Source organism: Maniola jurtina, chromosome 20 (genome assembly GCF_905333055.1).
Source record: "Maniola jurtina chromosome 20, ilManJurt1.1, whole genome shotgun sequence".
In the NCBI taxonomy this organism is placed as follows: Eukaryota; Metazoa; Arthropoda; class Insecta; order Lepidoptera; family Nymphalidae; genus Maniola; species Maniola jurtina.
Window position 1 is genome coordinate 5342507 of NC_060048.1, and position 576716 is coordinate 5919222.

Consider the following 576716-nt stretch of genomic DNA (forward strand, 5'->3'; position numbering starts at 1 on the left):
ATTTTTTCTTCGCCATTTTGAATTTTTTTTCAGCTTTTTGGCAATTGGATGACGTCATGAATGACATTTGGTCGAGCACCCCCCACCTATCTTCAATACCTTGAGCGGACCCTTCACCCGTCTCCGACATCCTCGATCATCAGCTATTTCCAAATTTTTCCTCGATTTTTTTTTTGTTTTCTATACGAAACCATCAGTGAAAAAAAAAAATTTCATACAAAATTTTACAGGAGGAGTTTTTGGGGAAAATCTCGAAAATTTCCCTAAATGTGGCAACACTGTTTACATATTTCGATTCTGCTGGTTGAGCCACACAATCGATTGATACATGTCGACTTTCCAAAATGTTGCCAACTGCCTCAAAAACGTGATCAAAATTTCGAAAAATGAAAAAAAATACAAAATGGCCGCCAACTCGTTTCACAGAAAGATTTTACACGGTTTCATAATTTTCCTATTAACTACAGGATATACCGCGCCCGATGACGTTTCAATCTTTCCTCTCGCTCGCACCCACGCGAAAGGGGATACCGTGAAAAAGACCGTGTCGAAAATCACTTTTACTTTGATAAATTCTAGTGTTGCCAGTCTCCGGTGACAAAAATACCCAAATGTCATTTGTACGAGCAAAACACGTAATCACTCATACTCAGATTTAGCTAAAAGTGCGTATTTCGATTTTTTACAATTTCCCGAAAATCTTGAAATTTCCCTAAAAATGGGGTAATTTTTTCCCACCGATCTATACCTCAAGCCTATACGTACAACCGCTTCATAGAAGCCGAATCGCTCCGATGTTGCCAACTTTGAGATATTTAACTTTTAAAATTGCGTTTTTTCGTACCTCGAACAAAACGGCCGCCATGACAGCCGCCATCTTGAATTTTTAAAAGCCACTCCCGTTCTGTCAAAATACAGGATAATCGTGGGCGAAACCAGAAAAAATAATTATCCTCGATTACCCCGTTTCGGATCTGTGGCGCCGCGGTTCGGGGTCGAAAAATCAAAAATTTTAAAACGCTACGGCTCGGCCGCCATCTTGTTTTTCCAATTTTTTCCACATTTTTTGTTAACCGTTTACTACATTCTTTAATAGTTGCGAGTTTGAACGGAATCCCTTAAAAAATAAAGGAGCTGCAAAAATCACATCGGCCGCCATCTTGTTTTTCTGAAATGTCATAATTTTTCCCCAGTCGACTCCCCCACCCGAACACAACTCCCCTTCATCACTATATCATTTTCCGTCTCTTTCTAGGAGAACAATTATGTCAATGAGTCAGTGAGTCAGTGAGTGGTAATCGAGCTATATATAGTATAACTAGTATATTGCTCGGTGCGCGAGCTGCTAAAGCAGCTCGCGTGACGTGGTAATGTTTAGCTTTATTGTATTCAACCGAATCAAGTTATTAAAATACACAATTCACCCCGAAATTCACCATAAAAAGACACCCATATCGATTTTTTTCTTAAAAAATGCATGTCCGCCATCTTGGATTTCAAAATAAATGTCGTCATCAAAATGAGCACCCTGGAAAACTCTGAAAACAACATCCATATCATTTTTTGTAAAAACGGGGTAGTTGAGGTTAATAAAGTAGGGTGCGTGGGTGCGCGGACCACTAAAGTGGTCCGCGAGCATGCAGAGTTTGTTCCACCGAGTAGACCTTCGGACCCTGATTATCTTTTGCCAAGAAACCACTCTTCCATCTTTTATAGCATCCGAGATAGACAACGACGAAATTTGTACGGCGGCCATCTTGTTTATCCAAAATTTTCCACTTTTTTTATTAATCGTTTACTACTTTCTTCAAAGGTTGCGAGTTTCAACGAAATCGGTTGGAAAACAAAAGAGTTGCAAAAATCACGTCGGTCGCCATCTTGTTTTTCTGAAATGTCATAATTTTTCCCTTCTCGCCTCCCCCACCCGAACACATCTTCCCTACATTATTGTATCGTTTTCCGTCTCTTTCTAGGAGAATGAGACATTCAATATTCGCCATACAAAATGTATGGGAAAATAAATTCCGCCATTTTGAATTTTTTTTCTATTCATCGAGTAGACCTTTGGATCCTGATCCTCTTTTGCCAAGAAACCGCACCTCCATCTTTTATACCCTCCGAGCTGGACGCCGGCGAAATTTGTATGGCGGCCATCTTTTCTTCGCCATTTTGAATTTTTTTTCAGCTTTTTGGCAATTGGATGATGTCATGAATGACATTTGGTCGAGCACCCCCCACCTATCTTCAATACCTTGAGCGGACCCTTCACCCGTCTCCGACATCCTCGATCATCAGCTATTTCCAAATTTTTCCTCGATTTTTTTTTTGTTTTCTATATGAAACCATCAGTAAAAAAAAAAATTTCATACAAAATTTTACAGGCGGAGTTTTTGGGGAAAATCTCGAAAATCTCCCCAAATGTGGCAACACTGTTTACATATTTCGATACTGCTGGTTGAGTCACACAATCGATTGATACATGTCGACTTTCCAAAATGTTGCCAACTGCCTCAAAAACGTGATCAAAATTTCGGAAAATTTGAAGAAAATACAAAATGGCCGCCAACTCGTTTCACAGAAAGATTTTACACGGTTTCATAATTTTCCTATTAACTACAGGATGTACCGCTCCCGATGACGTTTCAATCTCTCATCTCGCTCGCACCCACGCAAAATGATCGTCCCTGAAAAAAGACAATGTCAAAAATCACTTTTTTTTTGATAAATTCCAGTGTTGCCAGTCCTCGGCGACGAAAATACTCAAATGTCATTTGCACGAGCAAAACACGTAATCGCTCATACTCGGATTTTGCAAAAAGTCCGTATTTCGATTTTTTACAATTTCCCGAAAATCTTGAAATTTCCCTAAAAATGGGGTAACTTTTCCCCACCAATCTATACCTCAAGTTCATACGTACAATCGCTTCATAGAAGCCAAACCGCTCCGATGTTGCCAACTTTGAGATATTCGAATTTTAAAATTGCGTTTTTTCGTACCTCGAACAAAACGGCCGCCATGACAGCCGCCATCTTGAATTTTTAAAAACCACTCCCTTTCTGTCAAAATACAGGATAATCGTGGGCGAAATAGGAAAAAATAATTATCCTCGACTACCCCGTTTCGGATCTGTGGCGCCGCGGTTCGGGGTCGAAAAATCAAAATTTTGAAAACGCTACGGTTCGGCCGCCATCTTGTTTTTTCAATTTTTTTTACATTTTTTGTTAACCGTTTACTACATTCTTTAATAGTTGCGAGTTTGAACGGAGTCCCTTAAAAAACAAAGGAGCTGCAAAAATCACGTCGGCCGCCATCTTGTTTTTCCGAAATGTCATAATTTTTCCCCAGAGGACTCCCGAATCCGACCACATCTCCCCTACATCATTATATCATTTTCCGTCTCTTTCTAGGAGAACAATTATGTCAATGAGTCAGTCAGTCAGTGGTAATTGAGCTATATATAGTATAATAACTAGTGTTTTGCTCGGTGCGCGAGCTGCTAAAGCAGCTCGCGTGACGTGGTAAGGTTAACTTTATTATATAAAACCAAATTGATTTATTAAGATACATAATTCACCCCGAAAAAACCCATAAAATGACAGGCATTTCTATTTTTTGTAGAAAATGTAAGTCCGCCATCTTGGATTTGAAAATTAATGTCATTATCAAAATCAGCACCCTGGAAAACCCTGAAAACGACATCCATATTATTTTTTGTAGATTAGGATAATAATTTAGTAGGGTGCGTGGGTGCGCGGACCACTAAAGTGGTCCGCGAGCATGCAGAGTTTGTTCCACTGAGTAGACCTTCGGACCCTACTCATCTTTTGCCAAGAAACCACTCTTCCATCTTTTATATTCTCCGAGATAGACACCGACGAAATTTGTACGGCGGCCATCTTGTTTTTCCAAAATTTTCCACTTTTTCTATTAATCGTTTACTACATTCTTCAAAGATTGCGAGTTTGAACGAAATCGGTTGGAAAACAAAAGAGTTGCAAAAATCATATAGGCCGCCATCTTGTTTTTCTGAAATGTCATAATTTTTCCCTACTCGTCTCCCCCACCCGAACACATCTCGCCTACATTATCGTATCGTTTTTTGTCTCTTTCCAGGAGAATGAGACATTCAATATTCGCCATACAAAATGTATGGGAAAATAAATTCCGCCATTTTGAATTTTTTTTCTATTCATCGAGTAGACCTTTGGATCCTGATCCTCTTTTGCCAAGAAACCGCACCTCCATCTTTTATACCCTCCGAGCTGGACGCCGGCGAAATTTGTATGGCGGCCATCTTTTCTTCGCCATTTTGAATTTTTTTTCAGCTTTTTGGCAATTGGATGATGTCATGAATGACATTTGGTCGAGCACCCCCCACCTATCTTCAATACCTTGAGCGGACCCTTCACCCGTCTCTGACATCCTCGATCATCAGCTATTTCCAAATTTTTCCTCGATTTTTTTTTTATTTTCTATACGAAACCATCAATGGAAAAAAAATTTTCATACAAAATTTTACAGGAGGAGTTTTTGGGGAAAATTTCGAAAAACTCCCCAAATGTGGCAACACCGTTTACATATTTCGATACTGCTGGTTGAGTCACACAATCGATTCATACATGTCGACTTTCCAAAATGTTGCCAACTGCTTCAAAAACGTGGTCAAAATTTCGAAAAATTAAAAAAAATACAAAATGGCCGCCAACTCGTTTCACAGAAAGATTTTACACTGTTTCATAATTTTCCTATTAACTACAGGATATACCGCTCCCGATGACGTTTCAATCTCTCATCTCGCTCGCACCCACGCGAAAGGGGATACCGTGAAAAAGACCGTGTCGAAAATCACTTTTTCTTTGATAAATTCCAGTGTTGCCAGTCTCCGGCGACAAAAATACCAAAATGTCATTTGTATGATCAAAACACATAATCGCTCATACTCGGATTTTGCGAAAAGTCCGTATTTCGATTTTTTTCTATTTCCCGAAAATCTTGAAATTTCCCCAAAAAATGGGGTATTTTTTTTCCTCCAATCTATACCTCGAGCCTATACGTACAATCGCTTCATAGAAGCCAAATCGCTCCGATGTGTTCAACCTTGGGATATTTAACTTTTAAAATTGCGTTTTTTCGTACCTCTAACATAATGGCCGCCACGACAGCCGCCATCTTGAATTTTTAAAAACTACCCCCATTCCGTCAAAATTAAGGATAATCGTGGGCAAAACCAGAAAAAAATTATAAGTTTCAATTTCCCGTTTCGGATCTGTGGCGCCGCGGTTCGGGGTCGAAAAATCAAAATTTTGAAAACGCTACGGTTCGGCCGCCATCTTGTTTTTTCAATTTTTTCGACATTTCCCATTAATCGTTTACTACTTTCTTTAAAGTTTACAAAATTCAACAAAATCGGTTGAAAAGCAACGGAGCTGCAAAAATCACGTCGGCCGCCATCTTGTTTTTCCGAAATGTCATAATTTTTCCCCAGAGGACTCCCGAATCCGACCACATCTCCCCTACATCACTATATCATTTTCCGTCTCCTTCTAGGAGAACAATTATGTCAATGAGTGAGTCAGTGAGTCAGTGGTAATCGAGCTATATATAGTATAATATAATACGTGACAAACTAAAACAAAAATGATACGAAAACATACTTTAAATATGACTATTGAAAAACTTTAATTCAATTACTATGTTTTGATTTGATGCAGTAATTAGATATACCTACTTTCAGGAAAGCAAGCAGCAAAGTCTTTAAACATTCAAAATCATTGGTGTTTTCATAGACCGACTATTGAGGCCATCACAAATTCACAATGTATCCTCTTCCCTCTATGCCTATCTACTCAAAAATATTTCCTTTAATCACCTAACCGAAATACTTTGTATAGTGCGCGACTGGTTGACATGGCAACAAGGGTGAGGATGCCCCACACAGCAACCGGGGTGGGGTGTGCGAAGCGTCCCCCTGCCTCATGCACTGATTGCCATCTCAACCTGTCGCGTACTATATATATTCAGCAAGCTTTGCATGCTTGCAGGGTATGCCAAAGATGTTGTTGAAAAGATACTATTTATAACTTAGATTTGACAGGCTACCAGTTTTACACCCACGCAACCAATAATAATGTTACAAGACAATCCACCGAGGTACGAATAATTTATACCACCGTAGCTAGCCTCCAGGGATAACATTTATCTTTAAAATGTAAAATAATTGCAAAAACGAACGAACGAAAAAGAGAACTTACGGAAGTGGAAAGAGTAGAAGGACTATAAATGTCGATCCTATATTCTTGTCGAAAGACGAGAGAGCCGAAAATCCTAGAAGAAAACCACAATCAAGTAAACGGATCTAATGCTAGAGGAAAAAGATAGAAAGAGGATAGGGAAAAGTGGCTGGATGAGAAAGGTTGAGGATCGGGTGTGGGATCATATTCAACAGCAGACGTCGTCAAGTTAATATAATATTAATGTTGGTACTTGGTAGTATAATGCAGTTACAGTAACACTCTAACTGTGTTCAGAATCCGTTAAAGTTCTACTTCAAAGCCTCTAAATGTATCCCAGAGTTCATGATGTTCTATTAGCTCGCCTCATTGTCAGTAATCACATCCCAACATCAACTCGATTCGCTTTGCTTTGCTACATTTCAGATCACGATGAAGCCTAATATACGGTATTAATCAAACGTGGACCTCCAGGAAACCAAATATTACAGCCATCCCAAGAAGGCACGGAAACAGTTCAGTAGATCGATTTAATTTTCATCGAGCTATTTCTTAATGAACTACATATTATGATGCATTTAAAGCTCAACATCTAAGGAGGATGTCAGAGAAAATAAATCGAAAAAAAAAGTAACAAGATGTTGGCATCCCATCCCGCATACCTATATGTAACGCGCCAACATACTGAAAGGAGATTTGTTTCGCCCGCCGGAATTAGCCACTCGAGACATCCACTTCCTCGTGTCTTGTTAATCGCTGACTATTTGATTGCATTCTTTTTGATCTAATGAGTTAATACTGATCGCACATTAGAGCCGAACTTAGTGGCATCCTCTAAATTATTCTGAATGAATTTGAAGTTAGCATTGAAACACGAATAACTTCATCCGTTCACATTTCCAGTTCTGAAAAAATATATTGCTTGTACGAGTCTCTTCTCGTAGTTAAAAAACACTTTAAGCTTTCAATGCTGACTGATTTTAATAATAAGCAGGCGGGTTACCTGATGTTAAGTGATTACCGCCACCCATGAACACCTCCAGTGCCAGAGGATCTGCCATTGGTCAGTTTCCAAAGGAATTTGTTTGTTTGCTAGTATGAAGTTATGTTATATCTAAGGCGTCCATGGGCGGTAAGTTCTGTGTTAGTTAATTCCATCATATTTGAGTAATAGAGCAAAGAATTCTGCAGATATCAGTTATGCAAATATGTATCAGTCATTAGACTATAAGTTTAACTACTTGAGCTAAAGCAATCGCTGTGCAAAACTGATGCTAGGTGGACTTTCGAATCGATCGTCTGTAGCGTCAGTGAAGTTGCGATAGACGGCAGATTAACGTAGCGAATGTAAGGAACGTCATTCTAACGCTTTCTAACGCAGCGACACCAACGCCGCTGTCAGTTAGAAAGCCAGTGTTGCTGCGCTCGAATAACGTTCTAGCATTTGTCTGAGCATTCCCTACATTTGCATAGTATATTAATTCGCCGCCCTATGGCCACATCGCTGGCACCAGAAACTCGACTCGAACGTCCATCTCAGTGGAACGGAAAATGCGCTCGGCGTGTGCGACGCGTACGGCACGTGCTGATTGGTGTGCGACCAGCTAACGAGATGGAGAGTGGCTGAGTGTATATCCATCTGTTTGACAAGTCGCGTTACCGCGCCGAGCCGTAGATCAATCGGCGTGGCGCCGCGGCAGGAACAACCCTGCATTTGTCACCGGACCACCGGCGCGGCCGCTGTATTTATAGCGGGGCGCGATGCCCGCGCTTGCGCCCGTGGGCGGCTATTGCGTTCACTATGAACTTTATTCGGATATCTAACTTTTACGTTACTGACGAACTACGGAGTCTGTGCAAAGTCAGGACTGCCCAATCGTAACGGTGCATTGGGCAAATTACTATGTTGTGGTACAAATGTAACTAAGGTATATGTCTCCAATCACCTTTTACACCATAATAACACGGTTTTGTACTTTAGAGCGATCCCATTGGAGCTGTCGCTCAAGGATCGATTCCTAAAGCCAATTATTTCCATAGACTCTGGGAAAAATCAAATAAATCAGTTAAGTTCGATTGAATATAAGTACCTACCTACCTAGTCCCAGTGGCACTTCAGTGGTTTTTGCTTAAGAAATAACCTTTTAAAATTAATTCGATATGTCATTCTAATTAGATATTCTTACCTACTAAGGTTTAACCCAGTACTAATAATAGATATCTACTACTGCAAATTAGACATTTGTCAGTCATTGGATTCGATACAAAGTGGATTCTGCCCGGGTAGTCTGTACTCTGCGCACCCTGCTTCACTTCGCCTGTAACATATTTTTATACCTCTAAACAACCAAACACACTTCTCCTACACAACTTTCATAACATTCAATCCCTTGCAAAACCTCAATTTAAGACACAAAAGTATAATATTACTTTAAAATACTGATCTATACATATTTACAAAATCTTACATTATGACCTTTAGAAAGTTTATAATATTCTAAATCTATCCTATAATATGAGGTAGACCTCAAAGCTTCCTGTCACGTATTGTACTTGGAAGTGAAAAACGTAGAAAATAAAAATAATGCACTCGATATTGTAATGGAATTTGTGGATGACACCACCTGGTGTTGGTGATGTTTCCTATGCTTCTCTTCGTAGCCTCTCTCGTGGTTCTTTGTATGATTCTTTGAATGTTTGTGGAAGCACAACCTTGCTAGATTGTTCTGCATCTTTGGGCAGTCGTAATCTTCGTTGCCGTCGCAATGGCACGCTTGAAGGGCGGCAGCTTTCTCCTGCTTCCGAAGAATTTGTATGGAGTTAAGGCACTTGTTGGAGCACTTTCTGCCTCGATACACTGATCTGCACAGGTCCTTGTAGTATCGTAAAGCCGTGGCACACTGAGCGTCTGCTAAGCAGATGAGTTGAGAGAGCCGACAGGAGGCTGTGGCGTTGGCTGCTCCTCTCAACACTTGCGGACGACAGACGTCAATCCTTTGCTTTGCTTCCAGACAGTACTCGTCCTCGCATTGACACTGAAACAAAGGAAAACTTTATAAATAATGCGCAGCTTTTCCTACTAAGTTTACTAACTTAGTAGAAAACTATTAGGAACTTATTATTTATTTTCTATGGAACGTTTACTTATTTTCTATGAAATAAGGGACTAACATATGATACAGGATTGGTCAAATTACATGTGACTGATTTTTTGGATGATTAATGCTGGCGTTTAGTTGAGGTCATCAGTATTCTACTTTCCTTTTCAATAACCTCCCTGGCACAGTGGTTAGCACTGCGAACTTACAAGCGTGAGGTCCCGGATTCGATTCCTGACAGAGTGTAGCAAACTACCTGCTCTACCTGCAAAGCAGTGCCGCCAAGCGATTTAGCGTTCTGGTACGACGCCGCGTAGAAACTGATAAGGGGTATGGGTTTAATAAAACTGCTATACCTCTTCTAAGTTAGCCTCATCTTAGACTGTATCATCACTAAGCACTAGGTAAAGGCGTAAAAGATTGAAGAATTCCACAAATACAATAGGAAATAAAATGTAAATGTATAATATTACCTATTTCCCAATAAAAACGATTAAAAAATAGATTAACATAGTTTCAGAAAAGATGTGGAAAGTCGTAAAATCTGCCACGCTATAATAATATCTGTAAACAATTTTTATGATGCCAAAGAATCCGAGCAGCGTACGTTATTACTTATCTCAGCTCCGAATCCGAAGTGATGACTCTATAAAAAGTTGTGAAATTACCGTAAATTATAATATGTGACACAAAATATGCGTCGTTTTGAGATATTATATCATACTAGTCATTGGTCAATGCATTCTTTCTGTTTGACAGGATTAACTAGCATAGTATAGCTGAATCGATGACCACCAAGGCATGCATGTTATGAAAATCGCATACTGATAAGCTATTATGAGATAACTTCCAGCATGCTAGACTCATGAGGTCGAGAAAGTGGTGGGACCTTGATGGATGAGAAAGGAGGATGTAAATGAGGTGGTGAGCTTTCTTAAAAGTCGAGCACCTGTGAAATATGAATGCGAACAGGCTAATGAGGATGGTGTCTTTTGAGATTAAAAAAACCGACCAAGTGCGAGTCAGATTCACACACGAACTGTTCCGTATTATCTTACAAAATGGATATACCAAACACTTTTATGTAGAACACTGCTAGTTAAAATCACGCACTTGCGCTTTTTTTTTTTTTTTTTTTTTTTTTTCTTACCATAAAGCTCCATTATATAATGGTAGCTTTATTCCTACTACAATCTAGCCTATGGGCTAATAAGTAATTTTATTCTAGCTTAAACTTCTACTTATGAATAATTTCTAAATCTAATTTCAGTCCAATAACTGTCCTTAGTTTATTCTAATATGCTTACAGTCCACTATGTTATTGTGACCTAGATAAAAATAAAGTAGCACAAACACTATTACACAATCACTGCATTTATGCACTTTTTAACACTAGTTCGAACGGCTTGGTTCGTTTGAGTCTTCTTTTTATGTCCAGGTTATCTAGAAGCTTCACAGCCTCGAAATTAACATGATGGTGAAGTCGATGTTGGTGAGCCTCTGCGAACTTTTGAATTACTTTGTATACGAACTCTATCTTAAGGTCCCTGTGGAGATCGTGATTTCTTACATACCAGGGTGCATTTGTTATTTCCCTGAGTACTTTGTTCTGGAATCTTTGTATTACTTGTACATTGGTCGATTTAGTACACCCCCAGAGTTGTATACCATACGTCCATACAGGCATCAGGATTTGCTTGTATAGCATAAGTTTATTATCTATTGAGAGTGTTGAGTGCCTTCCAAGCAGCCAATACATTTTTTTATAACGTAGTTTACGCACTTGCGCTTGCTTGCGTGATACTTACGGAACCCTAAAAACTACGAGGTTCAGTACCTAGACCTACGAATAAAAATATCTATGTTATTTTATTTGTAGTAATTAACAGGTAATCCGTATTAATCCAACTATTAATTTATTTTTACTGTTAGAGGTACCTACCTATCGATTAACCGAATTCGTAAACTATCAGCATTCGTTCTAGTCCATTTCTAATCAGATTAGCGACTGAGACGAGGACACTTGAACGCAGCTGTGAAACGGCGTTTTAAATAATAATCCTTATTATCACGAGGTTTAGCTATAAAATTCTTTAATCGTGGACTGAAGGGAACTAATTTAAAAAATGGACGAAACATTTGAGTTATTCGAACATTCGCTATGGAACTAATTAACCTCTTTTGACGGTAACGTTTAATTAAATGCCGATTTATGGTCCTGTATGTCGATGGTACAGATAAATAAAAGAGTAGCCTCCGTCTTACGCTATATTTTTTGTTGGGAGGCGGCAACTAGTGTTTCCAGATTTTGTGTTAGTTTTTCGGGACGTCCTGATTCCAGGGATAGGCATTTTGAGAAATCTCACGTTGCAAGTCCGCATGAGACTAGAGAATTTTAGAATTTTTGTACCTACTCTGTTTTATATCAGTTACTAGAATAGATAAAATTGATATGTCCCGGCTTTGCACGGGTAGCCAATTACTTTTGTAGCCGTTAAGTATGTGTGGCACATCACTAAAGGGGCGGTACCCGTCCATGAAGTACATACAGTATTATATATTTATATGAAATATTAACTTAAACAATACGAAACTTCATGGGCGTGAGCTGTCAAAAAACTATTAATAAAATGGACAAAGGTTACTGAGGTGGGTACGTACCTAAGTCATAAAACAAATCTACTGTCAAAATTTCAAGTTTCTAACCCCAACGGTCTAGGATTTCTAGACTATGCGTTGTTAGATCAGTCAGTCAATCAATCAGTCAGAACGATTTCTTTATTCATATTGATTTACAACAACTATCCATATCTTAGAATTAGCTTTCCATCCGTTATCTTGAAATTGCCGGGTCCCAGAATTGTATTTAAGCAATTTTGGTGATACTGCCTAAATTGCTTCCCCCAAATTCCGGTCCCATTTTTACGAACGCCTCACCTGGCAACACTAGCTACAACACCTGCGCAAGAACGCGCGCTGTGGTAGGTCCCGATCAAGACGTCAAATCTCAAGGCTGCGCGGCCGCTTTGCCTTCCTTACCTTTCGATCAGCGCCGGCCCAAGAACATTTGCGCCCTAGGCGAATTAGACGCGCCCCTTGAGACAAAAAATTCTCAAGAAAGTAAAACGCAAATGACCATTCAAATAATTTACTTGAACAACTCAAGACAAGAAACCGTTTTGTTAAAGCGACATTAAATTTTCTATTGTCCAGGCTTTGAAGGCGGTACAATGCGTCGAATTTCCCACAAGCATGTTTCTTGAATTTTACAGAAACGATGCTTACTCACGTAGATATAGTAGACAGTAATAGATAGTAATTTACGCACAGAAGAGAAGCGCCAGCTTACCGCCCTTGCCAATCAAAACACATCTGGCATAGGCATCTTCTAGGTAATCGCGTCCCATCTTGTGATTTGATGTCAACCAGACGTGATGTGATTGTCCCAGATTGTGGTCAACCGGGTGTCCATAGAGAATTTTAAAAAATCGTCGCCATGCCCCCCCCCCCCCAAATTCCAGCGCCCTATAGACGGTTGCCCAGTTTGGCTTTATGCCCGAGCCGGCCCTGCCTTCGATACACATTGCCCAACGCACCACCATAATCAAAGCGTTACAACGACATAATCAACCCGACCGGTTCACGATAATACCAGCGTTTCCTTAAAAACCGACCGGAATAAATTTTTTCGGAAGATTTGAACTTTTTTTTTTTATAAAAATATTAGCCATGCTAATCATGCTTTGACTAACTTTTTCGCGCGGCTTCTTCCCCGTAGATTTATGTTTTAAAGATTCCGTCAAAATATGCTCAAAATCATTTCATCTCTGCAAGGTTTTAGACCAAGCGGTTTGAGCTTGATGTGTAGGTATGAAGTTACTAGATGTTGCTTGAGACTTAGTCCACGATTTAATTTTTTTGAATCCCTAAAGGTTCTCTTTGATTTTCCGGCTTAAAAAGTAGTCTGTATCCATCTCCTGAATGTAAACTACGAGTATCTCTGTATCTCTGTATCGGTAAAACGAATGGGCCGTGAAAATCTAGCAAACAGACAAATAGACACACTTTCGCATTTATAATAATATGAGTATGGATTGTACAGCCTAGCTGATCTGTCCCAGCTTCGCTTGAGTAGATTTACAATGTATGAGTATCTAGGTAAATATTAGTACCTAATGTGCTTGTTTAATATATTATTATTATGAGAGAAGTATCAGTATGTGGTATCAGGTTCTCTTCGGTCGTCATGATATTTACCAGCACATAATTCTGGTACCATTAATGTCATCAAGTACTTAATCTCACCATAGGTTTTTATTGCCATTACTATTTTGTGTCATGTTGGTGGTCTGAAACGAGTCTGATACTGAAGCAGATGGCATTACGAAATGTAATGAATATTTAATTTATAGAAAGACAGATGCGTTGAAAAAAAAAATAAGGCTTTTCAACAGTCGAGGCCTAGGTCAGTTGGATATAAATGCTATAAAATATTAAATAAGTAATATGTACCCATTACTCAGTCCCTACACGGATGGTCAGCACAAGGTTTGAGCTGACCGATTTTCATTAAACTTGGAGTAAAAAGACCTTATAGGTAGTATAATTGATTTCCACTATCTATATCACGCACATGCTTTTATCTTTTAAAAGTTTAATGTAATATTTGCGTTACACGTGTAAAAAGCTTACTTTACAATTTTTTAATCTTTCTTCGTAGCTGTATGTGATTAAAAATACCTGTTTTTGTTAATGACATTAGACTTAAATAACAATGTATTTATTATTTATAACTTAAAATTTAAAAAACCCCCGACAGAAAAACCTCTATAAGAAAACTAGAAAAGCTGAGCCGATAACTTTCAAACGGCTAAACCGATTTTCTTCGATTATAGCTAAGAACATTCTCGATCAAGCCACCTTTCAAACCAAAAAAACTAAATTCATTCGTTTAGGAGCTACGATGCCACAGACAGACACACAGATACACACGTAAAACTTATAACACCCCTCTTTTTGGGTCGGGGGTTAAATACCATCGAAAAGCTTGCCGATATAACAAGGTAGTGAGAATTCCTACACTGAGAGGTCGTCAACCGCGACCCTCAGCAATGATGGCGAAGCGTCCGCGTCGTGTCCGACAAATCTGACGTCTAAATTAGATTTTATTGCGTGGCGTCTGTACCAAACCATACCACCATAAAAAGACCTCCCTTGCCCGACATGCTTATTACCACGATTACATAAACTGCTTTGAATGGAGGTTCATCATAATTCGGTCGCCTCCCTCAATTGAGAAAGACGTTGTAAACAAGTGATGATGAAAAGTTATTGTAGCAAATACGACCTTTGCCACGGCTCCACGATTTATAAACATGAATGAGATGCACTTTGTTTAAAGGGGATATTTTGATTTGGTTCCAACAATGTGTACAAATTACCATACAGGAACTCCTACATAATTTTATGTAATCAGCTATGTAGGTATTTATACATCCATGGTATTATGGAAGAACATTCAAGAGACGCAATACTTGACGACTCACACAAGAGACGACTTGTGAGGTTTTTACGGTAAAAATTTTATAACTAAAGAGGAGAGCAGACAGACAGAACAGAGAGAGGAGGCAAAGTAAAGACTTTTAAAGTTAGCAGTTCATATAGGCATTCTTGGTCTGAATATGCTTATTGGCAATACCATGGCCTACGAATAAGTTGGCCGTGCTTTTTGTTTGGCAACGAAGTAAGGACGGTATAACAATGGGAACTATTACAGACTTCGTAAGGGCTTAGGCAAAGGATTGCTTCATCTCTCTTTTTCCCGCTTTCCCTTGCCATGCCTGACCATAGTCCATACACCTTGGGGCACAAGCTAGCAGACTTAATCAGCAGCTCATTGCTAAGATACATATTGTTGTCACAAATCATCACAGGCAGGTGTTTATTGGCCATGAATTATACTATATATAGCTCGATTACCACTCACTCACTGACTGACTCATTGACATAATTGTTCTCCTAGAAAGAGACGGAAAATGATATAATGATGTAGGGGAGATGTGGTCGGATTCGGGAGTCCTCTGGGGAAAAATTATGACATTTCGGAAAAACAAGATGGCGGCCGAGGTGATTTTTGCAGCTCCTTTGTTTTTTAAGGGACTCCGTTCAAACTTGCAACTATTAAAGAATGTAGTAAATGGTTAACAGAAAATGTAGAAAAAATTGGAAAAACAAGATGGCGGCCGAGCCGTAGCGTTTTCAAAATTTTCATTTTTCGACCCCGAACCGCGGCGCCACAGATCCAAGACGGGGTAGTCGAGGATAACTATTTTTTCGTGTTTCGCCCACGATTATCCTGTATTTTGACAGAACGGGAGTGGTTTTAAAAAATTCAAGATGGCGGCTGTCGCGGCGGCCGTTTTGTTAGAGGTACGAAAAAACGCAATTTTAAAAGTTAAATATCTCAAAGTTGGCAACATCGGAGCGATTCGGCTTCTATGAAGCGGTTGTACGTATAGACTCGAGGTATATATCGGTGGGAAAAAATTACCCCATTTTTAGGGAAATTTCAAGATTTTCGGGAAATTGTAAAAAATCGAAATACGGACTTTTCGCAAAATCCGAGTATGAGCGATTACGTGTTTTGATTGTATAAATGACATTTGGGTATTTTTGTCGCCGGAGACTGGCAACACTGGAATTTATCAAAGAAAAAGTGATTTTCGACGTGGTCTTTTTTCAGGGGCGATCGTTTCGCGTGGGTGCGAGCGAGAGGAGAGATTGAAACGTCATCGGGACCGGTATATCCTGTAGTTATTGGAAAAGTTGTACAACGATGTAATTTATTTCTGCAAAACGAGTTGGCGGCCATTTTGTATTTTTTTTAATTTTTCGAAATTTTGATCACGTTTTTGAGGCAGTTGGCAACATTTTGGAAAGTCAATATGTATGAATCGATTGTGTATCTCGGCTGGCAGTATCGAAATATGCAACTGGTGTTGCCACTTTTGGGGAGATTTTCGAGATTTTCAACTAAGAAACTCCTGTAAAATTTTGTATGAAAAATTTTTTTTTCACTGATGGTGTTATATAGAAAACAAAAACTTAGTAAGCCAAAATTATGGAAAGAGGTGATGATTGAGGGTTTCGGAGACGGGTGAAGGGTCCGCTCAAGGTATTGAAGATAGGTGGGGGGTGCTCGACCAAATGTCATTCATGACATCATCCAATTGCCAAAAAGCTGAAAAAAAATTCAAAATGGCGAAGAAAAGATGGCCGCCATACAAATTTCGCCGGCGTCCAGCTCGGAGGGTATAAAAGATGGAGGTGCGGTTTCTTGGCAAAAGAGGATCAGGATCCAAAGGTCTACTCGATGAATAGAAAAAAATTTCAAAATGGTGGAATTTATTTTCCCATACATTTTGTATGGCGAATATTGAATGTCTCATTCTCCTAGAAAGAGACGGAAAACGATACGATAATGTAGGGGAGATATGTTTTGAAGCGCGATATGAGTAGGGAAAAATTATGATATTTCAGAAAAACAAGATGGCGGCCTATATGATTTTTGCAACTCTTTTGTTTTCCAACCGATTTCGTTGAAACTCGCAATCTTTGAAGAATGTAGTAAACGATTAATAGAAAAAGTGGAAAATTTTGGAAAAACAAGATGGCCGCCGTACAAATTTCGTCGGTGTCTATCTCGGAGGCTATAAAAGATGGAAGAATGGTTTCTTGGCAAAAGATGATCAGGGTCCGAAGGTCTACTCGGTGGAACAAACTCTGCATGCTCGCGGACCACTTTAGTGGTCCGCGCACCCACGCACCCTACTTTATTACCCTCAACTACCCCGTTTTTACAAAAAATGATATGGATGTCGTTTTCAGGGTTTTCCAGGGTGCTGATTATGATAATGACATTTATTTTGAAATCCAAGATGGCGGACATGCATTTTTTAAGAAAAAAATCGATATGGGTGTCGTTTTATGGTGTTTTCGCGGTGAATTTTGTATCTTAATAAATAAATTTAGTTTAGTATAATAAAGTTAACCCAACCACGTCACGCGAGCTGCTTTAGCAGCTCGCGCACCGAGCAAAATACTAGTTATACTATATATAGCTCGATTACCACTGACTGACTCACTGACTCATTGACATAATTGTTCTCCTAGAAAGAGAAGGAAAATGATATAGTGATGTAGGGGAGATGTGTTTGGATTCGGGAACCCTCTGGGGAAAAATTATGACTTTTCGGAAAAACAAGATGGCGGCCGACGTGATTTTTGCAGCTCCGTTGTTTTCCAACCGATTTCGTTGAATTTTGCAATCTTTGAAGAAAGTAGTAAACGATTAATGGGAAATGTCGAAAAAGGTTGAAAAAACAAGATGGCGGCCGAACCGTAGCGTTTTCAAAATTTTGATTTTTCGACCCCGAACCGCGGCGCCACAGATCCGAAACGGGAAATCGATAATAATATTTTTTTTCTGGTTTCGTCTATGATTATCCTGAATTTTGACGGAATGGGAGTGGTTTTTAAAAATTCAAGATGGCGGCTGTCGTGGCGGCCATTATGTTAGAGGTACGAAAAAACGCAATTTTAAAAGTTAAATATCTCAAAGTTGGCAACATCGGAGCGATTCGACTTCTATCAAGCGATTGTACGTATAGGCTCGAGGTATAGATATGAGGAAAAAAATTACCCCATTTTTTGGGGAAATTTCAAGATTTTCGGGAAATTGAAAAAAATCGAAATACGGACTTTTTGCAAAATCCGAGTATGAGCGATTACGTGTTTTGCTCGTACAAATGACATTTGGGTATTTTTGTCGCCGAAGACTGGCAACACTGGAATTTATCAAAGAAAAAGTGATTTTCGACATTGTCTTTTTTCAGGGGCGATCGTTTCGCGTGGGTGCGAGCGAGAGGAGAGATTGCAACGTCATCGGGAGCGGTATATCCTGTAGTTAATGGGAAAGTTGTAAAATTATCTAATTTGCTTCTGCAAAAAAAGTTGGTGGCCATTTTGTATTTTCTTCAAATTTTCCGAAATTTTGATCACGTTTTTGAGGCAGTTGGCAACATTTTGGAAAGTCGACATGTATCAATCGATTGTGTGACTCAACCAGCAGTATCGAAATGTGTAAACAGTGTTGCCACATTTGGGGAGATTTTCGAGATTCTCCCCAAAAACTCCTCCTGTAAAATTTTGTATGAAAAATTTTTTTTCACTGATGGTTTCGTATAGAAAACAAAAAAAAAATCGAGGAAAAATTTGGAAATAGCTGACGATCGAGGATGTCGGAGACGGGTGAAGGGTCCGCTCAAGGTATTGAAGATAGGTGGGGGGTGCTCGACCAAATGTCATTTATGACGTCATCCAATTGCCAAAAAGCTGAAAAAAAATTCAAAATGGCGAAGAAAAGATGGCCGCCATACAAATTTTGCCGGTGTCCAGCTCGGAGGGTATAAAAGATGAAAGTGTGGTTTCTTGGCAAAAGGTGATCAGGATCCGAAGGTCTACTCGATGAATAGAAAAAAAAATCAAAATGGCGGAATTTATTTTCCCATACATTTTGTATGGCGAATATTGAATGTCTCATTCTCCTAGAAAGAGACGGAAAACGATACGATAATGTAGGGGAGATGTGTTCGGGTGGGGGAGGCGAGTAGGGAGAAATTATGACATTTCAGAAAAACAAGATGGCGGCCTATATGATTTTTGCAACTCCTTTGTTTTCCAACCGATTTCGTTCAAACTCGCAATCTTTGAAGAATGTAGTAAACGATTAATAGAAAAAGTGGAAAATTTTGGAAAAACAAGATGGCCGCCGTACAAATTTCGTCGGTGTCTATCTCGGAGAATATAAAAGATGGAAGAGTGGTTTCTTGGCAAAAGATGATTAGGGTCCGAAGGTCTACTCAGTGGAACAAACTCTGCATGCTCGCGGACCACTTTAGTGGTCCGCGCACCCACGCACCCTACTAAATTATTATCCTAATCTACAAAAAATAATATGGATGTCGTTTTCAGGGTTTTCCAGGGTGCTGATTTTGATAATGACATTAATTTTCAAATCCAAGATGGCGGACTTACATTTTCTACAAAAAATAGAAATGCCTGTCATTTTATGGGTTTTTTCGGGGTGAATTATGTATCTTAATAGATCAATTTGGTTTTATATAATAAAGTTTACCTTACCACGTCACGCGAGCTGCTTTAGCAGCTCGCGCACCGAGCGAAACACTAGTTATACTATATATAGCTCAATTACCACTGACTGACTGACTCATTGACATAATTGTTCTCCTAGAAAGAGACGGAAAATGATATAATGATGTAGGGGAAATGTGTTCGAGTGGGGAATCCGACTGGGGAAAAATTATGACATTTCGGAAAAACAAGATGGCGGCCGACGTGATTTTTGCAGCTCTTTTGTATTCCAACTGATTTTGTTGAATTTTGTAAACTTCAAAGAAAGTAGTAAACGATTAATGGGAAATGTCGAAAAAATTGAAAAAACAAGATGGCGGCCAAACCGTAGCGTTTTCAAAATTTTGATTTTTCGACCCCGAACCGCGGCGCCACAGATCCGAGACGGGGTAGTCGAGGATAATTATTTTTTCGTGTTTCGCCCACAATTATCCTGTATTTTGACAGAACGGGAGTGATTTTTAAAAATTCAAGATGGCGGCTGTCATGGCGGCCGTTTTGTTCGAGGTACGAAAAAACGCAATTTTAAAAGTTAAATATCTCAAAGTTGGCAACATCGGAGCGATTCGGCTTCTATGAAGCGGTTGTACGTATAGACTCGAGGTATAGATCGGTGGGAAAAAATTACCCCATTTTTAGGGAAATTTCAAGATTTTCGGGAAATTGTAAAAAAACGAAATAAGGACTTTTTGCAAAATCCGAGTAAGAGCGATTATGTGTTTTGCTCGTAACAATGACATTTGGATATTTTTGTCGCCGGAGACTGGCAACACTGGAATTTATCAAAGAAAAAGTGATTTTCGACGTGGTCTTTTTTTAGGGGCGATCGTTTCGCGTGGGTGCGAGCGAGATGAGAGATTGAAACGTCATCGGGAGCGGTATATCCTGTAGTTATTGGAAAAGTTGTACAACGATGTAATTTATTTCTGCGAAACGAGTTGGCGGCCATTTTGTATTTTTTTTAATTTTTCGAAATTTTGATCACGTTTTTGAGGCAGTTGGCAACATTTTGGAAAGTCAATATGTATGAATCGATTGTGTATCTCGGCTGGCAGTATGGAGATATGCAACCGGTGTTGCCACTTTTGGGGAGATTTTCGAGATTTTCAACTAAGAAACTCCTGTAAAATTTTGTATGAAAAATTTTTTTTCCACTGATGGTGTCGTATAGAGAACAAAAACTTAGTAAGCCAAAATTATGGAGAGAGCTGATGATTGAGGGTTTCGGAGACGGGTGGAGGGCCCGCTTAAGGTATTGAAGATAGGCGGGGGGTGCTCGAGCAAATGTCATTCATGACGTCATCCAATTGCCAAAAAGCTGAAAAAAAATTCAAAATGGCGAAGAAAAGATGGCCGCCATACAAATTTCGCCGGTGTCCAGCTCGGAGGGTATAAAAGATGGAAGTGAGGTTTCTTGGCAAGAGATGATCAGGGTCCGAAGGTCTACTCGATGAATAGAAAAAAAATTCAAAATGGCGGAATTTATTTTCCCATAGAAAATGTATGGCGAATATTCAATGTCTCATTCTCCTAGAAAGAGACGGAAAACGATACATTGATGTACGGGAGATATGTTCGGATGCGCGATATGAGTAGGGGAAAATTATGACATTTCAGAAAAACAAGATGGCGGCCTATATGATTTTTGCAACTCTTTTGTTTTCCAACCGATTTCGTTGAAACTCGCAATCTTTGAAGAATGTAGTAAACGATTAATAGAAAAAGTGGAAAATTTTGGAAAAACAAGATGGCCGCCGTAAAAATTTCGTCGGTGTCTATCTCGGAGGCTATAAAAGATGGAAGAGTGGTTTCTTGGCAAAAGATGATCAGCGTCCGAAGGTCTAATTGTGAAACAATCTCTGCATGCTCGCGGACCACTTTAGTGGTCCGCGCACCCACGCACCCTACTAAATTATTATCCTAATCTACAAAAAATAAAATGGATGTCGTTTTCAGGGTTTTCCAGGGTGCTGATTTTGATAATGACATTTATTTTTAAATCCAAGATGGCGGACTTACATTTTCTACAAAAAATAGAAATGCCTGTCATTTTATGGGTTTTTTCGGGGTGAATTATGTATCTTAATAAATCAATTTGGTTTTATAAAATAAAGTTAACCTTACCACGTCACGCGAGCTGCTTTAGCAGCTCGCGCACCGAGCAAAAGCTAGTTATACTATATATAGCTCGATTACCACTGACTCACTGACTCATTGACATAATTGTTCTCCTAGAAAGAGACGGAAAATGATATAGTGATGAAGGGGAGTTGTGTTCGGATGGGGGAGTCGACTGGGGAAAAATTATGACATTTCGGAAAAACAAGATGGCGGCCGATGTGATTTTTGCAGCTCCGTTGTTTTCCAACCGATTTCATCGAATTTTACAATCTTTAAAGAAAGTAGTAAACGGTTAACAAAAAATGTGGAAAAAATTGGAAAAACAAGATGGCGGCTGAGCCGTAGCGTTTTAAAATTTTTGATTTTTCGACCTCGAACCGCGGCGCCACAGATCCGAAACGGGGTAATCGAGGATAATTATTTTTTCTGGTTTCGCCCACGATTATCCTGTATTTTGACAGAACGGGAGTGGTTTTTAAAAATTCAAGATGGCGGCTGTCATGGAGGCCGTTTTGTTCGAGGTACGAAAAAACGCAATTTTAAAAGTTAAATATCTCAAAGTTGGCAACATCGGAGCGATTCGGTTTCTATGAAGCGATTGTACGTATAGACTCGGGGTATAGATTGGAGGAAAAAAATTACCCCACTTTTAGGGAAATTTCAAGATTTTCGGGAAATTGTAAAAAATCGAAATACGCACTTTTAGCAAAATCCGAGTATGAGCGATTACGTGTTTTGCTCGTACAAATGACATTTGGGTATTTTTGTCGCCGGAGACTGGCAACACTGGAATTTATCAAAGAAAAAGTGATTTTCGACACGGTCTTTTTCACGGTATCCCCTTTCGCGTGGGTGCGAGCGAGAGGAAAGATTGAAACGTCATCGGTAGCGGTATATCCTGTAGTTAATAGGAAAATTATGAAACCGTGTAAATTTTTTCTGTGAAACGAGTTGGCGGCCATTTTGTATTTTTTTTTATTTTTCGAAATTTTGACCACGTTTTTGAGGCAGTTGGTAACATTTTGGAAAGTCGACATATATCAATCGATTGTGTGACTCAACCAGCAGTATCGAAATATGTAAACAGTGTTGCCACTTTTGGGGAGATTTTCGAGATTTTCCCCAAAAACTCCTCCTGTAAAATTTTGTATGAAATTATTTTTTTTCACTGATGGTTTCGTATAGAAAACAAAAAAAAAATCGAGGAAAAATTTGGAAATAGCTGATGATCGAGGATGTCGGAGACGGGTGAAGGGTCCGCTCAAGGTATTGAAGATAGGTAGGGGGTGCTCGACCAAATGTCATTCATGACGTCATCCAATTGCCAAAAAGCTGAAAAAAAATTCAAAATGGCGAAGAAAAGATGGCCGCCATACAAATTTCGCCGGCGTCCAGCTCGGAGGGTATAAAAGATGGAGGTGCGGTTTCTTGGCAAAAGGTGATCAGGATCCGAAGGTCTACTCGATGAATAGAAAAAAAATTCAAAATGGCGGATTTTTTTTTCCCATACATTTTGTATGGCGAATATTGAATGTCTCATTCTCCTAGAAAGAGACGGAAAACGATACGATAATGTAGGGGAGATGTGTTCGGGTGGGGGAGGCGAGTAGGGAAAAATTATGACATTTCAGAAAAACAAGATGGCGACCGACGTGATTTTTGCAACTCTTTTGTTTTCTAACCGATTTCGTTGAAACTCACAATCTTTGAAGAATGTAGTAAACGATTAATAGAAAAAGTGGAAAATTTTGGAAAAACAAGATGGCCGCCGTACAAATTTCGTCGGTGTCTATCTCGGAGGCTATAAAAGATGGAAGAGTGGTTTCTTGGCAAAAGATGATCAGAGTCCGAAGGTCTACTCGGTGGAACAAACCCCGCATGCTCGCGGACCACTTTAGTGGTCCGCGCACCCACGCAACCTACTTTATTAACCTCAACCACCCCGTTTTTACAAAAAATGATATGGATGTCGTTTTCAGGGTTTTCCAGGGTGCTGATTTTGATAATGACATTTATTTTGAAATCCAAGATGGCGGACATGCACTTTTTAAGAAAAAAATTGATATGGGTGTCGTTTTGTGGGTTTTTGTGGTGAATTGTGTATCTTAATAAATAAATTGGGTTACTAAATATAAAAAAGTTAACATACCCACGTCACGCGAGCTGCTTTAGCAGCTCGCGCACCGAGCAAAACACTAGTCTACCAATAAAGCTTTAGGAAAGGACCTGATTGTTGATTTCAACTTACATTCATGAGCTCCTTCCCCTCTTCAGTGGAAGTGAGGGCTATCAGCGCATGACCGCACTCGTTGGGGCACGAGCTGGCAGGCTTGGTCAGCACCTCATTGCAAAGGTACATGTAGTTGTTGAGGGCGGCCCCGCAGCCTGTCCGGTACGCGCAACGCATGCGGGCCTCCTCGCACGGCGTGCCACCTGCGCCGACGCATGCCGTCAGACATGCCAGCGCCAGTAGCCACCACATCACCTGGGGACAACACAAAACTTATCAACATACATTATCTTTCGATTAGGTAACGATAAGTGAACACTTCTTTTGTACTCCAAAAGTGGGTAGTTTTGAAAGGGTCAAAGCCTACCTGTATCTGTATCACATAGCTTGTTGAGTAATAACCCTTCCTTTTGGCTTTCCCGCAGTCGGGTAAAAAAATATCCCTAGGTACCTATGTGAGTTGCAATATAATATATGTACAAAAAAGTTGAAATATATATGCAATATGCATTACTTAAATAATAAACTTTTACAGTTGAAAATTCAATTCAATACAACAGAGTTTGTCCTTTTATTTTTGCTTTCAGATACATTCGCGTATTACCATTTATTTTCAAAGATTATTATTTACAATAAGTATAGTGTCCCCTCAGAAATACGATAAAGTAAATGCAGTACATAAACTACAAGTGATAATATGGTAAAACCTTCAGTTTTTCTTATACCTATATTTTATTTCATCCAATTTTCTTGTTAGTGGGCTTTTACTTAATTCGAGCTTTACTAAAATGAGAGCTTACTTTACATCTTTATTATAAACTCGAATTGTTTTTAAATAAATCAAACCTTTTGATTAGTTTCAGAGCTTTTACGAAGAGCTTTATTAAAATAAGAGAAACTTACTTCATTATTTACATAGCTAATTTATATGATAAGATCAGAAATTCTGCGCCTTGATAATATCTTAATATTGTAATGTATTAGGGAGTTATGCAATCTAAGTAAAACTTGTTTAATTCAAGCTGGTTTAACAAGCTTTTACGAAAGTTACTAAGTATTACCATATTAATTGAACGCAGCTTACAGCTAATGTTATGCATAATTTATAACAGTTTGGAGTGTATATACTTATATAATTATTATGTAAAGATACATATGCGTGGTTCAGTTTTTACTTGTTAATTTAGTTTAACTTAATTTGTGCTAATTATTACTAACTAGATGATGCCCGCGACTTCGTCCGCGTGGATTTAGGTTTTTTTTAAAATCCCATGGGAACTCTTTGCTTTACCAGGATGAAAAGTTTCTATTTCCGGGATGCAAGCTACCTCAGTACCAAATTTCATAATAAATCGGTTAAACGGATGGGCCTTTAAGAATTCCGTGGAAAATCTTTGCTTTTCCGGGATAAAAACACTTTCGCATTTAAAATATTAGTGTGAATAGTATGGATTTAGCATCTGCTACTAAAGACTTAAGACTTCGTGCCTCCCAGCCATGAAGCTGCCAGCGTCCGTTGTATCTGTTTAGAGCTTAATTCTAACTGATCTCCATCCTGCCCACTTGGCAGCAGGTATGGTAAACAAACAGAATCGCGTCACGTACTCTCCACACTCGCTACTAACTTACACGTTAACCGGAACGCTTTAGGGTTGTCACATTCCTGGATATAATATTTATAACAAATAATATTTTTTTGTACCAGCACGTTGTAACAATATAGAGAAAAAAAAAGTTGAAAAAACTATAATCCGACTAGGGAAACTTCTAGGCAAGCGCACTCCATCTTAGGCTGCATCATCACTTGCTAGCAGGTCTGATTGCAGCCAAGCGCTAGTCTATATAATTTAAAAAAAAACTTGTAGCTAGAACTTTTGGTGTTAGTGGTATTTTAAGATTGTTTAATTCATCGTTTTGTATTAAAATAACATTTCATTTTTAGAAAATCTCTGTAAAAATCCGCTCTGTAGCGGGTTTAAAGTTACCCTGGCTCTAAGTTTCACATCTTTGAACCGGTTAACATAATTCCTTTCTAGAACTTTTGCATACATATTGTATATTCAAATAAGAACCAAAGTACCCACATTTGTATGCTATTATTATTATATTATATATTGTATGGGCTACTTCTCAAGCGCGCGTGTTGCTAGACGAAATATAGCTCTGTATAAAGCACAGCAAAGATATTGCTATAAATTGTAATTAAAATATTGTTTTGGACAGCCCTAGCAAATAAAGATGCACAGGGTCGTCGCCCGTCCAAGAGCCCAATGGCAAAAGAAAACAACGTGACAACTTAAGATGTCCACCTCGCCTCCACTCCAAGTGTTACATTACAATAACAATTGGTACCTGGTGCAGGTGCTAACGACGCCTTTATTACCATCGAATAAGACTTAAAATTATGTTAACATATTCCTTTTGTCCACGGTAGCTCGAGATAAGCGTACGTTTCGTTTTGTTTGTTAATTAAATGGTAAGTATTTTAAGTTGATTTAAAGTTTCAATAATATAATCTTAGAAAACATTTTTTCACGGTTTGTTAATAATCGTGACTTGCAAGTCGCGTCTCGCTTACCTCGTAGGTTGGATGTTGGAACTTCGGAGAAATGCTGTCGTGAGAGATAGAGTGATGAAAACTATTCGACTCAAAACATGGGCGTAACCATAAGAATCTAAATCGAGAAGTTGCATCTCACATTCCTAGCTTGGAACTTCGGAGAAGTGGCCGCGTCGTGAGGCACGAAAGAAAGAGAGTATAAATACCTACATAATGATAACAAGTATAAATTAAAAATTTATAACACCCCCGACAAGTGAAGGTTACAGTAACTTGAAAAGAGCTGATAACTTTCAAACGGCTGAACCAATTTTCTTGGATTATAGCTAAGAACACTCTAGATCAAGCCACCTTTCAAACAAAAAAAAAACTAAATTAAAATCGGTTCATTAGTTTAGGAGCTACGATGCCACTGACAGATACACAGATACACACGTCAAACTTATAACACCCCTCTTTTTGGGTCGGGGGTTAAAAAGTATGCGGCCCCATACATGGGTGTGTAATCAGTAATGTGTATCTTATGTATTTAGCTTCTAAATCAAGATCGGAGAAACGGCGCGACATTTCCACTCTCAAATGGACGGTTAGCATGCACGTGTGAAAAGCAATAATTGCTTGCACTCGGTCAATATACGGCGTGTCCTTTTAAAAAAGTTAAGTATTTGATTAAAATCAAAATTTTCATTTCTTTTATACATATAGGAGGTAGGATTTTCTTTAAGTGCGAAAACCAGCCCAGAGAGAAGAAGAGGTAGGTTTTCTTAAATTTATAGTTTAGCGCTTGGCTGCAATCAGACCAGCTGGCCTAAGATAAAATGCGCTTGCTTAAAAAGTGCCTATTCACTCTTTGGTTGGACTACATCCTGAACCTATAGGTAACTATTAAGTGGAGGGGAAAACTGATGCCGGATGGGTATTCCATATATCAAATCAAATCGATTCGTTCCTATTGACGTCACACATCTTCTTTACGAATTTCGACATACAGGTACATAGTTTTCTGACCAAGCAAAGAACTTCACCCACAAGTCAAGTTTTTACTAAAGTTAAGTAGTACCTATTTCAAGTTAAATCAAATATCTCCCCTTTAGAAAAAGTCCTTATCCCTTGGGTTTTGTAGAAAAGGAACGGCCTCTATCCAAAGAATCCCACTAAATAATGAGCAGAAAATGAAAATCCGTGTAGCACGGCATGCGCACAGTGTAATGCTAAACAGTAAGTCAAACACGCGTGTTCCCGCGCGCATCATTATGGCGTGTCGTTAAGCGATAACTGATTGAGCAAACGTTACAATGTCAGGTAGTGCCGGGGTAGAACACACAGGGAATCTTAGATAGGTTGTTTTGCTTTATATTTATGCTGCTTTTCTCTCTCTTTCGACGTAGTACGCCTCATTGCTGAGAGTCATAACCCCTTACTATTAATCACATAATAGATTATTTTTTTAAATATTTAGATACAATTAGCTCTTGACTGCAATCTCACCTGGTGGTAAGTAATCATGCAGTCTAAGGTGGAAGCGGGCTAACCTGAAAGGGGTATGGCAGTTTTTAAACACCAGCATAACATTTAGGTACTTAGTTAAGTTTTTATATAGATGTTTTGGATATAATAATGCGATGAGCTTTCACGTCCTAATATTCCGTACATTAGCTGACCAAGAGATTTGTTATTATTATCAGTACTAGTGATAATAACCGGGACCACCGGCTTCACATGCTCTCGAAGTAGGGGGTATCTTAGTGCATACTCGGCCCAAGTGTTTCTTGACAGTAAGAATAGTTTCTTCTGAATTGTTTCTGGTCTAGCCGTCTGGTGTAGGCTATACTACTGTCATTACCATTCTAACCGCAAAAATCTCCCCGCAGTGCCGCTAAATGACTAATTGACTACCTATAGGCTTCTGAAGGTATGTAGAAAACAAATAAGCAAAAAATCAATATCTAAATCCCATCTTCAAAGTTAATTGCATTCTAACCAAATAGTGAAATCTTAGGCAAGTGTCTAGGTAAATGGTATATCCAAATCTCCAATAAATCAATGCAATTCTTTCAAAGAAAGCTAAAAATTCACTGACGTCTAAAACTTTTACAATTTATTAGATTTGGACTCGGATCAAAACCCAAAAATAAAATGGATAAAAACTTGACATCGATATTTACGATACAACACCGAGCTATAAATTAGATCGCTTTATGTTTAGAAAGTTGAAATTGTAACACTGGAATAGAACACTTTATTCTCGTTACTGATAATAATAAAAATTGATCTCAGTTTTTATTGTAGCAACATATAATTTTTTTATACATATCACTATTATCTGAGCCAACATTCCTATATACTTAATTCAACGTATTCACTACTAGCTGATGCCCGCGACTTCGTTTGCGTGGATGTAGTTTTTTAAAAATCCCGTGGGAACTCTTTGATTTTCCGGGATAAAAAGTAGCCGATGTGCTAATCCAGAGTATAATCTATCTCCATTCTAAATTTCAGCCCAATCCGTCCAGTAGTTTTAGCGTGAAGGAGTAACAAACATACACACACACACACACACACACACACACACACACACACACACATACAAACTTTCGCCTTTATAATATTAGTGTGATATCTTAATGTGTATGCAATCTGCATAGAACTTTACTTTTGTAAAACTTAGGTACATTATGCCCAATATAAACCTAATTTTTTTTATAATTTTGTATTTATTTTAGGAAAATTTATTGAAAATCTCTTAGGTAGGTAAATAGGTAATAGGTAGGTATTTTCTTCAAATAATACGTTCTTACTTTTCTTAATTACTTCACTCCATATTAAAATATTATTATATCTATTCAAAACGCAGAATATTTAACGTTTCCGGCGTTTTTATTCATAATTGGGTATACCTAATAATATATATAAATACATTGTTATATATTACATAGCAAATAATACCTGTGAAGTTGTTCAGCCTGAATTACAAAGGAGGCCAAGACAGCGTCTCCAGTCAGAGAATTAAGATGTGAGCACATAATGTAACACAATTTACGTAATGAATTAACATTTAACATCTTGCCTAGCCTTGGCGACAGAACAAACCGTATTTAACGCAAGGCCTCGCTTTTGTTTTCTCAGCGATTAGGTACCTACTTGTTACGTAGGTACCTAGGTACACAATTTACGTACCTATTTTAAACTGCATGATTGTTTGGCAAACAATGATTTTAAGTAGGTACATTTGTTGAGTGATTAGCTGAGAATACCAGGTTTTACTCGTATGCCGTACTTATTTTGCGTTTGTGGGAAACCGGACTTAACGTGGACTTAAGCATACTGGTTTAATAACTTACTAGCGACCCGGCCAAGCTTTGCACGGGTGGCTTATTTCAATTTTCGTGGAGATCTATATTTTTTTTGAAAATAGCCTATGTCACTCAGGAATAATGTAGCTTTCTACTGGTGAAAGAATTTCCAAAATCGGTTCAGTAGTTCCAGAGATTACCCCCTGCAAACAAACTTGCAAACTTTACCTCTTTATAATAATATGAGTATAGATAACCTCATAATATAACGTTCCTTACTTGAATTTTTATTTTGCTGACTTTTCTAAAAATCACATCTAGGTACATACCTAGTACCTACTTACCATATTTATACGTTGTTGATAATGATCAGTGTCAATTTTATATTATTTTGAATTGCAGAAGCATTTTGATAATTTCCATTCAGTAAAGATATAGGTTCGGCCATAAAGCGTTTTTAATTAAAAATTGTGAGAACTTTAAAACTAGAAAGTAGAGTAGGTAAGCATTTAAATACTTTTATTGCAAATGGCCTAAGAAAATATATAGATACGTAGCCAGGTAGGAGTAAATGAGTAGGTAAGTAAGCACCTGATAATATACCGTCCTTGCGAAATAATAAATAATTTTTGAGCCATCGCGTCGCGGTAGGTAAGCAATTAATAGAGTATCGCCGTATGAATTCATATACAATGCAGTAAAGATTAAAAAATATGTGATAAAACCATGTGTGAACGTTGCAATCTCCTTTGTACCACCGCGCCGCGCCGATAACGCGACCTAAATGAATTAAGTCGAATCACGTTCAGATAACGAAGAACACTGCTAAAATGATAATGGACGAACACCAAGGCGCTGATTGCGTAAATATTCCATAGATTAAATATCTAAATTCTAAATAAACAAAGCAATAACCACGCTTTTTGAATCCATGCGTACACCAGTCACCAACTCTATCACGAAGCCTCTACGTGTTGTACTCAAATACCTGACAATGAAATCCCGCGCACGCTATATTAAAACCTAAGGATAATCTAATATAATTAAAACCTAAGAAATTTTTACCATCAAAATAAATAGAATAAGGAGTGTCTAGAACTGAAGATAGAAACTCGATTTAATTGGGGTCGTATGGACTAGTTATGAGACCTGCAAAAATCATGGGATTTGGGTCATTTTGTGACCAAAACTGTCAGCAATGTTAATACTGAATCCAGAAATGAGAAGTAAGTATACTAGGAATATGTGTTGATTGACTTCAATAAGGTGCCCAAATGGAAAAACTGACGAGAGGCGACCCAGGACAGGACAGATAAGACTAAGCAAAGTCAAAGTGCGATTTTAGATTTCAACCTATAAGTTCTTATCACTGAAAGCCGTAGGTACAATCATCCAACCTTGCAGTAAAACATTTTCTTTTTCTTGAAAATGCGAGCCAAGATTGCAACTAAGCGTTACTGCGATCGCCGTTTAGTATTACATGGAACGGTTAATGTAACCAGTTGTAACAGTTATAATGAGGTTATCGCTTTGTTTACTCGCTCGCTCTGGGCTAAATACAGGAGATACAGCCTAAACTGCTAACAACCGGTATCTAACTAGTATACCTAGCTATATCGTATTTATAGGTATATACTGGAAAAAATCCTAGTATTTACTTGATATAATTCTTATAGGTAGCTTTTATAATCAGGAGGTACGAAACTGCACTTACCTCCAATCAACAGACGTTCCTAAAATAAAGCTCTCCGTAAGCATAAAGATACTCCGTCTGCTATTGGTAGCAATTCCAAGTAAGTGCATATTAATAGGTGGAACGGAACGCTGTATCAGAGTCCGGAATGTCACAACTCACAAGGTTTGATTCAAGGAACTACAAGCGCACTGGATATCACTTTACTAAGAAGTGTAAATTAAAAATTTATAACCACCCCGACAAGTGAAGGTTACAGTACCTAACTAGAAAAGAGCTAATAACTTTCAAAAGGCTGAACCGATTTTCTTCGATTATAGCTAAGAACACTCTCGATCAAGACACCTTTCAAACAAAAAAAAATCAAATTAAAATCGGTCCATTCGTTTAGGAGCTACGATGCCACAGACCGATACACAGATACACACGTCAAACTTATAACACCCCTCTTTTTGGATCGGGGGTTAATAAACATGTGGTAATATAAAAGGCCATGTAGTATAGCTTGAGCCTCACCTGTTGCAGCCTGCAAGGCTTATCGTGGGAGGTCCTGGGTTTGATTCCCGGGTGGGAATCGTTCAATTTAATTCATAATTTCTAAAACGAGTAAAATAATTCCAAGAACGAATATATTTTTCAATCTAATATTCAAAAATGAGCTTATATTCTTTTGTGAAGCCACATGAGCTTATTTTGACAGATCAATAAGGAAGTATGAGAAATGTTACCAAATAGGAGCTTTCCAAGATGAGCTTGTAAGTATAGGAACTTACATAAGTACCAAAATATAGAATAAAATATTATTAAAAAGATGTGATACGTTTATTATTGTAAAGATAATCACACTATACAATGTATTTAATTTAGTACAATGACCTTTAATAAAATAGCGGTCAATGTAGCGAACTCAGATGAAACAAAAATTATCTTCACACAAACAATTAGGATCATAGCAGACACGATAATTTAAGCATGAGCGATCGGCGATTTAGTTGCTTTTCGAAAGCTCGACGTCACGTTTGAACGCTCGCTTCACTCCAAACCACAGGTTCTGTGCTCCAAACACATACAATCTCCAGTCACAGCGGTCAAGTCGCGATACAGTATCATAACAATCGGTAAAATGCGCGATTTCAATGCAGCAATCGAAAGCAGAAAGTTGTCAAAGTGCTGCATCGATGCCGTCACAAAATCGCTTATACGAATGCTAACAGGGCCGTGTGTGCTAGGGCCCTTATCTACCTACTCTTCTTACCCATATCGTTAATAAGAGGAATTCCATGTAAGTAAGCATCAAGCTGAAACATAAGCATCAGCGTAGATGTAACTATAGCTAACAATTCAAAGAAAGATTGCTAGGGAACATAATGTTTTGTCAAGTGCAAAACGACATACCTACCTAATCTACTCCTATTACCTACGTGTGAACTGTAAATAATGCTTCGAGGAATAATTTGGTCATAATAATATATGGTTTTAATTACATTATTTATTGTATGCGGTATTTACGTTCATGGAAGAAATAACGTGAAAGCAAAAAGAAAATTTAAAACATGCCAACATTGCTAAATATTATTTAAGATATATTTAGAAAATGTACCTACTAAGAAATGCGCACAATTTTTTTAGCATTCTAAAAATACAAAGGTACAAAAATTGCTTATTATCAAGATCACGATTAACTTCATTTATTTACCCCCGACCCAAAAAGAGGGGACGTGTGCATCTGTGTATCTGTCTGTGGCATCGTAGCTCCTAAACTAATGAACCGATTTTAATTTAGCTTGTTTTTGTTTGATGTTGATGTTTGGTGGCCTTTTGATGGCTTGATCGAAAATGTTCTTAGCTATAATCCAAGAAAATCGGTTCAGCCGTTTTAAAGTTATCATCTCTTTTCTAGTTACTGTAACCTTCACTTGTCGGGGGTGTTATAAATTTTTAATTTACACTTATTTTCAAGAATTAACCTCTTCGATCTAATCCATATCGATATAATAATAATTAATAAGAAATAACCAGCTATCTATTTATGTAAATGTTACGAATACGAGAAAAGCTTGAACTTGATAAATACCTACAAGAAAAATCTTTAAGACAGGAAGAGCGTAAACTTGGAAGGGTTATACAAGCACTTCATCTTCAACAACATTGTTTTTGCTACAAAAAATATGCGGGCTTCAACAAAAGATCACGTATTCCCATGATTCTCAAATTGCGCTGACTGTAGTTGTTATTGTGAAAACAGCGATCCAACTGTTCTATTTCTACATATTATAATATCCTCGATGTATGATGATTTTTTATAGAAATACTAGCTGTGCCCGCGACTTCGTTCGCGTGGAATAGTGACTTTTCGCGCTTTATATAGCCACGGACGCTCAGGCGCGAGGCGCCGTGATTCTTTAAATTGACATAACTTTTTTATTTATGAACCGATTGACATGAAATAAATTTCAGTCTTATTCATAAAAATTTGTAGAAGCTTTATTAGCTTGTTATAAGCAAAGTTCTTAAAAACATGATTCATAAACGTTCAATAGTGCTAAAAGTGTTCAATAACGGCTCCATAACTTATCAGGCTGAACCCTACTATAAACCTTTATTAAAGAACAAGATGGCCGCCGTCTTGTCTTAACAGCTGATAATTTGTTTGATATGCAAGATTGAAGTGAGATTATTTTGTTTTGGTTGATTCTAGTGTCATTGCATTGTAATTATTATTTGTACGTTATTTATTCTGGATTCGAGAGGCTGTGGTAATTAACCAGAGTTGCAAGTTTTAACTGCCATAAAATGTTAGGGACGTCGTGTAGTAGGTACCTAAAAGTTTCTACCTAATTTCGAAGTTTCTTTTCATGTAATCATTCTTTTACATAGGTATGTGATTTCTTCTAACGTAAGAAATATGGCGGTGATGCAGCTCAGTACCTCACTACATAAACCGAGAAGGATTTGGGTAAAAAAAAGGGCTGGCTCATTTTTTGCGCAACGGATCAGCCTGGCTGTCAAGCGTGGAAATGCAGCCAGTATTCTTGGCACCATTCCACACGGGCATGATTTGTATAGTAATTAGATAAGGCTAGCTTTAAGTTTTATTGTAATATTTTCAATTTAAAAAAAAAAAGGATTTTATTCCATGAATGTCCAGGTACTGTATCTAAATTCTAATACATACTTTTACCTAATACATCTTTTTTTTTTAAATAGTATAATAAAATTTAACGCTAATTTCTAAATTCCTTCCTGTTTCCATTTTTATAATTAAATAAATCGGAACAAAACTCCGAACGATAATACCTAACTATCCTCCAGAACTCAGACAATCGACCGAAATTCGAAAACAAATGTCACACCTGCGTCACTTTTCTGTGTAGAGCCCAGTTTTTTTGCAATTTTGTCTATGAATTCATCAGAACGACAACATAACAAAGCGAAACTAGCCTATAGCGAGAATTTAGTTGTGAGAGGTTTATTGAACCTTTATGAATAAAGAAAGTTATGAAACGTTTAATAGGCCTAATGAGCATTTTAGCTAATGAACGTTTTAAACCTATATTAAGGGATTTTTATGAATAAGACTGATGTTAAGTGAAGCTTACTACAATATATTAGTGAAAACCGTATCTAAATCGAATAAGCCGTTTCTGAGATTAGCGTGCACAAACACACAGACAAACAGACAAACAGACAAAAAAAAAATTAATTACAATTTCGGGTTCGGCATCGATATAATAACAACCCCTGCTACTTTTTTTTTATATATTTCCATTGTACAGACACCACTTTTCTACAATTTTATTATATGTACTAGCTGTGCCCGCGACTTCGTTCGCGTGGAATAGTGACTTTTCGCGCTTTATATAGCCACGGACGCTCAGGCGCGAGGCGCCGTGATTCTTTAAATTGACATAACTTTTTTATTTATGGTTCCGATTGACATGAAATAAACACTAAATCCTAAGTGAAACTTACTACAATATATTAGTGAAAACCGTATCTAAATCGAATAAGCCGTTTCTGAGATTAGCGTGCACAAACACACAGACAAACAGACAAACAGACAAAAAAAAAATTAATTACAATTTCGGGTTTGGTATCGATATAATAACAACCCCTGCTACTTTTTTTTATATATTTCCATTGTACAGACACCACTTTTCTACAATTTTATTATATGTATATAGATAGATATATGTACAATGTACATATATGCCAAAAACCAAACACGCACTTCAGCAGATCTCTACATGCCCTTTTTCTGCAACAGTGCCAACAGGGCTTTCTGTCTATATAAATCTTTTGCTAGTTTTAAATACAAAATTGATACAAAGATAACTTTTTGTACCAAATTGAGCTGTTAAGTTCTGCAGTTCCTGATGACATGAATTTATTGAGCCTGTCCCATGGCAAACGTGACAAAAAAACTGTTAAAATTAACACAAAGGGAGCGCAGGTAGAATTTTTACAGTACGATTTCCTAAATTGAGTATGGCAAAATGCACAGTGATTGTTATTTATTACTTAATGGTTTTTTTTTAGTTATGCATATAACAAGTTAACAAATTGTTCTCATCCTTACGTATCATTTTTAATCCTTTTTAACCCCCGACCCAAAAAGAGGGGTGTTATATGTTTGACGTGTGTATCTGTGTGTCTGTGTATCTGTGTATCTGTCTGTGGCACCGTAGCGCCTAAACTAATGAACCGATTTTAATTTAGTTTTTTTTTGTTTGAAAGGTGGCTTGATCGAGAGTGTTCTTAGCTATAATCCAAGAAAATCGGTTCAGCCGTTTGAAAGTTATCAGCTCTTTTCTAGTAACTGTAACCTTCACTTGTCGGGGGTGTTATAAATTTTTAATTTACACTTGTTTAATAATAGATTTTAAATACCTATCAAAGTCAATGTGGGCAGTTCTCTTGAAGATCTTTTAATTATTTTTATTTTTCCAAAATGTTTCAAAGAATTAGTTAAATGTATGTGTTTGTAACAATAAATCTAAGTTAGACATGTGCTGGAAAGGCATTTTGATGAAGTCGTAGACCTTTTTAACTTGACACGGTCATCCCGACCCCATCATAAATCAACCAAAAGTTTCGCCTCAATTTGTCACACGTGGCTTGCAGCTGCTGGAGATGCTCAGAGATGCAGATATTGAATTTTTTTCGGTTACACTAGCTTTTTGCCTCGGCTTCCGTGTCAAATTCGGTTGACGCTGTATCTTTGGTTCTATTTGACCAATTTTTAACTAAGCTATAAACTAGTCAAAAACGTACGGTTAGGTATCTATTGCCTACTGTTGCTAATGATTACCAACCTAGATAAAAATAGATCATTCAATCAAGAGATTATTCAATCACTTTTCACACTATAGTTACGTAACAAGATTGTAATAAAGAAAGTAGTCTAAAACACCGAATTACTTATTGGTGTTAGTGATTAGCATTCAAAAATAGAGAAGTAGGTAGGTACATACAAGGTACATACCTAGTTACTTCAATTTCTTTTCGCAATTCAAGTGTTTTATAAACTACAATAACGAAAATTCTTCAAAAATTGTTGTATCATAATTTTGTACAATGAAACGCTTGCACGGACGCGTGACTGAAATCAAAACAGGATACCAAATATAGATATCGTATTAAATTTTGGTAACACCCTCGATAAAGTGGAACATAAAATATCAGGATGGAAATAACATTTTGAATTATGACACCTCGTAAAACTGTTTTTTGTAGTTATATTATCAGAAGAAATTGCAATCTCATATTTTTACGTAAAGAAAGCTATAAGCCATACGTTTAAGTATGCTGAGTCACCTAGCGGACGATGAAGAGAGCTATGCTTGGAGAGATGAGTTTATCCGTAGAAGAACCAGAGTAACCAACTTAACTAAACGAGTTGCGGAGCTGAAGTGGCAATGAATAGCGTACCTAGGTATGTAGTTCGAAAAAAACCGGCCAAGTGCGAGTCGGACTCGCGCACCTAGGCGAGGGTTCCGTACTCGGTACTCGGACCTACCTACCTGCCAAATTTCATGATTCTAGGTCAACGGGAAGTACCCTATAGGTTTTCTTGACAGACATGACGGACGGACGGACGGACGGACGGACAGACAGACAGACAGACAACAAAGTGATCCTATAAGGGTTCCGTTTTTCCTTCTGAGGTACGGAACCCTAAAAATGTTAGACGTTGGAGTCCCAAGATGTTTGAGTGGCGACCGCACACCGGAAAGCGACCTTTGGACGACCCAAGAAGGTTCTTTTCAAATCATAAAAATATGTTACAATATGTACCTACCGATGTAATATTATGTGGACAAGTATAAGCTCAGTCGGTGTCTTCCATGCAACTTTGTTACAATTTAAAACACTCTGGGCATATGTTTTAAATTATACCTACATGACTCGAAATGGTTGTCATACTGCCAGCTTTAACTAATTAGATACAGGGCAATCCCATTAATAAGCCCTTAATTTCTCATATCTAACACATGTCCCACGATAGCTTGTTATGTGTGACATTATCAAACCAAATATAAAGCATGTGTAAACATCCTTTAAGATGAGCAAAGCACTTCACAACAGGCTAGTTTCGTAGACGTGGCATGTCATGTAATCTAATACCCTTGAGGACAGACATGCACAGTTAATTGAGTAAACATAGATTATACACTTCGTGTGTCGTGTGCTCCCAGCTTATCCGATTTCTTTGCTGCGATGACAAAAATAAAATATAAGTAGGTATATAATATAATATAATAAAATATAAGCTTAGTGATTAGTATTACATACGCAGCGACTAGCGAGCATGACATTTTTCTCTTTCAGGAAATATTATACAAGTACTTACATAGTATACTTATACTCAATGCCTTTTCTCAAATGATTTGTCTCTTTTAATCGTTAGATCATTTAGGTAGATACTTACCTAGAGAAGATTTAAATCTTTCGGTCTACCAAATCTAAAAAAATCTATCTAATTTAGAATCGAAAGTTATTTTTTGTAGATTAGAAGATGAGCTACTGTGTACTTGTGCTATAAGACCTACCTACCTGCCGAATTTCATGATTCTCGGTCAACGGGAAGTATCTTACTTATAGGTTTCTTGACAGACAGACAGACAAACAGACAGACAACAAAGTGATCCTATAATTGATTGATTTCATTTTTCCTTTTGAGGTACGGAACCCTAAAAACTGTCCGGTGATTAGTGAGCATTGCAGCCTTCAAAACTGAATAGATAAACGAGAAGACAACAAAACAGTTTGCATACATTACCTACAATATTTAAACATTCTAATTTCTAGCTCAATTCCATTGAAACCAACCATTTCTTATTATTTGTGAAATAATTTTCCGCTCTGGATTTGTCATGCTAAATTGTTTCGAAATCAGTTTGTGATCATGATCATACAAAAATTAGAATAAAAGTTAATAATTTTTGAATTGAATTATTGTCAACACAACCATTTTTCGTCATACGTTTTGGAAAAGGATTCAATAAAAATAATATGAGGACAAAATGACTAATTTAAAAATAAATGACGGATATAACTATTGTATGGACCCCGGCAGAGTGAAATGAAACTAATCCTGATGTAATATATTTAGGTTAAAACTAGGTACGCGTTTTTAGGAAAATCTGAAAAATACAGACACAAATATTAGTTTCCAATATGTGTTTATGAAATTATATTGACTTCGGTTGTTTAATATTCAAGTAAGGATCAAACTTCGTTTGTATGAAGCGAGCGATGAGAATATAAATTGAGAGATATCTATCGAGCCTTGGTAGAAGATCATGGCTAGAAATTCGGCTGTGGACAACGCTTAACATAGACGAAGGACTTGACGAATATGATAAGATAGAGGCAATCTAATGTAATAAACCAATACACTCTGATTGGATCTACACATCACTAATTAGAGGGATCGGAGGGTTCAATAAAAAAACATTAAACGAATGCATATTTCCTTCCTTGAAAAAAGGTAGTAAAGGTACCTTAGAGAATGTAGAAAGCATAAACTTATTGTCTTAAATACGTATTTAGAAGCTGGAGGATGCTTATGAGGAACAAATTTAAGCCTCAATAGCTGGGCGGACTGAAATTCGAAAGGTCAGTGGTTCAAACTCCACCCGTTGCACTATTGTCATACCCACTCCTAGCACAAGCTTAACGCTTAGTTGGAGGGGAAAGGGGAATGTTAGTCATAATTAAAAGTGGCTAATATTCTTTATAAAAAAAAACAGTTCTCCGAAACAAATAATTGTTCTTACAGAAAGGTAGCAGTAATGTTTATTTTTATCCTTTTGTACGTCACTACATGTAGTTACAACAACTTATTATGGACAACAAGGCGCAATAAATCATACGGACCATGCGTACTGCTTTATTACATGTGCGTGCGTCCGCTGTACATTACAAATAACTAAGACGTGTGTCGATGGTATTGTGCAAAACTGTTAATTTGGTGCTGTGGTTTAGTTGCACTAAAAAATATAAAATATCAACTGATACTAAAACTATTTGGACTATAATAACTGAAGGTTTATCCAAAGTAAAGCAATCCGAATCATTGGTAGGTATTAATCTATACTAATAAATAAAATTGGAGTGTCTGTCTGTAATTTCGAAATAACTACCACATATTAAGGTCATATGGTTATTTGAACGATACCATGACTGAATCACACGTTTTTAAAATTTTTGTCTGTCTGTCTGTCTGTCTGTCTGTCTGTCTGTCTGTTTGAAAAGGCTAATCTTCGGAACGGCTGAACCGATTTTGACGGGATTTTCACTGACAAGTAGAGGATTGACCAGGGTGTAACATAGGCTACTTTTTTAACCGACTTTCAAGAAGGGGGTTGTGTTTTTCTACCTATGTACACTGAAATCTCAGAATTTCTGAACCGATTTGCGTCATTTCTTTTTTAATCGATAGAGGAACTTTGCGACATTGTTTCATAAAAAATTTGGATTCCAACTCCTCAATCCTGATGCTGCAGGGGATCTGACCAATCCACGCGGGCGAAGCTGCGGGCATCAGCTAGTCTAAAATATATTCTGAACTACCAACGACAAATGAGATAACAAATTAATTTTTACATAAGGATCAATTCTATCAAAATAGGTAAATGTTCACTACACGCCGTATTTTTGTCGTGTGCAGATGGGAATATTAGTCTCTCAACTAGTCAGAAATGACTTATGAGACAAGCTTGTTGGTAAGAGCTTCTGCTCTAGCCTTCCAACCGGTAACTACTCTCTACTCTCTGCTCTTGATCTCTTTTTAAAAAAAATTACTCCCCTAGTTTGTCTGCTTAGCTAAACAGCACACTATTCGTGCGTGATTTATATACTTACGTCACTTAGTTAATAGACCATCTCATTATTTCAGCTCACGCTTGCATTACAGCTAAGGACACGAGAAAAGCGAGGACATAATATTATTACTTTGTTAGATGCGAGTATGATTAACCATTTCTATGCTACATTGCACGCTTGCTAATGTATAAGGATGTTAAATTCTCCTGAAATTCCTGTAATATTAATGAAGGATAGTCAGAATTCCATGTTGGATGTCTTGTCTTGAACCAGCTGCCGGGTGCTCCGCTTGGCTTCTGAATTTTACAAATCGGATATCGAAAAAAAAAATTACGACTATATTGTCTTGATGATCAATTTCAACTTAATTAATAACTTAGTTCTTACAACAATTGATTTATGATCCTAATTATTAAAAACATTTTCTATTTTCTCCATCTATGGTACTTAATAATAAAACTATAAATACCTTCTCACTGCATATTAAAATTAATTTCATTATGAATCGTGTTTACAGCAACTCAGTTATCTGTAATTAGAGTTTCTTAAAATTTTTTGCCGCCAAAAGTAGAGATTTTTTTGGTAGAGCATTTCTCCTCAAGTCTTACTGAAAATAATAGATCTAAGGTCCATAACTTATTGCCTCTTTTTTAACAATTTTAAAACTAAGGTCGATCATCTAAAGCTCTAGCTCTCGAGGCTTGATTTTTGGGTGATTTTTGGACAGTATAATGTATAAAATAAACGTTACCTAACTTGAGTTTGCCAACTCTACATATATCTATAGAGCTCGAAGTAAAGTTAGTTTTAAATATTAATAACTAGAGGATGCCCGCAGCTTTGCCCGCGTGAATTTCGGTTTTTATAAAATCCCATAGGAACTCTTTGATTTTCCGGGACAAAACGTGGCCATGTCCTTCCCCGGGTTGTATCCCATGTCTGTACCAAATTTCATTAAAATCGGTTCAGCGGTTGGGCCGTGAAAACGTAGCAGACAGACAGACAGACAGACACACTTTCGCATTTATAATATTGGTATGGATTGCATGGTCAACCCATTTCCGCCCCACTACTGAGTACGGGTCTCCTCTCAGAATGAGAAGGGTTTAGGCCATAGTCTGCCACGCTGGCCCAATGCGGATTGGCAGACTTCACACACCTTTGAGAACGTGGAGCTCTCAGGCATGCAGGTTTCCTCACGATGTTTTCCTTCACCGTTACTGATAATGATTAATTAATTTATTAGTAATTAATAATTAATTAGTGTTATTATAAGTAATTAATTATTAATTATTCTATTTAAATCATATCACATAAAAATCAAAATTAGACAAATACACGTACTTCTACTTCGATGCTCCTTCCAAGTCACATGGCTAGCGTTCCGTGAAAAGTTTCAACAAAAACTTTACGATCCTACAAAAATATCACTGTACGAGTCACGAACCAAACATCACAAAACGGGATTCCCGGAGGGCTATTGTCCTCTTGCTGCAATCGTTTCACTTTGTTTCAGTTATTTTGTTCGAATATGTTTTTATTTTTCTAACGAAGTTTCAGCGCGTTGCTCGAACGTGTAGACGTACTGAACTACCGCGCGCGAGTTTCAGATTGAGACGATTGAGCACTGTTGCCAACTGCTAGCTTTCCCAGTTGCTAGACATTTTTCAAAATGTTGCTAGATTGCCAGTTTTTTTTTACCCCAAAAAGTTGCTAGATAGTGCTAAATGTTAAAACTTAGGCAAAGAGTATTTAAACACTACGTTAACGAACTTGGTAGGTATTATGGTAAGTGACAATAAAATGACAATTTCTAACAATCATTTTTATTTTCCTTAATTCTAACATTGTTAAAGTTAAAAATGTCTAAAGTATCGGTGTACGTCTTTGAATAAAAAAAAATGTGGTTAAAGAATTTATTCTCAAAAGAATTTATAATAAGAAATTAATAAAATAAAAGATAAAAATAATTTAAAAACTAATTAATTAAATAGGAAGATTTCGATGGCTGGGCTTCCGGGTCTTGCGCTGGTTTTGAATATTTTTCCGCAGTACTCATTTTATGCAGAACATCTTTAGGCAAAACACAGTTATAGCAACATTTACCACTTTTCCTGAGGAAATCTCTACTGCGGAGGAATGAATTCAGAGTTAACAAACTTATTCGGTTTCTTTGCTTATTTTTCACTAAATTCATTTGAGAGAATAACCTCTCTACCTCTGCATTTGAATGAGGCAGTGAAAGTTGCTAGAAAAAGTAGCTAAAAAGTTTAGCTACAAGTTTCATTAAATTATGGCTGTCTGTCACCAAATAATAGCTAGATCTAGCTATAAAGTTGCTAAGTTGGCATCACTGCGATTGAGTTGTGTTCGCTTGCTCTGAGCGAGGCCCGAGCTCAGATGACAGCTTTGATGCCCCTTCCCCGCTTCCCTCGGGATAAAGCTTTGGAATAGAGTTGTCCCGTTTTTATTTAGTTTTATTTTATTAGTCCAACCGGTCTTTAACTGAGATTGTGTATATACTATGATTTTTGTATTGGAAGATTGATGAAACTTATCTTTTAGTACAACCTCATCCAGGTTGAAAATGTTGGTAGATAAAAGAAAATTTGAATACCAGATAAATTAATTTTGTAGGTAAAGTTTGATCATAACTCATATAAGTAGGTAATCGGGCGGCTAGCCAATAATAAAATCGGTCGGCGTCTTCTACTGTTTAGAATAAACCTTGATTTTATCGACTCGCTGACTTTTGCTTTGAAGCTCAAAAGCTAAAAAGCTTTATTTAAATATCTAGGTTCTATTGATTTATCAATTATGAGCCTCCCCTGCTGGCGATAAAATAAAATAAAATTAAACATAATAATATAGGTAGCAAGTTAGCAAATATTATTGCCTACAAATCTAGTCTAAAGGCCTAAACACACAATCTAGTATCTATATTCTAGGTATTTGGTGTATTTAAAAGCTCTAGATAGGTAAGTGCCTGCTGTAAAGTTGAAATTCGCCCGCCTGAACACCTCGTATAGGTACTTCGTGAGTTGTTTATGTGTAACAAGTTCTCGAGAAAGTCATTATTGAGACCTTCGTCGGGGCATATTTTTTGTTCGGCGCGGCCGGCGTTTGTATACCTACTGCTGTATATAAAAAACGGTTTATTTTAAAATTGCGTTGATTGAGTTGTTACGGCGGGAGCTGGAATATTGGAGTGATTTCATGCTCGCGGCATCGGTTTGTAAACACCAGATTGCGTGTTATGCCGCTATTTTAAAGTTTAGTTTTACATGCCGTTGTACCTACGAAACTTGTTTTAACTTTTATATGTACCTACCATTTTGATATGTTTTTATGTATTGTATAACTTTATTAGAGTAACCATCTCTGGTTAGGTATTATAATAGTAAGTAGGTATTCTTAACCGACTTATAATATCTTATAATAGTAAGTAGGTATTTTTAACCGACTTTCAAAAAGGAGGTAGTTTTTTATGTATGTTTCTGGACTGATTAGTAGTTTTTTTCTAATCAAAAGTATAAGTTTCCGTGGTGGTTCCGTAGAAGAAGAGAAGAAAAAAAGAAAATAAAAGAACAACTTAATGAAGATAAAATAAACAAGACTAAATTGAAATCCCAAGGAAAAAAAAGAACTCGAAAAGAATTAACATCTGAAGATACTGATTTGGAGGTCATATACGCCGAAAGTGGTGATAGTTATAATTTAGAAGATGATAAAGGATCAGAAATAGAGAATACAACGAAGGAAATAAGTCTGAAAAAATCCAGCTACATATCCACGCTATTCGACTCAAAAGCGGATAATTTACCTGTAAGCAAACTCTTTTCTTTACATGGCTTGCAATCGAAGAAAAGCAAAAATATACTTCCAGGAAATTTTGTAATAGTAAAGTACGAAGGTGAATATTTCCCAGGGAAAGTGGAAGATGTGCAAACAGAAGATAAATATGAAGTAAGTAGGTACAATGATTCTGACAAAAGGAAATACATTTCGATGGCCTAATACCCCTGATAAAATGTTATACAATCCTGAAGAAATCATTGAAGTTATAAAGGACCCTATATGTCTTAACAAAATATATTTTTATTTTTTATTTTTTTCGCCATAACTTTGTATCCCGTCCCGTAAAGTAATAGAATAATAAATTAAAAAGTAATCGAAATCCCTAACATTTATCCGATGATGCGATGGAAGAAGCGGATGTCGATTATTGGGTGTCGTTTACTGATGCATGTCGATTACTGGCTGTCGACTACTGGGACTTCGATGTCGATAACTGGAGATTTTAAATATTTTTGGTTATTTCGCTTTTTATTTTAACCCATTATAGCCTAGCGGTGCCACTTGACACCCAATTTCATATGTTTAGTTTTTTGCGCCCTGCTCTTGTAATAAGAAGTAAAATCAAGTGGTTTGTTGTTTATGCCATGCTTGAGAAAGGTAGAAATCACTTCATTTAGTTTGTTTTGACCCATACGCTTTTTGTGACCTGTACGAGCGTCGGTAAATCAGTGTTGTAAAATATCTGCCAATAATGGATGCAGTGTTCAAGTAAGTGGACCATATTTTTAATTATTTTGAGTAATGTAATACTTTTAAGCATTTAAACTTGATGCCAAGCCTTTCATTGACTTGCTCATACAATAAAACTGTTGTATATTGTTTTACTTTTTTGTTTATAACAAGTTAAAAGATACGGGTGCCGTACGGAACCGCTAGGTCTTTATCGTGTCTTTTCATATTATGTATACTACAAATCTAAATTATGTATCTTTATGTGTTTCCATGTGTAAGGGCATTTTTGTTTCAACAGGGGTTGTACATTATATGAGGCACTTGCCATACTTGAAGAAGACGACGAACTCGAGCCTCAGTTGCTTTATATTGAACCTCCAGACCCTGCAATCCTATCTGACGAAGATTCGGCCGACGAAGATGAGGGTGGTTTTATAAATAATCTCACAGGTCGGCAACTCAATGCTAGATGTGAAGTGGTACTGGCATCTAGATCTGAGCCACGAGGTGCTGGCCGTCCATCAGCTTCCAAAACATCCAGAACTGGCAATCTAGTCTCTGACAGCATACGTTATGACGGCAGAAATCATTTATTGGTACCCGGTGGGTTACGACGCAAGTGTGGGTTAGAGTCTTGCCATAGTCAGACTAGGCTGCAGTGCAATAAATGCAACGTGGGGCTCTGTGCGGCTTGCAACCTACAGTTTCACACAAACAATACGTAATTTCATGGAAATAAATACAAATGTTCATATAATATACTGGAACTTTTAATCAATTTTTAACCTTAAAATATAAAAGACTATATCCCTTAATAATTCTTATCAAATTGTGTTAAAATATTTAGGCAACAATCAGTTAAAAGGAATTTATGAGACATTTTGAAAAGACAAGGTATTAGCCTAGCGGTGCCAGGCGGCATCCATGGTTATTTCCAGAAGTAAGGCTTGAACCAAAATTCTATTGAACAGATATGACTAAGAGGGTACATAAGAACAACATATCAAAGAAAAACTCAATTCTGAGACCTTAAAATAATTCAGGCTATAATGGGTTAATCTATGGGTTTTCAGTTAATAAAAAGCTAATAAACACTTTCTTAAAGATATATTTTATTATTTGCGCTCCTAGTTATTACTCAAGTAAGTGTAAACATTTATTTTTAAATTTTCATGAAAATAGACGACAGCCTTAAAGTGTCGTTTATTGGTGCCAGTATGTTACATAATATAACATAGTACAGTCCGACAAGGCTCTCTTGGCGCGTAGCCAAAATTGGAACTAACGCCGCCATCTTGTGAATTGTCATGCTGCCTGTATGTGGTGTTGCTAAGTAAAAAAATCTAAATTTCACAATTTTTTTTTAAAATATTAGAATGTTCCATATACATAACTTCGCCATGTATTCTTATAATTTAATACAACATAAATCTGTCTACATCTTATAGCTATATTTAGCACTAGGTAAGTATAGTATTTGAGCATGTAAACATAATAGATTGCAAGTATCTGGCCTATCAATGGTTTCTGCTTTTTATGTTTCTTTTCCGATGTACAAACAGGAACGGCTTTGTTAATTTCTATTTCAGGTAAAATTATATAAAACATTCGATTTTGAACATTGACATTTTCAAGATATTCCCTAAACTTGAGAAGATTTTATTTGCTGGCAGCCTTTGTGCTACAACTACGCCCCCTTGTCAATGTCAGTGATGTCATTGGATGTCAATTGTCAAGGGTCATCTGTGGTGCCAACCATAGAGTAGGATGTATATAGGGTAGCCAACTGCCAAGAGAGTCTTGTCTAACTCCATTCTAACTCAAAGAGTATATAAACAGTAAACACTACGTTGTCTAACTGTTAGTTAAAGGTACGTTTTATGAATTTAATTCTCAAGTTAAATTAAGGCAGAAAATCATCAATAGCAATAAACCGTCGAACATTGAATAAAGTGATTACAAACCTTAGAAACTAATACGTTTTAGGTCTGTGCGCTTCAGATCGTGTTAACGAAATTTAACATTAAGTAAACGCTGCCTGCAGTACCTGGCCAAAAAGACTATGAGATAACAAAACTACATAGGTCAGTGCAAAAAGATCATTCACCACCACAGTCCACCACTATTATTACTAACCAAAACAATAAGTCATTGAAAATGCTGTGTTGTGTGAGCTGCAAAATTACTGCTGATGTCTCTGAATCCACGGGGATTACATTTCACGAGTGAGTTCTTTATGTATCCTTACAAATAGGTAAGTATCCTACCTACGTCAGATAGGATAGGTAAGTACCTATCTTTATATTAGTATTTTCAAAGGAACCTACTGTCAAGTTTCTAATCCCAATTCCCAGCCAATTAGCCTGTGCGTTGATAGATCAGTCAGGCAGGACATGTCTTTTTAAATACCTATTACAATCTATACTATCTAATAGAATGATATAGATTATGAGTAAAAAAACCTCCATGTTGAATTGGCAGGTTCCCCAGTGAAGTACATCTCCGTACTGCTTGGCTCAGAGCCCTTCGCAAACAAGATGCTTTCAACGACGCGCTGACCAGTCAACTTGCACTATATCAGGTCTATTGGTTACAATATACCTGTCAGTGATAACCGACCGATCCCAGTAAAGCAGGGCACTGCTATTTTCAAGAACTGACATTGGGTTGTACCTATAGTACGGCACCTCAGTATCTACAAGGCCATACTGAAGAGCAAGTTGTTGATCTTGGCTACTTGATTATGTCTGTGCAAGTATTATATTATTAAGCTGAATATTTTAAGTTAGTGAACAAAAATGTCTCATTTCAGTTGCTGGTATGGCCGAGAATCTCAAGACAAATCAGGAAAGAAAAGTACACGCAACTGAAGATGCTGTCAAGACGAGTAAGTATAATATCTTCTGTTCTGTTAATGTGATTAATCAAAGTCAAATATGTTATGTTGAAAATTGTAATGATAAATTTACTTATTTCCTAACTTTTTTTGTTTCAGTCACTTCTTTGTCCACGGAACTTGTGACAAATCATGAAAATGGAGACCAATCAACTGATATAACTGAAGAACTAGATATAGTAACATTCGAAAACAATTCTGATATCAAATCTTTTACAAATCACGAAAATGAAGAGCAACCAACTGATACAGATGAAGAGTTAGATGTATTAACTTTCGAAAACAGTTCTGATATGAAATCTTTTATTTGTATGTTATGCGATTATAAATGTGCAAATGAAAGTCAATTAATGAGGCATGTGAACACCCACACTGGTGAGACATCTTTTGCTTGTGAGCTATGCAATTATAAATGCAAAAGGCATAGTACTCTTGTGAATCATGTGAAAAATCACAATGTAGAAAAACTTTTCGCTTGTGAGTTATGCAACTATAAAAGCAAAAGCCATAGTAGTTTTACAAACCATATGAGAACTCACACGGGAGAGAAACCATTTGTTTGTAAGATTTGCAACTATAAATTCACCGAGCATAGTAATTTAGTAAAGCACATGAGGACACACACTGGCGTAAAACCTTTTGTTTGTAAATTATGCGGTCATAAATTTGCAGTAAAAATTAATTTAGTGAACCACATGCGGACTCACACCGGCGAGAAGCCTTTTGCTTGTGAGTTATGCAAGTATAAATCTAAAGAAAAAAGTGGTCTAGTGAGGCATATGAGTACTCACTCAAATAGTATAAAACCTTTTTGTTGCAAGTTTTGCAATCATAAGTGTGCAACAAATTATAGGTTAGTGGTGCATATGAAAACTCACACTGGTGATAAACCTTTTGCTTGTAAGTTATGTCAGCACAAATTTGTAAATAAAAGAGACTTAGTGAAGCACATGCAAACTAAATCCCATAAAAATGATTCGGAAAAGTTTGTTTAGAGGTGAACATACGCAGGTTATGCTGCACTGCACAGTTTGCGTTTAGTTTTCATAAGTCGAGTTTGAACTTATTGAAATGACAACTTCTCAAGCGCATTGGGTTATTTCGGTATGGGTAAAAACTTCAAGGTCGCGTCACCCCACATCCTTTAATAGTGCTCGGCACCGACAGATGTAAAAACAACTATTGTTAGTGGTTTTAATTTACAAATTCTGAAAATTTTATTTTTTGATACTACCTACAATCAATTTAAAAATCCGAAAACGTTCACTGTTATTACATATTTAGATTTCTGTCGGTATCCCCTACTGACTGCCAGTACTCATTCTGAGCACAACTAAATTTTAGAGTATTCGCATCCTCTTCTTACTAATGTAATATGAAAAGGACAGACAGTTCAAACCGCGTGACTTTAAGTGCTAGTCGCGAGCCTACAATCCGACAAGGTTCTTTTAGCACATGAGTGAGGGCGCTATTGTAGCTTTATGCCGACACAGCGAACTATCAACAAGTGCACTGTTAAAGATGGCGGCTTTAGTTCCGATTTTGGCCACGCGCCAGAAGAGTCTTGTCGGACTGTATTGAAGCTATATTAAAAAGATGCAGATACTTTAAATTCAGATTTATTTTCGAGAAATAACGGAATCGCCTAATGATAATATTTAGGTATCGTCATATACCATTTTTTTTAATTTTCCAAAGTAGTAATAAAGTATAGTAAATAGACTAGAATGTTGAATGTAAAAGAAATTATTACACGTAATAGTTTTGTGTTAAAATCGGCAACAATTGATTTTAGTTAAGCAACAATCAGATGCGTGAGAGTGTAAGCTGTGGGAAATGTGTGTTGTAAGCAAAAGCATATAACACAATCGAAGATTATGTAAATGATAAAAAAGCATGGATTTGACTCGCTCCAGCAATGCGCGGGGCTGCAATTGCTTGTATAGTATAGAAAATTATTATAAATTGAACAATTGAAAATAGCAGCCGCCGAGTTTCTTGCTGGTTCTTCTCGGTAGGACCGGCATTCCGAACCAGTGGTAAATTATTTGACGATTCAAAAGCACGTAAAAGTTTATTTGAATAAAAATCTATTATATTCTAAACGACTTAAGAACTAACTTTTATTTTCTTTCGCCCTACCCTTAGATGAAATCTATTATCTTAGACCTGGTCATTCAGGGACTGCTGAGAGTAGGGGCGCGAAATGATGTGTCTCCATTCTCCAAGAGGTCTGTGGTAAGTGCTAGATATTCTAATAATTGCCATCACGTTATAACGTTCAGTGTAGGCATAATATATAGTTATACCTGCCTAATAGTGAATCACACGAAGAGATTAAGCGAACGGTGGTAGGTTGATGGAATAACTGCGCAGCGGCCCGTAAACATCAATCATAATTTCCATTGTACCGTTGACTCAAAATGGTTGATAATTTCTAAAGTTACCCGTAACTTATACTTCCTAATTTAACAGTGTCAAAAGTGTGACGTATTGTCAACTGTCAGTGTCAAATAGCCACAGGATAGGTTGTTTTTATTAGTACAATATTATTTATTATATTATTATGGTTTTTTTTTATATTAATTAAGTTTTATGTATTAAAATAAATAAAAATGGTATCTTATCCGCAAAAGTATTTAACAAAAGATATTATAGATAAGCCGACACCTTTAGATGTGTGGATACAAGGCACAATCGAACAGACTGTCGGCACGGATATTCTAATAGTTTCAGACAATTTTGGAAGAGTAAAAGTGGTGAAATGTGAATCAGCGGGTGGTTTAGTAGATAAAAATTCTATACGCAAAGGTATTCATTCGCTTTTCCTTCTTTGCGTACCAGTTTTACCTAGATTCTTATCAAATCATAGAAGTCTTTTTGACTTTGATCATGTTTTGGTTACTTTTAGATGGTTGGGATGATTTTTGGGATAGTTTATTTACGTTCCACTGTTGAGGAAAGCTTTCTCTTATCTTAAGAAAGAGGGACTCGGCCTATGACCCATCAGTCCGGCTCTAGAATGAGATTTGAGATTCTAAATACAACACTACCTTCACCAATGAGCACAATATTGTCATAAATAGAAGTATTAATTTGACTGTACCTTACTCGATGCTTAAACAATATGAGATAGACGTCATTTGTCCCGCCTTAACGCATCTATCTCGCTCTATCATATAGCGCTGTCCCTCTCTTTCTCCACCACCGCCTAGCAGTGCGAAGCGTGGCCCAAAGTGGCCGCGTTATTTTATTCTTTGGCGTTTTGTTTCCCGCCGAGAACGGTTGTGCTTGCTAAAATGCAGCACTCTGGAGAAAAAATTACCTGCATTGGATAAAGTATTATAATACTCATGCAAGAGTATAATTACTTAACAATATTTCATAGAGGTTGTAAACCAGATCACGTGAGTTTTTCAATTTATTTAATTCTTGTAAATGTTTGAGTATAGAAATACTTTTATTTCTTAAGCAAAATTTTACTGCATAGCTAAATTCATTGGCTATTTATGAAAATGTCATCTTAGAGGTAGTTTGTTAATTTAAATACATGATTCAACAGATAGTTTGACATCGCATGAGTCAAATATCGATTTTATTAAGCTACCGTCAATGAATCCTATATAATTTCCAACAATTCATTGTGAACGGAAAACTACTTCATAAGGTAGGTAGTTTTTGAAACATTTGCAATTTTTGTTACATTCAGCGCCATAAATACCACAGTTGGTTTTACCTGGCACTGAGTTAATTAATTATAGCTATACAATAAAAATAAAACTATAGAAACCAGCATAATACCAAATTGGTAATGTAGGTACATAGTATTTAATCTTGTGGGTAGGTAAGAACAATGTGCAGCGCGACGCGCAACGTCGTGTACATTCACGTCATTCGTATTTTTAAATGCTATCATTTCTATGGAAAGAAATGTTGAAATATTTATTGGTTAAAAAAAAAAAAAAAACTAATGCTATTTATGATTTAATATAAAAGGTATCCGGTAGTACCGGTGCTTCCGTTTTCATTTACTTTTAGATTCTTGCAGATTAAAAGTACATAATTGATTACATTGAAAGGAAAAGGTTCAGGTACCAGTTTTCAGATTAATCGAGCCTATTGAAAGTGAACAAATTTTATAGCTTATTAAATGATGTAAAACTTTCGTGCATACCCACCTACCACGATAAATATATATTATCTCTCACGATATGTTGATAATTTGACCGGCTTTCATGAACTGAATCCGTGGTAGATGCCTTTTACGATTCAAAAGAACTGGCATAAGTCTAATTGAATAAAAACATTTTGAATTTGAATTCTATTCATGGTTATATTCAGAACAACGGTATTAGAGTTACCTAAGAGAAGCGAAAGTGTAAGGCTCAAAGAAATGTTAAAAGGCCTTTTATAAATCTACCTTCGCCACGCAGGCGTATTTTTGGAAAACAGAGTGGCTCTTCGTGGGAGTATACATGGCAGTGTTTTTGGCCATTTAAGAATCTAGCTCCGCCTCGCAGGCGCAGCTTAAAAATTATTGGAAAACAGAATGGCTCTTCGTGGGAGTATACATGGCAGTGTTTTGGTCATTTAAGAATCTTACTCCGCCTCGCAGGCGCAGCTTAAAAATTAAATGCCTCCTCGCGGGAGTGCATGGGCCATTTGAAAAACCTAGATCCACCTCGCAGGTGCAGCTTAGAAATTAAATGCCTCCTCGCAGGAGTGCATAGGCCATTTAAAAAACCTAGATCCACCTCGCAGGTGCAGCTTAGAAATTAAATGCCTCCTCGCGGGAGTGCATAGGCCATTTTAAAAACCTAGATCCACCTCGCAGGTGCAGCTTAGAAATTAAATGCCTCCTCAAGGGAGTGCATAGGCCATTTAAAAACCTAGATCCACCTCGCAGGTGCAGCTTAGAAATTAAATGCCTCCTCGTGGGAGTGCATGGGCCATTTAATAAGCTAACTACGCCTCGCAGGCGCAGTGTAAAAGTCAAGTAAGCAACTCCTCGCGGGAGTGTGCATGACATTGTTATGGTCTCAGTGGAATATCAATCAGTCGCTCTTGGGCGCCACCGATATTTATGCTAAGGTTTACGCTCCGTTATACCTGTTTTTGCTTCGAAACCTCCTTTGGTTCGTCTTGGTCAACTCAATTTTACAGGTACAGGCTTATGACCTAATGTTTTGGCCGATTAAAAATCTAGCTACGCCTCGTAGGCACAGTTGAACTACGCGGGCTGGTCAGCACACCTCGTGCATTTGTTTGTAATGGTTCATGCCTACTTGCCCTTGCAGGGTAGTCGTTGCTAGGAGCACAGCTGCTCTCGTTTCAGTCACGACGTAAATAATTTTATGGTCTTTTGTATGACCTTATTAACGAAGGTATGGGTTCTAAGCGATACCGAATGCAAATATATTGATATAAATTTCAGAGGCCACTTGCGTCACGTAACAAACAAATTGGGAAGAGTAAAAGCTCCGAAATTACACATAGAAATATAAATATATTCTTATATCTCATAAAGCGTACCGCATACCGCTTTTTACAAGCTCCCGATATTTTTAATGGGAGTCATCCGAACATCGCAGTCCTATTGCCATAAATTGACATCTACAGTGTGTACAGTGAGCAATGCAATCATCTTGAATTGGCTATCGCTCTCTTGCTGCTGGCTAATTGCAGCAAGTATTAAGTTTATAACATTGTGTTATTCACATCTCTCAAGCTAAAGGAGCCATACTTCTGACCAAGTAAAGGTGCCTATATACATGAAAGGAAAGCCAACAAAGCAATTTATTATTTTTATTTAGAAAACTTAATTCTATCATTACACGCTAATTCAATGGATAAGTTAACCTAAATTCATTATCATGATAAACGCACCACCAGCTCACTACAGAGCACGGCTGTCTTCACTAAATGAGAAAGGTTAAATAGTTTGAATTATATAATAATATTTTTACTATTTACAACTAACCTAATGAATCTATACTTGTCATATCGTTGTGGTTTATATGAGCTTGCCAAGTGATCAACTGATCAGGTAGATTTGTTCAGTGACTGACATGAGCGTGCGAACTTCGTACGTGAGTGACACCCGCTGCAGTACGCGAGTGCGAGTGTATGTTTGCGCCAACAGTGGCGGCTTGCGTCCACGTGACCCACTATTTCGGCTCTCAAGACTGTATTTTCTGAAGAATAGCAGGTTTTTGCACCTTCCCTCATATTATTGGTCTGCATGAAGCGAAGGATTTGAGATGATGGTATCAGAATCTCCTTTCTTCCATCTACATGCCTTTTGCAGCTTATTCTCTCACAAACAACGTTGCATGGACATCGCGTTTTCGTGCTTGATGGGCAGACTTCTCTTGTCGAGCCTTGGACCAAACCGATGCATTCCAGGAGAAATTTCCGGTTATTGTAAGTTTCAATCAATCAATATATTTTTGATGTAAATGCGTGTATGCTAAGAGCAATGCATTTGATGGAAAAGTCAACAGGATGTTAGAGTTTATTTAAAAGTATCACCTCATTTCCAAGGTCATGGTCAGCTTTTTCGTCTGGCATGGACTTATGACAGAAGAGGACGCAATCTGCTCCTCTCTGGGAACTGGCATCGTGGCTACCAGATTACTATTATCATTATTTATTATTATTTATAATAGACTAAGCAGCTTTCGCTGATTCGTCTATATCAGAGGTGCTTCGAGTTTTCCGAATGTTTGTTTAATGTTTTCTTGAACTGGTTAACAGAGCTTGTCATAACTACATCCTTGGGCAATTTATTCCATATGTGACCGACTCTGTTGGTCAGAAAGTGTTTTAATGAATTTGACACTGATAATTGACATGTAGCTTCATGTCATGTCCCCTAAAGCTAAGATTGCTCCTTCTCAGAAACATGCTTTCAAAGTTGGGACATTTAATAGTTATTTAGTATTTTGTACGTTTCAATCCTGGATCATAGTCTAAATACATTTTCAGTTTTGCAACAAAACAACGGTCATGCCGACTATGTTTCTAGACTTGGCATTCCTCTGAATTAGCATTTGCTAACCGCATACTCGTATGGCGGAGAAAGACTTTAGAATGAAATGCTAGATTTATTCGCACCTAGCCGTGCCCGGTGTAGCAAATTTATAATCTTAAACAAGACAGCTTTCCTACATGGAAAATTTAATGTTAACTGTTAAAATCGTTTTCCAGTTCAAAGTCACATGACAAAAATTTTCATATGCTCTGCTCGTGGCAGAAGATTCATGGTTATACTTTTAAAATAAAACAACCCATTTATTTTTCAAAATTGTTGGTTCAGAAACTAATTCAGCGGACAAAAATTCATTTCAAATCTATCGAATTTCTATATTTCGAATAATAACTTTGATCCAGCCTGATGTATCAGAACTTAAGATCTGTTTAGGGGTTGTGATTTAATTTCATAGTTATTCGTAATTGTAACATGGTTATTAATTCTGAGTGAATTAGATCTGTGTGCAAGGATGCTACAAGAAGCATTTACACAATACCTTACCTTGTATATGTTATAAGTGGGCTGTAATCCTAAAATCTACGACATCTTCTATGATGTTGCTGGATTTAATAGTCATGTGTAGGTCTGGATCGTAAAAGTTCCAGGAGCAAGGTATGTCCGACGCGGGAGCGATTTCAGTCCAATCCAAGATGTCAAATTAACAGGTTAAGACAGTTTTATTGTACAGTTTGTTCGGATACTATTGTGCAAGGAATGGATTTTCGTACCGAATCAGCTTACCGTGCCCCTAACTATGTCCTGATCCTCGATAGGGGCTTTTTGGGTAACATTACCATAAAACTTTCAATAATTTGAAACTGTGAGAATATTCTTTGTTTTCACCAGTGAAATATCCACTTTTATGATTGAGCTTGGTCGATTTCTTTTCATATCTTTTGTGAATTGTACGAGCATTGCTGACTGTCTTCAAGTCAGCGTAGTTAAACATTCTTGTCATAAAATGTCAAAGTCACAGAATTATTCAAAGTAGTACTTACCTACCTTGTCTTTGTCACTTTTCGATTGTCAAATTTTGGGTGAGTGCTTTACAAGCTATCGGAGTTGTTAAGAAACGCATTCCTAAGCTTTCTTATCATTTAAATAATCCTTTACATGGTGATAGGATTTCCAGTAAGTTTCGTTTTATGAAACTTTAAGCTTATTGAGAGACGTCTCCAAAAGGTTTTTGTTCCTTTTTTGCTTCAAAGTTAAAATCTTTAAAACATGGTAATATTGAGCGCGCCAAGATAGATCTTGGAATGTCTAAGCATTGTGCCAGAAGACAGTTTGTAATAACTACGTTTTATCACCATAGCTGGGCATTAACTCATTAATCCCTTCATCATTAATTAATGAAGTCAACATTTCGGCTAACAATAAGTCATTACAAGTCCTGGTCTGGTTCAAAGTGTCCTAGCTACAGCCGCCCAACACAGGTTGTAGAGTGTTCCTTTATAGCTTTTTCATGCTTAGTTTAAAATAAACTTCTAATTCTAATAATAGGAAGGATGGCTGCTAGTCAAATCAGCGACTTTTTATCATGTATTATAGAAGCAAGCGTTATTTTGCGGAAGTCCATGATATGCAAGGAACCAAAAGCTTAAGTTGCTATAATTTATTTTGGACAGTGGCATCATCCCAATTCTTGTAGAATGATAAAACAAAGAGTATGAAGAAAATACCTAAACAATGATGAATTGTTTATTTATGAGTTTCAAATTAAAATTTTCTTCTGTTCTGGTGAGAACTGTACGAACTTTTCTAAATAGCAAAGCTATGAGCCAAGAAAAGGACATGGAACTAAAGAAACTAGACTGTTCTGGGAAGATTTTTCCTGGTCATAGTGAAAATAGTTATTTTAAACAAAGGAACTTTTCCATTTTAAATTCGCTCCATGGCATGTTTTGTGCATGTACTAAGTTACTTATTTTTACCCAGGATTGTTCATTGTGATTAAATTGTTCTTAATAGATATCTAAGATATCAGATGTCCGAGGATTTCATGCAGGACGGTAATAATTTCAGTATGTTTTCGAAACGATTGGGTCAATTGTCTAATGTTGTTGAAATAGCTGTATTTTGACCCAGTTATATTGTTTTTGGTGGTATATATTATGTTATTGACTCATAGAGTGAGTCTAAAATATTTAATCACTCTTGCAATGGCAATTGTTTTCATGACTAATCACTATCCTAATATTGATGCTGTCTAATTAATAGGTAGACTTTACATGCAAAGAATGTATTTACAAGTGTTTGTGAGGTCAGCCTTACCTATTGACTGAGTATTACACATACAGGCACGCATATAATTTTAATTGCTAAATTTATTGCCTAGCTTATAATGGTTTGCCTGATGTAATACATACACGCGTATATCTTTTCTGTTATTTTGTATGTCGACTTGCAAACTCATTCTTAATTCGCAATCATGTGAATAGTTTGTTAATGAGGATTTACACCCCGTAATTTTTCTTTTCTCTTTTCTTAGCAAGAAAATGGCATTATTTGCTCAACATATCAGTTGTCTTATATATATGTCACATTGGCGTCAAAGATGTTAAATCTTTGTATGGCGCAGATCACCACCACCACCAGGCGATAACAAACACGTCTCATATTGTTTAAGCATCGAGTAAGGTACAGTCAAATTAATAGACGCGTTTTACCTACCAATAAAACGCTTATTAATTTACTTACCTTACTCGATGCTTAACTTTGAATTCTGCCTGGTGATTTTCAACGCAATGAATAAAATAACGCGGCCACTTTGGGCCACGCTTCGCACTGCTAGGCGGTGGTGGTGAAAGAGAGGGACAGCGCTATATGATAGAGCGAGATAGATGCGTTAAGGCGGGACAAATGACGTCTATCTCATATTGTTTAAGCATCGAGTAAGGTAAGTAAATTAATAAGCGTTTTATTGGTAGGTAAAACGCGTCTATTAAAATGCACTAACAAGTGTATACACAACAAAAATAAGCAACACTAGCTAGACCATGAACTGTGGAAATCTTTTTAAGGGACTAAGTCCAGCATATAGAATTGATGTGTTAAGATGACAACTAATGAATTGCCTGTTTAATTGCAGGTACATACTGCTGTATAATAGGAAAGGCAGTAAAAACTAGAGGTTTGCCAGAGGTCCAAGCGACTAAAATAATAGATTTAAGTTCACAGCCTCAAATGAAAAGTGCATGGGAAAGTGAAGTTAAAGAAGCTGAACTAGTGTTACAAGGAAAGATAGTACCACAAATTAATTAGTTTTCAATACATATTGGAGTCACATTTTCACTACATGGAGCAGTGATAGCCTAGCTTTAAAAGTGAGAGAAAACATGAGGAAACCTTCGTGCCCAACTTCTCCATAATAGTCTCAAAGATGTGTGAAGTGTGCCAATCTTCACTTGACCAGGGTGGTGGACTTTTTTTTTTTTTTTAATTGAACTTTGAACAAACCTTTCTCATTCTGAGGAGACCCCCTCTCAGTAGTGAACCGGCGATTGGTTGATGATGTGTGATTGATCACAATCAATACAATATTTATATAATTTTGTCTGTACTTTTAACTAAGTTACTAGGTATAATAAAATAAATAAAAGCATTTATTTTATAAAATGTGATTTATTTCTCCATCACCTGTACACAATCCATTGGAATGAATAACAATAATATATAAAAATATAATTATTATTATCAACATAATGTCTTAAAAATAAATAATAATGCAAGTCTCCTTTTCACTTTTCAGTCATTTGTGACATTTGTTGTGTAGAATATCATTTAACATTTTCCCCTTATCATATTAACCAAGTTTATAACAACAATAAATATATTATGACTGTTAATTGGATTGAATGGTAGGAAAAGAATAAATGAAGGGTCCATTCAATAGACCAGTGCCACAGATCTCGACAGTAAATTTCTAACAAAACATCAAGGCTTCTACGTTACTGGCAGGAATCTAATGTTAGTAAGTTTGACACAGGTAGCCCTAAAGAAGCCCTATTTTTCTTTGATTTTACGACACCATAGACTAATGTTTGACATTGTCGAGAGTTCACAATGGCCCTATGCGTCACGTTGCATATGGGATGAATTGTGATTACTGATCATCATCCCAATTGGCTATCATACGGTAAACTGAAAATTGCAATGATGATTTTATCACAAATTAGGTGGCTAATTACTAGGGGGATAGGTTTAATCATTGAAAACTTGACATTTATAATATAAACTTGGTATTTTTATAAAAAATGGCAACCCTAAAAAATATTTTAAGCTTATAATTTAGCATCACTCTTCAGTAGAGGTCCCAGCTTTTGTGCCAACATGATGTTGCCAGCAAGTTTGAGTCTTCCCTTCAAGTAGGCAACTTGGGGACTGAGGGTGCCTGATGCAATCTCCATGAGATCTTCATCTGATACTGTCATGGTTGTGTCTGCTTTGCCGGTCTTTGGTTCTCCCTGGTATACTGTCAAGTCTTTCTTCAAGTCTAGAGCTGTAAAGAAAGTTTTTAGGCATGAATATTTATGCAAATAAATATTGTATATAAGTACTGCTAGTTTTTACATAATATATTATTTTTACGTAATTATGTCTTGTCAGAGTTTGACTATGATTTGGACTTGCAGCCAATTGGATCGAATGACAAGCACTCTCAAGTGTTGGCAAACGTATGCAAATGCGTCCATACAGTGCTTGTTGTTTGCTGTTTGTCGTACGCATGTGGATCCGCCATGAGGAAATTTTTGTGAAGAGTGCAAAATTAGACTGATAAACTATTACAAAAGAAAAACACAATACTTACTCCACTGCTTAATAGTTTTCCCATTTTCAATGATATTGTACAAAAAGACCGCTCCCACACTCTTGGCTTTGTCCGGGTTGGCCTTGACGCCTTCTGCAATCTTGGCAAACAGGGAGTCGCTCTTCAACGATCCTGAGCTCTGTACCGACTGTGACGTCGGTGCGGGGGCACCACCGTCTTTGACGACATTCTTCAAGTCCACATAAGCGCCTGTAAAGTAATATTTTTATGAAAAGATACTTTCTTTTGCGAACAAAATATATCAAGAAAATCGCAGCACTTTTTGTTGGAAGTATTTCAACTTTTTTGATGAGAAGTATTATTTGAGTCAAATAATAGTATGTAATATTATGTAATTTTTTAACTTACTCTCATTTATTAACTATCTCATTATTACCATAATATTTTAAAAAATGTTTAAAAATAAAATAACAGAAACAATGGAAAAAATAACAGAAGCAACAAAAAGTAAAATAACAGGAACAACAAAAAAATTAAATAACAGATACAAAAGAGAAATAATATAATAGAAACAACAGTAATGATGTAATTATTATTAGTGTTTCACTGATGTGAGTGGTTTACCTGCGATGACCACATTGCCAGTCTCCTTGATCTTGGTCTGGAAGTGCACGCGCTTGCCCTCCAGCCACATCTCCGTCGCCAGGGTCTGTCCCGGCAGCACGGGTTTCACGAAGCGAGCCTTCAACGCTTTGAAGTTTGTAGGGTCATTGCCTGCATACCTGGGTGACAAGTTATATTTTTATTTAACTATTACTATTTTTTGGGTTTCTCATTGATCTAGTGACTGGATATGAGAGCCTGAATCAAACAAAAAAAAACAGAGACAGACAGCAGAGTGACATTAATAGGGCTCCATTTTACCCTTTGGGTATAGAACCATAAAAATGCAAGTTGACACTATTGTGTTATTATTCTTATAAGCTGACCAGCTTTGCTCCAGTGGAATTTCCAAAAATCCTGAAATTGGTCTTTTGGTTAAAAATAAGTATGTTTGACTTATTTTTAACCAAAAGACTGAATACCAATTTTTTTGAAAATAAAAGTTAAAAATTACAGTTAAACATTAAACTTGCATTCTCTATTTACGGAGGGGGGTAAACAGAAATTAGGGATGGAATTTCCAAAAAGTACATACAGTACATTTTCTACTGCCAAAATGTCAAGTTTCTAACCAGGGTTTAAGATGTGCGTTATTAGATTAGTGATTAGTCAGTCAAGACAAGTCTTTCTTTATAGATTACAGACAACACACATAAATCGAAAAATACTTACTTGGCGAGTACATGTCTGGCAGAAAATCCAAGAGACGCCAGACCATGGAGGATTGGCTTAGGATGCCCGCCGGCGGACGCCACATTCGGATCGATGTGAAGTGGGTTCAAGTCGCCAGACAATCTGGAAAATTGGTTGAAATCATTAGGTTTGCAATCTTTTATTTTTTATTCAGATACATGTTAGCCCTTGACTACAATCTAACCTGGTAGTAAGTGATGTGTTAAATGGAAGCGGGCTAACCTGGAAGGGGTATGGAGTTTTGATTAAGCGCAGTTTTGATTAAGCCCAATACCTCTTTGGTTGTTACCCGGCATTGCTTGGCGGCACTGGCTTTGCCGGTAGGGTGGTAAATAGCCAGGCTGAAGCCTTCCACCAGACCAATCTTCCGTTCAGGGTTAGTTGAAGAAGAAATTTTAAATGACGAGAATAACATGCTGGCGAGCAGAACCAGACTCGGGACTACTAGTAAATCTTTAAATTCAATTTTTAAAATTGTAATGTTTTGTCCAATTATACCATTACGATCCCTGTTATTATTTTAAAACAAAACAGGCTTGAAGTGAGGGTAATTCCAACACTAACAAACTTAGAAATGCAATTGTAAATGCAATTCACCATCCAGAATTACATTGACTACTATGGATCTGTTTGCCAGCTCTAGATATCGACAAAAAATTGTCATATAGCTGTGGGAAAAATCAAAAAAATACCAGACCAAATTCTCCTGCTTACAATTATTTTTGCCATTTAAAATGTCATACTTTACCAATCTTATCAACTATTTCAACTACATATTTTGGTCCCCTTTTCCCAAGAAATGTATTAGCCATTAGGTGTACCTGTACAAAGCAGCCTGATCCTCCGCAGTTTTCTGTTCAACCACGGCATCAGGCGCGCGTTTGGGCACGTCCTGCACGCTGACCGCTTGGGTACTGTTCCTGGGCCCGCCGAAACCGCCCTGGCCCAGAACGAAGATGTGCTGCTGTGTACGGAGTACTAACTCTCGGTTTTGGAAGACTTCACCTAGAGACAAAAAATTTAGTGAATGCAGATCCGGTTCGAAGGACCATTTAAATGGGTTCTGAAGGAGAGGAAGCTGTAGTTAATCTTAATGTTTATTAAATGCGAGGAAATCAAATAACAACGAGGCAGCCGTACACGCAAACTTTAGGCTGCCGAGGACGAAAAGATTTAATATTTTTTATTCCATGATAACTGATAAGTTAGCGTTTGACTGCGATATTGATGATAAGTGATGATGTTTTGTGAAAATAGACCTTGAATCAGTTTTTACATTGCATCATGATACCGTATTGCTTGGTGTCAAGATTTTGCTGATAGGTTAAAACTAAAATAACCGTCGAAATTGAACCCGGGACCTCCAACGTGAGACACTCCCTAAAGAGGTTGTTAAATAGACGAACGAACAAACCAATCATGTACTTCACCCTAGCGCCTTACTTCATACCACCAAAATGATAGATACATCGTCTACTGCGCAGGTATAAGGTCTTTAAGAAACGAACTGTACTTACTGTTAACGATCGCGACGGCGCTGGATCCTTTATCAAGCACGTCGACTACGTAGTTGCGGATCGTGAACTCTCCCTCAGTACCGGGGAAGTCACCGATGAACTCGATATATTGCTCTCCGTGAAGGATCTGTCGAAGAATGAGATAGTATTGGAATATTACCAATTGAACCATCATAGTTCTGTACCTATTAAAAATCAGCCCTCTGCGCTACTTTAGAGGTCAAAATCGTAAGAAGTAAGAAGCCCCTGCCTTAAACTTTAAAGGCGTCTGGCAGGGGGTTGCCACGCCACCAAGTGTCTGGCAATTTTTTTCCATTCCATCCACCTGTATGCGTCCACAGCTGGTCATAGGCCTTTTCAAGAGCGCGCCGCCGAACACGGTTCTCCGCCTCATCCACTCGCTCCCGGCTGGAGGTCGTCCCACACTGTGTTGGGGACAATACGCAGAGGAACATTCAGCTTTTATAAAATAACAAAGGTCATGCCTGGCTCTTTGTCTATGTGGGTCTCCTAATACATAGGCTGCACTAAAAGTATCGGGAATGGAATATTTCCACTGTCCCTGTCATATTAAAATCTTTTTAATTGAAAACTCCTTGGTTTTAAAAATCGAATACCATTTATTTATTTTAAAAAAGATTCTCGGTCTTGTCACAAGGTCTTGTCAAACTTGTTTAGTCGTTGAGAAAATGGAATTGACTCGAGAAAATTCTAGAGCGATGATCTATTACGACTTTCGAAGTGGTTTAACACAAAAACAGTGTGTTGACCGGATGATTTCTGCATTTGGTGATGAAGCCTCATCTAAAACCACAATTTATCGCTGGTTTGCTGAATGTCAACGTGGACGTGTCAACCTCAGTGATGATCCCCGTCAAGGTCGTCCAAAAACTGCAGTCACCCAAGAAAACGTTGATGCTGTGCGTAAGCTGATTGAGGAAGATCGACATGTGACATACCTCGAGATTCAGGCAACTTTAGACATTGGCATGAGTTAAATACAAATAATCTTGCATGAACAGTTAGGTGTAAAAAAGTTGTTTTCCCGATGGATACCGCATTTGCTCTGTGAAGAGCAAAAAGCGGCTCGCGTTACTTGGTGCGTCAGAACTCTCGAAAGATTCCACGCAGGATCCTCAAATGCTGTGTACAACATCGTATTAGGTGACGAATCCTGGATATATGCGTAAGAACCCGAAACAAAAAACCAGTCACGAGTTTGGGTGTTCGAAAATGAGTTAAAGCCAACAAAAATTGTTCGTTCACGAAGTGTTGCAAAAAAAATGGTGGCCACGTTTGTCTCCAAAACCGGCCATGTTGCAACTATTCCTCTTGAGGGACAAAGAACGGTTAATGCAGAATGGTATGCTAGCATTTGTTTGCCACAGGTCGTTTCTGAACTCCGTAAAGAGAACTGCAACCGCCGCATCATCCTCCATCACGACAATGCGAGTTCTCACACCGCGCACAGAACAAAAGAGTTTTTAGAGCAAGAAAACATAGAATTATTAGACCATCCGCCGTACAGCCCCGACCTAAACCCTAATGATTTCTGTACTTTCCCTAAAATAAAGAATACATTGCGTGGTCAGAGATTTTCATCACCTGAAGAAGCTGTGGACGCCCACAAAACGGCCATTTTGGAGACCCCAACTTCCGAATGGAATGGTTGCTTCAATGATTGGTTCCATCGTATGGAAAAATGTGTCAAATTTTGCGGAGAATACTTCGAAAAGCAATAAATACATTTTTAAATAGTAATGTTGTGTCACTTCCTTGATTCCCGAAATTTTCAGTGCCGCCCTCGTAATTGCCGTCATCATGCCGGTTAGGATGAAGAATGTGGACAGCGCGGTGACCTGTTCGTAACTCTCGTACAAGACTTACGTTGGTGAAGTCCGCGAACTTGCCGGGCGGCATGGCCTCGCCGATGACGGGCGACTCCATCACCATGCCAGGCAGTATGAAGAATGTGGGCAGCGCGGTGAACTGCTCGTGACTCTCATACAGGAACTTAAGGTCTGTAGGGTTCACTACCGATGAACCCACTGTAAAATATTTTAAAAATAATTAAATAAAACTATTCATTAACTCGAAAGCGTGAGAAAAATTTGTAATTCCTAGACATAATGTAGATGCTACTCAAATTGTACGCGAGTGAAAATGTTTAGAGCAAAATAAGCTCTCGCAACGCAGTAATGCGGCATAAACTAGCTTGCACGCCAATAGTATTCGAAGTCGTTTTCGAGTTTTATTTTTCGCCCATTTACCAACTGAATCTAATTGGTTTTTACAAATCGATTTTTATACCAAGACAAAATAAATCGTTATATATCAGTGTTATACTCGTACTAATTTCAAGGAGAACAATAAAATCAATTCCAATCCTGTTGACTAGGGTAAACTTACCTCGAGAGTTTCTCCCTTAGGATAGAAGCTCTCAAGACGTGGTGCTGGAAACTAGGTCAAAAAGTTCTTGGGCACACTCATATATCCTGTAGAATACCGATAGTCAGGCAACTTTGGGCTTCTTTTTTGCGTAACGAGTAACTACAAAGAAGTTTCTTACCGCCAAGAGCATAACAGACGAGGTCTTTAGAGTTGTAGCCGTATGTGGTCCAGTATGACTCCCGCGTGCTATCCAACTTGCTGCGCTCTTCGAATTCCTGCAATATTTTTATTTATGTTTTCTCATAACAATGTACGGATCTTTTTTTTGCATTTATTATTGACTAGAGGATGCCTGCGACTTCGCCTGGGTTAGGTTTTAAAAATTCCGCGAAACTTCTTATTTTTCGTTTCTCTGTCACTTTTTAAAATCCCGTGGGAACTCTGATTAAAATAGTCTATCACTTTGCACATCTTCAAATATATCCATGCAAAAAATAAGGTCGATACGTTATTCCATTTGTGGCGTACTAAAACGTAGACTTTCGCATTTGTAATATGAGATTTTATCCCGGAAAATCAAAGATTTTCGCACGCAATTAAAAAACCTGAAGGCAAGAGGACAAAGTCGCGGGCATCAGCTAGTGTAAGAATAAAGCATGAAATATGAACTTCGAATTCTTAGATAATTTAGAAATCTATTTAGGTAGTTTACAAATCTTTAACAATAGTTAAAAAATCGATAGTTTAATTATTATACTAACCTGTAACTTCTCAACCAGATTGAGTGTGACGTCGGCTATCTTGTCGAAATGTTTGGCTTTGTTCATGTTCACAACCTCCGACCATTTCTCCTTCACTGATTCTATCGTGACTGGGTCTGAGGGCTTCTTCCTGTAGAAACAATACTCTAAAAGTTATTAATATTTATAGATGGCGTGACGAATCTATTTTAACTGTATAGATGAAGATAGAAAAAATGCGTATCGATAACTATAAAAACGTTACTCAAAACCCTCAAAAATCCTATCGATACGATAGGATTTAATCTAATCTACTCTTTGGTAACAGAGTGTGGCTGTGGTCGGCGATGCTAAGAAGACGTATCTGTGAGTTCTTACCCATCCCAAAATGGCCCTACACGCCTAAAGAAGTTTTCACTTCAAAAAGAGACTGTGTTGAAATTGGACCATTCGTTTACGCGCTAGGATGCCACAGACAGACACACACACCACACCAGACACAGTGGTTAAACCATAAAACCGCTCTTTTTGCATCAAGAGCTAAAACAAATTATTACCTCAAAGGTGTTCCAGATGATCTGACGAGATGAGCTTTAGTGGCAAAGCCAAGAGTGGAATCGATGATTACTCCAGTGTCAGGGAACGATTCGTGCACCATGTAGGCCTGGTGAAAACAAAAAATTAAAAGTTAATACTTAGTTAAAAAGTTAAACAGCACTAAAACCCGACTACTGCCCCAGAAAGTATAAGCCTCAATAGCTCAACGGTTATAAGAGTGGGAATTTCGAAAGGTCGGCGGTTCAAACCCCAGCCGTTGCACTATTGTCGTACCCACTCCTAGCACAGGCTTTACGCTTAGTTAGAGGAGAAAGGGGAATGTTAGTCATGATTAATATGGCTTGACGACCCAGTCATGGCATTGTTTATACTTATCATGTAAATAAAAGCAAATACATCCATACTAATATTATTGTTATAAATGCAAAAGTGCGCCTGATGCTAGCGACTGCGTCCGCGTGGATTTAGGTTTTTAAATCACATGGAAATTCTTTGATTTTCCTGGATAAAAAGCAGCTTACGTCAGTCTCCATGTATTTAACTATACTCATGCAAAAATCACATCGATCCGTTGCTCCATTGCGACGTGATTGAAGGACAAACCAACAAACTTTCACACACACACACACACACACACACACACACACACACACACACACACATTCGCATTTATAATATGGGTAGGGATTATGCCAGTCATACTGAGTATAATTGAAATCAATTATACCTATCGTTTTAAATTTGATTTTATTTAGATTATTACTGTTTAATCCCTTACACATAAGTTCCGTGTTGCGACCCGCACTTAGAAGGTCATCGCTATCCATATTATTATATATTCGAAAGAGTATTTGTTTGTTGAAAAACATAATCATTTATTTCAGGTATAGGTACTATTTATTATACTCTTTTGATGGTCAAAATTGATAGATTTGAAAGATGATAATATAGTGGTGATATTAATTAATTACATAAACTTAAAACTAAAGCTACGAAGGTCCCAAACGCGCCTATATAACGCGGATTTATTGGATTTCTCGTTTGTCTATCAACTGTGGTTTTGTTAGTGGGAGTGGGACCTCTCACTAATAAGACCATGTACACAGAGACACAGAGGTACGATTTCCGGCAGGGGTTAGGAATTTTAGAATTTCTAATTCTTTGGTCTGGTCGGGTGGGAGACTTCGATCGTGGCTAGTCACCACCCTATCGGCTAAGCCGTGCCGCCAAGCGATTTATCGCTCCGGTACGATGCCGTATAGAAACCAAAGAGGTATGGGTTTAGTAAAAACTGCCGTACCCCTTACAGGTAAGCCCGCTTCCATCTTGGACCGCATCATCACTTACCACCAGGTGAGATTGCAGTCAACTCGTACTTGAATAAAAAAGATTAAAAAACTACGTCGCAACGGATCTACGTATATTTTGCATGGATATAGATAAAGACCTGGACAATGACATAGACTACTTTTTATCCCGGAAAATCAAAGTTTTCACAAGATTTTTGAAAACCTAAATCCACGCTGATGAGTTCGCGGGCATCAGCTAGTTTCAATTAACTTTAAACAAAGATAACGTTATCGTGATTACGTTACATTACGATGGTATAAATTTGATAACGTTACGTGATAAGTACTTGTTTTTTCAGCTTAGCAATATTTATCTAAAAATTGTTATTTATACGAAATTTATCTAAGATGTGATTATTTGTTCTAGAATGTTCCCTATGATAATTAATATGGCTTTTATACCATTCTAATTTTTAATTAAAAAAGCAACGTTTTCTAGCGTAGGTTCCCAGATCGCATACAAGTCAAACGAGATTTCGCTTTTTAGGTTTTTACAGTTATTATCACATATCACTGATATCTGATAATAACTGTAAAAAGCAACCGGAGAAAACCGGCCGATACACGAAGGAGCAAAATGCCAAATTCGGACCTTCGAAGTCGGTCACCCATCCAGTTACCGACTTGGGTCAACATTGCTTAACATTGATTGATATGCGTTGTCACAAGTAAGCCACACGTCCATCCTACCCTATGCCTCTAGAATTATACCTAACTATTTAAAATGTAAATGTATTAGCGGCGCACTATCGCGGCGCACTATCGCGGCCCATAGACCATATTACCAATGACAATGGAATACGAGTGAAAAACCTAACTCCAGAAGGTCCAAAGCGAGAAGGTTTCTGCAATGTATTTTTTAAGTCAGCTAAAGGAAAACTTAAATATACCTATGCTACTTACAACAACGGGAGCAATGAGCTCAGGCTTCATCGCTTGGAACATGTCCGGAGGCAGGATGTCCTCTGTAAGGCGCGACGCTGCGGTTGGGACGATGGTGTTCACTTTGATATCGTACTTCGCGCCTTCGATGGCCAGAGTGCTCGCTAAACCGATCAGACCCATTTTTGCGGCACTAAAAATAAATAATGAACAATGGAAATACTGTAGTCAAAGTTTTCTACTCAAATTGGGTACCATTGCATACTTTGATGAATAATCTGTCCAAAAAAAATGTAAACATAAAACTAAAGCTACGAGGATTCTGTACCGAGGTAACTTGCGTCCCTGTATATATAGGCAACTTTTTATCCCGAAAAATCAAAGTTCCCACGGGATCACGCGGCATCCTCTAGTGTACTTTCCGTTATCACACTCAAAGACAATTATGTGAAATGGTTGTAATGAGCAACCTTTAAATGATCTATTATAGTAACCTTTTAATATTCAGTAGGTAATCCGTGAAATGCAGAACGCTGGCTGAGGAATTGACAGCTAAAGGAAAATAGATTAATACCTGTAATTTGCTTGTCCGAAGTTTCCCATGAGACCTGCATTGCTGGAGGTCATGATGATGCGACCATAATTCTGCTTCTTAAAGGTTTCCCACGCAGCTTGGGTAGTCTTGAACGCGCCTTTCATGTGCACCGCCTGGATGAGGTCCCAGTCCTACACCAAACATAATTTAGCAAAATTTGAGTTGCATTATGCTTATCAATATACTAATATTATTAAGAAGGATTTGTTTGTTTATCTGTAATCGAAAAACTCTGAAACTACTGAACATCATTAGAAAGCTACTTTATCCAGAAGTAACATCCATACTAAAATTAGGTATAAATGCGACAGTGTCTGTCTGCTAGCTTGTCACGGCCGAACAGTTTAACCGATTTTGATGAAATTTTAGCTTTAGTTAGCTTACATCTCGGGGAAGGACATAGGCTACTTTTTATCCCAGAAAGTCAAAGAGTTTCCAAAGGATTTTTAAAAAACCTATATCTATCATCATGCTCTAGTATACTTTTTGATTTATAGTACAAACTGTCGGAAAAACCCTCCGTGCGCGAGTCTGACTCTTATTGAAACTGACTTTAGTCATTAGTGAAATGTCATTTACATCGAAGTTTGGTAAAAGGTAGGATGGATTATACAACTATGGACTCTCTAGAAAAACTGGTAACAGGTATATAAATAGATGTATTAGTAGAGTAGGATTAGTAGGTTATTTATTGAGTAATCGGGTCGGTATTATTTACGGCTGCAGATTTCTAACTAACCATGGATCAAATATTTATCCAGAACAGGAATAGATTACAATTTGGCACAGCCGAGAATCGAACTCAGGGTTTAATCTTGCAAGGCAACTCACACTACTGAGCAGAGAGGCTGTAAAAGCCTATGTAATAAATAATATTATAATATTAATATTAATATAATAATATTAATATTAGATAAATAATAAATCATGTTTATTATTTATGTACTAAGTTAGTTTTTATATAAGTTACGAAACAAGCCAGCGCGCTTGCTAAATGCGCCCATAATATTATGCCAAGTTTAAACTTTGTAGTCAAGGTTACGTTGCGTTTTTAACCTATGTTAACGCTTAGTTATAAAAAAATGTTTATAAGTACTAAAATGATTATAAATAGTCACTATTTATGAGGTAATAGCTATTAAGTCTATAACAAACGAATTATCGCGGCTGAGCGACGCGACTTAAGGCTTCATTCGCACGAGAGCTTTTTTTAACGTCCGTTAAAAAAGCGTTTCAAATAGAACAAATGCATTCCCAAGTATCTGTTCATAAGTCAACGATTTTTAACCCGCGCACTTTGTATATGTTCAGCGCAACGCCGGGTTTTAACGCGACGCTTTTTTAACGCTCGTGCGAATTAGGGCTAAGGCGGAAACAAATCATAGGACGCAGCTGACATCCGCGAATTATGGGTATATCTGGATAATACATAGTACATTAAACTGTGCAAACTTTCGGACGTAATTTTGAGCGCTCGACGTCTGAGAGATATCTCGCAAGCCGCATCCTGAACGGCAGCTGTGCACAACTATCAGTCAGCTTAAGGACGCGTTCCATAGTTTGTTTCCACGCGAGTTCACGCCGTGACAGGTATTTCCGACAAGCTATAAATTTGTTTGAAAAAAATATGCATAACTAGATGAGCGGGTGGCGGACGGAAGGCAGAGGACCGTGTTTAGTGGCGCGCTCTTGGAAAGGCCTATGTCCAGCAGTGGACGCACACAAGCTGATGGAATGGGATGAAAAAATAACTAGATGATGCCCACGGTTTCGTCTACGAATATAAATTTTTAAGTCTCTTAGATTTTACGGCATAAAAAGTAGCTTAATATGTGATAATTCAGAGTATAAGAGAGCTATGTCTCCCATTCATTTCAGCCGAATCGGCTCATCTTCATCATCGTCATCGTCAGTGTGACATGATGGAATAACAAACATTGAAACGTCCAAAATTTCATATTTATAATACATATTAGTGATTACATATGTTTTATTATTTGATTTACCTGTTCGGACATTTTTTGGAAGCTCTTATCACGCAGAATACCAGCATTGTTGATAAGGATATCGATCCGGCCGAAATTATCAAGTGCAGTCTTAATTAGCTTCTCGCCTTCAACTACGGAGTTGTAGTCGGCGACTGCGACTCCACCTACATAAGGAATTTACTATTTAGGCATAATCATTTGCAGGAACAATGTCATAACTCAAAAATCTTGAGTCAAATAATATCAGGCTTTTATTCTAGTTTATCCCAAAGGACCAGTATTTTATTTAGGAGTTAAACAAAAGCCAGACAAGATAAATTACATTATTGCACAATGACATCTCTAAGGGCACATTCAAAGCCGCGAAGTGTCGCACGGGGGCAGCGCGACTGCAGCGCTGCGGCCAAGCTGCTTTGTAAATCCATATAAATAAAAATAAATTGTATTAATTTACAAAGCAGCATGGACATAGCACTGCATCCGCGCGGCGCTTTGCAGCAAATTTGAAGGCGCTCTTATGAACTGATGGTTTACAGTTTGTAATGAAAAAGCAACTCATATAATATGTTTAATATTATAACTTATAATGCATTTCACTATGTTACTTAATTTATTCCATCAACATTATATTCATAGAAAACTTAGAAACAGGTAAAACAATACTAAGGTAAAACCTATGGCTCAATAACATAACCCATTGATACAAAATATTACCTATTTACGTATTTTCCTTTACTTTATACTATAATAATATCCTGTAACATGGTTAGGTATCATACTACCTATATATAATTAGATTAATTCATAACTAGATTATTTATTATCTACCGATTTCTAAAAGCACTATCAAAATCTGTTCAAGATCTGTGTCTTTTATTAAATACCTAACAACCAAAAAACTTAAGTAGTACATAAATGTTATTAGGTATATAAGATTTTAACATGTAAAAATAGTATCTGATAAAAATTTGCTTAGTCATGATGTCTTAGCTACAAATAAAATAAATATTTGCCCAAAACACTCATAATACAAAATCATTTTAATCAAAAAGTATTCTTAATACTCACATGATAAAATCTAGAATATTAAATATAATATACTAAGCCGAAACAATTAACAAGTCAAAGTACTGACCTTTGTCCTTAATTTCCTTAACAACAGCGTCTGCAAAGTTTGACTTTCCGACACCATCTCTAGCACTTCCAAGATCGTTTACGACGACTTTAGCACCCCTTGATGCGAGGAGCAAGGCGTATTCCTTGCCCAAACCACCGCCGGCGCCCGTCACCACAGCCACACGACCATCAAAACGAAGTTGATCCATCCTGTACGACGTCGCAACACAAAGTGATCGTAAAACAAACTACTCGCTATGTCACCGCGACGCAAATTGCTATCTCAATCCTCAGTATATTGAACTTTACTCATCGACATAGTATAATAATTTATTGATAACAAAGTCGAACGACTCCGATTTATAACAGAAAAACAACGTTTGAAAGGCACTGTTCAGTGTGTACCTACACTGTTTTTTTATTAGAAAAGAGAATATTTTTTATTTATAAATGGAGATATAAGTAATAACTTACCTGCTTACCTGTTTGACTGCTTATTTCAACCAATTCAACACCGATGCCCGAGCTCCAAAGTATGAAATACACAAACAACAATCACTCAATATTAATTCCCACATAAAATCAAATTTATATTTTATATATTTTGTAGAAGATTAACATAAAAATGCATTCGGAATCGTCCTATTTTTACAAACAAGATTCACATTCACTTGAAAACAGTGTTGCCAGTGGCAGATAGTCAATTGTAACACGAGACATCTCAAAATGTAACATTTTCACGAGAAAAGTAACATTTCCTTATTTTTCGTGGAAAATAAAAGTAATAAGGTACACAGGTTAATATGGCACTTTATTATACAAAAATTTAAACAGTTTTCTTGTCCCATTAGTTAAGCTTAAAAAGAATCGTAATAATAATTGTTGATTGAATAAATTGACTGCTGATCCTGAAAAAGAAAAACAAATCAATATGTAAAATAATAATATACCAACGGATCTAAAAATGTCTTTGAATAGCTATAACTTATTTTGTTAGGTAATCAATTTTTATTACAAGTGTAAATTAAAAATTTATATCACCCCAACAAGTGAAGGTTACATTAACTAGAAAAGAGCTGATGATTTTCAAACGGCTGAACCGATTTTCTTGGATTATAGCTAAGAACACTCTCGATCAAGCCACCTTTCAAACAAAAAAAAAACTGAATTAAAATCGGTTCATTAGTTTAGGAGCTACGATGCCACCGACAGATACACAGATACACACGTCAAACTTATAACACCCCTCTTTTTGGATCGGGGGTTAAAAAGATTAAAATCGTCTTATATCGGGCGATCTGGCAACACAGGACTGTTTGAGTTTGAGGGCTACGCACTAGGTGGACTTTCTCTGTGTAGTGTTTCATGGCGCGCGTGTGGTGCCTTTTTGGAGCGTTTTTTTTGTTTTTGTTTAAAGTGGCTGGTTTTTGTGTTTCACTGGCGTTTTTGGTGCTAGAACCATGCTGGAACTAACTGGGAAGCGCTCTAAAGGGGCGCCGTGCGTGTGTCGGCGAGCGCCGGCACAGACGAAGTCCTTACTTATATAGTTTCCCTAACTTGAAAATATCTACAAACTTGACATTGGCTTATCTTTGTAAAGCCAGACGAGAGAATAAAAAAAAAACGCACTAGGTAGGTACCATCCTATACCATATCCTATATGTTATTGGTCTGTGGTAGGTACGCAGTGAAGAAAATTACGCGGGAATTTCAAATTTGTTTTGTTAACTGAACAATACTAGGTAGGTACCTAACTACTTACCTTGGTCTCAGCAAAGAGATCGATAGATTCGATAGCAAAACTCAAATTTTAAGTTACGCCGGCCGGTATCTACTCAGCTCGCTCTCATTCCTGTAAAGAAAACCGAAGTTACCTACAACAAAAACTAAGTAGTAAATAGCTAAATGAACTTCTGGAAACTAATGTGACTTAATAATAAGATGACAGTCAATACAAAAACGAACTGCTTTCAGTTGCAAATACTATGACTTTGTTTTTGCATTACTGATTCCCTAATTAGTTAACTACTTACTTATTTACTTAAAACTACATTGTATAGAACATTTACTTACCAAGCAAGTAGTGTTAGCAACACATATACACAGTCGATAAGGATAACGAACAAACCAATCACTTTCGAATTTTGACGAAATAAAGATACAATTTTTTTTTTGTACTTAGATACATAACTACAATATCACTACCCCGCAACGAATAACTTTATTATCCAAAACAAAGTTGAGTCACAGAGAAAAACAAACAAAACACTTTTTTAATCACAGAGTAATTACAAAACAAAGTGAACTTAGACCAATAACTTAGAGAAAGTGAAATAAACTAACAAATGGGTCAATTACAAAGACCTTACATTTACTAAGTGTAAGGTCTAAGTGTAAGGTCTTTGGTCAATTACGACAAACAAAAACTGTTTTGGATGCGTTCCGTTTCACGATTATTTTTGGTTTGCTGGGAAAAATTTGAATATATTTATGAAGTCCTAAAAGTAACGTAAAGTAACATTTTGTGTCGTGTAACATGGAGGAAACATGAGGGGGTCAAAAGTAACGTAAAATGTTACAAAAGTAACATTCTGGCAACGCTGCTTGAAAATTGAATTGAATCGAATCGAACGAAATCGAAAATAATTTTTTGACATTGACAATTGACATTTAACTCCACTATGACACTTGACATACTTGACGTTGACTTGTGCATGCGTGTTGCTGCCTAATGGTGCCGCTTCATGCTTGTGGTAAACAATATGATGTAGGTAAACAATAAACACATTGCATTGGCACCGACCAATCTTATGTGCCTCCATCATGCTACTTGACTTAGCGAAATACATTGCACAATGCACATGCATTGCACTACAAAAAGCCAGCAAGAGAAGAAGAAGAAGAAGCATTGGCAAGCGATTATTTCTTATTACTATAATATCGACTATTCACCAAGATTTTAAGGCCCTCGGGACGATAATAAATTATTGCTTCCAGAATACATGGGTTTTCAGCAGGAACTGTAAAATTATCAGTGGTTTGTTTGTTATCCTTATCCACAGACCACGAATCCGTCCATATATCTGTATTCTGTTTTATAATCTGTGTTATTTAACGGACTTTAAGGATTTCAAGAATTTTTTAAAGTAAAGTTAAACTGTTGAAAATTTTACTTTTCTCATAATATTATTGTCAATATTTATTAAATGCATTTAAATTGTAAAGTGCGTTAACTGTGGATACACCATTAGTATTTCGTTGTTGCTTGGTTGCTAAAATGAATGATCCGTTGGCTGGTAAATATTTGTTTATTTGTTTATAGACATAATATGTTTTCCTAAGTCCTCTCGCTTAATGAAAACAACCAATTTAATTTCAGTAATATACAACGAGGGGCACTGGCGAGTTAATTTAGTATCGCCTATGTTCAACTTACAATGCAATAAAATAAAATTAAAGCAATACTCTATGAAAATTCGTCAAGCACTAGTAAGTGAAGTGGCTGCTAGTTCTAGCTCAAGACTGGACGTATCAATCGAAAATTTGCCATTGTTAAAGTATTCAAATGAAGATCCTAGTGGTCTTAAGGTAAGTGTTCTTCTGGTTACCTACAACACACTTTTTAGAACACATTTTTCGCTTTTCAATTAACTAAGTAGATTGGTGGCAAGGTTTTCGTAAATTGAATTACTACCTATTCAAATTGTTCCGCCAGCCTGATGTATATCTACCTCTGACCTTAACCTTCTGTTTATCTCAAAAAAGTCGTTGTTCTTTTGCATCATTCTTAAGTCATGAATAGTGACTTAGAAGTCTAAGAGATTTCTTATTGAAAGAGCATAGTCTGAGATCGATAGAGCGTATTTGGACTTATCTCTAACTTAAAACAAGACAGATTTATGCAGAGATATGTGTGTCTCGTTTAAACTCAGTCTTAAGTCTGAGTAAAGTTAAAGTGTAAAGAAGATAAGTGTTTCCTCAGTATGTAGTTCCGTTACATTGCCAGCTATCTCTGTGCCAAATTTACATGAGTTCCTCATTTAAAAAATATATTATTAATTATAAGCTTAGGTATTTTTAATCTTTAGGTTAGGTATAATATTTAATTGTACAACTTCTGCTATCAATGCACGATGTGACTGCCCATACATGAGACCTATAGAACTTAAGGAATAACATTTGTAATTTAAGTGTGTAATTCTGTGGGCGTTTCTGAACCAAATAAAATAAAATAAAGAGCCTCAATAGCTCAACCTGTAAAGGAGTGGACTGAAAACCGAAAGGTCGACCATTCAAACCCCGCCCGTTGCACTATAATTGTCGTACCTACTCCTAGCATAAGCCTGATGCTCAGTTGGAGAGAAAGGGGAATATTAGTCATTAAACATGGCTAATATTCTTTTATAAAAAAAAAAATGCCATTTTCACTTTACTTTTATGCCATTTCAGATAACTGTCAAAAACCAGTTTAAATCCAGTGACAAAGAGGTGTACGTTGCCATCTTCCTTTCATGGGGTAATGGTATAAATATAAACGATGAAACTACACATTTACCTTACATGCTGGAGCGTGGGGAAAGGAAAGTGGATATGGCTGTAAAAAATACTTTGCTAACCCTATTTGATTGTATGATAGTGCCAATTGACTTCACCCAGGTAAATTATACGAAACTAGCTGATGCCTGCAACTTTGTTTGAGTGGATTTTCTTATTAAAAAATCTAGTGGGAGCTCTTTGTTTTTTGAGATAAGAAGTAGCCTGTCACTTTCCAGGTCTTAAGCTATTATACCCATGCAAAAAATCATGTCAATTCATTGAAGGACAAACAAACACTTTGGCATTAACAAACAATTATTTATATATTAGTAAACATTCAAATAAGTTATTTCTCACAGAACCCTGCTAGATTGACAAAGGAGTATCTTTTAATCCAACAAATTACAGATCCAATGATAGTTAATTCTATATGTTATAAATACTCTGAAGTACAAATCATACTTCATTAAGTATGTCAAAAGTAAATTCAAGAATAATAGACATGTCGGACTACAGGGGGCGCCGGATTAGACTGGGGCCAGATTACCAGAGGTACTTTCAAACATACCAATGATTCACTTTCAGGGACAGCTACTAGACTTCATGTTCAACTTTATAGAAAATGATAACTCACGGAGTTCAAACCCGTTTGTGCTCAAATACCAGACTCCTCAAGTTAACTTTATGGATAAGATCACCTTAAGTTTTGAGATTGGTGATATACGAGCAATATGGAACAGGTAATTTAATTTTGACCATTTATATAAAAATCACATCAGGCATTTTCTTCTGCTCTTCTTGCTTGGTGGCTTTTAGTAGTGCCAGACCAGCACAATGCACTTTGCCAGTGTCGAGTAGCTTGAGGCAGGCACATAGGAGATTGGCCGGTAAAACATGACTTAGAAGTTAGGGCGTTTTGCACTCATTTGTATTCGCTGTCGTAAAAATACGATTCGAAATAGTTTATACAAAACATACATATTATGCTTGTGCACTCATTTGATTTGTATTTAACAAACCAAATTGGTTAGTGCACAAGCATACATACCTATAAAACGAATACAAATGAGTGCTCAAATGCTCTTAGGTATGTTTCCCTTCCCCTTAAGGCTATCGTTGTCAACGATCCCCCGTCGATTTCCTACGTATGATATTATTGTTCTTATCTCTATCTGCCCTGGTTCGTGCATTCTCGGTTCCTAGATCGGTACATTTGTGATAACCAATTGAAATTGCTGTAATTGGCTGAATTTACCATGTTCTTGCTGCGACAGTGAGTTTTAGCCACTAGCGGAACAATGTTAGCCGGTCAGAAATGATTGCAATTAGTCAACCTGTTTGACGTCCGTGTTCTGTTTTCGATTACAAAAAAGAAAAAATTGTTGTTGCAATCATCAATTTTAGCAAATAGTGAAAGAGAGTCGGCCAATCAGAGGTCACAACTACCGTCACACTTTCTGTCACACTATGGCAGTAGGCATACCGAGTAATGAAAACAATTTTTAAATTCTGTCTAGGAAGTAGTAGGGTTGCCACCTGCCTCTTTTTGATTTACAGGCTACCACCATCAAAAATACGGGGTTTAGATTTGAAGAAATTTGAAAATTTGAAGTATTTAAAGAAATAGGCGGTGGTTCTCTCTGAAATGCATGGAAAGCCTATTTAGATATTTTAGTTTATTTGTAAGTTTTGTATTTTTTCTCCGTATGTTGCCGTGTCTTGATTAGTGAACTGTGTTTGCAATGTGGTTTTAAATAAAAGATTTATTTATTTAAATAGCTTTTAAAAACTCTTAAGTTTTGTAAAGCAAAATGTTATACATTTCATGCATACAATCTTTTCATTTTAACTTAAAATTACATTTAATTTGTAATTCCACCTTCACAGTATCAATACTATGGCCGTAGCCAGGAATCGATTGCGGGAGAGGTTTTATCAGGGCCGGAACTGAATCCTGTCATGAGGAAAAAAACATTCGCTCAACTTTATGGGCTAATTACCTGGTTAGTGAAATTTCGCCTTTCAATTTGTCAGTGAGATAAAATACAACAATAAAAAAGCGCGAGCGCAGTGAGCGTAAGTGTTTTTGGTTCAATACAGAAAAAATTAAAGTGAAAGGGAAACGAGTTTAGCCATAGCAAGATTATATTTTTAAAGCTTCCTATCCATACTAATATTACGAATACGACAGTATATCTATTTGCCTATCTACCCTTTCACGGCCCATCTTCTTTACCAAAATTTTGGTACTTACTATTCAGAGGTAACTTGCATCCCAGACATTTTTTTTTAGGCGGCTTTTTAGCCCGGAAAATCCCCCACGGAATTTTTTAAAATCTAAATTCATGCAAACGAAATTGCGGAGTTTACACCAAGTAATACAAATTCAAAGCGCGAGTGAAGTGAGCGCGAAATGTTTGATATATTTCCAAAAAAAATTGGTAAGCAAATGCAAGAAATAGTGTAAGTATTATTTTAGGCTTAGGTTTTTGACGGATTCCCAGGCGCAGTCGCCATTTCTAAATTTCTGGTCTGATGGGAGGCTTCGGTCATGGCTAGTTATATGGTTACTATGGCCCTAACGGCCAAGAAATTAGACTGCATCATCACTTACCACTAGAAAAGATTAAAGTCACGGGCTAACTTGTATAAAAAAAGGCTTACATCCTCAAACCAAGCCCCGCTGCCTTGGCTACGACCATGATCAATATCGAGTGGGTTTCGGCTACGCATTGCCGCAAAAGGAAAATATTCTTTCTACTGGACATAACGTCAGTGTTTGATTTCGCCAGCCAGGTTTCTGTATCCCGAAATACGGGGTAACCAGTAAAATACGGGGCCTCTGGCAACCCTATTCGGAAAACACTGTCACATTCAAGTTAATGTCAAATATTTTGTTTTCAATTACAGAAAGCTGCATCAATCATTATTACAATATTTTCTTTGTTGTGATTGGCTGAATTTTTGAGTTTGAGCCAATAAACAGACTGTTTGCCAATTAAACGTCATAACAATATAAATGCCAGAAAGTTTAACCAAGTAAAACAAACTTAATGAGAACCTAGTGAGAATGCAAACGGCACACAATTTATAATACATATTATGTTAGTCGTATATAATAGATATTATAGTAGTCGTTCACTTTGGTAATAGTCAGATTGTCATCAGTAAAATTGATATTGGTTGATGTATCGTAAATTATTGTTTCGGTGACAAATATTTTTATTATCTATTTATCTTTGAACAGAATGGAATAGAATGAAATGGAATGGAATACAATGATAAATTTTTATTCCTGTAAACTTTTAGGTAAACTTCAAAGTGTTTTTGGAGGGTCAGACAAATTTACCACTGGTTCGGAATGCCGTTCCTACGTTTTCTAGGGTTTCGTACCTCAAAATGAAAAACGGAACTCTTATAGGATCACTTTGTTGTCTATCTGTCTGTCTGTCGTGTGTGTCAAGAAAACCTCTAGGGTACCCGTTGACTCAAAACCATGAAATTTGGCAGGTAACCTAACTGCGTAATTTTGGGTAGTTTTTTTAATCGATAAAGAAAGTTTGCGACATTGTTCAATAAAAAATTTGGATTCCAACTCCTCAATCCTGATGTTGCAGGGGACCTGACTACTAAAGCTAATGGGATTTAAAAAGTGTCGATTATTAATTGATATTGAAGGTATAGGATGCTGTAAGAAATTGCATTCCTAAATCCTGGTGATCCCTCGGGATTTGAAAAGGATCATCCGTTTAAATATTCTTACGTGATACAGAAACAAGTTGCATCCCGGGGACGGGCTATTACGGAGAGGCAACTTTTGTTCTGGGAAATGAAAGGATCGGGATTTTTAAAAACCTAAATCCACGCGAGCGAAGCTGTGGGCATTAGCTAGTTGTAAATATATTTAAAAGCTACTATAAGATAATAGATAAGGTACTTATTTCCTTATATTTTTATTGTATGGCAGTGCGCGGTTTTAAATTATAAATTGCACGTCCTGTCCTTTTCTGTAATACATTTTTTTTTCAATATCTACCGCTTTATCTCATAGCAAGAGTCCGTAAGACATAATACAGTGAAAATAGGCAAAATATACAATTTTTGCAGTTTCCACGTCAGTACCTGTCGAATTTTTCTAACAGTGTAAGCAGCAGAGCTGAGTTTACCATCAAGTGTTGATATGTGGGTGTTCCATAGAAGCTTTGCATCTAACATTATACCGAGAAACACGGGGTTCTCCTTTATTTTCAACATATGATTATTTATCAATGAAATTATGTCATTTAAGGTCCTGGTATTGGGCAGTGTGAATTCAACACACTTAGATTTCTTTGCATTTGGAAGTAAATTGTTAGCAATAAATCAGAGAGTGACCTGTGATATGGCATTACATATAGTATACATTGTCAAAAATTATAATATTAAAGCTGTGCGTATTGCGTGAGGAATAGGTTGCAAAAGAGTTGCAACTTGCAGGGTTTGATGCATGCGCTATTGCCAGCAAACATGAGACATATTTTTATCTACAGGCAACGTCTACGCATAACGGTAGGTAACGCATACGTCTAACGCAAGTTGAAATGTACCAGTGTATTTAGTTAGACCTATCGACAAGTTTGGAGTTGGGTGCAGTCTAAATGTGGCCCGTGTGTTTAGACTGTCAGTTTCTGTCAGTTTCACGTGTCGTCCCCCGCACTTCACCACCCCGCTTGCACAAATCGAGACAGCACGAAATTTTCAAGATTTCTGGGTGTAATTTCTGGTTTTCGTAGTTCCCACACAATTATAACAATATAAAATATATAACGATAATTTTTTTACTACATAATATTCATTAAATTTTCTAGGTCTGTGGTTTTTCCAAATTTCATTAAATTGCTCCATTGTCTAGAAAAACGAGCACAAAGTTGGGCCTTTTTTTAAAGAAAAATACAAATCTTTGAGCCCCTGTAATTTTAAAACTACATATTATTACAAAAATCTAAAACACCACAGACACGGATATTAGTTTCTAGACTATGTCTGCAAAATTTCATGGACTTTGGTTGCTTAATATTCAAATGAAATGGGAACTACGATTGTATGGAGTAAGTGGTGGAGAGAGTCCTGTTAATCTAGTCTGTACTAGGTAGCAGGTAAGAAAATGTACAATGGTCAGGATTCGAACCTACAACCTTTTAGACTTTATACAGCCACTTAAACCGTTCAGCGATTGAGGTTTGCGGAAACTTTTAAAGCTATCAGAAATTTAAATTTCTTGATATTAAATATATTTTAAAATTAGCTGAATGTTTTTGGAACCGCTCTAGTTTGAAGGCCATATTAAATACAGTTCATTGTTTTAAAAAATATTCGAAGCTATTTGTAACAATTTTTTATTATTATTTTAGGGTCAAAGAAAGTAACATCAATCATAACAAAAGACTCCAAGCTTACCAAATCATTCTGAACCAAATATATTGTATGTACACACTAGAAGTGACATTGTTGCAATTGTGTGAAGTAATACTACCAACAGCGGAGGTCAAACACAGCGGTATGGTGAAAATGAAAACACCGGAAATTATCAACTCAGTTTTCACGGTTTTAAATGATATCACACGTGAAAGATTTCAATTAGAATCAAATTTTCAAGATCCAGAGGACTAAGTAACTCACTTGACTTCGCATGGGTAGTTTTAAGTATTAACATTTCAAAATCATTCTCAGAGAGACTATCCAATAGTGAAACTTGTAAGGGACTTTTAAAATATAGTTAGTACTTTCAGAGGGACATAGTTGGAAGGATTTATTTTAAAAATTTATTTATTAGTATACATAGGTACAGTAACTGGCAGGAAATATTGTACATCAACCTCTAGAAAGAGATTTCGGCTTTTGAGAGTGTTGTCTCTATCACTCATATCTATGTGTCTTCTGTATGTTTCAACGATAGAGACAACGCTCTACGAAATCACTATCTCTTTCTAAAGGTTGGTGTGCAATATTTCCTGCTGGGTACCTACTGTACTAGCGCGACTTCATCCGCGTGATACAGTCTTGGGGATAATGTAGCCGACTATCAATAAAATAATTTTAAAAATTGATTTATTAGTTCCAGAGAATACCCTCTATATCCAAACTTTACCTCTTAGTACCTATTAATGTAAATAAATTTACTTAAATGTTTCTTAACAAGTTAAAAATATGTTAAGTCTTTTTACATAGAATGAATGAATTGTAAATATAGATTGTTAATTACGCACGCGCACGAACTGTGCACACAACGCGCATCAAACGCCTCTGGACGCGTCATCGTTCAATGTGTACATATATGTCGCGAACGCGTATCTAACGTTTATACTTCCAAAAACTCACGAACATTTGCACGCCGTGTCTTGTACAACATGCACGCGAACCGCTCGCTAACCACTCGTTACACGTCCACATTGTTATGATGCGTGTTGTGTGCACCGTTCCGGCGCGTGCGCAGGAGTGGATTAGCCTTATATAGATTAGATTAGTGAAAGGAAGTTTTAAAAATAGGTACTTACTGTTATATTGTTATGTGAACTTCTATAATTTTGATTTTATTCTGGCTAACAGCCATTTCTAATAAAAAAGGAGGTGGGTATTATCAAAATAAAAAGAAAGAAAAAAACAAATTTTTCAACATTTATTTCATGAATTATGCCTTACAAACGTGTTCGCATATTGTAATCTTACAAAATATTACTACATCATTACAATGTGCTAAACTTAAAGTAACCTAGTTTTGTTATCATGTCTTTAATTCATATTTTCTTGCAAGCAGTCCTTATAGATCACAATTTCGTCCTTCGGTACATTAAAATCTTGCGAAAACTATGAGGTTTCCTCCAAGTTATTTCTTGTGCTAATGTAATCACTAGGCCACCACCCCTCTGCATAAAGGTGCAAACACATTACTGAGTCGCGGTGAGTTGCTTTGCAACGTAATTTCGCGCTACGATCGGCCAGAGCGGCTCGAGGTTATCGTGCCTAAGAGTCGTCAGACTAAGGGCCAATTCACACGGCAGCGACCGGTAGAGACGCGACGAGGTTCGCGTCGCCGCCGGCCGCTAGAAGCCACGCGTGGCCTCTCGACACCAGTTTAGTTTTTAGATTTGGTAAAGAGCAGGGAGGGCGCGGCCGACCTCTTGTCGCCGCGGGCAGTACCACTGACGAGACGCGCGACCTTTTCAAGCGATAGTGGTCTTTTAAATATGTAGATAAAGTTTAAAATTATTTCACACTGAAAGTGCTCGCCGCCGCTCCGGTGTCAATCGGCCCTAACCGGCACGTCTTTATTTGACATATGTAATATGTATGAGTTGTATCGCCACACGTTCACGACGCAGTAATGTGTTTGCCGCTTAAGACAGTCAACAATATAAATATGTTTTTAATTTATTTTATATTATTATCTAAGAAATTCTCTGGCGGACAAGCAGCTGGTATAAGCTCCAAAAATGTATAACATAATATAATTTTTTATTACAATAAAATATAAAAATAAAATAAACATCTTTAATTAACAAAATGTAAAATGTTGTTTGTCGATAATTTAGCTAATATTGGTAAGATGTATGCACATTTACATGTCAAGATAGTAAACAGAAATTAGTGTGATTTCTTTCTGGGCAAAGGCTGTAACGCATTTACTTATATCACTTTAAAATTGTTGTTTGTCGATAATTTAGCTAATATTGGTAAGATGTATGCACATTTACATGTCAAGATAGTAAACAGAAATTAGTGTGATTTCTTTCTGGGCAAAGGCTGTAACGCATTTACTTATATCACTTTAAAATTCACAGCATTTTAATACTAAGCCAAGTTCACACCTACCGATTGCTAGGCCACGTTATTGATTTTGACAGAGTGATGCTGCTTAATATTAACTTATCATAGACCATATTACTTTGTATGGACCCAGTCATTGAACAAACATAATGGCACCGATTCCTCTGTGCTAAAATGCCGAGTTTATAAGTACATATTTAAGATATTGCGCTGATTTATTTATTGATTAAACCATGAAAGATTTTTGTTCGGACGACCATATCTTGTCATTTATGTCAATGTAACTTATTTTCAATTTTCTACGTCTTATCATGTCAATAATAATAATTAATCGTTCTTATACTTTAAAGTTAAAAACCGTAGCCCAGCAATTTGGTTCAGTATAAACTAAGCCTGGAAGCAGCTACAAATCTAAGCATACTCCCTTCACCGATGTTATATTAGAACTTAACTAAACATAATTGAAATTATTAGTCACTTTACTTCACTATTGGCTCGAGTAAGAATTTTAAAAAAAATAGCAAAAAAAAAATAACATGCTTTTGTTTGCAATGCTTGTTCAAATTATGGATATTAACACACTGGGTGCAAAATGCAAATAATAATATTATGTACCTAACAAATTAGCCCCACTGGGCTTGTGGCCGCCAATGTGGCTAATTCTGTTGTACACAATTTTTAAACTAATTAGCCACAATATCTCGATTATTGTGACGTCGATTTGACAGTTTTACAATTTATATGTCGAATGTGGCGCTACAAAATTCATTGCATCAGAGTCAAGTCTAAATGAAACAACACAAACATTACAATTTCATGAATGATGAATAATATACATAAAATACAGGTATATGATTCCACGCCTGGTCCATTCTTACATTTACTCATTGGTACCGATTCTGATGGCAATAAAATTTCTGAGTAATCACATTTTTTTCTTACTAATGTAATAAGAAAAGACAGACAAACTTATTTTAATTTAAAACTGTCAAACCTCGTGACTTAAGGTGCCAAAGCATACTGTTTTTCTAGTCTCACTAAAATTTCAAGTATTTAATTTTAAACTCATTTTCTGTCCTTTTTTAGTAATATTAAAAAGAAAAAGATGCAGATACTCTTAAATTTTATTTAGACAAAGACATCAGAATCGACGCCAGAGCCTGGTTACGCGTAATGAATTTACTTAGACTTACTTTAGATATTTATGATAGTATAGCTATACGAGACATTACTGCCACTACATAGTAAATAAAAAATTGAAATAAGGGTTTACCAATGCCTAATTTATATAAAACGTCTATATAGCTAAGAAACAATATTTTCTAGAAGATTAAAGAAACGTCTGAATAAATCTGTGTACTTCTTTTATTATAATAAGTCATAGTCGTGAACATTAATGAGGATACATTTACATTAATCCAGTAAGCTGTAACCAACTCATCCAGTAATCCAGTCAGTTAGTATAAGTTGAGCAGTCTATGTATGTTTGTCGGTTGTTGTCATTCATAATTGTCAAACTAAATGAGGTGTCATTGGCTACATGTCATGGCCAATATTATGACGTTATTACAAATCCAATATGGCGATATGACAAAAAATAAGTCTTGAAAAACAATGGCCGAATTTAAGTATTCTTGGAACTGTGTGTAGAGTGCCATAATAGAGAGATATTAAAATCGGGGTCTCGATTACGACAGTGACGATCACAATCTCCACTGATTGGCCGACACTCTCGCTATTGGCTAAAATGCATTGTTGTAGCAAAAATATCGAACATCAAAACTTTCACTAGGTAACGAAGCTTGTACATATATACATAGATGTGACGACATTTGACGTATTTTTTTTTTGTTAAATCGATAATTTGAAATGGTTAGCAAACCTAAATGCCTGCAGCGATTGTGGATTTTACGAATTCTGGCAGAATCTCTGTTTAAAAATTAGGTACTGAGAACTCCATTGAGATTGTGTGAGAGAGAGAATGCAAAGGCGATTGTGATGGTGATACAGTAGCACCGTGCATTTTGGATTAATGTAAATGTAAACATATTATCATTTTGTAAGATTAAGTAATTATTATTCAAGTAAAAATAGAAAATAGAGGGTTTGTTGTATAAAATGACTAAGTTACCTTTTAATTGGCAGGTATTTTTCAGGATACCTGGAATTGAAATTACATAGATTCGTTCCGCATTGTCACTATTACAGCGAGTTGAGATGCAACAATTGTAGCATAAAAATAAAACTAGTTAATCCGTCTTGCAGTAAGTTTCGTACCAAAGTTTGTTGCACACAGCTGCACCTGTTCTGAAATCAACAAATTATGAAATATTATCTCTTACCACATCACTGCTCTTACGTAATTTTTAACTTATGTTGCTCTTACGTAATTTATAACTTATGCTGTACAATGTACATATTTCTTTTCACACATGCTTTATAGCATATAAAGATTTTTATATAAACCTGTAAGGATGATACTACCATTGGCGCAATTAAAATGCCATAAGCCTAAGTTGTCGTATTAGTATACAAATTGCGAAAAACCAAATTTTTGAATTTCGCGGGCAGACTCGTCTCATGCCCTTTAAGCGACGCGCGTACGTCACTGCCGCGCGGCACGGCTGGAGAGAATATCGTGCGGGGCGCTGACGCGACGCGCAGTTCAGTTCGAGTGCGTGGGTACCTTTAAGTATTAATGTATGATCGTGTACTCACTGTATCGAGTGGCCTCAGCGTGTGCAGCGCAGCACCTAACAACAGCCGCCCGGCGGCGCACCGCCCGCGCCCGCGCCCCCCGCACCGCCTGCGCCGCCCGTCGAGTGCTGCGGACCGATCTTGATGCCGTTCGCCTATAACATATAACATCACATTACCACAGTGTAAGGAACAAAATGTTTCCCATTTGTATTATATTATTTTTTATTTTTATTTAAAGGTTTACTAGCGATTTAACATATAAACTATAATAAAAACATACATTGATTTTTCTATCATGCTCAATGGCCAAATTTCATGATTCTAGGTCAACGGGAATTAGTACCCTATAGGTTTTCTTGACAGACACGGAGGACGGACAGACAGACAGACAGACAGACAACAAAGTGATCCTTATAAGGGTTCCATTTTTTTTTGAGGTATGGAACCCTAAAAACTATTTTTTTCTTGCTATTTGACATTATAAAATTGTATATTGAATTTAGTTAATGAAGGCATTGCAAGACTGCCGCTAACGTCGGCGTAAACTATATTCAATATATAAACCGCTTCACGCGTCACCTCATTGTTGATGTCGAAGACGCCCTCCTGTATCTTCTCGTAGATTTCCTTGGCAGTGTTGATGAAGGCTTCCTCAACGTTAGCAGCGGTCTTTGCTGACGTTTCCATGAACACAAGCCCGTGTTCGCGTGCGAACGCCTCGCCTTCTTCCTTTTTCACTTCGCGCCGCGATTCCAAGTCACTGGAATAAGTAATAGATTCATCATCATCTCAATCAGAACTCCTAAAAGTTAGATGCCTGGGATCAAACCTTGGATCCCACAAATACAAAGTTGAAGTCTAATGGTACACGACTCGCACAAATAGGGTTTAATGACCGGACAGTGCCATCTACGATGTGGTTATATAAATTATTTGTTGAACACGTTTTTGTTTTTTTTTTTATTATGCAACCACAAATTCACGGTTTTCGGATATTTTCCGTTACTTGTGCTTATAAAACCTACATACCTGCCAAATCTCATGATTCTAGTCAATGAGAAGTATCCTATAGTTTTTTTTGACAGACAACAGACAGACAGACAACAAAGTGATCCTATAAGGGTTCCTTTTTCCCTTTTGAGGTACGGAACCCCAAAAAACATGTGTGATGTATATAGTATAAGCATCTCACCTCTTATTACCGATAAGCATGATAACCATATTTGAATTGGAATGCTGGCGGGCGTCTTCTAGCCAGGTAGTCAAATGGTTAAACGTCTCTCGTCTAGTGATGTCGTACACTAGCAGTGCACCTGCTGCACCCCTGTAGTATGATCGGGTGATTGACCTACACAAAGACAAAAAAACTGACATTTATCATCATGATCAACCGATGACGCCTATGTCAGAATGAGAAGGCTATAGCCCATAATCTGCCACACTGGCCCAGTGCAAATTGGAAGACTTCAAACACTTATGAGAACTGGTGAGCTCTCAGGCATGCAGATTTTCTCACGATGTTTACCTTCACCGTTGAAGCAAGTGATATTTAATTACTTAAAATGCACATAACTCCAAAAAGTTAAAGGGCACCTGGGGTCGAACCTCCAAGCTGTTGAATTGGAACTCTTTGTCTTCTGGGGATAAAAAGTAGCCTATGTCCATTCCCAGGATGTAAGCTAACTCTGTACCAAATTTCATCAAAAGCGATTAAACTGTTGAGCTGTGAAAAGCTAGCAGACAGACAGACACACTTTCATATTTATAATATTGGCGATGAAAGTACATGGTGCAAACTGTTAAAATAACCAATACTTGCCTAAATGCCTCTTGACCGGCAGTGTCCCATATCTGAAGTTTGATTTGCTTGCCATCTATGGTGATCATGCGGGCACCAAACTCAACACCAATGGTCAGGTCATGGACTGGCTGAAATCTTTTGTCAGTGAACTGGAGCAGCAAGCATGACTTGCCCACACCTGGAAGTGGATATATTACCACAAGTTAGGACGGCTGGTCTTGTACCTGCGCAGTCGGCGATTTATCGATCTATTGAATGGCAAAAAGGGGTGAAAGGGAGGTCTATTCGGCGACGCCTTGGTTTGTTGCAACCAGTAGTTGTCTTACGTGTAGCTTGACTGTAGCTTGGTTGTAGATTCCAAAAATAATGGGTATGGTATGACACGCAAAATCAATCTGTTATTACTCATTATAATAAATCAGTTTTTGTTCATGTTAATAACTTTAAGTACTAGAACTAAAACATTATTACTAAAAATAACAATATGAACCTTATGATTTTTTATGGTTGTCTGAGGACAGGCTAAGAACCGAGATATTATGCTAAAATGTACCAACACACATTGCACTGGTTTTGAGAAATTAGTGTTAAAATGTTGATAATAAGAAAGCTCATGATGAGCTCATGGTCCAGCTAACTAATAATAATTGTTGTGAATGTCAGTTCGTGCTCTTTGCTTCACAGCTTTGACACATTAAAGTGGATTAAGTATTGATTTGTGGTTTTCTAGTATTTGAATATTCATTGATTCATTTTTTGTCAGTTTATGGGTTAGCACATTTTGTCATAATGGGTCACTAGTATCACTGCCAGATACAATATCCTATTGTGACTCCCACAGTTCATAACTCATCCTCAAGGCCTATTAAGATTATAAACCTGGCTGTGGCCAAAGTTCCTTGATATCAGAGAATTCAAAGAATCAAATAACATGACATTAATAACTTTATTAATATACACTCATAATAAAATTGATACAGTAGGTGTTTCTTTCTTTTTAAATTTGTATCTGTAATAAGTATGTAATTATTGTTAATAATAATTCCTACTACAGACATGCTGTTGCTTTATAACTGTACTTATTTCTAGTCTCTTTGTAACTGTACTTTGGACTCATTGTATAAACTTTATAAAATAACTAGCTGATGCCCGCGACTTCGTCCGTGTGGATTTACGTTTTTCAAAATCCCACGGAAACTCTTTGATTTTCCGGGATAAAAAGTAGCCTATGTGTTAATCCAGGATATAATCCTTTCTAAATTTCAGCCAAATCCGTCCAGTAGTTTTTGCGTGATTGAGTAACAAACATCCAAACATCCACACTTAAAATCACACTTCAGCCATGGACTTTAGCAAAGAAATACATGTTTCAATTGCATGTATAATGTATATATGTTTACTTATGAAATAAAATGTAGGTTTCCCAAATCAGTTTAATTACTTAATTGATTAGGAAATTAAATAAAATTAATATTATCATTATTTATTATTGGTGTCACAGATAAACATTGAAGTATTAAGAACAATTTGTATTTTGCTTGTTTGTGACACTACCATAGAATAAATTCTTTTCTTTCTTTCTTTATCATTACCATACTGTTAACACAAATGATTAAATTAAGTTGAAATATATAAGATTATGAAGATTAAATTAAAAATCAAATCCCTAAATATTTTCCCCCCTAAGTGTAGTTAAAAACACTATCACAAAAATTTCAAATCAAATCCATTGTGTAAATTTTTGTTTTGAAATTTTGTTACTGACAAGTCTTTTGAATTTTATACTTAGTGGTGTTCTGTTATAGACTATAACTCTTTGTTTTGGTTTGAGCTGTATGATTATAATATGTCAGTCAGTCAGTTTTTCTTTTGTTTAGTATAATTAATATTTATTTAATATTACTTTTTTCTTACAAATAGCGAGCAAAAAAGCAGGCGGGTTGCCTGATGTTAGTTATTACCACCCCACCATTCATCAACATTTTCAACACTAGCGGAACTGTCAATATTGCAATTAACAAAGGAGTTTATCATAATACTATTTACAATCACATTCATGCTATCATTATATTTCATTACTTAAAATGAATATTAGTTTATCGCTATAAGTCATTCATAACTGACTTTCCAGCAAGAATATCAAAAAAATATAATTTACTAGCTAATGCCCATGGCTTTGTCAGTATGGATTTAGTTTTTTGGAAATCCTGTGGGAACTCTTTAATTTACTGGGTTAAAAAATTGCCTATGTCATTCTCCAGGTCAACATGATTGAAGGACAAATAAACAAACCAACAAACAGACTCACTTTCACATTTATAATATGGGTAGTGATATTGGTATTGTAAACGGTTCAATAATTTGTAAATAAAAAACAAAGAAAGACCTTGACATAGCAACAAGTAGGTAATATGATGATTGAAGATTATATCGTTATCACTTGTGCAACCAAATCCATTGTTAGTTTTTCAACACGAATTTATAAATTATAGTTTAACATTACAACTTATAAACATACACTGTTAACTGAATATAATATGCGCCTCAGCATACTCGGTTACGGCGCAGCGTAGGAGGAAGGCGAACTTCATCGTTTTGCTACCTTTGAAACGGTAATCACCTTTGTATGCCTGACGCATACTTGAAAATATAGCACTATCGTCGTTTCCTATTGTATTTCCATTATTTACAATTCCTAATTAAGAAATGCAACTGTAAATTCTACATGCAAAACAATCTAAAGAAATAAAAATAAAATCAATACCTGTGTCGCCGATGATGATGTATTTGAACAAGTAGGCGTAAGCCATTTTAGCGACTGTTGCTCAAATTTATGATGAAATCGAATAATAAAAACGAAACACTAAACTCATGTAACACTTTCCTTGTTATAATAAGACGCAATTTTTAATTATAATTTAAAATCTTGCAGCTGGTTACTAGAAACTCAATTTCAATGTGTCATTGCGAATTGCACTGTCAAACATCTGTCAAATCAAAAAATTGGCAAATTATTACACAAGATCGTTCATTTCTTCATTCATTCATTCATTGGTACTAGAACATAATTTTTTTTTCTTACCATAGACTAGAGAGTAAGGTCCGGGTCCAGGTTTAGTACCTACGTCTTCAGACTGGTATATAGTGATCTGTGTTAGTACGGTCCGACCTCAAAGTCTGGGCTTAGAAACTTTGAATTAAAGAAGAAGGCAACGGGGGACGAGGTCCCAAACAAAGGGTCTGATGAAGGTCCAATTGTCCAATTAATTTGGCTTGACATCATGAAACCCAAAAGAGCTCCCAAAAATAATGCTAATAAAAATACCAATGTTACCCATTTCTATTTACTACTATTTTATAATGTATAATCTGTGTTTAGTTGTCAACCTTCGACTAGGGAAACTTTTTTTTTTTTTTGGTCTTCGTCTGTGATGGCGTTTGCTGGCGCGCGTGCTGTGCTTGTTTGGAGTGTTTTTTTTTTGTTAAGAGTGGCTGGTTTTTGTGTTAGTTGGTGTTTTTTGGTGGTGGAACTGACTGGGAAGCGCTCTAAAGGGGCGCCACGCGTATGTCGGCGGGCGCCGGCACAGCCGGAGTCCATACAGTTTGTATAAATTCAATAAATATCACAAACTTGACATTGGCTAATCAGAGTAAAGCCAGATTTAAAGAAAAAAAAAACTTTTTTTTTTTCTAAGTTGTCAACAAGTCAACAAGAATATGCTTCGTCTGTGAATCTGCTGTCAAACTTTTGTCTAACGAAATTGGTTTGTTATTAAATTCTATTATATCACCAACTGTTCTCGTGTCTCTTCAATCCCACACGATATTGGCGAAGTAAATCGCGCCCACCTGGTGCAGCTCCGCGCCAAAAAAAAAAAAAAAAAAAAAAAAAAATTCTATTATTATTTCACTTCTCTTTCTTAAATATTTAGAATTTAGTTAACAATTTAACTAATGAGTATAATCCATTATGTTTAATTAAAGAGATTGTATGTATTTTTAAATTACATTTAAAGAATCATAATTTGTGATTAACCTTAAACTGGACAATGCCGACCACTGTTGATACAATAATATATTTGTAGTGATGGATTCTCCCGAGGAGTCAACCTTATCGCGAAATCGCGGTAAACATGATCGTGAAAATGAGATACCTAGAAACTGTAAGGGCACGTCGAAACAACCTGTACAAGGTGACTGTGATGGAAATGTGTTTACATCAATGTCACATGAATCAGATTTACGTTCGAGGCCTCTGAACGGTCCGCGAGCTAGGAGTTTGAATTCTTTGTCCAATAATGAGACTGGGCAACCATCTAATAGACTTATGGAAAACAATTTAAGACAAGAAAGTAGTAATACCCCACAGACGTCAAAGAGTGTGAACAAGTTTAGTGTTAATCAGTTTGATCTCGTTAGTGCCTCCAAATCTGACACAAATGCCCGTGATAATGGCTTAAGCTCCGGCCAAGATAAGCAAACATGTCAAAAACACAAGGTATGCTTGGAATCTGTTAGTAACTCTTACAGTATGAATGCCCCTTCGACAAGTGGGGCCTCAACTAGCAGAATTGGTGAAGTTCTGCTAGATAACAGTGGTTTTAGGGAGAGTAGAAAAAGGCCATCAAGCTTGAAGTTGAATAAACCTAATCTTGAAGCTGATGACAGCTCTAGTGACACAGGGAATGATGATTATTCATTAGGTTCAGAAGATGGTTGTATTTACACATATAGAGGTGGAGAGCATTTGGCTGACTTGCCAAGTTCTTTCTTTAGCTTGGACATGGGCTTGCCTTTGGATAGGCATCTTCCATTGCTCCCAAACTATCCAGTTGCTCAACCGGCTGGTCAGAATGCTAGGGAACATGGTTCGAGAATATCCAGCCCTGATATGGACTTTCTAGAAATGGACTTTGACCCAGGGCCATCATGTGAAGTTGACACAGGTGATGAGTCCACTCCTGATGCCGACCTGGATGTTGAGAACATGCATGAGGAGGATGATCCAGTTATCGTTAGAGGGACATCTCCAGAGTACTTGCCTAGTGTTGTGCAGCAACAACCAATAGCTGTCGCATCTAGTTCTCAAGCAAATGTTGAACCAAATGATTACAATGAGCCTTCTACTAGCAGAGGTGCAGAACCGGCGCAAGAGCCTGACAATGCAAGAGGAGTCCAGACATATGGACCGTATATAACACATGTAAATGTTAGGGGTGAAAACATTCTTGTTCGCAGAACTATGTCAAATTGCCCAAGCAACAATATTGTTTCAGTGCATGCATCTAGTGGAGATTTAGTATCACCAAGAGAAATATTAAATTGTGAGTATTTCTTTGTATGGCTACCTAGTTGATAGACTGATTTTAATTGAATCAAATAGTTTGTCAATAATTTCTGTAGTGTACTGGTCTTCTCAACTTAACTTTTTCTGCAGTTTTTGTATTGCTCTTAAAATTTTTATTAATAAATTTGAAAAACTTAAGGCAATGTTAAGTATTGAATTCAGACTGAGACGATCAAAAATAGTGATGTATAATTAACTGCTGTGCAAAATGTCAGATTGTTTCGAATCTGCATTTAGATCTAACAGTTTAAAGCTGTTGTTGTTTGTCAGTCAGTATTTGGTGTTAATTCTGATATTTTTTTCTCTAAACTAAATTTGAAGTACATCTGTTCCTTTTGAACATTTTGCTAAAAAAGAAGAGAACTTGAATTTTAAATTTAAAGACTAATTTTAGTGCACTCTACTTTAAACAATAGTTTCACAACTGGTACCTAGAGGTAACAAAAATTTGACAGATCTAAATTAAATTCAGTTCGTCTATCCTTTTCTTATTAAAACATTTGTAAAGAAAAGATATAAAAACTCTAAAATTTAGTTGTGATCAGAATCAGTACCAGTGTTAGGGTGAGATCTATTGAGTGCACTCTGATTTTACTTTTCTTTATTGGGAGGAGGAAAATCCTCATGGATACCATCTGGCATGCCCGACTCCACTGCAGATGTTGCGCAGTGATCTATGGACTAAAAACCTCCTCCACTCTTCGATATCTCCACTCATGGGGCTTCCTGGAATGGCACTAGGGATTGCAATCCAGCGGCATTTTCAATCCAGCTGGATTTTTGCTGGATCGAAGCAAATCCAGCTGGATCCAGCGCGGATCCAGCACTTAGCTATTTTTCAAAGAAATGCGACATTTTTTAATATTTTAAATGTACAAACTTAAATAACTAACTACCTATATTTATTCGTAGTTAAAATATGAGGTATATCTATGACAAAAAAGTTTTATATCAAAAAAGAAATGTTTTTTTAAATACAATTAAGCACCGATGCATTTAACTTTCAAACACTTCAGAATCAGTGTTCCGCTAACTCTGACGTGGTTTGCGATTCACTGTTTACTAGGATCTCCGGCCGTCCACGGGGTTTGTTTATTTCAATTGTTTGGGGTCAAAATAATTTCCAGAACGAAAAAGTTGGACCCAAAACGTGCCCTGCTTTCTTTCACAGTAGAGCCTTCCCTTATACACATTATAAATCTGAAATAGCTATTCACTTACTATTTTACTAACTTTGTAAGGCTCTCAGTCTCACTTATCTTCGAAATAAAATTGCGTAGCCTATCCCAATTCACACTTATATAAAATCTCAATTGAAGTTGAAATTATAATTAAATTAATTAATTAATTATTATAATATAATATCAGACTTGAGAAGCCAATCAACTATGTTACAGTTTTTTTACTTTTCTGAAAGACATTCAATGGTTTTTGCGCGAAAAAGAAAGTTAATTACTTGTTTTTAGCCGATTGCGGATCCGCACCGCTGGATCCAGCATCTTACGCTGGATCCAGCAAGCACCAAAATTGTGCTGGATCCAGCTGGATTGCTGGATTGCGGATCCAGCATTGCAATCCCTAAATGGCACCAAGCATTGCGTCAGTTACTTAGATCCTAGATCAAGTTTACTTAGACTTAAGACACAGTTAAAATGAGATGGATGTATATCTCTCACATAACTCTGTCTCGTTTTAACTCAGTCTTACGTCTGAGCAAAATCAAAGTGTGCTCTATAACTCACCCTTAGTTTCAATAAATGCATTTTAATAAAATAAAGTGTGTTATTTTAGATGAAGAGGAACATGCAGAGCAGCCTTTGGCCTATCAAATTAATCAAGGGGAGCGGCCGGCATTTGACTCTGTCAACCTGTCCTCCGCCTTGTACCATGTTACTATGGCCAAGAAACTGATGGTTGAGAAAATTGCCTCTGAGATAGAAAGTCATGATGCAGCATCTATGGTAAACTATATTTTGGCTTAATTAATAAGATGGATTATATTCCAGTGACTTACAATAGCAGTAATCAACATCATTTAGAGTTCCGTGCCTCAAAATTAAAAATTAAAATAATCGTATACTCTGTCTCGTTCACTCACATAGGCAATAATACGCGCTGCCCAGCGAATGGGATATGTGACTTGGACCATGTGGATTTAAATTTTTAAAAATCTTGTGGGAACTCTATGATTTTCCAGGACAAAAATAGCTTGTCCCTGTAATACAAGCCGTCTCTGTCCCAAATTTCATCAATATCAGGTAAATGGATATGCTTTAAGTAACCAGCAGATACATATGTTCACATTTATAATAAATTGAAGTAAGTATGGATTATTTTTTAGGAGCAGGAGTCCCAACCGGCTGATGCATCAAGCGAAGCTACTGTAGCTTGTGTGGAGCCGCCGCGATGCATGGTTTGGTCTGAACGCGAGGCGTGCGAGCGACAAGTTACCCAGATCGGCACTTCAGCTTGCGGGGCCACGGCTGTCGTTAACACATTTGTAAGTTCATTTTAACAGTGCTTCTTCATGGTTGCTTCAGACTTGAAGACTCAGCTGAGCGTGAGAGCATGCTAATGCAATGAATATTTATGGATAAAAAGACCAACTTGCGTGCCTCGAAATTTGATTTAAATTAAAGATGTTATGTTACCTACTATATTTATAGTTTTAAAACATAGTTAATGGAGAGAGAAATTATTATTCTTTTAATATTATGTTTATAGATTGCATTGGGGGTACCCGTGGACATAGAAAGAATTAATACCGCTGTTGGAACTAGATTGAGAGCAAATAACGCACCTTTGCCGAGGTAAGGTTTTCTTTCTCCTAATCTTTCTTCTGGCCAAGTTTCTGGTCTTAAGCTGGCCATACAGGATCAAGTTAACCATCAAGTTAGCAGTTTTCATGATTCTAGGTCAACGGGAAGTACCCTATAGGTTTTCTTGACAGAGACGATGAATGGACAGATGGACAGATAGACAGACTGACTTATATGAATAAAGTGATCATATAAGAGTTCTGTTTTTCGTTTTGAGTTATGGAACCCTAAAAATGTCGTTAAACCACGAAATAAGTCTAAAATAATTAAATAAATATGGTGAGATTGATATATTTTAATTGATGCTGGGTATTTATGACATTCCCGTTAATTTGAATGTATTCAGGTACCTATTTTCGAGGGCGGTGGCGGGGTGCACGGCTGCTGATTTAGTGGCGGGCATACAGAGGGCTTCAGAGGGCCTGGTTACTGCAAGGTTCTTCCATACGCACCCAGAAAGGGCCGTCTCACTGTCTCACTGGCTCGCTGATTGGATATCACTGGGTAAGAATTTATTCTATCTCTCTCTGCATCATATTCTTTTTTAAGCGGAATTTACATTACGAAATTAGTTTCACGACATTAATTTCACGATCAATCGCATATGTAAACGTCTAATTTCGTAATGCATGTATGCTTGTTAGGTACTCTTTCACGCAAAAACTACTGAACGGATTTGGCTTGGCTTCAGAACGAAAACTCCCGAAATGCCTATTAAAAAGACTCAGACGGTCACTGTTATTGATGAGGTCTTCCAATAACAACTCAATATTCAGCGTAACTTTAAATAATTCGACTGTGTCCTAATATTCTAGCGAGCGATGATAATTGGATGTTTGAATCCTGTTTAGGTGCAGTACCAATCCTAACCCTTAACCTGCAAGTGGGCTGTGAAGGCGACATCCCCGACGCGTGGCATCATCAGATGGTGTTTGGGGTATCATCTAGGGGTATCTACTTGACCAACCCTGTTGAGTGTGTACAAGAGTCGACCCTGTGGCCGCGCCTGACGTCACCGTCCGTGCTGCTGGTGCGATCGAGGGACATCTTGAGTAGGTTCACTGACCTAACACCGCTCATGGTTGTGCCCGATGAACGATTTCACACTTTTAATGTTCTTGGTAAGTAAATGTAAATTGGAATGTAAATTGCTGGATGAAATCGGACTTAAATTGTCGATTAACCGAACTACTTTTATGGAAATAGAAAATTATTAAATAGCTGAGTTTTCAGTTTCTTGTAGTTAAAATAAAAAACTTATTTCAGGTCAAGTGGTGAACGTGATACGCGAATTTCGCGCCAACGGCTGGTCCGAACACGGTACGAGGACCCGTCACATCCGCATTCCGGCCTCCTACCAGGCAGGCATCACTGTCGCCGCGCTCACAGGCTCCGAGGCGCACCGGCGCCTGATGCACGCGCCACAGTTGCCCGTACTGTCGCCCGAGACAGGGCCAGCTTGAGGCCGACTACTAGTGCTACGGGTGTACATGGTGAGTACCGAGCGGCGTGACGTCACGCGCTAACAGGCTCCGAGGCGCACCGGCGCCTGATGCACGCGCCACAGTTGCCCGTACTGGCGCCCGAGACGGGGCCCGCTTGAGGCAGACTGCTAGTGCTACGAGTGTTTAAAATCAGAGTTCCCACGGGAGTTTTGAAAACCCAAATCTACTAATATAATATTTAGATAATAATAAAATTAGACAAGCAAATTCAATTCAAAACTTTCAAAAGGATTAGACTTCTGTTTTGTACATTTCGATTTTTTTTTATTAACAGGTGAGCCGTAAAGTGATTAGCAAGACAAAGATGGACATAACATAATTACACAAGGATTAATCTTTAGTGTTTGTTCAGACGGACCGCACTACAACTACACGAGAGCCGCAAAAATGTCGCCAGGCAGTGGTCGTGTGGTGTACTGCAGGTGAATGCCGCAGACAAAATTACTAAGTACGTTGTTCGCGATGCGGTAGATCGCCGTTTAATCAATCCGAAACCAAAAAAGACCAATTAAAAATTCAACGTACCGCAAAAACCACCGAATTTTATGTAATAGTCTCTGCATGGATACAATTGAATGTGTATAAAATTGTGTAAAAAATTGCGTAGTTGGTATATAAGAAGGTAAGGTAAATTAAGACTATGTTCACACAAAATTTATACGTTATATTATATAATTTGTGGGATACATAAATTATGTATTTTATGTAGAAACAGGGTTTACTACTACTATTGAAAAAGCGTATAAAACTCTCTCGAAGAAATTTTTAAATTGAGTGTAACATGTATTCATTATTAATTAATACCTAGCAAGGTTAGTTTTTATCAATAACAAAACCATATTTTTGTCATACAATAGACAGAACTGCCAATATGAATGAACTCGAATATATTGTTATTATAATGTTTATGCGCAGTAAATTACTGAGGACACCTTATGTATCCTACGAATGTATTATTTGGTGTACAAGCCAACTTACAATTAGGATTTTTATAAATGTAATCTGTATTTATATTGCTTTTTATTGAATTACTAGCTGTTGCCCGCGATTTCATCCTCGCCCCGCGGGAAGTATCTTATCCCGTGGATTTTCCAATAAAAAAAACTTTCATATAAACCTTGTCCTAACAGTTATAAACAATAAAAAAAGAATTATCCAATTTGGTCCAGTCGTCTTCAAGTTATGGCGTGACCAAGGGAAATGGCGATTCATCTTTATTTATACAATGAATTAAACTATTATAAATATACCTATGATTACTATCCTTGAAGGTGAAAGCCAGATATTAAGATTAATTAAGTATTATTTTATTGTAAAGCATTGGGAACTGATTTTCATATCAATGAACTGCAGTAAATTTTTTGTACATAAATATTTTATTTTATCATTAAACTTGATCTTAGATTGCTCTGGGATAACAAGTCTTAAGGTAGGGATAAATCTAGCGGAAACCTGTGAGCAGAAGATTATGCGGTACTCTACTTCAATGTGTCTTATTGAAATATTAGAAACAGAATTACCGGTACTTTTAGCGTTACCAAAGTGCTGTTAAGTTAACGTTAAAAAGTAACGATAAAAATGATGATTCCCATTCATTCGTTAACGTTATCGTGATACTATAATACCGGTACAAGTAAAATTACTTATATACCGGTAATTATACACCTTTATTATCTAACGATGTCGGGTACAAAGTAGGATCTTCGCTCGGCGCGCATTTACCGTTAAGTGACGATAAAAATATAATGTTAAATAACATTGGCATACTGCTACTATTAACATTACCCTTTTAACGTAACAACGAATTAATGTTTTGGTAGTTTAACGTTAAAAATTTAGTAACGGTAACCGTCCCTGGTAATAAAAGTGCCATATCTGGGCGGACGAGGCCCTGTCCATGATTGCATTATTCCTTTACCAAAGCAGAACCGACACGAAACCATGGCATTCAGCTAGCGAAATTCCGCGTGCCGAATTTCCGCTAGTTTTTTCCTACTTCAAACTAATTCGGAACGATGAATACTTCTATGGGAAGATTTAGATAGATTTGGAGGTTGAACTATTGAATTAAAATTACCGTGTATTTAATGCGTTTTTGGATAAGTTTCATAATACTAAATAATAAAACTAGATATGGGTAGTTCTGGGTGGATATGTATCCGCGACGCGCAACGTTTATTGATGAAATGAATTAAAAAATTAATGAAATGAAAGAACTTGAAATGAAATAACTTTTTTCGCGTAGTACAACTTGTGCGATGCCACAATATGCTATGTTAGAACTCTACCACCGGTTTTGAAAGCAGATTCTATTGAAAAGAGTCAGCAAGAAAACGCAAACTTTTACAATATATAAATATACAATATATGTATACATACAATACAACTTGATAAGTCGTCTAACAACAGCAAACCAGTTCATGTGCTATACTTAAGTAATAAAATTAAAAAATAATCGCACGCATTCTTGACTCGGTTGCTGTGGTAATAGCATATCTATTAGCGGTAGTCAGAAAATGCAGTTTCGAAAAAAGAGCACATGAAATATTGTTCTAATGTGTTCTAAAATGTTGATTTTCATGTTTTATAGATACATAGAAGAAAGACCGTTTATTTGACGAACATTCCATAATAATAAATTCTGATTTAAAAAAATCTGGAAATCTACGTTTTGCCCTAGTTAGTGGCTATTGAGCTGGACTTAGGTTCATGACACAAGACCTGAATGTACATTCGGAACGGAGTTCGAAGTTTCTGCGGACCAACCAATCTCTACTTGAAGGTGTTTAGGTACTGACCAAGAGCATTCGTTTGTAATGTAACAGCTTGGATTCAAGCTTCAAGCCAAGCGCTACATTCGTTTGTAATAAATAATGATACAACTTTGACCTTTGCTGTAGACTGTAGAGAGTGCTGTAGTGAGTGAGCGAGTATTAAATTGTATTTTCTTCTGGCAGGTACTGTACCACTATAATGTAATGCTCAAAATTGAATGTCAAATTATTACATTGCATATTAATGTATATGTAAATGCCTGGTCAGTACGCACAACATTTTCGTATCGTTTCGTATGTGCGTATCGTTTAACATACAGAACTGTGTTAAACATATATGTGGTTCCATGCCCTATATATAGTCATCTGAGTGCAGGCTTTCTTGTGACCTTCTCTCTTCTTCGTTTCTTGTGTGTAATTGGCTAAATTTTATTAGCCACCAAAACAATTGTATATAATTTTGTAAGGATATAAATATTACGTATATTAGTCAATTGGTGCTTGCTAGTCAAAATTAAATTAGCACATACGTCTATATACTCATTATTAACACAAGTAAACTATAAAAAAAACATTGTACACTCATAATATCGTATAAAACTTTTCGTTAGCTTTATGTATCTAAGGCTCAAACATCATAAAATGTTTAATATGGCGTTAAAAAACACACGCTGATCGTTGTGTATAGCCACAACTGCCATTCTATCAGCAAGCTTGGTAAGCTTTGTGACGATTGTAACCACAATTAAATGCTCTGTAGTAACAAGAATACCTACCACAATTTAATTTCCCACGTCAACCACAACTATTAAAACAATAAGATAAAATCAATCAAAAAATGAGAAAAAAATCCGTGGGTTCAGCAGAAAGTTGAACCCACGGAATTGAGTGACATGACGTAACGCGCTAATACGTATATAATCGGGCACCGAATTACCGGTATTTTTTTGTAGTGTTACCAAAGTACCGTTATGTTAACGTTAAAAAGTAACGAGATACCCTTACATCCATTAACGTTGTCGAAATACCATAATTAATACCGGTAAAAGTAACAATACTGGTAATTATACACCAGAAAAAGTAGCATCTTCGCTCGACGTGCATTTACTGCTATTAGATAATAATCTGAGATAATTGTATTAGACGAAGAAATCAAAATTATTTAGACGCACGACAGTGCGTAATCCAAAACTTGAACGCATTTCATACACACCGACTTCCAAAAACGAGAAAGTTCTCATTTTTATGCGTATTTTTAATATTCCTATGGTTTATGGTTGGTATTGGTTAATAATTTTACATTTCATAATTTGTATCGATGGAATCGTAAGGTAACTAGGTAACCAATTGTGTAAAAATTATATTTTCCTTATACTTATTATAATATAGTGCCTACCTATAAATTACACATTTTAGTATTATTTCTTGAATCCTATTATGGCCAATTGCCATTAAAAACGTTATCTACTTCGCATGTATAAGTATGTACCGTACAAGTTTACAATATCATTTAAATATGATGGCAGTAAGTATATAATATTAATTTTACTAACCAACTTCTAAAAAAGGAGGTTCTCTATTCGACTGAATGTTTTTTTAACAAACTGCTAGTGCGTGTCAGGACAGCACAGTTCCGTATGCTAGTTGCTAAAGATTTCGTCAGTAGGTTTTTCGGAAAACTGTCTAAGAAACTTTACAATAATTTTAAAATCAAGGAGCCTCTCGAGGGGTTTAACATAATTTTTTAACCACAACAAATAAGGAAATTATTTCGGACATTTTACTGAGATACTGCAGAGCTATTTATACCTGAAACCAACTTAAAACCAGTTTAAACCTTTTTACTGGCAGGTCATAATGGAAATGAACGTTGAGCTTGTTTTCCTACGGTAAGCAGTGCTTTTACACCTCTATGGCCTGCACGCCAATGCTTGAAACACGTCAAACGCTGCTGTTTGGCGTGATGCTGACTTCTTGGATTAGATACCTATCTCTAGCAATATACAACTAGGAGCCGCGATATACATGGATATAATACCTACTAAGTTACTATGTTTCAGCCCTTAGTTTCAAAAATGCCATGCAAAGCGGAATTCACATTACGAAATTACTTTCATGCATGAGATTAATGTCACGCAACTAATTTCAATACGCACGAAATTAGACGTTAACACGTGAAATTGCTTGTGAAATTAATTTCATGCCACTAAATTCGTAATGTAAACTCGGCTTTATTTTTATTAGCAGCACAGTAGAAAAGTTGTTAAGTTGGTTATTTGCTTTATTATTTTAGTAGTTATTATAAAGGTTGTAAACATTTACTGTAACTCTACGTAATATTGATGAAGCAATGTTATTATAACATTATATTTTTGGAATATACTATCATAGAATACGAAAAGGTGTTTTATTTTTGCTAGAATATAAACTGACAGAATTTACCTTCCTATTATTGTGAGGCCGGCCGGTCCGACATTTCCCTTAGTAAATACATCCGTAACTACATACGTAGGGGAACCTTTCAAAGTTTTGCTTTAGAATATGGCTATTTTATTCAATACTGCAATTCAAAATTTGTCAAAATACCAATTTATTACTTCATGACAAAGAAATAGGTGGCTCTCCGTGGTTATATTTAATATTAGAAGGTAAGTGGGTCTCATCAAACGAGGTGAAGACAAATTCATGATAAATTCGTATGCTTTTGTGTGTGTAATACATATGCGTAACACAGAGACATCTTACTAGATATTGGTTAAAAAATTAAAATCGGTTCATTAGTTTAGGAGCTACGATGCCACAGACAGATACACACGTCGAACTATACACCCCTCTTTTTGGGTCGGGGGTTAAAAGTAAAAAGCAAACAGTAGGTATTTCAAAGGATTTATTGTCTTTACAAATTAAAAATCCAATATTATAATATAAATAGATGCCTAATAAATAATTTCCACGCCCATTACTTCTAATAAAATAATAGATTTCACTATAAGGTGACTGAAACGGAAGTTAGGTATCGGAAAGTTTAAACTCTGCGTAAAAAGGGCTAGTTATCTACGGGAGTACCTAACAATAATTTCAAGTTACAAAATTATGTTATGCCCTATAATCTATGAATCGATACAATACGTAAAAATAAAAAATTTATAGCACCACTTTCATGAAAATTTGTAAAAACTAATTCTGTAATGAATTGCGAAAGATATATTGACAATTTGGAAGTCCAGTCTTCATTCTTTATAATTTTTCATAGAAAACAAAATAACACATTCGTTTTTAAATCTAGAAAAGATCCAAAACAAATCCTCTCTATTATTTTCTTAATTATATCCATTAAATACAGTCAGGATATTTCAGATAACAACCTGTACTTCTCGCAATCCTTAATGTTAAGCGGAATTTATATTGCCAAATTAGACGCTTACACGTGCAATTATAATGAAATTAATATCGTGTAAGTAATTTCATGCCACTAATTTCATAATGTAAATTCCGCTTTAATGTTAGTTAATATGTCAGTATCCTAGTTTTTCCTGTCGTATATCATGTCAAGGAGTTTAAGGAAGAGATCGGGCGGTATGGAAGTGCTCTCCGGAAGTTGCCGTACACTCTGTACTACTGAGTCATATCTTTGCCTTTCCTCAGCTTGGTAGATCGAGGGTAGTTCTAATTCTTCGTACAGTCTCTTGATTCGTTCTATGTGCGCTGGTTCGGAGCTTCCGTAGCAGGCTACAAACACTTTCCTTTGATTTGGCGAGCACCTTTGTAGAGCTTGTACGGCCAGCCAAGAACATTTGCCCTCTTGAATGTCGGTGCCAATTTTTCCTGTAACCTTTTCCACGCCGAAGCAGTCTATAAAGTCATCCTGCAAAGACGGGAAATTAGAAATATTAATTCACTTTGATTTGAGTTTTGACACGGAAATAAAAAATCTGCCAGCTGCGAGTCAGACTCGCACATGAAGGGTCCCGTACCATCGTACATGAAATAACACTTTTTGATTTACATGCCGGCCATTTGGATTTTTTTATTTTTTGTGAAAATTTCAATGCTCTACCTATTACAGTTCACGAGATTTAGCCCGCTGACAGACTGACGGACGGACAGACGGAGAGCGGAGGCTTAGTACTAAGGCCCCGTTGGCACCCTGCGGGAACGGAACCCTAAAAATTGCTTTAATGTCAATGGCTTATTCTAAACTCTGCACGAGGGAGAGGAAGACTCCAGCCAACATGGTGGTCCAATGTCGAGAGAACAATCCAGGGCAGAAAGTTTTGAGGTTTATTTACAAATTAAATGGGACAAGAGCAAGAGAAAAAAGTTAAAGCTTGCTACAGCCACCTTTGATGTGAACATAACCGATACCCTATAGGTACCTATACTCCTTTAGTGGAAATTGGCGGCAAGAGAGGCGTTCGGCAGAAGTAGTGGCTTGGATACATCTGGGAATTGACTGTAACCTAACCTAACACAACTGTTCTGATTTGCGAAGAACAGTATATTATTATGACGAGATGATGGCCAATCTTCAACAACGGATTGTCACAAGAAGGTATTTTATTGAACTAGGTAGGAATTCATCGTGGGTGAAGTTTTTCCAGTTGGAATTCTTAAAATCCTAGTAGGAATCTGACATGGAGAAAGTCTAAGTGCAAAATTTCAAGTTCCTAGACTAGACTTGGTTGAGCTGTTCTTTGATATGTCAGTCAGTCAATTTCTCCAAATTGTAAGTATGTTAGCAGAAGTCTTGTAAGTAAATAAGCACTCATTTTCGATCGGTTAAAATGAGACAAATAAGTATCATGCGTCATGTTTTCCGCCTCGATTGATACTGTACTTAATCCGTTATTAAATAATTGAGAGACGAGAGTTGATCATTGAGTTGATACAGCATATCCGTTATACAATATGAGGTTAGTGTTTGTTCGTTAGGTCTAGGTTCCACGAGGCTAACAGCGAACAGCGCGCTATGATTTTTTTAGGGTTCCGTACCCCAAGAGGAAAACCTGAACCCTTATAGGAACATTTTGTTGTCTGTCTGTCTGTCGTGCCTGTCATGAAAACCTATAGGGCACTTCCCGTTGATCTAGAATCATGTTTGGCAGGAAGGTAGGTCTTATTTATAGCACAAGTAAAGGAAAAAACCGGCCAAGTACGTGTCAGACTCGCGCACTGAGGGTTCCGTACTCGGATATTTTTTCCAATATTTTGCACGATAAATCAAAAATGTTATACATAAAAATAAATAAAAATCTGTTTTAGGATGTACAGGTAAAGCCCTTTCATATGATACCCCACTTGGTATACTTAGTTATCTTATTTTGAAAATTGAAACACATTTTAATTTTTTTAAAATGATGTAACCACAAATTCGCGGTTTTCAGATTTACTCCTGTACTTGTGCTATAAGATCTACGTACCTATCAAATTTCATGATTCTAGGTCAACGGGAAGTACCCTATAGGTTTCTTGACAGACAGACAGACAACAAAGTGATCCTATAAGGGTTCTGTTTTGCCTTTTGAGGTACGGAACCCTAAAATCCGAAAGTATACTTCCGATATATTATCCAAACTATAATTTGTGTTTTATCATACAAAAAATAAATTAAAATGTGTTCACGAAAAATTTAATTCACTAAATCACATATAAATGGCACAGACCGTCATTAACTTGCGAGTTCTACATAAACGTATTAGGTATATCGTGTACGATGGCACGGAACCCTTCGTGTGCGAGTCCGACTCGCACTTGGCTGGCTTTTTTACTTATTACGAGTGTCAATAAGCTAGTTAAATATTCGCGTTCTCCTCCGACACTTCAGTGAGTTTCGTATTAAGAAATCGCTTAGTAGGTACAGTACAATGTTTTAATTTAATATATTTCACATAGTATAATTTAGTATATTTCACAGTTCATATCGCCGTAACTGGTATCATTATACAAGATTTAACAGCAAGCGTTACGGTCAGCGTGGTCACGCCGCCGGCCGAATCAGCGATTTTACGATTTAGCACGATACGCGGTTTTTTATGACAGAGATCGAACAGGCGATAAGATTTCTGCGCAGGTACATTCGCGTTACATATAAAAGTGGTGATCTCCATCCTCCTCGATCAATTCCCAGGAATTTGGCGGCCGCATTTTCAAATACAGCGACCACGTGACCAATTTTTTTAAACACATGTGCCCACCTAGGTGTTTAAAAAATACCCGCAACTAACTTAGGGCACACGTGACATGGGCTAGTTTCTTGACTAGATATGTATTTTAGTCTGCGTCGCTACATAGGCTGAGATCTATAGAGCGCCCTTTGACTTTTTGTTAAAACGAGAAAGCGCTATACCGCTTAAATCTGTCTCATTTTAACTGAAACTTAAGTCTAAGCATAGTCATAGTGCGCACTATAGATTTCAACCATAGTCTACATAAAACGTCCCTTTCCGACGTCTGTCCCTCTATAGTCTATACCTACGCTTAGAGCTTTTAAACTACGCATCGGATTTTAATGCGATTTTCATCAATATTGAAACCGATCAATATCGAATGTGTATTTCGTGACGTGTATACACGTTGACGAAGTCGCGGGATTCAGCTAGTTATGAATAAGTGAAGTTACAAGTGTAAATTAAAATTTTATAACACCCGCGACAAGTGAAGGTTACAGTAACTAGAAAAGAGATGATAACTTTCAAACAGCTGAACCGGATTTTTTTCTTGGATTAGAGCTAAGAACACTCTCGATCAAGCCACATTTCAAACAAAACAAACTAAATTAAAATCGGTTCATTAGTTTAGGAGCTACGATGCCAAAGACAGATACACAGATACACACGTCAAACTTATAACACCCCTCGTTTTGGGTGGGGGGTTAAAAACTCACCTGCATTTGAAATAAATGTCCAATCTCCAAGCAAATTTTCTCCGCCTTTTTATGTGTTTCCTTGTCCGCGTTATTGGCCAGGAAGAGTCCCAAACAGACTGGCAGCTTGTACGTATAGTACGCAGTCTTGTATTTCACTATAGAACTGTATCTCTCTACAGTGAACAGACTGTAGTCGTTCTTGTTTCGATGGGCCATCGTGTAGTCCAGGTGTTGGCCTACCGATGTGTAGAGGATGGCCTTAAACAAAATTCCTATTTCAGTAACTCTAGACCCACTGCTGTCATTACCCTACTCATCAGTCTGGTAATGGCAGCAGTGGGTTAAAGACAACGGGGTAAAAACAAACAAAGCTCATTTCAGACTATGGAATATATATTACAGTCCGGTCAAAATAGACATTCAAGGATACAATAATTCGCATAGAGGTAGAGAATTGGTACGGATGTTGAGAATGCCAATATAAATTAACTGTGAAAAGTCCCCATTGATCCCAAATTTGCAAAAAATGTTTATTCAAGGCTTAAGTTCACAAAAATGGGATTTTTGCATTTTCCAGCTAAATAGTAAGTTTTATCATTAAATAGGTAACACAAAAATTAAAGATCATAAAATTTTAAAAACCGCTAATCATAAAACCGCTTGTAACTACTCAACGGCTCACCGATTTTGCTTAATTATTATTATGCGTCATTTGCGAGTGAAACTGGGTAAAATTCTTAAAAAACCAAATGACGGATTTTATGAGCTTTAATGTGCGGGCTGAAGAAGATGCATTGCACACCACACTCGGTGTTTTTGAAAACTTCGTAAATTTTGGTTTTCTGTTTTTTTTATTCATTATAGACAAGCGCTTGACCACAATCACACCTGATGGAAAGTGATGATGTGGTCTAAAATGGAACGCGCTTACTAGAACGGTAAGTCTTGATGAGACTCTCGCAGGCAAGATATTAATATGCCAGTAGTAGTTTATTCTTCTTAATACCTGAGAAAACAAAAGATTATTACGGGATTTTTAAAAGTTAGTTACCAACCTCATTAAAAAGATCCACAATGTTGCGGTATAGCGGTAAACTTCCACAGTGTGTATTCAGCGTCTCGTATATCGATGCGTTTATTAGTATGGAGTCATTGATAGCTCCCAGGCCCACGTCGGGACGCAGGTACCAGCAGGGGACGCCGCGGCGCTTCGTGGAACCATCCATTATATCATCCATCACTAAAAAGTACGCGTGCAACTATAGACAAAGGAAAATATTGTTTAACTTCTTTATGGATGCGTTTATTTATATGGAGTCATTGATAGCTCCCAGGCCCACATGGGGACGCAGGTACCAGCAGGGGACATCGCGGCGCTTCGTGGAACCATCCATTATATCATCCATCACTAAAAAGTACGCGTGCAACTATAGACAAAGGAAAATATTGTTTAACTTCTTTATGGATGCGTTTATTTATATGGAGTCATTGATAGCTCCTAGGCCCACATGGGGACGGAGGTGCCAGTAGCGGACACAGCGGCGCTTCGTGGAACCATCCATTATATCATCCATAACTACAAAGTACGCGTGCAACTATAGACAAAGGAAAATATTGTTTAACTCCCAATTTATGGATGTGTTTATTAATATGGAGTCATTGATAGCTCCCAGGCCCACATCGGGACGGAGGTGTCAGTAGGGGACACAGCGGCGCTTCGTGGAACCATCCATAATATCAACCATCACTAAAATGTACGCATGCAACTATAGACAGACTAACAATATTCGATCCATCAACCTCCAATCTCCATGCATCGTCTACTGGACATAAGCCTATTCGAGAACGCGCCACCAAACAAATTCCTTTGCCAACCTCATCCACCCGCTTCCAGTCACCTTCTTCAGATCATCGGTCCAAATAAATTTGTAAAAAAATCATTGACTCTACTAATACAAGTACACTGGACCTGTGCATGCCTCGTGTGGATAGATGTATGGATTGCCAACCTGTAGCTTGATTCAGTAAAACCTGCATCGATCAAGATTCAAGATTTTTTATTTGCAGAAACATTTTTTACGATGAGATGTTATTAAGTGCAACAAGTTATTAAGTAAGTTAAGTATTACAATCGCAATTGTTGTTTTTGGCTTTTATTCTATTCTTGTTGCAGCAATGCATTGTAGCCAATAGTGAGCGATCGTCAACCAATCAGAGGTGATTGCGATCGTGACATTGTAGCTTTCATTCTACCCTCATTAAGCTGCTGTATTTGAAGCAACTTTACTATCGCTATTTTGTACTTAAGGGGCATGAGATCCAGTTTAAGAAATTAATTAAAGTATCGACTAATTTGTGAGAATAGTCGATAATTTAATTAATTTCTTAAAATCTTTACTTGGAAACTGGACCTTTCCAAGTAAAGATTTTTATATAAACCTGTGAGGATGATACTGCCACCTGTCGGAATCAGAATGCCATAAGCCTACGTTGTCGTATTAGTTTACAAATTGCGAAAAACCAAATTAAATTTGAATTTCGCGGGCAGGCCGGTCGCTTCGCCCTTAATGGCACGCCTTATCTAGTGCACCTACTTGTATTGTTTAAAGTATGTTAATCTCTGTGGTAATAATCGAAACATGGACAAAAGTTTATTTAAATCTTGTTTTAATCCTTTGTCTTCGCCAAGGCTAACATTACATCATCATATTATTATTATTACAGTTATTATTCTTATTACATTACATAAAAAACTGTCATTGTTTTAAAAAATATAAAAAATACACATTTATATATAGAATTTATCCTTACCATTTCAACACACCAGCCCATAGCTCTGCTGACCTTAAGAGATTCCTCGGTTATGTTTTCTGGATTTTCCAAGGTCTCGTATGCATAGGTAGTTGTCAGACCTCGCGTTTTTTTGCCACCTTGTAAGTTGTATTGTAATACCTTCAAAAATATGTAATATACAGTGTGTTTTACTAACTTGGACAGTACGGGGAAATCTAAATTCCCCCCATGTTAACCCCCAATATATATTAACATTTTTAAGAATCTAAAATGTTTTAAAATTCAAAATATTTTTAATCAATTAGACTTTTACAAGTTCTTTTGAATCGTCAAAAGCATCTACTACTGGTTCGGAATGCCTTTCCTACCGAGAAGAACCAGCAAGAAACTCGGCGGTCGCTCTTTTCAAAGATTTGATATACAATATTATGCTATGTATAGAAGCAATTGAAGTCCGGCGCATTGCTGGAGCGAATTGCAGGTCAAATCCACGCTCACAGTGTTCTCAGACAAAGTTCAAATGGGGCAGATTTGAGGTAACATAAAGTTACCTCTTTAGTCCAGACTGCTACTTCAGGTATGTCAGCAAACTTCGAATGTGTCATCAATGAATCAATGAGACCTGGTAGAAAATCCTGAAATGTCTCTTTCTCTCTTTGCATTTCTGATATAGAGGCATTTGTAGACAATTTATACCACTGCTGCTGTGATACACTGTGAACAATGTTATTGTTTTAAAAATTGACTCTTAGGATTTTTTTAAAATTGCTATATAGCTGGATGGGGTTGCGCTTGGCGACGATCGTGCTTAAAAAAGCAATGATGTGTAGAATGAGTTGGAGCGCGCTTTTTTTAGAAGAGGCCTAGAAGATTCACTTTTGTTACTCCTTCGTGCCACAATTTCTTTAACTATTTGGCTGAAAGGAAGATGATACCTTACACTCGGACTTAACACATAGGCTAATCAAAATACATGGAAAATCAAAGAGTTTCATTGAGGTTTTTACAAAACCTATATCAACGCTTATAATCGCAGCTGTTATGAAATTGTTACGAAGTACATATTTATTTGTTTTTACAATATATTACAGTTCTTTACCGATTAGTTAAAAAATACAAAACTAAAATAAACAGTATGGCAATTTAATTATTATGGTAAACTAAATTTTTGATATAATTCGAAAGTGTAGTTACTAAAGTACTAACTAAAGTCACGAGGTTTGAAAGCTCTAAATTAAATTTAAAACTGTCAAACTGTTTCTGTTCGTTTTCATATTACATTAGTAACAAGATGCGAACACTCTAAAATTTAGTTGTGCTCAGAATCAGTACTATTATCATACTCCATATTTATTTTGTGATACCTACAGTGAACAAAAAGTGGGAGTCCTTTGAATTTTATTGTTTGGGAATTTGAATTATTATCTGATGAAGATGTTTTGTCAATAGATATCAGAACACATCGCCTAAGCATTGTTATGTACAAGTAAACACAATGGAACTCTAAAAATATGTTTTTATATTATTGTGGTAATAAGATGGTAGGTAGATAAGCATTTGAATGACGTAAGAAGAGTAAAAAGAGCGGGACCCTGAGATTTGCAAACTTAATTCACACAATTTGTATAAACTAATTTCAAGAACAAATAAACCATTTAATTGATTAATTAATTAATAATACTTAACTAGCAAAAAAAGGCATACATACTTAAGAACTTGTAAGCCTATCAAATTGATTAAGAATATTAAATGGATTTTCGCTAAAAACAATACCAAGACCCTTGAACTTATTATAATAAAAAAATTGTATAAATATACAGAAGCTTCAATGGTTTTCTGCAAACCTTAGCTGATACATAGGATAATAACTCATTTATGCCACCCCTAATATAGTCATTATCATCATCATCATTATCTCAATCAATGGCTGATCTCTCTGAATGAGAAGTGGCTATAGGCCACAAAGCTGGGCAAATGTGGATTGCGAGACTTCACACAATGCAGAGGACATTATGGAGAACTCTCAGGCATGAAGGCAATCTTTTCCTCCAATGTTGTTGATATTTAATTGCACTCCAAAAAGTTGGAGGTGTGCCAAGGATTGAATCTGTGCCTGATTAGGAAGCTGACATTTCAACCAGCCTATCTTTTAATATATTTTTAGTTAAGAAAATAATAATATTGTATAGTATCAAAACTTTGCAATGATCCTTTTAGCTTTGCTTCGCTTGAAGGAAAATAGTGCTAAGCTGTAGCTTAAATCTTTGGCCTTAGTGGACCTATTTTGATCAATATTGGACATACACTTTCTCCATACAAAAGGTTTGACTAAGTAGGTTAATAGATTGAGTGATTATTGGATGATTTGCGCACAACAAAATTGTAACTTATATTCCAATGTTATAATAGCTTTTCAATCTCTGGACAATATAGAACAGAGAACTAGATTTTTTAAAATAAGTAATTAGTTAAATACTTATAAAACAATGTTATGTACTCATAGATATATATATATGTACTTAAAAATATAAAATAATAGATTAGACGATAAAAAAAATAAAAGAAAACAATGTACATAGACATAAATCAACAAATTATAACTTAGTAGGTAGTTTTTTTTACTAACCTGAGCGTTTTTAACCTTAAGTTGTTAAATCTATTAAATATTCTAAATATTGTGGTATTCGAATTCATTCTGCTAGATTGAGGCTACACGCCAACAACTCTCTCCTGATGAATTCTATGTTAAATGTTAATTTAATTTTATGGGCGGCACATTAACTTTCGGTTCCACTTTCCAATAAAGAGCGTTTCTTTATAAATGATTATTCCATTAAAACGTGCATGCTTATATCTGTAATAATATTTTAAACGTTCGAATTTACAACTCAAAAACCAATAAGACAAAAACAAATCAACAACACACAACTCGCAAGTCAACACAATTACAGCTCCAGCTGACAGTTGATACTTGATAGCGCAATGGAAACGGTGCCAAACTTTTGCCGCGCCGCACGGTCAGTGTAACCAACTCGCAAAATTATTTCCCCCTAAAGCTTAAGTCAAAAACATCTAAAATCACAACAATTACTTGAAAATCCCCCTTAAAAATGACATTATTAAAAAACTCATAACAATAAACTAACAATAATTAGGTAGTACCTTGATCATATAGATTACAAAAATGTAATGCTATTACTTTACATTTTAAAACTCGATCTGTTTAGCAAATCTTTGTGTACTTTTGAGTGTATTTTTTGAGCATAATTTAACAAATGGCTTGTCAACGCAGCAATACAAGAGCGAAATTAAACTAAAACAGAAAATAGAATTCAACAAAATTTTTATCTTAACCTTCTATGTTTCTTATTCAACTCCGTGCGCTTAGTAATAAAGAACCAAGATGTTGTTAAGCCACTAGGTCAAAAAATAAATATGATTGGCTAGATTAAATTACTTCAGGCCATATATTTTTACATCTTTAATTTTCTTAATCAAAAAAATAAAAAATTATAAGTCAAAAATCCCTAACAATACCTCTGAAAATACATAGATTGCCTCTAAAAAAATCCCACCTAACTTATTTACCCCTTTAGAGGCTTAATTTGGGAGGGGGACCCCCTAAGGTGGAAACCGTGTGCACCGTGTTATGTTTTACGATTTTGGTTTTACTCCTAGTTTCCATAGGATTTCACTCAAAATAACTCTAATTTTTTTTATACTTACCCTGAATAAATCTAAAAATACTCAATATTTGGTAGGTATAAAAAGCGTAACCACCTGCAGTTCTATTTTACTCTAAATTACACTGAATCACTAATCTGTGACTATATAACATAAATTAACGCCTAAGTAGTATTAGTCATTTCACCTAAAAATAAGGTGAATTTCCTAAAAGTGGAAACACTGGTTTGGCAGCCAAATGACAAATGTCAATGTCAAATTGACGGGAACTTGACTCTTCCGTTGACCATTAACAGATTATAATGTAAGGTGTTATTTGTGACGTTAGACGCACAGTAGAGGTGGGTAAGATTGGTATAACTGGTGATTTTAGGATTCCATTTATATTTTTGCCGCTGCGCATGCAAAATCCGCTATACCCTATTATAGCTAAGTATGCATTTTTTTAGGATTTTAGTTTTTGATGTCATTTTGTTTGTTTTAGCATGTGAACTAGTTCAAGAGATAATCTTTTTAGCTACGTGATTTTGATCTAAAAGTAAAGCATATTTTTTCAATAAATTTAAACGGAATTTTCATGCGCAGCGTCGACGTTTTGGTGGTGGTGCCACGTCTACTGTTTATGTAGTCTTCTCACTGTTTATCACTGGCCATCGACCCAGACATGTTTACTTAGGTAAGGTTTTTCATCCCAGAAAATCAGTTTCCACGGTAAGTATATTTAAAAACTTAATCTACGCTGACAAAGCCACGGACTTCATGTTTTAATAAGTATATTATAATATTATCATAATAGGAAGAATAGTTTTAAATTCTATGCGTAAGCGCATCGTTCATTCGATTGAGACAAAACTTTGTACAGTTGTTGTTGATACTTGATGTATAGAATGTTGTACAGGCAGGCACAGCTAGACAATTTGTATCAAACTACCTACTATCATACAGGGAGGTGTTAGGTACTTATTATTTGGAGTTGTAAAAAAAACCATACATGATTATGTATCACATTAATTTATTTTTAACATTTTATTTATAAATAAGTGTCTAGAATCATCTTATTATAATAATCCAGTAGATAAGAATTACTTGTACGTCTATGTCTAACTTTTCTACGATTTTAATTTTTTGCAGAGCTTACATCTCAAAGGTCACGGACTTAATTCAAAATGGATGGAAATTCGATACTTAGTATTCATATTTTTGTATGTTTACATAATATGTATTTATTTTAATATCGCACACTTAGTAGGACCACCAGGGTCCACCATTTTCCCCTATTTCCTTAAAAAAAATCAAAATTACATTCTTAATTTCCATCTTTATAATTTTATTTTTCATGCAACTTTGGTACAAGTTACTTATCTTCCCTTCAATGATTTTTTGTGTATTAACCATACGAGGTTACCTACTTTATATTTTAGTATGTAATCTTCCGCATAACTACCCTAAATAACTAATTTAAAAGCTTACATTACAGCCTAGTCACATCTATTTCTAAAATCACGGAAACCAGAATTAAAATTTTATATAAATTATTCAGACCTATATAATTAGTAATATCACTTAAAATTATTCTTGATACATTATATAAAACTATTCGTTTACACTTCGCCTGAAGATGTTGTCGAGGATTTTAAAGAACAGGTCGTGTGGTAATCCTCTAGTAACTTGTTGTATTTGTGTTCTTAGGAGATCATAAGTGGCTTCTTCGTAGACTGAGTATGTGTGAGGTAATTGTAGTTCTTCATACAGATCCTTGATTTTTTGGACATCTTCAGGCTTGGAGCTTCCATAGTGTTCTTCCATGAGTTGACGTTGAGCAAAATTCGCCCTCTGCAAGGCGACTACTGCCAACCAGGTGCATTTGCCATCTTGAATATCTGTTCCTGTCTTTCCCGTTACTGCTGGATCTCCGAAGCAATCAAGGAAGTCGTCCTAAAATAAATAAAAAGTTATTTTGATAACTTCCTATTTAGTTTATAAACAAGTTTTACGCGCAAAATTCTCATCATAATTTATTGTTATTTAGTGTGTTATTTAAAAATTTATTATCAACGATTTCCTTATTATTGTTATTATACTTTTGAAACAGGAAAATAGATCGATTTATCTACGCAGTTGAATTATTCCATTATGTATTGTTATATCAATGCATTCCTAATAACGTAAATAGGTACATAGCAACTACGAGTAAATGATATTTCATAATATCGTGGCTTTATCGTGGCCTTGGTTTCTAATCAAAACGCATATCATATTATTATATGGTAAGCTGAGTATAAATTACTTTTTGTGTTAACAGAATCAAAAGGAAAAATGGAACCCTTATATCCAGACTTTGTTGTCTGTCTGTCCGTCTGTCCGTCGTGTCTGTCAAGAAACATATAGGGTACTTCCCGTTGACCTAGAATCATGAATTCTTATAGTTATTAATAATATGATTTCATTTTATTTTTCAAAATTGCTTTCTTACTACCTACCTACTACAAAATATACGCCTACTATAAATATAGGTACATGTATATTACACATAAGTTAGTAAATTATAAGAATGTAACTTACTTGAATTTGGAAGAACTCTCCCATCTCTAGTAGGATCGTCTTCGCCTGCCTGTGCGTCTCAGGGTCGTCCACGCCCGACATGAGCAGGGCGAGCCCAACGGGCATTTGGAAGGTGTAGTACGAGGTCTTGTATTTCGTGATGGCTTCGTATTTCTCCATTGTGAATAGCGAAAGGTCTGGCTTGTCTGTTTTCATCATTTGCAACTCTAAATAATGGCCGATTGAACATTTAAGCAACATCTGTAACAATAATAAAAACTTATAATTCAATTTATTCCTATGTACCTACAATTGAACACTTTTTGCTGTTAATTGTTAATTTGTAAGATAATGATGTAATGGTAATAATTAATAACGAGGGTTCCAAACGCGCCCTGGTCTGAGAATAAGCCCACAACAAAATCAATTTTCAAAGAGTTATTGGTTTAGTTATATTAATAGGTATATAAAGCACTTATATCTACCTATTAGGCATACAGAATTCAATTATACTTACAATTATTATTTTATCTTTGTGTAAATCCGTCATTAAATTATTATATCATTAGTGTGGACGTGGTATAATTATTATTGTGGTGTTACGTAAAACGTAGAATAAATATTACTACTGCAACCTCGCGCATTTTATCAGACAAACCTATGATTTAATGATAATTTTATACAAGTAGTAGTTAACTTGCGACTTTTATGGTAGGTAATAGGTACGAGTAGGTACCTATAACTACACATATTAAAGTCAACGGAGTGGTTATTCTAAGAAGACTACCTTCTGCAAGCGATTTTATCCGTGGGATATGATACACAATATATAACCTATATATAGCATTCGGGGATACCTACCGATAAGATAATGAAGCTATCAGTAAAAATTCAGCATCGGATCTTATCTTACGGACATTACCCCCTACAAATTTATAGTTAGCAAAGAATAAGTACAACGCTTCTTTACAACGTAAAAGAAGCGACACTTCTTCCCCACTACGGCTAGTAATACTATAAGCGTTGTCCTTGTCCCGCCAATTTAGTATAAGTATAATAGGTATTTAGTAGGTATAGGTACCTGCTACTTAACAAATATTAAAATGCGTACCTCATTAAACATCTCAAGTACGTTCTTGTAATAGGGCTTGTTCGAGAAATATCGTTTAAGGGTTGAGCACATGGCCGAGTGGACTAGGGCGCTGTCGTTGATGCCGCCGAGCCCAACGTTGGGCTGTCGGTGCCAGCAAGGCACGCCGCGGCGCATCTCCGCACCCTCCATCATATCGGTTGTTAGCAATTGGTGTGTGTGGAACTGTAATACAACGTATACATTAGAGATAGGTGCCTATAGTACGCGGCAGGTCGATATGGCAATCGGAATGCGGGGTGTGGTGCTATATATACAAATTACAATATTGTATAGAGAGGCAGAGAGAACTAGAGTGAGGGAACTCTCGGGTTGATCTTGAATCGGCGATATGTCAAATATTAGGCTATGGTGACGTCAAATCCTCGATAGCTCAACGGTTGAGGAGCGGACTGAATTCCGAAAGGTCAGCGGTTCAAACCCCACCCGTTGCACTATTGTCGTACCCACTTCTGGCACAAGCTTTACGCTTAATTGGAGGGGAAAGGGGAGTATTAGTCATGATTAGCATGGCTTTTATTCTTTAAACAAAAAAACCAAGAAAAATATGGCTACTTTAGGGCTACCTGCGTCAAATGTAGGTACTAAAATTTGACGCGGGACCAGTGACGATGAAACCTCAACGTTCAACGTTTTGTTTCAACTTATAAGTTGCCTGCGCAATTGCCAAAACTTTTGACCAAAGTCTTAAGTTTGGATTAAGAACCCAAATTATATAACCCAAAGCAATAGTTAAATTGATTGATTGAAAGTCATTCAATCAACAACAACCATATCGGCCGCGGATACACCTAGTATCTTACATGATTAACTTACGACTTTACTACTAAACACTCTTAATAGGTACATTTACATTAGTTTTGTTGTCAAATAAGTAAGCTACCTACTTACGTGAGTAAAACTTACAGGTGAAATCGCGGTAAAAGTAATGTTAGTTTCTAGACCCGAACCACGAATAGCGTTAGGTACCTATTATTCTAGAATTTACTTAGATAGTTTAGGTCCTTACCATTTCTGTGCACCATCCCATGATGTTAGCGAGGTGAATATTTTCCGGCGTTAGATTTTGCTGTTTTTCCAACATTTTGTAAGCAAGTACGGTCGCTAGGCCCCGATTTTTCTTTCCATTTGGCACATTATACTGCAACAGCTAAAACAATGATAAAGAAATTAAGTAGGTATTTGTACAATTAGCGATATAAGCAGGAAAAATTAAGTACCTATTGTACAAGGTAGTTAGCCTAAATACTATAGCTTCCTATCCACGTCACATTATATAGGTAATAAACACAGGATGAGTTTTGGATGGACGCGCAATTTTCATATTTCACTCAAAAGAAAATACGCATCCAAATTAAGACCACCTCCTTAATGGAGGTTAGAAATATGAAAGTTCAAATGGAAAATTAAATAAGTATGTAATCCCAATAATCGTTTGTGCCGATGAAATTACAAGTAGGACCCAGCCAGAAAATTTTCGGGGGAGAAAGGGGAAAAATTACCATCATTATGTTAATGTTTCAAAATGATAAGATTTTTTAAATATGTATCATAAAAAAATTTGATATACCAAATGCATCTAAAGCTAGATTTGGAAAGTCAATGACCTGTATCTATTAATTGTCGCTGAAAAAATGTGGTTCACGAAGAAAAATTTGATTTTATTTCATACACCAAGCCTACGAAAAAAATCGATTGAATATTGACTCGAAATACATTTCCAGCCGAGACAATATCACAAATGGCGGAAAGTCATTCCTATTCTTAGTTTTGGCACAATAATAAAATAAGTGCTTATAATCTCTGTATACCTGACTCTTTCCTCTGCTCCACAATTATAATAGCTACGGCCTATGTCACAAGAAAGTATTTTAATCCTCATTTCTTACGTTCATTACTTCTAACTTACCCTTAACTGATAGTTATTTTTACTTAAGTCTGATAGTGAAACTACCTACTTACTTCAAGTAGGCAGGTACCACATAAAAATCCGTAAAAAAATGAGGTTTATTCAGTGTTGAGTCATGGTATTAGGTAATTGTATTTTATCTTTGTTACTACCTCATAAGAATATACATGCGAAATTGTTTAGCACTCCTTAGTAACGTGAATCGCGCAGAGTTTGCTGATACAATAATTGTCAACCTGATTAGGACTTTTATTAATATAAAACATGCTAATTCGATTGTACGTTTCCTAAACTAAACTAAATTGAAAAATAAAGACTAGTACCTACTACTATAATGACTTGCCAATTGAGTTCATTTTATGAATACAAATCTATAAATCGACAACAAATAGGCAATAGCTAAACGTCAACCATTGCGCTATCTAATTTTAGTTCAAATTAATCGATCGAGTCAATAACCAGATTGTGAAAGAGGGACAAGCATTTTCAAGAGACAAGGCTATTCGTAACTCGTAACAGGTAGAATTATCTAGAAGCATGTTGCTCAATATCGAAGTTTCCTTCATAGCAAGGGTGGCAAGGGTTACTTAACACAGTGGTTTTTTTGACGAATTTCAACATCTCTGTATTTATTATTGGAATCTCAATTGTTATGGTGATGAAATGGTAACTAAAGAAGCAGGTAACAATGTTGTTGGCCATGAATGGTAAAAATTTTACTTTAACTACCTGTCATAAATAATAAGCTTTAAAATTAGTGCTCCTTTAAAATTTCAAAAGTACGCTTTTTGTAAGACGTAAATGTATGGTCGCAAATTTTTTACATTACGACGCAATCATATGTGTCGTAGTTCATTTTTAGTTTGTTTTTAAGTTTTCACCAGTAGGTATCTATCGTACCTAACAACACTGCATCTAAATCCTCGAAGTTCACATGGTTAAGAATAATGCATGTTTTCAGTTATAGGTAGGTATTAGGACTCTGACCTAATGTAAAATTTATGAAGACTGGTCTCGTCGTGGCGTGTGTGTGCGTAAGGTCATCTTATAAATAGCTTTAAAACCTGTTTTCGCGACAACATCTCAACTAGCAGATAATTAACTTTAGTCAGGAGTCAACTAAAAGACATTAGCTGCGGTTAAAGAGAAATTTGATCCTGATATGTGCATATCTTTCGTTGTATCTGTCGATTCTGTCGCGTTTTTTGTCAGTGTGGCCAAAAAATATTGATCAATCTTGTTTTGAGAACCAGTATTAATTAACTTTCCCAAAATAAAATCATTAGAATGTTTTTATCTATTATATGTCTTTATTTCTTATTGAGACCCACATGAAGCAAAATGTTTTAGTCGACAAATAGGTTGGTACCTACTAGGTAGGCTTGTTATGCGCCGTACAAAAAGGCGTTATGCGTCGTAAGCTACTAAAAGCCGGTAATCTAAACAACAACTTACTGATACCTAATAGATATACTATAATAGTTTTACATTCTTAATATGAGCATTGGGCATTCTTAATTTTATCATCGTTGACCATATTGCTTACAACGTTATCAAGCTAAATTTCGCATCCAATGAAATCGTAACCAAAGAAGATGAAGGTCATTTTTTGTGAAATGATAAAATTCAATTTACGCTATCGCCTATATGCAAAAGACTTGAGAATATTAGTTAATTTTAAAAATAAAAATAAATCTAAAGTAGTAAGTACTCTTAGTGATAGATATCATCATCAATCATAATTTAAAGCATTGCCAGCCCATTACTTATCAGGGCCTCTTCTCAGAAAAAGAGTTTGGGTTATTGCCCACCACACTGGTCAAATACGGAGTGATAGATGTATGAAAATTTAATTGCAAGGCATATCCTTCCTCTCCCCATTATTTTCTGGCTAAGACCTTACAAGTTACAACATTAAAATGAAGGACACCGGTTCATGGTGATGGTTTAACTAAACGGGTTCTATATCATTCTGTCTACCCACTGACAAAAGCAACATAGAACGTACCTTGGCCAACCATTTGCTGGCTTCCGGCACGTCAATATGCTTGCCAGTTTCAGTCAGGTCCCTCACGATGTCCGGAAAGCAAGCCATGAACTCCCGGGACTGGTCTTTGGAGACAGCCAGTCCACGGGCTGCCAGTGGCATTTGCTGAGATGTGAGGGTCGACAGGAATCTAAGGATTAAAAAATTTAGTTGACCTAAGTCCATCGGCACTTGATGAAGAACCTATGTCTAAATGTGGAGAGTGAATTAGCATGATTTGATCCCTAAAAATGTGATGGTGCAGCGATATGTCAAACTAATCGGTTTGAGTTTTTATGGTCATGATTTATGACTGAAACATCTTTAGAATGCATTGTTTGAAGACTAGAAATTTCTAATTTCGAGCCTAAAATAGTAGGTCCGAGTCCATACCCAACTAAAATTATTCATATTTTACATAAGGTAGATGATAAATCTGATTATGATAAAGCTATTTAATTTGACTAGGTAATCATAAAGGTGTAATTGCCTTTGTTTTAATACAAAGCAGATCACAATGGAATAATTTATGAGAATAAGAATCTTTTGTTATAAAAACAGGTTCTGAATAAAAAAGAGACATTTTGATATGAGCTGATAAAAAACTGAGTTTATCATACTTAATGTGAATGAAATATAAATATTTTGAATTAGTTATCACCTACTTATGGTGTGCCCAAGTATGTAATAGGTAGATAGTGACACGGTGCGGTGTAGTATTACGCAAACTGTACGGTGTTACTCCGTTTAAAGTTCACTGACCTGTGATATTTCTGCAACTTCAGCAACCTCTTCGGTCCCGCATCTTCGTTCTGATTTAACGAGATGTTGGATTGGTCCAGCCTGGGTACCATTGCATCCGAATTCGTTACACTGGTTGTCTTGCTGATGTGCCGACGCAGCTCATTTTTGTACATTTGCAGGAATTTCTCAACACTTTTCTTTGTGGAAAACATGATGACCGGTATAAAAGGATTCCCGTTTATAAATCGTATGTGAAGTAGATAAGTTTATTTATGTTTAATTGATCAAAGCTAACTTGCAATCAAAGTAAGTCACACAAGCGCCCGACCACATCGACTACTTGTGACCGACTGATACTTTGTTATGTTTTGCTCCTTGCCTCCAGCGGTTCAAAATAAAGCGATAGAGCTGGCTGCAATGTTTACATGGTTCTATCGACGTCGATAACGTTATCAATTAACATATTTCCTCCGATTTCATGCTGTTTATGTTTGGTTAGCGTGCACTGCGTGTGATCATATTATTATGTTATCAAACACGGTGCATGTACTAATTTTAAACTAAGTATATCATTGTTAACTTAAATAAACTTGTTTACTGGAGGTGCCTAGGTATATTTCTGGGTTGCATGTTATGTAATTTTAATTTTATCTAAGAATTATAGGATCTTTAAAAACAAAACTAACTTTCGAAAAACATAGTTATACAATAATTAGGTTACCTAGGTACTATTCGTTGATAAAATATTTAGTTACTTCTATTAAACTATTGCATTTGCTAATTGTACTGAACTTATGTGATTAGGTTTCAAAGTGTCTCATCTAATTATCTATTTAGTATTTTTAATCATCTCAATAGAAGATGGTGGTCTCAAAACAGTTGTTCTATTTGGTGGCTTTTCAAATACATATATCCAAAAAAAGATTTTGACTTATTCCCAAGTAACTAGTTAGGTAGCACCTAAAGAAGTTTTACGCAAAAATGATAAATTGTCGTTTGCCAGATTGAATTGAATAAATGAGCTAGGTATATGTGCAGTGAAACTATCATATTGTGGAATTACCACATAATACTTATTGTATTTGGCTATTTAGGTATCATAGAGTTAGACTTACTTATTACAATTTATAGGTAACTCAATGGTAACTCAGTGGTAGGTATCGATAAAATATCACGCGTTGCAAGTACCTCAATGCGTGCGCAACGCACCGGCCGGCGCCCCTCGCGCCGCTCGTCGGTGCCACGCGGGCGACGTCACGTAGGCACATCGGCCGCGGTGAGCCGGTTAGCCCGCTCCTACTCTCATATTTTCGCTGCCATGCAACGAGTTGTGATTTGTGACCCAAAACAATATATTTTTATGTCGCTTTCTTATTGCACTTTTGAGATTCCGAGAAATTTTGTTTTTCAATGTACCTAATAATGTTAATTAGATAGGTAGGCACTAGGCAGCATCGATTGATACCTACCTAGGTATTTAATTATTTATTTTTTAATCAGCAGACTGGGTTCTAACTATTATTCCAAAAATAAAAATATGAATAGGTAAGGTAAGTACCTATAGGCTGTGGTATAGGTAAGATAGCAAAATAACAAAGAACTCCGTTGCGCTGTAGTGAACGCTATGGGTATAAACGAGAGAACCCGGTTTCGATTCTCGACAGAGGCAGTTTCGGAGTTTATAATTTCTAAATTGTCTTTGGTATGGTCTGGTGGGACTTGGGAGTTGGGAGGCTACCTACCGGCAAAGCTGTGTCGTCAAGCGATCTGTTGCGGAACAATGCCGCGTAGAAACCTACCTACCTATTTCAATACATAGAAGTCATTGACCTATATTATGGGATTAAGTTGATCCGCTTCCATAGACTGCATCATCCTAACCAGTCTTACCAGGTGAAATCACAGTAAAGGGGTAACTAATTGTAATCGAATGAAAAAATTAAACAAAGGGTGCTGTTGTACCTAGCCCTACTTTCTTACCTACATAGGTACCTGTATTGGATAGATGCGCGACCCATCCCTACCCTAAGTAGGTAGGTACTTAGGCACGTAGATACTTATTTTTTTACATATATAATTTTAATTACTTTATAACTGCAGTTTCTATCCATTATTACTTAAGCTGGTAAACAAAGGAAATCATAAATTTAAAAATCCCGATCGATAATATTGACTCTTCCTATTCCTATCTTTATCTACGTAGGTACCTATCTACTTACTAATTACCACCAACAATCTCGATACATAGTACATACATACATACCTACAATACCTAGCTAGGCTACTACAGAATTTTTTTGTCCACAGAGTGTGTCAAACAAATTCTTCACAAAAAATAAAACGCAATTAAATTAATTGCGTTTTATTATGCTTTAAATTAGTGTAAACAGCCCATATGCAGCAGCATAATATTATTGTGACTAATTGTTAGCACAGGTGGTAAAAATAGTGTTTAAATAGGTAGACTATTACCTACTTACTCATTATAAAAATAGGAACATTAATATTATTGTTAGGTAAAGATAGGTAGTAAAATATTCTACGTGCTTATCATTCATATATGGGTAAGGCCGATAAAAATGGATTATTTTATATTAGCTCCAGCGTCCGGTAAGTAATAAAATAAAATCTTATATATTACCTATAAAATTCTTTTTTCTTAGCTTTGTATAATAGTTTTTCTAATAGGTTATTTATACAAACATTCTCAAAACATATTATAATTAATTATTTTTCATAAAAATAATATGTGATCACAATATTTTCAATACAAAATAAAATGTCCCACACTCGCCCTGGGGCCATATGTATCAATTTTGAATTTTTGCTGTATTTGTATTTGACCATTTTAAAGTTCTTATGAATAAATTAATACCTATTCTACAAAATTACAGTATCAGGCAGGATTAGATAATAATCAAATCATAAAATTCTGGTACATTAACATCGTGTCCACGGATACTGATACTTTTAAGTCACGTATTTTATGTTACGATATTTTTTACTAAAACTTAGCATTTGAGCAGCAGAATTCATTTGTTTAATATGGCAACACCATAGTCTACTTGTCTATGCTACGTTTTTTCACTCGTCGGCCATGTTTGTAGCAGTGAGCTTTTGTTTTCGAGTGGAATTGAGTCATTTTTGTTAGTTATAAATTGATTCCATCTGAATAAAGGTAAAACTGTATTCATTTACTATAGGAGACTTATTATTTTGATGAATCTAATGTTTGAGGAATAGCTAGAGGCTGTGTACGTGCTTTTATTCTTGTCGTTTAACCGTTAAAGTGAAAATGTTTTGACGAGAGGTTAGCTTTTATGTGACATTTATGTCACATTTTTAAGTAACGTAACATAAAAGTGATGTAAGGCCTTATTCATATAGAAACTTTAAAAAATAATTAAACTTATAATTATCAATTAGGTAAATAAAAAGTTACGTGCATTGAATGAAGTTAATTTAAAAAATCTTTAATAATTATGAATACTACTAGCGGCCCGCCCGACTTTGTCCGAGTACATATTAAAATTTTATCCCGTTGATCCTTTTGATCCCATTGATCCTTTTGATCCTGTTTTTCTTTTTGATCCCGTTACAAACCTAGTTCTGATTACAAACATACCAAAAAAAGAATCATCTAATTTGGTGCAGTCGTTCTAGAGTTATGCACACATTTTTGCGAACATTTAGGCGATTCATTTTCATTTATATATATATTTAAGTGGAATCGAATGAGCCTCCATGAGGCTATGCAGCCATAGTATACTACCTAACTGAAATTTTTGTATTTTTTTCCTGTACCTACAGATGCCACTTACACCTGCGGAAAGACAAAGAAAATACCGGGAAAAGCTGAAAAGAGAGAACCCTATCAAATATGACGAAATGAAAAAGAAGACTGCTGAGTGCGCTTTGCGGTACTATAAAAAGAAAGTAAGTCAATATACAGAAGAAGAAAAAATAGAACGAAGAAAGAAATGGCAGGAAGAAAGGAAAAGACAAAAACAAGCTGATCAAGCAAAGGTTGATATTAGTAAGCCAGCAAAAACGCAAAAAGATATAGAATATAAATTACGTAGGAAAAATAAAGAGTTACAAAAAGAAAATAAAATATTGCGCAATAGATTCAATGCACTAAGAAAAAAATTTTATCGGCAGTCCAAAAAACTAGATGAACTAAATCTAGCATTCCTGGAATTTAAGAAGACCGAAACCAATCAAGAAAATCAAGAAGAACTAATAGAAAATCTAAAACCTCTGCCTAATACATTAAAAATTCATCAAGTAATATTTAAAGATAAGAATGCTGTGAATTTTAGAAACTTAAGTTGTTTTTGCAAAAATATGAGTGGCAAATGTGATTGTTATTCTACAAAAACACACAGATTTGAAATCAACAAAGAAGCACAACCAAGAAACACTGTAAAACGCAAATTAAATACAATAAAGAGAAGTAAAGTTGGTACAAAAAAGAGAAGGGAAAGCACGGCAAGCACCACTGAGTCTGATTGTACTGAAATAGAATATTTAGATGACAGTGATGCTACACATTTTTCTGAAACTTATCAAGAAGAATATTTAGAATTAGACGAAAATAATCAAGAAGAATATTTAGAATCAGGTGAAAATATTTTGAGAGAAAGACAAGAAAAAAGAGCAGAAAAGGGTTCAGGTAAAACTGATTTTGAAAATGAAGGATTAGAAGTAAGACGATTGGTAGAAAATATAGATGAAAAAATTAAAGAAGTACAAATTGAAAAAAAAACAGCATCTCAAAAAGGCGTAACGATTTTATCTGATATTCGAAATTCACCATGGAATAAAAGATATTTTGATTTGAAACGATGTGGTGGACTACAATTTAAAAAAGTGGACTCAAATTTTGACCTTTGTTCATTGAAAAAATCATTAGATGTTCCCATAAGCACAGAAAATATTGATCCATATAAAAACCCGGTGGCTAGTAGTTCAGGAATCAAGACTAAGACTGAAAACCAAAAGACTAAAGACTTCGAAGAAAACAGAAAAACATACTTCAGTAGTTTGAATAAAGGAGACCAAACCAAAAATATTGAAGAAGACTTTGAAGGAAAAGCAAGATATGACATAAAAGATTCTATAAAAACAAACGAAATCAAAGAAGAAGGAAGACAGAACTCAGGAGTAATTAGTATTGTAGAAGCTAACAAAAACGAAAATACCAAAGTCTATGATGAAAGTGATGTGAAGATTAAAATTAATCAATATGTATTAGTAAGATATTACATTCGCAAAACTTGGAAATATTATATAGGACGTGTAGTCGAAATACACACCAAAGACGAAGATACAAACTACACTATTAATTTTCTTAAAACTATAAAAAAACCCTCACTGAGATTCACTACCCCGAAGAAAATGGACACGGATACTGTTCCTTCTTTGTCAATTGTGAAAACTATAGAATTGAACGAAGAAGATAATAAAAAAAACGAATACCTATTAAAAGATGATTTTAATGAAACTTATTTTGAACTGTAAATTAGTTATCGTATATAATATAATGTGTAAGTGATTTCGTAAATTCAAAATAAGTAACTATTATTTCTTTTCTAAACAGCTATAAATAAATGATTGTGCAAAAAGGAGTTTTTTCTTATATTGGAGACGTCCCTTTACAAAACTTTTATGTTACTTTTAAGTTATCCAGCCACACACTTTTAAGTTACTTTTATGTCACATGAGGCCAATTTTACGGCCTTACCCATATATATCTCATTTGTTAGGTCTAGGTCTTGTTAAGTCGATGACGCCTTAGATACCTATAAGACGATATTTTAAACATTTTCTCAAGAGCTTTTTGTTTCGGATATTCTCTGGAAAAACCAGCAGATTTACCTATTGACAATAACCCAGGTATAATAATACTGATAATTGGGCAGTTATATTATCTAGACTTGTATATATCTTACCTAGGTACTTGCAGGTAGGTGTTGTTTATGGTACTCGGGGTAAACAACATCCACTAGCCGACTTTGACCTAATTTCTACAGTGAAATTCTCACACTTGATCATATAAGTTAAAAGAATTACAAAAAAAAACCAGCCACGTTCGTTCCACAAGGATTGAAAAATCATAATTTTTTATGATACATTTTGTTGTATTGTTACAGAAAGAAAGTATACTTATATGTACAAGTGCGAATCAGACTCGCGCACTGAGGGTTCCGTACTCGGGTATTTTTTCCAACATTGTGCACGATAAATCAAAAACTATTATACCTACCTACATAAAAATAAATAAAAATCTGTTTTAGAATGTACAAGTAAAGCCCTTTCATATTATGATACCCCACTTGGTATAGTTATCTTACTTTGAAAATTAAAACACATTTTAATTTTTTTTTTTAATGATGTAACCACAAATTCGCAGATTTCAGATTTATTCCTGAACTTATGCTATCAGACCTATCTACCTGCCAAATTTCATGATTCTAGGTCAACGGGAAGTACCCTATAGGTTTTCTTGACAGACACGACAGACGGACGAACGGGCGGAGATACAGACAGACAGACACACAGACAGACAGACAGACAACGAACGAGGTAAATATCTATATGCAGCTAATGCATAATCACGATTTCTAGACAAATCGTGCCCGACGTCACATTATCAAATAGCACGACAATTTACTCTAGTTATTATTTTTTGGAAAATACTTGTTTATGGGAGGTGTGTTGGCAAATAAGCATTCGTGCTTTGCCTATTTCCTTCTATATTTATAGAGTAGGTATTAGCAGAAAATAGATGGTGACGTAGTGGCCGTGCCCACCACTCCATTATTGTGTGAGGAAAGTTACGAAAATCGTTAAAAACTTATGTGAATTTCAATTAATAAATAAAACTAATAACTTACTAGAAAGGCGATAGCTAGCCTAGACATCCGGCCATCTAGGTTTTCGGGGATTGGGGGGTTCGATTCCAGGCACGCACCTCAACCTTTCGGAGTTAGATAGGTACCTACTTAATCACAATTTAAATTTTGTTTATAGCTAGACCACAATCATTCAGTCCTACTGATAGTTTAGTTTCGACGGTTAAAACAGAATGGCGGGAAAATTATTGCGCGGAAATATTTCGTACTCGCAGTGCTGGCTTGCTGTAGGTAGCTACTAGCTACCTACTTAAACATACAGTATAAGTACATATAATATGTTACGCTGAAAGACCAAAAACGCTCATTGAGCGAAAAAATAGCCCGTTATTTGGCAAAGCCACCATGCGTTGGTACTGAGCTCTAAATCAGAATCTGAGCATCCCGACTCCACGTATCTTGTCTGCTCCGTACCCCTAGAGCAGCGGTCAGCATTACAGGCGGACCGAGGTCCAGAAACGGACCGCGTCTTGGACTGTTGAATATTTTTAATAATACCTAAGTAATATATACGAATGACTGAATTGAAAAGTTTAATTTTACACATTTTGTATGATAATAATTATGCACTTTGATCGGATTACAGCTTTCGCATCCTCTCGTGAACCAAACTATAAAAAACTCTCTCGAGACCGTTCGGTATAATTTTCAAATTTTTTTTTTCTGGACCTATAATATAAAAATTTTCAACAGTATTTGAAAATTACTTGCCGACCAACACTTAAAATTACTTGCCGACCAATGTCCTAGTGTTTTTGTAAAGCGCGCTTCGTGAGCATTTTCATAACTTATCACGAATTTCGCGTCGTGGTCTTTCTGCGATTGCCATGGTTGCGAGCTACTTTTTCGCTCACTGAGCGTTTACCTACAATTCCTATCTATTTAATTCCTACTTACCTATCGGCTATGACTGACTATCACGCATCACAGTCGTGGCCAACCAAGGTCAAGATCAAGGTGAAATATTGGGTTCTATCATCTAGACCACACTGTTTGCATTCAAAAACATTTGAGTACCTTTGAGTGTATTTTATTAACCCCCGACCCTAAAAGAGGGGTGTTATAAGTTTGACGTGTGTATCTGTGTATCTGTGTATCTGTGTGTCTGTGTATCTGTGTATCTGTGTATCTGTGTATCTGTGTATCTGTGTATCTGTCTGTGGCATCGTAGCGCCTAAACGAATGAACCGATTTTAATTTAGTTTTTTTTGTTTGAAAGGTGGCTTGATCGAGAGTGTTCTTAGCTATAATCTAAAAAAATTGGTTCAGCCGTTTAAGAGTTAACAGCTCTTTTCTAGTTTTCTTGTAGAAAAGAAGGTTAGATAACCGTTAGGTTCATAATATTATGTCAATAGACAAATGTCAAGCTGTCAAGATGGACGTTGCCTAAATACATAATTATTTATTTGAAAATGATGTTTTGGAAAACTCAAATACTTTGGATCGTCGGGGGTGTTTTAAATTTTTAATTTACACTTGTTTAAATTATAGGTATCTACTAAGTACTACAAAAAGTAACTAAGTAAAGAGGTAGGTAGGTATCATATATTTTTTTATGATGAGCTTATTTTCTTGGCTTTTAAAATGCGACGCAGAATGTGACTTTGGTACCTACTATAAGCGCCACTCAGAAAAGGCAGGTATTATTCAAATATTTTTAAAGAATAATTGGAATAACTGATCACAACGCGTAGAGGTTTATCGAGAGTTTGGATCTAAATAAAACCAATGCCAAATTAATTATTTAATTACATTTACTTAATTAGAATAATCACGCTCTAACTATTTAATTAGAGACGGATTAATCTAATTCAGTATCACCGCCTTTTTACCTTCTCTTTTTTTAGCTCTTTTGCCATCTACCAGCAAACTACTGGCACATGAGTAGATACTAGATATCTACTGGTAGAAGATTGGGTAGAAGGCAAAAAGGGGGAGCCTAATGCTACCAGCATAGTGCTTACAGCGTCGACCTTTTCGGCGTCGCAGGTGGTCCGGGGTTCGATTCTGGGCCCTAATCTTTCGCGGCTTTACATTTTAAGTGATTAAGGAAACCTGCATGCCTGAGAGTTGTCCATAATGTTCTCAAAGATGTCTACCAATACGCACTTGGCCAGCGTGATTGACTATAGCCAAACCCTTCTCATTTTGGAAGGGAACCGGCGCGGCAATGCAAATTGGATTTTTTTTTCTCATTTAAAGAGCTGGGTCACTAGTGCGACCACGTAGCTCTGGTAGGTCCATTCTATCTTATTCTAACACTTAAAACTATATCTACATACTATTAACAATTACTTGGGATGATGATGATAAACTCTACCTAAGTAGCTCTACTTTAAATAGACTTTGGGACCACCCCACGAACCAATTAGGATTAAGATACTGAAGTAGATTATTCATGAAGATTGTATAGGTAGTCTCTATATCGGTAACCTACATAGATAAGGATTTTGTTATTGTAAAATTATCGTACATTTTTAATTATTACCTAACATTATAAATGCGAATTTTGTAACTTTGTTATTATAAGCACATTATAAGTGCCAGCAAAAAGCAAATCCACGCAAATGAAGTATTTAGCTCGTTAAATTACTATACCTCTTTAGTTGTCTGTCTAGCACTAGATAGGTAGGTATCTAATATCTAGTACTATTAAACAAACACATATTTTACTCTCTTAAATTATTATTCGATTGATAAGAGTCATCCGATGTGTTATTTGAAAGATAACAGCATCATACGATTTTCTGATTGTACTACCTAATCTCTAAATACTGCGATCGAAGACTGACCATTCAATACTTCAAAATCAAGTAAGTAAATAGGTAATTTTCATAGACCAAACCGAGCGACGACGGCAAAAGTTCTTATACTTACTTACCTAGAACTTAATGCACGCGCACCGTTGCGTACAAAGAGTAGGTATAAACATTTTTTTTGTATAAAACATAGCCTATGTCACCCGGACCTTTACGACGAATCATTTGACACCTTATTCATCAAAATCGGTCCAGTAGTTTAGGCACTACGGTGGAACACACACAATTTGGATACAAACATACTTACATACGTAGACTGCTAAAATCATAACCCTTCCTTTTGGCTTTGCCGCAGTCGCTCGGGTTGGTTGCGTTGCGTAGCTCTGTAGCTTTAGCCAATTTTGTCGTAACCTTTCTACTTTTCAGTGTTTGGTTATTGTGGAAAAATTCGCGTATGTAGTAGCTACCTTTTTTTTTTTTGTTTTTTTTTTTTTGTTGACGCTGGGGAATGCATTTACGCATCCCCCCCGGAGGGAGGGTATGTGGGACTCGCCGGCCGAGAGGCGACCGGAATACCCACTAAACCCCAGCGGCGCTACTGCGCGTCTCCTGGCGACTGGGTCACGGGAACGGCCGAAGCAAACAACCGCAACCCAGCCAGCGACGTCTGCCGAGGCAGACGGACTTTGTTTTGCGGACGCGCACGTCGCCCGTGTCCCGTCCTACGCTTCGTCCACTGTGCCCTCTGCTAGTCAGAGGGACACGCGGAGAAACCTCCCCCCCTGCCAGGTCATTAGCCATAGCCAACAATATCTCCGAAGAGAAATTATTAGCCATGTTACCGGGGCGCACCGGCCCGAACACTGCTCTTCCCCTCGGACGCATCCAAAAGGGACCAGCAGCATCCAGGCACACTGGGAGGTTACCTGGCTGGCGCCCCATGTAGTAGCTACCTGGTACTCCGCGAATAGACAACGAATGTTACCTATAGCAAAGTTTGTATCTCATTTTAGTTGCTATTATTTTTTAGAAATGACCTCTGAACTTATGAAATAAATTAAGCATAAATACATTGTGCTTAAATAAAATTAGCGTGCTTTTTTCGGCATTTTGATTGTTGATAACTCCTGAACAAGTCATTATTATCTAACTTCCATTGTATGGTGTTTGGTAGATTCGTGTAAAAAATCTCTGAACCGACGTAACGACCTGCAATCGCAATAAGGATCAGCGTTGGTCGATCATACTACGTGACCGCACTCAAGGTCATGGCATAAAACAATATGATCATAATTAATTCGATTGTGATCTGTGGGTGCATGACAATATGGCCGCCACGCCGCCATATTGAAGCGCGCGATGCTATGCTTTGTATGCGGTTTCCGGAAAAGCGCGCTGTTTGGGGTCACTGAATTATGCTGTATGTCTGCGTGTTAGTTGGTGTGAAATCAACCTTTATTATGAGAAGCATAAGGCCTTCTGAAACAACTGAATGACTTTTCGTTGTAGATAAGATTAAGTTTCAATTTTTAACCCCCGACCCAAAAGAGGGGTGCTATAAGTTTGACGTGTGTATCTGTGTATCTGTCTGTGGCATCGTAGCTCCTAAACTAATGAACCGATTTTAATTTATTTTTTTTGTTTGAAAGGTGGCTTGATCGAGAGTGTTCTTAGCTATAATCCAAGGAAATCGGTTCAGCCGTTTGAAAGTTATCAGCTCTTATCTAGTTATTGTAACCTTCACCTGTCGGGGGTGTTATAAATTTTTAATTTACACTTGTTTCAAGGTTTACTTCAGAGAATGTTCAGAAACTGAATTCGATTATATAGAATTGAATTAGTTTTTATGTATCTGTCTGTGGCATCGTAGCTCCTAAACTAATAAACCGATTTTAATTTAGTTTTTTTTTGTTTAAAAGGTGGCTTGATCGAGAGTGTTTGGGATTTTCTCAAACGCTACTAGCTGCCAGGCAGGTGACCGGCACACCTCATAGGGACAATATGACTGCCTGACAGCACAGAAAACTAACATAGTACCTTCTGATAGCTCAGTTATAGCCCTTGTAGGTAGGTATACCTATCTTTCAGTATCACTGATTTACTTACCTATCTACTCGTACACATATGAAAAATCCCCAACTATAGCCTATAGTAATTTTTTCAAATCGGCCGGCCTGAGAGTTGATAAAGAGATCAAAAGATGGTCTTTTTCATGAGAGAGTTCAAGTTCTATTCTTCCTAGCTGTAAATTATTGTTAAGTTGAAATAATCTACTTTTACTTAAGAAAATAGGATCATGTTAAAAGATAATTTTAGTTAAGCAAAGGTAAAGACGCTGCAAGCACGTGAAAATACGCCATCATCCTCGACAACCGATAGGCGTCCATTGTTGGACATGAAACTCTTGTAGAGACTTCCACAAGCCATGATCTTGCGTGGTCTGATTCTAGTGGCGTTCTGCGAAGTTATATGTCGTCTGATGATGGGCGGGATACATAGTTCTAAAAAATCTACCTGGCACATGATTCTAGCTCAACGGGAAGTACCCTATAGGTTTCCTTCGACAGACGGACAGACAGACAGACAACAAAGTGATCCTATAAGGGTTCCGTTTTTCCTTTTGAGGTACGGAACCCTAAAAACCGATGGTTCTCAGTCCCCAGGTGCTAGAATGGCAACCTCGCAGCTGAAAGCGCAGCTTTGGCAGGGTCCACTAGGTGGACAGATGAAATTACATATCCAAATACGAATATTGTGACTGGCATCCAACAAGTATGATGATTTCGGCTCGGTCATCGGTGTCAGCATATCTATGGAAAATTAGCGATGCATGTCGTCGGTGTGATTCGCTCATACTACTCTCCCATTGTCAGTCCCCCCCTTGATGTAATTTAACTGAATTATGGTGTAGAAATGCCCACAATATAGTTTTGACTGGCCAGTGATGCGCCCGTGGTACCATTACACCATAGTGGACATAGACTGTTATCCTGAAGTGTTGTTTGTAAGTGCTACGACAAGCTACGGAACGTAGACGCCTTTGCTGAAAGCTCAAGTGAGTGTTACTGAAAATAGATGGTTTAACGTTTGTTTTAACTTTTTTACATGTCCTACCAAGACTTATAGTTGACACGTTTTGGATTTATAACATTTAAGTACCTTACCTAGGTAAATACAAACTACCTACCTAACATACTTTACCAAAGCATCTTGGATATGACTTCACAACACACAATCTGGCGATCCTCTTGCATGAATATTTTGTGGTGTTGGATGGTAAGGTAAGTTGCGGACAAAGCTAATCTAACAATTCTGGCCATCAAAACGAATATATATAGTGCCTACTTTGAATAAATGATTTGAGTTTAAATATGACTATACTCAGAAAATATGAAATAGGATGCATAATGTTCTCTATTTATTTTCCATCAGAAAATGAATTCTCAAACAATTTGCACGTTGTAGGATATTTAGAACCAGTGTTTAAAACAGTTCTCGTATGGCAATAAAAATAACCACGAAGGCTGTGGCGGGATTTCTGCTATGGACTATGGACCACACATTCTGGTCATTCACACATAATATGGTCCAAAAGATGGACAATACAAACTAGTAAAGGACAGTCTAATTCGCATTTGAATTAATTTCGGATAGATTTCGGTTAATCTCTTCGTTTAAAACGTATTCCATTATTTAAATTTTAACATGTTTTTATGTATTTATTTATATATTTATGAATTTATTTATTCTAATATTATATAAATGTATACTTGCACCACCTACCTCTAATATCTATAGCTATATCCTTTGGACCATTTTGGTTGCCTGGAAGAGATCGCTAGGTAGCGATAAGGCCGCCAAATTGGACCTATATTTTGTTGAGCTTTGTATGTGTTTTTCTGTACTAATTTTGTGGTGTACAATAAAAGTATATTCATTCATTCATTCATATGTATCTTTTGTAGGATCATAAATTAAATTACTCATCTTATGAGGACTTTTTAGTAATGTGCACACATAATTCGAATTGGAAATCTAACTGTATTGTGAATACCTACCTACTTTGATGTACTTCTTTGAATAGTTGCTAACAGATATCTATAGTTAGGTATACACTGCGATGCAATTACAGATGTTAATTAGTATGTACTCATATTAGTCTAAGCGTTTCATTTATTGCTGTTTAATGATTGCCTAAGTTATGTAGTCAGGAAGTCATTAACTACTCCTGTTTGGTTCGAATATTATATTTTACGTTTCTCATATTTATTTTATGCGTTCACATATTTTGTCTGCACAAATCGTTTCGTTGGTGATAAAAACAGGTTGACGCCAGCGCATTCTAATTAAAGATAGGAAGTTGGAATTGTTATGCAACTGTGACCACGTGTGCACACACTAGGTACAATAAACACGTATTATGCATATTATAAAGGGTACCTATTATGTAGATCTAAGCTAACCAAACAATGAAAATACGTGCAAGCTAGATAACAAAATCAAACTCAAAAAGTTTAAGTAATAGGAGACGCATAAAGTTAAACGTTCTCGTAATTAAGTACTAAACTTCATGGCGCACTTGTTACATAGATTCGAAAGCTGAGACTTTCAACCAATGCACAAGCTGACAGAAAATAAATACTGCCACGACACAATACATAACAAGTGTAAATTAAAAATTTATAACACCCCCGACAAGTGAAGGTTACAGTAACTAGAAAATAGCTGATAACTTTCAAACGGCTGAACCGATTTTCTTGGATTATAGCTAAGAACACTCTCGATCAAGCCACCTTTCAAACAAGAAAAAACTAAATTAAAATCGGTTCATTTGTTTAGGCGCTACGATGCCACAGACAGATACGGAGATACACAGATACACAGATTTGGGTCGGGGGTTAAAAAGCAGTAAGTATCGTACCGACCTCGCCTTTAGCACATCTCTATCGTGACCAAAGCAGCGAAACTACTGAGTTTTCGCCATGTCTTTTGTTGTGCGAAAAGTAGCAAAACTATCTTTTTGGACTTTGTCTGTGGTGGCGTTTGTTGGCGCGCGTGTTGTGACTTTTTGGAGTGTTTTTTTGTTAGAAGTGGCCGGTTTTTGTGTCCCGCTGGTGTTTATTGGTGGTGGAACTGACCGAGGAACTGACTGAGAAGCGCTCTAAAGGGGCGCCGCGTGTATGTCGGCGGGCGCCAGCACAGACGAAGTCCATACTTATACATATAGTTTTCCTAACTTGTAAATAACTACACACTTGACATTGGCTAATCAGTGTAAAGCCAGACGAGAGAAGAAAAAAAAAAAACTATCTGTTCCAAGTTTTATTGCAAAGATTTGACTATGAGTTTGTCTCATTCCCTGCGGAATTACAGTGATTTTACTGCTACGGTCTAGCGGCGGAGGGAGGCTTTACGTGTACACGAGGCCTTTCGCGGGAAAAGACACTATACCTATACATATTATGTACGAACAAGGATCTCACTCATTTTAGTTAAGTACGGCAAAAGCTTTAGTACAAAATTCCAGCAGCCTACCGTAGAAAACTGCAGACCGCTGCAATTGTTTTTCGGGGCCGCCAGAATTAGTATAGCTACAGTATCTACTCAAAGCAGAAAATATATATCCAGTTCTTTAAAATTCTTAAAAAATATAATATAATAACTAAAATATATAATCAAAAGAAGTCCCTTTAGGCAAGGTTCCGAAGATACTGGCAGCGTTTCCCCTTTGAATAGCTAGACTAATTCTTTGACCGAGGTAGCTGTCAGCTCTTCGGTCTCCTGTGATGTCAACTAACCTTTTTGCTATTTCCATAAAAAGCCTTATAGCGCTAGGACCCCACGGACCAAGGGTCTCGACACCGAATGGGACAAAATCATATTCGGAGCCTAGACATCTGTATTTGCATGCTTTAGCTTTTTCAGCTGCTTAATAAGCGGAAAATATGTAAACATGTTACCTTATTAGCGGAAAATGTATTTTCGACATGTTACAAGAAAGCAAGTTACATTAGAAAAACAAAATATTGGAAAAGAGACGAATGAAGATGCCCATTCTCATCGTGTCTGAAAATTCTATTGCTACGTGCGTTACATGACACGATTTTCGTCGCTACTGGCTACGCACCTCGCTAGGTACGTCTACGGACTACGAGAAGAACGTTACTCGTATTGTTAAAGGTAACCCTTCTTATGCATAAAAATTATTTATTGTTCTAGATCTAAACTAGAAATAGAACAATAAATAACTAAACTAGACTTGCAGCGAGTATGGAGGGAAGAAAATATTATGGAACGACTTGAAGAACCCAAAACACTTACTCTCGAGCCCCTCCTAATAGCCAATTCCATCGGCCACTCTGTAAAGGACGCAGTTTTTACTCCAGTTGTCCAATGATATAGTCGACATCAAGGTGCGGAATTCCGCTTGATAGAATGTGACTTGAAATGTTGGGTGAGCGTCATATTATTATCTGAGCAGAAAGACTGACGAAAATCTTCGCGGTCAATATTGCGCTTGCGGTTTCTGCATGTGTAGTAAGTATAAATATCTTACAAGTGTTGTAAAATCCATTTTATTTAGAAATAGAAATAGAAGAAAGACTTTTCCAAGATTCAATAACCTTTTGTACAAGGCTTTGGAATCGTCAAACCTACTACTGGATCAAAATGCCGTTCCTACTGAGAAGAACCAGCAAAAAACTCGGCGGTTTCCCTTTTCATGTTTTCAATTAACAATATGATGCCATGTATTTAAAGTAATTGTAGTCCCGATATTATATGTAAAAAGGAACGAGATAGGTACGATACGTTTCTAAAGTGAAGACTAAAAAATACACTTAGGTCACAATTGTAGAGCGTTAAATCTCCTCTACTCTCGTATTCATCACTGAGCATGAATCTTATGTCAACGCCATGTAATTTGAACGAAACATGTCTATGGTACAATACAATGTCATAGAGTCCCGCGCATCCAATTCAAAGGCAAATTCGACTCTGGTCCCTATCACGTCCATATTGGCTGTACCAACCAATTGTTTAACGTAACTACATATATTGCGAAAGGACAGGGAGAAACAGACATACTTTCCCACGAGACCGCCCTAGGAGAGTCCAATGCTAACCTCGAATAATCAAAAGTTAGATAAAAAATGATAGTTAAACAATTCCAGTGGGTAATGTGCATGATCTCATAAATAGCAAGCCGAAAGATCTTATCTGATAATGGCATTTGACCATTCTGCCTACCGCATGGTTAACGTACCTACTATTTACTATTCAATGTATTGCGAAAGGACAGGGAGAAACAGAAATACTTTCCCACGAGCCCATCCTAGCCAATCCCATCTCTACAATAGGCGCAGTTTTCACACTATCGCGTCGTGCGTGATTGCTCATGAAAGAGTCCCGTTAAGCAGTTATCAGATGAATGAACTTCCGCGCTCCGAGGAAATGTCACCGATCGATTGTGACTTTCGCATCCAGGCTCATGGACCGATTAAAATCATTTAACTTACCTAACCTTACCTAAAGGTACCTTTGTATTACTAGAAGTCTTTGAGGGCGTTAAAAAATGTTAGGTACAGCTATGCTAGATGCTTTTGAAGAATTCGTGTTTAGGCACAGTCTCAAAATCACTACTATAAATGTGAAAGTGGTTTATTTGTTTGTCTTTTGGCACTCCGTAACCCTGCCATGAATTGACGTGAGTTTTTGCCTCGATAATGGATATGTATATGGTTAAAGACTTGGAGAGTGACTTTTTATCCGAGGAATTCAATGAGTTACAGGATTTTTGAAAACCTTAATTCAGGTGGATGAAGTTGCAGGTAGCGGGGATAAAATAGATAGTAATTATGTAGCTGCTACAATTCCCAAAAATCAGTTTTTTTTAAATATTGTCAGAAGTGATCGACCTTTATTAAAACCATATCAATTGACCAGAGCGGAAAAAATTATTCAGATTCAGATGAAGCAGTCGGTTGAGCATAAATTTAAATATCTTACTGGAAGTGGGCAAAATTGATTTGAATTAAATACAAGGCTGAAGAAATGTCTGACTCTTGCAGTTTGCAGGCTACGAGAGATTTCGCGACACAGATAACTGTATAAAATTCAGACTACACCAATTACCTACAATTTGCTCCGACGAGGACATCGGTCTGCCACAAAGCACAGGAAACTGGCATCCGCTTTCCATCGGCACAATTTTTGGAAACGCCAAAATTTTACGCCGCAGGCCTTCATGGCTTTTGTCATGTAGATTTTCAATTTGTATGATGGAGGTACATTGTTGATTTCAAAAAGGTGTGGGTGATTCATCTTGAAAATAATTATATTTTGCGGCGTTATTTCATTAACGTTCCTAATTACCTTTACGGTACTTTAATAAACCCTTAGGGTGCCAACGGGTTCCTATATTACTAAGCCTCCGCTATCCATCCTTCCGTCTGTCTGTCAGCGGGCTGTAGCCTGTATCTCATGAACCATTAGTTATACTTAGAGATTTGGGTCCTGCACAAGTACTTACGAATTTAGATGACGATCTCAAAGACAATTTTGCTACGCAACTAGGTAGTACGATTTGGATTTATGAAATCGTTCATTTAGGTACATAGTTAGGTAGGCCATAACGGTGTATCTTTACCCTGAAAAGCCTAACAGTACTTTAATTATTGCTATCCATTACATGTTCTCTATTGATAATAACAATTGATCCATTGTTGATCACACGATGTGCCAATAATAAATGGCAAATAAAATGACCATCATTATTTGCATTGCGATATTATTCTGATAACGTTGATGGTCAGTGAATCTCACTATTTGGACCATTTTGTGCTATTATTGAATTTACCTTTATGAATAGAAAGCTCAGGTTTTTAGGCATAAAAAAATAACTGAGCGTGTAACTAAATAAGTAGGTAAGCAAGAGACAAAGGAACAAACAAGAAAGAGTATAGAGTGTCTACTTTTTATGTATATGGTATGGGTTTATAAATTATGTGGTCTAGACTATGCCTATACAGTAAATAGGGAAACAAGAGTTAACATTCGTATAAAATTCACGAATAGAATTATGGGCAATGAACTATAAAGCTACGCAAGGAAGTCCTCGTGTAACACGATATTATTATATGGTAAGAGAATGAAAAAAATAATGGGTTGCTTTAGAAAAACAAAAACGAATCGTTTGTTTCTTAACACTAATGCAACTACCTAGTAGGTAACAATAAGAAAAGAGAATTATTATAAAGATACAAGAAATAGTAAAATGACTACTTATCATTAATATTATCATTCTATTTAAGTCTGTTAGCACGATGCCTTTATCCATCTTTTATCGGCCAGCCGACTTTTGAGATCAAACAAACAAATCTAATGACCTAACACCACTTACGACTGGTCCTCTGTGACATTACTATCTAGGTATAGGCATTTAATGCTAGGTAGTGATATTTATTCAACCTTGTTCTCGATTGTTTCATCACATTCATCTTGTGCAGCGAACCGATGGTTTTGTACCGTGTTTACAGTACCTATACCTACATGGATATTAGTGATTTTAGAATAAGGTCTATCTATGACGTCATTTGTAAATCTATACTTTAATATTGTAATCTGAAAGTGTCTGTCTGTCTACCTGCTGGCTTTTGTTTAACCGTTTTTGAAGAAATTTGAGAGAAAAGTAGCTTGCATTACAAAGATTTTCAAAGAGTTCCCACGGTTTTTAAATAACATAAAAGCACGCGGGCGAAGTTCTGCTACTCGGTGGTTACCTCAGTACTTTGCCCACTGTGTAGTATGAAGATTCAGAGGAATGAAGGTTCGAGTCATTACATTACCATTTACCATGCCTTAATTACATATAAAAATATATATATGTACTTAATATCGTAGAGATGATCTGCAATGATCTATGAATTTGAGATGAAAACAGATAGGTGCTAATGATACCCGATGTCCAACCCACCTCATCCAAGTTCCATTATGTAGTTTTGTCTTGCAATACCTCTATACCAATCGGGCTTACTTCTTTCAATAAGATGCACTAAACCATCGTTTAGTGCATCTTATTGATGTAGGTTAGGTTTGGGTGTTAATAAATTAATAGGTTATAGATAAATTCTCTTTTGAAGCTTTTTTGTGTTGGACCAAGCCCCGTACAAGCATAAGTTCCAGCTTTTGGCCCGTTAGAGTACAACAGCTATAAGATTTTTTCTTTTTTACCCTAAGGGACTATCCTGCAGGAAAACCCTGAAGCTATACGCCTCATTCAACTACACTCAAAACCTCAATTGTTTATTTGAAAGTGACTTTTATGCTATGATGTATGCTGATGATTGTGATTTTTACTAGAAAATTCTTTTGTGATTGTTGAAAAATATTTATTTTATAACACGGCATGCATTATCTTTTATTTAATAGTAAATATTGTTGAGACAAATAACATTAGGCTTTGTTCAGAAATAGGTACCTACGTATAAAGTATATTATGTTAAGATTTTTCGCGCGTATCAAACAAGTACCTACATATTTGTAGATTTTATCTTGATTTTGGCTTCTTCTAGATCTAGGTAAAAAAATAAACTGACATGAAAATAGAAAGAAATGGTGCTATTTTGAGAAATAATAAATTGAGTCCAATTGAGTCATAATCTTTGCAGCATTACTACCCATATTATAAATGCGGAGGCGTGTTTGTTCTCCAATCACATCGCAACGGATCGACGTAATTTTTTGCATGGGTATAGATGCTATGGGCGAGAGTCAAAAAGAAGAATAAAAAGCTTCTTATTTTATAGTAGCTGTAGGACATTATTATTTCTATCATGCTGATCTAATAAAAAACAATTGTGTACCTACCCTTAATTATTTATTTTATAACAAGTACCTAATATGGCCATGCTATTAAACCTGTACCTACTTATCCATACTAATCCATACTTAATATTATAAATGCGAAAGTGTGTCTGTCTGTCTGTCTGTCTGTCTATCTGTCTGTCTGTCTGCTACGTTTTCACGGCCCAACCGCTGAACCGATTTGAATGAAATTTGGTACAGACTTGGGATACATCCCGGGGAAGGACATAGGCTGCTTTTTATCCCGGAAAATCAAAGAGTTCCCACGGGATTTTAAAAAACCTAAATCCACGCGGGCGAAGCCGCGGGCATCCTCTAGTTTTCTATATATGCACTTATTAATTTTTAATTTGCTGATGAAGTATATTTCTACCAATCCATATTTGTTCATCAAACATCTAGGATACAATATAATCCTTTTCTGCTATTCTTTTCGTTTTGCTTTACTTGACTTTGGTGTGTGTTTTGTCAAGGACCTTATGTGCGGTCGGTGACGTAAGGAAGAAGACAGCAAGAAGATGAAGCCCCGAGGGGCGAGCGTCATGCACGCCTTTACTGCCCTGACTATGCTCACTATGGCCAACGGTAGGTTACGACTACCAGTACCTAAATATTTTTCAGATACAAGTTAGCCCTTGTCTGCAGTCTCACCTGGTGGTAAGTGATATGCAGCCTAAGATGGAAGCAGGCTAACCTGTTACCTGAAAGGGGTATGGCAGTTTTTATTAAACCCAATATCCCTTTGGTTTCTACACGGCATCGTACCGGAACGCTAAATCTCTTGGCGGCATGGCTTTGCCGGTAGGGTAACTAGCCACGGCCGAAGCCTTCTACCAGACCAGAAATTATAAAATTCCAAACCCCTGCCAGAAATCGAACCCGGGACCTCCCTCTAATAAGACCACTGGTGCGAAGGATCAGAGGAGGAGACTCTGTTTCGATTTTATCGCCACTCGTTATGATTTTCAATTATTTGTCTTTACTTATTGGTCGCAATAAAAATAGAAACAAGTACTTGTTATTTAAATACACTTTTACAAAGTGCTTTTGAATGTGGAAATGTTTGTTCGGTTTCCATTGTTACGGAAATCTCTTCCACCGAAAAGAAACAGTATGAAAAATCGTTTTTCATAAAATGGTTAAATATGTATGAATGTATAATATATATACTTTATTGCACCCCAACACATTACAATGAACGACGCCATTGTAAACTGTTATTTCTTTCAGCCCAAACAACATGCAACCAAGGGATGGGGCGGGTAATGTACGAAAGATTACCAAATCAGCAGCTGCACGGATTCGATGATGATGTAGTATGTATAAAACATGATCTGCTACCTACTTATCTAAATTCAGGGCTATTTCTACAGAAGCACAATTTTATTTTATTTTATAAAAAAGAATATTAGCCATGTTAAATGACTAATATTCCCCTTTCCTTTCCAACTAAGCGTCAGGCTTGTGCTAGGTGTAGGTACGACAATAGTGCAACGGGCGGGGTTTGAACCGTCGACCTTTCGGTTTTCAGTCCACTCCTTTACCGGTTGAGCTATTGAGGCTCTAAAAAAATTTAACTGATAAGACTGGTAACCACCTACTAATTAAGTATCGGCAACTGCAATTAAAATGCAATCAAATAATATGCAAAAACTGCTGTTGTTGGTAAGGTTTTTTTGCTGTTATGTTTAAATTTTCCCCTCAGATACCTCGTTACCTCGTTATTAGACCGTTAGTTAAAATGACCGGATTCAGTTAACAGATAAGATGGTACCTATTAAATATCAGCAACTGCAATAAAAACGCAAACAAATCTGCTGTCACACGAGTAGATATACTCGTGTGCTGATGTTGTATGTAATGTATTTTTGCTGTTATATTTAATTTTTTCCCCTCAGATACGAGAAACAGCACCGCCATTTCGGGTATTAGAAAAATGTCAGGACCTATGTCTCAGGGATCGTTCCGGTAACAGTCTGGTCAGGACGTGCAACTCGATAGACTTTCAGCCTGGAGCTCGCATTGCAGCCTTTAGCCCTGAACCCGAGTACGAGGAATCAACGTGCTATTTGACGAGAGAACAGGCCGCTCCGGAGGGCATTGGCACCCTCATGATTGTGCCCAACAGTGTGCATTTCAATGAGATCTGTCTGACGTGTGAGTTTCTTAAAATATATGTATCTGTATTCATAGCTCGTAGCGTATTCAGGACATCTGAGAAACAAGGAATTCAAAGTGACGAAAATGTCAAGTATTTATTCAAAGTATGTACCATTATACCATTGTACAGTTTGCTTTGTTTATATACGTAAGTAGGTAGGGACTGGACAAGGAAAAATAATTTAATAACGAAATATTCTGCTCGAGAGATTTATATCGACAAGTAAAATTATTGTTGTGGTTAAAAAAAGGCTTCGAACAATACATAGCTTAGATTTAGGCAGATTAAAATTATTATTTAATACATTTGAGATCATTAGAAATCAAAATAAGTAGGTAGGTACTTAATGCAATTTTATTTTTCGTAATTTACCTACTATAACCACCATCGGATTATTGTGTACCACATCTAATGTATTGGTCCCGAATATGTCTGTGATAAATTTTATTGGGATAAGATATATAAAGAAACATGTTTACAGAGTCCATTTTAAGATTATTACCAACCAAAAGTCAATCAATCAACCTTATCGTGTTCTACATATCTTCAAATAACGACCATTGCGCGCTGTTACAGAACAGCTTTTATCCATCTATCTATCATTTATCTTCACATTAATATATTCTACTCTTACGGTAGGTTTATACATAATATATAATATATTATGTATTTATTAATCCTAAGCTAAATTAAAGTTACGCCTCCTGTGTAATCAATAATTGAATCAATCAAGGTCGCAAATTTTGTCATTTTTGGACGCTTGCAGTATACTGGTGCCCAACTTATAAGAATACCAGAAGTGAACCTCAATAAAAATATAAGAAATAATAAATATAACCCTTATTTACATGATTAAGGCTTGATACTCAACAAAACCTAAGATCGACCGAACCAAAGTGAGTCGAACTCTCGCAGGCCACTTTCAACATAGTTTTCCGAGGTGGCGCCACCGTTGCGTTCCTAAAAACATTACCAACAGATGCCACGTGACTTCCGTTCAAAAGCGCGGCAAACATGTGCGATAACAAACTCAAAGAGGAATTTGTTCTAACATCCGTTTAATATTATTTACTTGTAGCCAATCGTCCAGAACGAGAATGCCCATCCCGTCGCTATGTGTTCGAACGTCATGCTCGAAAGCGCTTGAAGCTACCACCGTCAGATCTCAAGGAAATCATGGTTACCAACAGAACCGAGTGCGAGGATAAATGTTTAGGCGAATTCAGCTTTGTATGCCGATCGGCGACTTACGATTCCGCCTTACGAACATGTTCTCTAAGCAGATTTACTAGAAGAACACACCCTGAACTGTTAGAGGATGATCACAATGCCGATTATTTGGAAAATACTTGTTTGAATGGTAAGACTAATATCAATATTTTATATTAGATGATTTTTTTTTTATATAACCATAAAGTACTGACAGCAGTACTTTATTAGAATTACAATCTAGCCTACGAGTAAAGCTAATAAGTAATATTATGTTAACCTAAACTTATAAAAGTACCTACTTATATCTAAAGGCCGATTCACACCAAGCACGTACACGTGACCACGCGGGTAGTGACGCGCGTGAATCCATAGACATGACAGCACGCATTACGTCTACGCGAACGTTCACGTCACGCAAGCGGTATGTCATATCTCATACAGTTCCATACATTACAACGTCATGGTACGCGCTACGTCTACGCTTACGTGCTGCATACGCGTTTGGTGTGTCCCAGCTTTTAGAGTCCGTCCATTGACATATTTCTTAGTTTATCGTTAGTTAATATTAGATGATGCGCGACTTCATCCGCGTGATTTTTTTTTTAAAACCCCATGGGAACTTTTTGATCTCCTGGGATAAAAGGTAGGTCTCCTATGTCCGTCTCCAGGTTGCAAGCTATCTCTGTATCAAATCGATGAAGCCGGCGACTTCATCCACGTGGTTTTGGGTTTTAAAAATCCCGTGGGAACACTTTGATTTTTTGGGACAAAAAATAGCCGTTATCGATCCCTGGGCTGCAAGCTATCCCTGTGCCAAACGTCAAAATCAGTTTGATTACAAGTATAGCTGGCATCGGCTGAAGCTTCCCACCACATCAGAGCCATTAAATATTGTTAAATTGACTTCAATTGGACCTCCCAATTAGCAGCAGGGAGGTCTTCATTTATCTGATCCTTACTAGTAACTAACTTATGGGATTCCTCAAAAACAATATTCTATCCTATCACAGCTGAACGCCGATGTGACGGATTAGCTGTCTTCATAAAAGAGGAAAACAAAAGACTTGGAGGACCTTTTGAAGCTGATGTCTTCTCGAATATGACTCTGGACGAGTGTCAATCAATGTGTGTTCGAGCTGAAAAGTAAGTGAAACTCTTTTTTCTAGATCAAGCGAGGACTAGGAGTGAGTATGAATAAACTGTGGACAATAGTGCAACGGGTGGGGTTTGAACTACCGACCTTTCGGATTTCAGTCCACTCCTAAAACCGTTGAGCTATTGAGGCTTATGATGTGAGGTTACAGTTTTGTGCCGCTCCCATCAATACCTACGATGTCGTTTGTCCGCAAAGCAGCTGAGTATCAAAGTATAACACCTACTTCTAAAATCTACTTCTAAAATAAACAAAATGTTCCTGCAGATATTTCTGTCGATCCATCGAACACGACGCAATGACGAAGCAATGCGTCCTCTCGGAAGAAGATTCTGTTTCTCAAAAAGACGACGTAACCGTCAGTGCATCACCCACACACCACTTCTACGACCTCGTTTGTTTAGATAATCGTAAGTATGATACTGCTGTTTTCGTAACAAACATATTGATGAAAGTAAAAATAATTTTGCATGATAAAGATTCAGCACGAATTAACATAAAATAAATAAAAAAACAGTGGCGTAACTTTAAACTGTGAGACGTGGTGATTTTCTTTTAAAGTTCTAGACGTTCTAAGCTTTGCAAAGCTCCAGAAGAACAAAGACAAAGGCATTTTACCTATAACGGCCAAATATTGAAAAAAAGTTGGAGAACTGAGTTAGCCAGTAAAAAATAATAGTGTTTAGTGTATTTTTACTCTTAAATAGAGCTTTTTAATTGGAATACGAAAATTAAAGTCATGGGCAGAAACGTGGCAGAAACCTTTATTGTTACGCAACTGAAAGTGTTATTAACATTACATAAAACCACAATAAGGTTTTCTCTCTAATGATTAGTCTCTCATCGGGTGACAGCTCGTGGGACCGAGTACCCGGACAACAGTGTGACGTCACACCTGTTCTCGCCCGGAAGAAGACCGGATACCGCCTTCCAGAGGTACCGGAACAGCCGGATCACCGGCGAGTTTCATTCCGAAATAACCGGACGATCGCTCAGCGAGTGTTTGGACGAGTGTCTGAGGCAAACGAGTTTCCAGTGCAGGTATGAACCATTTTGAATTAGAAATATAAAGATTTATTTTTTTAAATCAATTTTTAACCCCCGACCCAAAAAGAGGGGTGTTATAAGTTTGACGTGTGTATCTGTGTATCTGTGTGTCTGTGTATCTGTGTATCTGTCTGTGGCACCGTAGCGCCTAAACTAATGAACCGATTTTAATTTGGTTTTTTTTGTTTGAAAGGTGGCTTGATCGAGAGTGTTCTTAAAACGCCGTGTTCGCCGTTTGAAAGTTATCAGCTCTTTTCTAGTTACTGTAACCTTCACTTGTCGGGGGTGTTATAAATTTTTAATTTACACTTGTTGATGTAACAGATATACTACCTTCTAATTCTATAGAGTTAAACAGAAAACCTAAATAATCTAAATAAATGTAAAAGGAATAGCTGACTGACTGGACTGATCTATCATCAACGCACAGTTCAAACTACTGGACGGATCTGTCTGAGGATGCAAATACAGACTGCTATTAGGACATATACTTACTAAGAGAGGATTTCAATCCCTAAGAGGATAAAATAGGGGGTTGAAATCCTAAGGGGATAAAATAGAGGTTTGAAATTTGTGTAGTCGCGGTAGTAGTTGCGGGTATAAGCTAGTGAAAAATAAATTACTCTTGTATTATTAAGAAGGAAACTATAAATAGTTACATGCCATGTATATAAATTATTATCAGCATGTTATTTTAAACGTGACTGTAGAATAGATTAGCAAGCAAGTAATAATAATGTTGTAAATCAAACGTCGAGAATAATAATATTTATTTTGATAATACATGAATCCAAACAGTGCGTCAATACTGTACATAATAGTATAGACAACAGTACATACCTAGTAATAAAATTATAACGTTTCGTTAAGTTAACAGCAATTTTTCAATACATGTGTTATCATTTACCATGCCAAATTTCATGGTTCTAGGTCAACGGGAAGTACCTTATAGGTTTTCTTGACAAGAGGTGGACAGACGGACAGACAGACAGTACTAATAGATAGATAGATAGATAGATAGAAACTCTTTATTGCACACAAAAACACATATAAGGATAACAACACAGTTATCCTTATATGTGTTTAACAATAGGTAGATGGTTGTTGAGTATTGCCAATTCACAAATATCCATATTATGATAATGTTAAGATTAACATTATCATAATATGGATATTTGTGAATTTTTGTGTTATGTTTTGTGAAAAAGATACAAAAGAGGTTGTAGACCGTACAGATGTACGGTCTACAACCTCTTTTGTATCTTTTTGTATATTTGTATACTGTATAACATCTACAAAAATACTCTCCAGCCACAGATTTCTCTGTATCTCCATTATAGATTTATTTGACCATTGGACTAAGGAGCCAAGGACATGATTTGCATTCATGTTGCAACACCAACATGTCGCAATGTCAGACATTTATGTTGTAGTAGGTACACACAACACACAATCAGTACGATCAAATCTTTAAATAATCTCTTGAAGTTCGTTGAACGATAGGCTGTGAACCATATTACGTAGGTATCTATCTGGCCTCCACGGACTAAATTACTTATTTACTGAATAGACTTAGGTATTTATTGAATAAAAAAAGCTCTGCTCATCAAAACATATCTCTGTTTTACCATTATTAGGCCTTTGTTTCATTTACTCGATTGTTTGATTCAATTAGTGCGCAATTAGTCTGTTAATCAGTAGTTAATGTTAAATGATGATCACAAACACCTGCACGGATCATAGAAGACAAAAAATTACAACATTTCATCGATGTGGTATCGTAAAGAAACCAATTGTATTTTATAGGACGCAACACGTACGAGAGAATATTTGTGGTTGATTCAAACCAGAAACTCTCAAAAATCCTGAAAACAATATTCTTGGCTTAAAGAAGTCACAATATTTGGTTAGTGAATCCAGCCACAGTCGATCTAGAAATACTTAATCAGTGGGTAAATTAGAAAAGTGTAAGGAGACCCTAGAAGAACATTCTTCGATGACTCAAAATTTAAAAAACCCCAACACAAAAACCTCTATAAGAAAACTAGAAAAGAGCTGATAACTTTCAACGGCTGAATCGATTCTTCAATTATAGCTAATCTAACAAATCTTTCTTCAATTATAGCTAAGGACACTCTCGATCAAGCCACCTTTCAAACAAAAAAAAAACTAATTTAAAATCGGTTCATTCGTTTAGGAGCTACGATGCCACAGACAGATACATAAATACACACGTCAAACTTATAACACCCCTCTTTTTGGGTCGGGGGTTAAAAAGATACATTTTTTCGTTTCAATAGGTCCGCCGTGTACAGTGATCGCGCAAGGACTTGCAGACTCAGCAGATACAACCAAAAGGATGGCATGCGACTGTTGTATGATCCAGACTTCGATTACTATGAAAATCTAATGCGTAAGTAAAGATTAATATATTCATGTGTCAACCAGTAATTTGGTTTAGCATAATTTTTGATGAAATGCTCTTGAAAAAAAGATTGATTTCTACTTAAACCAAAATTGAAAATTCATTTTTCATTCATTGATAAGTATAGTTAAATCTAGATTAAGTATTCCTATGTCCAATGTTGAAAACATTCTTTGACAAGGACAAGCACAATGGTTTTGGATGACTTTAATTCAATTTTTTTTTCGTAAAACAATATTTACAATAACCTTTAGTAACAACTGAAAATTGTGTTTATATCATAAACGAAACGTAAAGGTATTAAGTATTATTTAATATCTTCATGGTTTAGGTATATAAAAATAAGTTACAAGGAATGTTCAATATCTAGGGCAGATCTTCATCAGACATTATTTAGTTAACTGGAGCATGTATCGAATGAACAAGACGGATGATATCAATATAGCGACGATAGTTAAGAGTAACACGATACAAATGATGCGTTGTCCTGTTATTGCCATTTATAAAGCCAATTGGCATAAGTAGAGTCATGACACTGAACCTTTGAAGCAGAAAATAGAACAACAATTCGCAACATTATAAGCCCATAATTAAGCAAAGAGACTGAATGTAGACATAGAAAAGGTAAGTTAGAAGAAAATAAGGTTAATTATTTAAGTAAGAATCAGTTGAGTTAAACAATTTTCTATGGAAAATAATAAGAATTGCTTTTCAAATAAGTGAAATTCCTATACATTCGATTTTGTCATTCAGTCTGACCTACCAAGAATTTTTTATCAACTAAATATAAAGAACCATACTTAGTAAGAAACAAATTATTTAATACAAAAATTATTTACTTACAAAAAATATTTTTAAAATCTTATAATTTTAATTCAAGTTTGACAAAATTTTATTAATTCATAATAATATTAGCAACATTACGCAAAAGTAGCGATCCAATAACGAAGGTACCTAAATTTTGAACATAGGGAATTATGAAGTAGGACCTATGTCTCTGAAAACATATTTTGACGGCCTAGTATAACAATTGGCATTTTTCTATAAATAAATAAATTATTCTATCAGATCAGCTAGTAAGTGGAGAAAACGAGGCTGGGGGAACAGCAGGAGGATCAAAATCGTCTTGGGGGTCTAATTCATCAGGTTCGATTGGATGCATTTTCAACGTTGTTTTGGTTCAATATTAAATTTTAGTATTGTAATTGGTATTATAATTTATAGCAGAACGATTGAATATTGCATGATCTTCAGTAGAAAACTTTGTTATTTAGTATGTTTAATTTATCAAAATTATTGAAAAATATGCATGGACTTTGTAGAAATTATAAAATATTGCTCAGTGTTTTTGTATATCTAATATTGTTTATTCAGTAAGTACCTATAATCATTACTGGTTAGAAGATGTCGTCTTCAAAGCATGAAAGTTAGTTAAGTTAATAATCTTTATCTTTTTATCTATAATTTCCTTATTATCGAATAAACTTTGAATTCAGGGGGGCTAGCACCAAAGTCGTTTTTATCACATTGTCACCATCATCATTGTCAATAGATCTAAGACGTCCACAGCTAGATCATACAAGTATCTTGTTGGGACTTCCGCACAGCAAATGTGAGAGAGTCAGCCAATCGAAAGTAATTGCGATCATTATTGGTGCTAGGCCTACTGTTTGATAAATAATTTGTAGTTTAATAATTAAATTGTAGTGTAGACTTGTATAAAATACATATGTAACTAGTATTATGTTGTTCGGTTGTGGGTATGCAGCAATTGAGCAAGCAGTAATTAACAGTTGAAGTAGTTTAGTAGTCAGGAAAGTAACTCTAATATAATTAGGTAGAAAATCTATAGTAGATCAGTAAATATCCATTTTATATCGCAGTCATTGTACTACTAATACGATCCGTTCTATATTCAAGGTGGTAGTAAAGGCGGAGATCGAGATCGGGATCGGGATCGGGATAGGGACCGGGACAGGTATCCACCCGACGTAGATCGTTATCCGGATGACGACCGGTACTACGAGGACGATCGTTACCCGCCACGGCCCGACCGGTACCCAGACGACCGGTATCCGATCGGCCCTGAACCTTATCCTGATAGATACCCCGGTGATCGCGACCGGTATCCAGCAGACAGATACCCGGACGATAGATACCCTCCTGGCGTTGGACCGGATAGATTCCCAGTAGACCGCTACCCTCCACCGATCGACCAGTATCCGCCAGGCGTCGACAACAGATACCCAGCGTACCCTGGTGGCAGATACCCAGTAGGAGACCGATACCCAATTGACGGCGGACGGCTTCCTTATGATCCACCGAATGACATTGGTGGCAGATACCCAACATCAGATCGGTACCCTGTCAGTAGATACCCTATTGACGTTTATCCGGACAGATTTTCTCCAGACCGATACCCAGCAGACAGGTATCCGGCACCAGAGAGGAGGCCGATGAGGCCATGGTCCAGCAGATATCCTGATCGATACAATCAGGACCGGTTTTCTGGCTCTAGCGATTGGGGTCGCTACCCGTACGGGCAGTACCCTGTTGGCGTGAATCGAGATCCTGTACCTTTGGGTGGTGACCGCTATCCTGATATGTATGATAAATATCCGCCGACCGGATCATCATATCCTGGTAAGCACGACATTTTGTTTGCACTCCTAACATTTTAATTATAGGAATTTATGTAGTACCTATTCACTTCTTGTTCTTGAAGAGAAGAATTTTAGTCGTAAAGAAAGACCATAATGTGTGTTTTAGTAATAATATTATGTTTTATGTGTAGTAAATTATTTATTATGTCTATTCAACTGTTGCGATCTTAAAATATAGTGATAAGGTTATCATGGTCTTTACGTAACCAGCAGGGCCAATTCAGAACACTTCGAATCGGTAAGTGATCGTACGATAAGATGTATCTTCAATCGATGATACATCTATCTCACCGTACGATAACTTACCGAATGCCCTGCTGAACTTATTATTCTTGAACAATTTCCTCTACTGGTTATTTGACAAGCAGGTTATGGACGAGGTGGTTATTATGGCCAAGACTACCCAGCCGTAGACAGATACCCGACTGAAGACCGATATCCTGATAGAGGAGTTCGTCCTGGAGCAGACAGGTAAGTTAAATACCTAATCGTAAAATTCCACCATTTTTCGAAATTCCGCGAATATATTTATACCGTCTATTTGTAGATACCCTGTTGAACCAAGGCCTCCATTTGGATCAAGAAGGCCTGTCGAAAGACCAGGTGGTTATCGTGGAAGCTATCCACCACCAGCATTAGATAGACCCATAGGTAAGGATGTTTTTTGGAACACTGCCACCAATCCATAACTTTGGAATTTGATTTTGCTAGTTCATCATAGTTTAAAATGAAAATTGTTCATTTTAGGTGGTTACGGTGGTTACGAACCAGATGGACCAATACCTCCCGTTGGTATTCCAGTAAATTCTCCGGTTGGTGGTGTTTTAGGTGGTCATATCGGAGGACCAATAGGGGGACCAATAGGTGGTCCTATTGGAGGACCGATTGGTGGGCCAATTGGCGGCCCCATTGGTGGCAGACCTCCTATTGCCCCAAGGCCATGGCAAGGTTCTAGGTGTGAAGAAGAAAGCTTCAGACAAGTTGGCAGGCAACGTATGCAACGGAGATTTGTACGTCGTTTCACAACAGCTCAATCTTTGGCACATTGCCAACGGGAATGTATTGAAGCTCGCGATTTTATTTGTCGGTCATTCAACTACAGGTATCAATTTATTTATAGCATTGGAGTGCTTCACTTGTGATAGAAAATGTTATTAACGAAATGTAAACATTTGTAGGGATGTAGGTTACGGAGCCGAACCACGTGACAATTGTGAACTTAGTGATCGTGATACTCGGGAATTGGATGCAGCCAATCCAGCTCATTTTGATAATACAGCAAACGATTACGATTTTTATGAAAGAGCACTTGGAAGAAGCGCTGACGATTGTTTAGATGGTAATCAAAATTTAAATTGGCATCAGTTATTTTTATAGCAACTGTAACTATAGCTTCAGTCATTTTCATCAACAGTATCACAAGTATGTAACGAAGATGGAATGGAATTTACTCTCCGATTACCAGAAGGTTTCTATGGACGCATGTACACTTATGGCTTCTATGACCGATGTTTCTTCCGCGGTAATGGTGGCGTTTCTAACGTACTGAGAATTACTGGAGCACATGGTTATCCTGAGTGTGGTACACAGCGGGTAAATAGAGAGCTTGATTATTATGCTGACACTTATTAGGAAATAGAACGAAATGATGATGGTTAATGATGTTTTCAGTACGGCGATACAATGACGAACATTGTAGTTGTACAATTCAGTGACAATGTTCAGACATCGAGAGATAAACGGTTCAATTTGACTTGTTTATTCAGAGGACCCGCTGAGGCTGTTGTAACATCGAATTATATTGGAGCTGGGTGAGAGATTAGTGTCGAACATAGCGTCTATTTGAAAAGTAGGTAGCATGCTACTTTGCATTACTTTGACGACTTCTCCAAATACTTTTCAAGTGGACGCAAATGTGTACTTAGTTAGATATTATTTCAAAATGATTAACAGTTAACAGTTTGCGTGATTTACTGTGAAGCGTGTTATTTCTGAATTGAGGGTAATTTTGGAAACTAGTTCATGTTTTGGGTATTGGGTTTCAGAGAATCGTTATGCTTGTCAATGTTTGAGTGTGGGTGTTCTTTTTTTGCGTGTGTGTTTGAATTCTTTTGTTGTCTGTGCTAGGTAGTTAGAGTAGGTTATTAGAGCGATTTGCATATTGTATGTGTGTATTTTATTTATATGATTTTGAGTGCTGTTATTAACTAACAGCTACTAACTTAGCACTTTGAATGAAATCATTATTTTCTTTGTATCTTATTTTTCTCAACATATTTTGCATTATGTTAATTGATTGTTATATCTAATAATAAGTAATTTAGTTGACTATAAGTTTTTGACTACATTAATAAAATTTCTCGGTTTCATTCAAAGTCAACTGTGTGTCTTAAGAAACCACATCTAAAGTCTAACAGTAGATTTGGCTATGATTTGGTCGACAGGTCTGGAAGTCCAATACCGATTGAATATTTGCCAGAGGAAAGTTCATTGAACTCAAAGGTCAGACTGCTAATCCTGTATCAAGGCAGACCGACCACGACGATCGCCGTGGGAGATCCTTTGACATTTAGACTTGAAGCTCAAGATGGATATAATTATGCCACGGATATATTTGCTACGAATGTAATCGCCAGAGATCCTTATTCGGGACGTTCGGTTCAACTTATAGATAGAGTCGGGTAAGTTAATCTGTATATAAAAAAGTTTTATAGGTATACCTACTACATTAACCTATAGTACCTATAGCAATCGGGGTGGGGATCCGTACAGCCTTCGCGCTAACCCGATGCGGGATAGCGCAGGTGACGTGCGGATGTGCAGGACGTCCCCCCCGCCTCGTACCCCGATTGCCATATTGACCTGTCGCGTACTATACCTACTTAGTATGTTTTCTCTCTCCGTCACTCGCTTCATACAATCGTAGTTCCAATTTCATTTGAATATTAAGCAACCACAGTCCATGAAATGTAGACATATTCTAGAAGCTAATATCTGTGTATGTGGTGTTTTAGATTTTTCTAAAAATATGTAGTTTTAAAATTACAGGGGCTCAAAGATTTGTATGTAAATTTTTAAGACCGCGTAACTTTGAAACCGAATATTTTAACAGAAATCTGGAAAACCACAGACATAGATATTAGTTTCTAGAATATGTCTGCAAAATTTCATGGACTTTGGTTGCTTAGTATTCAGAAATGAAATTGGAACTACGTTTGTATGAAGAGAGTGACGGAGAGACCCCTCTTAAACCTAAACACATTTCTGGTACTTTCGAGTACCTCGGAATTCAGATAAGTAAAAATGATTCAATCTAGCTCGCTTTATCCCCAGGAAGTTGTAACCTTTTGTACCTAATACATAATTCTATTTTCTTTGTTTGAATTTTCGGTGCAACATCTATTTTCAGATGCCCAGTGGATCCGGACGTTTTCCCAGAATTAGACAAGGGACGCAACGGTGACTCGCTGGAAGCTAGATTCAACGCATTTAAGATTCCCGAGTCGAACTTCTTAGTATTTGAAGCGACCGTTAGAACGTGTAGAGATGGATGCCAGCCCGTAAGTTTGTAGACCTTGCACACGGTAGTAACATTCACATATCACGTGCAGTGCAGCGCGTAGACTCAACTAAAATAATATACTGCGAGTATATGAGTAATGAGTTCAGAGTTGTAAACGTGAGAGACGCACCCTGTTTTTTTTAATGAATATTATAGTGCGTTTCATCGAATAGTACCTATGGCGTTATGTTGGCTCCCCTGTCTGTCCAAGTCATTGGCACTATATTTGCATAAGAAGACGCAGATTTTTTTTTATTTTCATTTGATTTTCCTGAATGAATGAAATGATAATCAAATGAAAATAAACGAAATCTGCGTCTTCTTAATCCAATATGGTGCCAATGACCACCCAACAGACAGGGGAGCCAACATAACGCCTACTATTCGATGAAACGCACTATTAAGCCATGCTAATCATGACTAATACTCGCCTTTCCACTCCAATTAAGCGTAAAGCTTGTGCCAGGAGTAGGTACGACAATAGTGCAACGGGTGGGGTTTGAATCGCCGACCTTTCGGAATTCAGTCCGCTCCTCAACCGTTGAGCTATCGAGGCTCTTTACTTTTGCATACTCTACAAATCCAGAAAGAAATTATCATCGTGTACAAAGACTTAAAATTATTCAATTTTACAAGAATGCCAGCGATATTATTATTTGTTGTTGTATTAAACTTGATAACATTTACGTCAATGCGTTTTAATAAAAATAAATGTTTGTTATCATACTAGCTAACCAGCTAGGGTTGAGTCTAGGTTATCGATTCCTTATTTAATGCCTGTTTGTTTCACATAACCCAGGTATTATCGCCTATTTGTGGCTATTTCTATTTATAAATAGTTTGCTCAATAATAAGTATAGTATTGCTTGTGTAATCACTCTATTTTCCTCAGCTAAGTTTTTAGAATACCTACACGAATAAAATCTACCAAGTTGTGTATTCTAGCAATCCTCAATTTATTGTGGGCTCAGACAACGGCGCGTTTGGAACTCTCGTAGCTTTAGTTTTAAGTTTACGTATAGCTTGATTCATTATCACCATAATATACATCATTATAATTAGGCAGACCAAACAAATTCCACAGATAATCAAAAAGTGTGGGAGCAATGGCACCCTATTTTAATAAATTACCTATTTGAGTATGAGTTTGGCGATATATAGGTACCAACTTACTTAATTCAGCGAGACCCTTTATCGAATATTTTGGATCATTGCTGAGACATCCTTAAAACGATACAAAACAAGTACCTAAGAAATAATTTCTCTGTTTTCGACTTCACTACGTATTTCACGGACAGTTAGAGGCGTGTAGTAGGTACTTACTAGGTAGGTAGATATTATTTCTACATAGGTATAATATTTCGCATTATTCTAGGCTTATTGCCCGAGCCACACCGGCCGATCCGAGCCTTCCTTTGGCCGTCGACGAAGAGACGTCAACTCTACGATTGAAGCTGAAAAGAATAACACAACTGAAACTGTGAAACCAGATGAAGATGCAACGAACAAAACTGACAATAAGAGCGAAGCATCTGTGTACAAGATCTCATACGAAGAGGCAACTGTCGACAAATATCTGAAGGACGAAGTTGAAACTCCGAGTCATGTTCGAAAGATGATTGAGGTAATTTTGTTAACTTTTTCGTTTCCACACAGTTTAATGATTTTGTAAGAGATTGATTTCGTAAGTATATGTACGAGCTGCACTTAGTTTTGAAAAATTGGAATAAAATAATGTAGATCTTTACATATTCATCAAGAACTCCATTCCTATAAGTAGTCGATGATAAAAATACTACATATCTACTGGTCCATTGTCCACAATTTCAATCTCAAATTCAAAGCTCGACTTTTAAGGTAGGTAGTTAGAGTTATCAAACGTGATAAAATCAGTTATTTTATTAATTTTATCTTAACTAATATTCGTAAATGAGGAGATACGTAGGAGAACTTAAGTAACCGACGTAGTTCAATGGATGGCGAAGCTGAAGTAGCAATGGGCACACCTCGGTGGACGGACGACATTAAGGCGAGTCGCAAGAAGCCGCTGGACTCAGGCGGCGCAAGACTTCGGCGTTTGGAAGTCCCTACAAGAGACCTATGTTTAGCAATGGACGTCTATTGGTTGTTGTTGTTATTGATGATGATAATAGGTACCTTGATCTCAAGTTAACCACTTTTTAGAAATAGAACTGTACATACGGTAGAGCTGATATCAGAAAAGTACCTCTTCTTTTATGATACTTACGTATAGCACAGATAACCAAGAACCTAACTACCTACCTATATATTTTAGGTGTTCGACAACCGTAACGAGATGATAGAAGAAAATGGCCCGGCGGACTCGGCGCCTGTAGTGGCCGCGGTAGGCGTATGCGTGTCGCCCTACCACTACCGCGCCGTACTCGTCGCTCTGTGCGTTCTTCTGTCGCTTCTGTTGGCTATGCTGACCGCTGCACTGTATATTTACAAGTAAGATTATTGGTTTTTAACACTAGAATTAGCAGTCAAGACGACATGACGTGTCATATAAAGGTTGAATATGAGTTATGACACATGTCGTTTGAATCGTCCTCTAAAAAAGCCGCTATCTTGACTATGAATAGGTACCTACTGAAACTGTATAATTAATAATGCCCGCGTGGAATAATACCAAGAATACATTGCCAAGAATGAATTTCCGCGTTGAACGGTCAGGTTTTTTGCAAAAATGAGCCAGTCCTTCTGTCACTAGATAGGTAGCTACGAGTACCACGGTGAAACGTTTCGTCAGAATTTTTTAGCACTAAGATATGACTAAGATTAAATTCTGTTTGCTTTGCTCTGTTACAACAAAGTGGTAGCTTGATTTTTTATCGCTGTCATAAGTGCAATTCATTGTTAGCTCACCAGATAAGTAATGTGAATTCTTTGGGATGTTGTTTCGAGAGTCGAGTTTTTAATTTATACCTAGTCAAAGCTAGGGTGGTAGCCAACTCCCTGAATACTTATATATATGATGATTTAGAAAACGGTCTGATTGAGGAGACAAAATCGATAAAACTTTGTATAAATTAATCAGAAAATTCTCATCGAAACTGTGTTGTGACGATTTTCTTTTGAATTAGCAAGTAGGTAACTTAACAAAGCTTAGCACTAGGTTTAGACTTGTCTACTTATTTACTTTAGAGATGTGTACAAAATAATTAACTAACACTAAGTATTACGTTTTCATAAAAGGCGGTATTGGCGCGTGTTACGCAAGAATATTGAGGTGACGTCGGCGCCCATGCACCGGGCAGCTGCGCCTGCGCCGCGTCCTACGCGCCCTTCTCTGTTCTCCGCCTCACATCTACATAAACCGTTCTCTTTAAGGTAAATAATAATGTCCTCCCGACCGAATTTCGTCTACGGCAGCCAATAAACATAGATATTAGCCAACTGCGCGGGACATATTATAATGCACAAGTGTGTGTGCGAACACAGGTGCATTCTCTATTCACTCTATCTCATAGCCCGATGGGACGGAAATCCGCCACGACCGGAGATCGATCAGGCGCAGGACCGACGGCTCTACGCCCAATATAGGTATCACTTGTTTTAACGGTGAAGGAAAACCACGTCGTGAGGAGACCTGCATACCCGAGAGTTCTCCATAATGTTCTCAAAGCCAAGGATAGATTTCCGGACCAAACGTCTGGAAATGCGCACTTGGACAGCGTGGTGAACTATGGCCTAACTCTTCTTTTTCTGAGAAGAGACCCATTCTCAGTAGTGAGTCGGCGCGGCGTTAGGATGATGATGAGATGACCAAACTTCTTTCTTATCTAGCAAATATTGTTATTATTTTTTGGAAGGCGTAATTTTTAAAAAGCTTACTTACAGGACTGTTTGTCGTGTCGGCCAAGCCCCGTCTAGGGAATCAAAACCCATCCCGTTGAAAATCCCCTAGAATCATGAAAATTAGCAGATTGCAAAGTCTTAAAGCACTAGTATCTAAATGAAAAAAATCCGAAAACCGCGAATTAGTGAGTGGTTACTTTACAAAAAAAAAATCAAAACAATAGGTCGATAGTAATTAAATTAAAAAAAAATGATAACCTATCGTGCATCCTCCAATGTCTTTTTACGTTTACTAAACAACGTTGATATGTTTTACGTTTATGTTTATCAACAGTAATACACAGGTTTAACTTTTTTTTTTGTTTCTAGTGGTCTGGGAAGAAACTTCTCCGAAATAGGCGAGGAAGCGGGGTCGTCAGGACGTTTGGCGAACGCATTTGACGACGGCAGTGAACCAATTTACACAGACCCCTCACTCTTTGAACGGTCTAGGTCTCTCCGATCGCTGCATTCACTGGACTTGAAACCCGATCGTCGTGAACATCACGCATGAAAATATGAACTACCCTCACTTAAGAATTCTCAGCCTGCATTGCGGAATAATACTGCGTTGATTTAAATTGTAGTATGGAATAAACAAAAAGCGACCTTAATGTAACGAAATAGGGTTTTATCTTGTATACTAAATATGTTTAATATTGTTATTATTTCGTAATGCCAGTTTGCTATAATATTTAACTTTCAATCAAATAAATGTCTAAATTCTTGACTAACTAAATAAATAATAATTTAGTCTTAACTGTCTAAATGTGCTCAGTTTCTAATCCATCCAAAGATCTTTTATTTTTATTGTAATTTGTAGTACATAATATTATTTTTTACTCAATTTCTTAATTCTATTCTATTTATAAAGATTTATTGTAAGTCAGTACTAATAAATAAAAGTCTTTTACAGTGATTACGCAAATCTTTTATTTCTCAATTGAAAGCTTTGCCCAGCATAGCAATATTTGCTATTTAAAAATAGATATTTTTATGAAGAGAGATTTAATTAGTAAGAACTAGTACTCTTTTTTGATTTTAATAGTCAGCTATAGGAGTTGAAATTTTACAAAGTTCTGGCACTAACTCTTTTACTAAAATTATAGGAGTCTTAGCACATAAATTATATGTATTTTACTAAACAGGACTGATTGCAGATGCAAGAGATATAAAGAAAAAAAAAACTAAACAGGAAGTTGAAAACTAAGAACTCTTTTGCTATAATTTAATAGTCAACTATGAATATTAAAGTATGTGTTGAATATAGTTGTGTAATTGAATTTTAAAACTAAATAATGTGATAAGGTGCAGGAGTTGGGACACTCATCAACGGAGAGTCCAAATATTCCATCTCACTAGTGCTCGCAACTGGTTCCACCTGTGTATGCATTTTCAGCTGCAGAGATTCATATAACTTATGCACAGACTCATTGTGCTGAGCCCCAGGCTGTAAAGCCTTCATCAAAGTCTGTATTCTTGTCTCTGGCAACTTGGGATGTATGTACCATAAAAGCTTTAGTAAATGCCTGGTTACATTGTCCCTTGCAAGCCCAGCAAAGAAGAATTCATCAAATAAAACAGTACTGAAGTCTTCCCCTTGAAATTCATCAGGTAATTGTATCAGTAAAGCGACAATTGCATGTAAGAATGGATCCTCGTAAGCTCTACCATCTTTACAGCTGCCTAAAATACTCAAGATCCTTAATATGGCTCCTCTGTCTCGTAGTTTGGCTGCATGAAGTGTGTAATACATAGCTAGGACACCACATACTGAGCTCTCTCGCATGTAAGCTTCGCAAGCATCTGGAGGTGGACCAGAATGCTCTATTGTTGTGATAGCAGACTCTCTTTCATCAGGTGGTAATTTGTTATGCAATGCCCGTACCTGGTCATCGACCATTAAAGACATTAAGGCTGGTAAATACTTTGTGACCACTTGACTATCAAGCTTTGGCTCTTTGAAATCTTGAGAATCAATAATTTCCCAAGCACTCAAACCGAGTGCTAACATTCTCAATAAAAGAATCAAAATTGTATTATCTCTGGGAAGCCCCTCTGTGTTAATTAAATGTTGCAGTATCTTTATCGCTGAAGTAGCCAAGAAGTTAACTGCATATGGATCACACAAGGTCATAGAGAGATCACCCAGTACTTGCTCCTGTCCTTTCTTAATACTATCCAAGAAACCTTGAAGTTCTCTAGATCTTTTAATGTCCACATTTCTTTCTCTAATGCATGCGTCTAAGCACCACGTGAACTTGTGACATGGATCAACAGATATTATATCCTGTACTTCAGCATCATGTAGGGCCATGAGAAGTTCAGCTCTCAGAGTACAATAATGAACATTTCTAGTTCTGAGGAACAGTGTACGGAGAAATTGAAGAACCATATCGTACAGTTTTATGCTGGTGCCCACCATATGTGCTAGCTTCTGTACAACTGCCCCTTGTCTTCTCACTTTTGGTGAAGGAGAGAAAAAAAGATTATTTAAATTTTCATGATCAAATAATACGTTCTCTTTCTCTCTAATGTATTGACTCAGCAGTGGGGACACTTCATCACCAAATAAGGACTGATTATCCTGCCAGATTTGTCTCTTTACCTCTGTATCTGTATCATTGTACAAATCTCTATCACGAACAAGTACTCTTAAATATTTATCATCAATGTGCGGCGTGTTCTTTAGAATACTCATAATAATTGGTCTGATAGCCTTCACTTTGACCACAGGGAAGCTTTTGGAGAGTAGCTCCTTGAGTTTTTTCTCGTGTTCCTTTTTATCCTTAGTGCCCATTTCGTTAATGTGTGATATGAGCTTATCTCGTAATTCTTCCAATACGGATGTATGAAAATCTAGCCGACGGACACCGTGCAGATCGAGTAACGGCAGCATGGGTCTCAATGAAGGAAGCAGGATACCGTTCTCGAGTTGAAACTCTTCGATTGCTTTTAGCGGATCGGTGCAACTTGTTAGAGCATCTCGCAGAAAAGTTTGTCCGGGTACTCCAACATCTTCTAAACCAGTACCAGGTAACTTACTGGCTGATCCCATAATGTAATATTTTGAGCAATTTTTAGTATATTAAAATGATTTTAAAACGAAAGATACAATCAATCCTCCATGATCAACAAACAAAACCACAGACAAAACCACCGAGACAAAACGAGATCTGTGAACGAGATGTCAAATGTCAAAAAAATGCAGATTACAGACATAAAATATGTCATCATGCCACAGACAGTCATCATCAAAGTCATGTTTATAGTACCTACTTAGACACGTCTTACCATATAGCCACGCGGGTAGCATTGTAAGTGCGTCAAATATTGTGATTTGAAGCGGCGGCGCGCAGCAGCGCAAAAAATTATTGATTGGTGATTAATTTTATCCATATTTTTTCCACATCGATCGATTTGTATTTTTGAACAGCCAATGTCGTGAATTTTAGTCTCAACCACCCTATGGCCAAATTAAAAAATAATATTACAGATGCTGGCAACATTCATTCTAAAATGTGTCAATGTGTGTCAGTCACTGTTGGTCACTGTCATGTCAAGTAGGGATGTAACTCAGTTCTTAAAAACATCGATGTTCCCACGATCAACATTCATCAAAACATCGATGTTAACATCGATTTTTATGAATGACTGATGACACATCGAGGTTTAACGATCATCAATGTATCGGATGTATGGTATCGTTGACATCCCTAATAAAAATAATAGAGCTTTATTTCTTGGGGAAAAATTAAATTAATAAGTTTATTTATTATATTTAGTTTATTTTGAAAACCTAAAACAACTGTGTATATCTAATTACAAAATTATTCTCTAATATTATGTGATTTGTTTTGCGGTTTCTAGCTGGCATCTTCCTGAAATAAGAAATGGCAGAGAAGCAGAAGACGTAAGTTCAAATGAAATAATAAATTACATTCTTTATTTAATTGATTAAATAAGAGGTTTTTAATGGGCTTCTTATTATTTTCTTTCAGACTTGTATGTGGTGATGTAAATGGAAATTTCAATACTTTGTTTTCCCGCGTCGAATCCATAGTCAAGAAGTCAGGAACATTTGAAGTTCTGTTATGTGTGGGGAACTTTTTTGGCGCAGATAATTCGCAACTAGACGCCTACCGAATGGGAACAAGAAAAGGTGGGTATCCTTGTTTATGTTATAAAACACAAAAGTAGAGATATTGGATGATAAAAAGAGCTAAAGCTAAAGGATGACTAGGAAGGGGATGAGTACTGTGCTCTCCTATAGCATGCGCAGCAAGGATTCACTGATGAACTAATAGCATGGTGACAGATAACCCTGCCAGTATGTCCCACTTTGTATCACCAAATAGATTGATAAATTACCTATATGTAATATGTTATAGGTTCTTAATCTGAGTTCATTTTTAGATACATGTCATTCAACATCATTAACCCATCACTAGCTCACTAGTAAGCTCGGGTATCCCCTCAATGAGAAGGCTTTGGCCTTGGTCAACCAAACTGGGGGTATGTGAGTGTCCAAATGGGGATTGGCTACAGGAACACTGGAGAACTCTCAGGCATGCAGGTTTCCTCACAATGTTTTCCTTCACTGTTAATACAAGTAATACTAGCTGCTCTAACTGCTTCAAATGTGCACAGCCCTTTAAAAAGCTAGAGGGGTGTGCCCAAGATTGAATCTTGGACCCCTGAGAAGGTGGCCTACATCTTAACCGCTAGGCTATCAACACTTCTATGACATCTACAAGTGCTGGTTATAGTTGCATAGAATTTCAAAGTATAAATATTAATATTTTTTACAGTGCCAGTTACAACATACGTTTTTGGTCCATCTAGTCCTGAGCACGTCCAATATTATTGTGAGGAAGGAGCAGAAATTGTTCCTAATGTTATCTATATGGGTAAGATTTTTTACTTTAATTGTTTATTAGTTGTCTTTGTCCACCCAATTTAATTGAACTCTTTGATTTTTGGGCATAAAAAGTAGCCTATGTCTTTCTCTGTGACTGTGGTATCTGTACCAAATTCCATCAATATTGGTCAAACAGGTGGGCCATGAAAAGCTAGCAGACAGACAGAAACACTTTTGCATTTATAATATTAGTATGGATAGAGTAGCACTTGGCTGCAATCAAACCCAATGGCAAGTGATGCAGCTTAAAGTGGTGTGGAAGTGGACAGATATTACCCGTGCACATTAACATGGCACCTGGCTCGAACACAATCCCTCCTCCCACTTCCCCGCGCGATGCCCCGCTCTCGCCGTGCCGCTACTGGTCTCGTACGGCGCGGCGGCACGGCGAGAGCGGGACATCGCGCTTGGAAGTGGGAGGAGGGTTGTTTTCGAGCCAGGTGCCATGTTAATGCGCACAGGTAATATTTATGATAATTTTACTAAAAATAATTTAACCCATTACCAGGGTTGAGGTAGGTTACTTTTAAATTTTTGAATTAGATATTAAACTTTTTCAGGAAAGAGAGGCATTTTCACCACTAGTTCCGAGCTTAAAATAGCTTATTTGACTGGCTTGTCAAGAAGAGAACTTGGCAAAGACATACCAATGTGTACATTTGAGCCAAGTGACTGCAGTGCAGTTAGGGACGCCTGTTTCAGAGGGCAGAGTGAGTTCAGGGGAGTTGATATACTGATAACAACTTTGTGGCCTTCGGGAATACAGCAGGATGACTTGCAGAAGGTTTGTATAGAATAGAAGAGAATAGATTTTTATTCAAATAAACTTTTACAAGTGCTTTTGAATCTTCAAATGATTTACCACTGGTTCGGAATGCCGTTCCTACCGAGAAGAACCAGCAAGAAACTCGGCGGTTGCTCTTTTCAATTGTTCAATTTACAATAATATTCCATACTATACAAGCAATTGCAGCCCCGCGCATTGCTGGAGCGAGTCAAATCCATGCTTTTTTATCATTTACATAATCTTGAATGAATGAATGAGATATACTTTTTTACACCATCATAAAAAGAAAGACATGTCTTTTTAAGTAGAATAAACAATAAAAATAGAAGTGCAATTAGCGGCCTTATTGCTTTGAAGCTACGAACGCTAAATTGCTTGGTGGCACTGCTTTGCCGGTAAGGTAGACACTAGGCACGGCCAAAGCCTCCCACCAGACTAGGTCAGGCACACTTTGGACAGTATTATCCAAATTGTCTATGTCAGGAATCAAACCCGGGACTTCCTACTTATAGACCACAGCGCTCACCATGGCGTCAGGAAGGTCGTCAAAAGTATAATACCCAAATCAAATATATTATTTAATACAAGATTCATTATTATTTCAGGCAGATGTTGAACCTGACTGTCTATCAGACCTGATAGCATGGCTTTCCATTCACATTAAGCCAAGGTATCATTTTGTTCCATCAGCAGAGAAGTACTATGAAAGACAGCCATACAGGTAATTTTTATAATCCATACTTAATATTATAAATGTGAAAGTGTGTCTGTCTGTCCGTCTGTGTGCTAGGCTTTCACCGATTTTGACCAAATTTGGTACAGAGATAGCTTGCATCTTGTGGAAGGATATTATGCTACTTGTGGTCCCAGAAAATCACAGTTCCTACGGGATGAAAAAAAAAGACTTAAATTCACGTGGACGAAGATGTGTGCATCATCTATGTGGTACATTAGCTTGCATTCTGGAGATGGACATAGACTATTCCAGAAAATCAGAGTTCCAATTCGATTTTTAAAAAGCTAAATTAATGCAGGCTTCATCTATTAAATAATACATATTGTATAACCATATACCAGACGCTCTTAGGTCTGAAAAAATGCCGCAAAGTTACTTAAAACTGTGATTATATTGTTCACTGAAATCATACTACAAACTATTTTGACCATTAAAAACAGTATTAATTTCAGTAAAGATTTTGTGTCTTTATAATTGAACTAGCGACCCGCCCCGGCTTCGCACGGGTGGACACTACCACGAAAAATCCTATCTATTTTCCGGGATAAAATATAGCCTATACGGATTCGGAAGAATCCCTCTAAGTAATGGTAAAAGAAATTTTGAAATCGGTCCAGTAGTTTTTGAGCCTATTCAATACAAACATACAAAAATACAAAGGTTTCCTCTTTATAATATTATAGTATAGATGGATGGGATATACTTTTATTGAACACCACAAAATTAATACAGATTATAATATACATATTTAGTTTTGATTTATCCGGCAAATAAATAAAGACTTATCTTTTCATCCCAATAAATAATTCTAGTAATAATTTAATTTAATCAATCAGGAATCAAAGCGTACATCAAGATTACAAAGAATGTGCCACAAGATTCTTTGCACTAGCTCCAGTGGGTAACAAAAACAAAGAGAAATGGATATACGCGTGTTCTCTACAACCCATCTCCAAGATGCGGATGACGGACCTATTGCAGAGTACGACTGATGAGACTCCCTGTCCGTATGACCCTGATATGTTGAAGCAGCATCAGCCAGGAAAAGTGGTCAAGGTAATCATACTAATCCTACTTCCTACTTAATAATATATAGCCTCAATAGCTCAACGGTTGAAGAGCGCACTGAATTCCGAAAAGTTGGCGGTTCAAACCCCACTATTGTCGTACCCACTCCTGGCACAAGCTTTACGCTTAATTGGTGGGGAAAGGGGACTATTAGTCATGATTAGCATGGCTAATATTTAAAAAAAAATTATAATCGCGGAAGTTTGTATGTATGGATGGAAGTTTGTTACTCTTTCACACAAAAACTTCTGGACGGATTTGGCTGAAATTTCGAATGGAGATAGATTATACCCTGGACTAACACGTAGGCTACTTTTTATCCCGGAAAATCAATGGAATTACTTTTTATCCCAAAGGATTTTTAAAAACATATCCACGGGAATGAGGTTGTGGGCATCAGCTAGTAATATTATAAACGCGCAAGTGTGTCTGTCTGTCTATTTGTCTATTAGATTTTAGTTATGAATTTTGAACTTATCATCATCATCTCATCGCAGGCTCACTACAGAGCACGGGTCTCACAGAATTTTGAATGAAATACTCAAAATTTTAGTGTTACTCTACTTTAAACATGATGCTTGAGACTGTCACCTAGAGTTACGAGGTTTGACATTCTAAATTAAATTAAATTTGTATGTCCTTTTCTTATTACATTGGTAAGAAAAGAATGCGAATAGGTACTCTATTTAGTTATGATCAGAATCAGTACCAAGTACAGAATAAAAAGGCTGTTCTAACAGATAATCTCTAATCACAACTTAACCAAAATTATTTTTAATTTTATTTCACTGAAGGTGTAGGTTATAACTATTTTTTCCCTTTAAATCCTTTTAGGTTACTGGCAATGGGCAGTTCTTTTTCAATATGGATGCTGGAGATGATGACCATGGAAAAAGGAAAAGAAAATCCGGGGATAATCCTGAACGAAAAAGGAAGGAATTTGATCCAGGTTTGATCATAAGTGTAGCAATTTTCTAATGTATCTATATTTTTTGCCATACCCTTACAGGGTTTCATGTGTAATTTACCTACATGTGAAATGCAAAATAAAGAAAATAAACAAAAAAATACTAAATATTTACATTTTGAACATTTAAAAAAAACATAATTTGATAATACCATGTCTTTTTTTATTTTTTTATTTTATTTAATAGTTGTTTTAATTCGTTTTGAATCTATGTTATTATTGTTTTCTCACATTTATGTTAGCAAGTCAAAGGCAAAGAAAGCAAGTTAATGTTGCGTTGTCATCCAGTTCCAACTATGTTAAAAATTTAAGCCTCTAGCTCATCGAGAAGTTAGTTTAAAATCAATTGCAATATGTCTAGCTCGATATATCGCTCTACAATCGATTGCAATATGTGTGTCGAACAGATAAACAAACAGACTGACGAGAAAGTGAGTTAATAAAAACGTGTTAAAAGTTCCTGAACGTAAATTACCTTTATATTATTTAAGGATCAATTTTTTATGGAATAGTGGTAGTATAATTTTTATATCAAAGGACCGTATGTGGCATTCTAGACGCTTCCATAATAGTTTTATTTTCAGATACATGTTGGTTCTGTCTATCGTCGCCTTCGGTGGAAAAGCACTTGGTGATTTGTGTGGGTACCCACTGTTATTTAGCGTTACCCAAGGGACCTCTAACGCCGTACCACGTGCTTATATTGCCTATTGCGCATCATCAGAGTGTTACCAAGGTATGTGTGTAATCCATACTAATATTATGAATGCGAAAGTGTGTCTATCTCTCTCACCACACATAGTCCATCCATTTAACCAGTTATGACGAAATTTAGAACAGAGATGTTTTTTTTCCCCTCTCATCTGGTTTTACACTGATAAGCCAATGTCAAGTTTGTAGTTATTTACAAGTGAGGGAAACTATATGTATAAGTGAGGTACAAGTATGGACTTCGTCTGTGCCGGCGCCCGCCGACATACGCGCGGCGCGTCTTTAGAGCGCTTCCCAGTCAGTTCCACCACCAATAAACACCAGCAGAACACAAAAACCGGCCAATTTTCACAAAAAAACACTCCAAAAAGTCACAACGCGCGCCAGCAAACGCCACCACAAACGAAGTCCGAGATGATTTTTCTTGAAGATTTTTGTTTAAACTGAAAAAATTAAAGACTTATCTGAAGCAGTAAATAGCGTTGCGGTGTTTTGCGGTTCTCTTGGTCCGGGAGGCTTCGGCTGTGGTTACCACCAGCTCATAAGCTGAGACGTGCCGCCAAGCGATTTAAGTGTATAAACCAGGCCTAAAACTTTAATACCTACTTCCAGTTAAATCTACTTTTTTTATTATCGTCAGTTCACAGATGCTTATTATTAAATAGAAAAAAAAAAACATTCAAAATATGTTTCTAGGCACCTGATGAAGTAAATAAGGAAATAAAAAGATTCAAAGAGGTGTTGAAAAAGTTTTACTCTTCAATGGACAAACTGGTAGTATTCTTCGAGAGGAACTACCGCACATCGCATATGCAGATACAGTGTGTGCCTGTCCCTAAGGCGTGCAATGAGCAGATATTGGAGGTTTTTCAGGTAATGCTTTAGATTTACTTACCTTTATTGTTTTATCAGTAGTGTAGAGGCGAAAAGCGAAGTGATATTAAATAAGGAAAGTATAGTACCTTCCTGAGGATCCGGTGTGGTGGCGCTTTTTAGGGAAGGCCTATGTCCAACAGTGGACATCCACAGGCTGATGATGATAATGATAGTACCTACTTTTTCTAAAAAATGATGTAAAATGTATCCTGACTCGTTTGTGATTGGTTGATCACTCAAAATGGTTAACGCCCACTGTTTTTGTTTTATCTTTGTCATTTGTATGGTATTACATAACAGAGAGAGCCTTCAAAGAGAGAGCAACATCCGAGTGACGACTGCCAATAAGTTTGAATCCTACTGTAGTAAATAATATTTAAAAAAAACGCCTTTTCAGGACGAAGCAGGTATAAATAGTATCCAAATGGAAGTGTTGCCTCCCTACACGGAGATATCACAAGTGACGTTGCCCGGCGCGCCTTACTTCCACGCGGAATTACCTTCCGGCGAACAGATATACGCTAAGACGGGCAAATACTTCCCGCTACAGTTTGGCAGGTAAGTGCCCATAAAATCTATAAAGAAGGGGTTGAATAAAATAAAGGGGTTATAAGTAAATAATCATCAGATAAGAAAACAGGAAACAATCCAGGAGCGATCCAGATTAATAATGCAACCAGATCAATAATGCAGTCCAAATCAATATCATATAGCAAGTCCAAGTCCTGATGTGGTCGATATCCAATCCACTCGCACGAAATGTTTTTGCTCAATGTTTCTGATACGAACCGCTAAGTTGTGGAATGCCCTTCCGGAATCCGTGTTTCCTGCCACGTATAACCTAAATACCTTCAATGCATAGGCATGTAGGTAAGCGCGCTCCATCTTAGGCTGCATTATATAACACTTGACTTAAAGGTACCCATATTAAAATTGGAGAGGAAAACTGATGCTAGAAGGCATCAAGGAGTTTTATAAATTTATTTCCGGTTATATTTCAGAGATGTACTATCAAGCCCGCCGATACTCAACTGCGAAGACAAAGCGGACTGGAAGCAGTGTTTGCTCAGCCGGGAAGAGGAGGATTCGCACGTCGCGGCGTTCCGGAAGAACTTCCGCCCCTTCGACTTCACGGCTGATGACAGTGACAGTGACAGTGACTGAGTGAGTGACACGAACATTGCCTATTCTGCCGTGTAGTCCGTATACCACTGTTCATGACAGTTAGGGAACTTCTAACAAAACATTGAGGCTTTGACGTTATAGGCAGGTGTCAAATGTCAAACTTTTGACACAGGTAGCTCTGAAGTAGCCCTATTTTTTAACCCCCGACACAAAAAAGAGGGGTGTTATAAGTTTGGCGTGTGTATCTGTGTGTCTGTGTATCTGTCTGTGGCACCGTAGCGCCTAAACTAATGAACCGATTTTAATTTAGTTTTTTTTGTTTGAAAGCTGGCCTGATCGAGAGTATTCTTAGCTATAATCCGAGAAAATCGGTTCAGCCGTTTGAAAGTTATCAGCTCTTTTCTAGTTACTGTAACCTTCACTTGTCGGGGGTGTTATAAATTTTTAATTTACACTTGTTTTTATTTTACATCACTATAGCCTAATATTTGTCATGTCGTCGATTCAGGATCAAACCGAGAGTTCCCTCACTCTGTTGTACAGATAGTGATAGTAAAATTATATGATTAGGGACAATTGCTTTTATGTAGTTATTTTAAAAGTATGCATAATGCAATGTGTGTAATATGTATTATGATACAAGTGAGTAAAGTTGACAGTTACAGTACAAGTCATAATTTTGTACAAAACTTGTGGTGTGATTATACAATTAAATTAATTTAGGCGATAATACGTGGCATTAATCTGGCTTTTGTCGTTAATTAATGTATTAATTTAATTAGGCCATATTAGGTGGCTTTTGTCGATGTGACTACAATAGTAACTTTTCTGACCGTTTACTCGCCAGCAAACTACTGTGCAGTTTGGCAAGATATTGTATTTGTTTTTGCATTTTATTAATTAAAATAAAATTAAATCGCAATTTTTGTAATATTAATCTAATTTAGGTGAAATCAGGATTACTCCTTCGGCTTTTGTCGTTGTAATCCCAATCAGCTTCGGGCTTTATTTCCTCAGGATCGTTATTGACATTTAGCAATTCAGCCGCGATAGGTGTGTAATACAAAGCTTATTTATTTGATAGTAAAATAATCGCAGAATATTTTAGTGATGACCAATCGCGATCGAAATGCTAAAATATGTCAAAAGATATCGAAATCTGATCCCTGATGGACCCGAGTTTTGGCACAAATTAGGCTTACTTTAAATTATTGTCAATTTAATTTAACTAAATATATAAAGAAATAAATATTTTTTTATTAATTTGTTTATAATTAGATAATTATTTTAAAAATATAAGACATTTCAAAATGTAAAATAAAACAACAAACTCAATTAAATGAATTTTTATTTTCGTTCACATCATACTGTTTCCTAATAACTCATTTGGTTTTTATAAAAACATATCTGTAACAACATGATTAACTAACTTCTTAATCTATGTACGTGTATCAATGTATAATTAACATAACATTAAAAATGATATGGTACATTGACTAGATCGGAAATGATGAAATTCGTGAGGATGCGACATGGATTTGTTTTTAAATTTGTGTCTAGACGTGCGAATTTTCGTTGTAGTCCTTAATATACGACACAAAGGAATATGAGCTCGGAAGTTAACTAGTTACGTTCACATTGGTGCTCACTCGGAAATCTTTAAACTAATAACGCGACAGATCCGAAATTGCCAGCCTATTTCGCATAGAATATTAGGAAAAAGGGTGGTACCTACTGAACTGGTAATATACTCTATCCGCGGATATAAGTTAATATAGTGCTCTCTCTGTCACGTAATTCACATACAAAATATAGAGACAAAAAACTCAGTGGGCGTCAACCATTGTCATTCACCAATTAATCACAAACATGTTCTCAAAAAACGTTCGAAAAGGTTTTCAAAAAACATTTGAAATTCAATTCGGGAATGTTTTCAAAAAACATTCGAAATTCAATTAGAAAACGTGGTTTTGTTTGTGATTGGTTGGTGCCTCAAAATGGTTAGCGCCCACTGAAATTTTGTCTCTATCAATATGGGATTACGTAAAAGAGAGAGCACTATATTAACTTCTTTTCGTAGATAGATTTTGTCTCTCTCGTCTGGCTTTGCAAAGATTAGCCAATGTCAAGTTTGTAGTTATTTGTAACAAGTTAGTTAAACTATACAAGTATGGACCCTGTCTGTACCGGCGCTCGCTGACACACGCACGGCACCCCCTTAGAGCGCTTTAAAGTCAGTATTAACACAAAAAAACACTCCAAAAAGGCAGAGCACGCCCGCCAGCTAACACCAACACAGACGAAGTCCGTGGATAGATTTTGTATAACCGAATTAGAATTTTTGTCTATGCACCACTTTTTGTCTTATATCAATCTACTTCTTAATGAATATTAATTGTCAATGATGCGACGCGATATTTATCTTGGTGTGGCTGACGAAATACCTACTGTTGCTGACATTGAAAAGTTGCTTGTTCGCTTGTTCCCTAAATGATTAAAGGAATGCAAAAATCATTTGTGTGGTTGTGATTTTTTTTCGACTAAAGCTGTTTAAGACGAAACATAGTATCTTTAAATAGGGCGATTGTCACTTGAAATAATAAACTGTTGATATTTGAGATATTATAACCATTGAGCTGTTATAACCTTCTTCCTACTTATAAGTATGTAACCGTTTTAAGATTTATAGTAAAAACTAAATATGACTAATGTATACAAAATCTGGCCTGTCAAATGCAATAAGCACGTAAAATAAGTGAACGTAACTTGTGTTTTGTGCGTTTGTGGTCGAACTTCTTATTTAATTAACTAAGGCAAGGTCCAGACAATCAATAAAATATCGCAACACTATCGTTACAACAATATTTATCGTTATTGCGCAGTTGTCGGGATATTTTATGACCGTCCAGGCCTTGTCTATGATTTGATATAATCTGCAACATTTCGCTTGGAAAACCTTAAAGATTATTCCCCATATCCATGACCTTTTACCGAGATAAATTATTTAATCTTTGAACTAAATTACATTTGCTAAAACTACTAAATGATTAACTTCGATTAACTAGCATTAGGTATTTGTGACTAGATTATATATAAAATAGATCTCAATTAAATATAGGGCAGTCTTCGTTGGAATTACGAAAGAGAGTCAACGGAAACGATTGTAAATTATATAAAAAAACACGCAATCCCACATAAAAAACGTGTCGTACCGTATAAAACGTATGCAACACCCAATCTAGAACTACGCGGTAAAGTGACAGTGGTATTTCGTAGTGGGCATAAGAGGCGAAGAAACCGCACTGTACTATAACTGTCATATAGTTTTGTGTTGAGAAACTGTTGTGTTGTGTTGGCTGATTGACTAAAATTGACCGATTGATCGTTTTTTTATTGAGTACTGCCACTTTTTATTTAACAAAGTTCCTCCTTGAAGCAGTTATGTTCTGGCTTTGGATGTATAGACGAGTTTAGGTCTTTTACTCAAACAATATTGTATACAATATTCGTTCTCGAATGTGAGGATTCATTCGAAATCTGTCAACGTTGTCCAGAGGAGCTCGAACTCGTGGTAAGCCTACAGATTGCAGCAATATTCGAAGACGTGATTCTCTTTTTCTGCAACGGCTATATATTTCGTTTTTATGCTTTTTTTATTAGGTATGTCCTTTACTTGTACAATATGTACGCGTCTTTTTTCTGCGTTTACGGATTTCGTCTCTAGTGCACGTTCAGAAATACCAATCCACTGTACAATATTATAAAGTTAACTTTCTGCCGTATTCACCAAACTATAGGTAAGTGTATTGTCTTGTGTTACTGTTAATGAGGATTGTATATTCTAACACTGTTACTTTACATCCTTATTGTAGGTTAAGAGCTGATATATAGAATAAGGTATGTTATTCAACAGTACTTAAGATTCCAAATTCCATAACACTTACGTTAAAATTTAGTCTAATTCATTGAAAAATTGAATCTTAAGTAAAGTATTTGATTTAAGAGGAGCGTGTGGAGAATTTATAGGTGTGATATTTCTAGATAGTAAATAAATTACGGGTGAAAAATTCATCCCCTTTTAAAAACGCGTTTATATTATGCACACGTAATCAATGCAATTTTTTCACTGGAATGGTTATAACCAGATTTTCTTTTAATATTTTAATACAATGTAGAACGTAGATATTTCTGTAACTTCACATTGACGTTAAAATAAAAATATTTAAACGATTTTAATCAAGTAATTATTATGTTATAAATTTTTAAAACGACAGAGAAATTGTAAAAAACGATTAAAACACGTTAAAATACTTTCATTCACACATTAAGAATTATTATTTAGTTTAGGTATGTGGAAAATGTGAGAAAAACATTTTTTCATATTTTTTTTATACATTTGATCGATATTATATCTACGTTTAAATAAGTAAGGTATTTTAAAATTTACCATTTACATATTATTATGTCTTAAGGTTATTATTTATAGACAGCGATAAGATTTTTTATCTCCCAATGAAAACGACCAGTTTCCATAAACTTTACAACAATGAAACAATCCATATAGACTGAGAGCTGATAAACGATTCCTTCAAGCTTTTTACCGCTACAAATTTTTCTTAAAACCTTTTTCTTAGTAATTAATCATCATGATCAACCCATTTCCGCCCCACTACTGAGTACGGGTCTCCTCTCAGAATAGTAATTAATATCGCGTGGATATTATTGTTGTGAGCGTATTTAAAGGGGTGGATAAGAATTGGATTTGCACAGCCCGATCGCTGATGATGATGATGATGTAGATGCAATTTAGACCGGTATGGGACGCTGAGAAGAAATCGTCCACCAGCTCTTAGACCAATAATTAAATATGTGATACAACTCTGGAATCGTATCCGTAACTAGTTTTACGACTTTGGTCAATAAGGCATTAAGTATAAACTTTTAAAATATAAATTTACTTTTAATTATTGTTCTCCTTAATTTTACATTTGATATTCAATACACATTTATTACAACAATATTTACAAAACGTCGCCATTAGAGCCTTTGACAGTTTTTTTGAAATACATATTCATTAATAAATAGCTGGGTTTTTACTAAGCCCAGCAGCAACGTGGGGCATTGCTTTACCTGGTAGCGCGGTTGGTATGGACGCGCCTCGACCGAGGCAAATTCGCATGCCTCTCTCGAGGCAGAGGTTCACATCAACTGATCTGCCAAACAAAGCATAGCATCGCGATATTGCCGCGCTTAGTAAGCACCCTGCTTATTATCATTGTTATATTATAACATCGCATTAACGTATTCATAAAGTTCTTTATATATCTCGGAGTTTTGAGTACAGAGTACAAAATGATTATTGTTATACGTGGCACTAATAGTCCAAGAGACGATCGTAAGAAATCTACACATGCATATCAAGTGATATATAGAAATATATTATGTGTTATTATCAATCGCGAAGCATATCAATTTATAAAATCAATATTGTATTGCTAATTAATAATATACTAATTCGTGTATAATTCAGTTGCATACATTGTTAACCCAGTGGCAGTATTACTACACCGGTAACAGAAAGTTAGCTAGATGAACCTTTCGATACATAGATTTTTGACAACCGTCTCGCGGTGTGAGTAATTGTTTTACTATAACTATCTATCTACAGTATATTTACATGCCTAGAAATATTGAGTTATTTTGGCAAGAATTTTTGTGAGGCCAATCTGTTTACATAGAAGTTCAAAGTATAGTTCGTATAAATAAATCTAATCACCATTTCCTTGTCAAAATTTGATCGCAAATAGGTAAATAGGAACAGCTTTTAACATTATATCAAATGGAACTTGTAAACTGAAAATTGACCCCACAATTGAATCACAAAGGTTGAATACATCATCAGTAAAATCAGACTAGAATTGTTTCGAAGTATGATCACAATTTTCGTTATTAAGTATGTATCCTCAATACTTTCGGCTTAGATTCCAAGTACATTTTGGACTAATTCCTCAAATTTTGAACGAGACCAGCAGTAAGAATACATTAGGTACGTAAGCATAAGAAAAGAAAAATACGCTACATTTTTTTTCGATAAGTAACTTAAAAATACTGATATTATTGTATTATAAAATAACTCATACTAAAAATTTATAATAGAAATTTAAACCACTGAGCAAAACTTTCTCAATACTAAAAATCGTAAAAAATATAGCGTATCTAGAACGTACATAAATTCTTATTTTGCAAACACTTTTCGCCAATACCATTCGCCAAAAATGCATAAAAGTTACACGTATTTTTCGAAATGACGTTGGTAAGACGAGGTTTGGCATACATTGCGTGTTGCGTTTCCGTGATATGGGGTTTACCTTAGGGGTGTTTCACACGTTAATCTGGAAGGCTTCGCGTGTCATCTTGGGGTCGCTGGCGAGCGCGTGCGCGCGCTTGCGGCGCGGGTGCCCCTCGCACTCGGTGTCGTCTGAAAACCGCGACGGAGGGTGGATGTGCTCGGTGTACGACGGGTAGTTCGATATACTGGATCGAGAAATATTTTGCTACTGTGTAATACCAGGGGTTATTTTGGTACTATATCTATAGCCAATTGTGTTACACTGTGTGAAATATTCTTCCAGTATTTCGAAGTAAAAAGAAAATAACGAACGAAGTGCTTGAAACGTAACATAATTTTTTTCAAATAAAAAGTGTTACACTGTGTGCAGGAATATTTTTCCAGTATTTCGAATCGTTTAAAAGTGAGGGTAGGTACATTTAAATTACATTTTTATACCAATATCCAAAGTGTTTACTATGTGTATGTATTGTATAGTGCTAATAATGTAATCAACTAAATAAGTAACCGTATGTAACTCATCAACAAATTAGTTTCTGAACCCTCAAAATAGCGTATTGTCAGAACAAGGCGTGTGTGCATAGGATCAATAAAAAGCTTAAAAATGAGACTTCATGGCCGCTCTTGTACCTACCGCGGTTTTTCAATGAAGCTAAGTGGTTTAGGAATTATTAGGATTTTTTTTGTCTCTCCTTTCTTGTGTTCAATGGCGGCATATGAAGTATCACTTTAAAAATAATAAAGGTCGATTCACATCTACCTGCACGTAGCAAAGTACAGCACGTAGCGTGGCAGACACATCAAAAGCACTTATATTCATATCTACCAGCTGATAGCTGATAGACACTCACAGACGACGTCAGACAAATTAGAAAGTACACGCGAGTACTTTGAGTTTTTCTTTATCCGATATCGGATCGGATAATGTGGAAACGCCCTTACGCACACAAATGCGTTAACGCTTATCAGTACACTCACTACTACAACTAAGGCTGAGCGGTCTTCGTGGAATATATAAACTAAACGTATCTGCTACGTATGTCTGTAGATATGAATGGAACTTATACGAACTAAAACCAACTAAACAGCTAATAATTTCCATACAGTCTCGTATAATGTGTTCTGGCGTGTAGTTGAAAGTGTTGCAGGATTCACCTAAACGTGGTTTCGTCGTTGTGGCTGCTGTAGCCGCTGGAGGAGCGCACGTGGCGCTTGCCCAGCGCGCCCGCCTTGCCCTTGCGCGACGGGAACGCCTTGCGCACCGCCCCGCCCACCGACTCGCCCGACGAAGACGACGACGACTCCCGCTCTACGCTCGGGTCTGCATAACATAATTACTTATTGTTATCTATCTAACTATATATCTATCTTTATATTTTATACTATTAGATTATACAGGGTGTAATCAAAATCCTAGCAAAAACTTAGCGTTATTATTGGATTTAGGTTTGGCATGGAAAGATAAAAATAGCTGTAAAGCCACTATTATATTTTTTTAAATATAATTCTACAAAAACCAACGCTATTTTATATTTGTACAAGACGAAGACCACTTGCCCGATTTTTGATACAAAATTTGATACAGAAAAAGCTTGAAATCAGAGATCACACGTGATTTTTAGACCCGCCCGTGTAACTGATTTTGACGAAAAGGACAAAGGTAGCTTGCATCCCGGAGACAGACAGACTTTTTATCCCGGAACTTCAGAGGTACCATTAGGTATTTAAAAATCTAAAACATGATCCGCGGGCATCATCTTGTCTTGTTTGTATAAAGTTAGAATTACAAGCGGTAGGGTGCGCAGGCCGCAGCCTCGCGCCCGGCTCGCTGTCGGAGTGCGGCGCGCTCGCGTCGTCGCTCGCGTCGTCTTCGTACTCTGTAATGGGCAGGTGCAGCGTTAGTATCTTCTTCACCTCCGAGTCCGTCGAGCCCAAGTTGTCCGACTCTGTAACGTAACGACACCGATACGATAACGCGATGCTCAATACCTTGGGATATGACGCTGTGTTGATATCACGGAAACGACAATTTATTTTAAAAATCCTGATGAGATTTATGACGAGAATCCTTTTGAGAGTATCAAAGTCGTGCTATGTGGCTATATTATATAAAGAAACTTTTTCTGTCACCTGTCGTTTTTGTAATATCATTGACACAGCGGAAAAGCACGTAAAGAGTGTCTGAGTAGAAAAAGATGTATGACGTGATTGTTTTCTTTTGTTAGAGTCGATGGTAATGTAAACGACGACGACAGATGGATGAATGCTGGATATTTAAAAGCTGAGGAAATGAAAGGTTCATTCAATAGATCTAGTTCATGGCAGTAATGAGAAGAATTCTAGATAGATATAATGAAATAAAATCAAAGATTAATAAGGATAATACAATACATTATGTGCATGCTTACCTTTATAAATTACAACACCAGTTACGCTCCCATCAGGTTGCATAAAAGGCGATCATTTTGTCAAATTCAAATATCAATACTTATAACATAAATGGGTTAAAGTAAACTTAAGTAATAGAAGGTGCATCTACGTAAAATAAAACTAATGTACCTAACTACTTATAAACAAGCTTTATTCGATTTAAATTTTGCATTCATAATGCGTACCTTGACTTTCTGAATGTGGATCTCTAAGCCTATTTCCTTTTCTTCGTACTTTTGTATATTCTGGCTCTTTACCCTGTAACACGATAATGTTTCATATACTATTTTTTTTAAGCATTCGGATCTATGATAATAGAGTTAGTCTAAATAACAATAGTAAAAATATCTACATTCAATTCGACACTTAGATTAATGGTATAAAAATGAATGTTAAAGATGAGAAAGAAGATGGGCTCAAAAATATTACCTTGTTGTACCCTAAAAATTTAAAACGGATAACAAAGTTCTACCATGCAAATTATGAAATTAAAGGCCTACTTTATATTTATCGTTTTGCTTGAGGTCGTGATAGACGAATGAACCTCGCACGGAGTGGTAGGGGCCGCTGTACACGTTCCCGCTGTAGCTGCTTTCACTGTATGCACTAGGCTTTGTTAACTGGAACGTCGCGTACGGACAGATATCTTCAATGTATTCTGTAAACAATAAACAATAGATCAACAGTTGATCTATAACGGTTTATTTTTTTTTATTCACGGAACTGATTTAAAAGCAAACTGAATAGTTAAGCAAAGTAAAATTAGTAAATTAATGGAATCATTATTCTGAGTAGAATGATATAGAAATAACTATTTTTTTACGGAGCTTATTTCAAGTAGAACAAAGTATTCATAGTAAGGTAATGGGTTATGGGACCATGATCCGAAATCCGAAATTTTCGATGACGAAAATTTTCAAAATGTTCCAATATTAGGATAGTCGTACCTATCTATAGTAATCAATCACGCGCGCACATCTTTAAGGAATTACGCTACAGTGTAATATATTGAAATAAGAAATGTGCTGCTTTGGTGCATGGACAAAACGCCAAAGCTTATTCTGCTCACGATTTGTCTCCAGTCTATATAGATACAGGTAGGGTCAAAATCAGCACATACCATTAGAAGCGTGTTTGTAATGATGTTGAGGTGCCGGATGTTGTGCTCTGGTCGCCAAGTATTGTTGATCGCGATTCACTTTGTTCTGCAATTGGGCGACTGATGGGGATTCACCTACACCGCTCTCTGGTTGCGCTGTTTCCGTTGGACCAGCTTCTGAAAATAAACCAAATTAAGAGTGAAATATTTATCACACCAACATTATTGTAAAATCGAACAAATTCTGGTTATTTTAAGAGAAAATTATTTTCAGAATTGAATTTGACGTTCCAATAGCTAAAAGCACTGTCGCCATCATTCCTATCATAAACATTGTATAAATTTAGTAGGTACTTAAATTATATATTTGATAAGGGCAACCGCCTAGTTTCTTAGGTACTGGTTTTTCTCGGTTGAAAGGGCAGTCCAAACTAGTGGTAAATTCACTTAACGAGACAATAGTATTAAAAACAACCAATACAATTTAAATATCTTTTTATTATTTGTAAAGTTTATGGGAAAGGTATTCATAAAGTTTTTTTTTTCAAACAGGTACTCACTGTTCCTTCGCACCAGAAGCACAATTGCGACCAATGCCGCTAGAACGAGAAGAGAAAGTGCTGCAGGCAACAACACTCGAGCTCCGCCGAAGGATCTGGTGCCCGCTGCTGGGACTGCAGGGGACACTTCGCCTTCAAGCACTGTAATGATGCAAACAGCTTCAGCTTAGTTTTGTAGCTAGTTTTTGATGGACAATTGCATCGTGTTGCTTTGCTTTACCTTACTTGCTTCTTCTGTTTCGCATAGTGGTACAAAAAATAGTATACATCATAACTAATTTATGCTTTTTTATTTGATTGGATGATAATAAATGAATTATTTATCCATGTTGCTTTGCTATTTTATAACCTTGACATAAATGTGATTATTTATAAATAAGTATTGCTTTTAAATGTGCTTAAAATAAAATAAACTCAAATGCAAAAAAGCTTTATTCAAACTGGCTTTACATGTCACTGCCAGCTAAGAAAATTGTGTCTACTAAGCGGACTATGATAATGAGGTCAGTACACATTTTTTATACTATGTATAATACTAATACTACATGATTTCTGTCAAATCTACATATTAACATTTACAGTTACGTATTAACATTTTTTTTACTTACTGCCACTAAGCGAGTGCGTTGTAAAGTTGTAAAGCGCGAGCGCATGTCCTGCGTTGTTGTGAGCAGTGATTCGCAACTGATAGTGTGTGGCAGGCGATAGTCCCGTGACGCTGAAAACTCGTTCTGTGGCTTGCACGCTGTTTGACACGAGGCGCCACTGGAAATGATAGACATTAGTTTTTTTTTTCGTTTACAATTACTTCCAATTTATGAATGGGCAGGTCGGCTTGAATCAAAGTTATTAGTTCTTCCGGTAAAAACATTCGAGTGATTTAGTACTGAAGTACTAAATCACTCGAATGTTTTTCGCTGAATGTTTTGAGGCTGAAGCCTGAATCAAAGTAACTAGTTCTTCCGGTAAAAACATACAAGCGATTTAGTACTGTCGTAAGGCGCTGCGTAAAAATTAAAACAAAACTATATGACAAAACTTGTGGCTCAGATGAATATTGCCTATGGTGCCATCACCGACGGTAAATTTTGAGTGCGACTGAGAGCATTTTGGTTCTAAGATGGATGGATCCACGTTGTTCAAATAATATCTGTACCTCTTTCTATACTGTGGTTCCAAATAACCGTATTTTCTGTCTTTTACTTAAATAAAATTTAAGCGAGATTAGATAATTACTTATTTACTAACCTGTGATTGGCTGACCTCTCGGTACTCGATGACAAAGTATAAAATCCCGCAACCCCCATCACCCCATGAATCCAGCCAAACGGTGACCGTTGTCGTGTTGAGAGTGATCATTTGCGAGTGTTTCGGTTTTACAGGCACTGGAAAAGTCGATGAGAAATCTGTACAATTTTGTTTAAGCCCAAGAAAGTTAAATAAAACTATACATACTTAAAACTATTTATCCTTCGCAGGCAAATAATTTTTTTAGGTAGGTTAAAGGTAAGACGCAGGCCTTACCTGTGCCTTTGGTATACGCGTGCACAATATCACAAGGCAGGCCCGTGCCGATGCGGTTGAAAGCGGTTATGTATAACTGGTAGCGGGTCCCACACCAAAGATTAGGAAGCACGTGTTCCGATGTACCGGCCTCTACCTGCAGTTCTTCCCAATCCCCGTGCTCGCGCTTGTAGTTTATTACATAACCTGGAAATTATAATTATATTCGTCTTTATTTTGTTTATTTGTTCTGGCCTAGTAAAACCTCTTTTAGTCTTCTGTCAGGTTCAGTCTTAGATAACGTTCCTACTTGCAAAAAATTCTTTGGCAGGTATGTGTAATATAATTTTCGTTAGGCTTTAGTCTTTTCGCCAGCTAATCATAGTTGGCATTAGCTTATTATCTACAATATTCTTCATTCATCTGTAGTTATTTACCTAAAATTGGGCTGCCACCGTCTCCCTGATCACTCCACTGTAAATGCAGAGAATCTGCGTAGGAATCCACAACCGCCAAAACTGGTGGCTGAGGAGGCACTTTGACTTCTACGCCATACGTGACTTCGTCGCGTCCGTGGGCGTTCTCTACCAAACAAGTATAGTTTCCACTGTCTGCGTATTGTGTCATGCTGTGTAAAAATAATACATTTTTACTAAGGTTAGATATTGTTAAAAAATATAGAGCTATTTGAATCAAACGCGTAGAAGAAACTAGTCAAGTCAATAGATTACTCACCTAATTATAAGGGTGCCGTCGCTTGACACGTTTTTCCGCAACGTGGATTCCAAAAGAGCACCGTTCATACTCCATGTCGTAGAAGGTGTTGGAATACCAACTTTGTTGCATGCCAGTGAAATGTTCTCCTTCCAAGGTGTTACTATGCTTCGGCTAAATGATGTTATTCTAGCGGGCACTGTAAATAATACATAGAATAGTGAGCCAAAATCTATCGATCTACCCAATCCTGGTAATAAAATACTTAACTTCTTGAGAGTTCAATATAAGGTAATCAATGCTATAATTGAAATTAAAAGATATGGCAATGCATGTACCACTATCAGAGGGCAGTACGGTGACAACTCTCGTGGCATCTCCTTCGCCAAGACGTGTAGAGGCTGATACCCAGAATTGATGAGTGGCCCGTGGTGGAGATCTGGCAGTATCGTGCGATAAGGTGCTCGGTGAGAGCATGCGTTTGTGGGTCCCTTCCTGCAAATAATCATTTCAAGGTTAAGTGGTCAGGTACCGACCTACCTCATAATTATTATACCTCATAATATAATAATATGTGGGCAATACTTACTTCCCTTCCATCTTCTATGACACTCATATAAAGTGTATATCCAACAAGAACACCATTGGGGGAAGCAGGCGGCAGCCATGATACCAAAATTTTGTTTCTAGATGATACTACTGCCTTTATATCCGCTGGTGCCGATGGAACTGCAATTAAAGATTGACCAAAATGTTTTATACAGACTATTTAACTACAAAGGAATAGTCTTTAAATATAGAAGTATATATTTTTACCATCTTCCTCTGTATGGCAATAAACAGGCGCTGCTCTCACACCATCACCCGCGGCAGTAAAAGCGCACACAGTCACGGAGTAGTTTGTGTAGCGACGCAGTCCTGATAGCGTTGTATGCAATCCAGATATTTGCTTTGTTACTGCTTCTTCACTTCCTGTAAATAGTTGTTTTTTAACATCTAACTTGGCATGTCTTTTGAAAAGCAAGTTAGAATATTCGCTGCTATGAGTATGTAAATATAGAATCTGATTATAGGATCCACTTACCATACCAGTCCGTGACAGGGGCATATGTTACTCTATAGCCTTGTAACACTCCGTTACGTCCACGCATTGGTGGTGGTTCCCAAGTCACACGAACTGATTGGGAGCTTAGTGCCGTACATTGTAGCGATCCGGGAGGTAGACTGGGTACTGAAAAGAGGATAAGAAGAAATAGATATTATTGTTAAGGAGTCGAGACATATTGTAGTTCACTAGAATGCAGACTTACCATCTTCCATAGTAGTAGCAGTGGTTGGTGGCGAGGCAGGCCCCGCGCCTCTGCTGTTGTACGCTTGAACTACAATGGCATACGCTGCGTGTTTCTGAAGCCCTGACAACGTCGTACGAGCTCGCGCCACTCCTGTGCCCTCAACCGTTCTTACGGTATAAGATGCTCCGCCAGGACCACTTGCGCTTAGGACTGTGCTATTGCTGTTTAGCTGGAGTAGAAGATTTTGAGAAATTTATTAATAATACTAGGACCTCTTTTTAATCTGATTATTGGTCTATTTAATCTGTTTATACTATATTTTAAGCATAATTAATATAAATGGATATTTAACTTACTTCTTGAAACCCCACATAATATCCCAGGATGTTTCCATTCCATAGATCTCGTTGTGGTGGGTCCCAACTAACTGTTAATTCTGTTGAACTTTTGGCTTCCACGCGTACGTCCAATGGTGGTCCACTGGGTACTGGAAAATAATATCATGTTAACAATTTTTAGGTATATTTTATTTGAGCTTGGTGAAAGGTAAAAATTACCTTCTTCTGTAGTAGTAACTTGTACGAGTTGACTAGGTTCGCTCTGTCCCAAACGGTTTTCGGCGATGATTCTTAAATGATAAGAAGTGGCAGGTTGGAGGTTTTGAACGCTTGCAGATGTGACACTGCCAGGTACGATTACTTTCTGGGGTGTGGTTGGCCATGGTTCTGGAAAAATGGCAGTTAGTATAGTAACTCTTATTTTCTTTGGATATTTTTTCTTAGTGCGTCTATTTTACAAAATAAGACTTACCCGGGGCTTCTTTATATTGAACTATGTAGTTAATAATAGGACTGTTCCCTGCGTACGGCTGCGTCCAAGATATTTGTATAGATCGCGATTGCTGGTCTATTATTCTTATATTTTTTGGCATTTCTGGAACCTGTAAAAGCGTTCAATGTTTACTTTTAGAAAAATAGTAGTTGAAATAAAGAGTTTGTGATTCTTTAAAACATTTAAGGTGCACTGACCTCTTGTACCACCAGATGTATGAGCATCTCATCCTGACCATATGCGTTGGAAGCACGACACGTTAAAGCACCCGTATCTTGGCGATATGTCTGCAGTATACTTAGTTCTGACACCAGACCGTCGTCAAGCACTTGTTCTCTGATCGTGTATCTGAAATGAAATATGTAGTTTAAACTAAACTCCTGAATGTTTCATAAGTAAAGTAAAAATACATATGGGATTCATTCATGAAACAACTAGTAGGTACCCAAGTTTGGCTTACCGTTGGTCTAAATGATGAGCAATCGTGTGGTGGTGAGGACTTCGCCAGCTAACTTCTAAAGGAGCGTCACCAGAAGCGGCGCACTGCAAGTGAGCGGCTTCCCCAGCCGTAACTTGTACAGTTTTGCTTTTCATAGGAAATCTGGCTGGTGCTACAAAATAATTACCACCATTTAATATTTTTGAATGGTATTTCATTAAAAATCCTCAGTCTTTTAGCATGAACATTACAAACTTAAAGTTTTGCAAGTTATTAACTATACAATAGTATCCAGTAAGCTAAAATAAAATTGGCAGAACACGATTTCGCTTGGAAGCTTTACAAACTTAAATGTTTACAAACTGGCCGGAACGTGACCGTACCCAAGTTGGCTGTGAAACTCTTTGCGAGTGCCGAGGCATCTGGAAACTTGTTAGTTTTGCATAAACCGAACCCTTGTTTCGTTCAGCTCCGCGAATAATACTTATTATTTACGGTAGCATTTGTTTGTGATTCAATGCTCGTAAAACGGAACGCTTTTGTAAACAAATCTTTTCAGTAGCTTTCTTTATGTACAATTTTCATAAAGTAAAAATAACCTTGCTCTCCCTATGTCACTTATGATGTGTGATTTGATCACTAATTCGCACGAGCGTTAAAAAAGCGTTGACGTGTGAACAGATAGGTACTTGGGAATGCATTTGTTCTAATTGAATGCTTTTTTAACGGATGTTAAAAAGCTCTCGTTCGAATGAAGCCTTAATCGAGGAGATTGATTGAAGAACTAGGGTAACCGATAACGGGTTGCAAAGCCGAAGTGGTAATATTAGGCCACAAAGTTCGAAGAACCGATAGACGTTGCTGAAATGGGGATTTCGCACCGGAAATTATAACTTTGGCAGACACCTCCCTCTAGGTAAACGGACGACATCAAACGATATGGCAGGAAGCCGCTGGACCAAGGCGTAGGCGGTATAAGTATAAGACCGCTATGTTTGGTAGTCCGTACAAGAGACCTACGAGTATGTCCAGCTGTGGACGTTTATCGGTCGACAATGACGACGAAGAACAATAACTCTGGTTTTCTATGTGTATGTTGTAATTCCTGGTTATCATACTAATCATACTTCTAATACTTCATACTAATATTATAAAGGCGAAAGTTTGTGTGTATGTTTGTTACTCCTTCACGCAAAAACCACTGGACGGATTTGGCTGAAATTCGGAACGGAGATAGGTAATATCCTAGATTAGTACATACCTAGGCTACTTTTTATCCCGGAAAATCAAACAGTTCCCAAGGGATTTCGAAAAACCTAAATCCACGCGGACGAAGACGCGGGCGTCAGCTAGTTTAAAACAATAAAGCCAATATAGTGAAGTGTCTAGTTGTTCGGATGGAATACTACAACCCCATTCTACAATGAGATGGAAAACGTATTGCGACGTCGCGCGTCGGTACGCCTATTGAGTCTTCCGCACAGACGCGGCTTTCCGATTTCCGACCGTCACAATTGAAAATACTTCTTTGTTGCAATTCCAATTTGCCTATTCTTACAATAGTGTATCTAAAGAAAGAAGTATGCTGAGCACCCTATTAAATTCTTAAACTGTACTAAACAGCTGTATCACACCATATTATCCTATAGTATGCACCTAAAAGTAGATGTAACTAATGTATGTACCAAGATCTACTTACTAAGTCTGAAATTGTCAATATAGCGATGTACATACTTATTTGCTCTGCAAAGCCAATATTCACTGATACATCCCTTGCACTGAGTTAATCAAGTGGAAGTAAACTTTTTAATAAAATGGGGACGTATTCCATTTGTATTGCCCGTTCAGTTTACTGTTTAAACGTCTCTAACTTCCTTCGTTGTTTACAAACTACCTTTCCGACTACCTACAATTTGTGTAGTCTATAATCGCTATGAGCCATATATTATCTTATATATTCAGTATTATTTATCCTAACCTATGTATATTTCTTCTATATTCATTTTTTCTATATTTTATATGTGTTTTATATGTTTTAAGTTCTAATTCAGATACTGATCTGAACAAAAACTCATAGATAGGTTGAACACGTTGAAATATAGTGGCGAAAAATTCAGTTTTTGATAGATATTATTTACGACCTCAAGTGAGGTAGGTATTTAAAACTTTGAAAATAAATAAAACGCATTTTTTAAATCGTCTAATAGGATAAAGTACAATTTCCTAACGACTGCGAACGTCAATATTGTGATAGATGAAGATACATTTGTTCCACAAAGCCAATATCGCAGAATACAAATACGTGAACGGAGTTAGTCTGGTGGAAACCGACTGTCTCGTATTTAATAAGGAAAATACGAACATTGAATTTTCTGCTGGGACGCGTGCGGCGTTCTTTTCAGTTGAACAAAGTTCTTTATTGCATTTGTCGTTCATCCAAGTGTAGTAAACATAGATAGGTAGGTACATTGACCACGAACGTATAGGACTTTTGTAGCAAGTATACCCTATCTATCATTTTTTGGTAAAAACCAAAAAAAAAAAAACACGACTGCACTGCCATTTTGAATTAAAAAAAATTGTAGCCAGTGCCACTCGGAATGATGCAAGAATTCCAATATACGCGATATATCCAAATCTGTTCAGAAATTTAGAAGTGGTGGAGATGGTGGAATAAACTCACAAAATTATTACACTCCTTTTTGGACAGTCGTGTAAAAAGAAACAACGTACCTAACGTACGTACGTGTATGTTAAAACTTTCTACCGAAATTACTGCATAAATTTATGTAACTACCTACATACCTAAAAATATAAGTATATAATATACGAAAATAGATAAAATACAGTAGGTAATATTAATTATTAAGCTGAAACCTTAAAGACATTTACCTACCTAACCTAACATTGTGTGGTATGGGGCCTAATTTAATAAATAACGTGGAGACAGTTTGCGAAATGTCACAGTATGGATAAAGATATATTTGTCCCGCAAAGCCAATACTGCGAAATACTAACACGTGCACCGCGTTAACCTGGCTCAGAAGCTAACTGTCTAATAATAATCATCCAATGAGGAATATGGCAGTATTAAGTAATAGGTATTGCGGCATACCTACTCCATATATTTTTCTACTCGGTTACATTTTCCGCCCCATGAATTAAACTTTACTTTTACATTTTTTTTTAAACTAAGTCGAGTTAACTGAGTTGAGTTGAGTATTACAACTCGTTTCAATGTAAACATTACCTACATGTAGATATTTTACGATAAAACCAAAAGACAAAATTCTTACTATTGTATATCAGCTGTACTGTACTAAGCAACTCCTTACGTCAGGGGGCGTTCCACTTTAAGATAAAGCGCAAAAATAAAAGGCCAGAAATCTAAGTAAAAGGGCCCACTTCTGATAATACTAGCGGAACTGCTATTGTATTTTTAACTTATACTATATAACTATATCTAAAGCCTCAATAGCTCAACGGTTATAGGAGCGGACTGAAACCCGAAAGGTCGGCGGTTCAAACCCCACCCGTTGCACTATTGTCGTACCCACTCCTAGCACAAGCTTTACGCTTAGTTGGAGGGGAAAGGGGAATGTTAGTCATGATTCACATGGCTAATATTCTTTTAAAAAAAAAAAAAAAAAAACTTTTCCTGCCTTGAAGATTTATATATATAGAAAGATAAAGAGAAAAATATTTTCCAGGAATGGATCTCCTTGATAACAAAAGATCAGACCTACTTAGAGTTTCTAGAGTAAGCAACAAAATAAAATAAATATTATGTTACTGATAGTTTGCTCTAGAAAGTAGTTTAACTTAATCGAAACCTATCATAGAAAGTTATTAACCTACTAGCTTCTTATAGCTTGCAAATACTTAGTTTGGCAACCTTCTAAACACATATTCAGTCTAACAATACAAAAAAAATTGTATGAATGTCATATTAAGTACTTACCGTTCACTTTCAAAAAGATTAGTTTACTGAGCCCTGCTCCTATATCGTTTCTGGCCTCGCATAAGTAATGTCCTTCGCTATCCTTTGCCACTCTTTCGAAGACTAGTGATCCATTCTCCATGACACGAGAGCTTCCTTCGAACATGAAGTCCTTGTATTCGCCGGGCGTATTCCCTGCGATATAAAAAATGATTAATCTTTATATATAAAAAAAAATTCGGCTTCTGAATATTGTGTTCGTATCAAAATGTAGTCGATTAATTGACTTGAAATTTTACACAAACAGATACAGAATACAGAACACAATATATAAACCTATGAAACAATGAGTATTTACGTATTTTTATTCCAAGTTCTTGCAGGAACAGGAATTATTTACTTGCCTAGTAATTTTATTATAATACCTATCAGACTGGACCACCATGATCCGTGGTTGGGTTTACTTAGCTAGTAAAATTAGCTAGTAAAAAATAAAAGTATATGAAATAAACCTTAAATTGATAAACTAAAACAAAAAACTTAAACTTAAGTAAAATAAAGTTAATAATCTTGAAGTAACTATAAAGGCGTACAGATCTGAAAGTTAACACTTACCAACAGCTTTTTTCCAAGTGATGTTAGGTTTCGGATAGCCATCTGCTTGGCATTGTAGAGTCACATCTTGGCCAGCGGCAACGGCCACATCGTTTGGTTCGAGACGCCACCGAGGGGGTACTACGCAAATATTTTAAATTAGATCCTCCAATGTACATTGTTAACATTTCGAAATGTCTATATTGATGCTTGAGCAGCCAAGAACTAAGATAAGGATTGGTAAAATAATAAACTTTGAAGATCCTTACCATTCACAGTAAGCGGTACAGTAAACCGCTCAGATCCTGCAACGTTGGAAGCTATGCACGTATAATTTCCACTGTGCAGCGACGTGATATGCTCTATCACAAGCGACGCACTGTACTCGTCCATCCGCCTAGTTATTATCCCGCTCGGTGCATATGGCGACGACGTCACCGGCTGGCCATTTTTCTCCCATCGGAATGCAATCGGCAAATCGCCCTCCAATATCTGACAGGAAATAGCTGCTCTCATACCCTCCCTTAGTAAATTCGTCAGTGGCTGAATCGGCAATATCTTCGGTTGCACTGAAATGAAAAACCGTTATACTACTATGTACTAGGTATGAACTAGCAGAATATTTTTAACAGACGTCTATAACAAATGCAATGTTCAATCCTATGAATGAACTACATAAATAACAGTCTAAGTCCTCATTCGCACGAGAGCTTTCTTAACGACCGTTAAAAAAGCGTTCAAATAGCACAAATGCATTCCCAAGTAGGTATCTGTTCACATGCCGAGGCTTTTTGTATTCTCAGCGCAACGCCGGGTTTTAACGCTCGTGCGAATTAGGGCTCAATTCTAAGTAGGTACCTAAGTAATCCGCCTTGAAAACTTTTGATAACCACAAAACAACATTCTTGCCTCGTTTCTTTTTAACGTTTAATTAGTGCAAAATCTTTGGCTACCATTTGAGAATTCTTAAGTAGACGGTTGCGGTGCCGCGTTAATCTTTTTTCTTTGTTTTTATTTCATGAGCATATTTACGAAGAAAAGTTTCCTGGATGCTGGGAGAATAGTAATCGCGCGAAAATGGTAAAATTTCATGAATTAATTAAAAATCGTAGCATACCTGATAAGAAATAGTAATCTAGATTTTGGAAACATGGACAGAAATTTAATAAAATTTTATAAAAGTGACTTGGACCAACGTTTTATAACCTAGGTACCTAATATTTTATGCTGTTAAAGCACTTGAGTTATAGAAAAAGAATTCGGCCATCTAAAATTCTTTATGGTGTACGCTGAAGAAATTGGGAAAGTTTTTGTAAAAATTTTGCGACTAATGTTTGATATCGGGCTGCAGAATAAAACTTTCTATTAGCTTTTTGATATATGTTTGTAGTAAATAAAGTTCTCTGGCAGTGTGCCCGTGTAATGAGTGTACTTAATGTTGAAATATACAACCGCAAAAAGAAATATGAAGGTTTTAATATTCCAAGAAAATAGATACTTATATTATTGGTTGTTTTCACTAAAATTGTAAAATTAAGAAATGAAATCGTTTAATAAAATCGTAGTTTACGTATTTACTTAGTTAGTGAATTTGCGTAGTTTTCTTACAGTCGTTGCAGTATTCTTACCTAATATCTGGACTTCAACATCCCGTCGTGCGACGTGGCGTTGTCGGTTAGCAGCCTGACAAGTGTAAGTACCAGCGTCTTCCCCTCTTTGCGTCTGTTCTACGATTAGAGTCCCATTTGGAAACACCTTTTGTCTTCTGTTTAAAGGCAATGTTTGACCATCTGTTAACCAAAATAGTTACAATTTTCAAGAAGGCTAAAATAAACAGTATCAAGAACAACTTCCTAACCCACTTTTACCAAGACAGAACAACTACTCATTCCCAAAACACTCATCCGCCAACCACAGATCAAAGGGATATAAAGAAAATATCAGAGCGTAAAATCCTCAGTCAGTTTAACAGTATTACCGGGTAAGTTCAAATTAAGACTCGTCGGTCACTCCCCCGTAATTTTCCGTTTCCTTTGCGACCCTTGTCAACAACGATCTTATCTTTTCATGGAGATCTCATTAAGCGAGAGTCTTTAAATAGCTTTATTATTTTTCATCCGAGCACTACGTTTGCAACTATTCAACTTATAAGTATAAAGGGCTTTCATAATCCGCTTGCCAGCATTTAAAACAATATAACTTGATCTCGTCGTGCCTTTAAAACCTTGTTAAGTAGGTATATATGAAAAGTTAAATATAGGATTTTTAAAATTTAAGCTCCTAATATTCATATTACGAACACGACTGAAAATAGGAGAGCGAAATGTAATTTAAAATTTTGACAATTTCATACCAACACCTCTTCTATTTTTATTAATATAAAAAGTTAAACAACTAAAAGCTAGCCATATAACGCATCATATTTCAACAAAACTTTCATAACTCCAACGGATGGCGGAAAATTTTATTCGAATTAAACATTTTTAGCTCGCTCTACTCTAGACGTCACGAATTATTTAATTTTTTTCACTGTAACTTAATATTATGAAGTGTCCGGACATTTTTTTGCTAAAAACAAAATGCGTATGAAATTAATATTATTAATCTAGGCTGTCAGGTCACAATAAGACCGTCGCATTGCTAGAAAGTGTCAACAATCCTCCAGAACGTTGACGTCACAGAGGCTTTTATGCTATTCTTTGTGTATTTTTGCCTTCGCTTACTTGCCCCAGTTTCCTTAACGACCTGTTGCTATGAGAAAGTTACTCTCCCTCGAGTTTAATTCGATACTCTTTCACTAAAGTGTCCTTTCAAACGCTTGGTTAAATCGGAGATATATTTGATTCCTCCATTTTCTTCTAAGCATTGTTGAATTTTGTCGTCACTTTGAGTTAGTTCTGGTTTGTGGCGTTAACAGTTTTTCGTTCAAACTTTGAAAAGTTGCACTGTCATTTTCATGAATTATGGATGAGTTGTAGTCCATTGCATAGTTTAAAATCGTCGTTGCGATTTCTTATGCTAAAAAGTAACTTTTCGACAAGTGCAGTTCCTTTACTTTTCAAATAACTAAATCTTAAACTAAATTTCTTCAAAAGGCACGCTAAGCAACGACGTAATGAAGTTTTGTGTTAAAATTTAAACACCAAATATAAAAACAATAATATTCTGTAACAAGTTTTGCAAAAATACTGTTGGAAATACCAAGACAGAAATAAGACGACAATCCAATTTCACAACGTAATGGGCACGAAACGAGGTAAAAAATTATCCATTAGGTTAGATGACGAAACAACATCAAACATATAGGTGGCTAGGTAAGTACATAATATAAACCGCAAAGATTTTCCACATATCCAGATACCAACTAAATAATATACCTAAAGAAAAAGGAAAATCTTCGATAAAAATAAGTTTGCCGTGGGTAGCTTACCTCTTTCCCACGTAATGGATTCAATGGGGTACCCAGCAACAGGACACTTTATGTTCAAATCACTGCCTGCAACAGCTGTTACTTTAGGCATTTCTCGTATATACGGTAGCCCATAAACGTTAACTCTTGCTGCATGAAGTGCTTTGCCCGCTGTATTGCTGGCAACACATGCGTATTCACCGCCATCTTGTTCTGTAACTCTGCTGATGTTAAGATGGCTGACAACATCGTCTTGCAGGGTAACGTGCTGGCCCACGACGAATCTGAATGAAAAATATACTTAGTAGAAAGAGATGACCTTCTATATCTTCTACAACTCTTATGATTAATTTTAATAAGTAGGCTTACCTTGAATTTGTTGGAATAGGGAATCCATCCAACAGCCATGTGAATTGTGGAGGCGGGTGACCCATTGCAACGCACTTTAGTGACACACTCGGCCCCGGTTGTAAAGTCTGCTCCGAGAACCAGTATACTAACTCCGGTTTTGACTCTAGGAAGAAAATAAACCCAATTAACGCAGTCATACTATTACGAGTATACATTATTATTATACCGAATGCAAGATAAGCGGTATCCATTATATTGTACCCCATGTATTGTATATCTACCCCATTATCTTTATTCATGCTAATTATATACCCAACGGCTAACACAATGACTTCAGGGTCTATTGTTTAGCGCTGGAAAAATAGCTTGTGTGCAGAGATAACCTAATGGTCTTTAATTTGTAGAGCACGGTCGGGGCATGAAATATAATATGGGAAGCAGTTTTTGCACATTGTAGACACATAACAGGCAATTATTATACCGAACTTATAGTATTTTTAACCCCCGACCCAAAAAGAGGGGTGTTATAAGTTTGACGTTGTATCTGTGTATCTGTCTGTGGCATCGTAGCTCCTAAACGAATGAACCGATTTTAATTTAGTGGCAAGGTGGCTTGATCGAGAGTGTTCTTAGCTATAATCGAAGAAAATCGGTTCAACCGTTTCAACCGTTCAAGCTAAACCTCTATAAGAAAACTAGAAAAGCTAGTTTTCTTATAGAGGTTTTTGTGTCAGGGGTTTTTTAAATTTTGAGTTATTCCTTGCAAGTGTTACAGTCAAAACCGCCTAGCCGGTCAAAACTACCTTTTACCGCAAAAAACAGTGAAAACTATTTTCGACTAACGGTGTTGGTCAAAAGTAGTTTTGACTAAATTGGTTAGTACACGTGCAACACCTAGTATTTTTGACTAAAGATATATGTTAAAAGTGGTCTTAAATTGGAGTCCGTTGGCTCGACGCAGTCTTGTCAGTCCTACTCCTACTCGTAGTCTTAGAACGCCAGAAGACTCTCCTCGTAGTCGCTTCATTCAGCTTCACGACACGACCTTCGTTCCACGAGGTTATTGTTACATTTTAATAATATTGTATTTCTCGATATCATTCAGTTTCTACTTTTGGTAATTGGCACTGTGTTAAGGCTTTAATCGGGATAAGTACTGAAGGTATTATGGAACTGAGTGGTCGCAAATCCAGCGTTTCGTCGTTTCAGCACGAATCTTTGCACCATCGAGCGAATATACGTGATCCTTTTTTGCGAAATAGTATAAAGTAAATATTAGCCTATTTAGCATTAAGCGCTTACGACGTAAAATTTTCTACAATTAAATATCGCTAAACCACGAAATAAGTCCAAAATCATAAGCATTTTTAGTTAAAAGCTTATAAATTCCAGTGAAAGTTTAATAGATTATTGTTTTTAGAATAAAACTACGACTATGAAAATGCTCCTACAAACATTTACCTATTTTACCGTAAAGACTAGAATGAATGAGTCGTAGCAAATCCGCAAAAGATGTCCGCTAGCACGAACTGTATGAAAAACTTTAATAATAGCGGGAAAATTCATGACTATGCAATATTACTGTGATTACAATATTAGAAACTTTAATTTCTTCTGTACATTTAGCCTTATGCTTTTACGCTAGTTGAACACAATAATATGACTATTGCCGTCTCACTACTGAGCACGGGCCTCCTCTCAAAATGATAAGGGTTTAGCCCTAGTCCACCATGCGGGCTAATTGCGGATTAGCAGAATTCAAACATCTTTGAGAACATTATGAGAACTCACGGCATGCTGGTTTAGCAAGTCATATTCAATTGTAAATCTCTACCTATTTATTGATTGCGCATAATTTAATATAATGTTTTTAAATAAGAATGTAACATCAATAAAATTTTATTGGAATTTCTACATTTGGTGAATTTCAGATAGATATTTAACAAATAAAATGAATTGCGTTTATAAATGATTTACCAAATCTTCGTCTTTTCTTAGAGGCTTACTCAATACCACTGACAGCCGTTTCTGGTTATGTTTTTCCTTGTAATCCCTTTGATAAATTAACGCCATCCCTTCTATCGTATTGCGGGTTTTGTAAAGATTAAAGCTTTTAAGTTATTTTGTTTCAATGGTATTGTTTTGTAATTATTTATTCACAACATGATGTCCGCAACTTCGTCCACGTGGATATAGGCTTTTTAAGAATCCCGTGGGAATCCTGATTTTCCGGGTTGAAACCCGGACCTGTAGGTGTCCGTCTCTTGGAGGCAAGCTATCTCTGTACCAAATAGATGATATTCGCAACTTCGTCCACAAGGTTAAAAATTGGCCCATGTCCGTCAACGGGATGTAAAGTACTCTCTCTGTACCCGTTGTGAAAACTAAAAACGTAACATACAGACAGACAGATTTTCGCATATTTATATTATTGGTAAGGATTTAAATACTTTTATAGCTTGTATGTATGTGGAGAGCCATCAATATAGCCTTCCAATATAGGCGACTACTTAGTCAAGTAATCCAAGAATAGACTTAATGCATCATTACTAATGTATTTTTTACCTATTTCTGTCACATCATGGAATATAGACTCCATTTTTATGGATCCGTTGCAAGCTATTATAGTCAGCTCTTCAGCACAAACAAAGAGCTTTAGTGTCGGAGCGCTGCCGCGGGCGCATCCACCGTAACGTTACTTACAATATTGATAACACAATTTTAAACCTTGAAACCTAAACTTAAGGTAGAGTTTAGCTTGACGCTCACCATGATATACGTCGCATTGTTTCTACTGACTAAGTACTAAGCCATGAATTTTCCAATTAAGATTTTATCACTTAACTGTAAGGTATATTTTGAAATACAGTTTGTTGTGTTATACGTCGCTTTGTTTCCGCTATGAATTTGCTCCCCCGCTTTTTGGTGTCGCTGCTCTCGAGAGCTCGAGGACGTCGTGGCACCCGTTGATAGAGAAACTGTATCATTATTATTATAGAAAAGTGATATTGATCCCATTTACTAGTATCTTAACGGTTCAACTTATTACCTACTGCTGTTAAACTGATTGATTGTAGAATAGAAGAAGGTTATACTTTGCACAATTGTTTGACACGCAATAAAGAATAAAATACATAATATTAACCTGGTTAAATAACAAAACTGCCCGCTGATGCCCGCAATTTCGTTCGCGTGGATATAGGTTCTTTTAAAAGGTTCTTAGGTTCTTTTCGTGGGAACCCATTGGTTTTCTGGGACAAAAAGTAGCCTATGTGTTAATCTATCCCCATTCCCAGCCAAATCCACCCAGTAGTTTAGAAGGAGTAACAAACATACACACACACGCACACACACACATTCAACCTTTTCAAAAAAAAATTGAAATATTGAGCTATGTATTTAAATAAAAAAATATCACTAACCCAATACGTTAGCTTGCGGCTCTATGCCCCTGAATATTTTCTTTAGTTTTTTACCAGTAGAATATTTTACAGGAGGATCTAATGGTCGAAAGCTAGGTACACACACAAAGCTGGTGCTTTAGACACGTTCAGTCTATAGAGCCCAAATATCTAAAAAGATTTGTGTTATAACGACAAATTAACGGCTTCCGGATCCCTTCTCCATTCATTTAGGTTATTAGACAAAAGCTACTTGCCTTTCATGATTCTAAATCTAGGTCAACGGGAAGTACCCTATAGGTTTTGATGCCCTTGACAGACAGACAGACAGACAACGAAGGGATCCTATAAGCGTTCCTTTTTTTCTCTGGAGATACAGAACCCTAAAAAGGTGTAAAATTGTGGTAAAACTCATAACGAGACTTGGTTAATACGGGCAGTAATCCGGGTCGGATGTCCCTGCATGTGCCCGTCCCCGACGAGTCCGTTGTATAAATTATGCAAGTTGATAAACCTTCGGTGTACCCGCTTTATTTGCGGGCAGCTGGTGAATTGGACGTAGTGTCATTGCACATTTCATATCTACTACTAGAATCATGTACACAGAAGAAACTAAGCTTCTAAATAAAAAGAAGAAAAAAATCACCTACACAATATTAATATAGTCTTACTGATACTATCAAATGGTCCACAATTTGGTGGTTTTTGGGTCGGCAAATCCATAATGAATCACCATTTACAAAAGGGATATGAAAAGTTTCTCACCCGCTCCCCAGTCCCCATCGCTCTCTCTACATTCTGTTTCCGTACAATATGTAGTTTCTGATTTGAATATTAACCAATCAATCCACCATTTGGTGGACACGTTCTAAAAACAACTAACTGTGTCTATGGGTGGCCAGTATTCCGTAAAAAGTACCTAGTTAAAAAGTAACACGGGCTCAAATATTTGCATACAAATCTTTGAACCCGTGTTACTAACTCTACAAAATTTTAACAGAAATCTGGAAAATCACAGATATTAATCTAAATAGTGCCTGCAAAATTTCGTTGAGCTTAAATGGCTGGTATTCAAATGAAAACCAAACTATGTTAGTTTGGACCACAACCTGCAAATAAACGTCTCTTTAGAAAGCGTAGGAGACACAAAAGTCTGTCTAGGATTGCTAGGCATCTTCTTAATGATACCTGTTACCAATACCTATCTACCTGCCTACCTAGTTTATTGACGGAATACCTGGTTTATTGACGGATTGAAAAAATATTACTAAAAAACGTTTACATACTTTAAATAACCATTTAATTTATTATTCTACAAACTTTATTCATTAATTTATTCTCATATCAAATATACACAATCATAAAGCTCTTGACTACGCGTTACGAAGTTTCGTGTTTGTATTATCTAATTTAGAAGCGCAGAGAATTAACTTTGTACAGATAAAATTAGACTTGACAGAACCCGAGGCACGGATGCCACGGATGTGTTTTACTTAGCTTAACGTGGTCTCCCTGTCAAACTTTGTCGTACTTAAAACATTGCGATTTTCTTTAGCATTTAATAAATCCTAATCACAGATCATCTACGGAGGTGGTTTCTGATCTGAAAAAGTTAATTCTATCCGTTTGTTCAAAAAAGGTGGGCCACTCGAAAATCTGTCAAGTGCGAATCGGAGTATGAACTCGCTCATGATCGATATAGTGCATTCCTACAAATAAGATATTAACAAAATAGGTGTATGACGCCTTCACTAACATTTTGTACAGTTGTAAGTTTCACGTTAAACACGAAAAAAAAAAAACACGTGGGCAAAGCCGTGGGAGGGCGAACACCGAACACGATAAACCGTGAAAGTGTGACGTCACAAGCCTATTAGTGTTGTGGCTATGGCTATCGTGCCCAACGGTGGATCCGCACTTGCCTTTGCTTAGGCTTTGATTGCGCGTCTTGGCGGTCACCATGTGAAACTTTTGGCATAATGATCGCCAAACTTTGTTTCGAAAATATAATACCTGTAATACGTATACAAACTCACATACCTCTAGTGCCAGTGAAGTTCCAGTCAGCGTCATGTGTGTGTGTGCTGCGAGCGTAAGGCGTCCTTCGAGACCTATTTCCTGCATTTCGCGCCCGACTCTCTGATACTGCAAAATTTATAACGCTTTAAAACCTATTTTAGAAGTTACTAGCTTTTGCCCGCGACTTCGTCTGCGTGATGTAATTTAGCCTTTAAATAGCACTCGGGGTAATGTAGCTAACTATCAGTGAAAGAATTTTAGAAGCTGATCATTAGTTCAGGAGATTACCCCCTCCATATAAACTCACAGATATTAACAAATAGCTCTTAATAATTGTATTAGAATAGATTTGTTTTAGAATGGCCTTATAATAGCCCTCGGCTGACCCTAATTGAAATAAAGAGCCTTAATTACAAATTGAGTTCTTAATGAAACAGGGGGCCATAAAAACTGATTTCTATTCCCCGTACGTCGCGCAGGTCAGAGAGCCTGCTCTCTGATACTAAATAATGAAGAACATGTTTAAAAATTTGGACTGGCCTAACTCAAAGGTTAAATTTAAGACCTAAACCTAAACCAACACACCTAAAAATCTCTTAGGTACTTATTCAAAACTGTGTGCCTATTTTGAGTTCTGATCCCTAAATGATGGCGATTCATTATTCTGAAACGTTCCAGTTTTAATTAAAGTTCTTACTGCTCACTTTATTCGTAAAACTCTAATTAATTAATTATGTTGATCCAAATTGCTATCGTACATTGGCACTATTCAGATACGTACCGATTGAAGTATAAAGATTAACATTACGAATTCTTACTTGTAGAATTATTACTTCCTTTCATTAAATGTGTTTTTTGCAAGGTAACCTTGCGTTTTATGACCACATGGACGTTGGAAGATCATTCCACACCTTGGCACTTCGTATCGGAAACGTTGAGCGAAAAAGTTTCATGTGGATGGATTGAATGTCGACCACATAATTTCGCTTCATGATTTCGCGCTGTTCTGTAGTAGAACGGTGAGGGAGGAGGTTTGTGAAGTTCTTGAGAACACTCTCCGTACAACCGATAAAGCCCGATAAGCGGGCGACATTGCGTTGGTGCTGAACATTGATGTTGAAACCACCCCTTACTGAAGCTGAGCAATTTCGCCTGCATGATTGATCACCAATAATTCTTCGGGTACGGCGATCTATCGAGTCTAATGCATCGTCTGTGACAGTGACTCTTGTCTCGTCCAAAATTTTGTTCGACAAAAGACGCTATCGTTTAATTTTCTTAGATTATAATAGTAATTTTGGAGCAAGAATTTAAATACCTACATTTTTGAATATTTAAATAACTACGGTTAGTTTTGTGAGACAGTGCTCTATCTACTTAGAAGAACCAAAAAGTGTATCTATCACTATTTCACATGTAAATATGTAAGTATTTTAGTTTTAAAACGAGAAATTTTACCAGTTACAATGTATTCCGCGGTACCGTAGGCCTGGTCCCTTGTGTTACTTGCGAAGCACTGGTAAATCCCCTGGTCGTTTTGCTGTGTGTTTTTGATATGTAATCTTAGACCGTCTTCCGACATCCTGACTCGGTCCGAGTTTTTCATAACTTTTCCATCGTGTATCCAATAAACCATTTCTATAGGATGCCCTGATACTTTGCAATCAAAATTGACATCTATGTTGAATTTTGTTCTTAGCATTTCTGGTTTGATTCGGACGGATATTCGTTCTGTAAGGAAAGCGTTTACTAAGTATTTCTAGTCTATTCAATTTACTCTTGCTTACTATAAAATGTGATAAGTCGTTAGAGTGGTTAGTTAGACTAGTTAACTTTACGAGAAGCTGTAGAAATAGGAAGTCGCTTATAGCCTAATGCTTAAAAGATTGCCTCCTATTCGAGATGTCCGGGGTTCGATCTCGGGCACGCACCTTGGTATTATATGCCATTTAAGCAATCAAACATCACATGATTTATGTGTGAAGAAAAACATCGTGAAGAAACGTGCCAATCAGCTTGGTAGACTATGGCGAAAGCCCACTAATTTTTAGAGGAGATCCGTGTTCATTAGTGATCCGGTGATGAGTTGTTGATGATGATGAGGTTCTATCATACCTGTAACAATTATAGTGAAATGGGCTGACTCTCCACCAGCCGTGTTGTTCAGCCAGCATATAAACCTGCCGGCGTCCTCCCGTTGTAGCTTCTGTATGCTGAGAAGACCGCCAAGTATCGTCGCTCTCGGCCATAGTGATGTCTTCTCTATCGGTATTAACAACTCGTGGTGTTCACGAAACCACCTACGAAGAAGGAATTCATCTTATAATAAACTAGAAGATGCCCGCGATTACGTCTGCGTGGATTTAGGTTTTTGAAGATCCCGTGGGAACTGTTTGATTTTCCGGGATAAAAGTTGCCGATGTCAATTACAGGGACGCAAGCTACCTCGGTACCAAATTTTATAAAACTTATGATAGATAGTATGATGTAAATTGTGATATTACTAAACAAACTAAGAAGATGTGTGTTCTTAGTTTAGGAGATGTAGTAACTAACTAGTACTTATAACTATAGCAAGTTAGCGCATTTCATAATTCATCATGCTTAGTGTAGGTATCCAAAATGAAGACCCTGAGGGCATAAAAAATAGGTAGGTACGATATGTCAGTAAAAATTGTATTTAGGGATGTGCTCACCAACGTTTTACTACGTTGCTAGTTGATTTGATTTACTAGAGGGGTTTTAATGCAATTTTGTTACCCCCAAGCGGTATAATTCATTTATGAACTTACCCTGCGTTAATCGGGGTATTACGAAAAATCCTCGCTGAATTACGTATTTTTTACTTTGCGTTCTTAATCTGACAAAGCGAAAGTGTGTTGGTTTGTCCTTCAATCGCGCAGCAAGAGAGCAACAGATCGAAGTGATTTTTTTCCATCACACGAAATTTAAAGAGTTGTCCGGGATTTTTAAAGATAAACCCACTGGATGAACTCGCATCATCTATTTATTATTATTAGCTAGGTAGGTGGTTTTTATTAATTATATTATACCGCTTAGTTAAAAGTTTATAACTAGTATAATTATTTTTAATTGTAATTATTTTGTGTTATTAGTGTGATTTTCAAATCAAATGATTGTTGTTTATACTGTCATAACAAGTACCTACTGATATAACATAACTTTATTTAAAAGAAAAACAGATACGTTATGTATTATTTTATGCAAAACGATAAATATGATAAGTAAGCAAGGAAATTATTTCAAAATTAAATTATGGAAACCAATGAATGAAACATAAATAATCCGCTCTCCTCCTTCCGAAGAGGCTTGAAATAATTTAATACAAAGAATATCTTCCTCGTTTTATATCTCTTATTTATAATTTAATACTGGAATTATAATGAAGTATTACGATCAGCATATTGCCGGGGATCGTATACATCTAGCTAAAGGTATTTTTTATTGTTAATAATCCCATTTATTCTTGCATTGGGGTCACACCGGATATTATTATGAGTCGGTATGCCTGCCTATATCTAAGACTAGGTAGGCATTGAAGACCATGGTTGAAGAATTTCCAGTGCGTCGCGCTATTTAACAAGACGAAGCTCTACCGACATATCTGGGTAACTCAAAAAATTTCTCTGGACGGTATCCCTCTAGGGAACGTAAGTCCGTCCACATCTACAATGTTCTCGGAGTTTCCTTGTAGGAATAGTTTCGAAAGAGTCGAAATGCAGCCATTTGCATTCTAAAAGCTTCCGAGCGTGGTTTAAAAGAAAAGTTACAGTGCAAGCTTGAATCTTGATATAATTTTTGAATTCAAGGAAGTTGTTAAAGTCCTCTAGATCAGGATGTACGGAACTGGCAAGGGGTGAAGTTATTGAGTGGTTCTGCTGCTGACATAAGGGTGGCTTGATATCTTCGAATATTAGATTACTTTTTAAGTTTGAACCATATTGGATTGATATTAGAATACCAATAGATACTGTTTGTTAATTTGGCGAAATACAAGTTACGTTTTCTGTTTATTATTATTCTGACATAAAAAGAAGATAAATAATAATCGGTGGATATAATTTCGATTCTCTACCAGTGTACATATACTACAGCCAACCTACGAATAGGTGATACCTAATATTAAATACTCGTGCCTTTACCCAATACCTACGCGAAATGCGAGATGTTTGAAAATCTGTCTTACTTTGGGGGTTTAGATTAAAGCGAAAACGTTCTGTCTATAATAGGTGTAAGCAAAATTTTAATTTTCCAAGCCTAGCAGTTTGAGCTGTAGGTAAATAGCTATAAAGTATTATAAAAAAAAAATACGTTGATGCTATGTCAGTCAGTCAACTTATCCTTTTTATACGGACAGGTAGGTACTAGATGATGCCTTTTTGCAGAACCCCAATGGAACTCTTCGATTTTCCGGCATAAAAATTAGCTTATTCACATCGATGGGCCGACAAAGGCTGATTGACAGACAGAAACACACTTTTGCACACACAGACAGACACATTTATAATAGTAAGAGTAGGTAGGACGACTTCGTCTGTGTTGGTGTTAGCTAGCGGGCGTGCTCTGCCTTTTTGGAGTGTTTTTTTTGTTAAAACTGACTGGAAAGCGCTCTAAGTGGGTGCAGTGCGTATGTCAGCGAGCGCCCGCACAGACGGGGTCTATACTTGTATAGTTTAACTAACTTGTTACAAATAACTACAAACTTGACATTGGCTAATCTTTGTAAAGCCAGACGAGAGAAAAAAAAAAAGAGTAGGTAGATACAGGTGTATAGGTGAAATGAATCCTCCGGATGAAACGATATAAAGGAAAACTGCCAGTGATGACAATCAATCACTCTTTTAAGGTAATTGCTATTTGACAAATCGCAAAAATGCTGTACTTTGAAGTAAATTGTTTATTTTTCTAAAGCATTAACAGCTATTAAATACATGCAATTAAAAACTTCAGTTTGTGAAGATTATAAGGGCCTCTTTTTATTTAGTATACATTATCCCAATAAAAAAAAAACCAAGTTGAAAACATTGCTGTTCGCAACTTGTTCTGTAAAAGTTTTCTTTAACATCTTGATACTTTGAAGCCAACCTCCAGAAAATGATATGTTTAGGTTTAGCAATCAATTTTAACTGTTAGTTTTATACACAATCTTTAAAAAAACTACATTTACAGGTCTAAATATCGTGCTATCCTTTTCCACGGGGAGCATTATGAAAGGAATAGCAATAAGTTAGGTTTAATTAACTTTTAGAGAATTATTTACAACAGAATTGGCCAGTGTTGTTATACGCCTTTAGCAGACCGATGCATTCACACGCAGTAGCGAAACAATAATCACCTTTGTCTATGACGTCAACGCATATTGCATGCGAATGCATCAGTGTGCTAACGTTTAACAACGCAGACTCCTTTTTAAAGAGTTGCATGATTATAAGACATTTTCATAATATTCATAAATAAAAATCACAGACCGATTTGTGTATTACGAAAGGTGGCCGCCTAAATTTTCTATGTATACGACAATCACATAATAGGTAATGGGGGGGTCTTACTAGGCGTAGAGTTTGTGGCTGCCTGCTATTTTTGCCGACAATTCAAATCCTTTTCCACGTAAAGGTCACTGACGAAAATTAGTCGTTATATCGTTTCTTAAATAATCTAAAACTAACCAAAAAACTTCCTGTGCTATTTATTTTCTTGCAGGCGCTCTATGGAATTCAGTGTCCACTGGACTCTAATGGCGGACGGACTGCGCGCGTCATTTCGTCGCAAAATATTATTTAAAATGAATTTAAGCTTATTATTTTTGAATGAAAGTTGTGTTTATAATCGTTGAAAAATAAAATAGGGATTTTTTCATTTCTAAATGAAGCCTGCTTATATACTAAATTTTATTCTAAAGTTACGGTTTTACCAGGTAAATACTCGGAGGTTGTCATAGATTATGATGACAGATAGTAAGTGTTCTAAATAGGTATTATACCTATGTTAGGAGATAGCGCGCCTCGTTCCGGGTGCCGTGTTCCGAAATGGATTTCGTAGTAGTGCAAGTTTGGTGCAAGCCCCACATGACGGAGGGGTATGCGTCAGGCATTTCCTGTGTACAAAAAAAAGACCTATATTTCGGATCCATATTTCATCACTGACAATATGCACTATTCAAAGACTGTTCTTCAAGCATTGAGGAATTTTGGACAGAGACATCTCGAAGGTTCCCGAAGGCTGCCTGAGTTAGATTTGTCGGCTAGCTAGCTTTTTTCGAAATTGGACTTACTTAGCTGGATTGTGTGTTAGAGCTTTCTTATGAGATATTATATGTACATAATATAACCATGGGTCTCATAAGAAAGCTCAGATTCATGCTGCGGGCAATGGGGAGAGCCTAAAGGTTGGAACGCCATTTCGGCGGCCGTGTTTCCTGCCATATATACCTTAGATACCTGCAAGCCAAGAGTGAATAGGCATCTTCTAGGTAAGCGTGCTCCAACTTGGACCTCATCATTGCTTTCTTTAAAGCATGATTGTCGTCAAGCGCAAGCGCAAAGATTCAGGCGGCGCAAACCCGTAGCATGTGGAAGACCCTATTAAAGACCTATGTTCACTGTGGACGTCTGTCGGTTGATGTTGATGATTATGTCTTTAGTGCAAGTAGTTCAGTAGTTTCAGAGTTTATCGATAACAAACAAACAAACCTTTCCTCTTCATAATATATGTAGTTAGTAGCGCAAACTTGGAAAAAAATCTCGTGGACACTCTTTGATTTTCCGAGATAAATGTCATTTTACCTGACAGCCCTAATCAATTTTATCACTGATATTAATAACTAATTCATAACCGTTAAACCTAAGTGTCAAAATCTCGTTTTTCTAGTCGAGTTCCGTAGGCTCTTTGAACCCACTGCATTATTATCCCAAGAAAATCTACCATTAGATGTAGGAATAATGGAAAGAGGTCACAACCCTCAGCAATAAAGAATACGATGCGGAGAGAGATGTCACTCTCAAGGTCTTTAAATGTATCCATGCAAAAAACCACGTCGACTGGTTGCTCCGTTGCAGCGTGATTGAATATTAAACCAACAAACACACTTTCGCATTTGAAATATGGCCAGTGATTATAAGAAACAGTTTAAATCTCTCTCTGCTCTCTGAGAGACGTTAGGCAAAGTGAACACGAATTATGACACTTCTGTGTTCTTATACAAGCTTAGGTCTCTCAATTTTGTCAATTAATGTCAAATTTCTTTCTCAGATCAAAACCTAGTAAGTGGTTTAAATTCAAAAGAAGTTTAGGCCGTAGTTCTTTCTGGTCCAATGCGGAATGGCATACTTCACACACCTTTGAGAACATGGAAAACTTGCAGGTATGCAGGTTTCCTCACGATGTTTTCCTTCGTCGTTAAAGCAAGTGATATTAAATTGCTTAAAACGCACATAACTGAAAAGTTAGTAGTGCGTGATTCCGGGATCGAACCCCCGACCTTCGATTAGGAGGCGGACGTTCTAACCACTAGGCTATGACAGTTTTTAAATTAAAGGGGTTTAAATATTTTAGTGTGAAGACTGGCCAACACATTTATTCATTACATGTGCATCATTTTCTTTTTTAGGGTTCTGTACCTCAAAATGAAAAACGGAGCTCTTAAAGGACCACTTTGCTGTCTGTCCATTTGTCCGTCCGTCCGTCAAGAAAACCTATACAGTACTTCCCGTTGATCTAGAATCACGAAATTTGTTCTCGGATTTATTCCTTTACTTGGGCTATGAGAGTTGAGACCTATCTACCTGCCCATAATTCTAGGTTAACGGGAAATACCCTATCGGTTTTCTTGACAGACACGACAGACGGACAGACGGACAGAAAGACAGACAACAAAGTGATCCTATAAGGGTCCCGTGTTTCCTTTTGAGATATGGAACCCTAAAAACATTATGTAAGTATGCAAAGTATTTCCCTTGCAAACCATATTTAACAGTTGACATGTAGAGGTCATTGACTTTTCCTATCTTACTTTTAAGTTTTAATGCATTATTAAGTATTTACTGTTTTGACATGGTATTTAGATAATGGGTGATATTTATTTTATTTAATCTAATTCCTTTTAAAAACTTAGTAAGGCGCATTAATCTATAAAAACCTAGCCAGTTCAAAGACTTACTATGTTTTAAAATGGTCAAAGCGACTTACTAGCTTTTAATTTTACTTTAATGTGGGTGTCCTTACAATACAACGGGACATACTATGAAAGTTAGGCTTATGACATAAAACGATTTTCGGAAAAATGACATTTACTTTGTTTTGATATGGGGCGGTCGATATAATTAGGTACTAGGGTAAAGGCTCGAGTAAATGAACAGATTGGGCGTTTTTACATGTATTAAGAGCTGGAATAAAAAACCGGCTGATATACCTTTTTTAAATATTTTCTTACAAATTCTTACACTTTTTTCAATTTCAATTTCAAAACCGTGTTCCGTTCAAACCGTTCAAAAGTGCGTGTGCGTGCGTCCATGTGTGTGTGTGAGTGTGTTGTATGTTTGTACGAGTGTTTGTGAGTGTGGTATTGCGTTGTATAACCACATGAGTAGCGAACAGAGTCAAAGCTTCATACAAGCGCGCTACGATAGGTACACTACTACAAGCTTGAGGCGCGTGTGTGCGTGAGCACAGGCGCTACGTCGCGTACGGAGAGAAATCGGTTTATACCGGCTCGGCCTGTGCTCAAGCTCAGTGGCTGCAGTACACGTCGCGCGTCGTGTTTTCATTTAATTTAATGTTAATGATAATAATTTAAATAGTGTTTAAAATCTATTTTCTTGAACTGTCATAGATTTTGTTCAAAATCAATATCTGAGGATCCCTAGGATCACAAAACAGGAAATTATTACCAAAATTTAAAAAAATCGACGCCATTTTGAAATTCTTTGTTAATTGACCGATTTCGTTCAAAATCGATATTTAGAGCTCCCTGGGATCACAAAATAAGAAACTGTTACCAAAATTTAAAAAAGTCGACGCCATTTTGAAATTCTTTGTTAATTGACCGATTTCGTTCAAAATCGATATCTAGAGCTCCCTGGGATCACGAAATAAGAAACTGTTACCAAAATTTAAAAAGTCGACGCCATTTTGAAATTCTTTGTTAATTGACCGATTTCGTTCAAAATCGATATTTAGAGCTCCCTGGGGATCACAAAATAAGAAACTGTTACCAAAATTTAAAAAAGTCGACGCCATTTTGAAATTCTTTGTTAATTGACCGATTTCGTTCAAAATCGATATTTAGAGCTCCCCGGGATCACAAAATAAGAAACTGTTACCAAAATTTAAAAAAGTCGACGCCATTTTGAAATTCTTTGTTAATTGACCGATTTCGTTCAAAATCGATATTTAGAGCTCCCTGGGATCACAAAATAAGAAACTGTTACCAAAATTTAAAAAAGTCGACGCCATTTTGAAATTCTTCGTTAATTGACCGATTTCGTTCAAAATCGATATTTAGAGCTCCCTGGGATCACGAAATAAGAAACTGTTATCAAAATTTAAAAAAGTTGACGCCATTTTGAAATTCTTTGTTAATTGACCGATTTCGTTCAAAATCGATATTTAGAGCTCCCTGGGATCACGAAATAAGAAACTGTTACCAAAATTTAAAAAAGTCGACGCCATTTTGAAATTCTTTGTTAATTGACCGATTTCGTTCAAAATCGATATTTAGAGCTCCCTGGGATCACGAAATAAGAAACTGTTATCAAAATTTAAAAAAGTTGACGCCATTTTGAAATTCTTTGTTAATTGACCGATTTCGTTCAAAATCGATATTTAGAGCTCCCTGGGATCACGAAATAAGAAACTGTTACCAAAATTTAAAAAAGTCGACGCCATTTTGAAATTCTTTGTTAATTGACCGATTTCGTTCAAAATCGATATTTAGAGCTCCCTGGGATCACAAAATAAGAAACTGTTACCAAAATTTAAAAAGTCGACGCCATTTTGAAATTCTTTGTTAATTGACCGATTTCGTTCAAAATCGATATTTAGAGCTCCCTGGGATCACAAAATAAGAAACTGTTACCAAAATTTAAAAAAGTCGACGCCATTTTGAAATTCTTTGTTAATTGACCGATTTCGTTCAAAATCGATATTTAGAGCTCCCTGGGATCACGAAATAAGAAACTGTTACCAAAATTTAAAAAAGTCGACGCCATTTTGAAATGCTTTGTTAATTGACCGATTTCGTTCAAAATCGATATTTAGAGCTCCCTGGGATCACAAAATAAGAAACTGTTACCAAAATTTAAAAAAGTCGACGCCATTTTGAAATTCTTTGTTAATTGACCGATTTCGTTCAAAATCGATATTTAGAGCTCCCTGGGATCACAAAATAGGAAACTGTAACCAAAATTTAAAAAAGTTGGCACCATTTATAATTCTTTCTAAATTGACTGATTTCGTTCAAAATCGATATTTAGATCTATGGATCGATATTTAAAGATCGATATTTAAACTAAGCAAACACAACAAAAACAAACTTTACCATCTTGTTGAACAAATAACTATTGTTAATTAAATTGTATCCTCCAGTGCCAACCCTACCAAAATAGTTATAAAATTTGCTCGCTTCTTAGAAGCTTTGCCTCTGTTTGCTACTCTGTGGTATAACACCATGTTAATAAATCTTAGTATATTTTTAACCGACTTTAAAAAAAGGAAGAGGTTCTGAATTCGTCGGTATCTTTTTTTTTATGTATGTTCCCCGATTACTCAAAGACGCCTGGACTGATTTGGATTTTTTTTTTGTTTGATAGGGTATACTTTGCAAGTGGTCCCATATAAATTTGGTAAAGATCTGATGAATATCTTTGAAGATGGAGAACAGAACTCCTCAATGGATAAGAGCAAATTCAATTTTTTTTTTAATGTATATGTATTCACCGATTGCTCAAAGACGCCTGGACCGATTTGGATTTTTTTTTTTTTTTAAAGCTAGGTATACTTTGCAGGTGGTCCCATATAAATTTGATGAAGTTCTGATGAATATCTTCTGAGATGGAGAACAGAACTCCTCAATGGATAAGAGCAAATTGCTCGCGATCAGTGTAATTGCTTAGTAAACAGTAGGGTTTTAGCTGGGCATGGCATATTATTATAGTACAGTGGGGCCACTAAAAATTTTGAAATAAAAAATTTTCAAAAGAAAAATAAAACCGACTTCAAAAACCACAATAACTTAAATTATTTTTTACTTTTTAGTGTTTGTGATTTTGAAATCGGTTTTATTTTTCTTTTGAATTTTTTTTATATTTATTCTGGTATTCTTCTTTCTTGGATATGGATCCCTCTTGGGTATCCCCATTTCTCTCTGTCTTTGGTACTATCAAGCTAATTTTCTCTCGCGATTTGCACAATAGCATTAGACCAACGCGTCTTCGGTCTACCTACCTGTCCTTCTTTCATCTGTAAAAATCGATACAATATGACCATTTGCATTTCAGTTTTAGGGCATGTCTCAAGGTGTCTGTAGGCTTTGTCTTTTTTCTTATGTCTTCAATTCTCACTTTGAATATTTTTTGCTTAATTTATGCAACTTGCCATCGCCCTTTAGCAAGTTACTATTTCTTTTTATATTATTTGTCTGGACCCATGTTTGGCTGGCATAGGTAAGGCATGGCAGGATGCATGTATCTATAACGGATCTTTTAAGATGTACTGGGTAAGCTCCTTTCATTCTTTCCTTTTGTGCCCAGTAAAACAAGCATACTCGGGCCACTTTGAACACATTGAAGAACCCATTAGCAGCTAACAGCAAGGCCTGGACTCCAATTTTTATATGTGGAAGCTGTATTTCCTCGTTGCGTTTATGAGCAAATAAGAATAGTTAACTACTTTTACTAAAAAAAAAATTTATTATTTGGCGCGAACCATCTAAACACCATGATGATTATTATTTCTGCGTTGTGAATATTACCAGAAGAAACAGCAAAAAAATTGTTCCAAGCGGCTCTATTGTAACTTGCAGTCTGCAATTTGAACGATTCTGACTTCTGGTGATAAATCTGTACCTCAGCCCCAACCCAGTACCTCTAATCTACCATTTCAAGAACTTTCAGAAGGTAGTGACGATGTAGTGACTTTTTTACATCTCAACTTAGACCATTCAATCAAAATTATTTGGATCACTTAATGAGAGATCTTAGATTGTCTAAAAAGCATCAGAACATGTGGCTTCTCGGCTCAAAGGAACAAATCTGATAACATCAGACACTTGTGTTACGGTATATTATTCTCACTACTCTTAACACATTCAGTAGCTGATGTTGCACTTCCAGCGACTTGGATGCAACAAGGGCGTTAAGTTTCATTTTCTCTGTAGTCATTTGGACTGTTTTCCAGAAAATTTAGGTGACTTTCAAACTAAGATAACTATACCAAAGGGGATAATATCATATGAAAGGGCTCTATTATACATTCTAAAACAGGTTTTATTTATTATTATTATGTAAAAGAGTTTTTGATTTATCGCGCAAAATGTAGAAAAAAATATACAATAAGTCAAAAACTGAAAATCTGACAATTTTTTTTAAATTCCAAGCCGAAAATATACTTAAGAATTTATTAATAGGAATCGAGAGTTTATGCACTAGATAGAGTTCGTTCATTCACTGAAATTCCCAGTTCATTTACTGGCAATTTATCCTTTTGTTAAATAAAATAATTTATAATAATTAATACCACGCATTTTATTTGATTTTTTGATATACTGTGTACAGATACACAAAAAATAAAAATTATATATAGAACAATTCTCATATATCTTAATTTTAGGTGAAAGTCAGGGTAATCCTTATTCGTTCATGTACTGGATCTTTTACCCTCCTACGTCAAAATACTAAAAGTCCGCGTAAATTTCGCAGATTGAAATGTCTGCTTGATTAATTGTCAATAGAGGGTCATGACATGTCAAAATTGCTAGTTTGAAGGTGAAATCGTCTAAGTCATTCGAGATGGTTTTCCTCTTAATAGTTTCGCATACAGAACAGCGTAAACAAATCAATCTGTATATGAAGCCATTGAGCGCGGCGGTCAATGTTTTTTCCGGCCGCGGTTCCCTAAAATGGAGGTTTTTTCTCTCCATATCCAAACAGGATCTCTCTGAATCTTAGGTATTCTTCATAGTTGAGGACCGTAATACATTTCCATCTATCACATACTCTTACGCATACGACTCGACTAAAAGAACGAAACTTTGACTCTTATTTTGAAGTTATTATCATTGGATGTTAGTGATAATATTTGGGAACGAAGCGACTTTGCGGAGAAAACCAAAAGGTCAAATTCGGACCTCCAAAGTCGGTCACCCACCCAGTTACCAACGTCCACGTTGCTTAAGAATTGCAATCGATTGGTATCATAGATAACCCTCTGTGATTGGTATGCATTGTCACAATAAGACCCAGGCAGGACATATAAATAAAAACATGAATACACGTGTGCATCATTATCAACTAAAAGACGTCCACAGCTGGAAATAAGTGTCTTGTAGGGACTTCCACACGCCGCAGTCTCGCGCCGCCTGAATCCAGCGGCTTCATACGAATTATTTCATATCGTCTGTCCACCTAGCGGGGGTCTTCCAACGCTGTGCTTTCCGGTGCAAGGTTACCATTCTAGCACCCTAATGTGTATCGGTTTCTCGAACTATGTGTCTTGCCCATAATCCATTGTGTAACTATCCAAAAGGTTTAAAGCTGTCCAGTATCAAAGCGTGTTTGAGACAGCAAACATTTAGTTTCGGCCTACCGGTCGAATGATCAAAGTCGTAGAGTAGCCAAATACCCTACGAAGTGCACCTTTGAGTCTACATACTCAGATATTTCGACAGTAAGTACTTATTAGGCAAAGGCTATGCTGGGATTTGTATCTGATAGCAACTTTTTTTTAAATGAAGGTATGTATTTCGAAAACAGGTGAATAGTTGTCACTAGTCCATTTTCAAAATGAAAACGAAAACGATAATAAATAAAAATTAGGTATGTCTTATAAGAAAGAGTGCATAGGGCTACTTTTTATCATTTCCCTCATATTTTCACTTGCATATAATGAGTTTTCCGTTCTCTCATACGTATGTATGTACAATGTACATAGCATACCTATATAAAAAGAATGAATTTTATCGAAGGACACTTTTTTATTAGGTTTAAATACCGTTCAACTTTAAAACCAAAATTAATAGGGACCCAGCAATAAACCATTTACTTATTATGAATTTCTTTAAAAAATATTTTCTGATATTTTGTAAATAATAAAAAACACGGTAGGTACACCTTTGTATTTACTTTATTGCATCGCAAAACATAGATGACAGCTTACAATAAGTGTAAATTAAAAATTTATGGCCCCCGACAAGTGAAGGTTACAATAACTAGAAAAGAGCTGATAACTTTCAAACGGCTGAACCGATTTTCTTGGATTGTAGCTAAGAACGCTCTTGATCAAGCCACCTTTCAAACGAAAAAAACTAAATTAAAATCGGTTCATTAGTTTAGGAGCTACGATGCCACAGACAGATACACAGATCAAACTTATAAGACCCCACTTTTTGGGTCTGGGTTAAAAAAGAAAACTTAAATAGCGATCTCTTCCAGACAACCTTAACGCTAGGGAGAAAACGAACAAATGGAGTGGGAGGTCGTGTATAAAATAAACCTAAATATTAATAGGTAAATAAACTACGTAATGTATATTGTACAGTAGTATAATATACAGAACATCGCCGCGGTTCCGGGATAAGCAATTCGTATTCACCTAACGGCATTATCCTCTTTACAAAAGGCAAGGGTTAGCCGCTTCTTAATATATGGAGGGGTCTTTTAGGCCGTAAACACGAAATAATCTCAGCGTCTGCTGAAGAAACGCTGCAAAAATATACAGAGTTTAAGTATTTCGCTTTCAAAATTCGTGAAAATCAAAGTCAGATTTGCATTTTGTGAATTTTAATAAGAGTATTATTCATCATCAAACCTCAAGAGCCGTGAGAAATACATATTTTTTTAGGACTAAAAACGCAAGTGACGTCAGCAGCATTGAGCGTGCCATAAAAACGGACAAACTGTGGTACGTATGACCCCTAAGGCCATTGGCAGGAATTGATTTTCGGGGGAGTTTTATCAGGTTAAAATTTTAACGAACTCTCTATAATGAGAAAAAAAAGTATTATTATGGCGAGATTTTTGATCAATATTTTGACAAACCCTCTCCCCGCCTACCATGCGACTGTGAACTGGCAATCGGTTTGTTCTATCTCAATATTAAACACAGATACACAGATAGTGAATAAGTCCGGTAACGAGTTGGTTAGCATCGCCTCGGTGCTGAGCGCCACAAATACCTACCTAATGTTCGTGCGCTGTGCAACCAAGTAGGTACCCTACCTTGCATAATATATTATCTTATACCGACATAATATTGTATTGAGTGTACTGAGTAGTCTCACCCGTATATCATACAGTTAATTTTTAGAGGAATGTGCAGCGCCCAGACAAGTCGCCAAGACTTCAGGGCGCTAAGAATACAATGTAAATAGTTGTAGAATATTGTAAATACAATAAATAAATAAATAAATACACACATCAAACTTATAACACCCCTCTTTTTGGGTCGGGGGTTAAAAACTACAGGATGAAGGGGAAATCTTGTTTTCTTCAGCTAAATGGTGATCGTACACGCTTGCCAGTGTACCTAGGTGATTGAAGCCAAGCTCGAGGTTTTTCAATTTTTGTTCCAAATTACATAGCTAACTGACTTGTGTCATCCGATGGGTCCAGTATACAGCGGAAAATATTTTTTACCAGTTTTTGTCTTTGAACTTGAACCGTAATTTGCATCGATTTACCGTTGTTTCTACCGATAAACTCTACCCTACAAAAACCTTACATTTGTTATATCTCGGTAGTATAAAAAGCAATCACGTATGTTTACTTGTTGTTTAGATAAAATCTGATACAAAAAAGGAACAATTTTCACAGTTCAAGTGACGTGCAATTCTCTGTACAAGTTGTGGGTAGCCGTAAACAGAACTCAGTGAACCCTGCAAACACGGTTTGCGTTCGTTGTTGTTTACGATATTAGGGTACAACATGTAACTAGGTATCACGGTTTAAAATAGGTTTTTTAAGTAAGTACTTTTATAAAATTGTTGACGCGCGATATCCACGTAGGTAGATATTAGGGCCCGAAGCCTGGAAAATATGTTAAGCTAACTTTTTAAAGCCCATCCACGTCACCGATTTTGATGAAAGGTACCAAGTTAGCTTGGGAATGGACATCTAGGCTTCTTGTATCCCGGAAAATCAAAAAGTTCCCATGGAATTCTTAATAGCCCATCCGTTTGATCAAATATAAAATTTGGTACAAAGGTTAGCTTGCATTTCGGAGACTGACATCGGCTATTTTTTATTCCGGAAAATCAAAGAGATCTCACAGGATTTAAATAACAGTAATCCACGCGGACGAAGTTCGTTTTGAATAAGTTACAAACGCATAAATAGATACATAATGTATCTTCCACTTATGCAGTATTCTAACCAAAGTTTCTCATTTTCGATGCGCAATTTATCGTTTGACGCTAAAATAAAAGTAAAAAATTTCACATAAAATCGCTTCTGGTGCATTATATAAAGATTTAACTTTGATGCTCGCGAATGTTCATTTTGGCGAATGTTTTCATAGTAACTTTATCTTCAGCGATATCTCGTATTCACCTATCTATCGTGTGGTCTCTATAGTAACAAGTTAGTCCTAAACAGCGATTTCATCTGGTGGTAAGTGACGATAAAGAGGACTATCTGGAAGGAGTACGGCAACCTACCCCTAATCAGTTTCGACACAGCATCTTACGTAACTGCAATAAGGTATAGGATGATAATATAGGTCATCTGCTTAGCCGATACGGTCGATTTCGTCCGCTTCACTTGAACAGACCTGAGCCTATTCAGAAATTAATTCTTGAAACAGATACCTACCCCTGCGAGAAATTGACAAAAGTTTCAATGAAATGAATGTGGAAGTGTGAAGATTGAGAAAGATTGGTAAAAGATGAGGAGGAGCGCTATGTTCTTATAAATTCAAATTCTAATTCTAAATATTTTTATTCAATTAGACTTTACAAGTACTATTTTATAAGAACACGCTACTATACCTTCTAGTATTTAATAAAAACACGTGGCAGATACCTTTCCTCATGCGCTTATACAATTCGTAGAAAGCTCTCGTGCAAAAGTTTTTCAATTCATAACCCGCACGGCACCTGCCAACTTTACACTTTGATAGTTTTCTTGTGAACTGATAGATGAGTTTAATGTTTATCTACTTCAGTTTCAGAAGTAGAACTCTCCCACGCTGATATGAAGGATATGAATCTTTACTGTTAATTTCTAAAACTCTAGTAATAACAAGTGTAAATTAAAAATTTATAACACCCCCGACAAGTGAAAGTTACAGTAACTAGAAAAGAACTGATAACTTTCAAACGGCTGAACCGATTTTCTTGGATTATAACTAAGAATACTCTCGATCAAGCCACCTTTCAAACAAAAAAAAACTAAATTAAAATCGGTTCATTAGTTTAGGAGCTACGATGCCACAGACAGATACACAGATACACTCGTCAAACTTATAACACCCCTCTTTTTGGGTCGGGGGTTAAAAGATCGCAGTTGCACCATAGACTTATATATTACTTCGTCATTTATATCAATGAGTTGCACAGACATTTTTGGGTTTAAAATAAGAGACGGCGCCGATCTTGTTGTCTTTCTCTAAACTAAATTTCGAGTATCCGCATCTTTTTCTTTTTAATATTGCTAAAAGAGGACGGAACATGAATTTTATATTAAAATACCTTAAATTTTAGTGCACGCTACAAACAATAGCCTTGCGATTGGTAGCTAAAGTCACAAGGTTTGACAGCTCTAAATTAAATTTAAAACTGTCAAACTGTGTCTGTCCATTTCATATTACATTAATAAGAAGAGGACGTGAATACTCTAAAAATTAGTTGTGCTCAGAATCAGTACCATTGATTGTGATTTTTCAGTGCGTATTAAAATTTCCCACATGGTGCTAATAAATAAATAATAATTAATACCTACTTATATACCTAATTGCTTTAACCTCACGAGGAAACCTGCATGCCGGAGAATTCTGTAAAATGTTCTCAAAGATGTGTGAAGTCTGCCAATTCGCACTTGGCTAACTGACTGTGCCAAACCATGACCCTTCTCATTCCGAGAGAAGACCTTCATTCAGCAGTGGGCCTGCGATGGGTTGACTTGACGATGATAATTATGATGGTGACTTATGACTTTACGGAGCATTTTTCTAGATGTATATATTTCATAATAATATGTACGATATAAATAATTTTAATTGTTTTTTAGCTTCTCATAATACCCAAGAGTCCTCATACATTGCGGAAAGTGTGGCCTTGCACGGGTGCACTTATAAGTTCTGTATTTGACTACAGAACCAACTATGATCGTTCAACTTGCACACACTTTTGAACAAATACGTGGTTCGCGGAATAGAGTAGGTTGCTTTCAATTTTCAGCTACCTATAACTGTTAAGCAAACTCATGCACTCAAGGTTATTCACGCATTTCTATAGCAGTTGTGTGTATACCGTCCTATGCTGTAGCATAGGACGGTATACACACAAGGAACATAACTGCTAATTAGGTACCTACCTACTGATATAAGAAAGCATGATAATAGACCAATGGCTTTTTGTTCTATCCCTGAGATGTAGAGACTAAAACGAACAAATACTTAAATAGTTGTAGGTAACTAAAACTATCAAGCCAAATAAGCTTGGAATATGTAGGTACGTAAGGTAAAAAAAGGTGGTTAAGTATTCCAGGAATGCTATTGGAAAATCTAGGGATAACATTTAATAAAATTTAGTCAAGAATTTTCCATTAATACTTATACGTTTTAATAAATCTGCCTACAGTTGAAAATGCATACGTGGAAATTAGTAAATCACAGAACTCAGTTGGAGAATAGGTACATATCACTATATTATGGCATAGTGTTCTGGGAACTGGGAAAAGGAATTCACCGAGGTGCATTTACTATTGAGAATACGTATTTTGCATTTCGAGAAATTCTAGGAATTTAATATATATATTTTGGGTGTTAGGTAGGTACTTATGTGTGCGTCAAAAGTTTAATTTTCACAAAAAGTCAGCGCTTAAAATGCGTGTAAGTATTATTAAAACGATCTTTTAATAAAATTCAATAAACCTCTATATTTTGAAAATAAAATATTCACGAGACTGTCTACTACAGAATAAAGAATTTTAAACTGAGCTTAAATTTAACTTTCTTTGTCTCTAATAGTGAGCGTTTACTTTTATGAAAATGGATCATAAATTTTCACTTTGAGCGCGTAAACTGGACACCGTTTTATAGACACTATCCAGCGTTTTATTCTATTTTAGAGAAATTGAAGAACTTAACGACGAATTTCGTTAAAACTGAACTGATTTCACTTTTATTCACGCTCCCGTATCACTGAAAGTCTTAAACCATTCGAAGTGATCGAAGCCTCTAATCAATAGATGTAAAAAGAAAAGTCCTAACTCACTGACTGACTCATCAATCCCCACATTCCCAACCCAAACCCTTGGACGTGTAACGTTGAAATTTTACAAATTCTCTTTATAATCTAGAAGGGATAAGACCAGATTTTTTGAAATTCCTATTGGATAGGAAATAAAGAGGATTTATATTTTCGCTGAGCAAAGCCGCTGGCGGACGCTAGTACTGGTACTGTGAAGTAAGTACTAGGTAGGTTAAATAGATAATTTTACTTTTTTAGTCAGTAGGTAAACCATCTATCAGTTAATTTGTCAATAGGTACCTTCCTATCCTTGTGAGAGGAGATCCTTGTTCAGTAGTTATGATGGTACCTTATTCTAGTGTAACTAAAAATCAAATAGGTAAATAAAAATGTTTGTCCATTCCCTTTGTAGTGTGCATTATAAAGTTAGACACATCAGATTCGCCACATACTGCACTTCTAGTTGGGAGCCATCTAATACTGCTGTTATAACTTTGTGAACATGACAAGTTGGAATAAACAAGCTTTGTATGTCGGAGACTCATTTTATAATGGAAAAATATAATGGATAATTAAAATCTGTATCGTTTTAAAAAGATTGGAATAGGTAGGTATGCTAAGCTTATTCTGTGATATGCTCGAACTTTCGTCACTATGTAAATTGTACCTGCAAGTTTATTTAAACTTTTCTATAAATATAAATATTTTAAATTACCTAAACTATCAAGCATTTAAATGTGGCAAGTAAGTAGGTAATACGTGAATTAGTAATAATTAAAGGTATTAGTTTACAAATTGCGAAAAACCAAATTAAATTTGAATTCCGCGGGCAGACCCGTCGCATCCACCTTAGTTGCGACATCCATCCATTTCTTTCTGGCTATGTTGATAATGTAATACTAGCTGATGCCCGCGACTTCTTTCGCGTGGATGTAGTTTTTTAAAAATCCCGTGGGAACTCTTTGATTTTCCGGGATAAAAAGTAGCCTATGTGCTAATCCAGAGTATAATCTATCTCCATTCTAAATTTCAGCCCAATCTGTCCAGTAGTTTTTACGTGAAGGAGTAACAAACATACAGACACACACACATACAAACTTTCGCCTTTATAATATTAGTCAAAGGTATTAATTAGTTTACAAATTTCGAAAAACCAAATTAAATTAGAACTTCGCGGGCAGACCCGTCGCATCCACCTTAATTGCGATATCCATCCATTTCTTTCCGGTTATGCTAATGTAATATTTGTTTCTCACCTATAACTAGGTACAGGCCACGCGTGCGCTGCACACGGTAACCGCACGTCGTGGCCGACTTGCACCCTGCGGGAGCGAGGCTCCACTGCTATGCGAGGACGCACCCCGCCTTTTGGTTCTGTCACTATGATGTGACCTGAAAAAAAAACTTTTTAGATAACAACGAAAGAGTTTCAAAGAAGTAATACGCAACAATACAAATGGTTTCGCGTTTCAATACGATACAGCTCAAAGACATGCGTTTCAAAGTACGATAAGCCTTTCAGAAATAGTGTCACTTTGCAATATAATTACCTACAGTAAATTTTGGTAAAAGTCGCAATTTTACTGTAAAATAAATAGTAACAGTATGTTACTAAAAACAGTATGTTAAAAAAATGTTTTTTTTAAAGTAACGAAACGAGCAGCTAGTGAACGCGTGATTTGCCATCTCCACGTTGGCACCAAAACTCCGATTATTATTATATAAATGTTATGTTATGTTTACAAATATGTATTTGAAAAAATTACACTAGGCTCTGCAGCCCAAGTACAATTAGTGCTTTTTGGCAGATTTGGAATTGATAAAACGTTGCAAATGGCTTTGATACAGCAGGCAAAAATGCGTTGTGTCACTCACTGTGATTGAGTTGCCTGGTAGGCCTTTACGATCTCAGGTTATCTCAATGACTTCATAAGAAAGCTAAGGCATATACAGTAAATATACTGACTGGTTAGGACTGTGGAGAATTTGGCAGATACTAGTGCCTGCACTGAGGGCGCTGCAGTGCGCGCGAAAGTACTGGGTCCGTGTTTAAAGTGAATTTTATAATTGAAAATCACAAATTTACAGTTGTTTTTGTGAAAAAAGTGTAAAACTATATCCAAATCGCAAGTGAAAATGTTATCAAAGGCGTACAACATAAGAAAACTGTAAAAAATGCTTATGAAAATATTTTCTTTCAACCGATCAATAGTTCAAGTGTTGTAAACAAAAGTGCTAAGATACAAAGGCAAATACAATTAAACAGGACTAAAGTAATTAAAAACTATTTTCCTATTTATATTACTGCAAATAAATAGTGAACTCAGCATACAAAGTGAATTACAAAGATAATTTTTCAACGAAAATAATAAAAATCAAAAAGTGAAATGTTGAGGGTTGTTCGAAAAATAGTTAGACAAGCATACGTCGCAGCTTTGCAGATTACGCTTACATATTTCAACACTAGAATGTAACGATAGGTTGGCTTAATGCGAACGTCACCGGTCTAAATATCGACATTACCGAGATCGATCCCCGGCACCGAAGAGTGAGTGAACTTTTTCTACTTTTTTTTGGCTTTTAAAAAAAAATATTCAAAGATGGAAGACATCGTACAATTATTAAAAAAGATACAAGAAGACATTAATGAAACAAAAGATAGTATCAAAATCAGCGAAATTTTACTCAACAAAATCGACGAAAAATTTGACGACATCCAAAGTAAACTACAAAATCTAGAGGTCACAGTTAGTTCACAAGAACAACGACTAGACCTTCTCGAAAAACAAGCCAGGGAGAGAAATATCGTTATTTTTGGTGTCGAGGAAAAATAACAGAATTACGAAGATTTACATAATAATATTCTCAAGATATTCAGTGATATTATGAAGATAGATTGTACTAGTTTTGAAATACAAGGTATAAAAAGAATTGGTAAAAAATGCGATAAACCTAGACCCGTTATTGTTACACTTTCGACATACAGGAGAAAAATTGAAATTTTACGCAACAAAAAATCACTTGAACATTTAAATTACTACATAAAAGAAGACTACCCACCAAAAATTTTACAGAAAAGAAAACAACTTCAAGAAATGGCGAAGGAAGAACGGGAAAAAGGCAAAAAAGTTATAATCATATATGATAAGTTAATTATCGTTCCAGAAAAAGAGAGAAGTGAAAACACAAAACGAGGAAATAAACGCCATCTCTCTGAAACTCCTCCCGACAAGCATGGTAAAAATACAAGGAAACCCAAAAAGACGACTCAACCTCATAAAAACAACAACCTGACATCTTACTGGACCAACAAAGACATCCCAAATGCATGAATACATGAATCCAGACGCTGCAGCAACACCTTAACATAGGTACAAACAGTTAGGCTTAGTTAATGTAATACTTACTTACAATATAAGGTGCCACCCTCCTCCTCCTCCAAGACGGCCGGTCACCGTGGAGGAGTAAGACCACAACCCCCCCGGTTCGAAAATAGATATCAATCACCACCATTTAAAATACCATGCATATAATATAATAATAATAATTTTATGATAAATGCATATAGGATAGAAACAGGATTTATTTACATAATTGAACAAAACGGAATGTACTTATGAAAGGAAAATTTTGGAATACCTACTGATTACTAACGCGAGGAATCAAAGGAAAAAATAATATGAAAAAAAAATTACCTAATGAATATAATTATTACGGATTTTTCAAGATTTTGCATTGAGGAAAAATACAAAAAACTAAGAGAACCGGAGGGAGGCCTTATACCCAAATATGGGATCCTTATCTATATTGTATAGTAATTACCTACCTACTCAATTAATAAATAATAAAATTAGACAAAATTAGAAATTAGCAATAGATATAGATATAGATGTAGGTACATAAATATAAATTTGTAAACTAACAATAAATAATAATTTAAGCTTGAAACATTTGTAAACTAACAATTTTATTAACCAACACTGTACATAACACAACATATAAACACAACATATACACATACAAAATATACACATAATAATAAACCTACTTACTAATAAAACTAACATAAAGATAAGGTAAAAATTGTAAAATAAAATAACTAGATAGTTGTAGGAAACACATACAAAATATACACATAATAATAAACCTACTTACTAATAAAACTAACATAAAGATAAGGTAAAAATTGTAAAATAAAATAACTAGATAGTTGTAGGAAAAACTTTTATACTTATGTAAAGATAAGGAGTAAATAAAGGCTTAATAATAATAATAAGTGCCTGCACAACAAAGCTTTTTAAGAATTCCAGAATATATACAGCTCCGAATAATTGTGGGTGCAAAATTTAATGTTTTACTAAATACGGCGTGAAATGAACAACGCAGCGCAGGCATTATTAATGTAAACAAATATCACATAACACAAGCCAACAATGCAAGCGTAAATTCACCACAACACATTTCAATAGATAGATCCATTTGAGCGAAACGTTGACTATCAAGCAGGTTGTAGGTACAATGTACAATGACTTACCAAAATATTTACTAGAATACAAAGATCCGGTGATTCTGTCCCGGACACGGCACCGGAACGCCGAGTAGCGGTCGCCTGGACTCACTGCCCTTATGTATAGAGACCCGTCGTCCAGACGAGAGTATTTTGACCCTGAACAATGGTGACATACATATATAAATCTGTCGTTATATATCTCCACTAAGAGTAAAAGGGATTGCTTTCAATATGGTACCTCTGTTTAGAGCACAATAGACGAAGAATTCTATGTAGAGTTGACAAAGATAGAGTTGTTTTTACCTACTTAGTGGGATTGTGTAATGGAAAGTAAATAGATTGTTTACCTGAATCCTATTCTAGTGCATGTTTTCTGATCTCTTTTGGTTAAAAATTTTCTTCCTATGTTTCGGTTTCTTAAGATTACCTAGTACCTTTCTTACCTAAAGGCACGTAGGTACAGATACTGATACCAAAATTATTCATTCCTTCGGAATTTAAGATATCGACTAGTTTTCTGTATTCTCACTAAGCTACCTACCCACTGATGAGATTGTAATCAAGATAAAATATTATGTACTTAAATAAAAAATATAAAACGTTTAGAAATTACTAGCTGATGCCCGCAGCTTCGCCCGCGTGGATTGGTCAGATCACCTGCAGCATCAGGATTGAGGAGTTGGACTCCAAATTTTTTATGAAACAATGTCGCACAGTTCCTCTATCGATTAAAAAATAAATGACGCAAATCGGTTAGAAATCTCGGAGATTTCGGTGTACATAGGAAGAAAAACACAACTCCCTTTTTGAAAGTCGGTTAAAAAAGTAGCCTATGTTACTCCCTGGTCAATTCTCTACTTGTCTGTGAAAATCCCGTCAAAATCGGTTCAGCCGTTCCCAAGATTAGCCTTTTCAAACAGACAGACAGACAGACAGACAGACAGACAGACAGACAGACAAAAATTTTAAAAACGTGTGATTCAGTTATAGTATCGTTCAAATAACCATATGACCTTAATATGCGGTAGTTATTTCGAAATTACAGACAGACACTCCAATTTTATTTATTAGTATGGATATATATATCATAGTCGTCCTTAGCCAAACCTTTCAAAAGTATTAGTTTTTAGAATCAACTATAATAATAACTTTCCCATAAATTAATAAAATCACGTTGCAATAAAGATCATTAAAGCCACTTCATTTAGGATGATAGACAATCAATATTAACACACTGTTACCACAGTTTCACTAATACCGCAAAACTGTGCTGTTACTACTCCAAACTGACACGTACTCGTAGGTATTACTTAATTGTCGAACCTTCATTATTATGTTCAAAGTGAAAGATTACAGAGTAGAAAATTAATACATAGCAACGGCGTTGAAAGCGTATTATTGAAAGAAAGACAAATGAGCATATGCCTCACGTCGCTCGCGTTGTTCAAATTGATCGACGCCGACGTTAGGAACCCGCGGGATTTTTTCCAGAGCAATATCAAATTGTTTCTATCAATTTATTTTGAGGGCAGTATGGCCTAATTTCAATAGCGTAAATGGTTTTTAGGATCTTCTCGACTATCGATCTTTTATGGCAAATGACTGTTAAACTTCTTGTCAATAAAGATTTATTTATTACTAGCTGATGCCCGCGACTTCGTTCGCGTGGATGTCGGTTTTTTTCAAATTCCCGTGGGAACTCTTTGATTTTCCGGGATAAAAAGTGGCCTATGTGCTAATCCAGAGTATAATCTATCTCCATTCTTTTCAGCCCAATCCGTCCAGTAGTTTTTGCGTGAAGGAGTAACAAACATACACACACACACACACACACATACAAACTTTCTCCTTTACAATATTAGTGTGATTCCATGGAATATAACTGGTCTAAGTTAACCTGGTTAGTAGCTTATGACTCGACCACTAAACTTAACTTTAACTTGTATCTACTAGAATCTGGTAAATTCTGTGCGAAAATATTTTTTCCGTGCAGAAAACCATATGTAATACCTTTTTGGAAAATAACGACGTTTTCTTTTATTTGTGCAATGTTTATCAAAAATTCGATGTACGCAAAGCAGCTTAAAGCTTTTGGATTTATACCATTGCTAGGGATTTACGTGAGTACCTGCCTATTTATTTATTGTGGTTTGAAATGAGCCGAATATTTTTAATATTCTTACAGATTTGCAGGTTTCTTTTCTGTAGAACCAACGTTCCGGACCGGTGGTTGATTCGTCGCAAAATTCCAATTATTATGCTGGTGAAAACCTGATGTAACAACATTTTATGAAATGTGTAAGAATCCATCTGAGACTGTTTTGCATGGCGGTGCTTTTTATAACAAACAAGCATTTTACCTCTACTCTCAATATCGTGTATCTTTGAGATATACCTAAGTAACTAATACTTAGTAGTATACCCGTGTATCTGATCGTCTGCAAACTAAGTTACAAGAGCGTTAAATACGAGTAGGTAAGGATTACAAGTTTAGGATTTTAGACTTTCAATTCAAACTTCTGGTTAGAATCTCGGCTCCTAATCGGAAGTCGTGGGTTCGATCCCGGGCACGCACCTCAAACTTTTCAGTTATGTGCGTTTTAAGCAATTAAATATCACTAATTGCTTTAACGGTGAAGGAAAACATCGTGAGGAAACTGCATACCTGAGAGTTCTTTATCTTCTCAAAGGTGTGTGAAGTCTGCCAATCCGCATTGGGCCAGCGTGGCAGATTATGACCTAAAGCCTTCTCACTCTGAGAAGTGAACGTCCTCAGTAGTGGGCCGGCAATGGGTTGATCATGATGTACACTTTATAGCTGTGACATGAGTGGCTCATGAGGTGAACTTACCTAAATATTGGAACACACTGGTGTCATCGTCGGTGAACCAGTCGGTGTCATCGACTCGCTCTGAGCAGTGCGATGGCACGATGCATCGCAACACTGCTGCGTTTCCCGCCATCACGTACTCGTCTGGCACGTGCACTTCCCAGGGTATATTCAGCACTAAAAGTAACAATTGATTACCTGAGTAACAATTCACACAAAAAATAAGTATTTCTGGGGCGGTTGCACCCGAAAATTCATCCTTTTTTAGGGTTTCGTGGTTTCAACACGGCATCGTACCGAAACGATAAATCTCTTGGCGGTACGGCTTTGCCAGTAGAGTGGTAACTAGCCACGGCCGAAGCCTCCCACCAGACCAGACTAGTTTAGAAATCATAAAATTCAAAACCACTGCCAGGAATCGTGAAGTAATTAGAGAATAATATCTCTCATGGCTAAGCAGTTCTTTTATCTCAAATCTTTGATGATATGTAAGGTCTGTAGACATTGCAAAAGGCACAAAGAGCAAAATAATAATTACTTTTGATTGAATAGATACCCCAGCAGGTATTTCTAGGTATGTTTGTAAATCATTATTGAAAGGAAATTTTATTCGCTTGTGAGCTTTTATTTGCGAAAGTCGTCATAGTTTTTATGTTTTCCCAGAAATCAAATTGCCAATAAATGTCTTCGTTGAGTTATCTAAGGACTAAAATGAGATGTAAGTAGAATTTATCTACCAATAATATTATAGAACAAGCCGTTACATCACTGTTTATATAATATTGTAGACCGACGGCTTATATTATATTTATATCAGATATATTGTATACTAAAACATGCCGTTGCTAGCCAAGTGAATTGGGGCAGTAGGTAAATAGGTATTTGAAACTTGAAAGTCTCTATATTAGTAAAATATTTTTTTAAACAGACAATTTTATTGAACATCGAGGTATAGTATTGTATAGAACTGTACGTCAAAACTGAAACGTTCGCAAACAACCTGGTCTATTTGTGATGCTGCTTACATTATGGAAAAGTGTGTCTGTCTGTCTGTCTTTACTAGCTTCTCACGGCCCAACAGGTTAAATTGGTAAAATTTTAAGATTTTTGATAAAATTTGGTAACGAGTTAGCTACATCCCGGGGAAGGACATAGGCTACTTTTTGTCCTGGAAAATCAAAGAGTTCCCACGGGAATTTTTAAAAACCTAAATCCACGCGGACGAAGTTGCGGGCATAATCTACTATTTTAGGTATATTTATCAATACGAAAAGTACATGAGTAGATAAGAGCTGAAATACTTACCACCGTGTATGTGAATGTTTTTTGACAACATAGCAAAACCGCTACTCAATCGCAGCCTACACCTGTAAGTGGCTGCGTGGATGTCCCGCCTGTATCTTTCAGCGGGGAATGGCGGGAACTCTAGCGAGCCGTTCGCGAGCACCCTTCGCAGTCCTGCGAGCGACGTCACTGGGCTGTTGTCGGAGAGTAGCCAGTCCAGCTGGAACCAAAAAATCTGGTCAAGTGCGAGTCGGGATCGCATACGAAGGGTTCCGTAACATCGTACAAGATATTTTAATATTTTTATGTGCAACACAGCAAGTTAATGACAACAGCGCCAATTGTGATTTAGTAAATTAATTTTTCGTGAACACATTTTCATTTTTTTTTTGTGATGTAACCCATAAATTCTCTGTATCCGGATTTATTCCTTTACTTGTGCTATAAGAACCACCTACCTACCAAATTTCGTGATTCTAGGTCAACGGGGAGTACCCTATAAGGTTTCTTGACAGACACGACGGACGGACGGACAGACAGCTAGATAGACAGAAGACAGACAGACAAAAAAGTGATCCTATAAGGGTTCTGTTTTTCCTTTTGAGGAACGGAACTCTAAAAACTGGATAGGGAAAGAATAAACACGTACTTCTCATCATTATGCAGTCCACAGCCCAAACATTACCAGTGTGCTATGTCTCTCACAGCGTTTGCATCACGATGATATAAAAGGCGCGAGAAAGCATCGCACTGATTTTGCTTGGGTTGTGGAAGTAGGTTACTATCAAATCTAATTCATTTGGATTCAGGAAAAAGTTAGATGAAACGAAATCAGTTAGATGAAAATCGGAAAAGACTCACTAAAAGGGTTGAGGTACATGTAAGTACTCGTATCTAACCATAAAACAGACTGTAAGCGGATAATTAGACCATCGATGTATAATAAGACATGTATATGATAGCTGAACCATCCAAAAAGCTCTAATTCTTGTAAAAACAATTAACTGTACGAAGTTAAATAACCCTAAGTCCAAAAAAAAATTATTAGGTGCTTAGAGTAGGTAGATACAGCAAAGAAGTAGGCACCGTTAGATACGAGTACTTATCATATTTTACATTTTACTACATTTCCTCAAATCCAACATAACAATAACATTTTTATGAAACTCTGCACCGATTTGCTTCAGGCTGCCAACTTTACAAACATTAACGTCCAATTTGAACGTGTTTTCTCTCATATATTTCAATAAAGACCAAATAAGAAGATCCCGAAGTTTGCAGTACGTAAAATTGGGTACGATAGTCTGCGGTGCTATCCACATATTTGCATTTTTCCGAGCCATTTGCATTTTCCGGCTGCCAGATGCGGACTTGCAATAATATACTATTTTAATCCTGTTATATTTTCGGGGATGCCATATTTTGCAATTTAATGGACGACGGGGAGATGATATAAAAACGTAAGTGTAGTGCAGTTGTGGTCTCAAATAAGATGAAACGACGATATAGAATGGCGGAATGTCGCTGGATGATAATGTTTGAGACTTACCTCCATTTTGTTTGTGAAATGTAATCTCATAATACACAAGCCTCGATAGATCAACGGTAGAGGAGCGGACTGAATTCTGAAGGGTCGGCGGTTCAAACCCCATCCGTTGCACTATTGTCGTACCCACTTCTGGGTATAAGCTTTACGCTTCATTGGAGGGGAAAGGGGAGTGTTAGTCATGATCAGCATGGCTAATATTCTTTTCTTCTTAAAATCAAAAAAAATATGGAAATCAATTTTTTTCTCTCTTTTCTAATTACATAGGAAAGTAGCCATTCGTGTTAGTCTGTGTATTACTTAATAGTGAGCAAATACACATATAAATACAAGCAAATATAATTTCACAAGGAAAGTTTTTATCTAGTAGGTAGTTACTCATGTAAAATACTTTCAACGTTATGTGACTGCCAGTCTTGCCAGTCTATAGAAGAGGTAAGTCCACCGATGCGAAGCTATAGCGAATCAAAAGCGTTGGTCTTGGTACCTTTTCTTTATTTTCGCTAATAAACATACAATTGGCCCTATTTTGTGATTTGTATTGTGCTAAGAATTCTCAAACAAAGCGCAACGATCAAAGGAAACAATATTAATTATTATCAAACTCGAAGACACAGAATTAAAGGCTTTGTTTGGTTATTAATAATAATTGTTCCTAATTGCGAAAAGTACCGAATCGAAAGGATTCAGAGTAATCTACTTTTTATTTATTTTAGTAAATCCATCCAGTGCTTAGTATCTAAGTTAAAAAATTGCCAATGGAATACATTCTCGACATACTTACCTACCTACAATTTCATAAAGACGATTCAACAAATTCTCTAATTTATGTTTTTAAAATTCTGTATCATTTTGGGTATTTTGACATTTTCTATAAGTTCAAAGAGGAATTTGTTTGTAATCGATAAAAACTGAATTATGTAATCGATAAACAGAACCAACCGACTTAAAAATTCCACCACTATAAAGTTATTTTATCCAGAAATAACATAGAATATAAATTACATATTACGCACCTACCTACCACGGACGAAGTCGCGGGCAAAAGTTAGTATATACTTTATAATAAACTTGTAAGTGGCATGAGATACGAAGGTCATTTCGAGTTCATGAAAAAACTTTCTTACTAAAATAATACAAACAAAAATATTTTCACTCCCATTGAGTTTTATAACCTCAAGTTGACGGATACATTAACTTGGAAGCTTTCAAGGGAGTAATCCTTTATTCAGTTTCTTTGTTGCTTGAAAGTTCACTTTCTTCGTAGATATGTGACTTGGGATTATCCATGTTAGGCCGGGAGTTTTCAAGTAACTTGACTACGAAGTGGTAAAGAAGTATTCATTTATTATTTTAAGTACTTACAGTATTTTACTCAGTATTTTTAGCTACTGTAGTAGATATGTCAGGCTGTTGTTTTTAGGGTTCCGTACTAATCGACGGGCCGCAACGGGATCCTATTAAAAAGGCTCCGCTGTCCGTCCATCTCTCTGTCAGCGGGCTGTATCTCAGGAACGTAGAGAGTTCAAATTTTCATAAAATATGTAGGTATTTCTATTGCCGCTTTAACAAATAATAAAAATTTCAAAATGGCCATCATGAAAATAAAAAATGTTACTTCTTGTGCAATGGTACGGAACCCTAGAACCCGCACTCGACTGTTTTTTTTTGTCAAAATTTAAATACGTTTGCGGAAGGATCTGGGAAACCAAAGCACTATCCCCTATTGTCCCTAATAAACTCCTACCATTACGTGAGTAACCTTCAGCAATGAGGAATACGATGAAAAGAAAGGCATAATGACGTATTGGACGACAGCCATGAATAGCGGAAAGCAAAGTTGAGATTTACGGCCGATTCACACCAATTGCGTATGCAGCACGTAGTGACGCGCGTGAATCCGTAAACATAACTGCACGCATTACGTCTACGCGAACGATCACGCCATGCAAGCGTTATGCCATGTTTCATACAGTTACATACATTACGACGCAATGGTACGCGCTACGTTTACGCTTACGAAGCCAGTGTGAACGAGCTGTTAGATGGAGCGCGGTCTAGGGAGGCCTAGTATAAACTCTTGCTTTATTAAATTATTCACTTATCTACCTACTTCGTCTTTAGATAGAAGATAAGCTGTAACTTTTGCTAAAACGGTATTTTTTGACCAACATCATTCCAAAAACCCTATTACTTAAATGTAACGTAACACAGTGACCTTCTCAGAAAGTAGGGAAGACTAATATAAATTGTACTCGACAGATGACAAAACAAGAAGAGACCAAATTTATTGTTGGCTAACCAATTATTCAATGTGCTAGGTATTGTCAGGCTGCCTTGGCGTCTCGAGTCGTTCGTATTGTGTTTCTTTGATATCCTCTTGGGTTCTTGAGGTATTTCTTTGCTATTGGATTGAATTTATACAATGGGGTAAGTGCATTTGACGTGTAAAGACCACTACGCTGGTATTTTAACAGTTCGGTGGTAAAGTTGATAGGTGGTTTTAAAACACCCGTTCGTGGCACTGAAGCAGTTGTAGTTACGGTATTACCACTTACTAAGTTTTAAAGTTTGTATTACTATGTTTATTTTATCGTTTGTACTGACGAAATATTTAATAGTAAATATTATAAGTACATACGAATGATAACCTACCAACCGAATTAATTTAGGTACAGTTTTAACCACGTTTGAACTAAAATGACCACTTGTCCAATTCAAACTCTCAATCGCTAAACAGTATTATTATACTTCTACTAGATTTTGCCCGCAACTTCATTTACGATACAAAAGTAGGTATAACATGATTTATAGCCTGTAGCACTCAGGGGTAATCTATCAGTGAATGAATTTTTGAAATTGAATAAGAAGTCTCAGAGATTAGTTACCACATCCAAACTTACAAAATTTACTTCTTTATAATATTACTGTAGAAGATAATAATAATCCATACTAATACTATAAATGCGAAAGTGTGTCTGTCTGTCTGTCTGTCTACCCGTCTGTCTGTCTGTCTGCTACCTTTTCACGGCCCAACAGTTTAACCGATTCTGACGGGTACAGGGTTAGCTTATATCCCGGGGACAGACATGGGCTATTTATTATCCCAGTAAATCAAAGAGTTCACACGGGATTCCCAAAAACCTATCCGCTTAACCGATTTGTATGAAAGGTACAAAGTTAGCTTGCGTCTTTGTAATTGACATAGGCAACTTTTTAGCCCGGAAAATCAAACAGTTCCCACGTGATCTTTAAAAACCTAAATCCACACGAACGAAGTCGTGGGAATCCTCTAGTATGAGAAATAATCAAACTAATTTGAGTACCTACTTAACTTTTAGATAAACGTTAGCTTTCAATCTAATAAAATGTTTATACAGGCAACCCAAACAAGAACAAAAAGCAGGCAAAAGGTATTCAAACCTAATTGATCAAAAAGTAATTATTAGATGATACACTTTAATTAATTACGAAAACCCGCAATGGCCTTTGTAAAAACGCGCCTCTTTTATGTTAGCTTTGATATTAATTTTCATACCTACTTACTTTTTGTGTGGAAATAAATTAAAATAGTAAATTTGAATCGTTAATTTGCGATTGCTTTGATCATACTTCGCTCCTGCATATTTATGAATTTTATGACCTTTCCACTTTAATATTGCTGCGTTTGATTTTCAGTGCGTAAATAATTCTACTATCTGGTTCAGATTTAATAAACACCTATAAATTTTGACCTACAAACGGTGTTAGTATTTTATTTATACCAAAACTTACAACTAAAACATAAACATTGAAGGTACATGCATAAGGACAAAAGCCCTAGACATGTAAACATTAAAAAAACTACCTACTTTGAAAAATAAATCTCTAATCTCTATCCATACTAATATTATAAATGCGAAAGTGTGTCTGTCTGTCTGTCTGTCTGTCTGCTACGCTTTCACGGCTCAACCACTCAATCGATTTTAATGAAATTTTGTACAGACTTAGGATACATTCCGGGGAAGGACATAGGCTACTTTTTATCCCGGAAAAACAAACAGTTCCCGCGGAAATCCTAAAAACTCATCCACTTGACCGATTTGTATGAAATTTGGTACTGATGTAGCTTGTGTCCCTGTAATTGACATAGACAACTTTTTATCCCGGAAAATCAAAGAGTTCCCACGGGATCTTTAAAAACCTACATCCACGCGGACGAAGTCGCGGGCATACTCTAGTACTTTATAAGTTAGTTTATATAGAACTTAGTTTATATTTTGGTGCTTTTTTTTTTTTCGACATTTTGCACGATAAATCTAAAACTATTACGCATAAAAATAAATGAAAATCTGTTTTAGAATGTACAGGCTCTTTCATATGATACCCCAATTGGTACAGTTATCTTACTTTGAAAATTGAAACACATTTTAATTTTTTTTTAATGACGGCCGGATGGACGGACGGACAGACAACAAAGTGATCCTGTAAGAGTTCCGTTTTTCCTTTTGAGGTACGGAACCCTAATAATCTTCGAGTTCGACCCAAATCGATATGTTTGTATAAATAAATGCTGATGCTAAAAGTTGGGTCCGAAAAGATGCACAAGGGAGCAAAATTTGTTGGTTATGTCGGTCTGAGGCGCCCCCAAAAGGATTATAAATAATGTGAATAAGTATACCTTATGTGCTGTCAAGAAATAACACAAGGGTTTATTTTTTAACCCTCGACCAAAAAAGAGGGGTGTTATAAGTTTGACGTGTGTATCTGTGTATCTGTCTGTGGCATAGTAGCTCCTAAACTAATGAACCGATTTTAATTAAGTTTTTTTTTGTTTGAAAGGTGGCTTGATCGAGAGTGTTCTTAGCTATAATTAAAGAAAATCGGTTCAGCCGTTTGAAAGTTATCAGCTCTTTTCTAGTTATTACTGTAACCTTCACTTGTCGGGGGTGTTATAAATTTTTAATTTACACTTGTTATTCAATCTAGTTGAACGTACCTGTTTTATGTGTACCTATTCAATATATATGGATGTGTATATAAAAAGGGAAAGATCTAGACACTGGAACATGTAAGTACCTATCTATTTATGTTTAATGCTGACTTCCACTAAGAAAGTATTTTGACAAGTTCCAACTTATGAAAATAATGCATTATGAATTCCAACTTATGAATGATGAAGTCCCAGGCAAAAGCTAGTAAGTATATTTAAAGTATACTTATTTATAAAAAATATCTAGAATTCTATAATTTTTCTCCTTTCTCAATGAAAGGTACCGGCAAGAAAGTGATTGTTTTTTAACAAAGAAAATTCCGTGGATAGCGCATATTAAGTTACTTTATTATTAAGTTACTTCTATGTTATACCTGACTATCTCAACAAGTTAACGTCCAATATCAAATAACATTTTAAGCTCTCGTAAGAAAAGATTTAACGCCGACAAAATTGCCAATACAGGAAATACAAGATTGTAAACACTTACATAAATTTTAGAGTAAAAAGGCAAGTTTATGTCTTATGAGTCTTTGGAAATAAATCGAATCCGGTAACAACGAAAATGTAATATTTCACTGTATAGTTCTAGCTGTGGTCCTAGTCGGTACGTGTACCTACCTACTTATTAACTAGGCATGCCCTACGAAATGTAAACTCGATATCATCCATATCACACTTATCACACTAATATTATAAAGGCGAAAGTTTGTATGTGTGTGTGTGTGTGTGTGTGTATGTTTGTTACTCCTTCACGCAAAAACTACTGGACGGATTTGGCTGAAATTTGGAATGGAGATAGATAATATCCTGGATTAGCACATAGGCTACTTTTTATCCCGGAAAATCAAAGAATTCCCACGGGATTTCGAAAAACCTAAACCACGCGGGCGAAGTCGCGGGCATCGGCTAGTTAACATTATGCGAAAGTCTGTCTGTCTGTATACTAACTTTTCACGGTGCATCCATTTTACCGATTTTGACATTTGGTACAGTGCCCGGCAAACAACTTGAGCATTGGCTGACTGGCGATTGGCGATTGGCTGGCAAAAGGCGGGTGAACGCGATTGGTTGCTCAGTCGGCACGGGTGCACACGATTGGTTGATATGTCGACTTTCGCTTCCCGGATTCGCCGACTTTTTACCACTACACTGCTTCAGATCCAAGTTGTTTGCCGGGCACTATACTGAGATAGCTTACAGACCGGGAAGGACATAGGCTACTTTTGGTCCCGAAAAACCAAAGAGTTCGCACGGGATCTTAAAAAACCTAAATCAACGCGGACGAAATTGCGCACATCCCGCGTGGTCTTTTTCACACAAATTTCAAACCCCTGTTTTACCACTTTAGGGGTTGAATTTTCAAAAATCCTTTCTTAGCGGATGTCTGTGTCATAATAACTACCTATCTGCATGCCAAACAGTCCGTTCCGTCTAGTAGTTTGAGCTGTACGTCGATAGGTCAGTCAAGTTTACCTTTTATACGTTATATAGATAAAAAGCCGAACCCTAAGAGATGATGATGATGATAGTAAAAGCTAATTAAAATCCGTAATACAAAATGCAGGAATACTTGTGTTCGACGCGTGGTTCAATGTGAATAAACCCGTTGAAGTAGCACAAAGCGACCAACTGAAAGGAGCACCGACCACAATAAATAATTGGTTTGCGGTAACCATAATAAATCTGAGCGCGTACATGCTTTGTCATCTGCAGAGTACAATTTATATTAAACTTGTAAGATTCGGTGGGAGTTGTTGTGAAAAGTTTCGCCATTCAAGTGAGATCTAAAAATAAGGACAATACTCCGTTTAGTTTTAAATAGAATGCGGACTTTTAGGGACTGAATACTATTTATTATACTTACCGATTTGATATTTTTTTTTATTTACACTTATTTTTATTGGTGTGGTGGATGGATTTCAAACTTTTAAATAAGTGGTCAAACGTGTTATCCGAAATCTTATAGTGTAAAAATTAATGTTTGTCAGTCCGTACGTTATCTACGCGTTCGTGTATCGTTCATCAGATTGTGTTTAAACGTTATATACGAGTAGTTGTTGTAGGCAATTGCGTGAAAATTTGTAAAATAGAATAATCAACAAATAAATAATAAAATTTCAGTCTGAAAAGCGGAAAACTGACGATTATATTCAAGTTTTCAACAATAGATACATAGATTGTCTCGTGAAATAATTCATAAGTATTCATTACGTACTAATAACCAAGACTAAGTAGTATTTATACAACAATTTTATTTGAAATATTTCTATTGTTTGATAGTTATAGGCGTTTAGGGTTGAACAAGCATTCAAATAAATCTAAATTAACTGGTTCTCCTAAAAAAACAAAGACTAGCTACGACAAAAGAATACAAGAAAAAGAAACATTTTTCTTCCACTTCAATGAGTACGATAACTTAGCATTACTTTTATTTACATGAACAGAACCTTTTGTTACAATATTCCGCTATATTCTTGAGGTGGAAAGGAAATATCGGCATTTTATTTGCATACGAATACAATACCCGGCAAATACGTGGCACATTCTGAACTATGTATCTCCGAAGCCACAATGTCCTGCTCAAATATTCGACCTCTGTTATAGGGCTCGATCCGAACCGATATCTTTATACGTAAAAAGAATAAGGCGACCCTTGATGGCTACAAATCAATAATATACCTATTCGGTGTGGCCATATCGCTTTTGTAAATGTAAATAAATATTAGGTAAACATAAGAGTTAGTGCGCACCATCCGTACGTTTCTCCCGCAAAATCTGTAACCTATAGAAAGAACTAGGTACAACCGATTTGAGGACTTAACGATTGATAAATTCGAGATTTGTTTCAGGATCAGGTGGGTCTATTGGTATTGCTCTTGTTATCAAAATCGGCTTAGAGATACAAAAGTTGCAGTCGCGATTCAAATCTGGAACTGGAGTTTATTTTTTAAGCATTAAGAATCGAACTAGATTTTTACAGCCAAAGAATGGACTAAGCCATTTAAAACTTGACATCGAGTATTTAATGGCGTTCAAAATGGTCTTCGAATGAAAGAAAAAAAATATTGTGGAAGACCGAAGAACTACTCAATGGAAATACCTACCTACTTCATTTCTTTTATCGTTTTAATGGTCGGTTGAGTTTACAGCCTTGAGATGGTGAGACTGGCATCAGACAGTATTTAAATCACTACGCATTATACGAATGGTTTGTCTTTCAATCACGTCGCGCGTCGAGAGTGACATGGGCTACTTTTTATCCCGGAAAATCGTAAAGTTTCCACGAAATCCATAACATTTACTCACCTTGGGTAAAGTCGCCGGCAAAGATAGTCAAATAAATAAAACTGAGCATACTTTTAGCATAATTAATTAGGTAGGTACCTGCCTGCGTCTGTTAATTTATTATTATCGCCCGACAATTTTAATTAGCGCGATATTATCGTAGCATTTCTTTGTTGTGGTAACATTGAATTTCCTAAAAGCAGCACTTCATTAGTTTTTCTTTGACACACCCTGTAGGTATTGTGTATTGTATGTGGCACTCGCTTTGCCGGGCTTGCTTTTAACCCCGGGCGATATGACCCCCTTTGCTTTTGTTTAGCAATTTTTTTAACGACCTTTTACAAATAAAACTAGGACGTTACCTGATACATTATCCATACTTCCATACAAATCCATGTCCATACTTACTAATTTCCATTTTCATATTTCCATACTTACTAATGCATTAATTAGTATGTCTGTCTGTGAGGTTAGCTTTTCACGGTCCATCCTTTAAACAGATTTTTACAAAAGGTATAGAAATAGCTTGCATTCTGGGGACAGATATATTATTATGTATGTTATTTTCTTCCCGGAGAATCAAAGAGTTCCCAGGGGATTTTTAAAACCTAAATCCACGTGGACGTAGGTACGTTGTGGATTTATTTTGTTGTGTTTGTAATTATTGTCAGGACAAGGTGTGTATGAAAGAAAGAATTGGAAAATACCTACCTAACAAAAGAAATTGCATTCGTGCGAAGAAGAGGTGCACCGTGTGTTGTACATAACCTTTGAACCTTTATGAAATCGCTGACCTAAGTATTTATTTACCGACTCCATCCATCCATAGATCCATAGATAGATCAGAATCAACTCAAACATATACTAATGATTGTGTAATAATGAATTTTTTTTACTCATGGTCAAACCCATCATGACGTTACAACAATAGAAAAGTAGGTATACCTACCTTATTACGGATAACACTAAAAATGTGGACGTAAATACATTTCACAAATTAATCTGGAATATTTTGGCATGGATATTATAATGTATTATACATTTCCATATTCCTTTCCCTCCGGTACAGTTTTCATCGGATAATTCCTGCAAGCGGGTCAAGTGCTTGGACAATCCGCGTCTATTGGAATTTAAACTTTATCCCCTTGATAATAAATCCCTTAACCCCTCTGCTCTATTACGGTGCTCTTGAAAAGGTGATTGTTGAACAAGTACCCCGGTACTTTCAATATACGAAAGCACTTTAGGACCAACAACTACACAAAATGATATAATAATTGACTACAGAATAACATTTTGCGGCGGAAAAATCCGATTAGGACTGGGTTTAATTGGTTCTTGAAGTGGTAGATGAGTACCTAGCGAAAGTTTCCATTTTATGTCATTGCCTCATATATTATTATTAAAACAAGCGAACGCCCGCGGCTTCGCACGACGATAATAGAAATGTACCCAAGCGAATACGAGCAGCGTCGAGAAGACGGTCAAGTAGTCAGTTAAAAGGCAAAAGCAAAAGCATCATCATCTCAGCCCATCGCCAAGAACGGGTCTCTTCTTAAAACGAGAAGGGTTTAGGTCATAGTCCACTGTGCTGGTCAAGTTTGGCAGACTTCACACACCTTCAAGAATAATGAACTCTTACGCATGCAGTTTTCCTCACGATATTTTCTTTCACCGCTCAAGCAATTGCTTATAACGTACATAGCTCCGAAAACAAAATAGACGTCTTAACTAGCCTATCACCAATCACCATTAGGTAAAAGGTATTTTACCTCAATACACAACAAGCAATAATGTTCCTACCTCCATTGCCCTCAGTATAAGATTTTACTTCTCACCAACGTTGATAGTATTTGAGAGCCGAAACACTAGCGTTAAAGTAAAATGGTCCTTAGCTGCCTTGTTTTAATGCTCAAGTTTGTACACATGTTTACAACTAGAGCTCCAAGCGGAAATTAAAATCAATGGCACTGAATTTTTGACTTTAAATCAAGGTTGTTTAGATACATTTTACTTTGACGTTATTTTGTTTCGACTCACGAATACTATCAAAATTGTTGAGAAGTAAAATCTTATACTGAGGGTACATATGTCGTACTCGTAGGTGCCGTAGCTCTTCAAGTGAGAGCTCTACACATTTCCTTATTTCCCACTGGGGTTTGTCTGTCGTAAACTTCCGCGTAACTCCAACGAAAAACTTTATCCGAGTTGCGTACAATTTGCGAATATTAAATCAGATAGCGTGGGCCGAGGGGGTGTAAATATCACTCGTGTCAGTTTTACGCTGTTTTGTTTGGCCCCTATTGTCTAGTCTGTCATTTAATATTTATTCAACCAATTTCACATTCACATAAGATCATTTTGGTGATATTTACTCTGAGGATCATTCGTTAAGTTTTAATTAGTGTAATACTCTAGGATTTATATTGTACTAGAGGATGCCAGCGCTTTCGCCCGCGTGGATTTCATTTTTTAATCCCGTAGGAACGGAATTTTCCTGTCCTTCCCCGGGAAGTATCCCAAGTCTGTACCCATTAAAAACGGGTAAGCGGTTGGGCCGTGAAAACGTAGCAGACAGACAGACAGACACTATCGCATTTATAATATTAGTATGGATTATTCCCGGCGAGCATAATTAAGTAGATATAGTAATTACATTAAGAAGATTAAGCCCCTAATTGAATTAGGCTATGACATTATTGCATGGTAATTGTTAAATAATATTTCTATTTCTGTTATGAGAGGTAAATTAATTTCATTTACCCACTGTGACAGGAGCTGATTAATGAGTTCCATTGGGCCACTTTCAATTTACCCATTATCAAGGTACCCATTTTCAATTTGCTTTAGCATATAAGTAGATAGGTAATTACATTAGTGTCAGCTCGCGCTATAATATTTTACTTTACCTATACTCTATCTATGTAAAGAAGTTAGGATAGCGCTCTCTCTGTTACTACGTTATCCATTATAATAGTATAAATGCGAAAGTGTGTCTGTCTGTCCGTCTGTCTGCTACCTTTTCACGGCCCAACAGTTTTACCGATTCTGACGAAAGGTACAGGGTTCGCTTATATCCCGGGGACGGACATAGGCTGCTGCTGGTTGCTGACTCAAATTGGTTGACACTCACTGAGATTTTTGTCTCTGTCATCAAATATGGGATTACGTAACAGAGAGAGCGTTATACTAACTTCTTCCCGCGGATAGGGTATGGTATAAACTATAAAAGATCTAAAAGACATAAGGAAAGGGATTCGGTAGGCATATTCTTTTGACGATTGAAAAGTACTTGTTAAAATTTTATTTGAATAAAAAATCTTTCTTTTTCTATTCTAAGTAATTTTGGAATACAACCCGCATAAGCTTTGTCATCTTGCTGGTGTAATTTATATTAAAGTTTCGTTACATTTTGTGGAGATTCTCGTGATAAATGTCGCGTCCCAATATCTTGCGAAACTTAAAACGAGACATTTTCCCTCTTTGAAATATTTTGTCTCATAATCTTCTAATGTATTTCAGTCGTATTTCATTTGTGTTTACGATATTACTAGATAATATTTTGATACTAAATATGTGTAATATTTTTAAAACGTTTTACCTATTTCTTACTGGATGATCCCTTAGGTAGGTACTTATACTAAAAGCATAACTACCAATATTATAAATGCGAAAGTGTATTTGTTTGTTGGTTCGTTGGTTTGCCCTTCAAACATGAATTAACATGATTTTTTGCATGGGTTTTTTTTGCATTCAAAATCTAACTATAATTCATCACCTAAAAGTTAGAAAATGAACGTAACGTTAAGTTAGGCCTTAACTAAACGTACCTCCATAGGCAACGTTTCATCCCGGAAAATCGACAAATTCCCACGGGATTTTGAAAAATCTAAATGTACACGACGAGACCTACGTACTTAAAATTAATATTGTTTGCTTTGATCATAATTTCTGTTGCCTCTTACAGTAGGTAAACGAAATCACAAAACGGAGTTGGTCGATTGTTAGTGCTTTGTTTTAACTTTATTATCAAAATTAAGCCCTTTGTAAAGAAACGGGCAGGTTTTTGCGTATTTATGAGCTTCCCCAAAATACAGCTGAAGGTTTTTAATAATATTACCGTTATAAATATTAAAATATTCGAGAAAGGGTAAATGAAATAAACATTTTTCTAGTACTTTCTTTTGTATCCATCATATTATATCTTATAAATTAAGTTTGAACAAGGTTTGAACAAAATGACATTCCCTAATCTTCTTTTGCGGTGAAATTCAATTTCCTAAAAACAGCACTTCATTAGTTTTTCTTTGATACGCCTCGCATTCTAGGCTTAGTAGGAGTTTGCACATCACGACAACTTTTTTTTGTTTAAATAAGAATATATTAGCCATGCTAATCATAGCCTTTCCCCTCCAATGAAGCGTATACTTAACTTACGTATAACTTTGATAATATTGAGTATCGAAACGAACGTAACTCGTAATATTGACCTAAAGTGCCATGTTATAAGGTTCGAGTTCGTCCACAGATAGATACATGTAAAAATGGAAGTTCTGAAATGCCCGCTGATAGTAGCGACGACCAAGACGGCGATGCAAGAGATAATATAAAACGGGCATGATACTGCCATTTAGACCTCTTGATATGGACCAAAGTATCACTCAAAATCCAAAAGATCAGTGCCCATCACTTCAAGACTCGTGTTCATAATATAATAGACCTCGGCCAAAGCAGCATCCAGATAGAAGAAAGCTGCCTGAGAAGATACATAAGCAAGGAGGTACATATTTCATTATTATATTACATGATTTCGGTATTCGAAATCTGTCGAGATGCGTAAGTTTATACTAAGGATACTGCATTGTCAGCAGCTCTCGTTTGCCATGCTTGCTTTAGCCCGGTAATGTGACCCCTTTCGCTTTTGTTTAGCAATTTTTTGCGACCTTTCAAGGAAAGAAACTAGGACGGAGCTCGGTGCCTCTGGAAAAATATTGTTGTCTGACACTCGGCCTTTATATTTGATGTTTGTGAACAGAAATAAATGTTGCTCTTGCATCTAGAGTCCAGACGAGTTTAAGAGAGGTCTCTCCGTCACTCGCTCCATACAAACGTAGTTCCAATTTCATTTGAATATGAAGCAACCAAAGTCCATGAAATTTTGCAGACATATTCTAGAAACTAATAATATCTATGCCTGTGGTTTTCCAGATTTCTGTTAAAATATTCGGTTTTAAAACTACATATTTTTAGAGAAATCTAAATGACAATACATACCGATGACGTCACATCTGTATGTTTCATAGAAGTTCCCGCACTAAGCGAGCGTTTTGACGTTTGTTAAAAAATCTGTGATTTGACCAGTAGTCATCATTCCTATTAAATCTTCTCAAAATGCATTATAACAAGAAAACATCAAAAGAAAGTATTAATGTTTATAGCGATAAAAAAAGAAAAGCCTTAACCCAAAAAACAAATTTAAAAACAAAAAGGCTTCATAGAAGTTATAAAATTAACTGCGACATTTTAGTACGATACAGGACAATTTCCCTCAGGTATCGTTTTCACCGACCAAAACTTTTGCAAAGAGGTCAACAGCTCACGAGTATTATTTGTTGAAATTTCGTCTTTATTTCTAATGCTGTAAGTGTCTTGTCCCTGGATGTTCATATTACAATGGTTGTTACGTTAAAAGGCGCTTGCCTGCTTTTTGGCGGTAATAAATACCTTGAAGGGGCTAAGGTAATTCTGTAGAATGAAACTGTCATGTATGGAGTTACGTGAGAAATAGTGTAATAACTAATGAGTAATTTGGAGCCTCAAAAATCCGATCTTTCCGGAAAGGTTGATGGTTCAAACCACACCCATTATGCAATATAACACCACCCAACAGCAGAAGTTTCTGTGGTGGTCCCATAAAACATTCTGGATCCAATTTCCTTATTATATCCTTTCTACTCTGCAGGCAAGTGTGTGTGTTTTAATTAAAAGTTAGGCTTAATTAGCAATTTTTTAGATGGGTATCATTTTTAGCATATACTTAAAGTTTCTGGGAGCACCGCAATTTAATCCCAAAAATACATCACACTATCACACTAATATTATAAAGGCGAAAGTTTGTATGTGTGTGTGTGTGTATGTTTGTTACTCCTTCTCGCAAAAACTGAAATTTTGACTGAAAGATTTGGCTGAAATTCGGAATGGAGATAGACAATATCTTGGATTAGCACATAGGCTACTTTTTATCCCGGAAAACCAAAGAGTTCCCACGGGATTTCCAAAAACCTAAATCCACGCAGACGAAGTCGCGGGCGTCAGCTAGTTATCCATAATTCAAGATGTACTCGTAGATAGGGTAGCCAGTAAATGCTGTGATTAAGTTAAGCTCCTATTATTTGAAATTAAACCAATTAAGTGGGTGCCATTAATGATAGACAAGTAAACGAATTAAACCAATTTAAACGAAAAATAAACAATTAAGTATGTGTAATAAATGATAGAATAATAAACGATTTATTTAATTTATAATTTACTTGATTAATAGAAGGCTAACCATTGAAAAATACGGCGCACGGAGGGATGATTCAATTCGCAATGACTTATCCGTTACCACGGTAATATTATCTATTCAGTATTCTAACTCGGCCGTTTCTTTGAAATAAATACCTACAGTTGCGCGGTACGTAAACATGCGGTAGGGCTGCCCGCCTCCAGCAGTTTAATTACATTTGCCTACTTTGTGTTTCCATCTAGTTTGTGATTGTAAATATACTTTTTTTTATATAAACAATTGAATTGCATAGGAAATGTTCAATAAAAATGCGTGTTGTTTTTTGATTGGTAGATTTAATTAAAAAACCATGTTTATGATTGAATAACAAATCGGTCTTATACATTTGAGACCAAATATTTGCGCCTCGACCGAGACATAGGAAATTAAACGAACGTTACGAATTATTAAATTTTAAAGTTTAAAAAATCCGCATTCTAGTATAAAGCTTTTAATCAAAAATTGTTTTGGGCAAGATGGAGAAAATGGAATATCTTTTCCTTGGTTATAGATACCTGCAGCTACTTTACAATTTATATATTTGGTTTTAAATGAAGTTCGGAATATTTTCTCAATTTTTTGCATATATGTATTTCATAAAATCATCGCTGGCATTTTGATTGTCAAAAAAGTTTGCGAATTAATCTTATTGTAGTCCTGGTACCTTAAATACCGACATTCTGAGCTGAAATTGTGGCTTCTTTGATCGGGTTTCACATACAACGAAAAAATCGCGTGGTTATTGTTAGAAAAACAAAACACCGCCCGTTCGTCACTGCGGCACAGTCGCGACTGTCTGCGTGTCGAGCGCCTGCCGACATCGAGGTGCGTAGGTATAGCGCGCATTTCGTCCCTTTCTATGAAGTTGGAATACTGTATACATACCATTACCGTGCCGTTACTCCGTACGCCTGCAATGGCGGTCGTTCACCCTTTAGGCGCAAGATAGTTACTCATGCGTACGCTAGAGCTCTGTGGCTCTGCTGCATACACTTTCATGGCATTCAGCCCACAACATGCGTGACAGCTGGAGGGGAGTGTCCAAGCGGCAGTTTAATTACGTACCTACTTCGATACCACATGATTATATTTAGGCAAATAAACTCGCTTTGGGTTGAATTAGTAAGCACTTGGCAAAATAGGTAGGAAATCTTTCTCCGATACTCTTTCTATTAATGAATTTAAATAATATATCAAGCCACAGACAGATACACAGATACACAGATACACAGATACACAGATACACACGTCAAACTTATAACACCCCTCTTTTACACCCCTCTTTTTGGGTCGGGGGTTAAAAACCACCGGTGAAAGTGATTGATGTAGAATCGGTTGACTGTGGAGAGAATTCTTCGGGAATTAGCATACCGGTAATGTGCAGTACCTATTCTAATTGATTTGGGAGTAACTACATATTATATGTGTACGTTACACATACAAGAACTCCATACATTTACTTATTTCCCACTGGAATCAGCCTGCGATTCAGCTAAACTTGTACGAAAAACTTTATCAAAGCTATGCATGTAGTTTGGTCTGTGCATATTAAATCAGATGGCATGCGGGACTATTCACTCCTATTGTTTGTACTTTACACAGTCAGTGCAGATAGGCTCCTGTTTGTGTAGCATGTGGACTTCCGAATCGAATAGAATAGGCAATTAAGTTTTGATTGTTGAAAAATACCCAAGAGTTGAATCCTGGACAAAAAAATGTGTACTTTAAAATAGGTACCGTACTTATTCGTCTTTCTCTATAAGAAAACTAGAAAAGAACTGATAACTTTCAAACAGCTGAACCGATTCTCTTCGATAATAGCTAAGAACATTCTCGATCAAGCCAAGCCACCTTTCAAACAAAAAAAAAACAAAATTAAAATCGGTTCATTCGTTTAGGAGCTACGATGCCACAGACAGATACACAGATACACACGTCAAACATATAACACCCCTCTTTTTGGGTCGGGGGTTAATAAAACTTATCCCAAAATTGCCCAGCACGCCTAAAAAAGTTTTCACTTTAGTAACCTCAAACAAAAAAAAAACATTGAGATAATACTATGGCAGATCTGTCTGTTTTGGCTACTTTGCCTAACACTTCTGTTCAACGCCATCCAAACCGTTATTACCTACACAGCTTTATATACTCTTCATTCCACCATATTATTTCACCATCATCACCATCAACATATATATCACCATCATCATAAAAACCATCTAAGTTTATCAAAGTGCCAGCAAAACCTTTGAACACTTAATAATGCAAATGTGTTTTCTGCAAGTCAGTTGGATGAAAGCCTGCAGTATGCAGTAGAGTCCTCCATTTTTGTGAGCCAACAGTGAGAGTCGCATAAGAATTGTCTTTGTCCTAAGCGCAACTTAAATAAATGAGGTCACATCCCCTTGCAAGCGCACTAGGACAGGCTAAGGACAGGCGTACGTACATTCGTCTTATTTGCCCTGTTTTCGCCTGTTTCTTTCTTACCTTAATGGGACATGATATAGTGTCACCTGGAAAAGGACCGTTTGTTGTAAGATTTATAGGAGGTAAGTAGGTTAGTTTCCTTTTGGAAGTAGTTTTATTTTTATTTGTAGTGTGTAGTTTACATATTAACGTAGGTAACTACTCCAAAGTTCAAATGAGATTATAGAGATGATACTCGAATGCGCTATGCAGCACAATGACAGAGGACAAATTTTGAAAGGGACGCAAAACAAAATACATTCTGATACAAAAAGTTTGATACCGATATTACTCTAAATTCCACAGTCCCTTGGCCGGCTTGGGCATTGTCCTTTATTCTGCCAAATTGTGGGTATTAACGCTGTTATGTATCTGTGTGTACAGATCGTGTGCTAATAATGACCCCGATGGTACGTCATCTAGGTTGGGCTAGCTAGGATGTTGTGGCTAGTTTATTTAGTCGTAGGGTCCCGGGTTTGAATTCCACACGCACTTGTGCACGATAAAATCTCTGTTTTGTTGGTTAACCTTTTTTATGGCGAGAAAGGCTTGCTTGCAAAAGCTATGATGAGGTCTGGGTTGCAGCGCGCTTGTTTAGAAGTTGCAAGTTCATTTTTGCTTGCATGCCCTTGCCATTTAGGTTATATTTAACAGGATACATGTCTTGTTTAGTTGGCTAGTCTCCATTAACTGCCGTGGCTGGTCAGGAACCCTGTTGTGTGGATGTAGAGTATATTGCTGGTCTCACCTGGTACTGTCCTCTTGTGGAGCACGACAGCATGGTGCCTGTGTCGTTGGTAAACTCGACGTGGTGGGGCGGTTCTGTGATCGTGGGCGAACTGCGGGGCTCTGGTGTTGCGCGTACTGCTGTAAAGAAACACTGTGTAAGAATATGTACGGAAACGTTAAATATCAGTGGTAGGTATTTTCTTAGTGAGATTTAGAACATCGTATGGTAGCGACTCAGGCTAGCGCAGACCAAGAGAGTGAGAGAATGCCAAGTGGAGTTGCAGCGCGTCGACTTACATCGAATGGAGTTGCAACACGCGGAGTGAACCCGGTTCCACGGTGCTGGTGCACGAAGGAAGTTTAAGATTGGGAGTATAGACGCCAAAGATTGACAAACCAATAATGTGACAACACTGACACTCCCTCTGTTGCATCTTACTTCTTACTATCAAAGAGTAAATCACCTACTGTGCTGATTTTTTTTCATAATTATTTAAAGAGATTCTTTTTATAGCCTACTAGCTGACGCCCGAGACTTCGTCCGCGTGGATTTAGATTTTTCGAAATCCCGTGGGAACTCTTTGGTTTTCCGGGATAAAAAGTAGCCTATGTGCTAATCCAGGATATTATCTAACTCCATTCTGAATTTCAGCCAAATCCGTCCAGTGGTTTTTGCGTGAAGGAGTAACAAACATACACACACACACACATACAAACTTTCGCCTTTATAATATTAAGTGTGAAGAGATTAACAGCTCGAGCCTCGTGTAGCAAGCAATACAGCTAGGTAAGTATTACTTGGAACTTGTTTACGTTTACATAAAATATCAACTCTACACAGATTCCATCGAAGTAGGGGATAAAACAATTTGTAAAACACTTTATAGCAGCCTCTGTAGGTAACGATTTGGTGTAGTAAATGCTATTAGACCCAACCCTCGGCATTTGCCCCATTCTTCCCTTAACGTCTCCCTCAGGGCTCGACTAACTATTGAGTAACTTAAGTAAAAGCCTTGACCTGCTTACGTAGTAAAATTCACTACCGTAGGCTTAGTTTAAGATTTTACATCTCATCAATGTTAATTGAATTCGAGCGTTGAAACACTTTAGCTTTAAAGTAAAAAAGATTTTAATAGCCTTGTTTTAAAGCTCAAGTTCATATTTACATCTACCTACTGAGCAAAACCAGCGCACCAAGCAACCTTGCAAAGTTTAAATCGGTGGTAATGAATTTTCGACTTTGAAACAATAGCATTAAGGTACATTTTATTTTGACGTCATTGCGTTTCGACGCTCGAATTGTATCAACATTGATTGATGAGATGTAAAATCTCATACTAAGCTTACAGACACGAACTTATTTCGTAGTAAAACTTCGTAGTGAATTTTTATAGAATACCTACCTATTTCTCGCTACATTTATAAGTTGGTAGTTGAGTTGCATAAAGTTTTATACTGTAGGTAGGTATAGATACGTTAACTTTGACCAACTACTTACCTCATCATGATCAACCCATTACTGGCGCACTACTGTGCATGAACCTCTTCTCAGATTGAGAAGGTTTTAGGCTATAGTCCACCACGCTGACCTAGTGTGGATTGACAGACTGCACGCACCTTTGAGAACATTACGGAGAACGCTCAAGCATGCAGGTCCTCACTCTGACCGACTAGTCTTATAATATCAAAGTTTTTTTTAATTCAGATACAAGTTAGATTGCAACCCTTAACTGTAATCTTACCTGGTGGTAAGTGATGATGCTGTCTAAGATGGAAGTGGGCTAGCCTGGATGGAATATGACAGTTTTTCAATAAGCCCATACTCCTTTGGTTGTTACGCGGCGTCGTCTCGGAACGCTAAATCGCTTGGTGGCACAGCTTTGCCGGTTGGGTGATAACTAGCCACGGCCAAAACCTACCACCAGACCAGACTAGAAATTTAGAAATCATAAAATTCCAAACCCCTGCCTGCCGGGAATCGAACCCGGGACCTCCCACTAATAAGATACAGCGCTTACCCCTTTTTTTTTTGTTGACGCTGGGGAATGCATTTACGCATCTCCCCCGGAGGGAGGGTATGTGGGACTCGCCGGCCGAGAAGCGACCGGAATACCCACTAAACCCCAGCGGCGCTACTGCGCGTCGCCTGGCGACTGGGTCACGGGAACGGCCGAAGCAAACAACCGCAACCCAGCCAGCGACGTCTGCCGAGGCAGACCCTCCACTGGGGACCTGCTCGGTCCCCACCACCGCACCTCCGTGACGCACCAACGAAGTGCGTCCCCCGACCCTGGGACGCGCACGTCGCCCGTGTCCCGTCCTACACTTCGTCCACTGTGCCCTCTGCTAGTCAGAGGGACACGCGGAGAAACCTCCCTCCTGCCAGGTCATTACCCATAGCCAACAATATCTTCGAAGAGAAATTATTAGCCATGTTACCGGGGCGCACCGGCCCGAACACTGCTCTTCCCCTCGGACGCATCCAAAAGGGACCAGCAGCATCCAGGCACACTGGGAGGTTACCTGGCTGGCGCCCCCAGCGCTTACCCCTGCGTCGAAAGTGATCTAATATAATATCTCCATTAATAGGTATTAGTTACTACTTGACATAGATATCTATTATCAGTAATTTCCAAATAGTAGCTAGTGGTAGGTATATGGTAACTATTAGTATGAGAGTCAATATCAACAATACTTACGTAAATGCTTTAATGGTATCTTGTGTTTTAGAATCCGTAGGTACAAAACACGAATCAAAATCTTAAGTCATCTCAGTCATCACTGAAAGCCATAAACTATCTGATATTCAGATATTACTAACCTATCTTCAGTTAGGTAGATCTACCAGATAGATAAATAGATAGATAGATATAGGCAGGGCAATACCGCAAGCCGCACCCTTCGATTTCCGTTTTAATACGCTACAACTGCTATTTCCGAGTAGGTATAGATAGATATGTAGTAGTTACTTGGTAGATCTTCAATAGTCACACTGAAATAATATAACAGTAATAATAACAACTGCTTACTTAGGAAAACTTACTATTCACAGAAGAGGCGTGAAAGTTTTGTCCCTGCCAAATTCAAATTTATTTATTACGAGAATCATACAGTGGAGTTGTTATTACAAAAACAAAAAAGCTACTTAGAGCCAAATTCTAGCTATTAGCATGCGATTTGCTATGATACCTTAAACTTAATCACGAAAAAAAATTAAAACAATAGTTAGTAAAATGTCACTAATTAAAATAGTATTAAAAATTCTAAGAGTTACCTCTTAGAATTTTTAATACTATTCATTAATCGATTAAAAATATGTTTTAAAAACTGTATGTTTATCTCTGTAAATTAGTCTTGGGAAATAAAAAAGTTTTGTCTCAATCGGTGTAATTTTATAATGCGATCTTCATTGAGAACGGATTTAAAAATAAGAAAAGACATACAAAACCATATATTTCAAGGTTTTACGTAGTTTTGGCCATATTATAGGCGTAACATACCCGACGATTTGTAATCAAACTACTTTAAATAAAATTATAATATTAAAAATATACTAAAATGGGTACAAAGGGGTCACATCATTATAATAAAATTTAGAGTTTAGCAAATCTATCGATATTTTTCGTAACTAAATGGCATCGTTCTAATACTTGCATCTATGGATTTTGATTTGACTTTCACATCCAATCGATTATCAAAGAGCGCTTTGTGAAATCTGAATTTAATTGATCAAAGACGGAAAGGATTTAAATAGGAGTGGAAACTACGACGTTTAAAACCGTTCGTTATTCAGGTATGTCTATAATATCCGACTAAGTGATATCACAGACCTATCTAGAGTGATAGACCATCTAGATCTACTAGATCTACAGCAATTTATAGATAGGTCGACGCCGCAAACCGTTGCCTTCGATTTCCGTTTAATTTCACAACAGCCGCTATTCTAGTACCTACTATACCTACTATGGATGGTATTTTAAGTTAATCGCATACCAAGAGACCACCTGCAAGACTCGCAAAAGGCGCAAAAGCCTCAAAACTTCCACATACATAGATAGCGCTTATTTCAATCTATGTATTATACTTATAAAATGAAACGAACAGACTGACTGACACATCAATATACCTACATTTTATATCGCTGGTTCTAGAAACGTGAGAAAATCTTAAGTTGCATGCAGTTCCTTTCTATAACGTACTTAGAATGTCTATACTGAGAAAGGATTTTGAGAAATTAAAGTTATTTTTAAAAATCGAAACCCATGCAAAGTTGTAGGACAAAACTACTGCATGGAAGAAAAATATGTTCTGAATTATAATTGACTAGAGGATTCCTGCGACTACGTCCGCGTGGATGTAGATTCATGAAGATCCCGTGGGAACTGTTTGGTTTTTCGGGATAAAAAGTTGTCTATGTCAATAACATGGACCCAAGCTACCTCGGTACCAATTTTCATACAAATCGGTTGAGCGGATGGGTCTTTAGGAATCCCGTGGGAACTCTTTGATTTTCCGGGATAAAAGTAGCCTATGTCTGTCCCCGGGATATAAGCTAACTCTGTACCCGTCAGAATCGGTTTAACTGTTGAGCCGTGAAAAGGTAGCAGATAGACAGACAGACAGACATACATACTTTCGCATTTATTATATTAGTATGGATTTGTTGTATATTAATGCTACACAGGAAATCCTACAATTGTCTCTTTGACTATGAGTAATTGTGTTATAATGAATTGCGACAGAGAGAACGTTCATGGCTGAGCAGATATGCTTCAAGAGGTTACTCTATTTCTGATTTGGGTTAACGTGGAGATGCTTGAAACTGATGTAAACTAACAATAAACAGGCAAGTTACTATGTGAACAAATATAACTATTTTATTTTTATTTCAGTCTAAATTAAGGTAAAAAAATTGTGTTAGCTGTTCTTTTAAACGAATGATAAAATTAAACTGTAGATAGCAATAAATAAATTATTCTGTTATTACAAGAACGCGGTATACCTATTCTGAATTATGTGTCTTATTAATCAGTCTTATGTACATATCTATGGTCTTATGTCACAGTCTAAGTGAGCTAAGTAAATGTGACTATTAGGTAAGTTTTATATTTAGATCTGACGTAGGTATTATATTAAATAAATAACATAAACATGTAATAAAGACAATATTTAAAAAATATGTTTGCGTAAAACTGGCAATTCCTTTACAAAGACACAGATATTATTCCAAGTTTATAGAAGAAAATTGTAACTGTCTCTTTGTCTGTAATTAATAGGGAAGATAAAGGGAATACTCGTGCCGGATTTGAGTTCTGACATGACGTTCCAAAACGTTATTATCTCTAATTTGTTTGTGAGTTGGGTTGCTGTCTGCTGTGCATGCAAACTAAAGACAGACGTTTTGCGATTTGTTCCATAATCATGGAAGAAATTGCAACTGTCTCTTTGCCTCGATGATAAAATATGCTCGTATAAAAATTCAGTTTAAAATATAAAATATTCGGTTTCAAAGTTACGCGGTATTAATTTACATACAAATCTTTGAGCCCCTGTAATTTTAAAACTACATATTTTTAGAAAAATCTAAAACACCACAGACACAGATATTAGTTTCTAGAATATGTCTGCAAAATTTCATGGACTTTGGTTGCTTAATATTCAAATGAAATTGGAACTACGTTTGTATGAAGCGAGTGACGGAGAGACCCCTCTTAAACCATAACAGAGATTGTTTGTGACTGTCTCTTGGAGTATAACCGTTTGTGGAGAGATCTTAGATTAAGGAGTGGAGATAAAGGGAACGCTCTTGGCAAATCTAAGTTCTGACATGTTCAAAGATATATAAAGCTGTTTCCACTAGAAATCCGCGATAAAGCATAGCGAGGAATTTGTGTGTTTACTGATACCAATAAGATTAAATTCGTGTAAGTAGTTTAGATATTGTTATTATCTTTATATGATTTTATATTATTAAATATTATTTTGTCAAAATGAGTTCAACTAAATCCAGTTGTCCATACTATTAATGATGAAAATGTATCTGCCTATCTGTCTGCAAATTCACCACCCCTGTATTTCACGATTTTGACGAAATTTGGTACAGAGATTACTTGCATCCCGGGGACGGACGTAGGCTACTTTTGTCCCGGAAAATCCAAGAGTTCCCACGGGGTTCTTAAAATACCTAAATCCAAGTGGATGTATTCGCGGACATCATCTATTTGGTGCAGAGACATTTAAGCCTCAACGTTATAGGAGCGGACTGAAATCCGAAAGGTCGGCGGTTCAAACCCCACCCGTTGCACTATTATCGTACCCACTCCTAGCACAAGCTTAGCGCTTAGTTGGAGGGGAAAGGGAAATGTTAGTCATAATTAAAAATGGCTAATATTCTTTTTTTTTTAAAGAAAAAAAAATAGAAAGAGATAGCGTGCATCCCGGAGACGAATATACTGATACTTTTATCTCGGTAAATCAAAAATCTTCCACGGGATTGTTGAAAACAGAAACTTACGCAGTCGTGATTATCATATAGTAAACTATAAAAAATACATAAAGTGATCCTGATCCGATCTGCATTGGGTCAGTCTGCCATTCCATACTTGTTCAGCGTAGTGGACCCAAACCATTTTCATTCTAAGAAGAGACCTGTTGAGAAAGACGTACCTACTCAGGAGTGAGCCGGGCGATAGGTTGATTATAATGAAGGGTGAGTGTTAGGTGTGTGAGTGACACACATTCTTCCTCTTCTCACACATTTATGGTGGAAATACAGCTTCATTATCTCTGATTTGTTTGCTAGTCGAGTTACTGTCTGTTGTGGATGTAAACTAGTGACAAAGCGAATGTTATGATGTAGTACGTACATGGGTGGATTTGACAATTATTGTTATTAAGTAAAGCTTTCAGAAGTAATTACTTTGAGAACGTCAGCTATTTTCTTAACAAGGAGTACATTAATAAGGATGAGGGGAAAATACGATAACTAAGTACTTATAGTAGGGCTGCAAATACACACTGCCTATTAGATTAATCTAGTAGATTGCGAACTTTTACAGGGCTCTATGTGTTTGGCTTCATACTTAATACTTTCATACTTACTCTGGTGTCGGGGAATTATGTAAAAGTTAGTAATGAATTCCAGACACGAATACGTCCTACTTATTAAAAATTTTTGGTTTGGAAAAAAAACCACATTGTAATGTGAATTTCTTAGTTGTGAAATTTCACATTGTAATATGAAAATGTAAGGAAAAGGGGTGGATTACTTATTTAGAACTATACGTATAAATTAAATAAAAAACATACGAATACTCGGCAAACAAAATCAACAACGAACGGAAACTGCGCAGACAGAGCTGTCAGTTTAAATTAGACGAGAAAACGTAAAAAAATCTCCAGTCAGCATCCTCTGTTATTTGGTCGGCTAACGTAGTCCTTTTCGCCGAAACGCTACGTCTGTGTCAATATGCCAGGAACAGTTTTCGGTTTTAGGAAAAACTTCCGAATTTTCAGCCAGTTGCTATAAAAGGCCCCGGCGTGGTAGATTTTTTGATAATGTAGTGCAGTAGGGAAACTACTGTTAGTTAAAGGTGGTATTTAATTTACTTAAATAGATCAATCATCTGTTACTGATAATTTCAAACGGCTGAACCAATTTTCTTCGATAAAATTATTAAGCTAATTAATTAAATTAACTAAGATCACTCTCGATCAAGCCACCTTTCAAACAAAAAAACTAAATTAAAATCGGTTCATTCGTTTAGGAGCTACTATGCCACAGACAAATACACAGATACAAACGTCAAGCTTATAACACCCCGCTTTTTGCGTCGGGGGTTAAAAATCACTACCCATATTATAAATGTGAAAGTGTGTTTGTATGTTAATTTTGTCCACGCCGCAATGGAGCAACCATTGATCATTGACGGAGCAATTACCGATCGGCTTGATTTTTGCATGGATACCTATTGATGTGGAGAGTGATATAGGCTACTTTTATACCGGAAAATCAAAAAGTTCCCACAGGATTTTAAAAACTATATCCACGCGGACGAAGTTGCGGGCATCAGCTAGTATCCTATCCTATATAGCACCGATAAGCCGGCAAGCTTACGATTCCTCTACGGCTTCCTCTATTCAATTTAGTTTTTAAATTATTATTTTTATTATTTATTATTTTAGTCTTCCTCTAAATTATATATATATTTTATTTTTTGTAATTTTTAATGTATTTTTTCCTTTCTTTTTTTATTTTTATATTTTTTTTATTAGTTTTTAAAACACTGCTAAATTGCCTGGCATATTACTACGAATGCTACGAGTACTTAATACAGTTTAGATTTAGGTAAATCTTGGCTAAGTAAGTCCGTAACTACTTAAAATAATAAGTAAGTACTTATTTCAAACTTTTCTCTCAAGAATATCTTGTATTTTAAACGCAAGAACAGCTTTTAGACCCTATTTTAAATGAGATAAGACTTAAATTTGTATACTAAAGCTCTTGTAAGTAAAGGATCCAATCTTTCGGAACACTGATTGCCTCCATTTAGGATTGTTGCAACATTAGGCACCAATAATTAAGGTTTTTAGGGTTCCATACCAAAATCGTATTTAAGAACAGCACACGATTGCTAAAAATTTTCCAATTCCTTTGAAATGATCAAATGTCTAACTTTACGACTAACAAAAGTGAGCATAGATAGCCTAGTGTTTAAGACATCGGCCTTTTCGGGAGGGCCGAGGCTTTATAGTTTTTTTGAATTATGTGCGTTTTGAACAATTAAAATGTCACTTGCTAACAGTGAAGGAAAACATCTTGAGCAAACCTGCATGCCTTAGAATTCTCCATAATATGGTCGGGGGTTAAAAATAAAAGGCAAACGCAGACCTGGCCGTAGACGAACTACCTTCGCCATTGGTTTAATATGAGTACAAGGTCACTGTTTAGAGCAGCGGTGAACAAAATCCAGTTAGCCTTAATGATTGCCAACCTCCGATAGGAGATGGCACTAGAAGAAGAAGAAGAAGAAGATGAACTTCTTACTAGAAGTACAAACTTTAATTACATCTGTTACTTGCAACTTCCTTTACGTAGAGATTTTTGACACGTTTTCCGATCTCACAGGATTTTCTGAAATCCTTTCTGACTGTCAACTAGTAAGACAGCTTAGTTCTATACAACACAATCGTAGCGGTCTACGGCTACGAGTGTCTACGACTTCTACGAATATTATGATCTTTATAATATTGCAGTCGTTTTCAAAAGATTTTTGTTCAAAAGCCCAGTGGCTTAAAACTAGCTTATAAATATTTCAAGCCGTGAAAAGATATAGATGTAGATAAATATACAAAGAGATATATATAGCTTAATAAATACCTAAATATATAAGAGAATTAATCAAGTAATATTAGATGCCACAGAGCGTATAATAAACAGAAGTTCCAACCACAACACTCCACAGCTATTACAGTAAATCATCGTTATAACCAAGATACCTCGCTATTTGCCTGTTTATTTTGTCTAAAGAGAATTTCATAAGCATTTACGATATTTACATGAATAATATTGACATTAAGTTCTCAACAAGTAGGCTTTTATTCATTTAATAATAATATTGTGTCGAATATTTCATTAGGTAGGTGCAATAAATATTATTTAGAACTGAAATACCAAATTTATTTTATTTTTAACCAACTTCAAAAAAGGAGGAGGTTCTCAATTCATCGGAATCTTTTTAAAAAATTTTTTTAATATTTTTTATGTATGTTCCCCGATTACTCAAAGACGCCTGGACCGATTTGGATTTTTATTTTTTGTTTGAAAGGATATACTTCGCAGGTTTTCCCATATAAAGATGAAGATCTGACGAATATCTTCGTAGATGGAGAACAGAACTTCTCAATGGATCAGAGCAAATTGCTCGCGATCAGTGTAATAGCTTAGTAAACAGTAGGGTTTTAACTGGGCATAGCATATTATAGTACAATGGGGCCACTAAAAATTGTGAAATAAAAAATTTTCAAAAGAAAAATAAAACTGACTTCAAAAACCACAAGCATTAAAAAGTAAAAATTAATTTTTGTTTCTACACGTATTAAGTGTATGTATGAAGTCGAGCGAGCATAATAAAAGAAACTAGATATCCAAGTGTTGAAGCTCGTTTTTGAAGTCGGTTTTATTTTTCTTTTGAATTTTTTTTATTTGTTTAGCGTACTTAATTAAAACTATAGTACGGAGGCGGAGGGACGCCCCGCGCACCCGCACCGGGCTGTGCGGCTGTGCGGGTGTGCGGAACGTCTCCACCCCGATTGCCATCTCAACCTGTCGCGAACTATAGTAATAATGGCTATCTGTAGTACAAACTAGACAGGGCCGCACTAACTACGAGACGTGCTTTCGAATAGCTCATTAGCGGCACAATAAGCTGCGATACAATACCGCGTAAATAATCGCAGACAAACAATAAAGTACCTACTACCCTCACTCTATCGTTGGTCCTAGCCACCAAGGGCAGACTATATTCAGTGCTATTCATTTTTAACTTTTTGATTTGCAAAGAACTATGTAAAGTCTGGCCTTTTTTTTTTAATTATATAGACTAGCGCTTGGCTGCAATCAGACCTGCTAGCAAGTGATGATGCAGCCTAAGATGGAGCGCGCTTGCCTAGAAGTTGCCTATTCACTCTTGACTAGAAGGTACCCATATTATAGGTGGAAGGGAAAACTGACGCCGGAAGGGCGTTCCATATCCTAGCTGTTCGAATTAGCCTTAGCCGTGAACCCATTGGCTTTACATCTATACTAATACTAGATGATGCCTGCGACTTCGTCCGCGTGGATTTATGTTTATGACAAATCTCGTGGGGACTCTGCTTTTCCGGGATGAAAAGTTACTTACGTCAATTTCCGGGACGCAAGCAATATCTGTACCTTTCATAAAAATCGGTGAAACGGATGGGCCCTTAAGAATCCCGTGGGAAAGAGTTCCCACGGGATTCATAAGGGCCCATTTAATTTTCCGGGATAAAAAGTAGCCTATGTCCGTCCCGAGATGTAAGCTAATCCCCAAATTTCATCAAAATCAGTTAAAACTTATAAACTGTTGGGCCGTGAAAAGTTAGCAGATAGACAGCCAGACATACATACTTTCGCATTTATAAAATTAATAATTAAAGTAAGTTAATAATAATAATAAGTAGAATAAGTTCCATAATATTTCAAAGGTGAGTGATGTCTGTAAATCCGCACTTGCTAGTGCGGATATACCTATATAGACAGAGAGGTTATAGCCTGACCAGCAGGTCAGGCCATTACATTATGGTCAAACTACTCTCATTCTAAGAGCAAACACCGTGCTCAATAGTGAGCTGACGATGGCTGGATGATGATGAACTGCTCACCAGTAACGGGTTAGGGCCTAACCTTCAATCCAGGGGCTCCCTGCGTTTTTCTTAGTACTCTTACTTTAAAGTAGGTACTCATACCTATTATACACTCTGAGGGTAAGAATCAAGGTTAATTCTGAAGGAAGTTAGGAATATTTTTTCAGACTAAATATTATACGTAGTGACGCGCACTCGGATCACTCATTAGCGATACAATAGCTCGCAGTACAATACCGCATAAATAATCACAGACAAACAATGCTCTACTCTTTCGACGTTGGTGCGAGGGAGAGTATAAACTGCGTTCTTTTTTTTTTTTTTTTTTTTTTATTAACTATCAAATATTGAACGTTTTACAAATGCTTTTAACACAACAAAAAAAACCACTAAGGTTTAGTATTGTTGCTTATCATTCCGTCCATTAAAAGATTTTGGGTATAGTGCTTCCATAAATAATATATATATTATTTATAGAAGCACTAGGGAACATTACAAAATAATAATTTGTTATATTTAATTTTTCAAAAATGGGAATTGTTAATATTTGTTTTGAAAGTATGATTTTAACTTGTGTTTAAGGTTACATTCGGTAAGTCCTGATCTAAAACTATTATCTAAACTATTTATTAGGCGAGGGATCATGTACGCGCTAGTGCGCTCACCATATTTATTTTTTGCAAAGATGGTAACTAGTTTTTTTTGAGTTACTTTGCGTGTCTGAATTTTGTTACTAACTTCCTTTTGTATGGCTAAATTAAAAAATTGTTCTTTCAGAAGCGTAAATTGTACTTTGTCATAAATATTAATCACTTTACAATACTTAAATATAAGATTTTCATTATTTTTTGCAAGTAGTTTAATATTTAGAGGAACAATGGTTTTTAAAATCCTCAGTTGCAACTGATAAACATGTTGTAAGTGCGACTTGTCGGTTCGACCATAGCTACTCAACCCATAAGCAATTATGGAGTCGGCAAGAGCATTGTACAGCATCAATTTGACTTTAAAATTTAACCTCTTTCTAATTATAAATAAGTTTGCCAAGAATGCTCTGAGCTTATCACAGACATGCTTTATGTGCTCATGCCAGTTGAACTTATGGTCAATTATTAATCCTAAGTATTTATGCGAGTTAACTATTTCAATAGTGGGACAATTACAGTTGCTATGTGGTTGGTGCAAACAATTATGATTATGCGCAATAAGTTTATGTTTTAACATGCTGTTAGCTTTTAAATTTGGTGAATGTATGTGGACTAATTTTGTCTTTTGAGAGTTTAATATTAAACCACTATCATGACACCATTTATTTAAATTATCAAAGTCTTCCTGTAGCATTAGCAAGGCATCATTGACATCTTTAGCTGCTACAAGCATGCATGTATCATCAGCATATTGGTACGTAGTACAGTGGCTAAATATCTTATTCATATCATTCACATAAGCTATAAAATGCAATGGTCCAAGCACGGAACCTTGAGCTGTGCCCTCAGTTACTGTGATTGGTGCGCTATAGCTGTCACAGATCCTAACGCGGTAGCTTCTATTACTCAGATAGTTTTTACACCAATTTAAAAGAGATCCCCGTATACCTGAGTTTTCTAATCTTGTAATAAGCTTGTTGTGATCTAATGTGTCAAATGCACGAGAAAAATCAATAAATAAAGTCAGAACATGTAGTTTTTGGTTCATCCATGAATTAACTTGATCTGTAAAGTCTGACAATAACATTGTCGTATTCTTACCGGGCCTAAAACCAAATTGGCTAGAGCTTAAAATATCATTTTTTTGATAGAACACATGTATTTGATTACAGATATATTTTTCTACTATTTTATCTATGGAAGATGTTAAAGTGATTGGCCTATAATTATTTATGTCATCATATTTACCTTTCTTGTGTACTGGTCTTACACAACCTACTTTAAGTTCATCAGGATACGACTCAGTTTTAATACAGGCATTTATGAATTTAGCTAAAGGTTCTGAAATTATATTAGCAATGCCCTTGATGTCTTTCATTCTAACACAATCAAATCCTGGGGCTTTATCAATACGAAACCTATTTATTAATTTATAGACACTATCCGGCGTTGCCTTCCTAAAATACATGCTACAATTAGATTGTATCGTGTTGTTTTGACCACGATTTAATAAGTTCTGGTTGCAATTCGGCAATATATTTTTCACGGTAGTGTCAAAGTTGGTCGCAAAGTTGTCTGCAATTTGCTGTGGTACACGACTGAGCGATTTAAAAGCATTTAACACAACCTCATCAATTGATCTTACTATCCTTCCTGCGATATCATTTAGTAATTGCCACAATTTTCTTGAATTATTAAAATTTTTAATTATTTTCTTTTTATAGTATAAATTTCTATAGTATTCAGTTATTTTATTTACCTTATTTCTTTTCCTATTATATTCTAATCTTAACACTACGTTATTTTGATCTTTCTTCCATTTATGAAACAATTCATCTCGCTTATTACTCAAATTAATGATTTTTTTATTTATCCATGGCGCCTGGCAATGTAGTTTTGAATTTATATTAATAATTCTCTTTGCCTTTGAATAAGCATTATTAAAAGTATCAGAAATGAAAGTATACATTTGCTGCGGAGACTGCATATTGTCAATATGAGACCAATCCGCACATAATTCCTCGCCTAATATCACAGGGTCATAAATAGGTATTTGCTTGCTTACAGTAAAGTTAAGTGACCTTGATTCGTAAATATTGCATAGTGCTATTATGGTCAGGCGATGATCCGCCAGTACCGTATCGACCGCAGCCGTGCAAGGGTCCGCCGTGTGGGAGCGCACAAAAATGTGATCAATGCACGATTTTGTAGTTAAACTTAATCTTTTTTCAATACGTGTATAATCACTAATACCACACTTCAGACCCTGCTCCGCCAGTAGGTTTAAGTACTTATCTCTCATAACGGATGACAATTTCAGGTCTATGTTCATATCTCCAATAACTATAATGTTGACAAAGTGCTGTAAGTTATCTAATAATAGTGACAATTCATTAATAAACAGCTGCTTATTATAAGATGGAGGTCTATAAATTGCACACAAGGCGATTACTGTATTACACGGTGTTTTAATAGAACCAATTATCGACTCAAATGTTTGTGAACTATAAGTCATATAAGTAAATTTTAAATAGTTCCTTATATACACGATAACACCTCCGCCTTTTCTATTCTGTCGCAGTTGTGAATGCATTTTATAGCCAGGAATGTTGAACAAATGACAGACATTCTGTGCTATACCTACTTCGGTTAATATTATTATATCGATGGGATGTAAACTTATTTCTATTAGATGCAGCAACTTAGCGTAGTTTTTTGTTATTGAACGTATATTAATATGTATAGCTAAGAGATTAATGTGACAATTCGGAAGTTTTTTGATAAAGTTGTTGCAATTTAAACAATCAAAGTATTCAGTTATTTCAGGTGATTGTATATAATTACTATCCATTACAATTTATATACAAAAATATCTTTTGAAATGAAAATAATGTAATACTTGAATAACTTAATATTTATAATATAAATAAGTGCAGGTAGGTAGGTAGGTACTCACGTTATTTGGTTAGGGATTCAATATCCGACATGGATCTAATTAAATGCACTTTACTTTCCTTTGTTTTCCTTGCAAAAACTTTACCATTTTTACACCAGATAAATTCATATATTGGACGTAGATTTTTTTTCGCGTTATACAACAACATTTTATTATGCGGTGTTAGGGCTTCACGAATAAAAACTGGATTTTTAGCCACTTCGTGTAATGCATTAGTTACAATGTCACCAACTGTAGGAGTCACCTGCTTGGCCGCGGAAATCCATTGTTCGCGGGACTTTATCGAATGTAATTCCACGAGAAGGGAACACGGGTGATCTTTACGGATTGGCATGCAGCGGGTGGATTTTACATCGTCTATGGCCACCTTAAGCTTGGTGGCAACAGATTTCATAGTTTCCAGGGGTTTTTGTATAGCCACTTCAGGTAGTCCAGATATTTCCAAGGAATTCAAAAGTGCTTTTTGTTCCATTTCCTGCATCTGGGTCTCAACGCAGACTACTCGAAGTTCTAGGTTCTTATTTTTGTTTTGAAGTTCGTTATTTTTGTTTTCTAGCACTCTAATTCTACTTTCTTGACCTTTAACACACTCTTCCAAACTCGACATCTGTTCACCTAGAAAATTGAGTGAAATTTCAAATTCTTTCTTGAAGTCCTCGAATTCTTTCTTAAAAATTTTTTTCATCTCCGATGTTATCTGACTGATTAGTTTGGAGTTTACGTCCTTGCTAAGGGGTGCTTCTTCCTCATCGTCAGATTCGTCCACAGAAACAAATGTTGACGATCTGCGTGACACGTTACATATGCATTCGGCGCAGCTCCATTCCAATCCAGGGGTGTTTCGAAGAGTCGCCAGCTGTTTATTGGACAGCTTCGCACATTCATGGGTAGCGTGGACACTTTTTTCACACCTGCTACACACTATACCAAAAACTTTCTTAGTTATATTTTTATTACACGTAGAACATTTAGTAAAACCCATTTTTGTAATTAGGTATTCTTCGCGTAACACAATACACAGTGCGTAACGTGCGACGCCAAGCGACGGAATGACGGAATGTCTTAATAGGTAATAGTGTGTACGGATCACCATGTTTATCGATATAACAAGGAGACGTATTGTTAAAACGCAATACCATCCGATACATAAAGATTTCATGTAAAAACATTTCATGTAAATTTGATTGCCAAGACTCACAAGTTCCTAATGCTTTCACTGATAAAAAGTTATGATCTCTAGTAGAGCCAAGCCCCTAGGTGAGCTTCGATTTGTGCTGCCCATGGGGTCTATCCCAAGTCCAAAGTAAGCGTAAGTGGAGCTCTTGACCGTGTCACATTTATAACAATAAATAACAAATAACTCCACTTACAAGCTCTGATTCTACAAACCCTACATCTTGGTAAAAAAATTATGGCTTGGCCGTTTATTGTTCGTAGAATTATTACGTGATATAACATTTAAGTCCGGAAAAGCTTGTGCGACAATCACGAAAGACCCCACAATACAATTTAGAATTAAGCACTACGAAAGCAAAACAGGGACATTATTTTAGTAACCCCCGACCCAAAAAGAGGGGTGTTATAAGTTTGACGTGTGTATCTGTCTGTAGCATCGTAGCTCCTAAACTAATGAACCGATTTTAATTTGGTTTATTTGTTTGAAAGGTGGCTTGATCGAGAGTGTCCTTAGCTATAATCCAAGAAAATCGGTTCAGCCGTTTGAAAGTTATCAGCTCTTTTCTAGTTACTGTAACCTTCACACCTAAATTTTTAATTTACACTTGTTCCGAATATGGTGCCATAGTGATAGGGTCTTGAACATTAAATACATAAGTAGTACATGGCTGAATATATACTAGGAATGTGCTAGGTTAAAGATCAAGGACGTAGGCAGCTTCAAGATTTCAAAGGATTAATTGGGATCGGCTTGGAGCTCGGAGCCGTCGTGAAATCGAACAAGTTGATCAAATTACGGCCTTCTCGATTATGCCACATAAATCTCAGTAGGTTTGTACAAGGTTTGTACATCATTATAATTTTATGAAGCCGATCGAAGCTCTGATTTCATCAGCTTCGTACACACTTTTATAATATTTTATAGAGAGTGGTTTGAAATTCCGATTTCATCTAAATCTTATCTTTTTGTAAACTTTCTCGTAATTTTTTAAATCGTATCTTTATTGAAGTGAAAACTTCTTTAGGCGATTTTGGCATGGGTAAAAACTTCAAGGTCACGTCACCGACATGCTAACGGGCCGATAGATGTAAAAAGTAATGTTATTAATTAACGAAATTGTGATATTTTACTTCTCGATACTATAATTAATTTGAAAATCCAAACAAAAATAAACGTACTTTTTTTGTTAGTGTTTTTTTTATTATTATAAGTAAGTATATCAAGTGCAAGTCGCACTCGCACACGAAGGTACCATCGTAGGTACCATCGTAGGTACTATCGTAGGTACAAGATATACCTAACACTTTTAAGAAGAATACTACAAGTTATTGACGGACTGTGATTTAGTAAATTTCATTAATTAATTACTTAATTGACATATCCGTAAGACCCTGGGAAGTCAGCAGCGTGCTGTGATACAAAAGCAACTGGCATCAAAACTCAAAACCCAAAATCGTTTATTCAAAGTATTTGTACACCTTTTGATTGTCAAAATCGTTAGATTTTTAAGATGATGTAGTCGTGACAATAATTAATTAAGTAAACTTAAAATTAAAGCTTCGAGGGTTTCAAACGCGCTCAAGTCTGAGAAGAGCCCACAACAAACTCAGCCGGGACGAGTCCAGTACAACGAGATCATGAAATCTTGGATCCTATTAATGTACTGCGCTGACAGTTGGCCGACGAGAGGGTTTTAGTGGCTAATAACCCCACGATATCAAAGAATAGGTAGGTATCCCGTACCTGCGCAAGAAGCGTATAAATTCACAAAAACTCAATTTCTTTACGAATAAATATACACAGTGTATGACTGTGTATGGGATCGTACTCAAAGGAAACGTACGTGAAGTAAAGGCTTACTTTATTAAACAGAATATACTATATACATATAATTTTAAATTATAAGTCAGTATATAAAGAGTCCGGATTCCAAAGGCTTAATTCCAGTCTCATTGAAATCCGACAACTTGATCCAATCAGCGCTTGCAGCTGGCTCTCTGGAACTATTGTAGCGCTCGGATTGAAATGTATAATAATTTCTCTTTTACGATAAAATTAAAGCTTCTTCTTCCTATAAGCATGTTTCCGTATTTAATTCGGGTGGGCGGGTCTATAGTTTCTACATTATCTTAAAATTTTCCACAATACTCGTATATATGGGTTGCCCGGCCGTGAAATAGGAAGTGTCGAAGAATAAGTTGTTATACAAAGTAGTTTGTAAAAATCGTAAATCTAAAAAGAAATGGAATTTTCAAATTATTAAAAGAATTATAGATATATAATATAGGTAGGAATTAACGAACGCGCATATTATACGAGCTACAGATCTTAACATATTTTAACATTAGCATAGCGACATGACGCGAAACAAAGTGTTCAAATAGAACAAATGCATTTACAAGTATCTGTTCACACGACAACGCTTTTTTAACGCGTACAACGTTATTACCCGCCAACACCGGGTTTTAACGCAACGCTTTTATAACGCTCGTGTGAATTAGAGCTTAGTGTTTACCCCACCCAAGATATTTCACTTATACTCAAAGTACTCAAAGGTTTTTAATGAAGTTCGTCTCTAAAACACTTATCCTTGAATGTTATCACGCCCCCTTCTAATTACGCATAAAACGTTTTAGTACAAAATTTCTGCTGTATAAAACTTTTTATGTCCCTCGATCCCGAACCCTACATTAGAATAATAACGGTCGCCTGCAATATTCGCTCGATTGAACATTTCGTAGGAAATCGGGCGCGAGCGGCGTGCTTCCTTAAATTCAATAGACCTTTAACACCATCTTGTTACATTTTCATACTATAGTCGTAATTTTCTTCTTTAGAGCTGTAAAAGGTTTCGGAAATTTATTTTAAGATGGTTCCTTGGACCTTCACCTATCTACTGTCGTACCAAAAGACAGCGAGATCTGCACCCGGACGTAGTCGAAGTTCCACGGATACAGATTCGCCTCCTCGTTTCTCCGGCATCAGTTTTCCCTCCTTCTTCAAGTCAGGAGCGAATTGTCATCTCCTAGGCAAGCGTGGTCTTAGGCTGCATCATCACTTGTCAGTTAGTCTGATTGTACCAAAGCGTTAGTCTATAAAAAAAATCTGTCTGTCTGTCATCTTTATGATATTTACTAAATCACATATATGTAGATTGCGCTGTTGTCATTATTTTGCAGTATTGCATATAAAAATATAAAAATATTTTGTACGATGTTTCGGAACACTTCGTATCCGAGTCCGACTCGCACTTGACCGGTTTTTTTTAATTTTCCGAACAAACAACACACAACAAGCAAACAAGACACAGTCGAAACTGTTTTTAAAATACTATGATTGAATTTTTTAAAATAACTGTCAAACACTTTTGTAATTATAGCGTAAATATAATGGTGTTATTTGTAAATGCAGATACTGCAAAGCAATTTTGGAGACAACACAGGCGTTAACGGGTTTGTAAGTCGAAAATCGATGGCGCGTGGTAGCGCGGCCAGCCGTGAACATTCCTGGCCAAATGCCGCCTGTTACACGGAGCATTCCTCTATTTTATGAGACCCTAGTAGTCCCGTACCCAATACCCATAGCATTTAATGGTATATACTTTGATTATACTCCACTGTTACCAAAACTGTTACCTAACTCTGAATCGAGATCTGATAATATAATCACAACTGTGACATTCCATCTTTAACAGGGCTCTCTCCGTCACTCGCTTCATACAATCGTAGTTCCAATTTCATTCGAATATTAAGCAACCAAAGTCCATGAAATTATGCAGACATTCTAGAAACTAATATCTGTGTCTGTGGTGTTTTAGATTTTTCTAAAAATATGTAGTTTTAAAATTACAGGGGTTCAAAAAATTGTATGTAAATTAAGACCGCGTAACTTAGAAACCGAATATTTTAACAGAAATCTGGAAAACCACAGACATATATATTAGTTTCTAGAATATGTCTGCAAAATTTCATGGACTTTGGTTGCTTAATATTCAAATGAAATTGGAACTACGTTTGTATGAAGCGAGTGACGGAGAGACCTCTCTTAACCTATCACATTTTAGTTGTTATATACTACCCATCTATAAATGCGAAAATGTGTCTGTTTTTTCGTTTATCGGTTGTTTTCAATCACATCGCAACGGAGCAAAGGATCGACGTTATTTTTTTGCATGGATAAAAAACTAAAAGTGACATAGATTAGGTACTTTTTATTCCGGAAAATCAAAGAGAGAGAGAGAGAGAGAATCAGCTAGTGTTATATTATTATATATGTATAGAAAATCTATTTATTACCTAAGTACAGCGGCAGATCAGTCCTAACGAGCACTCATTTTTGGTAAGCTTTTGTCAAATTATAACCTTTACATATTCGTAGGCGACTGAAATAGGTATATAAATATTCAAAAAATAAAAGTTTATAAATTAACTGTATGTTCTGCTTCACTGAGTGAGTTTCAAAGTAAACACAAAAAAATAAAATATTCTTTCAAAGGCTTGAAAATTTAACTCAAAGCTTTTCATGAAAAAGTTAGATAAACGAAAACTTTTTTCAATTAAACGTTTCGAAATCTGAAAGCTATCTTTAAATATTGAAATCTTTTGTCTAAAAAGTTTTACTTTATAAAGTTTAAAAAGGGTTTATAGTGTTATTTTATTTCATGCCGAAGTAGATCAGTTCCTACTACACACTTTATCTAATGGGCCAAAATCCCAGAGCTTCCAAACCTTACTATACATAGTAGACTACTAGGTAAGAACTTAATAAGTCTTAACAGGGCTCTCTCCGTCATTCGCTTCATACAATCGTAGTTCCAATTTCATTTGAATATTAAGCAACCAAAGTCCATGAAATTTTGCAGACATATTCTAGAAACAATATCTGTCACTGTGGTGTTTTAGATTTTTCTAAAAATATGTAGTTTTAGAATTACAGGGGCTCAAAGATTTGTATGTAAATTTTTAAGACCGCGTAACTTGAAATTGAATAATTTAACAGAAATCTGGAAAACCACAGACGTAGATATTCGTTTCTAGAATATGTCTGCAAAATTTCATGGACTTTGGGTGCTTAATATTCAAATGAAATTGGAACTACGTTTGTATGAAGCGAGTGACGGAGAGACCCCTCTTAAAAACTTTACTAAAATGACTTACGAGTAGGTCAGGCGGTGCTGGGATTTTACTCTATAAACTCATATTAGCTTAAAATCTTCTATGTTCACAAAATCTTGACGACATAATATTTTGTCGTAATTCGTATAGGATTTTCTTGGCTTTTCTCGTGAAAGTATCCTCAAAGTTCACAAACCACAAAAGACACATTCCTAAAACGTTTTGCTAATTTCTTAACAATTTCTAAATGAACGAGGGCCTTTATAATTAGACGGCTAACTCCATTAAGCCTTATTTACATACCCCCGAGCATCCCGGGGGAATATTGTAATAAAACTTCCTATGTACACGTAATGAATAACGAAATCCTAATGAATTCCCTCATCGCGTGATGTGACGAAATTGTACCCACGTTATATACTTGTGACCTCTCAAGTCGTAAACTCTAAAATTACGTTTGTTCTCAAAGCCATAAGCGTTATTTTTGTATAAACGGTGTTAACTCTACCGTTTTATTTTAATGTCTTAATATTAATTAGAATGAAAAGTACCTACTCCTAACTTATTATAAAATAAATATTAAGTTGAATAATATTATGGCAGTAGGTACTCTCCCGACCTAATACCATAAGCTTAGGTACTTTTCAATAGGAACCTACCTATGTTTATGTTACAAATTAAATACTTATGAATAATTTAAACATTTTTACTATACTAACAAAACGGTGTAACTGTACGAAATAAAATTTTATAAGAGGATCCAAAAACTGGAAAAACTTTACTCTAATTTAGTAGTTAGTACAGTTTTATTAGTATTAGCAATCACCAACTTTTTACTCAATTTTAGCACCGTTTTAGGCCGTTTTGCTTCAAAATGAGTTCATTCATGTTCATGTATTCAGTATATAAAATCATGAACTTCGAACTCAGTTTTGCAGTATTTTGAACAGAAGTGTTACTATACCGTTTTGTTTGCCAGCTACTTAGGTAATTTAAATTGCAAAGAGAGACAGGTGTAAAAACTAGAGCTGGTTGGACTTTGCCAACGCAAAACATTTAGGTTCAAGTCCTTCCAGCTACTCAATTTTAGTTTGTAAAATATTTTCCTATATCGTATGTTTTCCTAATGTATCTACCTAGGCAATACTATCCTTTATAATATAATATCATAAATGCAAACCTGCAACAGAGTGACAGATCAACGTAATTTTTTGGATATGATTAAAAAACTAGTGAAAACGTAGTTTTTGCCCCAGAAAAATAGAGAGCTTTTAGAAATCTAAATCCATGTGAGTGACGTTGCTGGCATCATAAAAAGCGTAATAAAAGTACAACAATTTATTTTTGTTTAGCCTTTAAAGTTAGTAAATGAAAGAATATTTTCCACAAAGGGTGAAGTGAAAAAAATGTGCGAATATTGTCAGCCTCCAAGGCAATCCCAAGCAATAACGCTAAAATGACGTTTATTATTAAGGCCCAAGTGGTCCGAAGTTTCATAACTGTATTCAAATGTTTATTGCTCTCCTTCCAGCGTTTATATTGCAAATATTCAGGTCTTTAGTCAAAAGTAGCTGTTTATTATGTACGGAAAGTACACCGTTTCAGCCTAAATTATATATAAGTTAAGGTTGGTATTAAATGGAGTTAAGATCATGCATTTTGAATTATTAAGTTTTGTTATAATACCTCTACGACAAGTGTAAATTAAAAATTTATAACACCCCCGACAAGTGAAGGTTACAGTAACTAGAAAAGACCGAAAAGACCTGATAACTTTCAAACGGCTGAACCGATTTTCTTGGACTATTCCGCGCCTACGATCCAAAGTATCTGAGTTTTCCAAAACATCATTTTCAAATAAATAATTATGTATCTAGGCAACGTCCATCTTGACAGCTTGACATTTGTCAATTGACATAATATTATGAACCTAACGGTTATCTAACCTTCTTTTCTACAAGAAAACTAGAAAAGAGCTGATAACTCTTAAACGGCTGGACCAATTTTTTTGAATTATAGCTAAGAACACTCTCGATCAAGCCACCTTTCAAACAAAAAAAAGTAAATTAAAATCGGTTCATTCGTTTAGGCGCTACGATGCCACAGACAGATATACAGATTACAGATACACAGACACACAGATACACACGTGAAACTTATAACACCCCTCTTTTTGGGTCGGGGGTTAAAAATACCACCAATCACGGTCTCAGAATACGTCATAATCCCGGTTTGAGTTGTACGTCAATATGTCAGTCAGTCAGTTAATCCTTTTTGCATACACATCTAAAAATAATAAAGCAAATATCACTAAAGGTGGAATAAGTGAGTAAGATTGATGATCGGGTCCTAAATGAGGAAGACAAATGATAACTAATTTATATGAAAAGAAAAGAGAGAAGGGTGGCTTTAAAATGACTATTGTCTTAAATTAGGAGAGATTAGGCTTAAAAGCCCCTTCAGGTATAATTAATGGTCCTTGGTAAATAAACTTTATCGTGCATTTTGAAGAAAGCTGCGAGTAACCAGCCTCGAACAATGATATTTTTAAACTCCTAGTTTTCCCGCGACTTTGTCCACGTAGGTAGGTATAAGTAGGTAATACGTTGTTTGAAGATCTCATTGGCAAACGTACAAAGAAGTAAATAAATAATACATTATAAATAACAAAGTGTGTATGTCTGTCTGTTTACAATCTTTTCACGGCCCATCCGCTCAATGGAGATATATAACAAAAAGATAAATGACAAAATGTACCTAAGAACTTACGGAGATATAGTTTGCATCCCGGGGACAGACAGGCTAATCGCGGAAAACCGGCCAAATGCGAGTCAGACTCGCGCACTGAGGGTTCTGTGCTCAAGTATTTTTTCCAACATTTTGCACGATAAATCAAAAACAATTGTACATAAAAATAAATAAAAATCTGTTTTAGAATGTACAGGTAAAGCCCTTTTATATGATACCCCACTTGGTATAGTTGTCTTACTTTGAAAATTGAAACACATTTTAATTTTTTAAAATGATGTAACCACAAATTTGCGGTTTTCAGATTTATTCCTGTACTTGTGCTATAATACCTACCTGCCAAATTTCACGATTCTAGGTCAACGGGAAGTACCCTATAGGTTTCTTGACAGACACGACGGACGGACGGACGGACGGACGGACGGACAGACAGACAGACAGACAGACAGACAACAAAGTGATCCTATAAGGGTTCCGTTTTTCCTTTTGAGGTACGGAACCCTACAAATTTAAGAGTTTCGATAATATGATTGTTACAAACCTACTGAAGCGGGCATCACCTGGTGATTTACAATAGACAGATTATATCGGAGAAGATGTATGTTACATATTATGCCATATACAACACAATGCGCGTTCATGAAACCATTTTCATGACTTTTTCATATCCATAAAAACAATTCAAAGTAACTTTCGCCCTAAAGCCTCCATTTTAGTCCCAATAACAGTCACAGCAATCACATTCATACTTTGTCGCGAAGACGTGTAATCACAGCGACCGTCTCAAGTGTCAGCGCGCCAATTTTCACTTGAAAAAACTGCCGGGAAAACGTAAAAAGGATGGGGCTATACAAATGTTTTAAAATCTTCATCTCCTAAAGTACCTAAAACAAGCGTATTAATTCGTATAATATATTAATTTAAACTTATGAACTACTAGCTGATGCCCGCAACTTTTTCCGCGTGGATTTAAGTTTTCCTAAATCCCGTGGTAACTCTCATTTTTCGGGATAAAAAGTAGCCTATGTGCTAATCCAGTATAATATCTACCTTCATTCCAAATTTTAGCCAAATCCGTCCTGTAGTTTTTGCGTGAAGGAGTAATATAATAGCGAAGGTCTGGCAAACGCTGGCTCTCTTTCTATAAGGAATTATAGAGAGATTATCTTAGTTCACAGACGATATAACCATTTGTAGACGGAACTGTTTCATAGCATTTGTGAGTAAATTCTGCCAAAAGAAAACGAAATTAAACACAAAAAGTGATCCTATAAGGGTTCCGTGTTTCCTTTCTAGGTACGGAACCCTAAAAACCGGCATAGATACTTCGCGTTTATAAAACCATCCCTCCACTATCATCATTCAAATAAATACAATATTTTAAGTAAATATTCTTTCAAATTAAAACATTCATTCTAGTATAAATAATAGTCACATTTATGTTTTCCCCTGAAGACGTAATCATGCCGACGTCTCGAGTGCCGGCACACTAATTTCCACTTGAAAACATTGCCGGGGCACGGGGAAAAATGACGGGACTTTAGACCGTGTTCCAAGAGAAAGGGTTCTTACGTAGACTATGTTCTTTTATTACTATTTATACGTCTCGTCGTAGCTCTTTTTGATTGGTCGCTAACACATTACACAGCATGCGGGTTGTTCACCAGTTCCTGTAATGCTAGATTTACATTGGTCAAGGACAGTGGTGAGTGAGTAGCGAGTACTAACTTGGACTGTGGCAAGTGGCGAAGACACACTAATTTCCACTTGAAAACACGACCAGGATGCGGAGAAAAATGACGGAACTTCAGGCCGTATCCCGACCGAAAGGGTTCTTACGTAGACTATGTTCTTTTATTACTATTTATAGTCTAAACCAGCCCAGAGAAAAGAATGAAAAAAGAAAAGAAGATGTCTCGTTGTAGCTCATTTTTTTTGGTCGGTAACATGTTATCTGTAACATTTGTGCACAGCATGCGGGTGCAATCTCTATCTTAATCTCGTAGTTCGATGGAACGGCAATCTGACACAACCGAAGAGAGATCAGGTGGTCCCGTGCTCTCTGAAGACCGGAAGTGAAACCCTGCGTACTTAATAACTCCGGGAAAGTACTGAGAATTTCTTGTCAGAAAAATCCATTACCTATTTTTTGCCCCGCGAAAATGGAATCTGAGACTTCGTTATTCGCAGTCAAACATGCTCACCACTGGACCAATGAGGCAGTCAATGATGTAGTTCAAAGATGAAATAATAACGCATTGCGATTGTATTGGAGAACCTCCTGTCTTTAGTCAAAGGCTTTAGCTTTTAAGTTTAGCTTCTGGCTATAACAACTTGTGATTTAAATTGTGTGAGTAGTATACATTTGTAGGCCAAATCAAACACACAACTCTAGATCTGGATAGATCTGTCTATGATATGTCTATGATATGATATGTCTATCTGGATAGATAGTCGATATGGCGTCTACTAACCAATAGATGCCGTAACGACCAATGAAATCTACTTACCAGTTGCTAGAAATCACCAGCGTGCTAGATTAGATTAGAAATGTCCAGGTACCTCGAATGCGATCCTAAAGAAAATTTTCCACGAACGCCGTATGGTATGCGTTGTAATATTATTATTATTGAAATAATATTGTTTAATATTAGTTAAAAGGTTTTTAACTAACTTTTTGCCAATATTATGGTTTTCATTTTTTAGGCATATTATACGCATCAATCATTATGTACCTATCTATTTACTCTTTCCCAAAATTGTAAATCAAGTTTTAATTGTGAGTTATTAAATGAAAGTAAAATGAACGTTGAAAGATATTAGGAAAGGATGAACGCCTGTCGCATATTGCCTTCCGACCTGAGATGTTATTCTGTGACTCCACAACGCTGACGTAACGATGATATCTGCCCTTTCCCGCTAAAGTTAGGTATGCTATGACTACAATCTATGCTACAATCGTATATCTAATTATGCTGTGTCTGGCTGAATTTATGGTATTTACTCGCGAAGCAATTGTGCATTTTGCAATTGGGTGAGATTTGTCAAGGGCTACAAAAATAAAAGGTTTTGTTTTAACAGCGAGCTCAACGACGAATTTACGTTTACAGGGAATAAATACCCGGGTTTCATATTTGAAATTTATTATGGCACAGTTGGAACTTGAAAGGAGCATATTGTGTTTATTTCAAAAGTTCCTTTCGTAGTTTCCTAATAAAACTTATTCAATTATACCTAAGCTTTTATAAATTATTTTCAAATGACCGAACGGAGTGCGAGCACGAAGGGAGAAAGTATTTTTATATTTCAACTTATTAATATGTACTTATGAACATCTGTGGAAAGCTGAAGTGGGCTTATAAGATTGAATAGCAAAGACAAGACTATTTAATAAAAATACAGGGTGTAGCCAGAACGCTACCAAAAATTTAGCGTTATTATTATACTAACTTAACACAATCCAATGCCAATAACCATTTGCCTTATCTTGTAGTTCTAGGATTTAGTATTTTTCAAACCCGCATTGTATGGCGTGCAAAACTCGGGTCAATGCGCCATCTGCGCGATCTGCGACGCGGCATTGACTTCGGGTGACCTATTTACGGAACGTTCATCAGCTAACACCTGTCATCGTTTTAATCGCAAAGTACAACCAATCCTTCGTCTACTGTTTAATGAAGTATTTCATATAGATAGATAGGAAATAGATCTTGAATGGATTTTTACAGATAATTGTCTTTGTGCTTAAGGCTGCCAGAAATCACTTGAGAACTAAATTCACCCAGCAAGAGGTCTCGTAATGCTGTTTTTTCAGGTGCAGACGTTCACTATTTTAGCACCTTGGACCTCAAAGTTTATCGATTATTTCATAATGTTTTGTAGTAAAATAATTTTGCAATTCCAATTCATTTATACAAAAGCATGATCGTTTTCACAAATGTGCACAGTGATTAGGTAGGTATGTAATATGTATGTTTTGTTCTGTACGTGGTAAATTTGTTTTCATGTTAAAATATGCAAATAACTTACGCATTATACTGCCGTCAATTTAGGGAATAATTAATCATTATGATATTTTAGTGGCGATAATAATTTAAGGACCTTACAAAAAAATTGCTACAATAAAGCTAATCGCCGACCTGCACTGGCTATACCGAGTCGCTAAAGCCAGGTACTATTAAATTTCTTTTCCCTCGTGCTAGAACTACGAGAAACGCAATCATGATGTCAGCTGCAAAATTAGAGCGCATCGGGTTCGCAAATGTTATAAATACCAACAAGTAGAAAAGTTTTTATTATAATAAACGTTTAGAAATGCTTTCAGATCGTCAAGTGAATCTACTGCTGGTTCGGAATGCACTTCCTACCGAGAAGAACCAGCAAGAATCTCGCCTGAAAGACGTTAACAGAGGTTAGTGCTGACGTGACCTCTGTTCGAGTAATTTTTTCGGCGCTACCGATATCTTGTCTGACGTGTCTTGCGGTTCTTGCGCTTTTGCGCCTCCTACGAGCATCAGTACGAGATCACGTTTTAGATGCATGGAAGACCGGCGGAACTGAGGCGTGATTGTTTTTCTTGATAATAGCTCAAACTTCCCCACTGCCATCTTAGACTGCATCGTCACTTACCTCCAGGTGAGATTGAAGTCAATTGCAACTTGTATGTGAGTAACAAAAAAAAAACTAAGCTCTATTTGCTTTATAAAACACAACGGCGAAAAACCCAGGCGCGCAAAAGTTTGTATTTTAATTTCAGTATACCAATTTCAACGGTATGTTAAAGTTTATGAAGTTAAGTTTAGGTAGTTATCAAAAAGATTTAACTCCACTCCACTCGACGAGTTTCGATACTTGACTTGAGAAGAAGATTTGACTCCACTCCACTCCACTCCGTCGGTCGTCGGCGCTGGCCCTAAGATGGAAACGACGAAACTCAATATCTTTCAAGTTGACTGACAAGGGGTTACTCATGACGTATTATCGAAGTAATTAATGCCAATTGTACTTACGTTGCGCGAACTTAATAATACGTAGTCAGGGAGTTGGAGCAAAAAATGATTCCAGTTAGAAATAACCGACGCCGTCTGAAATAGGTCAACAGGCGCTTAAGTAATTGTGCGATAGAGACGTTTCCAACCGATCGATTAAATATTCAGACAAAGCCATAGTATGGAATTTTGTTTTGCACGTTGCTAACTGAATTTTAAAATCATCATCATCATCATCATTGTCAACCGATAGATGTCCACGGCTGGACGTCTTTTGTAGGATCTTCCACACGCCACGGTCTTGCGCAGTTTGAATCCAATGGCTCCATGCAACTAATCGACCTAAGATTGATTGAAAAGAAAAAGACCCCCCCTGGGTCTTCCCCCCCCCCCCCCCCCCCAGTTCTAGATATTCCAGTGGACGTATGGCCCAGTTGTGACAACGGATAGCAATCGATTGTGATTGTTAATCAACGTTGACCGAAGTCGGTATATGGATGGGTGATCGAATAATTGTCAGACTACAGCTAAGGAAATTGATTGGTGTTCATGCTTATCAATCAATTCAAAAAAAAAAAATCAAAATGTTTTTATTCAATTAAACTTTTACAAGTGCTTTTGAATCGTCAAAAAAAATCTACCACTGGTTCGGAATGCCGTTCCTACCGAGAATAACTTCTCCATTAAATCAACTTCTTACTTAATTTAAAAACTTATCTTTCTATAATCGCCCCGCAATACTTAGAAATTCAGTCTGATAAATCCCTTGACATTATAGATAGCTTTGAAGAAAATTACATTCATGTATTAGTTATAAATTGGCAAATTTTTAGACAAAGCCGTACGTGTCTATTTTGAAAATATCTAGGCTAAGACAATGGTAGAGCATTGGAAGACTTCCAGCCGATATCTCAAATGGGGTCAAACTTTTACAACTTTAACGCTTTCGACGACTCCCTTTTGAATGTTTGAAATTTTAAGATGATTGTCTTCTTAGCCTTCTCTATGTAGGTTAGCACATTGAAGAGTACTTACCTTGTTACTTTAATAAGTCAGGCTTTATGGCTGAAGTTTTCATTGTAATAATTTAGTGAGTTTGTTATAAAATCATAAAGTTTACATCCCGTTTAAGTAGAATTATAAACGAATAATTTTATGGCCTTTGCTATGCTCTCCTTTTGATACAGTCAGTCATTGCGTCTAATTGAGCGAAACTTACCAAATAATTATTACTGTGCATAGTATTATTGTAAATTAAACACATGAAAAAAGCAACCGCCGAGTTTATTGCTGGTTCTACTCGATAGGAACGGCAATCCGAACCAGTGGTAAATTATTCTAAAGCACATGTAAAAGTTTATTTCAATAAAAATATATTCTATTCTGTTTATTTTTCTTTAGCTTTGCTTTATTGGACACCATCATAAAAAGTAACACAAAAGTAAAACATTACACAACAAAAAATATTAGTACAATTTGGCGGCCTTAACGTTGTTTTAAGAAGGCATTTTGAACGTAATAGGGCGAACTTTTAAAGTAGCACTAGTGATTTTATTTACATTTTCAATAAATAAACCCTTAACTCCCAACTATGAGAGAGGAAGATATTATGAAATTTTAAAACTAGAGCATCGTAAACACAATTCTTTCTTTCGGCCAGAGGTTTTAAATGTAATTTTCTCCGCTGCTCCACAGAGGTTTAGCGGTTTCATTTAAAAGTTTTATATGAACTCTATTCTTTAAAAAGCTGGCTGAGTGTGAGCCTTACTTATCCATCAAGGGTTCCGTAGCTTGAAAAAATATAGTATAAATATTTACTTACTTGTTTGGTTAAATTATTCTACCGTCTCAAAACAAATTCCTTCCTAAGTTTGTTTGTAAGATATATTTATAAGATATAAGTTTTATTTTTGATTCCTACAACATGTTAGACTAACATACCTACTAGTTAGAGACTTCATAATATTATTTCTTGTAAAGTTTACATGAACCATGATCATTTCAGATTTGTCGCTTTGCAAAATTCGGGTATTTTTTTGTAATTTTTCATCGTAAGTCAAAAAGTAATGAAATGCAAATAACGCCCTTTCATTATATTATAATACCCCAGTTGATCTAGTAATCCCCTTTCAAACTCTCCCTTATTTCGGCACCTTTTGCAATTTGTAGTAGGTAATAAACTAATAAGTAATATTTTTTCTTTCATTTATACATCAATGTTGAGCAAGCGACTTTTTAAAACTATTCCGAAATAGGGAGATAGTAGAAGACAGGTAGGTATTATTATTTGTTCTGCTTAACAGGATTATTTTAACTTTCCGTACGAAATTGATGCTGTATGCTTAGCACAGATTTAAAATGTAAATATTTTCATATTGTCTCTACGCCGCGCCGCCCACGGCTCAATATGTTTTTGTGAAAATTTACAGCGAAATATCCTTTGAGCTACATATTTTCACAAAACAAACGTGATATTTCGTTACATGTTAAGTACTAGTATGGGATATCAAATTTTTCAATTGAAATTTCAGATCAAAACACACATCAAACGGCTTTGTACGAAAGCTCTGCTGAACTGCCACCAAAAAAAAAATGTTAATAAATGCCAGAAAATTTATTAAAACATTCAATGGATTGATAAATAATTGTAACAATTGCTTTCAAAAACCCTAAAAGCAAAAAAGTACCTACTGATAAGTAAATTTAATTAAAAAGATGAAACTTTTTATCTCATTTCCTTATTCAAAACCAAAACCATTTTCCTTTAGGGGAAAATCAAAATCTGATTAATAATAATAAACTTACCGGTATAACTCTATGATGAAAAATATTCAATTTAACCACAATGTAACTGTTGAAAAAAACTTAAAACCACGTTAAGTGCTTTATCAACTCGATCCATTAAAACGTCAATAATTTCAACCAACTTTTTTTTAAACTTGAAGAGCTCGTTAAAAGTTGTGCGCTCGAGGATCCAGCATCACCATTGATCGTGAGGTAAATAAAAGCAAAAAAATACATTATCAGAACGTGTTAAGTGAAATAATTACGTAAGGATTTTAGGAAAATATTTTTTTGAGATCGATTTTTTTATTAACTTAAATTTTATCGGGCTTGACAGGGACATGCTAGCCCAATCATAGCCTAAATTATAATCTAAATTACTAAAAGGAATGCAGCAGGTACAACTGAAGAAATATTGCCGTTGCAGAAATATTTCAATAATCGATTTAAAACCTTCTGTTGGCAGTAGACTGAGAAGAATAAATACACTTAATGAGCATTCTTCTTCGAGAGCTTTTTATCTATTGGTATTTAATAAAATCATTTTAATACCACCATCAAAATATTATACTAACTACGATATTGTGTATTCTAAACATCAAACATCAAACAGCAGACAAGTCATACTACACTTACTCACTGCTAGACAATAATAATATTGGTATGTTATAGATACCTACTTTTCATGGACGCACCTAATGTGCGTTTTAAACAACGAAATATAACTAGATTTAACGGTGAAGGAGAACATTGTGAGGAAACTTGCATGCCTGAGAGTTCCCCATAATGATCTCAAAAAGATGTATGCAGTCTGCCAATCTACACTTGGCCAGCGTGGTAAAGGTTATGGCATACCTAAGGCCATATTCTCATTCTGAGGAGAGACGTATGCTCGGTGTTGGGCCAGAATGTATTCCTCATAGTTTTTGCATGCAATATTTTATGAACAAAATATTCAAAATATTTCGCTTGTAACACAAAAATATTTGAGTGAAATTCCTATACCTATAACATAAGTACATAATTAATTACTTTATTATCTATATTATTTTTACAATATATACCAAACAGGGACGTAATACGGAACGCAATTTAACTTGTGCAATCAAGCTGGCTCAATGGAAATAATTATACTCAATTAGCGAGTTGCGGCAATTAGTGTATCCAGTTGGTACTAATTTCTTATGGAACGCAATATTTGTTGCCAGACTAATTCGAAAATATTTCCGAGCTGCCTCGGAGTTATTTACTTTAAAATTGTACGACGAGTGCATACGTATATTTGAGTAAGTACATAATTTACCAAGCACATGCCTATACTCATAATATGAGAGCAAAATACACGAGAACAAAAATAAAACAAGTGTAAATTAAAAAATTATAACGCCCCCGACAAGTGAAGGTTACAGTAACTAGAAAAGAGCTGATAACTTTCAAACGGCTGAACCGATTTTCTTGGATTATAGCTAAGAACATTCGATCAAGCCACCTTTCAAATAAAAAAAAAACTAAATTTAAATCGGTTCATTAGTTTAGGAGCTACGATGCCACTGATACACAGATACACACAAACTTATAACACCCCTCTTTTTGGTTAGGGGGTTAATGAATAGAATAGATATAATATCTAAAACTAGAATACGGATTGACTTTTTTTTAACCCCCGACCCAAAAAGAGGGGTGTTATAAGTTTGACGTGTGTATCTGTGTATCTGTGTGTCTGTGTATCTGTGTATCTGTGTATCTGTCTGTGGCATCGTAGCGCCTAAACGAATGAACCGATTTTAATTTAGTTTTTTTTGTTTGAAAGGTGGCTTGATCGGGAGTGTTCTTAGCTATATTCTAAAAAAATTGGTTCAGCCGTTTAAGAGTTATCAGCTCCTTTCTAGTTTTCTTGTAGAAAAGAAGGTTAGATAACCGTTAGGTTCATAATATTATGTCAATAGACAAATGTCAAGCTGTCAAGATGGACGTTGCCTAAATACATAATTATTTATTTGAAAATGATGTTTTGGAAAACTCAAATACTTTGGATCGTCGGGGGTGTTATAAATTTTTAATTTACACTTGTTGCTTGAATACAATATGTACTTATTAAGACTGAGAACTTAACAGGATTCAGGCGGGGTGTAAGACCATGGTGTTTGGAATCCCCTAAAAAAGACCTATGCCCAGTAGGAGACGTCTGTCGTTTATCGATGATGGTGATGATAGTGATGAAGGTAGGTACTAGTTGTCCTACATACTATGTATCATTTAGGTAGGTTTCATTCAGAAAAATGGGATCCATTTTAGAAATTACTTTTAGGACTAAAGATAAAAAAGGGACAAACATTTCAATACACTTTGTCTTAGTCAAAACAGGGACCGTCTGGTACGTTTTGTTTGAATCAATGAATAGGCAGTTCCATTCTACTGCTAGGTACGAGGAAAATTTACGACATCAACATTCTGGGACAGGTATGTATATTTATATACTTATTTTATAAATACGTATCTTCACAGGGATAAAGTGGCCCGTCATTCTTACTTATATTCGAACAAATGAAAACGCTTAAATATATGTATTTAGTATTATGATTTTAATTTTTTTTTTTTTCAATTTTAAGGCGTGGCCTTGCTTCAAAGCTTACACCATAATACATTCTGAGAGAGTATTTTTGTAGTTCATTTATTAATGAAAATGATTAAATATTTACTTCGTTAAAAATAATTTAAATTGGCTAAAATGTGAAGACAACATACTGTAGTTTAGTGTATATTTTTTAATGGGTATTTCTTTTAAATGTAGAGTAGATAATAGTTTCTACGGCTAACAGAGCGTTTTGCTCGGGGACCCACCTTATTAGGCCATTAAATATCATATTTTGTTTTAGCAAAACCTGCAAGCCTTCTGTTCGCCTATAATAATTTTAAGGCCTGGGAAACACCTAGCAAAATGCCAAAAAACGGAATTATTGAAAAGAAGGTGCCAATTCAGCGTTCACGAAACGTACAAAAATTCATGCGAGGAATTTTGCGCCCGAAGTAGAAAAATTGAGGCTCCCCGCTAGGATTATTTTTGCTTCGTTTTTAAGATTCGACGTTCCGAACCACGCAAAGAATTCCTTGGCGAGATGAATGGCGGCACAGATGAAAAGCGAAAAATTCATTTCAGTCCAATGGCCACGGAATTGAAGGAACCATGGGGATGTCAGGACGTTCGAATCAATCTCCTTTTATGTCCATTCACTATTGTGCCACCTTGGTGGAATTTGTCAATTAAAAGCAATAATTAAAAATCTGTCATTTTTAACTCCCGACCCAAAAAGAGGTGTGTTATAAGTTTGACGTGTGTATCTGTGTATCTGTCTGTGGCATCGTAGCTCCTAAACGAATGAACCGATTTTAATTTAGTTTTTTTTGTTTGAAAGGTGGCTTGATCAAGAGTGTTCTTAGCTATAAATTAAAGAAAATCGGTTCAGCCGTTTGAAAGTTATCAGCTCTTTTCTAGTTTTCTTATAAGGGGTTTTGTATCGGAGAATTTTGAGTTACAGAAAACCTTTTTTGGCAATGGTTCATGGTATGTAAGTACCTACTCAGATACGTAATCGTCTCTGAGTAATTCTATAGTCTAGGTTGGAGAGCGTTCGTCTAAAATATACGTCAGGTAGGTACGATAAATGCTGAGTTTCATCTCAAGCAATGTTTTTTGGCAATACGCTTACAAAGAAATAGACAACGATAACGATTTTATAATAGTATTTTAGCAATCTTAGAATAATAACGCCGTCAATAATATTAAATAGGTCTATGTAACTCACATCTCACAAGTGGTTTTAAAATATCCAGTAACCTTCCAACTTTGCGATAAGTAGGTAAGTATTTCAGGATTCAATAGGACGAAGCTTATATTGTCTGTAACAAGAAGTTCAGCGAAGTTGGTCTGTGAGCAAATACTCTACAGGTTTCTTTGTACTCATAATATAGTAAGTATAGTCAACTTAGTTTAGGTAATATTCATCTATTTTTGTAGATCAGTGGGTATTTTGGCTTTTTTTAGGCAGGCAGGAAGACATTTTCTCTAAAATAGGCCTTCCGTTAATATTGGTCATAAATGCATGGTACCCGATACTGATGATCTAAGTCCCTTCCATCTTCATCACTGAAAAATGAAAATCTTGCACCTTTTGCGGCTCTAACGGCTCTTGTGGTCGAGTGCAAACACCCACGAAGTTAAAAAAAAACATTCTACGGAATCACTCAAAATGGAAACGAAAGAGGTTATTAAGAAAATTTATTTGATTCAATTTCGTTTTATTGGCTAATGCATTGGACGATTGCGCGAGCGAGTCGAATATTTGGGAGACCTCTGATAAACGACCGCCTATATGAGTTTTTATTAAAGTACACTTTACATAATGTGAAATCCTTTTTCACATAGGTTTTAGCACTGGATTTTGCCCTCTACTTTGCTTGTGTAATTTTTTTGTCAAGGTTGACTTTTACTCAACATATTTTGATCAGCTATCAATAAAGATTCAGTTGATTTAATAAAATACGCATAAATAAATACAGTTTTTACGTAATTTGAATTTAAATCAAGTTGAATAAGCTTTACTTTTAAGAGTATAAATTAATAGGTGTTTATACTCGTACATATTATATTGTAAGGTATACCTACCTATCTAAAGGTTTGAATCTGATAAAATGGAAACTAAGAATTTTCCGGGAGAAAAAGTTACCTATGTGCTAATCCAGGATATTATCTATCTCCATTCCGAAATCCGTCCAATGGTTGTTGCGTGAAGGAGTAACATACACACACACACACATACACATAAACTTTTGCCTTTATAATATTAAGTGTGATCAGGTGAGATCGCAGTCAAGGGCTAACTTGTAATGAAAAAAGAAAAAATCTTCCGTTTTCTGTTTTCTTCACATTCTGACCGGATGGATCACTGCACAGCAATCTCTACAAGGGTCTTTCCACAAAGTTACTCAAAACGATTCCTTTTCGTAAACACCATGACTGAAAAACTATTCGGAATCACTCAAAGAGGAAGCGAAATTGGTTGTAAAGAAAATTTATTTGGTTCAATTTGATTTTATTGGCTAATTCATTGGCGGATGATGGCGTATCCGCGTCGAATATTTGGTGAATCCCTAATATACGACCAAGCTTTGTTGCTTCAGCGCCGTTTTATTGTACTACGTTTTACATACATAGAGGGTGCTGTGGAAAATCCTTTTTTCAAATAGCCTACAGAATGGCGTTATCCAAGTCCTAATTAGACAAAGCTGTGGATTTAAACTGGACGTTTATTATACCGTCTATCCAACGTCAGTCGGTTCTTTGAACTATGTGCTCTAATTTCACTAGCAATGGCTACTTTCGCTTCGCTTTCATTGAGCGGGTTACTCTTTCTTCTATCGATCGTCATTACTGATTTTATCACATAGAACAACTCCGAGTATGGCAATCTCTATGTCCGCTGAGTAACTTTTAGCGATAAAAACCAGAGACTCAGCTACTGAAAAGAAGTTGCAGTAGCTGAGTCTCTGGTTAGTGGCTAATTGGTGTACAGCTTTAGTTTAATCTTTATGAAAAATCCATACATATATTATAAGTCATTTGGACATCTATTAGCTTGCATAATAACTTATTCAACTAAAAATTTAAATAACTTTGTATTTTATACACATCGAATGCCTTGAATAAAAGCTGCACGTATAAGTGCTACCAGAGTAAACGTGACATATTATGCTTATAGCTGTAAAACTTTAACCATCCTTTCATTAATTTAAAAGCAATAACTTTTTATACCATCTTAATTAAAATCGGGCTCTTGTTTTTATAGGTTGTAATAAAAAGACGGAATACTTCACTGCACCCTATTTATATGTAAAACATTGGAAAGATCATGTCGACATCGAGAGAGAGAGAAGGGCCTTGGCAGTTAAATGTAATATGTTGGCCCGCAGGTTCGCGGCCAACATATTACGTATTATTAGGTGGCTCGATGTAGTAAAGAGACAAAAATCACGCTTTTCAAGGCATACTGCCAAAACTTCTACTCGGGAAGCTTGTGGGTCAACTTTTCAAAAAAGGCCATAGACACCCTAAGGGTGCAGTATAATAATGGTTTTAGGATGCTGTTGGGCTTGCCGCGGTTCTGTTCAGCCTCAGGCATGTTCGCAGACGAGCGGACTGATGACTTCTTTGCAATAATGCGGAAGAAGTCCGCATCACTGCTGAAAAGACTGCGCTCAGGTTCCAACAGCATCCTGAACATGTTTGCGAGCAAGATGGACTCACCAATGCTTAAACACATTATTAAAGTGTTGGTGAGGCCACCTTTGTAAATAATTCTGTCTGTTGCCACGAATATAGTTTAGGTAAGGTACTAACATTAGGTTTTTAAGTGTCTGTATACTAACAAATTGAGCCATAGTTGCTTTAAATAAAAGGATTATTATTATTATTATTATTATTATTATTGGGTAATAAAATAGCAAGTCAAAGAATAGAAGCTGGAAGAAGTCGTGCATCAGGGATTTACCCAATGTGGTAGTTGAAGTCCCTACTTATTTAAATTTCAGGATTATAAAACCAAATAATATATTAGGGGAAATATACTAGAGCTACTTTATATTTTTGAAGTGATTTAATTTTTAGTGAATCCAGTTTAATTTAATCCAATCCGCACTTGGCCAGCGTGGTAGACTATGACCAAAGCCCTTCTCCCTCTGAGAAGAGACCTGTTCTCTGTAGTGAGCCGGGTATGGGTTGATTATTATAAGTGAATGAATGAGGATCACTTCGTTGTCCACCTGTTTGTCTGTCGGTTAGTGAAGAATCTTTTGCGCGAAGGAACGCGGGGAGGTCCAAGTTGAAATTAATATCATACACTTATATTAGGTCTACGGTCACTTGGAGCTGTTAAAAGATCCAGCTAGACAAATAATACCATCGAAATAATACCACCATTTATGCCACATGATATTTTTACACTAGCAAATAAATCAAACCCTACCTATGTAGTTATTTTCCGTTGACCGAGAATCATGCAAGGCCAGAAGCAATCTGGGGTGCCAGCCAGGTAACCTCCCAGTGTGCCTGGGTGCTGCTGGTCCCTTTTGGAGTCATCCGAGGGGAAGAGTAGTATTCGGGCCGGTGTACCCCGGTACATGTTACCGGGGTGCACCGGCCCGAATACTACTCTTAACATGGCTAACCCCCCGGTAACATGGCTAACAATTTCTCTTCGGGAATATCGGAAACACACAAACTTTTCAGTTAGAAAAAATACCCATTTACCCCACATGTAGTATGGGGAACCCCCATTTACATACGGACGGACAGACAGACATGACGAATCCATAAGGGTTCCGTTTTTTGCCATTTGGCTACGGAACCCTAAAAACTATTACTTATAGTAGTATTTACTTGGCTTTTAGTAGGCCACACGTCAACATTATGAAGCCATAAAGATTTCAGTCGCTACGGAGTACTAGTGAAGCTTTTCACAGGCCGTACGCTTCGTAATATGTACACCAAGAATTTCTCTGTTTCGTAATTTTCGCAGGAAAGTTTCCTTATATTTTCCTTTATAGACGAGGCCGAGCTTTGCTGGTAAATGCGTAAGTACCTATACGTAAAGTAATCCGCAGGAAATGTACTTCCGCCTTTGTGTAATAACGTGAAGGTGTCGTGTGGAATTATTAATAAAGTTGTTTCTAATACAGTTATTAGAAACAACTTTATATTTACATAGAAGATGATTGAAGATTACATAGAAGTCGTTCTGTTATCGCATGCCACAGTCGGCATGCGATAACAGAACGACTTCTATGTAGTAACTACAGAATACCTACTTAACCACTTTCTTCAGGTCATCGATCTAGCGCGCGGGCTGGAGGTCATCCTACACTGCTCTCATCAGCAGTCCCCACTCCAGAAAGGACTACATAGCTTAATCTTTTTTTATAATTCTGATATAAGTTAGCCCTTGACTGCAATCTCACCTAATGGTAAGTGATAATGCAGTATAAGAAGGAAGTGGGCTAACTTGAAAAGGATATGGCTCTTTCATTAAACCCATACCTACCGCTGATTGGTTTTTACACGGCATTGTACGGGAACGCTAAATCGCTTAGCGACACGACTTTGTTGGTAGGGTGGTAACTAGCCACAACCGAAGGCTCACACCAGACCATATCAAATCGATTTTTTTTGTTATATTTATGTGCATTAAGCATATTGGGACGGAACATCTTTTAATGATAAGCCCGACAGATTAGGCAAATCAGTATAATTAACGTTGCCTCTTGGGCTGACAGAGGGCTGGCACAGTTTTTGCGAAAATAGCTTAGCGGTTCATCACGTAAATGCAGCCAGCGTTCTTGGGAAGGCTCCATAATATGATTAATGTTACACTAATTAGCTTAACGCTTAAGCATATTTCAGTAGATAAATAAACGGTTGAAAAGGAAACGTTATCTTTTTGGTCGTTGTTCTGTGTTGACAAAGCTCCAACTCAAAAATACCCTATAACACAAGTGTAATTAAAAATTTACAACACCCCAGACAAGTGAAGGTTACAGTAACTAGAAAAGAGCTGATAACTTTCAAACGGCTGAACCGATTTTCTTGGATTATAGCTAACACTCTCGATCAAGCCACCTAAAAAAAAACTAAGTTAAAATAGGTTCGTTAGTTTAGGAGCTGCGACGGCACAGACAGATGCACGGAAACACAGATACACACGGCAAACTTATAACACCCCTCTTTTTGGGTCGGGGGTTAATAATAAAGAAAATGGCAAACGGTTACGTGTAAAGGTTTTCATTAGCTTGCTGCTGTCTTTTCGTCGACGCTTTTTTTAACCCCCGACCCAAAAAGAGGGGTGTTGTATCTGTGTGTCTGTGTATCTGTGTATCTGTCTGTGGCACCGAAGCGCCTAAACTAATGAACCGATTTTAATTTATTTTTTTCTGTCTGAAAAGTTCTGTTTGAAAGGTGGCTTGATCGAGAGTGTTCTTAGCTATAATCCAAGAAAATCGGTTCAGCCGTTTGAAAGTTATCAGCCCTTTTCTAGTTACTGTAACCTTCACTTGTCGGGGGTGTTATAAATTTTTAATTTACACTTGTTCAGTAAATAAGTATAGAAAAATGTGCCTGATACTAGTTGTACCTAATAATGTGTATATATCTTGTATATTAAAAAAATATGATTTAGGTATAGTTATTTAAAAAAAAATTGCATAGCGTGGCCGTGGCGTGGCCTTATGAAATAAATTTAAAAGCCACACCTAAAATATGAGGGAGGGATTATGGAACCCTCGTAATGTAATTTTGATTACGTACCTACTTCTTCACACTTCTAAGTAAGTACTTATTTCTTCGCATGAGAGATAGGAGTTTTAATAAACGTTCGCAATTCCCGTTATCGATATTTAATTCTAAGTTCAGAAAGTAAAATATAATACGGAATTTTTGTTCTGAAACTTAGCCAATCATAACGAAAGTCTGAATTAAATTGGTAGAACTTTGGCAACAATATTTACTTAATAATTATTTTAAGAGTAAAATAGGCTTTTCGATGGCGAATTCGCTGCCAATCATTTTAAATTACTTATTCAAAGATCAAACAGCTAAGTAGGTACTACCCGCTACCAGTAAGTAGAGCAGTAGATACCTATAATATTAACTACAGTACTAGAATAAGTGGTGGTTGATCGGTTGGTTGGTAAAAGATCGCTCCAGAAGCCTTCATCAGATGAGATCAAAGCTTAAGATTTTTTTTTTTTAAAATACCACCGGGAGCCTCACTTCGGACTCTTATGAGCAGTTTCCGATTAGCGTTTTTATTGCGTGCATAAGTTTATTTTTTACGTGTACGCCTTTTATTACATGCGCGTCTCGTGCAAGCGTAGACACGCTCATACGTTTACGGAGCCAGTTTCTTTACGAAATCTATATCCCTGTTGACTGACCCACTGGTTCGAGCGAACACTCCGGAATAGGTGCTCGCGCGTTCTTTTTCGAAGCACGAAATGTGTATAACGCGCGTGTAAGAGCATATATACCAAAACGAGCGTAACACGCGCAGAAAAAGCGCTATTAAATCTGAAACCGCCCTGTAAGGCAAAGCGCACACCACTTGCGTCCGTCACTCACTTTCCCGATCTAATTTGGCGTGATAAATTCCATCTATAAATAACATTACAGTCACAGAATTCACAAAACACAGAAGGTAATAAGAAAAATGCTGATATACAACGGTATGAGTTTGATTTCGCCAGGGAGCGCGGTCGGCGACTGTTCCCGTTGCTGATCAATTTGTAACAATATTTTTATATTCTGCCCGAAAGCATTGGTGTGGAGTTTGATACCTAGAGAACAAGTGTACCGACCTAAATAAAAAACTTATAACACCCCCGACAAATGAAGGTTACAGTAACTAAAAAAGAGCTGATAACTTTCAAACGACTGAACCGATTTTCTTGGATTATAACTAAGAACACTCTTGATCAAGCCACTTTTCAAACAGAAAAAACTAAATTAAAATCGGTTCATTAGTTAAGGAGCTACGATGCCACAGACAGATACACAGATACACAGACACACAGATACACACGTCAAACTTATAACACCCCTCTTTTTGGGTCAGGGGTTAAAAATACACATACAAGTCTACACTGAGTCATTTCACCTATGTCCGTCAACTACTATCTATGGCTAAGTTAACACTCAACGTACATTGTTTTCTAATTTTTGTGTATCGGACTCTCTGTGTGTCTGTGCGCTCTTTACAAAGGTGTTTGAAAGGCGCATTTGGAACCCTACTTACACACATAAATAAATAGATGTATGAAGCACGTCATAATATTACAGGGTGTAACCAGAACGCTAGCAAAAACTTAGCGTTATAATTATACCACCTTAACACAATTCAATGCCAATAATCATTTTGAATTATCTTGTAGTTTTAGTGATTTAGTATTTTTCAGACCCGCATTGTATAGCGTGCAAAACTCGGGTCAATGCCCCACCTACGATGCGGCATTGACTTCGAGTGACCTCTGGCGTCAATCAGATGGTTTATTGTGAAATTTAAAAAATACAGGTTTTTTTAATAAATTTTTTTCGTAGTTTTTTTATGGTATATTATCAGTAATCATCAGTACTATCACCTGTCTTCCTTTTTGCTAGCGTTCTGGTTATACCCTATAGGTACCTACATCCCCAGACCTCTGAAATTTTAGCTTTCGTACTTAAATTTCTTCCCATTGCCTTTTGCGTAATTGAATGATGTATCTCTCTTTTACTCTCTGTGGACGCAATGAAAAGGCGCAAGACGTAATTGACACTCAATAGAGGGTCGTGCCGCTTTTCCATTTTCCAAAAATTATTTTACCATCTATTTGTATTTCGAGAACTTTTTAGCAATCAATAAAATACTGAGTCTAATTCCAAGCTCTCCAATTCTACTGTTTCATATTTAAGTATTATGTAATAGGTTGTGTAGGTTGATAAGCTGTATAAGTGAAAGTATTTCAAAAGCTAGAGTGATACTTGCAGAGTACTTCAAGTACCGGAGATAGAATGAAGCCAGTTTGATTTCAGGATGCAAGCTATTTCTGTGCCACATTTCGTTAAGATCGGTTCAGAAGCTGATACGTGAAATGTAACAAAGTGACACAATTTCACTTGTGAGCAAGTGTAAATTAAAAATTTATAACACCCCCGACAAGTGAAGGTTACTGTAACTAGAAAAGAGCTGATAACTTTCAAACGGCTGAACCGATTTTCTTGGATTATAGCTAAGAGTAAGAACACTCTCGATCAAGCCACCTTTCAAACAAAAAAAAAACTAAATTAAAATCGATTCATTAGTTTAGGAACTACGATGCCACAGACAGATACACAGATACACAGATAAACAGATACACACGTCAAACTTATAACACCCCTCTTTTTGGGTCGGGGGTATTAATAATCCCTTCTATATATAATATACGAGTAGGTAGGTATATATTTACTAAAATTAAATAATGAACCATCGCGTATCTACCTACCTACGCTAGTCATTCATAAATATTCATAAAATATTTCTTAATAAAGTGTATTTATATTGCAAAGAATGTTTCAGAAATATTTGGAAATTTGGTTTCATGAATAATAAAATATTTACAGCTCAAAACACTTCACGAATCAGGTTGTCTGGCATGCAGATAGCTATAATATGAGTATTATAAGTCTATTACTATGACGTGGACATCCACTAAGAATGGATTTTCGAAAATTCAACCCCTAAGGCGGTAAAATAGGGGTTTGAAATTTATGCAGTCGATGCGGATGAAGTCGCAGGCATAAGCTAGTTTGTCATAAAAGACGCTACAACTTGGCTCCACTCCACTCTGTAGGTGAGCGCTGTGCTTAATTATATAAACTTTTTCCCAATCAGAAAAAAAGATACTCTTCAAATACTTACTTACCTGGGGCTACCTGGATCTATATTAAGAAAAAGTGAAAACTAGTAGAAAAAATAATAATAATTGTACACACTTTTTCTACAAAGCAGTTCTAACTTTCAAAGCCCTTTTCGTATAAATAATTATATCCTAAAATGGAAGCTTTTCACGGTTAGGTAAGTTTTGTAACTTATATACAAAGTTGGGAAGACTCGCACTTGGCCGGTTTTTATAGTGGTATCTACAATTTCTGGCCATTTTTAGGGTTCCGTACCTCAAAAGGAAAAACGGAATCCTTACAGGATCACTTTGTTGTCTGTCTATCCATATGTCGTGTCTGTCAAAAAAATCTATAGGGTACTTCCCGTTGACCTACAATCATGAAATTTGGTAGGTAGGTCTTATAGCACAAGTAAAGGAAAAATCCGAAAACCGTTTTGTGGTTAAAACCACAAAAAAAATGTTTGAATTTTCCAAGTAAGATAACTATACCAAAATGGAGTATCATATGAAAGGGCATGACTTGTACATTCTAAAATAGATTTTTACTAAATTTTATGCACAATAGTTTTTGATTTATCATGCAAAATGTCGGAAAAAATACCCGAGTACGGAACCCTCGGTGCGCGAGCCTGACTCTCACTTGGCCGGTTTTTAATTACGTGCGCCGCCATTGTTGGCTCGACGTTCCCGATAGTTCGATCAATGAGACAAGTATCATCATCTCAACGTCTGGGTGTTAATACAGTTATATTGAAGGCAGACTTTATTGATCAGAGGAGCCTACTCGTAGGTATTATTACAGAATATTTTATTAATTTCAGGTGTATTATGCTTGAAGCTGTGATAGTCTAGTGGTCATGACGTCCGCCGCCTGATCGGAGGTCGGGGGTTCGATCCCGGGCACGCACCTCTAACTTTTCAGAGAAACGTGCGTTTTAAGCAATTAAATATCACTTGCTTTAACGGTGAAGGAAAACATCGTGAGGAAACCTGCATGCTTTAGAGTTCTCCATAATGTTCTCAAAGGTGTGTGAAGTTTACCGATCCGCACTTGGCCAGCGTGGTAGACTATGACCAAAACCCTTTCCACTCTGAGAGGAGACCCGTGCTCTGTAGTGAGCCGGCGATGGGTTGATCAAGATGATGATGATTATATTATGCGTGCTTTTGTAATATTACTAAAGCTTGAATATAAAAACCTTAAACGGAGAACTATAATAATTACCTATTCATTTTTAAACAAAATGCTATTACAATATTTAAAGATGATTGACTAATAGGTACTTCATCATAACATAAAAATACTCATTATATACCTAGGTATATGAAAGAAGAAATTGCCTGACTGGCACTTTCAAACAGGTACTTGAGAAACAAGTAATTGAATCTTGAGATTTTGTGTGTAGGTTTTCTTTTTACGTAGAGCCAAGTAGAAAGTATTTTCAAGGTATTTTCAGATATTAATACATACTCAGAATAACCACCTAGAATTCATATCTACTAAAGACTAGCACTTGGCTGCAATCAGACCTGCTCGTAAGTGATGATGCAGGCTAAGATGGAGCACACTTTCTTCACTCTTAACTTGATGGTACCTATATTAAAAGTGGCGGGGAATACTGATGCTGGAAAGGCGTTCCATATCCTAACAGTGCAGTTCAGCTAATCGTTTGTAAAAAAGGTCTGGATTTGTCGTCTAAAGTTGATAAAATTTGGTCTAAATATGGTAATACAAAAGTGTGGAGATTACATTTTTGTGTGTGTAAAAAATTTGTCAACTTTTATATTTTGTACGATTTTTTATCACTTTGAGTAAATATTTTAATATTTAAGTTAATTGAAGTCGGCAACATAGACTTTTTAAATTGATATAAGGTAAGATCGTAAACTTTAACAGAATATTAATTCAACGCCCTTAGTGATGCTAAGCAGTGGGTAATCTAAGGGAAATTCTTCCGCCTCCCTTATCATGGGGTGCTTGAACGGAATTATGAATATCTTAATCTGGTAAAATATAGAGTTGGCGGAAACACAAGATATTAAATTCATTATTCACTATGACTAGGTGATGCCCGCGACTTTGTTCACGTGAATTTAATTTTTTTTTAATTCCTTGGAAACTCTTTCACAACACCAAAATGCATCAACCGTTGTCTTAAATTTTGTTACAATACAGTTTACCTTTATAGGTGAGTTTAAGGGTTTAATAAAGGGGAGAATGAATAGTAAACTCGGCAGCACGTCTCTCATTTGAGTCGCAAATAACGGCTGCAGCTAAAGCTCTTTATGGGCTACGTGCAAGGATCTTATGATTGCGGTCACACGGGACCCTGCACACAGGAATATAGCTCTGATATATCACCGACTTACCTATTAGGACTGTACGGTAATTATTGAAGCGGAACTTGGAACTGACTTAAGTTTATTGATCCATGTAAATCTATGTTATCCACGCCCACATATCATCGCTAATCTTTTCATCTTCAATCGACCTATCTTGATGATTCTTGGTTTAAACGTAGTTAGCATTCTGTAGATGAATAGCTAAGTAATAAAATCCACTATCCATACTAATATTATTATAAATCCGAAAGTGTGTCTGTCTGTCTGCTAGCACGGCCGTAAATTAATTAATTTAACTGATTTTGATGAAATTTGGTACCTATGGGATTTAAAAAAACTAAATCCACGCGGATGAAGTCACGGGCAAGTTATAATATAAATCTTACAACTAACTACTTATACATAATTATACAATATTAAGTAGCACAGAAAAATAGATGTATTTGAGAAACTCCATAAAATATAAGTATAAGTACAATTCTATTTTAGCAAAAATAAAATGAAACTGGTAAAATATTGGATCTATGCTTTTATATCTCGGCTCACCCTCTCGCTATTAAAAATATACTCGTATAAATATACAAGCATTGATATAAAAACTGTTACAAAGCTTAATAGAAATTTTTAGCGATGTTCGGTAGGATTAAAGTTCTTTGTTCGGCTGACAGTCATTTTTAATTACATGCAGTTTCCATTGTTGGTTGAACCGATAGTTTCGATAGTTAAAAATTTCTATCCACTATACGCTACACTGGAATACATAGACAAGATAGGGCGTTTTTTAGAGGACGATTCTAATGGCAGGTGTTATATTCAACCTATAAGCTATGCACACAATATGTCGTCTGAATAGTTCTCTAAACAAGCCTTATCTTGACTATACATTCCGGTCTTTTAGTAGATTTTCGTCTATAACCATTTCACCCGCCCCGGTTTCGGTCAGGATGAAAGGCAAAAACTCAGTTTTCGCCAAGATTGAATTATAAAGGTAATAAATAAGTCAATAAAAATACTTATTTAAATAATAAAAAAATAGTGCTGGTACTTATATACTTATGGTGTACATCTCTGAAACTCAATTAAAAGAAATTAAATTAAATTTATATTATATATATATTATTTATATTTATTTTTCATGTACCAAAATTGTAGTTACAAAGTTATGATAAATTAATCTATATATATAATTTAATTAAAAGCCAGAATAAAAGAGAAAATTAATCAGCATAACTCGGTTTGTTTTATTGCCAAATGCACATTATGCATGTTTTACAAATGTTCTTGCACAAAATAGTGCTTGTTTCATTATCTGTGATATTATCAGTCCTAATGCCTACAATTTCTTTTTTGAACGATTCTGAAATAAATTTGCTTCTAAATTAGGTACTAAAAATAGGTACTCGTAAAACTCTAAGCTTAAATTGAATATCTAAGCCTTAAACGGATCATTAACTATAAATATCCTGTAGGATCGAGGTCCTTTGTTAGATCGGCGGCCATTTTTAATTACGTGCTCTGCCATTGTAGGCTCCCGATATTGTCGATAGTTGATCAACGGTACAAGCATCATTTACACTAAATGGGTGCTGCGACAAATTAGAAATGTAACTAAGTAATAACTAAGAAAACTAGGTACTGAGCCTAGAGACTACAGGAAACCTATAAGAAGTCTCGTCTTAAGATAACATGGCAAATCATTCAATATTGTCCATACAAACTTACATTTGCTGTTGGAGATAATTAACGCAGCAAATTAATTGCGCATAATATTATATTATTATACTTTCAATTTACCTACGGAACTGTCGGTGCGGGAATTCAACTCGCACTTGGCTGGTTTTTTTGGTCATGTTGCTTTTTGAAAAAGTAACTGCTAACTTTCTTACCGACTTCTTATAGTAGAACCTGCTTTCTAACCAGCAACAGTGGCATTAAGTTGTCCTACTTGAGATGAACTTATTTGAATTTGAGTTTAAGATCATTTATGCATTGTCACGACCTCATTAGCAGTAAAAGAAAATCAGCATATACTTATACACGTGCTTCTCCAGAAGGATGTTTTGTTGAGAGGGGGTTATATAGTACTATGAACACTCTAGCTCTTATGGGAGGGGAGCTTGCTTTGTTTGCAAGTGACATTGGAACTATTTTTATTTTCCATCCCACTGCACTTGGTAAGATATAGGACTTTGTTCAGGCCTTTTATCCCTGCCGCACTCATATCCTTACGTACATAGGAAGGAAAATTTTCTCCCTTTTCTGTGTGTATAAAGAAAAAAAATGTGTAAATAGATCCTTTGCATACATCGACGTTTGCATATTAGTTTTCAAAGATAACGGGTCTTTCCGGAGGCCCAAGGCGCCTGATTTGTATACTGTCTCTCAGCATCTATTTACTAAAAACCAACCATCAATCAGAGAACTTTGTGACAACCCTTAAAATGCCAGCAACATAAGCTTTTATGAAAATTGGCGTTATCTACATTTTGCCTATTAATCATTTTGCTCCCCCAAAATACCCTTGAGTCGTGCTAATTGCCTTTATTATAATAAACCTCTAATTGACCCTAGAAATCGATATTAAAACGAGATACTACAAGGATCCTGCAACGTGCTGATTGTATTGATAAAGCACGGTACGCCCTACAGGTCGCGTTACCATAATTTCGATTAATAAAAATGGGATACATTTGCGACAGAAATATATCATACTATTTTGTAGAAGGATTGTATATCTAATTTGGAATTTCATTAACAGAATTAATTTCAAACTAAAAGTAACAATTTTTACATTAAAATGTGTTTGCCCAAATGGTGCCTAAAACTCTCATTTGAAGAGGTTTCTAGCTAAGTAGGTACAGTCAAAGGATGTTAGTCGTTTAGCACCTTAATGATTATTCGGGTGGCACGGTTATGCCAAGCGTTACTCGTTAGGTATGTGTGGCGTATTTATAGAAAAAAGTCATAAGTGTGACAGATTTTTGATGCAATAGTTTTGCTACTGGAATTCTGAGGCCGACCGTACATCCCAATGTTAGACCATCAACCTTATTCGCCGTACCTTACACCGTGTAACTTCTATTTCCTAAGGCTAAATCTGCATTAAATGAACAAGATTTGAATCCGCCGAAACTGTGAAAAAAGTTGCATGCGTCCTGAAGGAGCTGACAGAAGAAGACTTCCAGCGCAGTTTCAAACAATGGAAGATTCGCATAGAGCTATGTACGGATATATATTATTAGGTGATAATAAGTAAATATGCCTGAAATTAAAATAAAATACTTAACAGCGTTAGTCTCTTTATTTCATAGCCTCACGACGTAATTTATAAAGTCTGCTATCACACGGACGAAGTTGCCAGAAATACTAGTACCTAGTTACTAACTATCTTTGCACATCTAAAATCAGATGATTAAGAACAAAACAATACGGTTGTATCATATTAGTTGGGGTTGTCTGCCACAGTTTTCGGAAAGTCCCATAGTAAAACGCAACCTGTGGTTAGTCAACCCTTAGGGCTCTTGGATCTCCATTGCTAATCATCCTGAGGATAATTTAGGTCCTTCAAATTTTTAAAGCTCTTTAATGGAACCTCTCGGGAGGATATTGCTACGTAGCAGAATGACAACGTCAAAGATAATGGCCACTTTCGTAGGCGTATCAAACGGTGAACGCTATACTACACCGGCATATAACCCTTAAAGTAGCCATACCTACTTACTGAGTTGCAAAATTCTATTGAAAACTCAATGATTTGATACTTTAAACTGCCTATCAGACAGTCGCAGGTATAATCAACATACCTATACATAATATAACAATCAGTCGGTCAGGTTGTCCAGTCAGTGGGTCAGGCTGTCGATCGGACAGTAATTGTAGTCAAATCTAGCTCACAGTGAAAAGAGGAGTAGTAGGCACCTTCTAGGCAAGCGCGCTCCACCGTTAGACACTTACTTCGATATGATAGCTCAGTCAAACGCATGACTATTTACTCAGACTAAAATATGTGCGTTGGTCAGAGAGCAGCAAGCAATCGTTGGACAGTTGAGATCAGTGTCGGTCAGACAATCGATTGCAGTCGAAAGATTGAATTTAAGACCTTCTTTCATGAAGTATGGTCTATCCACGGAAAGAAGTTAGTATAGCGCTCTCTCTGTACGTAATTCCATACAAATGACTGAGCCAAAAACTCCGTGGGTGTTAAAATAATGGTTAAAATGGCTCCGCGAGCGGCTTATGTGAGCTGGGCTTATATGGCTGAAACAAGAAATATACTCGTAGTATCAATGTCACATGGCAACAATACGCCCCGCGACATAAGAGCTTGAGTGTAACGGGAGGGTAGCTCGACTCCACTTGAGGTGGCTTTAGTCTAAAATATCTTTCGAGACATGCACATTGCACGTGTGTTCACGTACTTTGTTTTTGGTGAAGAGCGAGGACATAAGATAACATGCCTACATCAGTAATGGAGAAAAGATAAATTTTTCATATACATAATTTAATTAACAAGTGTAAATTAAAAATTTATAACACCCCCGATAAGTAAAGGTTGCAGTAACTAGAAAATAGCTGATAACTTTCAAACGGCTGAACCGATTTTCATGGATTATAGCTAAGAACACTTTCCATCAAGCCACCTTTCAAACAAAAAAAACTAAATTAAAATCGGTTCATTCGTTTAGGCGCTACGATGCCACAGACAGATACACAGATACACACGTCAAACTTATAACACCCCTCTTTTTGGGTCGGGGGTTAAAAAATAGAATAATTAATGGGATATTGAAGCAACAATATTATGTCCGAATTCCGATCTGATCAGGAATCAGGATAATTCGATTAAAATCTAATGTTTAATCACACAAATACACTCCGAACAGCGTTTCATTAGAGCGCTGCTTTAATCACACTAACACTACCACAGTTTGTTTTTGTTTGTTTGAAAAATGTCTTTATTATCAAATATTAAATATATACACAGTTTATGTCCCGGTAACACACACAGGATAAACACAAAATAATAAATCTAACACAGTTTTGCAGGCTATACACGCCCCTTTCAAACTTACCAATATCATAGTTAACACTCCATTCACATCATAAATACATCACAATAGGTTAAAAAAACTAAATATGCAAACCTTAGTACACGGTTAACACTTCTACACATATTTTATTACATTTAAAGCTCTAAATTCTAAATTATCATAAATACAAAACATAGTTAACTTTACTAATCACTATTTTTATTTTTATTCATCGCTAGATGAGGGTAAGGCGCGGGACTAGTGATTCACCGCGCGGTTACTCAAAGATCACGTTCAAGCGTTCAATACATAGTGATGTGGGAGACGGTATCGATTGTACTTATCGATGTATGATAAGTCTTTCGACCGGCTCCTACCAATTGCGTTCACAAGCGAATTTTTATGTTTAATGTTAGTAACAAGATAAAACTTTCTGGATTGCTTTAAAATAAATGTTTTTAATGTAGGTAATTTTATACGATTATGTAATGAAGAAAGATTTGCGCGAAATGGCGTATTATAAGCTGATTTTAGTGCTTTATTTTGCACTACTTGTAGTTTTGTATAATTCGAGTTACATGTACTGCTCCATACTGGGCACGCGTAAGTAATACAGGGTCTAATCAGAGATGTATAAAGTTTAAGTTTAATGTTAGGACTTAGGTTTGATTTCCGTTTTATTAGTGAATGGATTGCACTCAAAGCTTTGAAACCTTTCACTCTTAGGTTTGCTAGGTGTTCGCTCCAGTTTAATTTTTTGTCAAGAGTGACGCCTAAATACTTCACGGATTTAGTCCACGGGACCTCGTGACCGGCAATTTTAATTTTTCTCCTCGGGACCTTACGGCTTCTTGTGAAGAGTATTGCTTCTGTTTTACTGTCGTTTAGTTTCAATTTCCATGTGGTGAAATAGTCGCTTAACCCTTGTATGGCCCATTGAAGTCTGCTAATAATTATATCCACATCTTTGGATGATGTGTAAGATGCAGTGTCATCAGCGTAACATGCCAGGTGTGTCCAAGGTTGTATAGGAATATCATTCACATAGATGAGAAAAAGTAAAGGACCGAGGATAGAGCCCTGGGGAACACCAGCCGTTACTATCCTTGGAGTAGAGTGATATCCACCAATATGAACACTAAAACTACGACTGTCGAGGTACGATGATACTAATTTGGTCAGACTAGGTGGAAAACTTTGCATGTGCATCTTATAGAGAAGTCCCTTGTGCCAGACTGTGTCAAAAGCCTTTTCTAGGTCCAAAAGAAGCATTCCAGTTGAACAACCAAGGTTTAAGTTATGAGCTATGTGTTCAGCTACTCTGGCGAGCTGCTGAACAGTAGAGTGGTGTTCTTTAAATCCAAACTGTTCATTAATAATAATGTCTTTAGCAGTACGACATAATAGTTTATGGATAACTTTTTCAAACAATTTGCCCATAGTAGAAAGTAAGCTAATTGGCCTATAACTAAGCGCTGAGGCAGTATCTTTACCAGGTTTATGTATTGGGATAACTTTAGCACTCTTCCATACTTTGGGGAAATAGGCCATGCGCAAACATTTATTAAATATTTTGGTCAAAAGTACTACAGCTTTTTGTGGCAAATTACGCAAAAGATAATTATTTATCCCGTCTGCTCCAGGGGCTTTTCTAAGTTTAAGACTTTGGAGGTATTTGCGAATTTCATTGGGTTTCGCAAAATACATTAGTTCCTCGCAATCGTTTATTACTAGCGTCTCTGTTTGGTTATTCACCACAAGATCCATATTGCTGTTCCACGTCGAGGTTAGTTGCATGTTTTGTAAAAAAGTGTCAGCCAGAATTTCAGTTTGTTGCTGGGGTTCAGATACCATAGTGCCGTTATGTTTTAGGGGAGGTATTATTTTAGATCTCGGTTTAAACGATCGAACTAAATTCCATAGATTCCACTACCACAGTGCTTCGATGATACTTGTAACGTTGATCGACTATCGAGGATGTCGGGGGAACTAACAATGGACGCGTACGTAATTAAAAATGGCCGACGACCTAACAAAGAACTTCAATCCTTCCGAACGTCGTTAAAACTTCCTATAAAGCATAAAAGTAGAATTTACAGATCTTATTGTTCTCTATTTAAAAAGAATATTAGTGCGTTCATAATTTCTGTAAAACATTTTTAAGGGAATTTAATGTAAATCCACTTTCATCCTGGGGTATAAATAAACTTTTAAAAGCAGTAGGTATTAGAATCAGGCAACTTCTCAATGGCTCTTAGATTATTTTGTATGATGATTTACTTGGATATATCTGGGCTAAGTTATTTCAAATATTTCAAATAATATTATAAAGGCGAAAGTTTGTTTGTGTGTGTGTGTGTGTGTGTGTGTGTGTGTGTGTGTGTGTGTGTGTGTGTGTGTGTGTGTATGTTTGTTACTCCTTCACGCAAAAACTACTGAACGGATTTGGCTGAAATTTAGAATGGAGATAGATAATATCTTGGATTAGCACATAGGCTACTTTTTATCCCGGAAAATCAAAGAGTTCCCACGGGATTTCAAAAAACCTAAATCCACGCGGGCGAAGTCGCGGGCATCGGCTAGTTTCAAATATTTCCAGACCATTGAGCAGTTTAGACTTTGAGAAAGATATTTCAAGAAAATTGAATAGATATTGAATCGCGTATCGATTCTTCTTCATTTTCTTTACTTATGGCTTTTCCCAGTGCCAAATTTGTTGAAGTAGTTGAAGGAGGCATAAAATAGATTGGCCGCTAAATTAATGTGCATTCTAGCGAAAATAATATTATTGAGTATTATTTAGTTTATTAATTAACCCCCGACCCAAAAAGTTATTTTACCTACTCATGCCAGTTTTATAATGTTACTTTCCGACCCGCTGCGGCTTTGCTTGAGTAGAAAGTAAAAATCCTGAAATATGTACAAATTCTTAATTTTTACCCGAAAAGCTTAAATGGGTACCAATTTTCATAGATACTTGAAAAATGACGGACCTTGTTTCTAGAAACTTTCCCTTTATTACATGAAAGTTATTGACGAGGAATGAAAGACGAGGATAGTTGTTGAGTATTCTATCTAGATTATAATGGGGTATGTTTAACCCCCGACCCGAAAAGAGGGGTGTCATAAGTTTGACGTGTGTATCTGTGTATCGTATGTGGCATCGTAGCTCCTGAACTAATGTACCGATTTTAATTTAGTTTTTTTTGGTTGAAATGTGACTTGATCGAGAGTGTTCTTACTTATAATCCAAGAAAATCGGTTCAGCCGTTTGAAAGTTATCAGCTCTTTTCGAGTTACTGTAACCTTCACTTATCGGGGGTGGTATAAATTTTCAATTTACACTTGTAATTTATTTCTTCAGTAAAGGAATTGATCGCACTCGGATACATAAATATAGGAGTAACAGCCTGTCGGCGCGAGTGCTGGCATCCAAATAAAACCTTAACACGGCCCGTTATCTCAACGTCTTATTCAACGGGGCCTTTGTTTGCACAGCGGCTGAGCATTTCCCTCGTAGATAGAGGCAGCACTTTCCTTGCTATATATATAGCTGCTGTAATTTGCAACAATTTTACTGCGGCTTTGATCGCTTGCTTTTATTTTATTTTTTACTAGCTGATGATCGCGACCTCGTTCGCGTGGATATATTTTTTAAATCCCGTGGGAATTCTTTGATTTTCCGGAATAAAAAGTAGCCTTTGTGCTAATCCAGGGTATAATCTATCTCCATTCTAAATTTCAGCCCAATCCGTCCAGTAATTTTTGCGTAAAGGAGTAACAAACATACACACACACACATACAAACTTTCGACTTTATAATATTAGTGTGACCTAAGCCGAAACGGAAATGGTGCAGGTATATAGTTCGCAACAGAGCGATATGGCAATCGGGGTATGAGGTGGGGAATGCCCCGCACACTGGCTTGTCACCCGCGCTATCCCGCACCGGGTTGGCGCGGGGGCTGTGTGGGTATGCGGATGTGCGAGGCGCCCTCACCCCGATTGCCATCTCGATCTGTCGCGTATATATGTGGGACGCACTAACAAAGAAACATACTTTAGCATTTATAAAAGTGAAATGATAATAACCTATGCATAATGATTACCGATTTGCAAAAACAAGATTTTTTAGTTTAGTTTAGAGGGCTTATATGTTTATGTAAAAATACTCAGTATGAACAGTGGAGCTTTTACTTTCCTTTTCTTGTATGATAGCCTTCTTATTCGCATATTTGACCCTTATTTAGGGTCTGGCTATGCTATTTACATATTATGAGTTAAATATAATATTATCCTTATATTTTAATAGAGGACGACACATCGCATTCCTAACCACGTTACAAGATTGTATCATACTTTGTCTGTTTCTGCAGATAACAGCGAATTAAGATAGATAGATAGATAGATAGAAGTCTTCATTGCACACAAAAACATGTAAACACAAAACAAAACAGAAAACAGAAAAAACAATTGTGTGCAAAGGTGGCCTTAGGTGGCTTAGAGCTTAAAGCTTGTGTTTCCTTGTATATTGTACTTGACTTGGCAAAGTAACGCCTGCTTCTATTAAACATATATATGTATTAAACCTGCTATAGGTAATCACTACTCATTTATTTAGTTCAATGGATTGACCAATGCGATATGATGTAATATGCGACGAGCTTTTGACCGAAACTTTACATACAATTTCTATTTCAAATTTTGGTTAGAATACCCGCATACCATAAAACTTGTCGGTCTAAGTAGTACGTTGAACCAAATAATCTAAGGAGCAACTATGCGGCTTCTGTTTAAACAAAGCCGAGCAAATCTCTGTCTGAAAGTGAGTTGTTAAATTCTGTACAAAGCATCTATGTTATTTGGTTTCTGCCACGTACCTACCACGTACGTATATAGAACCAAACACATCACACATGTAATGTATATAGAATGAAATACATGTAGTGTTTGGTTGGTGTGATATTAGTATTAGGTACCTAGTATGAAAGTATAAATGAATAGGAAAAGACTATTAAGTGCTGACTATCAATTTCAGGACTTTTCCCCGTAGTTTTCGCAATATTTCACGGCACAGATAATAAAGAATATAACACGAAAGTTACATTCAAAGCAAATAAAAATGCTGCATCATAGACTTATCATAATGCAGCTGGAACCACAAAATGTCGCCGCGTCCATGTCACGTGCAGCTTATTGAATTTAGCGCTTCTGTCTTTGCAACGCTGTCCCAGAATATTATTAGTAGCTTTGAAACTACAAAAGACAGCATGTTGGCAGCTTTATTATCACTCAACCGTAAACTCACTGACTCCTAACTACAAACACAGGTAATCAAGTTAGAGAATGTAACCGCAGTAATAACATATTATGGATTTCTCATAATTCAGCGAAACTCAAAACGCCATTTAGTCGCTATCATGCGCAGGTCTATTGAATTTAGCACTTTAGTTTTTTCAACGCTTTGATCCCAGATATATAAGTTCCTTTCAACCCAACTTTAAACTACAAAATACAGCTTAGCTTATATTATTTAGATATTCGCCTATTTGGAAGGTTGGGGGTTCGCTCCCGGGCACGCACCTTAACTTCGGAGTCATGTGCGTTAGCAATTAAATATCACCGGTTTTAATGGTGAAGGAAAACATCGTGAGGAAACTTGCAAGTCTGAGAGTTCTACATACTAATAATGTTCCGAAAGTTGTGTGAATTCTGCCAATTGGCAATCAGAAAACTTCTCATTCTGAGAGGAGACATGTGTTCAGTAGTGGGCTGGCGATGGGTTCATTGAAATGATAAAAGTAAAAATACGCTATTATAATCTAGATACAACTATCTTCGTCTTTCATTTCTCGTGAATAACTTTCATGTAATAAAGGGAAAGTTTCTAGGAACAAAGTCCGTCATTTTCCAAGTTATATATCTATGAAAATTGATATTTGTGCTTTTCTGGTAAAAATGAAGAAGTGCATATTTCAGGATTTTACTTTTCACTCAAGCAAAGCCGCAGCGGGTCAGAAAGTTACATTATAAAACTGACATGAGTAAGTAAAAATACCACATTATAATGTAGTACGATAGAATACTCAACAAGTATCCTCGTCCCCGTCTCGTGCACGTTTATTGAATTTCACGCCTCAGTCTCCCCGACGCTTCGTGCTCCGAATTAATATTAGTTTTTTTTTAAACTCTCCTAACAACCGGAGCAATTATCTACGTTTCCTTTTGCTGCGTAACTTTCGTGTAATAACGGTAGTCTTCGTTTCTTTTAAGGAATGTTGATTAAATGTTTCAGTGTTCAGGTTGACAAATAAAAAAGTTAGGTAGGTCTACTTCTATATAAATAGGTATGGGGCAGGAACTTACGTGAAATTGTTTATACCGTCTAAACTCTAAACCGTCCGTCTAGTAAAATAAATATTTTTAAATTATTCAGAATAATAATTATGTACTCTTATTATCTATAATATGTAGGTACTTAACTATACTTACTAATATTATAAAGGGTAAAGTTTGTAAGTTTTTAATAGGAAGTAATCTCTGGAACTACTGAACCGATTTTTAAAATTCTTTCACCAGTAGAAAGCTAAATTATTCCTGAGTGACATTTAATTTCAAAAATTAGAGATCCCTATGAAATTGTAATAAGCTACCCGTGCAAAGCCGGGGCGGGTCGCTAGCAAATAATAAATACGAAAGTAGCATGCATTTTTGTTACCTTTCATGTTTAAAGTACTTGTATTAGAAAATTTATATTAACATAACAATAAACACAACTTATAATATCAACATAACAATTAACACAAAGCTAAATAAACTCTAGGATTTAATTAAATCAAAGACAGGGCCAGTGGATAGCGTAAACAACGAAGTTTGAAATGATTTTGACAAATATTTGGTCCTTAAAACTTTTGCTGAATAAAATTAACCCTAACGAAATAAATTGAAACACAGTCGTGCCTTGAAAGTTGGTAGTTGTGAAATTGTTTTGCAGAAATTTAATATGAAACAGTTCTAATTTAGCCAGCAACATTTGAGAATGCCAATGAGATGCAGCTGGCATTTGGCGGCTATGAAGTATGAACTTCACCTGTCGGTTTATATGAAGCGAAAATTACATTTTACTTTTTAATCCCCGACCCATAAAGAGGGGTGTTATATAAGTTTGACGTGTGTATCTGTCTGTGGCATCGTAGCTCCTAAACTAATGAACCGATTTTAATTTAGTTTTTTTTGTTTGAAAGGTGGCTTGATTGAGAGTGTTCTTAGCTATAATCCAAGAAAATCGATGCAGCCGTTTGAAAGTTATCAGCTCTTTTCTAGTTACTGTAACCTTCACTTGTCGGAGGTGTCATAAATTTTTAATTTACACTTGTTTAATTCAATTATGCGACTACGAACTACGAAATCTGTTTTCACTTAATTTTACTGACAGATAACTATGAAATAGAGAAAGCTGACACAAGTAAGGAACTTTATAATTTCTTAAACTGAGACAAACTAAGTGTAGATATTTAATCTTCTTGAAGGAATTTTATTATATAAAAAATTTAAAAATATTTTTAAAGAACTTTTTTATATTACAAAATTTCCCGGTCCTTTTTCCCAACACGGAAACGCCAGCCCCATTGTTAACTGAATGACATTATACCTATTAAGTACATTTCTTTTTCATTCACAGCTGAAAATGTTACTTAACAGAGCTCTCTCCGTCACTTACTCCATACAATCGTAGTTCCCATTTCATTTGAATATTAAGCAACCAAAGTCCATGAAATTTTGCAGACATAGTCTAGAAACTAATATCTGTGTCTGTGGTGTTTTAGATTTTTCTAAAAATATGTAGTTTTAAAATTACAGGGGCTCAAAGATTTGTATTTTTCTTTAAAAAAAGGCCCAACTTTGTGTTCGTTTTTCTAGACAACGAAGCAATTTAATGAAATTTGGAAAAACCACAGACCTAGAAAATTTAATGAATATTATGTAGTAAAAAAATTATCGTTATATATTTTATATTGTTATAATTATGTGGGAACTACGAAAACCAGAAATTACACCCAGAAATCTCGTGCTGTCTCGATTTGTGCAAGCGGGGTGGTGAAGTGCGGGGGACGACACGTGAAACTGACAGAAACTGACAGTCTAAACACACGGGCCACATTTAGACTGCACCCAACTCCAAACTTGTCGATAGGTCTAACTAAATACACTGGTACATTTCAACTTGCGTTAGACGTATGCGTTACCTACTCAGACGTTGCCTGTAGATAAAAATATGTCTCATGTTTGCTGGCAATAGCGCATGCATCAAACCCTGCAAGTTGCAACTCTCTTGCAACCTATTCCTCACGCAATACGCACAGCATTAATATTATAATTTTTGACAATGTATACTATATGTAATGCCATATCACAGGTCACTCTCTGATTTATTGCTAACAATTTACTTCCAAATGCAAAGAAATCTAAGTGTGTTGAATTCACACTGCCCAATACCAGGACCTTAAATGACATAAATTCATTGATAAATAATCATATGTTGAAAATAAAGGAGAACCCCGTGTTTCTCGGTATAATGTTAGATGCAAAGCTTCTATGGAACACCCACATATCAACACTTGATGGTAAACTCAGCTCTGCTGCTTACACTGTTAGAAAAATTCGACAGGTACTGACGTGACGGAAACTGCAAAAATTGTATATTTTGCCTATTTTCACTGTATTATGTCTTACAGACTCTTGCTATGAGATAAAGCGGTAGATATTGAGAAAAAAATGTATTACAGAAAAGGACAGGACGTGCAATTTATAATTTAAAACCGCGCGCTGCCATACAATAAAAATATAAGGAAATAAGTACCTTATCTATTATCTTATAGTAGCTTCTAAATATATTTACAACTAGCTAATGCCCGCAGCTTCGCTCGCGTGGATTTAGGTTTTTAAAAATCCCGATCCTTTCATTTCCCAGAACAAAAGTTGCCTCTCCGTAATAGGCCGTCCCCGGGATGCAACTTGTTTCTGTATCACGTAAGAACATTTAAACGGATTATCCTTTTCAAATCCCGAGGGATCACCAGGATTTAGGAATGCAATTTCTTACAGCATCAGGGTTGAGGTCAACGACAAAGTGTTTACTTGGTATAGATACCTTCAATATCAATTAATAATCGACACTTTTTAAATCCCATTAGCTTTAGTAGTCAGGTCCCCTGCAACATCAGGATTGTGGAGTTGGAATCCAAATTTTTTATTGAACAATGTCGCAAACTTTCTTTATCGATTATAAAAACTACCCAAAATTACGCAGTTAGGTTACCTGCCAAATTTCATGGTTTTGAGTCAACGGGAAGTACCCTAGAGGTTTTCTTGACACACTCGACAGACAGAGAGATAGACAACAAAGTGATCCTATAAGAGTTCCGTTTTTCATTTTGAGGTACGAAACCCTAGAAAACGTAGGAACGGCATTCCGAACCAGTGGTAAATTTTTCTGACCATCCAAAAACACTTTGAAGTTTACCTAAAAGTTTACAGGAATAAAAATATATCATTTTACTGATGACAATCTGACTATTACCAAAGTGAACGACTACTATAATATCTATTATATACGACTAACATAATATGTATTATAAATTGTGTGCCGTTTGCATTCTCACTAGGTTCTCATTAAGTTTGTTTTATTTGGTTAAACTTTCTGGCATTTATATTGTTATGACGTTTAATTGGCAAACAGTCTGTTTATTGGCTGAAACTCAAAAATTCAGCCAATCACAACAAAGAAAATATTGTAATAATGATTGATGCAGCTTTCTGTAATTGAAAACAAAATATTTGACATTAACTTGAATGTGACAGTGTTTTCCGAATAGGGTTGCCAGAGGCCCCGTATTTTACTGGTTACCCCGTATTTCACGATACAGAAACCTGTAATTATGAAAATAAAATACGGGGCAAATAAAACTAAATATTTTTAGGGTTCCGTAACTCAAAAGCAAAAAAGAACTGTTATAGGATCACTTCGTTGTCTGTCAGGCTTTCTTTCCGTCTGTCCGTCTGTCCATCTGTCCTTCTATCCGTCTGTCATGTGTTCATGAACAAATATTAGTATTTTCAATTTTCAAAGTAAGATAACTACATATATCAAGTGGGTTAACATATGAAAGGGCTTTACCTGTTCATTCTAAAACAGATTTTTATTTATTTTTATGCATATTTTTTTAATGCATAACAGTTTTTGATTTCTCGAGTAAAATGTCGGAAAAAATACCCGAATACGGAACCCTCGGTGCGTGGGTCTGACTTGCACTTGGCCGGTTTTTTACAAATTCAGCAGGAGCTGGCTGGCGAAATTAAACACTGACGTTATGTCCAGTAGAAAGAATATTTTCCTTTTGCGGCAATGCGTAGCCGAAACCCACTCGATATTGATCATGGTCGTAGTCAAGGCGGCGGGGCTTGGTTTGAGCCCGTGACTTTAATCTTTTCTAGTGGTAAGTGATGATGCAGTCTAATTTCTTGGCCGTTAGGGCCATACTAACCATATAACTAGCCATGACCGAAGCCTCCCGCCAGACCAGAAATTTTGAAATGGCGACTGCGCCTGGGAAGCCGTCAAAAACCTAAGCCTAAAATAATACTTACACTATTTCTTGCATTTGCTTACCAATTTTTTTTTGGAAATATATCAAACATTTCGCGCTCACTTCACTCGCGCTTTGAATTTCTATTACTTGGTATAAACGCCGCAATTTCGTTTGCATGAATTTAGATTTTTAAAAATTCCGTGGGGGATTTTCCGGGCTAAAAAGCCGCCTAAAAAAAATTTCTGGGATGCAAGTTACCTCTGAATAGTAAGTACCAAAATTTTGGTAAAGAAGATGGGCCGTGAAAGGGTAACAAATAGATAGGTAAATAGATATACTGTCGTATTCGTAATATTAGTATAGATAGGAAGCTTTAAAAATAAAATCTTGCTATGGCTACACTCGTTTCCCTTTCATTTTTTTTTCTGTATTGAACCAAAAACACTTACGCTCACTGCGCTCGCGCTTTTTTATTGTTGTATTTTATCTCACTGTCAAATTGAAAGGCGAAATTCCACTAACCAGGTAATTAGCCCATAAAGTTGAGCGAATGTTTTTTTCCTCATGACAGGATTCAGTTCCGGCCTTGATAAAACCTCCCCCGCAATCGATTCCTGGCTACGGCCATAGTATTGATACTGTGAAGGTGGAATTACAAATTAAATGTAATTTTAAGTTGAAATGAAAAGATTGTATGCATGAAATGTATAACATTTTGCTTTACAACACTAAGAGTTTTTAAAAGCTATTTAAATAAATAAATCTTTTATTTAAAACCACATTGCAAACACAGTTCACCAATCAAGACACGGCAACATACAGAGAAAAAATACAAAACTTACAAATAAACTGAAATATCTAAATAGGCTTTCCATGCATTTCAGAGAGAACCACCGCCTATTTCTTCAAATACTTCAAATTTTCAAATTTCTTCAAATCTAAACCCCGTATTTTTGATAGTGGTAGCCTGTAAATCAAAAAGAGCCAGGTGGCAACCCTACTTCGACCTAGACAGAATGAAAAATTGTTTTCATTACTTGGTATGCCTACTGCCATAGTGTGACAGAAAGTGTGACGGTAGTTGTGACCTCTGATTGGCCGACTCTCTTTCACTATTTGCTAAAATTGATGATTGCAACAACAATTTTTTCTTTTTTGTAATCGAAAACAGAACACGGACGTCAAACAGGTTGACTAATTGCAATCATTTCTGACCGGCTAACATTGTTCCGCTAGTGGCTCAAACTCACTGTCGCAGCAAGAACATGGTAAATTCAGCCAATCACAGCAATTTGAAATTTGGTTATCACAAATGTACCGATCTAGGAACCGAGAATGCACGAACCAGGGCAGATAGAGATAAGAACAATAATATCATACGTAGGAAATCGACGGGGGATCGTTGGCAAGGATAGCCTTAAGCAAAAATATCTCAATAAAATCCATTTAATGGCCTTGAGTAACACTTTTAATAGTATACATACAACACTGAAGGCGTAAAAGTACCTACGTCATTTTATTACAATTTAATAGTGTTTTTTTTGCGTGATCCTCTTTCTATCTAAATCCATACTCCATACTTATCCATACTAATATTATAAATGCGAAAGTGTGTCTGTCTGTCTGTCTGCTGCCTTTTCACGGCCCAACAGTGTAACTGACGAAATTTGGTACAGGGTTAGCTTATAATTATTATCAGGGGGACGGACATAGGCTACTTTTCATCCCGGAAAATCAAAGAGTTTCCGCGGGATTCCTAAAGACCCATCCATTTAACCGATTTGTATGTTTGGTACCGAAGTAGTATGCGTCCCTGTAATCGACATAGTTCGAGTTTTTTATCCCGGAAAATCAAACAGTTCCCACGGGATCTATAAATATCTAAATCCACGCGGACGAAGTCGCGGGCATCCTCTAGTAAATAATGTTTTCATATCTCCGACAAAGTTTTGAAGATCGACAAAGTTAGCTATCGTAAAGAGAACTTACGCGCGCGTAAAAGTTTTTATAGCTGTAACCACTGAGGTAAAACATCCCTGTAAATTACGACCGACGTCTTAAATTTAAAGAATAATCGCGTTTCCAGCACATAAATAAATCCACCACTCGGCCGAGATTGCGTGCTCACTAACTCGTTTAAAAACGACTTTACCCTCGTAAAGGTGAGAAACGACTACTTCGCAAACCCCAAATATAAAGTATGCCGATTTTGATTGCGTTTTTTATCGTTTATAAGTGCTTTCCTACCACGTTTTGGCAAGCTCCAACTCGGTTTATTGCTTCTATTACCGCGAAAGCAGAGCGTATTAGGCCCGTAAATGAAAATTGAAATTTTATTAAATTTAGTGAAGCGAGAAGAGAATAATATAAATTATTCCGATGAGCGCTTTATTTCCAACTTTTATACCTACGAGTTGACACAACACACCACTCTAGCTTATGAATATTAGCAGAATTTCTAAAACTCTTTTCCTAATGGGAGTCTACGTTATAAAGAAAAACAATATCTCAAGTTCATCTTGATATGTCAGTCAGTCGACAGTTTTAAATCCTTTTCAATGTATCGGTAGAGAATATATTCTCCAAACTCAGTAAATATATGTGTCTTTATCATCGTCTACATTCTAAATCTGGCATTACGCCTCATTTTCGTTGGATTTAATCTGGGCGTACGAAATCTGCCCAATGGCGTCCATTCACATTGAATAACTTGTTCGAATTATTTTCCTGAAAAATTACGATCTTGTAACTTCATAAGCAGTTAATACTGGACCAGACGCTTCACTGCTGCCATCTGGCGGACTGAAAAGTACCCAACTATGGCCGTCGTATTCGCATAAAAGGACTCGAACGCGCGACGCCGCCGCCGGTTCTCTTTTATTATTGCTTTTGTTCGTAATCACCTTTTGTTGGACTGTGGGACTTATGATGAAATTATAATGTCTGCATTAATTGTGTAAGCCAAAACAATTGACGGCTGACGAGAGAATTTGTTTGGTCCTTTGCGTGTACATCGCGTATTGTTTAATGTTTTTCAGTTCTAAAAGGTTGAAAATAAAGCAAATATTACGGTGACAAATAAAAAAAAAATTGATTTATTTCATTAACTTTTCAAGACGTGTTCTCTTTCTCCCAAGTACAATTATTATTCACCAACGTAAAGGTCGCTCGCATACACAGATAGGCCGAGTATAGTACGAGTAAGTATATCTTCTACGTGTGTGGCGTAGAATGGCGCGCCTCTTACGCATTTCAGCGAAAGCCGCTTGTTTACTTTTTAAGCAAACTGTGGAAAACTATAGTATAATATTGACCGAACCTGTTACCACTCCAAGCTTTTTAGCCCAAAATTGCCAAACTGTCCTCATATTAAAAACCTAAAAATTTTACAGTCGACATTATTTTACGAAAGAGAAAAGTGCGCATATATTATACCTACTCGTACAATGAATAAATAAATTGTATGAGGATCTTTTACACACTAAACGTATCACACGGCGGCAGTGAATCCTATAATAATGTTCCCTGGACATCGCTAAAAGTAGCGACGTGACCTTCCCCAGGGAAACCGGGATTTGAAATGCAGGAACACTCGCTGTCCACTTAAAATACTACTAGTAAGTTGTATTTTATTCGACCATTGAATTATATGTATGGAATGGATAACTCCGAATAAAAATCGTGTTTTATAAAGCTGTCAAAATTAGTATGACACATGGACAACAATTTGTAAAAAAAAGATTCCGACGAATTGAGCAACTCCTCCTTTTTTGAAGTCGGTTAGAAAAGAGTGGCAGCCAAAAAAAATTATTTTTCGGAATGACAGTGGCAGTACAACATAGAAATCATTGTATTTAACTAAATCTGAAATCATGTATATACCTACCTACTGAATCTCTCTTGATCAACCAAGATAAAAGTAACATCATGTTATTTTAAAATCCTCAATAGTTTAATTTTAAACTATGTGACATTTTTTAAAGCCTGAAATCCGTAGATTAAAACTTACCTCTTGGACTATTGTCGTACTACATCTTGCATAATCTTTACGCTTAGTTGGAGGGGATTAGACACGTTAACATTTTTGCTCTGCCGAAGTTTCACCCGTAAGCTTTTCCTAACACATTATTAGAAAGGGAATCACAATCGCAATTTAGGTAAAAAGATAAAAGAAAATGAAATTGGCTTTGAATTGCAAAATTCTCCCAAACTGAGTACCGCCATTCATCTGTATGTTTTCGTTTGTTTCTCCTAAAATCGTGAAGGGTTATTTTTGTTACACCATTTGCCAAGTAATCCAAAATTGTAAATAATTATGATCATGATGATCAATTCATGGTCGGCTTACTGGTGATCTTATCTCCTCTCAGAATAAGGGGGGGGGGGGGGGGGGGTGGTGTTTCTTATTGTAGAAAATTCCGTTTAACACAGAGAAATTCCAATCGCCAGATAGTCCCTACGGAAATATAAACATCAATCCCCGGCCTCAAAAACAAAACAATCAAGCTATGTAAATAAAAGGGGTGCCCTCTTTTGTTTTGATTCCCTACAACTTACAATTAAAGTCTATTTCCCATCGGACGATAAACCCCGGGTCAATAACCCTAATAGTGTTAGCTCAATGGGTCCCACGTCCACGTAAATTGACACACGCACACCCTGTAAACACATAAACACAGGTGACGCGTTCGGGGTCAATAGGCGTTCCAGTGAAATTTTTTCGGTCCGATAAAAATACATCCTGTAGAATATTCACGATATTCTTGTCATTTCAATATTGCCCGCTTTGAAAACTAAAAAGTTGCTGATTGTATTATTCACATGGATGTAGGAAATAATAATTCTGGTCTTCTCCATAGTCTAAGATTTTATTCATGGCTGATGACTTCTGTCAACCCATGTTTCTTGCACGTAATGTGGGTGATCCGCCCATTTAAGATCAAAATTTTGAAATATTTCTGTGAAATTGGGGTGCGTTTTGGTATGCGTTAAGATAAAATTATTAAAAGGTGTGAATTTACAGTAAAAATATCCGACTTGAACTGTATTCTAACCGACTTCCAAAAAGCAGGTGGTTCTCAATTCGGTCCGTTTTTTTTTTTCTACCACAAGTACGTAGTTGTCAATCTTAACGCTTAATCGATAACTATATGTACTTATTTTATCCACACACACGTGTATTTATCCACAATTTTTAACCCCCGACCCAAAAAGAGGGGTGTTATAAGTTTGACGTGTGTATCTGTGTGTCTGTGTATCTGTCTGTGGCATCGTAGCGCCTAAACGAAAAAACCGATTTTAATTTACTTTTTTTGTTTGAAAGGTGGCTTGATCGAGAGTGTTCTTAGCTATAATCCAAAAAAATTGGTGCAGCCGTTTAAGAGTTATCAGCTCTTTTCTAGTTTTCTTGTATAAAAGAAGGTTACATAACCGTTAGGTTCATAATATTATGTCAATAGACAAATGTCAAGCTGTCAAGATGGACGTTGCCTAAATACATAATTATTTATTTGAAAATGATGTTTTGGAAAACTCAGATACTTTGGATCGTTGGCGCGGAATAGTTCAAGAAAATCGGTTCAGCCGTTTGAAAGTTATCAGGTCTTTTCGGTCTTTTCTAGGTACTGTAACCTTCACTTGTCGGGGGTGTTATAAATTTTTAATTTACACTTGTGCAAAATAAACTTGATTTGTTTTGATTTTATTATACTCATAGGTACCTCTAATCATAGTGATAACGACATAATCAGGGTGCTTGTATACATTTTAACGACGAATATAATAATGTAATTATTTGTGCCTTATTTGCACCAGTCATAGAAAACTACCCATGAATAACCCGGGTAGGTACTATTTATTTCATCGGGTCTTTTTTATTTCACTTCGTATATAAAAGGCTCCACGGGCCTCAAAATGGGGTACAAATTAAAAGTAAGCTTAGACACGCGAACTAGTCTAGCGTTTAGACTAGCTCATGCAACTCTCGCATTTGGTATGCACGAGTGCACCTGACAAATATTAAATTATGCATGCAGCGCCGGATCGCAGGCACGGAGCGATCGCATTTAGAGTGCAATATGGACATACCTTTATGCGTTTTAGCACGTATTGTTCTATTTACAAATTAGGTATAATGCATACATTTTGAGAACTCACTCGCCTTAATTTAAAAGTAAACCGTATACTTTTGAAATGACAGTTGACATATAGAGCTAAAATGGCCAGTGAAATCTCAAAATGTACGCATTTTACAATCCCTTATCAACATTTCATTCTTAATACCTTTATTTTTACTGGGTTTCGTACTCTAAAGTAAATAGTGGAACACTTATAAAATCACATGCCTAGATCGAAGTTTGTAATAGTATATAAATATATTTAAAACTGTTTGTCTATTAATTGTTTAATTTTTTTTAATTACTGTTATTTTTTGGTAGTATTCTGGCATAATTACAAGTTTGTATGTATATATAATGATTTTCAACGCGATTTTTTATGGATTTGTCAAAACAGTGGCACACAGTTTGCCACAGTTCTGCGAGTTGTGCATGGATGCAGGAAATAATAATTCTTCGTAAGTATTTCAATGTGTTTGACAAATGACAGTCAAAATTACAGATGTACAGGTATTCTACGCTATTTCTTATTCAGGAAATGACACAATTGAATTACAAACCTATTAAATTTCGAACTATGTTAATGAGTAAGTAATAATCTTGCGCAAAGAAGACAGATTGTACTTAATTTATTTTTATTAGTTTTACATTATTTCCTGAATATAAGTAGGTAAAGTCAAACTTCAAGAAACTAGCTCAAGGGTAAAAATAGACAAGAAAAATCAAAAAAATCGTAATACCTACAGGAAATTAATATTTTCTACGATGGAAAAACTCGGTCCAGAAAACGTAGAAGGAAACAACGCGAAATACTTTGGCTAATAGAGTTATCTCGGACGCGCAGGCGGTGAAGAAATTGAAATTAAATGTTACGTAAGCTCCTTAGGATCTATTAACACCATCACGGACCACAACAACAGCAAAAATACCGCCAGGGGTCTTGCAGCAATGGGTTTGCTGCAACTGAAAACGGTTTAATTAGCAGAATTTGATTTATTACCGAGAACGTGATTGGTCGAAGGAATTGAAATTATAATGTGGCCTGTGCGGTATGAATCTGGCTTTCCGCTAATCGGGCCTGTAATGGTTTGGCAGTGGAAAATGCTCTGCGCTACGCCTCACCAGATGTGCGCCGGCCCTAAGTGGTTGGCTTTTTTAATTTTCATGGCAGCCATTTAAATTTTTTATTATTTGTTGTTGTAGCAATAGAAATACACATTCTGTGAATATTTGAATTATCTACCTATTACAGTTCACGAGACAAAGCCCGTTGACAGACAGACGAACGTGCGGACGTCCAGCGGAGTAATAGGGCTCCGTTGGGACTCTTCGGGTACGCAACCCTAAAAAGTATGAAGCTTACGCTGGTTTAGGTATGGTTGCTCGCCGCGTAATTTAAGCTCAATTCAATCCTACAACGTGGGTCGGGCGCACTAATAAAAGCTTGTTCAAACATAATTTTCATACGAGCATATTATACACAGCTCAATTTTCTAATAAAACCCGGTTCTCAGATCTGAACGTCCAACTAACGGGAGGTGTGAAATGTTCAAAAAGCAATTTTCAATTAAAATTTGCCCTCCACTGCTTTGACAGACGTTTCATTAACCTGGTTTCATTCTCCGGGATTTCCGTAATAGCTTCATATGGATTTCTATCACGAATTTTGCTCAAATATTTGCTGATGCTTTTATAGGCGTATGATCACATAAGCGATTTTTCGCTCGACAATATTGTTAGGATTTTAAAAAACCGGTCAAGTGCGAATCAGGCTCACGCATGAAGGGTTCCGTACCATCGTACAAAATATAACACCATATGTTTTTAGCATGGCAAAATTTCAATTTTCTGCCTATTATGTTTGTACATGAGATAGGTACAGGCTAAAGCCCAACAACCCTATTTATCTTGATATTCCTGCTTTGAAATTCGATAGCCAGCCAAATGTTTTAGGCATCGATATGATATGTATACTAATTAGTAGACCAGGTATGGTACTACTTAGGTTTTAATGCAAGAAATGACTCGCCTCGTAACGCATTATTAAAAAATGTTTTTTTAAAAAGCAAACGTAGTGAACATGTGAGGAAAATCTTATGTTTTCTTAAGCTTAGGAAACCGTGGGGTTTTAATGTTTGAATAAAACGATACAAGCCCCGGCCGAGTAGGAGCAGAGGAGGTTTAAGTTGACAGCGAATGTGTAAACGTTTTAAATCCCGTTCTCCCTGGACAGGTCACGTTCGCAGTTTTAGTGATGCCAGGGAGTAGAGGAAATATGCTATCATTGTATTTTTAACCCCCGACCCAAAAAGAGGAGTATTATAAGTTTGACAAATGTATCTGTGTATCTGTCTGTGGCATCGTAGCTCCTAAACGAATGAACCGATTTTAATTTAGTTTTTTTGTTTGAAAGGTGGCTTGATCGAGAGTGTTCTTAGCTATAATCTAAGAAAATCGGTTCCGTTGTTTGAAAGTTATCAGCTCATTTCTAGTTACTGTAACCTTCACTTGTTATAAATTTTTAATTTACACTTGTGTTACTTATTTAAACTGCAAAATGTGCAATTTGTATGTCATTGTATATCACCATCCCCTCTATCGCTGGCACACTACTAAGTACGGGTCTCCTCTTAAAATGAGAAGGGGAACTGTAATTAATTACTTGGCGAAAATTGACCAATTCACGTCATTCTTTATGGGCAAGTAAATCATTTTTTTCCGAACTTTCCTGTTTTAATTTTCCGATAACAGGATATCGGAAAATTAAAACCAATTTAGGCGAAAAAAAAGGAAAGTTGTTGTTTTTTAAATAAAGAAAATTATATACATAGTATATACATAGAATCAATATTTTTAAAAATAAATCATACAAAAACATTTCAAATACTCGTAGCTAGGCTCTTTGGGATCCCATAAAAATGGAGATTTTTTGTCTGTTCCTTTCTATTAATTAGTCAGTGTTTAAAAGCTACCTATTTAGTTAATTGGATATAGAGTAAAAATAAATAAAGAAAACCGTTGCGTTTGTTTTATTACCATTAAAAATCCTAGTCTATAGCTTAACCGCTTTAATTACTATTTTTATAAGCGACCTCTGCGCGGAGGAGATAACTTCATTACCTAAAGAAAACTTTTACATTTTTTAACTGACTTTTCCCATCAAGAAATTTTCCCTTTTCTTAATCGTGGTTGATTTTCCTTTATATAATAATGGTTCATCGTTATATTTTTATCTATTAGTACGTAGTATTGGCGTCACTCAGAAAAGCAGGTATTATTTAAATATTTTTATCGAATTATTGGAATGTCCTCCCATAACCAACACAAAAAACACAAGTTCAATGTGTAGAGGTTATCCGAGAGTTTTACTCTAAACAAACTAATGCCAAAATAAATAATTTAATTAGAGCGTGATTGCTATCACAACATCTAATTATTCAGTTCACAATCCAAATACCGAAAATATGCGATATCGCTCCGAATCTCAGAAGGAGACTAACCTATAACCTTCGAAACACCCGTATTTATGCAAGTTCAATCTTGTTGGCCTCCTAGCAACAGATTGTATGACATCGAATGAGCCAAATATCGATTTTATCAAACTACCTGCATTAGATAAATTAATAATTTTATATTATTTTTGACAACTCAAATCAATTTTTAAAAATAACCTTACAGTAGGTATCTGAACTTTCTTGTGAGGCTCATAGAAAGGAAGCCTAGACTAGGAAACAAAAATGAGGAAGTTCGTAAAAGAATCTAAGTAACTGACTTAGCTCAACGGGTGTGAAGTTGAAGCGGAAACGGGTGAGGCACATAGCCGATAGACGTTGGGAAATGGGAATTTCAAACCGGAAAGAACAGCAGTAGCAGATCTCCCACTAGGTGGGCAGACGTTGCAGGTCCAAGGTACTGAATTGGCGACCTCGCACCGCGGGCCGCCTTGGCATATCCAGCCCCCGATAGGTGGGCAGACAACACAGCATAAATCTACTAGTTTTATACTATTTCTATTTCATATCAAGAGCCATTTAATTTGCCGTAAATTCCACCGTAAATGCGAATATAAAAACCGGCCAAGTGCGAGTCAGACTCGCGCACTGAGGGTTCCGTACTCGGGTATTTTTTCCAATGTTTTGCACGATAAATCAAACTATTTTATACATAAAAATAAATTACTTTGAAAATTGAAACACATTTTTTTAAATGATGTAACCACAAATTCGCGGTTTTCTGATTTATTCCTGTACTTGTGCTATAAGATCTACCTACCTGATACCTACCAAATTTCATGAATCTAGGTCAAAGGGAAGTACCCTATAGGTTTTCTTGACAGACACGACGGACGGACGGACTTACGTACGGACAGACATACAGACAGACAAGAAAGTGATCCTTTAAGGGTTACGTTTTTTCTTTTGAGATACGGAACCCTAAAAATTAGAAATTCTGCAGCATACTTTTTTAAAGTACGATGCACTAGTATGCACTAGGTTACATTAACAAACAGCTGGTCGCAGAACATGGCAAAAGACCATGTAGTGTACAAATAAGTAGGTATTCCTTCAAATAACAGAGGCCAGAGCTCTATTTCCAGCGGACGCCAATTCATTGAGATGAATATGATGGTAAAAGTTATAAATGTTAAAATGTACTACACAATTTTGAACTTTCCATGTGTAGAAAAATCCAATTCCATTAGAAAAATTCACCCACCTAGAATACTAGACATCCAACAGTTAAAGTTAAGACTTTAAAGCAGCTTACCTATCTTTTAATTTCTCTTTTCCTAATCCGCCTTTACGTTAGAGCTCCATTAGAGCAAAATATATATCTTTTGGTTTACTTTTACCTTTTCTATTCTGACTTTTCACATCGAGAATTTGTTTATTTACTTATACTAATATAGTTTGTAAATAGCTGGAGTTGCAATGGGAAGGGCATATAATTCAAAAAAACCGATAACCGTTCTGCCGTCCTAACCAAGAGTGCAATAAGTCGAGTTTTTAGGCAAATTGACTTAAGACCATATCCGTAATCAGGAAAATGAGCTCTATATTTTCGCCTTAGACGTCTTTTTTGTATCTTCAGTAGTTTCGGTTCTGTTGGTTATCAAAACTGCAATATGTAATATTACGATTTGTAAGTAGCTAATCATAACCGCGAATATCTCGAAAGTAGTCGAAACCTAGTTATTGCTCTCTTCGTTAGGACGGCAGCGTTGGGGTCCCAAAATGCTAGAATAGTGACCTCGCACCGGGAAGCGCAGGGTTGGCAAACAAGCCTTCAAGAGGGGCAGACGACACCAAACGAGTCGCAGGGTGCTGTTGGATTCAGGCGATGATGCAAGAACTGGATGAAGATTTTAAACATCTTTGAGAATATTATGGAGAACTCTCAGGCATAGAGATTTCCTCACAAAGTTTTCCTTCACCATTTAAGCAAGCGATACTTAATTGTTCAAAGTGCACCTACTCGTAGCTCCGAAAAGCGTAGCATGCGGGGATCGAACCGCGGACCTCTTAATTAGGAGACCGACCTCTTAACCTCTTAACAGCCAAGCTACACCGCTGGTCCTTAATTATGTAGAAATTCGAAATAACTAGCCAGCCAATGAAGGCTCCATTTTAACTAATTTTGCAAATTCTCATAATGTAACTTAAATTGCGGTTGGTATATTTATTGTTCTGATTTACCGAGGGTTACCATTTCTGGTCACGTACATTTGCTCCTGAGTTATGGGGGATTTGATTACGTTTAGCTACGAAACTCCATTAATAATTTACATTTTGTCATCTCCATATTCGTACATGGAATCGTTTTATACCTTTATAAGAGTAGGCAGGTAAGTAATGCAATAACGCACTTTATAGAATTTAGAGAAGGATTTTTTTACACAAATCTTACTTTACTAGGTTAGTGAGATATCTGGATGAAAATTGCCACTCAACAAACCAGGGTTTCTGGAGTTTTAGACCATTCAATCTGCGTGTAACAGTTACGTTGTTTTGAAACAAAAGGTTCATTAAGCATCTCATTGTTAGTAACTATGGCATGCACTATACGGAGCTGCAACGTGCTTTTATTAAAATAAATAATCAAAATCACACTAATATTATAAAGGCGGAAGTTTGAGTGTATGTGTGTGTGTGTATGTTTGTTACTCCTTCACGCAAAAACTTCTTGACGGATTTGGCTGAAATTTGGAATGGAGATAGATAATATCCTGGATTAGCACATAAGCTACTTTTTATCCCGGAAAATCAAAGAGTTCCCATGGGATTTCGAAAAACTTAAATACACGCGGGTGAAATTGCGGGCATCGGCTAGTTATATTATAAGGGTTTCATAATTTGTATTCACTTAAAGCTATATTATCATCATCATCAGCCTATTACCGGCCTACTACTGAGAACGGGTCGTCTTCTCAGATTGAGAACTGTTTAGGTCATAGTCCACGGTAGCTAAATCGGATTAGCGGACTACACACAACTATGAGAACATTATTGACAATTCTCAGGCATGCACGTTTCTTCAAGATGCACTTCGAACATTAAAGCAAGTCAGATTTCCGTGTGCTCGAAATCGAACCCCGGACGCCCGAGTAAGAGGTCCGCCACCTTAACCACTACCACCATTATCACCACTTTTTTGGTTAAAACTTAGACTTAAATTAATAAACTCTTGAATAGAATACTACTCACTAAATCATAAAGGTATCGTAATCATGAGGATGAGCTCAGACGAAATTATTTAAAACTAAAAACTAAAAAGTAACCTTCTGAGTTAACAACAACGTTACCACAACCTTAAAAAAGATTATACTTAATCTTGTTATATAATGTTATAAAAAAGTGAAATGTTATAAAAAAGTGAAATGTTATAAAAAATGTAATGGAAATGTTTCCGATTACTGCTTACGCGAGGTATGAAGGTTAACGACACGAGTTGTGGAATTGATCGACATGAGTTGCAGAGTTCGCAGCCGTCATAGCGACGAACCCTTTGCGTGACGCGGGGACTCATTATTGCAACTCTCCGTAGCATGTGCATTTTAAGGCCGATTCACACCAATTGCGTATACGTGACACGTGCGTAGTGACGCGCGTAAACCCCTAACACACCGGGTTACGCATACTTCCATGGTTTACGCAAGCGGTGTGCCATGTTTTATACAGTTCCAGAACGCAATGGTACATGCTACGTCTACGCTTACGCAATGCTTACGGAGCCTGTGACATTGATAAACATTTTGCGGTGACGCCGGGGGCTCATAATTACACCTCCGTAACGCGAGATTACCGAATGGTGATTGTTAAGCTGGAGACTAACTTGTACCGTTTGTTTGTAATGTACCATATTCGAGGTGCTCTTGTTACAATACGACGACACAGACTGACTTGTAGCGTGTGTTTGTAATGTATCATTCCAGCTCTTGGCTCAAGTGTGCTGTATTGTTATGGCTTGCGCTTGCCACTTGCTCTTGCGATGACCCGACCTGCGCTGATTTCTAACGTAACACTCAAAGGGAATTCGCGAAAACCCCGACAGTCTAGTAAAGCACACTACATGCTAACGATAGGAGGAATACAAAGACTGACTTGTAACGTTTGTAATATACTATCTTTGGTTTGAGTTACAAAAACTCGATATATTTCACCGAAATGTTACATGTCAGTCTCTTTACGCTTGTTTAAATTTAACTCGAAGGACTTCAAAAATACATCTCTATGTACATTTCTCTATAGTTAATCAAAAGATTCTTGCCTTACAAAGTTGGCATGCACAGGCTTTTTGAATAGAGTTCTCATGCTGTCGGAGAGTGACGTTGATGAACATTTTGCGGTGACGCCGGGGACTCATAATTACAACTCCGTAACGTGAGATTATGGAGTGGCGTTTGTTATACGCTGTAAGGTAACTCGTATTGTTTACATTATAAATGAGCCCACTATATTAATTAAAACTGAATCTATTATTTTTTGATTATATTAATAAATTTATATTAATAAAACTACAAAAAAACTGTTATTTCTAGCAAATTACTAAAATATATATCAGAAGAAAAGCCAGCTACTTATCAAATCTAATATTATTCATAGAACATCCATCATACATGTCGCTTATGAAATTGGGCGTGAACATAATATCATAAACATAAAATATAGGAAAATTTATCGCATGGATACATCCATCGTAATTTAATAAAATACAGTATATATATATACGTACTTCAGCTCATATCGCTAATATCACACTAATATTATAAAGGCGAAAGTTTGTATGTGTGTGTGTGTGTGAGTGTGTGTATGTTTGTTACTCCTTCACGCAAAAATTACTAGACGGATTTGGCTGAAATTTGGAATGGAAAACGTTTTATCCTGGAAAATCAAAGAGTTCCCACGGGATATTGAAAAACCTAAATCCACGCGGGTGAAGTCGCGGGCATCGGCTAGTTAAAGATATAAGTAATCGATACTCGTACCCGCATACTAGTTACCTGTTAGTTATAGGTAAGTATTAATAAACTAGATGAAGCCCGCAGCTTCGCCCGCGTGAATTGGTCAGATCCCCTGCAGCGTCAGGATAGAGGGGTTTGAATCCATATTTTTTATGGAACAATGTCGCAAAGTTCCTCTATCGATTAAAAAAATATTACGCAAATCAGTTCAGAAATCTCGGAGATAGCAGTGTACATAGGTAGAAAAACACAACTCTCAATTTTTTAAAGTCGGTTAAAAAAGTAGCCTATGTTACTCCTTGGTTAATCTTCTACTTGTCTGTGAAAGTACCGTCAAAATAGGTTCAGCCATTCCGAAGAATAGCCCGTTCAAACAGACAGACATTTCAATTTCATTTATTTTGTGTAGAAGTATAGATTAACATAGTTAGATATACATGTTTGATCTGAAATTTGATAAACGATCTATAAAATATCGTTTTTGTTCGGAATATTCTAAGGGTTACCTATTATAAGTCGATCTACCTTCCCCCCCGCGGTGTTCCCAAAAGTGGGCGTCGGAGGGGGACTGTTTAATATCTGTAAAGCAATTTTTCAGTGGGCGGCTACACGTGTGCCTCTGCCAAATTGCGCGTCAAAATGTTAAATGTGGAACCCAGTTACTTTCAGGACTGAAAGTACGTGATGTGAAATATCAATGGAATTCTGCAAATTAACACATGCTTTCATTTTTTTGGTCGTAATATTGAATTTTTTTTGGGTTAAGTATAAATTATAATCATCATAATCTTTTTAAAATCGTTTTCGAAAGAAAGAAAAGTTCAAAAAAGTTTTAATAAGACAGTGATTAAACTCAAACTCAAATCATTTATTCAAACTGAGCCTACCATTATAGTAGGTACACTTTTGTAGCAGCAGTATTATATCTACTGCTTATCGGCTTCTATGTATGCTTCGTATCGGAACGTCAAATCGCTTGGCGGCAAGGCTTTGCCGGTAGATTGGTAACTAGCCATGGCCGTAGCCTTCCACCAGACAAGACCAGAGACAATTTAGAAATTATTAACTGCTAGGAATCGAACCCGGGACCTCCCGCTTAAAGGACCACAAATTTTAAAATACTCGTTATAAACCTTAAATCAAGCGGATCAAGTTGGATCAGCTAGTACAAAATATAATCTTGGCACGTGTAGGACTATATAGGTATAGGGAGGACTATGTAAGACGTAGGTAAGGAAAACTTCGTAACCCTTAAACACCAATACCCGATTTGGTTTCTAACAAAAACAACTTAAGTGAATACAAACATTTGTTTCCCAAGTTTGCCGGTCACGTATAGTTTTCGGGGAAATCTATCCCAACTGATTATTACGTACACTGACTGAATAACACGTTTTATTATCATGGTGCTAACGTGAGCCCGTTTGCTTTGTAATCATTGAATTGGTTTTTTTAATTCAGATACAAATTAGCCCTTGACTGCATTTCACCTGGTGGTAAGTGATGATGCAATATAAGATGGAAGCGGATTAACCTAGAAGGAGTATGGCAGTTGTTATCAAAGCTATACCACAGAATAATATAATAGTACTATACGTAACCATACTGTCTGTAAATGTTTAACCTTGGAATGTTATTGGTAATGCAATAAACACTGTTTTTGAATATGACATCCCAGTTTTAATTTGCTAGTAGGTAAATATAACTCCCTAGAAAAAATCTATTACTAGGTACTAAAACAAGAACTTGTGTTTGTTTATACCTACATAATATACCTAAGTATTATATCTCAGTATGCATACGACAACGATATAACGATATACCTTACCTATAATGTAAAGGCATCAGTCCCCCTACTGCCATCTAATGGCGCAATGAATGACGAAAACGCCGCCTTTGTGATAATCGCTGTATTTCATAGCTTCATGAAGACAGGCGCTTAGAATGTATCGGATTTTTTATTTCCATACGAACGTCGGATACGAAGAAATTATTATAATGTTAATTCAATGATATGATAGGGAGCTCTTGTCAGAAAACGAGTAGGTATGAATCATGAAAGCTTTTGTTATCGCACATGTTTGCCGCGCTTTTGAACGGAAGTCACGTGGCATCTGTTGGTAATGTTTTTAGGAACGCAACGGTGGCGCCACCTCGGAAAACTATCTTGAAAGTGGCCTGCGAGAGTTCGACTCACTTTTGTTCGGTCGATCTTAGTGTGCGGACGTGTTTTATCAATCTGCTATTATTGCGCTAACTTAGTTTTGTTGAGTTTCAAGCCTTAATCATGCAAATAAGGGTTATATTTATTCTTTCTTATATTTTTATTGAGGTTCACTTCTGGTATGCTTATATCAGAAGTGGGATGGTAACCTAATTGCCCACCCGCTTTTGGTTCATCTGACCGACATTAGAATCAATTAATCAAAATAAAGTACTTAAACTTGATTTTTAAAGTTTCGTAGTAGTTTTGCTTTTTGTATATTCTGTGTAAAGTGTTGTTTCAATAGCATTGTGGTAAACGAAAACGTGATTCAAGTAAGAAAGCGTTATCCTTCTGTGATGGTACGGTGTGATCGTCTATACTAGTGGTTAAGATTAGGCATTATGAAGAGATAAATAAGAAATAAACTCAGCTGAATTATAGAAACACCTAGGTATTTAAAGTCATGAGTTATTTACAAGTAATTAATTGGTACAGTACGTTGGGTGAACACGTAGACTTCTCGACCAGCTAACAGGTTTACACGGATTGAATTATAAAAAATTAATGTAAAATTTCAACTCCTCAAAATAGATATAATGAGTGGAGAGATTTGCTAATTTAGAACGTCCTGTTAGTGTGGAAAATCAGTTGATACGTGTATTTGCCTTATTTAGGCCATCGGTTTGAGACCAACCGGCATTCCTCAAGCACGGGGGAAATACCTACGCTGAAACTTCAGCCTTAATCCATGTTATGTGGGGCACAGCAATTGGACTCTCCTATTTTCGCTGCGAAGCGTTTTCAATTGCCTAGGTACGGAAACCTAGGTTCTTTTCAGTGAGCTCTGGGCTCGCCCCAAAACCATGGTATTTTTGTATATATATATATATTTGTTTGATTGATTGTCAATAAATTGGCCAATTTATTAGTTCGGAGAGTCCAGCTGTATAAAGACATGACGTGTTTGCTTTGTGCCGGAATCTCGCTGCTGGTACGTCACCAATCAACCATGTACCATATAATATCAAGCAAAGGAATTACAAAGTACAGCAAAACTAGTATTTTTATCTATTCAAAAACTCGGTGATTCACAAATTCAGCTGGCGTCGGTTTTAACAGATAATGTTACCTAAAATGCTGTTTGGGAAAGATCGGTACACAATAAAAAAAAGGTACCTACCTGCCTCGCCATCTGTCCTCCGGAGGCAGCGTGTATTCCATTGTCTCGTTCAGGGTATTTTAGTAGGTAGATGAAATTTAGCTGTTACTCGAAAGTATCCTCGACAAGGTCCCTTTAAGGTGTCTTTAGCCTGGGATTCGAACCCAGCCAACCCTATTATCTTTAGTAGTGGAGAGCATTCTTGGTATATTAGTACTAATCGTTTTGTGATAATAAAAGTATAAGGAAAAACCATCGTGAGAATTCCACATAATGGTATAAAATACCATATGATGAAGGTAAACTTGATCGAGAGTTCTCTATGAAGTCCGCGCTCAGTAGTGAGCCGGTGAAAGCTGTTCATGTTGATGAAGACGATGTTTATACCGCGGTAGCTAGTAGTTTATAGCACACCACCTTATTTTAGCTATTGAGTAATTTTTCTACCAAATCTATAATTGTAACGACAAGTGTCATTCCATCAGACTGCATTAGACTGCTAATTCAATTTTATTCCCTATTTAATGCTGAATAAGAGCTAGTATTATAAATAGGTGCACTGCTGAAAAAAAAACCTAACCTAATTTTTACTTAATAATAGGAATTGTGATTGGTAAATAGGTCATATGAGAAAATCTTAATATTGGAGCTCAAGTTAGTTCGATACATGGTTTCTTCGTATCTTTGGCTTTGTTAATATTACAATACGATAGTCTAGCCTCCAAACAAATTGAATCTCCATTATTAAATGTCTAGGAAAATGTATCTAAATATAGCAAATAAAAGATGATAGTTATACCCAAGTGCATTTATTTCTGGTAAATAATTGTTTATTTACTCATACAGTTGAGTATTTAGAAAAAAAGAAGAGAAACTGAATTTATTATTTAGACTGGGAATTAAGTAACTTTATTACATTAATTAATTCCCGGCCGAATATTTGCTTCCTAAGCCATACTAATTATTGAAAGGGAAAAGCAAATATTCAAACAAAAAAACCCTTTCGGCTTTATATAATATTATGTACACCATTTTATCTAAAATACACACATGCCCACATAATCAATAGAGATATTATCTATAATTCTTACTTCCATAATAAAGTAAATTTTAAGGACACACATTATGCGTAAATTATAATATATTCATTATTTATTCTAGATATATTTGAATCCTAGTTCCACAAAGAGAAATGTCCCATTTCTATAATTTTGGATGCAAATCTAATAGTTATACACAATATTGTAACACCTCCTAATATCCAAATAATAATATCATCTCTAATTTAGTTTGTAAAATAATTCTTTACTCAAGATTTTTGGAACTGATTTTCAAATAATCTAGTTTAAAATTAAATGTAAATTAGTACATCACCATATATCAGCTTCTGCTGGCCCGGATACACACTATTTTATTCTATTTATAATTTTTCTATTATTAACTATACAATTGCAATATATTTCTACACTTAATTAATATTCACTGTTAGGCTCTACTGCACGTTGAGCCAGACCTCAATCGAATGTCCCCCTCGGTCCCCCAGTGTAGACTTAAAACGTCCACACGGATGTCTTTGTCCACGCCCATGATCTGAAATGCAAAAAAAAAAACCAGCGAAATTTCGGTTTCTGATTGGTTCACTCTTGCGCACAGAATTTCTCTGGCTGATGGCTAATTGGCTGAAAATAAAATGTATTTCAAACTTCCCTTAATGGGCCGTACCTTTTACTTTCTCACGCCCTTGCCTTGCCTAGACCACTCGCATAACACGTGATTACAATTTTGTACACTTGTAGAGATTTCTAAGTTAAAATTTACGACTTTTATCTAATTTATGACCGACCCTAACGCAATTTAGCTTTAGAGCAATTTATTTTGCCCTTTTGTTTTTTATACTTCCTTTCCTACAATTACTCAGAATCTTAACTAATTTATTTCTTTTCGTGCGAGATTTTTGTTTTTAAGAGCAAGGCTTCAAATTTCCGACAGTCATAAAACCGTATGACGGATGGCAAGGCCATCTCACGCTCCCCCAAAATAGATTTTTAATACACGCAGCTCCTTTTGTCCCTGCAGCTGTGCTAGTCGTTTCAAAATATATTTTTCCCCTTATCTGTATTAGAATGCTAGTATCAAACCTCCTACGCCTATCTATTATACCCTCGGGCATGACCATAACTACTTAACTCAGGTATCTCTTTGTTTAGCGTACCCCAAACTACCTGTTCACTTTGTTTAGTGTACCCCAAACTACCTGTTTTCTGTTCCTTCCAGTACTCTGGTTTTACCTATCTTTCTAGTTATCTACATAGTACCTAAACAAATGAATGGCATTGTAGTTACCCTTAACTTTACTAGTATGAACGTCTATTAATGTATATACATTATTATATGGAACTGCCCCTATTATGTACGGTCCTTCATATAAGCGCATGAATTTTTTTGTCAACTTTTTATCAGCATCTGACTTTGTAAAAGTCTTAAGTTTCACTAAATCTCCGATTTCGAATTGTATTAACTTATGATTTTTGTTATAATGTAATTGCCTACTTTCGGCCGCCTTATCTATGTTTTGTCGTGCCTGCTGTCGAATCTGTTCTAACGGTTCACCCTGTAAGTCTGCCCTCACCGATGAGTCAGTGTTGAAATCGGTCGATAGCAGAGTACGTTTTCCATATATAATCTCGTTTGGCGAATATCCCGTTGTAGTATGTATTACCTGATTGTAACAATCTTCTATATCCGATAATAGATCTACCCATGAACGATGCGATTTGTCGCAATACGTCCTGAATAATCTACCTAACTCTTTATTAACCCTCTCTGTCGAATTTGGCCGCGGATTTCTAACTGATGTGTGCGTTAATTCGATACCTAGTTGGCGAATACCTAACTCGAAAACTTTTGAAGTAAAGTTCGCGCCTCTGTCTGAACATAATGTCTTAATTGTGACCTGCTTATGAAACTTTTTTACACAAGTTAAAGTAGCCTTCCCACTAGCCTGGCGTAGTGGGTATAGTCTGATTAACTTACTATAAGCATCTTGCATTACGAATATGTATTTAAACCCAAATCGTCCTGCTGGTAAAGGTCCAAAAATATCGCAAAAAACTCTCTCTCCTATTTCCTTCGCTATTACAGTTTTAATCGGCCCCGTGTGCGTTTCCAAAGCATGTTTTGACTTTTGACATGCCTCGCAAGCTCTTACAACACGACCTATTATACGAGACATATTTGGGAAATAATATTGACGTTTCATCAGAGCATAAACCTTGTATCGCCCGAAATGACCTACTTCTTCATGTATGCTAACTATCAAATCCCTTAGTATGTTCTCGGGAACATATAATCTTAAGATATCCCCTTTTATGTCTGTTCTATAAAGAATCCCTTCTTTAAGCACGTAGTACTTTGGTTCAGAAGTGTCTGCTGTTTGCACGCGTCTAATTATCTCACTAGCAGTCTTGTCGCGACTTTGATAACTACCTATCTCTCTCCATCGCTCCCGCACTAATCGTCCTAATGATGTTTTAAATAGATTCATTTCAGGCCCCGTGGCCTTGTTAGTTAATACATCAGTGGTCCCCTTTAAGTGTCGAGACAATACGTCTGCTACAATGTTTAGTTTACCTTTCACATGTTCGACTGTGTAATTAAATCGCCCTATATAATGTACCCAACGTATCATCCTAGCGCTCAATAATTTGCACGTCTGCAAGAATATCAGGCTTTTATGATCAGTCCTAATGACTAAATTCGCTCCTCTCAAATATGTTTCAAACTTTGACAAACTGAAAATGATGGCCCATAGTTCTTGTTCAGTAACTGTCCATTTGCGTTCTGTCTCTGTCAATGCTTTACTACAGAACCCTAATATTTGTTCTTCACCTGCTTCATTCAATTGATAGACATAACCCGAAACCCCCAAATTACTGCTATCGGTTTGTAAATAATAAGTTCCCTTAGGATCTGGGTGTACAAGAAGTATCGTATCTATAAACAATTTCTTGACCCTTTCAAAACAATCATTAATTTCCTCTGTCCATGACCATTTCGTATTTTGTTTTAATAGGTCGCACAGTGGTTTAACCTCTTCGCTGTATTTTGAGATAAATCTTCTGAAATAATTTATTAATCCCAGAAATCCTCGTAATTGTTTTATAGTCCGAGGTATAGGGAAGTCTAATATAGCTTTAACCCGTTCAGGATCCATACGTACCCCGTTAGTATTTACTATGTGTCCTAACAACTTTACCTCTACACATAAGAACCGACACTTCTCTAATCTTCCAGTTAAGCCTGCGGTTTCTAATTTATCTAACACTCGATCTAAATGTTCTAAGTGTAACTTTATGTCCCCCGTAGTGAATATGACTATGTCGTCTAAATAGTTTACGCAAAACTCTCGTACTCCTACTAGAATATAATCCATTGCTCTCGAGAACCCTGCTACAGAAGTCTTTAAACCTTGAGGTAAAACATTATAAGTATACGTCTTCCCCATGAACGAGAACCCAGTATACTTCCTAGAATCTTTATGCAAAGGTATTTGAAAATAGGCATTATTCAAATCAATTAAACTGATATAATTTACTCCATGAAAGGATTGTAAAACCTCAGATGTGAGTGGAGGCGCGCCCGCGTCACCTACCATTTTCTTATTCAACTCTCGTGCGTCCAATAAGAGTCTTATTGACCCATCTCGCTTCTTAGTGAAAGTGAGAGGACTACAGTAAGGAGTCGCTTCCTGTCTGATCACGCCTAGTTTTTCTAACTCTTCTAATTCGGCTTTTACCTGTTCCCTATACACCAAAGGTACCGGATAACTGTGTTTTACAAAAGGTGTTTCGTCTAATAGCTCAATAACGTGTACGTACTTGTTTGTCAAACCTAAACCTTCCGTAAATACCTTACAGTGTTTGTTTAACACAGGTAGTAATAATTCCTTTTGTTCATTACTTAAGTTCGCGTCATCTAATTTTAATCCCTTAAATTTCTCATTATCTAAATTCATGTCTAATACACTTTGTTCCACTGGCCTAGAGTTTTGATTTAATATTAAATTGATCGTGGCTGCGTTCGTCTCTCCCCCTAACCTTTCGATTTTGCAGTCCGAATTCAGCCTAACACAAGACCTAACGCCCATATGTTCAATAGTCAAAGTGTGTTCACCATTACAGTTCACTATTCCTTTTACCCGCTCTAACCAATCGTATCCTAGTATCAATGACCTAGGAAGACGTCGCATAACTAGTACAGGTGCTTCAACTAAAGTACTACCTAACTGAAACTCTATTAGCACTAACCGATTTGTGCTTTCACTTCGCGATCCAAACGCGCCTTGTATTTGAATTGCTGGAATAGCGATCTCTGGCAATGTCCCATGTTCTCTTAGAATAGAGTCGTACAATTCCCTAGTTATTCCACTAATCTGACTTCCCGTATCTATGAGTGCACTCATACTTCTTCCATACAGTCTAACACATACTTCAGGTAACCTAGGTAAAGAATAATCAACACTCACATCGGTTTGTTCATCTAATTCATGATACATTGTGTACACATTCAAACCTCTCCTCATACAAGTTTCACAAGTCACGCCTAACTCATTACACTCTGTTACATTTTCAAACTGGTTTTCCAATAAGATTCCTATACTCCTAATTTCAAATTGACTACTATACTCGTTATAATCAACGCCGCCTCTTAATAACCGCTTAAGTCCCTTATCTCCGGTCCCCAAACTCTGTCCTGGCTTCCATCCACTATTAATTAAGATCCTATAGACTACACCTGTCCTTTCGTGATCTGAGGTCTTTCTGACGCCCGTGCCACACAAGACTAACTGATTTGACCTCGTTTGTGTTGGGCATTCTAGTTTTTTGATGATCCCTCCCCCACATTCTTAGACACAGTAAGATCCTCGCCCTCTTTTACGAACGTGATAGCCGGCCTAATTTGTTTAGATTCGGATACCGTAGGCCTGTTAAAGTTAACCCTAGAACCTAACCGACCACGATAGCCGCGTCCCCTCGTCGAATTTCCCCTAGCTCTCCAACTTCTTGTTGACATTGTTGCTACAATAGGTCGTCTCGATGATGACTCATTGTATCGTCTACCTCTGTAATTATTACTAACAGTACCTCTCGTAAATTGCCTAGGTTTTTCAACAATATTTTGCTCTATGTTTCGAAGAAATTTCGCTCCGTTCATGATGTTAACTTCCTCTGTTCTAGTAAACCATAATCGCTGTATATCTATAGCATAATGTCGCATAATAGAATTGACCAAATCTCTCTCACTAAACGCAATAGTTAATGACTGCATTGATTCTGCTTGCTCAGCAAAATGTTCGGACATCGACATTCCCGAATCGCTTGAATATACCGCATTAATCAATTTATATCTTATAGATTCCTGAATTTGTTCGGTCCAATAATTTCGTCTAAAATCAATCTCGAAGTCAGCGAACGTAGTCCAGCCCTTCGAATACAAGTCCATAACCTTCCGAGCATGCCCCGAGATGCAACCTAACGCTATATCTATTTCGCGATCTAATCCATTTACCGCCCTTATATATTTCTTTAATCGTTTTAGAAAAACGATGGGGTTAGTGAATGGTTTTCCGTCGAAATTTGGTTTAGTTACTGACGGCTGTACAACATATAAATTCCGGGTCTCAGATAATGTACTTGTGCTCGCGGTTTCAAGATTCGACCCCTGCCTATCAGATTTTTCATTTTCATTAATCCCGTTCGACTCGTGTGAAGAAATGCTCGCGATTTCATTTGAACCGGTATTTGAATTTAACTGTTGTAATTTTGCTTCGAATTCGGTGATTTTTTTCAAAATCAACTCTAATGTAGCATTCCCTAAGGTCGTTGTTTGCTCGCTCGATTCTACGGTACTAACATCGCTTTGCCCCGCACCTACTTGCTTTGTTCTACGTCCTTTTCTACCTGAAGACATCCTTTTTTTTTTTTTCAATTTGACCCTATTTCTTTTACCTACTTTGGTACTATTTTAAATTTTATTTGAATAACTTTCATAAGTCGCGAAGCCGTATTTTTAATACTAATATAATACTGATACTAATTGCAATCACATGTTTGGGTCTGCTTTGATTATATGTATTCTCAGAGTTTGAAAAAAATTAAGTCTGAGAAATAAGCAAGGAATAATAGCTCGATCTCTGTAGTATCTTCTGAAAACCTGTAAATTTTACATTTATAAGACATACAGCTTATTTCTGCTCTCCTGCTCCCCCTATACATAAATAAATGTAAATGTACAACATATAAATATAAAACAACATGCAGTGTGTCCTTAAAACTTATAATTTATAAATAGCAATGTAAGTTTATAAATTTTTCTCTCTCAAATACCCAATCACAATTTCTACGTTGTGTTATTTTTATGTTAATGTAAATCTAGTCATATCGTTATTTCGAATACGTACATAGATCCCTGGTCACTCGGCATCAAATTTCTGTGATGGTACGGTGTGATCGTCTATACTAGTGGTTAAGATTAGGCATTATGAAGAGATAAATAAGAAATAAACTCAGCTGAATTATAGAAACACCTAGGTATTTAAAGTCATGAGTTATTTACAAGTAATTAATTGGTACAGTACGTTGGGTGAACACGTAGACTTCTCGACCAGCTAACAGGTTTACACGGATTGAATTATAAAAAATTAATGTAAAATTTCAACTCCTCAAAATAGATATAATGAGTGGAGAGATTTGCTAATTTAGAACGTCCTGTTAGTGTGGAAAATCAGTTGATACGTGTATTTGCCTTATTTAGGCCATCGGTTTGAGACCAACCGGCATTCCTCAAGCACGGGGGAAATACCTACGCTGAAACTTCAGCCTTAATCCATGTTATGTGGGGCACAGCAATTGGACTCTCCTATTTTCGCTGCGAAGCGTTTTCAATTGCCTAGGTACGGAAACCTAGGTTCTTTTCAGTGAGCTCTGGGCTCGCCCCAAAACCATGGTATTTTTGTATATATATATATATTTGTTTGATTGATTGTCAATAAATTGGCCAATTTATTAGTTCGGAGAGTCCAGCTGTATAAAGACATGACGTGTTTGCTTTGTGCCGGAATCTCGCTGCTGGTACGTCACCAATCAACCATGTACCATATAATATCAAGCAAAGGAATTACAAAGTACAGCAAAACTAGTATTTTTATCTATTCAAAAACTCGGTGATTCACAAATTCAGCTGGCGTCGGTTTTAACAGATAATGTTACCTAAAATGCTGTTTGGGAAAGATCGGTACACAATAAAAAAAAGGTACCTACCTGCCTCGCCATCTGTCCTCCGGAGGCAGCGTGTATTCCATTGTCTCGTTCAGGGTATTTTAGTAGGTAGATGAAATTTAGCTGTTACTCGAAAGTATCCTCGACAAGGTCCCTTTAAGGTGTCTTTAGCCTGGGATTCGAACCCAGCCAACCCTATTATCTTTAGTAGTGGAGAGCATTCTTGGTATATTAGTACTAATCGTTTTGTGATAATAAAAGTATAAGGAAAAACCATCGTGAGAATTCCACATAATGGTATAAAATACCATATGATGAAGGTAAACTTGATCGAGAGTTCTCTATGAAGTCCGCGCTCAGTAGTGAGCCGGTGAAAGCTGTTCATGTTGATGAAGACGATGTTTATACCGCGGTAGCTAGTAGTTTATAGCACACCACCTTATTTTAGCTATTGAGTAATTTTTCTACCAAATCTATAATTGTAACGACAAGTGTCATTCCATCAGACTGCATTAGACTGCTAATTCAATTTTATTCCCTATTTAATGCTGAATAAGAGCTAGTATTATAAATAGGTGCACTGCTGAAAAAAAAACCTAACCTAATTTTTACTTAATAATAGGAATTGTGATTGGTAAATAGGTCATATGAGAAAATCTTAATATTGGAGCTCAAGTTAGTTCGATACATGGTTTCTTCGTATCTTTGGCTTTGTTAATATTACAATACGATAGTCTAGCCTCCAAACAAATTGAATCTCCATTATTAAATGTCTAGGAAAATGTATCTAAATATAGCAAATAAAAGATGATAGTTATACCCAAGTGCATTTATTTCTGGTAAATAATTGTTTATTTACTCATACAGTTGAGTATTTAGAAAAAAAGAAGAGAAACTGAATTTATTATTTAGACTGGGAATTAAGTAACTTTATTACATTAATTAATTCCCGGCCGAATATTTGCTTCCTAAGCCATACTAATTATTGAAAGGGAAAAGCAAATATTCAAACAAAAAAACCCTTTCGGCTTTATATAATATTATGTACACCATTTTATCTAAAATACACACATGCCCACATAATCAATAGAGATATTATCTATAATTCTTACTTCCATAATAAAGTAAATTTTAAGGACACACATTATGCGTAAATTATAATATATTCATTATTTATTCTAGATATATTTGAATCCTAGTTCCACAAAGAGAAATGTCCCATTTCTATAATTTTGGATGCAAATCTAATAGTTATACACAATATTGTAACACCTCCTAATATCCAAATAATAATATCATCTCTAATTTAGTTTGTAAAATAATTCTTTACTCAAGATTTTTGGAACTGATTTTCAAATAATCTAGTTTAAAATTAAATGTAAATTAGTACATCACCATATATCAGCTTCTGCTGGCCCGGATACACACTATTTTATTCTATTTATAATTTTTCTATTATTAACTATACAATTGCAATATATTTCTACACTTAATTAATATTCACTGTTAGGCTCTACTGCACGTTGAGCCAGACCTCAATCGAATGTCCCCCTCGGTCCCCCAGTGTAGACTTAAAACGTCCACACGGATGTCTTTGTCCACGCCCATGATCTGAAATGCAAAAAAAAAAACCAGCGAAATTTCGGTTTCTGATTGGTTCACTCTTGCGCACAGAATTTCTCTGGCTGATGGCTAATTGGCTGAAAATAAAATGTATTTCAAACTTCCCTTAATGGGCCGTACCTTTTACTTTCTCACGCCCTTGCCTTGCCTAGACCACTCGCATAACACGTGATTACAATTTTGTACACTTGTAGAGATTTCTAAGTTAAAATTTACGACTTTTATCTAATTTATGACCGACCCTAACGCAATTTAGCTTTAGAGCAATTTATTTTGCCCTTTTGTTTTTTATACTTCCTTTCCTACAATTACTCAGAATCTTAACTAATTTATTTCTTTTCGTGCGAGATTTTTGTTTTTAAGAGCAAGGCTTCAAATTTCCGACAGTCATAAAACCGTATGACGGATGGCAAGGCCATCTCACTTCCACCGTCGTCCGAGCCACGTTTACAGGTTGCGTGGACACTCGACAATCGCTGCTGCCCGGTACCCGCGCTAACGAGTGGTACAGGTACCAACATTGTGCGTGGCGACGAATCGACTGCTAGCCGCACATCTACCTGCATCTTCGTTGATTAAAGTAAGGTCTAATAATTATTTCATTTGTAACTTTGACGCGCATATTTTCAATATCAACGGTTGGTGTGGAAAATATTACACGGTAACGAGTGTGTGGCTTAACGAATGTTTAAATTTGTTGATTGTTGTCATAGTACTAAGGGTTATCGCATACCCTCACGTTTAGGCTACTGCCATAAATAATAATTTACAGTGACAGTAGATTTTTGTCGATGTAGGTAAAACTGAAAAATTATTTCCGTTCAAACCGTGATATCCTACGGTTTTTGTGAACTAGTTTTGGTTCTTCCACTGTCCGATATCTATTAAGAAAATAAGAAAGAAGCCGGTAAATTAATTTGTCATTTCGATTACTGTCACCTTCCGTGAAAACCTACCTACGTTTGGTAAAATAAAATATGGCCACGTTATGTTGACTGTTTTGATAAACGTTCAGAATCAGTCAACCTTGATCCATTAATGACTGATGTAACTTTTTGGGAAGTACCAATAATGTAAATTTTTGAAAAATAATAATAATAATAATTAGACATAGCGTCTCAGAATTCAGTACCGGCGTTATGCTGTCGTTGAAGGTACCGGTAGACGTTACATGTGTTGGCAATAACAGAACGCGAATGTTTACTTTCAGTCCAATGCAAGAACCTAATATTTAAGACGTTGCCTATTGAGTTTTTCGATATAACATTTGAAATTGATTTTAATATGGTCTTAAATCGTTATGTGAATGGGTACACCTGTCATAATAGAGACAGACGTACTTAACCGAACGAGAGTTCCTTCATTTCAACTCTGTGCTCACATTTACCTTTCTTTTCTTTGAAATTTCCGGTGTAATACTGCGCATTCCACGCGGATGCGAGGCTTGTCACTAGCCGTGACATCTTGATAGTGCTGTGGTGCTACGCCACGCACGTTGCTGCAAAACGTGGTACCTCATCGTGGCGTATCAGTGAGATCTGCTGCCTGTCTCATGAGGCAATATGATAAGTGCTGCTAAGCGTTTGTTTATGCTGTTTGGTAAGACCATTCCAGTTTGTTTTTACTTGTGTTCATGATGTCGGTATGTGTTGTAGTATGAGGCACTTTCTTTGAATAGTTGCGAGCACAGTGAGTAACTCTTACTCACATACCGACTTAGACTTGATCTCGTGAGATATGCAAGCCAGTGTGTTGGTACGTAGGCACATTCAACGCTTTGAGAAAGGCAATAATGCCTGTTACCAGTGATATATACTTATGTTTTTAATAATGCTTCTGTTACTTCATAAAAGGGAATTGCTTATATTGTGTATACTATACATATACATGTGAATTTCTTTAGCCAAAAAGATTTCAATCGAGTCAGTCTCATTTTTAATTTTAGATTTCCGTTAGTACTTTTATTAGAATCGTATTAAATGCGAATGTTCTTTTGCTCTTAAGACATTGTTAAGATCAGGACAAGCCGAGCTAAAAAAAAAAAATTTATGACTGAGTTGTTAGAAAATAAAATATACCCACCGACGGACTGAATATGATGGGAGATGGGTCATTCCTATGACTTGTATTTGGCAAGTGATTAGAGTGAATCATGACGAGATAGGCCATTTGCTGTGGATAAATCATAGGAAAGAATCTAGTTATTATATTGGTTCCCTAAAATGAAAAAGGTTGTATCTAAATATATAAAGGATTGCATTTATTTAGTTTATTCAATATGAACCCCTGGTTAAAACTGGATGACGTGTGTGTCAAGCGTTTAGAGATGGCCTAAGATGTTGTCAGGTAATAATACCATTTTAATGCATCTTATGGCTCTTGGATTGATTGATATTATTTTAAAGTACCTAGTATGAGACTTACTTTTACCTTATCTTAAATGTCTTTTATGTCATTATACTTCAAATTTGTATATCGGTACGAAGATAAAAGTTGTGACGGTATTTAATCGTGTAGAATTAATCAATTACAATAGAAGTTAAGATTTATAGTAAGATGAACTGGCCGCCGATGGAACAGTTCAGAATAAGTCTACGTATCAGATATACAAGTAGCTCGTACATCCCTTTGTTTAATTGGTTAAATTTCTCGAAGTTCTTGTTGGATGGACCTCCGATTGCTGGCCGTTGATGGGATAGTAGATTGGAGGCCACGTATTGGGATTCGGGGCATGTGGACCTCCAGTTGCTGGCCGTTGATGGGATACTAGATTGGAGGCCACGTATTGGAATTTGGGACATGTGGACCTCCAGTTGCTGGCCGTTGATGGGATAGTAGATTGGAGGCCACGTATTGGAATACGGGACATGTGGATCTCCAGTTGCTGGCCGTTGATGGGATAGTAGATTGGAGGCCACGTATTGGAATATGGGACATGTGGATCTCCAGTTGCTGGCCGTTGATGGGATAGTAGATTGGAGACCACGTATTGGAATATGGGACATGTGGACCTCCGATTGCTGGCCGTTGATGGGATAGTAGATTGGAGGCCACGTATTGGAATTTGGGGCATGTGGACCTCCAGTTACTGGCCGTTGATGGGATAGTAGATTGGAGGCCACGTATTGGAATTTGGGGCATGTGGACCTCCAGTTACTGGCCGTTGATGGGATAGTAGATTGGAGGCCACGTATTGGAATTTGGGACATGTGGACCTCCGGTTGCTGGCCGTTGATGGGATAGTGGATTGGAGGCCACGTCTTGGTATTCGGAAAATAGCCAAATCAAATTTTCTTATTGCTGTTTTTGTTCTCAGCAACTGCACCAGACATAAACGCCATCCAGGGACGGAGGCGTGCACAGGACGGCCGTGTTATCGCACATGTTTGCCGCGCTTTTGAACGGAAGTCACGTGGCATCTGTTGGTAATGTTTTTAGGAACGCAACGGTGGCGCCACCTCGGAAAACTATCTTGAAAGTGGCCTGCGAGAGTTCGACTCACTTTTGTTCGGTCGATCTTAGTGTGCGGACGTGTTTTATCAATCTGCTATTATTGCGCTAACTTAGTTTTGTTGAGTTTCAAGCCTTAATCATGCAAATAAGGGTTATATTTATTCTTTCTTATATTTTTATTGAGGTTCACTTCTGGTATGCTTATACTTTGATTGGATTTATCCACTACCAGCGTTTTTCATTTTTTTTTCGTATAATTTATAGTCTATGGTTCTCGGGGATAGTGTAGAACTTATCTATTAGTGAAAAAAATTCTAGAATCGGAGCTATCAGTTCCAGAGATTACTCCCTACATATATACAAACTCACAAACCAACAATCCATACTACATACAATATTATAAATGTGAGTGTCTGTCAGTCTGTTTGTCTGCTAGCTTTTCACAGCCCAACAGTTTCATCGATTTTGATGAAATTTCATACAGAGTAAGCTTACATCCCGGGGAAGGACATAGGCACGAAGAATATTAGCCACTTTTATCCCAGAAATTCAAAGAGTTCCCACGGGAATTTTAACAAACCAAATCCAGGCGGACGAAGTCGCGGGAATAATTTGTATAAGGATAAAGAATTCATATTATAAAATAAATAGAATACGTAACCCGTGCTAAGCAGTTGCGAGTCAGCCGGTTAATTTATAACAAAAGACAGAAGTTATGTTAACTTTATACAATGTCGCAACATGCAAACTGTGACAACAAAATAATTAATTTATTCGTTCATTTATTGTAAACTTTCGATAACCATGCACAAACAATAATTTATAGCCCTAACTTCAATTTTGTGTTTCGCTAAAATATAGGTAAGTAGCTACCTACATTTGAAAGTTAATAAACTGATTTCAAAAACAAAAAGCTACTCGATTGTTATTCAGTTTGTGTTAAGTTTGAAACTCCGCTTTTAAACAGCTGCCTTTGGAAGTCATGTTGTGGTTCCACATTTTCATGTAAGCACTAGCAGGCTTTGTCTAAATAGTGAACTAGTTTTGGGCAACACAGTAATGTATGAGGCGCTGTTATTTACTTAAGGAATTGAGTACTTCTCTTTGTAAATAATCTCGCTTGTATACCTCCCCATTATACGGGTGATACTTACTCAGTCTAATTAAAAGTCCCAATAAGAGATTTTTTTTTAATGAACAGTGATACTGAAACTGATATACTTACTTACAAATAAGAAGCATATTTTGTATTTAAACTTTAAAATAACGTACATTAAGAATGTTATTACCCGATTGCGGCAAAGCAAAAGGAAGGGTTATGATTTTAGCAGTCTATGTATATATGTATGTATGTATGTATGTATGTATGTATGCATGTAAGTATGTATGTATGTATGTATGTTTGTATCCAGATTCTGTGTGTTTCACCGTAGTGCCTAAACTACTGGGCCAATTTTAATGAATGAGGCGTCAATTGATTTGTTGTAAAGGTCCGGGTGACATAGGCTACAATTTTATACGAAAAAAATTGACCTAAAAAGTGGGAGTGTCTGATATTTTTTTGCTATTGTGTAGAGTAGGGTATCAAATGAAAGAGGAGAATATTCTGAGTTTTCATGAATATAAATGTACTAGGTACAACATTAAAATATACCAAGCGACATAAAACCAATTTCACTATAATATTTCTGCGTTTATTATGATGATCGCAGTCGGGTTTTAGTTTTTCAAGTGTGAAAAATATCTTCCCCGAATTAATAAGAAGAGGAAAAAATATTATAATTATGTTTTTCGTGTCGTGAGCACGGGTCGCTTATTTACAGGAATTCGTGTGAAAAATGATTGATACGATTACTGAAAAGTGGGTGATATCCGTGTCCGATGGGGGCATTTATCATGTAGCTGTCATCGGCGGTCCCTGTGAACCCTATTTACGAAATACTTACAACTTTTTATTCAATTTTTGTCAACGTTACTCATGTAATGGTAGAATATGTGTTTGCAATCAAAAAATAATAGTAAAAAATAATAAATAAAAGAAATAAATCAAAAAATAAATAAATTACGACAGTTCCAGACGCTAATTCACCATTAAATTAAGTAGGCAAAGAAATAAATTAAAGAAGGTAAGCATATTGAATGCATAAAAAGGGATTTTTTTTTTGTGTGTCGTGAGCATTGTTCGTTTGGCTAAGCCTTATTTGAATTCCACGTAGCAGTTCAAAAGATAAGGAAAAACATAAAAACGAACTCAGATTGCGGAATACGACTTTTTTATACTACGAGTAGGTATATACCTACAGAGATTTTAAATCGCAAAAGATATACTAGGTATGGAAACGCCATTCATGATTTGCTTGTCTCACATCATTGCTTATTAATCTGCTGTAATATCCATTTAGGTTTCTTTGGGAATATAATAGTTTCTTAGGTAGTGAAGAAATATAATATTATTATGGTATTTAAATTATGTATAATTAGATGATCCAAGTTACCTCTGTGGAAATTCCCATGAAACTTTTTACTAGGATACATAAAACTATGTGTCTACGTTTTACAATAGAGTTCCAAAAACAAATAATTTGTTCATTTATTCGAAGACAGGCGATAGTACTGATGATTACTGATAATGTACCACAAAAAAAAACCCGAATATCCTGTACTGTCCAAAAGTTCACAATATATTGCAAATAAAACATCTGACTGACGCTACACGTCAACGAACATTACGTAAATAGGCTACTTGGAGTCAATGCCGCGTCTTAGGTGAGGCATAGATCTGAGCTTTGCACGCTATACATTGCGGGTTTGAAAAAACTAAATCACTAAAACTACAAGATAAGGCAAATGGTTATTGGCATTGGGTTATGTTTAGTAGTATAATAATAATCCTAAGTTTTTGCTAGCGTTCTGTTTACATCTTGTATGTTTAGTTGAAGATTTAAATTAGCTTATTGCACCCATTGCTGATTTAATTGTTATTTACATACGTGTAGAATGTCTCGATGGATTTAGTAAAATATGAGTAGTTTTACTTCTTAATGAAATTTTTATCATTTTCTATCCCCTTTCCTGAACTTATTGGCTAAATAACCGATTAAATCACTTTAAAAGTTCCGGTCCAACAGATTTCCAATAGGTTTAAAACTTGTCCCAACTCGGTGGCGACATCAGAATCCAATTACGGCTAGTTGCACAATGTCACTTAGTGGGGCGCAGGTGATAACTAAATTGAGTTCGCGAAGCTTGAACCTAGGGATAAACTGACATAACTGTTTTCGTATACATAGATTTTGCCCACGGCTCTCATCCGCTTGAAATTCGGATTAAAATGTGCTTAGTTAAAGTACAATCTTTATTTTCATGATAATTATTGTACCCTGTATTAGTATATATGAGTATAAATAAAGTATATAGGTTATGTAAATAAGAATGAATTACTAAATGGCTTCTGTTTCAGTATTTAAACTCATGCAGATGCTCAAATATAGAAGCGCCAGGATATAAATATAATCTCTACTTCTCCTATAATACTCCTTTTCCTATAAAGGTTTCGCTAAGCGATTAAGAGTTCCTCAACGAGGCCGTATACGGTGTAGACCCCGATCAGGGTACATGGGTTTAAATGAAACTGCCATAATAATAATATTTACTTTATTTCCTTTTTATTATTTAGCCAGGTTATAAATAATAAAGAATTTTGAGAGATAAAATCGAGTAGACGATAATTCAAAAATTGATAAGTACTTAGTAGATAAGTAGGTACATCTTTGTACAGAAATTCAGATAGTCGATTTTGATATAGAAACTAGATCCAACTAGGTACATAAAGTAGGTAGCAAGTGCACCAGCAAACATTTGCCCCGACACATGTTTTTAACTCCGTAACAAGTTTCCGGGAAGTTCGCAGAAATAAAGTTGTGTTCAAAACTGGTGTATACTATTTTAGAACATAAATATCGCCAAGCGTACATCGGAAGTTGTCTCTGTCCATGAAAAAAAACTTTATTTTATTGTACCACTTCAATAACTCCACTCGGGGTCTCTCCGTCACTCGCTCCATACAAACGTAGTTCCAATTTCATTTGAATATTAAGCAACCAAAGTCCATGAAGTTTTGCAGACATATTCTAGAAACTAATATCTATGTCTGTAGTTTTCCAGATTTCTGTTAAAATATTCGGTTTCAAAGTTACGCGGTCTTAAAAATTCACATACAAATCTTTGAGCCCCTGTTATTTTAAAACCACATATTTTTAGAAAAATCTAAAACACCACAGGCACAGATTTCTAGAATATGTCTGCAAAATTTCATGGACTTTGGTTGCTTAATATTCAAATGAAATTGGAACTACGATTGTATGGAGTAAGTGACGGAGAGAGCCCTGTTAACTAGAAATTCTATTAAAAGTAGTAGTGAGCCTGTATCAAAACAGCCAGATAAATAAATGACAAACGCCAGTTAGGCAGTTTATGTATTGATTTAACCGATTGTTATAAAACGACCATGATTTGACTTATAGAATGCTAAGTATTTTTTTTTCAAAAACAATTTTGCCCTTGACTGCAATTTCACCTGGTGGTAAGTGATGTTGCAGTCTAAGATGGAAGCGGACTAATCTGGAAGGGTTATGACAGTTTTCATTAAACCCGTACTCCTTTGGTTTCTACGCGGCATCGTACCGGAATGCTAAATCGCTTGACGGTACGGCTTTACTAGTATGGTGGTAACTAGCCACGGTGAAGCCTCCCACCAGACCAGAAATTCAGAAATCATAAAATTTAGGGTCCTCCCACTAATAAGACCACGGCGCTTACCACTGCGCCAGAGAGGATGAGGAATTGCTACCGTACGAATTTCGATCAATTTTTTACTGTCCTAGGGTTTGGGCTGGGCGTTAGTAAGTAAAAGCTCCTAATTACATTCAAATGTATATGTATATAACATAATATTATAACAAGATATTTACAAATAGGGTCTTAAGGCGTTTTTATCATTTAGTTCGATCTCTTCCATGCAACCTGTATGATAGGGATATAATGCTTGGAAAGAGGTTGGTGTAACGTGCAATAGTAAATTAACGAGTCAATTACTTAATGAGTGTCTTCTTTTCTAGATATATTTAGATTATTATTATTATATCTAGATATATTTAGATATTAGTGATATATTTAGATTCTAATGGAAAGTTTTCACAAAACCTTTTATATAGCAGCCGATTAAGTACATATTGTCAATAAAATTAATTAAGTATCATTCATTAGGTACAAAATAACCACTTATACAACTACTACTGTACTAATATTTTCACAAATAGACTAAGTAAATAGGTACAAAACAATTTAACGTATAAACTTACAAAGGGAAACGCCAACTCCTTTGGTACTCTTTTTAACATGCATTTTTTGACTGGTTAAATTAGAACGATTCTTTTGTCTGCGAGGTTAAACATAATATTATTTTGAAATATAATTTTACAAAGAAGCTCTAATGTTATGTAAATTTTTGGGTTATTTATTTGCGAGCGCAGAAAGCAATAGACAGACATCATTGTATACTCCAACTAATATACTGCGCAAAGCTCGATCAAAAATCATCAGAGATGTACCTATTTTGATAGGATCATCATGATTAATTACTCATCGCCGGCTCATTACTGAGCACGAGTCTCCTCTCAGAAGGGGGGTTGACCATAGTCTATCACTTGATTGAAGGACAAACCAACAAAAAAACACACTTTCGTATTTATAATATGGGTAGTGATTAATTAATTATTAAAAAAGTTCTTGAATATTGGATAGAATCAGGCGTTACTTTGCGGAAGTAGTTCTTGAATAGACAAGCTTTGTATAGCTTTAGTTAAATTAAGCAGCTTTGTAATCTTATTATTTTTGTGTGAGCAATTATAAAAAGTAATTAAACGAGGTCGCAAAGTTAATTAATTTATTCACTTTATTCTAGTCACGTTTAGCTTTCTTTAATTTTTGTAACTTCATAAAACACCTTCCGTTTTGTATGATATAAACGTAATTGTATTAAATATTATTTCTTTGAAAGAATATTTTTTGTAAAAGTCTATTCATTAATTCTGTTTTATGACTTTTCTTATTTTTGGCTGTACTTACTGGCAATATTTTATGATAACAAGTGTAAACTAAAAATTTATAACACCCCCGATAAGAGAAGGTTACAGTAACTAGAAAAGAGCTGATAACTTTCAAACAGCTGAACTGATTTTCTTGGATTATAGCTAAGAACACTCTCGATCAAGCCACCTTTCAAACAAAAAAAAAAAGCAAAATTAAAATCGGTTCATTAGTTTACTTGTTAGGTTTAGGTTGTGATATTAGGTTGTGATTTTTACTTGTAGCAACCTATACGTACTTTACAGTAAAATTGCATGTGCTTTGTTCAAATTCTTAAGTTAAAGTTTATTAAGTAGTTTAAAAATAATAATTAGAATAAAGTAGTACAATGCAAGCATACGAACATTGCGGGCTAAATTAGCATTCGCCACACGCTTTCGTAGTAGAGATAACAGTTTAAGCCATTACATTACTCCTATGAGACGTTCTTGTACCTTTACTGCGGTTTTCATTATTCTTACGACGTAAAACTAAATACCTTAGCCAAAAACTTATTTGATTCAAGCTTTTACTCTGTACATTAAAATGGTGCACTCGCGTGCATTTATGCACATGTGCAGGATGGTAAACATCCTACATTTAAAAGATACTGATTAATCTACACTGTGGCGATTCGCAACCGGTTCAGGGGCGTCTAAGAGAGATGCCGATACAATGTGTATCGCCATCTCTAGATTTGAAATTATGCCTGGTATATACCGCCCCCTTAACTCTTTAACTCTTATAAAATATTTGCTTTCTCGCTCTTTTAAGAGGGCTCTCTCCGTCACTCGTTTCATACAATCGTAGTTCCAATTTCATTTGAATATTAAGCAACCGAAGTCCATGAAATTTTGCAGACATATTCTAGGAACTAATATCTATGTCTGTGGTTTTCCAGATTTCTGTTAAAATATTCGGTTTCAAAGTTACGCGCTCTTAAAAATTTTCATACAAATCTTTGAGCCCCTGTAATTTTAAAACTACATATTTTTAGAAAAATCTAAAACACCACAGACACAGATATTAGTTTCTAGAATATGTCTGCAAAATTTCAAGGACTTTGGTTGCTTAATATTCAAATGAAATGGGAACTACGATTGTATGAAACGTGTGACGGAGAGAGCCCTGTGAAGTCTATTGAAATAGGGATCGATTTGGGAAGAATCAACCTCTAATAGGGATGTACATCAATAACTCATTTTAGTCTAGGCGTATAAGAAAGTAGGAAAAAGAAAATGCACGAGAGATCACCCAGCTGTTTCTTTCCTTCGCTAGTCAAAGAGTCCCTAACACAAATAGGGACTTTATAGCCATTTTGGGATCGCACTTATGCCCTTATATAATTGTGATAAGTGAGTGTTCTGAAACAAAGCGAACAAATTCTGAAAAGACCGTTAACTTTTGTTAGTAAAGTTGCAAACTTCTAAGTAATAAACCTTCGTTCTTTTTAGAAATCGGATATGTTTTTCCCTAATTCATTATGTAGCGTTAAGGGTTATAATTTTGTACCTTATGCCTTCATGCAAAGGAAAAAGTAAAGAAATAGAAGTTAAAACGTTAAATATAGGAAATTACCTATGGATACATAAAGCCTGTAAAATGAATTATAATAATAATCCGCTTATATGTTTCCAAGGCCTGTACTCTTTTAAAGGCAATAAGAATTCCTTAATACCTATGTGGCTTATAATATGCCATACAGTAGGTACTTTAATTTCCAAATAAGTACTCCTACCTCGATCTGAAAGACCTTAGTACGGTAAATTAATTCTTTGTAACTATCATATTCTGTAAGATGAGTGTATTATGTAAGTAAGAGTAGGTAGTACTAGTATACCGCAAGTGGGTAAGGCACGATTCGTAGAAGTAATGTAATTTAACTCAAGTTTTACCTACTTCTAAGGCGCTTTGCAGATGGAGCTACTGTTGCAGCAACTGGCAAGTAGCTGTTTACATATATCTCAATGGAACTACCGGTGACCGACAACAGTTTTCAGTCGCTGACCTATTACGCACCTATCTTATCTATTATGCACTTTCGCAAAGTAACCTGCCTGCCTCTGGTAAATATCTGTAACTAAGATTCAAATTCTACAAACCTAAACTCTGTAAACAAAAGCAAATAAGTAGCACATTTCGCTTAAGGATAGGCGCTGCAGGTGTGTAGAATAATATGATCCGATTCAATGTTAACACGTTTTTAGTCACGTGTGAAAATCGCGTAGATACAAACACAATCTGTTACATAATATATCGGAATATGTTCTACGTTGCTATTGTATGAATTATGTGCATATTATTGGATGCCATCTGAGCAACGTTTTATGAAACCCTGTTGGAATAACTTGGAAGTTGAAACGCGATCTCAAGGTATGACAATTTAATTTTTAACCCCCGACCCAAAAAGAGGGGTGTTATTAGTTTGACGTGTGTATCTGTGTATCTGTGTGTCTGTGTATCTGTGTATCTATCTGTGGCATCGTAGCGCCTAAACGAATGAACCGATTTTAATTTACTTTTTTTTGTTTGAAAGGTGGCTTAATCGAGAGTGTTCTTGGCTATAATCCAAAAAAATTGGTTCAGCCGTTTAAAAGTTATCAGCTCTTTTCTAGTTTTCTTGTAGAAAAGAAGGTTAGATAACCGTTAGATTCATTATATTATGTCGATTGACAAATGTCAAATTTATTTGAAAATGATGTTTTGGAAAACTCAGATACTTTGGACTAGTTACTATAACCTTGACTTGTCGGGGGTGTTATAAATTTTTAATTTACACTTGTATGAATTATGTGCATATTATTGGATGCCATCTGAGCAACGTTTTATGAAACCCTGTTGGAATAACTTGGAAGTTGAAACGCGATCTCAAGGTATGACAATTTAATTTTGTCTCGCACACGTTTCCGATAAGGCCAATCTTTTACTCAATTTCTTTATGCTAGTAACGGTAGGTGTTCACTTCCGATCGGGTATGTTAGGCTTTTTCCATTTATATAGATGGTTCAAACATAAGGAGAGAACTATAGAGTATAGGAAGGAGCAATTGAGTTCAACTACAAAAGAACACGGGGTTTTAGAGAACCACAACTAAAGATAGATCGTCTTTATTATAAAAATCAAAGTATGTGGATTTAACAAATATTAACGGTACTGTATATTATACCTTCCCCTACGTATTTTTAACCCCCGACCCAAAAAGAGGGGTGTTATAAGTTTGACGTGTGTATCTGTGTGTCTGTGTATCTGTGTGTCTGTGTATCTGTGTATCTGTGTATCTGTCTGTGGCATCGTAGCGCCTAAACGAATGAACCGATTTTAATTTAGTTTTTTTTTTGTTTGAAAGGTGGCTTGATCGAGAGTGTTCTTAGCTATAATCTAAAAAAATTGGTTCAGCCGTTTAGGAGTTATCAGCTCTTTTCTAGTTTTCTTGTAGAAAAGAAGGTTAGATAACCGTTAGGTTCATAATATTATGTCAATAGACAAATGTCAAGCTGTCAAGATGGACGTTTTGGAAAACTCAGATACTTTGGATCGTCGGGGGTGTTATAAATTTTTAATTTACACTTGTTGCAACCTGTATATATTTGGCATAAAGGCCTCTCTATCTTATCTACTTAAGTCCGCAACTGATTTTGTTTCTACCGCCCTTCTATATAAAAAATCTTTTTGTTTGTCGTTAAACAAGTTTATAGCGTTATTAAGATAAAAGGAAAGAAGCAAAATGTTGTAAAACCAACACCAACTTGAGATAATGTTTCCTACAAAATATTTTATCGCAGTTAAAGATAAAAATATACTAAATAATTACGACAGCTATACGAATTAGCCCATTATACAACCAAATCACACTAATATTATAAAGGAGAAAGTTTGTATGTGTGTGTGTGTATGTGTGTGTGTGTGTGTGTGTGTGTATGTTTGTTACTCCTTCACGCAAAAACTACTGGACGGATTGGGCTGAAATTTAGAATGGAGATAGATTATACCCTGGATTAGCACATAGGCTACTTTTTATCCCAGAAAATCAAAGAGTTCCCACGGGAATTTAAAAACCTTCATCCACGCGAACGAAGTCGCGGGCATCGGCTAGTTACAGAATAAAAGCCAGTTTTACATAAGCTAACGATGTGTCACGTTTTAAGTTACACACTAAAATTGGCTTAAACTTTTAAAGCACTTAGCTTAGACTTTGTGAAAGTCTTCAACTATACCGAGGATAGGTAGGATTTAGCTGATCTCGCATTAAACTTGGTTTATGCTTACTTTATATCTAGTTTATCATAAACTGACCCGCCCGGGTGGAATTTCAGGTATCCAGTGATTTAAGATGAACATTCATTTATATCAGTCAGTTAGTTTATCTAATCTATGAAAATATACACTTAAGTAACTTTTGGCAAGTGAGTCGATGAGGAAGGCGAAGGACCATGTGTGGTGTGGTGGCGCTCTTGGGATGTCCAGAAGTGGACGCAAATAGGTTGACTGTTTGATGTATTTAGGATAAGAAATGTCTATATTTCTTTATAAATGTACTAGCTGATACCCGCGACTTCGTTCGCGTGGATTTCCGTTTTTCGAAATCCCGCGGGAACTCTTTGATTTTCCGGAATAAAAAGTAGCCCTTATATTAATCCAGGGTATAACTTGCCTCCATTCCATTTTAGACAAATCCGTCCAGTGGTTTTTGCGTGATTGAGTAACAAACATCCAAACATCCAAACTTCCACACTTTCACATTTATATATATTAATAGGGTTAGGATTAGGATATAAATAGGCTTATTAGAAACATATTATTTATTATTGTAAAAATTTAAGCAGATAAAATGCAAACGAACATTATTTTAGGAAAATCATACAATATTGATTGAAATCATAGAAGAATCATTGAAAATTGAAATTTATTCTAATCAACAAATATGTAATAGTACATAGTAATAGTAAACTCATATTATACAATACGTAATATAGAGAAACTTTAAAAATACTATCACTGTAGTGAACCACTGTTGAGTAGCTTGAAGAAACCGTTGTATTTTAATCAATGGATTTAAAATATCAATCCTTTCTGTAAACACTATTACGAGACTCGGAATTCTTTTAATACCATTTACGCCTTTCAAGAAATAGAGTAAACAGGCGAAATTCTTGTTGAAAACAATCTGTTTACGAACCATTTATAACAGGAAATTACGGCTTTAAGGTTCCGGAGCAGACAGTTTAAACAACACAAAGTAGATTTAAGACGTTAGCGTGTCATTTAGCTTTCACGAATCATTACCGTTGACTGCAACAGGCTGCTTCTAATAGAGATACATACTCACTTACTAAGTTTAGTATAGTAAAGGCTCCGTTCACCATGTATCAGTTAATTTGTAAACGCTGTTGGTGAAATGGCGCTAAGATCCTTCAATTTGATCATCACCATCATAATAATTTTTTTTTTAATTATCTAGTATTTAATGTTTAAGAAGTCTGCTTTTGACACAACAAAAACCACTAAGGTTTACTATTGATGCGTGGCAAGTGGCATTCCGTCCATTAATCATTCAATAGGGTATAGTGTTTCTGTAAAATATACTTAATATACATTATTTACTTATAGAAGCACTAGGTAATCCATCCATCCATCAGCCTGTATGCGTCCACTGCTGGACATAAGCCTTTCCAAGAGCACGCCACCAAACACGGTCCTCCGCCTTCCTCATCCACCCGCTCCGCGCCACCTTCTTGAGGTCATCGGTCCAGCTGCAGCGGGCTGGAGGTCGTTCCACACTGCGCTAAGGTAATGTTACAATATAATTGTTCTATTTAATTTTTCATTGTTACAATTTGTTAAGAAAGTATGATTTTAACTTGTGTTTACAATTAAGTTTGGTAAGTAGACCTTCTACTCCTACTACGACTAGTCTTAGGTCTTTTAGGGTCTTTTACACGCCTTTACTGGACTTTATATGCGATTAACTCTACAAAGAATCTATGTACGTCCCATTTCTTACAATAGATAGGCAGGTACTAAATACTCTAGTCAGGAACTAGGGGACTTTGCATGTTACATTGTCAGCGGACTTTCAATGTCAAAGGGAGACTTTGATGTCACATCTACTAAGTACCATAGAGGGTTCAAACACTTGGTAGAACCCCTTTTTGTTCCCATTTATGCTCAAACAAAACATGTTATAATACTTGTATCGGTAGTATATAGGATATATCCCACTAATGTAGGATTAGTGTAGAAATAATAGAGTCGTGTACATTTTATTCTTTTTCTATTCTCTACAAACTATGATAGCCTAGTGGTTAGGACGTCCGCCTACTAATTGGAAGTCGGGGGTCCGATCCCAGGCGCAGAAGGAAAACATCGTGAGGAAACCTGTATTCCTGAGAGTTCTCCATAATGTTCTCAAAGGTTTGTGAAGTCTGCCAATCCGCACTTAGCCAGCGATCACGCTAAGTGCGGTGTGCTGGCTAAGTCTATCAAGACTATGGCCAAACCCCTTCTCACTCTAAAAGGAGACCAGTGCTCTGTAGTGAGCCGGCGATGGGTTAATCATGGTTGTATTCAATATCTGAACAGTTATAATAATTATAGTCTAGTCTAAAGAAGCATATATCACCAGTAGAGCACAGAGTAATTTGAACCTAGGCAAAGGGTTTTAAAAATCGAACTTTCTTCAAGGTAGGTATAGACAAAAGTTTAATTTTAAGCTTAGTATGAAAAATATCTATCAAAACTGTGCATATTTTAGGCATGTTTTTGCTTAGAAGTTGGGACCGTACTTGGTAAGTCATGCTTTATGGAAGGCGCATAAGAACCTTCGTCGGGCTAACTTGAACAAAGCTTTCTTACCAAGGCTTTGCAGAGACTTGTTATCCTTGCCAAAGAAATGTATACATTTTTTCTTCTTTGTATTTTTTCTCCCTTGTAACTTTCTGAGTTAGTATGTAGCTAAAGGCAATTATATTTTGATGAATGCTTGACATGTTTTCTGTTTAGCCGAACACATATAATGGTAATAATATGGAATCATAAATTTCACACACACACAGACACACACACACACACACACACACACATAATATACACAACATACCTACACACATACAGCATATTCATGCTGATTTAAAATTTTGTAGTTCTTGTTAAGTTTGTGATGATAATAAGTACAGGTTTTCCAAACTTATTTCAGGATTCCCTGTACAATAATTGTGATATTAGGTAGGTACTTATTTTTGGCAACAATAAAGCATTTGCATTTTTCTTTTCATGGAAAATCTATGGCGAATATGATAAAAAGTGCAAAAAATTGAAATAAATGTATCCACTGATCTTTTTTTATTCTGTTTCATACAAGTTTCTACGCAGGACTTGCGATTGCTGGCCTGTTTTAGGAGCAACTGTCAGTTTTCATGGCTACCTTTTCCAGCGTGCCTACTTGTCTTATGTCCATTTTATTGAAATAGCTATCGAATTCAATATCAAATTTATTTGAGACTAGCTGATGCCCGCGACTTCGTTCGCGTGGATGTAGGTTTTTTATAATTCCAGTGGGAACTCTTTGATTTTCCGGGATAAAAAGTAGCCTATGTGCTAATCCAGGGTATAATCTATCTCCATTCTAAATTTCAACCCAATAAGTCCAGTAGTTTTTGCGTGAAAGAGTAACAAACATACACACACACACACACATACAAACTTTCTCCTTTATAATATTAGTGTGATTTGTAAACACCAATTTACTCCAGGTCAGTAGAGCAAGTGATTCCCCGTTAGTTCGATATTTATTGTAGGTACATCTATAGTCTATGTACCATAAAAGTTTCCGAGAGTAAATCTAAGGAGGCTTGAAAATAAACTTTACCGTGACAACTTTCTTATTCATGAGCACCGACTTTGAGCTTTCAAAAAGTACACACATGTTCTTGAAATCTAGCGAGTTTCTGTCAAAAAAGTAAAGTAGATTTATTGCTTCTGAGGTGCAATGTACCGACTTGTAAAAAACAGCTTGATTTTCCGTACATTTGTCATGTACAAGTATTTTTTTATTAGAAATAGGTTTTTAGTGTATTTACTTTCTCGAACTCTACTGGATCCATACATTCAAACAAGTGTAAATTAAAAATTTATAATACCCCCGACTAGTGAAGGTTACACTAGAAAAGAGCTGATAACTTTCAAACGGCTGAACCGATTTTCTAGGATTATAGCTAAGAACACTCTCGATCAAGCCACCTTTCAAAAAAAAAAAATATTAAAATAGGTTCATTAGTTTAGGAGCTACGATGCCACAGACAGATACACAGATACACACGTCAAACTTATAACACCCCTCTTTGTTAAAAATCAGAATCGAAAAGCGACGGTTCAATGACCAGCAACCTACTGATCCGCTAACTCCGCTAATATTTAATGATAGCCATTGAGCTCATATTTTGTCATTTATTTTCAATCCATTGAAGTTTTTCATGAAAAAATATTTTAACATCACTCAATAAAATGCAATGTAGAACGAACCAATATTAAATGGGCTTGGTGGCTATAATTCGGTAACGCTAAGTTTTTGCTATCGTTCTGGTTAAACCCTGTATATATATCAATTGTACTATTACATGTTATTCAATACCGAAGTTGTACCAATTTACGCTCACAGCCTGTCTACTTGAAAGCGAACTATAAACTAAATCAAGTAGAAATAGCGAGTAGATATTCCTCAATAGGTGTATCTCGCCGGTGTCGGCAGCCGCGCGTAAAATTCACTAACTGTCTACAAACCAGAAACAAACTTGCTCCAGGCTGACAGCCCCTAAGGAAGCTAACTCAACTCAAACATGCATTATATTCGTATAATAAATGAGCTACAAAGGCCCGTCTGTTTGCTGAAATCTTTATTCACGTAAACGGTTTTTAATCCCCGACACAAAAACAGGAGTGTTTGACATGTGTATCTGTGTATCTGTCTGTGGCATCGTAGCTCGTAAACGTCATGAACCGATTTTAATTTTGTTTTTTATGTTTGAAAGGTGGCTTGATCGAGAGTGTTCTTAGCTATAATTCAAGGAAATCGGTTCAGGCGTTTGAAAGTTATCAGCTCTTTTCTAGTTTTTTTATACTTAGAGGTTTTTGTGTCGGGGGTTTTTTAAATTTTGAGTTATTGAATACAAAGTTTTTCGATCGTTCATCTCGAGTAGGTGAATCCAGTGTCTTTTTACGATACCACAAATCACACATTCGTTTTTGGCTTTAGTATGATATTGATACTCTATTACTAGAAAATTACCCGCTTTCCGTTTATTATCGTAATAAATAATATGATCTATCCTATTTAGAATTCATAACAAATGCTTCAAAGCAAATATTCCACGGTTCCACGCATGGGCGGTTTCCAATCTGGTATTCATGTAATGTTATCCTTACGTGTCCAAAATTTCACATGTAAATATCATATTCTATGTTTACTCAAGTTCTCGTATATCATAACTAAATAGGAGAGTCGCTGATTGGCAAGAATAATTATATTATTTTGGAATATATCTACTAAAATTAAGGCTGTAGATAAGGTCGTCAGAGGCTAAATACCTATTGATACTTATTTATTATGATTTCAAAAGAGTGACGCTAATTTTCTTGCCGGCTCTTCCGTACTACCATACAAAAGATTATAACACTATGTACAGTCAAAGACCGTAAGTCGTATATCACCTTAATGATCATATTCGCGTGGCACGGTTATGCGCATGCGTTAGGTATGTGTGGTGTGTTTATAGAAGAAGGTCATAAGTGCGACAGGTTTTTGAAGCAACAGTTTCGCGGAATTGCTACTCGAATTCTGGGGCCAACCGTACTTACTTTTATTTTATTTTTGCATGGTAATCATTTTGAAATTTTTAACTATTTTTATACATGTATGTTATCGCGGCAATACCTACTGAGTCTCTGAAATACCTACTGAGTCTCTGAAAATTTCAACTCTCAACGTATTAGGTACCTACGGCTTATGATCAGCCCGCTTACAGACAGATGGACGAAGAGACTCTACAGTTATTTGTAACTTTTTATCCATTTGGTGGCGAATAAGATTAGATAAGTGGGTGATTAAAAGCTTAACCTAAGCAGGGTTTTCTTAATCAATTCCAATATTATACGGCATCTATGCAAATTTTGACTGTGCATATTTGGCCTTAATTGATATGAGCCTATTAGCCATTAGGAATTCACTGTAGGTAAATACTTCAATGCAAACATTCCACAATTTCACGCACCAAACGGATGTAAGGCTTGAATTCATGAAATTATAGTAGCATTTGGTTAACATGAATATTAATATTAAAATATACTATCATTCACTGTTCAAATTTTCGTATCTTTCGTTATTAAGCATAAAAATAAATAAAAAACTATTTTAGAATGTACAATTATTAGCCCTTTCATAATATTATGATACCCCACTTGGTATCTTACTTTGAATTTTAACACACATTTTTTTTCATGATGTAACCACAAATTCAGTTTTCAGATTTTTCCTTTGTACTAGTGCTATAAGACCTACCTAACTGCCTCTCTATGATTCTAGGTCAACGGGAAGTACCCTATAAGTTTTCTTGACAGACACGACGGACGGACAGACAGAGGAGGCTTAGTGATAGGGTCTCCCTCGCTGGCACCCTTCGGTCACCTACGGAACCCTAATTATATAGTAATGTTACGTAAAATAAATAATAATGAATTGATTTACGACTGCAACTGGAAATTCCATGCGTCTGTTCCGAAATGAAATTCGGTTAAATTACGCTACGACCGTAATGTAACCAACCTACTCCAATCTCGAAGTGGTTAAACAATTCGCGTTGTGGTTTGCATTGTAATGAAGAGCTTTTTCCGACTCACATTCGCAATGTACGAGAGTTCCTACCTATACGCGACGCGTAGTTTGAAACTTGAGTTGTGCCTACTCGTACCTACTCGATTCTGATATTTCTCTAAATTAAGTTTAGAGTATCTGCATCTTTTTCTTTTCAGTACTTATTGCTAAAAAAGGACGGGAAATGAATTTTAAATTTACAGACCCTAAATAATTTTAGTGCACTCTATTAATAGGCTCACGACTGGCACATAAGTCACGAAGTTTGACAGTCTTAAATTAAATTTAAACCTGTCAAACAGAGTCTGTCCTTTTCAAATTACTTTAGTAAGAAAAGGATGCGAATACTCTAATGTTTAGTTGTGGTCAGAAGTAGCATGAGTAGCTAATTAGGTTGTACACAATCCCTAAACCAAATTGACAGGCCTAAATTATTTCCCTCCCTAATGCTCCCCATGGAAAGGTTTACACTAGATTTAGCCTAGTCAATTTAGTTTAAAGACAAATAACAAATGAAATAAAATGTGCCTAATGGTAACCCTTAACTAATTAGCCTTAGCACAATCAGTGTGGCAACGCTTTCTCACGGCTTTTTCATCGGCAAAAAACGTCGCAACTTGCAAAGGCCGCGAAACAGATATTTCGCACTGTTTGTGTTAGAACTACAGCAAAATAAAAGTTCCTCAATATAAAAGCTTTCAAGCACTAGAGATATCTCTAAACTAAAACGCCATTATTTACATATTCGAAACTGTACCTACACATTTAGGTATATTTTGTCGGAATATTACCTACGTTTCTTAAAAACATAAAGAAATATATAGGATCTTTTGAACAAGAAAAGCACACACATTTTCACACAGCCGAGTAGGAGTCTATGAGAAATTGAGTGTATGGATTACAGGATCAGCGAAATCCTTGGTGAAGTTTGGAACTTGCTCAAAGTCTTAGCTAAGTGCTTTAAAAATTTAAGGCAATTTTGGTCGGAAGCTGGAAGCTCGTGTAATGTCTTGTGTAACTTGAATGTATATTATTTAATACTAGCTGAATCACTCCGGCTTTGCTTGTGCTGAATTTCTGAAAATATATCCCTATTAAAACTATAAATGTGGAAGTATCTGTCTAATGCTTTTCACGGTCCATCCATGAAGGAAGATAAAGAAATAATTTGCATCCAAAGGAAGGATATAAGTTACTTTTGGTCCCGCAAAATTAAAAAGTAGGTACTCACGGGATTTTTGAATATCTAAATCCACGCGGATGAAATCGCGGGCCTCATCTAGTCCATTACAAAATTTAATTGGTACTGAACAAATAATGGAATGCCAATATAACATTCAACAAGTGTAAATTAAAAATTTATAACACCCCCAACAAGTGAAGGTTACAGTAACTAGAAAAAAACTGATAACTTTCAAACGGCTGAACCGATTTTCTTGGATTATAGCTAAGAACACTCTCGATTAAGCCACCTTTCAAACAAAAAAAAAAACGAAATTAAAATCGGTTCATTCTTTTAGGAGCTACGATGCCACAGACAGATACACAGATACACACGTCAAACTTATAAGACCCCTCTTTTTGGGTCGGGGGTTAAAAACTGTAGATAGATATAATGAAAATAGCATCGTCTGTTCATAAAATAATAAGAGGAAATCGAAAAACTCCCTGAGCAATATTCTTTCATAAGAAAATTCCTGCGTGGCTCCATAAGAACAAATATCCAGAACTTTTCCGGTATGCTCCGGTACGCGGTAAGCGGAAACTTCATTTGTGGAATACTTTAGTCTTTAAAAGGTAATAAAAATACGAAATTAAATAAAAATCCAATAAATGCGACGAACGGAATTTCTAAATCGCCAAGGTAATCCCAGGATATTTAATGGCCAAACATTTTGTTTTGGATAATATTTGAATATAACTCATATTTAGCATTGAAAGGCCAAAGATCTTTCGATGATGTCAAGCAATAGGTGGCCTATTTTTTAGTTACCTGTATGACGCAAAACTCAGTGAACAGTTTGAAACAAATAAGGCAAAGCCAGAGTTACTGGGGATACATTCACTCAAAAAGTTGGAACTGAGATAGATACAAATTGACTCGAATCGAAGCATGCAAGCAAAACAGAGAGAAAAATCCATACTTATAAATATATAATATTATAAATGCGAAAGTGTGTCTGTCTGTCTGCTAGTTTTTCACGGTCCAACAGCTTAACCGTTTTGTATGAAAGGTACAGAGGTAACTGGCGTCCCAGAATTTGACAGGCGACATTTATCCCGGAAAATCAAAGAGTTTCCAAAGGATATTTTTAAAAATCTAAATTCACGCGGACGAAGTCGCGGGCACCATCTAGTCTAACATAAAATTTTAAAAGCCTTAAATCAACTTATATTAGGAACAAGGTAAGAAAAAAAGGGTATTTACTTTACAAACTTATGGTCCCTCAATGATTGTCATAAAAATAGCTATATTTTGTAGCATACTTTTGTTAGTAAATTTTTAAAACTGACCATGCAAGCGAGTTAGGAATAACAGCGATGCCTCGAGCTCTAGAGATCTATGTCCGAAGATATAGAGATCCCTGAGGCCCGGAATTTATTACCGCAGTTTGCAAATAATTCCAGAGGGTTGAAAACGAAATAATTTAACTCGAGGGTTCAGGGTCAACTAGAGATGACGTGAATTGTTTATCAATTTTCGCTAAATAATAAACTATGGCGAAATTTAATGAGACCCAACTTTTTTGTCACACAATTCACACACGAACTTACATATCAATAAGTAATTTAATTAAGAACTATAATAAAGGAATAATAAAAAAGTGCTTACTTATTCGTAAGTTAAATAAATGGTAACTTACCCAAGAAACTCAGCAGTAAATATGTACAGAGCTTCATCTTTCGAAGTTTCCTGTAAAGAAAAACACACTTTAATTCGGTTTACTTTGTTTGAAAGTTTATTTCACCAACTTATTCTCTATTTTTAACCCCCGACCAAAAAAGAGGGGTGTTATAAGTTTGACGTGTGTATCTGTGTATCTGTGTATCTGTGTGTCTGTGTATCTGTGTATCTGTGTATCTGTGTATCTGTCTGTGGCATCGTAGCGCCTAAACGAATGAACCGATTTTAATTTAGTTTTTTTTGTTTGAAAGGTGGCTTGATCGAGAGTGTTCTTAGCTATAATCCAAAAAAATTGGTTCAGCCGTTTAAGAGTTATCAGCTCTTTTCTAGTTTTCTTGTAGAAAAGAAGGTTAGATAACCGTTAGGTTCTTAATATTAAGTCAATTGACAAATGTCAAGCTGTCAAGATGGACGTTGCCTAGATATACATTATTATTTATTTGAAAATGATGTTTTGGAAAATGTTTGGAAAACTCCAAGTTTTTGGTTTTTGAAAGTTATCAGCTCTTTTCTAGTTACTGTAACCTTCACTGGTCGGGGGTGTTGAAATTTTTTAATTTACACTTGTGTCTAGTAACTTGGGAAAAGTACGAATGGAATGCTAATCAGCTATTTAATTTTACTTAAAGTAAAATAGTTAATTTCATGAAGGCCTACTTTACAGGCGCTTTGACGATTAAGATCACAGAATTCAAATTAAATAGGTAATAGAAATAGCCTCTGCTGTCTTAAATACCGGGACATCGCTGATTTGAAGCAACTCACTCATACAGAAATAATTCGAAAGCACAATAACATTTTGTTTATTTTTTTTTAACTATATTTAAACAATAATAGCAGCAAAACACATTCTGTGATCAACTCTCTACCTATTACGTAACATAGTCCGCTGACAGACAGACAGATGGCCGGACGGACGGACGGACAGCGGAATAGGGTTCTGTTGGTACCCATCGAGTACGGAACCCAGAAAATTACCCTCGGGGAGCTTGTGAAAAATAAGCAGGCTGGTTACCTACGTGAATATTTGTAGCACCAAAAAAACCGCCAACGCATTGCCGGCTTTTGAGGAATTTACTTTAAGTTAGTTATAGCATTTAGACTTAGATCTGGACACGTGCCGTTAGGCAAGTTTAAACATTTAATGAGGAAAAGGGATTCTCCCAATTGTGAAGTATGTGGTAACGTAGATGATGTCTCACACTTGGTACTGGCATGTGTTCGGAATCACAATTTGAGAGAAACACTAATGTGTGAACTAAATTTAAATTTTATGAATATTGGTATTTTCAACTGTATTTTAAACAAACCTTTGAGCGTCTCGACAGTGAAAGTGTTTGAATTTGTTAGTGATTCTCTCAAATTGTTGTAGTTTTAGGTATATACCTAATTTAATTTTAATTTAGATTGTACCGATGGGGCTGGCATATAGGACACCTATAAAAGCCCCTTAAAAATATTAGAATAAAAAAAAAACCCTTGAATATATAGTTTTGATATATCACAGAACTTGGAAGCTAGTTCTATAATAACAATTTGCAGGTCCGTGGCAGATTGGTGATTGATATTGGAGAGAACTTGGGTCAAAAATAGGTACCTCTACCTACTAAAAAATAATACGTTTAATTTAATTTCCAAAGTGATCATATTCTGATTCAAAATCACTTTTCTCTCACATTATAGTCATTAAAGTTAATTTCACCGCGCCGAGACTCAGCGGTAAGGTGGCAAGTGCTTTCAATGACAGTGGGGCTATGAAATAAGTAAAGCTTATATCGTAAAGTCGCGATTAATTCAATTTAGAATTGCGTTAACGGGTCAAAGTTAGAGAAAATTGCTATGAAGTACCTACTGGTTTAGGATTCAATTTAAAAAAATGGCCAATCGTGATTGTGTGCACCTAAATAACTTTTAAAGGTTTACGCTTGACCAATATACTACTAATATTATAAAGAGTAAACATTTGTTTGTTTGTAATCGATAAACTCTGAAACGACTAAACTGATTTTAATAATTCTTTCACCATTAGAAAGTTACTTTATCCAGAAGTTCCATAGGCTATATTTTATTTCAGTACACCGGTATTTGTATACTAAGCTAGGAGAAAAAGCAACCACGTGTGCTGATGAAATAATTACTTGCTGTAAGTATGTACTTAAAGTAAGTCAAAGTAGTATAGTAAGTAAAAAGTCCATGAGTCCCATCATGAGCTAGTTCAACATCAGAGTTTCTTTATTCGACACCATGTGTAATTTTTGTTAACTATAAAACTTAATTTTAACGTTTTGTTTTTCCACATAATATGGGGAGTGGCATAATGTTGTACCAATACGTCAGCAATACCAAACGAAAGTCTTCCTTATTGTAAGCTGTTTAAAGACGACACGTTTTAAATGAAAATCAGTAGGTACTTAGCCTGCACATTTTAATGTCATTAAAGCTAATACGACCGCATAGAGGCAAGGCCACATGTGCTCTTAATGACACGAATCGATATTGTAATAAGAAGATTTCAATTTAGAACGGTGCTAATGATCAAAAGAGATGCTAAAGAATATAGCTGCTTCAACAGTCTGATACTTGTAATTCTAATGAACTGATATTGTGGAATGATGATATTAAAAAGAATATGCGAACGAATTTGTTGTGGGTTTGTCTCAGACCAGGGCGCGTTTGGAACCCTTCCATTTACGTCAATATCTAATTATCACCATTACATAAATTATCTTACATATTCGACAATTTTATTGACAGGCTTTGACTCTCACTTTTTTAGTTTCTCGCATCTATACGTAGAAATGTGTCTACAAAAGATATGTGCTAAGCTTATGTACAGGACCTATACTCAGCTCAGTGAGGCTATATTCATCATCGTTAATATTAATTTGTCGATGTCGTAGCAGCATATGTTAGCAATGTCCGGGAAACCATGCGTCAGTTTTGTATGTTGTAATTATTCAACTTGGAACTGTGTTAATGGGTCAGATAACTGTAGGTATGACACTGAAAAATCTGATCACACAGATACAGTCCGCTGACATACTGATGGACGGACGGACAGACTGACGGACGGACGGACGGAAAGCGGAGTCTTTGTAATAGTCCTTGGGTACGGAACCCTAAAAACGACTTTTGGCGAAACGAAAACTAGTTACGTTTTGCATAAAAATCTGTACCGTTCTTTGACTTTGACTTTGACTTCGTTCGGACGAATCGTTCATTAATTAAGTCCGAACGAAGTCAAAGTCTCCTCGATCCAACCTTCTGCCAGACACCTGCAGGGGGTTGCCACGATACTGTCTGACAATGCATTTCTAATACTATTCCAAAGAAAATAATTTGAAAGAATTAGACTTTATATTTACGGGTCCGTCATATAATTAAGATCTAAAAACACTTCAATAAGCTTAATGTCTGGAGTATGTACTTACCTACGCACTTGAAAACCTAGCACATTATTCTAGGATATTTATGGAATCTAAAAGAAGCTAGGTCTTTACTTCAACAAAGCAAAAAATGTTAGAAATGATCACTAGGTACGTAGTATTCAAACCCACTCGTTTAATAGGATTGGGAGCGATCAAATGAAAACTATGAAAGAAAGAATATTTCTTTTTTTAATTTGCAGTCTCAATATTAACCCGTGCTTCCATTTTTTCTTATTGATTCAAGAAACTGCGGAATTGAAAGTAGTTCAACTTCAATGTAGTTCAATCATCCGTTCTAGTTTTTTACAGATTTGTTCTAGTTATTAAAGCTCCCGAGGATAATTTTTAGAGTTCCGTACCCGAAAGTGCCAACGGGACCCTATTACTAAGACTTCGCTGTCTGTCCGTTCGTCCATCCATCTGTTTGTCACCGGGCTATAATATTATCCCCTATATCGTAATAGGCAGAGAGTTAGCATTTTCACAGAATGTGTACTTTTTGCCGTTATAACAAAAAAATTAAAAACAAAAAATAAAAAGAAAAAAGTGTTATTTCGTGTACGATGGTACGGAATCCTTCGTGTACAAGACTAACTCGCACTTGGCCATTTTTTAAGTCGAGTTCTGTATAGTGCAAAAATTGCATAAAAAATTAGTCTACTTCATTTCGGATAATTATTTATTGTTATTTTTTAACAAATTGACGCCACACTCACGCCACAAATTGACCACACGCATTATTATTTAACAAATTGCTATTATGAGGTTCTTAAAAATACATTATGGCCTAGATCTCTTCTTATTCGCCTTCCCTTTAAATTTCCCTTTCCCTTAGACAGTGGTCTGAGCTGTGTGTTGGTAAATCATTCAGTCAGTCAGTCAGTCACATTTTCCTTTTATATATATTTAGATTACCATCACGTCATCAGCCGAAAACCCTCAGGCTACAGTGAAATACTTTTTTTCGCATGGCATTGAAGCCATTCACGTAATAGGTACTCATTTCTTAAGGGAAACAGTGGATGTTTACGGAACAAATAATAATTAATTACTTTTCCTAATTAATGTAATCCCTGTGGATACAGAAAAGAAACTAAATAGGTATAATCTTTTTCGTATCTGACAATCTAATAATAAATGAGTAAATAATTTGTACGTATGAATGAGCTTATTTTGCGTCTAAGCACAAGGTACATATGTAATCTATTTATCTAAAGTGGATATAAATATCTCATGTGAGCAGAATTATGACAGCTCTTTGATTTGCCTCTCCTACAAACTACACCAAGAGAAAATCATCTAAAATGATTTATACTAATATATTCACTTTTTGTTATATGTTTTGACTTATCTAGAAATCCTACTTGAAATTATTAGAAACAGATTCATCTGACCTACTTACTGTAGCTGCCCCAGAAAGTTGACTAAAATCAAAATAAAAAAATCTCTGTGGTATCTATGTGAAAAATCTATGTACAAACTAGAAATAATGCTAGATTAGATCTAGAGAGTTTTTTTTTTAACTCATACATTAACTAATTATTATAAAATCCGTAAGCTAAGCTAAAATAATAAAGTTATAAGAAAAATTCGAACAGCAGAACGAACGGCGGGATAAATGGCTGACGTAAAAAATTACTTACGCCATTTTATGCTCTCGGGGTAAACTGGAGTTTTATGATCGGGATTGCCTTAAAGTTACAATCTTAGCGGAAAGCCTAACAAAGTGTATAACTTCTTACAAGTCTTTGTATTACTTAAAGCTTGTTCTTGACCTGGCATTTTTCCTATAAAATTTCTTTCAACATGGCATTAATTTTTCTTCTTCGATGTTTTTTCCTGACCAAAATTTTTACTCACCATACCTACTAAGCGTATGTTGTTTATTGGTGTGCCCAAGCTTTCAAGCAGCAACGGAAATTAACGAGAAATATTTTATTCCATAGAAAACATGAATCCGGAGTGGAATGTGCATAGACTACTTTTTTCTAGATAAAAGGGTTCCTACGGGATAACGTAAACTAAGACGCAACATACAGTAGTAATTAACATAAAAAATCAGGTTGTTTTATTTTATTTCACTTATAACATATAGCATAATGCCCTTCATTTCTTCATATTTAGCATAATTTACTGCTTGAAATAAACTATTTATTTATTTAAATCTAGATAAGTAATCAGGGGGCACGGCAGTGCCCCCGCCAAGACGATTATTATTTCAGAAACGGCTTTTCTTGTAGTAGATAAAATATAAGACCTGGGCTTCATAAGTCCAAAATCTAAATTGCTTTAGGCCACAATAACAGCGATATTATATGGTAAGCGAGAAGATACCTATTCATTCTTGCTTTGTAACCCAAGTATGGGGTAATATAAAATTCTATGATCATGCAATAAATAGTCAATATGTGTAGGAATAATTGAACATATTTCAATAACACCTGTCGAAGCGCTGCGCATTAATCTTTGCTACGACATGCTATGATTTACAGCTGAGAGAAACACCGCCTTTGTGTATCTCTGTGAAGGATTTACTGACCTTACTGAAATCGTTGAGCTTGCCAGTACCGAGTTATTGTTATTTTATTATTCATACAGAGTATTCTCTGATTTATGGTTGCATTTGCGAAGCATTGTAAAAATGTGGTCTTTGTGACTAACGAAAGAAGATTGAATTAATTAATGCCGTGAGGTACTCCGTTTTAATTAATGTTTCTACAAATCCTATTCAAGGTGCTACAATGGCGATCTCGCACCTGAAAGTGCAGCGTTGGTAGACCCTCCACTAGGTTGACAGACGATATCAAACGAGTCGCAAGGACCCACTGAATTCAGGCGGCGCAAAACCACAACGTGTGGAAAGGAAACCATTATCCATTGACCCATTAATAAAATTAATGTATAATGGACAATAAATGATAGTTTATTTTTCTTTGCATTTTTGTTCGTGTGTTTTTATTTTATTTTGCATGCTCATAGTTAATTGTTCTTAAGATATTTCAATATAATTAATAATATAATAAATTAGATAAAATAGTAAAGAGTGTAAAATAAGAATGAAAAGGAGATACCAAAAATGTTTATTACTGCTAAATCTAATGCAACTTAATACCTAAAATATTTCGCAAATTATCAAAAAAAGGCGTCATAATATTACTCGTTAAATACTTGAAGCCCAGCAAGATTTCCCTTCCAAGCCGAGTCAAAATATTATTATACTCTCGCAAAATTCACGAGTCATAAAATAATGAAATGATTTTATAAGCTTCGGCAACGGAAGTGAAACCCAGGTGTACGTACCTTTATAACGCATAAACTGGGAGTTGACGACCTGTCGACTGAATAACTAGGTCAAAATTATAAGCGATCGTGTTCTAAGTAGTTAGCTACTGAGATTTCGATGGCAATCATAAACTTCATCATCATCATGCCACCCATCACCCATTTATCACCCATCACCCATTCACCCATTCATCATCACCCATTGCCAGCTCACTAAAGAGCATGGGTCTCGTCTCAGAATGAAAGGGTTTAGGACATATATATCCGCCAGGCTGGCCCAGTGCGGATTGGCTGAGTACACACACCATTGAGAACAATATGGAGAACTCTCAGGTATGCAGGTTTCTTCATATATGCATATGCAGGGATAGCAGAACCTATAATTAGGCTATATTTTAATCTATCCATACTAATTTATAAATGCGAAAGTGTGTCTGTCTACCTGTCTGCTACCTTTTCACGGCTCAACAGTTTAACCGATTCTGATGAAATTTGGTACAGGGTCCGCTTAACCGATTTGTGTGAAATTTGTTACCGAGGTTAGCTTACGTCCCTGTAATTGACATAGGCAACTTTTTATCCCGGAAAATCAAACAGTTCCCACGGGATCTTTCAAAACCTTAATTCACGCGGACGAAGTGGCGAGCATCCTCTAGTATGAAGTAAAGGGAATATTTGTCACTTTATTCCAGAGGGCGTTAGCTGAGGTGTAAACCCTAGTAAGTATACATATATTAATACAACGCCTACTGTAATAAATCATGCCATCAACTTAAATCTTTCCACGAAATTCATGATCCACAAATCTCAAGATTGCGTAATCATTTTATAAGACGTTTTAAGGCTTCAGTATAGCGAAGCGCAGGTGTTGGCAACCTTATGAGTACTACGTATAAGGCAACCTGTGCACTAAGGATGCTTAGCGATGTTTTTAAAGCCCACAAATTAAATCGCTTCAATTTTACAGTTTTAAAGATCTGGCGGGAAGGATTTATATAAATAAGTACGTAGAGTTTAGTAAAACGTGGAACTACTGTGCCAGATTCCAGATAAAAATAGCTCTGGATGACAATGTTATTGTGCATAGATATCTAGAGTAGTTTTATACTGCATGTGAAATGAAATTTTGACTAAAGAACCAATCGAATGGCAGTATTAACACTCCTGTCATCACACCTGTTTTCACAACTTAATAGATTGATAAAACATTCCGCAGTTTCAACGTCATAGTCGTTTCCTGATGCCAACTGTACCTACCTCCAATACCTCTAACTGCTCTATCACAAAGTTTTGATGGAAAATTACTGCACAAAATACTTGATAAGTACCTTCCAAGTATAAAAAGATCACTCGGCAAAGACGTTTAAATAAATAGCAACTCTTGTTGCGACGTAACAAAGTGCAATTTAGCTCGCACAACACTGCGGCCTAAAACTTAATGAACGCCTCTCTTTCTATTGCGTAAACTGATATAATATCTGAAAGAGAGATACTCTTTCATACTCTTATTATTATTTCATACTCTTTAATACTCTTTGAGTTACGAGAGTGTCGTCAAAGTAGCTGCCACTGTAGATACATTTCACATTTATCACGTGACTAAATCAGCCCGCGCGGTCTACTTACACTTCGTTTCACAGCTCACAGCTTTCGTATCGCTTCGCTATCTCGCTGGGAAAGAAGCCTGAACGAGGTGTTGCCGTTTCGTAAGTTCGCCGACTCGTAACTAGGCCATAGGAAACCATGTGATACTCACTTTACTTAGGGCTGGGATTTTGAGAAAATCTGGGTTTAAGCTTGTTAGCACTGATACATCGTTAACCTTTGTTTCCGTAACAAACTAGACTATTTTCACGGCTTTATCTGCGTGGATTTAGATTTTTTAAATTCCGTTAGAATTTCTCCAAATCATTAATTCTACGTTATAGAGAGTGCAAAATCTCAATTTTATGAAATTAGCAGTTTAAAACTTTGATTTGTAGCTACATTACTATTTCATAAATATATTTGTCTACATAATAATTATAATGTCTATTACAATCACACGAAGAAAAAAAAAACGATTAATTTTACTTTTTGGCCATGCCCAGCGTGGTGGACTATGACCAAATCCTTCTCAGAGAGAAGAAAAGAGACCCGTGTTCAGTATTAAGCCGGCAATGTGTATATGATTAGGATGAATATAATATAAGTAAGTACAGCAAAATAAAATTAAATACATAGGTTTTGCTGGAAAATAGCTAGGATGGAAAACTATTGTAAAGAATTGGATGCGTTTAGAAAATTAATCGTGGTCATAATAGACGGCATACAGATACATCATCGTAGATCATCTTTTTCTGCTGCTACAATAATCTGAAAGATTTATTTTCAACTTAACAGTTCTCTGTATTGATATATCTCTTAAAACTCTTACCCAGGTATGAAAAAATATTAAACGTAGTTGCTTGCTTATCAATAATTAAAAATAATATCTGGAGTAATAGCTCAAAATTTAAAAAAACCCCGACACAAAAACCTCTATAAGAAAACTAGAAAAGAGCTGATAACTTTCAAACGGCTGAACCGATTTTCTTCGATTATAGCTAAGAACCCTTTCGATCAAGCCACCTTTCATACAAAAAAAAACTAAATTAAAATCGGTTCATTCGTTTAGGAGCTACGATGCCACAGATACTCAGATACACACGTCAAACTTCTAACACCCCTCTTTTGGGTCGGGGGTTAACAAAATAATATAACGTAGAATCTAACTGTAGCCGAGCTACGTCAGGCGTAGCCAATTGCTACGAAAACACATATAGTTCACACAGCGATGAAGAGGAAAACTTTATGCAGGCAGTTTTGGATAACAGAATACTTACAAAAAAACAAATTGCCATCCTTTCATAAGATTACCGGCAAATAGGAAAAAACCAATTTGAATAAATGCTTTGAGTGTGAGTTCATACTCACACTCAAAGCATTTATTCCTCCAGTTAAGCGTAAAGCTTGTGCCAGGAGTGGGTACGACAATAGTCCAACGGGTGGGGTTTGAACCGCCGATCTTTCAGAAGTTAGCCTACTAACCGTTGAGCTATCGAGGCTCTAATTGGTAATGGTGTTGGACCAAAGGAGCATTAATACTATTAGTTTATTCACCCTCTCGCGCTCTTGGCAAGAAGTAATCACCCATAAAAGCTAACAAGAGCGAACGATATTTGTATGTCTGATTGATGGACACTCTGGTAACGTAATGCGATTTGTGTACGTCGCGTCGGGGCGTCTATTGGCTCATTAATATCCGGCCATGTGTAAATACTACTGGCGATGTGTATAATAATTTATTATATAGCTCTATAAAATGCCTAAGAGAAACATCGAATTGTTCGCTTAAGATAGTATGCATTATATATTATTTATCTATGTCATGGTTATAACTCAATAATAAAGGGTAAGTAGGAGGAAAGATGGCACACTTATAAACTTACAAACTACTATATGTTTTCTCCTGTTTAAAAGAAAAAATATTCCCAAAAATATTTCTATGTACCTATGTGACGTTAAAGCCCTATAAAATGGGTTGAACAACGGCTAGAGTAAAGCCGACGAACCGCAACAAACGACGTCCAAAGACGGGCAGCAACAAGATTTTAAAATATCCTTACTCAAAAACACCATACATATCAAGATGTGGCATCTTCTTTTCTACCTTTCCTCTTAAAATATCAATGAGATTAGGTAACTAGATCTGAGGTTTAACAGTCGCGTTATTGTATAGGCCGTAGTTTTAAAACTTCGGTACTTCATGTACCTATACCTGATATTTATGTACTACTATATGATACCTGCGTCTTCATCTACGAAATATAGATTTTATTAAATTCCGCAGGAACTCTTTAATAAACGTAACAAACACACATAAACACACACCCACACATGCACACACAAATACCAACTTTTGCCTATATAATATTAGTGTGATGTGATTCATTTCAATGTACTTTTGTGCTAACTGCTATCCCAGGTGATCAGAATATCCTATAAGATGCCGAACTGTACTTGAGTTCATTACTGATATCATATTATGCATGAATAAATTGCCAGTTCTGTCACGATCTGAATACATAGTCACGTTCGATTTATTGTCTTGTCAGCGTGTGAAACTGTTCAGCAGACTCTGCATACCGTATTAGACAATATAAGCATGTGGAATTTAATGTAATTTTAGTGTTAATTCGGTTGTACACAAATCTCAACCTATTCATGATAATAGCCTCATCGGATGACAGAAGGGCTGGCTCATTTTTTGCGCAACGGATCAGCCTGGCTGTCCAGCGGGAAATGCAGCCAGTATTCTAGGCACCATTCCACGCGGGCATGATTTGTATAGTAATTAAATAAGACTAGCTTTATCTATTCATTACGAAAAGATAAATAGACTGACAGACATATCAATGCACAGATGCACACAAAAAAACTTGAAATTGCATTTAAGTTCTTATAATGTACCCACTAGGAAAGAATTTTCAGATATACAGCAGCAAAGCCGGGTCAGGTCAGCTAGTCTTAATTAAATGGACAGATCTAAAAGTAGAGTTATGTTATTTATATAATGTTCTCCGCAACACGGCAAAAGGATGCTCTCTGGAACTCTGCAAATGGAAAAGGAAAGGAAGGAAAAGGAAAGAAGCATCCGGTTTTTAATATCCGACCCAAAAAGAGGGGCGTTATATTATGTGTGGCATTGTAGCTCCTAAACGAATGGATCGATTTTAATTTAGTTTTTTTTGTTTGAAAGGTGGCTTGATCGAGAGTGTTCAAACTTTAATTCAAGAAAATCGGTTCAGCCGTTTGAAAGTTCTCTTTTCTAGTTTTCTTATTAGACCGGTTATTACTAGCCAACTAGTACAAATCAGTGTCCACTGTCCAGCCAAATTGTAATAAAAATGTGTCGGGGTTTTTTTTAAATATTAATTTAATTTAACCTTGTTAAGTGTATAAATATGTTTAAATAAATAAATAATTAATAATTCTTTAATTTTTTAAATAGAAAATATAATTTTTAATGCAATAAGATAACAACGTGAACCGTAGTTATAAAATAAAACAACCATTACTATACAGCGAAGAATTTTAATTAGAAACTTGAGGCAAGTTAGAAAATAGAACCGCGCATAAAAATGCAGCGCCGTATGGCAATAAGTTACAACTACATTGCATTTTCTTTGTTTAACATAAACATTTTAGTTTACAAGGCAATGTTCTAGAATATTCAAGAATTCAAGGCAATGCAGCTTTCACCCACCGGGGAAGCGGCGCAAGGCCGAACTTTAAAAGGTAGTTTAATATTTAAAGTTATCTAACACCTCCTTGTATCATCAAAATTCTTGCAACAAGAACAACTTCAAGAACTAAAAGCGAAATACTACTTCTTATAGATATTCCACGATATACCTAACCATTTTTGGGTCAGAATCTAACCTAAGCGTTTATGATATCAAATATTTAGTTAAGTATATCTAGACTTAATAATACATATTATGACACTTGTAATAAGGCAAAGTAACACCTCATATTTTAACGTCATAATCTAATGCTTACCTTAATTTAAGATATACCTATAACTTACCTTTACCTTTCAATATAGGTTCGTATACCTTTTTATTGATGCTTATTCGGTTGTAGTAAGTAATATGACAGAGAAACTAGAAAAAATTCACATGATCAAACAGCACAATCGAATCTATCGGTTAGTAAAATGAACTTTAACCAAACTTTTAGATACGTCAGAAAAATAGGACACTGTAGTTGTGGAAAATAACTTTTTAAATGTAGTTACCAATAAAAGCTGTGTTCGTAATTCCCATTGACTGAAGGTAAGAGTACCTATGTTGGACCTTGGATGAATAAATACTCGTTGGACATGTCCGATGAGTTAATAAAACAACAAGGGCACTCGTTGATGTGACGAGTTCGTCCGAATTTGCGATTGAGAAGTGGAATATAGGTAGGTGCCTAGATACGTGGTCACCAGTGCATGAATTGTAACTGGAGCTATACTTACAGAAAGTAACTCTGGTTTAGGTATTCAAGAATTAGTAGTATTAGTAGTAAGAGCGAGAATTAGTAGTAAGAAGTAAAATTAAAGAACGAATAGTTGTTCGAACATTTAAACCGTTTACGAAAAAATCTGCTCTAAAAGGGACTGTTTTTAGTTGAGTCGCATCGTATGTGCCGATCTCCTGAGCTATACAACTCTGAAACTCTAGAATGCAATGTAAGGAGCACTTAGAAGCTAGAACGAAAATCATTGCGATCATCAAGGATCCTTTAGCTATACACGCGCTGTAATCGAACCAAATTTTATATTAAATATAATATTATCATATTCGATTTAAAAAAAGAGCCGTTTAAAGCTTTTTGTAAAAGCATTAAACGACTCTTTCAAATATTGTTTAGTTATGTCATGTCATCGTATCTACAAAAAGTAGATGCAATGACATAACTAAACAATGTTTGAAATATTCAGCTTCTAAAATTTCATAACTTTGCATCTATATACTTATTATGAGGAGTGGATAAGTATTCTGGCGCTATTTTGCCAACTAAAAAAAAAGTTCGAAATCAAACTATGCAACTAATTACTTCAGCAACTTAAGGTACAGGTAATAAATAGATTTAGACGCTGAAACTTAACGATGCATTAGCAGCGTAGGAAGACAATACTGATTTTTAACCCCCGACCCAAAAAGAGAGGTGTTATAAGTTTGACGTGTGTATCTGTGTATCTGTCTGTGGCATCGTAGCTCCTAAACTAATGAACCGATTTTAATTTAGTTTTTTTGTTGTAATCCAAGAAAATCGGTTCAGCTGTTTGAAAGTTATCAGCTCTTTTCTAGTTACTGTAACCTTCACTTGTCGGGGGTGTTATAAATTTTTAATTTACACTTGTATTAATACATATATCCCTCAAATGATCTTCGTGTTGACACTATGTTGAAAGAAAGCAGTTCTAAGCACGCTCACAAGACGCTTATTGCTATTTCAAAATAGCGAAGTTAACCCATTATAGCCTGAATTATTTTAAGGTCTCAGAATTGAGTTTTTCATTGATATGTTGTTATTATGGACCCTATTAGTCAGATCTAATCATCAGAATTTTGGTGCAAGTCTTACTTCTGGAAATAACCATGGATGCTGCATGGCACCGCTAGGCTCCTACCGTGTCTTTTCAAATGTCTCATAAATTTCTTATAACTGATTGTTACCAAAATATTCTACCACAATTTGATAAGAATTATTAAGGTATTAACTCTTGTATAGTTCAAGGTTCAAAATTGATTAAAAGATCCAATATATTACATGAACATTTACATATATTTCCATAAAATTACATATTAATTGTAGGAAGCTTGTAGGTTGCAGGGTGCACAGAGACCCACGATGCATTTATTGCACTGTAATCTAGTTTGACTGACAATACTGTTACCCACACTTGCGACATGACTCGCTGGGTACCAATAAATGATTTCTGCTGTCATAACAATGCTGTCAGACCCGATTGCCAGTATTTTTAGATGTTTTTGCTTGGTGTTTGAAGCTGATAGACGGCCACCACGTCGTGGCGTATTTTTGAACTGAAATAGTTATGAACAGATGTAGAGCCTAGCACCACCTCACATCTAGCATTGAGTTGCCGACCAGTGGGATTATTTATGAAACAACCCTCATCTTTGTCAGATAGGATTATAGGGTCTGGAGCTTTAATTTATAGCAATCGAGGCTTGAGTTCATGGTCTTCTTCTAGTATAGCAAGTGCCTCATGTAATGTACAATCTCCATTGAAACAAAAAAAGCCATCACATAAGGAATAACCAAAGAAAAGACATAAATTAGATTTTTAGTATACATAATAAAAAGACAACATAATGACCTAGCGGTGCCGTACGGCATCCATATCTTTTAACATGCCATAATCCAAACAATAGAACAAAATATGACAGTTTTATGATATGAACGAGTCAATGCAAGGTTTGGCATCAAGTTTAAATGCATAAAAGTATTACATTACTCAAAATAAAAAAAATATGATCCCCTTACTTGAATGTTGCATCCATTATTGGCAGCAATTTCACATCACTGATTTACAGGTGCTCGTGCAGGTCACAAAAAGCTTATGGGACAAAACAAAGTAAATGGAGTAATGGCTATGTCAATCTAGCATGGCATTGACAACAAACCACTTGACTTCATCTCTTATTACAAGGACAGGGCCCGACAATTTAAACATACGAAATTGGATGCCATATGGCACCGCTAGGCTATAATGGGTTAAAATCAAATTGCTGCAAAAATAGGGTGGCAATTGCAAGTACTTATATTGTTAGAAGTCAGTGAATGGTCCTCTTCCACATTGATCCCGAGACCAAAGCAATTGTACCGAGCTGCGTTGTCCCGAGGCGTCTATTGCCTCATTAATATCCGGTCATATGTACACACACGGTGTTTGTAGTACTGTTGTGATTTCGATACATAGTCACGTACAGCTTATTGCGTATTGGTGGCACACAAAACTGTTTATCGTACAATACGAGTATCTGGTGTCCAAGATTTTAATATACCCCGACTAACCGCCATAACACTACTAATTCATAGAGATCGATAACCACGCCGTATTGCCTATATCAAGTCAAGCTGAACTTTTGTCATACCAACTAGCTTTTTCTTACGATTTTGTTGGCGTGGATTAAATTTTTATAGATCCCATGATTTTTTTTCAAAAACCTTTCTTAGGGGGAATCACCGTAGAGAACTTAAGAATCTCAAGTTTCTTGCGTTTGTGAGGATAATTCATCGAAAGTCGAAACAGAACAGTTTTGGATACAGTTCGAAGATCAGGACTCATCGAAATTCGAAACACATCCTCGGCTTCAGAAGGTATTATGAGATTATAATCCCGAATATACTGACTACCTGTATGTCCTATATTTATCAAACAAAATTAACTTACAAAAGTCATAAAGATAATTCAATTTTTTGTTCAACGAATAGAAGTGTTTAATCAAGAAATGTATGTTGATTACGAACTTTATTTTTTTAGTTAGTAAAATGAGTTGTATGACCAAAAGTAATAGGTATAGTAAATTATAGATAAACGGTCTCTCTCTATAGTTGTATACCTCATTACTGAGGGTCGTGACCCCTTGCCATTAATCTTATAATGATAAGAGTTTTCTTGGGATAATAGATAGACGGTAGAGAATACAAATACAACAAAAGTATAACGGTAACTCTCTAGAATAACATATTCTAGTACCTATCCACTTACCTATTGAATATACTAAGAGGTACTTAAGTGGACCTTAAATATTTCAGTATCTCTTTAAGCGTAGTCTTGCACCGGTGCATACCGAGTTGCAATTGTTTAGAAATTGTAGCAAAATACTATGTCATGAATATTCGGCATAGTCATAGTTCACTTTGCTTGAATGATAGTATGTTATAGGGTATATCACTTCAGATGACAATAGGATTCTAGCAATCAAACATCCAAATCAGTTCAGGTATTCAACCCCCGACCTAAAAAGAGGGGTGTTATAAGTTTGACGTGTGTATCTGTGTATCTATCTGTGGCATCGTAGCTCGTAAACTAATGAACCGATTTTAGTTTTTTTGTTTGAAAGGTGGCTTTGATCGAGAGTGTTCTTAGCTATAATTCAAGAAAATCGGTTCAGCCGTTTGAAAGTTATCAGCTCTTTTCTAGTTACTGTAACCTTCACTTGTCGGGGATGTTATAAATTTTTAATCTACACTTGTTCCAAGACGTTATGGTGAAATAAATAACCTCACATACATACTTAGGTAGGTACATTCAAGAATCCCGAAAATATTACACTACCTATGTGTGGGCAGTCCGGTGATAATCACCTTATCCCCCAACCAGTGGCGAGTAGCTCATAGAGGTATAAAAGAACTGCCTACCCTAGCTGTAATAAATCAACACTTCTTTTCCATTATGACCTGCCAGAAAATACTTACCCTATGCACGCCACTGGCCCCAACGTACCTAAAGCTCATGCCAGGGTAGAGTGGTATGAGGGTAGTCAGTCTGTCGGTTGGAATGCGAACTGACGCCCTTTCGGACTTCAGGCCGCCCTTTCAACGGTTGAGCTATTGAGGGTTGATTCTGGGTATTCTTAATATAACAATATCAAATATAATTAATAATATTATCATACATTAGGTAATAAATCAATATTGGAATTGAAATTGCCAGCACTATAATCAGGTAATAATTAGTAGGTACAGCTATGTACTATTGTAACCAAATCATAGAGTAATTGTCAACATAGTTACATATGTAGCTACGTTGCCACATTCGCATACATGTAATATAATTAGGGAATAGCAGAGGATGTAGGATAGTAAAACCGGATAATCATGAGGCAATGAACAGTTTAGGATTAGATATACAAACGAATTGCGTTTGGATGAGGCTCCATTACATAATTGTATATACCCAGTCGGGATCGTTTTGTCTTTTATTATCTTTGTATTCAATGAATTTTGTAAGATTTTGTTTTACGTTATTTATTGTAAAAATACAATATCAATGTAATATTTTAATAAATAAATAAATAAATATACTTTTATTCGGGACTATAAATCAATTCTCATCATATTTCAGTAATTTTCAAGTAACATTTGACAGAGGCTTTCCCCTTGTTAGTTCGGACGCACACCCCAGTACTAAAAATACATGAAAGTTGATGATGATTATCTTGAACCGTTGATCATTTGCAGCTTAACGAAATTAAAAAAAGGAAAACCGTAAGCGGAAACATACAAGGTTCCAAGTCATGTGTCTTTGGGACACAATTGCAGATAAGATTGAAATCTGTTTTTACTTCCATACTAATATTATAAATGCCAAAGTATTTCTGTCTGTCTGTAAGCTTTTTACGACCCATCAATTGACATTTCCATAGATTTTGACAGTTCCATAAACTGTTTGAACCCCGGATAAGGCTACACTTTTTCCTGGAAAATCAAAGAGTTTCCACCCAATTTTCCAAAAATCCAAATCCACACGGACGAAATCACGGGCATCATCCAGTCTTCTGGTAATAAAAACTTAGCTAAAAGGTTTGTCTAATCTACGGCAACGTACTACGAAAGGACCCTATAAAAATTTATAACCCGTCAAATACTGGGCTAAAATAATAAGCAGACCCTAGTTAAATTACGGTAAAATGCAAACTCAGAGAAGAAAGTAATTTAAACACAGCTGAGAGTAACCGATAGTCGTAATAGATGTCCGGGATTGGTCGTAGCCATCGATGTATACGTAGCTAGCCGAATTAAGGGATCTATAAAGTACTAGAGGAGGCCCGCGACTTCGTCCGCGTGGATTTAAGTTTTTAAAGATCCCGTGGGAACTGTTTGATTTTCCGGGATAAAAGTAGCCTATGTCCGTCCACGGGATATAAGCGAACCCTGTACCAAATTTCGTCAGAATCCGTTACACTGTAGGGCCGTGAAAAGGTAGCAGACAGACGCACAGACAGACAGACAGACAGACAGATAGACAGACAGACAGACACACTTTCGCATTTATAATATTAGTATGGATAAATTGCGGGCGAATATCGGTCAAAATACGAAGGAAATAAAACTTTTAACGGTCAGCTGAATATATAACTAAAAAAGTTTAAAATGCGTACAAAACTAGATCTCACACGCCATTTTAACTTTACGTGTCAATTGTCAAAAAAATATTTTTTCAACACTGATAAGTATAATTTAAATATTTATAGGTAGGTATGTAGTATTCACATACGAACGAAAATCAAAATTTCGTGAGAGGGAATTCCTCTAAAACACCTACCTGTTTTCAAAGTTACACAATCAACATGGTAAATATAATTTTACCGCGTTCAGAAATGTATACAGTAGAAAATCCACTCCCATGTGAGAATTTGTGGAATAGCGAGTAGATAAAATAAAAGCAAAACCCAATTAGAAGTAGCAATTAACCTAAAACTCGGCAACAACAGATGTGTTGAAAACGGCTCACATACTGTATCTTTACCAGAATAAGTATTGCAAATTATTCTATGCGATAAGAAAACTATTGTTATTTTTGACAAAACAAAACTACAACATACCTATGACAAAACAATGAAGATTTTGCAAATTAGATCTCCCAAAGATAGAAGAAATTTCTTCATTTCAAACTAGAAGTTCGGCTAGTTCGGCTTCATCGCGTGAATTTAGGTATTTTCAAATCCCGTGGGAATTCTTCATTTCCCGGGATGAAGAAAGTAGCAAACGATTTGCCTCCTCATTTCTTATTCGAAATTTGGAATGCCTTTCCAACATTAGTTTTCCCCTCCAATTGTAAAATAGCTACCTTCAAGTCAAGAGTGGATCAGGCATCTTCTAGACAAACGCGCTCCATCTTAGGCTACATCATCACTTGCCACCAGGTCTGATTGCAGCCAAGCGCTAGTCTATAAATATCTTTTTAAAAAGTAGCCTATGCTCGTGTCTAGCTGGCAAGCTATTCAAATTCAAATTCAAATTATTTTTATTCAATTAAACTTTTACAAGTGCTTTTGAATCGTCAAAATAATCTACCACTGGTTCGGAATGCTGTTCCTACCGAGAAGAACCAGCAAGAAACTCGGCGGTTGCTCTTTGTATCTATCTGTGTATATCGTCAAAATCAGTAAGACGGGTAGACGTAAAAGATAAACAGACATACAATTTCAAATTTTTAATATTAGTATGGGTGATATAGATGTTATACCTAGGCAAATATCTCTGTGGTATTTGTTACAACTGCTTTTATCTCATACGACAAAACTATAGAGCCAAACTCATATACTTACTTATTGATAAAAGAAACGTATGACGTATAAACATGTAAATTACTATATACTATAGTAACATTAACATTTTTTTAGAGTTAACAATACATTGCAAATAAAATATCTGACTGACGCTAGAGTCAGAATGACTCAACGAACGTTCCGTAAATAGGACACTCGAAGTCAATGCAACGTCGCAGGTGGGGCATTGGCATTAACCCGAATTTTGCACGGTATACAATGTGGGTTTGAAAACTACTAAATCATTAAACTACAAGATAAGCCAAGCTTATCACAATTGGATTGTGTTAAGCTTGGATTGGATTGTGTTAACCTTGTGTTAAGGTTGTGTTGTTTGATTGTGTAAAATAATAACGCTAAGTTTTTGATAGCGTTCTGGTTTCAACCTGTATAATATGCGACATTTTGCTAGTTGCTGGATTATTAAACGAATCCATCATCTCAAACTGCGAACGGCGCGAGCATTTGCAGTTTTATTAACGGCTTGTTGAACGTGATTTTCACCGAAACGCAGGTTAAATACTACCCTTGCATTTATTGGTAATTGCAGTTCAAATTATACGATTTTTATTTGGAAAACATTTTTTTTACTTACGTACTCCAAAAAATATAAAATTCAACTTAATATACATATATTCTTACTTTAACATTTCAAAATCAATGTCGTTAACAATATTTAGTTTAGCGGTTACAGGAGCGGACTGAAATCCGAAAAGTCGGCGGTTTAAACCCCACCCGTTGCACTATTGTCGTACCCACTCTTAGCATAAGCTTTAAGCTTAGTTGGAGGGGAAAGGGGAATGTTAGTCATGATTAAAATGGCTAATATTCTTTTTAAAAAAAATATTGTGTCAACCAATAGACGCTAAAGATCACGTGAAAGGATCATTACAGACACGTATCTACGATCAAGTGCCGCTTTTGTATAGCTACTCTCAATAATTTACTTGAGAACTGACATCGATCGAACCAGTAGGGTTATTCACAACGTTGCGCTTTCCAGTAGGTACGGGATCACCATATAACCTACTCAGCTACTACCGTTTTTCTCGGTATTCCTCATTTCTGGGTTTATCCTGTAGCTGTTACTGGAAGAAAAGTTTAAATATAGAAAAATACTGAAAAGTTGTTTTAACAAAGTTACCTTGCTCTCCACATACTAAGCGTCATCTCAACCTGAACCTGTAGGTAAACTATGCGAACACACGCGGTTCGATTAACGTTCATTGAACGTGGCTTTAAACGTTATTGAGGTTAAACCCAGCCTTTGCTTTTGCAGGTAATTACAGTTTAAATTGCAGTTTTCGTGTTTTCCGTGGCAAAGGAAATTACCACCACAGTTAGAGATGTTTTGCACTATGGCATATGGAAGTAAAGTCGCTTGTGTTATAGAATCCGGGCTAACGTTAGTTTGTAACGCAGGTTCCGTTTACATACAGTCAAAGGCTGTAAGTCGTTTTACACCTTAATGATCATATTCGTGTGGCACGGTTATGCACATGCGTTAGGCATGTGTGACGTGTTTATAGAAAAAGGTCATAAGTGCGACAGGTTTTTAAGCAGTAGTTTTGCGGAATGGCTACCCAGCCATATACATGCAATTAAAGTCTGTACCACATACATATGTTGTGTAGGTTAATAGTATAGTTACTCGGCTGAAAATCAGCGCTGTAAGCTCTTGTGTATCAAGGAATACAGCATTATGCTGAGCTGGAACCTTTTTTTCGGGTTGTGCCACCCATGATACAGTCATTTGCACGGCATTTGGCTCACGCTCCTTTGCCATTTCCATTCATAATCTGAATTCTATGGCATCATCCCTTGAATTTGTCATCATACGTTATGTACAAAAAGGCGTAAGTCAAAGCAATTATGACTTATCAACATACAAAATGTTTCAGAAAATTTACCGTAAACAAAACTTTAATTACATAGGTCTGTTCATGGCATGAACGTGTTTTATATTCGACTGAGTTGCTTTTAAATGAATGTAAATATTCAACACAAAATACACAAGCATATTTTAATTGCGAAACAGCACTTTTTAGCAAATATAGGTATAAATTAATCCATACCTACCAATAATATCAGGTAAGTATTCCTAAATATTATAAAAGTATATACCTATCTGTGCGAAAAGCCATGATAGCCATGTGGTGAAGGTTATTCGGAAGGTCAAGGGTTCGATCCCGGACACGCACCTCCAACTTTTCGGAGTTACTCGTATGTGCGGTTTAAGCCATTAAATATCACTTGCCTTATAGAAAACATCGTGAGGAAACCTGCATGCTTGAGAGTTCTCCATAATGTTCTCAAAGGTGTGTGAAGTCTGCCAATCCACACTTGGCCAGCGTGTTAGACTATGGCCAGACCATTTTCATTCTGAAAGGAAACTCGTGCTCAGTAGTGAGCCGGCGATGGATTGATGACGATGATGCCATATACTGGCGTAGGTATCAAAATAGAGACGCTAGTTAGATGATTCTCTACAAATTCCCTCCATCGTATAAGTGCATTCGCACGTACTGGCATTCAAGACTACGTGCCTTTGCATCAACTCGCTTATTACTTACATTTTTCACTTAAATTCCAGCTTTAGGCTGCCTTCGCACTAGACATATACTACAGATGTGGGTCCGAGAGACAGATATTTAAAACCTCAAACCGCGCGGACGATTTTGCGGTCACCATCTAGTATTTTAGAGTTAAGGTCATAACACACATATCAACTCGGCAAGGGATCGTCATCGTATCGCCTTTTGCCTCGCCATCAACCAGGTGTCAACCTAATGTAAAAGCGAATCAGCAGCTACGGTACATCTGCTACGGCCAGGTGACTGCACACTGGCAAGCGTGGACGATGAGACGTACTCAGGTATGGAGAGACCTAAGCGCGGTGATTATGACCCGTAGACGCGGGAACTGCAAGTTGACCATGCCCTGTACCGCGGTCTGTGACCTTGTCCCGAGGCGATTCCGATTAGTAAGCATTGCAGTAAGGAGCTTCATTCAGATACAAGCTAGTCCTTGATTCAGTCTAAGATGAAAGCGGACGGGGTTTCATACAAAGAATACTGGACGGCTCGAGTTGAAACGGTGACGATCGTTTTCCGAGTTGATATGTGTGCTATGACTTAATAAAAGTATGCAGATTGGAACGTAAGCGGCGGGTGGCTATGGCAGCCCTGACACCTCATGAAATCTCGCATAGAATACATTATTGACATCGTAAAAAGGAGAAAACGTCAGACCCACGTTGTGTGCAAATGATGTAAATATTTGATTAAATAAAGCGACATAACCCTTCTCTAGTGAGCGGGTACCACGTCAAATAAAAACCTGTTCGCCGTTTTTAAATATATTTTTTTAATTACAGAGTAGAAAAATCAGTCAAGTGCAAGTGGGGCCCGCACATGAAGAGTTCCGTACCATCATACAAGGTATACTTAACACACTTAACACCATGTTCTTTTAATTTTTTTAGGAATCTATAATTCCTAAATTGTCTCTGGCCTGGTCTGGTGCCTTTACAGCCGTGGATATTTAACTTCCTACCGGCAAAGACGTGCCGCAAGCGATTTAGCGTTTCAGTACGATATGCCGTGTACTTACAAACCGATAGACCGTCATGGGGTATGAGTTTAAAGAAAACTGCCATACCCAAGTTCTTCCACTACTATCTTAATCAGCATCATCACTTACCACCAGGTGAGATCGCTGTCAAGGGTTCACTTATCAACTATAATAAAAAAATATGTAACCTTGCACAGAAGGAAGGTACAGAATATATGCATCCCTTTCTGTAATTCAGGCTCGTGAGGTCTTTTTACCTAAGACCGACTGTAATAAGCAATAGGTACCAAAACGGAAACGTACAAGGTTGTACCGACTGGTTTTTATATCCGCATCGCGCCTATTACAGCGGTGATATCGTAATTCAAGCCGTCAGGTGCAGCTGCCACCAACGACTCCGAGCGATTAACCCATTTGAGGGCAACGATACTCCCGCCCAACCAACGATATCGAAATACCAAAGACAAACACTGAGACTAATCTACACAACACACAATACCTAAACACACACACACAATACACAATATCTAAACTAAAATAACATGTCTAAAATAAATTGAAAATAGCAACAGATTTAAGTCCATTTGCACAAGGACACTTAAAATGATTTAGTAAATTTTTTATGCTTGCACTTCTTGGCAACCGCATTATGTTCTTCTCAGTAGTCTACTAATTAGTTAAAATAATCAGTTTGAAACTGTCCTTGAGCAAGTAAGCCTCAGAGTTGTCAATTTTGCTTACTTTACTAGTGTATTTAGTATGTCAATTAGAATTAGCCACAATATTTTACTTTTAATTTTTAAGGGATCTTCATTAGGCATTATAACCTTCAAAGTCTAAGCATAAAATGCCTCAAAGATCTGAGATATTGTTGGTTCAAATACCCTTTAGATTATTGGTAGGTAGGTAAAATCTTAAGCTTAGTATTATTATTATTAAAATTCAAAAGTCTAAATCAAAATTATTTATATCACTGTAAGTCTCTTTACAATTTCTCTTTATTTTTTGTATCTTCTACTACAAAATTATATTATTCTATTTCAAAAAATATCAACATGAAAATAACAAAGTCCATAATAATTGTGATGGGCATGATGTTTTGCAATTTCTGAATACATTTGCCATGCCCAAACGGCGAAAAATACTCAACGAAATAAATTTCGATTCGGAAAACTTTTCCGATCTGTACATCTTGGGGTTTGACTATCAACAATATTTGAGGGCTGCGAAACTCCCGGCCAACTTATAAAGACCCCCAAAACTATATCCACCCAACCCCGTTTCAGCCTGCATTGCATAGAAATCGTAGGGGCGGGGAATCTCTTCGCAAGGTGGTTACCACTTCCGAATGAGATGTTTGCACTGCCAATACTTGAAGGATTTTATTGACATTATTGTTTTCCATTTGAAGATTGGAGTATTTTTGGAGCGCTAGGAAAAGTTATTTTTGGATTAGGAATGTCAATATTATTTGACGTATCAAAGATATTCTTAAATTAGTTTATTGAAAAGTAAGAGTTTGAAATTTTTCTACGGAGGAAAATCGCAAATCCAATGAACTTGGAAACCTAACCTAAGGAAATTGATCTTATAAATTTATTATCCTTTATGTATATAAGTATACTCACTCAGCTCTTACGAAAAAAGTCATTTTCAAAAAATCTTTGTACCGTGGTAATATCGTCTTGTCAGTTTGATGTGAATGAAAAGTTTTTTAACTAGGTATGTAGGCTTGAACTTGACTGCAAGCACACCAAACAGTAAGTGATGATTAAGTACTCAGTTGGCGACTGACGTTATTTTAGGAATGTACGCTCACTAATCGATCGTCTCATATCTCTCACGTACCTAAGGTCGTGAAAAGTTAATTTAATGTTATACCTAAGTTATAACTTTATTCACGAGCAAGATTTAGAATTTTAGTAGCTATTCATAATATAGAGATTGCGAATCTCCTCACAACAAACTTTAAGTAAAGCTTTAATATGTAATTTCGTAATAAGTCTTTGAAACTCATTTAGAAACTCCCTTACGAACGTATGTAGGTATGTAGTTTCTGTACAGATGATATTATTATAACAAATGTATAAAGGATCCAGTACACGTTGGCCCAATTCGTTTGGCAAGTGCGCCAATATTCTTTGATTTGTGTATGAAAAACCTACAAAAATGTGCAGCCAGCCATTACTGATCAGGATCACAGATATACGCCAAGTAAGTATAGGTACATTCGCTGAGTTCAATGGGCCAATGTGTTCAAGAATCTTTAAATTTCATCGAGTGCAAAATATAAGTTATAGGTATTAGATGATGGCAGAGACTTCATCCGCGTAGATTTAGGTCTTTGAAAATCCCGTGAGAACTCTTCGATTTTAAAAACTTCGAGTTAAAAAGTAGCCTAGATCCGTGTCTGGGAAGCAAGCTAGGTATATCTGCACCAAATACCTTTAAATGATTCGGACTAATTCATCCACGTGGATTTAGGTTATTTAAAGAATCCGTGGGATCTCTTTAATTTTCCAGGGCCAAAAGTAGCCTATGTCTGACCCCGGGATGCAAGCTAGGTAATGTGGCCACACCCATAAATTATATTTAGAGGCTTATAAGTATTCGCTTCCTCGTTGTCTTACATTGCGGCCACTGCCTAAGCGATTTAGAAATTATCTCTACTCAAATTACAAGTGTAAATTAAAAATTTATAACACCCCCGACAAGTGAAGGTTACATTAAGTAGAAAAGAGCTGATAACTTTCAAACGGCTGAACCGATTTTCTTGGATTATAGCTAAGAACACTCTCGATCAAGCCACCTTTCAAACAAAAAAAAAAACTAAATTAAAATCGGTTCATTCGTTTAGGCGCTACGATGCCACAGACAGATACACAGACACACAGATACACAGATACACACGTCAAACTTATAACACCCCTCTTTTTGGGTCGGGGGTTAACAAATAAAAATCTAAAAATCGAACGTGGTATCTCTAGAATACGGGGCAAAATTTTTACTGCTGGACTGGAAAACGTAGAGTTTCATAACATCAAATACGTATTATTACAGTTGTGGTAAAAATATTGTTTTGTTGTAGATGTTAGAATGGGTAAAGCTTTATGACCTCCTTTCAATCTGAGATCTAGAATTCTAGTTCAAGTATTGTTTTGGCATAGTGCCCAGGACTTTAACTTTCAATGTTGATCATTGATAACACGAGTGGGGTAAATACTACTGGAGATTTTACTTCGCGATAAACTTTCTAAGATGTTTTTACTTCTTAGTCAATCAATATTCAAGAAAGTCAAGAATCAATATTTTTTTATATTATCCCGCCTATTTATATTATCTACGTCAGACAATAGGTAATTTAAAATTAGAAGCAGTGAATAGGATTTAAAAAAAAAATTAATATGCTACTTACAAAGAACATAATAATTAATTACTTATTATTTATGTAAGAAGTATTACGTATAACGTAGGTATGGCTAATACATAAAAACCTTCTTTTACCAAGCTTTTACACTAATTGCGAGTGATTTGTTATTATTCTGTCCTCCATTTTTTTAAATCGTCAGATCTTTACCTTTAAATGGGACTATCACTGACGGTACCTAGTTTTCTTCCCGTAGTCAGTATTTGTAGTAATTAGTATCCATTGATACAAAAACAATTTAACTAAGAACTAGAAGTTTTTGAAGTAAATACATGTTCTAGGACCAGGGAGTAGGCTCATTGAGAAGCAAAACACATAGCAAGCGAGCTGAGAAGGCAAGCGCATTTTCTCTTATTTCGCTTATTCAAGCTTTGATATTTATTTCCGCAAACCAATGCTTTATTTGCTGCGAAATTGCAGCGTGGAAAACAATTGTTTGTGAACTGCAATAGATAATCTGAGATTGTTTGTTCTGTCATGTTCCTCTACAATGTTTAATTGCAATTATATAGTGTACCTATTTACTCGTCTCCTCTCAGAATGAGAAGGGTGTTTGGCCATAGTTTACAACGCCTGGCCAAGTGCGGATTGGCAGACTTCACTCTTTGAGAACAATATGGAGAACTCTCAGGCATGCAGGTTTCCTCACGATGTTTTCCTTCACCGTTAAAGCAAGTGATATTTAATTTCTTAAAACGCACATAGCTCTGAAAAAGTAATGGACCATTATAGCCCGCGCGGGCCTGACCTTCGTTATTTTATAAAAGCTGTAAACTGAAACTTTAATAATTTATTAAACTTTAAGGGTGTCTGCCATAGCTTGCCACGACACAAAGTGTCTGGCGATACATGAAATCTCTGTGATTGTGTGATTTCTAATACTATTTCGATTAAAATATAAAAAAAATTACACTGTATACTTTGACGTAAGATTTTTATACGTTTGTTACCTGTTATCTGCCAAAGCCACCAGTACCTAAACTTCATAGTCGCGGATCATTCGACCCTGTGTTGGGCACAATACGCACAGAAACAGCTTTTATAAAATAACGAAGGTCTGACCCTCGCGGGCTCTCTCTCTCTCTCTTTATTCGAGGTGCGTGTTCGGAATCGAACCTCCGACCTCCCAAATAGGAGGAAGGCGTCTTGAACACTAGGCTAAGACTTAAGAGTTTTATTTATAAGTACTTATCTATTCTCCGTGTGTTTTACTAGAAAAGCGAAACACGTTGCAAGTGAAGTGAGAAATCCAGCTTACATTCGCTCATTCCGCTTACTCAGTCTTCGATATTTATTTCTACAAACTAACGCTTCATTTACTGCTAAATTGTAGCTTTGAGCAGCTTGCAGTCGGCGAAATGGGAAATTTATATGCCTTGCATGGTTCCTTTGCTACATTTATTGTGGATTCCACTGCTGCTTTATTGGGTAATCTGTATTGTACAATTAATTAAGATTCTACGTTCTTTTTTTTGTTTTTTTATAAAAAAGGGATAATTAAGAGATCTAACTTCGGGATTCGGTGTGTGTGTGTGTGTGTGTGTGTTTTTGTGGATTCTATTCGGACGTTTTAATCAGAAACTATTTAAGCCGTAAAGCTTGTAAAAATGAATTATTATGATAGTTACCTTTCTAACATTCATTCATTGATTTCAACTTATCGCCAATGCACTATTGAACACGAGTCTCGTCTTAGTATAAGTGGATTTAGTTTATCACGCTGGCGAAGTGTAAATTGGTAGACTTCACACACCTTTGGGAATATTATGGAGAACTCTAAGGCATGGAGGTTTCCGTGATATTAATTAATCGGTTATAACGCATATACTCGTACTTAGCTCCGAAAAGAAATAGGTGCATGACCGGAATCGAACCCCCTCGAATAGAAGTCTAAACCACTATGTTATTATATTATTATCGAGGAATGTACCACTCTTTAATGGTTATTACCATGTTATTACCAGTTGTTACTGATCTTTGCTAGGCTGTCACTGCTTTTTTCTTTTTAACCCCCGACCCAAAAAGAGCGCTGTTATAAGTTTGACGTGTGTATCTGTGTGTCTGTGGCATCTTAGCTCCTAGTTTTTTTTTTGTTTGAAAGGTGGCTTGATCGAGAGTATTCTTAGCTAGCTATAATCCAAGAAAATCGGTTCAGCCGTTTGAAAGTTTTCCGCCCTTTTCTAGTTACTGTAACCTTCACTTGTCGGGGGTGTTATAAATTTTTAATTTATACTTATTAACATAAAAATCTAAAAACGTTTTACTATTTCATCTCGGCATTCTAAATATTATGCTGGAGTAAAATAACTCATGGCATACTCGATTTATCAGTATGCTTAAAACTGATAAATCGAGTATTTTATACAACTCTTATTTTACTTTAAAAACAAAGTGCCTCACAAAGGTCCTCAAAAGGAACTTTTCAAATTAAAGTTTTCAAGTTTTTCAAACTTCAAAGTTGTAACTTGAATGTTTAATTAATATTATAGTTCAGAACTCAATGATTGTAACAAGTATTGTAGTAGGCAAGTATCGGCCGTGTTTTTACATTGTTTTGTATTATAAGTCGTTCCAGCGAGCCGCTGGTTCCCCTCTAACTTTATAAATTAGACTTTGGTACTTTTCAAGAGCTTTTGAACAACTGAGGAAAAGAAATGCTATTATGCTGGTTTTTCTTTGTATATTTTATTTAAGTTAAAAAGAAGTTTTTTTTCGTCAAGTTTTTTTTTTAGCTTTTGTTGTAAGTATAAAAAACTAAGAAAATTAAAAATCGCGTAGCAATTCTTTATTTTGGATTAAAAGTAGGTATACTATGCCCATCTCGATGCAAGCTACGAGTACCTATCTCTATGTCAATAATACTTTCGTCAAGATCGTAGATACTTAGTAGAACTGTGAAAAATTAACCGGTAGACATAATTACACCTGGAAGTATGAATTAAATATGAATTTCATAACATGCTGAAAGCTTAAATTATGTATAATTTTCGAGATTTCAAAATCAAAATAAATGTATTTCTTGTAAGCCTACCTACTTTTGATGATCAAGATTTACCACCATCCGCAATTGTACATTTCCGCATTTTACTGAGATAAAACTAGCAACAAAGTACAAGCTTTATGAATCTACAAACCCTGTAATAATATAAATGACAGTCACAAAAATCGAGACAACCTTACTAATATTTTAAATGCGAAAGTGCCTCTGTCTGTCTGTCTGTCTGCTACGTTTTCACGGCCCAAACATTGAACCGATTTTAATGTTTGGTACAGACTTGGGATACATCCTGGGGAAGGACATAAGCTACTTTTTATCCCGGAAAATTGAAGAGTTCCTACGGGATTCAAAAAACCGAAATCCACGCGGGCGAACCCGCGGGCATCCTCTAGTTTTTGAATATATTTTGGCCACATACATAATTATTATTCCTCTGTTCGCTAGAACTATTTCCGAAATACAGTTCCTTTCTATTACAACTTCTAGAAGCTGCTTTGTGACCAAGCCTAACTACCCGTGCGGAGCCGTGGCGAGTCAGCAAGTAATTAAATGTTAATTACTTTTGTATAACGTTTAAAGTAAACTGTAAGAAGGTACAATATAGAATCATTAAAGGAAAAGGTAATTACTATACAATAGCTTACTTAGTGAACTGCTATCAAAAGAGCTTTGAGAGGAAACTAGTCCAGTTTTATGCTAATTAACACCCTTAAGTTTATAAGTAAGTAGGTAACTAGGTTTGAAAGTTTATGCGTATTGAATTTTCAGTCCAGAAATGGAAATCTACGATTGTACTTATACCTAGCTGAATAACATGATAAGACGTATCGATATAGCCTATATTCTATACCTATCATATAGGTAAGGTTTTTAGGTACATATTGTAACATCACACTAATATTATAAAGGCGAAAGTTTGTATGTGTGTGTGTGTGTGTATGTTTGTTACTCTTTCACGCAAAAACTATTGGATGGATTTGGCTGGGAATGGAGATAGATAATATCCTGGATTAGCACATAGGCTACTTTTTCTCCCGGAAAACCAAAGAGTTCCCACGGGATTTCGAAAAACCTAAAACCACGCGGACGAAGTTGCGGGCGTCAGCTAGTTTTGAATATTAATAAAAATTTAATTCAAATGTTGATTTGATGGATTCGAATGGAACCCTTCTAGGATCACTTCGTTGTCTGTCTGTCGGTCTGCTTGTCTGTCTGTCGTGTCTGTCAAGACCCGTCAAGGGAGTCAAAGCCGTTCAAAAATGCTAAGATGAAAAAGGCATTCCCCAAAGCTTCATGATTAAACAATTGAGATACAAAGCCTGTTTGCGAGTATGTTACAATTAATGTCTTACATAAGAAATTGAGGTGAGATATAACTGTAGGTACGGCAACGCCTGCGGATATCTTTCTCAGTATTGTTACACAGATGTAAGGCTGTGTTTACACAAATAAAGATCCTGATTTGTTTATATTTGCCATAGTTTTGTGAACAGAATTTAGTCTTTTTTTAACCCCGACCCAAAAAGAGGGGTCTTATAAGATTGACGTGTGTGTCTGTGTATCTGTCTGTGGCATCGTAGCTCCTAAACTAATGAACCGATTTTGATTTAGTTTTTTTTGTTGGAAAGGTCCGATCGAGAGTGTTCTTAGCTATTATCCAATAAAATCTTTAAAATCTTCAAATTTTGTTATAAAGGTAAGCCCCCTTCGAGAGTGTTCTTAGCTATAAAAAATCAAAGAAAATCGGTTCAGCCGTTTGAAAGTTATGAGCTCTTTTCTAGTTACTGTAACCTTCACTTGTCGGGGGTGTTATAAATTTTTAATTTACACTTGTGCAATCAGTCAACAAAACGTAGTGTTTAAATTATTTTAATCTTTAGCGTGGTAATACAAGGCTGTTTGATTTATACAAGGAAAACATATGTATAGGTCGACGATTCGAAGAGAGGTAAGTAATTATAGGCAGACGAGTGAAACTCGGATGAGAGGACAGACATCATTTAACCAGAGTAATATAGTATGTATACAATACATTCAGTACAGGATTTTCGCTTATCTTCTTCTCATATGCAACTAGATAGATAGATTTTATTGCAAACAAAACAGAAAAACCCCAAGACAAAACAAGAAACTATAAACTAAAAACAATTGTATGCAAAGATGGCCTTATTGCTTAAAGCAATCTCCACCAGGCAACCTATGGTGAAAAGGTGTGTTGGATAGTAGTTTTTTTTTTACTACTAGCTGATGCTCGCGACTTTTAGGTTTTTTAAATCCCGTGGGAACATTTGATTTTCGATAAAAGTGGCCAATATTCTTCTTGGGGATGCAAGCTATCTCTGTACCAAATGGATGATGTCCAGAACTGCATCCATGTGGAATATTTTTTTTTAATCCCGTGGATTTTTGGGGGTAGAAAGTAGCCTATGTTTTATGATCTAAGGCCTAAGCAGTCTCCGTACCAATTTTCGTCAATATCGGTTAGACGGATGAACCCTGTAAACATAGCATACAGAAACACTTTTGCATTTGTACTCGTAATGCGTATAAGTAGGTACGTGTTGTTTGTTAGATTTCTCATGTGAAATCAGCTTTACAATAAAAATTAGTTAGGTGAGGAAAATGATGTTATGTAAGCTTGATAACCATAATATTTGTACGAGCGACGAAGATAAGAGCAACATATCAAATTACAAGAGCATAACAAATCGGCAAACAATCCGGCAAGAGACGTAACTTTCACGATGTTCATAAAAGAGCTGCCTAAGTGGCGTATCGATAGAATCTTGAAGCTACGACAGACAACCGCTTCTTTGGAAACCTATTTATTAACCCCCGACCCAAAAAGAGAGATGTTATAAGTTTGACGTGTGTATCTGTGTATCGGTATATCTGTGTATCTGTCTGGGGCATCGTAGTTCCTAAACTAATGAAACGATTTTAATTTAGTTTTTTTTTTGTTTGAAAGGTGGCTTGATCGAGAGTGTTCTTTGCTATAAATCCAAGAAAATCGGTTCAGCCGTTTGAAAGTTATCAGCTCTTTTCTAGTTACTGTAACCTTGACTTGTCGGGGGTGTTATAAATTTTTAATTTACACTTGTATTTAAATAAGAACGTCAATGACTGCCTTTGGACGTGAGAACGGGTGTCCGATTTTCGGCCGATTTATAGCAAAAGTTTACTTTGGCGCGTGACTCTATCTTTTCTCTATTTAAAAAAAAAAAGATTCCGACGAATTGAGAACCTCCTCCTTTTTTGGAAGTCGGTTAAAAATAGGAGTCGCCGGAGTTGGTGATACTCGTACCTATTTTAGGTACGAGTATATCAAAGCCTTTTTTACTATTATTATAATCAGTCGACTATTACAATCAGTCGTCTGCAATACCTCGTAAATTAATAACCTAGCTCATAGACATAATAAACATTAAATTTAAAATTTAAAAAAACCCCCCGACACAAAAATCTCTACAAGTAAATAAATAATAAGTATGTATTGGTCCTTTAAGTTTAATATAAATAGTAAAGTTTTTATCCAAGCGCTTGTTGCGTCAAGTAACCGCTGACAGAAACATCGATGAAACTTATCTGTTGTGAAAGAATAGTTTCCGTTATCTTTAAATCACGACGTCATCGTGCAGTATATTACCTATTTAAATAGCAAAATAAATGCAATTGAAGATATGACTACCTACATTTCCTTGTGTTCTGATTTCGGATGACATTTCTCATATCCTGCATCCTGATTCCGAACCGACTAAGCTGCTGTCACGTTTCCCGCCAGAGTGGCTGTGGAGCGACCGCCATCTTGAAAAGGATAGCCAAAGATCTTGTGGGGAATTTTGACGTATCTACTTCTTAGATATCGAATTTTATTAATGTTGTAGGTACTTTCACTTGAAGATATACCTAAAGGTAAAAAGCATGTTATCTCCTATAAGGGCCCTACTAATCCGAACTTCACCAGCGTGGTAGATATGGCCAAACCTTTCTCCTTTTGAGAGGAAACCCGTGCTAAGTAATAAGGGTGATGTGTTGATCATGATGATTATTGAGTGAGTTTATCCACCCTAATACGCATGGCTAAGGTTTGGAATACTCTTCCGCGATCTCCGTTTTCTACCAATTGGTATCTTTAAATCAGGAGTGAACAGGCATTTTCTAGGTAAACGTGTCGCATCTTAGGCCACATCATCACTTACCATCAGGTGTGATTGTGGTTAAGCGTTTGCCTATAATGAATTTTAAAATACCTGCCTCTTTACCACAAGCTCTTGTACCATGAGGTAAGTACGCTCGTCAAGCGCGTTGACGCTTTCCTATTTAAATTCCCCCTTTTATTCAGCCAGCGGCTATTTTATTTCAATGCAGGAACCCTAATTTATTGGAGGACCTATTGTTGGTAGGAACAAGTGACGTCAGTTTTTGAACGGGGTATGACAGAATGACACGCTGACGTTAACCACGGTTTAATAAAGACTTTAACAATCTTCTGCGTAGCTCTTTTATTTTATGCTATGAAAAACGATCGCTGAGATATCGTTAGGTAACTGTTTAATTACTAAAAGTGGAAATTCTAAACGGGTCACTACCTATATATTATAAATGCAAAAATGTGCTTGGTTGTTGGTTTGTCCTCCAATCAAGTCGTAATCAAGCAACGCGACGGATCGACATGATTTTTTACTTGGGAAGAGACTAGAGTATTTATAGGATACAATACCTATTAGTTAGACCTGGAGAGTGACATAGGCTACTTTTTATCTCGGAAAATCAAAGAGATCAATCAATATCTTACGTTCTCATCAACCACAGGGTTTGTTAATTTTTAAATCCACGCGGACGAAGTCATCATTATATTTTTTTGTTCATATTCTCTAATAATATAATCAATTCAATCAAAATATGGGTTTACTGGTCGAGTTATGGAGTGAGCAAAAGTAGCCTATGTCTGGCCCCGGGATGTACGCAAACTCTGTACCTTTCATCAAAATCGGTTGAACTGTTGGGCCGTGAAAAGCTAGCAAACAGACAGACAGACACACTTTCGCATTTATAATATTAGTAAGGATAGCAGAAGCTTAACATTTCTAATATCAATAGAGGACTAGTTCAACAAGGGATGCAAAGTAAACCGCAAATCGAGCCGGCACTTCAGTCGCTCCAAATCCCGATCACCACAGATCACTAAGTTCAACTCAACTTGCGATCAACTATTAGTTTCCACCATTGATGTCGGAACTACGTTTCCATTGACCAAACCGGATCTGACTTAGAATTATAGAGAATCTGAAAACTACGTTTCCATTGACCAAGCTGGATCTGACATATCGCACCTTGAGAATTATAGAAAATCTAAAAATTCAAGTTTTTGAGAAATCGCGATTAAAAATTCGGATGTTTATAAATTCTGCAAAAAAGGGGATTATTCGGTTATTTTTTTAGAAAATTCATATTATTTTTATTTTATGTCATCATCAATTTATTTATTTACATGCTTCAATTTAAATAAGTAAATAAATAAAACGAATAATAATTTTATTTGAATTATGGTGCAAGGGTGCAGTTTGAGTCTTTGTTTGTGAAAGTTTTTAAAAAAATATTTTTATTACGATTCATTAGTTTAGGAACTACGATGCCACAGACAGATATAAGTTTGACGTGTGTATCTGTGTAGATACACACGTCAAACTTATAACACCCCGGGGGTGGATCGGGGGTTAAAAATAACTTGAACAGAACAATATTATTCAGAAACACCGTTACCTAACGTCGAAAACATTCCAATTTCACCTAATCTAAATGCTACGAAGCTAGGTGTAATCTAAACGCGTTCTGGAATATTTTTGGCGGTGAAAATGTTCTAATTTCACCCGATAGGGCAACTTGTATTCTAGCAGCGCAAAATTTTTATCGCTTGGGCAATACCTTCTGAATGAATTAAATTATGTACAGGTACAGTATACCTAATACTGAAGTTTGACCCGAATATTTTTGTTTTCTTTAAAGATAAGTTACTACTTCACACTAATATTACAAAGGATGTAATGTGTGTGTGTGTGTGTGTGTGTGTGTGTGTGTGTATGTGTGTGTGTGTGTATGTGTGTGTATGTTTGTTACTCCTTCACGCAAAAACTACTGGACGGATTGGGCTGAAATTTAGAATGGAGATAGATTATACCCTGGATTAGCACATAGGCTACTTTTTATCCCGGAAAATCAAAGAGTTCCCACGGGAATTTTAAAAAACCCACATCCACGCGAACGAAGTTCGCGGGTATCAGCTAGTATTTTATAATTATTAGCTTTGTTATAATATCGGTAGTATCTTCTAATAGGTAATTATTATTTTAATAGGTTATATAAGTTAATATTGGTTCGAAATATTTTTTCTATTTAGAAGGACCTACAAAAAAATTAATGGTTGTACTTTTCAAAAATTCCCAAGAAGAGATAGAAAAAAAAATATCGTGTTTTGCAAGCCATGTCAAAGTAAATAAAAGTCTTACACAATTTGAGTACATATTGTTAACAAGAAGCCCTATAAGGCCTGATACATTTAACCACCCTTTTATAAATAACTACCCTCATACATTACATGTAATGGATGCCCCGTAGATACCCGACTTAATGTTCTTACTGCTTGTGACGGAACAAAGCCAATTGCAGTTTTTGGCAAACCATCGACCTTTTTCTTTTAAATTGGTTTGCTGGCCAATGGCTGCCTGAAATTCCTATAAGAAAGCTTCGTGTAGTAAGTGATACGATAGTGAAACTTTCATTAAATTCTACCAAGGTTTTTGTTATGTCGGGTCACACTAGGGTTAACGCCATAATTATCGCGATATTCAACGCGTTAAACTGAGTGGTCACACTTGAACGGTTAACGTCTAATGCCAATTGAATTGGGGTTTAAATCGTCTAACGCAAAACTGCAATATAAATGCCGTTGATCAAATTACCGCGTTGATCGTGGCTACACCTACGGTTAACGGTCGAAAAACGCGTAATGGCCGTAAATGTAGTCGCACCATTATGATAATATGGAAACAGGCCTAACAATATATACCTAGCATCAAAACTTAACAGCTACATCAATATGATGATCGAAATCAAATTCGATTGGCTGATACTCTCTCACTATTGGCTACCGCTAGGATACATAATTACATACAGTAATAAGGAGGAACTCAAAATTTAAAAAGACCCCGATACAAAAACCTCTATAAGAAAACTAGAAAAGAGCTGATAACTTTCAATCGGCTGAACCGATTTTCTTCGATTATAGCTAAGAACACTCTCGATCAAGCCACCTTTCAAACAAAAAAATAAAACGGTTCATTCGTTTAGGAGCTACGATGCCACAGACAGATACACAGATACACACGTCAAACTTGTAACACCCTCCTTTTTGGGTCGGAGGTTAAAAATAACATCACAGATACTGTTCAATCCTTAATTTAAGAACCCGTTTAATAATAGCAGTCAAATACAAAAAGATCACAAAATATGATATGTATTTACAACTTCGCCCAGGCACACTTACATACTCTAAACATACATCATGTTTTCTCTTGAGTGCCTGCTTTCTGGTTTTCAATGTAAAAAAGTTCCACATCCAATAAATACATGCGATTTTTTTTATACTTTCTTGACCGGGTCGAGTGAGTGCCTTCCAAAAAGTATTGCATGAAAAAGGATAGGACAGAAAACTTTGCCCCTTTTGCCCTAGGCAGTTGCTACCAACAGTTTGCAAATAAAAAGAGAATATGTGGCTCGTATTTTCGCGTGACTTCTAATTTAATTCAATATTTCACCAACGTGATAAGAGTTCCTTATTTTGCGAAATCGCTGCTCTGACATGGAATTATCGGGAAAAATATACTTACTAGTTACTTACTTACCTATTTTGATTTTGCGCTAATACATTTACAATAGGACGGCACAAGACCACACAGTACCAAACATGGAGTTAAGAGAACCTGTAGGATTATGTAAGTATAAGACATATTTTACTTACCTCATACTCACATTATTAAGTAGGTATATAATTTTGAGATTCCTGAAAGCATTTTACTGTAGGCAGCTAATAAAATTACATTTCATTGATACCAGTGAAATATGGACGAAATCTAGTCGGGTTCACAGAATTTAGAATTAAATTGAAGTCTTTGCCAATGTTTGCGCGAAATGGCGTTACCTAATATTTGTCAACTATTTCAAAGAATCTATAAACAAGTTACCTAGTTGTGTTTATTTATTTTAAAGTAAGTACCTAATACCCAGTAGACGGATAGGATACAGGGCTACATTTTATTTCAGAAAATCAAAATGTTCCCTCGAGTTTATTAAAAAACATAAATCCGGACGAAGTCGCGAGTATACATATAGGTATGTCTCAGTCATTGAGCTGTTGCTAGTAGCGGAAAATTGACTCGGACTTAACTCAGCTGGCTCTTGGCCGGATATTGACTTACGAGTTTGTGCTGACCAAGCTATTTTATACAGATCACTAGGTTCTGTGTTAAGCGAACCAGAAATAGAAGAGAATTGTTGACAGAACTTTAATGTAGCTACAAATTACTACTCAGTGTTAGGTCCTTCAGTTCAGGTTAAATTTCACAGTAATTTTCCACCCAGCGCAATAATCGAGAAATATTTTCCCAAATAAATACCAAAGCTTAAGAAAACATTAAAACACTGAAATTTATTGAACAACCATTAATAAACATCAAAATATCTGCTCAAGCATTTATTGAATAAATACTTTTGTATAAAATGATGAAAAATCTAAAAGAAACACTTTACCAATAATTCGCGCTCAGTGTGCTTAGTATGAGATTTTATATCTCACCGATGATGATAGAATTCGAGCGTCGAAACATAATGACGTCAGATAACCCGTATCTACCACCAATTTTACTTTAGCAACGTTTCCGCTTGGAGCGCTGCCTGGTTGTAGATTTCATACAAACATCTACAGCCTGCATACCTATTTCACACATACATGGACATTAATCGTCTTATCTTAAAGATTAATCTGAATACTGATCTATCAACGCACAGGTCAAACTACTAGAAAGGTCAGATTGAAATTTGGAATACAGCTATGATTATGACGTCAATTTTTGTTAAGAAGAATGTTTTGAAAATCCAACCCCTAAGGGGATAAAGTAGGGGTTTGAAATTTGTGTAGTCTACGCGGACGAAGTCGTGCCCACACGCTGGTTGTTATTAATCTTAATACAAGGCGATTAATTGATGTCCTTTTACTTTTTTGCTAAAGTGTTTCGATGCTCGAATTCTCACATCGTTGGCGAGATATAAAATCTTATACTAAGCTTACAGGTTTTTACGAGGCTATATTTTTTCAGTTTGCACCCCATGCCTGTTAAGTAGCGGTAGCTGTAAAGTAGGGGTTTGAAAGTTGTGTAGTCTACGCGGACGAAGTCGTGCCCACACGCTGGTTGTTATTAATCTTAAGAGGGCTCTCTCCGTCACTCGTTTCCACTCGTTTCATACAATCGTAGTTCCAATTTCATTTGAATATTAAGCAACCAAAGTCCATGAAATCTTGCAGACATATTCTAGAAACTAATATCTATGTCTGTGGTTTTCCAGATTTCTATTAAAATATTCGGTTTCAAAGTTACGCGGTCTTAAATAATTTCATACAAATCTTGAAGCCCCTGTAATTTTAAAACTACATATTTTTAGAAAAATCTAAAACACCACAGACACAGATATTAGTTTCTAGAATATGTCTGCAAAATTTCATGGCCTTTGGTTGCTTAATATTCAAATGAAATCGGAACTACGATTGTATGAAACGAGTGGAAACGAGTGACGGAGAGAGCCCTGTTAATACAAGGCGATTAATTGATGTCCTTTTACTTTTTTGCTAAAGTGTTTCAATGCTCGAATTCTCACATCGTTGGCGAGATATAAAATCTTATACTAAGCTTACAGGTTTTTACGAGGCTATATTTTTTCAGTTTGCACCCCACGCCTGTTTATCTTCAATATTTCACGTCCTACGCTTCAATTTAAGTTGTTTTATACATGTGAAAAATAGAGTTAGACCACCTTCAAGAGGTACAAGAGGCACTCCAAAAGAAAGAAAGAAAAATTCAAGGCATTAACAAAAATAATTACTTTATTTAATACTAGTTTATGAACACAAATTTCGAACCCGTTTTTTACGCCTTTGGGGATTGAATTTTCAAAAATCCTTTCTTAGCTTAGCTTAATAGCTTATCTGCATGCCCAATTTCAGCCTTATTCGTCCAGTAGTTCGAGCTGTGGTTTAGTAGATCAGTCCAACAGTCATATTTTCCTTATATATATTTAGCTAAATACCTCGATAATATTGGGTGGTGCTCACAGGAATTCTTCAAGTACCTAGTCTACCCATCATAACTGCGTCATGTTTGGAAGCGTTGGATTTATCTGGACATAACTACTTATCCGTCTAAAATTTCAGTACAATATGGCTGAAAATAAAGTTTTAAACTAAGGATTATTACTTTAAGCCCAATCCCCTTTCAAAATCAGATTCCCTATGGCAGCGTAGGTTCGTATCCTACCGGCTGCGCCAAAAAAGCTGTGGTGTCCAAGTGGTTAAAAAATTGGATTTGAAATCCAATGGGTTGTACTCGCGCAGGTTCGTATCCTGTCCTCAGCGCCATTTGAAGAGTGTCAATCAAACACGAGCATTATGCATGCACTGATTTATTATAATACTTACTGAAATCTTTAAATTACTGGTTACTAAAATCCAAAAAAATGTTGAACCCGGAACCCATAGCAAGAAATCATGTATCATTACTACTGAACCTTCAACCCCCCTTTTATGTACAAATACAAAAGCAATGTCGATATCAATGTTTTAATATCCTCATCCTTTCAAAGTTCCATGACAAGATTCATATCACATTTCTTAAGAACTCTCGAAACAAAGGAGCCTGGGAGAGGAAATAAAGGATTTTATGTAAATTCCGAGAGTAATTCTGCGAGAGTTCAACCAGTTGTAGGTATACCTATTAAAGAAAATACCTAAGTGTTCATTTTTATTCCCGCTATTTTATGGTTTTACTAGCCGATGCCCGCAACTTCGCCCGCGTGGATGTAGGTTTTTCAAAATCCCGTGGGAACTCTTTGATTTTCCGGGATAAAAAGTAGCCTATGTGCTAATCCAGGGTATCATATATCTCCATTCCAAATTTCAGCCAAATCCGTCTAGTAGTTTTTGCGTGAAGGAGTAACAAACACACACGCACACACACACACACACACACACACACACACACACACACACACACACACACACACACACACACACACACACACAAAGTTTCGCCTTTATAATATTAGTGTGATAAAATGCTAAAAAGTGAATTTTTATTTTGCTATACCTATTATGTACAATTTTCTTAAATAACGACACTTGTTCATCTAATCATAAAAAGACATCTACAGATCTGCAGATATTTTGCAATTGAAAAGACAAAAAGCATTTAATTACTAAGTACTAGTAATTAATTAAACTAGTAATTTAGTTAATTATTAAGGGGGTATTTAATAATGAGACAACCCTAGTAAATATAACCTCAAAGCTTAAACCCGTTTACATTAGAAATGGCTCTTAAATTCCGTTTAACTTTTATAAGATTTATGTCATCTACTCGTACTAACCTGAACTCCTAAATTATATAAAGCTTAATATGTACCAAGAAATAGAGTAGGTGGTAGGTTATATATACAATACATAACCTATTAAACCGCCATAGTCGTGTAACAGTAATAAAAGCCGGATTATAACTTTGCTAGCGCCAAACTAACTTAGCAATGCCCATCAATATTTATGACATTGCGGATAATAAAGACATCAACGGGCCCAGTAATATGGGGTGACATAAGAGGAAACATTACATTTACGAAATGTCACTTACCTTTACCACGCGGTCACACACACACAAGCATCAGCCACCAAATACTGTACATTGCACTGCGTAGTAATAGTAAAAGCACATGTATATCACGTGGTCAGTTCACAGTCGTTCTTTGGTGATCGGGGGGACTTGGTTTTATCGGAGGATTAAGATAGGGGATGTTTTTAGAACGGGGTGATCTCAGACGAGTGGTGGAGCGGCCGGCGGCATGATGAGCTCGCGCGGGGCCTGCCGCTCACGCCGCCTCACTAATCAGTAATCGTTGCCGGGAAGGGAGGCTGCGTCGCTTCATCCCCGCGTGCCCCGCCCGCCTCGCGTAGTCAAACCCGAAATTCGCAGATGCGACTTTAGGTATTAACTGAAAATTTAAAAAACGAGGTAACTACCTTCTTATTTCTTTACTTTTTTTAACTACATGCGATTGACTGCAATCACACCAAAAAGTAGGAGATGATGCAGCCTAAGGTGGAGTGCACCTGCCTAAAAGGCGTCTATTCACTCTTCTTCTTCTTCAGACTCTACCTTCTTATTTTCGGAACACGCCCTCGAGCAATGTCTGGTTTGGGCCTTATGTGTTTTATCATTATACCATAACAATATCCAAAAAAGCTTAAAAATTTAGAGAACATAATATGGTCACTAGAATGAAATCATTGAGGAAAACCTTTAAAAAGATATAATCTTGAATCATGAATTATAATGATGATTAATAGAGAATACATTATAACTATTCTTACCACCATACTAGAACATTGTACCTAAAGCAGCCTAGAATTAACTAAATTATGCGGTCGCTACCCTGCTGTGATAACATTTTCAAAGAATTACCTAATATTATGATTTCCCCTTCATGTATTCTTCTAAAAAAAAACTTTTAATGTAACTTTTTTTAAACTGTATTTAAAAAAACTTTTTTTTTAAATATTATCGGTTTGGCACATCTGCGGGCTTAGCATAAACCGCCTTTTCTTTGACCGGTTGTACGGCGAGCCGAATTTTCAGGGATGACACACACACCGATTAAATATTCATTTGTGGATAGTAAATTAGCAAATCCAGTGATAACGCCTTACTATAAGGTGATAAGACGGCACGGAGGGACTTTATGCAGAATTAAGGGGTTTGATTTAATGAATAATTTACCCGTATTCTATTAATCAACCTTGGTATATAGATCCCTCGTAGATTATTATCATTTAATAGGTCAAAATGTTATGGTCGAATGGTTATCTCAGGATCTACTGAAAATGATACAGCTTTTGAATAAGCATGATAAAGATGTCTTCTGCATCATTTTGCTTCACTGATTATTTTTTACTAACGTAGCTGAATGTATCAAAGTTTCTGTCCATAGAATTAATCGATGAGCTGGCGAACAGAACAGTGTTAAACGGTTCTGGTCAAAATCCTTTTTTTCTTTTGATAGTTGCATTTTTGGTATACTGCGTACAAATGTGAACTCATATCCAAGCAAAATGTCCTAAAATTACACTAAACTAGAATCTAAAGTTCGTAATTTTGATCAAAACTATATAATCATAGTAAATATTCAGCAGTTTTCATTCAGTTTTTTTCATCTCTTGTAAAATAAAATTTCTCGCAATTACACTGTTTTGTTCGCCAGCTCGTTATAGTTATTTCTTTTTAGTAACAATTTTTTTGTTTTAATATTTCCATCAAACAGTTAATAGCTCAACAGTTTAGGGATTTTTAAGTAAGTACTATTTTTATCTATTATTGTTATATTTACACTATTTGAAAAGTTGGAGATTCGTATTCAACTTGTTGGTATACTGTCATAATGTCCTAATCTTACCATTATACCAAGGTATTGCTAGCGGCCAACCTAATCGATTAGATTGCTCGTTACTTCGCAAATGTAATATCATGTACAAACTTACCAACTTAATAATATTTTTATTAAAAATGTACCTACATAAATAATTGTATTACGGAACTAATCATTAACTATTTAGAGCACACTCATACCAAATTCAAAAATTAATCCAATGAAGTAACACCATCTAAACTTAAACTTTGTAATTGAATTAATAATTTAATATTTGATAACCGACGGCCCTGATTCTGACGCATGCGCGGCAATGTTACCTCGAGTGGCGATCTTAACTCGCACATCTTTTAAAATGCAACCACCGAGGTACAATCTGAACACTCAATTTGTACTAACTACAAGAAGGTGGTATGTACAATGTACACTGATTTAGCAATAATGTGACAACTTCTCTAATACTTCACGTTTCAATTGAGTGTAGAGATGGCGTAGAGTTGAGATGTAGAGTCTAGATATTCGTATATCTGGTTCTGGAGATACCCAGTGTGAAGTGTTTGAGTAAAACGTGCGTACAGAGTGTTTCAGAGGATTTCTGTGGCGGTGCACGATCGGTTGCTTGCTTTCTTGCATGTGTAGTAACGGGAGGGCGGGCGGTGTACATATCACGTGCTGTACATTGTACTTGGCGGATTATTCCGCCTGACGCGCACGGCTTCGTTCGCGTGGATTTAGATTTTAAAAATCCCGTATGAACTCTTTGATTTTGCGGGATGAAAAAAACTTGTCTCACTCTCCATGTCTTTAATTATTATATCCATGAAATAAGACTACTTCCAACTAGAAAAATCAATGAGTTCTTACAGGGTTTTTAAAAACCTAAATCTAGGTACCTTCCTAAGATAGGGTAATGGGTTCAATAAAAGAGCCGTTCCAGTCTTCTAAACCGCATTTATTCAACTCAATCAGGCAATTGGAAGTACCTAGCGGAAAAATCTGTAATTTCACGGAATGTTTTTTTTTTTGTACGTTGTATTATATAGTAGTATATTAACAAGATAAGGGCAACTGCTGTAGAAGGATCGTCAAGATGTTCTATTGGACTTAGTAAACTAGGTCTAGAGAAGAACTATGAACAGAGCAAAATAAATAGCTCTCGTTCGCAAACTTGGCGCGAGTTGGACTCGCCAGTTTGTACTTTAAATTGGCCGAGTGTCGGAGAGGTTCAATAAAACGATTTAGAAAACTAATTGGCTGGAAAAAGTCTAATGAAGGACTTGTGACCTTTTGTACCTGTCTAACGTAATTAGATGGTTCATTTAAAGTGAATCTAGTTTGGTGATTATCTGGGCTGGCTGATTATAAAAAAAACTATGATGAATAAAGGTTCAGACGTTCACCTTCTAATAAGGAGGTCGGGGGCTCGATCCCGGCCACGCACGTCTAACTTTTCGAAGTTATGTGCGTTTTAAACAATTGAATAGGTATCAATCTGTGAAAGAAAACATCGTGAGGAAACCGGCATGCTTGAGACTGAGAGTTCTGCATAATATTCTCAAAGGTGTGTGAAGTGTCAAGTGTGCCAATCTGCACTGGGCCAGCATGACCTTAACCCTCATCCTAAAAAAAAACTCCTCATTCGAAGAGGAGACCCGTACTCAGTAGTGGACCGGCAATGGGTTGGTCATGATGACGATGAAGGCAATTAGACGGTTAATTTAAACTGAGTTTAGTTTTGTGATTAACTGGGTACACACTAGAGTGAGGCAGCCTCGTAAGACATTCCTGTAAGCGGCCGGTATGGAAGCACATCGTCCGAGGCAAAACCACAAAAATTATTATGTCCGCGGTATCTACGAGTATATCAAGTTCTCGGGGAACTCTTTCTGGGAGTCTTGTATATAAGTTAGTAAGGACACTTTAAAAGTAGAATTTAATTCAGAACATCTCCTTTAAAATAAATATCATTTTTGTGCATGCATACATTACATGTTCACATTTTTATTTAATAAACATAAAACATGGACTTCCCTGACTGTATATACTTTGAAAGAAAAAAGCTGCTAAAGAAAATTGTACAGATAAGGAAATGCAGTCAGTAGCAGTTAATAACTTCTATTCTACGAACCTAATGTAGGTTATTCTGAATCCATAATAGAACATAAAAATATTTTTAATTCAGGCCCAAATCAAAGAAATTTTCACAATACCTATAGCCGATAATTAACCACTTTCAATTATTGTACCAGTGAATACGATGTTTTACACCTAATACATTTAAATTAGTTTATTAAATTAGGAAAAGGTCTGACCCTAACTATAACAAAGCTTTACAACTGAAGGTAAATTAGGTCAACCCCGAAAGTATTAGGCACTTAACTAAAATGATAACACAGTAGATACTCGGTAGAGCATCAAAATTTCAACTTTTGCGACGACACCGTAGGAAAACCCGAGTGCCCCCGGTGGGAGGTCCATTGTTGCTTCAGGTAGGGAGGTCGGAGGTCTATTTTGCCTCCTTTAAAAGGATAGGGCTGTACAAACAGCGTCTAAGGGCTGATACGCATTTTTACGAACCCACTCAGATTAAGCCGTTTTTATATTCACCTTATTTTAGGCAATTACCTTTTTCTACGATATTTAATGTGGTAGCGGTATTTGAGTTAAGGGAAAAAAGGGAGAAACATACCAACTTAAAACAGGTAACGCTTCCCAACGCAATGCGACGTGACTTTTTGCATGGATATTATCACCTAGAGGTGGCAAAGGCATTTTATCTCGGAAAATTAAAGAGTTTCTACAGGATTTTTAAAAACTTTAATACCTACGCTGATGAAGTGGCGGTCATCGTCTAGGCATATAAATTAGTCTAATATATTAACTGTCTTTTCATCGAAAGTTATTAAATAGGCGATATACGATCTACATTTGGCATATTCTATGCGCAAAGAATCAGACAGGCTGTTCAATTTGGAAATAAAGCCATTGTACCATTCCACTCAAGCATTTTGTAAAGTAATTAGATAAGGCTAGCTATAAGTTAGTGTAAGGATTTTCAATAAAAAACTTTAAGTATTTTCCCTTTCAGAAATTCAGCTTTTGTGTTAGCAGTAAATTAGTTATTCGTAAGCTCGTTACACCATTAGGTTACGCTGTTAAAGTCTTTGCACGTAGTAATGGATTAAGTTCCTAGGAATCGTATTAGGAAGCCTTAGTTAATATCTAAATACCCGCACGCTCAAAGTGCCGCAAGACTTTAGTTTAATCTTAGAATCACAACTCAGTTTCACTTAGAGTTTAGACCTACTAAGTAGATCTAAGAATAGATGGTTTCTGTGAAACGTCAAGGATATTTGAAAGGTAACTACTGTTCGCATTTTGATCAACTATCTACGTGAAGCTATCAAACAGCATCTTGTACCTGCATAGCTTTTCTTTATTCTTTATTCTTTCTTTATTTGCATTCATGTCTTCATCATAAAAAATATTATTACAACATGAAGCCCCGTCAGGGCGCTGCAAAGTATAACATTGGTGATTAAAACAATTACAATTCTATTGTTAACAATTATGAAAATTATGAAATGTAAATAACAATTTTGAGTTAATTTAATGGTAGGTAATTAATTAAAAAAAAAAATACAATGTCACAAAAAAATACAATAATTAAAAGATACAATGTCACGTTTAAATAAATGTTCTTATCCATTGCTCAGAATACATCTATCGTAACAATATTCATTGGAGTACATAATTTATCGTGGAATTGAGGTCATATGCGTAAAAGTAGGTGCAGTTAGTTACGAGGAAAGTTCATTTATGTCATAAAAACAATTTAGTGTGAGCCATTGTTTGAGTTTTCGCCTAAAGGTCGTATCGTTATAGTAGGGTAAAATTGGGAGTTGTAGCTCACGTCTCTAGATAAAGCGCGGCGCGTCTAGCGGTGTAGCTGCGCCGCGCCGCGCATCGTATAGACGTGAGCTACAACTTCCAATTTCACGATCGATGTTAAATATAATCAGTAACAAGAGAATGATCAGGTTGTCACAAACTCCTCGAAGATGATTCAATGGTGATATTATTCTTGGATAGCCTACTTATCACTATTGACATCTCATTTTAGAATTATTTGGATTTATATAAGTAATGGTTTTTTAAATCGTTCAACAAATTACTTTTAATGTGTCAATTTCAGATAAATCCTAATGACTCAGCTTATAAGGTTATTTATGAAAATCAGACGGTTTTAGTTACACATTAATCAGCTGATGGTATCAAGTCAACATACTTATTATTTATTCTTAATACGCGTGCGGAAACTTTAAGACCTTTATAATAAATGTTGGATTTCTTTGAGATCGTTGATATCAGAATACCATCGTATTCCTTATAGTTTAATATATGTACATGATGCAGCCCACACAAATTCCATTTTACAATAACAACGTCAACTAAATCATTAACTTTTAATATCATTTTTATTTGCTTATAATTATGATGATTACTTTGAGTTTTTGAAAAGGAATGACTTTCTTAGACCATGTACATGAATAAACTAAAGTCGTATTAATCAACAACTAATAAAAATATTGACTATACTTTGCTAGTCATACTTATATTACTAATCAACCCTTAACAAAAGGAAAGTAAATAAAAACTACTAGATATATATTTATTAGAAAATTTTATTATCGAGACACCATTTTCTTAAAACAAGCACGTTTTTTAATGCACATATTGAAGGATGGTATAAACAACTAAACACATCACTATTCGTTTCGTATTGTTCATACAAACTTAATAAGCTAGGGCAAGATTTATCTTCCAAATTATAAACACTATCGCAACCAAACATTTTCGATATCCACTGCACTTTTTCTACACCTTTAGCATAAACACGTTTATTATTTAAATAATTATTCATGTTTACATATCCTTTGTAGTTTAAGTATGAAATAAAACCTTCTTTCCAATGTATTCCTCTGTTTCTTTCTATCCAACAAACTTGTTTTCTTTCCGTTTTCGTTAAATTATAAAATGGGTATGGTGGCTTGATTAAATAAGTCTGGATATGGTTATTACATAATATAGCTATTTCTTTTACTATAAACTCATTGGAATCCGTCTTGAATCCTTGTACATCAATGATGACATTCATGACAACTTGCGGACAATATTACTTAAGGGTTTATATTCAAAGAGGCGATCGTTTATTATAAGACAATATGCTGATGTTTTATCCGGGATTTCTTGCGAACTTTCAATTTCCAAACGTACGTCTACAGGTCCTGTCTTTAAATTCTCGTTTTGTCTTGAACAGTCAATTACAAACAGTGGTGCCTTTTCTTTAAATGTGATCAGATCAAACAACGGGTCAACAGGAAGATTATAATAAGACTGACGAAATTGAGTGTACATTTCGTATAATATACTGTATTTATTTTCATCAAATTTCAAATTAAGTGAATCGTATGGGTAATATTGTGAATTTAAAAACAGTGTTACATTTGTTAATTTGCAATGATCAAATATAGAACTATCATTAGTCTTACTGTTTTTCCTATTAGTTTGTAGACCAAAAATAACATATCGAGGCTTTTCAAGTTGAGAAGTAGTTTTAATTGACCACGAATGTTTTGTAGTTTTAGGAAGTAAAGGATATTCATATAAATCCCAATTTCTGAATGCTATTTGAATAGGTTTGTCTTTTTCTAAATACTTAAGTAGTGAGAGTCTTTCACGATCCGAAACTTTTATATGCGGCACACGCCACTGAATTGTTCGTACTTCTATATGTATATTATCATCCTTGTGAATTGTTACACTATTTAAATTACTATTACTTCTATTCAGAATAAGTTCATGTTTACAGTTTATAATAATTTTATTATAATCCTCGGCAAATCCCATTATTTTATTCAATGGTATAACAGCATTAAAATATCCCTCTGTCATTTTAAAACCATCCATTTGCCAACCCCACAATGCTGCGACTTTGCTATCCCCCTCATTCATCGATATGTATGATTTTAATGTTGTGGTTATTCCAGGGTTTCTTACGCGATCTATTTCAATACCGTTCATTTCATACCTAATGTCTTGAAATAGAAACATAACAGGGTTATTAGTAAAATTTACAGGTTTCTTTATTTCTTTCCCCGATTGATCTTTTCCAGTCACTGTGGCAAAGCCTTCAACATAAATTGAACTATTACATGGTAATATGTATATGTCTTGCTGATGTATTGGAATGCGAATTTCATCATTTTCTTTAAAGCTGTTATTGTATGGATTGTACGTGTGGATCTCATAACTTTCGATAGAATTATCGAATACTGGGGTGTTATTAATATTTAGAATATTCATACTTTGAATCCGAGTGATCGGAGAAAATCTTTGTTTCTTTTTGTTACAATATTACGATTTGCTTTAATACGTGTACGCGCTTTAGTAGCAGGCAAATGATTGATTCTTTTCACCTCATATCCAAGTGTTTTATTAAACACTATCATTTTGCTCTACGTAAATGAAGTCTCAGTTGGATATTTTCTTCTCTAAAATCAATATTGTTACCGTTTTCGTCAATGATTTTAACAGTTATGGATGATATATTACTCTTATTAACAGGAAGATAAATAATATTTTTTGGAATTTCTATATATCGATATCCTGGAGGAACGTTAGGAATAAATTCATGAATAATATGTGATGCAAACCCATTATTAAATGATCCGAATATAAGATCACATTCGATCCTGATGACAGACAAGGGAAGAATGTTAACTGGATTAACAGACTCATGCCATTTATTTGCTTCAAGTTTTACATTTGGGAAACCAAGTAAGCGTCCTAAACTGTTTTCTACGTCAAAATGTACAGTTTTGGAACAAAAAAGCGAGCATGTTAAAGTATTATTATTTGGTTTTATTTCAATTTCACAGTTGTCTAACTTACTCGCAAGATATTCTCTTATGTCATATAAATCATAAGTACCATATGGAATTTTTAAATATTTACATTCATCACCATATGCAAATATGTTATTGCTATGATTTATGTTTGGTATTGAGTTCAGAGCAGAAAAATATAATAAACCGCATTCATATTCACCATCGAGAATAAGAGGAGGTTGAAAAAATGATTCCAACACAGATTTGTGCCCGGTAATAGTGATTGTTACAGACATGATCGTAAACTAAAAATTTACTGATTTTACTGAACTATTTATACATTTTATTTTGTGTATTCCAAAAACTTCTTAAAAACTTTATACATAGATGACCGCAGTTATAAGGATGACTACCTTGAAAATTTTTGTAATTATAACTCATACCAGTTCCTAAATATTGAATTAACTCTTTAGGTGGTTTTAAATTTCCATAGCTGTCAAAGTATTGAATTTCATTATTTACTTTTGCATAGGCTACCCAATGAGAGCCAGGATTATTGGAGCTATCCAAATTAACTATACCACATTCTTTTCGAAAAGGATGTTTTGGCATCTCATCTCTCATAAACACCCCTCGAAAGTAAGGAATGTCTTGCGAATGGTTGATGATGTCGATATTGGTGAGCGCTCGTTTGGGTAGCCTTTCTCTTAGTTTTTTTCATTTGAAATGTAAATTCCTAAACTACCTCTATGCGGTTTGATATGTAAACCTTTGCCTATATGGAGGGTTTCCATTTTTTCATGATGCCTCTTTAATTCTGTAAAACGTTTTTTAGCGTCTTTCAAATCATTTATAACTTTAGCGATTCCTGCAGCACCACCAGCTAAGCTACCCGCAGCAGATAATCCGGCAAAAATAGGTATCAAAGGAAGTACTCCACCAGTTTTTGGAATTGGTATAATTCGAGGAAGTTTTATTGACGAGTCTTTAGTCAATTCTTTAGCCGCTGCTATGGCTAATTCTATAGCCATTTTCTTACATTTGGGTTTCATTTTTTGCACATGCTTTTTTGCATGAGCAACAACATGTTTAAAGTGTTTTTTCAAACCAGTGCCTGAAGCGGATTTTTTTGGCAACACTGTTTTAGAATTGTTGGCTTTACTAGTCAGTCCCGACCCGGTATACAATTTAGCTATCATAGCTTTACTAACTAAATTTGCTGCTATCTTTTCTCCCAAAGTTGCATCAGATGCTAAAGCACGTTGCTTAGCCCTTTTCATCAATATTTTATCAGCCTTATGACGATCACTTAATGAAGTTGACAAGTCGTATGCAATATCGTGTTGTTTACAATATTCATCCAATTTATTTACACCTTGATCTCCCCGTGCAAGCCTTTTATACAATTTTGTACCAGCACCGCAGTAATTATATCCAGGTAGATGAAGTTCAAATGGTAAATGATTTATAAACCAATTGAGAATACTGCTCTCTTTCATTACTTTTATTACAATGAATGTAAAATAACTATACTATCACTTAAATAACAATAAATAAATTGGGAACAAGTTAGTTATAAAATATTCGTTCTATCTATCCAACTATTTTCACTCGATGGAAATCCTAACCACTTTACAAATATCTTGTTTCCTTTTCTTTTTAAAACTTTTTCAATAAGATAGACATTAGGATTTTCTGTTTTTTGAAGTTCTTCTGCATAAAATGAGCCCAAAATTGGCTGATGTTTAGCATCTTCTATAAGGTAAGTAACAGGATTCGTTTTCTGTACTTTTTTAATACGGAATATTTCGGTGGACCAATTAGGAGTGTAACCTTTTTCAAAAACACCTTTATACTTACTAATCCGCACAAAATCTCCAACTTTTAAATTTCTCTTCTTAAGGATTTTTAACTGTTTTCCTACATTAAATCTTTGAAGTATAAGTTTCTTATTATTTTCATTAACTTCGTTAGGAGATAAACCGATCGTTCTGTGTTTAGAGGTGTTATAATTTTCAACTATTTCTTCTAGCACACCTTTAATCCAAGTGTAGTTTCCTTGGAAACTGAATTGTTTATACATTTTATTTTTTAAAGTTCTTATAAGTCTTTCAACTATAGAAGCTTTTTTAGTGGAATATGTAGAATAATGATTGATGTTAAATTTTTTGACTATCGTTTTAAAATTTTCGTTGTAAAACTCAGTTCCAAAATCAGTTTGAAGGTTTTTTGGAATACGTCCTTTCTTTAATATAGATTCAAACGCTTTAGAGACCTGATCTTTATTTTTAAACTTTAGTGGAAATGCCCAAGCATATTTTGAGAATGTATCAATTATAACTAAAATATATTTATAACCTGAATTTTGTTTCGAAAGAGATTTCATATCAATCAAGTCAGCTTGCCATAAATCGTCTATATCTCTCATGACAACATGTCGACGAGGAAAGTTTACTCTTGCATTTTTATGTATTTCATTTACGACGCTGTTTTTGCTCATGTTTTACTTTACTAGCCTCGGTGATTTCGATCAAATTACTTACTTTAATATTTATTTCTGTAATAAACTGATTAATTGATGATATTTTTTTTGAAAGATTGTCTGCCAAAACATCAACGTATTCTTTTGTAACACAATCGTTAGAATCTACCGGTTGCGCAAGATTTTTTACTCTTTTATGCTGAGCATCCAAATTATTGTTTGTACACTTCAAAGCGCATTCTAATAACACTCCTTTCATTCTTCGCATCTTATTAACATGATGTCCAAACTTATCAACTTTCATGTTCAACCTGCTTATCAATACTGAACACGCTCCATAAATGTGCTTTCTTTTATTCTTTTATTATACCCGCTTCTTTTAACTCTTCAATAATCGAAAGAATTTCATTATCATGATTAGTGTTGCCAGCGTCTCTGGACGCAATAATCAATCTTAATCTTTCAATTAACTCATTAGGATCATCCCAATAGATGAGATCAGTATCAGTTTTGTATTTCTTTAAAACTGGTAGCCTACCACCGTACTTTAATTTGTTTGTTTCACACATATCCTTTTCATAAAATAATGGTTTGATGATTTGAGAATATTTTTTTCCTTTGTCACCTTTAATTTGATTAGCAGGATTGTAATCTCTTTTATGAGCACTAGTACTAATTAAGATATCTTTATATGTGATTTTATCACTTTCAGTTACTTTATTCAAGTTTGGTTTATTTCTTAATAAAAGTTCTATTAAACCAGCAGTTAGTTCATAACTTTTATCATCAATAGTAATAAACGTTAATTTGTTTGAAGACATATCATCTACAGTTGAAAATTTGACGGGGGTATTTCCTATCATCAATTTTTTGTTAATGCGACGTATACCAAATGGTATAGATACATTGCTTTGCTCGCCAAACAGATCATTGTCTGCCAGTGTTTCGGAAATGTTGACTTCATCATTTAGAAATTCCAAAGGTTCAGACATTTCCTCTTGTTTTTTCGGATTTTCTTCAAAGTTATTATCGTTGTAAGTAATTTCAATATCACCATCTTGTTTTGAGTTTATATTTGGAATTTCAGGCGATTGATTATTTCCAACACTTGCGTTGTTACAATTAGTTTCGTGATAAGATTTGTTTGTAGCATATTTACTTAGTGTAACAATTGCTTTCAAAGGATCAGACAGTGGTTTAAATATTTTTTTCCGCCTCAGTTCTAACTCTTCATCTTCATCACGTAATCTTTTTACTTTACTTTTAATAGCCTTTACTGATTTAATTAACTCTTTTTTCAAACTTGTTTCCATTTCTTTTTTTAATTATTTTACACAACCATTGAACTATGTAGTAAAAATTAAAATGAAACTAATTTTAAATTACAATCTGTTTAAATAATTTCATTCAAAATTTTACAAAAACGTCGAAAGATTTTCTATATCTACCGTTGTTTAATTCACAATCTTTGTTAATTATTAAACATGTGTATGGATCTTTCCATATATCTGAACATAATTTTTTGAAGTCTGACCAAGTCATGTCAGAATTGACATGTTCGTTATAGATGTGTTTCAAATTTATATCATCTTGTTTAAAAATTATTAAAAAATTTACGTTATCTCGAATTAATTGTTTTGGTATCTTAGAATATGTTTGAGTCAAATAAAAACAGTCGATGTTCTTATGTCTACCCATTGAAAAATAATCTCGGATATTTACTTGGTTCTCGCAAGTAACATCATCAAAAATAAATACAGAATTTTTCAAGGCTTCAGTAGGAGGAATAACCTCTTTATCATCTTTGAAGGTAAAGAGCTTAACAGCTGGAACCATGCTTAAAACTTTATTCAAAAAACAATATTTTGGTTGAAATGTTGTTTTAGAATATAGGTAAACATTTTGAAACTTGAGACCATTTTGATGTAGTAATAAGCTTAACATTGTGTTTGTTTTGCCACAATTTGACGGTCCACATATTATACAGCGAATCGTATCGGGCAACAGCAAACTATGCCTTTTTTGGATTGATGACGCTTCTATATTTAAATTGTTAATTTCCAATGTTACTGGTTGTTTGATCAACTTCATTGTGTTTTCTGTTAAAAAAGATAAAATCCTGTTATAAAGTCTTCACATTATATTCTATATAATTTTATAACTAAAATGTAACATAATGTTAATAACCAATTTAAAGAAATGACACCATACACGTGTAAACTCGGAATGCGTTGCTGTGTCACTAAAGATTTGTTTTCACTTTGCTCAAATTACCCATTTGAGAATACAAGATTATATAAGATTTTACTATCGATGCATGTTCATTCCTGTTACAGCTCTCGGGAAAAACTTGGAATGTGATGCTGTGTCACTGAAGCATTATGTTTTCGTTTTGCTCAAATTACATCGTTTTAGATCGCAAGACAGTATTAGATTAATTATTATTTATTAAAGCTTCATTCCTGCTACAGCTCCCGAAGAAAACAGTAGCCGCGCTCATAATTTTATCATAATAAATATCGAGTATTTTACTTGGTAAGTTATTATAATTATTTTATAACAATGTGCTGACTTTTAATAAAGCATGTATTTTTTTACCGTTATTTATTAATTATTTTTCTTTTTGTTTCAGAATTATGTCGACTCCTATCTTACCCAACGAAAATCTAACAAATCCTTTTTACTACGCACAAGATGTAAACGGGTTCGCGGAAACTGAATTTCAAAGACTTTGCGAGGATTTAGCTCAAAAACAAGCAGCAGAACCAGTTCAAGCATCTAGTAAGGAGATGAAAAAAAAGAAAAAATGCAGTTTATCACTATTGAAGCCTGTTTCACCCCCGACTTCTACATCAACATCCTATGTTATTCGCAAAGCAACTGGAAGACGGCTTCATTTAATAAAAATAAATATTTATGGACTAAATGGAGGAGAACAAGATGAAAATATAAATGGTGATACTCCTAGTGTTAGTGCACAGTATGTAGTCAAGGATAATTACGATGAAGTTATGGATGCTACAGAAAATTTGATAGGTAAAATAATGTCAAAAATTACTCACTCCATATAAATGTGAACTATTGTTGAAATGTAATTTGCTTATTTTTAAATATCATCATATTTTTTGTTTATAAAAATAGTGTTTTTTAGAGTAAGGAGCTGTAGCATGAATTCATTATTTATGAAATAAACGTGGTTTAAAGAATAAAATTGTTTTTTTTAAATTTTAAATTATTAATTGAAAACATTACGATTGTACTAAGTACCTAATAATATTAACGTATTCCATGTAAATATTAGGTAGTACAATCAAGTTTTTTCAAATATTTCAAGGGTTCGATTCCCTTAAATGTAAAGGTTTTTTTAATTTTGCTTAATGTTTGCTTACTGCATTTTCATTTCTTGACCAAGGTGATAAGGATATAATGTTGAAATTGAAGGTCTATATAAACAAACGTAAAGGTCAGTAAGCAAACATTATCACCTGCTATGATATCACTATAACTCAAGTTATTGATCTCGATAAATATAAAAATAAAAAACTGAAAGGTAAAATAATAAAATGTCAGTGATGATGAGTAGTAAATATTTATTTCAATATTTGCATGCATACATGAACAATCAAAATTGCACAGTAATGAATAACATAAAATCTAGTACAAATTAACAACTAAAAAATTGTACTGTAGTGCCCCCACGGCAACGTTTTAAATTGCTTCTTTAAAATTTGTCTTTTATCATCTTCACTATTTAAAACTAACTTATTAATTTTTTGGGTATATACATTATGATTTTTAGATCTAATAACACACATATTCTTTCTGACTGATTGATTGTAGTATAACACATTTTTGTATTTATCTATATCCAACCTTTTGGTAACAGATGTTGTCACTCCTTTTGCCTTTTTAATAGACATTTTTTGTGATTCAATACAATACAATTTTGCTCGTAAGCCAACAAATTCAACAATAACATCTCCACCCATCTCATCTTTAAAAAACCCCGGAATTTTCATATTTGCTTGAGGGATATTGTAAACATTTTTATCGCTAAAATTGCTGGTATCGAAAAACTTAATATTCTTTTTCATGTCTGAATAAAAATCATCAGTATATATGCGATATAGTAAGCTATCAGTATCAGTATAACAAAGTTCAATATTTTCTTTATATAATGGTTTCATTATAGAATAGTGAAAGTTATATAAATGTGTTTTAGCTAACTCTAAAACAGTAAACCCCACATAAATTGGTCTATCCAAAATTAATTTCGTTTGTTCTAATTGGATTGCTACCAAATTATCTGTAAATATCGACAAACATTTAAAGTTAGGCGCACTTACATACTTTTCTGCTCCAATAATCCTGTTTGTCTTATTATTCTTATCTGTCCATGTATTAACAAGTTTTACATTTACTTGTTTTCTTTTATTTTCTATGGTTTTACCAAAAATAGCATTATTTTGTTTTTTGAAAAAGTCTTTTTCAAATTCAGACTCTGCTTTTTGCCTCAAAGAGGTATTCAATTCAATATATGGTTTCAAAAATTCTTTTTGTTCAAATGATAGAATTCTATGAATTTTTAACAATTTTAGACCGTTTTTAAGACATTCTTTTAAATGGATATAGTGAATAACATAGGAACATTTGTCGTATAAATTTGCAATAAGCTTGGCATTTCTATGACCAAAAGGTGTAAATTTTTCAGCAGCAAATGGTAAATCTGAGTGAGCGTCATGTATTTCAGATGGATAACTAAGATCTACTTCAAGTATATACCCAATGTTACTGTCAACAGTAATAGAATCAATTTCAAAAGTCTCAATTTGGTCTTTGTTCAAAAATTTAAAATTACTTGTAGGAAGTTTCATCATCATTGCATAACCATACAGGTTCACACAGTCTAAATATACCAAAAAGCTACTTGATTTGTTGATATCATAGTCAGACATATATTTATTGTTAGCTTTAGCATATCTTAATGAACACTGAGCTAGACCACCTCGTATACCTTTTTCAATCATTTGATACATCTCCACATCAGTTATAAGGTCTAATTTTACATTGGTATGCAAAAGCATTGCATCCCAACTTAAAGAAGGTGAAGAAACATAATAGCACGGATCTAAGCAATAGGTTGCTAAGCTAATTTTCCTGAATTTTTCAAAACTATCTGCTAGTAATAGTACATCACATTTTAAATATAAATCTGTATATTCGCCTAAATTTTTTATTTTAAAAGTTTTCCAAACTTTCAATGCATGTTTATAATCTTCTTCCGAAATAAGTTCTGAAGTAAGTTTATTAAAAAAATGTTTTCGTTTTGGTAACTCAGTTTCATCGTAACGTTTTAAAGAGTCTATATAATCATAGCAGTACACACCCTTTCTGCAAATCAAATCAAATAAATACTGATCACTGTAATACCTACGCAAGTTTACGAAGTCGTCTTGATGTAAAGATCTAGCTAATTTATCTAAGCTACAACTGAGAAAATTAAAAGAATCGATGAATTTCAGTTGAGCAGCAGTTTTTGAATCAACTGATATAAATTTTGTGAACGATATGTATTTTTCTTTATTTTTCGGAATAATATTTATACGACCGTTAATACTCGCTAACTCTTTAATAAAAAGATGGCAATCGTAATTACTTAAATTATGAAATATAATAGGTATAAAAGGACATTTCTTTGCACTCAAGTTGCAAATGTTGTGAGCCGCGCCTCTATATTCCCCTGTAAAATGATCATGATCTGCCACAATTTTATCTGTGGATGTAAATTTTTGTTTACATATACAGCAAACTTTTGCATTATGAAAACATTTCTTTTCAGTTTCAGTAAGTAGTTTCATGGGATTATTTTCTAACAAAATTGCATGTAATCGTTTGACATCATTTGAAATTGTTTCTACAAATTTTTGAGCACAGTTAGCTCCTATGTATGAAACCAGTTCATTAAGTTCAGGTTTAGATTCACAACAAATATAGTACGCGAAAGATGTGGCTTCATGAACCTGTATGGTTTCAGTATGCCCAGATTTACTTTTATCAGAATATTCTCTTAATAAACTTTCAAAATCACCATAAATCACAATTGGTATTCTTTGAGTTCTTTCATAATTATCAAAATATAATTTACTATTTTTCTCTGGAAGAACAGTTTTAATTCTAGCACAATTATGTTTGCATAATTTTTCTTCTGAATTGAAATAAATGAAGCACTCCTCACATAAAAAAATTTTAGACTTATTTTTAGTAAGTTGACTATGAACCAACCGTTCAAAGTTTCTTATCAAACAAAAATGTCTTTTATTGTTTTTAGTAATGTAAAGCAAATTAACATGAACAAGTTTACGCTTGCTGGTTTTGTACAGAGGTCCGTTAATATCACCATTTTTTTCTAAACTGTATATATTAACACTTATGTCAGAATTATTTTTTTCAAATAATGTGATATCCTCAAAAGATGGTGGAAACGACATACCATCTATTTTTAAAACTTTTGAATAATGAGGATATGAAGATACTCTATTAAAGTTTTTATTGGTGGGATACATGTGTGCTAATATACTCCACAGAAAACACTTATCATCACTATTTTTAATATTTACACAAGATCTAGTTTTCAGAATTTTTATTGGTAGTGGAATATAGGAGCCTGTCCTTAAAGGATTGTATTTATTAATGTTTACTTCTAAATTATTCAAAGAGTCAAAAGACCAGCCTGATTCTGAATGTTCAAACTCTGATAATTTGTTAAGCAGGCTTTTTACACACTCTAAATATATATTTTTTATGTTTGTGGATTGAAAAATTTGTACATATTTAGTATTAAACGACTTCAAAGATTTTTCATTATTTTTTGGCAAAGTAAAAGTCGCAAATAATTCAAAATTTATTTTAAGAGCATTATGTTTCTCAAGACTTCTTTTTACTAAATTACATATCGTATTTACAACTTCAGATAAAAATTGCTCAGGTAACAAAAATTTTTTTGATGGGCATACACGATAGCTTAGTATTCTGTTCTTAAAAGCAGTTCCAATTATTTGAACATTATCGAATTCTGTGCGAAGTAAACAATTAGACTTATGAATATAACTTTTCTTGTGTGAAAAGTATTTTGGCACTGTTATATTACAAATATCACAAAAAGTCATTATGAGATTATACTAAGTAAGAGTACTTATTATTTGAAGTTAGTAAAATGCAGTTAAAATTTTCATGCTGGGTATAGTGTAGGTTTAACCCCTTTAAAATCTTCCTTAGCAGCAGCGACCAAGCGATTCGTTGCCTGCCAAATTTCTGAGTTGGTATCCATACATGACTTATAAGTAAAAAGGGCGTGACGCCATCGATTACCCGGGCTTATCTTTGATGCTTCAGCAGCGTTATAGATGCGGAGTTCTAAGTAATAATCGCCTTCCGTTATTAATTTCTCTGGTTTTCGCTGTGTAGAATACCCTGATGCTATTTTCTTGGTGATAAAATTTTTAAGTGGTTCAAGCTTTTGCACCACTTCTTCTTCGTACTGAAAAGACAAAAATAATATTTTTAGTTATTAAAAAATATTAACTCAGTTAATAAAATGTTTATTAATAAATTGTTTATAGGTTTCCATCAATAAATTCAACAACCCAGAGTTGAGTTGCGAAACCTTCCCTAAAGCTAACAATTTATTTGATCCAGCTCAAGAATCGAACTTGAGACCTTAGGCTCCATATTCAAACGTGCTAAGCTAATATTAACTAATAATTAAATAATTAAATATAATGATGTAAAAAAACCATTAATATCTTCTTAAAGGGTTTAGTTGATGCTTATATTCAGTCAGAATTCTAATATTTCTTGAAAACAATTGTAATAATATTATATTTACAGTAAAAATAAAGTGTAATAACTCACCTCAGACTCCCATGAAGGACGTGCAGCCTTGACAGGCTTTTTTTGAAGCGCTTTCTTACGCTTTACAGGTGGTTCCGGTTCAGATTCTGAATCTGACTGTCCGCTTTTTTGATTTCTTCAATTTATTGAGTGATTTACTCTTTGAAGTTGAATTTGAAGTTATAGGTAATTCGTCATCCGAATTAAAAGGATTATTACTAAAGTTCGAAGCCCTGTTATAGAAAAAACATTTTTTTAATGTTGTTACATCATACTATTATCTAGTTCTGAAACAATTAAAGATTTTTTGGTGAAATGAAATTTAAACATGTATGTACTTAATGTAACTTTTTAAAATACTATTAGGTAAGAAGTTAATATTAAAAAAAATATTATTTCTCTGTAGATGCAACAACTCTTTCATTAAAATATGTAAAAAATAAAAAAAAATAAAAAAAATACATACATACTGAAGCTAAACAACTGCTTTTTGAAATTTAAAAAATGATTTTTTAAGTGAATTAAGTAAACGTTTGCTCGTTGAAGTGCTCACAAAAGAAATGCGTAGTGAAAACAGTGCTTACAGAATTTAGGTTCTTCTAATAGTCAATCAATAAAGTCAAAAGTTCATAGTATTTGCATAGAATAATGACTCTTAAACATAAAAGTAATTAGAATGACATTCAAAGATCTCATTATTACACACATACATAAGATGCCGCATGCATGTTTAGGATTCCCTATTAGGAAGCAAACTGCAAATATGCAATCCTGCAATACGAGTCATTAGACACCGAAAAAGAATCACTTTTAGTTAACACATGATGTATCCCGACTATACCTACTTTGATATTATTTTTTAACACTTATGGCGTCTGTTCTGTATTTCTACATTAGATAAGTATGCATATTATGCACTATGTAGGTAATGTTTACAGCAGTTGAAATAGTGTAATGCCAAAATACAATATAATATTTCATTAGTTACTTACCAAAAGCGGATCGATTAATAATAATTTTATAAAAATTATCGCCCATTTAGAGAATAAAAAGTACTTATACTTACTTATATGAAATATGATTTTATCGGCAAAAATAGTTAGGTAGAAAGGTGTTAATGTAAGTATTTTATGGAATAGTAGGTCTATCAACCGAACTCGATCTACTCTATGAGTCATGATAGCATAGTGATTAAGACGTCCGCTGCCTCCGGTTATAAGTCGGGCAGGGGTTCGATCCCGGGCATGCACCTCTGACTCGGACACTTGCTTTAGTGGGATACCATAACACTAGAATGAATGAATGAATTGGATGAACCTTAATACTACAACACTTGAATTTTAACCTTCTATTATAAGAGTGTGGTTAGTAATTATTATTATTGATACTTATATACCGACATACTTACCTGTTCCGGCATAGCATGCTTTCCATCCTAAACTGACACACCACTTACCATGTTTTGAATACTTGAATAAATGAATGAATGAATGATTGAACGATCTTCTTTGAACCTTTATACCGCAACACTTGAATTTTCGATAAGGGAGTGTGGTTACTAACTATACTTATATTAATAAACTGACAAACGTACCTGTTCCGGTTTAGTATGCTTCCATCTTAAACTGACACACCACTTACCATGAGTTGAATACTCGAATAAATGAATGAATGAATGATTGAATGATTGATCGATTGTCTTTGAACCTTTATACCGCAACACTTGAATGTTCGGTAAGGGAGTGTGGTCACTAATTATACTTATATTAATAAACTGACAAACGTACCTGTTCTGGTTTAGTATGCTTCCATCTTAAACTGACACACCACTTACCATGAGTTGAATACTTGAATAAATGAATAAATGAATGATTGAATAATTGAACGATCGTGTTTGAACCTTTATACCGCAACACTTGAAGTTTTACTTTACGATAAAGGAGTGTGGTTACTAATTACTTATATTAATAAACTGACATACCTGTTCCGCTTTAACATGCTCCCATCTTAAACTGAACCTCCGTTTAACATAAATTTGAGATGAGTGCTACATTAATTGCATTAGGTAGGTTCTTAAGGGTTCCAGTACAAAATATAAATTATTCTAAATAATCTAATCGATGCATAAGAATAGAATTTCTATAAAATATTCCAACTCAGTATCGTAACTAGTTGCATCACTTAAGAATGTGCTAAATCAACCATTGAATCATCTTTCTACATGAGTTAGTAACAATAACCTGATCATTCTCTTGTAACTGATATCTATTGTGAAAATATTGTGTGTTCTAGCTTAAGTCTTATAGATCCGGCGCGCGCTGGCGCGCCGCGTCATCTAGAGACTTGAGCTAGAACACACAATATTACCCTACTCGTTATTTTCATCTGTTATGTATTTTGGGATTTTATTATAAATGTTAGTAGTTCTGTATAGTGGGCCGCGGCAGGAGATTTTAAGCTTGTAAGTAGGGTATGCTAGTTTGTTTTGCAAACGTGTACTTCTTTCGTGTTTCTTTGTGTTCTCCACAGTTTTGTATAAATTGTAATGCTTCCTAACAAATAAAGCCGCCTCCATTATATAGATTGAAGGTACTGTCAGGATTTTTTTGTTTAGAAAGTGCGGTCTACAGCTATCGCGTGGTTTTATGTTGACAAGGATGCGGATACATTTTTTTTGCAGGATGAAGATATCCTCTGCATTGGTGCTTTCCCCCCAGAGGATTATACCATATCGGATCCACGAATATGCGTATGCGTAGTAGGCGGAAAGTGCAGTTTCGTACAGTTACCTTTGGCATGCATTTCAAAGGGAGATAAATGTCTTGGGTCAAATACTAGATAACGTATTAGGGTGGCTAGTGTGTGGACTATGTGCAATAAACCTAGGTCAAAAAACAAAAGTCGTTAGAAGTAGTCGAGTCGAATGACGTCAGTAAAAATTAAAAAAAAATGGAATGGGATGAAAAAATCCTAAAAAGCATATTTGGACATTGCACCAACTTAGAAATAGATTTTTTTTGGAATCTGAAGTTCTGAAATTCTTTCTTTCATCAGAGTGAATTACTTATACTGTAATGGCAGGTACCTATGCGATTTTTTTGGACATCTAAACATAAAAGTAAATCCACGTGGACGAAGTCCCTGGAATAGGTAAACTAAGTAGTTAGATATAATATAACCCGAGTAAAGCTAGAACTCACGTGTGTAGCATTTACAAAGCTTATAAACGCGGTTAGCCTCGCGACCGTGTGAGAATGCTAAGGTGTGATCATTAGTAATCGTTAGTTGTGTAACTTTGTTTAAGCGCCGGTGATTAATCACCGTGCAGTTGACAGATCCTATACTAACGCGCCGTGACGTAGGGCAGATGGATGGAAGTACGAAAATCTTGGATGTTATGCAAACCTTTACGCCATGTAGCAAACGTGTACTTAAAAGGGCTCTCTCCGTCACATACAATTCATACAATCGTAGTTCCAATTTCATTTGAATATTAAGCAACCAAAGTCCATGAAATTTTGCAGACATATTCTAGAAACCAATATCTGTGTCTGTAGCGTTTTAAATTTTTCTAAAAATAAAATTACAGGGGCTCAAAGATTTGTATGAAAATTTTTAAGACCGCGTAACTTTGAAACCGAATATTTTAACAGAAATCTGGAAAACCACAGACATAGATATTAGTTTCTAGAATATGTCTGCAAAATTTCATGGACTTTGGTTGCTTAATATTCAAATGAAATTGGAACTACGATTGTATGAAACGAGTGACGGAGAGAGCCCTGTTAAGTCGGGATATTGACGGTTAGGTATCATGAGCCTTAATAGCTGAACAGTTAAAGAGTGGATTGAAAGGGGTTTGAATATTTACAGATGAAGCCTCCCGCCACATAGACCTAAGGCAATTAAGAAGTTATGACATTTCCTAATTGAACAAACCGGCAATCAAACCAGGAACCTCTTATTTAAAAGACCACAGCTTTCAATACTATGGAGGTTTTCAACTTTTAGCTGTATCATCATTATCTTCAGTACCCATCGCCGGACTGAGCATGAGCCCGGGTCGCCTCCCAGAATGAGAAGGGTTAGACCATAGTCCACCACACTGACCAAGTGCGTGCGAATTGGTAATCTTCAGACAACTATGGGAATAGTATGAAGAACTCTCAGGCATGCAGGTCTCACTATGTTTTCCTTCCAGCGGGAGACTCCGAATTGGAGGGCAACGTCTAAAGGCCGATTCATACCAATTGCGTACACGTGACACGTGCGTAGTGACGCGCGTATGCGCCTAACACAGCGGGTTACGCATACGTCCACGCTTTAACAAGCGGTGTGCCATGTTTCATACAGTTTTAAACATTACAACGCAATGGTACGCGCTACGTCTACGCTTACGCAGTCTGTGTGAACGAGCTATTAACCCTGGTTATCACCGCACTTAGTCTTATATGCGTAGACAGCGCAGTACATTGTAGGATACAAAATGCGTTTAAAATCTTATAGTAGTTATAGGTACATCTATGTTAAAAGCAGTAAAATAATAAAACTTGATGTATACAATGACAGTCTGCGTGTGGCGAATTATACCAATTAGATACTACGACCGCATCAAACGGATTTTCCAACTATTAGGGCGTGGAAAACTCATTTAACCCGAACTAATAGAAATTCCCGATTGCCAAATACGGCCACTTCATGAGCCACTAACCACTAACCATAATATAGGCCTTTAAACTATTATAGCTAGTGACAGTAAGCTCAGCCGCAAACGAGCCGGTCCGGTAAGTATGCCGGGCTACTTCAAAGAAACTTACCTACGCGCCATAAATTATTCAATTATCTGAATTTTCATATCAAATGGTGTTAGTAATTAGGTTATTTATAGATGTAGGAGGAATCTACCAGCGTATTAATCGGCAGTGATACCTATCATAAAAAAAAGGTAGTTATGTTACGTACGGATTTAAAATGAAGCCTTAAATCAATGACACCTGAGTCACATTTATAGAGCGCTATCTCTTCTCCTCTCGTGCGTTTTGAATCTTCTATCTTACTCATGATCGAGCACGAATTGTATCCGCCTTAAGATGATATGAACGTGACATATCTTTGGTAACCTAATGTCATTAACAGTACCTAAGCGAAACGAGTGTTAAGTACAAAATAAATGCTTCCGATACCACATACGAACCAATATAAGGCTTCATTTACACGAGAGCTTTTTTAACGTCCGTTAAAAAAGTGACCAAATAGAACAAATGTATTCCCAAGTAATGTTCACACGTCAACGCTGTTACGTCTGAACAGATACTTTTTAGCGGACGAACTATATCCATGATACAATCGTTAGACGTGTGTTAACCTTTACACTTTTGTTCCAGCGGATATCCGGACCGGCCGACCAGTGTGTGTGGACAAGCTAAATCTTTATCGCCAACCTTCTGCCCGTCACTGCAGTGTCCAAAGTACCGATTTATATGAGCTCCGTCACTTTCGCAGTTGAACGGCGTAGGGGTGGTTTTAACGAGCTGCCAGAGGTCTTAGTTATGGCGGAACCAGTTTAAGCCCAGTTTTATTTAAGCAGCGATATAAATGTTGTAATAGGTGCGGTGCTTTATAATAACAACGACCATCGGTGCCCGCACTCATGTCAATCATAAACGCTTTTTTTTTCTCTCTCGTCTGGCTTTACACTGATTAGCCAATGTCAAGTTTGTAGTTATTTACAAGTTAGGGAAACTATATGTATAAATATGGACTTCGTCTGTGCCGGCGCCCGCCGACATACACGCGGCGCCTCTTTAGAGCGCTTCCCAGACAATTCCACCACCAATAAACACCAGCAGAACACAAAAACCGGCCACTTCTCACAAAAAAACACTCCAAAAAAGCACCGCACGCGCGCCAGCAAACGCCACCACCGACGAAGTCCATCATAAACGCCTTTAGACGCAGTCCGTTTCTACGAACATGGATAAGTTAGAACAGACTATAGGGACTAAACCTAACTATGGCTACTCAAATAATATGAAAACGTGAATAATGTAACGCGCAAGTTTAGTAAAAGTTTCACCCTACAGCAGCGAAGTACAAGAGGAGGGTTATGTGTTTGACCTGTACGTATATAATGTACATCCGTTCCTGTGTCCGCTCGTAACTACTCAATGGCTCAACCGATTTTGATAAACGATTCATGATGGTGCAAGTGTCACTTGGTAAATAAAATTCTTAAAAAATCAAAATGGCGGATTTTATGCACTTTAATGTGCAGGCTGGAGACGATGCAGTGTAAACCATAGTAGGGCTTTTATTTGCAAACCTTTAAATTACTTGTCACAAACGGAAAGTGACAGCGGATTACGATTGACGGATGTTCGTTGGAACAATGTTATTATGATGAAGTGCCTTATCTAGTGGAACATTCATATCGCTGTATTTAAGGCAGTCTGTCAATGAAAGGCACATATACCTACTTACACGATGTTCGGAGAATGTGGTGCAATTAAAACCGGATATGAAACTTCATTAATTTTAAAGCGCGCGTCAGTTACAAGAATATACTGCTCTCATGCTATGGTAAAATGTGTAATGCATTGCCTATTTTATTATACTTTTTGAAGCATAGTCAAATAATAGGAAAAATTATAATCTTGAGTTGAATTTTTAATTCAATAGCAAGGATTTTCAAAATGCGTCTACTTTTTTTGACTACAGTTTACATCTGTGTTTTTTATTTTTTAATGTAATCCTTCTTGTGGTTGTGCAAATAAAGTGTATTGATTATAATTATTATTATCTTTTGATTTGGGTAAATAAGTAAATAACTTTTTCAAAGATTTACGATTACAGATCTTTTTAGCTTTTTGCGATTTCTTATTCAAAGCCATAGACTACGTCGGCAGCAAAATCTAATATTATCTCCATCTACATATGGACTAACATCCAGTCAGGCTCGCAGTGGAGTATTGATTTTAAAAGATATTTTAGACTGAGCTAAAACCAGAATGAGGGTACAACAGCGATATACTCGTATCTATTGTAATTGGCTTGAACTAGCTGTGGGATATTGCAGCTTAAATAAGTCCAGAAGTGGGACACAATTCATGCAAATATTATAAAAGCGAAAGTGTCTGTCTGTCTGCTTGCTAGCTTTTCACGGCCCAACAGTTAAACAGATTTTGGTATAATTCGGTACAGGGTTAGCTTACATGCCGGCGACGGGCATAGGCTACTTTTATCCCGGAAAATTAAAGAGTTCCCATGGAATTTTTAAAGACACATTATTTTAACCGACTTGTTCGAAATTTGGGCTACTTTTATCCCGGAAAATCAAAAAGATCCCACGAAATTTTGGAAAAACCTAAATCCAGGCGGACGAAGTCGTAGGAATCATCTGATAACATTATAGGTACTTAAATGTAAAAGTTTGTCCATCTGCTACCTTTTCACAGCCCATCCATTTAAACAATTTTGACGTTTGGTACAGAGATAGCTTGCATCCCGGGGAAAGACATAGGCTACTTTACAGGTCCTGGAAAATTAAAGTGCTCCTGCGGGATTTTTAAAAACCTACACCCACATGAACGAAATTGTTGAAAATAAGTAAGTAGGTAGGTTATATACTACTAGATACCAAAATTCTATATTATTCGAAATTAATGGTTTCTTAGAATTTTTGTAGAGCTACGACGCTACCCACGTTTATTAGACTTTAGTAGAATACTAGCTGTGCCCGCGACTTCGTTCGCGTGGAATAGTGACTTTTCGGGCAGCATACCGTGATTCTTTAAATTGACATAACTTTTTTATTTATGAACCGATTGACATGAAATAAACACTAAATGTTAAGTGAAGCTTACTACAATATATTAGTGAAAACCGTAACTAAATCGAATAAACCCTTTCTGATATTAGCGTGCACAAACACACAGACCAACAGACAAACAGACAAAAAAAAAATAATTACAATTTCGGGTTCGGCATCGATATAATAACAACCCCTGCTACTTTTTTTTATATATTTCCATTGTACAGACACCACTTTTCTACAATTTTATTATATGTATAGATGTAACATTATTAAAGTAGATTCTCTTCACAAATTAGAAAAATGTACTCACTATAACAGTATATAATAAAAACTTTTGAGTATGTTATTTCATTTTCACGGTATGCCAGTTAAAAATATATTTAAAAATTCGGGTTAAGCTCATAGCAATTAACCTAAATAAGGTGTCGAAAGTTTTTGCAGACTGCTCCATTTCGTGAAAAGGACTTGCAAGCTTCTCTCTATTAAAGTAAGCAAAAACTAAATTTTCATTTTGGACCGACAGAGATTTCGCTTTTGGACAATTTGGTAATTTTAGGGTTCCGTACCTCAAAAGGAAGAACGGAACCCTTATAGGATCACTTTGTTGTCTGTTTGTCTGTCCGTCCGTTATTGATTTACCGTGCAAAATGTTGGAAAAAATACCCAAGTACGGAACCCTCAGCGCGCGAGTCTGACTCGCACTCGACTCAACATTTTGCATGATATATCAAAAACTATCATACATAAAAATAAATAAAAATCTGTTTTAGAATGTATACGTAAAGCCCTTTCATATGATACCCCACTTGGTATAGTTATCTTGTCGACGTGCGGGAGTGCGGGGTGCACCCCCGCCTTATACCCCGATTGCCAACTAGCAGTTAGCACAAAATCTGGCTCGAAGCTATTCTAAACTAGCTTGATGAATGAAAGTTCCTTAGGTAGGTACCTACTGTAAAAAACGTATTACTTGTGGTTTAAGGAATTTTATTCTCAAAAGAAATTATACAAATTTCACTTAATGAGAAATTACAGTAATAAACTTAATATAAGCAAATTTTATCTTTCGGCACAGCGGTAAGAAACAACACAATCGTAAAATAGTAGCGGGTAAGGTAGTCTAATATCTAAATATCTATATTGTACCCGGCAATGCTCGAGCCGATTCAGATATTTTTAATCACAAAATCTTTAAGTTTCTTTTTGAAAATGTTTATCTTAGTAATATTTTTTATTTCTGTAGGTAATTTATTAAACATTTGTACTCCTTCAAAAGTTATATTCTTTGTACCGTAGTTAGTACTTAATACCTACCTACCTATTTTTAATATAGCATTTCTACGACAAAACCATAATAATGAAATATCTCCCTACGTTATACGTGTACGGTACGCAGGTTTTAAAATCCAACACAGTCGTCCGTGTAATTAATATTTAAAACTATAAGAATTTTTATTTTATTTCATTACGGACCTTCAGCTCACCGCGATAAGGTCTCTACCGAAACTTGCTCGCTTCACATTTTCACTTCCTATTTTAAACAATATAGGTACTTAGTTGTCTCACAGCTGACGAGAGATACAAAGTCGGTTCCATCAAATTCCTTTGAAAAAATCTGTCTGCGTGGAAAATTATCTCAAAAATATGTATTTTGAAGGATGGGAAGCCTACGGCGTGCGAGCAAAGGGCACGGTGTAAACAATAGTGCACTTTGCAATTAACTGCGGAACCCGCTCGGAAGACGTATTCACAGCGGCCATATTGCCTGGCAGATTATATCCAGCCAGTGGAGCTGGCTCAATGACTAATCAGGGAAAAAATAGTTTTACTCTCTAGTTGAGAACGTTCTGGTTTTACTGGGAATTACTGTAATAATTACAACTTCTTTAAAAAAGCTCTACTAGTCGATTCTTCTCTCTTTTTAACCCCCGACCCAAAAAGAGGGGTGTTATAAGTTTGACGTGTGTATCTGTGTATCTGTCTGTGGCATCGTAGCTCCTAAACTAATGAACCGATTTTAATTTTGTTTTTTTTTTCTTTGAAAGGTGGCTTGATCGAGAGTGTTCTTAGCTATAATCCAAGAAAATCGGTTCAGCCGTTTGAAAGTTATCAGCTCTTTTCTAGTTACTGTAACCTTCACTTGTCGGGGGTTTTATAAATTTTTAAATTACACTTGTTGATGAAGTCATGAACTAGACTCCGATAGACTTTCTTTCGGCCTACCCTTACCAAAACGGCCGTAACTAGGAATAAACCAAACTTAAAACCGAACATAGCATAAAATCTCGTATGGCGAAAGAATGATTTGCTCGAACTCTTTCATATCTAACTATAGATAAGTTTAAGACTCCTATAACTTATTCACTCTGCTATACCTAGATGCTGAAGGCGATAGTAACCAACGTGCGCAAAGGCTCAGCGTGAAGGTGGTAAGTAGTAGGGACAATGGCAGAAAAACTCTATTTTTTAAACTCTACAAATCTTAAAGCACTTTTTAAAGAACACACAGAAAGTAGAAACTAGTACATCTTATTTAATTGAAGTTAATAAAGTTACACTCGTAAACCGGAAACTACATTCGGTATTAACCTTTCGAGAGTTGGCAAGATTTCCTATTACCGCATTTCCTCGCTCCCAACTTTGCGTGCGCTGGATCCGACCATTTTATTTACTTTTCCCACTTCTTGAAAAGCAAATACTTTTTGTGGTGCTGACGGATGGAGATAAAACTTGTTGTTTAATTCAAACAACAAGCCGGCTGCGGTTGCCATGTTGTTTTTGGAACGGATTTATATTTTATACGAAAACTGTGTGTGCTTATACTAGACTACATGCACTACTAGTATACCTACGCTTATTACACTATGATATATTATGGAATTCAACAAAAAGGCATGTTACATGATACGATGAGAGACAAAGAGAGACTAGGTAGGTATAACAAATAACTAGTTAAATAAGAGACAAGATGAGAGAAAGTTGGTACCTACCTACCTAAATGAGAGACAAAACCATTGTAAGTATAGCATAGAGTACATCAAATAGGATTGACATTTCTTGCTGAGATAATTTCACTGTGTTCTTAGATTAGTTAGGTTAGTTAGTCAAGTTAGGTTTTTAATGATGTAATTTTTAGATTTAGGACACAAGTCATCGCTGCGCGGTCGGAACCAATATTATATTTTTCAATAACATCCAGAAAGTTGTTTGCTGGGCACTATACCTAATATTAATACGAGTATTTTCAACGTAGGTAGGTAAGTACCTAAACGTTCTATTTTTTAACTGTAACATCGTAGTTACGTGGTTACAGTTACCTATGTAGCTAATTACCCAGTTGTACGAGAACCCACCTACGCAGCTAGTTAGGAAATCGGGTCTTTATTGTGCCTCGTACTCTCGTACCGTGCGATGGCGGGGCTCCGGGAGCGACTAATTAGCCCTCTCTACAAAAACACCCTGCGATAGGAAATTACAAACCTAACCGTTCCGTTTATAGCTACGAGTAGATAGGTATGTACTGTAGAAAGGTACTTACTAACCCAATTAGTACAATATTTTTCTCTCCAGGCGGTCTCTTATTAATCCCCGACCCAAAAAGAGGGGTGTTATAAGTTTGACGTGTGTATCTGTCTGTGGCATCGTAGCTCCTAAACTAATGAACCGATTTTAATTTAGTTTTTTGTTTGAAAGGTGGCTTGATCGAGAGTGTTCTTAGCTATAAATGATCAAAGAAAATCGGTTCAGCCGTTTGAAAGTTATCAGCTCTTTTCTAGTTACTGTAACCTTCACTTGTCGGGGGTGTTATAAATTTATAATTTACACTAGTAATAATTATCGTAGATGCAGTCACGTCACGGCCATGACAAGTCAGCACCTTAGAGTTTTGTTAACCATAGCTAATTGATTTGGCAGGTGGGGGTGTTCCCTCTAAGCCCGAGCAGAGGGCGCAGTAGATGCACCCGTGAGCTTTGCTCGTCAGAGATATTTAGGATGAGGAATCTGGAGCGGGAATCGCCCTCCCCGCGATCCCTGTCCTCTTTAAGAGGCCTCGTGGATGATGGACTTGGGAGGGTCACTCACTGTATCATCCTCGAGTTGGTTGGCGTGCTGTGGTTGCGGCATGCCTCTAACGGTGTTTGGGGGCACGTATGCCAGTGGTGGGTCTGGTTCAGCAGACGCCCGCTGACGGACGGAGTAACGAGGTCCCTTGTGCTCCGTCATCAGTGGTGGGATGGAACGTATTCACGTGAGATGTGAGCAAATTTGCATGCGAGAATGTAGATCCGGTTTATAAGTTTTCAGCCCTATTCACCTCTATCTCTATTCTCTATGCCTTTCTATTCGTACGAGTGTCTTTCGATTGCATTTTTGTACTGGCATTTTGCTTGTTAAAATAATGGTTATAAGCATGTTATTAGCAGTTAAAAGTACAAACTAGCTGATGCTTCCGGCTTCGCCCGGATGAATTGGGTAAGTACCTACAATATAATGTACCTACTTATTTCTAATTTCCCATTAGATTAAGAAGTTTACCTACCTGCTATAAAATGCCTATCGCCAAAAGACTAACAACAAACAAGATATCGACTGTAGAGGTAACGAAGGTCCATACTTACCTACTGTTGTGTTAACGAAGGTCGATGTCGAATGTCGAGGTAACGACGATCCATGTCGACTGTATTTGTAAAGATGTAACTTGTATCGGAATAAAAATAAACCTCAGACCCGTAGTTTCTAGAAGGACGCAATCTTTTATTTATCCCATGTAAAAAGGCAATCTAGGCAACTTTTAGGCAAGCACGCTCCATCTTAGGCTGCGTCATCACTTGCCAGCTGATGCACTTTGATTGCCAGGCCTAGTAGGTATATAAATTTTAAAAAAAATAGGTGAGTAGGTAGGTACTTAAATAATTTTAATTAAATTCTGTATAAAGTAATGGCTTTGCTAAATTGTGACTTGTATTCTCTGCCCAACAATAAAAGTGTCTGAAAGTAATTAGCTCTCGAGCAAAATAAAAGCGACCCTTTTTCTAACCGCGTCGAGTTCATCCGTCTTTACGGCCTCTCCCTTTTATCTAGTCACCCCAAGTGACAGTATTGTAGCCGTAGGGTCCGGGGAAAATCAGGTACCACTATAGCAGACCCCCACCCTCCATTAAACCCTTTTCTCCCTTCCTCTACCTTATAGTACACGACAGGTCAACATGGCAATCGGAGTAGGAACGCTCCACACACCCCCGCGCTAACGTATGGGAAAACGCGGTTGACGTGTGGCTGTGCGGGGCGTCCCCCCCCGCCTCATACATCGATTGCCATGTCAATCTGTCGTGTACAATAGTACCTACCTACCTAACCATAACAGACGCGGCGGACAGACAGACAGACAACAAAGTGATCCTATAAGGGTTCCGTTTTTCCTTTTGAGGTACAGAACCCTAATTATAGCGATTTTATTGTCAAAGTTTAAAGTTGCTGTTGCGCCATTGCGAATTGATAGGTGTGCCTGTAGGTGTAGCCACCGCGTTGCAAACGTCTAGTACATGTGGTAGCTGTTGCCACAGACTTTAATTAGACAGGACTGAAAAGAGCACTTATGCACTTTTTAGAGATGGGTACACCTACTTTTGCAGGTAACAAACTTCCATACTGCGGTTTTGGTACATATACGCATTATATATTTAACCCCCGACCCAAAAAGAGGGGTGTTATAAGTTTGACGTGTGTATCTGTCTGTGGCATCGTAGCGCCTAAACGAATGAACCGATTTTAATTTAGTTTTTTTTTTGTTTGAAAGGTGGCTTGATCGAGAGTGTTCTTAGCTATAATCCAAGAAAATCGGTTCAGCCGTTTGAAAATTATCAGCTATTTTCTAGTTACTGTAACCTTCACTTGTCGGGGTGTTATAAATTTTTAATTTACACTTGCAAAAATTACATAGGCTATATTTTGCTCGACTCAACGTCAATAACAATGATAATCAAAATTAATTTGGTTGGATTTCGATATCGTAAGGACAAATCATTGAGTAAAAATACCTGGAAAATATAAATAAATCTAAAATTAATTTCAATTACCATGAACAAAATCACTGCAGTTTAAGTAGACTAACGCCATCTATTGTACATCTATGGAAATACGTCATGCACCTAAAGTTATAAACCCCTGGGTGATGACTCAAGTTGGTGGGCCAGTCCTAATTAAAATTGAGATCACTTCTCTGTGAGCAGTCTGCTACCTACAAGCTTTCTTAGTTTTACAGGCTTTTTGTCTAGTTCCAAACTGTTCACCAGTTCAATATTGCAAATGGTATCATTTTGTCTACATAGTAGCTTAGCATTGATTCAAATAAAACTACATGGTGTAGTAAAAAGTCTTTATTTGGTAAAAAGCTGGAATGCAACAAGTACATTAAATGCTTAGTTATTTTTACCCTCCAGCTGTAAATAATGATTTATCTATTAAATAAAATAGTACATAAGATTATTGGCAATATTTTACATTATACAGGATAATAATTTCAGAATGCAGTTTTTTTACCATAAAAATTGTAATAAATGATTTCTGTCTAGCATTTTTAACTTATTTCGAATACTTACCCATAATAATAATTATTGATGCTTAACTAACTAAATTCAATAAACAGGCAGTCTTCGAGTTACTGTGTGTTTTGTCAAACAATATTTCAATTCTGTTCTGCAGTAAAGCCTATAATTTATTTTGAGAATATAGCATACAGTAAGTACGAAGACTAACTGCAGAATACTGGTATTTAAAATAAGTCAATTTCATTATGTCATGGTGCCAAATACAGGATTGTGTCTGCAGATGCTGGGTCCATACTCCATGTAGGCTTGTTTACTGTGACACACCTGGTAAAATTCAGGTGTCGAGCCCAACATACTCCCTCCAAACCACACAGCATATCTCTGCATATTGTGTGATATCACTTGGACATCAATAGGTTTTGGTGTGATACGGCCCTCAGATAACATTGTAGACAACTTTAACCTCGCATCAACAGTTCTCTTAATGTCCCGTTGAAGCCTCCTACCAAAATCTCTGAACATTGTAGACCCTCCAGACAAAACAATATTCCCATATAAGCCTCTTCGCACGTCAATGGGGCAGCTTTGTATCACTTCATCGACCATCTCGTTCAAGGGCACTGTGAAATCTGCATTAGAAAACTCTGGATGGAAGAAAATCTCCGGCCCTAAGAATCGCTCATATCCAACATCAACTGAGAATGGATTTTTCGTGATTGCATTGATGCCTGTGTAGTTTTTCATCCATTTAGCAGGATCTGAGTCATATTTTGCAAATTCCTTTGCAATGTCTGGACAGATATAACTGTATCTTTCTTTTATAGCTTTTGCAGTTTCCAAACTCTGTTCTGGAGGGATTCCCACTTCGCGTTCACGTAAAAGCGACTGAATGAATGATGTAATGTTCCTACCTGCTATTGGAATATGTTTGATACAGGAGCCGATGACGTAGCCTTCAGCGACCGGTACAATGTGAGTTACACCATCGCCACTGTCGACCACGATACCGGTAAACGTACGTCCGGCCGATGTACGCGATTTCCACGACGCTGCGAGTGCAAGGACCGCTTGTACGGCTATGTACAAACCCGGCACATTGAATGACTCAAACATTATCTCGGCGAGATATTCGCGATTTTCCGGTGTGTTCAGCGGCGGCTCTGTTATCAAGAAGTGATGGTCCTCAGGTTCAGCGCGTAAATACTTGAAAATACACTGCTCGATATACCTTTCCATCAAATCCCAGTCTTCAACTAGACCGTGACGGACAGGATACTTCACAGAGTACCCCGTCGCCTCGAACGCTTCGTCACCGATAAAGAAATCTAAGTCCTCCACGGCCTTAGTCATCCGTCTAGTACTCTGATCACCAACTTTAGCAGTTTCTTTTATCGCTATGGCTGAAGGAATGATAAACTGGGGCTCCTTGTTGCCAGCGAAGCCCAGCTTGGTATACCCTGTTCCCACATCGATAACACAGGCCGGCAAGTGGTCACCCATATTTATTTCCAATTATAATATCACGGATTTTTAATGGGTGCGGCGATATCTAAAATATTTTTGACGTGGGAAACCGGAAAATATAACTTTGATTGAACACAAAATGACAAGTGTGACAAGTGAAGTGAAATGTCAGATTTCATTTCTCAATTCTCATAGACTAGACTTACAAAGTACTCTGTGCCATAGACTAATCGTTTGCCTGCACGATTCGTGCGTTGTGCGCGTCAATTTCAAATTCTAGATGATAATGATGCCCGCGATTTCATCCGCGTGGATTTAGGTTTTTAAAAATCCAGTGGGAACTCTTTGATTTTCCGGGATAAAAAGTTAGCTATGTCAGTTTCCGGGATGCAAGCTAGTTACCTCTAGGTACCCATTTATATCGGTTAACAGATGGGCTGTCGCGGAAACCGCGAATGTAAATATTGTATATAGCAACACCGATACTCTATGGTGAGTATGTCTTTGGTTTCCTTTAGTATAACAAAGAATGCAAGTTTCGACATGTCTGAGTATGATGGCCGCCGAACGCGCCAAAATATCTTAACTTCATAGATTAGTTAATTGTTAGTGTGAATGATACGTGTTGGACTGTGTCACCGTGCTGCAACGCTAGTAACATTCGTTGGTGTGAATATATGTGAATGATGTGTGCTGGGCTGTGTCACCGGGCGGCAGCGCCAGGTCATCCATGCAGATGCATATCAGCTAAGTGCCTCAAGTTTACCTATTAATGCCGCGAGCTTCTCTTAGTTGTAATAAGGAGACAGATGAACAGCACGGCTCTGTTGCAGTGCCATACGAGCTTGATCATGAATTTCCCGGCCGCACAGGCGCAGGGCTTGAGTTTCCCGGTCGTAAAGACGCAGGGCTGGTCCAATTCCCAGGCCGCACAGGCGCAGGGGTGGTCGAAAAGACGTTGGACACATTACCGGTAATGTAGGACGATCTCAGGCTGTGAAGGTTAACCCCTGAACGGCGAGAGCGGTTTGATCCCGTTGGGTAGATTGCCGTAGCTATTGACACACGCTAAGTCCTTAAATTCGTGATGGTGGTCGAACGTCCTGTCGTGCGTTCGAACACCAGGCATGGAAACAATGTAAACGATCGCTCCCCTGTTCTCATGGTGATTAACTTATATCTATGACAATAAAGTAGACAGTACAAACATTGGTGTTTTCTACTTGTACAAGCTTAAGGCATTTAGTGGATTCAGTGTGAATCATAGCTGAAATTAAATATTACAGATGGTGACACGGTTGCACACTAGCCTGTCAAGGACAGTGGTTTCCAGTGGCTGGTACATCGGTCACTTACAGGTGGCAGGATTGAAGGTGAGAGTAACAGATTGCAATAATAGATTCATAACAAATAACTAGAATCTGGGCGATTTGCTTCGCTATCTGAAGACGCAGTAGTTAGTCTTCCCCCCTACAGAGATATGCGACATGGTGGAGATAATCTGGGATTTGTTGCAAATCAAATATTTGCCAATTTTAAGAAAACAAAATATACTTAATTCGTGTTTATTGAAAAATTGCAATTTGTTACTCTCAACGCCACCTATCATTCGCTAACGAAACTAAGATCGTCGAGTCTGTCTCATAGTAAAATGAGCTATTTGCTTATAAAATTGAGATTGGTTACGTAATAATATTATGATGGGAATATTTTACGCAGATAGTATGAATGCAGAATCATTTTAGTGTGATTTTTTAGATAAATGAAAGTTGATTGATTGAACGATTGATTGGTTGAACCGGACGTGGTAATTAGAAAATGGCGTCTAGGATTAAAAGTTAAAACATAGGTGATGGGTATATTATACTCTTTGTCTATGATATTATGGTTATGAATGCGTGATGTACGCTAAGCTTTATTCATGGAACATAGACTACTAGTTAATCTATGGTCATAGAGTATATCAATATATAGTGAGCTGAGGAGTCTGTGGACGATAGGCTTTTTAGTCATTACATTTATTAAATGTGGTAAAACGTATAAATAGACAAGTAATTTAGTTTAATAAAGAGGATTAATTATAAGATTAATTTTGAGATAAATTTCGGAACCCGTACGTAAAGATAAAAGAGTTGAGTATCATATTTCAAATTTGCCGCGTAAATACACAATTCAAGTTCGATCCTGTATCAGACATCGGCCATTTTTATTTTTCTTACAAAGAGACGCGAGATTGGAAAACCATAAAACGCTGAATCAGTGTAAAGTTAATATAATTAAACGGGTAAGCACATTCGTTTTGTACCTTATAAGACGACCATTATATTTCTATCGTTTGATAATTTGAGCACGCTATTCATGTCGAGTTTGTGATGAAAAGTTTATTCGCACGGTCAAATCGAAGATCAAAACTATTTATGAAAATTTTCATATAGGAACATTATTATATGAGTTGTGTTTATATTTAGTAAAGATTTTAATTACTTAATGAAGAAATCTGCTGTTGAGTGTTAATAGATCTTAACTCACTTCAATAATGTGACTAGATTCGAACAAGTTAGCGAGATGGTCGGTTAGATATTTGAATTCAGACATATCGGAAGTTCGTTGTAAGACTCGCCACAAATTTTCAAGTCACAGTATTAGTGTAATTAAACGTGAATATGTACTTGTTTTAGGCAACCACACGAGGTCACGATCAGTATTTTACTTCTAAGTGCTTACAGAAATTAGTAAAAGGTAAGTTTTGGATATATTATAGTTATAGGAACAGTAGTACTTTCAAACGAAAGTTACAATTAATTACCCTTATGCTAGCTAACTAAACTGAAATTAAACCTAATTATCCATGTGTAAGACAATATCCAGAAGTACAACTTGACTCACAGTACTGGATGAATAATTGTTTGTATGTATGCATATACATACTTTATTTATCAAAGTTAGATAATTACAAAATTTTATTATCTTTATATGGTTGCAAGAACAATTTACCTGAGTTGAAAAAATAGTTTCAAGTTGACTTGTAGAATTTAGTGGAAGTTTTATGTTTAGAGATACAGTGTCCATGAATGATTTTAAATATTAAATAATGGCAGATATTGCTTATTATTATTGCTCTCAGATTCCATGCAATAAGTAAATCAATATTTCAAAAGTAATTTTTCTAAAAAGGAATTAAAATTAAAGTTAATGCTATAGGGTGTACAGTTAGCATGAACTATAACAACAAATTCTCAAAATATTTTTATATTTGTTTTTCATTGTCTTGATTATGAGTTTATGGTGATGATACATACCTACATGGACGGTACCTATATATCTTAAGTGTTATAACTAAAATAATGTACTTGGTGTTTCAATTTTCAATAATATGGAAATAACTTAATTCTATATTAATAAATTAAGTTAATAGTAACAACTACTATAGTTAAAGGCTTAAAAATTCTTATCTGACTAAGTATCTGTGCTATTGACATAGAGTAGAATTTTGGGGTAACTCATGTATGAGAAATATTTTTACTTTTCAAAGTACTTGTGCCGTTGGCCTAAGGATGAATGTCTTGTGTGTGTGTGACTTATTTAAAATGTGAGTAAGTGTGTATACCTGATGATAGGTTATTATATACTTACCTATGTTTATTGTAGGTTATTATACCTAGCCTAAATCATACTTCCAGAATAATTGACTGCAAAATGGAAGAAATACTCTTAAATCGTTTGTCCACTTTTGTCAAAGAAGTGAAATCTCTCTCGGATCAAGCTCTCAATTTATGTCAAACTCTTCATGAAAATGATGAAAACTTAGAATCAGCAAGGATTGTTAGGTCTAAATTGAAAGCAATTTTATCTCGGTTTACCACGGAGTTATATAATTATTTCAAAATTTGTAACGACCCTAATCCAGACGAGATATCAGATTTGACTAATGATCAACTTCGAGGTGAAGAAAATTTAGCAGAGCTAGAGGCAAGATTAGCCATGAAGAGTGAGAAGTCAGTGATGTTACCTCAGCAAAGTGATTATTCATCATACAGCAAATTACCAGATTTGCATTTACCAGAGTTTAGTGGTAATTTGCTTGAATGGCACCAATTTTGGGATCAGTTCACATCAAACATGAACCGAAGAAAATTGAATGATGTCGACAAGTTGCTGTATCTCAAAAGTTCTCTCAAAGGAGATGCTGCTAGACTTATAGATGGACTTGAAACAACAAATCGAAATTATCAGATTGCTGTCAATACTTTAAAGGCTCGATATGGGAAAGAAAATGAAATTGTATATGCGCATCATAACGCTCTAAAGAAAATCAAGCGAGCGGAAAAGATGGAGGATTGTAAAGGAACTTTGGATGAGATAGAACGACATCTCCGAGTACTTCAATCCATGGGAGAAAATACCAATTCCAATCAAATGCGATTTCTTATTATGGAAAAGTTTCCAACTGAGATTATCTATGAAATGAAAATAAGATTGGACTCTGATCGGACAGAGTCAGTCGAAGACATATTGACACAACTTTCAAGAGTGATCTCAGTTAAAGAGGAAGCACGAATGATAACTCAGGAAAGTACCATGGAAGGAGCGCCACAATACACTGTGGAAACTTTACATGTAAAGGAAACTGTTCTTCAAAACAAAGGACATTCTTCTAAGATGAAGAATACAAAACTATGTCGAATTCTAATGGATTGTGGTAGTCAAAGGAGCTATATCACTGAAAGGATTGCCAAGGATTTGAATCTTCCAGTTGAAGAGCAAAATAATCTTTCAATATTTACGTTTGGAGCACAGAAGCCCAAGGAAATAGAAAGTCCATTAGTTAAAGTAAGGTTAGTTACACAGAGTAAAGCGATTAGGACTGTATGTGCCAACGTGGTACCTTCAATATCTCAGGGAGTTCCACATCCAGAAAAGGACTTACTTGACTGCAAGATCAAGGAAAATTACATCTTAGCAGATAATGGTACATTGTCAGACAGAGTAGACATTTTACTAGGAAATGATTATTATTACACGATTATGTCAACGAAGAAGGTTCGTATTGCAGAAGACTTATACCTCATTGAATCAGAATTCGGTTGGATGCTCTCGGGCAAAATTTCAGAGAATAACAACACAGTTGAACAACTGTCAGTATTGACATATTGTCAATCTTCATGTGAAGTCAGACTGAATCAACCAGATCCACCATTAGACAATGGAGACTTAAAACGTTTGTGGGATTTGGAGTCGATTGGAATCACCGATTCACCAAAATTAAGTCGCGATGAAGAAGCTATCAAACACTTCAATGAAACAACTGAGTACAGAGATAACAGATATTATATTAGTTGGCCATGGAACGACTATCCAACAGACTTACCATCTAACTTTGGATTAGCGTTCGGACGTCTAGTAAGTTTAGTTAAAAGATCAGACTCTGAAACTCTAACAATATATGATCAAACATTAAGAGAACAACTGGAAAATGAAATCATTGAAGAAGTCCCAAACACAGAGGAAAAGGATCATCCAATACATTACATACCATTTCATGGAGTGTTGACACCGGGAAAACCTTTGAGAATCGTATACGACGCTTCAGCAAAGACCAAAGATAACAAGAGTTTAAATCAATATCTTTATTGTGGACCACTATTATTAGAAGATTTAACAGGATTACTAATTAAATTTAGATGTTATAAGGTTGGAATAACAGCTGATGTTGAAAAGGCATTTCTACAAATTGGACTTAAAGAACAGGACAGAGATGTCACAAGATTTCTATGGTTAAAAGATACCAAAAAACCAGTAACAAAAGATAATCTTCTTTACCTTAGATTCACTCGCGTTCCATTTGGAATAATATCAAGCCCATTTATTTTAAATGCTACAATCAAACATCATCTGATGAACGCCAAAAATAAAAGTGTTAGAAAATTAGCAAATGACATTTATGTAGACAACGTTGTGACTGGAGCCAACACTGCAAAGGAAGTCGAAGAGTTATATAGAAACTCAAAGGAGGCATTCCAAGAAATCTCAATGAACTTGAGACAATGGAGTTCTAATTCAACGGATTTCATGCAACAAATACCTGATTGTTGTCCAGAAGAGATAGTAAAAGTATTGGGTCTAGACTGGCACATAAAGGATGATACATTACACTTGAGGACCAACAAAATTATAAACAATGCTAATACCAAAAGAGGTATTCTGAAAAGCGTTGCATCTTATTTCGATCCATGTGGATTTATAGTTCCCACTCTGTTAGCTGCTAAAATCTTACTGCAGGACCTGTGGAAGATGAAAATAAAATGGGACTCACCATTACCCAAGGATATCGTTGAAAAATGGAAGGATATTCAAGAAGACTTGGAAGGAGTCAAGGAAATAAGTTTAGCTAGATGCTATATGAAGAATCCTCAATGTAACGACTTTGAAATTCATTGTTTCACGGACTCTTCAACAAGAGCCTATGCAGCTGTAGTTTATATCGTTGGAAATGATCAGAAAAGTTTTGTTATTGGAAAATCGAGATTAGTACCGATAAAAGACCAAGAAAATCTAAAAATCCCTCGTTTAGAGCTGTTGGGCGTATTAATTGGAAGCCGATTAATACAATATGTTCTTAAATTCATTGATTTTAATATAACTAAACAAATATTATGGACAGACAGTCAAATTGTTATTGATTGGATTAACTCAACTAAATTACTAACACCATTTGTTGCCAGAAGGATCAATGAGATCAAACAAAATAAAAATTTAATCGTCAAATACGTACCGTCAGAACTGAATCCTGCTGATGTTGCTACCAGATCAACAAGCGCAAAGGAGGATCAAGAGAAATGGTTAAATGGACCAAATTTTTTGCTTGAGAAACCTGACAGTTGGTCAGGGAAATTCAATATCGATACTTTTTTAGTTGGGGAGGGTCTGACGAAGACTAGTGACACGCAAAGTTGTTCACAAACGGAAGTAGAAGGTCAGATGAACACCAATGAGGTTCAAGAACAGGTTCCAGAGGTAATAGAATTGGAAGATTCTATAGATGACAACAGACAAGACAACATATCTAAAGAACAAGAAGTAGAGACTGAATGTCTGGATAACAGCATAAATGAAATTAAGAAAATACAAGCTGAATACTTCAAAGAAGAAGTAAATGGTAAAGAAACAAGTCTCAGTCGTAATTTGGGAGTGTTCAAGGACGTTGACGGAATTTTACGATGTAAGGGTAGGCTTCAATATGCTGAATGGTCTTTCGACAAAAGGTACCCCATACTTATACCTAAAGGTTGTGATTTCACTGATAAAATTATAAGAAAAACACATGAAAAGAACTATCATGTGGGTGTCAATCATACTCTGAGCCTGATTCGTCAGAAGTACTGGATACCACAAGGCAAACGTGAAGTTCGAAAGAAGTTGGAAAAATGTCCACGTTGCGTGAAACATGGAGGTGGACCATTCAAAGCACCACACATACCTGCATTACCACATGAAAGGGTAAATTATAGCAAACCATTTACATTTACTGGTATTGACTATCTGGGACCAGTGTTAGTTAAAACAGAAGGAGGAACGAGCAAAAGATGGATATGCTTATTAACATGTTTGGCAGTTAGAGCAGTACACTTAGAAGTGGTAGACGATTTGTCAGCTGAAGAAGGTTTACTCGCTCTGAGGCGAATGATTGCGACCAGAGGAGTACCAACTCTAATTACATCAGATAACGCATTACATTTCAAATTAATAGCTGATATAGTTTCCAATGCATACTGTGTTAAAAATAAAATAAAATGGCGATTCATACCTGAACTCGCACCTTGGTATGGAGGATTTTACGAACGGCTCGTAGGACTCGTAAAACATTGTATGCGAAGAACACTTCAAAAGCATCTTTTAAAGGATAATCAACTTGCAACAATAGTTAAGGAAATAGAAGCAATAATAAACACCAGACCATTGACAGCCGTAGATTCAGAGCTAGAACATGTCCTGACACCTGCGGATTTTCTACAAATGGATAGATGTATCAGTGTAGAAACAGCATCAGATAACATTCCATTGCAAGGGACATCGACAAAGACCAACTTAGTCCAGGGCTGGAGAAGAGCTCGTATACTGTTAGAAGAATTTAAAGAAATGTTTAGTAATCGCTACTTACCGAGCTTACGTGAGAGATACAGTCACTCGCTCAAACAACCACGTGTGACTTCAAAACTTATCCCAAAAGAAGGCCAGTTGGTTCAGTTGAAAGGAGATAAAAATCGTGAAGGCTGGAAAGTAGGTAAAATAGTTTCTTTAATTAAGAGTTCTGATGGTTTAACGAGAGTGGCTCAAGTGAAAGTAGGAGACACTATATTCACCCGTTCTATTGCTCACTTATATCCGCTTGAAGTAGAAGACGGTGTCCAATGGGAACCGATACTTCAAGATGCAAAACAATATTCTGAAGTCCAAAAATTATCTAATGAAGTTTCCAAAGAGTTGGTAACTGCACCAGATACTGTTACAATAGAATCGGTGAACGCACAAAAGGAAACGTTAAATGATAATGACATTGAAATGAGACAAATTGAAAACATAGATGAGACAGAAAATACAGCAGATGTTGCAAATAATGAAGTAGACATAGAGACTGAGAGCATGGAAAAGGATAGAGTTGTAAATGATCTGAGAGATGATTCTGATGTGAGGGACAAATATTTGATGACAACGAATGAGGATACGGAAGAACGATCCGAAGACATTGGTCACAAGCGAGTTGCAGCGGTCCGAGCCCTTGAAAAGATAAGGGAATGGACGCGCAATTTGCTTACCTTGTTGTAATCAACCGTTCTCGGCGGGAGTGTCGCGGAAACCGCGAATGTAAATATTGTATATAGCAACACCGATACTCTATGGTGAGTATGTCTTTGGTTTCCTTTAGTATAACAAAGAATGCAAGTTTCGACATGTCTGAGTATGATGGCCGCCGAACGCGCCAAAATATCTTAACTTCATATATTAGTTAATTGTTAGTGTGAATGATACGTGTTGGACTGTGTCACCGTGCTGCAACGCTAGTAACATTCGTTGGTGTGAATATATGTGAATGATGTGTGCTGGGCTGTGTCACCGGGCGGCAGCGCCAGGTCATCCATGCAGATGCATATCAGCTAAGTGCCTCAAGTTTACCTATTAATGCCGCGAGCTTCTCTTAGTTGTAATAAGGAGACAGATGAACAGCACGGCTCTGTTGCAGTGCCATACGAGCTTGATCATGAATTTCCCGGCCGCACAGGCGCAGGGCTTGAGTTTCCCGGTCGTAAAGACGCAGGGCTGGTCCAATTCCCAGGCCGCACAGGCGCAGGGGTGGTCGAAAAGACGTTGGACACATTACCGGTAATGTAGGACGATCTCAGGCTGTGAAGGTTAACCCCTGAACGGCGAGAGCGGTTTGATCCCGTTGGGTAGATTGCCGTAGCTATTGACACACGCTAAGTCCTTAAATTCGTGATGGTGGTCGAACGTCCTGTCGTGCGTTCGAACACCAGGCATGGAAACAATGTAAACGATCGCTCCCCTGTTCTCATGGTGATTAACTTATATCTATGACAATAAAGTAGACAGTACAAACATTGGTGTTTTCTACTTGTACAAGCTTAAGGCATTTAGTGGATTCAGTGTGAATCATAGCTGAAATTAAATATTACAGATGGTGACACGGTTGCACACTAGCCTGTCAAGGACAGTGGTTTCCAGTGGCTGGTACATCGGTCACTTACAGGTGGCAGGATTGAAGGTGAGAGTAACAGATTGCAATAATAGATTCATAACAAATAACTAGAATCTGGGCGATTTGCTTCGCTATCTGAAGACGCAGTAGTTAGTCTTCCCCCCTACAGAGATATGCGACATGGGCCTTTAAGAATCCCGTGGAAACTCTGATTTTCCGGGATAATAAAGTAGCCTATATCCTTCAAAATCGGTTACTGTTGGGCCGTGAAAAGGTAAACAGGCAGACATATTTTATATAATGACTTTTTGGCAATCTGATCATGTTTGCAAAATGTGTCAGCTGCTCCTCATCATCATCTTGTTTAATTTAAAGTCAGGACTTTTCAGTTAAATCGATAATTTGAAGTTTTATTGTGGTAATTTAGTGTGTTATTGTAACGTTATTGCTGTAACATTTTGATTAAGTTTACTGTATTAAAACTTTTTATGTAAATGACTTGTAAATGACTGGTAGGTATAATTGATTATATTTTATCTGGTGGTGAAGGTGGTGAAATAAAACAAGAAAGAAAGCAGGTAGTAACATTTATATTGTGACCTGATTCTAATACTATATTTACACAATATACATTACAGGAATGTTAAATTTTAAAATTTTGTATATTTGACAGACAGTATACATCCAATCCAATCTGGTAAAACATCGCTTGTTTTTTTAAAAGTACCTATTGTTGTTAAGTAGGTATATTATGAAAATCTTAAAAAGATTTGCTTTGTAATACAACCTTTTGGTTGGAACATGAATGCACCTTAACATAAACGAAACAAATTATTGCAGGCTTATCTTAATTATATAAAAATAAATTTAAATAAAAGGAAATGGGACAATGCGTAACATTCAGTTATTTAAAGAAAATGTATATTGAATATTGGTCTCTTCTCTTCAATACCAGCCAAATTATTGCCATTTCCTGTAAAACTTAACCTTTCTACCCACTCTTAATTTTTGTTTTAAAAGTAAAATATATTATCTTCTAATCTAAATAAACATATTTTGATATCAGCCAGTAACAATAACAGTAATTTAGTCAGCATTTTAAAGATATGTACTTGAAAATCATTAGTCGAATACCTATTCTCTATGAGTCTATGACATGATGAAGGTGCAGACACAATAATTACTATTGTGTTGTGGTACCATTTGCCTTGTGAGGGGCCAGGCGATCTGAAGAACCCTTCGTGTGCCAGTCCGACTCGCACTTGACCGGATTTTTAGGGTTTCGTACCTCAAAAGGGAAAACGGAACCCTTATAATCCTATAATGTTGTCACTTTTGTTGTCCGTCTGTCTGTCTGTCTGTCCATCTGTCAAGAAAACCTATAGGGTACTTCCCGTTGACCATGAATCATGAAATTAGGCAGGTAAGTATGTCTTATAGCACAAGTAAAGGAATAAATCTGAAAACCGTGAACTTGTGGTTACATCATTAAAAAAAAAAAAAAATGTTATAAATTTTCAAAGTAACATATAACTAGGTATTATTAGTAGGAGTGGAGTACAAGTGGGGTATCATATGAAATTGCTTTACCTGTACATTCCAAAACAGATTTTTTTTATTGATTTTTATTTGAATTATAGTGAAAAATATGGGGAAAAGAACCCGAGTACGGAACCCTCGATGAGCGAGTCTGACCCGCACTTGGCCGGTTTTTTTAATATCTGTTGTGGCGATCGGGTGCGTTTTGCACGAGGCGATTGGCCGTTCGTCACGCCAGGTTGCGTTACAACACTCCGCAACACAATAGTGTGTCTATACCCTTACATGAGTTGTATTTTATTACAGCTAATGAAAAATGGAACTCACTACATTATATGGAAGAATCTGAAGTCCACCTCATGATTTTCCCACTACAGTCCGACAAGCCTCTTTTGGCGCGTGACCAAAATCGGAACTAAAGCCGCCATCTTGAGAATTGTTCACTTTTTGATAGTTCGCTGCATGGAGGTTAGAGAGAAGGAGAACGATCGCTGTAGAAAATAGTGTCCCCGAAATACGGACAAAATAAGTGAGGCGCTGCGATCGCTAAGTTGTCTCAATAAAAGCGGGCTGTTGTGCGCTAATTTGAAATGATATATCAACGTTTAATATATGTGTATATAATATTTAAAAAAAACCATGATTAATTAAGCAAATAATAATTTTACACATTCAATATTTCAATGTGCTACTATGAAGATATTACCTTTGGTACTTTAAATAATGATGATTGACGTAAATTGTTTTTCACTCTATTTTTCCGATCAGATGCTAAACCACTTGTACATCCACGCACAATACAATATTTCGCCATTTTTTAATGTTTCTTTTCGTCAAAAATTAAAAAATTACGGAGCACGATTATTTTCTCACCGATGCCGCGAAGAAAATTTATACATTATGCAACTAACTTCATCTACTTGTACTCATAAACAGCTAACTTCACAGATACTCCTTACCGACGACAGCGCGGTTATAAATTCTACCAATTTTGAGGGACAGGCGCGCTAATGCTTTAGCGTGTAGCGATCGTTCTCCTTCTCTCTAACCTCCATGGTTCGCTGTGTCAGCATAAAGCTACAACAGCGCCCTCACTTAAGTGCCAAAAGAGCCTTATCGGACTGTATTACGTCATTAATTAGAAGCTGAGATCACAAACCTCAGGAATGAGAGTAAGACTCAGTTAAATGTTACCATTTCAAAAATTTGAATTTACACCCAGTTTCGCAATATTACAAGAGTGAAGCAAAAACAAATCTGAATACCTATATCAACATTACATTCAGTTATTTAGGGAAAAAACAAAAATTTTCACGTGGCTACTTTATGAAAACTGAAATATTAGACAGAACAACATCTCTGAATCATAGCTAGACCAAATAAGACTGAGCTGGACATTCTAATTCCAACATTAGCTTGTATTTATGGATGTAATATCTAATACAAAATAAGCGTCTAAATAGCTTAGCACAAAAAAAGCAGTGTTTGTTACTAAAATATTATTTCGAGAACTATTATTAGAATCTCCCATACATTTGGTCGAAAATGCATAATATTATTATTTGTAAATAAAAAAAAAAATCGACTGAAATCTTAGGACATTTGGACGAAGCAAATTAACGTTGTAATTCAAAAGCCATTAATGTAACTTGGAAAATAAATCAAAATATTATGCTTTTTCACTATTATTCACACAGAATATAAAGCTGTTTTGAATATTTTCAGTCAATAGTTTCAGTAACTATAATAATATAATTTACGATGTTTTTGAATTATGAGAATAACCAAGAATTTAAACATACAGAAATATTCTTCATCTTTAAAATCCATGTTAAACCTCTTTTTGTCCTAATCTAAAAACTACATATAATTTAAAATTTCGTTTAAAATCAAATTAATCTAAGTAAACATAACAAAAAAAAAATCTGCATCTACGTATAAAATGTTACATACTTAACTGATTAATTAATTATTTAAAACATTAATATCATATTAATCATAATTATTTCAAAGGGTTAAACATGGGGATTAATTTGCTAATTCGTAAAAAAATACACATGATTATTATGTTAATACAATTTTCTTATATACTTAATTAAGTATACTAATTAATCTGCAAATTAAATAGAACAACCAAACAACCAACCAAAGACAATATTAATTAAAGAGGGATACATCAACATTATTAGGCAACAAATCAATATAGGGGTGGAATTAGATGGTTCATTTGTGGTGGTAATTTTAGTGAAAAACGAAGAATAAAAGTGCTAAGTCAGTTAAACAGATCTCCAAACTTTACTAATGATAAACCAATCATTAATAGATAATAATAGAAAAGGACAGCACTATGACTCTAGGGCTGTCGTTTTCTACGAACACTGAAAAAAGGATAGCACTATTACAATAAAACCTAGAGGCGATTTAGGAAATTGACGAATTTAGTTAGTTTGAGACTGTATACAACCAAATTAGCACCAAAACCAATTGATAAAATCACCATTAAAGTGCAGTTGCATGACAAGCTGTTCAAGTTAGGTTATGGTCACCGTTAAAATTTAACCATGTAAGGAGACTCCACGTCGTCAAAGGGGTCGGGATTCGGACGATGAAATTAAAAGAACGATGTTGCCTGAAGACACTAGGTTTATGGTGAGTCGCTTGAACACTCCAAAAATTACCGTTGGCTGTGGCTACCTCTTATATAGGGTTGGACAAAAAGCAATAAAATGAACCATCTAATTCTGGCATAATAATTCAATTCAATTTATTTATTAATATCAGTATCATGTTTATCAGACTTAAATTATTTATTACATAGTAGGTAGACAATAGACATAACCACATTTCTTATCATACAAAAAATCGTGTATTACAATCGTCTCTGTATATATGCTTTTGTCTATAACAAAGACATGTTAGATCTCTCACCACATTGCATAATCTGAGTCGTCCATGTCAAAGATTGTGAAGAAGCCCAGAACGGTCAGATAGACAATTACGTTACCTGCTAATGTTAAATAGCAAGCACCCCACAGGATCTGTAAAAGAAAGTTTGAGCTTGTCATTGAATCACAAACAATATGTTTAGTAAACCACACATAGATGGCGCTGTCCATCATTAGCTTGCACGAAGTCACGAGTGCACAGCGGTGGGCTAGGTGGGGTATCAAAAAGGGCCAAGGTCCAAGGATTCTTTTCTTATTTAATTTGATATATACTCTCAGATCAGCTCGCTGTCACTTGGCGCACTCGGTCAGCACTGACCCTTAAACTCTAAGGTTAAAATCTTCTTCTTCTTCTCTCTGGGCTGGTTTCCGCACTTAAACGTTTCCGTCTGTTGTGCGTGTGTTGCCCCTCCCCGCCGAAGTCTTCACTCCAGCCATCCAAGCTCGCTCCAGAAGCCAAGTAGACCGCCCAGGTTGCCGAGGACTAGGTTAAAATCTATAGAGTGCACTTTGACTTCACTTAGATTTAAGTTTCAGTTAAAGCGAGATTTATTTATGGCAGCTGTCTCTTTTTAGCAGTGTCTTAAGTCTGAGCAAAGTCAAAGTGCGTTCTACAGATCTCAGCATAAGACAACTTAACCATAGACAACAATCCACAGTCAAAGACTAAATTACAAAAAAAAAAAAAAACGATAAGTACATACCACAGAAGCTCGCGCAAGAACAATGGGTAGAGCGAATGAGCTCACAAGTATACCCATGGTTATAAAGATAGCTGCCTCCATGCACGGTGAGTTAGTGCCTCCAGCGCTGTCGGTGTGACGCCGAGCGATCATGGTCGGAATGGGGCATAGGATGTAGAAGAGAACTACGAAGAATGGCCACCATAACCTAAAAGATGAACAAAACACAAATAAAACTCTTGTATGAGCCAAGCCAAGCTCATTTGGTCATGTAACCCGAGAAATATAACAATAACAACTTATTAATAAAATAAATAAATCCATAATATTACAAATGAAAAAGTATGTCTTTCTGTCTGTTACCTTTTCATGGCTCATCCATCAAGCGGATTATGATGAAATTCGGTACATAGATAGCTTTCTTCCCATAGCTACAAGCTACTTTTTACCCCAGAAAATCAAAGAGTACCCTCAGGATTTTTAAAACCCAAGTCCACACAGACAGTCACTGGTAACATCTAATACATATTTTTATACTAATATTATAAATTGTTTGTCTGTCTGCTAGCTTTTCATGACCTTTCCATGTAACCCAATTTTATGAAAGGTACAGAGTTAGCTTGCATTCCAGGGATGTATGTAGGCTAATTTTTGTCCCGAAAATCATAGTTTCCAAGGGATTTCTAAAAACCTATTTCCAGTGGACATAGTCAGTGGTATCAACTATTTGGTACAGAGATAGCATCCTGGAGAAGAATATAAGTAAGCTACTTTTTATCACAGAAACTCAAACAAGTTCCCACTGGGGTTTTAAGTAGCCAAAACTTACGCTAAGTTACGGGCATCATCTAGTAAAGTATAACGATAGCAACAAGTTATTCTATTTTATACTCACTTGTACTGTGGTAAGGCACAAGCTAATATAACAAATGTCATCCCAATGGAGCCAGCAAATGCCAGGGACACCAACCTGTAAGAATTAGAGGCAATTATAAAAATTAGAATGGTAGGTGGAAAAAACCCTAAGAATTTCTGAAAACATGAAACATGAATAGATGGCAATGAAGGAACACTATGGTTAGTTACCTAGTTTATCATGTAAAGGGAAAAAATTTTATCACCCACTTTGATGTCGTAAGGTGAAAAAACTAACACCAAGAGCTTGAATTAAAACTGAAAATACATTGCTCAGTATTGCTCTGTGCTCATCAGGATATTATTGTATGATCTTTTACAATTGTAGATTTGTTTAACATAAGGATTGATTTAAATTTTAAGCTTAGAAAAAAAATACCTTATAATATACACCTATTCTGCTCAAAATCACAGTATTGTAAATTTGGTTCAACACAAATCCCTAAACTAAATAATAAAGCTATCCTATTCTGCAGGGACCTTTTGAAAGGGATAGCATTAATTTTAGACATTCTTTAGTTCAGCTAAGAGAATGTGTACAGCCAAATTAGCATTAATGTCCCCTATTTTATGAAACCTTTGATTATTGCAAGTCAATCTATTTAACCTAAATACAGACCTATAGAAGTACTACCTTAATATTATTTTGTTCATAGATTGGTTTCTTAATATGTGATGCAAGAAATAAATTGAAAAAACAAAATTATGTAAAAAATTATCCAGTAGGTCTAATTTCTATATATATTAATATGTACAGATAGTATACAACCTTGTATCTCATACTAGAAAATTTAGATATGTAACTTCATTTCACATTTGACCTAGTAAGTAGTCATCATTTTAAGATACAATACTTGTACAATCCACACAGATATTAATTAGTAAAACAATTAAGGCCCTATAATGATAGGTAAGCATAATATAAGTATAATATAGAATATTTTTATATTTGCTAAAATATACCGAAAATTCTGTACATAAAAATTTTGTAAGTTGGATTTTCCTATTGATTTTTTTTATGTAAAACACCACTTACCCTGTAAATAGTCCGTGGAGACGACATGTAAATAAAAGAGAAGATAGCGTTATTAAATGATAAATAGAAAAGATAAAATAGAATTATAAAATTACTGTTTGTAAATATAACAAATGACTCATACAAATGGACAAAAGTAAGTCTTCGCAAGATAGAGAATGCACAATATTTATACCTTTGATTCCAGCCATTGTTCTTATGAAATAATTTTCTAGATTTTAAACTTAAAACTAATAAAACTGCGTATTTTTAGTAAAACTTTCTGAATTTTATGGAATTTTCACAATTAGAAAAGTCACAAAAGCAGGAAAATACCATAGAGTACAGACACAAATGACACAAATCACAGATTCCAGTGTACAATTTTTGCAATATTACTCTTTGCTATGGGACTTCGTCTGTGTTGGTGTTTGCTGGCGCGCGTGCTCTTTTGGAATGTTTTTTTTTTTTTGTTAGAAGTGGCCGGGTTTTGTATTTTGCTGGTGTTTTTGGTTTCTCTAACTTGTGAATAATTACAAACTTGACATTGGCTAATCTTTGTAAAGCCAGACGAGAGAGGGAGAGTGGACTCTTTGCTATTCATCTATTACACTCCACAGATCACTAATGCAACCTTTTTGATATCCTGAATAGTCCCGAGGCCAACTATCGATAGTTTTGCAACACTAGTTACAGATCGCAGACGATCAGTCTGTATGTTTGTTATGGTAGGCTCAAAAAGCTAGAACCCAGAGCTATAAAGTCAATTGAAAAAAAGTAATTGTGTGGTGATGTTATTGGTCTGTGATTCAGGGCTCAGGCCTCAGATGTCAGATGTGGTTCAGATATTTTTGTTTTTGTAATTTAAAATTTTCACGTAATTCTCGTAGTTTTTATTTGACGACACATCTGGAAATTTAAATAAAATTCTCTAGGATAACATAATTAAGTGTGTACAATGGATGATGATGCGGAAACTTACAAACTCTGGAGAATACGTAAAACTGTTATGCAGGTCGGCATTTTGAGGTTATTATTATTGCTTGAAAAATTAGTTCTTACGGTTTAAAAGTTTAAATGCATTTACTTTTCATTGTTTTACTTGTATTCATTTTCATCCTTTTTCATTTATAATCAGCTAAATGTACGCATGTTTTCATTAAGAATGAATTGTTATTATAATTAAACTGATAGTTTAAAATGAATGTTGTTTTACAGTTGTGCCACGATAGAGGATATCTAGTAACCCAAGATGAATTGGATCAAACTTTAGATCAGTTCAAAGAACAATTTGGGGACAAACCTAGGTTAGTTAGCATATATATTCTGATAATTCTGATGGTTTTCATTAGTTTATGTAACAGTGGTGGGATGCCTTTACAGTGGCTAGTTGGTATTACCCTAGCAGTCGTACTACGTGCTATGATCCATACTTACTAATATTTTAAATGGTCTATGTGCTAGCTTTTCACAGTAACTGATTTTGATGAAAATTGGCACCAAGTTAGCTTACATACCGAGGATGGGCATAGGCAAATTAATAGATTCCCCACAGGATTCTTAGAGGCCCATCTGTTTAACCAATTTATCCGAAATTTGGTGTGAAGGTAGTTTACGGCTTGGAAATTGACAACTCTTTTTCTCGGAAAAGTAAATGGTTCCCACGGAATTCATTAAACCTAAATCCACCCAAACGAAGTCCCAGGCATCATCTAGTATTATATTAATGTAGATATGTTACATACATATTATTATCTGAAATGGATCTTGGGTTCATTATTTGTAGAATGCTCTCTCTCTTGTGCATTCTGTGTCTTCTATCTTACACATGCCAGCAAAAACTTTTTTTATTTTATTTTATTCAAATACAACTTAGCCCTTGACTGCAATCTCACCTGGTGGTAAGTGTGATGCATTCTAAAATGGAAGCGGATTTAGGTTTTTTTAAAAGTCCCATCGGAACTCTTTCATTTTCTGTCTGGCATATGTCTGTCCCCAGGACCTAAGCTAATTCCCTGCCAAATTTTGTCCAAATGGACAGACACTTTTTCATTTACAAAATATTAATATGGATATTTTCATTATTGCATTTCTCTCTTTAGATGGATGGATAGAGGGAAGATTAGAAAAATAGTTTCAAAATATTTAGTTTAAAATCTTACCCACATATAATTTTGTTGTTTGGGAAACTGTTCTATCAATGATATTTTTCTTTATTTTCTCATCTAACATTTTCATTTTTATTAATTTAACTAAAAACAATATTTGAAAAGGGATTTTTTTTTCAAATGATATAAAAATCAAAGAATTTAAATATTTTTAATGTGAAGTCATGGCTTGTAGTACTTTTAAATATGACATTATTTGATTAAAAGTGACTTTACAATTTTGACATAATATTTTTATTTCCCAAGAGGATTAATAGGTGCATTTTCAACTTATGGTTCAACTTAGATACATGCACTAACTATTGCATTGCATGTGTGCAAGGTTTAAATTCCAGGTATTTTATATCTATACTAATAAATAAAATTGGAGTGTCTGTCTGTAATTTCGAAATAACTACCGCATATTAAGGTCATATGGTTATTTGAACGATACTATAACTGAATCACACGTTTTTTAAATTTTTGTCCGTCTGTCTGTCTGTCTGTCTGTCTGTTTGAAAAGGCTAATCTTGGGAACGGCTGAACCGATTTTGACGGGATTTTCACAGACAAGTAGAGAATTGACCAGGGAGTAACATAGGCTACTTTTTTAACCGACTTTCAAAAAGGGAGTTGTGTTTTTCTACCTATGTACACCGAAATCTCCGAGATTTCTGAACCGATTTGCGTCATTTCTTTTTTAATCGATAGAGGAACTTTGCGACATTGTTTCATAAAAAATTTGGAGTCCAACTCCTCAATCCTGATGCTGCAGGGGATCTGACCAATCCACGCGGGCGAAGCTGCGGGCATCAGCTAGTTATAAATAATATTTTTCAGCGAGAAGAGACCTGCAAGAAGTGACTTGATAGTACTAGTGGCCCACAACGACGACCCAACAGACCAAATGTTTGTGTTCTTCCCAGATGAAGCCAAGATCGGAATTAAGACTATCAAAACATATTGTACGAGAATGCAAGAGGAGAATATTCATAGGGCTATTGTAGTTGTACAAGCGGGTATGTATCCAGTATGCTGGGTCTACATTTGTATCATTTTAGTTAGAGAATCTAGACCAGCAAGCTCCATCTTTACTTATATTTTATGATCATTAGTTAGGCTGCCAAAATCTCTACCACAAAATAGGTTAAGCGGATGGCCATAAAAAGGTATCAAATCCTAGAGATTAATATTACCTATCTAAGAGAAAGTTCAGTGCACTTGCTCTTGCTAGATAGGCAATAGATAGGTACTATTACGAGCCATTATACCAATCGTAAGCAGTTCTATAGACAAGGTGCTTAGGTAACTTATTAATATTTATGCCATTTTTAACCGACTTCCAAAAAAGGAGGAGGTTCTCAATTCGTCGGAATCTTTTTTTTTAATCATTAACTAGTATTATTTAGATCCTACAACATACTTCGTAGACTTATTTCGTCATTGTACTGTACTGATCTGACTTTCGTAAAAGTCGTAAAAGTTTTATAAGTCTAAATCAAGGAATAAATAAATACAAATACAAATACTAGCTTATAGACATGTCTGTTGGATAGTGGGGTACCATGATTTTTGCGTCAAGTGTGATCAATGACGTTTCACTATTATGAACTCTCCTTTAGGATACTTTTATACCTAAGATATCTACAAAATGTAGATTCCTTGCCTCTTTAAATAACACTGTATGTTTTCAGGTATGACGCCGTCCGCAAAGCAATCTCTAGTGGACATGGCGCCGAAGTACATTCTAGAACAATTCCTGGAGTCCGAGCTTCTCATAAACATAACAGAGCACGAGTTGGTGCCAGAGCATATCGTGTTGACGCCCGATGAGAAACAGGAGCTTTTATGTAGATAGTATCCTTTTTCAGCACGATGCATAAAGTGAAGTGTTAATTCTAAAAAAACTGTTCCAATCCACAATAAAGTCAAAATTGATATACTATTAAATAAAATCGGTCAAATACGAGTCGAACTCACACACGAAGAGTTCCGTTCCATTATACAAGAAATTTAATTTTCTTGGCGGTAATTTTGAAACTTTTATTGTGTTGCAATGGAATACACATTCTGTGAAAATTTCAACTCTACCTATCACGGTTCACGAGATGCAGCATGCCCGCTGACAGACAGACACACAGATGGACAGCATGGACAGCAGAGGCTTAGTAATAGGGTCCCATTGGCAACCTACGGGTACGGACCCTAAAACTGATTACAGCTGGGTGTCACATCTCAAGAGAAATATCCTGATTATGGATATGGATACATCTTTTGGATGCAACATTTCATTTTGAAATGATACCACATTGTCCATCTATCTGTAGTAGTGTAATCCACTACGCGCAGTGCGCTACGAGTTAGTAGCGCTCAAATGGATGAACGGATTTCAATGCGGTTTTTTTTTTCAATGGTGGGCTTATTAAAGTTAGTTCTGGACTTTGTCTGTGGTGGCGTTTACTGGCGCGCGTGTTGTGACTTTTTGGAGTGTTTTTTGTTAGAAGTGTCCGGTTTTTGTGTTCTGCTGGTGTTTATTGGTGGTGGAACTGACTGGGAAGCGCTCTAAAGGGGCGCCGCATGTATGTCGGCGGACGCCGGCACAGACGAAATCCATACTTATACATATAGTTTCCCTAACTTGTAAATAACTGCAAACTTGACATTGTCTAATTAGTGTAAAGCCAGAGGAGAGAGAGAGAAAAAAAAAGTTCTTAGCAATTTTTTGTTTGAATTTTTTTTACACTTTGATGTGAAATGTGGCAGCCCCATGTTTGGTAATACAAGGTTATTCTTTCATTCTGATTTTTTCCGTAAAATCATGAAATTCCTTAACTTTATGAAACAGTAAATTGAAGGAAAACATGCTGATGCGAATCCAGGCAGGAGACCCAGTTGCTAGATATTTTGGATTGAAAAGAGGACAGGTAATACTTGTTTTAATCCATACTTCCATACTATAATATTATAAATGCGAAAGTGTGTCTGTCTGTCTGTCTGCTACGTTTTCACGGCCCAGCCGCTGAACCGATTTTAATGAAATTTGGTACAGACTTAGGATACATCCCGGGGAAGGACATATGCTACTTTTTATCCCGGAAAATCAAAGAGTTCCTACGGGACTAAAAACAAAACCAAAATCCACGCGGGCGAAGCCGCGGGCATCCTCTAGTAGTAAACATAAGTACTAGTAAATCTGTTACATTTAGCTAAAATGGTCTACGCCAGAAGACTCGCTTCGTCGTCCCTTCATTCAGCTTCACCTAATCAACCTTCGTTTTGCTACCGATTTCGGCAGCTCGCTTCATTTAATCATTATCTATTCATTGATTCTTGACACCATTCGAATTATAATTACTATCGCACTTTATAATGTTTTTTATTTCTTTTTTAGGTGGTGAAAATCATTCGATCTTCAGAAACGGCCGGGAGATACATTTCATATAGATTAGTTTGCTAAGATTAGATTAATAATAAATTCCATGTTGTAAGATAAAAATTGTGTTTCATTGCCTATTTGAAAACTGACTTAAAAAACCTATAAAATACTGTGGGACCATTAAAATCAGATCCATTACGACATAATATCATCACCATCAAGCTTGTAGTTTGCATAGTTTCGATAGCTATCAAACATTGCGGATTTCGATTCCAAGCGGTCCCAAACATTTCACTAGGTCACAAAACCTATGCTACGCTACAAATCCTCATCCAGTCATAGGTCCCTAGGGTCCCTTTGCCCAACTGTGGGAGGGAGTGAGTGGGACACTTGGCTGTTAAAACTTAAAACTGGTTAGGTATTACCAGGGTAGATATTTATTTTGAGCAGGGTACTAAATTTTTCAGTAATTATGTCTATATTATATCAACTATCTACTAAATCTATTTTAATCGCTGCACCACAAATAAAAGCCGTACTAATAAATTATAAATCGAGTGTGTTTGTCTTTCAATCACGCCTCAACTCAGCGCGCGACGCGACGTGTCGACGTCATTTTTTGCATGGATTTTGATAAGGTAGGTAGGTACGACAGCGAATCCTGTGCCTATCCGATCGCATCAGCATCATGAACCCACCCCGCCCCACTGTAAATGAAATGGATTTTGGCCAATGTCCACCACACTGGCCCAGTGTGGATTTACAGACTTCACACACCTTTGAGAACATTATGGAAACCTCTCCGGCATACAGTTCACGATGTTTTCCTTCACCCTCAAAGCAAGTGATAGGTATTTAATTGTTTAAACGCATATGTCGCATATGCGTGCCCGGGATCGAAGCCCCGACCCCCTGTATAAGAGGCCGACGTTTTAACCACTGGGCTATCACCGCCTTGCGTCCGCGCATACCAAGCTGCAATGACACCGTTATGGCGACCGCAACAACGATCGAGATTCCTATAAAAAATAACTTTCGTGAAATACCATAATAGTGATATGTAACGACACGCAAATCTTTTACACATGATGGCACCGCATGCGCCCGCGCCGATATCCGTACATCATAAGTTGCGCGCCGCCGATCGAACTTTGCGCACGTTTGCGAATTCGCGAATCTGCAATATTTGATCAAAGGTTGGACGAACTTTTTGCAAGACTGTTAAAAAAATTATATGGACATGATTTTGAATTTCGAATAATATTTTTATGTGAAAGTGGTGTTTTATGAACGTTTATCAATAAGGGATGAACTGCTTTCAATAAAATTTTGGATTAATGGTAAGTGCCTACCTAGTTTATTTTTTAATACTAAGACCTAGGATCATAGGTAGGTACCCTAAAACAGTGGACATACTATCTAGGTCCTACAAATCTTTATTACAAAGATTGGGATATGAACCAGAGGCTTACCTATAGACTACAGGATAGCTTGCTATAAAATGTACATAGTGTCTGTCTGTCTGTCCGCTAGCTTATCAGCTTTTTTTTTTTAATAATACTCCCCTTACCCCTCCAGTTAAGCGTAAAGCTTGTGCCAGGAATGGGTACGACAATAGTGCAACGGGTGGGATTTGAACCGCTGACCTTGTGGAATTCAGTCCGCTCCTCAACTGTTGAGCTATCGAGACTTTTTGTTTGTAAAGTTTGTTGCTGGTTTCTAAAAAAACTGCTAGGTTTTCGTGAAAAGTTTACATAAACCTCTACTCGTATCAACTAAAATAGTTAGATCAGATTTTGCACTTTGCAAACTTCGGTGATAAGAAGGGAGGGGGAACGCTATTTTTTGACGTCATTTATCACAGGTCAGGTATCAAAAACTAAGGGCTTAAAAATAAATAAATAAAATATTGTACAATATGCAATAATGAGGCCCTTTTATGATCTACTAGCTGATGCCCGCGCCTTCGTTCGCGAGGATGTAGGTTTTTTAAAAAATCCCGTGGGAACTCTTTGATTTTCCGGGATAAAAAGTAGCCTATGTGCTAATCCGGGGTATAATCTATCTTCATTCTAAATTTAACTCCAATCCATCCAGTAGTTTTTGCGTGAAGGAGTAACAAACATACACACACCCAAACATACATACAAACTTTCGCCTTTATAATATTAGTGGGATCATCTAATCCATGTTAAAGTTACAACCCCACCTCCCATTTCGGCCCATTTGCTATGGTGCCTAATTATTTTTTTTTAATTATTTTATTGGTAACTAGATAGATTATATACCTACCTACCGTACCTACCTACAGGTATTAATTCGTCAACAGTCAATAAGATTTATGGGAAACGTACGAGCAAGTTCCAATTCCGTGTCATGTAAATTCTAATGAAAAACGAAATCTTTCTACTTCGACATTGATCACGAATTTCGAGTTAGAAAGTTGGAAATTCGTGATGATAGGTACCACCTATCTCATTCGGTGGTGCTTTATACATATTTAAATCGGACTGGTTTCTCGTAAAAGCAATAATTATGAAAGATTGTCAGCTGACTTAGGATCAGCATAAACACGGAGACAATAAAATCCTGCAGCAAAACACTGACAAAAAAATGTGAAAGTTAATTATTGTTCCAACTTTATCTGTTATCACTTATCAGCACAGCAATCATTATAATCACGCTAAAATAGTATGCAGATAATATGAAATAGCAAAGATAATAGTTTCCTATACTTATAACGCAGAGAGACGCAAATAATCCTGCCGGTTTCGTAATTTTTGAGAAAGTATAATTTTACTTGAATAAAGTATATTTTTACTAGATGATGCCCGCGACTTCGTCCGCGTGGATTTAGGTTTTTCGAAATCCCGTGGGAATTCTTTAATTTTCCGGGATAAAAAGTAGCCTATGTGCTAATCCTGGATATTATCTATCGCCATTCCAAATCCGTCCAGTAGTTTTTGCGTGAAGGAGTAACAAACACACACACACACAAACTTTCGCCTTTATACCTAATATTATAGTGTGATTTAAGTTAACTTTTACAAGTGCTTTTGAATCGTCAAAATAATTTACCACTGGTTCGGAATGCCGTTACTATTGAGAAGAACCAGCTAGAAACTCGGCGGTTGCTCTTTTCAAGTGTTCAATTTACAATAATAATGCACCGCCTGCTTTCCGGCAACATTTGCGGGAAAAGCAAGCATATCTAAGAAACACTACATGTTTAGATCCTGTCGTTAAAGCACACTCCTAACTCACGTTTCATCCTACCGGGCATCCTTAAGGCTTATATTATGTACCTAGGTGATGACGTACTTAGATTGTAGTCTACCTACAATCCATAAAAGCAAGTAGCATACCCAAGTACTCACCATTTAGAAAACGACTAGGGTAAAACGGTGGGAGGGAAGGATGTTATACCTACCTACGCTAACGGATTTAAAATGTAAATACCTTACTACGTCCCTATAATTAAATTTATTATGTTAAATAGGCCTTTTTGCCTGCTAACCGTGCATGCTACTGCTTGAAGTTACGCAAAAACTTGTAGATGGTGGCGATGAACCTTCTTTTTTACTCGAGCTTTACTCATGTATAACCTTTGATTCGATCCATTCTTCCGTATCTAATATTACTTATTACTTATATTGGATTATTTGCAATACAGACGGTAAAGAAATAGGAAGGTATATACCTATTTGAAATATCGTTTTAACTATCTTTAAAAAACCGGTCAATATTTGGTTTTGGGTCAACGTTTTTCACCAAATACTAAAATTTCAGGTTTGTAACGCATTTCCTGTGACAGACAGAGTGATATTAATAGGGCTCCGTTTTAACCCTTTAGGTACGGACAAGTAGAGGATTAACCAAGGAGTAACATAGGAGTTTCTTACCGACTTTGAAAAATGAATGAGTTGTGTTTTTCTATCTATGTACACTGATATTTCCAAGATTTCCGAATCGATTTGCGTAATTTTTTTTAAATCGATAGAGGAGCTTTGCGACATTGCCCCATAAAAAGGATTCCAACTCCTCAATCCTGATGCTGCAGGGGATCTGACCAATCCACGCGGGCGAAGCTGCGAGCATCATCTAGTTTTAAATAGAACTAAAGGTGCCCACGCACTTGAACTGCACCGCGGCTGAACTGCGCGTCGCGTACGCGTACCGCGTAACGCGTCACTGCCGCGCGTCGCGGCTGGAGAGAATATCGTGCGGGGCGCTGCCGCGACGCGCAGTTCAGCTGCAGTTCAGTTCGAGTGCGTGGGCCTTACCGTACCTTAACGGTAAAGGCACAGAATAATATAATAGTTATGTTGGTTCCGATTTCAGGACCGCCCTTCTGCCGTTGAGCTATTGAGGCTAACGATAGAAGTGCATTAATTTGTTTTTTAATTAGTTTCATACTAATAAGTCACGACTATAACAGTTATTGGCAGGCAATCATGTTTTATGTCTAACGGCTATATAAAAAAATAACTTTGAATGAATCCCCGCTTACTTATGCATTAGCTTGAATATAAAAGGCTTCTTAAGCTTATTATGAGGACAAATTAATATTTACAAATATACCTATATTGTATCCACTTTCATTCGGACGTGGGATTTTTGACGAAAATGTGTTTAAGCGATCTCACCTGCAGCTTGTTTACATCCTGAAAGAAGTAGGTAAGGCAAATGTAGGTAATATTTCTCCCTGTAATAGTCTACACTGGCATCATTTCATACATAACCTAGCTTAATTTGTCCTCGTCTTCACCCATCGGGCGAAGGTTGAAACTTGGGTTCTAATCCAATCCATCAGCCTGCATGCATTCACTACTGGACATAGGTTTTTATGAAGAGCGCGCCACAAAACTCGGTCCTCCGCCTTCCTCTCCATAATATGCCTTAGATATTCGGATATCCAACATCATTCGGTACCAGATATTGACTTAGGACTTAGGTTAACGTTGCTTGAACAGTGCAACCGATTGCTTTGCTGCAATTAGGTCACACGTCCCCCGCCGTTTTTCCTATACATTAAAGTTACCCATGCAAAGCCAGGTGAGTCACCCAGTGCTTAATAAATCTTTCTCTGTATAGAATAGAATAGATTTTTTTTTAATTCACTATAGGCAAGTGCTTGACCACAATCACACCTGATGGAAAGTGATGATGTGGTCTAAGATGGGACGCGTTTATTTAGAAGGTTCCTATTCACTCTTGTTCTAAAGATACCCGGATTATTCAAATAAACTTTTACAAGATTTACCACCAGTATTTATACCATTGCTGAGGGTCTTAACCTATTTCCATTAATCACGTACAATTATACTATTTCCATTAATCACGTACAATTATAGAAGTTTTCTTTGGATTATAATGCGATGGACGATCATATCCTTTCAAATATACATTATCTAGTCCACAAAGCCCTAGTCAAGACCTAGTATTTATCGGTCTATCACAAAAGAATTTGTATTGTAGTCTCTGTAAAGGTAAATTATGTGGCTCACCAAGATATTCGGTAAATGACCATAATCGAACCCGCTGCCCTGGATGCCTATCAGAGCATCGACTAATGACAGATGGAGACAACGCGATCTGAGATAAATTGATGCGATACTTTCTACGGAATTCCGACGCGTAAAGATTCACATTAGCTATAGAATTGTTTGTTTTGATACCCTATCTAATTGTACTAACCACCTAACCTGCACATCAACACACAGTACTACTACCAAAAAAAACCGGCCAAGTGCGAGTCAGACTCGCACACCGATGGTTCCGTACTCGGGTATTTTTTCCCGACATTTTGCACGATAAATCAAAAACTATTATGCTTAAAAATAAATAAAAATCTGTTTTAGAATGGGCAAGTAAAGCCCTTTCATATGATACCCCACTTGGTATAGTTAGCTTACTTTAAAAATTGAAACGTATTTTAATTTTTTTTCTGTGATGTAACCATTAATTCACGGTTTTCGGATTTATTCCTTTACTTGTGCTATAAGACCTACCTACCTGCCAAATTTCGTGATTCTAGGACAACGGGAAGTACTCTATAGGTTTTCTTGACAGATACGACGACGGACGGACGGACGGACGGACAGACAGACAGACAACAAAGAGATCTTATAAGGGTTCCGTTTTTCCTTTTGAGATACGGAACTCTAAAAAGCGTGTAGTATTTTCAGAGTACACGTACTATGTACCTACATAATGTTATGTACGTACTATGTGAGTTTCTTTATTTCACCATAACTTAATTTTCGGTTATGGAATAACTTGATTCCCGGACTTTGAATGTATGGGAGGTATCGTTAGATCATTCCGGTTGACTTCGTTTCAAAAAGCAAAACTTTCCCTTTGCGTCTTTCAGTAAGAAATACGCAGTTTTCGGATTCGGTAGATAGGAGATCGGGAAAGAAAAGTTGTGCCTTTTGAAAGGAAAAACTTTTGAATGAAGAAAAGCAGCAGGCTCTCAGTGTACCTACTGGGTGGATTCTCCTGAATATAATATTATCTGAGACGACAACGTTTAAAGACAGAACACACCTACAGAGTGGAATGGAACCAAGGCATAGCACGTTTTATTAGGGTTCCGTACCTCATAAGGAAAAACGGAACCCTTATAGGATCACTTTGTTGTCTTTCTGTCTGTCTGTCTGTTTGTCTGCCTGTCTGTCCGTTGTGTCTGTCAAGAAACCTATAGGGTACTTACCGTTTAGGTAGGTCTTATAATTTTAGCACAAGTACAGGAATAAATCTGAAAACCGCAAATTTTATTTTATATTTTATAGTTTTTGATTAATCGTGCAAAATATTCACTATGTTCTATAATAACGGAACCCTCAGTGCACGAGTTTGACTCGCACTTGGCAGGTTTTTTTATAACAAGCCAACTCAGCTTGATTTATTTTGACTAGCGGCGCGCGGCGGGACGGCGCGGCGCGGCGCGATGACTGAAAGCGGCGCATCACGCGCCTTTCGAGTCATTGTGATAAATTATTATAATGAAACACTTGTTGTGTTTTGTTTTTAACCCTCGACCCAAAAAGGGGGATGTTATAAGTGAGAGGCACTACAGTGCCACAGATACACAAACACACAGATACACACGTCAAACTTATAACACCCCTCTTTTTGGGTCGGAGGTTAAAAACAGATGACTTTTAAAGCCGTTTCTGTTACCTTTAGTAGTCCTCGACGCGACGAGCGCTTTACTAATTAGATTTAACTTAAAGGGCCAGTACATACTTACTTATTATTTACGTTTTAGTAAACTGACTGCACTGCGCGTGGCTCCACATCACTGCGTTGATGTGTGCGTTGCGCCTAAAAGAGTCTTACAAAGCGGAAATAACCGTTTTTCTTCTACGAGTTCGAAATCCACGCGCTTGCAAGTTGCAACGTCCTATCTGTTAAAAACCAATTAATGAAATATACGTAGGTACAATGAATCAATTAAAATTTGATGATGTGTTAAATAATGTGGAAACGTTTTTTTTGCAATGTTGATGATTCGTAATGAAGCAGTTAATCATTACTTTCACTGGTTTATATTTCATAACTATTCGGCCTAGTTGGTGCAGTCGGATGTTATGATTTACTGCGGCCATGTAGTGTGGACATTATGGTTTACAAACAATTAATAAAGGTGTAGAATTGTTGAATTGTAGGGGAGAGAGGTCTAAAGCGGATAACTACGTTAATTTGATGCGGAAAATCAACGGCTTGCTAATTGATGTGAATGTGAACTTTTACACAAACGATTACTATATGACGAATGGCGCATAATATTGTTTAAACGAATTTAAGATCGGAGATAATAAAGTTTTAAGGAAATTTGTAAATCTCAAAAAAAAAAAAACTGCTTCGCGGTTTTTGGTATCGGTCAAAGCAGACATACCAAATAGAATAGAATAGAAAAAAGGTTAGGTTAGGTTAAGTTAACATTGCTTAGCCATATTAACACTCGTAACTAAGTATATGCGTTACCATCTTTAAAAAAATCTTTCACTCAAAAATATACCAACAGGTGCACACCGAGTTACCTAAGTACGAGTAGGTACCTATGTATAAAATATCCATCGCACTGGGAAACCAAGATTAGATTACAAGTTTTCTACCAAACAATACTTTCAATAGGTAATTCAAAAGATTGCCGTATGATGACTTTGAAAATCTTTTAAGCTCTACCATCAAAAGCAACAGCCCAAGCACAATCAGTGCGACCATTTTTCGTGGCCTTCTATTGGGGGCTTAGCGTAGCAAAAGAGAGATGCGACATACTATTCTGTACTCTAGGGATATGTCACACGGATTGCGTTTAGAGTGCAGATAGGAAGAGGTACTTATATAAATCTGGTTCAAACTAAATCATAAACAGAAGTGAGCTTGCAAAATCAAACCAATCAGCTATTGAACTAAGATCTTGCTTCCCTGATCTTATCTTTACAACAGGGCCCTAGGGAATAAGTAGATAGTCTAGTCTGTAAATTGATTGCGGTCCTTTTAAATTGCCGCCATATTATTTTTAGTAACTTTTTCTTATTGCTAAATATTCACATATCTACCTTAAATGGATAGATATGTGAATTTAAATTCCTATTCCATCGCCTTTTATAAATTACTAGAAGATGCCCGCGGCTTCGCCCGCGTGGATTTCGGTTTTTTTAAATCCCGTAGGAACTCTTTGATTTTCCGGGATAAAAAGTACCCTATGTGCTAATCCAGGATATTATATCTATCTCCATTCCCAGCCAAATCTATTCGCAGTAGTTATTGCGTGAAAGAGTAACAAACATACACACACACATACACACATACAAACTTTTGCCTTTATAATATTAGTGTGACTATTACCTACTTGATTTTTGCTGCGATTTGGCCTAGCCTTATAACACTTGGTGATAATGTAGTTACTTAATAGTACCTAGTTACTAATTTAGACCTAGGTCACAACACAAAAAATGCCACCACTCTAAATCCTATCACTGAAAAGTTGCTTCTATTTAAAACACTTATACTTAGGTACCTATATCTACATGGTCCTACCCAACGAATAAAAATTCAGTAGCTTTGCTGATTCTATGTAAAAATTGCTGCTAATGCCGCTGATAGCGCCTGCAAGCGAAATTGATTGAAAGACGAAGAAAGTAATGACCTCACTTAATTAAGTCTGACAATGGCAGGTTAAAGTTCATTTCCCGCCATCAACACTCAGTTGACGGTTGATTTACATTCTGATAGAAGGTAACATAAGATATAATAATAATAGGTAGGAACTTTAATGTTTCCGATATTTCGTCATGCCCACAGTTTTACGATCTATAAAACTGTGTTATGCCTACTACATTCACACATGTAAGTAAACAGTAACAACTAGATCAGTGGTTCCTAACCTTTTTAATCTTGTAACCCCTATGACTTACCTAGGGAACCTGATCCCCCCCCCCCCCCCCCCCTCCAAAAAAACATAAAAAATTCATATTATAAACGCGAAGGTTGGTAAGTATGTATGGATGTTTGTTACTCTTTCACGCAAAAACTACTGGACGGATTTTTCTGAAATTTGGAATGGAGATAGACTACATTTTATCCTGAAAAATCAATGAGTTTCCACGGGATTTTCCAAAACCTATATTCACGGGAACGAAGTCGCTGGCATCAGCTAGTAACTTCGTAAATAAATAAACATTTGCTTTGACGGTGAAGGAAAACATCGTAAGGAAATCTGTATATGCCTGAGAGTTCTCAATAATGTTCTGAAGATATGTGAAGTCTGCTAATCCGCACTTGTTAGCGTGGTAGACTATGGCCAAACCCTTCTTACAATGAGAGGAGACCCGTACTCTGTAGTGAGCCGGCGCAGCGAGGGGTTGATATGATGATGACGGTCTATTTGGGGTCTTGAGTAATTTCTTCTGAAAGTGAAACGATTTCCGGTGTGTTTAGTAAAACTATTAACAACGATTGGGATTGCTAATTCACCCGTTTTGAGAAAAAAAAGTTTATTTTATTTCGTAGGAACTTTCTCGTTCGAGAGGCGAACGTCACTTGATAGGTAGATCTGTTTACATAAATTGTATAGCTTTTTTGCATAGGTAATTGCTAAGATATTATAGAGAAATCATAATGAAACAGAAAGCATTTTGTACGCTCTTTTGTGAATGAAATAAATTCGTCTACTTAAGCTTTATAAAATTCACAGTTGAATAGATAGTTACCGGTAAAATAGTTGGAATATCTTCAAATTATGGACTGTAATGTTTGTCCGTCTGTCCCGTATCTTACTATACGTGCGATTGACGTGTGTACACTGACGAGAAATTAACCCGTTAACATATTATACTCGTAAATATTACCTATGTTGAAAACCATAAAAAACTCTGTTTTCTGTTAATTGTCATAAATCGAACTGCTTTTGCGTTCTCATATTTATTAAAGAATATTGTTGTCTGAGGTTTTCACATACAAATCTTGAAATCTATCGAAGAATTTCCCTACACACTTTTTTGCAATGCGAAATTCAACAAAGCAAGTTCTGGAATTCGTGAAGGAGGTCTTATCAAATGGACAGTGCAAACAATTAATGTGAGAATGCCGTCAAAAAAAGAATGACCTTGAACTTGCGCATTGGATGATTTTATCATCCCACCGCGCGTTTGGCTCATCAGTCAATTTTTCGTTTCTCGAGCAGACGGTATGATGTCCTGTTAGGACTTAGGCCATAGAAATGTATCTATTTCAGTGTAGGCTGTTATTTCATACGCGCTAGCAGGCCAATTTCTTGCTTCATAGATAAAATTAGATAAATAGGTATATGACGTTTTCGAAGGTATTTTATTAACCCCCGACCCGAAAAGAGTGGTGTTATAAGTTTGACGTGTGTATCTGTGTATATGTCTGTGGCATCGTAGCTCCTAAACTAATGAACCGATTTTAATTTAGTTTTTTTTTTGTTTGAAAGGTGGCTTGATCGAAAGTGTTCTTAGCTAATCCAAGAAAATCGGTTCAGCCATTTGAAAGTTATCAGCTCTTTCCTAGTTACTGTAACCTTCACTTGTGTTGTAAATTTAATTAATAAACACTCGGGGGTGTTATAAATTTTTAATTTACACTTGTTTTTCATTAGTTATTATGGGTGCATCCTAAATTAATGGCAATTTCATACAAAATACTATTGTTGAGTGTAGACATAGAAATTTTTCGTTAAAGTAGTTTCAGTTCTCGCACCAGTGTAAGAGAAAGGCTATAATACTTATTACCTTACACCTACCTATCAAAGAGGCCTATCAAAGTCATCTATACTAATAAATAAAATGTAAGAGAAAGGCTATAATACTTATTACCTTACACCTACCTATCAAAGAGGCCTATCAAAGTCATCTATACTAATAAATAAAATTGGAGTGTCTGTCTGTAATTTCGAAATAACTACCTCATATTAAGCTCATATGGTTATTTGAACGATACCAACACTGAATCACACGTTTTTAAAATTTTTGTCTGTCTGTCTGTCTGTCTGTCTGTCTGTCTGTCTGTCTGTCTGTCTGTCTGTCTGTCTGTCTGTCTGTCTGTCTGTCTGTCTGTCTGTCTGTCTGTCTGTCTGTCTGTCTGTCTGTCTGTCTGTCTGTCTGTCTGTCTGTCTGTCTGTCTGTCTGTCTGTCTGTCTGTCTGTCTGTCTGTCTGTCTGTCTGTCTGTCTGTCTGTCTGTCTGTCTGTCTGTCTGTCTGTCTGTCTGTCTGTCTGTCTGTCTGTCTGTCTGTCTGTCTGTCTGTCTGTCTGTCTGTCTGTCTGTCTGTCTGTCTGTCTGTCTGTCTGTCTGTCTGTCTGTCTGTCTGTCTGTCTGTCTGTCTGTCTGTCTGTCTGTCTGTCTGTCTGTCTGTCTGTCTGTCTGTCTGTCTGTCTGTCTGTCTGTCTGTCTGTCTGTCTGTCTGTCTGTCTGTCTGTCTGTCTGTCTGTCTGTCTGTCTGTCTGTCTGTCTGTCTGTCTGTCTGTCTGTCTGTCTGTCTGTCTGTCTGTCTGTCTGTCTGTCTGTCTGTCTGTCTGTCTGTCTGTCTGTCTGTCTGTCTGTCTGTCTGTCTGTCTGTCTGTCTGTCTGTCTGTCTGTCTGTCTGTCTGTCTGTCTGTCTGTCTGTCTGTCTGTCTGTCTGTCTGTCTGTCTGTCTGTCTGTCTGTCTGTCTGTCTGTCTGTCTGTCTGTCTGTCTGTCTGTCTGTCTGTCTGTCTGTCTGTCTGTCTGTCTGTCTGTCTGTCTGTCTGTCTGTCTGTCTGTCTGTCTGTCTGTCTGTCTGTCTGTCTGTCTGTCTGTCTGTCTGTCTGTCTGTCTGTCTGTCTGTCTGTCTGTCTGTCTGTCTGTCTGTCTGTCTGTCTGTCTGTCTGTCTGTCTGTCTGTCTGTCTGTCTGTCTGTCTGTCTGTCTGTCTGTCTGTCTGTCTGTCTGTCTGTCTGTCTGTCTGTCTGTCTGTCTGTCTGTCTGTCTGTCTGTCTGTCTGTCTGTCTGTCTGTCTGTCTGTCTGTCTGTCTGTCTGTCTGTCTGTCTGTCTGTCTGTCTGTCTGTCTGTCTGTCTGTCTGTCTGTCTGTCTGTCTGTCTGTCTGTCTGTCTGTCTGTCTGTCTGTCTGTCTGTCTGTCTGTCTGTCTGTCTGTCTGTCTGTCTGTCTGTCTGTCTGTCTGTCTGTCTGTCTGTCTGTCTGTCTGTCTGTCTGTCTGTCTGTCTGTCTGTCTGTCTGTCTGTCTGTCTGTCTGTCTGTCTGTCTGTCTGTCTGTCTGTCTGTCTGTCTGTCTGTCTGTCTGTCTGTCTGTCTGTCTGTCTGTCTGTCTGTCTGTCTGTCTGTCTGTCTGTCTGTCTGTCTGTCTGTCTGTCTGTCTGTCTGTCTGTCTGTCTGTCTGTCTGTCTGTCTGTCTGTCTGTCTGTCTGTCTGTCTGTCTGTCTGTCTGTCTGTCTGTCTGTCTGTCTGTCTGTCTGTCTGTCTGTCTGTCTGTCTGTCTGTCTGTCTGTCTGTCTGTCTGTCTGTCTGTCTGTCTGTCTGTCTGTCTGTCTGTTTGAAAAGGCTAATCTTCGGAACGGCTGGACCGATTTAGACGGGGTTTTCACAGACAAGTAGAGAATTGACCAGGGAGTAACATAGACTACTTTTTTAACCGACTTTCAAAAAGGGAGTTGTGTTTTTCTACCTATGTACACCGAAATCTCCGAGATTTCTGAACCGATTTGCGTCATTTCTTTTTTAATCGATAGAGGAACTTCGCGACATTGTTTCATAAAAAATTTGGAGTTTAACTCCTCAATCCTGATTCTGCAGGGGATCTGACCAATCCACGCGGGCGAAGCTGCGGGCATCAGCTAGTCCCACAATAAAAATCTTTCTCTGATGAAACTGACGAGATGCAAATTCGAAACAAGCGTTCTTTTCCAATGGGCTAAGAGCCAGCACGTGCCAGACGTTTATTTTATATAAAAGCGGGAACTTTCTCTGCGTATTGTCCCCAACACAGAGAGGAACGATCAGCGACTATGAAGTTCGAACCATGGTGGCTTTGGGAGATAACAAGTACGTAATAAAGGTGTAAAAAATCTTAAGTCAAAGTATAAAGTCTAATTTTTATATTTCCTTCGGAAAAGTATTAGAAATCGCGTTATACATTGCCAGACACTTTAGTATCTTGGCAACTCCCTGCCAGACAAGCTTAAACTTTAATATGTCTTTTATAAAATCCCGAAGGTCTAGCCCTCATGGGCTCATAGTTTATTAAGGTATTCATCATTTATGAAGAATGTGATTTGCATATAATTTTCCCTTTTCGCTTGAAACACGGGAAATCAACCATCCGTTTCCTTTTGTATGTACACTGTCTTATACCCACTTACTGAAGTTAAATGCAGAATATGCAAACTAATATTGTGTAATGTGAAAATTACTAGTCCATAATAGTGTATGATAGATTAGTGTTGAACTAATCAAAACTTGATAAAATGCATACACGTTGTAGGTACTTGCTACTCGTCACACTCCGAAAAAATACCTACCTATATAGTGCCCGCCTAGTTCGCTCGCGTGGATTTCGGTTTTTTGAAATCCCGTAGGAACTCTTTGATTTTCCGAGATAAAAAGTAGCCTATGTCCTTCCCCGGGATGTATCACAAGTCTGTACCTTTCATTAAAATCGGTTCAGCGGTTGGGCCGTGAAAACGTAGCAGACAGACAGACACACTTTCGCATTTATAATATTATAAAGTATGGACTATGGATATACAAGCACACGCTCCGGCTTTCGACTCAATTAAAGTCATTCTTTGGGAAAATGCAAATGTGGACGAAACGTTATCGGGTGTAGGTAAACACTGGTGAGAGTAACCATAATCGCTGACTATTAAAGTGATTTGTCGGTAAAATTAAATATATTTACATATTATTTACATGTCTATTATTGGCGTCACTCAGAAAAGCAGGTATTATTTAAATATTTTTATCGAATTATTGGAATGTCCTCTCAAACCAACACAAAAAACACTGGTTCAATGTGTAGAGATTATCCGAGAGTTTTAATCTAAAAAAAACTAATGCCAAAATAAATAATTTAATTAGAGCGTGATTGCTATCACAACATCTAATTATCCAGTTCACAATCCAAATACCGAAAATATGCGATATCGCCCCGAATCTCGGAAGGAGACTAAACTAAAACCTTCGAAACACCCGTATTTATGCAAGTTCAATCTTGTCGGCCTCCTAGTAACAGATTGTATGACATCGAATGAGCCAAATATCGATTTTATCAAACTACCTGCATTAGATAAATTAATAATTTTATATTATTTTTGACAACTCAAATCAATTTTTAAAAATAACCTTACACTATAAAGTGTAAACGTTTAAATAAAATCTGCATTAGGCAGTTATAACGATAACGATTGGAAATGTTCCACGGTTTTTTTGTTTTTTTTTTTTTATACTAAAACCCAAGAAAATGTGGAAATATGCATTTTTTTTGAAAGATCAGTAGCCTGAAAAAAAAATTGTAATAATAAGTGTAATTAAAAACTTATAACACCCTCGACAAGTGAAGGTAACTAGAAAAGAGCTGATAACTTTCAAACGGCTGAACCGATTTTCTTGGATTATAGTTAAGAACACTCTCGATCAAGCCACCTTTCAAACAAAAAAAAACTAAATTAAAATCGGTTCATTAGTTTAGGAGCTACGATGCCACAGACAGATACACATATACACACGTCAAACTTATAACACCCCTCTTTTTGGGTCGGTGGTCAAAAATCGGAGTAAATAATATTATAATGGCCCTGTAGGAATTTCTGAATTCCAACCAGAGTATCCGACATAACCGAAATACCCGAGTACGGAACCCTGCGTGCGCAAATCTGACTCGCAATTGGCCGGATTTTTTTTCTTTATTTAACTAGGCAACTTATAACTTTAACGGTTCTAACCGTCTATTGACTGATAAATCGATCGTAGACATAAATCGACTGTCTGTGGCTAAGATAATAACGTCACTGTCCATAAGCATCCATTCCGTTCCGGAACACAAAAAAACGATGTTAGAAGAAGTACTAGATTGTATTTGCATATCAAAGAAATCTAGTCCAAACAACAGTCCAAACGGATATTGCTTTATAGTTTTGCGTAAATTAACTTCTACATTCATCATTATGATTAACCCATCGCCGGTCCACTACTGAGCACAGGGCTACTCTCGGAATGAGAAGAGTAGCTGAAGGCCATAGTCTGGCACTGGCTGAGTGTGGATTGGCAGGCTTCACACCTTTGAGAACATTACAGAGAACTCTCAGGTATGCAGGTTTCCTCACGATGCTTTCCTTCACCGTTAAAAATGACTAACTCTGAAAAATTGAAGGCATGCCCGAAATCGAACCCCCAAGCTACCGAGTAGCAGATCGACATCTTAGCCTATCATCGCTCCTCTTGACTTCTATGTTATTTTAATTGAATTGTTGAATTCTGTTAACCGGTCAATAGTATAAGAAGCTTGTTATATAAAGTGGTTAATAATGCATTAAGTACCTACGTAAGAAGTAGGTCTCCCAAGTAAACACGTATTATTATGTTTACAAGTAATTAATCAATTAGTATGAATCGTAATAGCTTAATGATTTCAGACCTATTTCGTTCGTATTAACAACGAGTTTTGTAATTTTCTCAAAGGTTAGGAATTAAATAATGGTAACTTAATCTAAGTTTTTAGAAGTCTAGAATTCCTCGCCCGTTAGTTCATTTACATATTATGCCGTTATGCTTACTCCGAAAATTTAATACAATAATCATATTCCAAAAGGCAATAAATTAGTAACCAATTTAATAAACCATAATTATTTTTTGCTCAGTTAGGTACAATTAATCAAATTGGTATCAGTAGACATTATTCGAAATTAGACACAGGCTTTACTGGAGTCCTGCTAAGTAGGCATCATAAAGTGGATTTCTGAGAACCGATAGAATCTATGGCTTTAGTCAACAGCCAATAAAACATTTATTTATGTTACATGAATTTACCACTTACGCGGTGGTTAAAGTCAGTGAAAGTTCTAACCTTTTTAAGTTGAAACCGTAGGACATAGCTACACAGGTGCCGTTTTGAAGTCACGATTCTAGAAACTTCCCACTATATTCCTCACATTTCCACTATCATTTGATCCACCCACTAATCTGTCTTCTTGTGATCACGCGCTTTCCCTTGCCGTAATGATTTTGCAGGCAAAATCGATTTTTTCGATGACAATTTTATGATTAATGGCTGATTATAAGTTTATTAGTAGCGTAAGTACTCCAAACGACTAGTTTGGTTCTCATTTAAATTTAAACTAACTAGTGATATCCGCGACTTCGTTCGTGTGGATTTACGTTCTTAAAAGTTGCGTGAGAACTGTTTGATTTTCTTAGATAAAAAGTAGCCTATGTCACTCTCCATGTCTTGAACTATACCCATGCAAAAAATCACATCGATCCATTGCTCTGTTGTGACTACGACATAACTGAAGGACAATTCAACAAACCAATAAACCAACAAACAAACACAGTTTCGCATTTATATACGGGTAGTAATTAAACACAGCGAAATTTTGTGGGTGCCTTCTAAAAAAATAAAATCTGTATGTGTGGTTAACCAGATTTCAGTAAAAATGTGTTGTTTTAAAGTTACACAGTTACTCAAAGATTTCCATACGTAAATACAAATTGAACCCATTTAGCTTTGAAACATTTGAAATCGGATAAGGAATTTCGGAGAACTTACCTCAACCTTTTCTAAACTTACAAATCTCTGTATAATATAATATTAATAACTAGAGGGTGCCCGCGAGTTCGTCCGTGTGAATTTAGGTTTTTAAAGATCCTGTTTGATCTATTTGATTTTCCGGGATAAAAAGTTGCCTATGTCAATGACATGGATGCAAGCTAGGTACCATCAGTACCAAATGTCATACAAATCGGTTAAGCGGGTAGGTCTTTAGGAATCCCGTGGGAACTCTTTGATTTTCCGGGATAAAAAGTAGCCTATGTCCGTTTCCGGGATATAAGCTAACTCTATACCAAATTTCGTCAGAATCGGTTCAACTGTTGCGCCGTTAAATGGTAGCAGACAGACAGACAAACAGACAGACACATTTTCGCATTTATAATATTAGTATGGATTAAGGGGTCACACAATGTTGCAGTTCCGCCTAGATACCTACGCTACATAATACAAAGAGTAGGTAAGTATATAATATACACGTAAATCACTTCGGCAGCATAACATTTCTCGGTTATCACTTTTAATTGCTACGAAAAAAGAAAGAGTCTGGCATTTTGATAGACATCTGCAATCGCTTTGACTGGATGAAATACAACATCTAGTAAATATTTTACTAGAGACCTAAACAACTATAATATATTAAATTACGTAATAGATGGCGGTAATCAAAAATAACTAGAAAAACCAGCCAAGTTCGAGTCAGACTCGCGCACCGAGGGTTCCGTACTACAGAACAAGTAAAACGTAAACGGCAAGAATCAAATATTATAATAAAAGTATTCTTCACTCATAATATTATCTACCCAATAACTGGGATAGATTTTGTTAAAAAAGGGTCAGCTATACTACGATGTCCAAATGTAGCGGTTGATAGAGAAAGAGAAGTTTGCGTTTTTTTCTTCTATTACGGAATCCTAAAAACAGGGAAGTGGCCGATTAAATAACGTTAATTATAATATTGTGCTATACCGCTTAAAGTTCCATAAACTTTCACTGAATATAAATTCCCATATGCGAGAATTAAATTTAAATTATTGGATTTCTAATCATCGTAATCGTCTAAAGTAAAAGGCCCTTTTAGGGTTCCGGACCCGGAGGGTGCCAACGGGACCCTTACTAAGCCCGTCCGTCCGTCCGTCTGTCTGTCTGTAAGAAGCCTGTATCTCGTGAACCCGTTATAGGTAGAAAGCTGTAATTTTCACAGAATGTGTAGGTATTTCTATAAATAATAAAAAATTCAAAATGGCAGCCATGAAAATTACAAAAATATTAAAAGTGGTTTTCCTTGTACGATGATATGGAACCCTTCGTGCGCGACTCTGACTCGCTCATGACCGATTTTTATAAATAAAATCATTCGTTCGATGAGGTCCGGTTAGCGAATCTGTGTTAATAGGAAACCGTTTTGACAATTTCGATAGTTTTAAGAATTGATAACAGTGGCAGGTACTGGAATGTTTTATTTATCTGAACAACAAGTTAACTTTCAATAATAATTCACGTTAGTTAGATCATTTTACCTTTAACTTTTACTATTTTAGAAATAAACGACAATTTAATTTGCTTCTGAAAGATAGAAGAGACAATATAAAGGAACATACACTAGCCAGCAAAGTTTGGTCACCCATCTAGTTTTAGATTAAAGTTAGGTTGCATAATAGGTGCAATCAATGAAGAAAAGCTACCTACTGAAAGTAGAATATTAAACATAGTTATACGATGATATTATAGTATGTTGTGCACCCAAGTAACCTCATCGTGAGCCTGAGTGTTGCGGGTGACAGCGCTTGGGCCGGTGTACCTTGGTAACATGGTTGACAATTTCTCCTCGTGGGATATTGTTAGCTATGGATAATTGAACTGACAGGGAGGCGGTGTTGTCAGCGCGTCTCTCTGAGTGTCCCTAGCAGAGGGCGCAGTAGACGCACCCATGGGGCATAGCCTAAGGAGCGGTGGGTGTGGCTGTGTTGGGTTACTGTTTCATCACCCATCACTGGCTGCCCCACCGGTCTCTCGCCTGTCCAGTTTGGTGACAGGCGAGGGAGATGTTGAGGATGGGGAATGTGGAGAGGGAATTTCCCTCCCCGCGAACTCTAGCCGTCGGGAGGACCTGTGGATGATGGACACGGGGCGGTCCGCCGTTCACAGTGTGGTCCACGGGCTGGTTGGTTCCGGCATGCCTCTAACGGTGTTTGGGGGCACGTAGTGTCCCAGTGGTGGGTCTGCTGCAGCGGACATCCGCTGACGGAGTAATGAGTGTCGGAGTAGGAGTCCGACATAACTACTGTGTTCCCCCGTGGCTAGTGGTATTCATGACGGATTTTCCTCACGATAAAAAAAAGATGCTTATAATACTACTTTGTTTTCAACCTATACTTAGGTATAGGAAATCTTACGGTAGTCTCTCTGAATATGCTCTGAATAGACGTCTATAAAACTGCAAGCCAATTTCCCTTACCATTTTCTCATATTAAAACTACACTATCTCAGCGTACGCAAATGAGTATTTTTTATCGAATGTACGAGTAAAATTAAACACGCAAGGAAACATGTTGTGAGAAAAACGCATCCGGGAAACGTTCGCGAGTCAATCAACGGAATAGCTCTATTGTTCGGGCTCAAAACTTCGAGGAATGTAAATTGTAAATAATAGCCAGCATTTCCTAGATCTACGTTGAAGTGATTTTGACGAGCGACCTGAGATATTACTTCTGTTGCTTACCTATAGATGTACTGACCTAGAGCGTGCAATGTCCTAAAAAATCTTTGAACCTTCAACTTTAATACACGCCTAGTAATGTTTTCAGTAAGTATCATTCTTTCAGTAAAATTAACGCTGCTTTTACTCTGTCAACAACGTTGTCGCTATGCTATGTTCATCATAATCAGCCCATACTAATATTGTAATGCGGAAGTTGTATGTCTGTTACTTTTCACTTTGTTGAGCTATTGAGGCTCTAGATCTTTGAAATTACTAAGCGGGGCTGAATTTTTGATGCCCAGCCCGATGGACAATTTTTGTTCCTCCAGTATATCTACTGACATCTCTATCGGTGGCATCATGGAGTGTGCTGTAAATAAAGTTGGTTAAATCATTAACCGCTTGTTCATTATGTTGCTAACAAGGTTCAAGATGAGTTACTTTGTGAAGTCCACGTTAGTACTTGGTAGAGCAAATGATTTACTTTGTACTTAGGTTCAACGCTTATCTACGGAGTGGAGTAAGGTCGAGGCGCAGTGTCTTGTCTGTTACTGACCACGGCGGTCAATCTTCATAGAGTTTAGCCAACTGCTTCGAAGCTATTATAGTGCACAAGTATGTGCGCAAACACACTCTCTCTCTCTCTATGCACTCTCTATTCCGTCATTCTCATAGCCGAATGAGACGGGAATCCAACACGACTGGAGAGACAGATCAGAAACTCCGCCAACTTTCTAACTCCTACGGTCTAGTACTGAGATCTACCAGAAAAATCCAAGAAGTACCTACTTAAGTACTTTATGGTCCGAACCGGGAACGAAACCCAGGACCTCGTTCATCTGCAGTCGAACAGGCCAACCACTAGACCATAACGAGCAAGACTAGAACAAGGCATTGGAAGCAGTTTAATGAAATATAGTTTTGGCTAGCTGATACCCAAGACTTTGTCCGCATGGATTTAGGTTTTTTAACAGCCCGTGGTAACTCTTTGATTTTCCGGTGTAAAAAGTATCCTATATCACTCTCCAGGTCATTAACTATATCCATGCAAAATATGACGTTGATCCGTTGCGACGTGATTGAAAAACAATCCAAGAAACAAACAAACAAACAAACAAACTTTCTCATTTATAATATGGGTAGGATTATAATAACCAATAACAGCTATTTATATAAAAGCTATAATTTATTCATATCAGTCACTTTCTAAGGGTTAGGTATACAGGTAGATACCTAAGATAAGTTTCACCGGCACACACGTGCGGTGGTTTTTGCCAACTTGGCCTTGATGATGGGGCTTGATAGATGTTTCTTGTGCAGATTACAGTTATTTCAGATCAGGATTTAATTAAATGAAGAAAGTGGAAGGTGATTAGCAATAGTGTGGTGTTAGTTCTTAGGTAGATATATATTACACTTATCTAACACTAGATGATGCCCGCATAATCATAATCGGAGGTCGGGGTTCGATTCCGGGCACGCACCTCAAACTTTTCTGCAATTTGTGCGTTTTAAGATGTCACTTGCTTTAACGGTGAAGGAAACATCTTGAGGAAACTTGCATACTGAGAGTTCTCCATTATGTTCTCAAAGGTGTTTGAAGTCTGCCAATCCGGACTTAGCCACTGCCGCACAGTGGGTCGATCGGTGCGTATCGTCTCAAAAATCTGTAATTTTTTTGTTATCCATACTAATATTATAAATGCGAAAGTGTGTCTGTCTGTCTGTCTGTCTGTCTGTCTGTCTGTCTGTCTGCTACGTTTTCACGGCCCAACCGCTGAACCGATTTTCATGAAATTTGGTACAGACATGGAATACATCCCGGGGAAGGACATAGGCTACTTTTTATCCCGGAAAATCAAAGAGTTCCTATGGGATTTTATAAAAACCGAAATCCACGCGGGCGTAGCCGCGGGCATCCTCTAGTTTGAAATAAACCAATATTTTTTTTTTAATCATCTTTATAAGCTATAACATATTAACGTTTGCACGATGTACATCTTCTATTGAACATAGTAAAAATTATATAAAAAAAGAATAAGCATTTTTACGACATCTTGCGAAAATTTATACATAGCATTAAAAAATTTGTTTAAATAAACATTTTATGACATATCACAAAGAACCTCCGATCCCCTAAATAGAAGGCGGTCGTCTTAACCACTAGGCTTTCACGGTTCACCTTTTAAAAATATTAACGTATCTTGTTTCCATACGGGAGGTACAAGTTTACACCACCATTAAAATTGTGTGCCATACAGTTTTCTATCTATCGCGTTATTAAGAGGGCTCTCTCCGTCACTCGCTTCATACAATCGTAGTTCCAATTTCATTTGAATATTAAGCAACCAAAGTCCATGAAATTCTGCAGACATATTCTAGAAACTAATATCTATGTCCGTGGTTTTCCAGATTTCTGTTAAAATATTCGGTTTCAAAGTTACGCGGTCTTAAAAATTTACATACAAATCTTTGAGCCCCTGTAATTTTAAAACTACATATTTTTAGAAAAATCTAAAACACTACAGACACAGATATTAGTTTCTAGAATATGTCTGCAAAATTTTATAGACTTTGGTTGCTTAATAATCAAATGAAATTGAAACTACGATTGTATGAAACGAGTGACGGAGAGAGACCTGTTAACTGGTCACAATCTGCATATTTATGGTAAAACGCCTTTTATTGAGCTTTGCCAATTGCTTAAACTTACTTAACCACTTTAAAAGATTATAATATCTGCGAGTTTATAAGTGTGATTCTTAGTATAATTGAGTAGAGATGAGCTTTCCCTTATGTATGTTTTATGTAAATATAAAAATGCAGTCTTTATAATATATTCATGGGGCTATCTGGATATTCCATTTTCATTATAAATACACTCAGTTATAAAAATCACAGAAAATGTACCATAATACACAGAAATAAAAAAGAAACCTTTAATATCCATACTTGTGGTATACTTATTATCATCATCTATCTATTTAATTTAAGGTAATATTCAAACACCAGTTACAGTGGTAAAATGTGTAAGGCTCATCAGACATTATTTAAATTTTATTGAATAAATCATTCATTCATTATGATTAGTCCATTGCCAGTTCACTACTGAGCATGGGTCTGTTCTCGGAATGAAAAGGGTTTGGCTATGGTCAACCATGCTGGCCAGTGGCCATGTGCGGATTGGCAGACTTGGCAGATTGGCGCCCTTGAGAACATCGCGGAGAACTCTCAGGCATGCAGATTTCCTCACGATGTTTTCCTTCACCGTTAATTCCAGTGATATTTAATTGGTTAAAACGCAAAGTTAAAGGTGGGGGTCCGGGATCGAACCCAGACCTCCCTGTCTGTCTATCTGTCTGTTACATTTTTTACATTTTCACGAATCACGGTCCATCCGCTTAACCGATTTCGACGAAAAGTAGGTATAGAGTTAGCTTGCATCCTAGAGACAGATACGGGCTAGATACTCGTAGATACTTTTTATGTAGGAAAATCTAAGATAGGGATTCTTTTTAAAAGAATATTAGCCATGTTTGTCATGACTACTATTTTCCTTTCCCCTTCAGGCTTCAACTAACCGTAACAATTCTAAGAAATTCTAAAATGCTAAGAGTCGATACGACAATTATTAGTGTACAGGTGTGCTTTGATTTGAACCTTAGCATTTTCGAACTTCATCAGTCCGCCCCTTTAACCGTTGAGCTATTGAGGCTTGAAATTTTTTTTAATTATTCCACGCGAACAAAGTTGTGAGCATCACCTGTATCTTATAAATTAAAAAAATTATAACTACGTGTGTACGCGACTGGATAAGATGGCAATCGGGGTGGAGACGCTTCACACACCCGCACAGCCTTCGCGCTAACCCGCTACGGGTGAGCGCGGGTGACATGAGGGTGTACGGGGCGTCCCCCCGCCTCATACCCGATTGCCATCTCAACCTGTCGCGTTCTATAGGTAGGTCATATAATAATAACTCAACGACAAATAAATGATATTAAAACAAAATAATTCCGTGGTTATCGCTACCGTGCAACGCACATACCTACATACCAAAGTTCAATGGTACTTAAATAATTCATACATTACGCTACTGACTGCAATAAGAATAAAACCGGCTAAACGCGAGTCGAACTCGCACACCAAGGGTTCCGTGCAATAATACTTCTTTTTTTTTGTGATGTGACCACAAATTCATTTTTCCCTTTACTTGTGCTATTAGACATTGCCACCAGCCAAATTTCTATAGGTAATAGTTTTTTATTCCCTTGACGGGTCCCTGACAGACAGACAGACAGACAGGCAACGAAGTGAACCCTTATAGAATTATAAGGGTTCCTTTTTGTCTCTGCTGATAGGGAACCCTAGAAAGGAAGTGCATGAATAGCTTTCATATAAAAACCGATGCGCAAACAAAGCAACAAAAACTTGCACATTATCTTACGCAGTGAGGTGGCACGGGAAATTATGAATACTGACTTATTTCATTTCTATAGACGAGAATTGTTAGAGAAGTATATAAAACTTTGATAAACAACATTAAAGGTCTTATAGCCATAACCAATACGAAATAGAATCTAGAATTATAACAATAGTCAGCGTCAACCCATCGCCGACTCACTACTGAGCACGGCTCCCCGCTCAGAATGTTTGGTGAAAGCTTTTAGCCCATAGTATCATAATAATACCCAGTAGGTAGGTATAGGTACGTACCTAGTTTAAGGTTGAGATCTAAGAAATTGTAATAGGTAGGTCTATATCTAGACTTACGAGAGCCACATGGTCGCATTAGTGACGAAGCTCCTAAATGAGTATAAAAAAAATAAAGGAAATAGGTAGATATATGTATTTTTATTTTATTATTTTACTAGTTGATGCTTGCGACTTCGCGTGGATATCGGTTTTTGAAAATCCCGTGGGAACTCCTTAATTTTCCGGGATAAAAAGTAGTCTATGTGTTAATCCATGGTATAATCTACCTCCATTCTAAATTTTTGCCAAATCCGGCCAGCAGTTATTGCATGAAAGAGGAACAAACATACTAACATACATACTTACACACAAACTTTCGCCTTAATAATATTAGTGTGACAGTGTGGTTCATACGGCTAAAAAGCAATGTAGTGCAGCTATACCTACCTACCGATTGATATAGCTCATAATATTAGGTACCCATGTCTAAATAACAGAATGTTCATAATTTTATTAATTATATATATGTACCTAATATTATGAGTTGTGTAATGTGTTACAACTTGAAAAATTTGAATAGATACACCTACAACACAGGTTACATTGAAAACAATTTGTTATATCATGGCTCAGGTGTGGTGCTGTAGACCATAGAATTGCTAATTAATCAATCGAAAGGAATATATTAATGTTTTTAGTAAAAATATAAGAAAGTAGTGATTTATGTTGCCCTTCGGTGGGCTATTCGGCTGGTCGCTTCTGATTGTCTTCTTTGAGTTATGGCAATTTTAACTGCCGCTTCGATTCAATTCTTTAAACGTTTCCTTACGAAGTTTGCTATTACGATTCTGCCCGTTACGATTGTAATCTATTGCGATTTTTTAAATTGAGTACTTTCAATTAAAATTTTGATTTATAACTCCAAATCTTTATTATAAAAGTGAAAAATGTTCGAATTATTAACTGTTAGTATATTATCATTCTATAAAATATACCTACACCACCACCATAATATCTTTAACAATAATGTCGAAACAATGGTATACAATAAATAAATCTTTATGTCCTACTTATTGTTTAATTACCATTAATACGTTGGGATCCTAGTGAAATACCAAAAAAGTTTCATTGAATTTGAGAATTGAGAACCAAACTGAGATGGGCACTGTGTAATATGGGAAGGGTCTTTAAGCAGGATCGAGCGCCCTAGGGTACTCGTAAGTTGCCTTACGCTGAGTTGTTCGAAACAAATTCAAAAATTTAAGTGCGGATTAAAACTACATAATCTAATACGAAGACCATACAATTCTTGCGATTAAATTAGTTTAATCGATCAGACTAAAGTATCGATAAATAACAGTTGAATGTGGTGTGTTATACCCGTGGCACCAAGCAAATATACCTAAGTAGGTAATACAAGCATTATCTTATGCTAATATAACAAACAGCGATAACCTCTCATCTCTCAGCGGGAGGATTTCCAAGCCAGCTCTAGGCATGGCTGAATAGCACCTAAATAACATAGTGAGTTGAAAGTCTTGACCTTTCTATGGAGTTAGTGTCTAAGACATTACTTATTATATACCCATATTGTGAAAGTGTATTTGTTTTTTGGTTTGTCCTTCAATCACCACAACGGAGCAATGGATCGACGTTATGGATGAATATTGTTAAAAATCTATAGAGTAACAGGCTATTTTTTATCCCAGCAAAGTGTTCCCACGGGGTTTTAAAGAATCTAAATCAACGCGAACCAAATCGCAAGTTCATCTAGGTAAAAATAAAAGCAAATCCATACTAATATTATAAATGCGAAAGTGTGTCTGTCTGTCTGTCTGTCTGTCTATCTGTTTGTCTGTCTGTCTGTCTGTTACGCTTTCACGGCTCAACCGCTGAACCGATTTTAATGAAATTTTGTACAGACTTAGGATACATTCCGGGGAAGGACATAGGCTACTTTTTATCCCGGAAAAACAAACATTTCCCGCGGGATTCCTAAATACTCATCCGCTAGATCGATTCGTATGAAATTTGGTACGGAGGAAAATAAAACAATTCCCACGGGATTTTTAAAAACCTAAATCCACGCGGACGAAGTCGCGGGCATTCTCTAGTGAATAATAAAATAGATTGCCTTCTGCTGTTACATATCCTAAAGACTAAAATTACCCATAATTTAACAATAGCTTACTCTATCTCAAGTAGGTGCCTAGATAGGCTTATACATCTCCAAATAGCCCAATAGCCCAATAGGTATGTGATTCCAAACTAAGTCCATTTGGTTTTCAGATCGCTCGCAGTTGAATTATTGGTGCTTGAATTACATGCACATCAACCCAGCAGTGGTTATTTCGAATTCACAAAATTAAAACAACCGGTTAAAAAGATTGATTTACCTAGCTTCCAAGACTTATAATGAAATCGAGATGTTTCTAATGTTTAAGATCCCGTTAACCGAAAAGTCGATAAATATACTAAATGTATTGAAAAACGGGTTCTTCTTGAAATGATACATTCATGTGAATAAGCAAGGTCGAATAGATAGATACCTATTAGTGACAATTTGACAAATTAAAAATTTTCAACCTTGTAATCTTCGAAGGCGGAATAAAGTTTAAAGTTCTTCTCGCATGGGAATTTATATAATTTAAGATGTTATTTCAAATGATTTTGATACAAGAAAGTAATTAATCCCAAAACGGTGTGCATACATTGACATTCAAGTAATGGAAGCTTGAGATTAGATAAGTCTTCTGTATTCTTTTCATGCATTAAATTTAACAGAAATGATCTGTATTAGGTTTAGCAGTTGTACAAATTTAATGTGCTATCTGTATTCTCTTTTTTCCTTTTAGAATAAATTATACACTACTCTATGACCAATCTACCTGTATTTGTTCCTGTAAACCCCTATGTCACCCTGGAATGCAGTTAATGATTTGTTCATTTGAATCATTTAAACTTGAACCGCTCTGGCTACGATCGAGTTGAATTTCTAAATATCCTCCCAAGTCATTGACGATACCAACATGCAATTTCATGGTGCGAGATCCAAGAGACTGAACGTTGACAGTCAGTTTTTTTTTACATTTCTAATGTAACTGGGTAGACCGTCACAGTCTGGGTAACTATAACGTAAGAGTGGAAAATTCCGCATTTTTAATAAGTATTAGGAAGATTAAGTTTTCTGATCTCACAAGCGATCACCTCTTTTAATATGATGTAACCCAGGATTATTACTAATTTAACAAGATTAGAAAGGCCCTAGAAAAATCTAATTAACATAATTTCGATGCTGGCTCACCAGTTGAGCCGTTTACTTATAAGTTAAAATAGCGAATAATCATATCAATATGTTAATTATAACTTCTTATATAATTCAAATTTTGAACCATAGATACATAAAATACAAGATATAGTGTCACTAGAAAATGGTTGGAATTAATAAGCTTGTAGGCGTGTGGTCTGACTCCAAATGAAACGTCATTGTTGGTACACAGTTACATAATATAGGATTGAAAAGTACCTAGGTACTCGTAAAAGTTTAATTGACTATAAAAAGTGTTTGCCTGATAATGAATATTACAAGTGTAAATTAAAAATTTATAACACTCCCGACAAGTGAAGGTTACAGTAACTAGAAAAGAGCTGATAACTTTCAAACGGCTGAACCGATTTTCTTGAGTTATAGCTAAGAACACTCTCGATCAAGTCACCTTTCAAACTAATAAAAAACTAAATTAAAACCGGTTCATTAGTTTAGGAGCTACGATGCCACGACAGATACACAGATACACGTCAAACTTATAACACCCCTCTTTTTGGGTCGGGGGTTAAAAACTTGTTAGTGTTGGCGGTCCTAGTTTATATCTTTGTTTATTTATACCAGTTCCGGAACTATATGGCAAATGATGACCAGGTGCACACTGCACAGTGTAGGGCAGACACAGTGGCCACTAGTGCAGTGAACATTTCTTCGAAGGCCGTTCGCAAGCAACCACGCGAGGCGAGTGGAAATCGCGGAGTTTCGCACGGTTTTCCGATTGGACTTTTGAAGATATTGTTTGTTATCTGTGCAAGTGTTTGTGATTTTAAATATTATCTGTGAGACTTATAATATATAGAGTGATTATGTAAGTTTGATCGAATTTAACCTATTTAAAAATTGATATTTTATAGATTTATTTATTATTTATTTATAGATTTGTAGAAGCATCAGACTTACAATTTTTTTGTTTACATATCAGAGGTTCCTTCTATATTGTCACTATATTGTCACTTTTTGGGTTAATGTAAATCTGCTAAAATTATATGAAGACGTCGTTTTCCCGTAAGTTTCCCATGAAAGTTTAAGTGACAGATTTACGCACAACTTGAAAAGCTTAGAATTTCAGTTGTGTAAAAAGTAGCGATCACTTTAAAATTAATATTGAAACTGGGATTAAGTCGGTTTTCACTTTTTAATTTTCATTCTGTCTGTATTTGTCAATAAGTTACTTAGCAATATTGTTATTTTGTGAAGAAAGAGTACCTATACAATTTTTAGCAAATAACGCTCAGTATAAATACTAGCCGACAAATTACTTGATAGATTGATATTATTATTGAATTATTGAAAATGGATAGTAACAGAATAAAGAAGATACGATAGGATTAATACATGTAAATAAAACCGGACAAGTGCGAGTCTGACTTGCACACAAGGGTCCCGTACCATGGTACAACGCTTTTTAAATTTTTTTTCACGGTTTTCCGATTTTTCCCTTTACTTGTGCTGTAAGATGTGCCTTTCATGATTATAGGTCAACGGGAAGTACCCTATAGATTTCTTGATAGACCCGATAGACAGACAGACAACAAACTGATCCTATAAGAGTTCCTTTTTTCCTTTTGGGGTACGGAACCCTAAAAATAATGCATCAATAATTTAGGAAATAGATTTAAATATTGTGTAGTGACCTCCATAAATAATAGTATTTTGATTTTAAATTACTGTTGAGTGGGAGGACGTTTTAACGTTCAAGATAAATAAAATGTTTGAACACTTTGAAAGCTTCGAATAGAAATTTTTAATTTGCATACGTAGAAAAATTAATACAGAATCCTTGAACTATGAGGTCAAATATTATACTAAATAATATATTTATGAATTATACGTACCTATAATATTTTTTTCGATAAAAAGCTTTACTGCAGTTAGTATGTACTTACTTCAATGTCCACAGCTAGTATTTCATTATATGCTGAGGTACTTGTCTAACCGCCGACGATAAGCGGCAAGAGTCGAGCTAAAAGCTAGAAACGAGTCGGCGAGCAACTAGAAGCGAGTGTATAGTTGGGATAGTTTCGTTGCTAGGCTATTTAATTCCTGCACAAACTGCGCGAGTGTTTTGACCGATAAGAGAGCGTCGCTGAGCGAGTTTTTTTCGTTGATAAATAGCTCTCGTTACTGTTACAAACTAGTGGTGAGAGAGTTCTTGATGACAGTGTGCACACTGCACAGTCAGTGCATTCATTGACACAGAATTATGCATCGATTGTTCGTTTCTTGAGCGAGAAAATAGTCGACAACTGATCGCATCCTCTCGGCGGTGGAACAAGTGCCTTAGATGGCACAATAGATATCACTACCCATATTAGCGATTTCGCCCGCGTGGATTTAGATTTTCGAAATCCCGTTGGAACTCTTTGATTTTCCGGCATAAAAAGTAACCTATGTGCTAATCCAGGATTGTATCTAACTCCATTCTAAATTTCAGCCAAATCCGTCTAGTAGTTTTTGCGTGAAGGAGTAACAGGCATACACACACACACATACACACAAACTTTCATCTTTATAATATTAGTGTGAAGAGTGATGCGAGTTTGTTTGTTTGTTGGTTTGATGGTTTGTCGGTTTGTCCATCAATCACGTGGCATCGGAGCAACGGATCGACATTGGCTATAGTTGAATACCTGGAGAGTGATATAGGTTACTATTTATTCCAAAAAATCAAAAAGTTTCCACGGAATTTTTAAAAACCTATATCCACGCGGACGAAGTCGCGGGCATCAGCTAGTTAGGTTTATAAATTGACTTTACCGTTAGTCGAATACGGCATTTCTTGTAAAATATTCGAAAAGTTACCCTGTAGAGGTTCTTAAGATGATACAACAACAATGATTTTTGGCACAACAATACAACGCAAAACATCCGATTTCAAATGTATGGCTGAACAGTTATAATTCCTTGATAAATGCCCAGGTCCAAACAGGTCTTGAGAGGAGGATATTATTTAAAATAATAAGTACGAATGTTCAAACTATTACTTATAATGGAAGGAGGACATTGGATTCGTAGTCTAATAAATCAATTTACCTATGTGGATTTTAGGCACGGTGTGACTTTCCGTTGCATCTTAGGATTTAATGAAAGCCACCGACATGTACATAGCGTACCGTATCGTACAGACAGACATCACGGACATATAATATTGTACCGTAGTCCGTAGGGTACAATAAAAATGTCGGTGATGAAAGGTGATTTGCTTAATTGCTTTGAAATGAAACTAATCATTTTAATTTTTATCGATGTTCTGAAAAAAACATTATATTAGGTATAATAGATCATGCCCGTGATTTCGTCTGTGTAGACTACACTTTCAAACCCCTATTTTACCCCCTTAGGGGTTGAATTTTCAGAAATCCTTTCCTAGCCGATGTCTACGTCATAATAGCTAAACGCCTTTCAGCCCGATCCGTTCAGTAGACATTTTACATTTCTGAATGAATAAAATTGATAAGCTGAAAGCTGAAATGTCATTAATTGGAAAAAAATTGTGTTGTTTTTGTTTTTTTTTTGTAATGTTGAATGAAAAATTACTTGTATCAGTAAAATACCTGGCAATCTAAGGGTATGATTACTTAAAAGGACAAATCATAGAGACGAAATATGCAGTAGTTAGTTATTTGGTTTAGGTAATAAAAAAAACGTAAACTAGGTATAGATAAACTAGGCATACACAAAATCTAGTTGTATCCCTAGGCAATCAATCGTCCACAATACAATGTCTATCTGATGTAGCTGTAATGCATGCTATTGGCTATAAAATATCTAAAACATCCAATTATAGTGGCCATAAATTCCCGCTTTTTGCCATTAATGGTCCTAGTTTAGAATTTTAGCAGAGTTACAATGGAAATAAAATTTTATTCTAATCTAACACTGAATCTTTATTAACACCATTTTAGTCCATCCATATATTTCAACCTGCTGAAAACACCGTTACCTAGGAATTAATTTTGCTATCTAAAAGCTCACTGAATACAAGAAAACAGACGCATAAATAAAAGCTTCCTATTATTTTTGCGATATTAGTTTTTATTGCAACATTACTGATGTCGAAGCGCTAAACCGTGCTAAGTTGATAATATTTAATTATCAGTCTGGTTGTAAAAAGTATGTGAAATTTTTTCGAGTCGTATATTTTAATTTACTCGTAGATATCTAAAAATATTCGTCATTTAGTTCGCGGCTGTTATTAAGCTGCTTTTTCGTATTGAATTCTTGGCTATGGGTTATAGAATTGGTGGTTCGATTAATTTTCATAGCTTAGCCAACTCATCATTTCATGAAAAAAGTTTCAATCAGCTAAGCTAAGAAAATCAAAGGATCCAGTGCCCCATGTGAAACTACGAGTAGCCAATTTTATGAAAATAAAAGATTTGTCCCGAGTTTTCGTAAGTGAGCAAGCGATAAGAGCAGAAAACAGGTACTATATACCTAGTAGATTCATTCCAATTATATCTCGATGTATTGGACAAACAATGATAAATCTACTTACCTACTTACATAATAAATAATATACGAGGTCGTCGTATATGATGACACAGGGTGTTTGTTTTGCACTGACCTATGATTTCAATAACGGACCTACATTGTCTGAGGACAATGTATATAAATATTCAAACGTATTGATTATCAAAGATTTGTAATACTTAGTTGAAAGGTTTGACACTTTGCAAATTACCAAATGCAAAACAATGCCTATAATGAACACGAAAAAGTTCAGCAATTTATCAATATTACATTTATTAGAGATGCGAATCATGGACGTATTTAAATATGCGAATTTTGTGATATACCGAAGTTGCTCATTGCCAAACCACTTTCTATATGAATGAAAAGAATCATTTAAATATTCTATCAGTCTTAGTTTTAATTTTTTTTTTGTGATACAGGCTTGCGCTTGAAAACAATTATGCCTGAGAAACAGGCAACCTATATTATTTTACTTTACTAGTTCCTCTTTTTGGGCCGTTTAACTTGACAATTCATGAAGAAAATTCATACTAAGCTGATTTCTAGCTCCATGGCAGTAATGATTGTAATATCATTGAAATTAGATAGATCCCAAACCTACCAGACCCAAGCGCGCTTCCCAGCGTTTCCATACGAACGTAGTTTCTTTCTCATTTGAATATTAACCAATCAAAGTCAATAAAATTTTGAACTACACATTCTAGAAACAAATGAATGCGTCTTTGATTTATCAAATTATTTCCGCAGAAATGTATAGTTTCAAAGTAACACTGACTCAAGCATTTGTATGTAAATCTTGGAGCCCGTGTAACTTTAAAACTGCATATTTTTATATGCAGCTTTATAACTGCATATTAACAGTAGTTAATAGAAGGAGAAGTAGATATCCCAATATTTTTTACAAAAGTTAAAACTATAGTTATTAATGATTTATTATATAAATTATAAACAGTAGATATTATTTTCCTTCATGACTTTCTCCTTTAAAAGACATGCGAAGTTAAGTATGTGACCTTTTGTCGCGCTCTTGCAAGGAAACCTGCAATTGTATCTGATGGCCTTTATGTAAATGGCTATAAATCTAATTGACCTCTGTTTTGTAGAAGACAAGAAAGCGTTTTCGCTATTATATCTCTCTAAAAGTCCTATGTAAAGTCATGCATCAGGGACTCTTCAAACAATGCACCTTATGTACTATTTATCATCTCGTTCCTTTAAGATTCAACTGTATGTCTTGTATAAATTTTAAATAGGTAGTTTATAAATATAAGCAATGAAGACAGGTCTATTTTGAGCTTTGTATTCAGCCGTTCGGGTCATAAATGTCAAAGATTTATAGTTTAGGTTGTTGATACTGATGGTCAACTTTTTAACCCCCGACCCAAAAAGAGGGTTGTTATAAGTTTGGCGTGTGTATCTGTGTATCTGTCTGTGGCATCGTAGCTCCTAAACTAATGAACCGATTTTAATTTAGTTTTTCATTTGAAAGGTGGCTTGGCTTGATCGAGAGTGTTCTTAGCTATTATCCAAGAAGATCGGTTTAGCCGTTTGAAAGTTATCAGCTCTTTTCTAGTTACTGTAACCTTCACCTTGCCGGAGGTGTTATAAATTGTTAATTTACACTTGTTTATATTTTATTAATAATTGAAGATTGTAGGTAATAACTCATGATCTCTCGATTGCATTTGCACACAATGTCTACTTACGTCTTCTTATTTATCTTATACCACTGATTTATCTTACCCAATGGTTAGTGATGGTGCTTTTTAAGGTAAACTAAGCTACTTTTATATGAATTGGCTGTCTTGTAAACGCCAAGGGCATCCCCTCAATTTGATTAGGTAGGAACTTAAAGACATTGGCCTCTTGTCTCTATAGAAAGTTCAACAACGAAGCTTGTCAGTGCAGTTTATCAATATCATTATTTATCTCGACTAACCATGTACAACAGACCATTGGTTATCTATACTAAAATGTATATTCATAAGTACTTACTACCTACCTATAGGTCCTACCTGTTTTATTTTTACAACCTAATGTAGCGCGGTTTTACACAATTGATGTGAAGTTTAAAAATGTAAAGCGACCCATCTTCAAACTGAGTGCATATTAATTGGCGTGGCGACTCTCCGTCTTACAGTTCTGTAGGTTCGTAAGTATGGGGTTCTGTAAGTTACCTGGGAGAGATAACTCTAGTGATGAAAGGTCGCCCTTTGTTTAATTAAGTGTACCTACTTATCATAATCTGTCTTTGTAATTTTATTACAATAAAGTTGTATAAATAAATAAATAAAAATTGTTTAACATGTATCGTGCAAAATGTCGAAAAAATACCCGAGTACGGAACCTTCGGTGCGCGAGTATGACTCGCACTTGGCCGGTTTTTTTATGTGGGATAGTGTGGGATTGCTATAATTGAACGCAGAAAAAATTCAGTCATCAATGTTTCGCACAATAAACCAAGGTGTCGGAACTTGGAACACATTATTATTGTTTTTGCATTCCTTGTGGCAACAATGATACTCTTTCCGTGTACCATGTCCGTATCATAATATGTGTATTATACCTATTAATAGGAAAACATTTACTTTTACTTTCTATAAACATGATTGATACGTTAACTTTTGACCAGAACCTTTCATAATGGTTAGTGATGTCTGAAGTAACTTATTGACTTGGAGAAATGACCCTGACAGATTTAATTAAGTTATTATCCGTTTAAAATGAAAAAGAATAAACTTAATTGAAATAAAAAAACAATGTAGGGTGATTAAGATATTCAGTGGCTGCCCTATTTATCAATTTTTGAGTTTATCACAATAATATTTAAAATATTAGTTTAATATATTTTGTTTTATCAATATTGCGCAAGATCATAAAATTCACCACGATCCTTGACTATTGAAATTTCTATATGCAAATTCAATAGGTTTCAAACATTTTGCACATTAATATTAAGTTTCTAGCGTAGCGTTGACTATTTATTGCAAGTGATTATTAATAATGCGACATTTCCATCTATTTGAGAGCTTCTAGGACTTAGGTCAATGAAACCTATTGTTTCCTTAACAGGTAGTTATTATAGATACCTAGTTATTACTTTAGTAGGTATGTCAAATTATAAGTCGGTGAGTATACAATATGACGTTGTAAGTAACACGTTCCACCCCAAGGTAAAACAATTTTAAACGTGACATATTTTCATCTCAATTTTATACATGCAGTGCATGCATACGTGGGACTAGCGCACGTGATTCGATCCCATGAGAAGTTCTATTCGATTTCGTTCCTGTAAATATGGAAACTAATTTTAAAGTCGGCCATTTAGGTTCATTTCTTGGGTCAGAACCTGGGAGCTGGTTTTGTATCCCTTTTAGTTACTTACTTACTAACCTCCGACCCAAAAAGAGGGGTGTTATCTGTGTATCTGTCTGTGCCATTGTAGCTCCTAAACTAATGAACCGATTTTAATTTAATTTTTTTTGTTTGAAAGGTGGCTTGAGCGAGAGTGTTCTTAGCTATAATCCAAGAAAATCGGTCCAGCCGTTTGAAAGATATCAGCTCTTTTCTAATTACTGTAACCTTCACTTGTCAGGGGTGTTATAATTTTTTAATTTACACTTGTATTACGTAGACTTAGATATCCCTTATTAAACCGGATGCAAGGTAAAAATCCTCCGCGACACAATTCTCACGTTGTAGATCCTGTAGAAATCACTTTCTCAAAGGTGTCTTCAGCCTTGCATCTAGTAAATAAATAATTAATCTAACCTTGCTTGCCGTTTTACCACGATTACCATCTGACCCCACGACTTGCAGGATAACCTGTCTGGGATAACCCGAGAGACAGTGGAACATTTTGAGGAAGAGCTTGATACAAAATTTAGTAATGTGGCACTCCTTGAGTATGGAATAATTAGCAATTGAACCGTAAGATGACAATCACCACGAACTATTAGGTAGAAAAACCTGCCCAAAAGCCTTTGGTTTTTATAAGGTTAATAAAAAAGATTTAGGCATAACTGAAAGCTTGTAAAATGGTTGCTATAAGTCTTTCCAGTGTTGCAGATTACACATGCCACGCATTAATTCTTAAATAACAATTCTTTTAACTATCTTTTATCTAAGGAAATCAAAAATGTTTTGGTAAAGATGCAATTTATAATAGGTACTTAATATATTGAATTATAATATACTTAATTATAATGAAACTCATTGAAAATTGACGGATAGGGTTGTAATTCTGGGGAATCTTAATAGATGCTGTTACTTAAGTTTCTTAAACCTGTCAAGTTTTAATTGTTTAATTGTGAGACGTGAACATGCAACGGTACAACTCGAAAACCTAGGTTACCAGACAATCCGCGTCTGGTAACCTAGGTTTTCCAGTTATGACGTACAAGTTATGACCTTACAAACTGTCACTATCTACCAAGCACTTGCTCAAAATTTTCTAACAGCTCTTCGCCTATTTTATAAATATGTTGACCGTGCAGCAAATACAACAAGCGAAGCAAGTTACAATCAGTTCCAATAGCTTAATGAGCTCTCTTCGACATATTAAACGCTAAAAATGTGCCTCAATTAACCTACTTAGATATAAAGTCGTAATCAATTTATATTATGGGCTATAAATATCTTAGTAGCTTTTACTTACTTAATTATTAGTTTTTCTATAATAGGTTGTTTAGTTTGTACATAAAAAATCTTTTATAGGTTGCTTTCTTTTTTATGAAGCTGCCAACAGATAATTTTTTTTTATAAAAAGTAGCGAGCAAACGAGCAGGCGGGTCACCTGGTGTTAAGTGATTACTGCCGCCCGTGAACATTCGCAGCACCAGAGGTACCGCGGATGCGTTACCTGCCTATTTCCTTTGAATTTGCTATTAATGTCACTGCCATGTATATATTTACATAAAAATTAAATTAAAAATTTAAAAAACCCCCGACACATAAACCTCTAAAAAGTAAAAAAATAATAGGTAAGTATGTATGGGCCCTTTAAGAATAGTATAAATAGTAAAGTTTTTATCCAAGCGTTCGTTGCGCCAGGGGACCGCTACCTATCGTAAACTATGAAAGTCATCTGTTGTAGAAAGAATAGTCTTTAGCGGTCCCCCGACGCAACGAACGCTTGGATAAAAACTTTACTATTTATACTATTCTTAAAGGGCCCATACATACTTACCTATTATTTTTTTACTTTTTAGAGGTTTATGTGTCGGGGGTTTTTTAAATTTTTAATTTAATTTTTATTTCACGCTTTTTAAACTTTTATTCATAAATTACCGTTTATTTGTGCCATTCTAAAACCCAATTTCTATAATAATATAAATCTAATAAGGCAGCTAATATCTTTCCAAAAGTAACATCAATGTTATGTTAATTATACGTTCCATGAAATATTTTTGACCGAACATCACTAAATCAAGAATTATCTGAATGACTCACATAGTTTAATACGACCAAAACGAAATATCTGTTTCTAACATGTCGTTGCTTTAAAAATGTACCCATTTTACGTAGTCGTATAATAGTTCGCTTTTCAAGATATACCTACGATTAAATTGAAATCGACTTTCACCCGATGAAATAAGGAATAAAGTGGCTTGTATTTCATTTTGTTTGTTATTGCATGTCAAATTTTTATTTGACATAACTTTCAAAAACCGGTCAAGTGCGAGTCTGCCTCACACATGAAGAGTTCCGTACAAGTTTTTTTTTATGTAATGACAATTCAGTTGTCGGATTTTTCACTTTACTTGGGCCACAGGAGTAGAGTGCTTGGGCTATAAGATATTGCTACCTGCCTTTCATGATTCTACGTAAACGGGAAGTACCCAATTTATAAGTTTTGATTCTCTTGAAAGATGACACACAGACAGACAACGAAGTGGTGAAGGAAAACACCGTCAGGAAACCTGCATGCTTAAGAGTTGGCCATAATGCTCCCTCAAAGGTGCGTGAGGTGTGCTAATACGTGCTTGGCCAGTGTGGTAGCTTCTCATTCTGAGAGGAGACTTGTGCTCAGTAGTGAGCCGGCGATGGGTTGATCCTGATGATGATGAATTTTAAACGTATTTTGTCAAAGTAAATAAGCTGAGTTCAAGCAGATAAAATGAAAAGAAGGTGCGCCTAATGCATCATCCAAACCTGCGCGACAAAGCGACTATGATGCGGGAACCTCAGCCGCGCGGAGGGTCATCGCCTCCTACGATATTTAATGGTGCCATGCACACCTACGCGACTACAACAGTCGAGGCTACTTTTTTTTTCTACAGATACCTACTGAACCCTAAAAATTGTTTGACTATGGTTTGGGTTTGGGTTGATTGTTCGTGGCCTTTGGTTGACTGTTGGATATTATAATTGAATTGATGTTTTCTCATTTTAACTGTGATTATAATATTTTATAAATTAGAAACTCCGCGCCTACGATCCAAAGTATCGGAGTTTTCCAAAACATTATTTTCAAATAAATAATTATGTATCTAGGCAACGTCCATCTTGACAGCTTGACATTTGCCAATTGACATAATATTATGAACCTCTGTTACAATAGTGAAAGATCCCAGGGCCACCAGCCGTCACGTATTTTCTGACGAACGAAATGTGGACGATTGAGTAGTGTTAGTATGTACTAAGAACGCATGCCTACAGACCTGCTAGCTTGCTTAGACGGCCAATTTTCAGGTATCAGGTAATCAAGGTACATAAAAACATTACTTACCTCACGTAAATTCTCCATTTTTTTTAATTTTTAGCAGATTTTTTTTTAATATTAATAATTAATTGACATAAGTAAACTATAAGAGAGTGAGAGAGAAGTCAATATATTATATCCTAATACATGTCTTACTCAGTCTCATGCGCGTAGATAATGATGCCCTCGCGCTCAAACTCACAGAGGCATTAAAATTGAATTTAGGGGATGATTGGCCCTCTGGATCTGTCTGTCTTCTTGTAAAAGGTTTTAAAATAGTTGTCTGGTGGACATATGTAAAAATGGAGCACCAGAATTTACGTGCAGTTAAGTAATTACTTATTTTGGGAGCTTTAAAGCGTCTGCAAAGCAATACGGCCGACGCGGGAAGTGTCTGGGAGTATTGGCGACATATTTTTAAGGATATTGCCTAAAATATACGTAAAAATCAGTTTTATCAGAGAATTTACGTGAGGTAGGTAAGTAATGGTTTTATGTACCTTGATTATCAGATACCTGAAAATTGGCCGTCTAAGCAAGCTAGCACGTAGGCTAGGCATGCTTTCTTAGTACTTACTAACACTACTCAATTGTTCATATTTCCTGTGTCAGAAAATACGTAACCTCTGGTGGTCCTGGGATAAAAGTAATAAGAAAACCAGAAAAGAGCTGATAACTTCCAAACGGCTGAACCAATTTTTTTGGATTATAGCTAAGAACACTCTCGATCAAGCCACCTTTCAAACAAAAAAAACTAAATTAAAATCGGTTCATTCGTTTAGGCGCTACGAGGCCACAGACAGATACACAGATACACAGATACACAGATACACAGATACACAGATACACAGATACACAGATACACAGATACACAGATACACACGTCAAACTTATAACACCCCTCTTTTTGGGTCGGGGGTTAAAAATCAGTTTTATCAGAGAATTTACGTGAGGTAGGTAAGTAATGGTTTTATGTACCTTGATTATCAGATACCTGAAAATTGGCCGTCTAAGCAAGCTAGCACGTAGGCTAGGCATGCTTTCTTAGTACTTACTAACACTACTCAATTGTTCATATTTCCTGTGTCAGAAAATACGTAACCTCTGGTGGTCCTGGGATAAAAGTAATAAGAAAACCAGAAAAGAGCTGATAACTTCCAAACGGCTGAACCAATTTTTTTGGATTATAGCTAAGAACACTCTCGATCAAGCCACCTTTCAAACAAAAAAAACTAAATTAAAATCGGTTCATTCGTTTAGGCGCTACGAGGCCACAGACAGATACACAGATACACAGATACACAGATACACAGATACACAGATACACAGATACACAGATACACAGATACACAGATACACAGATACACACGTCAAACTTATAACACCCCTCTTTTTGGGTCGGGGGTTAAAAATTCCATCTTCAAAATAATCAATAGTAATAAAATAAATAGACATCTAATAACAAGAGTTCCATACAAATGAAGCCGTCATTAAAATCTAATCAGTCATTACAGTCCTGCGTAATACACCATAATAATAGGGAAAACCATAACCTAGTCTTAGAAGTAGCGGGAACAAATAAGTAGGGTCCAGCTACAAACCGGACATAAAAACATTGACCTAGATCATAGAGTTGCATACCTTACTTATTATATAGCTTGATAACAAAAACAAGTATGATAACTGATAACCCAGTGGCTCCTGTTCGAGGGTCCAGGATTCGAACCCGAGAATTTTTTTTTTATTATTCAGATACAAGTTAGCCCTTAACTGCAATCACACCTAGTGGTAAGTGATGTGTAAGATGGAAGCGGGCTAACCTGGAAGGGGTATGGCTGTTTTTATTAACAGGGCTCTCTCCGTCACTTACTCCATACAATTGTAGTTCCAATTTCATTTAAATATTAAGCAACCAAAGTCCATGAATTTTTGCAGACATATTCTAGAAACTAATATCTATGCCTGTCATTTTCCAGATTTCTGTTAAAATATTCGGTTTCAAAGTTACGCGGTCTTAAAAATTCACATACTTACAAATCTTTGAGTCCCTGTAATTTTAAAGCTACATATTTTTAGAAAAATCTAAAACATCTATTCACATGAAATTGGAACTACGTTTGTATGGAGCAAGTGACGGAGAGACCCCTCTTATGGTTTTAACACGGCATCGTACCGGAACGCTAAATCGCTTAGCGGCACGGTTTTGCCGGTAGGGTGGTAACTAGCCACGGCTGAATCCTCCCACTAGACCAGACCAGACCGTTACATAGCGATACGGGTGCCAAATTGCATTCTTTGTACAATACACTAGGAATTCAACATTTTGGACCTGAAGGACATTTCTTTGTACAATTCACATTGTTTCTTTGCACATAACTCCAAAAAGTTCTCGGGGCCGAATGCCCGAAAACACTGTATATTTGTCAATTTGTATCCAGTTTGCGGAAGACAGCTACTCTAGCAATACATAAGTCTCTGCTTAAAAGGTTGTATGTATTCTTGAGGCACACCCGAACAAAGTTCCTACTTATTATGTAAAAATAATTAGTTTGGGTAATAGATAAAAACACGTATAATTTACTTGAATAATAAATAATAATCGCGATTTCGTAATGCGACGCAGCGTATTTGTTTTTGTATCTACGTAACTTATGCAGTGTGGAGTGGAATAGATGTTTCGGTAGACGTATTATCATACATTTATGGCCTGTTTCACAACTTCCTCATCAACATTATCTAACGAATTTTGACGTTATGACAGTTTTTGTTAACCCTCGACCCAAAAAGAGGGGTGTTATAAGTTTGAAGTGTGTATCTGTGTATCTGTCTGTGGCTTCGTAGCTCCTAAACTACCGAATTTAATTTAGTTTTTTTTTTTTTGTTTGAAAGGTGGCTTGATCGAGAGTGTTCTTAGCTATAATCCAAGAATATCGGTTCAGCCGTTTGAAAGTTATCAGTTCTTTTCTAGTTATTACTGTAACCTTCACTTGTCGGGAGTGTTATCAGGGGGCACGGCAGTGCCCCCGCCAAAACGAGCCAAACGGCGGCCGGGGCGCTACGTACCTTTTTCTCGAAGTGTTTCGCCGTATTTCGAACCGTCATAACTTAGGTCTGGATGACGCTAGAAAGCTGAAATTTTCAGTATATAAATTTTTAATTTACACTTGTAATTATATCTGTATTGTGTATCAATAAAAATTTATAGAGAGGAAACATTTGTTTGAAATCTCTAAACTTAACTAAATTGAGAGAATTTAATCTAGTATCTACCACCTTTCAAACAAAAAAAAACTAAATTAAAATCGGTTCATTAGTTTAGGAGCTACGATGCCACAGACAGATGCACAGATACACAGATACTCACGTCAAACTTATAACATCCCTCTTTTTGGGTCTGGGGTTAAAAATATGACGAATACAATATTAAACTATAGGACTAAGTGACAGAAGAACAATTTTTTTTAATATTTCAGAGTTTATTCTTGTTTATTAAGAGGAGTCAGTTTGGAATTTTATCTTGATATAAGAATCTTGCCATCCAATAAAGCTTCTTAAGGTTCAGTTTACTTTTTCACGCCATGAATCACTTGTACGTCCATTAAACACCTACCTGCTATCAGTTCATCCAACTTTATTAGTCACTTGCCTATTCACCCTTAACCTATCAACCTAACCTACCTTTCCTCGTTACCTCGTTACCGAGGTACTTCGTAGTGTCATTGCTTTGGAAAATACTAGCGGGCTGGCCCTACTGCCAGGTAGAAGAATTTATCAATCTTAAGTAGATGCATAATATAGCATTGCTAGGTATACACTATATAGGCTGTGCTATAGCGTATATATAAACATCACACAAATATTATAAAGGCGAAAGTTTGTATGTGTGTGTGTGTGTGTGTGTGTGTTTGTTACTCCTTCACGCAAAAACTACTGGATGGAATTGGCTGAAATTTAGAATGGAGATAGATAATATCCTGGATTAGCACATAGGCTACTTTTTATCCCGGAAAATCAAAGAGTTCCCAAGGGATTTCGAAAAATCTAAATCCACGCGGGCGAAGTCGCGGGCATCGGCTAGTCTAAAATATGGTGATAGCCTAGTGGTTAAAACTTCTGCTTCCTATTTGGGAAATTTGGGGTTCGATCCCCGGACACGCACCTTTAATTTTTCAGAGTTAATATGCGTTATAGGTAATTAAATATCACTTGCTTTAACGGTGAAGGAAAACATCGTGAGGAACCCTGCCTGCCATGCCTGAGAGTTCTCCATAATATTCTCAAAGGTTTGTGAAGTCTGCCAATTCGCACTGATTTAGCGTGGAGAATGGAGATGCAATGGTTCCGAAGACTATTCTTCACGAAATATACACAAACTAGCCGCGACTTCACCAGCGTGGATTTAGGTTTTTCCGAAATCGTGTGGGAGCTCTTTGATTTTCCGGGATAAAAAGTAGCTTATGTGCTAATCCAGGGTATTATCTATCTCCATTCCAAATTTCAGCCAAATCCGTCTAGTAGTTTTTACGTGAAGCAGTAACAAACATACACACACACACACACACAAACTTTCGGCTTTATAATATTATCACTAATATAGTTTATATGTGTAATATTATCACACTAGTATTAGAGTGATTCACAAAATTCGTACTCTTTATAATATTAGTAGGTACGAGTATAGATGTAAACCTGACCTTATTTTCCTGAGGCTGAGCCTAGGAATAATGTAATATCTAAGTAAGGCATAAATGACACTGTCCTTCACCGCCAGGCTTGTTTTTAACATTAATTACCACTTCTGATGAAAATAAAATAGCATTGAAAGAAAATTAAGATAGATTTCTTATTTAGATAAGGGTAACTACGTCTTAGTATTATAAAACAGGACATTACCGGGTGGTCAAAATGCAATTATAAATGTCAAAATCGTAAACGTTTAATAAATTGGGAAGGTACCTACGCTACGATTTGAATTTATTTCTTTTCTTTTTAAGACTACGATAGAAATATAGCTTGCCTACAATAAAAGAAATATTGCTCTACCAATATTATAAATGCAAAAGTGTGTATGTTTATTGGTTTGTGTGTCGTGATCGACGAATCGACGTGATTTTTTGCATGGATATAAGAGTGGCATAAGCTACTTGCTATCCCGGAAAATCACAATGTTCCCACGGGATTTTCAAAAACAAAATCCACTTGGACGAAGACGCGGGCATCAGCTAGTGTAAAATAATTGGAACCCATTGGGGCCCTAAAGCAGTGGAATCACGACCTCGTAATGAGAGATGACAAAGAAGAAGGGAGCCGCTGAATTCAGGCGGTGCAAGACCGTGGCGTGTGGAAATCTTTACAAAATACTGAATTTCTAGTTTTGGAGGGTGGACGACGATGATGAATTAGAACCACATGACATATCAGAGCTTTGTGTAAAGTTTTCCAGCAGCCATGTAAAAAACCAAGGATAAATCCTGAAAAAACAAGACGCTTGGTAACCCTATCACATGATATGAATTTTTTTATTTGCTTACATGGATTTTGGATAACTGTCAATTTTTTGTGGCAGCATGCACCGCTAAACGCAATTAGTAAGTTTTTTCAATAAAAGAAACAAGTATGGAATTATTACTAAAGTAAACACTATGACAGTCAGTATTAACACAGAATTTGGCAGGCAAAATTAATTATTATTATTCACTTTACTTCAGCTTTCTATCGATGACACCGTCTAATGCCTTACACATCGTACCAGTAGAAATCCACGCATATGCTGGAATGCTATAGGCATGGTATATAGGAGTAGGAATGTGAACTAGTATGAAAATTCAATTAAAAAATTCATATCAATCAATTGCGATTGTTAAGCAACATTGACCCAAGTCGGTTACTGGATGAGTGACTTAGATTTCCTCAAAAACATCTCGTTTCAAAGTTATACGGGTTTAAAGATTTATTAGATGCTTGAGCCCGTGTAACGACTAACTTTGAAACTAATCATATTTTAATGGAGTACTTAAACCACATATTAGTTCCTAGAACATATTTACCTATTGATATTTAAAAGAGGGCCACGTTTGTTTTATGTTACGAAAGAACTCCTCTTAAGAGGGCTCTCTCCGTCACTCGTTTCATACAATCGTAGTTCCAATTTCATTTGAATATTAAGCAACCAAAGTCCATGAAATTTTGCAGACATATTCTAGAAACTAATATCCCACCAAAAACATTTCATGTAAAATGTTGCCAAGACTCACAAGTTCATAATGTTTTCACTGTTAAAAAGTTATGAGATCTCTAGTATAGAGCCAAGCCCCTAGCTGAGCTTAGATTTGTGCTGGCCATGGGAGCTATCCCAAGTCCAAAGTATATAGCTTTTAAATGCTCTTGACTATATATCATTTATAACAATAAATAACAAATAACTCTACTTACAAGCTCTGATTCCCTAAATCTTGGCTTTGGCTTGATCTGTGTCTGTGGTGTTTTAGATTTTTCTAAAAATAAGTAGTTTTAAAATTACAGGGGCTCAAAGATTTGTATGAAATTTTTTAAGACCGTGTAACTTTGAAGCCGAATATTTTAACAGAAATCTGGAAAACCACAGACATAGGTATTAGTTTCTAGAATATGTCTGCTAAATTTCATGGACTTTGGTTGCTTATATTCAAATGAAATTGGAACTACGATTGTATGAAACGAGTGACGGCCAGAGCCCTCTTTAAATGTTAGATCCATTAGAAACATGACGTGTTTATGTGTACCTACTAATTAAAGCGATACTAATTTGTATTTCATTTCCACACACAGTTACGGTATTAAGTTGTAAAATTTATGGAAACCCTAAAACAAATATATACCTATCCGTTACGTTATGACTTATGATATAATTCATGACATCGGCATTTTTAACCCCCGACCCAAAAAGAGGGGTGTTATAAGTTTGACGTGTGTATCTGTGTATCTGTGTATCTGTGTATCTGTGTATCTGTGTATCTGTCTGTGGCCTCGTAGCGCCTAAACGAATGAACCGATTTTAATTTAGTTTTTTTTGTTTGAAAGGTGGCTTGATCGAGAGTGTTCTTAGCTATAATCCAAGAAAATCGGTTCAGCCGTTTGGAAGTTATCAGCTCTTTTCTGGTTTTCTTATTACTTTTATCCCAGGACCACCAGAGGTTACGTATTTTCTGACACAGGAAATATGTACGATTGAGTAGTGTTAGTAAGTACTAAGAAAGCATGCCTAGCCTACGTGCTAGCTTGCTTAGACGGCCAATTTTCAGTTATCTGATAATCAAGGTACATAAAACCATTACTTACCTCACGTAAATTCTCCAAACTGTTTTTTACGTATATTTTAGGCAACATCCTTAAAAATATGTCGCCAATACTCCCAGACACTTCCCGCGTCGGCCGTATTGCTTTGCAGACGCTTTAAAGCTCCCAACATAAGTAATTACTTAACTGCACGTAAATTCTGATGCTCCATTTTTATATATGTCCACCAGACAACTATTTTAAAACCTTTTACAAGAAGACAGACCGATCCAGAGGGCCAATTATCCCCTAAATTCAATTTTAATGCCTCTGTGGGTTTGAGCGCGAGGGCATCATTATCTACGCGCATGAGACTGAGTAAGACATATATAAGGATATATATTGACTTCTCTCTCACTCTCTTATAGTTTACTTATGTCAATTAATTATTAATATTAAAAAAAATCAGCTAAAAATTAAAAAAAATGGAGAATTTACGTGAGGCAAGTAATGTTTTTATGTACCTAGATTACCTGATACCTGAAAATTGGCCGTCTAAGCTAGCAGGTCCGTAGGCATGCGTTCTTTGTACATACTAACACTACTCAATCGTCCACATTTCGTTCGTCAGAAAATACGTGACGGCTGGTGGCCCTGGGATCTTTCACTATTGTAACAGAGGTTCATAATATTATGTCAATTGGCAAATGTCAAGCCGTCAAGATGGACGTTGCCTAGATACATAATTATTTATTTGAAAATAATGTTTTGGAAAACTCCGATACTTTGGATCGTAGGCGCGGAGTTTCTAATTTATAAAATATTATAATCACAGTTAAAGCGAGAAAACATCAATTCAATTTAATATCCAACAGTCAACCAAAGGCCACGAACAATCAACCCAAACCCAAACCATAGTCAAACAATTTTTAGGGTTCAGTAGGTATCTGTAGAAAAAAAAGATGTAGTCGCGTAGGTGTGCATGGCACCATTAAATATCGTAGGAGGCGATGACCCTCCGCGCGGCTGAGGTTCCCGCATCGTAGTCGCTTTGTCGCGCAGGTTTGGATGATGCATTAGGCGCACCTTCTTTATATTTTATCTGCTTGAACTCAGCTTATTTACTTTGACAAAATACTTTTAAAATTCATCATCATCAGGATCAACCCATCGCCGGCTCACTACTGAGCACAAGTCTCCTCTCAGAATGAGAAGCTACCACACTGGCCAAGCACGTATTAGCACACCTCGCGCACCTTTGAGGGAGCATTATGGCCAACTCTTAAGCATGCAGGTTTCCTGACGGCGTTTTCCTTCACCACTTCATTGTCTGTCTGTGTGTCATCTTTCAAGAGAATCAAAACTTATAAATTGGGTACTTCCCGTTTACGTAGAATCATGAAAGGCAGGTAGCAATATCTTATAGCCCAAGCACTCTACTCCTGTGGCCCAAGTAAAGTGAAATCCGACAACTGAATTGTCATTACATAAAAAAAAACTTGTACGGAACTCTTCATGTGTGAGGCAGACTCGCACTTGACCGGTTTTTGAAAGTTATGTCAAATAAAATTTTGACATGCAATAACAAACAAAATGAAATACAAGCCACTTTATTCTTTATTTCATCGGATGAAAGTCGATTTCAATTTAATCGTAGGTATATCTTGAAAAGCGAACTATTATACGACTACGTAAAATGGGTACATTTTTAAAGCAACGACATGTTAGAAACAGATATTTCGTTTTGGTCGTGTTAAACTATGTGAGTCATTTAGATAATTCTTGATTTAGTGAAGTTCGGTCAAAAATATTTCATGGAACGTATAATTAACATAACATTGATGTTACTTTTGAAGAGATATTAGCTGCCTTATTGGATTTATATTATTATAGAAATTGGGTTTTAGAATGGCACAAATAAACGGTAATTTATGAATAAAAGTTTAAAAAGCGTGAAATAAAAATTAAATTAAAAATTTAAAAACCCCCGACACATAAACCTCTAAAAAGTAAAAAAATAATAGGTAAGTATGTATGGGCCCTTTAAGAATAGTATAAATAGTAAAGTTTTTATCCAAGCGTTCGTTGCGTCGGGGGACCGCTAAAGACTATTCTTTCTACAACAGATGACTTTCATAGTTTACGATAGGTAGCGGTCCCCTGGCGCAACGAGCGCTTGGATAAAAACTTTACTATTTATACTATTCTTAAAGGGCCCATACATACTTACCTATTATTTTTTTACTTTTTAGAGGTTTATGTGTCGGGGGTTTTTAAATTTTTAATTTAATTTTTATTTAAGTTTAAATGAGTATTCGCGTAGAGCAAAACTAAATAACTTTATAGTGTGTGAATTACTCGCGATGGTTTTACGGTTAATTTCATAGTTCACACTTCGGCTGCCTCAAATTAAAAGGTGGTGGCAAAAATTGCTCAATATAACTTCAAAGTGAGATAAAACTCCAAAGTAAAACTAATTGACTGGTACCTTCTTAATTCATGTGGAAATATAATGATGGGTCATACCTACTTAACATATCGCACGGGAAAATAAGAAGTTGTAAATTCTATAATAGGTATTACTTAGTATTAGTCGGTTTATTTTTCATTTTGGGATTAGTACAATTTTGTAAAATAATAATCCTAATCCTACTAATATTATAAATGTGAAAGTGTGGATGGTTGAATGTTTGTTACTCAATCGCGCAAAAACTACTGGACGGATTTGGCTGAAATTTGGAATGGAGATAGATTATACCTTGCATTAACACAGGCTACTTTTTATCACGGAATATCAAAGTGTTCCCGTGGGATTTTGAAAAACGTAAATCCACGCGGACGAAGTCGTGGGCATCAGATAATTTAAAATAATATTAATAAAAAAACATATTCCCTCTTGCTGAAGGTCCTCAAGTTATATGGTTATGGTTATATGGTTATATCGGTACCTATATAGAATTGTTGGTACAAAATTCATAAGTGAGATCCGCAATTCGAATTAGGGTCATCTCTATAAATCATAGATAAAATACAATAAGCCACTGTGAGATATTGTGAAGCATAAAAAGACCTAATATAAAATACAACCGTTTTATATGAGAAGCAGGTAACGGACCTTTGTGCTTAGTATGAGATTTTACGTCTCACCAAACGTCGATGGAATTAGAACGTCGAAACACAATGCCATAAGAGTAATGCTAGGCCTATTTTCAAGAGTTCCGTACCCGAAAGGTTGCCAACTGGTCCCTATTACTAAGCTTTCACTATCAGTCCGTCCGTTCGTTTGTCCGTCCGTATATGTCTGTCAGCGGGCTGCATCTCGTAAACCGTACTAGGTAGAGAGCTAAAATATTCACGGGATATGTATTGTTATTGCAGCTAGAACAAGAAATACTGAGTAAAAAATTCAAAATAGCTGCCATGAAAATTAAAAAATATTAAAAAGAGTTATTTACTCGTACGATTGTACGCATCGTTCGTGTGCGAGCCCAACTCGAACTGGACCATTTTTTTTAAATAAAATAGACTAACTATTCAGGTTTTGATTTAAAGTCCTAACAATACCACCGATTGCTTCTGCTTTGAGCGCTGGTAGATGTATAGATTTTGAACATTACAACAAGACCGTTAAAAATTTGTTTGATTTTCACGCTGAAGTATTTCGACGCTCGAATTCTATCAACGATGAGACAAAAAAAATCTTATACTAAGCACACTGATCGGTTTTGGATTATTATTTATAGTTTATGGCAGCTGGCCTTTGACCGCATGTATAGGATTAATAAAAACATGCATAATGAAAGTTAATGACAATGTTAATTGGTATAGGCGTATGGTATCTATGACCAGCAGAGTAAGCCGTGATAACCTAATTAACCACGCTGATTTTCACGAAATCGAGTTATTGTAACGATCTTTATATGAGTGGGTGTATCAAGGCATCATACTTGAGTTAAATAATAATAATTGATTTGTTGATGATATTTTGCTTATACAGTGTTAAGCCAGTCAATGTTTTTGAAATAACTCTAACAATTATTATTGTGTCAGATTAAATAATCTTCAGTGATTTTACAGTAGAAACAATTTTGTAAATATAGATTTTCCTATGTAAAATACTCGTATCTACTCTGCTAACATCTTTCAAAATTACTGTTTAAATAAAGACTTATTACACTTCTATGAAAGTACAGTTTTAACAGCTTTACCAGCCATCATAATCTCAAAAAAGAGAAAATTTCTAAACTGTGCCATATCGATCGATAGCCAACCAGTAATGAGGTGCAAAATAAATTAATAACTCATTTTAATTTGTTCAGAACACTATTCATTTCAATCATTACCGTGCACTTTAACTCCATTGTGATTAATGATTTCGTGTTTTGAGTGAAATATATCAATCAGTTCAAGTGACTGAAAGGCCTTTAATTAGTAGGCAAGGTAAGAAGTAACTATTTGTCAAAATCCACACTAATGTCATAAATGCAAAAGTGTGTGTCTGTCTGTCTGTTTGCTAACTTTTCGCTCTAGAATTAAAAAAAAAATATTCGAAAGGCTCACTACCTTTATTAGGCTATGCTAGTTAGTAGCAAGGTTCGACAATGGATGGGATTTAAACCTTCGACTAGTCCGCCATGTAAGCTCTAAATTATGACTCAACTTTAACAAAGTAGGTATTTTCGTATCAGTTCTACTTATTGCTCAAAATCTGCTAGAAATATGCGTCAGGTCAAAGCTCAATGAATTCAGTGACCAATTCTGATCACCTAATTTAATATTTCAAAGCTCTAGCTTGCTTATTGAATTATTTAGTAGATAATCTTGACCATTGTACTCAGTTTTGACATCAGTTACAAAAGATTTTATAATTTTAACTTATCTTTCTATTTGCTTTGCTTTAAAATTTATTTACATACTTATTGAAAATTAAAAACAGCTCTATTCTGCGGGTGCTATTTCATAATTTTCGAACTTTTTATGTTTGGTTGCGACCTGTCATAGCTACAAAACAAAGAGCGACTATTGCGCAATCGTTGCTTTAAAATAATAAGTTTGAAATATAAAGGAGATGACAAGCTACTTATTCACTTTGCAGTAATTTTCCTACTGTGCGTGAGGTATGTAACCTTTGGCCTTACTTATAGTATTAATCTTATAGGCCATTGTATAAAAATATTCGTCGATAGCTGTCAATTGGTAGGCTTTGTTAGCTTGTTAGATTGTTTTTTATGCGCTATGATGGTTTTAGTAGCATTATTAACATAAATTAGACGGGTATTAGGTGTTTATTGTTTATCGATGACGCGAGCTTTCATTATAAAAATTGAAATGAAACAAAAAGAGGTGGAAACTTTGGAAAATGCTTTTCACTTTATTCTGAATTACATAATGGCCACTTTTTATTAGGGTAAGTTCCGTTTTTCCTTTACTCAAAAGGAAAAACGGAACCCTCATAGGATTACTTTGTTGTCTGTCTGTCTGTCCGTCCGTCCGTCCGTCCGTCCGTCGTGTTTATCAAGAAACCTATAGGGCACTTCCCGTTGACCTAGAATCATGAAATTTGGCAGTTAGGTAGGTCTTATAGCACAAATGCAGGAATAAATCTGAAAACCGCGAATTCCCCAAAAGTCCTCCTAAAATGCAGGGTCTATTACAAAAGGAGGTCCGACCACAATAAAAATGGAACATTTGGCTTTGGCTTTCGCAGACGGCCTTGCAACTTCTAGTATATCTAACTTCTAAGTTAAAGGTGAATAGATCGATGGGTGAAACAGATAAAATCAGATATTCGATGTCAAGTTGGATGTTACCAAAGTGGCATGCATAATTAACACATATTATTACGAATTCGAAAGTAGCATAACGTTTTCACTCGCCAATGGGCAATCGCTATTATTAAAACAACGGCCAATTTTAAAATCCGATAGGAAATAGTAATTAGTTTTTATTTATAGTTAGAGCTAATTACAATTATTTATTTGGCTAAAGGAAATAATAATTATAAAAGTAGGATTAAAAAGATAACAATCTCTAGTAATAATTACACAGATAGATATAGATAGGTACCTATGAACAATAATTTACAGGTCTATAAAATATTCTTAAAAATCAAAATACCTATTTCTTAGGTGCTTAGGTGCTGATAATAATATGGTAGGTATTTAATATAATGTTCTGAAAATTTTGTAATAGGTACTGGCTCGGACATAGGTGTAGTGAGTAGAATGTAGACTTAGATAAAATACCTACCTGCTTTATTGGTTCGTCTCACAATTTATTATTCTTTTTTGTTTCAGACATGCGTTAGTACAACGAATGAAAATTAGATCACCTTCAGAGAAGTTGAGAAGTTTCAAAGTAACGAAAATGTCTACAATATCAAGTAATCAAAGAAAAGTAATGGGAGCTTTGATACTGAAAAAGAAAATGGAAAATGGCGCCAGCTGGGTAACAATGACTGAATAACGTGGAAAGCTCATTGTCTACGTAGTACCAGAGCTTGACAAAAGATGGCGTTATTGATACTCTTGATGATCGCTTTTGCAAGTGCTTCTAATACGAGAGGGGAGATGTCGCTGGCGAATGTAACAAGATTTGCTAATGGAGATCTATTTTCTTTAGTTGGTAAGTAACTATCTACCATATTATTATTTTATTTGTCACTAGCCGATGCCCGCGACTTCGCCCGCGTGGATTTAGATTTTTCAAAATCCCGTGGGAACTCTTTAATTTTCCGGGATAAAATGTAGCTTATGTGCTAATCCAGGATATTATCTATCTCCATTCTAAATTTCAGCCAAATCCCTCAAGTAGTTTTCGGGTGAAGGATTAACAAACATACACACACACATACACACAAACTTTCGCCTTTATAATATTAGCCAATGGAGATCTATTTTCTTCAGTTGGTAAGTTTGTAACGACCTACCCATATTATTTAATTTGTCATAAACAATGAATTTAGCTTTAATTTTTTTTAATAAGTAAGTAAAATATTATAGACCAGATAATTCTTGTAAGCTTGTTTGTAAGCTGTGACCAAAACAAACGAACATTTTTTGGGGGTTTCTTTCACGGTTTATTGCGATATTCTAGCTCAGAAAAGAAATAAGTATTTCATACACCAAAATATGATGTTCATAATTTTGTACGGAACCCTAAAAGGGCGAGGCCCGACTCGCACTTGCCCGGTTTTTTAAAAGTCATTTTTTTACAGGAACAGACTGTGGCTTGACTCGGTGTATGGAAGTGTCCCATGGGACTGCGTTGGCCGCCATGGGAGGCGGCGGTGGCTGCGTCTGCCAGTGTAGAAGAGAAACGCCTGCTTTTAGGGAGGATCGCAGAACTTGCGTTAACTACATTGACGGTTCGTGCTTGTCTTTATTTTTAACCCCCGACCCAAAAAGAGGGGTGTTATAAGTTTGACGTGAGAATTTGTGTATCTGTCTGTGGCATCGTAGCTTCTAAACTAATGAACCGATTTTAATTTATTTTTTTTGTTTCAAGGTAGCTTGATCGAGTGTTCTTAGCTATAATCCAAAAAAATCGGTTCAGCCGTTTGAAAGTTATCAGCTCTTTTCTAGTTTTCTTATAGAGGATTTTGTGTCGGGTTTTTAAATTTTGAGTTTTTGAGTAGGACATATTTATTATCATCACCACCAGCGATATTAATGATTCACTAGATGCGGCGCTTCATAGTAATAACATGTTCTATCTAACATCGGTGCTTCAGCCCTGTTAATGCTAATTCGCTTTAGACGCAGTCCGTTTCTACGAAAATATAAAAGTTAGAATAGACTAAAGTTATCTATACCTCTACCTACTCAAATATGACAATTGTGAAAAATAATTTAATTTAGAGTCATCGCACAAGTTCAATTTTTACAAACGGGTTACGTCTAAAGCAGATTACGATTGACAGAAGTGCGGACACAGCCGTTGTTGGAACATGTTGTTACTAGGTTGTTAATATGAAGTGCCGCATCTAGTGGGACATTTATATCGCTGATCATCATCATCAACTGAAAGACTTAGGAGGTCTCTAGTCGTCAGTTCTTCAAATGTCTTTGTTTAACATTATGCAAATATCAATAATAGACACGTCAATTGCGTACGCGTATGGTGCACTCTATGTTCAAAATGCAAAATGAACTGAGTTCAAAATTCGTGACCTCTACATTGTGATGTCAACCTCGTCCCAAATGTATCCATATAATTCTTTCTAGTTCATGTTTTATTAATGACCAACAATTGCACAAGCACTTTCGACTTTCCTACGTCTTGACTCTTAAATGAGACGCCCGAAGAATAATGGCTGAAATTTGCTGTCGCATTTAAATAATATACTTAGTAGGTATGGTGGGTAAGTAGAATTTGCCGAGAAAGTGAATCTACTGTGACGTAATTGTTAACCTAATGATAATATTATTTTATAACTATTACACCCAGGTGGATATTTCCTATTTAATTTAAAGTGTTTGCAATATTAATAAGTTAAATTAAAATTTTTTAACACTCCCGACAAGTGAAGGTTACAGTAACTAGAAAAGAGCTGATAACTTTCCAACGGCTGAACCGATTTTCTTGGATTATAGCTAAGAACACTCTCAATCAAGCCACGTTTCAAACAAAAAAAAAAAACTAAATTAAAATCGGTTAATTAGTTTAGGAGCTACGATGCCACAGACAGATACACAGATACACACGTCAAATTAATAACACCCCTTTTTTGGGTCGGGGGTTAATAAAATAAACTTCAATAAATTATGCTATCTAAGACTACACTGGATTACAAATCAATTCAACCAATCAGTTTTTATCAGCTCTGTTCGCAATCGGCGCAACCTAAAATTTGACTTTAACTTAAATCTACCTACTTATAAAGTCAGCTTATAACCAGATGAATCGTGTTTTAACCCCAGACCCAAAAAGAGGGGTGTTATAAGTTTGACGTGTATCTGTGTATCTGTCTGTGGCATGGTAGCTCCTAAACTAATGAACCGATTTTAATTTAGTTTTTTTCGTTTGAAAGGTGGCTTGATCGAGAGTGTTCTTAGCTATAATCCAAGAAAATCGGTTCAGCCGTTTGAAAGTTATCAGCTCTTTTCTAGTTACTGTAACCTTCACTTGTAGGGGGTGTTATAAATTTTTAATTTACACTTGTGCATCTTTTATTTTAAGTAGGTAGTTGGCCAAGGTCTGATGATGGTGTACGAAGGTGGTCCATTATATTGATTAAGTTGTTAATTTAACACTTGTCTTTCTTACAGAATGCCCAATGGCCAGCTTCGGACGTGGAGCGACGAAACCGCAAATACCTTTCGTCTTTCTACCACTGAAAGGGCAGATCATCTATCCTTCCAAAGAAATCATTTTCACGGGTAAGTATTCATTTACCTACTTATTAATTTTTAATCTTAACCTTTGGGAGATATTGTGTATACGACAGCGCATAGAAGCCGATTGCTGTGGCAGTAGTAAGCAAATTATTGGTTACTATAGGTAAGTATGTAGGTATAGGCACGGCTTCTGATTTTTGGAGGTTTAAATTCGGTCCTTAGCAAGTTAGCGATTCCTACTACTAATAAACTACCATAGAATTATTAAGTACTAGTAGATGAAGCATTTTCTCAAGTATGATGTTGAAACGTGGACAGTGGACACTAACAAACGGTCTTCTCTAGTCGATCAGAGGGCTATAGAGAGGCTATAATTAGGATGTCCATTTTCCATAGGTGACATACCTACTTATGCCTTTTCCAAAAAGCGCCACCACACGCGGTCCTCAGCCTTACTCATCCAAATCCTTCCAACCAACCTCTTTATATCGTCGGTAATTTATAGAAAAACTAGCTGATACCCGCGACTTCATCCGCGTAGATTTACGTTTTTCAAAATCCCGCGGGAACTCTTTGATTTTCCTGAATAAAAAGTAGCCTATGTGTTAATTCAGGGTATCTCCATTCCCAGCCAAATCCGACCAGTAATTTTTGTGTGATTGAGTAACAAACATCCAAACATCCACACTTTCACATTTATAATATTATTAGGATGTAATGGAAATATTTTTCTCTTCTAGACGTGGAAGATGCAATCTGTGCAGTGACCAGTGCACAATACCTATCACCATCGGGCTGGGTGACGCTCCGAGATCTAGTGGACAACGACGTACCTTTCGGGCTGTACCGTGATGAAGGCAGCACTTACTTGCAGGTGAGTTGAAGGCTTGCTCAGGGGCCCTTCATACAAGTTTTATAGGAAAATGTCAAAACAATATTAAAACATTACTACTTTAAGCGATGGTAGTAAGGCCCCTGGACTCATGGCTCATGCACTAAGCGTAATGGCAACAAAAGTGACAAATCCAGTTAAGTACATCCATACAAATCATCTACCCATAATATAATATTACCACTACACTATCCATATCACAGATTTACGATATATCGTAAAACATCCATATTATAAATGCGAAAGTGGTTTATTGGTTTTTTTTTTTTTCAAACTTTTGTCACTAATACAAGAGGCGGCTGCTAACCTCTGATGTAGTGTCAGAGACGTTTGTAAGTTGTTTTTTTTTTTAATTTATACTATTGGTTTATTGGTTTGTCTTTCAATTACTTACGTCGCAACTCGCAACGGAGCAACGGATCGACGTGATTTTTTTGCTAGCCTTTTTTCGATGAATGCCAAAAATACTTATTTGAGAAAATAGTAGGTTGGTATATGCAGATATACCTTTTAATCCTGATGTAGGTAACTTAAATCTTAAACAGGTGAAATTGTCATTTTGTATATTTTTTTTTGTTTCGTAAACGCGTTGCCACCCAGATTGTTCTTAAATGCGCAAATTCGGTTTCTTTTTTGATATTAGAGACAAATTCTTATTAAAATAAGGCACTTATCTTCACATATTTATCGACCGTTTTATCAAGGGAATAGGTAATTAAGGTGTATCTGGTATTAAGACTTACGAAAACAACTTAAAGGTAGGCACTAAAAAAAACCAGTCACACACAATATAAACGTAAGCTATCTGGATCAGCAACAAACGAAGACCTAAGGTTTTCTAGAAAGGCCTATATTTAAATTCTAAAACTGCAAACGTTCATGGGCGGCGGTAATCACTTAACACCAGGTAACCCGCCTGCTCGTTTGCTCGCTATTTTTTATTTAAAAAAACCTTCAAAATATCTTTTATGAAGAAAGCTTTTTTGAAGCCGGCGTCAATTAGTCGCACGAATCGTTTCATCTTTATATCTTTCTGACTCTACATTGGCACCTATTGGCATTATTGTCATAGACCTAATAGATTGATCGTATTCAATAAGAAAAAATCGCAATCGTACCTAACCGAGGTACATCAATACTTTCATCACAGACTTACAGTCTGATAAAAAGATTGAATGTAATTATAAATAAGTACTTTATAGGTATTTTAGTGCAAGTCTTTTCCAGTGAAAAAGTTTTTAACTTTTATATCCGCATCCAGCAATGTCGAATCCTTAATATCGTGGTTGTTTTCGTCAAAGTCGTAAACCGTTTATTGGTAATCAGGGTATCAGTGATGAGACTGTTCACTTGACGAGTCTTCGTACTGTAGGTACCTACCTAATATCATCGAAGTTGAAATCTTAACGGTGGTCCATACGGCCGCACGCATGGTTCTTGAAAAATTTACATTATCACGTACTTAGCTGTAATTATTTATTTAAATTTATACATTTTAGCCAATTTTTTTGTTAAATATTAAAAATATATATGTATATGCAGCCGCCAATTTAATAAGGTGACGACCAGTACTTGCAATTATTAATATTATAAAGGCAAAAGTTTGTATGTGTGTATGTGTGTGTGTATGTTTGTTACTCTTTCACGCAAAAACTACTAGACGGATTTGGCTGAAATTTGCAATGGATATCCTGGATTAGCACATAGGCTACTTTTTATCCAGGAAAATCAAAGAGTTACCACGGGGTTCGGCTAGTACTATTTATTTTGATTCTAATTACAGACTACGATTAGGTTGGTAGGTATACGAAGTACTTACGTATTTGGAATACTTATTTCCCTATTCGCTATGCTGCACGGAATGAGCTGGCGTGTTACAAATTGCAATATCCACAGCGATGTCTAACAATGCCGTCAATCGAATTATTCGATAGCAGAATGATATAAGTCGACATCGTCGATCTACAGTTCTTCGAAGCTGAAGTGGCAATGGGCAGGACACATAGTTCGAAACATCTTTACTATAGTGGCCGGCAAATAACTTGTACTTGAAGCAGGATAGTGAGAGAAAGTTGTCGAATCCGGGAAGCGATAGTCAACGTATGAACCAATTGCGTGCGCTCGCGCCGACTGATCAACCAATAGCGTGCACCCACCATTTGCCAGCCAATCGCGTCAATACTTAGGTTCTTTGCCTAGGTGCTAGTATAGCAACCTTGCACCGAAGCGCAGGGAAAACTTCCTGCTAGATGGACAGACATACAGATAGTGACTACATTTACCAGCAAGGACCTTTTGTAAAGCGTACCGACTAATGCAAAAATTTGAACTTATCAGCGAAACAAGTTTAAAAATCGTTATCTTAAATAATTTTATAATGTTCGAAAACAATAAACCAAGGAAAGGAGTTAGGTAATCCAGTTGGTGAAGCTATCAAAAGACACTTAAAACGATCATGCGTTATTAAAAGAGCTTTTTTTGTTCTTAATTATTTTATTACCAATACTTACAATATAATTTATAACTCAAAATTTAAAAAACCCCCGAAGAAAAGAACTGATAACTTTCAAACGGCTGAACCGATTGTCTTCGATTAAAGCTAAGAACACTTTCGATCAAGCCACCTTTGAAACAAAAAAAAAAAAAACTAAATTAAAATCGGTTCATTCGCTTAGGAGCAATGATGCCACAGACAGATACACAGATACATAGATACACACGTCAAACTTATAACACCCCTCTTTTTGGCACCGTTAAAAATGTAACGTTTGAATGATTTTATTTGAAAACATACAATAAACAGTTTTCATAGTGAAAGAAGTGTAGGTATTTGCTCTACAACATTTTCGTATTAGGTCCTTAATTTTAACGTAAGAAGTAAGAACGTAACACATTTTAGTTGTAGTTTAGACCGTACATTATTTAATACCTGTTTTCCAAACTCATTATCCTGTATCTCGTTGAAAACTGTGCAAGAAAAATAATAAGAGAGAAAAGAAAATAGGAAAACGAGAAAACTGGGAAAATCGCTGCTTCACTCCGCCTCGGCTAGCGACTGCAGAATAGCGCATTTTCATTGTACCTCGGGGTTGGGGGCGAGATTCGATACCCTGGGAAAGCTACCCCCCACATTGCATGGTTCAAAAAAATTAAAAGTGCAGTGATAGGTACCTACTATCATTAGTTTTGTAAATTATAAACAGGAATTTAATTTCTTAGCTATCGGAAAGGAAAACACGTAAATTACTATAGTACCTATTGTTTCAATAAAAATTGAAAGACCTAATCATAAATAATCAATATTTAAGAGGGCTCTCTCCGTCACTCGTTTCATACCATTTCATACAATCGTAGTTCCAATTTCATTTGAATACTAAGCAACCAAAGTCCATGAAATTTTGCAGACATATTCTAGAAACTAATATCTATGTCTGTGGTTTTCCAGATTTCTGTTAAAATATTCGGTTTCAAAGTTACGCGGTCTTAAAATTTTCATACAAATCTTTGAGCCCCTGTAATTTTAAAACTACATATTTTTAGAAAAATCTAAAACACCACAGACACAGATATTAGTTTTTAGAATATGTCTGAAAAATTTCATGGACGTTGGTTGCTTAGTATTCAAATGAAATTGGAACTACGATTGTATGAAATGGTATAAAACGAGTGACGGAGAGAGCCCTGTTAATGGGAATCAGGCACGAATCAGGTTTTATGGCTTGTTAATTTATGCAGGGATATAAAAATTAAAATTATGTTTTTGCGTTGTTGATAATAATATCATTTTGATTAATTTATAGCAGATTATTATTTGAAATCATGATTTAGAATTTTATGGCAAGCGATTCGGAAATTTTAAATCTAAAACCAAAATAATCTAAATTCTTAAATTCAGACCTCAAAACTTTCTAAATAGATAAAGACTATAGAAAGTAAGTATCCATAATTATGTCTTCATAAATTAACTTAGTAAATGTAGAATAAAAACAATATTATGCATGTACAAGGAACCAAAAGCTTAATTTGATATATAATCCGCCAAACCATTTTCAAACAAGGTTTGGCGGATTAAAGCAAACTAGAGGATGCCCGCGACTTCATCCGCGTGGATGTAGGTTTTTGAAGATCCCGTGGGAACTGTTTGGTTTTCCGGGATAAAAGTTGTCTATGTCAATAACATGGACGTAAGCTACCTCGGTACAAAATTTCATACAAATCGGTTGAGCGGATGATTCCGGGATAAAAAGTAGCCTATGTCCGTCACCGGGATATAAGCTAACCCTATACCAAACTCATACTAATATTATAAATGCGAAAGTGTGTCTGTCTGTCTGTCTGCTACCTTTTCACAGCCCAACATTTAGCCGATTAGATTAGACCAGACAGACAGACACACTTTCGCATAGTCATAATATTAGTATGGATGGATTAAGCTTTTGGTTCCTTGTATATCATGGATTTCTGCAAAATAACGCCTACTTCTATAACCACACATTATGCATGTATTATGTCTCCCTAGAATGACGTGTTCCATCACAAATTAAGTAGAAATCTAGAAACAATGGCAAACTTAGATATGCTTGTAGATAATATGCAAATAACACCGTAAGTTTGCATTTTCAAGATAGCGAGAGTTTTTCTATAAGTAAGTACGAACTACCAGTGACAAACCTAGAGGAAAATTGTGACCGGAATTCCGTGCACGGAAATTCTTAGTTCGCCCCGGTATAGCGCATCTTTATAATGCGGAATTTCGCAATTTGTGCCTAGCCAGAGATTACTTGCAGAAAGGCCACAAAAAACAAGTAATGCCAGCATTTTTTCAGAAAGTAGGTAAATGATAAAACACGAAGACATATGCTCCTTAGGGTAGCCTAGTGTGGGTTCCCAACGAGTCACACTCAATGTATCACATTCTGAATCGTTGGAAATTCAACGAATTTTTTAAAATAACACTTTAGTTTTTTTTTTTTTTTCATGGTGGTCGTTTTGAAATTTTTATTATATGTTGTTATAGCGGCAACAGAAATATAGGTACATTCTGTGAAAATTTCTACTGTTCGGAATTCGAATTTTGAACTATTGCAGTTCACGAGATACAGCACGCTGATAGACAGACATACGGGTGGACGGACGAACGGCCAAGGCTAAGTGCCGTTGGCACCATTCCGGTACGGAACCCTAAAAATTGCGACTGAATCGCATACGTATTCTCAGTCGGAAGTCAAGGTGCCGGCAGTGAAAAGCGAGCCGCAGATGTGGGTGATAAGCTCGGGCGTCAAAGGAACAATTTGTCCAATCTGTGCAAATATTCAACGCTTACATGCTGATGCCGTGCGTTGATACGAGTAGTATGGTGAATTTAGGGTCCTTTGATCTGATCTTTTTTTTAAAGTTTAAAATATTAAAACGACTATTTCGTACAAATCTATTGATTCTTTTTTATTAAATCAAGAAAAACAACTACTTATTTTAGCAACCTCACATATTGATATGTGATGACTGATGAGTGATGACTGATGATACAATCTAAGATGGAAGCGGGCTAACTTAGGAGTATGACAGTTATAAGTATAGGTTGTTACGGCTATACTCACGTATTTAGTCGATGTCTGACTATAGTAGTTTTAAATAAACTGTAAAAATGTATTATGTAAGTATATATTTAATAATATTTAACATTAGAGGTTAAAGGCACGGCTTTAGGATAAAATTATTGAGCGCTAACTCGTTAACAAACTGCGATGCAGTTTGGTCAGATATATTCTATAAGGATTATTTTGTGTCTTTAAATTATGTATTGATAATTTAAAAAAAAAAATGAAGCCCGACTAGTTTCGAAGTTCGAACCCATCTGGGGTCCTTTTTCATAGGGACTCAGTTCGCTACGCCTCGCGGTTGAGACTGCGAGCCGCACGCGCCGATAATGAAATCACTCACGATAGACTGTTAAACCCATACCCCTTATCGGTTGGTACCTACTGAACCTCGAAACACAAAACTACAATTATTAATGTAATTAAATTAATTACCATTAATAAATAATTAGTCTACCAAAAATAAAAGTGCACATTCCAGTACGATAGATAATAAGATAAGTTAGAAAAAAATGAGTATGTCAGTGATATTATATTTTTGACTGCAAAAATCTTTAAACGTAAGTAATGTATCTGATTCTTGCTTTACGAATTTTATTTTAACGAATGTCGCAAGAATTTGCCCAAATCCATGATGCATATTAATCTTTGCGTCGGCTGATTCGAAGCTGTGGGATTCTTTATATTCCAGCAATTCCAACATGTGGCAAACCCACTTATTTCGTTACTTTTTTTTTTTTTTTAATTGAAAATATTACAATAAAACTTAAAGCTAGCCTTATCTATTACTATACTATTTCGTTACTTAAAAAAGTATATATATATATATATAGACCTAGCCTTTTCCCATGTTAATTGGGGTCTGCTCTCCTAACCATATTTCTCCAAGTTGTTCTGTTTTGGGTCATCATTGTGTCTATTTGGGCTGTTTTCAGGTCGTTCAATACTACTGACATCCAGGTTTGTCGAGGTCTGCCCCGTCGTCTGGGTCCAGCGCTAACATGTATTACGCTTCTGGTCATGTTATACTTAAAAAAGTATAAGTATTAAAATTATAGCCGTGAAGGGTTCATATTTTTGTACCATTTTCACCTTCACAATTTTAATTCGTCATTTTTCAGTGGTCAGGCTGCTTGTGCCAAATTGTTATTTATGATGATCAATGATAGGGTCCTTTACTAAATAAGACCTTTAATCTCTGACGCAGTTTCATTATAATCATAAAAAAACTCTACGTGTAACAGAATATGTCCTCATTTGAATGGCTTAGGACAGTAACTCAAAATTTAAACACCCCCGACACAAAAACCTCTATAAGAAAACTAGAAAAGAGCTAATAACTTTCAAACGGCTGAACCGATTTTCTTCGATTGTAGCTAAGAACACTCTCGATCAAGCCACCTTTCAAACAAAAAAAAACTAAATTAAAATCGGTTCATTAGTTTAGGAGTTACGATGCCACAGACAGATACACAGATACACACGTCAAACTTATAACAGCCCTCTTTTTGGGTCAGGAGTTAAATAGATGAATATCGTAATGTCCAAAAGTTCAGGCAAATGATAAGGCTCCATCTACACCGACGAGAGAATCGCGGCGATAGTCTCGCCGTACCACCAAATTCGATACAACTCTTATAGGCCAATCTCCACAGGGCAATACTATCGCTGACGATATTAAGTCGGACTAGTTGCGGTTCCCTCGTCCGTGGAGGCTCAAAAAAATATTAATTGTGTTCAAATTGCAAAGACTACAGATACCTGTTTTATCTAGATTCTAAACTCACATTTTTCTCAACAGTGGCGAGGTTCTCCGAGTCTTCACACGCGTCTGGAAGGACGCCTTGTGACCGCTCATGTGTTGTGCTCAGCATCCAAACCTACTCACCTTGCTGCTTCATGCGCTGCTTTCCGTATCGCTGGAATAACTCGCCAAACTCTACTAGGTAACATGAAATCAATACTATTATTATTTTCCATACTTTATCGTCTCTCCTAACTCTTCTCGTTCTGAGAGGAGACCTGTGTTTAGTAAAGTAAAACTAAAAGATTTTTATTGTAACCAAATTTACATAGAAATATATAACAAATTTGATTTGAAAGATTTTTGTACAGTAGGCCTTATCGCTAAAATAGCGATCTCTTCTAGTGTGAAAATAGTAGTGGGCGATGGGTTGATCATGATGACGATGGTCTTGTCCGGCAACCATATCAAAAAATTTGATCTCTTGATTGTTTCAGATGTTAGGTCAATACCATTCCATGCTGGAGAAACGGTCACGGCAGAGCCAGCTGGGCAAAGTCAAGGCCTTAGTGTTCTAGAGTCACTTGCAATTGGCGTCTGCGTCTTGATGATTGTCTTCGTCTACGCCGCTGGGATCATCTTCTTCATCCACTATAAGCAAAAGCAGAGAAGAAAGTCCAAAGACCCTGAGCTGAATGATTCTCATACTAATTCTACTGACAATGGATCTACCATGGATTCACATCTGGGCATGGATAATATGGTAAGGAATAAGTTTCAGTGAATAGAAATCTTAGTTAAAGTTTTGGCTGTAGATGAAACCAATTTATGTTTCAGATAATGAAAACCAATCCATTGATGAACTTGGAAAACACAAGAAGTGATTACACAACTGATGCAGGTCTATCCGATGTGAGCGAACATACAGAGGATACATTTGATTCTTCGTCGCTCAAAACACAACAGGTACTTTTTTAACTATTTCATTGACAATTGAACCGTATAAATTAGTGTTTTATTTTCAAGGTGCTAATGAAAAATTATGACAGTTTCAGGATCGGAATTGTAATGTAGTATCTGCAGTAATACATTCGAGACGTAAAAAACCATCAAGACCCTCAATAAGACCATCTTCGACTCCAGAGCGTGTCAATGATAGGATCCAAAGACGATCGTCTTCACCTGAACTTGAAAGGGCTCCACATTCTGATCTGTCAATACTTCACTGTAGTGTAGAAAATGATGACTCAGAGAATTCACCACTTCCACCTGAAGGAGAACCAATTATTAGAAGAAAATTGTATTTTAATCCAGTATTTTTTGAAATAGAACACTTGAAGGTACAGTTTTAGTTTGACGCTTAATTTTGTTTATTTTAGTTTTATTACAAACATTTAGTAAATAGTTATTGTTAATTGCAGAGTCCTCCGCCAGCAGCTGTCGACTTTTTAACCAAATTAAGGGAAGTTATGTCCATTGCTAAGGAAAAGATGATATCAAAGAGGTTCATTCCTATATTATCTGATATACCAGAAGAAGAATCATATCACACAGTAGATCTTGGTTGGGATATTCCTTGCGCAAGAAGAGGTAGAAGATTTAGCGCCATAAGTTTAAAGCGAGAAAATAGCCGGCGCACTATTCTATGCGGAGGTTGTCCCGGATGTAACAGTAATGAACGAGCCAAGAAAAATGCTAGCTTAATTAGATCTAATTCGTGTAAAACTTGTGTTAGTGATGATTATAAACAGAAGATAGTTCAAAAATGGTTAGACGAAGTCCCTACACCTGCCACTGCAACTAGACCCGTTAAATCAATAGCCAAGGTTAGTGGAACACCAAGAGTTATTGAACCCAAAGAAAAAGAAGAAGTTAGGATTAGTTTAGTAGAACCAGTGCGTAATGAAGAACCAGAGACTGTTCAAATTACTGAATCAATTTTAACAAAATATATTAATGGTATAAATTTAAAAATCGAAGATAGTTTTGAAAACGAAATAATCCAGGATCAAAAAACTTCTCAAAACACTATTGTCTTATCAACTGCCACTAACTCTCTAGAACGAAAGAGTCCTTCAAATTATGGTACTCGACTAGTTAGAAAGAATTTGCCCCCACCACCTCCTCCTCCGATCGAATTCTCAGATATTAGTGACACAAAAGAGCCAGTGTCTCCAGAAGTGAAAAGAAAAATGCAGGCAGTTATACGTGAATTAAATAAATGTCGTCGAGTTGAAGAACCAGATAAATTTTATGATATCCTAAAGTCACCTACTATGGTACCCAAATTAGTGATACCAGTCGTCGCTGCAGATTCAATTTATTTTAATGACACTAATAGGCTTTATGAAGATCGTAAAAAGGATTCAGAAAATGTAAATAATGTACAGTTTGATAGTTTGGAAAGAAATATGCCAAAAAAGAGAAGATTTTCCTTAGACTTTGCGGCGCAACCAAATAAGAAAGACATGTCAACTCTACAAAACACCAATATAACTCGCGATAGAAGAACACAAAGTTGGCGTGATTTAAAAATTACTTCAACTGGAAATTCTCAGCAAACAATAACATATAACTGTGATAGTAGAAAAAAATATAACTCCAATAATGATGTATTCATAAACTCTGTAGAACCTATATATAATAACATCGAAAATCTTGGTCCTCTAACGATTGAAGTTCGAGGTTCTCCTGTAGACCATAGGCAGAAGATCAATGATGATTTTGATCCTGATACTCTTGATAGAAAACCTAAAAAGTCCATGGAAGAAACCGAAACTAAAAAATGCGTCGAAAGAATAGTGCTCAAGTCTGGTGGAAGTTTTAAATATAAACTTGTTCTTCCTGAAACTCAACAAAAAAGAAGTCCACCAGAAGAAGCATTTACGAGAAAAATTGGTAGCTTAAGGCAAATTTATGAAGCTCGAACTAAAGCTCAAAATGACATACGATTTTATGCAAGACGTGGTAGTGTACCTAATGGTACTCAAGAATTGGCAGCTTATATAAAGAATTTGGAACAACCTAGAAACTTAGACAATCCATTTGATTTCAAACCACCTGTACCACCTAAACAAAAACGTGCGGAGTTCTATACCAAAGGAAATACACCCAGAAATAGTCCTCCAAGTGATCGATACCGCTCATCAGAAGAGAGAGATAGATTCCCACCATATTCAAGAAGTGACGAAAGAAGAAGTGATATAAATGCAAGACGCTCTGGAAGACGATCGGCTAGAACAAGACCCAGGCGAGTTGATATAAGAAAACTTTGCCGAACTGAAGATTCTGGTTATTTAAGTACAGATTCGAATGAATCAAAGCGAAGAGCTAGATATTTAATGCAATTGAAACCAAAATTAGTTCCCCCAGAACCTATTCTAAAAATGCCTGCAAACAAAATAAATAATTTACATATAGATACAGACACAGATGATTTGGAATCATTGTGTGACGGACGAAGTGAATCTGGGGGAGAAAGTGTAGAAACAGATTCGGTATTCTTTGGCAATTTTAATGATTCGAAGCATATTTTCGAAGAATTAGGTTATGGGCGTCGGAATAAGCTAGGTCGCAGTCAAGAGCAAATAGATTCTGGTTTTGCTGGTGAAACCAATATAATAGTAAGTGGAGACAGTGACTCTGAACATAAAAGTGTTATTTCTATTGTAACTGGACACGACGGGAGAGCTTCGGCTGCCTCAATTACAAATTTAGACGATTCGCCATATGTACAATCCGTGGAATGTTAGTAAAATTTGTTACTTAAAATAAAGCCAAATCATAAAAATAATTATTTAAATGATAAGTAAATTAAATAAACCCTTAGACGTCTTATGTGAATATTTAATGAAACATTCACTAAGTATATATTATTATGATAAAATTATTATTTAAGGCTTAACGTTTAGTGCCACCGAATTTTACCTCAAGGTATAGAATAAGTATTCATTGTTATAATTCAAAACATCATTTCCTTCACAGAAAAAAGAAACAGTAAATACACAAACAGGGGTTTTTGGGGAACATTATGCCTAGTGTTTATTCCATTAGACGTTGTCTTTAAGAGCTAGTCCGCACAGCGAATAAAAATAGCGTGATTTTTTTCCGCAATTCTGTAACACTTGCAATAATGTAGAGATTGATACAATTGCGGTATTATATTTGCCCGAATATTTTGTGAAGTATGGAGTTGTATGGCGCTCACCGCATTCGCAGTGCGGGCATGTAAAATTCCGTTCGCGGAAAATAAATCGCGGGAATAAAATTCGCGAGAATAAAAATTGCTGTGTGGGCTAGGCCTTATACTGTCATCTTTATAAAATCACTTTCAAATTCAAATTCAAAATATTTTTATTCAATTAGACTTCTACAAGTTCTTTTGAATTAAAAAGCATCTACCACTGGTTCGGAATGCCTTTCCTACCGAGAAGAACCGATTTTTTAAAGATTTGATATACTGAAAATATTACATATTTGATACACTGGATGGTCATAGATAAGTTGAGCTTAGAGCTGGACTTTGGACTGGTAGTAACTTCGTGGGTAGGACTTGGGAGAACTGCGTGAAGCATTCTTTATTAGAATGAAGTCCCAAGACGTACTTAGTCAGCTGAGAAAATAATAATATTGGATTTAATGATTCCAAGATATTATGATATCGACATGATCTATTTAATTTTTTTTAATGAATATGCCATTAATATATGTTATATGTATCATACTTTAACATTTTTATTCATTAGTACTAGTAAGAACTACAATTAGTATCAGAATTAATATTCACCCAAAATCTTCTTCGTTAATAATATAGGTGTATATATTGTTATGATGTCTTATTTGCACATAATATATTTATCTACTTATTTATAATTATTACTGAGAAGTGCGACGCACTATTTATAAGGTGATGCGGGGCTATTCCGTCGGCGGGGTTATTCCAACTTTTGCCTGTAACTTTTATACTTTAATGATTTATCACTAGCGGCATTTATGAACGGATAGCGAAAACTCTTTTTCTAAAATTGACATTTAGATGGCGCTGCTAAAGCGTTAACTGTTTGACCGACAGTCATGTTTGTTTAGGACGCCATTTTTGACAAGTGTAGTGAAAATTAAGCTCCACGGATTTGGTATCAAAAGTGAGTAAAATTTATCATTTTCTATGGTTTCTATGGTTAAGGGACAATTTAAGAAACAGGAAATTATTTTGTGCTATTCAGTTTTATTTTGCGCTTTGTTTTTACGGAGATATTTGATGCGACATAATAACCCCTCAAATTCTAAGATGGGGGCTATTCCAACAAAAATGATATGACATAATAGCCCCACCATTTTAGTACGGTATTAAAAAAAGTCAGTGATGTGCTAGTGTCGATAAAATAATGATGAATGTTTATATGGGGCTCATACAATCTGATTTACAGTTATTAAATATTGCATTTTCTAAAATTTATAAAATATAATGTATTTTTTTTACTTATTTGGGGAGCACTGTAATGTATTAGCGAAATAAAAATAATCATTTTAACTTTTACTAGCAGAGTGGAACGTTTATCGCTGTCACTATGAATGTTGCACAACTGAAGACTACTTGATTTGCCTCATTAGATATTTAATAATAAATATATTAATTTTTACGTAACCTATCTAATTTTGTTTTTTTTTTTTTACTATCCTACAAACAATTAACACGCTTTTTTAATACACTGACTATTGCTACAAGAGTACTTGGTGTTAAAACTCCTACTATCAGCCGTTAAAGTAAGATAAAACTTTAATTCAATAATTTGAAACTGATTATTTATCGAGTTATTCGGCACATCACTAGCATGTATGGAGGCGCGGCGTAATAGCCCCATAATTTACAAAAAAAGATTTTAAAGGAATTTGAAACCTCCTACCTTATTTTAAAACTTAGAATAGTATGTATTCCGCTGTGATTCTTATGTACCACTAAGTATTACCTAAATAGAATCATAGATGGCAGAGATACAATCAAAAGTCGGAAAAGCCCCGCAGCGGGGCTATTCCGCCGTTTTCCAGAATTCAAATAAAAATTCCTGGTTGTTACATATAGGCATTGATTTTCTACAAAAGTAATACAGTGTAATCATTAACAGATAAATGATTTTTATGATGCACTTACTCATTTGTTGTTATTGCTTTCTTTAGTGAAATAGCAAAGATTTGAATTATACACGTCACTTTTTTTAGGCGGAATAGCCCCGCATGACCTTATATATAATAATAATCAGAAATTATTTAATGATTAATTACTGAATGTTTTTATCTCTTTTTTAATTACTTATTCTTTAATCTGCACATAATGTAAATAGATAAACAGATACTTTGTTACGAATGCCATTTTTGTAAATATTAGAACCGGCCGGTTGTGCAATTAATTCATAATGTATATATAGAGTTTTAAAGAGGCTAGAAAATAAAATTATATAACTATTTTAAAGGATATTCTAAACAAAAACTTTTCTGTAACAGTTATTGTTGTAAATTTTATTGATTTAAGTATGTAAGTATCTTTTATGAATAATTTAGTCGGATGAAAAATAAATGGGTACTTAATTAATTTTTAAATATTAAATAGTATGTAAGGATAGAGTTAAGAAAGAATTAAAACAGTTAAAGAATACCTGGACAAAATAAATATATTTAGTCAGGACATAAGACTTTTTAATATTTTACCTTACCTAACCATAAAGAAACCTTACGTTGGTATTTTTGTGGCAAAATTAGAAAGTAAATAATCTAATTTGAAATTGCAACATGGCGGTTTTGCACTAAAAAAGTATAATTACTTAAATGCAATTCTTACTGGGGTTGTTTTTGTATAATGCGCAGTCATACAGTTCAGATTGGTCTATTTATTTTGCACACACTTATTTTAATGACCTTAGCTTACAACTTTAAATCAGAAATAAAAAAGTAAAACTTACTTAAAAGAGTAAGCAAATAAAAAGTGTGTTATGGCCCATGAGGGGATCGAACCCGCGACCTTCGCGTTATTAGCACGACGCTCTAGCCAACTGAGCTAATGGGCCGATGACACCCATGAAGAAATTTTTAAACAAAAGTTTTTTAATCATACCTAAATAGGCATCTTCTAGGTAAACGCGTCACATCTTAGGCCACATCATCACATTCCATCAGGTGTGATTATCGTCAAGCGCTTGGCTTGATTCTTTGTATATTATCATGGACGTCCGCAAAGTAACACCTGCTTCTATATAATAACCTATTGAAGTTCGAAAAGTAACTCGCAGAATCACCACCGTCTGTAGCCACCCATAAACAGACAAATCCAAAGTAAAGAGCATAATCCTCATCCTCAGCCTGTGGACGTCCACTGTTGGACATAGGCCTTCCCTATAGAGCGCCACCACACCAGGTCCTCAGCCTTCTTCATCCAGCCACTTCCCGCCAGCCACTTTATATCGTCGGTCCATCATGCTGGAGGGCGTCCCACACTAGACTTGCACGGCTTGCACGGTAAACGCGGTTTGCACTCAAGGTAAAGAGCATGTAAAGAATAAACACAAAGGCATAATATTATCAGGTGGCAAGCCGCGAGACGTAACGCATACAATATTGCGGATACCTATTACAATACGTGTAATCATAGGCTCAATTACATTACGATTGTCTGAATCTATCGTATCTATTATTATGGTAGCGGAAGATTTTAAGCAATTTTGATCTCTACACATTAAGCATTAAGAGTTATACTGTTATAAGTCATATCTACATACATATTAGGGTACTGTTAGATTGGTTGACCCTTTGATTGGAATTTTAACATGTATTTGCCTATAATGAAAATTTACTAAATGGAATCAATCAATCATCACTGGAAGAATGGGCTTGTTACTACTACCTACTTACTAACTTGCCATGTACGCGACCGGTCGAGATGGCAATCGGGGTGGGAGGCGGGGGGACCCCCCGCACACCCGCACGTTATGCGCGCTATCCCGCAACGGAGTTAGTGCGGAGGCTGTACGGTGTCCCCATTCCGATTGCCATCTAGACCTGTCGTGTACCTTCTATAGAAACTTCTTAGTTGCTGGCCTACTAGCAATCTATCAACAATTATTGTTGGCACAAGGTAGCAGATATTAGACGTATATTAAAACTACACACTACTCTATAATATTACACATTTAGTTTTTCAGAAAATAAGTAGCGTCTGGCGGTCCTGGAATTTTGATCCACCACGGATCACAGTACTTATTATTATAATATGTACTTATTGATGATTTTGTAACTTGAGCAAAGACGTGGTTAAAATTCTAGAGACGATAATTATTATCTTTGAAAACGACCTCATGTGCAGTGATGAGCACTGTGGTCTTATAAGAGGGCTGTCCCGGGTTCGATTCCCGGCAGGGTTTGGTGGGAGACTTCGGCCCACCAAACCCTGCCGTTTGGTGGCAGGGATTTACCAGTACCACCGTACTGGTAAATCCCTGCCGCCAAGCGAACTAGCTTTCTGGCACAGTTCATGACTGTGACAAACTTCGATATCTAAGAAAAAAAATAGCTATAATCCGTTGAAAAAGGCAAATTTGTATGGTACAATATGCAGCAAGCGACATGCACCGCCTGCCCTCCCACTGCTAAGCATACAGGAAAAGCCAGCCACCAAGCAAGCCCCAAGTACTGCCACGCACCACTCCACCACTTGACACAAATCCACCACTTGACGTACGTTACGCTCAGACACCGGAGCATCCTCAGGAGATTTTGCAGACACTTTGCATATACATACACATACAGATTTACTTTTTTCAGCGGATTATACCTACTTAGCTAATTAAGGTTTTAATTCCGTGGATATCATGGACTTCCGCAAAGTAAAACCTGCTTCTATACAATACTAAACCTCTAGGCTTCTCCTACATGGAAACGTCTAGGTAGGTTTGTGACATGGGGAGTAACCGTAACCGAGACCGACCCACCATGGCTTAGCATGCATTTTCTATGAGGCAGGAAACGAAAAGGCCAAATTCGTTATCCAAATCGGTCACCCATCCAGTTAACGACTTGGGTCATCAGCGCAATCGATTGATATCCAGGACTGTCGTAACTATGGACCACGCGTCCCTCAAGGAACTTAATGGATTCAATAACAAGGAACGTAATAAGATTGCACCTGGGAAGCTGGCCGCTATTTGCAAATTGCAAACAAAGTTGCTAAATATACGTTATACGCAATACCTACTTTTATTGATACAATTTCCTCTATATACCGATATTTAGCTGTAAGGTTATGCCCTTAATCTAGATTGCTGATCATCCAAATTTTACAACCAAATGATGTAAGTACCTACCTAGGTACCTAATGAAAGCAATATTACTAAGTACCTAGTTATTTATATCTACCTTGCTAACGGTAGTTTACTCAGTTGTTACTACTACTGACACAGAATAACAGACCTTGAACTTCTGGGACCAGATATTCCTTATTCTAGATGCAAGTTAGTCCGCAACTTTCCGCGGTTGAGATGGCAATCGGGGTATGAGGCGGGGGGACGCTCCGCACACCCGCACAGCCTCCGCGTTCCCTCCCCGATTGCCATTTCAGTCTGTCGCGTACTATTTACCTCTGTCCTGTACAAAATTTCATCAAAACCGGCTAAGCGGATGGGCCGTGATAAGCTAGCAGACGGGCACACTTTCAGATTTGTAATATCAGTTTGTTATGGATTTTAGTAGTGGTTAGGTAAGTAAGTATATTATACCTACCATCCTATGTGGGGGGTCGAAAACTGTTTTACACTGGTAAGCGAGTTCTCTCGGTTAAACATAATGTTGTACAAAATGTCACAGTTGGCACGTCGTAAAGTGACGACTTCGGCTTTCTATGAAATTGTAAACTCTTGCATCATTTCTTAGAAATCTGTCACACCGTTATTACAATTTTATTTGTTTCAAAAGTCTGTTACTAAGTAGACGCAAGTATTTTAAATACTAAGAGACGAATGAAAAGTTTATGAACTCTATATTTTAAATATTCATCAAACCAAAGTACTATTATCTCAATGATTGATTATTATACGTAAATACTTATGGATTTATTTTTAAAACATAATAAAAAAAAAAACAAGGTCATTTTAAAAAACCATGGTTAATAATTTAAATTGAAATAAAGAGTTATTAGTAATTTCGAGCAATTTCCCATCTGGTAGCGTGGCCGAGCGGTCTAAGGCGCTGGTTTAAGGCACCAGTCTCTTCGGAGGCGTGGGTTCGAATCCCACCGCTGCCATTAGTTTTTTTTTTAATTTTTTTACTATTATTCTATTAAAAATAATTAGAATTTATTTATACACAATCATTTTCTATTAAAAATATGCAATAATAATACAATTATCGATTTTTTTGTGGTAGTTATCAAATCATCAAAATCATCTTAAGCACTACAACGCAACCCACACTGCATAATAATACAAATTTAGCCAATAAGAACAATAGCAATTGAATTGTCGATGTCGCGCTAAATTCGCTGAAAGCGCAATAATAAATAAATAAATAAAAATATTTTTATACAATTAAATTACAAGTACTTTTGAATCGTCAAATGCATCAACCACTGGTGTCCAGAATGCCTTTCCTATCGAGAAGAACCACCAAGAAACACGATGGTTGCTCTTTTCAAAGGTTTGCTATTAGGGGTGGCTCTTTCAAAATCAATGTTTGCTATAGATGCAATATTATGCCATGTGTAAAAGTAAATAGTCCCGCACTTTTCTGGAGTGAGCTGCAGATGAAATCCATGTTTTTTATCATACCTAATTACATAATCTTCGATTGTATAAAATAATTTTTTCAGGACCATAATTTTAATAGATTTTTTAAACTTTGTGTAAAGGCAAGTCCAAAATTGATTGCTGAATTTTGTTATAAAAGATTATACCTACCAGCTACCCATTCCCACACAAATAACAATAAGTTTGGAGATCCTTAAAAAATAATCTATTTTGCTAAACGAATAACTGCAAGAATAAAATGGCAATAATGATGATAATAAATTGCCATTATGAAAAAGTCATCATCAACGACAGACAGGCGTAAGGCAATTAATCAACTCACTTTACCGAAATACCGGCGGTAGAAAGAATTCATCAAATTCATAATTCACAAGTAATTCAGTAACTACTCGTACATTGACGTAAACTAGGGTTGACAGCCATTACATTTTTGTAAGGCATGTCCTTGGTTTTATATGACTGCCCAAAAAAGGAGTGTAGATACCTAATGTTTTCAAGGTTCATGTAAGTAAGTATATTGTATGTGAGTTTCTCTATTCCACCATACCTTCTAAATACCTAAACCAAATTCAATGTAAGGGGTATTGTTAAAATCCCGAGTAACCTAGCGAATAATTAATTATATGGCGGATATGACGCGCCATTATCAAAATTGATAATTTTTACTTTTAATTTTGTTTTTTTTTTATAACGATCTGTACAAGAGGAATTTTCTTTGATCGCGCCCCATCTTATTCTCATTTCTATCTACCTAAGGACAAAACTCAATTTTGTTGACACTCTCTAGAAACAAACTGGGTATGTTTGTAGTTTGTCAGATTTCTGTAAGTAAAAATAATAGGTACCTATGCAGATTCAAATTTACTTGCATACAAAAAGATGTTCTTGTTTTTTATGCGTCTTCCAAATAGGAGAAGGTTCTCAATTCAGCACGTTTTTTATAGTTTGGATGTGGTAGCCCTATAAAGTCGTGTTAATCCGATTTCAATCCAATGGCTAGGTTAATTGATCTGATGTACATCAATCATTACAAATCCGAAGACTTTTAGGATTCTCTGTTTTGAAATTAAAAAATCCAAATAAGCATCTCGTCAACACTTCACTAATCACATACCTTAGTCAACCTGCTGTATGATTGTTTGAATAAGCTAACCTCAAAAAGTGCTAAGTAAATGGTTTTTGTAGGTTTTCTATGATTTTATCAAAGGGTTTTTTGCTATTTACTAAACACCCAAATTAAGCTCGTAAGCCTTTAAAAGGCAAACATTATCATATATTTTAGTGCTCGCCTATTAAGTATTTGTGTAAGTACCTATATTACTAATTATAATATTAACAGCTGTTTATCGTAGGTAATAACATACCTGAAAATGATATACTTACCTACACTCTTTCCAGTAGGTACACAATAATAAGTGACATACATACATACATAGGTATTCGCCTAGATCAATTCGTAAACTATACGTAAAGCAGTTAAAGATTGATCTCGCTCTATCAAGTGTAAATCTACGACTGGTAACGTCGAAAAAAAAAGATCTCTCAAAGTTACGGAACCTTCGTGGAGCGTGCAATAAACTTTTTAATTTGCGCGTCATTGATATCAGTACAACATCCCCGTGCGTTACACGCGAGGAGAGTAGAGACAGGTGCGGTGTCATTTATCCGAGACACGCGGACTCGATGGGTCTACTCGAACGAAACTCGACGCGAAATCTTCTCCCGTAACACGATAAAAAACTCGTAGTATGTAACACGAAAACAAAAAAAAATTATGTTCTATTTCCGAACGCCGCACGCGTCATTCTATTTTCGAACACAGATACAGATAACAAACTGAAACGCGTGTTTGTGTGTGGACTGAACTTTTTTGGTGAATTATAGATTAAAAATGATAATTTTAATGGCGATGAATTTAGAAATTTAAATTTTTGTGGTTTGCGCTTGGTGAAGTGAAGATAACTGTCGGTGAGTGAATTAATTACAATATTATAATAAGTGACTTACGTATACTTTTGCTTTTTACTTTTGTATTTTTTGTATAATAATGATACTTAAATTATCTTAAATATAATAATGATAAAAGTGTTGTGTTTCCGAACGCCCGCACGCAATATTCTATTTTTGAACCAATTTGAACAGAGAAAAAAAAATTATTTAGTAAAAATATTGTAATAACTACTCGTTAAACGTAGACCTAAGTTTTAATTCAATCAGACTTTTGGCTGCGATTTTTGTCTGCATAGATTTAGGTGCTGAGAAATCCTTTACGAATCTTTTATTTTCCCGATAAAAAGTATTAGTATAGGATTAACAAAAAACTGAAACCACGCGGGCAAAAGATATTTATTAATTATGTATTAGGAACAGAATTATTGTAGTAAAAATATTTAGCCAATAATAACATGTTTTTTTTCCGCACGTGAATGATTCCTAGTCTCTCTATCCAACTCTATATAATATCTACCTATCTATCTATTAATAGACGTTTAGAAAAAGTTTAATGCCTATTAACAGTACTACAATGCTACGCTGGAAATTAAATCGACGATAAATTAGGATTTCTTATTATTAATGGACTATCGATTTCGGGTCTAGATATCGGAATAATCTCTGCTAGAGATTAATAGTCTCTTTTCGACGTTGCCAAAATAGCTTGCTACGGCTGAAATCCAATTACTTAAGTATTTAAAAATATTTAAAATATTGCTATATTATGCTGATGGCTCAAATTAATGCATCGACGGAAAAGCAATTTTAAAAAGTCGAAGGATTTTTAATCTATGTGGTATAAACTATACTAGGTGATGACCGCGACTTCATCCACGTGGATTCAGATTTTTTTAAATCCCGTGAGAATTTTTAGATTTTCCGGGATAAAAAATAGCCTACGGGATGCAATGCAAAAGATCTCTAGGTGCTTTTAAAACTCCCGTGGGAACTCTTTGATTGTCCGGAAAATATGTAACCTGTATCTCCATTCCCAGCCAAATCGGTTCAGTCATTGTAGAGTGAAGGAGTAACAAACATCCAAACTTTCATATTTAAAATATTAGAAAGATACTAATACACAATAGTGTTAACTTATTTCATCCCATAGTTTCAAGACAAAATATGTTTTTTTTCCTTTTTGATATACTTGATACGAAACGGGGATTAACAAAAGTGCGCCGGTGAATTAATTATGGCATTAAAATTGGTTTTATTGAAATAAACAGTAACCGCACTTCAAATCAATAATATTTTGTCAAGTGCATCGTGTTATAAACGGTTCTTACCACTCGTAAGTGATAACTGGTATATATACCTATTCATTTAAAAAAAAAACCCGGCCAAGTTCGATTCGGATTCACGCACCGAAAGTTCCGTACCTAGTATAGATTGGTACGTGTAATTATATTATCTTCAACTGCAAATGTACTAAAACCAATTTGAATGTAATATAATATATAGGGACCTAAGTGCTTGACGGTTTTCGGATTTTTCCCTTTATGATATTGCTTCTTGTCCATGATTCTATGTTAACGAGAAGTACCTACCTGACTCATACTTAGGCATTAATTCCCTTGCGAGTATTAATGGCATAACTAAATGACCATATTAATTTATTGTGTAGTTTTAGAAACCTACGCTTTCTACAATGCCATGGAGCTGTATTGTTTGATATTAAGTATTTTAACTGGATACCTTTACGCGTCCCTTAGAAAAAGAGTCTTGACAGACAGACAGACAGACAGATGGACGGACGAAGTGATTTCATACAGTTCCGTTTTTCCTTTTAAAGTAGGGAATCCTAAAACATTAGAGTAGCTAAGTACCGTCGTATTTGTCTAATACAAAACAATCAAAGTGTATATTGTTGAAGTCATCAATTATCCCCACTTATTATTGAGAGCTCTCACTCGGTGGGAACGACCGGAACAATGACTTCGGAAGCGATCATGGGTATAAATTATTCTACAAAACAAATCATTAGCAAGTAAGTAAGTTTTTAGCCAGCGGAAAAAAGGGTTATGTACCCGAAGGGAGCCAACAGGACCATATTACTAGCCTCCGCTGTATGTCCGTATGTATGTCGTCAGCGGGCTGTATCTTGTGAACCATAATAAGTAGAGAGTTGAAATTTTCACAGAATGTACTCCTAGGTATATGTTTATTGACCTATAACAATAAATAATAAGAATTTCAAAATGGGCGCCATGAAAAAAAAATCTTGTATAATGGTACGTACGTATTTGAAAGCTTCATGTGCGAATCCAACTCGCACTTGACCGTTTTTAGGGTTCCGTACCTCAAAAGCAAAAACGGAACCCTTCACTTTGTTGACTGTCTATCCGTCTGTTTATGTGTCCGTCCGTCCGTCCGTCCGTCGTGTATGTCAAGAAAACCTATAGGGTACTTCCCGTTGACCTAGAATCATGAAATTTGGCAGGTAGGTAGGTCTTATAGCACAAGTAAAGGAATAAATCCGAAATCCATGTTTTTGTGGTTACATCATTTAAAAAAATGTGTTTAAATTTTTAAAATAAGATAACTATACAAAGTGGGGTATCATATTATGGAAGGGCTTTACCTATAAATTCTAAAACAGATTTTTATTTATTTTTATGCATTATAGCTTTTGATTTATCGTGCAAAATGTCGAAAAAATACAAGAGTACGGAATCCTCGGTGCGCGAGTCCGACTCGCACTTGGCCGGTTTTGGACTTGATTGAAGAGGCTTTCTCAAGGTTTGGAGACCCGAGACAAGACACGGGGCGGACCGCCATCTCCGCCCCAAAGCTTAGTCCGCCCCTGCGCTCACCACTGCGCCTCGGAGGCTGTACCTGTAGCATTCAAACTTCGAACACTAAATAAAATAATAATATTTCTAGAGATGAATGCATCGTAACAGTATAATAAAAGTTAATAAAGTTAAAGAATAGGTGCTTCTAAAAGTATACGAGCAATAAGCGTGCGTGTAAACACGTTTCGCCTTTGTTTTGGGAGTTTATTACCAGTTAATACTGTGTTTTGCTTTCTGAAATAGACGCTAATTCTTCAATTTTTTTTTTAACTTAGCCAAGTCCCCTGGGATTTAGATTCCCCTGTCCCCTCCAATTAATAGTAAAGCTTGTGCTAGGAGTAGGTACGACAAAAGTTCAACGGGTGATGGGGTTTGAACCGGCGACCTTTCGCAATGCAGTCTGTTCCTTTAACTCCGAGCTATCGAGGCTATGAACTCTATACAGTCTATTTTTCCTTATAATACCATTCTAAGACCCATCACGCACGATCAACTACCTAAGTAGTCGCCCGGCAACTCAGTCGACGGCGATCGTTAGAATCTGAAACCTATAGGAGTCGCCGTGTATATGCGCATGGCACACGGAGTCGCCGCAACTTCGTGCGCATAGACACGGCAACTTCCATATAAATTACAGATTCTACCGATCGCGGTCGACTGAGTTGCCGGGCAACTGAGTTGCCAGGCGACTAGTCGTTCTTGCGTAATGGGTCTAAAGCATTGAGCAAAGCGATCGGCTTTCGCGTTTCTTTGAGTGTTTTACGAATTATATGGAGTGGACGTCAGTGGACAATGATGATGATGATAGCTTAGAAAAGCTACAAAGTTGTACCTAGGCAGTTAGCAAAGCTAGATATTCTTCTGTAGACGCTAAGGCCTAGATGTTCAAGTGATAGCAGTCCGTGTACCCAAAGCCCCAAACGTAAGCGCAATGCCGTTTTGGTTAATTGGTACTCATAAGTACACACATTATTGATACAAACGGTGCCGCCTCCAGCAGGCGGTGCTTAAGCGACCAATGTGGCTAACTTAACGGTAGGTGATACAATCCCCACCACACCTCTGTGCGTAATACCTACCGATAGTTAGGATAAGCTTACCTTCTACGGATAAACAATAGACACCTTCGCAGGGCACCAAACGTAAACAGATGAAAAACTGCCCAAATTTTCTAGATCTTTTTAATCCCCTTAAGAAACAATTAGAGAATAGCCTCCTCATACATAAGCCTATCTACCATATTTAGCAATAATACCAATATAATAAAGCACCAACCAATAACCATTTAGAGAAAAACTAGACACCCTACCACTCCATTAAAAAGTTGTGAAATATCCGAACTTTTCTTTTCTAGTCATCTTCAGCCAGAGTCTAGGTACTTATTAATACATTTATTAAGAGTTTTAATTATAATCTAGGTTTTTCCATGTATTGAAATTTGAAACAAGAGTACTTCAACAAGGCTAAAACTCCTGCAAATGTAGAGAAAAATTTTCTATACAGAATCATCAGCCGTGTATGGGTTTGTTGTAATTAAAGAAAAAAGGTCACAAAAAATTAACATCCACAAAGGTAATATAGACTACAGGCCCATGTTTAAAAATGGGTGGTGACGTATACAGGACGATATAAGAGCATAAAATAATAAGTTTCAGCACTATGCCGTCACTTGTAAGCTGTCCAACAGAGTGCTGGTGAGAATTGAAAAGTGCAGGTAGAGTGAGTACATTTTGGTCATATATTTTTGTACGGCATTTTTACCATCGATAGATCCATGAAAAATAATAAGAAAGCGCGCAGTGCCGTAAAAAAATGGTGCGCCACAAAGTCAGTAAATGTTTTGATTTTCTGACAATTTCCGGGGTAAATTTGGTCATTTAATTCTGTACGGCACTAGTTTCATACTGTTTCAATACAGCCTCTAATCCATTATTCCGCAACGCCGTACAAAAATCATGCGACAAGGGGAAAAAATTGAGGGTAGCAACCCCCTCTCTTTCCGTGGTCCGGGGGGTGATTTGAAACAACATAAAATTAATTTATTTTGAAAGTGTTTTATGCATAGATAATATTTTTTTACATGCCGTACATTTTCGTTGGTCCAAAGGTTTGTAGGGGATGTGGATATTATATACACACCCGTTCACTTCAGTTAGACGGCATAGTGATTTTATCATATTATCAATTGTTCTCTTCAAAAATATGTTAATGCCGTACAGTATCAGATGGCCATAAAGTACTACCCTTAAAATGGTAGCGTCATTTTCATCAGCCTAAAAGATATGGTCTGCATTAAAATGTACGGCATAATTTTTTCCTAATTTATTTATCTTAATACTATTTAAAACAAGGGAAAAGCGTAGAAAATTGCTATATTTTATTAATCTATGAATATTTAAACTTTTGCAATAATTTGAAAAATTTCAGTTTTTGTATTTATCTATAATTTTTTTTAGAACAGTTTCTTTTGAACGGCAATACTATATAACAATAGTATTTTACACTATCATGTTAAAAAAAAAGTTGCCGTACAGAGTCAAATGATTTTACAGCTTTAAAAATTAAGTATACCATGAAATTAAGATAATTATTGATACACATTCAAATGAACACTAATTTTTTTACGGCATTATTTTTAATAGTACTTTTGAGTGCTAGATAATGTTTTGGAACCAAAGCCGTACTTTCTCAAATCACCCCCCGGACCACGGAAAGAGAGGGGGTTGCTACCCTCAATTTTTTCCCCTTGTCGCATGATTTTTGTACGGCGTTGCGGAATAATGGATTAGAGGCTGTATTGAAACAGTATGAAACTAGTGCCGTACAGAATTAAATGACCAAATTTACCCCGGAAATTGTCAGAAAATCAAAACATTTACTGACTTTGTGGCGCACCATTTTTTTACGGCACTGCGCGCTTTCTTATTATTTTTCATGGATCTATCGATGGTAAAAATGCCGTACAAAAATATATGACCAAAATGTACTCACTCTACCTGCACTTTTCAATTCTCACCAGCACTCTGTTGGACAGCTTACAAGTGACGGCATAGTGCTGAAACTTATTATTTTATGCTCTTATATCGTCCTGTATACGTCACCTGGTGGTTCATATGACCCACCCATTTTTAAACATGGGCCTGTAGTCTAATAGACATTATTCTCGTACGTAACCAGGGTTACTCAACAACCATAGCAGTAAAAAAGTGAATTTCAAATAACTCATTAGACTTGCAACAAAGGAATCAGTGAGTCAAGAAATTAAATGCGGGTGTGCGCTTGAAACGTCAGAAGAGCTATTTTAATTATCATAAAAATTAAAACGTATGAAGAGCACGCGCCGTTATTTTTGGTAACGTCTAGGATCTCGTTTACATATCGGCGATACGATCAACAAGTCGCAAAGCTGAGGTGGAAAATGTTATCCGAAGAACCGATAGATGTTGATATACCTACCAAAGTTGTTACCAAAGTGAATGTTACAATATCTATCCTGTCACGGAAAACGCAGCATTAGGAGACAACTAACCATCTCAAGTGAGGCTGGAAGTCATTAGACATCAGACCGTGTTCTATGGTGATCTACGCAAGAATAACTCATCGGTAGTTATCTAACTGTGAACGTTTATTAATTAAAACTCGTAGCGTAAAAAGTAACGATTAATATACGAAGCTGTGATAGCCTGGTGGTTAAGACGTCCGCCTTATAATCGGAGGTCCAGGGTTCGATCCCCGGATTACTTTTCGGAGTTATGTGCGTTTTAAGTAATTAAATATAAATTTTATTAAAGTATCATAGTTGCTTTAACGGCGAAGTAAAACATCGTGAGGAAACCGGCATGCCTGAAAGTTCTACATATTGTTCTTAAAGGTGTGTGAAGTCGTGGTAAACCATGGTCAAAACCCTTTTCATTCTGAGAGGAGAACCGTTCTCTGTAGTGAGCTGGCCATGGGTTGATCACGATGATGATGAATATACGATTACATCGATGTTTCGATTTGACTTTTTTAAATGAATACATAAATTCATTGTTATAGGTTTTATACCAAGATCTCTTTAAAACAAAAACACCGAAATATCATTTTATTATTCAAGTAATTACACATCAGACGTGATGCTCAATTTAGACATTGACTCAAGTCTCAGACAGTAAAAATGTAAATAACGTACCTTGTTTACTGTGGAATCGATAAAATTTAATGGCGATGGTAAAATTCGTTTTATTCATACTCATTTGTTGTGATCTAATTTAGACTGCAAATTTTGAAACATTTTTAATTAATGAAAATAATTTGCATAAGTTTTGGATATCAATAAATGTAACTGGGCCAATTGCAGTAAATACATAATATGTAGAGCTATTAACTTGGTAATTTAGCAATCAACAGAGGACTTTAAAAAACCCAAATTTTGTATACAAAATTTTAACGACTCTTTAATAAAGACACAAAATCATAAAATCACCTTATTTCGAGAAATCTATAAGAAACAATTTTATTGTCCAAGTTAAGCACTTTGCTGTCCTAAGCCGCCGCTACAGTCATTGAAAATTGATTCTACAGCTTATGGCTTAAGTTCCACTTTTAAATAATGAGATGTTTGCTATAGAAATGTAGACAGTCAAGCAGGGTTTTTAAGCTGAATTATTTTAAACATTTTACCGGGCTGGCTAATTTTTTCCGCAATAGATTAGCCTGGCTGTCCACGAGGACGTGATTTGTTCAGTAACTAAATAAGGCTAGCTCTAAGTTTTACTATCATATTTTCAGTTGAATTCGAAATTCGAATTCGCCAAAGATATGAGGGTGATGTCATTACAACGTATTCCGATGAAACACACATTGGTTACGAATTGTGCGTTCACCCACGAGCTAAAGTCGTCGAGATATCGTGTAAACGGGGCATGGTCAATTCGGTAACGGTAAGAGGAAAGCATAACGGGGGGATATAACACGCGATTCTGTAAGCTGTCCTCATGTAGACCACGATTGGTTGTCGTATACAGTTTACTGTTATTGCTGTAAAACTCATCTTTCTCTTACAATTTTCCTGCTATTTTGCATATCAAGGGCGGCATTTATGACTTTCATTATACTTCGGTGGTAAAAATTCCTTAGAACTAGATTATTACCGAACATATTTTAATGACACTATTTTTAACTCTATAAAAATGCCTATCACCATAATATTGTAAATGTGGAGGCCCCAGGAAAATGACATTAGGATACCTACTTGATGAATCGTAGTTTTGTCGGTCGATTAGTCAGATAGTGGACCTCGGGAAGCAAATTAAAAAACTGGCAGTCAGTGGGTACCTACTGGGTGGGTACTGCCGACAGAAGTGAACAACTACAAAATAACAGTTTTTTTTTGGATTTTGAAACTTAATTGTAATTAAGTATCAAAACTTAATAGTTCTTACTTTGTCAATTAAAACCATCGTTTACAGTTTTTTTTTTGTATTTTCAAACTTAATTGAAATTAAGTATCAAAAATTAATGTTTCTTAAATTAAAACCACTATCGTTTGTCGGCAGTACGGCGACTATTCACATTTGCATGATGTCGGTGACGCGATTTTGAAGTTTTACCCATCTCAAAATCGCCCAACGCGTTTAAATAAGTTTTCACTTCTCTAAACGGATAAGTATGTACCTAGTTACCTTTTTGATTATTTTGCTACCTACCTACCATGCAATATTATAAGACGAGTTCCCTTCCAATTACCAAGTATTTATTGGACAAACTCAAAACCATTCATACCGTTACGTTTCCCCTTTTCTAGATAAATGGTAGAAATGAAGTGTACAAAAACTCATTGATCTTTCCCATGAACCAGTAGGCAAGTAGTAGAGGCACAGAGGTACGTGATGTTGAGTGGAGATTGATTAGAATCTAAACACTAGTTATTAGCTACAGTTAAATCAATCGGTGCATTGAATAACAATGAATAAACTTAGAAAGCTGTTTTTTGCGATTTTTCTCAACTTGGTACGTAGTTTATGAAAAAGGTCAGACAGTCAATAAAATTATCTCGATGCACTCGTACCTAACACTTAATTAATTGATATCTACCGATCCCAAATACCTAGATAGGTTGCTATCACGTTTAACAGGGCTCTCTCCGTCACTCGTTTCATACAATCGTAGTTCCAATTTCTTTTGAATATTAAGCAACCAAAGTCCATGAAATTTTGTAGATATATTCTAGAAACTAATATCTATGTCTGTGGTTTTCCAGATTTCTGTTAAAATATTCGGTTTCAAAGTTACGCGGTCTTAAAAATCTTCATACAAATCTTTGAGCCCCTGTAATTTTAAAACTACATATTTTTAGAAAAATCTAAAACACCACAGACACAGATATTAGTTTCTAGAATATGTCTGCAAAATTTCATGGACTTTGGTTGCTTAATATTCAAATGAAATTGGAACTACGATTGTATGAAACGAGTGACGGAGAGAGCCCTGTTAATAATAGAAGTCCGTCTGGTAAGGACTCCGGACTGTCTAGTTTGAAGTCACAGTCATTTGCATAACTTGCATTTAATGTTTTACGGTATTTTACATATTCGTTTCATTTTTATTGACATTTCGTATTATAAATTTGATAAGATATTATAGCTAAAATACTAATTTTTTAGGTAAAGTCTCCCAAATTATTCAAATGAGGACGTAAATTCTAAATAAACAAAGTAAATTTTATAACAAGTGTAAATTAAAAATGTATAACACCCCCGACAAGTGAAGTTTATAGTACCTAGAAAAGAACTGATAACTTTCAAACGGCTGAACCGATTTTCTTGGATTATAGCTAAGAACACTCTCAAACAAGCCACCTTTCAAACAAAAAAACTAAATTAAAATCGGTTCATTAGTTTAGGAGCTACGATGCCACACAAAGTGAAGTTCTATCATAATTATACGAAGGCTTTGTCCGAAGAAATTAGCATGTTAACTACATGTAAACATGCTAATTCCGAGGACAAAGCATGAAGTAGGATTATAATAACTGTAATAGTATGATACTGTAACTATTTGTTTATAATATCTAAATCATATTATATATCCTATTTACCGAGTAAATTTTTTCACGAAATTAAAAAGTTTAACGACTTGTTTTTATATCTTTAAGTACTTAAATAAATTAAGTATTTTAGAAACTTGAGATTTTGTAATTTAGTTATTCTCCATTTAGTTATTCTTCTTGAGCCAAAAAAGGTTTTCAGACGTTCCTCTGAGTAAAGCTGGGTCTGTATACCTAGATACAATCTAAGACGTTCTGTTTTAATGTGTAGTAAAGTATAGACCTCCCTGGCGCAGTGATAAGCGCTATGGTCTTATTAGTGGTAGGTCCGGGGTTCGATTCCCGGCAGGGTTTGAAATTTTATAATTACTAAATCACTGGTCTGATCTGGTGGGAGGCTTCGGTCGTGGGTACTCTAGTTACCACCCTACCGGCAAAGCTGTACCGTCAAGCGATTTAGCGATGCCGTGTAGAAACCTAAGGGGTATGGATTTAATAAAAACTGCCGTACCCATTCCAGGTTAGCCCGCTTCCATCTTAGACTGCATCATCACTTACCACCAGCTGAGATTGCAGTCAAGGGCTAACTTGTATCTGAATAAAATAAAAACAAAAGCAGGGAAATGTAATATTATTTACCACCGCTGTGCTTCCACTACTTTCTAAAACAAATGGCCAATATGAATTCTACATACGCTGCGGACACGTAACATCCACTTGGTTTAGACAATATTTGTGGCAAGACAACTGTAACTAAAATATTTGTCTAAAACGTGTGTTTAACTGGCAACACTAATGTGCGATCACGTTCCAAGCTGGCAACACCGTGGAAAGTCGTAATCTCGGGTGCGCGCGCTATGCATAATTTGTTTTCCCCGGAAATGTTATTACATTGACAGTATAATATTAAAATGCGAAAGTGAGATTGGTGAGATTGCATGTCTATCTGATCTTTATATTCGTCGAGAAAAAATGGTTCTTATTTATTCAATACGCAAAGAAAGAATAAAAAGCGATGGATTTGAAATACATCTATCTATCTATCTTTATTTTATTTGTTACTCTGTCTATCTTCCATCTATCTATCTAATATCTATCCGTTACTTCTTAATAGCAGAGACAGCTTGTAACCTGGAAACGGACATAGGCTTCTTTTTATTCCGGAGACTAAAAAAAGTTTCCACGAGATGTTCAAAGACCCATCAGTTGTACCGATTTTGACGAATTTCGGTACAGAGATATCTTGCACCCCGGAGCCGGGCACATACACTATACTTTTTATTCTGAAACTAGAAAGAGAGGCGTGCACGAAATTGGTTAATCATATGATACCTACCCCACTTGGTATAGTTTTCTTACTTTGAAAATTTAAACACATTTTTTTTAAATGATGGAACCATAAGAAGATGGATTCCTTTACTTGTGCCATAAGACCTACCTACCTGCCTTTCATGATTCTAGGTCAACGGGGAGTACTCTATAGGTATTCTTGACAAACAAGACGAACAGACAGACGGACGGATGAATGGACAGACAGACAGACAACAAAATATCATTCCTATAAGGGTTCCGTTTTTCCTTTTGTGGTACGGAACTCTAAAAAATTCGCTGTTCCTTTCCATTCTCGTCAATTTGTCTACAGTACGCCACGTTTTGCTCAAGATATTTGCGGGTACTGAGAAGTAGTCCGCGGATATAGCCGAAATAAACTGGTAGATAAACGCGTAGGTATGCATAGAAAGATATAAAATTACATAAATCAAGTACCTCCCGCACTTTACCGCAACAAAGTGATTTAAAATTCAAAAGTAAAAGTGTTTAAATCAAAATAAAATGCATAAATCGCATGCGAATGTGAAAATTTTAATTGCGAAACCCGTAACTGGGAGGTAGTACCTACCGAGTGATACCATCTAAATTCTAATAGGACATTACTTACTTTGATTTATTATTTACGTAAGGGTGCTAATTTCTGAAGCCAAAACTATTTATGAAGGTATCAAAAGGTATAATATAAATAAAAGACTGACGTACACCTTGCTGCTACATAATATTATTATCACCAAGTCATTGATCTAGATTCTAGAAGTTTAAGATTTTGTATCTAGGCAGGTTTTCTTTAACCACAAGAAAGGGTTTTGAGAAATTTCAACGAGATTTTGAAAAACCAACGAAACAAAGTCATAGAAAAAGCTAGTCAAAATTTCTATAAGGTATTAGTTAATTCCTATTTCATTATTAATAGGTTGGCTCATCCCCTATTAGGCGACATCAAAACGGGCGCTAGGGATCCATTGGATTCAAGCGGCGGAAGATCATGGTATGTGGAAGACCCTACAAGAGACCTATGCTCAGAGCTGTTAGATATTTGTCGGTTGAAGACAATATGGCTAATTCCGTTGTACACAAATATCTTAACCAAAAAAATTTTGCTATCCCTTTCATACTGATGCCTGCGGAAAAGGATAGCACTGCATTTCAATTTAGTTTATTTAAAAGGTTATGTACTCGAGAATTAGCCACATTGACAACTTTTTCAAAGTTGAGCAAACCGCCAGTTATCACACTGTTATTTGCTACAGAGGTAATATTTATGATTAGATGAATTTATGGCATTCTTGTCGCTTTGCATTTTATAGCTAACTAGAGGATGCCCGTGACTTCGTCCGCGTAGATTTAGGTTCTTAAAGTTCCCGTGGGAACTGTTTGATTTTCCGGGATAAAAAGTTGCCTATGTCAATTACAGAGACGCAAGCTACCTCGGTACCAAATCTCATACAAATCGGTTAAGCGGATGGGTTTTTGGGAATCCCGTGGGAACTCTTTGATTTTCCGGGATAAAAAGTAGCCTATGTTCGTCCCCGGGATACAAGCTAACCCTGTACCTCGTCAGAATCGGTTAAACTGTTGGGCTGTGAAAAGGTAGCAGACAGACAGACAGACACATTTATAATATTAGTATGGATAGTGAGAGACTTTCAGCTAAAAAATGATTCCGATATTTACGATGAAGTCAAGTTACGGCCGTTCCGCCGTGCCATCCGTGTTAACTCCGCCGATTCTACTGAGAAATGTGGCAATAAACTCAGGATATAGCAGCTGAGACAATGGATAGTCATTAATCAGATAAAAGACAATTATTAGCAAAGAACAATTAGTAAGCAATAAACAATTTTATTTTATGTCATAAAGTGAGAGTTCAAAAGGAACCTTTACTAATTGATTCTGACTTTGCACGGACTTTTCCATTTCTATGCCAGGTTAACTCTGCCACGCACCTGCAAATTGTGGAACCAGCTTCCATCGCACCAATACTACGATATAGGGGTATTCAAGGGATAAAAAAATCCTTAAAAGCCAAGTAACCTGATCTCTTTTGCCTGCTATTTATATAAACAAAATTCTAGCAGTGTTAAAAACATATCAATTTTAGAAATGTTAATTTGATGACGGGATTTTACGCGCTCTGTAGATTCGGATCCATTTTTTGTTCCAATGCAAATACAATCTTGAAAATCAATCGAAAGATCTCCAATGCAAACGATGTTTAATACTAATAGGTAAGTGGTGGCTAATAAAGATCCGGTGCATTGAACCTATTATTTAGTTTTGAGGTGTAATGCCAATAAATATATTGGTGACATCATTTTTGGCCAGTGTCTCGGCTATCAATGTGAATATGTAAGATTAGGGTGACCATTTTATAGTCCCTAGAGTTTGAAGTTAGATAACTTATACTTAAGTTTCATTGACAAATATCTGATTATATCAGCCTATTAGCACCTAAGTAGTCATCAATATTATCAACATGTTCCTTAGTAAGTAGGTACCTACTGTTTGGAAGATCTGTTGCCATTTGTTTCCTTTGCAGATGTTCAGTTCCTTTCTCTGCTTCATCATAAAATATCCTGCAATAACTAGGATGGCCAATATTGTCATTCTGTTGGTTATTTCTCCAATATGGAATGTTTTTCAACACATGAAACTTCTGTTGCTATTATTATTAGGTATTTGATTATCAAATTTTAGGTAATACTAAACTTGTATTTAGCGTTGGATTAAAATAAATCTTTTCCGTGGTTAGACCCTTACATCCAAAGAGTCTTTACAATTAATGTTATGTTAATACATCTTCATGAAATCCGTAGGAATATATCGCCAATATAGCTAATTCTATCAAAGATGAAGATATCCGTAACTAATTCTTTATCGTGAATCTAAAATGGTGACTCTAGTTCTAAATGGATTTCGAATTCGCCACACTGTGCATACCAAAGGGTAGGGACATGTTAGCTAATCGGTTCATTCGTGATCTGAATTGATATGATCGCATTTAGAAATGTAGATTGCTAAACGTCCCTAACTTGCATATAAGTTAGACATATTGTGTAGTGTTTTGTTATTCGTATTGAAATAAGATTTTTACTTTCTTTATTGTGGTCTTCAAAATCGGAGCGGGAAGTCTGTGTGCCTATACCTATAGATATATTTATTTATTTATTGTATTAACATAATTCTTACAACTAGTTAAATTATATTCTTAGCGCCCTTAAGTCTTGGCGACTTGTCTTGCCTGAGAACCTGTATGCCTGAGAGTTCTCAATAACGTTCTCAAAGGTGTACCTAAAGTCTGCTAACCCGTATTGGGCTAGCGTGTAGGCTATGACCTAGCAGCACCCTTCTTATTCTAAAGGGAGATCCAGTAAAGGGCCGGATGGGTTGAGAAAGTAGTTATGATGATTGTAGTCTTGGTTAAACTTGACTACTCCTTTTTCTTTTATCTCAACTGATACTTTGATGATATGATGCATCTTTTGAGTTTATGCATGTTCATGTATATTTAAATGTTTCATCCATACCTAATAGTCAATACGATTTTCGAAAGTTATATCGCTAAAATTATTAAACCAATGCTAATTTTAACCCCCGACCCAAAAAGAGGGGTGTTATAAGTTTGACGTGTGTATCTGTGTATCTGTCTGTGGCATCGTAGCTCCTAAACTAATGAACCGATTTTAATTTAGTTATTTTGTTTGGAAGGTGGCTTGATCGAGAGTGTTTTTAGCTATAATCCAAGAAATCGGTTCGGCCGTTTGAAAGTTATCAGCTCTTCTCTAGTTACAGTAACCTTCACTTGTCGGAGGTGTTATAAATTTTTAATTTACACTTGTGAAATTAATTTCCTAAATCAAGCCAGTCTGTTATCAAATCGGATCGGAAACTTTTTGAAAGTAGATAAATATTCTCTAAGGTGCCCCAAAAAAAACGTCAACATGTCTATTTTGTAGTATGTAGAAAAGTCTTCAAATTGCCTAAAATAAGCTGACAAGTTCTGTTGAAATGCCGTTTGTTGCTTGTAAATCTAGTAAACTACACTTGTTCCAAACGCTGTTGAAATGTTTAGAACAAGCGATGCACGTAATAAACTAAATAAATCAATCACTCAATTTATTGCATGGTACCCGGTGATGGTATTTAACGTTTTGTTTCAAGGTATAGGTATGGTATGTATCCGTAGCAGTAGGTCCCTACCTACAAATCGTAATTATGTTGCTTAGATATTTTAAGTACATTTCAGAATATAATTATAACTATGACGGTATATCAATGAATTTATATACCTACTACAATAGTTTAAAATCTAAGCTCTTTTCAGACTACGCTATAATATAATAGCATATAGCATATAGTTCATAGCTCAACAATATCGCGCACCATACCTACATTTACATTTACATTACAGTGAAGTGTGAACGTGTCCATAATAATATATGGTGCGCGATATTGTTGTGCTATGAACTATATGCTATATGCTATTATATTATAGCGTAGTCTGAAAAGAGCTTTATGCTTTTCACAACACCCACTTCATTGTTTTTATATTCGTATTGTCATAACGGAACATGAATTTAGTCAGATTTTATAAACTTTACCTATAGGTTTCTTTAGTCCAAACTCTTCTTGAATACCTATTCAATATTCATATTATAATTTCAGAAGAGATAACTCCTAAAGTTTTATCTACTCCAGTCTCAAAATCTACTTTTGAAAATAAGTGAATTGAACCTATATAAATAAAAACAATTAATCTACTCTAGCATTTGTGAATTAACAGGGCTCTCTCCGTCACTCACAAATTGGAACTACGTTTGTATGAAGCGAGTGACGGAGAGACCCCTCTTAATTAACATTGACACGACTATCATAAAATTACTATTATCAATAGTCTTCGGAGGAGGTCCCTGTTGTCATGTTGTATAATTATGCATATCGAGAGTATTATGGAATTCTTGTTTAACCTAACTTATCAGCCACTGACTTGGGCCAATTAAGATATTATTATATCCAAGTTACGTTCCCTTATAAAGTAGAAGCAAGGAAGTAATGTTATCGCTATACACGAGTTGTAATTGCGTAGAAACAAGGTAGTTCGTTGTTGTCTCAAGCGATTGATGTCCACTGCTGGACCAAGTCTGGAAGAATATCTACAAAACACGATCTTGTGTCCATAATCCATAGTCCAGTAGGTCCAGTAGTTTGATGTCGTCTGTCCACCTTGTGCAAGCGGGTCTTCCAACGCTGTGCTTTCTAGTGCAAGGCCACCATTTTAGCACCTTGGAACTACAACGTTTATTGGTTTCCCGAACTATGTGCCTCGCCCATTGCCACTTAACTTAGATACTCGTTTAGCTATGTCGGCTACTCTGGCTCTCCTACGGATCTCCTCATTTCTGATTTGATCACGTAGCGAAACTCCATACATAGCTCTCGCCAACGCCCGCTGAGTGACTCTAAGCTTTCTAACTTGTATTAGTCTCTGTTCATCTCTCGCATCCATATGCCACCACTAGCAACATTGTTCGAAGACTTTGGTCTTCAAGCACAGTGGACTTTTTGACTAGAAAATATCTCGAAGCTTCCCGAAAGCTGCCCAGCCGAATTGGATAAATCATCATGAATATTTTAATACCTCGCTCTTAGGCAGGCTTATGGATGACGGTAACACAAAACTGCGTTTTAACAAGCAGAATTTGCGACAAGCGTCTTATTTACAGGCCAAGTAGTTAGCGGTTTAGTCTAAATGAAACATTACAGTTGTTACCATGTCAAATTCAAGCCTGCGGTTTGTCGTGGATAAAGTTTAGCGTCGCAGACTAGGTGCCGTGGGATCTTCGTCAAGTTAACGAGGTTCTAAATTTAAATTATAATTATGTTGTGACCATGCGGTGACCAATGTGGTTTTTCGCATCTCACAAGTTGTAGGAAAGATGACTCGGGATTCAGAGCTGAGAGAAGATAAGTTTTTTAGGCTGATCGGGGTTATGCATTTATTTTTGATTAATTTAATAAAATATTCTTCTAAGTTGACCTATATCACATTACTATTTTCTATCTACGAGGTGACGTTGCAGTTAAGCGCTTAGGATGCGTTTCCACTGAAGCGGAGTGGAGCGGACACGTGTGTTTTCGACCAATCAGGTTATTGTTGGCTTTGCTCGGCGAAATCCTTTTTATTCCCTATCCCGTGGGCTTTTCGACAAATCTGACCTTGTGCCTTGTCTATATTATAAAGAGAACCTTTTTGCGAAATTTCAGCATTCGAGATTAGGCGGACTGGGCATTGATGACTATTCAGATTCAGGACTTTCCTTATAATATAATATTTAGATGAAGTGTTGATTTCAACAAGCCATCTCTTCAATAATTCTGATTAGTTGAAAACACGCCTCCGCTCCGATCCACTACGATTTCGTGAACCGCACTCTTACAATGTCATCGAATACAAAAATTATGCAACTTGAATTAAATAAGCACACTGAAGTGCACCCTCGAGCTTGATTTCTTACATTGTTTCAACTATAAAAACTACAGATACTAACAAAGTTCCGCTTCAGGAAATCGAACAACTTGATATTAATAAAAATCAATTCTGCAACAAAATAAAAAAGCGGTCAAGTGCGAGTCGGACTCGTATACGAAAGGTTCTGTATCTTCATACAAGATATTTTAATATTTTTATGTGCAACACAGCAAGTTAATGACACCAGCGCCATCTATATGTGATTTGGTAAATCAATTTTGTCGTGAACGCATTTTAATTTTTTTTTTGTTATATTACCACAAATTCTCTGTTTTCAGATTTATTCCTTTACATGTGCTATAAGATTCACCTACCTACCAAATTTCATGATTCTAAGTCAACGGGAGTTACCCTAGATAGGTTTTCTTCACAGACACGACGGACGGACAGACAGACAGACAAACGAAGTGATCCTATAAGGGTTCCCTTTTTCCTTTTGAGATACAGAACCCTATAAACTCAGGAAGATATTTCCAAGAGCAGAAGTACCTCCTTGGGCAGTTAAGTAATACGCTCCAGCGCCGCCCATCCTACCATATCGCACTGCCTAATGCCTCATAACCACTCAACACAAAATATTATTCAAACGAAAATCACCCTTAACTCATTTAAATAGAGTCTGTAATAGTTTCATATTTTAAACTCTCAACGATGCCCTCATAATAATTGCTTCTTAAGTGAATGAACTAAACAATGAGCATGCGTTATTTTTGTACTAAACTCATATAAAATTCATAAATCATAACGGGTTTTTTTGCTTTATTATTTGTAATAAGGAAGCCAGGCAAGTACTTAAGCTTTTGATAACAGAAAATGTTTCAATTGTCTCACATAAGTACACAAAATAATCTCCAAGCATAAAAAAAAATAATTATAAAGGTAGTTTCTGAAGTTTAGAAAGTTTTGTTTGTTTTTGCAGATTGTGCTATAAGACCTACCTACCTGCCAAATTTCATGATTCTAGGTCAACGGGAAGTACCCTATAGGTTTCTTGACAGACACGACGGACGGACGGACAGACAGACAGACAGACAGACAACAAAGTGATCCTATAAGGGTTCCGTTTTTCCTTTTGAGGTACGGAACCCTAAAAATCGCGAGAAAGCGGTAAGCGTCCGTAATATTTGCTTCAAGATGTCTTGAAGGCCTACTTTGTGGCCCAGAAGGCCTAACTAAACGTACAGTCAACAAAATCTGCTATTCCGAGATTCATGGTACTGCGATCGATCATTACTGTTGCCATTTGCCAGTGCCAGCTTTATCAATGGTGCTGAGGGTAATACAATATGCAGTCCACTCTACTATTGCTGCAATTATTTAACAGGGCTCTCTCCGTCACTCGCTTCATACAATCGTAGTTCCAATTTCATTTGAATATTAAGCAACCAAAGTCCATGAAATTTTGCAGACATATTCTAGAAACTAATATCTGTGTCTGTGGTGTTTTAGATTTTTCTAAAAATATGTAGTTTTTAAATTACAGGGCTCAAAGATTTTTATGTAAATTTTTAAGACCGCGTAACTTTGAAACCGAATATTTTACAGAAATCTGGAAAACCACAGATATAGATATTAGTTTCTAGAACATGTCTGCAAAATTTCATGGACTTTGGTTGCTTAATATTCAAATGAAATTGGAACTACGTTTGTATGAAGCGAGTAACGGAGAGACCCCTCTTAACTCGTCTTACGTTTATTTAGGTACATTGTGCATTTCTTACAACATAATAATTACTCCTATATCGAAATATGCATACGTCAAAGCAGTAGTAAATCAAATGTACGATTCACACCTGACGGAGCGCGTCGGTTGCGTTGACCGAAACGCAGTTTACTGTCCTAATAACGTGAATCGAAATGTTTTGTTGGTTTTTAATTGTAATTACCTTTATTTGATTTATGAGTACGTGTCAGTTGCTCGCCACGGCTCGTTCGTTCAAATGTAACCGAATACGTATATTCAGCGATGCGTAATGGAAAATTAGTTAGAACATTTTCAGATAGAAGGATTAGAAGTCCACCGAAGCTGTGATAGCCTAGTGGTTAGAACGTCCGCCTCCTGATCGGAGGTCGGGGGTTCGATCCCGGGCACGCACCACTAACTTTCAGTTATGTGCGTTTTAGGCAATTAAATATCACTTGCTTTAACGGTGAAGGAAAACATCGTGCGGAAACCTGCATGCCTGAGAGTTCTCCATTTTCTCACAGGTGTGTAAAGTCTGCCAATCCGCATTGGGCCAGCCTGGCAGACTATGGCCTAAACCCTTCTCATTCTGAGAGGAAACCCGTACTCAGTAGTGGGGCGGAAATGGGTTGTTCATGATGATGATGATGATGATGAAGTCCACTGAAACATAGGTGAACTTCTATTGTGTTGCATTTTGGCCTGAGCCCTTATTGTAAGGTTTCAAGTCTTGCAACTATTCAAATTTGTAACGAGATATCAAATATTTTCCGCTATCCGAAATGTGTTTCGTCTATCGGCCAATAATATAATTAATCAATCTATCCATAGATTATACATTGATAAGTTACTTATAAATTAAAAGACCATTTTTGACAAATAACAACGTTGTTAACGTTGTTAAATAATAAATAATAAATTAATCTACTTACAGATAGGATTCGTTTACTTTAAACTGATCTTTAATATGTAACAGTCAAACAATTAAAAGAAATCGCTGTAAAAAAGTGCCTACTATCCCTTCTAGGTAGAGCGTTCCATCCGTAGCTTGAAACTTCACTTGCCATCAAGTGAGATTGTTTATTGAGATTACTAAGATCTCCTAATCGTAATTTGGCATCCATTAAAAAATCTCGGTTCTGTGTTTTGCAGTATTACAAGAATACTTTTTTTTGGTTCACAGAACGCACTTTGCCGGATTATTTAATAAGCGCGTCTTTATTATATTAACGCGTTTTTAGGGTTCCGTACTTCAAAAGGAAAAACGGAACCCTTATAGGATCACTTTGTTGTCTGTCTGTCTGTCCGTATGTCCGTCCGTCCGTCCGTCCGTCCCGTCTGTCAAGAAACCTATAGGGTACTTCCCGTTGACCTAGAATCATGAAATTTGGTAGGTAGGTCTTATAGCACAAGTATACAGGAATAAATCTGAAAACCGCGAATTTATGGTTACATCATTAAAAAAAAATTAAAATGTATTTCAATTTTCAAGTGGGGTATCATATGAAAGGGCTTTACCTGTACATTCTAAAACAGATTTTTATTTATTTTTATGCATAATTGTTTTTGATTTATCGTGCAAAATGTTGGAAAAATACCCCAATACGGAACCCTCAGTGCGCGAGTCTGACTCGCACTTGGCCGGGTTTTTATAATAATTATATCCACAAAGCTCGGATTTACTTTTGCGTGCCGCACCGTCTTGTGTGAGTGGTATCTACATGATGAAAAAATAAAAACATGAGACCCGAATTTGAATTCGTAATCCGTATTGTAAACACACGTACCGAGTGAGTCTGCCAAGATCATCATAATATAAAATATCGTATAACAATATTTACTCTACGAATTTATCATAAGTAATAGCTCCCTGACTCTATAGAATAACATACCTTTTTGAGAAAAAAAAAACTTGAAAAGGAACAGAACATGTTTATGTTTATACAAATTGGTTATCTGTGTCTGCGTTGGCGTCTTTCTTTATACAACATCCATTCTTTTTTTTTAACTAGTTCTACTACACTGTAGTATTAGTATTCATTTGTGCTTCTGTTACTGTATTTGTAAAACTGTTATAACCAGTTTTGATTTGAAAAAAAAATCACTCTCGGAATAAGGAATATTTTGTCCATTATGTAGGCACTACGATACGATACGATATGAACCAGACAGACATTATGTATACATATTTTACACGTAAACAAATTGTTTATTTATAGGCACTCTTAGTCTCCTCGTGGTTTAGTAGGTGGTCGTAGAATGCTAAGTAATTTATTTGTTAACTCTTTTTCATTAGTGAATCTTTTCTATGCTCAATTGAAATTATTATGTTAACTTGTATTTTTTTTTTCAGAGCGTCGACAACTAAAATCCGCAATGATTTCATAAGGTAAGAACTGTTTTATTCTTCATTTTGCAGTCCGGTCCAGTCTCATAATCGTAAAATAAACCATTAGATAGTGCTATCTAAGTATATTTCAGATATTGCGGCTAAGCATCTTCCTTCTTGGCGGAATACATACCTACGATCGAGTAGATAGGTCCTTTTCTATTGGCGTAAGTTCATTAGCCAAGATATTTAATGTAAAAAGCGGATACATATCATAATTGTTGCGATGATTTTGAAGAGACGCGAACCTGGGAGTCTCAATTCATTCATTTATAGTAGTTTGAATTATTACTTTCATTCTCAAGCCTAGTGCCTAAGTTGTCAAGATCGTACCCAGTGTAAGACCCAGTATCTACCTAAGTGGAGAGGAGTGGAGAGTGCAGTCAACCAATGACATTTTTAAAAGATGACGCGATAATTTTTTCGCGTTATCTATCATGAATTTGATTGGTCGACTGAACGCATCTCCTCGCCTCTCCGTTAGATACCGGGTCTAAGTAATGCCGACTAGGTTTTCTTTATCGCTAAAGTGCTTCCCATAATAACCTTAAGTAATAGCCGAGTGTTGACGATTCGTTACGTAATTCATCACGGGTGCTCAAAGGTGGCATTGCAGCTACTGCAGGTTACGATAAAAGGTCTATTTATAGAGTAGCGATCGCGAGCGGCTTCCTTTGCAAATGACGGGTCATTATGATAAGCTTATAGGATGTTATACCTCGTAATGTTCACAAAAGTGATTTTTTAAATACTTAATTAGAGAATGTATAATGTTTACTTTATAGACTTCAGCGTTGTAAAGTTCGTGAATGATAATTTTGAATCAGAATACACTGTGATGTTAGCAGAGGCAGACCTCCACTAGATGGACAGACTAGACCAATGAGTCGCAAGGAACCTTTCCTCTGGATTCAATCTGCACAAGACCGCTGAACTCGTCCATTTCCACTGAAGCGAAAACGGTGCAATAGATCAAGCATGTTAATGTTAGATAACGCGATAATTTTAATCTGGTTGGTTGAAAACACACTTTTCCACTCCGCTCCGCTTCAGTGGAAACGCACCTTTAGTGGATGTCTATGATCCGTTGACGATGATGATGACAAATCGACAACATTGTTTTGAAAGTAAAAGCTATAAGACCACCAAGTCATAAAAACAAAAATGCACGCAATGTAGTTTTACTCTGTATTTACTCAATGCTCTTTTTTCTCTCAATGATTAAATTCCAGATGTAATGGATGTGCATCTCCGTCAGAAGTAGAAGTCATTGCGTTACGTAGGCATTATCTCAGTGTGTCTAACCGCAAATACTAAGGCATTAGCCACACGTAATGCTAGGCACGCGATCCATGTCATACGAGGACGCCATGCTTTGACAAGTCCAGCGCTGAAAGCAACTGGTTCAAAAAGTATCCACAAACCTTTGAGCGATGATCAAGCGCTGATATTGCTAGAAATAAAAGTTGAAGGGACTAGGGTTGTACCGTATGTCTATTGCTAAGATCTATCTGTGATCTGTCGATAAGTTACTTCTGCATTGCACAAAGTAACTAACTTATACCTAGATATTTGATTATTAATTTCGGTGATAAGTTGAGTATGTCGGCGCTTCAATTACGACGTGCCCCAAACACTACCTGTTTGTACCTAAGAAGGTATTGTAAGAAGGTCAAATTGGAACCTACCAAAGGTACCAATTTGACCATTTCACCGTATATTTTGTAGTTGATTTGTGATGAGCATTTTCGTAATTGGACGCAGCTAGAGCAAATAGAACAAAGCAAAGGTTCGAAAAGTCTATGGAGAGCCCTCAAGCTACCTAACCTTCTTATTTTCCTTCATAGCTGATGTTCCAAAATTTTAATATTACAAATGTGAAGGCTTGGATGTTTGAATGTTTGTTACTCCTACACGCCACTATGCCTAAACCGATTTAGCTAAAATCTTGGCTTTAATTAGGTAGCACATAGGCTATTTTTTATCCCGGAAAATTGAAGAGCTGACACGGGATTTTCAAAAACATAAACCCACGCGGATGAAGATATAGACATCGCACTACTTTGTTCTTGAGTTTTTGACTTTTAGTCTCTTAACATATCTTTCGTATCCTTTCGTTATCATCATCAACCCATCACCGGCTCACTACTGAGCACGGGTCTCCTCTCACAATGAGATGGGTTTGGCCATAACCCACCACACTTGCCAGAATTCACAGACCTTTGAGAATATTATCACATGAGTAGATTATAATTATGGAGATATTTCAGACATGCAGAGTTCTTCACGATGTTTTCCTTCGCCGTTAAATCAAGTGATCTATAATTTCCTAAATTGCAATTGCTTATCATCTATTGTAAAAAAAAAATTAGAAATAATGATGTTACAACCCTGACAAAGAGTTTTGCGTTACGTTGGCGCGAGCGATCGCAATCAGAGACGCGTGCTTGGCCGGCATGCGGTTTTTTCACATAATCCATCTGCTGGATAGACAATAATTGAGCAGATACAACATCGTGGTCAAAGGAAACGATCAACTGTATAGTTAAACCTATATCATTACCTCGTTCATAATAAGGCAGATGCCATAGATAGAGAAAAAATCATCAACATTCCGCTGGCTCGTTTAATTCTCGATGTCCGATGATTTGCAAATTCGTTTGAATCGATCGGTCCCCTCGGCGCGAAGGTCGGAAATAGAGGTCAGAAGGTTAAAGCCGAAGCGCCGGAATACACACGTCTTGTAGCAATTGTTCTCGAATAATGAAACCACGGTTCTTTCTATGTAGAGATGTGCCGCGGTGAAGGTTCTCAGTATTAATTTATTCGGCCTTTTTTGGGTATTTGTACTCGAATAATTCGGAAGTATTCGGTCAATATTGAAGAGTTGGCGAACCTAATGGTGTAATTATACTTCTGGTCAAAATACTTCTTTTTCTTTAATCCCGGGTGTTTTTAGCCGGGACCCGGATCCGGGTGAATGACGCCACGGTACTATACCTACTACCAACTTTGTGTGTTTGTTTGTTAGTTTGTCCGTCAATCACGTCGCAACGGAGCAATGAATTGACGCGATTTTTTGCATGGGTAATGGGTATAGTCAAAGACTTAGTCTGACATACAGCTATGCTAAAAAAGAGTGACCATAGGTTATTTATATCCCGAAAAATCAAAGAGTTCCCACTTATTTAGATTTATGAAAACTTCAATCTGTGAGGATGAAGTCGCGGGCATTAGCTAGTAACGTAATAAACGTAAAGTACGTAAATAGATACCTATGGGGGTGTAGAGTGTGCATCACTAGTTCCTTGATTAACATTTGATAGTCAAGAATGATAAATCAAACTCTGGTTATTCCCGCCGCCGTACGAAGGTATTTTGCTATTTATCTGCAAAAACTGTTTTTGTCGGGGTTTTGATTAAGATTCATATTGGATTCCCGGCCGGGCGTGATCATTGATTAATGACACTTTCTTGCAAGTCTTTGAAAGTCCCTTCTAATAGACTGGGGGGAGTTTATTAGTGGGTAATAAAATTACTATGACTATTAAGCTTGAAGAAAATAAAATATGTAAGTATGCCTAGTAATTTTCTAATGAAATGAAATGAGAATTTATTATCTAATCAAAAACTTTTACGTGCGATTTTTTATGGAGTCCTGACCCCTAAAGTAGGACAGCCCGTATTATAGGGGCCAGTGCCTTCCCACATAAATGCTTATTATTAAGATTGATTAGAATCAACTATCAAAATGTCTAAACAATTACAAAATCATTGAATAAGTCTAACTATTGCAGTTTTTGTTCTCGTCTAAGACGGACTCTATCTATACAAATAAATAAAATTGATTTTTTTTATTTACACGTGATCCAAATCCAAACACCCAACTTATTTTGTCTGTGTTGTCCGGGCTAATCTTCGAAATAGTTCAGCTTTGACTTTTTGGGACTTTATAAGGCAAATGTAATCAAGGAATGATCTAGCCTAATTTTTGTCCCTGGAAATAGAGGGGTTAGTGAAGTACCAAGTAAAAACTTGTAAAACATTAAAAAAAAATTAAGAGACTTATAATTTTTTTATGAACAAGTTTGTATCACCTTCAGTAATGGGTTTGAATATAAAAATAATATAACGATAAATAAGTAACGATTTCGCTGCTAATGACAACATGCGCACGCGCACGCCTGTTTTCCAACGCGAAGCTTATGAAAAATTAAAGGCAATTTTATAGAAAAAGTCTCGCCTTCAAAGTGAAACTAATCATAGTTGATTACATTTCATGAAGGAGAGATTGCAGTGCACCTCAGTACGCCTGTACGCCAGATGACACTACAAAATTGCCATCAATCGCAAATGAAATTACCGTTTGCACGGATGACATGTGTTACATTACATCTAGTATGGCAATTTAAAAATTATTTCAATGCTTTCCCGATAGAATTGCTTACATGAGACGACCGGACGTGTGTCTACGATAAATCTTTAGATTAGGTGGTCCATTAGTACCTACTGTCATTCTTGTGAACTAAGTCATCATCATTGTCAACCCATAGATGTCCACTACTGGTCATAGATGTCTTAGAGGGACTTCCAAATGACATGGTCTTACGGCGCCTGAATCTCTTGTTTGCTATCTGTTTACTTAGTAGAAGGTCCCAGCGCTGGGCTTTGTCGCAACTCACCATTATAGCATCTTGGGACCCGAACGCCTATCAATTTGAAATAGGTGTGTTGCCCATTTAGAATTTCTGCTTCACAACCCGCTGTGCTACGTCTTTTACTTTTAAATTCTCATTCCTGATTTGATCCAGAGAAAAACTCCAAGCATACTTGTGAACTAATTAGGTTTAGTAGTCAGTAAGTTTATATATTCTAAAGTCTAAATAACGCTTAGATCATATAAATGACACTAAGTACAAAGTTTTCAAGAATCATGCAATTTTTGGGTAGGTACAATCGACACGAGACTATTAAGGTATGACTTCGATAAAAATAGCCCTAGATTATTTAAATTATACAGTCATTCCTGTTTGTTTCGAACTTAGTCTCAACGCACTTAACAGGGCTCTCTCCGTCACTCGTTTCATACAATCGTAGTTCCAATTTCATTTGAATATTAAGCAACCAAAGTCCATGAAATTTTGCAGACATATTCTAGAAACTAATACCTATCTGTGTCTGTGGTGTTTTAGATTTTTCTAAAAATATGTAGTTTTAAAATTACAGGGGTTCAAAGATTTGTATGAAAATTTTTAAGACCGCGTAACTTTGAAACCGAATATTTTGACAGAAATCTTGAAAACCACAGACATAGACATTAGTTTCTAGAATATGTCTGCAAAATTTCATGGACTTTGGTTGCTTAATATTCAAATGAAATTGGAACTACGATTCTATGAAACGAGTGATGGAGAGAGCCCTCTTAAGCATAAGCAAGTTTGTACTTATATGTATTCTAAACGAAGAGTAGGTAGGTCCCATTGAGTAGGCGCCAGATGACACTACAGAATTGCCATCAATTGCAAATAAACTTACCGTTTCTGTGGATGACATGTGTTACAATCTAGTGCGGCAATTTTAAAATGCATGCTTTCTCCGACGAAACTCGACCGATTTGCTTATATAACCCGACAACGACACGACAGCGATAGGGCAGCCTAACGTTTGTGGCAATCATTCATTGAAAAAAATAAAACATATCAAATTTAAACCACACCTACAATGTTACGTCTTAGGGCGTTAGTGCACTCATTCGCATTCATTTTGGTCGTATTTTTAAGTCAAAAATCCATAAAATTCGAATCGTAAAAATACGCATACGCGTACACTAACTACATTTTGTATGACGGCCACTGTGTATCGTATTTTTAAGAAAACGAATATGGATTCAATAGGAATGAGTGCATAAACGCCCTTATGAGTTAAACACTTTGTTATTTTGGTGATCTTTGGGAGGTAAAACGGTACTAATGTGGAGTTAAAAACTTAAAACAAAAGGATCTGGCAATCATTTGACCCATATGTCTACCCATATGTTGACACTAGCAAATAAAGCAAAGATCGTAACAAAGTCGTCGCCGTTTAGACTAAAGCCATTTCAACACCATCAATGCAAATACAAGTTGTGACTTTGAAGATTTTAAAAGACTTTTCCAACGCAACGGAAGCTTTCTCGATGACAAGGTAACATTATTTGCCTCGAACGGGTGAAATAGATTATGTGCAATGGTCATCTGCGAGTTGCCTAACCTGGGCAAGCTATTTACACTTACATAATGGTCCAAGATCCCAGAGCCACCAGACGTTCCTTATTTTTTGAGAAACAAAATGTGTGGCAGACAGACAGACAGACAAACTTTCGCATTTATAATATTAGTATGGGTTTATTCTTATGTTAAAATAAATAAGAATTTTTACAATTCAACTTACAAACTATCCTATTAAACTACTTACAAAACTGTTTTTACAATTTGTAGAGTAGTTTTCTTTGTTTAATCTAACCTTATGTCTAGACAAGTCAGGTGTTGAACTGTAATCTTAGTACCTAGATATCTTTCGATTCTTTTATTTGCTTTGCGGTTTATAAAAAGTGTGTTAACTGTTAGCATCTCATCTCCCGAGATAAACAAAACGTCTAGTATTGTAAGTAGGTAGATAATATTGACATTATTGTTCTCCAGTTAAAGGATGACGTTGATGATCATTGTTAAGATTCGAGTTAAAGACTGTATCCGATTCATCTGACCTCTGGTGTTAGTTAAATTTTGTGGGTCAGAACTTTGATCTTGGAAAACAATGGTTTTAAAATATTTCGACTTTATTTTAATGCTTAGAATTGCATTGCTACAATAAATTTTTATACACTTTCCTGTTAGAGAAAGGCAAATGTACGTCATGATTATAATCCATAAGCAAAAATTATTTTGGTGACTCCACAACAAAATATATCCCTATAAACTATTTATCTTCTATGAAACATACTTTTTCATAAAATTCAAAAAATAATCAAAATTCAAAATATTTTTAGTCAATTAGACTTTTACAAGTTCTTTTGAATCGTCAAAAGAATATACCACTGGTTCGGAATGCCTTTCCTACCGAGAAGAACCAGCAAGAAACTCGGCGGTTGCTCTTTTCAAAGATTTAATATACAATATTATGCTATAATTTAATATACATAGAAATTCAAAAGTGAAAGATATTATAATATCTATATCCAACCTATCATAAAGCGACCGTAGTCGGCGTAGTCCCATCTGTTTGGTCCACAGATGGGACTACGGGATACCTCCATGTACTCATGGTCCAAAGTTTTGGTCCTAATAATTCGAATTTAACCAATCCAAGTCAATAAAATTTTACACACACATCCTAGGAATAACTATTGTGTGCCTATGGTTTTCCAGATTTCTGTAAAAAAAGTGTAGTTTTAAAGTTACACAGGGTCAAAGATTTACATACAAATCTTTAAACCTTACCCAGGCACTTGTTTCTAAAATGTATCTACAAAATTTTATTGAGTTTGATCAGTTAATATCCAAATAAGACTATAATATCCAAACTACGCTTGTATGGAGAGAGCTGAGGAGAAACTGCTCTTACATGTACCTATGTAATACACTATTATATTATCATCTTAGACTGTTACATAACACTAATAGCTCTAAATGATGATTTTATTCACCGTTATTAGTGCATTGTCTATATTACTGTTTTGTGACGTCATATAATAGGTACTTAGCTACTACCTAGGTATATGCAAGCAGAATCAACGAACAACAAACACACCATTGTTCACCTAATGCGCAATCTTTATCGAAGTGAACCGTAAGAGACAGTTCAATTAAAATTCTAATAAGTTACATTCTTCGTCTATTGCTTTTGCTAGAGTCGACAAAGATTAATATTAACGTGACAAGTCACAGTGTCTAGTCATTTTATACAAATTGTCTTCCTAGTTAGATAATCCTCTGAATATTCTGGAATGTAAATAAAAGGATAAACTTGATAAATTGACTGACTAGCATACCTAATCATCACTGGAATCTAGAAACTTGAGATTTTTCGTAGATTCTTTCTACAAAATTTTCTATTTTCGTTATTTTCAATTCGTCTATTTTCACTGAGAGAAAGATTTTCAGAAATTATTCCCAAGTGAAGTCAGTGCACTTCAGTTAGTTAAAAAAAAAACCGACCAAGTGCGAGTCAGACTCGCGCACAGAGGGTTCCGTGCTTGGGTATTTTCCGACATTTTGCACGATAAATCAAAAACTATTATGCTTAAAAATAAATGAAAACTAAACATGAACTTCCGCAAAGTGACGCCTGATTCTATCCAAATGAAAATCTGTTTTAGAATGTACTAGTAAAGCCCTTTCATATGATACCCCACTTGGTATAGTTATTTTACTTTGAAAATTAAAACACTTTTAAATTTTTTTCTCTGTGATGTAACCATACATAAATTCACGGTTTTCAGGTTTATTCCTTTAGTTTTGCTAGAGCTACCTACCTGCCAAATTTCATGATTCTAGGTCAACGGGAAGTACCCTATAAGTTTTCTTGAGACACGACGACGGACGGACAGACAGACAGACAGACAACAAAGTGATCCTATAACGGTTTCGTTTTTCCTTTTGAGGTACGGAACCCTAAAAATTATATAGATAGATAGAGAAATACGCTTCGCCTAAAATAAAAGGATCGCTTACATAATGTATCCGACTAGCTGCTATTTTACACCTTTTTTTGCGAAATACATAGTTTTTTTGCACAGCGAAGATCAAACTACTCGTATCTAATACTCAGGTAGGTATATCCAATACAAACTGCTACCGTCGTTAATAAATGCCACGAAGTATACCTTGTAGAATAAATAATATAGAATTATGTCTATAATAGCATCTTCGTCATGTTATTACGAGAAATGATTTGTTGAATTCCTCAAGGTATATTGAGGCCAAGCAAATCAGAATCAACAATTACGCCTTACTTATCCTATTAATGCTATTTTGATAGACCGCATGTATGTACACAATCGTTTAAAGAAATACATAATTTGTAACCCTTATTAGTACTGCAATAGAATCTAAAATTCCACAGCATTTCATATTTCTTATAACAAACTACGGAATAAAATGTGGCACGCGTACGTTCAACAGCCATATGGATTGATTGATATTTTATTTGAGTGACGACTCGACATGCTTTTTTTGTGTTCTATTGCTTAAGAGTGCTCTTCATGGTCGCTCTATGTCGAGCATGAGTGCGTTGTTGTTCCAATCAACATATCGAGATATATTTAGGGGAGATGGACGACGTTTTACATTATTGTTTTGGAAATTAATTAATATTTTGAAACAAATCTAACACATTTTATTTTATTGTTGGATAAAGTTTGCACTAACGCTATTAGTTTTTGTTGTTTTACATGGTTTATTTACACAAGAAATTGACTCATTTGGTCTAAAATAGACCAAAAATTATCATATTTATTGTTGTTAGGCATAAATCGATAATTGGCTTAGTTTTTAACCCCCGTTCCAAAAAGAGGGGTGTTATAAGTTTGACGTGTGTATCTGTGTATCTATCGGTGGCATCGTAGCTCCTAAACTAATGAACCGATTTTAATTTAGTTTTTTGTTTGGAAGGTGGCTTGATCGAGAGTGTTTTTAGCTATAATCCAAAAAATCGGTTCAGCCGTTTGAAAGTTATCAGCTCTTTTCTAGTTACTGTAACCTTCACTTGTCGGGGGTGTTTTTAATTTACACTTGTAAATCTAGAACAACAAAATAATAGAATAATCGGGGCAAAACGTTTGTATGGAGAAGCGCATATGAAGTGTAACCTTAACAGGTGGAAGCAGACACTAGGAAAAAAAACTCTACAATGTTTTTCTAATGGTGACACTTGAGCGGCAGTATTTTCAAAACGTGTGGTCTATGATTAATCTTTATAGCACTGAATAAATAGTTATAAAGCTGTAATAAATTTTAGTTGAACTTTAGCTTGATCTTTTATTATCGTTTTGACTTTAATAGACTTTAATAATTATTACCTAAATAAATTGTGTAAGATATTTTAATCGTCATCGATGAGAATCAAGTAAAGATCACACTCTTAGATAATAATCATGAAATTTACCTGACTATGAAATTGTTGCTTGACAGAGAAGTGATTTAAAAACTGAACTCCAATCTACTCATAGTTATTTATGCATAATATAATAACATAATATAAGTCCGTGTTAATATTTTTTTTTAATTTATTTTTTTTTTTTTTTTCACCACCACTTAAAACTATCATTACAGGCTAACCTAATGCGATAGCTAAGTTAAAGAGTTGAGCGTGTAAGTCTATTTATCTAATATATAGATATACTTATAGCTACGTACTATTTACTTATCTTGCTTCAAGTCTAGATGTAGAAATGATCATTTCTTAGTATGATCATAGACCAATGGCAAGTAAGTAGCATTGAAGGTGTAATCATACATTTTAAAATAACTTCGCTTAATACCGACCTAAGAATTAAGTTCCGTACGTGGTTCTTTGATTACCTACATTGATGACATGTATCACTATTTACTATTAAACTTAATGCCGGTTCACATTTTTCTAGTAAGATTCCAATCTGACCCAGCGCTATATTGCTAGAACAATAGCGTTTTAATTCCAATTTGTGTATTGAACCCAGTGGATAAACTATTTCCAATCAAACACTGAAATGAATTTCCATTCCATTCCATCAACCTGTATGAATCCACCTCTGGACATAAGCCTTTCCAAGAGCGCGCCACCAAACACGGTCCTCCGCCTTCCTCATCCACCCGCTCCCTTCCACCTTCTTCAGGTTTAGCGGTCTGGAGGTTGTCCCACTCTGCGCTTACCGGTACGGGGTCTATACTCTTGAAATGATTTTCACTTTATTTAAAGACATGTACATAGAAGAAGATGGATTTATCAAAATATAAAAAGGACAGTCTTGATTCACTAACTGACTGACCCAGTCCAAACACTTGGACCTAGAAAGCTTAAATATTACATAGACGTTACCATAAGGCCAGATTTTTTCAGATTTTCCACTGGAGCAAAGCCGCGAACGGTCACCAATAATATGTACCAGCAACAACTGGTATAATGTGAATCGGCCATTCCATTAATTAGAAGGCTCAATAAAGGTTATCGGACTGACTGACTGTTAAAAACGAATGACACAAAAGAGCTTGTATCAAAAAGGCCTAATTGAATAAAGCTTATTTTCTTATAATGATAAATTATCTTTTTTTTTTCCTGCAAAAGGTTCAATCTTGCCTACTCGTGCGTGTTTTTTTTACCAAAAATTTGTTATACCTAGTAAAAAGCAAAAAAAAACCGGCCAAGTGCGAGTCTGACTCGCGCACTGAGGGTTCCGTACTCGGGTAATTTTTCCGAAATTTTACAGAATAAATCAAAAACTATTATCCATAAAAATAAATAAAAATCTGTTTTAGAATGTACAGGTAAAGCTCTTTCATATGATACCCCACTTCGTATATCTTACTTTTAAAATTGAAACACATTTTAATTTTTTTTCTAATGATGTGACCACAAATTCACGGTTTTCAGATTTATTCCTTTATTTGTGCTATAAGACCTACCTGCCTGCCAAATTTCATGATTCTAGGTCAACGGGAAGTACCCTGTAGGTTTTCTTGACAGACACGACGGACGGATAGACAGACAGACAGACAGATAGACAGACAGACAGACAACAAAGTGATCCTATAAGGGATCCGTTTTTCCATTTCAGATATGGAACCCAAAAAGATAAGAAGTGGACAGGAAAGTACTTATCTCTATAAGAGATCTCTACCAGTGACCCTTGGTAGTGGGACAGGTTGTAAAAGAAGAAGAACAGGCACAACAAAGATATAATAAGATGCCAACGTGATTATCTTTCCTATTTTTATCAGAAGTCTAAATATGTTTTGCCCCTTAATAATTAAAATAAGGAGAGCTTTCTAAAAGCTCTTCTACTGAAAATCCATGCAGCAGCCGTGGCTTTTATTTTGTACAGGACCTGTTTTTGATTCGTATTTTGACGGAACCTATGAGTTATGACGGGCATTTCAAATCGTATTTTGCGAATCACGAAAACGAATGAATGCATAAACGCCCTATACAGATGATACCAGCTTCGTTTCCATGGATTTAGGTTTCAAATTCTCATGGGAAATCTTTGATTTTCCGGGATAAAAAGTAGGCTATATTCTTTTGCTTTACTTACTTGTCCCGACTAGTGATAATGGTCCTGATCTTTGCTGAAGTCTGCATTTCATCCGCGTCATTGCGGCTCATTCGCGTATTTACATTTAGCCGTCTCGTCTCTTGAATCTTGATCTACGATCAAACTGTAGTTTCTTAGTGCAAAAAATATACTACTACTGTTATTATTACATAACCAATTCAATTCTACGCTATGAATATATTCCATTATGGGTGAGCGTCTAAAATCGATCGTTTTAATGATAAATTCGCTTCGCTTTTGAGTTTAGTTACGTGTCGATATTAGTGATCGTCATGTAACGGGCGGACGCGCGTGTTCGGCATCGCATCGCGAATGTAGCGTAATCGTAATCGCTTTGATTGCGCACGCATCGGGGATGCGACGTGACATAGACCGCTGCGTCTGCGCAAACGCCGGCTAGCTACATATTGAAAGGGACTTATCATCGTTGTAGGGTGTTATGGAGCTTATTATCTATTAGTTGTATAAGAAGTTTGCGCCTGAGTATAATCTAGTCTGATAGTAGGTAAGTTAGATATAAGTACCTAACATTAGATAGGACCTGGTGTTCGATTGCGGTAGAATGACAGCTACAATGTCACGATCGCAATCACCTCTGATTGGTTGACAGTCGCTCACTATTGGCTACAATGCATTGTTGCAATAAGAATACCATAAATTCAGCCAATCACATCAATTGCGATTGTAATAATAATTGATTGTTGTTGTTTATTTTAGTGGCTTTTTGTTGTGCCACACAGCACAATTCACTTCGCCAAAGACGCGTAATAATAAAATTGATGCAGGTTGTCAGGAATCGACCAGCGGATTATCTATTGATGAATGACAGTTTAATAGAAAACTTTGACCTACCTGCATTGACGGCTAACTTTGCGTTAAGCAACTATGATTTCGCTGGTTGATATCTAACAACAAATAATGGTCAATATCTCTTGCCCGACAGAGCTAATTTAATCTTACTAACCTAGCCTTTTTATTGCCTGGCAACTCTGTTACGACAGACAAACTATAATATATCATCTGGAGTCAATTTAGAAAAAATCACACCTAGATGCATTTATACATTTTGAAATCTCACTCGCTCGAAGTGTCAACTGTCATGACAAAAAGGACAATTTTAGTCCACAATTGGCAACATGGTCCAAAGTTGGCACATAGAGATAAAAGACGAGTGAGATCTCAAAATGCTATTATACATATTAGTTGCATCAGTGTAGTGGAAAACAGCTAAAAAAGCTCCTGGTATTTACAGCACAGAACAGAATATACGTTTAAAAAAAACATAGTGGTAGTTAGTAGCCTCAATAGCTCAACGGTTATAGGAGCGGACTGAAAACCGAAAGGTTGCAGGTTCAAACCCCACCCGTTGCACTTTTGTCGTACCCACTCCTAGCATAAGCTTAACGCTTAGTTGGTGGGTAAAGGGGAATGTTAGTCATGATTAAAAAATGACTAATATTCTTCTTTTTTTTTTTAAACATTTGTAAAAAGAACACACAAAAACAAAAACAACATTAATACCAAAGTTAAGACATGTTTAAGTGTAGTTTTATATTGTATCATCATTCTAACAGTTAAGATAAGATCTCTGCTCCACTAACCAGTAGCCTGTTCGCTGAAAGCCATTGTTCGCTCATCTTTATAGCTTTATATAGATAAAGTCAACACACAGTGTTATCTCTGTTTTAGTATACCCAATCTAATTTTTTCTTAGCTGTGGTAGAACGTAAGCAAATCGAAGGTTCCTTTAAAAAAAAATCCTCGCAGAAAAGCGTAAGCGACTCGTTAGGTAGTTACACAGTTAGACAATGATACGGGGCCCTAAAAATGACAGAGGAAAAGTACATAAATATGTTGTGTACACAAGATAATTTCGCTCAACTACTGTGACAATTCGCCGGAACGTCATATCATGCCTAGTTACGATAGCATGTTCATAGGAACTGGTCCCATAACAGTAACATACCCGTTTCAAAAAGTACCGACGAGATTTACAAAGAAATTGTACAAAACCCACAGGTCAGCGGGCCGCGTACCAAAATGCCTAACGATGGTTATTGTCCACTTTTAAGACCTACAAACTGGACACTTGTGTGATAATAGCTCGAATGATAGTGTACATGACACTAACATGCAGTATTTTGACTGTTTGAGTGACAAAAATAATCGTAAAATCATGTTACCTCCAATTCTTGACTAACGGTGTGAATACCCACATCTTTACATCAAATTAGGTCTTACAAGAGTAGCGTGCAGGCCATAGGGGCATAAAATCACTGCTTACCTCGCTGAAATAGCTCGTGCCAATGCATGCCTAAAATAGGTATCTGCCTGACTTGAAGTCTCGTGTACGCCACTACTTGCAAGTATTTTTAGAGTTCCGTCTTTAAAACAGTTAACGAAACCCTTAGTCGGTCATTTCTTAAAAGTTTTTGAAAACTTGGCAGCTAACTTAGAATTTAGTATAACGTAGTATCTATTGTACGCGACAGATCGAGATGGCAATAGGGGTTTTCTGGTGCGAGGTCGCCATTCTAGCACATTGGGACCCCAATAGTCTATCAAATTTTAGGACTATGTGCTCTGCCCTTTGCCACTTCAGCTTTGCATTAATGGTCTAATAGAGACTACAAACGAGTCTTCGACGAGAGTCAAGGAGACAGTGGCTTTCCCTTGACTGATTCGGATCAAGGGCCAGATGCAGATGGTACTTACTACCTACCGTATTGTTTGATTTTCGTGAGTTTAAGGAGCCCTACACTCATCACTTATAGGCAGACTGTTGAGTCCTAATCACTGTTTGCTGCGATTTCTAGTAAACGCACTTGATCGAATTTAGGTAAATTAGTGTTTGTTAAATAGATCTCATCAAACCACATCTTATTACATTTCATTGTTGACAACGCCTTCCATTTAAAAGATTTTATAAAAATAGATAACTCAAAATTTAAAAAACCCCCGACACAAAAACATTTATAAGAAAACTAAAAAAGAGCTGATAACTTTAAAACGGCTGAATCGATTTTCTTCAATTATAGTTAAGAACACTCTCGATCAAGCCACCTTTCAATCAAAAAAAAAACTAAATTAAAATCGGTTCATTCGTTTAGGAGCTACGATGCCACAGACAGATACACGAATACACAGATACACGAATACACTGATACACAGATACACACATGAGACTTATAACACCCCTCTTTTTGGGTTGGAGCCTGGGGGTTAAAAATGTAGGTATATCGACTCATAAGCGAGGGATTTCAGATCTCGATATTTTGTGAAATTAATATGATGAGGCAGTGTTTCGATAATATAATAGGTAATTGAGAAATATCTCCACAAATGCAAGTGGTCATACTCATGATCAACCCATCACGCTGTCTCACTACTCAGCGGAACTCCTCTCAGAAAGAGAAAGGTTTGGCCATAGTCTACCCTGTCTAAGTGCGGATTAGTAGACTTCACATACCTATCTTTGAAAACATTATACAGAACTCTCAGGCATGCTAGTTTCCTCAAGATGTTTTCCTGCTCCGTTATAGCAAGTGATCTACGTTATTGCTTAAAACGTATATAGGTTTTTAAAGATCCCGTGGGAACTGTTTGATTTTCTGGGATAAATGTCATGTCATGCCTATTTCAATTACAGGGACGCAAGCTACCTCGGTACCAAATTTCAGACAAATCGGTTAAGCGGATGGGTTT

At 36.2% G+C, this 576716-nt stretch overlaps 19 protein-coding genes, 2 long non-coding RNA genes and 2 other non-coding genes across 38 annotated transcripts; 14 read left to right on the forward strand and 9 right to left on the reverse strand.

Moving 5' to 3' along the window:
* Window positions 1–5613: 5613 nt before the first annotated feature.
* LOC123875461 (growth arrest-specific protein 1-like) lies at window positions 5614–42387 on the reverse strand. Its single transcript, XM_045921295.1, has 3 exons — window positions 42113–42387; window positions 23911–24147; window positions 5614–9266 (listed from the first exon to the last, which is right to left on the reverse strand). The coding sequence occupies exons 2-3, from the start codon at window positions 24142–24144 to the stop codon at window positions 8772–8774; spliced, it is 729 nt and encodes a 242-aa protein (XP_045777251.1). The 5' UTR covers window positions 24145–24147; window positions 42113–42387; the 3' UTR covers window positions 5614–8771.
* Window positions 42388–45109: 2722 nt separating this feature from the next.
* Window positions 45110–46320, forward strand: LOC123875462 (piggyBac transposable element-derived protein 3-like). The gene is made up of 2 exons (XM_045921296.1): window positions 45110–45334; window positions 45597–46320. Exons 1-2 carry the CDS (start codon window positions 45318–45320, stop codon window positions 46021–46023), a joined length of 444 nt encoding a protein of 147 aa, XP_045777252.1. The 5' UTR covers window positions 45110–45317; the 3' UTR covers window positions 46024–46320.
* Window positions 46321–47146: 826 nt separating this feature from the next.
* Window positions 47147–50082, forward strand: LOC123875459 (gastrula zinc finger protein XlCGF8.2DB-like). Of its 3 annotated transcripts, XM_045921292.1 has the most exons (4): window positions 47154–47169; window positions 47285–47523; window positions 48111–48185; window positions 48294–50082. In XM_045921292.1, the coding sequence occupies exons 2-4, from the start codon at window positions 47490–47492 to the stop codon at window positions 49187–49189; spliced, it is 1005 nt and encodes a 334-aa protein (XP_045777248.1). In that variant the 5' UTR covers window positions 47154–47169; window positions 47285–47489; the 3' UTR covers window positions 49190–50082. The 3 variants fall into 3 exon arrangements, with proteins under 3 accessions (XP_045777249.1, XP_045777250.1, XP_045777248.1); XM_045921293.1 differs by having other exon boundaries at window positions 47147–47382; XM_045921294.1 differs by lacking the exon at window positions 48111–48185 and having other exon boundaries at window positions 47148–47523; window positions 48294–50081.
* Window positions 50083–50358: 276 nt separating this feature from the next.
* LOC123875463 lies at window positions 50359–59088 on the forward strand. The gene is made up of 2 exons (XM_045921297.1): window positions 50359–51005; window positions 58319–59088. The coding sequence occupies exons 1-2, from the start codon at window positions 50810–50812 to the stop codon at window positions 58489–58491; spliced, it is 369 nt and encodes a 122-aa protein (XP_045777253.1). The 5' UTR covers window positions 50359–50809; the 3' UTR covers window positions 58492–59088.
* Window positions 58841–73162, reverse strand: LOC123875458 (peroxisomal multifunctional enzyme type 2-like). Of its 2 annotated transcripts, none has more exons than XM_045921290.1 (15): window positions 72973–73162; window positions 72510–72700; window positions 71393–71538; window positions 69366–69517; window positions 68813–68984; window positions 66560–66666; window positions 66024–66153; window positions 65441–65537; window positions 64759–64919; window positions 62872–62998; window positions 62176–62359; window positions 61334–61456; window positions 60623–60780; window positions 60038–60247; window positions 58841–59728 (listed from the first exon to the last, which is right to left on the reverse strand). In XM_045921290.1, exons 2-15 carry the CDS (start codon window positions 72697–72699, stop codon window positions 59511–59513), a joined length of 2175 nt encoding a protein of 724 aa, XP_045777246.1. In that variant the 5' UTR covers window position 72700; window positions 72973–73162; the 3' UTR covers window positions 58841–59510. The 2 variants fall into 2 exon arrangements, with proteins under 2 accessions (XP_045777246.1, XP_045777247.1); XM_045921291.1 differs by having other exon boundaries at window positions 72965–73162.
* A 2251-nt stretch (window positions 73163–75413) lies between these two features.
* LOC123875480 lies at window positions 75414–84699 on the forward strand. The gene is made up of 5 exons (XM_045921329.1): window positions 75414–75786; window positions 75870–76078; window positions 76940–77146; window positions 77612–77766; window positions 82417–84699. Exons 1-5 carry the CDS (start codon window positions 75768–75770, stop codon window positions 82673–82675), a joined length of 849 nt encoding a protein of 282 aa, XP_045777285.1. The 5' UTR covers window positions 75414–75767; the 3' UTR covers window positions 82676–84699.
* A 12-nt stretch (window positions 84700–84711) lies between these two features.
* On the reverse strand, window positions 84712–92309 carry LOC123875482 (ras-related protein Rab-2A). The gene is made up of 6 exons (XM_045921331.1): window positions 92095–92309; window positions 89349–89508; window positions 88722–88877; window positions 88109–88289; window positions 87548–87681; window positions 84712–87136 (listed from the first exon to the last, which is right to left on the reverse strand). The coding sequence occupies exons 1-5, from the start codon at window positions 92138–92140 to the stop codon at window positions 87583–87585; spliced, it is 642 nt and encodes a 213-aa protein (XP_045777287.1). The 5' UTR covers window positions 92141–92309; the 3' UTR covers window positions 84712–87136; window positions 87548–87582.
* Window positions 91715–104170, forward strand: LOC123875470. 4 transcript variants are annotated; one of them, XM_045921313.1, is made up of 9 exons: window positions 91715–91954; window positions 93416–94654; window positions 96469–96638; window positions 97019–97177; window positions 97402–97487; window positions 97843–98000; window positions 98348–98617; window positions 98763–98989; window positions 99276–104170. In XM_045921313.1, the coding sequence occupies exons 2-8, from the start codon at window positions 93418–93420 to the stop codon at window positions 98957–98959; spliced, it is 2277 nt and encodes a 758-aa protein (XP_045777269.1). In that variant the 5' UTR covers window positions 91715–91954; window positions 93416–93417; the 3' UTR covers window positions 98960–98989; window positions 99276–104170. The 4 variants fall into 4 exon arrangements, with proteins under 4 accessions (XP_045777269.1, XP_045777268.1, XP_045777270.1 ...); XM_045921312.1 differs by lacking the exon at window positions 91715–91954 and adding an exon at window positions 93042–93094; XM_045921314.1 differs by lacking the exon at window positions 91715–91954 and adding an exon at window positions 93224–93319.
* Window positions 104171–104644: 474 nt separating this feature from the next.
* LOC123875486 lies at window positions 104645–123916 on the reverse strand. Its single transcript, XM_045921337.1, has 11 exons — window positions 123506–123916; window positions 122726–122894; window positions 119818–119958; window positions 118770–118973; window positions 117680–117919; window positions 116760–117052; window positions 111985–112147; window positions 111452–111592; window positions 109696–109899; window positions 108659–108898; window positions 104645–105640 (listed from the first exon to the last, which is right to left on the reverse strand). Exons 1-11 carry the CDS (start codon window positions 123697–123699, stop codon window positions 105299–105301), a joined length of 2331 nt encoding a protein of 776 aa, XP_045777293.1. The 5' UTR covers window positions 123700–123916; the 3' UTR covers window positions 104645–105298.
* Window positions 112086–114148, forward strand: LOC123875489. The gene is made up of 3 exons (XR_006798148.1): window positions 112086–112149; window positions 113767–113769; window positions 114065–114148. It is a non-coding gene; the product is annotated as an uncharacterized LOC123875489 (long non-coding RNA).
* A 2109-nt stretch (window positions 123917–126025) lies between the features above and the next one.
* LOC123875475 (glutamic acid-rich protein-like) lies at window positions 126026–129242 on the forward strand. Its single transcript, XM_045921319.1, has 2 exons — window positions 126026–126665; window positions 127298–129242. The coding sequence occupies exon 2, from the start codon at window positions 127298–127300 to the stop codon at window positions 129008–129010; it is 1713 nt and encodes a 570-aa protein (XP_045777275.1). The 5' UTR covers window positions 126026–126665; the 3' UTR covers window positions 129011–129242.
* A 6697-nt stretch (window positions 129243–135939) lies between these two features.
* Window positions 135940–163165, forward strand: LOC123875466. Of its 3 annotated transcripts, XM_045921304.1 has the most exons (23): window positions 135940–136218; window positions 144500–144611; window positions 145257–145342; window positions 145925–146183; window positions 147266–147547; window positions 148410–148542; window positions 148820–148962; window positions 149389–149593; window positions 151900–152012; window positions 153093–153170; window positions 153945–154667; window positions 155056–155158; window positions 155235–155338; window positions 155435–155789; window positions 155866–156026; window positions 156102–156280; window positions 156359–156498; window positions 157132–157368; window positions 158097–158247; window positions 159625–159873; window positions 160546–160721; window positions 161469–161603; window positions 162441–163165. In XM_045921304.1, exons 2-23 carry the CDS (start codon window positions 144545–144547, stop codon window positions 162622–162624), a joined length of 4263 nt encoding a protein of 1420 aa, XP_045777260.1. In that variant the 5' UTR covers window positions 135940–136218; window positions 144500–144544; the 3' UTR covers window positions 162625–163165. The 3 variants fall into 3 exon arrangements, with proteins under 3 accessions (XP_045777260.1, XP_045777261.1, XP_045777262.1); XM_045921305.1 differs by lacking the exon at window positions 153093–153170 and having other exon boundaries at window positions 155053–155158; XM_045921306.1 differs by lacking the exon at window positions 153093–153170.
* Window positions 163166–163309: 144 nt separating this feature from the next.
* On the reverse strand, window positions 163310–165274 carry LOC123875473 (negative elongation factor B). Its single transcript, XM_045921318.1, has one exon. The coding sequence runs from the start codon at window positions 165166–165168 to the stop codon at window positions 163402–163404; it is 1767 nt and encodes a 588-aa protein (XP_045777274.1). The 5' UTR covers window positions 165169–165274; the 3' UTR covers window positions 163310–163401.
* A 500-nt stretch (window positions 165275–165774) lies between these two features.
* On the forward strand, window positions 165775–173571 carry LOC123875476 (CWF19-like protein 1). Its single transcript, XM_045921320.1, has 11 exons — window positions 165775–166023; window positions 166112–166272; window positions 166922–167020; window positions 167592–167815; window positions 168424–168539; window positions 169391–169610; window positions 170457–170571; window positions 171174–171325; window positions 171997–172173; window positions 172574–172734; window positions 173178–173571. The coding sequence occupies exons 1-11, from the start codon at window positions 166004–166006 to the stop codon at window positions 173338–173340; spliced, it is 1608 nt and encodes a 535-aa protein (XP_045777276.1). The 5' UTR covers window positions 165775–166003; the 3' UTR covers window positions 173341–173571.
* A 4432-nt stretch (window positions 173572–178003) lies between these two features.
* LOC123875464 (Down syndrome cell adhesion molecule-like protein Dscam2) lies at window positions 178004–405214 on the reverse strand. Of its 5 annotated transcripts, none has more exons than XM_045921300.1 (38): window positions 404987–405214; window positions 363415–363464; window positions 250063–250181; window positions 230517–230715; window positions 229233–229388; window positions 226406–226537; window positions 223128–223263; window positions 204348–204532; window positions 203691–203963; window positions 202254–202358; window positions 196831–196975; window positions 196483–196745; window positions 194681–194842; window positions 193322–193621; window positions 193074–193193; window positions 192480–192653; window positions 188540–188690; window positions 188277–188427; window positions 188059–188188; window positions 187806–187973; window positions 187605–187735; window positions 187267–187477; window positions 187041–187187; window positions 186773–186928; window positions 186546–186685; window positions 186295–186451; window positions 185978–186155; window positions 185680–185870; window positions 185264–185449; window positions 184988–185124; window positions 184348–184504; window positions 183740–183880; window positions 183201–183353; window positions 182581–182738; window positions 182266–182338; window positions 181438–181596; window positions 180806–180971; window positions 178004–179835 (listed from the first exon to the last, which is right to left on the reverse strand). In XM_045921300.1, exons 2-38 carry the CDS (start codon window positions 363449–363451, stop codon window positions 179682–179684), a joined length of 5901 nt encoding a protein of 1966 aa, XP_045777256.1. In that variant the 5' UTR covers window positions 363452–363464; window positions 404987–405214; the 3' UTR covers window positions 178004–179681. The 5 variants fall into 5 exon arrangements, 4 of the variants coding, with proteins under 4 accessions (XP_045777256.1, XP_045777258.1, XP_045777257.1 ...); XM_045921302.1 differs by having other exon boundaries at window positions 181438–181527; window positions 183201–183356; XM_045921301.1 differs by having other exon boundaries at window positions 178004–179779; window positions 183201–183356.
* Window positions 272821–292906, forward strand: LOC123875488. The gene is made up of 3 exons (XR_006798147.1): window positions 272821–272833; window positions 284579–284588; window positions 292725–292906. It is a non-coding gene; the product is annotated as an uncharacterized LOC123875488 (long non-coding RNA).
* Window positions 405215–438212: 32998 nt separating the features above from the next.
* Window positions 438213–440009, reverse strand: LOC123875477 (actin-related protein 3). The gene has a single exon (XM_045921321.1). It carries the CDS (start codon window positions 439896–439898, stop codon window positions 438642–438644), a length of 1257 nt encoding a protein of 418 aa, XP_045777277.1. The 5' UTR covers window positions 439899–440009; the 3' UTR covers window positions 438213–438641.
* Window positions 440010–441400: 1391 nt separating this feature from the next.
* Window positions 441401–449749, forward strand: LOC123875465. Of its 2 annotated transcripts, XM_045921303.1 has the most exons (3): window positions 441401–442146; window positions 442541–442601; window positions 443543–449749. In XM_045921303.1, exon 3 carries the CDS (start codon window positions 443559–443561, stop codon window positions 448683–448685), a length of 5127 nt encoding a protein of 1708 aa, XP_045777259.1. In that variant the 5' UTR covers window positions 441401–442146; window positions 442541–442601; window positions 443543–443558; the 3' UTR covers window positions 448686–449749. The 2 variants fall into 2 exon arrangements, 1 of the variants encoding a protein (XP_045777259.1); XR_006798145.1 differs by lacking the exon at window positions 441401–442146 and having other exon boundaries at window positions 442159–448759; window positions 449554–449749.
* Window positions 449750–451772: 2023 nt separating this feature from the next.
* LOC123875485 (leptin receptor gene-related protein) lies at window positions 451773–457037 on the reverse strand. Of its 2 annotated transcripts, none has more exons than XM_045921334.1 (4): window positions 456867–457037; window positions 455637–455711; window positions 454763–454949; window positions 451773–454151 (listed from the first exon to the last, which is right to left on the reverse strand). In XM_045921334.1, exons 1-4 carry the CDS (start codon window positions 456881–456883, stop codon window positions 454038–454040), a joined length of 393 nt encoding a protein of 130 aa, XP_045777290.1. In that variant the 5' UTR covers window positions 456884–457037; the 3' UTR covers window positions 451773–454037. The 2 variants fall into 2 exon arrangements, with proteins under 2 accessions (XP_045777290.1, XP_045777292.1); XM_045921336.1 differs by lacking the exon at window positions 456867–457037 and adding an exon at window positions 456693–456765.
* A 455-nt stretch (window positions 457038–457492) lies between these two features.
* Window positions 457493–462314, forward strand: LOC123875484 (DNA-directed RNA polymerases I, II, and III subunit RPABC1). Of its 2 annotated transcripts, XM_045921332.1 has the most exons (6): window positions 457493–457686; window positions 457890–457978; window positions 459659–459837; window positions 460513–460675; window positions 461664–461742; window positions 462210–462314. In XM_045921332.1, exons 1-6 carry the CDS (start codon window positions 457630–457632, stop codon window positions 462273–462275), a joined length of 633 nt encoding a protein of 210 aa, XP_045777288.1. In that variant the 5' UTR covers window positions 457493–457629; the 3' UTR covers window positions 462276–462314. The 2 variants fall into 2 exon arrangements, with proteins under 2 accessions (XP_045777288.1, XP_045777289.1); XM_045921333.1 differs by lacking the exon at window positions 457890–457978 and having other exon boundaries at window positions 457496–457686.
* A 52607-nt stretch (window positions 462315–514921) lies between these two features.
* LOC123875469 lies at window positions 514922–529979 on the forward strand. Its single transcript, XM_045921311.1, has 9 exons — window positions 514922–515243; window positions 515836–515985; window positions 517889–517999; window positions 518698–518831; window positions 526248–526392; window positions 526688–526953; window positions 527028–527156; window positions 527240–527530; window positions 527612–529979. Exons 1-9 carry the CDS (start codon window positions 515129–515131, stop codon window positions 529940–529942), a joined length of 3672 nt encoding a protein of 1223 aa, XP_045777267.1. The 5' UTR covers window positions 514922–515128; the 3' UTR covers window positions 529943–529979.
* Window positions 529980–533174: 3195 nt separating this feature from the next.
* Trnai-aau lies at window positions 533175–533248 on the reverse strand. Its single transcript has one exon. It is a non-coding gene; the product is annotated as a tRNA-Ile (tRNA).
* A 3142-nt stretch (window positions 533249–536390) lies between these two features.
* Window positions 536391–536472, forward strand: Trnal-aag. Its single transcript has one exon. It is a non-coding gene; the product is annotated as a tRNA-Leu (tRNA).
* The last annotated feature ends 40244 nt before the right edge of the window (window positions 536473–576716 follow it).

What these genes read in the sequence shown, in the direction of transcription:
- LOC123875461 (XM_045921295.1), bottom strand. Translation starts at nt 24,144, where the DNA reads ATGTGGTGGCTACTGGCGCTGGCATGTCTGACGGCATGCGTCGGCGCA. An exon ending in AGGGGAAGGAGCTCATGAAT is followed by an intron (nt 9,267 to 23,910) that starts GTAAGTTGAAAT and finishes CCTTTGTTTCAG; the next exon opens with TGTCAATGCGAGGACGAGTA.
- LOC123875459 (XM_045921292.1), top strand. Translation starts at nt 47,490, where the DNA reads ATGTCTCTGAATCCACGGGGATTACATTTCACGA. An exon ending in ACGGGGATTACATTTCACGA is followed by an intron (nt 47,524 to 48,110) that starts GTGAGTTCTTTA and finishes GTCTCATTTCAG; the next exon opens with TTGCTGGTATGGCCGAGAAT. An exon ending in TGAAGATGCTGTCAAGACGA is followed by an intron (nt 48,186 to 48,293) that starts GTAAGTATAATA and finishes TTTTTGTTTCAG; the next exon opens with TCACTTCTTTGTCCACGGAA.
- LOC123875463 (XM_045921297.1), top strand. Translation starts at nt 50,810, where the DNA reads ATGGTATCTTATCCGCAAAAGTATTTAACAAAAGATATTATAGATAAG. An exon ending in TAAAAATTCTATACGCAAAG is followed by an intron (nt 51,006 to 58,318) that starts GTATTCATTCGC and finishes GTTTAATTGCAG; the next exon opens with GTACATACTGCTGTATAATA.
- LOC123875458 (XM_045921290.1), bottom strand. Translation starts at nt 72,699, where the DNA reads ATGGATCAACTTCGTTTTGATGGTCGTGTGGCTGTGGTGACGGGCGCC. An exon ending in TCCAAAAAATGTCCGAACAG is followed by an intron (nt 69,518 to 71,392) that starts GTAAATCAAATA and finishes TGTTTGGTGTAG; the next exon opens with GACTGGGACCTCATCCAGGC. An exon ending in TCATCTGGAACACCTTTGAG is followed by an intron (nt 66,154 to 66,559) that starts GTAATAATTTGT and finishes TTGTTTCTACAG; the next exon opens with GAAGAAGCCCTCAGACCCAG.
- LOC123875480 (XM_045921329.1), top strand. An exon ending in TGCCAATTGACTTCACCCAG is followed by an intron (nt 77,147 to 77,611) that starts GTAAATTATACG and finishes ATTCACTTTCAG; the next exon opens with GGACAGCTACTAGACTTCAT. An exon ending in ATACGAGCAATATGGAACAG is followed by an intron (nt 77,767 to 82,416) that starts GTAATTTAATTT and finishes TTATTATTTTAG; the next exon opens with GGTCAAAGAAAGTAACATCA.
- LOC123875482 (XM_045921331.1), bottom strand. Translation starts at nt 92,140, where the DNA reads ATGGCTTACGCCTACTTGTTCAAATACATCATCATCGGCGACACAG. An exon ending in CATCATCATCGGCGACACAG is followed by an intron (nt 89,509 to 92,094) that starts GTATTGATTTTA and finishes ATCCACTTCCAG; the next exon opens with GTGTGGGCAAGTCATGCTTG. An exon ending in GCCGGTCAAGAGGCATTTAG is followed by an intron (nt 88,878 to 89,348) that starts GCAAGTATTGGT and finishes GTCTTTGTGTAG; the next exon opens with GTCAATCACCCGATCATACT.
- LOC123875470 (XM_045921313.1), top strand. Translation starts at nt 93,418, where the DNA reads ATGGATTCTCCCGAGGAGTCAACCTTATCGCGAAATCGCGGTAAACAT. An exon ending in CGGCTGTCGTTAACACATTT is followed by an intron (nt 97,178 to 97,401) that starts GTAAGTTCATTT and finishes TTATGTTTATAG; the next exon opens with ATTGCATTGGGGGTACCCGT. An exon ending in TCACACTTTTAATGTTCTTG is followed by an intron (nt 98,618 to 98,762) that starts GTAAGTAAATGT and finishes AACTTATTTCAG; the next exon opens with GTCAAGTGGTGAACGTGATA.
- LOC123875486 (XM_045921337.1), bottom strand. Translation starts at nt 123,699, where the DNA reads ATGTTTTCCACAAAGAAAAGTGTTGAGAAATTCCTGCAAATGTACAAA. An exon ending in TGGGATGGTGCACAGAAATG is followed by an intron (nt 118,974 to 119,817) that starts GTAAGGACCTAA and finishes GTTGTATTACAG; the next exon opens with TTCCACACACACCAATTGCT. An exon ending in GAGAGTTCTTCCAAATTCAA is followed by an intron (nt 117,053 to 117,679) that starts GTAAGTTACATT and finishes TATTTATTTTAG; the next exon opens with GACGACTTCCTTGATTGCTT.
- LOC123875475 (XM_045921319.1), top strand. Translation starts at nt 127,298, where the DNA reads ATGCCACTTACACCTGCGGAAAGACAAAGAAAATACCGGGAAAAGCTG.
- LOC123875466 (XM_045921304.1), top strand. Translation starts at nt 144,545, where the DNA reads ATGAAGCCCCGAGGGGCGAGCGTCATGCACGCCTTTACTGCCCTGACT. An exon ending in ATGTGTGTTCGAGCTGAAAA is followed by an intron (nt 148,543 to 148,819) that starts GTAAGTGAAACT and finishes ATGTTCCTGCAG; the next exon opens with ATATTTCTGTCGATCCATCG. An exon ending in GTAGAGATGGATGCCAGCCC is followed by an intron (nt 158,248 to 159,624) that starts GTAAGTTTGTAG and finishes GCATTATTCTAG; the next exon opens with GCTTATTGCCCGAGCCACAC.
- LOC123875473 (XM_045921318.1), bottom strand. Translation starts at nt 165,168, where the DNA reads ATGGGATCAGCCAGTAAGTTACCTGGTACTGGTTTAGAAGATGTTGGA.
- LOC123875476 (XM_045921320.1), top strand. Translation starts at nt 166,004, where the DNA reads ATGGCAGAGAAGCAGAAGAC. An exon ending in TATGAAAGACAGCCATACAG is followed by an intron (nt 168,540 to 169,390) that starts GTAATTTTTATA and finishes TTAATCAATCAG; the next exon opens with GAATCAAAGCGTACATCAAG. An exon ending in AGCCAGGAAAAGTGGTCAAG is followed by an intron (nt 169,611 to 170,456) that starts GTAATCATACTA and finishes AAATCCTTTTAG; the next exon opens with GTTACTGGCAATGGGCAGTT.
- LOC123875464 (XM_045921299.1), bottom strand. Translation starts at nt 363,451, where the DNA reads ATGAAGCTCTGTACATATTTACTGCTGAGTTTCTTGG. An exon ending in ATTATGTGGGGTTTCAAGAA is followed by an intron (nt 187,478 to 187,604) that starts GTAAGTTAAATA and finishes CTTCTACTCCAG; the next exon opens with CTAAACAGCAATAGCACAGT. An exon ending in GAGAGGTCAGCCAATCACAG is followed by an intron (nt 184,505 to 184,987) that starts GTTAGTAAATAA and finishes TATCATTTCCAG; the next exon opens with TGGCGCCTCGTGTCAAACAG.
- LOC123875477 (XM_045921321.1), bottom strand. Translation starts at nt 439,898, where the DNA reads ATGGGTGACCACTTGCCGGCCTGTGTTATCGATGTGGGAACAGGGTAT.
- LOC123875465 (XM_045921303.1), top strand. Translation starts at nt 443,559, where the DNA reads ATGGAAGAAATACTCTTAAATCGTTTGTCCACTTTTGTCAAAGAAGTG.
- LOC123875485 (XM_045921334.1), bottom strand. An exon ending in TGTGCCTTACCACAGTACAA is followed by an intron (nt 454,950 to 455,636) that starts GTGAGTATAAAA and finishes TTCATCTTTTAG; the next exon opens with GTTATGGTGGCCATTCTTCG. An exon ending in TTCTTGCGCGAGCTTCTGTG is followed by an intron (nt 454,152 to 454,762) that starts GTATGTACTTAT and finishes TTTCTTTTACAG; the next exon opens with ATCCTGTGGGGTGCTTGCTA.
- LOC123875484 (XM_045921332.1), top strand. Translation starts at nt 457,630, where the DNA reads ATGGATGATGATGCGGAAACTTACAAACTCTGGAGAATACGTAAAACT. An exon ending in CAATTTGGGGACAAACCTAG is followed by an intron (nt 457,979 to 459,658) that starts GTTAGTTAGCAT and finishes AATATTTTTCAG; the next exon opens with CGAGAAGAGACCTGCAAGAA. An exon ending in CAGGAGCTTTTATGTAGATA is followed by an intron (nt 460,676 to 461,663) that starts GTATCCTTTTTC and finishes TTTATGAAACAG; the next exon opens with TAAATTGAAGGAAAACATGC.
- LOC123875469 (XM_045921311.1), top strand. Translation starts at nt 515,129, where the DNA reads ATGGCGTTATTGATACTCTTGATGATCGCTTTTGCAAGTGCTTCTAAT. An exon ending in AACTCGCCAAACTCTACTAG is followed by an intron (nt 526,393 to 526,687) that starts GTAACATGAAAT and finishes TGATTGTTTCAG; the next exon opens with ATGTTAGGTCAATACCATTC. An exon ending in TTGAAATAGAACACTTGAAG is followed by an intron (nt 527,531 to 527,611) that starts GTACAGTTTTAG and finishes TGTTAATTGCAG; the next exon opens with AGTCCTCCGCCAGCAGCTGT.